This window comes from Bactrocera dorsalis, chromosome 1, assembly GCF_023373825.1.
Source record: "Bactrocera dorsalis isolate Fly_Bdor chromosome 1, ASM2337382v1, whole genome shotgun sequence".
Taxonomy (NCBI): Eukaryota; Metazoa; Arthropoda; class Insecta; order Diptera; family Tephritidae; genus Bactrocera; species Bactrocera dorsalis.
In genome coordinates this window covers 109,036,355-109,603,418 of record NC_064303.1, presented here as the reverse complement: position 1 = coordinate 109,603,418, position 567,064 = coordinate 109,036,355, and the positions used below count along the sequence as shown (strand labels likewise).

Below are 567,064 nucleotides of genomic sequence, written 5' to 3'. Positions count from 1 at the left end.
GCTCAAAAATAAGTTCTTTGAAGACTTCTTTATTCGGTGCCTTCAAAGTTAACATTTTTTCTAGTTTAATTTAATAAAATCAGTTTTTTTTTTTTAATTGTAAACACTTTATTGAACACTGTTGTAGTTTTAAACAAAATACTAGGCATATCGCTTAAGCAACAGTCAATTTATATAAAATTAATAAAAAGTCGTTAATTTAATTAATTACAAGTGTCTAATGTATATACATGAAATCTATATAATTTAATACAAATGAACTTAAAATAGGGCACTTATGTCTAATGGATGGATCGATAGTAACTTAAAAACTGAAATGAGTTTTCGTTCAAAGCGAATGTGTTTTTTATTTTTAAACTTTAATTAAATTATTTTATTTAATATTTCATTTTCATAATTTTTTATATTAATCTCTATACGCAAAAGCGTTAATATTTTCATACTCTTTTCCATCTTATTCATTCGCTCAACAGTAAATCGGCTAGCTATAGTAGCATTAAGGCAGATCGAAGGCTTAAAATAATATTTATGCTATAAAAGAATTAATGTTTAGTTTGTTTCGCAAGCGCTTAAAAAGTAGTTGCATATATTACTTATCATAAATTATTATAACGGTAAAAAAGAGGTGCGTCATGTGTGATTCTATCGTTTGTGTTTTGTGATGATGCGTTACTTATTACACTAAATACTAAACTTCGTTCGATTTCGTCGCCTTCTCGTATTACTTCACTGTTTCGCCTTACGCTAAGTCTACATAGCCGTCTCCAGTGGCTGACTATAGCTGCGACTATTCGTACTGAGCGGCACCATGCTCGGCGATTCATCGTCGAAATCTGTCTCTAACAGCGCCTCGGATCGGGAGCGATGGTACGCCGTCGGCTCCGGACTGGCAGTTTGATAAACAGTCTTTGGACGTTTGCCATTTTGGTTGTGACCCTGCACCGGGCTCTTGCCAGCCAATGGCTGTGTCGTAGCACTCGGCTGTTGCGCCGACACCAGCGCTCTCGTAGTTTGCGGCGCGGCGGCCATACGCGACAACTGCGGTTGTGCCTTGCTGCTACGCACCGCGGTGTAGTAGGAATCAGGACGACGCATGTCGGGTGGAGGTGTTGGCAGTCCACTGATCGCGGCAGTTTCATGCCGATACAAAGGCATTTCCTCCGCCTTTTGTGGGGTGGGTGTGAAATTTAAATTATCAATTTTTTGCTCATACGGCAACGTACTCATATGTGAGTCATTGCTCAGCTGTGAGCTGCTGGTGGGACGCATTTTGCCATTGCGATTCCCACTGCCGCTGGGCAGAAAACTACTGTGTCCCTGCGTCTTCGGTTTATTGTAGGCGGGCGGCGGTAGATTCTGTTTGAGCTCATGCAGGAATGAGAGACTCTCATTACCGCCACTATGTAAGGGTAATGTACTGGCATTGCCGTAGTAATCCGAGTTGCCATCCTCCACATCGGTCTGGTGTATGATGGGCGTGTCTTCGGCTATACTAGTGGCCACCGAGTTGTTCAGCGTGCTGGCGTAAGTAGAATTGTCGCGGAAACCTTCATTTCGGTAGGAAAGTTCGAATGTGTCTGTTGGTCGTGGACGGCCACGCGCCGTGGATGCTTTTGAAATCGAGCCAATTGTCGCCACTTTATATGGTTCATTTGATTTATTAGCGCCCTTCAACGCGTGTTGACTCACATATTCGTTGTAGTTCGGCTTTTGATATTCGCTGGGATGCGCTGTTTGATTTTCGTACGCCTCGAAGCTGCCGTCAGAGCTGAGCACACTTTTGTCCATTGAATCGATGGAACCGTTGCCCATCATTTTATAGTCTTGGCCCAGTTGTTTAGAGAGCGTGCCCGTCGACGTGGACATATTCTAATCAAATAAAGAGTCGGGAAGAAAATAAAAAGGGGAGAAATAAAAGGTTAAATGAAAACTTAAGGGAAAGTATTATAAGTTTATACAAAATAAGGTTTGAAATAAGGCTTAAAGTACATTTAATCTCACAATTTACAAAATCAGTCTCAAAAATAGACGTAAACTTTAGTCGGAGCAGTTTCCAATGCTTTGCAACGCCTTTACTCTGATCTGAGCTCACTCTTAAGAAATTTCCATCATCGAAAGCATTTTCGAGTCCTTAAGGACCTCATCAACTGCCATAGCATTTCAGGTATTAAAGTGAAGGTATCATAAGCGCCCCTCGAAAGGAAAGGAGTCCGAGTTATATTCACATCTGCGTTAACTGATATTTGAACTTTCTGCTCAGAACACTCTTCATTCGATTTGAAATACTTTTTCTTGCAATAAGTATTGAAGAAAAATGTCTGAGGAAAACTAGGCCAGTAAGTTTTATTAGTAATTATAATCCTTGAACCCAAGCCATGGTGCTTGATAGATACTCAGCGGTCGGTTTTCGAGACCAGAGTAATTAAGGAAACAGGAAGACAAAGCAAAGAGCTCAGATAGCAACAAACAGATCAATGTTAGATTAAGAATACCAAAAAGTTTCAACCAGAAATGGATGATAGCTATGATCTCAAGGATCTGTTAAGGAATTATTGACTATGAGGAATACCATGAATGTAGGAGGTAGCTATACAGAAGTCTGTTGTCTACTATTTGTGGCTGAGTGAGAAATTAAATAAGTTATTAAATTATGCTTCGAAATTAATTATTCTACTTATTGATCCTATAAGGATTCCTTATAACTAAATGGGATTAAATAAGAGATAATTAAGCTTACTTAAAAAAATAAAGAAAAATAAACTCTCTTGAATAAATAAAAAAATAATTCAAACTTAAACTAAATTATAAAGAACCATAAATAATTTAGAAAAAAATAAAATAAAATTAATAAACATATAATCATACAAAGTTTCGACGACGCAACGATCCCTGCGGATCAATGCTATTCAAGCTACGTAAGCTCTGCCGTATGCTATTCCTGCGCTGTAAACGTTGCACGTGACGATGCTTCGACTTGGCATACCAACAGATGGCGACCAAAATCAGTAATATTATGGCCAAAATGAAAGCCGAAATGATGCTGATCGCGAAGATATCTGCGCGCCAAGAGAGCGGATCGATAATGACCTGTAAGAGTGAAAGAGCAGAACAGTTGATAGAGAATAATCTTTAAATGAAGCCAATTATGTCTAATTGTTTTCAAATATGGCCTACCCTTGGATCCGTTTCGCAAATGAAACCCATCTCATTGCTGCAATCCTCAACCTCGGTGGTGGTAAAGGCGAAGCTCGTGCAACGATCGATGTGATCGAAATCTTGTATCCACACCTTTTCTGGGTATCTGTAAATAAGGTTTTGAGGATGAAGATGTTAATGTTTTTGAAGAGTAAATTAAGGTTTTGTTACTTTGATAGAAAGATAGATAATACTAATAATGGATTATAAAACCCGCCAGTCTTGATATAAACTTTTAAAAATTAAAAATGAATTTAGTAAAACGAGAGATTAATTGAGAAGCTTCCGAGTTTCGTTAGATTGAGTGATATCTTAATACATCGAAGTTACAACAGAGCTCCGACTTAGACAACGACGAATTATTACCGGTGACACATAAAACCGTAGTTCAAGGAATATTTTTGTGTATACCATTAAAAAAGTTTCTGATCTTCTCAAGGAACATTCTAAAAACTGGAGCAATAGGTAGGCTTTATGTAAGAAGAATGGTTAAAAAAATGGTTCAAAGAAAGAGAGAAATAGACGAAAGAGTCCAGTTCAAGAATTTAGCAATTGACAGATCACAACTTGTGGACAACATTTCTCAGAACATCTAAGGTTGACCCTTATTATGTTAGCGGTCTTCGAAAAATATACTTTTTACTCACTTCAAGTGCCTCATTTGGCCTTGTAAATATCTCCACAACGTCGCGCTGTCGGTACGTATGAAAGGCATCGTCGAGTTCTCGCTGCGGCAGAAAGCGCGTGCTTCATGGAAGGTCAAAGGTGCGCCTACATAAATGAAGCAAGTATCATGCACTAACGACCAGCCGGGCGGGCACTTGCCATCGAGTATGGTGAGATTGTTCATTTGGAATGGCACCGCTTGCACCTCGAGTAGCAGAGGATCATCTGAAAATGGAGGAAATATGAAAAAAAATAGGTTAGAAATTATTTTCAAAACTTAATTTAATGATAGGCTGCATACCTGATTTGTCGCGTATGCGCGACTGCACCGATATCGTGTTATTATAGCTCCAGTAGTTGTGTCTAGCATCGATCTTTGAGCGCCACAGTTCAATGGTGCTAATGAGAGGAAAGTGAAAATGATGAGAAAAGTAAGAAGTTATTAATTTGTTTGTGTTTTTTAATGAGACATTTTTATTTTTGGAATTTGCTTTCACTTACCTATTGATCACATAATCAACATTCAAACTACAGTTAGAATAACGGGTGAGTGTGTTTGTTTTTACGTAGCATGCAAACATAGTTCAGGCACGTACATATGTAGTGGATAGTTATCGTAAAAACGAGGTTAAAAAATAGAAAAGAAAAGTTCAAAGTGGGCTTATACATAAATATTTGTTTGGGGGTTAGAAAAATCATAGAAATTTCGGTTTATAGTACTGAGTTATAATACCGGTGGAAAGCTAATTTACTTACATTGAGTTATTAACGGTAATCATTTCATAATCGTTTTCGGGATTCTCAAATATATTGTCGACATATTGCTGACCCGCAGTGCCGGCGACAACTGTAGCGCGACCCATCCAATTTGTGGCAACATTGCTGTCAAGAAAAAAGTATTTTTAATAAAGCGCCAAAAGGTGTGCAATGGTTATGAATTTTAAGAGCATAAACTGTTGCCTACATTGCGGCGCATATGCAAAACATCTGATGATCTTAGAAATCGAGCAAAATTTCAACCAAAATTTCGTTTCCCTCACTTACCTATAAAAACCATTATGCGACGTGGTCTGATAGATGGGCAAACGAACTTTCTCAAAGCCCGATATCTCGACAATACGTCCACCGACATTACTATGTACGAAATTGTAACTGAAGTTCGAGACAACTTGACGCAGCTTGATGACATCTTCGAAACCGGCCTTGTTCTGTGCAAAATAATTACGATACAACTCGATCTCTTGATAAGGTGACGATTGGCGTCCCTCGACATACAAAGCCGGACGATTGCGATTGCCATAGAAGAGGTTGTGATGTATAAAACCACGTAGCGAAGTGGCTGAACCGCGTGAGTCGGCGCGTATGCTCAGACCGCCCTGATTATGCATGATCAAGTTGTTCTAGGAAGAGAAATGCAATCAGTAGGAGCGATAAGTTTCGTTTGTGACTACCGACTTACCATAAAGTAAAGCGAATGCATATTCTGCACATCAATGCTGAGCGCCGACTTGCAGGTGGAGAAATTACCATAAAGTTGATGACAATTGCCCTGGATGCGGTTCGAGGTTAGTGTCAGAGTGGGTGTGACCTCACCGGCGGACGAATAAGTGATAGCACCCTTCACTGCGTTCGATATGTGGGTATAGGTGACATTGTGTTGAGCATCGCGAACTGCAGAGTAGAAAATAATAAATAATTGTATTTATGGAATTTCTAATCTTTTCTACTCACATTGTCCCAAAGTCGATATCGGTACCGTTACAATTTCGGCTATGAAACCGTGGTATTCTGGCGCGCCACTCGCAATCAGCTGTAAGCTCAAAGTGGGACTCTCAGTCTTGAAGAACTTCCGCTGATTGTCGCTATCCCATTCGATCTTGCCGAGAAAACGTGAAGTTACGTTGTATATATCGCCATCGAAAAGTTTTATCACATCCGTGCGTCCATATTCCTTCGAGTGATTAAATAAATTCGACTGTAGTAAACGGAAGCCCATCGGTTTGGCACGATATAGTGAGGTGAATATCTTTACACAGTTTACAGGGTTATTGTCGTACTTATAGTAGACTAAAATACGTTCTTCCACGGTGAGCACCTTTTGCGGATCACAGATATCAACGAGCGAAAAGAGTTTATAAGGTATATCCAAGTCTTTAAGTGGTGTAAAGCTGGACTCATCACTTTCACGACCCTCACCGGTCAACGAGAGTATATTGATGCCAGCGCCAAAAGCATTGCTAATGTTCAAGAAGTTGAGGTTCATCGTGCCACTCGGTGCTATATAATTTACACCGTGATGTGCGGAGTTTACGATCGTCACCGAACGTATTGTCGGATTTTTGTGTATCGCTTGTATTGCGGCTGATTTCTGATTATGCAATATGCCGGCGTTCTCAATGCGTATATACTCCAAATGACTCTGCCTATTATTGATCGGTCCATGTGAGAGACTATCATGAAAACGATGACCATACTGATTCTCTTCAAAGTCAGAGTTAGCAAAACGTATGCCACCCCAATAAACAAGATCTTCGGGCGCGCTGTTGCAACTTACAAATACGAACACATCATCCCAACGACATTCGTGTCTACGTCCATAAACTTGTCCATTTAAGCGTTCGGCGCAATCCTCCATACGTAGCTCATCGCCACGACACTCCAGCGGTTGCACCCAGGTCCAAATGCGTGTCAGTGAATTTGTGTGATACTCAATGCGTCGATCGTGTCCATAATAGACATTGAGCGGATCAAAGCCGAGCTCACGACAAACAACCTGCGCATTACGTTCCGTGAAGCGGCTATCACAAATAGGTACCCACTGCAGTGTGGTATGGTTGAAATACTCGAGAAAGCCTTCGTTGATGCCGCCAAAAGAGAGCTGCGGATTTGTCGTACAATTTTGTGCGCTCGTGCAAAGTCTTATGGAATCGTATGCTTGTGACTGACTCAGATCTTCGATGGCACGTTTCGTTAACATTGTGTACGACTCATGCGAGGCATTCACAAAGGGACGCATTATAATTTCTGACTCACGATAACCGGTAGCCAAGAGTGTGCCCAATACCAGTATACCCACATTTGGCTCAAACTCGAGTTGTACGCCATGCTGTATGGAAAGCGTGGCTCCTGGCATGACAGTGATGTCGGAGAGTATGCGATATGGTTCGAGACGTTTGGGCAACGACAGATCCTTGTAAATACGACCACCCGTCCAATTGTTGAGATCAATGATTTCGTCGTGCTCATCGATAAGCGAGACGCTTCCATCGAAAGTGTCCTCAATGAGGAATGGCTGATAAATGACGTCCGCATGATCGTTCCACGTATCGAAATCAAATATTTTCGACTCGATGTACTTAGCATCCTTCGAACCCCACCAATTCTCCGTGGCATAAAAGTAGTTGTTTAGTCGCGCCGAACGTACACCTGCCACCAGATTGTAATCCATTTGATTCTCTGCGATCAAGTTACGATACAGCTTCACATTTTGTATGCCATCCAAACGCACGACGGCGCTCGGTAGACGATTCTGCGGACGCACTTTACGTGGGCGATAATTGCGCATGGGCGCATTACGGAAATTGCCCGTCATCGAGTCGATGCTATTACCCTTTATAGTATTGTAAGCGATCAGTGCCGGCACCTCACCCAGTATCTCGCTCAGACTGTCCGCGCGTAGCTCCATAATAAATTTGGCATTGTTACTCTCGATGCGATTATAATCGAACTTGATGCGCTTCTCCATGCCGTCGAGTGTTATCAGACTACGCGGACACTGATTGTTCAGAAATACATTTGAGGTTATGTTGAAAATCGTATAATGACCGCTGACGTCGATGAAAAAGTTGCGATTACGCTGCCAAGTGCTATTACCGAAGTAGACGCTGTGCGTGAAATTCTCGTTATACTGCCACACATAGGGCAATGCGACCTGGAATCCACCGAAGGCGTTATCCTCGACCGTCGTATCTTGTACCACATAATGGAAGAGATTATTCGAAGAACGCAAATCCTTCGAAAGCTGTCTTATGCCATGTCCATTTTGTGTGATCATCGTGCTGTTCACGTGTATAGTGACCTCGGAAATATTGCTGTACTGCACATCCCAGAACGGTGACTTCACTAGTATAGCCTCGCGGAAGTTTGAACTGATTTCAGAATTCATAATTTTGATAGACTCATTCGCTTTACGTAGGTAATACTCGCCATTATCGCCCACATAACGATTGTAGTAGTAAGCGGCAATGCCCCGAAAGTTCTTCTGTATCTTAGTGGAACGTATGCTAAGCGTAGGCACAGGACCGCTCACGACACGATTACGTATATTCTGCACTGGTGCCGTGACAGTAGAGAGACGCAGTACAGCGCCACCCAACGCATTCGTACCGCTCTCGTAATAAATGATAATGCCGTAACTGCTGCTCGTGGTTGGAAATACATTGAGATCACGTTTAAGTACCCACAAAGAGGAACGCCTATTCTCCGTTTGCGAATCGAGTATTGTGATATGCTCCGTGGAGAGGTTTTGTACGGGGTTGAGCAATTGTATGCCCAGCACATAACCGGCGGGGCAACGGACAACAATTTTGCGACTTATCGACTCACCACGCACTGGCTCTGTGCGTATATACTTATTTTGCCAGGTGTCCAAGTCAATTTGACCTTCATCGCGTGGCAATACATAAGGATCGTAGTCAGCCTCGAAGGTGTTGAAGTCCACAGCCATTTTGAACCAACCACCCAGCTCACTCTGCTCGATCGCCGAAATGACCGGATCATGTGAGATGCCACTATCGCGATTGTTCTTTATAATCGAACCCTGTATCCGCAAATCCAACTGCTTCAAGCTGATGCCATTACCGCGATTGCCTATGAATTCACAGTTCTTAATATTATTCACCGACTTGCCACCATAAAGGTCCGCATATACAACACCCAAGCCGTCTTGCAAATTATCCACCACACGCACATTCTCTAGATTGTGTCGCGCAAAGTCCATTTGTATTGCGGGCTTGAAGATATTCGTGGTATAGTCAAAGAGTCCTGCCTTCTCAATAGTAAGGTACTGTAGGTCAGCGCGTTCAGCTAACATGCTGAAGCGTACGCCGGCCCAAGCGCCCTCATAACAACGCATACCCACATCGTTTTCATGTGTGCATGAGTTCTCGAACTCACCACGTGTTGAATACTCTGCGCGACACTTGGTTATATCGAGATCATGTTCGGTGCAACGCACATTCGATACAATCACATCCTCCGTCACACCCACTGTAGGCATTTGTGAGCGGTGTAGTCGCCAGTCACGTGGATTGAGCGTGTAACCGAGATGATGACACACAAGCGCCGCATTTAACACTGTCCAACCGTAGTCGCAGACTGTACCCCAACGTCCATCTAAGTAGACCTGCAAACGTCCTTCGTAATCACCAGCTCCTCCAACGAGCCGTACCGGCACACGCGGTGGCTCATTCTTCTCTATGATCGACTCGGTCTCCACATCGATAATGTCAACATCTAATTGCTCTATATCAGTCGAATTATCCATAGTGATAACAGTCTCACGCTTCAACGTAAAGAAAATATCATCTGGACGACGCCCGCGTGCCTCTAATTTACCTGCGACCATCATGCCGACGCTGGGCTCAAATTTGAGCGTAACACCGGGTTGCAACGTCAGTTTGCCTCCAGGGCGTATGTTGATATCGTTCGTTACGCGATACGTGCCAGGTGAGAGTATTTCTTGACCATCAATTTCACCGCCAATCAAATCAGAGCCTTCTTGCGAGAAGCGTGGCACCAGCGTAGACATTGTAATCATTGTCGTAGAACCCGGATTTGAGCTATGCAGAAGGTATGGTATATACTGTATCTTTGCCAAATTATAACGATTGTTGCGATGAAAGAGACGCGCGAATATCTTATTCTCATCCGAGTGACCCAACCAATTATAGGTGGCATTGATTATCTGACTCTGATCGCTCAGCTGTGAGCCCACCTCGTAGGCGGAGTCCAAGTTGTGTAGTATGTTGCGGAAAATGTCCACATTGCTGGAGGCAACCACAACTGCAGCAGCAACACGGCAACGTGGATTGAGGCGCCCCGAGCCATCACTACCCTCACTACCCTCGATCAGCGGTCCAAACGGTTCTGAGATCTTGTTATCACGCACGAAATTGCGTGTGAACAGCAACGACTGCAACTCGTGTGTGCTGTAGGGCGACAGACCCAATGAGACCACATAAACGCCGCTGTTACGTCGAAAGAAGTTACTCTGTATCAGCAGACGGATAGGCATGAAGTTGAACTCCTGAAAGATATAGTCATTGCGTATATAAATTGCACCATAAGAGCCCATGCGAAAGTGATTGAACTCGATTTTGCCTTGTAGGTTGAGTGCAGGGCTGAGAAAAATTGAGTTTTTCTGGCTATAGTCGAAGGTGTTGTGACCGATTTGTAATTGCATATTCGGCTGTTTGTTGGCAGTGAAACGCCAACAGGACTCCACCAGCACATCGTTGTGTAGACTGCCGTTAAAGCTGTTTCCCGTGATGTTGACCCAAATGGGTAGACAGTAGTTGCCGTGTAAGACGCCTGTTTCCAAATTACCGCCGATTTGTGAGTATTCCACCGTCGTCGTTTGATTGAAGGGTATATATTCTATACGGTCCGGTGCGCTTGTATCGTTTAGCCATACGGCCAAGCCATAACCTTTATTCGCTTGTATTGCGCTACGTGATATATTACGATTGCCGCCATAATAGGTGATGTTTACACCGCCACCCTGATTGAATGTTATATTACTGCTCGTGATATTCACATCTCCAGCTCCACTGGTTACATGCACACCCGACACATGACCATTGCCCGAGACGAAGCTGCCATGCACATGCAGTTTGGAACGTATGTTATCGATGGCAATACCACGTCCGCCATTATCCTCGACTACCGAGTTCGCAATACGTAAGTCATATGCTCGTGTATCATCTGTGGTAATTCGTATAAAGCCATTCACTTCCTGACGCGCGTCTGCCTGTATACGCATGAAGAGCTTCTCACGATTGCTCGTCACACTCTGAGGACGCGTGTAGTTACGCGCTTTCCACGCAAATAGCACCCGATCCGTCTCCGACGTACCGTCGAAGATCTCCACTGTTGCTGTCTCATTGTTGCGCAACACTAAGGATTCAAAGTGCACCGTAAGCAAATAACCGGGACGTGTGAAAAAGTATTTACTGCACACTTTCTCCGAGCCGGCATAGTATTTTTGCGTGAAGGACAGCGAGATGGGATAAGTCTGACCGGAGGTAGTAGGTAATGTGCAAAAGTCATAAATAGTCGCACGATCCATACGTTCATTCGCACGCAAGTCATGTCCCACATACTTGACACCATCCGCCACATTCCCCATAATATTGCAACCGTCCAACTGTACCATACCCTGACTGGAGTTCACAAACACACCAATGCCATTATTTTTCTGCACAGTCACATTCTGCAGGACGAAACCTCCCTGCGGCAAGGTCGCATTGAAACCGGTGTAAGCCGAATGACTGATTACTACATGCTGCAAGACAGGCGGCAGACCAATAACCTCTAAGGCGGACTTGACGCTATAGTCCCGCCCAACACCCGCATGCTTGATGTCGACATAACGTAATGTGGACTGTGATAAGGCTGTGTAAACGATATTGTTATAGCCGAGCGTTTTAGTCGAAGGCGCGTTGTGAAAATAGAGTCCACGCCAATTATTGAGTGGTGCATTATACAACGGTCGACATTGTATGCCGATATCATTGTGGTAGTCGCATACACCGGAGCCCAGCTGCCGCGATGTCCAGGCGCAATTCAGCAGCGAGTTCTCACCACCTTTACAACGCGGCTGTTCGTAGAGCAAACGTGGGTGATAGCCTGGTGTGCGTTCAACCCAATTCCAAAATCGTCCGCCAGCAAAACCCATTTGACGACACGCGACCGCGTAGTCCACGAGCGTCCAACTGTTGGAGTTTGGAAAAAATTTATATTATTTTCGTTGTAAAAAAATTTTGAATTACTCACTTTCTCGAATTTGTGCAGACATCGCGCCATGAGCCTTTGTGATAGAGCTGTAGGCGACCCTCTAAAGGCGTGGGTCCATCGACTAAGCGTGCGCCTCGTACCTCTGCATCTATGATATCTGTTTGGGTCTGATGTGATATGGGTTTCGCTTGTGCTGTTAGTGTGATGCGTGATGTTGGTGTTCCCTGGAAGATGAATGAAAAAGTATAAAGTAGAGGATAATATATGAAAGAAGAGCTGGGAACACCCGTATGTTAAGCACTTCGACCTTTTTCATTCGCTTGTATGGTAGTAAATATAATCGATTGGAAGCTTTGAGTTCCATTTCTATTAACACTGATGTTGAATAGCGCCTTCTGGAAATGAAACTTTTTCTTTTACTTGAGCTAATTGCTTTACCCACATTCGGCTGTCTCATGGTTTAATTGTTCAGCTCTTCTTAATGAAAGAAGTTACAGTTTTAGTAGAAGAAGTGATGAGCCAACCTATGATAAACTACTGGTTTGGAAGGTCTAGTCTACGTTACGAAAACAGTACTTATTCAATTTGTGGTTCTAGATATTACTAAAGATCACGAAGAAGATGAGAATCCCTAACATTTTATCGCGGATAACTGATGGTTGAGCATATCAGAAGGAAAATTTTTAAAGCCTAAGAAGCCTAAACCTTTTTCAGTTATATTTTCGATATTTCGTTGGTTGATTGAAAAAGAAGCGTCTCAGCAATTTCTGAAGGATCCTACCTTTAATGGCCTTGTGCCTAAAAGTAAGAACTTTTTGGTCTATCTACCATTAACCCTACTCCAAAATAACTTTGCGATATGCCTTCTGTTGCTTGTGTCGAAGACCTAAGGTGTTCCTCTAGGGCCCATTGCTTTAAACAACCCTTGAAGGAGCTGTAGGACTTGGGGCAGTTTAGCGGAATTGTGTCCCCGACTGGGCCAGTTTGTCTGCCTTTTCTTTCCTTTCTACTCCAAAAAAGGTGCGCACCCAGATGTTATTAACCGAGTAACTAAAAGTCTGGTTATTGATTGTTTCGATACTTAGGAGGCACTGTTATTTATGGGTGTTGAAAAAATATTTCGAGTAAAAATCTCGGTCAGTTAGTAATTGCTCTCGTGTGCAATATAGTTCTGACGATTCCAGCCGAAACAATTTAATATATTTATTTTAATTAATTAAAAAATTAATTTATTTTAAATTAATTAAAATAATTTTCAATACATAAAACGAATTTTTAACAAAAAAGTAAATTTAATTATTAATTATTAAAATACATCTTTTAGTTAATTTAAAATAAATAATTTTTTTAATTAATTAAAATATGTTTTTAAAAAAATTAACCTTTAGCAATTTTTAACAATATTTCAGTAAAGTTTAATTTAAACAATTTTTTAACAGTAACTTTAGTTAATTTAAAATGTATAATTTTTTTAATTAATTAAAATATTTTTTTTTATAAATTTTATTTTTAAAATACTTTAGCAAAATAATTAATTTTAATTAATTAAAAAAAATAATTTTTTAATTAATTCATTAATTTAATTAATTAAAATTTTTTTTTATTCAAATCCATTTTGTTTAAACGTAGTTGTAATTAATTTAAATTAAAAAAATTTAATTTAATTAAATAATTAAAATAATTTTTTTAATTAAAATTACTTTTAAATTTTTCTTGATGCTATTTCTTCATAGTGTAAATATAATAAGGCGATTTAAACATTTTCTGCCTGCAAAAAGTAATATTATTTTTAAGATCCTATATTTTCGCTAATTTAAATAAATTAAATTTCCATATACTATGTCATGAACAACAACTAATCACAATAACAATAACAATAAATAAAGACAACAAGGGTCAACTTTAATTTGCCTTTCACTCATTCATACATTCACACAAACATACGCTTTTACTCAGTCACTCATTAAATTGTAGCGCCACACACTTTGACACACCAACCAACTCCTACAACGTATAGCTAAGCAAACAACAACATGAACAACAACAAAAATCCACCAACCGAACAACCAACTAATCTAATTAACCCAATGCGACCCAGTGGCCGTCTGTCAAGACATTCGCCAGCACAAAAAAAAAACCAACAACAATAAAAAAATAACAGAATAATAAATAAAAATACTAATAACAGCAATGAAAAAGGCATCAAGCGACAACATCAAATGATTTAATGCACAAAAGTGTAGCTGAGGAGGAAGATAGGCGCGCTAATAGGCCACGAAATGGGCAATAAAGCATAGGCGCGTTGTAAAGCAAGCGAACGGCGTATAACGGGGCGTGTCACAGTCATCGCCAGAGCCAACGCCGCCGCCAGCAACAACAACAGCAATCGCATAGCAGACAATCAGAGCAACTTCCGTTCGTGCGCTGGACGGTCAAGTCATATTTGCTATTATTGTTGTATGTACATATGTGTGTGTGTGCGCGTAATGAACGTCGTGACTCAAAGCCAAAGTCGACATTTGCGACTTTTTAATTGGACAACTCTGAAAATTGCGCTTGCGTCAAATAGCCATTGACCCTAACCTAAGCCACGGCTATCCGCATGCCAAATGGCTCTTCAGCAATTGTGCGGTCGCGTCTACTTTACGCACTGCCTTAATGGACAGTCAGCTTAGCTACTGGCTTGTGTGTTGTTCTTATTGTTGCTTTTTCATTTTTGGCCTACCCCACCCAAAAAATTGGTCTTTTGACATCACAAGTGCGCAAGTGCGCAGGCCTTTCGCGCAGTCGCTCGCACGCTTCGAAATGTCTTGCGCTTTGTGGAACTATGTTTTGTTTACCTTTTTCGTAATCTCACTCGATTACGTGCAAATTGTTTGTGTAAGCGTGTATTTGTAATGTTAGCTTTATCGTTGGCACCTGTTCTATTTGCTTTCGTGTTTCATTATCAATCGGGACACATTACGCTTTCAATACAAAGTGGCCCCATATTTGGAGCATTATCTGTATAGATAACAAATAATATGTTGTATGTCTGTAGAATTGAAAGTTCTGTTTGTGATTCTCAGATTATATAGGGTTTGAATTTTTTTTATATGGTTATAGGTCGATAAAGCTTTGAAGATAGTGTTACGGGTTCAAATGAGACCCTACAAAAATTCAACGGAATGGATTTTTCTAAGTAAAGTCATTCCTTAACCGCTAATTTCAGTTTTTCAGTCCCTCAAGCCAGCTTTGAACTTAAGAAACCACCAATTTGTCTATTAAAAAAACGTGGACCTTAGAAATCTCAAAAGAAATCCAGGCAAAAATATCAAAATTCAGAAATACGTCTCTGTATACACTTTTATCTAACCTGGAATTGTAAATTTATTTAAAAAATAGCAAAACTTTTGACATAGTTTCGTTGAAAGAAACTAGCTTCAAGTTCCAGCTCAAAAATGGTCCGAAAGAATAGAATATTATGTCATAAGGAAAGGTCTGCATTTTCCTAGCACTGTACTCTCAACTAACATAACATATATTTCCCTCCTCAACAGGAGTTCTGTAATTAGGTTAGGTTAAGTTAGGTCAAAAGCTGATCCCTCAGCCATTTCGGACGAGGATCGCACTTAGTTCTTTGTTGTATCCTTTGCGATGCCAAACGAAAAAAAAACCTTCTATAGGTGGGTATCAGCTATCGGTAAAAATGCCGTGAATCTATTGTAAATCTGCTTAGATATTGATGAGCCTGCTAGGACAGGTACTACAGTCTCAATAAATTCGGCATGGGAACGGGTAGAATATTAGTTGATTTCTTATGATTCACTACTGGATTGTTGAGCTTCGGACCAGATCAGCAAGCGCTGGTCGACTACCAGCAACAGTGCATTAGAAAGAATATTCTATCACAGGCTACATCTAGGGAACTCTGCTTCCTCTGTTCCAAAACTCAACCCAATTAAAATATCTTCCAAAGTTCTGAGAAAAAATAGATACCTAACTTAATATTAGTATTATTAATAAAACCAACGCGTAACTATGTCTTAAAAAGAAATTTACGCGGTACAAAGGGACCTAGTCTAGACCATGGCATCGCATGCTTAAAATTAAAAGAGTTTGCTAGAACTAATAGAAAATTTTGCGAAGAAAGCGCAGTATAGCTCGAACCGGTTGAATTTGGCTAAGACTTAAAAGCACACGAAACATTTAAAGTCATGTCTTATAAAATGCCGAATAGATCAGAAACTGGTAATAGATCAGAAACTGGTATAAATCACATAAAGTGGTATAATAAATTTGCGACTCTTCGAACCAGCTAAATTTGGCTAAGACTCAGAAACATGGGAAGCATTTACTTTCACCTCTTAGAAAGTGATGGATAGATCAGACACTAACATAAATTACATAAACTGGTATAATTAATTTGCGACTCTTCGAACCTAAACTTGGCTATGGCTTAGAAACACACGAATATTTTATAATTATGTTTTGAAAAGTGGCGAATAGATCAGAAACTGGTATAAATCTCGCAAACTGGTATAATCAGTTTACGACTCTTCGAAGCGGTAAAATTTAGCTACGCTAGAAATACAGGAATCATTTACAGTCAAATCTTAGAACGTGGCGAATAGATCAGAAACTAGTATAAATCACATAAACTGGTATAATCGAATATGTTAAATTTGTCTAAGACTCAGAAACAGACAAAGTATTTTCGGTATTTTTGTAAAAAAGTGGCGAATAGATCAAAAACTGGTATAAATCGCATAAACTGGTATAATCAATTTGCGACAATTTGGCAAGCGATTATACCATTCTAAACTAGTATCCACTTTTGCATAATATTTTACAGGTTAGCTTTGTTGTGGTTTGCATATTTTGACAGCGAATAGAGCTTAGCATAGCGAGCGGTCAATCGAAGACGGCTAATATGCCTGAATTAACCAAACCGCGGACCAACGTTGTCTGTTAATTTTTTTGAGTCAACCGAACGTTTTACTTGCTCTCCTCACATATGATTAGTACTTATATAGCGCTATTAAAATGTTTATTTATTTATGTACTATATATGCTATATGTATCCTCACTACTCGTTATCGGTCGCCTGATAAGCGGTGAGCGATAGCGCCAACTTGCTTTTGCGATTATTCAATAAATTATTTGCCAGTTATGGGTGCAGGTTTTCTTTGGTGAACTTTGGCAATGTTTGCATTTGGTGACTGGTTGCACTTTATCCACACTTTTATTTACATATGAATCGATATCTTTGTTGTCAGTGGAATTACTGGCGCGTATGAATAATCGGCTTGTGTTTGAACAGTTAAGCTTTACGAACATTGCAGAGCAACAGGTGGAATTACAGGTGAAATGGGATGAATATTTTGGAACAGAAAACTTATTATTTTGAGATATGATAATAATCGTATAATATTTCTCTAAGCTAAACTATTTCCTGAGAATATTTCACATTTTCACCTTTATATATACATAGATACACTTTTTCTCCATTCTTTTCCAAAAAATAACAAATATGTTAAATTTTACTCACCACTGCATGTAGTATGCCCCGCACAGTTATGCCCACAGTCGGCGCAAATTCAACACGTACACCCGGTTCGATGATCAAACGCGCGCCCTTCGCCACCTCGATGTGCTGGCGCGCCACAAAAGGACTCTCACTGTAACGCAATGTCCGTTCGCCGGTGATTTCACCACCCTGCAGCTCCGTATAAGTGCTAGCCGAGAGGGCTGGCGATGACATCACTGGCTGCGCTGGCGCAGGTTCCACTATATCCACCACCTTCAGAGGCCACTGCGGCGCCACTGTGCTCGGCGCTGGCTGCAGCGGTGTGAGTAGTTGTGTGCCGGCGCCATCGAGACTGGCGAATTTGAGTTCACCGCTCACATCACTCGCGCCGCGTCCGTCAAGTGTGTTGCCTTGCAACTGCGCCGCGGCGCCTGCACACAACAGTGCAACAATGCTAAAGGCGGCGAGGGTGGCGCAGTGGCAGGAAATCAGCGTTGTGGGCAGTGTGGCATGTTGTTGTAATCGACTGTGGTGTCGCTTCGCGTAACCAGGTGGACGCGCATTGTGTTGCGCGTGGTGTGTTGGCACCAGCGCGCTGTGTACGTGTTTGCTGCGTGTGGCAGCGCACATTATTGTTGTTGTTGCGACTTTTTGTTGTGTATAAATATTTTTTTTGGTGTTTTTTGTCGAAAATTTTCGAAATTTTACTTATGCAGTTTGCGATAGCTTATAACTGGCTTTGTTGTTTTTGTTGTTGCTTTATTGCACTAAATTTGCGCTCACTTCTTGGAATTTTATTGTTGCAATAATTTATTTGAATTTTTTACACTTGTCGGCAGCACATATTCGTAAGCGTCGTCCTCTTTATGGGCGCATGATTCACTTGAGTGCACATTTTTTTTGGTGTTTTTGTTGCTTTAATTTTTTTAATATTTTTTTTTTTAATTTTTTGAAGCTAATTTTCATATAAGCTTTTGGTTTTCACAGCTTTGGCACTTTGTGCGCTTAAACATTCACTCTAACGCAGCGCTGCGCTCGTAATTAGTTACAATTAATTTTTTTCTTTAACAAAAAAATTTATATTTTTTTAATAATTGCAACAATTACACTTAATTAATAATTTTAGGCACTAATTTACAATTTTTTCCTTTCCAAATCGCTCGCTATTAACCTTGGCGAAAATTTCGTCATAATCACTTACTAATATGCATGTGTGTGTGCCTATCAAGCACTATTTTTCACAATTTTTTTATAAAAAGATAAGCGCTTATCAGCTGTTCGATTTAGTCATCGCAGACCAAACATTGAAATGCCAAAAGTGGCGTTCCACATTCACCTGCACTACTAACTGCTTTACGCCCCACACCCCTCAAAAATAACTAGCGCGGCCATTCATTCATGCGCCGACACGCCACCATATACCGACACAACAACACGTTATACTATAAAAACACAAAAACAACTAAACACTCTCAGCAATGCCGCGTTTGTCAGCGAGTAGGTCCAAAAGCAGAAAACACGTCTATACGCAAAGAACCGTTACGAGCAACTAAACTCAACGAAACACACAGCGCGCCGCCATACAAGCGCGAGTGCGCAACAACAAAGGCAAAGACAAATAACAACAACAATTAGTGAAATGTTAAACTTAACTCCCCAACTGGCGGCGTCCCACCGTGTGTTTGTTGTTATACATTATGCATATCCACAAATATATGTCTGTGTGTGTGTGTTTGTTGTTGGTACTGGGGCGTCTAACTCTTGTGCGCTTTTGGAGAGAATATAACACAATTTCAGCGCGCGGGAATCACTCCCATTTACTTTCATTGTTGGCTGGTTGGCCCCAAAACTCGCTAACAGCTGTACCAAACAGCGTTGTTCTTGTAATGCAACAACAATCACCATAACGGTACAAACTTGCCATTAAAAGTAGTGTAAGAAGTAGCAAATGCTGAAGAAGACCATCAAGTTTTGTTAGAACTTATTTGTTGCTAATAGCTTTGGCATAGCAATCACAGTAGTAACGGTAGTTGAGTGCTAAGAAATAGAGCAATAATAACTTAAAGTAAGTGAGTGCCTTTAATGATGAAAGTAATAGCAGGGAAATTGTTGAAATTACCTTTTTGGGCCAAAAGCATGAACAACTTTGTAAGTAACTGTGTGGCAGACCCATTAGAAATTATAAACTCTACTCCTAGTACAAAAGCTCATAAAATCTTTCAAAACTTGAAGACCACTTTTTATGGTAGAAAATATTTACTTTTGAGTAATATTGGCTTAGATAAGTCTAGGATTGTGGAACCTCTATTTTAGTTCCAATTAAAACAAAGTGAAATCATAGAAGAATGGCTTGAGTTAACTCTTCAAGGGTAACATTTCTATTGGAACTTAAAAAACGCCTTTTTCACCGATTTTTTCTTATATAAAAAAGGTGTAAAATTTCATGAAATCTGTTGAGTTGAGTAGTTCTTGAGTTTTTTTGGCAAAACAAAAAAAAGTTTCGCAGAAAACGCGTTTAAAGATGGCGCACTTAGATAGCTAGTCTCGAGGGCACAAGTTTTATAGGCTGTATCTCCGAAAATGATGGATCATTATATAATTTGCAACTTTTCTTGCGTTTTTTGCCATTTTATGGTCGTAATAACAGTCCACCAGTGCTCGCTAATCGTCGAATTGTTGACACTTTTGACCGTACATTTTCTTTACATAGTGTTCAAGTGTCAATAAGACAAAGTACATCTTGAAGTAATGAAAACATTGCTGCCGTTCATCCAAGTGGTTGCTGAAGACCGTAATTCGTCGATTCCAAGACGTTCTCAAGAATTTGGACTGTCTCAAATCACAAATCTGGCGGGTTTTGGTAGAGCATTTGGGCTTGCATCTGTATAAAATTGATCTAACTCATGAACTGAAGCCATTGGACTAACATAAACTTCGCGAATTTTGTTCATTTTGTCTTGGAACAACTTGAAAACGTTAACGATTTTCTTTATAAAAACCATCTTCTCTGGGGCTCATTTCCATTTGAGTGGTGCGGTAAATAAACCAACTAGCGATTCTGGTGCGAAGAAAGTCCACTAATTCTTCATGAACATCCATTACACTTTCTTTCGAAATGAAAGCTGGTAACATCGTTTTCTGTCAATAGAGAACGGTATAGATCGATGATACTAATCTTTTTATGGTCGCATTTGCAAGAAGTTGATCTTGATCACATCTGGTTTCAACAAGACGGGGCTACGTCCACTAAGCACGTACAATAACTGAATTATTGCCAGGAAAGTGGGGAGATTAGATTATATCAATAAATTATGACATTGAATGGCTTCCAATGGGGTTAGGATTACTTTTTTTGGAGTTATTTGAAATCATTGGTCTTTAGCATTAAATCAGACTCTCTTCAAGCTTTAGAAGTCAATATTTAAAGTTATATTTATGACATGAGACTTGATTTGAGGAAAAAGTACTCGAAAACTGGGTTTATCGAATTCGTTCCTGTGAAAGTAGTCATGGAGGTCAGTTGAGTAATGTTATATTTGTGTTCAGAACTTAATTGTGTATTTCACATTTAATAAAAAAATTTGAATTCCCTTAACAATTAGATGTTTTCCTACTGAAAATAAATCATATCACTCTTTCGGAAACCCCTGTAGTAGATTTTGGGAAAGACCTGTATTAATTGGAGTAAGTTGAAACAGGAGGTTTCTAAAAATATACCTAATTGTAGGAAGTGGGGTAATTTGAAAAACACATACCCCATACTGGCTGCAAAGGTCATACTACTTTCAGAAGATCGTATATTATAGAACCTGTTTCAAGTGAAGTAAGTAAGACTAGGATGGTTTTCGAAATAGTCATAATTGTAAGAAGTGTGGTAGTTTGAGGAACATCTACCCCATACTAGCGGCAAAGTGCTACGAAATGAAGAAGGAGTTGAATGAAATAGAGTATCAGATATACTAATGACATAGATCAGGTTCTTACGACGTAGTACTGATATTATTTTGTAAAATAGTATAATGTGGCCTCTTCATCGATTCTGTCTAGAACGAGTGTATTTCTCTATTTCGTACTAAGCGCTGTCTAAATTTGAAATTATTCAAATTAGGAATTAAATATTTGATGATATAGTGGATCTACCCAAAGATATAAGTTTGTTGTGACTGTTCTATAAAAAAGTTTTGTCTAAAAGACTACATAGCAAAATTATGTTCTATCATTCTATTGATTTTGAGTCTTATATAATGGCTTTATCTATTAAGATCACATCAGGCAAATTGCAAAATTCATATGTAGCTAATTATTCGGATTACTCGGGTATAACCACGAAAGCAGTGTCTACGCCAGTAAAAAAGAAGAACAATTATTTTACTGAAGTTAAAAATGGGATCTACCATGTTATTGAAGTAAAAAAATAGTCATAAAAGACTTGAATTTCAGTTTTTCTAATAATAGCTCACACAACCACCACTTCAATATCTTTAATACCGCTATATAAGATTTATGACTTCAGTTAGAAATGGTGTGTGCATGTGCTTTAATGGAAAATGCTCCCAAATGTAGGCCACATTTCATGTCTGCTACTAACTGTTAATCCATAAAAAATAATCATATTAATTATTTGTGTCTTGGCAATGGAAAAGAGAGTCTCTGGTGCTCAGAGATAGCTCAAATTGTAATAAACATAGTTTAATAAAAAAGTTTAGTAATTTGTGGTTTATGAGACAATTTCTTTACTTTCATAAACTCATTTGCCTATAATTACTTTCAAGACTGTACTAAACACACACAGACACACACATAGACTTAAGTTTGTATGTGAATGAGATTACCTATGTATATACTATGTGTTTACTCTCAATGATGCAGCGTTGAAAGCAAAAACTGAAAAAATAACTGTTTCAACAACTGACACAACAAACACCGGTGCGATGAGTATTGCTGCAGATGCATGCAACAACAAAAAATACCATTAAAAAAGGTTTCGAAAAAGCCAATTCTAAATACACAACACATACAATTGAGTGCATGATAATATTATTTCTGGAGCTTTTCTTTTTTACTTTCCAGACGAGTTTTCTTCACTTTTCGCCTAGTTCTTAGTTTTTACGCTTGTTCTTATTTCTCAAGCTCGGTTCTCACTGTTTTGGTTTTTTCTGTTTTGAGTTTTTTCTTTTATTTTTTGTCTCTAAAATTTATGATTTTTATGATGTTGCTGTGGCGACTGTTTGTTGTTGCTTTTGTAGTCATTTGAATAACTGTAAAGTTGTGGGTTGCATGACCAACTGCATGCTTTGTCAATAGCCAGTGTGTGCGACCGGCCATCGACGGGTATTCGAAAAGTTGTTATTGTTGTACACACACACCTACTAAATGGCTGAGAAAGAGCAGTGGATAGAGGGACTATGAGTGAAAGGGGAACTGTTGCTGGTGATGGTGACTTTTTAGCCGGTTGACTATGCTGGTTGAGCGTTTGACTACGCGACCATTTGTTGCACGTTGCATAACAACAACAACAGTGTGGTATTATTGTTTCGATTTTTGTTTGTGTGTATGTGTCTGTTCTTGTCCGCCGCTTGTAGGCTGTATGCAAATGCTTATGGCGGCAGAACATAAAATTTTCGTTGAGCATTCAAATAGTTTGTCATTTTATTTGTCAACTACCGTGGGATTGTTCAGGAAAAATATTGGTCAAAAATTTGTAAAGGAAAGCAGTAAAAAAACGTTAACTTCTGGTGCACCGAAGCTATAATACCTTTCACAGGTGGATTTATTATAGCATAAAAGGATATAAAAATGATTTAATATTAATTTTGATCGGTCAGGTTATATGACAGCTATATGCTATAGTAGTCCGATCTGAAAAATTTATTCAGTGATTATAGCAATGCGTTGAGTGATAATCTATGCCAAATTTCGTGACGATATTTCGGAAAATTAAAAAGTTTTCCTTATAAGGACTTGACTCCGATCACTCCGCTTGTATGAGCAGCTTCTTGGTGAGAAAAGGATATGTGCGATATCTCAAAAACTGAGGGACAAGTTCTTTTTGGTGAGAAGAGGACAAAATTTCAGGACGATATCTCAAAAACTGATAGCCTAGTTCACCTATATACAGATAGACGTATAGATAGACATGGTTTTTTCTTTTGCCGCTGTTTCACATTCGCTTTCAGAGCAAGATTTTCAAGATGAATCCATTACGAGTCAGTTTCTACTCTCACTGCGTCAATGGATGGCTATGATTTTGCACCAGCAATCAAGCGAGTTGGCTCACCTTCTACTTAACATACCTTACGAGGGTATAAAAAGGAAGAAATCGGTTTGTTTAAGAAAACTAACTTTTTTAATTGTGTTCGGTTTCGGCAGGGGTTAAAAACGCTTCGAAAACATTTCAGTAATAAAAATTTGGTATAAAATCCATAACCCGTTCAGAGCCCGCTTAAATTGGATAAAATTAAAGGTAAACCCACACTTTAGCAGATCCCCTCCCGCAAATATCTGGTTAATTTGATATGAACTTACTATATGCTGAGTTAATCCCATACGAAATATACTTTTTCAAAGGGTTAAGCCAATCTAGAACCCTGAAAAGTTCGAAAAGGGCATAAAATTGACAACCCTGCTTTGAGATGTGCATACTATTTATAAAGCAAACCCAGGCTATTTTTGGAATTATTGCCTAAACTAATGGAGTGTAATGAGTAACTGTAACCGATTTTTGTTCAAGCCAGTCAAACCTGTAAACATAGACCTACCCTCAAAAAGATACTCGTCACCTCTTCTTTACTTAAAATTTGTTCGCTGCATATAGAAATTAGTCACACTGTAACAATCGTCATATTGTGCGCACCTATTTGACCCCCAGCGGACACCGCCCAAATGCCGTTGCACACAACCGAGCGATAAATAAAATTCAATAACCACATATATTTTAACAAATTTATTGACAGTATCGTATTGTTCTTGTGTGCATGCATGTATGTAAAATGCTAGTGATGAGCAAGTTAGCGGTCAATGTCAATCCCGAAATTTCGGGATTCATACGGGTTTTAAATTGTAATGGGTTTGAGATTTCTGACTATGCATAAGACAAGTAGTGGTCAATGTCAATCCCGAAATTTCGGGATTGCATTTCGAGATTAAAATTGTAATGATTAGGTTCTTCTAAATATTTCTCAAGTAAGCGGTCAATGTCAATCCCAAAATTTCGGTGTAGTATTTCGGGATTGAAATTGTAACGATTTTGGAATTTCTTAAAATAATTCATGTTAGTTTTTTAATCATTAAATTTTTATTATTGAATCCCGAAAAAATTATAATTCGGGATTGTCATATCTAGCATGTTCATATGCACACGCTCGGCATTCACATTCACGTAAGCATGCTCATATGCGCTTGTTGTGGCCATTAGCGCAAAGGTGAATGTGTAGCCACGGTCAGTAGACAATACCGTTATGACAGTGATAACTACACAACAACAATAACAAAAAGCCATTACTAAGTATAAGTGAGTGGAAGATAATAGCCATTTTTGGAGAATGTTACCGAGTACCGGAGAAATGAGGTAATCGCTGTGGACATGTGGACACACAAACCAACATACATACATTCTACATATATGTATTTGTATATACATATACAAACACACACCAACAAGTTCATATGTGAGTTCTAAAGAAGCACCCAAAGCGTCTTTGAGCAAACGGCGACTAAATGTATGACTAAGCCAAGCCACAACAACAACAATATGTCATAGCCCATAGCTTTCTTGTCTAAGGTGACGTCTTATAGTTGTTTTTGTTGTTCTTTTTCAATAAATAATATGCGCTTAGATAGTTTCTTTATTTATTTGTGTGATTGACCGCAGAATGTGTGTGTTGTGTACGTTTTGGAATGCAGACAAAAATGTATGTGCGTATACATACATATGTATGTTTGTATGTAGATTGTAAATGCATTGATAAGCCAAATTATTTAAAGAAAATTTTCTTTCCTTTGACAAAGTGCACTTTTCCTGCATTTTTGTGGCTTAAAAAGTAATTTTTATTGAGTCCTACAATATATATTTATTTATTCTCTATTTTTCTATTTTTTCGTACACTTAGTGTCCGCTGCTGGTAGCCAACTTCCGCTGGATGTTGTTGCCACAAGCAATTTGCACTTCCTCTGCTCATTCTGGTCGCCGCTGACCTGTGTGAGAGAGTGATTTTCTGACTTCCGTTGCCATTGCTACTGTTGTTGTTGTTATAAAGTTGTTGATGCTTTGCCTTGTCGTCACTTACATTTATTTATTTAATTGCTGGCAATGGTGTGAGTAATATAGATTAATATATATATATATACAAGTATGTATGTATGTATATAGGTAACGTCGCCTCTTGCTTGATATTTTATTTGCGCTATGATTAATCGTAATGGCATTGATATTACACACACGCACATATACTAACAAAAGCGCATGAATTCTCTATAAACTTGATATAAATTAAGCACATTACACCTGTTATGGGTGCTTAGAACGCTTTTTGCAGCTGATATTGTTATCTCATACACAGTCATGCATATATTAGTTATAAATTAATACCTTATATATATATTAATGTATTCTATTTCCGTTTGCTTAGCTTCTTTTGCAGTTATGTGCACTCACGTATGTTTTTTTCTTCTTTTTTTTCCAGGTAATTGCAACAACTACTATGATTACCAAGCCAATTTCATAACATAAACTGGGGCTATGTGAGTGCATATGCTCGTATTATACAGTTAATTTCTTTCTTTCTATAGCAATTTTTCGTTTTTGTTTTTGTAATGCGTTTACATATAGTTTATGCATTCATTTTATCTACTTTATGCTGCATTTTCGCAATTTAAAGTTCATAAATAATAATGCAATTTGCTTTTCGGTGCATGACCAGCTGGCTAAGAAGAAGCTAGCGCAGACACTTCGAATGTAAAATAAAGAATTTAGTGTTTTAGTTGAAAAAAGTGTAGGTTGAAAAGTATACAATCAACTTCTTTTCGAAACTCCATGTTGAAGAAGCATTCCTAGGAAATAGTAATCATTACTTGTGTTATCATTTTGAGCTTTCAACGAAGGAAAATAAAGATTTAATATACATAAATACAGCTCACTTAATTTTGCTTGGAAACCAAAGTAATCATTACAAAGAAAAAGTAATCATTACTCCAATTATTTCTTTGAATTTTTTACAGACGAAAATTTCGATGTAAAACATATAAATATATTGCTTCGAAGCCCCAGTAATCATTGTTAAGATACAGTAATCATTACTTGTGTCATCAGTAAAGACCTTATGTAATCATTACTGCAGTTTTTACTTTGGATTTTCTATAGACGAAAATTTCGGTGTAAAACATATAAATTTATTGCTTCGTAACCAAAGTAATCATTACTAAGCAACATTAATCATTACTTGAGTCATCAGTAGGGTCTTTATGCGAACAAAATTTAAGACATAAAGCATGTAAATACTTTCCACTAGATTTTGCTTCGAAGCCAAAATAAGCATTACTGAGGAGCAGTAATCATTACTCCCATTACTACTTTGGATTTTCTAAGGACAAAAATTAGGATATATCATTATATTTACGTATATATACCCCACTTTATTTTGCTTCGAAGCCAAAATAATCATTACTAAGTAATCATTACTCAATATATTACTTAAGATTTTCTACGCATAAAAATCAAGATATACTATAAAACATATAAATATTTCTCACTAGATTTTGCTTCGAAGCAAAGAAATCATTACTAAGAAACAGTAATCATTACTCGAGTCATTACTAGAGACTTTATATGAACAAAAATTGAGGTTTATATTTAAGGTCTAGGTCTAGACTTTGTATGGATGACAAAATAATCATTAATAGGAGCAGTAATCATTACTCTATTTTTCATTAGGACTAAGGGCAGACAAATATTTATATATAGAACACATAATTATTTCACACTACACTTTGCTTCGAAGACAAAGTAATCATAACTAAAGAACAGTAATCATTACGGCAGTAATTATTTTGGAATTTCTACTTACAAAAAATAAGACTTAAAACATCGAATAGTAATCATTACTAGAAAACAGTAATCATTCCCTCAAATATAGTCTAAACTACTGCATCTTTCTGTCATTTCAGAGACTTCCGCTTTTCTATAATACCCTTGTATCTAGTGGAAATCCAGTACGAAGTAATAAGAAGTCTATTAGAGCAGTCAAAATTCCGTAGATCCTTAAAAATATTTGGTGTGCAAGCACCTATTTTTCTCAAAACTCAAATAATTTAGAACAAATACTTTAAACTCATTTCTCCCATCGTTAAATGTGCTTTGCGTTGCTCCTGCGCCACATTTTTTCTTAACATATTTCGCTTTATTTTCTCCACCTCATCGGCCGTTTATTGGCTACAGTTAGTTGGGCGCAATTAAATCGCGCAAAACACCTGTTATACCGCCGAGTCTTTGTCACTGTGGCCGTCACCATTGCCGCCACCCAAACTGCACGCGCGCTGAGTAACACGACGCTGCACCGTTGCGGTTGCGCACGACCGCGTGTGCAGCCACTTGTTGTCGCCGCGATGCCAATGCTCTTTCACCACGCGTCGCCGTGTGCATTATTAGCTTTTAGCAGCGCTAAACTCGGCAGTGGCAAAAGCGCAACGAACGCGCGGAAATGTTGCCGCATTTTGAAAGAAAGATTTACTGAATCATAAGCAGTAACAATAGTAATAGCGTCTTGCTGTTACGCTAAGTAATTGCGCACTGAACGCGCGCTTACACCTCAAAAGAAATGGATGTACATATGTATATACGAATATCTGATATACATACAAGTATATTTAAATGCCTGCGGCACATTTCGCGCTGCGTTGCCTTTGGCCCAAAACCACTCGAAGGGAAATGCGCCACTGCGGCGAACGCGTCGAGGCATTGACTTTAAAGAAGCTTACTTTGAAGAAAGGCTCAACGTGCTTGCAATCTATATTTAATTATGAGTTGTCTTTGATTTACATAATTTAATTTTTCTTTACTGTAAGTGATTTTTTCAAAGCAATAATAGTGGTAGTAGTGTCTTGTGAGGAATTATCGAGTTCTGTCTTATGAGTTTATTAAGGAAATGAAATGGAAAATATTAAGTTTGACCAAACCGCAAAGGCATGTACTAATCTTAGACAATTATATATTTAGAACTATTTTTGCTATATGAACGATTAGAGTAGGAACATCTATCGATTTCATTTCTAGTCGATGTCATGTATTATATCAATAATAATATTTCTAAGGAATTATGAAAGATATCTCTCATATTAACCAATATATACAAATTTGTGAGAACGTTGAACTAAGTATATGATGGGTCTAGGTCTTAGAAACAATTATTGTTGATTACATACATTTTTTTGTCAAATATCGACAGACTCAGCACGTTCTAACCCAATTTTAAGAAGATCTTCCCGGTATGAAGAGATATTCCTATTTTTCGCTAATACAGATCAAAGGAAATAATCTATCAGTTTCGCCATATTTTTAACACTATATATACTATATATGAAATAATATGTGAGCTACACTCATCACTCAGTCAATGCAATCGGCCTGACACATATATGGCGCTACTATAATTAAATCCATATGATTCTATTATTAAATTTACCAGCTGTCGGATCATCAGCTTGTGGATTATATGATTTTGAGGAAAGCAACTTTTGTTATTGTGAAAAAAATGGATAAAAAGAAAATTCGCACATAGACAAAATATTATTATTTGATGCAGTTGAAGGCAAAGCTTAGCTTTATGACGAGTTTCCAGACACTGCTCCGGGAAAATCAATCATCAAGGATTGGTTCTCAGTTTAAACCTGGTGAAATTAGCACCGAAGACGTTGAATACAGTGGACGCCCAAAAGAGGTTGTTAACTACGAAAACATCAAGGAAGTCCACAAAATAATTTAAACGAACATAAAGTGAAGTTGCCCGAGATAGCAGGCTTTCTAAACATATCAACTGAATATGTACTATATATCATATACCAGCGACGTGTTGATGATTCGGAGTGTTTCAGAGATGTTCAAACGTAATATACCAGAGTTTTTACGTAGATATATGACAATGGATGAGACATGGCTTCATCATTTCACTCCGAAGCCAAATCTACAATCATCAGAGTGGGCTACACACGATGAACACGATTCAAAGCCTGAGAGAACGCAACAGTCGGCTTGCAAGGTTATGGCGTCTGTATTTTGAGATCGGACAATACAATGCACTGTGTCAGAAGTCAGTGAAACTCCATTAATAGAGATTCTAATAGCCTCCGCATTAACCGTATTCTCCAGATCTTGCTCTAGCGACTTTTTCCTATTCTCAATTCTCAAAGGAATGATTACTGGATAGAAATTTTGGTCGAATCGAAGACCTCCTTCGCCGATAAGCTATTTTGAAGTAAAGGGCAAATAGTACTACAAAAATGGTATCAAAAAGTTGGGAAATCACTATAACCAGTGTATCAATGGATTTTGTCACGAAGTGTTTTACACCCGAAAGTCGTTGTCAGATCAGCACGTCTAACTGAGTCGATTTAACAATTTCTATCTGCCTGTCCGTCTGTATATACCTTAAATAGACCCTCAGTTTTTGAGATATCCATTCCTTTCTCCCCTAGAATCCGCTCATTTGTCGGAACCGTCGATACCAGACCACTATAGCATATAGCTACCATACAAGCAGATCGTTAAAAATGAAAATCTTGTATGAGACCCTTTTTTTGACGAGCTATGTTCCCAAAATTAAGCATAGCTTATAATTTCAGACAACAGTACATTGTCCGGAAAAAGTTTTCAGATCGGATCATATAAACTAGACAATCAAACATATGGAACTCTTTTCCTTGATGAAAAAGCTTCCCGGCAACGGCATATTCTCCGCAAAAAGTGTTCAGATCGGACCACCATAGCATACAGATTTCATATAAACCGATCAATCAAAAGCCAGTTCAAATATCGAAAAATTTCTTATTTGAGGAGATTTCTTCACGAAATTTTGCACAGATTATTACCCAAGGCACAATCTCCGAACAGATTGTTCAGATCGGACCACTATATAATATAGGCGTCATACAAATTAAACGATCAAAATCAAAATAATGACTTATGTATAGGCTTTTATGCTATCAGAAAGCACCTGTGAAGGGCATTATAGCTTCAGTGCAGGCGAAGTTCACGTTTTTTTTTATGTTTTTCTTACTTTAATAACTTCATTTGATTATAATTTATTTTGTTTCATAATTTTCTTTGATTATAATTTATTTTTGTTTGATATTACTATTTCTTCAATTTCATTACATAATTTTATTTCAGAATAATTTTCGTCTACTTCAATTTCTTTCTATTATTACCTTGCTAATTACACATTTTTTACGAGCTTCACTTCATTAAAACTCGTTTTTGTTGTTATTCGCAGGTTTTTATGTTTCTCTTTTATTTCATCGCAAATCTCAACAGATGAATCAGAGTTTAATAAAAACACATGCATTGTTTTTGTTTTGCATATGCGGGTGTTGCCGTCATTTACGTGATTTGCTATTGCTGATGTTGTAGCTTTTTTTGTTATTGCTTTTGTTGTTGCATTATTGCTGTTGTTGCATTGTTATTGTTGTCATATACTCCAATTCTGTTTGCACACATTCGCTTTTTATGCAAAAGAGCACCGTATTTTGTCAACGCAGCGCAACCTTTTCAAACCTTATTACCTAAATGTTGTTTGCTACCACTTCTGCTTCTTCTTACTCTTCCTCTTCTTCTACTTATTCTTAAACTTCCACCAACTTCACTGTTTTCTCACATTTTTATGCACAAAACTTCGATATTTTCCCTCATTTGTTGTTTTCACTGTATTTCTTTAAATTGTTGTACATTGTTGTTGCTATTGTTGCTCTTGTTATTAACGTCTTTTTTCCAACCGTCTTGCCATATTTTGTAAGACTTCGCCATAAGCTCTCTGGCAGTCGCCTTAGTGTGGGTAAGAAACGTCAGTTGGCTAGCAAGTTATGTTAACCAACTCACCAATACCACCTCAAGCGAGCGCTTTCACACACACATGCACATTTTTCACTAATGCTGGGAAATAAAACGGAAAAAATTGGCTAATTTTTCAGCACATTTCTTTGTTAAAAACCCACATTTTTCCACATAAATTCCGTGATTTTCACACACTTTTCACTTTCATTGCGGCGTGTGCGCACTTTTAACGCGCCGCCCGCGCGCTATTCGCACGCTTTCGTGTATTTTATTTGGCAAAATAGGCGCGGTCGCCACAAGTGACCACAAAAGTCTATATGCAACAGATGAACCGTTCAACCGACCGTCGTTCCACCAGCACGCTACCAACTCGCTCAGCACCAAGAATCAAACTGATTGGCGCAGCGAGAGTGTCGCGCGCATACACCTGGTAAGCCGATATGGCTGGCCCGCTGGCCGTTGACAGTCGCCACCACTGTGCCGCTAACTAAGTAGCTTGAGCGAGCTTTATTATGCGCGCGCGCTCTTTGAAAGTTTTCATGTGTGTGTTTGAATCGTGTTAACTGTTAACGGCTTTGGCTCACCGCTCGGGTTGCGTTTGTGTGGCGCGGCGGTGTTCCATAGACTTTGTTTACTTTTGCGCTGTCTTAACTTGTCTCTTTGGCGCTTTGCTGTTGGCAACACTTGTGTTGGCTTTAAGCTTTGGGAGCTGGGTTTCATGTGTTTTGGTTTGATTTGTGGCTTTGGGGTTCGTGGCTGTATTCACTGATCGTAAGCGATGTGTGCTTTCATGCAACTTTTGACCACTTTGCTTTCGCTAGTGTACCCTATGTGCGGTCTTACAGAAATTTGTTGTACAAGTATACCTGACCATAGTGATTGAACCGTTTAGGTTTGGGAACCATCAATGTACAGTACCTAGATCCGAAAACTGTGTCGAAGAAATGCAGACAGTTCTTAGAATATCAGTTAGTCCTTTAGCCGCTATGTATTCTTCTTTTTTACCGGTGTAGACACCACTTACGCGATTATAGCCGAGTTAACAATACCGCGCCAGTCGTTTCTTTTTTCGCTATTTGGCGCCAATTCGAGATACCAAGTACAGCGAGCTCTTTCTCCGCCTGATCTCCCCAACAGAGTGGAGGTTTCCATCTACTTTCACCGGCAATTACTGTATCGAAAACCTTCAAAGCTGGAGTGTTCCCCTCCATCCGAACAACATGACCTACCCAGCGCAGCCGCTGTCTCTAGATTCGCTGAACTATGGCAATGTCGTCGTATATCTCTTTCCATCGACTGCGGTACTCGCCGTTGCCAATGCGCAGAGGTCCATGAATCTGCCGCAAAACCTTTTTCTCGAACCCTCCTAAGGCCGACTCATCAGATGATGTCATGTCGTTCACAACCACACATACACATACTGTTCACTTCCTTATCAAAACTCTAGAAAGCAAAACTAACGGTGCACAACATGACCGATCTGGCTTCGAATTTTTCGATCCGAAGATAGCCAAATAGATTGATGAATTTTCTTGTGTTGGAATCTAGTCTAGACAACCATACTTCGTGTTCCAGCGATCAGTCGATCAGTTTTAACCCATTTGTAGAGGTTTCGCCATGGAAGTTGTTATGTTAAAATTTTGTATTCTGATGCGGATTGTGGCAAGACGCTCATCAACTGGAGTGAATGTCAGGGCTCGCAGACTGCGTATTTCTTCCGCCCTGAATCTCACACCGAATTTGCGCTGCTTTATATGGCCGCTGTAGTAAATGTCACAAGGACCTATTCGTATCCGTTCTGGTCCCGTCCATCGCATTTCTTGGACGGCGGTGATATTGACCTTTACTTTTACGAGGACATCAACCAGTTGGACATCGGCACCTTCCCAGTTTAGGGACCGAATATTCCAAATACATGCCCTTAAATCATAGTCCTTATTACGTTTGCAGGGAGTCTTTCATCCGAGGCTGTTGTTCCTTTTTCATTGGGAGTGGTTTCTACGTGGCCGGTCTCCGACTTAGCGCACAAACGCGCTAGGCGAGTAGTATAAAATTTTATACATATTTATATAGAGAGCCACTACTTTCAAACCCGAAGCCAGCTCGCAGCCGTATTTTGGTTAACAGACGCGGCAATTAAACCGAAAATTTTGGAGTGGCTTCGCTGAAGCTTCCTCTCTTTTAGTCATGACCCCAGGTTCCAAGAGGTTGGCTACCGTATTTTTAACAGGGTTACTCAGGTATTAAGGTTACGCGGTGAGAACTCAAGACTAGGAGTTGAGCATAGCTGTACGATTGTAACTGTTTACCTAGAAGCATGACTATACCCCATTGCACCCCTCTTGTCGCTTAATCGCTATAAGTGTGCTTAAAAAAGTTAAGACCTTGGTTTTGTTGGATATTAATCAAATGTCAATTACCAGGAAAGCTCCTACTCTTGTTTCGGATTTTACGCGACCAAGCGATGCTATTTCGACGATCTGATTTTACTTATTTTAGAAAATTATATAGTAGAAAGAAAAATCCATAGGTTCACTCAAATCAAATGAATCGACTTGCTTTGGTCCAACCCCATCAAAAAAATTAATTCTTTATAATTCGCTGTATAAGCTGTACCTTAATTATATCAGAAATAAGTTGAATTTCTCTATGCATGCATATATATAAAATTCACCGTTATTTTTAAATTTATGTTAAAGCGAGTGCCTAAATGTAGGCTATATATTTTAGTATAGTTCATTGAAAGACAATGTATATAAATATCTGTAGTGGAAGAACAGCGTAAGTCGATAATAGCTAAATCAAATATGTTGGTGGTTTAAAGAAGTCCTAAAATTTGTACGCCTTATCAGGCTCAGTGGTGCGTTAAGACTAATATGAGATCTATATAGACATAATCATGAAATACATAGAGACCTCATTACTTAGTTTTGCTTAGATATTTTAAAACAAGACAGATTCAACCCTCAAGGTTAAGTCATATTTCATCCATTATCACATCTCTATGCCAACCTTCAGCTTTATTACGATTTAACATCTCCAGACGCTACTCCGAATCATCAACCCGTCATTGTTTTTGGTAAAATTAGAGCTCGCGCGGAACCCACTGTGCACAGAGTTTTCCCATACCTAAATATTTTTTAATGATGTGATGTGCACGTTATGATATCGCTATAGTACCTACTATGTCGAACAACTTCACCTTATGGTAATTCAAAATTGTTTTGTGGATTGTTTGATGCTTTCCCAGGTAACAATCTTTTTTGAGCATCCACTGCATTCACCATCTTCGGTGCTCATTTCATCTCGTCTAAACTTGGACTACCAATTCTTGATGATTGATTTTCCTTTAAAAGCGCGACTCTTGAAGATTAAGGGTAACCAAAAATCATATGGATTTATGGATTTAAGTCTAGTAGTACTAGTACTTATAGCGTCAAGACGGTGACTTTTTAATTGACCAGTTACGCTTGACTCAATTCGTTAAAAACGATCTCATCTGTTCCTACAAACATTATTTATTTATCAGAGTTTGTTGTATTTAGAATCAGGTTCTGTGAATTGGAAGTAAATGAAGTGACTTAGATACCTTCCGACAGAAAAATTATCCAGTGGATTTTTCTTCAATCGGATCATCAGAGCTCAGACTCAGTGATCGGATTATCCATTCAAAATACTGTCAATATACTCGGTGTAGTTCGGAGCCCACGTTTCTTACTGTCTGTTTAAAATTTCAAAAGATTTTGTTGGATATCAGGTAGATGTTAGATAGACGGATATTTTGGGTATAAATTTTGAACATTAGGGAGCCTGATCGATTTGCGATCACTTGAAGGTCGAAATAGCTAATAGTGAGTTTGTCCTAACTAATATCCAGAACCGTTCCAAACAGGGTTAAAACTCCGACATAACAGCACTTAACCAAATACAATTCGGTTCAATTCCGATACCGCAGATCCAGCTATTGTGGGATATTATTAGTAGCGAACTCGGGCATATCACTTAGGTAGTTGTAGACCAATCGGATTGAGAAACATTGTTTTTGGAAAAATTGATCCAAACATTTTTTACATATTATTTTAGAAACGGGATCTCCAAGAAATCCTTCAGAAAACTCCACTATGGCTTTATTTTAACACTTCGAAAGTCTTGCCCCTAAGCACGTTAAAGAAAATTGTTTATTTGTCGGTATCACGAAACAACAAATTCTGCACCGGAAATACCAAGCCGCAGTCATATACATATAGCGGATTTATTTATTTTACAATTTTTGTATTAATTTATTCTTCTATCGCTTTAGATGAGACATAACTCAATAGAGTGCGTGTGCGGCCCAGCCCAATTACTTTGATTTCAATGCAACAAGTTGCGCATAAATTTGCAAAAATCGTACACAAATTTACCTGGAATTTTTCGAAATCTAGGAAAGGAGTTAACCACAAAGCGTACTTGCACGGTTAAGTACCGGAACGTGTGGCGTATACTTTACGGCTACACTGCTACATAAAAGTGTGCATACAAACATATTTTATTCAACTATATTGATTTTAATGGACATGTTTATATAAATATTTATAAACATGTGTGTATATATAGTATATATATACATATTTATATATAAATAAGAGTATATGAGTATTAAAACTTCTCATATTTTGTAAGTGTGCGTGTCGGCGAGCTTCAAGCCAAGTACTTGTACTTTTCATTAGTAAGCACTTTATATGCAGAGCGTTGTTCTCTTATTATTTCTTAATAAAATGCTTTCTTTATAAAATTTAAATATAAACTTGGTGTACACGCACACACACAAATGTACTATTATTTATAATACTTTGAGTAAAGTATTGTTGTTTGCGTGTGGCGTATTGCAGCAAGGGGCTTACAGATAGTATTATTCATCGAGTTTCAAGAGAGCCTTGGCTAACACTTGTACATACAGCTATTAATAAATATATATAGACACATATACATATGTACATGTGTAACTGCTAAGTACGACTCCACAACTAATTGTATGCACGACACGTCGCTTTGCTTCAATGCTGCCGTTGCTGCCATTGTTGCTGCTGATGATTATTACTCGTACGCTGTCAGTTGCTGGTGTTGCATGTGGCAGATGCTATCTGCTACTAACACATACATACATAGCTGCGGTGCGGGAGAAACCGCCAATAAAGTCCATGCTAAAAATGTTCAACAATACTTTTTGCCTTTTAATAAGCGTGAATAAATGAGCAAATAGCTAAGTGACTGAAGGACTGATTGACAATTCAACATTACGTTTGTATCTTAATGTGTATGTACATATGTATATATATATACTGCATATGTAACTGCTTGACATTCGTCATGTTCAAGGGATTTTCGCCAGAAGCACAAGCTTTGTCAAAGCATTTTGCAGTTTTCATTTTATAATATTAAATTCACTTTAATTGTGCCGATGACATTTTACGTGCTTTAGTGTGGCAGGGTGTGAGTAAGGTTTGGAGTAGAAAATAATGTGTGCTCGATAAAACTGCGTACGTGTTTAAGTGGTAAATAAATGCGTGACTTTTTGCGAATTACAAAAAAATATATAATATTCATATATGAATATGTATAAATTATTTACTGTATGTGGTATATATCTACATATGTATGTATGTATATGTATAGTATAAATTGTAAATATATACAAATTAATTAAATTTATAAATTTAAAGATCAGCTTTGAAAATTTTTGAAAACGTCACTTCAATCAGTTTTATCATTTGATATCTCGAAATCCCGATTTTATTACGGTATACGGTTTTATTTCTAACTTTTTCGACTACTAACGATTAAAAAAAAAATACTTCTTAATAAAATCTTAAGGCTTCGACTTTAAAATGTTTTAAAATTTGAACTATTGCATACAAATATTTGATATCTCGGGATTGGTATTTCGGGATCCCGGAAAATTCAGGATTAATACTACATTTTTCGACTGCCAATTGTTTTAAAATTAATTGCTACCCACAAATATCTTATAGCTCTGGATTAGTTTTCGGGATCCCGAAAAATTTGGGATTAACTTTTTTATTTTCATTTCTTCGACTGTCAATTAAAGAAAAATTGTTACTTAAAAAAAATCTGATGTCTTGGGATTAGCATTTCGGGATCCCGAAAACACGGAAATATTACTTATATTTTTTTAATAAATTATTAATAAATCTTCATCGGCTGCGAATTGTTTTAATTAAATTGTTTCTTAAAAATATTTGATATCCTGAGATTAGTATGTCCGGATCCCGAAAATTCGGAAATATTACTAATATTTTTTTTTGCTTTAAAATTTAATTTGTTATCTAAAAATATGTGATATCTTGGGAGTGGTTTTTCGGGATCCCAAAATTACGGGATTATTAATAAATTTTCTTCGACAACCAATTGTTTTAAAATTTAAATTTATATCTAAAATGTCCGAACTACCGGATCCCAAAATTACAGGTTTACTAATTATCAACAACTGCCAACTGTTTTAAAATTACATTGCCACTTAAAATTTTCTGATAGCTCTGTATAGCTTTTCGGGATCCCGAAAATATCAGGATTATTACTACAGTTTTTCGGCTGTCAATATTCTAAAATTTAAATTGTTACTTAAAAATAGTCTGATCTCTTGGGATTGGTATTTCGGGATCCCGAAATTGAATAAAAATTTTCAACACCTGGTAACATTTAATTTTTATACTTTTGTATACCATCCGATTTTCTTATAAAATATCCAATAATTATTCTAAAGTCATAGTTTTCACCTTATGTCTGGCTCTGTCTAATAATTTCCTCCCTCCCTCGTTCTCTATATTTCTCTCTGTCTCTTTCTTTCTCTTTAAAAACATGAATAAAACATTAATTTGAAATTCACATTGAAAATGGTTTTCTTGTCATTTATTTATTTATTAATATTATATTAAAGAAACGCTTAGGAGCCACTTTAGAGGAAGACACATGGAATGCTTAGCTTAACATACAATATTTTTATAAATGCATTAAGAAACTTATTTTTAAGTACACACATACTACTATGTTTGTATACACTTGTAGGTCAGCATCTTTTATTTATTCAAATATTTTAAATAAATTTATAATTTAAATAATTAAATTAATTCTAATATATTTATAATGATTAACTACGTCTATGTTTTTATTATGAAAAAAATTAAAATTTTGTTGAAGAAAAATTTATTTCATAAATTTAAAATTTCTTAATTTTTTTTAACATTGTAACATTTTTTTTACTTTAAAATATTTTTTTTTTTATAAATTTTTAGCTTTAATACCTAAATTTTTACAATTACTTTATAAAATTAATTTTTTTAAATTTTGTTAAATTTTTTCTCCAGAATTTCTTAATTATTGTTTGTTGGCTTAACAATATTATTATTTTTTTAAATAAACATTTTGTTTATAATTTTTCAGGTGTTTCTTATTTTGAGTTGTTTTAATTGTTATGTTATGTTCATAATTTAATTAATTTTATTTTTTTTTATATATTTAATAATTTTGTTTCTTATTTAAAGTTCATAAAATATCACTTCTTTTATTTATGGTAAATTTTAATAATTTTGATTAATTGCGCTGTGGATCTTACGCAACTAGGAGAGAGTCTAGTGTTTAAAACAGCTCACTTTTTATGATTTTATATTCTCAAATAAAGTAAAATAAATAAAAATAGTAATTTACTTTTATTTCACGTGTTTCGAATTATTAGAACAAAACTTCGGAATTGGCCTAGGAAACGCGTTAGTTCAAATTATTTTTTTCATAACGTCAAAAAATATTTTTAAACAAGTTGAATATGTTTGTAAGTCTTGGTTGTTTTAATGCATAAATAATTTTCAAATCCCGAAATTTCGGGATTCAAATTTTTGATCCTGAAATTTAGTTTTTTGCAAAGAATTGAAAGAATTACAATCTCGAAAAAATCCCGAAACTACGGGATTCACATTTTTAGTCTCGAGATTTTATTTTTAATAATAATCGAAAAATTAAAAGCTAGAAAAATCCCGAAATTTCGGGATTCACATTTTTAATTTCAAATTTTATGTTAAAAAAAATCGAAAGAATTAAAAATCCGATAAATCCCGAAATTTCGGGATTCACATTTCAAGCCCGAAATTTTATTTTTTACAAAAAAATTAAAGAATCTGTTATAGGCTTAAAAATACTACTATAATACTATACTACAGTACAGTAGGCCTAGTATTGTAAAAACTGTAGTCTGCTTTTCGGGTGCTGCAGCACGAAATTTATCTGAAAATTATAATAGACATGATTTGCAATATGGATAAGTTTGTTTAATCCTTGCTTGAAAAATATACTGTTTCTTGCTTCTCGCAAAATTTTCTCCCAGCTCAATCGGTTACAAAAGATCCACTGACAATATTACTCATTAAAATTGCATAAAAGAAAGCGCTGCTTAACTCATTATACATTTGTAACATTTTTATTACTTTTGTTGCTTTATTAAGTAAACGTATTCATTATTATAATATTTTACGTGAACATACATACGTAACTCAATTAAGAGCACTAAGTGCCCGGCAAGTAGAATACATACATACATACCTAAATAACGGCGCTATTAAACTAGTAACTTATGATGTTTAAAATTAATTTTACATATATTTATTATATATATGTATATGTGTGTGTGTACATGCATACTTTAATATATAAAATAATATGTGGGAAAAATAATTGAAATTTTACAAATAAAAAGCTCACTGATTTGCATAAAAGTACAGCTATAAGCAACTTAAGCTAAGCGAAAATACTAATTAAATTATGTGTGTGGATAACTTAAGTATACATAGCATGGCTTTGAAGCACTAGAATATACGTACATAGCATATGAGAAGGCACTTGAGGATTTTAAATGTATTCTATAAACTATTTAAACATAAATTTATAGCAAATAGTATATCAAAAATCTTAAAGAAACCATTGCGTTATGGTAAAAAGTAAAATATAGGAATGTCGTGGCGGCAAACACGGCCTTAGCGGCGCATTATATCCTCTATGCTAAAGCCGGTGCGGCGCGTAGGTGGTGGCGCTGCTTGCTGCTGCTGCTGCTGCTGGTGTGGTTGCATAGTCAGCGCCGTAGATGCTGGTGATAGTGATGGACGCGTTGCACTGCCAACGCCACTCAACGTCTCCTGAGTATTCAAATTAACTGCATTATTAGGTGGCAATAGGTAGTGACGCTCACTGCTGCTGCTGGCGCTCGTTAATGGCGCTATACCCACGGCCGCTTCCCGGCTCAACAGCGTTGACGTGTCAGCATGCGTGCTACCTACAGCAATGCCACCGCTGGCAGCTAGCAACGATTTAGACTCACATAAGAGCGGCGCTTGATTTACGCTTGACATATATGGTTTCCCCGGGAGTAGAGTGTGCGGCGGTGGCGGTGCTGCTTTCAGCGCGGTATGCGTGCGCGTCATATTGAGCGCCATAAGACCGGCGCTTTGTGTGTGCGCGTTGTAGGCGCGTTGCGCCTCGGCCATTTGTTCGAGTCCCACAATGCGTTTACGTATCGGTATGGAACCAAGAAAACTGGGCATTGATTCGAGCGGTGAGTGCAGCGGTTGTTGTAAGTTCTTGCCTGTATCTAAGAGCGGCGGTAAGGGTGGTGGTGGCGCAGCAGGCGCTATACCGCTTGCTGGTGTGGCCTGTGTTAACACTGGTGGCAAAGCAATTGTTGACGCTGACGGTGGTGGCTGTTGTGTTGGTGTGGGTAACGCTGCCGCGCCAACCAACACACCTGGTGGCATTATATTTGCGCCTTTCATTTCGGCGGCGCTTAATAGTAACGCTTTTGGATGGAGATCTCTGCGCACGTGTAACATGGGTATGTATGGTTCGGGCCCGTTGGATGTGGAAGGCGAATGTATGGATTCACCAGCGCCGGGTAGCGCGCGCATCGGATTGTAACGTGCGCTCGGCGAGGACGGCATGAAAGCAGAACCGGTTGGCGGTGCGTTAAAAGTGTGCGGCGAATCGCTAGCATGCATTGCATCATGTAAGTCGCGCGTTTCATGCGTCGGACGCATAGTATACATTTCACCGCCTTCGTGATGACAATGTGTCACACCCTGCCCGGTTGGACGCGGTTCTAGTAAACCAACTTTTGGCATATTTTGCGCTGTGTCTTCCTCGTCCTCATCTTCGCCCAACTCCGCCTCGTCCTCCAGCTCGGCCTCATCCAACTCATCATCCTCGTCTAACTCTTCTTCTGATTCATCTGAAATTTCGGCTGCATCATAGCATGCCTTACGTTTAAGACGCATGCGCGCTGCTGCGCGTGCCTCCCCACTGGACTTCTCTGCGTGTCCAGCAGCACCGCCGAGCTCTTGTGTTGGCGTACCGCTGTGTAAGCGGTGTATCGGCGATTGTCGCGGTGAATCCACTTCCAGTAGTGTGTCCTCTTCATCACCACTCAAATGTCGGCCTTCATCTTCTTCGCCCACATCCACGTACTCCGACGGCCCATCACCGACCGCATGTGTGAGCGCATGACGTCGCAGATCGCAATTACGTCGAAACACTTTGCCACAGGAAGAACACTCGTACGGCTTGTGATCGGTGTGCGTGAGCAGGTGCGTTTTCAAATTGGAGCGCTGATTGAAGCTGCGACTGCAAACGGGGCACTTGTGCGGCGACTCTTCCATGTGTAGGATCTTGTGGACGGCGAGTGTGCGCGATTGGCAGAAACCCTTGCCACATTCGGTACATTTGAATGGCTTCTCCTTGGAGTGTATGTACCTGTGGAAATGAAAACGAAAAAATTAAGTTGTTCATTAGTTTGCCTAGAGCGTGATTAATAATAACATGATGTGGCAAGTATAAAGAATGCAGCAAACTTGTAAAATAGTTGGCAACTAATGGGAATGCGCGCAGCTTTTAATGATTGTGTTGGATTTTGTTTGTGTTCTTAGCGACGGTGCCCAATTAAGCTCGCGTTTGTGCGCTTGGCGGCGGCACTGTAAAGGCGCCTTCACTAATTACGATAGGTGAGTCTACGAGCGAAGTTTAAAAACGCAGTAGATTAATGGTTTGAGTACCTTAGACCAAATAGATAAAGTATTGTTGGTATTTTCTTCACAACGGGTGTACTTTCTTTGAAAACTCGCACTCCGATTGTCCCGTTCTAGAGTTCAATTGCCCCGTTAAGGTTCTGGAGTTTTTCAGTTCAGGAGACTTTGGCGATTTTAATGTAATACGAACTCCAACATACTACTTTATATACTTCGGGTATCAGGTATCAAAGTTTGAAGTATAAGTTTTGAGACTCCTGACTTTTATGGCCTGAAGACTCATGTAGAAAAAGCAGCTGTATTTTCTTATAGATCCAGATCTGTCAGAGTCTTTCATCTCTACTAAAACTTTTGCAATCATTTGATTATCTCATCGTTGATTTATTCACGTGTTTCAATTTCTTTTTCGTTGAGTCGCGTTCCAGTATTGCTATCTTGAAGGCAAATGCCTTGTCTGATCAGCATGTGAAGGCTGTCGCATCTATAAAATATGTTCCAGCTTTAGCTACCCTCAAAATACCTCAGTATGTTGAAAATCTTAAATAAATGTAGTTTTTTCCCTTTAGTGTTGATCCTGAGATTTAAGATCTGTCGATGTTTTCATGGAATCAAACTGTCTCCTCTCCGAAAGTATAACTATCATTCATGTCAGTCAAGTCAATTCGATCAGCATTACTTTATATTTCAGATTAACGGAAGATTCGTCAGATCTTTTCAATGGAAAGTGGGTTAGACCTTCCCAAGAAAGCTCTTACGGTTCCTACCTCTCAGGTTTATAGAAGCTGTCAGAATCGTTTGTATGTGATGAAAAAGTTTGCAATCATTTACTCATCCCTGCATTGATTTATTCAGGGATCTCTAGTAGTATCTTTAAGGCAGGGACTTAGTCTTCAGCATGTGAAGATTGTAACTTCGATAAAATATAGTCGAGCTTTAGATCTCATCGAAATCCCCCGTCAGTTATAAAGCATAAATAAATTTTGTCTTGAACCTTGCATGTAAATCCTCAGAGCTAACACCCGTCGATATTTTTATGAAACAAAACTGTCTCCCCTTCGAAAATATAACTATTATTCATATCAGTCAAGTTGAACAGCTTGTTTTTAGTCAGATCGTGGGATATTTTCAATATGGGTTAAACCTAACCAGTAAAGGTATTATGGTTCCTCGTTTTCAGACATCTTGTGGGACTTTTGAAGTTCAGCAGAATCAGAACCTTTTATCTTCTCAAAGTATTATCTCATTTTAAGACGTAAGATTGTGTCGCTCCTGTTGTTTAGGTCTCTCAGAGAGCCCAGCTTTGCAAATCATCAATACTAAGCTTTTGAGTTCCAGATTGGAATAGTTTGGGAAAAAAGGTTTCAAAAGTAGTATTTGGAGCTTTATCGTAGGGATTTGTTCATTTTAAGCCTTTTGTTTCGAGTTCGAACTTATGCGGTTCCTCTATCTCAGAACTAGAAGCTTTTTTTCATTTGTCATCTCACTTTAAGACCTTAGATTGTGTCACTTCTGTTATTTAAGTCTCTAAAAGAGACCATATTACAAGCTTTTCAGTTCCAGATCGGAATTTCTTGTGTTAAAATACTTTAAAAAGTAGTGTTTGGAGCTTTTTCGTAAAGACTTGTCCATTTTAAACTTTTTGCTCCGACTACTTAGATTTATTTAGACTGACTTAACAGTGTGATCAAGAAAACCAAGCAGCTTCAAAAGTGGTATATACGAGTAGAACATTTCTAACTCACCACCAACCATGAGAAATCACACTTTCAAAATACCAACTTTCTGAACTATTTGCAAACGGGCCTAAAACATCATAATTACTTATTTCTCAGAAAAGATGTGTAGTTTAAGCAACATCAAAGAAAAAAAAACAACAGCTACACAATGATTAATGTTATTTTCTGCAGTTGACGCGCGGCAGTTCTATAAACTAGCAGCTTCGCTTACTACACAAATAGAATTACTTCGACGGCCGGCAGCAATGGCCATGGCTTAAGTCAACACATCAGCCAGCAACGCCGCAAATCGCCACACATCAGCCACCTTAAAATAGCTGGCCTGTCGCCGTGATTGCTTGCCAAATAGCCCAAGCAGCAACCGACAGTCTCTAATGGTAGAGCAAAAAAGCGAAAAAAGTATGCTCGAGCTGAAAACAGGTTCTGCGCGCGGCAAACACAACATGTCGCACTGTAGCGCTCGCGCGCAGGCTGATTGCTGGTTGTGCGCCCGTAAGATAAATGCCGCTGTTGGCTGGTAATTTTTCAATCCTTTTTTTCGCATTTTATACGCCGCTTAAACGCACTGCGTCGTGGTCTGGCAGTGACTGCGCGCAGGCTGTGGTTGCGTAGGGCTTGCGGTTTGCCCTTGCCGTGGTCGTTGCACACAGGGCGCGCTAACCGCATTGCGCTTAATGAGCGTTCAGGGTTTTGTTATTTTTTACTTACACATCCCGTTCTTTGTATGCGAAAGTAATTTGATTGCGCCGTCGCTTGCAAGACAATCACGTACAGCGCGCGTTTTTTACGCGGTTGACAGTTTATGATGGATGCGCCAAGCAAAAGGTAATAATAATAACACACGGTAAGGAAAAGCTGCGTATAAAAAAAACGTGCCAAACTCACCTGTGATCGCGCAAATGATCCTGCCGGCGGAATGCCTTGCCACATATGTCACACGAATACGGTCGCTCGTCGGTATGCGTGCGCTCGTGTATGAGCAGATTGTAGGACTTGGTGAACTGACGATTACAAAATTTGCAAATAAACTGCTTCTTCGGACGTGATGCGCGTCCCGGTGCGCGCAACAAACGGCGATCCAAGCCAGCGTGCATAGTTGGTGGCAGCCCAGCGGGAAACAACGCTGCCGTTGCGGCTGCCGATGGAAAGGCGAATGTGCCGGCGCCAGTTGGTGATGGGCCCGGTCCGCCCAAATACGGTGGTGGTGGATACATAACAGCAGTAGGCACACCCGGTGGTGGACCCTGCCCAGGTGGTCGTTGCATCAACATTGCCGCTGCGGCAGCCTCGCGCAGCGCCAACTCTTTGCGTTTATCCGCCATCATGGAGATGATCTCGAAATTTGTATTACCACCGTGACGTTTACTCGCCTCCTTGGCCACCTCCGCGTCCAGCATGCCACCATAAATGGCGGCGGCGCCTGGCGCGCGCATTGCGTTACGTGATGGCAGCACCGGCACGAAGGCGGAGTGAGCCGCTTGCGCATTGGCCGCGCCACCGCCAGCGCCCATTAAACCAGCCGCCACCAAATGATGTTGGTAAGCGAGTTGTGTCTCATAAGCAGCTGCAGCGGCAGCGGCCGCAGCCGCGCCACTCGGCACACGTCCGCTAGATGCGCTACGCTGCTCCGACGCGCCGCCAGCGCCAGGCGCTTGCAAGAATTGTTCCAGGCGACTCGGACGCGTCATAGTCATGGCACCGCCGCCAGGGCGGTCCTCTAGCATTGTATTTTCGGTAGGCATTTTTCAGTTAGCACTTGACGTTGAGGCGTGTTGGTAACCTTGTGACGCTCACCGTCGCGTCATTGACATGGCCAAGTTAGTACTGTAATGGAAAGAAACAAAATATAAATATTAGTTTTTCTTTTGGAGTTGTGGAAAAGTATTTAACGCTAATGGCGGTGAGCATTCAGTGCAGTAGATAAGCAACGCGTTTGTTCAACGGGATTTCCGCGCACCTCCAAATATATACAAGTGTACATATGTATGTGTATATATTATTTTATTGACCCTGCGGTGCTAAAATAGACTCTCTAATATTTATCTAAATGATGGCGCAATAAACTGCTGATTGTTATTTTTATTATCTGCAAGCAGAAACAACTAAAATATTTCATTTCCAGCACAGCAGCGATAAGCTGGTGTTTATGACTTTGATAAACACACTAGACACTTAGCAAACATATACTGACTATATGCAGTAGTCGGCTGAATTTCGACAGCGCAATATGCGTTATTAACGCAACGTCAGTTGCCTACCAGCACTGCTGAGCCGATGTGTTGTGCGCGACTAAAGCGCCTTAACGCCTTGCGCGTTTGAGGAGTAGCTGACAAGTAGCAGCGACAGAGGCGCGGCAGTCATAAAATAATTTGCAATTCTTGCTGACTATGCCAAAGATTAGTTGAGTGCTTGTGTGTGCTCTGCAATTTCACATATTTCTGAAAGTCCACATCGACTTGGTAGTTTCTCACCGAAATATCTTATTTTTTTTTAATTTTTTTTTTATGTCATCAGTTAGTGTAAACAAAATTCGCTTCACTAAGATCTCTTTAAAAGCTCGCGACACCCGCACCCCTTTATCAGCCATGCATTTATTCCCCTATTCATTGACCTCAATCAAACCACATCACAGTTTGAGCACAGCTAATCAAACGCAGATTGTTGCCGCACAGCAGCCGCAAAACTAACACGACAGCTTTATAATCAGCTGCTCATTGTGTCCCCCAAAAGAATCTCTACTACAACTTTCTCTCTTTCTCAGTCGCAAAAACTTTAATATTCACTATTTCTTATCCACTTTGATTCTCACTATCCGTAATGTTGTTAATAATGCCTTCGATTGTTATCATATTACCACCAGCCGCGTTTCCAGCGCACATATTGATTCTTATATGAAGAAGATTGAAGATTCCTTACTTTGGCGCATACCCTGTTGGAAATTTCTAACCTTTCTATCTTATTAGCTGAGAAGTCCATGTGTTCTCGACGAAGACATTAATTTTATTTAAGCACCTGCCAATGTCAATAAATTTTGTGACTATTGACAGATTTGACAGATCTGCTCTCTACTTAATCATTTTGAGGGCTGATAGTCGCTTGCCGACCTGAAATAACACAACCATTACAAGTTTTAGTCCTCAATCCTATCAAAGTAGTCGTTCTTAAGTTCAGACCAAACTATAAAGCAAACGAAGTCGTATCATTTGACTGTATTACCTTATTAGATATGCCTATGAAACTTCAAAAGTTCGAATGCTTAATAAGTTATTGGACCATTTAAAGTACGAAATCGTCGAAAAACGGCCGCATTTGAAAAAAGGAAAGTGCAGTTCCACCAAGGCAATGTACCGTGTCACAAGTCTGTGAAAATGATAGCGAAAATCCATGAAGTGGGCTTCGATTTGATTTCGCATCCAACGTATTTTCCAGATCTGACCCGCAGCGAATATTTCCTGATCTCAGATCTCAAAAAAAATGCTCGCTGGGAAGAAAATTTCGACGAATGAGGACATGATCGCCGAAACTGGGGCCTACTTTGAAGCAAGGGAGAAATCGTAATGCAAAAATGGTCTCGAAAATCGGATATTTTCCAAATTTTCATTAGTCGTTTAATCATAAAGCACTAAAGAATGACAATGCAGAGCTTGAACTTCACAATTTATCAGCAAAAAAGTTCTCCAAATAATTTGGATTCAATAGCCTTTGTGAGAGTATAAACTCGGGTCTTTTTCTGCTAGGAACACCCAACGTAGTTCACACAAGGGCCTCAAACTCTTTAATCTCGATTAAGTACACTTGTTTAAGTATCAAAGATCGTTGGAATATGATTTTCAAAGATCCATAGAGCACTAAGATGTGAAGTAAGGATACTATTTTCTCTAAAACCGACAAGAAAATTTAAACTAAAACCCGATGGCTTGTTCTCAGTTCAGTAAGCCTTAACGACGCGCTATAAAATCCCTACTTGGACACATTCGCAACTGTAACTGCATTTGCATCTCTGCAACGGCAAAGAAAATAAATTGAAACCTGTAAATAAACAAACAGCACAATTGACCGTCCGTCGTAAAGCCGTCTAAATAGTCAGACAGACAAACGGACAGTGACATAGTGAATGCAGATGGAGTGTACGTAAAACAAATAGCCATTTATTTCAATGAAACTCTCACGCATCACAAATAGCCACGTATGTGAAATTGAAGTAATCAAATGAGACCCTATCGAGGAGAAAAGTGGAAACGAGTCTTGCGGGCTTATGACAAAGATTAGTTGAGAAAATCTTATTTGAGGTTGAAATATAATCTAATGACGTGCTTTATCTACCTATTTTAACTATAATTCAATGATGATTAGATACATATATCCATAGTCTTGTAAAGGGGTTCGAAACCACAAAATTATAGGTTTGAGATGCTGATGAAGGTAATAGAGAATGAAAGGTGGTAAAAAGTGTGAGTGAGAATTTGACAAAGCTGTCAAAAGATTTTTTGTAATTTATATTTAGATATTTATAAATATATTTAACATCAAGACAAAGCTCTCTGTCATATAAAGCTTCGAATAAGCGAATTTGTCAGTACTGACACTTGATATTGTCTTTCTATCACTTGTATATAGTCTCTGAAGTATTTTTTTTCTTATTAAATGTTTAAAATTAGCACCGTAGAAGACAAGCGTCTATCATTTCCGAATAGCATATTACTGCTCTCCGAGATTTCACAACCCCGAGAAAATTGGAAAAAATTGTTCATAGTTTCATTGACAAGTGACAGGTCCATTTTTCTGTTCTTAGACCTATTTTAGTGATATAACCACAATCTCGAGTATTATATAGTATATAGTATTGCCTCACCAATCAAAGCCTCAACTATGTATTAATCTCTAATAATTATTTAACCCTTAACTAGTTACTAATCTGTAATAACCTTAACTAGTTATTAATCATAAATGACAGAAGCGAACTCTTACAACAGCTGATAAATTAATGAAATTGACAGCTCCATGACTAGTGACAAGTGGCAACTGACAGCACTTGATTTTTGATTTATTACATTCTAGCAGATTTTAGTAACTAAAAGTTAGGCTATAATTTCAGGTTGTACTAACTCATATTCTATATTTGTAGAAAACATTTTTTCCCCAAACAAGAAATTTGAAATATAAAAGTGCCACAATTTCGTCGAATTATTAACCTCCTCCACGCTAGCAGCCTCAGCTGAAAATGTGAGCTCATCGCGGCTGTCCAAATGATGGCCGATGGCTGCTGGTTGCTGGCTAATGGCCGCCAACACTGCCACAGTCTAAGCTAGCACCACAGATACTGGACCTTTATTTCTTGGTTTTTGTTGTTGTTGCGTTTTTTCTCTTTTTTTGTTGTAATTTTCAAAACACAAATGCCAGCGGCTGGTGGATGGACATTGGAATTTTTTTTTAAGTGCGTGTGTGTATATATGTATGCATAATATTTTTTTCTTCACATCGGCTAGTAAATGCCGTAAGTGCCGCAACTGAAGGTTGCAACAAAGCGGCTAAGACAGAAAGCAAAAAAGTAAAAAAAACTTGCAGTTGATGATGAGGAAGAAAACATACAAATATGTTTGTACACATACATATATGTTGTGTGTAAGTATATGCGCATGCTTAGCGCACAGCATCGGTCGAAAATGCCTTCAGGCCAACAAACAAAATAAAAAAGTAGAAAAAAGTGAAGAATAAAATCAAATAAAACCCCTTTCAGGCAGCAAATACCATTGATGACGGCGTTGTTTTGCTGGCTTAAGTAAACACCACACACACATACACGCATGCCTACATACACACAGCCTCTCTTAACGGGCTAAGCAAATAAACGATCGCAGAATGCTTGGCTTGATGGTAGATAATAGTTCTTTTTTTCAGGCTCTTTCAGTAAGAGGAAAATAATGTGGTGACCAAAAAGAATTTAAATAAATAAGTGCGGCTTGTGCGGCATGGCTTATCAGATGGAAGCTTAAATGTGACAACGTCGACAAAAAGCCACTTTAATTACTTTTGAAAGAAAAAAAATATATAAAAAATTTATAGAAATAGAAAATGTGTATGTGATTGAGATCATGTGGGTATTTTGTTCGTTCAGGTAATAAGGCTTAGGTTGGGCTATTGGCTTATACATATGTATATCAGTAAGTCATGTTATTTGATATAAATCATATACTTCTTGAATTTTTTTTGTCAACAACAGCTATTTGAAGGTTTTGGAAGCGAGCTACCAGTGTACCTACAAATAAAACTTTCATAGCCGTGTTCGATTCGCACTACGGCATTAAAGACTCTGCTCGTTTGTAAGTACAAAGCTATACAGCTAGATTTAATGCATTCAATTATATGGATAACTCATTAAAATGGTTAAACGGCTTGAAATTTCAGCTCCGTTTTATTATACCAGTTTATACCAGTTTTACTTATATCTGTTTTTTTGTTCTTTTCGCCAATCATAAAGTTTAACAGGTGAAACAAAGCTAACAATAGACTTATTGGAAGCTTGCATAGTTACTCATAAGCCAAGAAAGTATACCAGTTTATACCAGTTGAATTTATAGCTGTTCTTTTGTTCTATTCACCTTTGGCAAAGTTTGGCGAGTTGAACAAAGCTAATATTAAACTTATTTGAAGCTTTCATGGTTACTCATAAGCCAAGTAAGCCGGAAATAAGAATGAGAAAAATTTATAAAAAAGCTAAAAACTATATCTTTGTTTAAAAATGGTGTAAAAAACTTTTCCTCAGTTGATAAAAAAGCATTTAGATTGATTATACCAGTTTATACCAGTTGCATTTATAGCTGTTTTTTTATTTTATTTGCAAATTCAAAAGTTTGGCGAGCTAAAAAGAGATAGTAGTAGACTTTTTGAAGCTTGCATAGTTCCTTTTAAGCCAAAAAAGCCGGAAATGAGAATGAGTAGAAAGCATAAAAAAACTAAAAGAAAAATTTTTGCTAAAAAATTTATCAAAAGCTTTTCCGCAGTTGATTTTTACCCCAAAATAAAAAAAAAAATATTTATTTTTTTCAAATGTCTCCACTTCTTTGTCAGTGACTGTCTTCATAACCATATAAATATTTAAATTATTGGCATTTTTGTTTTTGTTATTTTATTAAAATTTATGTCTCTTCGCCATAGCGCTGACTATTGTATTTCAATACAAAACAACAAAAAAGCATATTTCTTTCTTTTGAGTTAAGCAATTGCCACCGTTTGTAGATTAAGCGTTGACAATGAAATTACCATTTTAAATGCATAGCGTATCTATCAAAATTCCCCAGAAAAAAAAAATAATAATAAAAATTATAAAAAATATTCCAAAGCAAATTTGTTAATCAAAAAAATGGCTTTCAACGCTTATTAGCTACTGCAATAAAAACGCTTTGCACAACAGCTTAAAATCTCGAAACAACAACACACAATAACGCACGCTGCCCATTGGATTTTACAAGCTGATTTAATGCCTATAACTTTCAGTATTAGACCAAATGATGTGACGCTAATCTATGACTTTATGATACGCGCGTATATATGTACATATTTGTATATGTGTCTGTGTGTGCATAAAAATTCACATTATCAGCGCTTTGTGTGTATCTAAACTTGCTTTATTAGCTGATAAATGACAAAGCCACAACAACAACAGCAAGAACAACAGGAATTTCAAAAGAGTTTTCTACTTCAAATTATTCTGCTAATGCTTCACGCTTAACTTTGAGAATGTTGCGCTAATAACGCCACGGGCATACCTACATAATCACATACATACATATATAGGTAAATATGTGTACATGTACATATGTATATATGTATATAATGCTTAGTTAATGAAGATACAACAATAAGCACTCACTTAAGTGTCTAAGCCTAACTGTCTTGAAGTGTCCAACGGTAGCCTGGTCGTGGAGTCATTATGGCAAGTAGAGAGCAACAACAAAAATTACAAAAACAAAAGAATTAAATACAAAAAATCATTATAACAAATGAAAAATCTCAATAACAAAATAAACTAAGTCATGCGAGCAGAAATTAAACAAATTCTGTATTTGCCATAAATTATATTTTTTTCGCTTTTTATAACTTTTTCTGATTTTTTCTCCATTTTGTTTAACAGCGCTGCTATTTTAAGATGCTATTAAGCACAGAGATAATTTATTTGAATATTAATGCAAACACGAAATTTCATATGCTTCGGCTTAATAAGTACACAAGTATAATATATACATATATACCATATACATTATGTTAAAAAAGCACTTAGAAATTGTAATCGAAATCCCCGAGTAAATGATATTTCAAAAAAATGTATTTTGCTTAGCTGACAGGACTGTTTTTAAATACTATACCAAATATGACCGCGATCTGTCAACCAGTTTATTTACAGCAGCTGCTTAAGTCCGTGCACCTCAGTAGTGCAATGCGATTTTTGCAAAATATCGAACAGAGAATTTGTCTTAAAGTTCGTGTGCGGAATCGTTGCGAATGCTAGAAAAGGCTTTCGGTGATTCAGTTTTATCAAAAACACTTGACTACGACTGGTACAAAACCTTAATAGACGGTCGACAGATCGTTGAAAACATGCCTCGTTCTGGACGACCTTCGAGCTCTTCACTTGTTATTAAAAAAGTGAAAGATATGGTAGTTACTTGAAAATCGACAGACAAGTTTAAGAGAGAAGGTAAGAGCGCTCGACATCTTTCGCGAGTCCGTTCGAATGATTTGAATAATTTGGGTACGACTCTTGGCGACACGTCTCGATTAAGCTGGTCTCTTTGGATATGTTTGATCGTACGAATACCGATCCCACATTTATGGGAAGCATTATAACTGCCGATGAGCTATGGGTTTATAATTTTGACCGTATTAAGAAGTTTGTGTGAGAACATCCGTCGAAAAAGACCGAAATTGTGTCAGAACAATTCAAGGCTTTTACACAAACGCATCGTGCGATTGTGACGGAATTTAAAGTCTAAAATGCAATGAATACCATCGATAAACCACCGTCTTCACCAGTTTTGGCTCCGTGTGATTTTTCTGCTTCCCCAAACTGAAATTGCCGCTCCGTTGAACTCATTTTCAGTCGATTGAAGACACAGGCAATCTCACAATGTGCTTATGAAAAGTGTTTCGAAGACTGACGTCTGAGGAAAAATCGTTGGCATACGTTTATTACATACATCTCTAGTGTGGATTACTTTGAAGGCGACAAAATAAATATTGTTGAATAAAGATATTTTGCCAGTTTATTTACAATTTACGGGTACTTTTTTGACACAATATATATAAATATATTGTATTTGTATTTGCATATATTCGTATTATATTAACTTACTAACGTCAATATGTGGAAATGCTGGGGTTTTTCTAAAATCCATATATATCAGTAAGATCCATTTTTCCCAGAATTGAATGGACAGTTTGGACAAGTAAATAATAAATTTATTTATTTATTTTAACTAAAAAAAACGTTATTTTCGGCTATTCTGAAGCTGTGATATCTTTGACAAGTTCATGTCTTATGTATAGAATAAAGAGTACAAAAAGTTCTTTATCTTGATTTGAGTACAGCTACCATAGCTATATCTTACAGGGGCACAATTTGTACAATATCTTCGATAATTGTACAGTTCCTTTAAGCAATAATGAATGTGAAATTTCGTGTAGATATCTCTTCAAATAAAAAAGTTTTCCATACAAGCACTTTCGATAGTTCCGTTTGAATTGAGGGACTAGCTCGCGTGTATAGAGACCGATGGAAAGCGAGACGGAACTGGCTAAATCGTTTCACCTCGCCATGCTAATGCATTTCAAAATTCCCTGTTCAGCATCCATTATACAATAATTTTATGAAAACCTGTAGTACAATTTCTTACTGCCACTCTAACGGTACAACCGCTTCGAGTTTGTTTTTAAGAGAATCTCGATGAAGAAGTTTGGTATCAAGTTAAAGTTAGAGAGATCAGTTGGGTACCTCGTTTTAGTTAGAAAGAACAAGTTCTACCTAAACGAATCAATATGTGAATCCAGGAGCAACCAGAATGCTAATATGGACTCAATTGTAATGGTTTAAACAATTGCTTAGCAAATATGTTGAAAGAAAGTATCAAAAGAATTAAATTGGCACAATAATGCCAGTTTCTTTGAAAAGCTGAGATGATCAATGAATAAACGCCTCTCATATACAATGTCGTCTATCTTAGAACCAGCATTAACATCAACAACAACAGATAAACTATTACCAACAGGGGGGCTACTTCGGACTAAGTGGGCAATTAAGAAATAAAGTCCTCTTTCGACGAACTCATCATCCCCGTCCTGCTATATGGTGTAGAGGCATGGATGTTGACAACATTGGATGAGTTGGCATTACAAGTTTTCGACTGAAAGGTTTTGCGGACGATTTATGGTAATTTGGGCACTGGCGCCAATATCGTAGGTGATGGAAAGATGAGCTCTACGAAGTACGATGAGTTATTAGTAAGGTCATGTCGTCCGAATGACTAATAACACTCCAGCTCAGAGTATTTGAGCAGTACCCAGCGGGGGAAGCATAGGAAGAGGAAGACCTTCACTCCGTTGGAGAGACTAGATGAAGAAGGACCAGGCTACACTAGAAATCTCCGACGGGCGCCAAATAGCGAAAAGTAAGAACGACTCTGAATTAAAATCTGAACTAAGAAGCAGCTAACGGCAAACTCTTTAGTAATCAAAGTTTGAGTCAGAGTATCTATAAGCTCTTTAAATTCTTAGATTTTGACCGCCGGAAAGTAGCTTTAATGAAAAGAAAATTACCAAGTGAGGGAGATGAGCTGCGGTTAGAGAAAAACGAGGTATCCCTAAACGAAGCTGACAAAAGTGCTGTGCAGTCCGAGGTCCGAAAAGACCAGCCAAATGCGATGAGTAGGTAAAAACTTAGTTCAATATACACATTCACCTCATATGTGGGGATATGGACTAGACCCACTGAAGCCAGAAAGTTATGGCTTCAAATATGAACATTTTTCTTTGAACGAGAACGAAAAGTGAAGAATTTTCAAGCATTAAGAAGACCAACTCCGCCTGTGGACATGATCGTGGAGATACTTAGTTACCTGCATTTCGCTTGATCTTTTATTACCCTCTTGTGATAATTGCTTCTATAAAGTTTACCACTAACTTGTAGTACCCAAGAACGAGTGTCTAATAGTTAATAGTTGCATAGACGCTGCTCTAACCCAACAACTACAACTGCAACTATGTGATATGACTATGTAATTATATACTTTGCTCGAGCTTAAAATATTTCGCCATTAACTGCGGCTTCATTTATATTTTATCTAAGTGCCCATCGTGTGGTTATAATTTATTTTTGTTGCTAACTTATACTGGAGCACTTTGATCATATCTCTAAGTGAATAACAAGCGATATCCCTCGGCCATACTAACCAAAAAAAATCAGAGAAGAAAAACATAAGCGCGCTTGTGCCGCACGAACGCGCTTCAAAGCATTGATTGTGACTTGTTTTGAGGCGCACATATTCCAGGCGCATGTCTGTATGTATGTATGGTTGTGTGATAGCATGCACTACATATGGACAAGTGGTTATCACAATTGAATCTCTTATGCCAACCTGTCGAAAATGTGCGCCTCCCTCAGTGGAGCGGCGGTCCACGCAAGCGCTGTATACACCGATCATTACCAACGCTGGAGATGCGGACAAGTATCAATCAACATACATACATACCAACACATGTGTACCATTTAGTTGGGCGCAAACCTTCGGGCAACGCGCCGCACTCTGTATTCACTCAGGTACACTTTTTCCTACTTGAAGTCTACAAAGATTTTTAATTAAAAATCACGTTAAGCACAAAATTACACACACAGAGTTACGTACAAACAAATCGGGTAAATGTCCGTCCACCATGGTGGCGAGCGCGCACAATGGATGACTGAGAGACAAACAAAATTCAAAGACTGTCTTCAGCCAACAACTACCAGCGGCCAAAGTAAGCAGCCACCGATGCTACCAACAACGATACAGAGCTACAGTTAAGAGCCGCGTAGAAGTCAGGCGGACAGGCGGCTTACGACTAAGACAGAGGCATACACACGCGCGCGCACACGAAGAGTTTTTAAAAAGTCAGTAAGCGCTCTGGAGAACAAGTAAACAGTGAGCTAGCGAAGCAGTCAGCCGGTTTGTCCAACAGTCAGCACGCTAGCGAGTCACTCTGCGCGAACGACGGTCGGCGCTATAGCAGCACGCAGTCAAACCTCTGTGGCTTGCGGCAATGCTAACAAAAAAGAAAGAAAAAACCGCCGATCAAAAAAAATCCAACGAGAAAAAAAAAACGCTCGCAAAGATAAAAACAAAATACAATGCACAACAACAACCCGCGCGCACGAACCCCACACCGATCAAGTCAGGTTAGCCAGCACGGCAGCAACCTCAGATACAGAAGCTCGCGGCAATTGCTCGTTTCCCCGACCACGTTCTTAACGATTAACGTAGTGTGGCAGCGAGCCATAGTAAAATCGCGATCACGTTGAGTATTGTTGTTGTCGCGGTTAAGACTGAAAACCGGATTGGTAGTTTTTTTTATAAAGCGAAGAACGCTAGCTGAGCGCATGTGGTTTCTTGGTGATCGCAAGCGAAGCGCGACAGTCTCTATGCGCCAAGTGCTGGTGGCCCGTCAGTGGTCGTTTAATGGTTGGGTGTAGGATGTTCCAGTTCAATTCGTTTGTCTTGCCCGTGAATGCAGTTTGTAAGTTAATAGGAAAGTGTAACGAACGCAGTGGGCTTTTATACTTTGCCGGGCAGGTGGAAATGAAAGGTTGAACTCGGCTGAAATATAGACTTCGTCGTAGGTTTTCGAAATTTTGTTAAGATACGGAACGACTACTAGCTGTTGGGAAACTTGTTCCTTGACTCCTTATGGAGCGTTGAACTACTTCGTTCAGCCTGGGGTCTTATTCCAGCATCCAGTTCATATCTAAGGTTCTGTTGTTTCAAGATGAACTTTGTATAATTTCATTAGATTCACATAAAATTAATCAAAGTTGGAGAAAGTTCCAAGTCGATATTCCAATTCTCAACCAGTTTCAAAAATTGTCGAGAGATAAGACTCCAAGTTAGCTGAGGGTCTTACATTAGTCCTTGGTATACACCGAAGAAGATGTCGGAAGGAATTTCATACGTCATTAAACAAAGAATAAAACCTCTATCTAAACATTCCATTAAAAATGCGACGTAAGCTAGCAGTAACCGAAGACAGGTTTAAAAAATCTATTGCTAGATTACAGAGTTCGTTACCGCACAGTTCCTGTAAGACTAATCAAAGTGACTATAGCCAGAGACTTATAATGTTCTTTAATTAAAATTTCCGGTAATCTGGAAAGAAGAGATTTTATCAACGAAGTATGTCACTCGTGTTTCGTCAGAAGATTATGGTCCTTGATCATGATTTAAGTTCACTAAAGTCTGGAACTTTTTGAATGAATACTCTGTACCTAAGGTAATTGGAGATCTTTTAGTTGCAAGATATCGACCATATGACGCTAGGAGTTGGTCTGAAGAGGTTCCAAAAATCTTTTGCAGAGCCAGTCAAGGGACTGTCAAAGGGATAAATGGATAAAGCAATTCATTTCATCCAAAACTATCTATCTTAGAAACCTTTTAAGCTGGAAGATCTCTTCTCATCCGTAAGCCGAGCCTTTGATCCAAAACGATCTCGTTAGGTTTCCATCTTGGAAGTCATTTATGCTGGCACCCGTAAGTCCAGATTTTGATTATTTTTCATAAACATGGAGCTCAAGCTCAGACTGAATTCTTCGTAGTAAGATTTCCCTAAAGCGTTCATACTTTCAAACTAAGAGCTTTGTCTTAAACTGTATTTTTCCGAAATAATCTGTACCCCAACCGGTGGCTCTCCCAGCTGCACAGTCGTTCTAGACCGTCAAGCTATGATGCATATTGCACAAATGCGAAATGGGGAGAGGGGAATAAAATGTGGCAACTTTGCAAAAGAAGATGAATAGCGGCTTATTGAGGCGGATCAACAATAGAACGGTGCATCGATAACCACTAATCTATGTGAAAGGAAATGCAAGAAAATACTAAAATGACGATGCTGACACTGAAGATTATGTGGACAACACGAATGAAGATGCCAGAACGTGCTTATGCCGCCGAACGCCGGACCAATGCAGATGCTGCGCTTGTTCCATCACAGAGTACGAGACCAGCAAAACACAATGAAACAACTGAACTTAGGCGGCAAAGCAAAAACAGGAAAATATAAAAGAGCTGCAGATGCCAAAGCTAAGCCAAGACAACGCTGACCATCCACAGATTGTATGCATGAGGCGCGCTTGGCATGAATGTGCATATATTAAACCACAGAGTGCTAGGCACATTGTTGGCTTGCTTGCTTTTTAGACGTTCGCTTGCTTGATAGTGCAATTGTACGGCAAGCGCAACGAATGGGTTAAAGCGAAGCGCTGTATTGCGGTGCGGCTCGTGGACGCCTTTGCTGACACCGCCACTGCCGCCGCCACTTCACTTGTGGTTGCGCGTCGCGCGGCACCACACTGTGTTCGGTGGCAATGACAGTGGCAGCTGCTGCAATTGTTGCGCTGGTAGTAGTAGTTATAGTCGTTGTAGTAGTAGCGGCGGTGGCGTGCCGCATTCAAACCACGCGCTGGCCAACAAACAAATATGCTGCAAACATCGTTGGGGTAAACATGGTCGCGCCGTTGAAGCGGTGACTTGGCGCTGTGGTGAAGGTGCGCGCACTGTGACACGGCAAGGCGCTTTAGCTGCCATGACCACATTTTGTACCAACACAACCATGCGCGCGCTATACAAGTGTGCGCGCACACTCAAGTATGCATATAAATGTATATGCGCGAGCGCGCGCAGACATGCATACATAAGCGCGCTCTGCACAGTTTGTAAGGCGCATGGTTAATCTTCTGGTTTCTGCTCTTCGACGGTTCGAAGCAGTAACAGAAGCACTGAGTAGCTGAGTAACAGCAGCAAGCCATACAAGAACAACGCGAACAAGTCATCGTCAGCGCGCATAACTTGTTTCGTCGTCTGGAAAACTGGTAGCGTAGCGACGAGAGACGTGCGGCGCTGAGGTGAAATTAATTAGCCACACTTTGGAATTTGAATTTAAGTTGGTAGCACTTTAAAGTAATTAAGCGAGAAGTAAAAAAACGGCTCCCGTGCAGCGCGCATGCTCTATGTACATACATATATGGCGTATAAATATTCAACTATACTTATTGTTGCTGTGCCGCACCGCACCGCATCGCATTGTGCCGCGCCGCGTCGATTCGCTGAATTGCTGAGGTTTGCGTGCAGCGGCAACGTCAACAGTTAGTCGGCTACTAAATGCGTCCGCTGCTGCTGTTTTGCGCAAGCTAATTAGTGTCTGTGGCGGCGGTTTTCGCTTGAATTGTAAATTTTATGCAAAAACTCAATCGGTTTTTCATTTTATTGCCTTTCAGCTGCGCGTAAGCGCTGTTCGCTTTTTGTGCAAAAATGAATCACAACAAAAAAAGCCGCTTGCATTAATGTGTTATTGTATTTAATATGAAAAGTAGCGAGTTCGCTAACTGCGGCGCATAAATTACATTTGCGTGAATGGTTTGCTGTAATTTATTACTCAATTTATATGTAAATGCTGTTTTGTTTGGGTCAACAGAGTGTAACAATCTCGTGTTTTATTAATTTGCTTGTCGTCGTTTTTTTCATATATTTTATGTATTTCGAATATGGCCACCCTTTCGAATTCATTGCACTGAGATATTGCAAAAAAAGTTGTTTCTAAGGCGCATTACAGAAGTGCATTTGTCAGATTTAAGCTGAGCACAAGGTGAAGCATGAAGCGAACTGTGGGCACAAAACAAATTTTTGTAAATAACAGTTTTTTTTTAAGTAATATGAGTTTACATAATAAGTGTTTCTAAACAAATGTAACAGTCAAAGCAGCAGTACTACTTTCTGTCGCAGAAAATGCAATACAAAATTCTGTTTCTGTTCATACTTCCACTAACAAGAGTCGGGCTGCTCAAACTCGAAGTTGAAGTTATAGCTGGAATTTTTTTAAAATAATTATACCAGTTTTTTCTGAACAAAAAATACATCCTTTGTCGCTTATGATGATACAAAATTGTTGAAAATTCAACTCCGCAGAGCGATGGTACTTTAAAAGAGTAACGGAGTTAACGGAGAGCATCACTACTTAAGGGGTTATATCAGCATGCGTTTCCAAAAAAAGGTGTTTTCTTGTGATCGTTTTGGAAAAAACGTTCTATTGAAAAAATAAATAACTAAACATAATATACTTTTGCAAAATATAATTTATTTAATAAGCAATAATTCATTTTGATAAATTTTGGATTTCCTTGACTCTTCGAAAAGAAGGTGTACTTGTATGGTGTTGGGAAAGATTTTTCTCCTTGAAATTATCTCTAATCTGAAAACCAAAAAAAAATTATTATTACAATAGATGAATACAAGTAATGAGCAAAGAACTTGTCAAAATTTAGAATTTCGACAAAATGGCGACTTCGTAAAAAAAAAATTGTTTTTTTGTAAAAAAAATTATACTTCACGTGGCTTAAAAAGTCGAAATTATTATAGAACAAGCGAATCTCATTGATCATTACCAGTCAAATATATCTAGGAAGGTTAAATTAGGTCGTAGGTTTGATCCAAGCTTGATAGATCTCAGTGCGACAGATATGTAATCTTTCACTCACCCAAAAACCCTTCAAACTACTCCTAATATATATACTCTTATAGTCGTGTCATGATTTTGAATTCGATCGATCAAGCCGTTGCGAAGGAAATTTTCTTGCTGTTTTTTTGACAGCCGATTATGTTGTACTAAGTTCAAAAATTATTGGCATTTGTGGGATCAACTTAAAATTTTCGAAAAATATTTACATACAGATATATGCATATTCGATATATAAGCATAAAAATCGATTTTTTTTAAATTCACAAGTTGATATAATGGTTGGTCGGGAATGCTCCAACCAAACCAATGCATTTAACTTCAAATTTAAATTAATACTTTAGGAAGTAGTTAGGCTAGATTACTCTCTACACATTTCCAAGCAAAATAGCCTAACATTTCATGCTGAAAAGAACGTCGATTTGTGATTAATACAGCCAGTTTTCCCAGTTGAGGCCGCTGGTATCATTATTCACACTGCTAGATATTTTAAACCCTTTAATTTCCAAAAATGGGCATTTAAGAACTAGTCAAGTAGTTTTGAACTGTAATAGAGAATTCTCAAAAGTTGAGAAATGTTTCAGTGATTAAAAATACCTAAAAATAGCAGCTCGATAGTTACTGAAAAGTTCAAATAGGTTAACTACTAGAGAATACGTTTTTTTTTACTATACATAGATCTTTGAGGCAAGCGGAGACAACTTTACGCCTTCTCTTAGTCATTGGATGCCGTTTAAAAAACAGGAAGTTATGTTACGAAACTGGTGAGGGGACTAATAACGGGAAATGGACGTCGAAATATTTATTTTAAATGGTTGTGGAGAAGGCAGACCGCAGACAGACACGCTAAGATCATCAGTACGCCCTTTACGTCCTCTGGTGGTAACCAAATTGAGCCTTATCCAACAACTCAGCGGATTGGTAAATAAACTGATTGTTTTCCACCCCAGCTACCTACACAGCTGAAGGCTGAGCATACGCTTATATAATCCATCCTTTATATAATCCTTCGCGCATGCTGTGCATTCCGCCGTCTCTACTCTTCCTGATTTTATGAATGTGAGAACTTGAAGGTAAATGTATAGGAAGCACAATGGGCTTAATGATGATCTTAGTGCGGTCGTCGTGGTCCGGCGCTTACGCGCCTCGCATTTCTACCAACCAAAAGGTAATAATATCATAAGTTTGTTGAGAATTATAGATCGTTTTGAGCCGAGTGAATGACGTGTCAACAGTCTATTTTTGAATGTATCCCTGAACATTGTATGGTTAAGATATTTTCTATGTTAAAAAATATATTAAAATAGATTATTTTCTAGACTCTACTGAAGTTTTTAGAGTTTAACTGTTTGAATTTGATATATTTTATTTCGGGAAATTCATTATTTTTCATTTATTCCTGCGAAAAAAGTTGTACTATGCGCTTATATAATTTTTACAAGCCTTATGAGAGGTGCAGCGTTCTTTATAGTTCTAATACTGCTTTCTGAATTTTGTATAATATTTATTTATGATAACACAAGCACTTTAATATTATTGAATTCTTTTTAGAATAATTTTTTTATATCGAATAGTTATGGTTTTTAATATTTTTTACTATCTGTTTTTACTGTCTGTTTTTTCGAATTCGTTTATGAAATATATTATATATTTTTTTATACATTTTTATTTAATTATTTTTATTTTATTAATTAATTTTTTTTATATTTCAAATGAATTTTTTTAAGTTTTCTGTTCATAAAAAACATCCTTTATGCACAATTTTTTAATTTTTTTAATTAATAATTATTAATTTTTTAAGTATTGTACAACGTGTCTAAATAACTAAATATTTTTGCTAATTTTTGTGAATTATTTGTCATTACTTCGCAATTCACTGCTTCACGTACACAATCCAAATCATATATTTATTAAAACATTTACATTTTTTAGTTCAAAAATACTTTTCCAATTATATTGAAATCAGTTTAAATAACTCACGGCGTATGCTTTCGGTGCCAACACACCGAAAACCATAAAAAAAATTATAACAGAAAATTAACGAAATCACACACAAATCGTTGCAGCCTTCACTTTTGACTTCACAGACAAAAAAAAAACAAAAACAAGAAAAAAGTGAGCATAATACGAAAATTAACTCCAAGTCCAGCTGCAACGGCGATTGAGGAAGAAAATTGTGGCCAACAGTAACATTGCATGCCAGCATAAACTCACCAATACACAGTTACACACATGTTCACACATACACATACAAATGCGAATACACTTCCACGAAGCCAAGAGGCACACAGCCTCACACACAATTGTTGTTTTTGTATATTTTTTAAATTATTTTCCTTTTTGTTTTATCAATTTTGCTTTATATGTGTGTTTGTGTGTGTGTCTGTTTCACTCTTTGCTTGCGCCTTTCTTCACCTTTCCACAAGTTGATGTCGTCGTTCTTTTCGGCCACAACTCTACGAAGACAATACTTCATTTTCGAGCGCGCAGTTTAAATAAAAACCTGTTCACACACAAGCAAATGCACGCACACATGCAAGCAGGCTTCTGCTCATACACACATACTCATGCATATTTGTTGTTTCATGCTTCAGACGTGAGTAGTTGTGTGCTTGTGCATGTGTGTTGAAATATTTTACTTTTTTCTTACACCTCACTTTGTTGGATGTTGTTTTTGCTGTTGATGTTTTTTTAAGCATTTTAAAATTGCTGTTAGTTTTTAATTTCACTGCACTTTTGGATATTTTTTTTTTGGTAATAATATTTTTTTGTAACCCTCAAATAATTTGGATTTTTGTCACACGGCTTATTTGCCCATTTTTGCAGGAATCGTGTTTTGTTTTTATATTTTAATAAAATTGTATGAATTTTTTAATATGTATGTACTAGAACGGAACAAAATTATCATTATTATTAAATTATAATTTTTGGTTTTCAAATTATTAATAATTCATTATTTTTTTTTTTGACTGGGTTAAATTTTTTTATTTAGTTTTCATAAATATTCATAGGTAAAAAAATAAATATAAAATTATAAATTTTTTTTTAAATTTTTTTCTGTAATTTTTGTTTGTTTTATTGGAACAGAAAAATTAATTTCGACAAAAATAGTATTTTAAAATAAAAACAAAATAATTTATAGAAATTAAATACTAAAAAATTTAAAAAGTTAAAAAAAAATTTAATGAAAGAAAGTTTAAATAAAATCAAATAAATTAAAATTTTATAAGTTCATTTTTATATAACAAAATATTTAGGGTAAGCTGAGGAGCATTTAAAATTTTATTCTAATTTTTTAATGTTACAAATAAATTTTGATATTTTAAAAATGTTTTTAGGAAAAATATGATTTTTGAATTAAAACTATATTTTTAAGTTCGTAGAAAATAAATTTTTTTAGCACTAAGAACTAAAAATTTCAAAACTATTTGAAAAAAAAATTAGAAAATTTAAAAATTTATTTTAACTTAAAAAAAAATTGTTAACGAAAACTTCAGAAATTTATTTTAAGTAAAACAAGCATTCGAAAATTACTAGAGTTTATAATTAAAGAATATTTTTGAGTTTGAAAAATGTTTGTTTTGAATTTTTGATTTCAAATTAAAATAATTTTAAGGGAATTTTTAACAAGCCCTTTTTTTTAAATAAAAAATTATAATTAACAAGACCCAAAATATTTTTTATGAAAAATTATATAACAAATTTCATTCGAACATGGAAACAGGTATTATCTATTTAGGATATTTGCCAAACAATAGCCAAAATTCACGAAAAAAATAAAAAAAGAAAAAATAAATAAAAACAAAAAATAAATAAAAATTAAAGAAAAATTAAATAATTAAAGTAAAATAAAAGTTAATTTGAAAAATAATTTTTCTAATAATTTTGTTTAATTTTTTCTCAATAAAATTATTTAAAAAATATAAATTTGTAATTATATTTAAAAAAATAAAAAAATTAAAAAAAAATCAAAATTATAATTAAATAAAACAATTTAATTTTTAGTTCAAAAATAAATAGGAAAACATTTTCAGAATTTAAAGCTAAATTAATAATTAAAAAATAAAACTGAATTTAAACTTTCGAATTTCCAATTAACCTTATTTCAAAAAAAAAAAAATTATTTTAAAATATCCACAAAATTAAAAATAAATCCAATATAGAATGTTATAAAAATAAAAAAAAATATAAAAATTAAGAAATAAAATAAAAATAAAAATTAAGAAATAGAAATAATAAAAAGATGAAACTGTATCATTAACAAACAAGTAGCTAAATATTTTTGTTTTTTTTATTGCTGACAAATAATTTTTATTAATATTATTTAATTTTTAATTATAATTTCATAAAAAAAATTTAAATTAATTTTTTTTTAATTTTAAAATTTTCAAAACTATTATTTTTTGTTTTGATTAATTTTTAAAATTATTGTTTTTTTATTTGAATTAATTCTTAATTATACTTTCACAAAATTCCTTTATTTATTGATATTAAAACATTAAATATTTTGTTGTTTTTTATTTTTTAATTTTTTCTGTGTAAGTTTTCTACAATTTTTTAAATATATTATAATGCAATATTTTTAGTTCTATTTTCAATTTTTTTTAGAATATTTTTCGTAAAAATTTTACTTTGATTAGTTTTTTTTACATTAAACTCAAAATGTCCGTTTTATTTCTTTTTTTCCATTTTCACAATTTTTTTTAAATTTGTATTTTTTATTATTAATTATGAGCATTTCGGTCTTTACAATTTCACACTTTGATTTTGTTCAATACAACCATACACATACATAGATACATACGTATGTTACACACGATTTTTAAACGATCTTTTACATTTCACTGCGGCTTTCTTTTTACACATTATTCCCATTGCTAAGGAATTTTCCAACTCCCCCACGCTTCGCAACCCTTTTCACCACTTCTAATCACCAATAATCTAACACACTAGTATGTATATATGTATGTGGCCTCACTAAACTCCAGCAGTTGCATCAGCTACTCTACACACATACACACGCACCTTAGATACACTCATACATACATAAACACACACACGTGCATGTGCATTAGTTTCCTACCTACAAGCCATTATCTTACCCCTTTCATGGCTACAACTGCGTGAACGCCCATAAACCTATCGCTATTCGATCGTCTATCATGGCCCATTGTGACGCCCTGTTGCCTAGTCAATACATTTAACAAAACATCTATAGCTATGAGCATTTGTATGCATGCCAGTGTGTATGTGTGTATATTTGTACAAGCATACACATACATATATATTCTCACATACATACATACTCCCTCTGGTAACAGCATAACAAAATAATAAAGCAAAAGTTAAACAAAAACAACCAAAATCGAAAAAAGCAACAGTAACTACAACAACAACAGCAAGTTACGTTGTAAGCCAAAACTCCAACTCGCTTGGTGGTGCTGGCCAAACAGCAGTTGAAATGTGTTTTCCTACATTCTGTTTTGAAATAGGAGCTGAAGCCAGTGCAGCTACCAAATCGCTCCTCAAGTAGTCCCAATCTCTACCCACACGACCGACTATGGCCCAAGACGACGATAGCGACGACGACAAAAACGGCGACGGCGACGACGCGGTTAGCGTGAAACGCTGAGCGATGCTAGAAAATTGTCGAAATCGCGCTGTGATCGCATAAAACACACACATACACACATACATATGTATGTACACGACGAAGCATATACTCACAGCCATACTTGTATATATGTATAGCAAGATAGATAGCGCACTGACAGTATAGACACCGTAAAGATATGCCTTCTAAGCTCAGCCGAACGTCGTACGTGTTACACTCACACACACATACGTACAGATCAAATTTCTAACTGTATGTGTGCCTATCTGTAGATATCACCTTTTTCCATACGCCAGAGCATCCGACACTCGGATGCTAGAAAACGGGTTGTGGTGAATGGAAACTCTACGGCCAAGACGTTGGTGAGTGAGTGGCTGAGTCGCCACAGCGGTTCGGAGCGCCAGATTCAATGTCCGCAGACTGCATGAATCTGAAAAGAGTAAACTCTCGCGTGAGCTACTGAAACGCTACGCTGCAAGTTCAAATAAGACACGCGCGCAACAACAACAGCATGCAAAAAGTCGCAAATTACAAAAACAACAGCGACTGGCTGCACAACAAACGCCTTAAATCCCACCACGATCCCTTGGAGACGCGCGGCATAGCTCGCTAAGAGCCAGCCACCGACCGACCGACCGGCCACCCGCCCGCCTGCTTAGGCAACCTTGCCCAGGGTTTGGTGCCTTTTCTCACCACTAGACCGCTACCGACGAAACGAATGCTCGTCGCCACTGCTACTGCGCACTTTAATCTTCTTTCGCTTACTACTTATGTATGGTATATACTCCTTTATTATTTATTCATTTCTTACACATACACAGTATATTAGTTGTAGTTGTTGTACACGACACTTTTACATGTATTGGTGAACGCGTTGTATTTGTCGTTGTTGTTGAGGCAATGCACAAACAGCTAAACACGATTGGAAAAACGAGCGTAGCACACAAACGAAAAAAAAAAAACAACAATAAAAACAGAGCAAAACCCAAACCGTCCGTATGGTTGCTCACTACGTTTCGACCGTTACGTCTATCTACAGGTGTGTTTGGTACGATCAACTTCTCAAGACTAAACCGAGAGTGGCACCGTTGGGGGCAACGAGCCTAAAAACCTTCTACTGCACCCAATTTGAAAAGAGCGCCCAGCAAGCTGCTACAGAGAGTGAGAGAGTGGGTATACTCTCACCTACTAACTCAATGCAACACACCGCCGTAATGCTCACAAACACCTGTGATCCTCAATGCTTGTCGCTCTATGCTATACGCTCAGAGCGCCATTGTGCTCACGCTCCTCCCAACCGACGTGTCGTACAAGCGTCAGCCACCAAGTTAGCCAAAAACCAGTTGCAACGTTATACAAAAGAGCCAACGAGCCACTGAGCCACCGATTGACTGCGTTGACTTGACTACTGTGGCGGTGCCGCTGTTGCCACTGCCGACTGCCACTACACGTACTACCGGGAGAGTAATGAGTACAAGCGATATGGGTTTTGTTTTGTTGTTGTTGTTATCTACTGGTTTCCCTGCTGTTTTGTTTGTTTTCATTAAGTTTCATGTGAGCGCACAGGCCAACTTGTCGGCGCGTTGCTACGGCATATTCGACGCGCACGTATTCGCTTCGTTGTGTTGAGCGCCACTGTTCCAATCGGTAATTTACCTGTTACTTACCTGTTCGACGGGCTGTGCGTGCTGGTGAGCACTATGAGCGAACTCAGTTGGTGAGAGAAACGGGTTTTCTTTAGCGCGTTAGCGCCGCTCGTTTGTCGTTTTGACATTGTGTCCGAGCGACTGACTGTCATACTCTTTTAGCGTTTGTTGGCTTTGTGTCGGTTAGTTCGTCGGATTCTCCATTTGTCAGTTCGTCAGTAAGTCTTGGCGTTAGTTTGCCGCTTTTGACCGCATAGACGCAACGTTAGCTGCGTTGAAACGGCTTTGAAAACCTGAAGAATTTAGTATAACGAATTGCGAGCGTAAAAAATGTCCAACACACGCTTGCATATTCACTAAATGCTGGAAAAGCAAGCAGAAAAACAAAACCTGAATGCTGAAATGTGACGAAGACAGAAAGCAAAATACGAAAAAAGATCATACGAAGTAAAACGATACAAAGTAACAGCAACTGGAAACAACTTTGAGATATTACCTCTAGGCACTGGCGTACAGTGGTTACTCAAGAGATTTGAGAGGTCTTTGTTCGAGAGGAATTGGAAAATGGATGAATAGTGCCGGAGCTTAGAGCTGCTATTGGTGAAATTTGAAGGTCTTTCTTCTGGTAATCCTCGAAAAATTTAAAAATACATTCAGTGTGTTGGAGCTCGGAGCTAATACCGATGAGAATTGAAGGCTTTCTTCTCTTTCTTCTGGTAATCTTCGAGAAAAATTGTGAAATAGATGAAGTGTCCTGAAACTCGGTGCTCTTAAGCTCCTAATCTTTTGTAGTTATCGTTTTTATGACGGTATTTTACTACTATTATCCAACATTTTTTGGATTGGATATCCCCGGCTGGAAGATTTTCATTTTTGTGGTATTATTTTGGTGGTTTAGCATTAATTACCAAGAACTCCAGCATAGCAAGTTGTTCCAACGAACATAACCTAATTGTAATTGCTGTTTCGGACTTCATTATAACTCACCCCGATTATAGATTTGTATATAAAACTTTTTTTAAAAAGATTTTGAAACATATTCTGCTTCTTTTTGGTATCTTAGGCCAAGTTCAGGCGGGGGATGGAGCCATGTGTAGAAGTTCATGCTTTGTGCGGAAAGTTCTATGAGCGCCATTCACTTGGGAGTGCCCAGAAAGAATTCTTTTACATATGGTTCAAACAGCTCACGACTTCCGGTCTTAAACCAACCCAGTCTCATTATCTAATATTCTTATACCACATTTTCCAACCGCAACCAGAACCGGTACCAATTGCCCAGACCTGTACCATTTTAGAGTCTTAGAAGATTACAAAGTTTCGCACTCCTAAGGAGAGATAGTTCACTTCATTTTGGAAGAAACATATAAAAACAACCGGAAGAGTTCTTAGGAATAAAACTTTTGTTCAAATCCTCGGCTGAAGCCAATGAACGCGTTTCACAGTAAAACATAAAGTCTCTCAACATTTCTTCGACAATCACTACCATAGCCTCGTTCGTAGCAGATCTCAGTGAGCCGCTGAACTTCGCGTGTCCGCTCCACTGTAGTTTTTGGCTCTGTGTTTGTTTTTCTCCGGCCACCCTGCGTTCAAAGCAGTGGAGAGCCAGCGCGTAGCTATCGTGGAACGCTGGTGCTGTCTAGTGCGTGGTTTATCACGCGGAAGGTGGTACGCGCGGCGGTGTGCTGTGGCTGTCGGTGGGACTGCATGGATTACCCTCCAGTACATAAAACTTGATACTGCTACCATTTTATGGCTATTGCTGCTGACTGCCAACTGCTGGCTGGCTGCTGTGCGGCTCAACCGACAATTGTCTTTGTTGCTGTAGTTGTTTTTGCTGTTGTTGTAGGTGTATGCATGTTATTTTTGTTACTGCTAGTATTTTTATTGTTCGCCTTTGCTTTTGTTTTTGCCATTTTGCGCTGTTATTATCTTTTGTTGTTGTTTGTTGTTGTAAGTCATTGTGGTTACTGCCGTCTATTTTTTTTTTATTTTTCGCTTTTGTTGTTTTTTGCCTACCGCGGCTGCCGTTTTCGCGCATTGCTGACTGCTGTTGCCGCCATGGCTGCCGCTGCCGCTGCGCCCTCTGCTACCGACTGCTCGCTTGTCACTCGCATGTGCGCGTTGTTATTACTTACCATTTGCTATTGTTGTTGTTGTTTCGCTTATTACTACATATTTTGTAGCTATTATCATTAATGTGTCTTGTTGTTGTTTTTGTTGCTTGCTTGCTGGGCAGACATTTATTTATATTTTAGTTCGATGATTATTGCGTTCGTAATTGTTCACACACTCACCTTGACGTGACATTGGCGAGGGCGGTGGTGGCGCAGGCGTGCTGCAAGTGAAATATAGAGTCTGAATCGCACATGCGACACATCGGAAAATATTCTCACCAATTCGCTTATTAATAGTTAATAAAGGATTGGGTTCGAATTCGTAAGAACTCTCCAAGTTCAGAAATGATAGGTGTTAATTGAGGTGTCTATAGAAATTGTCACTAAAAATGTTGCGTATGAAATTAGCGCTAATACTCAGTTGACAATTTTAACCTGCTGAGCTCATGTTGGATAACGAATTCAAATGTTTCAACTGGAAAGAATCGAGAGAGTTTTTCTATAGGATGCCCTCTCACTAGCTTCAGCCGCGGATTCGACAAAAAGTTTCCTTTCTAAGAACTCTTCTGGCTTAATTTCGTTAGATTACCTTATTTCATAGGCCATTTCATGTATCCTAAAGTCAACCGATCCAAGAAGTCTATATTTCGATTAAAATAAAATCGTTTTTATTCTCACACGATGGGATCCATTTTAGGCACAAGGAAACATTTAGTTTTCTTATTGATTTATAACTATATGCGGTATAAAGTCAACCAGAAGTTCGAAAATATTTATATTAGAAATACTATATGAGGCTGGATCAAGTACTAACCCGATTTTATCCATTTTTGTCAAGAAAACATATTGTTACCAGATGCTCCTTGGTCACCATCATCAAGATAACTCACCTGCCGTTCGATATACTTACATATATGGTACAAAGTGAACCAGAGCTTCAAAAATACTTAGGATATATATTTGAGCGCTATGTGAACCAATAACCCGATTTTACCTATTTTTGGTACCAAACAAAATATTAACAGCAGAAGACATTGCCGAAGTTTCATTGTCATGGCTTATCTCAAAGTAATCCCCTTGGCCCCAATATACTTGTGACAATGTTTTTCCAATCCTCGAAACATCTAATGTCTTCAATTAACTCAAACCCGTTTCCACCGAGCGGTGGTTTGAGTTTGCTGAATAGCCAGAAGTCACACGGAGCTTAATCAGTCTAATACGGTGGGTTTGGCTATGATATTGGTTGAAAATGTGGCAAAAAACTCACGAAGAAACATTGCAGTAAGCGACGATTCATTATCGCGGTGCAAAAACCAAGTGTTGTGGGTCAAAAATTCCGGTCTATTTTGACGAATAGCCTCGCATAAAGGACGCATAACACTCAAATAGTATTCCTTGTGAACAGTTTGGCCGATCAAAAGGAAATCGGTGTGCACCATATCTCGATAATCGAAAAAAACTCTGAACATAGTCTTGATTTTTGACCTGCTTTGACGTGATTTTTTGGGCTTTGGCTCAGCTTTGTCACGATATTCGGTCAATCGATCGTCTGTTTCCGGGTCGTAAGCATAGATCTAAAGCTCATCGCCTGTTCTTGGTCGGTTTCCGAGTCGTAATCATAGATCCGAGACTCAACGCCCGTAATAATACGTTTCATGGCATCATAGTAGTCGAAAGGCGTTGCTTCACAGACCTTAAAGCGACACTTTTTTGAAAAAATTTTGTTATTTTGGAACCAAACGCGCTTTAAATTTTCCTACGCCCAAATGATCTTTCAAAATAGTTTTGACAAAACCTTTCAATATTCCAACGATGACAGTAAGATCACTCGCTGATAATCGTCGATTCTCAACCATCAGTTCTTTTTTTTTATTGACTTGTTGATCATCAGTGATGTTGATGGCCGTCCTGGACAGTGTTCGTTGTCAAGGCGTTCTCGATCCTCTTTATGTAATTCAGAATAAAACGCGTCTACTAAGCACTATTGATTATTTTGATGTGACATTTGACACAGATGTCACAGATAGTCATGCCAACCTGGAAAAATAATTTCGATGAAATATTTAAATTAAAAAGTCTTACTATTTTTTGCCCACAGTAGTAAAAGTATAGCAAAATTAAATTTTAAACAAAGTTTATACAATATTTGATGGAGTTCCGAAAAAATTTTTTTTTTAATTTTTTTTAAATATATTTTTTTTTATTTATTTCAACTTTTTTATTTAATTTTTAAAAATTTTATTATATTTTTTGTTTTAATTTCCTGAAGAACATCTAATCTCATCACCCTCACTTTTCATATATAGGAAGATTTACCTATATGCTTATTTGCTGGCAACTATGTATGTTTGCCTCGTCGACCGATTGGGTATCCAGTTAGCTGACAGTCTCTGAAGTGACGTGCTATGAGAGTATGTACGTGTTTGTTTGTGCGTGCGCATGTCGTCGGAGTGCAACGGCAGCAACTTGGCAGCGGCCATAAATGTGCCTCGCTATCGGCTTTCGAGACAGTCACAGCGAACGGCCGATAGGAGTATCTTTCAGATACTTTCATACAAATTGTCTGTGGGTTGCTGAAAGCACACATGTATGTGTGTGTGTGTGTGAAAAATAAGTAGCAAACGAATTATCTTTCCTTCCACTTTCTCGTCGCCAACTCTTTTTCGTTTCGTTTTCGTTTTACGGTTTTTTTTGTTGGTTTTTTGTTTTATGTATTTTTTTCTGAATTCCACACTAAACCGTCTGAGCGCTGGAGTTGCAATCTCCGATCAGCAGCGAGGATCACATTGTGCGTGTGTAGGTGTGTGTGGGTTGTTGCGTTGGCTACAATTCAGGTATCCTCGTAATCGGTGGCATTTTAAAGAGACAGCAAATCTTTTATTTGCTACAACTAGACACACAACAATATATATTTATACACACATATATATGTATATATTTATGTATATAGGAATGAATTAATGCCACCATACACATATTACCACCTTTATGAGCCGCTCTTTATCGCTTCCGCGCGGGATATCAACTACCGAAAAATCGAAGAAAACACACGAAGACATAGTCGGCCCCTATAGACGATGGCGGTGTTGGTGATGGTGACGACGCCGAACAGTAGTGCAACTAATTTGATGGAAAACAAAAACACAAACAACATTCAATTGAAATGAAAAGAAAATGAACTACTTGCACACGCACACACACACACACATACATACATGCATACAAATACATAAAGGTGAAAAATGATAAATGAAAAGTGTAATCATTTAACCAGAATTGTTGAAAGGCAAACACCCACACACATATGCTCAAATATATACACACATGCATATTCACACACATACATACATTTGTACAACTATTTAACAATTTATGCATTTATTTTCGTTTTGTTTTTTTGTGATTTGCAGTTTTTTCTTTTCATTCCTTTATTCGTTATCTACTTACGCGCACGTGTATACATAAATACATACATACATGCATTGAATTATATAGTTTTAAATTTCATTTTATGTTTTCGTACATTTTTTACATTTATTTATAATATTTCTAATATTTTTACATAATTCATTATTTTTATGATTTAATTAAAGCTTTTATTTAGTTGATGAATTACAACAAAAAATATATCAAACATGTTGAATGGCTGGCAGTGTGCACAGTTACATATATACAAATACACATACACCTACATAGTGAATTAAAATAATATTTTTATGCGTGTAAATATGTTTGTGAGTTTTTTTAAGATTTTACTATACAAAAAAAAAAATTATAGAAAATTAAAAAAAAAAATTAAAAAAATTATATTTTTAATAAAATTTTTATTGCAAAAATAAAAGTAATTTAAAAAAAATTTGTAATTAAATTAATTAAAAATTTAAATAACGCATAAAAAAATCAGTATCTGATTTTTTTGAAATTTTTTGGTAGTAATATTAAAACTTTACGAATTTTAATTTCCTCAGAACAAATATTTTATTTTTATTAAAACTTTTGATTTGGAAATTTTTACATTTCTCTTTTTTAATAACTTTAATAAAGCAGAAAAATTCCGAAAAAATATTTTTTTAATGTATTCATTATTTTAATTTTATTTTAAAAAATGTTGGTCATTTGTTGAAGTTTTTCAAAAAATAGTATTATTTTTCTTTAAATATCAACATAAAACATGCTTTTATATTAGTTTTTTGTTTTTATGAAAAAAAATTCACAAACAAAAAAAAAATTTAGTAAATTTTATTATTATAAAAAAAAGTTTTGTTTACGAAAAAAAAAAGTTGAAATAATTTTAAATCTTAAAACTATATTTTCATATTTTATTATTAAAAAATTTGATAAAAATAATTAAATTTTGAATATGTACATTTGTTAAATTTGCTAAAAAAAAATATTTTAAATTTTAAATATTATATTAAAAAATTAAAAAAAGGCTATTTGAAATAAATAAAAAAAGGAAAATTTATAAAAAATTTACATATGTTTTTTTATTTTGTATAATGATTTTTTTATTAAAAATTTAAAGGTGTACAAATATAAATATAATAATTTTTATCAAACAGTATATATAAAAGTTATGTATAATTGTAAAAAATTTATGTTTTTTTTCTAATTTTGACAACAAACTTTTTAGATTTTATTAAAAATTTAAAAATATTTAAATAAAAAAAATTAAAAATAATATTTAAAAAAATATAAAAAAAATAATTTATCAAATCATATGTACATATGTATATATCCATATATCAAGCAAAAGTTTTTCAAAATTTTTTCTTAAAAAAAAAAATTTATGTATTAATGAATATGAAAATTTTTTTTTTTATATTTATCGAAAAAACATATGCTTTGTGCAAGTAAATTTTTTGAATTTATTGTTATCAATTAATTTTAATTTTTAAATGAAATAAAATAATAATAATATATGCAATAATAAAAAATAAATATTTTTTTGAAGAAGTGGTTGATATTTTTTAATATAAATATAAAATTAAAAAAAAATTTTGAAGTGATGAACGTTCTCTCATATTAAAAAAAAAGTAAAAATGCGTCTTAATCAAATTTAAATTCAATTTTTCATTCTACAATTTTTTCCAAATAATATTCTTTATATATAGAGCATAAAAAGTGTTAAACAATATTTTACTCACCCTAATACGCAGGCACTCATATATGTACATACATATGTGTTCATATGCAACTGTGCCCAAATTTCCAGCTCATCAACACATGACTAATTTCATACATGAATTTGTTGTATTTTATTATTATTATTTTTTTCAATCAAAACATTTTAATTACTTTTAAGTTATCTACTCACAATAAAGTGTAATAATAGCAATATATTAGTAATATTTCTTGTAAACGTATTTACTAATTTTTTTTGTTTTTTCTTTTGAGTTTTTTTTTACATAGTTAACATTTTACATGTGTTTGCTTGAAAAAATCCTCGTGTTAAAACTAAGTCAATATATTATTTACTTGTAAAAATATGCTAAACAAAAATATTTTTTTTGTGTTATTATAGTATACTTATACAAATACGCACACGCACAAAAATATGTATGTATGTGTGCGTGTGTATTTACATATAAAAAATGCAAGCGAACATTTGTCGTTGACTGACGGACAGCAGTAGCGCAACACAGCAGCTGAGCGCACACGCTTGTGTGCATATAAAATTTTCAAACCACCTCAGACACAGACATATGTATGTATGTATGTTGATAGGTGTCTACACTTGATAATCGTAGTAAATGCGGTGGCAGTCGGCGCATGCAACGTTGCATGCATTGGCCGCCGAAAAAAAATATATAAAAAAGTGGAAAAATGCGCGTCTTGGATCTTTAAGTAGTAAGCACAGTGGGTGGAGTTTGGTCGAAGTTGTTTTAAAAAATTACTGTATAAACGTTGCAGAAGTGGAAATTAAGGAAGCTGGAATCTGAAGTAGGAATTAAGGTCTGAATGCGCTTCGAAGTTAAGCTGACCTTGCCTAGGTCCCAACTTTTACTTTTTTCGGATCATGGGAGGTAAATGGAAAAATTTGGGATATAAAAGCCAGAGCTGGACGGTTTGCAAATTATATAAAACTAAAAGTAAAGTTCAGAAAACTATTCCAAAGTCCTTCCAGAAGAGTTTAAAAACCGTCTAGACCACCAGTCAAAATTAACCAAAACAACCCCTTCCCGCGACAGTCGGGTCTACGTAACCGGAACGGACCCTAATTTTTTTACGGCCAAGGACTGTCAACTCGGCAGAACTCTGATGATACAACAATAACAACCAGAACAGCTTTAAATAACTCAGACATCTTCAAAAAAAAGCTCGAAAGTCTAATAACTCAACCGGGTTAAAATTTAAAGCATCAAAAGAAGGTGAAAACGTCCAAAGCTACATCGTCTGATCGAAAAAGAAAAATCGAGAATTTCAATATCTTTAAATACATAGTATTCTATAAATATTCAGTTAACAAAATTAACTGAGCAGCTTGCAGATATCTAGAACCAGCTCTTAATGTGGTCTCCAGTAGAAACAATCACAGTTTTGATCCAATATTTTTAAGTCTGTTCCCCAGAGTGGCTCGGTTTCGCTCTGTAACCATTAACTACGCTTAAGCTTAACTAAAAAACCTTAAGACCTTCAAATGCCTCTACACAAATCGACTCACAATACTCGATATACTCAATGTTTACAAGACCCTCTTATACTCCAACATAAATCGACCCACAAAACTCAACCAAATATTCTCAAGATCCCCTTACTCTCCTACACAAATCCCACTCAACCCACAAAACTTCACTCAATACACCAAGTTTTATAATACCAACACTGCCTTCAAAATAGTTTACAATCTTCAGACCCGTATGAGTTCTAGAGCAATTTACCAACCATATTTTAATAAGACAACACTGTTCTTGGCAGTTATCTCTAATATGAAGGTAAATAGGCAAACACTAAATGTTGCATGTTCAGATAAGAAATGTTTGAGCTTCTTACCCAACGAAATGCTGATATCCAAATAAATATAACAGCGCAGATATGCAGGTAGAAGAACGAGCGCAAGTCATCAGAGTCTAGAAGTAGAAGTTGTTGAAAGGGCACTTAATTACTAACAAAAAAAGAAAAATTGGATCGTTTAACAGCGTAATTGGAGAAGAGCTTAAGAATTTCTTGGAAGTAAACTTCAGTGCATACACAGGTTTCAGCTGACAAGATTTGCTGCGTAACCAAGATGGTTAAATAAATATATGATTTCAGAAACTAAGTGCGACAATGGCACGTGATAAGTGCGTTTATAGATCATATGGTTTATAGGGAGATCACACAGTAATTGGAAGAAAAAATTGCAATCAAAGAATGCAATGGAAATATACAAAATGTTCAGTATTTGTTGAAGTATATTTGTAAAATCCACCAAGAGGTAGTTAACGGTGCCCGGGATTTCAACTAAGATGAAACTAGGAACTTGATTGCTGTGAAACTGCCTTCAGTCAAAGTTAAGTACGATAGGTAAGTCTGACGACGAACCCAGTGGTATCACAATGGGTTCCTAAAGGTGATGATGAAAGATATCACAATGGGTTCCTAACATTGTAACATTGTGATACTAACTGCACTAAAATCACCTCACTCTATGTACAATGTCTCCTTTCTAAATCACTCAGAGCTTCTGATAAAGTCCATCATTATGAAACGTTTTCTTTGTAAAACCTTCGTATCATCGTCAAGATACCCTCAAAAGTTAAGCAAGAAGAGACCCAAACATTATAGATACCGCCAACAAAAACCATGGAAAGAAAAGCCGAATGCAGTGAAAGGCGAAAGCTCTGTTGACACTGAGTTCTTAAGTCCAAACCAGTCGAAAACATAAAAAAAACATTGTCTGGAAAATAATGTCAATTTGAGACCAAGATTCTTTTACAAAACTTGTCAGAAATCTACTTGATCCAAAAGAGTTAGACGCGACAGCTGGAAGTTCCATGCTTCTTTATTTAATTAAAGAACAGGTTCAAGAATGTCGTCCAGCAGGCTTTAAGTCACCGTAATCTTTCAAACAAATAAATTTTATTAGAAAATTCATCACATGAATTCTAAATCATCTTGGAGCTAACCTTTAGATTGTACAAAGTTTTAAGGCTTCTTGTTCCTCGGTCCTCGTAATATATGTAAGCTTATTTACGGAAACTTGTACCAACCGAACCGAAAATGACCAGATCAATTCTTTCTGAAATTTAGTCAAAACTCGCAGAATGGCTTTCAGTAAGTCGCAGTCCTCAGAAAGAATTTGTCCTCTGAAAGTTCGCTTAAATCTTAAGTAGGTTTCTTATGGGTGATAATTGTAATTCTTTTTGGTTTCTTGTCTTGGTATTCTTATAGGTCGTGATAGATTTGTCCATTTAAAAAAAATAGGCAAAGATTTAAGGGCATTCTGTCGAATTTCCCTATTTATTCGGATTCTTTGGAAAGCACGCTTGGGTTCTGAAGAAATTTATTTCCAAAAATGTCACGATTAACCAATATTACGCCCACAGAGAGTTTACCGAATTAATCGCTCGCCGCATACCCAAATAACCAACTAGTTCTAGTAAAGGTTCTAGGTTCGGTTTGAAGTAGTGAACAATTCTACCGAATTTCTTGGACTACTTATGTCAGAAATCAACAATAATAATTTGAAACATTTTAAGGAACTGGCCACACCGTCACTCAAAATTATATAATATAAACTATCTCAATGGATACTTCTCAAAATTGTCACCCCAGCCTCTGCTGCCATTCGCTGCCGGCGTTCGCTTACGTAACGTATCAAAATTTTACTATAAATAATTGCAGTTTATAACTCTTTGCTTCAGCATCTAAAGTAACGACATTGTTGTTTGTGTATTCCCTATTTATGCGTGTGATTTTTACTCTTTAGTATTTATTTTTAATAATTAAATAATTATTTAATTTTTTCCTCCAAAAAAAAAGAACAAAATACGTTTTGCGCACACATTTATATACAATACATTTATCTATTCATAAGTATATGGTATACGCCAATATATGTGTATATATATTTCTAAAAGCCAAATCGACAATTTCACATTTTTTCTTTACTATCTTTTACTAGACACAATACAGTTATATAATTTTAGTCAAATGTCCGTACGCTTAATTCTTCTTCAAGTTAATTATTTATATATATCATTATTTGGTGTATGTATATATGCCACTTTAGTATGTACTTCCTATGTAAAACTATATTTACCATAAGACTTGGTGATCAGTACTTGTGTGTGTGTGTGTTTATTTGAGTGTGTGTTCGTAAATGTGTTACTCATTGCTTTCGTAACTCGAAAACCTAGTAAAACCATGGACTTAACTTTAACTTTTTTCGCAAAAAAATCGCGTAAATGCAAATAATTATATTTTATGCTTTTAAATATATACTTTAAAAAAATTACTTAGCCACATTAAAAGCAAATTTTGGTACCAATTTTATATTATTAAAATTTAGAAATTGCTTTTTAAAAAACTTTTTTTTACCAATATTCATTTTTGTAAAAAAAACAACGGCATTGCTCTAATATAAAAAATTAAATTTAATAATTATTATTTTTGCACTTCGTAAATTGTTATGATTTTTTAGCAAATATATTTTTTTTATTTAAGTTGAAGAACTTTTATTGAAAAAAACGCGAATTTTCGTCTCTGCTTTGTTTAATACATATATTTCTAAAAAAAACATTTTAATAAAATTTGCAATTTGAAAGTGAAAATTTATTGTAAATATTTATAAAAAAGATTTAATCAAAATTAAAAAAAGTTAATTAAGATTAATTATTTCTATAAATTAAACAAATTAATTAATTATAGTTAATCAAATGCATAACAGTTTCAAAATATAATTAAACAGGGATTACGGCTTGGAGAATAAAAAATTAGTCAAATTAATTAACAAAAAATTAAATTAAATTTAATTGCAAAGTAATTAATTAAATTCAATTTAATTGTGAGTTAATTAATTATTAATTATAAGTTAATTAATTAATTACAATTAAATTTAATTTAATTAATTTAAATCAATAATAATTATTAAAAATCTATTGCAGCCCGTAGAGAAAATAACTAATAATAAGTGGTTTTCAGAACCCAAATTTATTAATTAAATTAAAATTAATTTTGAAATAAATAATTAAAATTAATTTTAATTAATTAATTATTTTGAATTGTGAAGTTGAAATTGAAATAATAATATAAAATTAAAAATTAAAAACAAAAAATTAAAATTTTTTTTAAATAATTAATATTAAAAAATTAGTTCAATAAAGTCGAAGAAAAGTTATAATAAAAAATTAAATTAATTTAAAAAGATTAAAAAGGAGTTAAAATAAAAAAATTAATAAATAATATATGCATATAATTATTAATTTTTTTTAATTATATATATATTTTTTTAATAAATTCTATAATAATGGAAACTTAATTAAAAAATTATTTATTAATTTTTTTTTATTTGAACTACTTCTTAATTTTTTTAAAATAATTTAATTTTTTTTTAATTTTTCTTCGAATTTATTGGACTAATTTTTTAATATTAATTATTTTAAAAAATTTTTATTTTTTTTTAATTTAATTATTATTGCAATTTCAAAACTTTTTCAAAAAAAATTATAATATTCAAAAATTAAATTTTTTTTAATTTAACAAAAATTTAAAATATTTTAAAGAAATTAAAAAACAGTTTAAATATTTATTATTTATTCATAACTTTATTATTAACAAAAATTAATAAATTAATTATAATTATTACTTATAAAAATTAATAAATTAATTATAATTATTATTAATTAATTAATAATTTTTTTCCTTAAATTTCCTTAAATTGTTTAAATTAATTTAAAAAATCTTCTTTTTAATATATTACTCGCTTTTTAATTAGGTTTAATATATTTTTAGTTGTTATTTAAATATATATTTTTAAAATAAAAATATATTTATTAAAATTTTTATTTTTCTTCAAACTTATTTAAAGAAATATTTTTTTACATTTTATTTTTAGAAATGTAAAATAAGTATAATTTAAATTATTACTTTTCATTTTTATTTAAAACAAGAAAAAAATTTTTTAAATGTGATTTTCAACGTTTCGCATTTTTAATTATTTTTTTCAAACTATTTCAATTCTAATTTTCAAAAATTTATCTAACTATTTTTTAAATTATAAGGCAATTAAAAAAAATATTATATATTTTAGAAGAAAAAAATGTTTAATTTTTATTTTCAAACAAATTTTTTTTAATTAATTTTTTATTTTTCAATATCAACGCTAATTATTTGGCATTATTCTTTTCATTTCTTCTCATTGATTCCTAAATTACTTTTAATTTTAATTTTTCATTCATTAATTAGTGGTGTGCTCGTGTTTGAACGAAAGCTAATTTTAGTGGTCGTCACTGTAAATAACGGTTTTGCTTGACATCTATGTAAATAATTGTTGGCTAAATGCTGAAATTTCTACATACAAACTGTATTTACATTCACATATTTTCTATTATAATATTCAAAAACAGTTTCAATTATATTTATATATTAATCTTTGGCTTTTTTGTATTTACACTTGTCGAATTTTAATCTTTTACAATATTTTTCAGATGCTTTTTTTTATTTATATTGAATACAATCTTGAGCTTGAATTTAATATTTTTACCGCTTAATTTAAAATAAATATTTTCTAATATACATTTCCTTTCATTTCAACTACTTTTCTTTTCCAATTCAAGCTCCTGTAATATGCTTTCCAACTTCTTGTCAGATCTATTTTTGCTTACTATTTTGCTTCCCTTTGAAATACGCCGTATATCAGTTCTAGTGCTTTAGTTCTTCTGCTCTCAGTTTCACTTAACATGATTTCTTTTTATTTTGGTTTGCTTAAAAGTATTTGTATATCTACTTAATATGCCTTAAAATGTAATCAGTTGCAGTGACTTTTTCCATTACATTTATCCAATTTTATTTATTTTAAGTTGTATATCGTCTATAATTCTTACGTGGCAGCCAAGTCGTACTCTTCGACACTCTGACACACCTCTTTTCAATTTTCAGTATTTTTCTCCACTTTCTGTTCCATATTTTTACTCAATGTAGTAACTGAAACTACGCTTGCGCTTGCTCCCTATAGTTTTCAATCTTAGTTACCCGGATTTTATCCAACGATCGATTGAATATTCAAGAGCCGAAATCCATCTGGAAAGAATTGTAATGAAAAAGTTAAGAAATTTTCTTATGTACAAGTACATACTATATTCGTATAGTGTTTTTCATAAGACTTTCTAAAAGCAGTCTAAATCCCATGACGGAACTAAGACAAGGCTTACTGTTATTAAATCTGATCTTCGATTGAAAAACTGCTAAGAAATTGATTGGAAGTAAGGAATATATTGGACTTGGGTTGGGACCCTTTGGTAGGTATTCTAGTTTTTCTTCAAGATCCTCTACTTTTCCTAAAGTTTTCAGATGATTTTCTGAAACTGCTTTCATTTTAGTAATGGGCTTTACTTTCCTTAATACCTAGAGGGGAGTTTTTAGTGACCTGTGAGTGGAACATACTATTGCTATGACTACAGCACTGTGCAGGAGTTACCGGGGTTATTAAGTCAGGTCCCTTCGGAACGCTTAATATGCTCCTGCCTCAACTGCCCAAAAATGTGTTTACCCAGAATTTTGCAGCAAGTTCTGCTGTAAAATTCAAGGAATTAAGCGATTGGAACCGCAAGGTTATATGTCAATAGTTCCTTTTATATATTCCGTATAAGTTTATTCTCTTGACATTTAGAATGGATGAAACATTTAGTTGGGGAGTAGAATACTAGATTTATCTAAGCCCACTGTGCCCAAAATGCACTAAGGAGTAGAGCCTGGGGGTATACCCCAATGATCTTGACATCTCTATTTCTGAACGTTTAACAAACTCAGCTAGCATCTTCAAAGCGGAAGTACTAGATATAGAGAAGATCTGTAGAGTTCTATTGACTAACTTTGGGAAGATACAGAAAGCAACCATATATACAGGTCCCCAGAAACTCACCTCTTTTTATCCATTTCCGATTCGGTGCAGAAATAATAATGTCGCAGTTTGGTCTCTGGCGGTATAATCTCGAAGGAATTCTTCTTGCCTGAGGCATTTGTCGACATCGATGATACCTTATAGCCATGCAGACAAGCCATACCTAGAAAAAACGAATAATATACGAAAATAAGATTCCAACCAAACGAGAAAAGAGAGCAAAACAGAGTAGACATGTTGTATAAACAAACAAACAAGTGAAGCGCAACCAAACACAAAAATCAAAAACAAAACGAACAACAAAATTACATGAACACAAAACTGGAAGAATACTTGCAGACAAAGTGAACAAATGTTTTACATTAACGCCGACCGAAACACTCACCAAATGCCGTCTTACTATTAGCATCCTGATAGAAATACAAACAAGCATCCTTCAGCACACAGTAGCGCTTCGACCAGCCACACCAGCGGGAGCCCAATTTCAACAGGTAACCGAAACAGTCCGGACGTGTAATGCTGCACGGCGGTTGGTAGAGATTGTGCGCGCTGCAGGCGGCCGAAGAAAGTGCCACGAAAAAGAGAGTGGAAAAATTAATAGTTGTACAAAGAACAAAAACGAGATTAGAATTTCTCGGTATTTTCGAATTGAAATTGACTAAAAAATGGTCAACCCACCTATTATCCAGCCAGGGTGTGCCCTGTGTGGCCGCTTGCTTGAGCAACTTAATCCAACGGCTGGACAGCTCCTCCGTATCCGCGGCCACATACAATGGTATGCCTTCGCCGGAGTCAATTTTGAAGGCGTATGGCTTACCGACCTCAGGCGGGCAGTGATCAACTGTATGCTTGGCCATGATCATAGCGCCAACGGGTTGATTGTCCTACAATGCCAAATAATATTGTAAAACATATTAAACTTCAATAAAAAAAAGATATATTGTATATACTTTTACTCACATCTTCGGTTTTATAATAGTACAGACAGTTGTCCGGTCGCAACGAGAACCAGCGACGCACCCATTTTTTCGTATTCGGTGCGCCTTTCGCTTGGCCGCTCTGTCGCCACAAATAGCCGCTAAAGATCGGTTGGCTCGGCGGCTCTTGTTGCTCATGCATGAGCACACCGATTGTGCGCGCCACCTCCAGCTCGAGTGTCTCACAACCATCGTGTGCGATCTTTACCACTTCGGTATGATGTTTATCCAAGACCTCAACGCCATTCACCGATATGATTATGTCGCCAACTTCGAGTCCAGAGCTCTCTGCCGGTGTTTCGGGTTCAATGGCGGCGACCACGACCGGTTTCGAGCCGTGTATGCGAAAACCAAATTCACCAGACTCACTCTTAACCACAATCGTTTTGTCAACACCTTAAATAGAGCAAGAGGAAAATAACTGTAGTATAGTAGTATAGAAAAATATACAACTAATATTTTTAATTATCTAGAAGTATAAAATTATTGCTGTTTAAATGAGTAACAATATTTTTAATTAATATGTGACCCTTCTGTACCCCTTTCTCCCGCTGTAAGCTTTGAAATCACATGTGATTCGCGCGCCCATACCAAGAGCATTAATTTCAGCAGATCCTCCAGTTTGCGTCGCAAGGAATCCGACGACGAGTTTGAGGTTATTAGTTCTGTGAAGTAAATTTTGCATTTTACAAAGGAAGAAAATGAAATAATAACACAAGCAGCATACCAATCATCGTACTACTTAGGTGTTTTGACACGATTTTTTGTTTATCCGTGGTGTTCTATGGATTTTTAAATTTTTGTATTAAAGTTTTGATATTCGATTTTTTTTTCTTTTTTGATATTTGTTTTTTGTTTTTTCCAAGGATGATTTCTCTCTTTTTTGTTGTAATGGCTTCCCCTTGTTCTACTTTCTTTTATTTGTTTATATTTCTTTTTTTTAATGTCTCGAATTCGTTATATTAATTTCTTTTTCTTGTTACTGTCTTATACCTTTTTAAAAATTCTTCAAGTGCTTTTGCTGTTTCTAAATCTCTTTTTGTTTTGAACAAATTATAATTATTTCGACTTTATCTCTCGGAGATCAGAGAATATGAAATAGTCTTATATGAGTATACGGTTCAATGAGTCCGTCTTCCTTGAAGGTCTGATCCATAAACTGTCGAAAAATAACTTAGTTACCCGGCAAACAATAAATATAGTAAAAACAAAAAAAGTTAATTTCGGTTGCTCCGCTTCTCTAATATCCTTAACAAATACTAAGCTCCCTTACAAGAATTGGTTTTGATCGGTCAGTTCATTGTCTAATTTCGGGAAGATATGGCTTCAAATGAAAAAATCGTCCACAGAAGCACTTGATACCGAACATTCAGTTTGCATGACAGCTATATGCTATAGTAATCCTATCTGCACAGTTTCTTTAAAGATTGTACCGTTGTTTTAGGCAATCCATGCAAAATTTCGTGAAGATACCTCTTAAAATGAAAAGTTGTCCACAGAAGCACTTTATTCCGCTTATTCAGTTTGTTCGGCCTGAAATCGGCGGTTCCAGGAAATGAACAGCGCATTGGGAAGAAAAGGATATGAGCAAAGTTTCGGATCGATATCTCAAAACTGTAGGACAGACTGATAGACATGGCTTAATCGATTCAGCTCGTCATGACAATCAATTCGCGGGCTTTTCAAGAGGGACGCTACAAAAGGTAACCGATAGGGACAGCAAACGACGCCATATTTTTTCCAACTATTTTGACATTTCTCTTCAGTAAAGTTTGTCATTTCATCATAGAAAGATACCCGATCCAACAACGAGTCGAAATTATTAAATTTTGCTACCGAAATTCGGAGTCAGGGCCTCAACTTTAAGAGCGTTACGTCAAATTTACGGTCGTCATAATCGTCCTGTCAGATCAACAATTGAGCGTCTAGTAGAAAAATTTGAATCTACAGGCACAGTACAAAAGGTTCCCTTGCCAATGAGACAAAAAGTGCCCGTAGTGTCGAGAATATTGCTACCGCTAGGACATTAATTGAGGAAGACACAAATCAGTCTATTACACGTGGTTCTCAAGCGTTACGGTTTGGCGTAGTTTATGGGCCGGCGGCATCATTGGACCGTACTTCTTCCGTGACGATCAAGACCGACACGTGACTTTGAATGGGAATCGCTACCACTCAATAATGATAACCGAATATTTTTGGACCGAATTGGATGACATGGACTTGGATAACATGTTGTTACAAGGGGATGCCGCCACAAGCTACGCAGTAAATATCACAATCGATTCATTGAAAGCCAAGTTGGGTGAGCGTGTTGTCTCATGAAATGGCTTAGTCAATTGGCCGCCTCGGTCATGCAATGTGACGCCGTTAGACTATTTTCTGTGGGACCTCGTCCCTTTCCTAGGTATCTTTAACATTGAGTAAGATTTGTTCACTCAGCTCAAAGTGATGATCGCTCAAATAATGCCCTAGCCCTAGCAGGCTTAAGTGTAAAAACTCTATTTCGAATATTAAGCGAAAGTGTTGACCGGAAACGAAATTTAATTTTCATTCAAACGAAATATTTCCCAAGCCTACAATTTTACTAATGGTGAGGATGTCTAATATTCGACTGCGCCCGAAACAAACGCTTCCTTATTTGTTTTTGCTGGAATTAGAGGTCAAGAGCACGAAATTTCCAAAAAAAAAATCTTGCGCACTATTAATTGTAAGAAGCTCTCGCGCCTTAGTATTTTCACATTTTCCTAAATTTATTTTGCAAGTTTTTATCACTATATGAAAAGCACATTACACATTTTCCATACTTTCATGTACACATATCTATATATTTGTTATTTTTTAATAAATTTGTAGGCACTTTAGTATATGCAATTAATTTCGCAAATAATTTCACCGCTTCCTCGGCACTCGACGCCTTTGTCAATGAACCACTGACCGCTCGACCGCCCGATATCTATGCGTAACTCACTCGCCACGGTGCCTTGGCTCGCGCGCTAATTAATCTTATCGACTATTTTTAAAACGCACAATCAAAGTGTATAGGGCTCTAAAACATAATGCCGACATTAGATGCAACAATAACAATTACATATGTTTTGTGGCGAAATACAACTCAATCACTTTACTTTTGCCAAAAAATGGCTTCCTACGTAAGGCACGCAACGCACGTTCACGCGAAACAAGTGGCCAGACGCTACTACGCGGCTTTACGCTCGCACATTGCGCATTTCGAAAATTTCTAAATTCACGTCACACATTTTCCTACTAAGAAGTTGTTTTTGTAAATGCTCGAAAATTGTGTTTTGTTCGTTTGCGCTCACGATTGCTCAGTGTTTCGTCTGCACGCCGTTCCAAAATTAGATATTCGAAGTAGATAGCAACAATGTTGCGAAATTTGTGCGCTACGTGCTTTAATCCATTTCAGAATCGGCGAGAGATAATATAAATTCGGCGCTACAATTGGTTATTCAATTTATAGCTGTGGTACAAAAATATAAAAAATTCTAAATTCGAAACTGAGTTTTACTGGATTCATTAATTTATCAATTTGTAGAAACATTTTTATAACTAGATTTGAAATACGTTTTGAAAATGTTTGAAAGCTTGGAAGACAAAGGCATATTTTGCATTAAGTGGATATTTTGGTCCAAAAATATCGATTTGTTTATAATTTCAAAGTTTAACTATCATTCAAACTTTTCAAGCATTATTTTAGAATACTAATTTTTTAGAATTAGAATTTAGAATTAAGATATTGGCTGATAAATTCGATATAAAGTCACGTGGAAATTCGTAAATCTTTATATTAGGTATATGGAGGCTAAGGGAAATATTGACCCAATTCAATCTGTTTGTAGCTCACATATGGACTATTATCAGGAAAGAATTCTCACAGAATTTCAATTATATATCTATTTTCGGTAAAAAGTCAACTACATAGGCTGCTATATATATCTCTGAAAAAATACGATCGCGGTGCTTCAAAAGACGTTTATAAGATCGTCACAGTTGACGAATCATGGATCTATGCGTATGAGGCCGAAACAAAACAGCCGATGATTTAAAATTTGGTGTTAATGGGAAGTAATCAGCGATAACCGAATATTTTTGGTCCGAATTGGAAGATATGGACTTTGACAATATGTGGTCCCAAACAGAACAGCGCCATAAGCCCTAGCAAATATAACAATTGATTTATTGAAAACCAAGTTTGATGAACGTGTTACCTCATGAAATGGCACAGTCGATGAAATTGCACCAGTATCATATACCATTCAATTTACGCAATTTTTAGTCATAAGATGACACCCCTCAAGTGCACTATTAGTACAAAATTTCTCAATATTCAGGAGAGGATTTGTTTTGTGGTAGAAAACTATTGCCTACATTTTGGAGCAAAGCTTAAACTTAAAAAAAAATGTGGTAACATTTAAATAAAAACGAACGGATTTTGAAGTTTTTTTTTGAGCTACATACTTGATGGATCCCAATACAAAGCTATTAAACAGTCTAGGGTAGACTATAGAATACAAAAAAATTTCAATATTTGTATGGCTTTATCTTGTCTTTTGAAGTTCTTCTAAAATTAGTGGCATATAGTATATGTGAACTCTTTTTAAATATATATAGTTTACTTTATCATACTTTGCTTATCTACACCCTTAAATTAATATCCATTGTTTTCTTCTCTTTTCAGAATACGATAACACTGGTGAGTCATATTACTATACTGTAGTTACTTCTCATTAAAAAAATATAGTATTTTTTGATTGATATTTTTTAAGTTAAAATTAATTAAATTAAAATTAACTAAAAAAGTTAGAAATTTTTATAATTTTTATCGACGAAGCTCCTAAAGTTTTTCGTTTCTAATACATGTCATCACTATAAATTCAACAGATTATATTTATTCCTCGACGCGGTTTTCTATACCTATGTAGGTAATTCATCAATCCGTGCATTTAATTCTTTCTGTTAAAGCAGAACTTCTAGGGATCTTATGGTTAGAAATCTGAGATAATTAATGTTTAAGCTTTTCGATCGAGTAAAAATATTGACACGACTAGTAACCCGAAAAGCTAATGAATGCTATTGGTTGACTCTGTAAACAAAAATTGGTTCATAGAGAGTTGCTCCTTCCTAACACAACCAGTTTGCAATCAACATTCGGTATTCCAGTAATTTTCAGGAGTAGGTTTGAAGCCCTACTACAAATATAGGTGGGTTACAGCTTTTTTTTGTTGGTTCAACCTCTTACAATAAATTCTAAGAACTTGCATAATTTCACAGGTCAGTTGACAATTCTTGGCATATTCCCCTTTGTGAAAAACCGAAGAAAAAGACACAGTACTAGCCCATATAAGTTTTAAACGCACCCCGAAAGAACTACTGTTTTCTATGGCATAAATATTTAAACTTACGGAAATTATTGTTCCGTTGGCGATGATACATTTCCAAGGTGCAACGTCGCTGCACCAAACGATGTAGTATGACTTGATACTTTGAGTGAAAACTGCGCTCCGACTCCGTTGACGGACGGCGATCACGTTGGCGATCTGTGTTAGAATAATGAAATATAAATGAAAATCACACGCAACAGACTTATAGAACACGTACCGAAACTTTGGTGATTTAGCTGGGTCCAAACATCGGCGTCGGTGAGGCGTGAATAACGCGCTGGATCGTAATGACCACGATAGATAATCTGCTGGCTCTGCTCAACCGCTGCATCTGGCAGTACACACGGACTCGAACCGGCTGGACGTAAGCTCTGTGGACTACGTGAGTGTACGCTCTCGCGACTGCGTTCTTCGCTCTACAAAAACGATAAACTTTTATTATTGCTATGATCTTGCTAAGACTTTGTAAAACCCACCTTTGCGCGTATATTCTCCTGGCGTGTCTTATAATGTCGACCACGTTCGCCTGCATGATAACGCTCTTCAGAGCGAAAACGTTTGTCCATCTTCTTATAAAGACGTTGCGTTGTTTTCGCAGTTACCGGTGAGTCTGCGAAGTCCGAGGGCGGTTTTACAATATCCTGCTCATGCTCATTTCCCATATACGGCAGTGATTCGACAGAGTCGCCAGCCAATGCGCTTATATTAGTAGTCTGACCCTCTGTACCCTTACCGCAGTGCAGGCAATGACTATGTGGCTCCTGCACCGGACCATCTGCTTCACTGTAGAACACCGAATCGGAACCGGGCGAGACGGAACGTAGAGACTCTATAGATTTTGCTTTCAGCTGACACACATCTGATGCAGATTTTGTGGTTTTGGCGGTCACGGCAGCGGTGGCAGTATGCGGTGTTGTGATTTTACTCGTCTTGCTCTCCGTTACATGTATGTCCTCCCGTTCTTCCTCCTTCTTAACGCTAACGCTGTAATCCAACAGCTTCTCGGCGCTACCCGCTGTCGGCGGCATGCCGTACGAATTCACCAAATTTTTTTGTCGCTTCGGGGTACTATCATCGCGTGAACTCCGTCTAAATTGACGACGTATCTTTGGACGGAAACGTTTAATGCGATTCGGACTTGTAGTTTCAATGGCGTGCCCACTAGTGGTGGACTGTTTCTCTGTTATTTTCTCCTTTGTGGCTGCCGCAACCGCCGCAGCTAAAGGCGTGGCATGTGCGCCGGCCATTGCCGATGCTGGCTTCTTAATCGGACTAGTGAGCGCGCGTAAATTCTCCTTTTCGATGTCTAGTTTCATTGTCGTCTTACGACGTTTACGTTCCTCATCGAGACGATGACGTCGTGACTTGATCACATGATCATCATCGTGTGGACTCTCATAGTAGCCGGACGATGAGTAGCGTACCTCACTACGTTCATCATCCGATATGGATTCGGGTTTGATGCGTGGCTTCTCACGTACAGCGGACGGTTCGACGCTGGCGGTTGGCGCACCAACACTTTTGACGTGCAGAGCTTTGGTAGCCGACGCTGTTGCTTTCTCAGCTGGCTCCACACGCTTCTCCGCATCCTTCGCAGATGGCGATGGTGTCGCCAGCCCAGCGACATTATAGCTGCCCGACGATGTGCTGCTAATCGAGTGCGAGGGTGAACGTTTCGCCTGCTCTGCTGTGGGCACAGGCGACTTGAGCTGCAGCTCGCGCTCGAGCTTATGCGGTTTAGTGGGTTTTTCATCATGCTGCAGTATATCCTCGGTCAGCACTTCACCGCGCGTTGAGTAGAGTGAAGAGGCGCTCTCAAAGGATGAACCTTGCGTACGGTCAATCTGTGAACTTTGTGTCGACACTGGTGGGTTATGAAAATAGAGACAAATGAGAGGAAGCACACGCTTAGTTAACGTCCATATACAATGGCTCAGGGTTAATACACTCTAAGCGAGCATTGAACTAGGCTAAGAAGCATTACAGACACATATTTGGTTTTGTTTTTCTTTTGTGGTTTAATTTACAGAAGCGTTCATCAAGCAACAACAACAAATACCATACGAAAGTACTTAAATGCATATACACGCAATCAGCTAAGGACGTTTACAACAATACAAACATGTAATGTGACAGACTGTATGTGAGTATGAGAGTGTGTGTGTGTGTGAAGAGAGCGGTTAGAGGAGAGCACAGCTAAAAGGCCTAATCGCTTGCGTGCGCGAGTGTGTGTGGCTGTGTCGGCTGTTAAGTGCATACAAATAAGTCAGAGGATTATGTGCGGATTGGTTATATGTGTAATCTTTCGATGATGGATTGACAGCCGCTGAAAGATGGATGGATAATGAATAAGTAGCTAGTTTACGGTTGAGGATGATATGCTGACGGTGGTGGTGATGAGGATGGTGGTGAGGTTGAAGATGGTGATGATGAAGGATGGTAGTTAGTCGGTAGGAAACTAGTTACGTGGTTGCTCGTGTCTTTCGTGTGTGCGTGTCTGTGTGTTTGTTAAGCAGCAAGGCACACTAATCTATTGATTGACTGTTCAATTGACACTTGTCGCTTTCAAACCTGGTACTTGTGTCGTTGATGATGAGCTTGTTGTTGTTGGTGGTGTCTTAATACCTGGCGTGCGCTTCGACGTGTCAGTACAAGTGGCATACTCGTCGGTATTCGTGCTGCACTCCGACACATCTGTGGTGTTATTGAACTTGTTGTTGCTGTTGTTGTTCAAAGTAGCTGCGGCGGTCATGATCGCGTCGCTGGCAGCACGCGCCTGCTGCACGTCGGATGTACGTCGTCCATCGCGTGTTAGTGTGGGTAGCTCCTGCACGACGCGTTTACTTGTGCCTGGTGATTTTTTGGGTGAGATCTCTTTGGCCAACGGTAGACTGGGTGTGACTGCGATTGAGGGTGTGGTGATTTTCTGCGGCACCGTTAGCGTGGTCGGTTTGGGCTCGCGACTCGCTTGCGGTTGTTGTGTGATAAGCGCGCCGGATTTAGCGCTCTTAGCGGTGGTGGGTAGTGCGTTCACCGCAATGCCATAGGTGGGACTCTGAAAAGAATGATACATCAATATTGTTATACATTTGGGCTGTATAAAGTTCGGTTGCTAAACTCACCAAATCCACTTGTGTGTCCTCCAAATCCAATGCGTCCGTATCCACGGAGCTGCGTTGTTGGTGTTGCAGCAGTAGATTTTTCCGCCGCGTCGTTGGTGTCAGCAGCATATTTGCATTGGTGTATGCGCCTTCGGTGCCTTCCTTCGGCGGTTCGGCAGTTAGTACGGTAACCTGCGATTCATTCCAAATGCCATCTGAGTGATCGCGTGTTACGTCGTTCGCGAGCGAATCCGAGGATGGGTATGTGGATGCATTTGCGAAGAGCAATTCCTCGCGGCAAGGACTTGGTGGCGCCGAGATGCCGTTACCTTTTTCAGGCGAGACATTTTGTTCATCCAAGCTCACGGAACGTTTGCGCATGCTGGCGCGTCGTTCGGCTGCCATACTCGGCGCACTTGCGGGTACATTCTCGTATAATGGATCATGTTGATCGCTTTCTTCTTGCTTGGCTTTTTCGTCTTCTATATCTGTGGCCTGTTCCGGCTCAGCCTCATCCTCGTAGTCATCTTCACTGATGGAGGAACGTGGTTCGCCTGCTTGTAGTGCGCGACAGTTTTCACATTCTTCAACCGCTTTCTGTTGTTTGCTTTCCTCAAGCTGCGCTACTGTTGGCGGTAGTGGCTTATAGATTGGTCGGTATTTAGCTTGTGGAACTTGTGCGCTCGCTTTCATCATAACATTTGGTTTGAAGTCGATAAAGATCTCTTTCTCATCACCGGAAATTTCCTCACTGCCGCCTATCACCGGTTTCGGTTTAACCTTCGAGCGAAAAGATGTGCGTGGACCGAAACCATCAATCAGTTTTTCGGTTTTTACATAAATTGGCATTGACTGGCGTCGTAAGTCATCGCGTCTGAATGGTGTGGGCGTAATATCAGCGTCCAGTGGTGGCAGTACGGCTACCATGGACTTACGTCGACTTGTATCGACAACTTCGGGTTCGGGTGCGGGCTCCGCTGTCAACGTGGAAGTAGATGTCAGTGGCTCGTCGGCATCTTTACAGTACTCGCTCGGCGGTGGCAACAAATGGGGCTTGGAGAAGTCAAGCAAACCGCCATTACCACCATTAACACCGCCATTCGGCTCACCCATCAATTCCGTACAGTCGGTTATGTGTTTACATATCTCATGTGCATGCAGTGGTTCACGGCGTGGCAGACTGTTCGAGCTAAAGCTGCTCTCGCGATGGAAAGTGCAAGCGCGGCGTGGTAAACTGTTGCTCTCGTAGTCGAAAGCGAGCGCGTCCTTAGGAAAATAGGGCATACTCTCCTCCGAGGGCAGTTGTGACGAGCGATGACTGTAGTAGGAAATTGTGTCAAGCGGTGGCGGTGGTTCGTAGTAATTAATATTGTTTGGATCACCAAGCTCCAATGGTGATTTTGGCGGTTCTTCCGACTGAGTGCGATAAACAGCGTTATGATCGATAAAGTTTCTAAAAATAAGTTGATAACAGATTAGAGTTAATTAATTTGAGAAGAATTAATATGGAAGCGAATTCTAGAATCTATGTGCTCCTGTTGAACTTACCTGATTTGCCTGTCATCTAACCCCGGTAACACTTTACCATTCGGCATTTCCGATAAACTTTTTGCGAGCTTCTTACCATTCAGCAGCCCATTCGTCTGCGCGCCTTGTGAGACCACCTTCACCTGTAGTATAAAGAAACCAAAATTACACTTTGCCTGATGGAGCTCAGCACTTGAGCGCGCTACCAACCTTATGCATAGTTCGTGGACTCAGCGCCAAAACCTGCGCGAAACCATCCTTTCGCACCTCAGTTTGCGTGGCTTGCGTCTTCATGGCATTACGGAACTTCTTTTCGACCACCAACACCTCGGGACTGGGTGGTGCTAACACCTGCGTGGCACACGTCAAGACACCCATACCGGTCGGCATCATACCACCATGCGCCGTCGCTCCAGCACCACTGACACCAAGTGGCATATCATCCATATGTGCGAGAGGCCTGCCGGTTAACAAGGAAATCGGTTGTTCAGTTTGGATCTGAGCTCCCAACTCGGCGGCACTAGCATAACCGGTCGGTACGAACTGATGTATGTGGATGGGTGGCCCGTGATGATGTTGATGTGAATGGCCATGTCCATGCGAGGGATGAATATGTGGCGCATGCTGATGTATGACGGCTTGTTGTGCATGTGGATGCATGGCGAGTGCGGGTGGCAACGTTGTTATATAATTGGTCGGCGGGTGTGGATGCTGTTGTTGCTGCTGCTGCTGCTGCTGATGTGTCATCTGTTGTTGCTGTTGTGTATGCAAAATCGTCGGCTGTTGCGCCATATGCGCGGGCAGTTGCGTGGACTCATAGATGTTACCGGTGGCAATGATCGGTTTCTTGCCGCCAATAAGACGTTCCTGACTGCGTGTGGTCTTCATGCGACCGGAGGAGCGGAAACCCAAATTGACATCGTCGAAGGAGGTGAGTGTATGCGAGCGAGCGAAACTGACATGCTTAGTTCTGCAAATGAGAATGCACAAGTAGCGCAAAAGCGTATGAGAGAGTATGAATGAAGTGTGTTTGGTGCGTGTGAAAAGAGAGAGAAAGAGATAGAGAGAGAAATAGTTAAGGAAAGTAGTTGTGAAAACTGATTTTTGGCGTGTGGATGCAATAGTTAACGAGCTCATTGTGTGCTAAGTGGTCATTTTGCGTATGCACGATTGAGTTCATACAGTTTTTACGCCAATAACAGTATCACTAATTGTTGGGTGCATTGCTTTTGTCAATATCAGCTGTTTGTCTGACGTCACAATAGCAGTTGCGCTCAAACTTTTGTTGACAATCAGTCTTGCTCTCACTCAATTCTCTCTCAAAGCAATGCTTTTGTGACGTCTCGAAAAATTTTGTTGAGAATTTTTGCTTTCGTCTGCTCAATCGTGTATTCTGCGTAACTGAGTAACTGTTTTGTAACGCTTAATTTTACCTCGGTGTTGTGCCGCCCATTTGTAGTTGCTGGCCGGCTGGCAGTCCGACATGGGTGGGATAGTGATACGAACTGCAATAAAATGGATCGAGCATTACTCACACACACAGACGCATGCACACACGTGTTTCTTTTTTTTTTGTTTTCTGTTTTAATTAGCATATTTTTTCGGCTCTAAACAATGTTTAATCCGTTCGGCGTTTATACGTCATGCTTCGGTTTATTTTTATATTCGTATTTCTTTTTTTATTGTTTTTGTTTTATTAATTTCTACATACCAAACATTTTCGAGTGGATGTGTGAAGTTTTGAAAATGATTCTGTGCGCAAAGTGCAAAACAGTTGGTCATATAAATATTCCGATATTGGTAATCAGTCGGTGTTAGCCAACAAGTCAGGCTTGCGCTGAAGAATTTTTGCAAGTTTTGTGTTTTTGTTTTTTATATTTTAATTTTTTTTTTACGAAAAAAACGATAATAATAAATAGAGGAATAGAGACAAGTATTTATTTTTAACCTTTCATTTGCCAAGTACTTATAAATGGTAAATGTTGGTAAAGTCGAGCTTTAAGCACGAGCTTTATTTGAAGGCACAAAATCTATGGGTGATTGAATGGTTTAATCGGAAATATGTTTATAATAATTTTTTGCATGTTTGTGCTCTTCGAATTGGTGCGCATGCGCAATGTAGAAAAGTTGTTAAAGAAATTATTGAGCGCTTTAATGAGAGCTTTTTGACTGACTGCTTTTGTACGACAAGTTTGTAGAAAGTTGTGGAAAAAATGCATGCAGCGTTCAAGCGGGGGAATATAACAGTCTATAGTTACAGGGTTAATTGACAAAACTGTATAAGGATAAGGAGAAAGAGCGCGATAGTAATACAAGCTTTTGTAGAGTTATAAGAGTTATAAGAGAGAAAGAGACAGTTAGACTTAAAAAAACGTTTCGGTATGAGTATGCATGACGTCGCTGATGTCGTTTATGCGCATGAGAAGCGTCAAGTTGTAATAAGGGTTCTAAGAATACACAATATAATACTTTTTAGCAGTAAGTAGGAAAAAAAAGCTTGTAAGTAAACAAGTTTTAAGAAAATTGTGAAATAATAATATTTGCAGCAAATTAAAAATGAAAGTAAGTTATCAATATCGATTTCGATCTCTATTTGGCACACTTTAAACACTAGCGAACTCTTTTCCGATCTCTAAAAGCACTGTATGCAAGCTTTCTGGGAGCTTTTTAACATCAAATAAGCTATTTCTGAGCTTAATGATATAAGTCTTTCTCTAAAATATAGCGGTTTGTCAAAGAATCCTTTTTCGTTCTTTGACCGTACTGTATGTGAGATTTTTGCGAGCTTTTTAACATGAAATAAATTATTTATGAGCTTTCAAATATAAGTCAGTTGAGTATTAACTAACTTCTGCTCTAAAGAATAACGCTTTTTAGAGGATTTTTCTCCAATCTCTAACATCACTGTGCGCGAGCGAGCTTTTTGGGAACTTTTTAACATGAAATAAACTATTTCTTAGCTTTCGAATTCACTTGAATATTAACTTACTTCTGATGTAAAGAGTAACGGTTTATTAGAATTAATTCTGAAGCGCTGTCTTTATAAATTTTTTTGGTATTATTTTGACTTAGCGCCCCATTTAATAACTGGTCTGTACTGGTTCTAAAGGTGCCTCAGGACACTATTGAATGTTTGCTGGTCCCACTAATGCCTATAGTTTAGTTTAGCTTTAATCTCAGGATAGATGTCTCACTGTCATGAAAAATGTCAAACTTTACGATAAAAGTGTGAGCTTTCAGACCGCAGCACTAGTGTCCCGAAACTCCCGAAATATAAAAAGCAACCTGCGTATAATCCCCACAAAGGATATTAATACACTTTCAGGCTATATATTATGATTTTATAAGGAAAAATTAACGAATTTTTTCTAGTAAGAAATCTACTAAGGTCTTATAAAGCTATAATGTTTGAAACCAAAGTCAAAAGCTTTAGAAAAAGCTTCATGAAAGTTTAGCTTAAACATTTTGTCGCTGATAACTGGCTTCTAATTCCTTAAGCTTAGCGACAAAAGTTGCTAACTACCCTCGTAACTTTTACAAAGATAAACTGTTCAATAAATATAGCGTTCGATTCGAGCCAAAAGGAGCTTATACGAGTATATTGTAGCCCCTGACGAATTTCTTTTATACTTCCACTCCATTGTAATACCGAAGTCCTTGGAAAAAAAAATATATTACACTGGAGTCACTTTCAAATAGAGATCCTTTCTACTCCAACCAAATTTGCAAATAAAACTCAAATTTCTAAGAAATAAAGTTACCAGAGGACCAAACCCGGTTACGATATTGCACAATTTCCAAAAACAAAAGCATAAAAGAGTCAGATTTGTAATAGCAAAAGCAACAAAAAATTCAGCTAGCTACTGAAAACTGAAAACTGCGCAAAAGAGGTTGAAGCTCATGCTCCATGTTTATGAGCGGCCACAATGTTTTAAAGTTTAGACTTAAGCAAAAGCTTGCAACAAATCTAACGATAGATACCTTGGATCGTTGGTAAAGTTGACATTCTCGTTTCCAATGCCGCTAGGAGCGCCCATCCAGGAGTAGCGTTGGTTCTGCGGCATACCCATGCCTCCCACTGAAGCGCCAGGGCCGACACCAACACCGACAGAGCTTGTGCCAGCGCCAACGCCGGTGTCTTGCGTTTTCGCAGTGCTCAATATGGAAGCTGGTTGACGTCGAAAATAGGAACTATCCATGTCGGAATCGGGCGATTTGTCGTCGTGATTTTGAAAAGGTCGTTGATAGCTGTACGTAGTAAATAATCAAGCTAAAAAATTTGTTTATTTCATATTTCCGTTAAACGAACTTACCGCGGATATTTGTAGAAGGGCGCGTACGCGGCTAAATTCTCATCGGAGGGCACACGCCGACCCACACAGCCGCCCAGAAACGATTGCTGCACACCGCTACGACGCGAGAGACAGCCGAAGAAGCGATCGCGACGCGGCCGCTCGATGCTATGCAGCTGACGATCAGTTAGGCAGTACTGTACTTAAGGACAAAAAGACAACAACAATAAAAAATAAAAGTAACCAAATGCAAGTGGCAGCCGAAAGTGCGGAAGAAGAAGAAGAAAAAGTAGCATACGAAAACGTAGAGGACAGCAGTACAAGAAAGTAAGAAGAAGAACAGAAAAACAGAAAAAATAAACGAGTGAAATAAAAAGAAAAGCATTTAACACGCTTGCCGCAGAGCATTCACCTGTTCGCGTATGTCGCCTTTGGAGTAAACGGATGGGCGCGGATACAGTTCTGTGGAGGAGGTGTGTCGCAAACGGCGTCGGCTCATATTCTCATCTTCGGAGTCGTAACTGCGATCGTAATGGCTAGAAGCCGCTGACGACTGCAACGACAAAAAGCGAAAAGCGTGCAACATAATTAATGGCTTTCATGTGGCAGCAACCGAACGAACGGTGCGATGCGGTGCGGTGCCTACTTACCTTAGACGCCACCTCAATGGTGCCTAACGAAACTGCATGATGTAAACCTGCAAGTGGGCACAGAGTTAGACGGTAGGCAATTCGTGAGAAAAGTGTGTATGTATGTATAGGGTATATGTGGCATATGTATTGCTGGCAAATGCTGAAAATAATTAGCAAGACGAAATTAGTTGCAACTAAAGTGTGGAACCACGTTCGCTGCTCGGCGGCACTATGAGACAATGAGTGCAACGAACTTGTTGACCGGCGCGCAAAGCGCAGGCGCACACCGCAATCGCAACTGGGGAAAATGTGCTGACCGTTTAAATTTCAATTATTACCGATTAAGTGGTTGTTAATGGGAAATATGGCTGCGACTAATTGTGGCAAATGGCAAAGGGTGCGGTTAAGTGAGCAGTTCTTACTAAATGTTGGCAGAGATCGCTTTGGTAGATAAAAGTAATTGAACGCTTTCACAGTGGAAGCTATAATATTACAGAAAGGATCCTCTTTCAGTAAGAATTGAACTACGTATGGACAACTTGGCACATTTTATGTCGAGATCTTAAATTGAGCGTACAATGCAAGCCATATCACGTCGATCTATGGGATCTTGAAAAGTTCCAAGAAGATCCGAAGTTTTCGAGCCATTTTTTTTTAACGGTTAGGCCCATTTCTGGCTCATTGGGTATACAGACAAGCAAAATTATCGAATCCGGGTTAAAGAGCAAACTGGAAAGTCTCAAGAACTGTCATTTCATCCAGAAAAAAATAACGGTTTGGTGTGGTTTGTGGGCTGGTGGAATCATCGTACCTTATTTCTTCAAAAAATAATACCGGCGTGAACGTAACCGATAATGACGACCGTTATCGCGTCATGATAATCGACTATTTGATGCCTGAAATTGAAGCTCGTGATCTCGGCGGCATTTGGTTTCAAAAAGACGGCACCACTTCCCACACATCGCATCATATAATGTATTTCTTGACAGAACACTTCTGTGAGCAGATAATATCACGTTTTGTACCGGTTGATTGGTCTCCAAGGTCGTGTGATATCACACCGTTAGACTTTTTTGGGTTTGGATATTTAAAGTCTAAGGTCGGTGCGGCCAATCTTGCTTCGATTCAGACCTTGGAGCAAAACATCACGAGTTTCATTCGCCAGTTACCAGTCGACCTTACCAGTTACCAGAGACCTTAGATCGGCGTGCAATCCTCATTTAATTATCTATTATGGTTATTATCTATTATTCTAGTTCACCAAAAAGGAACTTCACTTTTAAATCACCAACACTTTCTGCTTTGGAATATGTAATCGAATGTATGCCTATGGATTTTTATGCAGTTTTATTTATGGTTTTGAGTCCATTTATGCCCTAAATGGTTCTGGAATTTAGATTTTGTCGACTACGAAAAAAAAATTGGAAAGCTTGTCCCTTTGATTACCCAGAACTCTAAACTAAGAATCATAAAGGCCGTCATACAGCGTATCGACGAAACGCCTAGAGCCAATTCGCCGAGTTCGTAAAAGGACTGGCAACCGACATGCATGAACCTTAGTTTGGCGACAGCTGGATAGTGGAAAAGAAAATATCTAGACGTTTCCACCTAATTTTCTTCAGTGCAACTTTGACCAATTGCGTCCTCTAAAATCTTTAACCTCACCGCGTGAGTGGCAAAGGGATAGTATTCAGTTGGAATGTTATCAGTCTATAAAAGCCGGTGGTGTAAGCCTTGCTTAGAGCCAGTAGTGCAATGGACTTTTTACGTAACACTCTGCGACGGAAGGTTTTCGCAACCCGCCAAGAGGTAGTTGGTGTGTTGGTGCGAGGCCCATAGATTCAGCGTCCGGGTCTTGAGCTTAATAATACTATTTTTCTAAAGAGCACTTATAATTATTTGACGTATTTTGTGAGAAATTAGCCTAGATGTAGGCTTTGGATAACTTTTTTGTTGAGCAAAATTAATTTTGTAGCCATTTATCCCCTGGGTACGTCTGGAGTTTGAATTAGTAAACTGTATAATAAAGATCTCTATAGTCACTTTTTGCGCACCTACGATTGAGAAATGCTATGTATGACTGGTGTGCGACTTGACTAACAACCAGCCTAAATGTAGGCAACGTTTTTATGAGACATTTTATTGCTATTTGCCTTTACCGAAAAAAAAGTAAATGAGAACAAAAACAATGAAAATAAGCAGTTTCAGTGGTACATCCTTGCATTTAGCACTTCCATTGCATAATTCCTATTTACTTATTTTTGCTTTGCCACCATAATTTCTTTCTTTGTCCCAGCGTGGTTCACCTTCCACTCAGCTGTAATTTTTCAAATTGCCCAACCCACACGTATTTCAGTTATAAATGCGAAAATGTACATTTAATGAATGTGCTGAAGGTCTTTCTCAACTTTAACTTTTACTTTCTGCCACTTGCTGTTCACCTTGCTACCTTACAATTACGTACTTAACTACTTAAAGCTTACATATTATATCACACGCTCACCTGCACTTTCATATGCACAAAACAACAACAACAGAAACAAAAAAAAGAAACAGAAAAACTTAAATGAATACAATCGCTGATTTGGCAACACCTACGCAGAAGTGAAAAGAAAAGAAAATAAAGAACACACACACTCACTCACGAACTGTGAAGAGCACTCGTGTGAGGAGAAAGGCCAGAACACCTGCGTAAGCGTGTATAGTCAACGACGGAAGATAATGAAAGTTAAGTAAGTAAAGTGTAACTGTATATGTATATTTTTTTGGTTGCTTTGTGTTCGCACAATGGCGACCGCGTGCAGGACATGTCTTGCGTTAAATAAAAATCCAAAGAAACGCACGGCGTACAGCGAAATTACATTTGTACCAACAACAAGTACAACAAAAGCAATAACCAACATACAACTGACCTACCAGCTAACTGTACATGATATGCTGCCACTCACGTTGCCACCCAACACAAAAATTCGGTCAACGCAACATTCTCCGCAAATGAGAAATTCATAAGTGTTGTAAATGAGGCTTTCGGCGACAGTCAGTCAAAGGAGGTGGCGCAACAAAAATTGAGGATTAAGTATGGTAAAGTATGAAAAAGTTGATGAGCTGCTGCTGGTTGCACAAGCCAACTTTAGTGACAAGTGACAACGCACGCGAAATTGTTTGCTTTTCATGTGAGAGGAGAGTGTGTTCTTCACTTTACTAGGGTGTTCAGGTCGAGTTGGCATTTTCGAAAATTAAATTTTGAGATTTTCCGAAACACTTGAGTTAATACAAAGAGTTAAATTCTGCAGAAACGTTTCTTTAAAGCATGGTTTCAAAGCTCTGTAAAGCTCAAAAATATTCCATTTTTAAGCTAATTGACTAATTTTTTATATTTATACCCTGAACAGGGTATATTAAGTTTGTCACGATTTTTGTAACACCCAGAAGGAAGCATCGGAGACCCTATAAAGTATATATATAAATGATCAGTATGTTGAGCTGAGTCGATTTAGCCATGTCCGTCTGTCTGTCCGTCCGTCTGTCCTACCAGCTAACTGTACATGATATGCTGCCACTCACGTTGCCACCCAACACAAAAATTCGGTCAACGCAACATTCTCCGCAAATGAGAAATTCATAAGTGTTGTAAATGAGGCTTTCGGCGACAGTCAGTCAAAGGAGGTGGCGCAACAAAAACTGAGGATTAAGTATGGCAAAGTATGAAAAAGTTGATGAGCTGCTGCTGGTTGCACAAGCCAACTTCAGTGACAAGTGACAACGCACGCGAAACTTTTTGCTTTTCATGTGAGAGGAGGACAAAGCGTGTGCTTCATTAGGGTGTGCTGGTCGAGTTGCCATTTTCGAAAATTAGATTTTGAGATTTTCCGAAACACTTGAGTTAATACAAAGAGTTAAGGTCTGCAGATACGTTTCTTTAAAGCATGGTTTCGAAAAAGGCGCTAAAAGCTCTGAAAAGCTCAAAATTACATTTTTAAGCTAATTGACTAATTTTTTATATTTTTCATATAAATTTGAATTTTTGGAATAATAAATCAACTAATTTTTCAGTTTTTCGAAGGAAAAAATATTTTTATGATCAAAAAAATCTGTTTTTAAAAAATCACTTTGCATTAGAAAGCTTTGATTCATCGAATTTAATCTGAAATTAAATTTCGAAAATTCGAAAATAGGGTTTTGAAAATTTCGAAAACACTAAATAGTAATAAATGTCAAATGCTGAAGAAATCCGTTTTAAAACATCGTTTAACAAGAAGAAAGTTTTTATGTATCGAATTCAATTTATACTTAATATTCGAAAATTCGAATTTTTAAGTTCACAAAAATCCTTTAACATCAGAAAGCTTTTATTAACAAAATTTAATCTGAAATTAATTTTCGAAAATTCGGATATTAGATTTCGAAATTTTCGAAAATACTTTAAATAACAATAAATGTCAAATGCTGAGAAATCTTTCTTTTTCACACAAATTAACTAATTTTTAAATAATTAAAAATTCGTGTATTCGAAGTAAACAGCATTTTCAAAAATCGAAAAAAACACATTATGACAAAATCGCATTACTGATCACCCCAATTACGTACTCACCATTTGGTCGCATCGCCACAGCCATTCTTTTCGGTGCCCGAACTACTCACTGCTTCCACTGGCTGGCTGCCGTTGCCCGTCGCTGTTAATCCTGAGCTGGTGTGGCGGCTGCGACGTGAGTTCACCTCTAGAATGTTTTGTAATTGTAGTTGACGCTCATGCGTTGCCGGTGCACCATATATAGCCTCAAATATCTCCCACTCTATACAAATGAGTGGAGTGTGTACACGAGCATGCCGCGCTGGGCAATTTATTTAATGTTGCTGCCGCGTCACTGTTGACGCCACCACTGTACGCAACGTGCATCCGCCAGGCCAGGCGGAGCAGCTCGCTGGCCTATTGACGCGCTCAAATGCGCCTTGCTAAGTCTGACCTAGTCGCCGTCGCCTGTGCTACTTGCTGCCAAGTGTTTTGTTACTTTTGTTGTTGTGTTACTTTTCTCGTTTGCAAATGTCAAAAATGTGTCGCTTAGTCGGTTGGCAAATTTAATATTTGATGATCATAAATCTTCTTGGCTTCTACTTTCCACTGGTTTTTGTTTTGATTTTTTACTGCTTTTGCTTTCTATGAATGTTTGGAAGTATTAGTGTGAGCTGCTCCTGCGTGTTCACTTTTTGTATTCGTGTGTGTGTGTTTGTTAAGGATTTCGTTGTATGAACGGTGTGTTTCCGGTTGTGATTGCTATTGCTATTGTTGTTGTTTTTGTTGGCAGTTACATATGCATTTAGTTTAATAGGTTAGGTAATTTGGTGTCGTTGTTGCCGTCAATTGACGTCGGTTTGCTGCTGCGTGTGTTCAATTTTCACAAACATGTGTATGGTTTGATAATTATTTTTGTTGTTATTTTGAACGATTGTTGTTGCGGGAAATAGAAGTTTATATGATTTGTTGTTGTTTTTCTTGATATTGTATTTTTATATTATTCATATTATTTTGTAATAGTATTGTTGTTGTTGTCTTTTTCCTTGGAAAATTTCTCATTTCCTCGTCACTGTCAATGTTAGACCAGCGTTCTCAAGTTTCTAACCACACTTTCTTAAATTTTTTCAATCACTCTCGGAGAAAGTTATATTTTGAAGAGTTCTGCCAATTTTTTCACTTTTCTTTTTATTGTTTTTTATTGTTTGTCTCTGTTTCTTTTGCTTTCATTTTATTCTTGAATTTTGCTTATTTTCTTTGTTTATAATTTTCTTTTTTGATGACACTTTTAGTCTCGCTTTTACTTGTGTGACCTTGACATGGCTTGTGTAGTTTCGAGTTTACTGTTTTATAATTCGAAGAAACTCAAGTATAGTTTTTTAAGATTTCCCTCAATGTTTTTTATTAATTTTTATACACTTGCAACATGTGGCTAGGAGTATAATAACAGATGATCGAATTAGAGGTATTTTTCAATAGGATTTTTTGGACAGATCACGCGTGGGTCGTGTCAAACTGTTTTGGCATTATTTTGTTCAGTATTGTTTGGCATTTCGTCATGGAGAGACTAATGCCCGAACAACGTTTACAAATCGTTCAACTAAATTTACGAAAATTCACGTTCTATAAGAATGTGCTTCTCGCGCTTCGCTCAGCTTGTGATCAACATAATCGTCACCCATCTTTAAATCCAGCATTCATTATTGGACAATATTCGACCGAATAGACCGTATCTAAGAGTGTACACCAAGACCGTGGAGAGTCGATTTGACGCCGCTCACAGCAACTCGGACTGACTTAATGTACGACTTGGCGAATTTTACGACGAGATCTTAATTTAAAAGCGTAAAAAATATAAGTACAAGTTGTACAAGAACTGAAGTTGGAATGGAACGACTTTCACTAGCGATATCGCTTCGCTCTATAGGCTATTGAAAAGCTCCAAGAAGATCTGACGTTTTCGAGGCAAATTTTGTTCCGTGATGAGGTCCATTTCTGGGTCAATGGGTATGTAGACAGGCAAAATTGTCGTATTTGGTATGAAGAGAAATCTGAAGAGGCTCAAGAGCTGCCATTTCATTCAGCAATATAACGGTTTGGTGTGGTTTGTACGACGGTGGAATCATCGGTCTATGTTTCTTCCATAATGATGCCGATGAGAACGTAACCGTTAATGGCGATTCGCACAACAGCTAGTTCTACGCATTGGAATTGCCCCGGATTTTATCCTGGCAAAGGCTGTTATTTCGGTGATCCCCGTTTAGATCGGTAAGTTTTAACCGTTAATGGCGACAATCATCGCGTGATGATAACCGACACTATTTGATGCCTGAAATTGAAGCTCGTGATCTCAGCGACGTTTGATTTCAACAAGACGGCGCCACTTTTCACGGATTGATTCAGAGAAAGCTTCTGTGAGCAGATAGTTTCACGATTTAGGCCGGTCAATTGGTCGCCAAGACTGTGGGATATCACACCGTTAGACTTTTTTTTATGGGGTTATGTAAAGTCTAAAGTCTATGTGGACAACCTCGCATCGATTCAGAGATTAGAACAAACCATCACGCGTGTCAGTCGCCAGTTACCAGTCGAAATGCTCGAAAGAGTCAACGAAAATTGGACCAACAGATAGACTATCTGAGACGTAGCCGCGTAAATGCCACAGAATGTTCAGTCGAGTGTTAATGAGTGTTTTTTCTTGCTCGAAATGGATCACCACTTAGTAAGTCTGTATTCTGGTGGGTTGGGTTGAATCGTGTCTATACTTCACTTAGCCCTTAAAATTTTCGAATTTCCGGATGACTTTATATCGACAAATATGTGAGTTATCTTAATAAAATTCAGAGAGCGTATTTTTCAAATGAAGGTTAAAAATACGTACTTGGAAGATCTTCCCTGGCTTTAAGCCTTGTAAGTTGCAAGAGTATAAAATGTTCGAGTATACCCGAACTTAACTTTACTTATTTTTACATATATTTTTTTTTGCAAATCTTTAACATACTTTTTTTTTATCATCGAGAACTATTTCGACAATGAACAGTGCTTTTATGAAAAAGTCAATTCCATTAGCTTGCTTTCTATACTTAGATTTTATTTCTTCTACTTACAAATAACTTAGTTAGTCTGACATGTCTTCATCATAAAGTGCCGTTAAGTCAATGACCCTTACAACAGGCGGCGAATCTGCCTCATAAAGTTGCTTGTCTGGAATATTAACGCCAAGTTCTTTTAAAATGCCGCGTAAACGACGAATTTCACGATGCGCTTCGTCTAACTCGTGTTCCATGTTTTCAACAATTTCCGTCGGTGTGGGTTTATCACCTAATTCCTCGCGTACAAAATTTAAGATATCGTATGGCTTTACGCGGTATAGTTTTCGAAAAATTTCATTAAGCTTGGCGAATATACCGCACTCACGCAGATATGCAATATGCATAGGTGCGCGTCCATCCTTTATAAACTCTTCCATAATTTTACTTTTATTAAATAAATTCAATTGAAAACTTCTTTAATTGATGCTGCAAAAAAGTGATGAGGTTAAAAAATTTAGAAAATACATAAAATAATTATATTAAGCATTCCAAGATGTTTATTACACCCGAAAGGAAACGTCGGATATTCTAAAATGTAGATACAGTATATTATCGTGACCAACTGCGTCGACCTAGCCATGTCCTTCAGTATATCCAGCTGTATGTGGTATAAGCAAACTTGTTCCTAAACTTTTGAGATATCGAACTGAAAATGTGCATACATGCTTCTCTCACCAAGAAGCTGCTTATTTGTCGGAGTCTTTGATATCCGACAACTATATTATATAGCCCCATACAAATTAAGCGTTTGAACTAAAGTCTTTGTATGAAAAACTTTTTTATTTGATGGCATATCTTTATGAAATTTAGTATGAGTTATTGTTCATAGAAATAATGTAATATCGAAAGAAATTGTTCAGATCGGTTAACTATAGCATATAGCTGCCATACAACCCGAACGATCGGAATCAAGTGATGGTATGAAAAACTTTTTTATTTGACAAGCTATCTTCATGAAATTCGACACAGATTAATATCTTAGACATTGCTGTAATCTCTCCACATATTGTTCAAATTGGGCTACTATACCATATAGCTGCCATGCAAATTAATGAATAAAAAGTAATAAATTTAGAAAAATTTCTTATTTGAAAAAGGAAAAGACCCTTTAATGCTTTAAATTTTTAGAGGAGAATTAAAGCTTCGGTTCATCCCAAACTAATGTTTTTTTTGCTTTTAAAGGCGCTTAAAAGACCTACATGCTCGCATATTTAAAACTAACTTCCTTTCAACATTTTGCCTCAGCCTTCAGCTACTTGCTTCAACGTAATTCTACTGTTTGCTTCTAAATTTTACAAATTTCACTTCGCCTACTTTTTCTTTACTTCCAACTAGAAAGCTGTTATTTTCACTTTTTTATTTATTTTTCCCTAATGCTGCGCCCATTCCACCTTGAAATTATGCTTTCATTTAATTAATTCCTTCAATGCTGTTTCAGCTGTTTTCTCAACACTCGTCAATCCTCATTTTTCCACGCTACTCGGCTGCGTACGCGACTGCTGCTTGTTGTTGTTGTTGTTTATATTTTGCCACTTTCCATTTTTGTTGCTGTTGCTGCCGTAATTTTCAGCTTAGCATTGGCCAAGTTGTGTCTTTATTTTTCTACTTTATTGTTGTTGTTACAATTTTACATTATATGTGTGTTGTTGTTGTTTTATTGTTTGCTGCTGCGATTTTCTGCTGATTTGCAAATCTGTGAAAATTCAGCAACACAGCATTTAAATCAATTCTTCCGTCCCTGCTTCGCCGCAGCGCTTGAAGCGCGTTTCGCCAAATATTTGTACATGCACACACTTAGGCACATATGTATGTGTACATATACACATTCCAATAGTCAGCAGCGATAAATTTTTATACAATTCTATTTCTGCTTGTTGTCTATATCTGTGTGTGTGTGTCGAAAGCTGCACTGACGCTGTTGTGCTTACTTGTGCGTGTGTATGTATGTATATGTGCGTGTAACTGTGTCTATCGCCAGCACACGCTCGCTAAACTGGACTTATGCAAGGCCACCAATCGATATTCTTGGCCCCAGCAAGGAAAAACACACCAACAACAACAACAACGCCGTCACATGAAAACCATTTGCTGTGGGACGTGTGGAGTTGCTACAACAATACAACAACAACAGCAGTCATAATTCGGAAATTGAAAAATTAGCAATTTTCGATTTCACTTTTTCATTTTTCACTGCGTTCTGCACTTTCTTTCACCAGCACACACTTCGCACAACTTACACTGAAGTCACCGTGCACCTAAAAGTATGCTACGTTTTGTATACGTGTATGCGACGCTTGAGTTTTCAGTTTTTCGCTGTGTTTCGCACTTTCAGCAATATTTTCACGACACTTTTTCACCGTTACGTTGATGTTTTGCAAATATTTCGAGTTTTTTTAGCGATTTTTTACCGTTTTCATGTCTGTGTATGCGTATTTACTTGGTTTTCGCGTTTATCAGCTAAATGTATTTGCATATGTCGCGTGTATGTATGCGCTTGAGTGTGTGTATGTGTGTGTGTGTGAAAAATTATTTTATACAAAAGTCAATACGCCCTTGTGAGGGGCAAGGAAACGCAGGCGCGCGCTTAGTTGATAGTAGTCAGAACTGCACTGGATGACGGTGATGCTGGAACTGAAAGAAAAGCAAGTCGCTTTCATTCACAGCAGCGACGAGCAGCAGACTCGCAAGCAGACACACACACACACGCACACACGCATGCACGGTATCCTGTGTCCAAAAATAGCAGCGCCGCGGCAGAGTTGAAACATTTTGCAGACAGAGTTCATCGGCCAGCGCACAAAGAGCGTAAAAGAGTTTTGCAGCAAACGACAACGACAACGACAAAGCATAGATAAACAGCGCAATCAATGAAGTATGTACCGTTATAACTGTGCGTGCATGTGTGCGTGTGCGCCCAAAACAGCTGCTTTCGCCAAGCGCTTGTGTGTTTCATCCGAAAATCAGCCGAGTTTTAGCGCGCGCGAGCTTCCAACTTTTCGTTGAACTATAATAACACAAATATGCCACACAGCGAAAGCGACGCCTGGAAGTATGCTAAGCGTGCATATTGTACGATTTGTCGGCGTAAAATGCGTGAGCGCGCATGCTTACGCTGCGAGCAGCTTGGCGGCAATTGGCGCCAACTTCCATGCGTTTTCTCCCACATCCAGGCGAAATGAGCGTAACTGAGCGCTATTGCTGAGCGCACAGGCTGGTGCGTGCTCTGGCGTTGTGTGTGTCTGCTTTGCTCGCTTGCTTTTATTGCGTTTCGCTACTCGTTCCACTCCGCCGACGACGTGCGTCTACTATTTTTTCGGTGTTTGACATTTTGAGGTTCAGCTTTGTTTTTTTGCGTGCCCGCAACACACAAGTGCAAGCGTGTAAAACGTTCGTATGACAACTGTTTTGACACTGCGAGCAGACATGCACACACAGTATTTCGTGTACCTGCCAAAGTAATGCCAAACACACAAGTTTCCCAGTAAGCATTAGAAGTTGGAAGCTCTATAAGGTATTTCAGGAAGAGGTTACAATATGGTATACTTCTCTTCTGTCAATTCCTTTTCATTGGCGGAGTTTTTTACATGAAGGGTCTCAAACCTACCGCACAGCCCTGGGGAGGGGATATTTCACCTTCTCACTTTAGCTCGCCTTTAAAAGGATGTTTTTTGGCTACCTTGAGAATACTTGGTCTAAAACCGCAAATCGTGAGCTGCTTGAGCCATATGTGAAGGAATTGTTTCCGGCCACTCCCAAGTAAATGGGTCTCAGCGAAGTCTCCTCACTTGCGTGAACTTCTACACGTGGCTCCATCATCTATTCTATCAGCGCCATGAATCTCTATATGTTATGCTGATTATATATCACTAGATGACCTGGACAACTTCTGTCTTGGTAGCGTTTTTTTCACTAAATTTCACTGAACCGCACCGATATCGCCTTTTGGCTAAGAATTGTGGCTACAAATCGCAGTCAGTAACATTCCGGGCATCCCAAATTAAATCTTATCGCTTAAAGTTTCATACGAGCTCAAGTGGGCGTATTGTTTTCTAAGAAAATATTCCTGTTTTGTTGTTTGAATTCAACAAGCGTGAAGTATAGATTAAGCCTTATGTACGCCCTCGGACTGTCAATAGCGACATCAGGTATACATCTTTGCTTCCAGGGTGAACCAAAAATCCACTCAAACAAATTTTAAATCTTCTGTTCGCCACAGTTGTTATCTCCGTTCATTTCGGAGTATGAGCAAGTTTGAGTTCTGGTCCATTCTACTATGTTCTTGCAAAGCCATTGGTAGATAAAACGCCTATTCGTCCCTCAGCGACACTAAAGCAATCCTCCCGACTGTATTTATTACTATTATCGTTCCAAGGACAGTCGGGTCTATGTGACCGGAACGAACCCGGATTTTCATCTGGCCAGGGACTGTCGAATTGGAAAAATTCTGCAGCTACGACAACAATTGCATTTACTACCAAATTTTTCTCTTCGAAATAAAAGCATTCATTGAAAATCCAATCCGACTCAAAGAAATCATCTTCAGCACACAAAATTGTTCAAGATCCCTATAATTCGGAAAGTTTAAACATTTTAATGTCGAATATTTGTTAATTCCTGAGGATTTAGTTACCCGCGTGTGCAAAAGCATTGTGGTCGAACCATATTTTCCACTGTTCCAAAGGCAGTGGGGTCTTTGTTACTGGAAAGGACCTGGATTCTCATCCGGCCAAGGACTGTCAACTCGACAGCATTCCCCCAAAAAACTGAGGCGAGGTTTTCTGTCGCGATAACGACAACAACCTATTCTTCCAAAAATTGTACAGAGAGTTGACAGCTTTCTTGCATTCTTTATATCCAATAATCCGTCTAAATGTGAGACACACTTACTGGAGAGATTCCACCAAGTAACCCTTTACATTTTATAGCCGGGAAGGTAATTTCATATTGAAATAGACGAGACTGATGGACGACGGATTCATTAAAAAAGCTGGTTTGATGCTAAAGTCTTCTTCTTTATTATTGGCGTAGTCACCGCTTACGCTATAGCCGAGTTTACAACAGCGTGCCAGTCCTTTCTTCTTTTCGAAATTTGGCGCCAATTTCAGATACCAAGTACAGCCAGGTCCTTCTCCACCTAATCTTTCCAGCGGAGTAGAAGTCCTCTGCTTCCCTCGACGGTCACTACTTCGTAGTTATGACTGTCAACAGTGATGTGGGAACTAAGCCATCCTTTGCTAACGACGGTAAACGTCTCCGAGTTTTCGTCTTCGAAAAGCTTGTTAGCGAAATATATTATTCTGCAGGAGGCGGCTTGCATTTTCTTGCACTAAATCTAAAATAAGTGCGCTATAAATATAAGAAGAAGCCTATTCTAATATAAAGAAGCGGTGTATTTGTACTGATGTTGGTTTCGAGCTGCCTGAAAGCATGCTTATAAACAGTACTATATAAGGACATGCATATGCCTATATACTTACCAGCAATAAAAAAATCGCTAACATATACATTCAAAACTCTATATATAGCTTATACATATATACAGACTTTATTCTATACAATTTGATCGAAAATATTTTTATGTATATATATTTATATATGCATGTATATATCTATACTATTTTATAAACCACATACAAATATACTTATCAATTTGTATACCACTTTGCATATGTTGATTCCTTTTTTGTGGCACCATTCAACAGCGTGTTTTCTGCGGATTAAGGTTCTTTATGCTCTTCAATGAAAACAGCATTCACGCGCATATTGAGACCACAAACACCCACACACACACACTCATAAGAAATATAGGCAATGTATAGAAATAAATTTCCATAACGCTACATATGTTCATATGTTATCCATGCATATTTGCAGGCAGACACTTACATATACATATACATAGTATATCTCTTTAAGTCTCGTGGCATTACGGTTCTTAACAAGTTGTTTTACAAAAGATTGATGTTTTTGATTGATTGATATGCTTTAAATGGGCATTACACAGGGCTAAATGATTTCGCTGTCTAGCGAAATGTTTATACACACACCCATACATTTGCATTTCATATTTGCATTTATTACAGGCAGACAAATATCACAAAAGTGGGGAAATAACTCATTCTTACTGTAATTGAAAGGCTGAGAGCGTTAAAAATAGAACTACTACTATGAGCAAAAAATAGTAAGGTTTTTTCATAATTTTAAGATTTTTAATTTATTCTTTAAAGTATGTGTCGTCTCCCTTAAAGTTATTTCCCTTGACCCCAATACACTCGTGCCAAAGAGTTTTCCAATCCTCAAAATAGTTTGTTAAAGTCACTTTCCTGAAGAGTCTCTAAGAAACATAGCTATTCTTGTTTATGTTTTCGATTGACTAAAAATGGTTTCCCCGGAACTGAGTCTGCTAAACAGCCAGAAGTCATACAGAGCTAAATCAGTGTGAATACAGTCGTTGCGACAAGATATTTGTTGAAAATTTCGATAATCGAAAAAAACCTTGTCCAATATAACCTTTATTGACTTCTTTGACCGTGGGTTTTTTGCCTTCGGCTACCCTTTGTCTCGATATCGGCCGTAATGATATTTATGTTTCCAGATACTAAGCATAGACCCAAGACTCATCACTAGTATATTATAATTATGTTTCATGACATCCTGGTAATCGGAAAGCATTGTTTGATTTTGGGCTAATCATGCTTTCTATCGTCCGCAATTGATATGAATTTTCTATCCTTCAAAGTTTTTGCGGAGTCCTGAACAAATACAAGGTGCGTATTCCAAGTAAACAGGATTTCGAAAATGAAATTATCACTGACAATCGCACCAGCCGACATATAGATGCGCAAATCAGAGGGCGCTAACTTTATTCAAAAAGTCCTGTTTACTTGGAAACGCACCTTGTAATATTCGGAAAGTGTCAAGTCTGGAAAATATGGCGAGGTGCGGTAGCTTATCCCATTCATGCTGCAGAAGCTTTTTGGCGATGTCAGCAAACTTGTATGAAGTCTCGCATTATCGGGTGGACACTACACATTTTCTATGAATCCATTCCGCCCACTTCTATTTGAGTACATCACTTAATGTTCCAGCTGATCCCAATACACTTCGTTATTAAGTCGGGCAAAGCTTACACATGATCTCTTGAAATCCTATGCAACCAAACAGACACTATATACTTTTATTTTTGTGGCTACTAGCTTTCGAAGTGGTTCAGCGGTTCTTCCTAATTTGACCGTGATCTCTTGCACTGTAAATGTTTGTAAACAACCCACTTTTCTTCGCCAGTAAACAGCGCTGTCAAAAATCACTTTTTTTGACGTTTGATAAGAAAATTACATTCGTTAATGTGACGAACAATTTTGTTCTGTAAGAACATGAGTAATGAATATGTCAAGCTTCAAAGTTAAATCTTAGACGTGTCATGTTGCTTGCGAACGATCTCGTTTAGACAAATTAAATCTTCAGTAATCTCTCTACATCGTTCAGATGCCTTCCAGGACGTGGTGCAATCCTCAAGATCGGAATTAGCCGGACCAAAGTTTTTGCAAACCAATTTTGGCTACGTTCAGTCAACATAATTTTTGCCTTACCTTGAACTATATATTTACGTTTTTTAAAAATATAAATATAAATAACATTTTTATGCCGAAAAATGCTGTGCGCGATTTTCCATCATAGATAGGATACCAAACAAAAAACCGTTCCAAAAAAATTTAGGAGAATTTGCTTACAAAACAAGACGATTATCAGCGTGTGGCTTCGAGCGTAATAAACACGAGTTTTTGCGTCAATATGTTGAACGGATGAAACATGGCTCCATCATTTCACTCCGAAGTTCAATCGGAAGCTTGTCATCCGAGTGGACGCACACGATAAACCCCCTCCGGCGTAAAAAAAGTAGCGTTTGTATTTTGAAATCGTTATTGAACGTTTGAAGAAAAATTGTCGAAAAATGGCCGCATTTGAAGAAAAGAAAATGCTGTTTTCAACAAACAATTCACGTGCCACAAGTCAGTGAAAATGATCCAAAAATCCATGAATTGGACTTCGAATTGCTTCCGCATACACCGGATTCCCCAGATCTGGCCACAAGTGACTATTTCTAGTGCTCGGATCTCTAAAGAATGCTGGGAAGAAATTTTCGTCGAATGAAGAGGTTATTGACGAAGCTGAGGCCTCTTTTAAAGCACAGTACAAATCGTACTGCAAAAATGGTATCGAAAGGTTGATGATCGCTATAATCGGTGTATATCACCCTTGAAGTAAAGTATTTTGAAGATAAAAAAACACCAATTTTAACAAATACGAATTTCATCTATTGTAGCCCGAGGACTTTTCAATTGATTTGTTATATTATATGTTTAATTTTTCTAATTTTTTTAATATATTGTTTAATAATGAAGACACGTTGTTCTATCAGTAACGCCTTCTTTTTGATTAAGCTTTAACTATCAGCCATCAATTTTTTTAGAGTTAATAAAACTTTAAATATTGCGTTTGGGGCACCCTGTTGTTTCTTTCAAGCCCTTAATGAATATTTCAATCAGCCAAACAATGCTTGATAAATTTGGATACTTTTGTTACCCAAAACACTAACAATTTTCACAAACTTCACTTACCGCTTACCTCAAAATGGCGTTTATGATCCATCAAATTGAATGAAAAATTCAAACTCCGTGTTTTTTTACTAGACTTTTGAAAAAGATGTATGTATTTGAATTCATTTATATTATTATTAATAGTTTTTCATATGAACTGCATGCATCGAATACTTCAACAAAGGAGCTTTACAAACAATTTTTTTTTAGTTTTTTTTTATATATTTTTGTTTTCATTTTGTTTTCGTTTCGTGTGTGTTGACATTTAAAAAGTTACAAATTCGTTTAATTACAATTTTGTAAGGGTTATTTTGTAGTTGTAGTTGTAGTGATTGGTGGTGATGGTGGGGGTAGTGGTGTGAGTACATATGTATGTATGTAATATCAATATTTTTCACAATTTACCTCATTCGTCGTTTAGGCCTTAACACGCTGCTGCTTGCGTATGTGGTATGTGCACATGTAGTTGCATGCATGGTATATATGTATGTATATGTTTGTAGGTTATTAAAGAAGAATTTTAAATTTCAATATTTTAAGTACTTATGATTTGGAGATTTATCGAGAGATTTAGAGAGACTTGTGCTAAGCTACTTGGAGTTGATTATTTACAATTACAAATACAGAATTGAGTGCGATGTGACGGACAGCTTGTATGTGTGTATGGATGTGTGTATTTATGTATGTAGTATTTACTGTTGTTGTTATTGTTTTGGCTTTGGTGTTAAGTGTGACCAACGGTTCAAATAGTGTGAAAGACGCCTTGTAAAGCTTGTGTAGATTTTAAATGTTTTTTTAATTATGTTTTTTTAATTTTGCATCTTGGTACGAGTTCAAGTTGCTTTCTTCAGAAAGCTTCGAAAAAAAAGCTCTGGCACTGTTTTGAAAAAAGCTCTGAGGCAGAGAAACAAATATATTTTATCATTCTGAAAAAAAAATAATTTTCCTTTCAACTAAGTGTCTCACTTTTGACTAATTTTTAACTTGTAAGATTTAAAACTTGTTGAGCTTTCGAGTAAAACTTACTAAGTAAACATATTTAATTAAGTTGGTGTGAAATTCATGCTCTCAGCTGTCAATTCAAAAATGTTGACCATCCTCTCTATTAGATCCTCTAATCAACTTGCATAAAGAATAGAGCGAGGAACTCTAGAGTTACTATAAACTTCTCTTAAATTGTGCACCGTCAGTTTGTTTTCTGTTTTTCTAACGAAATATAAATTTCAACCTTCTTTTCACTGTTCAATAGTGCGAAGATTTGTCATATCCTACCAAAGTTCTCTTCCTATTTATTACTTAAAATCGAGTTTTGAAAACATTTTGAAATTAATGGCATATGAAATAATGAAAATTTTGAAATTGATAAAACAGTATGGCCATAATACCATCTGATCAAATTTGAACCGGACTGAAAAATGCAAATGTTCAATATGACCTTCAAAATAGGCTTTTCAGCCAATTTGAAATTTATAAAATAGTCACGCCCGTAATATCATCTGATCAAATTTGAACCGGACTGAAAAATGCAAATGTTCAATATTACCTTCAAAATAGGCTTCTGCGCCAATTTAAAATTTATAAAATAGTCACGCCCGTAATATCATCTGATCAAATTTGAACCGGACTGGGAAATACAAATATTCATTATGACCTTCGAAATAGGCTTCTGAGCCATTTTGAAATCTATAAAATAGTCACACCCGTATCTGATCAAATTTGAACCGCACTGGGAAATACAAATTTTCATTATGACTTTCAAAATAGGCTTTTGAGCCAATTTGAAATTTATAAAATAGTCATGCCCCTAATACCATTTGATCAAATTTGAACCGGACTGAAGAATTCAAATGTTCATAATGGCCTTCAAAGTAAGCTTCTGAGTCAATGGGCTCAATTCCAGTTTCCATAGACTTATAAGCGTCGCCTGTGAAGGCCTTCTGTGTCTTCAGCGAATTTCGGTTTTTGGATTTCGGCTCATTTTTGGAGCGCCATTCGCTCGACTGTTAGTGATTTTCGACGTTATATTCATAGGTTCATAAGTCCAGTCTAGTATTACGCTACGCTTCCTATCCAAATCATTAAACAAAACTTTAACCCAAACTTTACCTAAAACAGCAACTAAACTGCGTTGAGTCGATCCATAAGAGATGCCGAGATCCTCTGCTAGTTCTCTGCTGAAAATATGACGATGACAACATTTTCAAACAAACCTGACGCGTCAGAAACAAACAGCTGTCAAACAGAGACTAATTGATATAGAGATCTAACTCCGCACGAACATTAAATGGTTATATTAAGCTACGAGACAATCTTTTACCGTTTTGGTTTGGTTTTAATGCATCAGTCCGGGTTAAATCTGATGGTATAATACAGGCATAGATATATAAGTGATACTTATATATGAAGCCATAGCTAACCAAAAAATCGGCTCGCAAGCACGATTTTAGACAGTTGAAAAGTTTAGAAAGTCTGAATTAGCTTGAAAGTAGTCTTTTTGTGCCGACCTCTTTCAGAAATGAGGAAGTTGAAACTAAAATCCTACCTATATTGTAGTTGAATGCTTGTAATCGCACGCGGAAAGTTGATTAAATAGTTTTTATAATGGGTAATTCATAGTTATAAAAAATTTTCCATAAACCGTTGGAGAATTGCTACAATTTTAGGCATAAAGCGAATGAAATTTAAGCATGTTGCTTAACTTTTCAACAAAAAATTTAAAATTTAAATGTAATCATCTATTTAATTCAATTTCCGTTGGGAATGTAAACATGTTTATAGAAGTGTGTATGTATGTATGTATGCGTGTATACATGTGTGTGTGTTTGAAATCCATTTAACACCGCTCAAATGCCGGCCTAGCCATTTTTAACATTGACTTGCTACATTTTTTGCTGTCAATTTAGTTACACCTTTTAGTCTCTGCTCACATCGATACATACACAAACACATACAAATGTATTTATGCATAGTCAAGCGTGTCCGTCACTCGATTTGCTTTTGGCGCTGCACACAATTTGTTTGTTTACCTTAATTTATTATATACAATTACGAATTTCATTTGACCGAAATCACTTTGCTTACACACGCACATTATATAAATGTGTATATATTCATATATATAAGTATGTATGTATGTATTTTAGCAACAGCCGGCTGCAAATTACAGTTGTAATGCTGTTACTTCGATATGATTTTTCGCTATGAACACATTTTATACAAAATTTCCGTAATACAAGTCCACATATACACATATATGCATATGTATATATGTATGTATGTATATCTGCATGTGCGTTTAGTAAGTAATGCATACGTGCGTACTTAAGTATTACGAGTATGCATGTATTTATCTAAAATAAGGCTCATTCCCACAACAGTGTTTAGCTTAGGTAGCCAAACGAGAGTATTGTACAATATATGCATGTGTATGAGTGGAAGTATGTTTGCATTTCATATTTGTTGTTGTTGTTGTTAATTTAATGAATTGCATGAATTTAACAGCTAAATTGCACAAACACCAACGCACACACACACACACAGCCACAAAAACACCGAAACACGCACACATATACACTAAACCGCAAAACAACTGCACACACACACACACACACAAACGCGCACTTGTGAGCAACGCACAGGTAATCGACACAAGTGATGTGTGTTAAGTGCTTTTGCGGCTGCTTTTGCCATCAGCTGACGCCTTCAAATGCACGTTTATGCATGTAGATATGCATGTAAATGTGTGCAATTGTTTGTAATTGCGGTTTACTAATCCGCACGCACACACACACACATATTTTGGGTGCTTCAATTCATTACCCTTTGCGCACATTACTCAATGATCTCAGATATTTCACTATGCTCCTTTGCTATTTATTACAAATATCTCTCCAAAGTCGCCAAACACACACTCGCACGCGCTCAAGTTCAAGTATTTATGTGGTCTACAGGGCGTATGCGTAACATGATTATATTAAACGCGTGACAGCAATGGACTACAATTTGTTTCCTAACAGTGGCGCATAAAACTGGTTCAAGCGATATATTTGAGGATTTAGAGTGACATATGTGAAGTAAAAATTTAATATTTTAAAATCTCAAAGCAATTTTTTTTAATATTTTTCCGAAGTAAAGTAAAGTAGAATACATATACTCGTGTATCTTAATTTTAATTAAAAAATAATTTGTATGGATTTTATATATAATATATAAATAATAGAAAGATAAACCGCTAACTTCGGCTGCACCGAACCAATAATACCCTTCGCTGTTTCAAATTTGTTTACAGGAATTTTGCTTGGGCAGAATGTATGACAGCTGCATGTTATAATGGTCCGATCTGAACAATTTCTTCTGAAATTATGTTGTTGTTTTGGAGAATAATATATGCCAAATTTCGTCACAATATCTTTTCAAATAAAAAAGTTTTCCATACAAAGACTTGAGCTATATATAGTTCAATTCGTGTGGCAGCTTTATGCTATAGTTGACCGATCTGAACAATTTCTTCTGAAAGGGTAGCAATACTTTGGATAATATTCTATGCTAAATTTCGTGAATATATTTTTTCAAATGAAAAAAATTTCCTTACAAGAACTTAATTTTGATCGGTCAGTTTGCATGGCAGCTATTTGTATGCTATTATGGTTCGATCTGAATAAATTTTAACCAGACTATAGCATTACTTTGCATAAAGATCTGTGTCGAATTTGGTGTCGATATCTCTTCAAATGAAAATTTTTACCCTACAAAGATTTGAGTTTGATCGGTCAGTTATGGCAACTATATGCTATAGTACTCCGTTACAGGTGGTTCTGACAAGTAAACAGCTTGATAGGGAGAAACGGACGTGTGCAAAATTTGAGGATATTTTATAGCTTCTTCCGTATTATACTTGTATAGTGCGGGAGTCCGGTCACAGCAGAATCTTCAAACCCGATGAGCTCGCTATAGTGGGCAATATTTAACCAATTTCAGCCAATTGCAAACCATTCGGGTTTCTGATGGTCTTTTACGTTCTTTTGTTGGACCTTTAAACCTCCAGTGTCCAGCTCAGCAAGTGTCAACAACCAGAACTTGCGTGACTGAGAGATCCTTCTGGCCTAGAGTTAACCATAAGAGGTCCGTTGAACTATTGTCTCTTATCAAAGCCGATCTCGCGTAATTTTTTGTGTTTGTTTTGACTAGGCACTGTTCAATAGATTTACATGAGTTGCGGCTAAATATTCTGGTGGACGTTCGACTGTATGGAGGAAGGCGAGCCGGAATCATCTTTTCACTTGTCTATTGTCCGGCTTTTGTCAGCCTGAGATTGAAATATCTCGGTAAACTCACATTCGGCCTACCTACCGAAGGTGCCGACAGAAATATTAACCGACTTAATAAATTTGTGGTAAGAGCAAAACGCTTCGTTGATCGATGCGGATCTGGTGATCTACTTTTAGGAGTTTATGGATAACATAAAGGATAAAAATGTGTTCCAGTGAGATCAATTGAATCTAATTTTGGTTCAACGCCACGGCCTAACCCAACACAAACTTCACAGCAAGTTTATTATATACTGTTCAGGGTATAAACAATTGGAAATTTGAAAGAATTCGTTTATGCATAAATAATTTTTTAATTAAAAAATTTTGAAATTAAGAAACATTTGGTAAAATTTTTATGTACATACATACATAAGCAAAATAATAGTTTTATAAATCACCTTTGTTGAAATTTTTATTTTAATGTTATAATAATATTTAAGTAATAATTTTCGAAAATAATAGAAAAAAAAAATCTGAAATTATTTTAGAAATATTTTTTTTTAATCGTAAATAAAAATTAAATTTAAAAAACTAAATAAAAAATATTATTTTTAAAATTCTAAATAAAAAAAAATTTAAATAAAAACAACAATAAAAAAATATATTTTTTACATTTTATCTAAAATTTTTAATAATATAAAAATTAATATTTTTAAATTTTTTATTAAAAATATGATTTAAAAAATTAAAAAAAAATAAATATTAAAAACATTTTTTAAATAAAAATTAATATATTTAAAATTTTTTATTAATTTTTAGGCATACATTTTTTCTCCTTATTACATAATATTAATATTATAATTTTTATATTTTTTTTTAAATTTTGTAATATAAATAATATAATCATAAACAATTTTTTTTTTCGTAAAATAGTATCGTCAATTGAGCCAAAAATTTCGAATTTTCAAAAAAAAAAATTCGTACTCATATTTTTGGCCTCCACTGTAAGCTGTTGACGCGCAGTGTATTTGTTTGTTTTATTTGTACTCAGCAGTCGGTTTGTGGCGCTGTGTGTGGTTGGCTTTTCGTTAGAATGTATGCAAATTTATTGTTGTTGTTATGTTGTTGCTATTATAAATATTTCTACTGCACTTTGAAAACACCGGTCAATCACACAATTGAAACCACACACACATACACTCGCACATTTTCCTAATTACAACTAAATTGACTAAAACCAATACTTAAATATTTATACTACAACTACGCACACATACACATACAACATTGATTTAATAGCGCTCGCTGCATTCATTCATAATTTACGAGTTTCCGTAACATATTTCTAAATTTGCGTACCTAATTTATTTAGTTTTATGTTTTGAGTAAGTTTTTTGTGTTCATTTATAATTTTTAATTTTTATTTATCTACTAGATACATACAAACTATTGAGATAAAGCTTTCAAACTCCTTAGGGGCATTAGGGGGTACTAGGCTCTAAGTGGGGTCAAGAGTGATGTGACGGGTTGTGGTGGTGTTGTTTTTGTTTTTTGTTTAGGTTGTTGTTGGTGGTGGTAGTGGTGAAGGTAAAAAATGTAGTTGTAAAAGTTTTGCTCTCACTTGTTTACCGTTAGTTGATTGACTATCAAAATGCTAATGCATCATTAATAATACTCGAAAAGTACATTGCGCCTATAGATAGCTATGTATGTATAAGTATATAAGTGTATGTAAGTACGTAACTATTTATACATATGTATTTGTATGTAATTTTTTCTTTTTATTTTTGTAGTTTGTAGAATTTTTTATGCGCTCTTGCAAGTTTTAGTTTTTCATCTGGCTTATATATGTAGGTTTAGAAGTATATATGTATGTATGTATTTCATTATATAAAATTTCATTAGCAACATTTTACTTTACTTTATTTTTTGTTTTGAGTTGAGAAAACGTGAAATAATAGTTTCTAAGAGACTAGAAGTGTAAATACATTCGTGAATCAGATCTTCTTTAAATATACATACATACGTTTATGTTTGTATGTACCGTCTGTACTGTAAGTATGTAGTCTGCGAGCATTTGGTGCATACTTTTTGTTGTCATGCTTCGCTTGAAATTTTAGAACTCTTTGTTTTTAATTTTTTTCAACGCACACCTTTTACCTGCTAACTTCAAAGCCATTGTAGACAATCCACTCGCGTTGTCAGATACAGTGATGTCGAAAAGTAAATCATATATTATTTTTTTGAGCCAAAAACAATCGGCAACAAGAAAAAAATTAACGTTATACCCTTCACAAGTACAAAATATTGCTTACAATATCTTTGATCGGTCAGTTTGTATGGCAGCTATATGCTATAGTGATCCGATCTGAGCAATTTCTTGGTGAATTGTTTCATTTTCTTCAAAAAAAATCCATGCCGAATTTTGTGAAGATATCTCGTCAAATGAAAAAGTTGTCCGTACAAGCACTTCATTCCGATCGTTCAGTTTGTATGGCAGCTATATGCTACAGTGGTCCGATATTGACCGTTCCGACAATTTAGCAGCTCTTTGGTGAGAAAAGAACGGGTTCAAATTTTCAGATCGATATCTCAAAAGCTGAGGGACTTGTTCGCATATATACAAACGAACAGAGAGGATCTACGAGGTTTCTTTCTGGATGTTACACACTTCGTGGTAAACTTTATATACCCTGTTCAGCGTAAAAATATATGCAGGGTTGCTTTAGAAGTCGAAAAAGTCCATATATTTATTACGTGAAAGATTTTAGATAAGTCTGGACTCCGCAGTCTTAAAAAGTTTGTCCGATCTCCAACAAATCGCAAATTTCTCGATCTTTTTACATTTTAGAAAAAAAATATTTGGATATAATTTGCTTTTTTGTCTCAGACGAACCAAATACGACTAAACTCGGAAAAAAAGCTCAAAATCGATCAAAAATATTTGGCTTAGGAGATTACGGCGATAAGTGTACGGCGTTACAAACATAACACAAAAAGTTTTTGCCGACAGAACCTCTAGATACCTTACCTAGACCTTAATATACCGATCGTTTATGTGTATCCACGATCTCTCAATCCATTTCCGGCCTCGAAATGTATATGTTTACATATATTTTCAAATAAAGCATGGAACTTCCAGGGAAATGGTCCGAATTTGAAGCACTGCTTCAGAAAACGGTGGCTTGAACCTAGTTTTTCTAGCTAATGGAATAATTGTCAACGCGAACAGTTACTTTCACTAGGTTTCCAACACAAGGTTCAGCACTTAAAACAAATAACAATAACAATAAATTATTCTAAATTTCAACGCCCGTGCATCATCTTCATAGCCTTGAACCTTTGCCTACTATCAGTTATTGCACCAACTGTCTTTCATCTATCTAAAGTTTATTAATTAAACGCCTACACCGATGTCGTTATCTGTTCGACATATTGTAGTGGTTTGGAGAGCGATTGGGAGCGTCGATGGCGGTAGCGCGGTGTCGTGGCGGCTCCGTGTATAGCGGCGACTGCCGCCGCCGTTGCTGTGGCCGCTGCTGCGCCAACGCCTCTTTGATGATGCCGACACGTGAAGTCGTAGTCGTGATCATGACGCGGCAAATAGATAACTTCACGTGATAAGGCAGTGGAAGAACCGAGACGCGATGTCGTCGTCGCTGCTGGGGTTGCCGTTGTCTTGCATCTGCACACCTGATTGCCAATGGTGGAGAGACCTTCAGGCACGCTACGACTACGCGAGTTTTGCAAATAGTTTGTGGAGCCTTGATTGCAGGTGCACAGTAGCGGTTGATGTATGTGCGATCTGTGGAACGAATAGGTTAGGAATTTTGATTAGTTTTATATAGCAAAGTGCTGAATTAAAGGTCGAGCGAAATTAAAGTGGAAAGTGGAGAGCTGTTTTCTTTTGAATTGTTTCTTATATAAGGAGGAAGATTCTCATAATATATGCATACATATATCCCATCGGATATGATATGTAATTTTTAACAGAAACCCAATCAAACTAAAAAGAAAAAACCCTCACCTCGGTGACGTCTGCGCCCACTGATAGTTGTCATGGCAATTGCAATACCATTGTCCATTACAGCAATACGGATTTTGGATGAAGGACAAGCTCTTCTGCAGTCGCTTGCCCATGCTGCGTCCCATGCTCGCATAACCTTGCTCAATATCATAGTGTGGACTATGCGGTCGACTAATGTCCGTCATATGGCCGCGGCCTCGTGCCGCACCCGTACCGTGTACCGCACAGTTTTGCAATTTGTGCACGCTCGGCATACGCCAGCGATCACAGTAGGCGTTATTGCGACAGAGATTCTCAAAGTCTACTTGATTCAGGCTCACACAACTGCGACTCATTAGTAAGTCGGGCGCGGGATAATCACAGCCATTGTAGACATTAAAGTCCACCACGGGCTCATGAAAGCCATGCAGTTTGCAGTATTGTGGAAATGGACGTAGCGTTGGTATAGCGCCATTGCCATGCTTCTTATTGTTGCCCTGACTGCTGATCTCCTGCTCCACGGTTGAGTAAGTCATGAAGAATATTATGATGCCGCCAATAGCGGCGGCTGCTGAGCAAATAAAATAACCAGCGCGCCCATAATTTAGTGAGTAATCGTTGAGGAAACTGGTCAGCGGTATGCTAATGAGCACCGGTAGGGACTCAGCGCCTTTGATGAGCCCTGCAAATGACAGTATTTAACGATAAGAATTTTTAAAGACATATTCTATATTTTTGGACTCACCCCATGCCTTTGAGAACTGTTTCACCTTAACGCGATCCAGTGTTAGTATTTTGAAGGCATAACGGAAACCGCCGAAGCCAATGCCGTACATCCAGCCGAGTATACAAAACCAACGAAAGCTTACGACGAAGGACAGGCTCAATATCGAAATCGCTATCAACGCAATAAATACCTGAGAAATAGTGAAAGTATTTGTATAACAAAATTTCTGGATCTTTTGTATTGCATAGACTTACCTGAGACACAATTTGTGAGGTTATTAAAAAGCTACCTATTCTAAAAGTCTTACGCAATATTGTACCGGCTATAAATACGCCGATTGTGGTAGAGACGCCTAAAAAAGTCTGCAGCAGTACTAAGTCTTCTATATCGGGGCCCTCCTTGGCAACAGTCAAGGTCTGGAAGAAAGAAAATTTTAGTTACAGGGAATAATATTGAGGTTCAGTTATGTGATAGAAAATAAAAGACTTTCGTTTCTGTTTCCTAAACCTCAAATACTAAATATGGCAGCCTAGTTCTCAAGTGTTTATTTCGAGCACGTAGTTCTTTTTAGGTACTACGGAGATTAATTTCACTGGAGCCTCGAGATTTCTAAACTCTAATTTCGTTATAACACAAAAAGTACATCCCTAATATGGAATATTTTGCTAACATCCCGAGAAGTAATGAGAAACCTTAGGAATCTGGAAGACTGAATGTTGTCATCCATATTTGAGGAGTATTCTCAGCCAATTTCTATGCTACATATGAAGTAGCCGCGCACTTTTGTTGGGTTTAGCTCAAGACGGAGTGTTAAATGGATAAGATACAGGAAGCTTATAAAGTAAAGATCAGTATCTTGAGAATATAACATGAGATCTGGATAGAAAGATATTCATAAGCAGATATATTCTAGACCACAATTTGCAAGAACTACTTGATTTTTACGAGGCTCTTGAAGTCCTATGATGTACTGATTTCTAAGTAACCTATGTATAGGTCACTTTATCAAAAATTTTTTCGGTTCTGTAGTCCATAATTCTGAGAATATTGAAAACATTTTACCATTGAGATCATGGGCGTGTAAATGCCCAACGCCGCCACGGCAGCTGATACGAGTAGTATTTTCACATTAGTTGATTTGAAGGGTGATATGTCGATAAATAAATAACGGACTGTTTTTTGTTCTGTTGTGACCACAGCTCTGGATTTGTTCTCATGCATCTGTGAAAAAAGATGTTCCATTTTAAACTATTAGTTTATATAAAATAACTTCTAGACTCAACCTTTTTTCTCTGGTTTTTCAAATGTTGTATGGCGCGCCTTTGGGGATGATATAGTGATGCGGGTCTATATAATAAACCCATAAAGAAACTAACCGCTACGAGGCCAGCAACAATTTGGAGACCAATACGCCAACCAGCATTGCTGAAAGAAGAGATTTACTTTTTAATTTCTAGCTTTGAAGATCACTGTATGCTGAGCAAATAGTGGCGCGAATATCAGTGCTGAGAGTAAAGCCGGTATGAGGGCTCTCCCCTCTGACTTTCTTCGCTGTGGCGCTATGCCTTCAGTTTCAAATCTTATATAGACTATTTGCTCGGAAGAAAAAGAAAGTACTTACCCAACACCTTCCCGCAATATCACAGAGAAAATCGATATGCCCACGCCTTCGCCAGACATGGCGACCATTTCGACAAATTGCCTACGTCGCTTAAAATAATTACCTAACATTATTGTGGACGATTCACGAACCATGGCCACAGCTATACCAAAAACAATACCTAGAAAGAGTAAAAAATGCTGAGAGTTATATATTTTTTTCTAAACGAAATATGTCCTCTTGGACTCAGACATATTAATAGATATCAAAGCTTCTATTATTTTATATTTTCAAACACTTACCATAACTAAAAAATATTTGCCCCAACTCCGTTGCGAAGGAGGTAAATAATATGCCTAACGGCAGCACTAGACCACCGACCACTGCCATCAGTCGCGTCGATTTCTTTCGACAAAATGTGATCACAAACGGTGATAGTAACATAGAAATTGACCAGTTTAAAGCACCAACCCACTCTGCAACAGAAGAATGTGAGAGAAAGAATAAAATTTATGTGTTGTATTATAAAACCAGTGTCTTACCAATGCCATTGGAGTCTCTCAGATGTTCTATGGCATAGAAGAGTAACAGACCGCTCGACAGCTGCAAGCCTGTCGTTAGTATATGCACCAAAAAGGCTATGCCACATATGATCCAACCCCAGCCGCCATCCGGATAGAAATACTATAATGGGAAGAGAAATTTTCAAGCCATTATTTTGATGTTAACCTAACACAACTTTGCCGTTGTTACTGCTGTGACGAAATTTGTTGGGTAGGAACTCTGCAGTCTAAAATTCATAGATCTAGATGTCGCTTTGTTCAATATTATATAAATATGGTAGATAACAATTTTGTGATCTTTCGGGGTTCTTAAACGGTATAGCTGCAGTTAGTTAGTCTCTAGTAGAGGCTATGGCAAAATCATCAATTCCATATATGAAGAACTGAATAGAACTAAGCGTCTGTTAAGATTTCCAACCTCACAGCATGAAAGCCAATAGGGCAATGGCCTGTTAAAAGCCCCACAACTAGAAAAAAGCTAGCCTTACTAAGAAAAAAGAGATCACTAGATCTCCTCCGATCAATCTTGAGCCGAAGAGTCGCTGGCCAAGCTTCCGCGAAGCCCAGCTATCTAGTAGTAGAACAAAAGAGGATAGAGAGCACCGACCCGCTCCCATTTTACCGGTTATAGCGTGCCTTTTCTTGCTATCTTCGATTGCTCTATGACCCGGCACCTCTGCTATCTGAGTGAATGGTAACTTCTCTAAAGGAGGCTGCACTCTGGACCACCAGATCTAATGCTACCTTAATGGCTGCAACCTCGGCTTGGAAGACAATGCAATAGTCGGTCAGGAAGACAATGCAATAATCAGGAAGTCTGAAACTGGAGTTGAAAGAGAGCTCCGAACAGTAAACCCCTCCACCAACCTTCCTTACAAGCTTTGACCCATCCGTAAAGAAGCTCACGAACCCTCTCTTCCGACAGCTTCTTCTCACCCAAAGCTCCCTCGTTGGTATATTGGCAGAGAAGAAGCCGCTAGAGTTCAGTTTGGCGACTCCACGATCTAGACGATTCGGTATGAAAACAAAGTATGTGAGGATACCCGTGTGTTCAGATACGTCTTCTTTTAAGAACCCAGATCTCTGAGTCTAATAGCCAGCTTCGGCAAGGTCTACGGGCACTATGTTCAAAATGGCATGGTTGGAGTGGACCTTAGTGCACCACACATGCTGATGAGCGCCGCCCGTTGAAGGCTCTCGAGTTTCTTTATAGTGTGGTCTTTTGTAGATCCCTCTACCACATAAAGAGTCTATTTTCGGTGAGAGACCCCACCTCTGGCCAATGGCTCCCCTACAGCAGTATAGGGTATTCGAGGACTTTTTTTGTCCTCTCTTCAACATTCAGCTTCCATTAAAGCTTCTTTTCTAGGATGAGTCCCAGATATTTCACTGTGTCCAACGGTTGCAGGCCGAAGTCTCCCATTTGCGGCAGGGGTGCCACCGGGAACTTCTATCTTCTATTGAATATAGCCATCTCGGTTTTACTTGGATTGTTGGCGAAACCACTTCCGACCGCCAAGTTTGTTATGACGCTGAGATACCCCTGCGTTAACTAGTACACGGTATTCCGGAACTTTCCTTTGACCATAAGTGCTACATCGTCTGCATAGACAATTACCTGCCAGCCACGATCCTCGAGTTAACGACCAGGATCCATAAAAAAGGGGAGAGAACTCCACGTTGTGGGGTAGCCCTACTCCCATTTACGTCGCGTTCGTTGCCCGTTTCCGTTTCAATCACTCTGACGCGCAGAAGACTGAAAATGAGGTGTTTGAGGTTTGATTCAACCCCAAGACCGTCTAAAGCAGTAACGACTGACGCTGGCATAAACTTATTTTTGAAGGTGGTGAGCTTAAAGACTTTTAGCGATATTGATTTGATAGGAACACCAACACGTTTACATACTATCATAAAATTATTGTAAATCCCTAAAGCCTAATCTCTAAACATACCTGTCTAATTCCTGCCGTGTCAACACCAGTACGCCGCAAGGCCGGTATATTTCGATGCAGCATGTGAAATTCACGGTCGTGGAAACCCGGAAATGCCGAATCCTCCTCATCGGTCAAATGTGTGTTGTGTTCATAGCCTGCGGGAGCAAAGTGAAAGAAAACAAAGCAAAAGGCGCGCTTGAAATTTATTAACCCCAACAGTAATCCATCATTGTTGAGCTAACTCACCGAAATAACAGCCGTTGGGCACCAAAGGTTTATGACTGTCATGCAGTAGCGCGGCGCGTGGATACTGTTGTTGTTGCTGCTGCTGGTGTGGGTGCGTTGGCGGCGCTTGCTGCTGGCATGCATGGCCCAACCCACTGCCAGCATACATGCATGTAGGCGCCGCAGCTGCCTGGTTGGCATTGTACAGATGACAGCAAGGTGTTGCGGCCGCATACTGACTCGGGTGCCATGTGTGACTGCCACTCACACCCGCGCCAACGCCACCACCACCGGCAGCAGCCGGCAAATGACGCGCACAGTATGCGCGTTGTGGTGTGTCCAACGGTGCGGCGGCTGCTGACGATGGCAATGTTGCATAGCTGCCATAGAGATCCATATTTTGTAGCGCGGTAATGGAACGCGAATGCGAAAGCGCGCATGGCTGACGTTTCAGCGTGCCGCCGCTGGCACCGCCAACATGTGACGGCTGCATGCCGCCATGATCGAGTGGATAATGGACACTTGATTGCTGCCGCAGACAGCGATTGGAACCATAGAGTTGTTGGCGCGTGACGGTCTTCTTTGCGGTGGCTGTGGTGGCCATGTTGCTGCTGCTGTTGCTGTCACTTGGCGTGGGCGGGTCTTCGCGCGTGGCGTTGCTTATTGGTGGCGCGGGCAAGGGACGCTGTTGTTGGTGTTGTTGTTGCTGTTGATAATCGTAGTTGCTGCCGGCGACGCGCGCCTGTGGTATTGCTTGTGCTGGCTGCGCTGGAGTTTTTGTTTGCTGTTGTAGTTGTAGCTCCGTTGCGGCAGTGGCGCTTTGTTGCAGGCTCAGAGTTGAGCCCAAATTGGAGAGGCGCGGGCAGGAGACCCACCAAGTGATTGGTTGATTGTTGTATCTACAACGCTGACACAAATAACGCGTCGCGGTCACGGCCGGTGTGGCGATGGACGATGTAAATTCCTGCTGCAATTGCTGCGCTCGGTTGATTTTCGGGATGAGTGCCGTCGGTTTGTAGGACACAAATGCCAAAGAAGTTGATTTCGCGGCAGACGCGTTTTTTGCTGTCGTCGTAGTCGATGTCGCTGCTGCTGTTGACGCATCTACTGCACTCGCCTCCTTCGCGGCTTTGGCGCTGTGCTTGGTTGTGCGCGCTGCGGTGAATGTAAGCGCGCAAGTGACTGTGGACCTATCGGGATGTGTGCAGGCTTGATTATTCCTTCGTCACACGGCACAGCGCTGACAAAGCACTGGACTGCGCGACGGGCGGGTACGTACTAAACTCGAGTATTGACGTGTTTGCTGATGTGTCGACTGATAATGCTGTTTCGCTTGTTGCGCTACTTGTTCGCTGGCGCTGATGTGTGGACAATGTGGTTGTTGTTGTTGTTGTTGCTGGTGTTGCTGTATTAAATCGCAATGCTGCGTTAGCTGTGGACAACTGCCGTACAATGCGGACGATGAATTCGACAATCGGCGATAGCAATCACCATTGGCCATTATATCGCTCGGACGGCGATCGGTGATGTTGGTGCTGCACGAGGCGCGGTCGCTGCAATTGCAATCACATGAACAGTTGTATTTCATTTTATACGCGGCGCTTCAACACCGACCAAACACAATGTCGCGCAAATAAAAACAACACAAGACTAACGCAACAGCGTGCAGCTAACGCCTGTGCGCAACAGCAAAACCCCAACAAACAACCAAGTCCGCAATTAAACCCGAAAATAATAATAACTTTGTATACGACAGGGATTGCGCGCTGTGTGGTGCCGCCGCGCGCTATCACTCTTCTCGTTTTATTGTTGTCGTGGGAGTTGTTGCAAAAACTTGGACGTTGCGCGCCGCGCGCTCGATGTTGGTGCGTTCCGCAGTCCAACTCACTCAGCTCATGTGAGCCGGCACTTGTGGTTGTTGCTTTTATTTTTAATATTTTTATTATATTTCTTATTGTTGCTATTGTTGCTGTTGTTGGCAGTGTTAGTAGCGTTTATCGTTGTGGCAGCGCGTGCAGTGGCGGTGGGAGCGGCAGCAGCAACAGCCGTGGCGCGCGTAATGGCAGTGGCAATGACACTGTTGCACATCATTTGGGAGCGATCAGCAGCATTTTGTGGCAGACGGCAGTGAAATGGCTGCAAAAGGATAACGTCAAGAGATTACAACAACACACAGCTATCATATTGAAGTGCAAATTTAATTTAACAATGCCATAAACAGCGCGCTAAAATACTTTAAATGAGCCGATAAAATATACATTTTAATATTTTTAAAGCAAAAGCGCACACATACACATACACAACTGTATATTCACATACTACATGTGCGTCTGTGTGGTTGCGCATAATTTTCCAATGAAACATTTTCAGCCGCATTTGCATAAGCGTAAAATGTTAATGCCGCTTGTGGTTGCGCGGCGGTGAGTAGGCAACTGAAAGTTTAAGAAATTTATGCGCGAAATTTTCAAGCTTTAATTTTGCAGGAAATTTAGATTTAATTAAGTGAAGTCTTACCGCTGTCTTAGCAGCAGAGCAGAGTTTGGCAAAGAGTCCTAGTATATTAAGAATTTATTAATTAAGCAATTTTGCTAATGAAACTCATTAGCTGGCTTGCTGATACCCACAACAGTTCTTTGTTAGACAATATATTATATTGTATAAAATGAAGCCCGACCTCAAGGCACAGAAAATTCTTACTTGGAAACTAGAAAAAATACCGAAATTCCTAAATATTTCTGATATCTGAGTTTGCCTTACTCTTGTCAAGAAAATATAGCCAGAAGTCCCATATATTCAGAGCATTTCTTTAGCTCTCACCTTAGTCACTTCTTCTATCATAATTTATCTACAAAGCACAATCGACATATTTCGTCTCTCTTAACAAACTGAGACGCTCTCAATGCAGTCAGCATCACTCAATGCTCTCGAATCCAAATTGGTAAGCCAATATAAGCGCTCAAAAGTACTAGAAAATGCTGCTTAAGATTTACATAAGTTGGCGTCGACGTCATCCAACGGTAGGCCCAGGAAACTTGCTGTTTCGACTGGGTCGGACTAAAGGGAAAAAGGTGTCAGATCAGTATGGTTAACAGGGCATGCAAAGAGGTGCCCGGTATCATGCGGAGACTCATTGCACGCAGGACATATATTGGATATGTCAGAGTCTATTCTAGATAAGTAAGAGATTAACCTGTTACACTACCGAGAACGAAGCTGAGACCTGCCTTGTCTGCGGCCAAAGGCGTTCGGAGATCTAACCCAGTTTAGATCGGTAAGACTTAGTATTATAAAATAGCATCAGGTAGTCTTACATAAATTTATATCCAGCAGTTACACGGTGGCGTTTTCAATCGTAGAAGGTCAAAATCCTTTTTAACATGAACAATGTTGTAGAGAATTGGAGGAAGAAACTACCTTCGAATCAATATGTGAGCTCTGAGTTCTCACTTTATGTTTGAATGGGTAGATGCAAACAGTTAGGTTTTACAAGTTCTGTTGACATAGATCAAAAATACTGTTTTCATAAACTTCTCTGGCGAAAAAAGTTCAGATCATAAGGATTCCCTATTCATGCATAAAGCCAAAAACTCTCGATTCCTCGAAAACTTGACATTTAATGACATAAGTTTAGTAAACTTTGCAACTGACTTGAATATGTACCCAGACGCGATTTTCTGACTAGTTGCTAAGGTGAGGAATCCAATATTTTAGGCTAAAACTCCTTTTCTAAGATATCTCCTGTCCTCATTGAACAGAAAAACGTTGGAATAGTCTCCGTCGTACGTGAACTCTATCTACGTCAAGTTACTAATCGTTTAATGGATAAAATTGTGAAACCTTTCTTTATTCGAAAACATACGAAGCATACTTTTCTGGAGTTCCCACGGTATGATACACTGAAGGAGAGATCGATATTGAAGCGGCAGAGTCTGTTAAAATTCGCATCAAGGCAGGCATCCTAAAGCATGACTACTCCTCTTGGACCTAGCAAATAAACTCCATCTGGTATCGCAAGGAACCAAACTCTCAACTCTCTCGTCTCATATTTAAAACCCCGCTGCAACCGCTTCCACTGCTAAAGAGTCGGCAAACATGTCCCAGCTAGGAGTCCTTGGTTGTAAACGGTCATTAGGCCAGCTCGAACAAATCGATGCACACTACTTTGCATTACGAAACCGATGCAGTTCCAAAAAGCTACACGGTAACATGTGGAGTACCACAAGGCTCCGTACTAGGTTCAGCGGTTACCTTGAACATTGATAGCTAAGTATAACGTTGCAACACAAAATTCACTGAGAAACCTTGCCTGAATTTCGGACATCAATTTGCGGCAACCAAACCAAAGTATAAGAGTTCTACCAGCTAAAATAAGCCAGTGAATGCTTAGGTATACGGCTCAGGTATGGGAGACAGCCCTACGCCGAAAAATATATGCCAATAAGGTAAAGGCTGTATCCAGATTATGTGTCCTTAGAATTGCCTGCGCGTTTAGAACGGTGTTGAACGAAGCGGTCGCTTTCATATCTTATGCCAGATATAAAAGCCTCGGAGTTAAACAAAGTTAATCCGAAAATAAAAGCCATGAATAGGCGTTTAATTGACGACTACCGCAAAAAGGAAAGAAAGAGGTGATTTGAAAAAGATGACGAAACAGGATGTTCCTTCTGCATAAATGCCGCAGAAAATTCATCTTTTCCTTCTGCTCGAGGTATGCAGTGGAGAGAACTACCATAGAACAAATAACATACGAAAGGATGATGAAGAGATGTACTTTAGCGAACAATATGAATTGTTCATGCGGCCAGTTCACCTTAGCAGTATCTCCGGAAGATTTTCAATTCGGAAACAAAAAAAATTATAAAGCCACTCTTAAGGAAATCTCGACACCACTGGCCAAAATCTGGGACAGTCGATTTCCTCAAGCTTTTTTCAAGCGAAATTTTCTTCTGCAAAATTCGCCGCAGATGGAAACAGTTGGGAATCACTTGATGTCATATTCGAACAATAAATTGGATGCAGAAAAATTTTTCACAATCAAGCTTTCTGAGCTTCTGGCGAACCACTATCGATATATATATGTGGCCTGCGCTGTCCCGATGGAGCAAAATTTCTCTTCTACTAGCCAAAGCTGACCGCTTCTAGCCGATTGCTTACTTCAGGCGATCGAATTATTGATAGTCAGGTCTGAGGGTTCATAGGAGTTTGGACGAGGAGAGGAACTTACAGTAGATGACACCTTGACCATCTCACCTCACATACCTGTATTGCAGAACCTATTTGACCGTAAATTTTGGTGTGGCCGTTTGTGGCAACCGTCCGCGCTTCGAATACAACTGACGTTGTTGCTTGACGTCATCGTAAGTGGCTCACTTATCACTTTCAGTAACCATACGCATTTTTAGCCGTCCATCTTCCCTTTTCGACTTTGTCGAAGTAAATTCTAGTCATACCTATATAAAATTCCGGTTTTTATGGTAAACTTGTATTCTAAAAGTTGCTCAATTCTATAAGAAAGAATTTTTTATATATTCTAGATCAAACCATTTAAAAACTTTGACCATTACTAATAGATTTTATTATCGTTTAGTAGCTAAAATTCGTTATAGGTCTAAGTAATATTAGAAATAAATAATCTTGAGCCATAACAAGCCTTCCTTGATTTATCACCTCCTTTTCCTCTTTAAATGTACGTGTAGAGTTTTAAAACTATATATAACTGCAATCAAATAACATAAATTTCCGCATGAACGGGTGCCATTGAATACTTCGAAAGGGCTAATATTTATTTCCCTTTCGAAAAACATATTTCACAATGAAAGTGATGAAATGACGAACTTTCGCAAACAAACGCCTCCCACAAACAAGCACTTCGCCTGTTCATTCACGCATACAATTCACTCATTTATTATTTTATCCACACACATGCAGCGGCGCCTAACCTCAAACTACTTTCAAATTCACAATTCGCACGCGCATCATTAGCCAAACCGAAAGAAGTGAACGTAAATATTATTGCATGTCTATCAAAGTTAATTGCCGGCCTTCCGCTTCACAACGTGGCCACTTGCCGCCCGCCTCCACGCTGCTCCCCTCCCTGTTACTCGTCTCATTACGTCCCGTCGCACCGTGTCGCACCCCTGCCAACCGGCGCAACCGCATAATTTGCTCATCAACATCAGCATTCAATCAATCTTTGTTGAATTTGTGTCAAGCCAAGTTAGCACATACACACACACACATCCAACGAAACACACAGACATACTTGCGCCCGTTCAAGCAGCGTTGCTGTATTTATAAGCATAAACAATATTCAGGCGTTCTGCCCGCTCAGCCGGCAATCACTGCCAAATCGAGCAAATGAACTCCGACCAACGAAGACGCTGCCGGCCGCAGTCTGCCGTCACCGAAGCCGCCTGCCACACGCTCAGCATGCGACCATGCAGCCATTTTCGATCACCCATCAATCGTTACATTGAGCTCGTGAGTAGCCTCAATGCACCCACTCACCCATACAAACACAAACACACATATACGCGTAGATAGCGGCAGCGGGGCATATTTATCGAGCAATTTGCTTGGTCTCATAAACATGCCAAGTTTTCAACGTATAGGCATCTGCTTATAATCCTTGAGCTATTTTTGGTGCTGAAATGCAATTTCGCCATCAACGACGTCGGCTTCGGAGCGTTTCGTTGCAGGCGCATCAACATATTTGAGTGCTGCCGCTACTGTCGCCACCGCCGCCACTGCTGTCCGCACGTAAATATTGTATATTGCATATTATAATAAATACAGTGCGCGGCAGAATAATGGAAACGGTGTTGAAATGAATTTTTGAAATTCTCACTGTCGATACCTCATCCAGCGTATCATACTTTGAAGTTGAAGCAGTCCTTTGCTAAGGTTCCGCTCCGTCTAAATGCGTTTTCGAAAAGTCATTGTAGTGAAGCATCTTCTGAAGAAGCTACAGATGTGTCAGAAAACTGCACTCCGGAATATCGCAGGAAGTGTCTTGATATCTCCTGGTCGTACACTTCCACAGTCAGGCCCGTATGTTTCCGGTTAGGGAACAAAACGAGGTTCTCTCCAAGCAGTTTCTGTTTTCGCAGAACTTCGGACGCAATTAACTTCAGACACGCACTGACCGGGTTAAACCAACCATTACAGATGAATCTAGAGAGACTCACGTGACTTAGCGCTGGATACTGTAGCAGGTTAAAATCCTACTTATCTAGAATCGACCTCGACATTCTAAAAATATGTCTAGCATACAATGAGTCCCCGTATGACACTAACCATCTCTTTGATTGCCAAACGAAGCTATGGTTCGACCCCGTCGAAACTCCACGTTTCCTAGTCCTAATGTTAGGTGACTTCGATAACAACTAACCCGAACCTTATCACCCAAGCGGGGATTAGGAAACCGTTACAACAACAACAACAAAAACATATTCTGCGACACAACAAAATTTCAAGACACACCCATTACGTGGAGGGTCGTCCTAGTGAAGGCTCAAACGAATTGCATTGTTGTTTTGATACAAATGATATAATATACTCACATCGTTTAACAAAGAAAAAATTACAAGGTTGCCACCTGTTTGTAAATTTTGAGTCGAAATAAAAATTTTGTGAATGAAAAGTAAAAACTGAGGAGGTTTGAAAAAACTTTCAACTGAAGAAAAAGATATAAAATGATTTCAAGAGTTGCCACCTGCTTATCTTTTATTAAAAAAATGTATTGAATGGACAACAAACTAATGAAGTATAGAAAAGATTGATAAATTCGCCACAACATTTTCGTCAAATATTTATAGAGGTGTTGCCACCTGTTTAATTTTTTTTTGTCGGATTTAGTTACAATGTTTTTCAGTACTTAATTATTTCAACGAAACTAAATGAAATTATTTCAATGAAAAATTTCTCTCAAAAATATTTATACAAAGTTGACACCTGTTGAGAAAAATAAATAAAACATTTTTTATTGAACTTGATGTTTTCGGCATCTCATAAGCAGTTTCGCTTTTGTGTGACATAATTTTAAAAATTCGAGCAAACCGCTCCTATTTTTTTACTCAATAGTGTAACTAGACTCACAAACATATGTATATTTTTATATATATCTTCAAAACGATAGGATGTAAGCACCTTGCATATTGTCCTCCCATAAAAGCATATATGCTTGTTTACATCCACCAACAAATGCATTTGCCTGCAAGTAAGAATAAAACAAAGGTGTTGCGATGGCCTTACAGCCTGCACTGTCGGAAATTTGCACCCAAAGCCAACTGGCAAGCGTGCCACTAAGTACACGAGTGCAAACAGCAGCCTTATCAACATGCGCGTAGAAGCTCACACACCTATACATGTGTGCAGTGTGCTACCCAACTCTATGAAGCTCAAAAAGTCTAAGTTCGCACATGCGATTATTTATGTACTCACATGAGTGTGTGCGTGTATGTTCGGTGCTATGAGTGGTCGTGGGTTGCATGTGTAACCACCAATTTGTTGCAGAGACGCACTTGGCAAGTGTTTTACCGGTTTCCGGTGAATCGGTTCTATGCAAATGTTGCCGGCATTAGTAGGGATTTGATAATTGAATCAAGTGCTAGTTGGTTGAACAAAGGTAATTGTTAAGTTTCGGAAGACAACAAAAAGTGTGCGGAAACCGAATTAAGTTTGAAGTTACTCTTGTCTATGACAACAATAGCGTCCTGTGTGCGCCTCGCACGAAGAAGTTCAACGGGAGAGGTGCGAAATACAAAGCAAATTTATTGGCATCACTTCGTGGGTAGGCCAAAGTCGCTTGGTTTTGGTAGCTGACACGAATGACAGGCAGGATTACAGAATTCAAAACTCAAACAAAAACTCAGTGCGAAACTGAGAGAGAGAAAGAGAAACTCTTTCAGGTAAATTTGATTTCATTTGATTTTCTAATCTTTTTGAACGCACAATGCGGCAGAGACTTGTAAAGTTTATAGGGTAAGCCATTGTTGACTTTAGAGGTTATGCGCGATTGTGTTTAGGGAGTAAGTTTTGAGGGGTTGTTTGTTTGGAGATGGGGTTAGACAGAGTCCTTATACTTATACTTATACTTATACTTATACTTATACTTATACTTATACTTATACTTATACTTATACTTATACTTATACTTATACTTATACTTATACTTATACTTATACTTATACTTATACTTATACTTATACTTATACTTATACTTATACTTATACTTATACTTATACTTATACTTATACTTATACTTATACTTATACTTTAACTTACTTATACTTATACTTATACTTATAACTTATATTTATACTTATACTTATACTTATACTTATACTTATACTTATACTTATACTTATACTTATACTTATACTTATACTTATACTTATACTTATACTTATACTTATACTTATACTTATACTTATACTTATACTTATATACTTATACTTATACTTATACTTATACTTATACTACTTATACTTATACTTATACTTATACTTATACTTATACTTATACTTATACTTATACTTATACTTATACTTATACTTATACTTATACTTATACTTATACTTATACTTATACTTATACTTATACTTATACTTATACTTATACTTATACTTATACTTATACTTATACTTATACTTATACTTATACTTAGACTTAGACTTAGACTTAGACTTAGACTTAGACTTAGACTTAGACTTAGACTTAGACTTAGACTTAGACTTAGACTTAGACTTAGACTTAGACTTAGACTTAGACTTAGACTTATACTTAGACTTAGACTTAGACTTAGACTTAGACTTAGACTTAGACTTAGATATAGACTTAGACTTAGACTTAGACTTAGACTTAGACTTAGACTTAGTCTTAAACTTAGACTTTCATTATCGACGAAAATAAGCTTTGTGAAGATCTCTGAGAATTTACATTTTTAATATGTTTGGCTGTTCTCTAGTTTCGTACTAACAAGGTTCTTTGGACGCCGTTGTTTTGAATACAGAATCGTCCAATTTATGAGATTTTGAAAGATTCGCACACCAAGTAAGGATCAGATTTTACTTTCCTAAATCTTCGGTGATCTATATCTGCTTGTTTTTGTTGGATCGAACTTTATTAAGATAAGCTTCAGAATATCTTCCCTATAATGCATCACAATTTAAGTCCATTTAACTATCGATGCTTCCGTGCGGATTCGATCAACTCTAACCTCTCTTTAAACCGTTACATGAACCCAATCGCATTTGACAAGAATATATTTGACACCCACGAGTTTTACTAGTCTAAACCATAACAGGAGCCGAGTAATTTCTAGCAAAATTCCATTATGTATGAGTGTTTTTTCCGGGAGAGAGAGATAACCTTTATCCTCCCCTTAACTTGTTTGACTTGCACCTGCTTAGCCCACCGGCCAACATATCAAGCTAAACAACAAGCTACAAAACACACATTTCCCACTTGGCTTTTCGTGCCGAACTTTGCCGTAACACTTCCCAACAGGTCTAGTAGCCGTTACGGAGGCACTCAGTTTTTACTCGTATAACGGTATGCGCGCACTCATCTGCATTGCCATATGTTTGTTGCCAATGTTATTGCTCGTCATATTGTTTGCATTTACTATTGCAACATAACTGCAACAGCAGCTGTTGTTGTTGTTCAGTTTTTGTTGTTACACTGGCTAGAGCGTGAAATTTGTTGTTATTGTTACAATTGTTGTGCGCTTTTAATTCCTTCCCCGCCCAAGTGCCTCAAGGATGTAATGCCCAGCGTTGTTGTATACTTTTTCCATATTCCATTTTACAACTTTTCATGCTTTTTTCCATTTGTTGTTGCAACATTTTTTTCGCAACAAAAAGTTTTTGTTGTATATTTTTCCATTTAGTATTTTATTTACTTTTTTGTTTGTTGTGGAAAAATATTATTTGTGTTTGTTTCGTATTTCGAGCGTTTTTCTTTTGTTTTAATTTGTTTTACGTGTAGTTTGTTGTTGTTATCGTTTTTTATGGTTTTTTGTTGTTTTTATGATTTTTTTGTTGTTTTTATTTTTACTATTTTTTCCTGCTGCGCTCGTTTTGTTTTATGTATTTCGATGAAATGCTTTTACTCAGAGACATGCACGATGAGCACGAGCGCACACGCACACACCGACACACATACTAATGCATATATACAGCTACACACGCTCAAATGGACTGAGTCACACATACATGCTGACGTGTTTAAATACTAAAAAAGTATTGTGCACGTAAAGAAACAAATAAATATTTGTAAGAGTCTTTCGCTGTGCCAGAATCGACAAACACACACATATACATACATACAAATATATGGAGCAAGAAGTAACGTCAACGTCGGCTGCACCGAAGCCATAATACCCTTCACAGTTGCATTTTTTATAGCTTAAAAGTGTGTGAAGAGATCTTTGTTGAGATTTTGATCGATCAGTTTGTATGGCAGCTATATGCTATAGTCGTTCTATCTGAACAATTTGTTTGGAGATTATAGCACTGTATTGGGTAATTAGCTATACCAAATTTCGTGAAGATATCTTGTCAAATGAAAAAGTTTTCCTTATAGGGACTTGAGTTAGCTCGGTCAGTTTGTATGGCAGCTATATGCCATAGTGATCCGATCTGAACAATTTCTTCACAAATTGTGTATGTATGTGTGTATCTACTTTATAGAAGCTCCGACGTTCCTATCTGGTTATTGCAAACTTCATATGAAACTGAATACCCCCTCTTCAGGGTATAAAAAACTACAAAAATGCAACAGCCGAGCGGCAGCACTGTGTCCACGTCCATACAACACATGCACCGGCTACTGCAGTACGTGTGCTCGCTGCTGGTGGTGCTGCTGTGCGAGCAGCGGTGTGACACAATGCCCACAGATTTGTGAAATTTCATCGCCACTTTTATTTGCATTCATTCAGTTTCCGCAATTTCCTCACAATTTTCCGCTCGTGACCTCAATACGGCAAATGTTCCATGAAAAAAAAGCAGATGCTTTGCGCTGATAACGGTGAGACGGCTGGAGGGGTGGCGGGTTGTGGCGATACCGAAATGGCTTCTGATAGCTGATTGTGGTTCCACAATGCCAACCGCACACCACCAGCACCATCCACAAAGCGGTGAGCAAAACCGATTGCCGTTTGTAAGTGTCGGCTTGAGTCCGCGTTCAGCGCCCCCCAAAAGCGAGAGAATTGGCAAAAAATGATGCACTACAGCTTTTATCACTTTAAAGCTTTGAATGAGCGCCTTCTTTTAACTGCCGAACTGCAACTATGCCAGTACCGACTGCTGCTACTTAGTGGTGCGACAGCACTTTGGTGGCTTTTGTTCGGCCGTTGCAATTGCTTTTGCCCATATTTAGACATCAGCGGCCTCTTTTCGACACCCCTCAAGTTTCTTGTATCCCTTTAGCCTACGAGTATATGGCAATACTTTTCCAGTTCCTAGTTGTACACTCAGTCGTTGCATCATATTGACAGCTGCATTGTTGTCATTAGCAACAACGTGGGTTTTGTCTGGTTAACGCCAGCAATGCATTGGCACGTTCCAAAATGGCACTGGCGCTGGCACTGGGTTACACTTCGTTCCGCACTCTGCTCCAGCAGCAAAGCTTAGTGCAAAGTGCACGTCAGCTGGTGCATTTGTCAGTGCAATCTTTGAGAAGTATACAAACAGAGTTGGAGACTCTTATAGAGGGTGTTTCCGCACGCACTTCGCTCACTTGCGATATGTCTAACTGGTCCTTCACCGTTGCCACCTAAACTCGTTGAGATTAAATTCCCGAAAGGTCTTTAAGCTAAAAAAGTGCTCTCAGGGAATTCTGTGATAAAAAGTCTGAGACACTCAAGCTCGTAATCATTCACAAATCATTGACTTCTCCCATCTTGAAGTTTATTGTCTTTTTTACTGTCTTCTTGTAACTATCTTAATTGTATTCCGAAACAAGCTTCTTGAGGGTTTCGATTAATTCTTCTATTAAAATTTTCTGCAAGAAAAAAAGCCGACATCTGTCTTCGAAAACTCCTGTAGGCAAAAGTCGTACAGCCTTCAGCCATCCGAACGATTCGTCCAACCAGAAGTTTAACGTCATATGATCGCTGTAGGAACTTTCTAAACCCTGCTTAGGACTTTCTGATTTGAAATACTACAGCTCATCGAATAAGAATCCCTTGGGAGTGATTTTTCTTCAAAGTTAGCTTATTCCGAAAAGCATATAAGATTAGTTAGTTGCAGAGAATGGACTTGTTAGCTTTCCTTTCATGGAAATTTCGCCTTCTGGAAGACAAAAATAGCATTTCCGGGGGAATAGTAGTCTGAATTCCAAAATATTCAGACTATGACTGAGTTTCGGGTTCCAAGAGCCAAAATGAATGCGTTGTTCTGCAAAAGAAAACATTAAGGCTTCTGCGCAGTCCTTACTTTTTGGGCTTGATTTTTCTCAGACCAATGTACGATTTTCGCCTACAAAAATATTCTAGAAATGTAGAGCCTGTTGAGTCTAAAGGTCATAATAGTTTTAAAAGAACAGCTCGAATAAGATTCCATCTTTTACCGTAAACAATAATGCAACGCGTTCCTAAATTCGATATGAGCTGAGACCTAGTCATCGAGCCGAGGTCAATTTTTTAGTTTTCATGAGATCATTACATTATAGTGCTAACTGATTGGAAACTACGATAAACTGAACTTGTACGCCTAGCGAAGAAGCTTCTCGGGATCACTTCGGTTATCACTTACGTCCACGAGTTCAGTTAAGGCAAAGCTTTCCTACCCAATCGCCTCCTAATTCTATCGCGGTAACCGATAGTTGGAATGGCAGCCACTGACACGTACGAACAGAACTAGCACGAATTGTGTCACCCTGTATGTATGGTTCCACGCACACGCCCACACAAACCCAATTTTCCACTCGTCGCGCCTGAATAGCTCAAGAGTTTTTCAGCAAAACTTCAATTGAAATTCCGGAACACTTTTTTTCCGCTCAACAGTCTTCCTACTTCCTACCAACCCCCACTCCCGTCCGCTGCCACTTCCTTTCTTTGCGGCTGTGTGAAAAAGTCCATAGCTTTTCAAGTGCAACCGCATCTGCAACTATTTCCAAAAGCTTCATAGCTTTCGTGGCAATGCCTGCCGGCAGCTGGCGCACGCTACGCTTAACACGCTTCCTATTTCTCGCTTCCTCTTCGACTTGTGCTCTACTATGCTTGCCTGCATTCGTCGATTGCGTTGCCTTTTGCTTTTATTGTTGTATTTGCTTCACTTAAACTATGTGTTCTCGTTTTTTTGTTTTTGTTTTTCGGTATTTTTTTTTGCCTTTTGTGTGCTGCCTTTGAAACCATTGTCACTTTGTGGCTGATTGAGTTGATGCTCTAATAGCCTAACGGACTGCGTCCCAGTGCGCCCGACTAACGGCTGAGTCGCCCACAATCGCTCGCACCCAGCCTCGCAATAATCGCTCTTCGTCCCGACGAAGAAAGCAATTGCGGCGCACGATGGCTTAACTTCTTGTCACGCCCTGCAAGCGCTCCTTATGAGCGCACGACCGGCCTCTTATATACAGTTAGTTAGAGTCTATAACGGTGGGCGCGTGAGTGTGTGTGGGTGTATGCTGCGTGTGTGTGTTTGTGGCTTCTCATTTTGTCCGCATCCGAAGTTGAAATGCCTTACGGCTTACTGTTGGTTGGCTTTTGTTCGCTTCAATTGTTGTTGATAGTGAAGCCATTAGATTGGGAATTAGCCTGAATCTAAAAATTCTTGCTATTGTTGTTGCTGTTGTTGTGTGTGATGATGTTATTGTACATGAAATGAGAAGTGTCGAACAAAAGGTGAGCATAACAGCAAAACGACAGCGTCATTAACACCATTGGCTGTTACCAGCAACAACGACAATAACAATAACAATAACAATTAGAGCTGCAACAACAAAGAAAACAACGCTATATGATTGCTGATCTACAATGGAGATCCAATAGTGCTAAAGCAACAACAAAAATGCAATTGCAACAACTGCAATTGTGTTATTGAAAGTGGCAGCAGTTGCAACAACAACAACAAAAATACGACCGATATTGCTAAAGCAACAACAAAGGAAATTGCAACAACAAATGCAATTACAATAACTACAACAAAAGTGTAAATGCAACCAATCGCGCACAAGCAGCAACAACGTACACATTACAAAAACAAAAACAACAACAACAATGATATTAATGGTGCCTACGACAACAACCAGTTATTATGTAGGAAACTAACGTCAACACTATCGTCTTCAACATCTCCGCCATCATTCCAGCACCACTCCAACATCTCTCAGCGCCTTCACCCCTTCAACAGCGCCTTGCAAAGTGCCGCGCCTTTCTCGCCCCGTCTCAACTCGACATAACGACCGTTTGCTGTCTCCTCCTCCTCCTCTTGCATTTCTCATAGCCAAATGCATCTTTGTGCGCGCGCTATTTGCTATCATTGATTGTTGCTGTTGTTTTTGTTGGCAACATTTTTATTATTACAGCTGGCGCTGTTGCAAGGCACTCCGAGGCACACCACTTCTTCATAATCAAAACGTCCTGTTGACAGCCAATGTCTGTCGCGCCGACGACGACGATAGCAACGCATTCCACGCCAAATGATTCGGCAGTTATCGCTCTGCGAGCGGCACAGTGATTATATTCCATTAGCCGTTTAAGTAAAAATGTCGATTCGTAATCAAAGACAATGGCGAAATGCCATTTTTATAGACAAGCTGGCATTTGGCGGCTATCAATGTGACCTTAATGCAGATGTAAGTGGAAATTGGCAATATATTACCGTCAATTATTCGATTGAAACCAGTTAAGAGCGATTAATAGGCCTTTAAGTGAGTTGACCGTGTGCCGAGAGCGTTGAAACTCACCCAACATCGAGTTTTGCAGCTTCTTTAGAGGTTAGGAGCTACTTTTTGTTAGACTTCGGTTTTACTATAAACCTTATTGTACAAAAACTGTTCTTAAGCGTTAGTCTAGAGATGAGGTCTCATTTAATTGATAAGTGGACAAAAGTCCATGGTCTGCTTTTGAACAAAGAGAGTTTCGGTTTTTCTCAGCGTACACAGATTTGCTAAAGTTCCAATTTAAGCTATGAGAAAATAAAAACAGGGGGGGGGAACATGATGAGCTTATAAGAAATATATTGTGCTGCGAACATTATAACAAAATAAGAACTCGTAGGATTACTAGAACCTTCTATATATGTACAATACTCGTATAACAACCTAACGATGCAAGAACTCGCGGTAGTACTAAAACCTTAGGTTCGCCACACTTTGCGGATACAACAACTCGTAGGATTATTACAACTTTCTGTCCATAAGCATATCAGAAACGAATGAACAAGCTTCTTTATTAATAAAGAGTTTTAAACCACGTCATTTAGAAATATTCTTACCGACTCCTATCGCCCGACACTTAGTATTATGATCCAAATACGGCAGATTACGGTACCCTTATACAGTTTCTGCTCTCATTCATTGTTATTCGCTAAATTAAATTATAATTCATTTATACCCATTACTCTTTTCGGCTGAAAATCTTCCGGGGGAGAGCAAATCCTCAGTGTAAATTATAGATTGATCATCTCTTTAATACTATATCACCCGCTATGTATCCTTCGTATTTTCCTTACAAGTTTTCTTGACAAAATTCGGAGCCCACCTACTATAACAACAATCTTTTCCATAAAAGCTATTCAGAAATATAAACAATCAGCATTTCTTCTTTATTAGCACTGGAGTTCTTGCTAGATTTATGCTAGGATAAGCTCTCTCTAGTAATAGACGATGATAGAGGAGAAGCACCCTCTAGCGATAAACGATTGAGATGTTTGGGCACCATTTCAAACTGTTAATATAACCAAACGAGAAAGAAAGTATCATCACATTCTTACACTTAGATCAGACCTATAATGCAAGAATGCTTTACTTGATCTTAGTTTAAAAGAATTTTTACTCTAAACTATATAAGAGCTCTCCATTTCAACCAAGTTCTCAGAAACTGACGTCAGTTCTTCGTAGGCTGATTTTTTTGTTCTTACTCAATCACACTTCTTCATCCATTTTCCTGCACTATAGATCAAAGCGCAAAAGAGAGTCCCAACGTGAAGAAATTTAATAGTTTTATCGGAAGAAATGTAGTAAATATAGATCCATAAACCCGCATGTGAACCATTTCGATGCAGTAGGTTTCGTGCAGGAACGTAAGGATTCTAGTTTCTATGAATTGGTAAGAGACAAATCAATTCCAAAATAGCGCACGATCACGTTAAAGAACATAAAAAGTATACGTATTGAGTTCCATCGCATGTTTAAACTTTGGTTGAACTATCAATATTCGAACTTTGCGTCTCTGGACGTCGCAATATCATTTTATATCCTGAGTAGGAGTAAAGTCGGAGTAAAGTCCCCTCTCGACGAACGAAGACCAAACTCTATAAGTCACACATCATTCCCGTCCTGCTATATGGTGCAGAGGCATCAGGCCATCTGATGAGTCGACCCTATGAGTTTTCCAGAGAAAGGTTCTGCGAAGGATTTATGATCCTTTACGCATTGGCCACAGCGAATACCACAGTCGATGGAACGAGGAGCTTTAAGAGATATACGACGACATTAACATAGTTCAGCGAATTAAGAGACAGCGGCTTCGCTGGCTAGATCATGTCCTCCGTATAGATGAAAACACCCCAGCTCTGAAAGTATTAGACGCAATACTTTCAGGGGAAGCAGAGAAAGAGAAAGACCTCCACTCCGTTGGAGAGTTCAGGTGGAGAAACGAATGGCGCGCTGTTGTTAACTCGGCTATAATCGAGGAAACGGTGTCCACGCCTTTAAGAATGAAGATGAAGGACAGGTTATACTAAGCTTGCCACGATGTTTGTAACAACCAATGGGAAATGTCAGAAACTCTAAAATATAACGGGTGATTTTTTTGAGGTTAGGATTTTCATGCATTAGTATTTGACAGATCACGTGGGATTTCAGACATGGTGTCAAAGAGAAAGATGCTCAGTATGCTTTTGACATTTCCCTCATGAATAACGTACTACGAGCAACGACTTGCAATCATTGAATTTTTATTACCAAAATCATGTTCGTTCGAAATGTTGTTTTTATCGACAATTTTGTTCAGCGATGAGCGCATTTCTGGTTGAATTGGCTACTTAATAAGCCAAAATTGCCGCATTTGGGTGAAGAGCAACCAGAAGCCGTTCAAGAACTGCCCAGGCATCCCGAAAAAATGCACTGTTTTGGTGTGTTTGTACTCTTGGGGAATCATTGCCGTATTTTTTCAAAGATGCTGTTGGACGCCACGTTACGGTGATGGCGATCGCTAATCGTTCGTGCTAACAAACTTTTTGTTGCCAAAAATGGAAGAACTGAACTTGTTTGACATGTTGTTTCAAAAGATGGTGCTACATCCACACAGCTCGCGATTCTAATGGCATTTTGAGGGAAATACTTCGGACAACAATTCATCCTCAAAAAATGGACCCGTAAGTTGGCCACCAAGATCATGCGATTTAACGCTTTAACTTTTTTTTTGGGGCTATACGTCAGGTCTAAAGTCCTACACAGAAATAAGCCAGCAACTATTTCCAGCTTTGGAAGGCACAACATTTCCGAAGAAATTCGGGCTATCCGGCCGGAAAGGCTCGAAAAAGTTGCCCAAAAATTGGACTTTTCCCCAATGGACACCTAGAAGCAGCCGCGGTCAACATTTCAATTAATTATCTATCAAAAAAGTGATGTCCATGAACCAATCTAACGTTTCAAATAAAGAACCGATGAGATTTTGCAAATTTTATGCGTTTTTTTTTTTTAAAAAAGTTATCAAGCTCTTAAAAAATCACCCTTTATATGGAGGATGGGGTCATGTGTAGAAGTTCACGCAAGTGAGGAAAGTTCTCTGATCGCCATTCAGAGTGGCCAGAAACGATTCTTTTACATATGGCTCAATCAGCCATGGTCTTTGGCCTAGTATCCTCTGGGTAGCCTAAGAACATCAGTTTTAAGGCGAGCTAAAGTGAGAAGGCGAAACATCCCCTATATAGGGTTGTGCGCTAGGTTTGGGGCCCTCCACGTAAAAAAAAACACCCAATGAAAACTTCGGCTATAATCGCGTAAGCGGTGTCTACGTCAATTAAGAAGATATATATAAATTATCAGACTCACGAGCTAAGTCCATTTAGCTAAGCCTGTCAGTTCTGTCCGATAGTCCGGTTATACATAGACGAGGATAGTCGTTCAGTTTTTGTGATAGAGATCTGAAGTTTTGCAACCTGTTCTTGTTCTACGGCAGAACGGCAGATATCTAAACTCTCCGTTGGGCTTGTCATATCTTCGTATTGGTTGGAGGAAAATACATATTCGAGAGACTTCAGCTCCTCTTATTAGTTTTGCGTCTTTTGTAAGAGACACTTTTCTTGGTAGAAACACATTCCTCACTTGGGTCTTGTCTTTCACAATGACGGATCAATATCGCTACCATGACCATGACCAGTATTAGTCACGTACTTCATCTAACTAAATCTGACGGTCAATCACACAAACTATTTGTTGCAACACAAATAAAAATAAAAAGTTGCCAAAAGTAAACAAAATTTTCAATTTTGATTATTGAGTAGAATTGCATTCTTCGAGATTAAATCAAATAAACTCATGAAAGTCACTTGTGTAAAACCAGAATGCACACAACAATGCAAGAATCACAAGCAGCGCTCCGTGGAAACACGATGAAATTTTTTGGCAAACGCAGCATGCAACCAAATGAAAAGCATATTTGTCGGCACACATTCCCGCACACATATATGTATGTGTGTGTGTGTAAGCGAGTACGTGTTTATAATGTGGAAAAAACCCGGCTAGCTTCGCATGCTCCACTTGCCGCAACGCAACGCAGGCGTGGGGGCGCTTGCCACCAAGTGTGCCACAAACCATCAATTTTGTTCACCTATCAGAATCAGATATCAGAGATCGTTGTACGCCATCGCCCACATATAAAACACACAAAGTGTTATGTTAACGACAGCAACAACAGCAGCAACACACGAGGAAAACTACCGGTGCGGCAGCCAGTAATGTCAACAACAGCAGCAACGTCAATATCAACATCAGCAACATTACCGGCGAAAACGAAAACTACTATTACTTGCAACATGTGTACATAGTAGCAGTAGCAACAACAACAACAAATTACAACAACAACTAGAGAACAGCAGGAATAAAAAACACATCGCGACGATGCTGTGTGACAACAAATGCGGCCAATGCTCTTTTGAGCACGTTTTAACTAGCAAGAAACAAAAAGCGGGTGGCCGCGCTGCTGGAGCGTGCGCCATGCGGGATGCGGAGTGCTTATAGTGCAGATATTTGTTAACTCGTAAGTGGTTAGTGGTGCTGTGGCAGCGGCAGCGGCTGGTGTTAAGCGCAGATGTACCTGGAGTAATCAGCAGTGAACCAAGCCAACCAGGCAACCATGCGTTCCGAGAGCTAACTAGAGAAGCCGGAAACACACACATGAAAACTTAAAGGGGGTTTCAATTAATACGGCGCTATGTTGACAGATTGTGATAGCAGTAATTTATGGAAAACAAGGCGAAGAGTTAGAAAAAGTTCACTCCAGGGATACTTTGTTACTTGATATGTCAAAGTCGGGCTTCTTTGGCTCTGATTCCTCGACCTGCACAAGATATTTGGCTTTCCTGAGGTTCAATTTTAAATCTGGAAGTTATAAATGATATGAAATTCAACTTTAGAATAGTTCAAAGCTCGGATCATGCTTCACAGTTGTGCATAGTCTTTTGGAAAATCGCATGTTGATTCAATTTTAGTCGAAATTATTCCATTTTTTATATCAGTAGCATCCCAAGATTGCGTATATATTGGTCTCCCACAAGTTGGACAGATTTACATTCACGTATGAAGCCATTAAAGGTCGAAGTAAGTGCTAGTTGAGGTTCCGACTAAATGAGTGGTCTTAACTCTCTTAAGGTACAGATTTCTAAGAGATAGAGAGCGAATTCAAGAGTAAATTCCTCTCAGCATGAACCATGAAGCTCCCAATTTGGTTAAAAACCTGTGCGAAGTCCATAACCTCTACGATCCTCGAAACATCCAACAATTTTCTAGAAAAAAAAACCTTCAGTCTTTATTTTGTAAAAGAAGAAGATCTCTTTTAAAAGCTGCTACTTTCCACTTCCTTCCCATCAAGTAGATCGGTACTCGACGAACAAAGGCCAAACTTTACAAGTCACTCATCATCCCCGTCTGTCTATATGATGCATAGGCATGGACGATGACATCATCTGATGAGTCGGCGTTACGAGTTTTCGAGAGAAAGGTTCTACCGAAGATTTATGGTTCTTTATGATTGGCAACGGCTAATACTGAAGTAGATGGAACGATGAGATGTACGAGATATACGACGACATTAACATAGTTCAGCGAATTAAGAGACGGCGGTTACGCTGACTAGGTCGTGTCGTCCGAATAGATGAAAACAGTTCAGATCTGAGAGTGTTCGAAGCTGTACACGCCAGCGGAAGCTGAGGAAGACCTCCACTCTGTTGGAAAGACCAGTTGGAGAAGGACCTGAGTTACTTGCGAACTTGAAATCTTTCGGTCAACGTGTTTGGCGTAGAAGCTTTTTACAGAACTCTTCTCAAGAGGCGCGCTAGGTCTTCATAACTCAAAAGATAGCTCCAATTCAGGCGTATCTGAGACATTACTTCGGGTAGCTCGAATCTATCCATTATTTTAGTAGGGCTTATCAAACGAGCTCAGAACTGTGCGACCTGAAGAGTTCAATCCAACATTATTCTCTACGTTCTAGGCCCGGAGAAGAGCTCCAATTTTGTATTTATAGCACCAACTCATCTTTTTCGTATTAATGCGACCTTAACATCGCCTCGACGATCTCTTGTGCGGCGAGCCTGCTCACGAAGCTCCTTTTATTACACTTTCGTGGACCTTTATGTGAACCTTATTGCCAACCCCTTTATTTAATTTTGTATGCATATCCCATACTATCAGCGCCACTCCAACTACACGCCGGCATAGCTAAGCGAGCAGTCAGCTAAGCCGTCAAACAGCCATCCAGCCAACCTAAGCGGGCGCAAAGGCGGTGAATAATGGCGCAGCACCGGCAGCCCACAGCTGCCAACGAGCAAACAGCAAACGTGCGTGCACGCAAAAATCATTCTAGCTAAAACGCATTTTTCTTTATTATATTTCCATTTTTATTATTTTTACTTTTTAATGTTTCGTTTTGTTTTTTGTTTTTGTTCACTTTGTTTTACTTTGGCAAATTTACAAGGAGGAGAGTTGGTTTTATTGCCTGGTACTTTGAAGTCGCAACGTCATCAGCGCAAAAACTTTTTAATATTTAATTTTAAATACTTCGTGAAATTAAATTAAATTAGAATTACGCGCGTACACGCATAAGCATACTCGCGCGCACACACACACAAACGCACGTAGACAAACGCGTACACAACACACACACATTCGCAGCCGACCGAGTGCTATAAAAAGGGAGCGCTGATAGGCAATGAAAAACTTGTAGAGCAAAATTCATGAAGGAATTCACGCGCAAGCTCACGCACACACAAACACACATACGCGCCAGCGTTTTCACCAACACACACACGAATACAAATTTGTTCATTCACTCATTTAGTCATTCATTGATATAACTGACTAATGCAGCACACATTTTCCCAGCGCCACTTTACTTAGGCGCGTAAGTGGCGTGAATGAATGCTGCCAATGGTTGGGGGCGTGCCACACGCAACGCTGGAAGGGGTTCAAAGCACACAGTGACTGGTCGCGCGACAGCAGCTGGTGCGCGCTGACGGTTGTTAGGCTGCGGGCTTGTTTTTTTTTGCTCTTGTTCTTGCTTTTTTGCGGTAAGTGCGTGCGCCCACGGCGCTGTCTATGGAATGAGTCTCGGTCGCCTAGAGGTTTTCTTAGTAGGGAGCTTAGTGTAGAGACATAGCGCATAGGTTAGCCTGAGCGCTGCTCGGAGGCGCAGTCAACGAAGCGGAAGGCATTGCGCGGCGTAAGGCGCGCGCGTAGTACTTAAAACAATGGCGCTGCGGAAAGTAAGCAAGGAAATGTTGGATTTGTGGAGGGAAGTGCGTGCACGACTGTGTAAGGCAGCGCGCTGGGTGATCTTTGGTAGATTTGAATGGCTCGGTTAAAACGGTAGCTTTATTATTGCTTTTCCTTAAGTACATATTGAAGGTGTACACATTGGCGCTCTTATAAATATTATGCTCATTTTTATTGCCGCTTATATTTGTTGTTATTTTAAGAAACGCGCATATGTGCATTAGGGGTGGTCAGTAAAATTTTGGGTGAAAAATTAATTAAAATTTTAAAACGTAAAATTTTTAAAAGCAAGCACTTTTTTGGGGCTAATTAAAAAATTAATATGTTTTTATTATTTTCACCAAGTACTCATGTTGCAGAGTCCAATATGGAATTTTTAATTCAAATACTGTTCGCCCCTATAGAGTGGACATTTGTCAGTTTGCCATTATGTTTGTACCTTGTATACAGTAGGAAATGTCGGAGTCCCTATAAAATATATATATATTTCAATGATCAGCGTGACGATTTACCCGTGATTGTCTGCATGTACGCTAACCCTTCAGTTTTTGAGATACCGATCTGAAATTTGACACTTGTCCTTTTCTTCGCAATAAGCTGCTCATTTGTCGGAACCGCCGATATTGCCACAGTTTCTACCGTAATACCAAAATATATGTAAATTAGTCCGAAAATAACTAGCCCTTAACTAGTTTGTAAAAATATTTTAATTGTTTTCATATGCTATGCCAAAATATATTAACAAATAAACTCATCCGAAAATAACTAGTCGGTAACTAGTTTGTAAAAATATTATAATTGCTTTCTTAAAATATTTTCTACCTAAATACCAATATATATTAACAAATAAACTCATCCGAAAGTAACTACACACTAACTAGTTCATTAATTAGCACTTTTTCTACTAATATTTACGAAAGTGTTTCTAATAACATACCATAAAACATTTAAAGTTGGAGAAAAATATTCCAAAAAGCATTTTTGAAAAATATTGTATTAGTTTGTTGTTTTAACAAGTTCACTATAGTATATAGTATAGCTCCGAATGATCTAAGTTAAGTGCTTGTATGGAAAACTTTTTCATTTTATGAGGAATCTTCCCGAAATTTTCGACGCAATTGTTCATATCGAGTCACCCTAGCTTATAGCTTTCATACAAACCAAACGATCAAAGTTTCTGTAATGAATCTGTGTAGGGTATTATAGCTTCTGTGCAACCGAAGTTAACGTTTCTTCTTGTTTTCGTCTGATTCCTTTCACAATAGATCCTTTCAATTATATTTCGGACTTAACAGCTTCAAGTAAGATTTTTTGTTTCTTAAAAGGCGACTGACGTAATTTGAAAAGCTTGGTCGTCAAGTTATCACTTGCCAAAAGGTAACCGCAGCCTTAGGAAGAATGGACCCAATTCTTAAGAAGTTTCAGTTCTAACAACTAATCAACACCGACCGTCCAAAATTTCTTAATGATATTCCTGCATCTAAGTATGTCGTGAATTCTATCCACAACTAACCCTCAAATATCCGTGATAAGCGTAGAACATTTAAAACTCTGGGATATACGCTAATCTCAGTTTCAATTCTCACGCATACGCTTTCAAGATGTACAATACAAAACTACGAAATTCATTTGTTTCATTAATAACAACTTTACCTCCTTATAAACAATACAATGGCTACTACGAGGCCTTATTAAAACATGTAATAAGTCAATAAATCACAGCGCGAAGTCCGCAACGTCAGCAAGCGCAAACAATACCCAAATATTTGATCGTTAATAATTGAAGTATGTAGATAAATATTGGTTTGCCCTACACTTGAGAGTGGGCAGCTCACCAACTTTCGGTTTACGCCAATTATCCTTTCATTATGAATACAAATCAAACTCCACCCACGTGACATGATGGATGACCCATGCAGCTATGCGGGTGTGAAAGCTAACGGAGCATGCGATTTATGTGTATAAATCATTTTTGTTTCTCAAAATGCTTAAATTATACTTTTTTAAAAAGGGTTGACAAGTCCAATTTGCTCTCACTTTAAAATTACTTCAACTAGAAAAGTAATTTATTTTGATATTTTTTTAATGGGAGCTGCTTTGGTTTAGTTATTGTAAAGTATTAAAAGTATCAGCAAGTCAACCGTCTACAGCTGAAAGATTGTTAAAACCATACGGATAGTCCAACTTTCGGTTCAGAGTACAGTACGATACACAATTGACATTGCCTCATATATCTCTCATCGTGTTTTAAGGTTTCTCTTCCCTTAACGGTATTTGTTTTGTTCAACCGCAATTCAAAAGTGCTTATATTGTTAGGAAAAATTGTATAATTTAGCAAAAATCGGTGCGGTCGAACAAAATAGACTTAGCTTACTCCATTCCGAAAGCTCAAGTAACGATTAAACTCCATTGTCCATAGTCCTCAACTTTTAATAACCGATAAAATTAGTATTAAATATAGAAGCATCTTATGGTTGCAAACGAAAGTCCTCCTCTTATTAACCACGAAATGCCAAGCTCTTATGAATAATGCTGTGAATCAAAAAGCACTAATAAACCCCCTAAATGAATGGATGTGACATGTTTTCTCACTGGATTCGTTATTACGATAGCTTGACTCCATCTACCTGCGATTACGGGCAATAAAATAAGCGAAGGTAGAACTTTGGAACAGTAACTCAATCTGTATAGATGACATCTTGCAGTGACGTGTATAAAATCTTACTACTTCTTTATTAGCGTAGACACCGCTTACGTGGTTACAGCCAAGTCTACAACCACGCGCCAGTCATTTTTCCTTTTCGATGTTTGGCGCAAATTGGAGATTCCAAGTGTAACCAAGTCCTCTGCTTCCTCCGGCGGTTACTACGTTGAATACTCTCAGAGCTGGAGTGTTTTCATTCACTCGGACGACGTCACCTAGCCAACGCAGCCGCTGTCTATTAATTCGGCGGAATATGTCAATGTCGTCGTATATCTCGTACAGCTCATCGTTCCTTGGGCTGCGATATTCGGCGTTGCCAATGCGCATAGGACCATAAATCTTTCGCAGAATCTTCCTTTCGAAAACTCGTAACGCCGATTCATCAGATGTCATCGTCCATGCCTCTGCCTCGTGACGTGGCAGCCAAGTCGCGAGTGCGACGACTGCTTGTTTGATAACAGAAGAAATTCGTCTTGCCCTCGTTCACTGCCAAACCCATTTGTTTTGCTTTCTTATCCAACCTGAAGAAAGCTAAAGCCAGCAACTGTACACTGTTAAAGTAGATTGTACATACCCCATAATTATCGAATTATTTAATTGAAAGTGTCACATGATAGGGAGTCCCCTTGTCTGAAACCTCGTTTTGTGTAGAACGGCTCGAAGATGTGCTTCCTGATCTTGATGAAGTTTTACTATTTTAATATAAAATCCTACTAACTACCTAAATTTGTTCCCGAGTGAACAATTAGTTGCTTGAACCTTTTACCTGTAGTGTTCAACTCTCCTCTGCTTCGTCTGTGAAGCCCCGGCATTTGCTAACAGTAGCGATTTCTACATTCTTTTTCCTTCGCCCTTAGCACTTAATGTATGGGAACAGCTTCGGTCCTATTGATGAATCACTTATTGTTTATTTATTGTGGTCCAGCCTCAAATATGTGCAATTTGGTCCAAAATTTGGTCGTAAATTGAGATAATTTTCAAAAATAGCCGAAAAATCGGTTGAGAATTAAACATTATTGCCAGAATTCTTAAAATTAAGTCCTTACACTGTTGAAATTGACAAATTTTGGTTTTGTTAGTTCTCTAGTGGCACAAACCATTCGCCAAATAATTTTGAAAAACACTGAATAGAAACTCTTTTTGAAAACTTTTCGTCCTTCCTGACTTTTGGGAGATTGATTTGAAGTTCCTTTATGGGTTTGCTAACTCAAACCCCAAGGACCATTCTGATTTTACGAAATATTTTGAAGTTTTTCATAGAAGTCATGGACAAGCTTCACGACATTGCTGTTACACCCTTCTCTACACTTCATGCTTTCTGCCAAGAAGTCGGCGCTGAATAATAGTACTTCATAATGCTCTGATGAAACAATAAACTATAAACTTCAGCTCTCACATACATAAACGCCTGTAAAATGGCTTAAAATTAACATTAGCTGTATTCTAATAGCCTATATCCTTTAATGCCCTGAAAACTCGCAAGCTCACCAATTAAAATAAAAACGCTAAACAAACACATTTGATCCGATCTATGCGTGAATGAGGCGGAAATTTAGCTCGCGGTCATGCCATATGTAAATTTGCCGAAACATAGCGGATTTATTTCCGATAAAACGCTGTAAATTTACATAGTCCGCAAGTCAAGCGCCGAGAGGCCATTAGCTGAGCGAAATGTGTTGTTTGTGTAAACATTTTAACGCTTATGCGCAAATATTTTTTATTTTAAGAGGCCTTTAATTTTTATTTTTATTTTTTATATCTTTTTTTTATTGAATTTTTTATTTTTTTTTTAACATTTTTCCTATGTTTTGTGCTTTTTGCCCGCTTCTCACGCCACCAGTGTCTTGTCGTGTCAGTATCGGCTTATCGATGCTGTCATAAACGAAGAGCCTAGTTGTTAACGCATTAAATGCGAAAATACGCCCGCACCAAAAATAACAACAACACACATACGGACGCACGCAAACACATATGCTAAATGCCTAAAATAAAGCAAACACACATATATTTATATGTCTGTGTGTGATTGTATGACTTTTTTTTGGGCGCACTCTTACTGACTTTTACTGCTGCGGCGCGCACGAGAACCCGCCCGCAGGCTTTGCATATGTATGTACTTAAAGGTCTAACCAACCTAGCAACCAAAACAGGCACTCATTCATTCAGCACCTCGTAAAATGGCCTTAGGCGCGTTAGAGTGGCCCAAGAAAGCCAGCTAGACAATGTAAGCCATTCAGCTTTGTTGATTGTGGAGCGCGGAGCACGGAACGCAGAGCGTGGCGCGTAGAGTTGGGGGTATAAGCCAGCCAAAACCGGCAGCTGGGCAGGCACTTAGACAGCTACACAGCGAGTTACTCAGTCAGTCGCCGAGTCGTTCACAGACAGTCTGTCAGTCAGTCAGTCACTGTGTCAGTTTGACAGTCAACTACACACAGCATAAGTGGTCCACACCAGTCCCTGAAGCATATCTAATTTGCGGTCGATGCGCGTTTGTGCTTTGGTTTTCGCCTAAAATAACCCAAAAACGAAAAAACAAGAAAGACAAAAAAGACACCACACAATGATGCGGCACAAAGATACCACGAAAAGACAAAGCAAAGGCGGCGTTCAATGCGGCATGGCGTAGCGTGGCGTGACGTAGTGCTGTGTGGCGACTCAGTCGCTATAATTGTAAGCGCGGAGCTGGTCGAAAGTGGGCGCTGCGACGCAGAGACACCGACAAACACGCAGGCATTGTGTGAGGCTTTCTCATTGTGGCGGAGCGATGACAGCATGGCAGGGGTGTGCCATTGAAGTATTTGCCGTGCCGTGCCGTCCGCCCGTATTTAATTGAATCAATGCGTTAGCGCAAAAGCATATTTCGCTTTGACTTTTGCGACGCGTCAACCACAAACGCCAACCCAAAACCACCCACTGTAAGGCTTTAGTCAACAGCGCGAAAAAGCCAATACCATAACCTCAACTAACATTGGTCGTGGAAATCACAGTCTCTTGGCAGGGCAGCCGCAGTCACGAACCATGCCAACTGCTTAGTTGCGCTTATCGCAGTCTCTGTTGCTGTTGCTGTCGCTGTTGTTGGCGTCTTCGTCGCCGCGTTTGTCGCAGCTGCTCCTTGCAAAGAGTGACACACACATGCGGTGGCACATTGGAAAAAATAACGCAATAAAGCAATGAGGCAAAAGAAATGCGCGCATATTTTGACACGCACACAGTCGTAAAGTCGCATAAATACTCGCCTTTTGGCCACACTGGCAGCTGTTAGCCGTTAACTACTTCTGCTCTTGCTTTTAGCTGTCGATTGAGTTGCTGAGCTGTAGGTTGGTTCTACTGAAATAAGGCGCTATTGATATGTCAATGAAGTGGAAGTAATTCCTTAGCGAATTGTGGTCTAATCGGCTCTAGTGATGAAACATTTTACATGGTTGATTAGTTAGCACAAAGCTGGACCTTAGTTGGTCGTAGTTAGATCATCATAGGCCTTATTGTGATCCCAGCTGGCAACCAATTTAGCCTTATTCAGCAAACCTATAGATTTGTTTAAATAACTGATTCTTTTCCACCTCAGCTGTTCAATGTCTCTTAAGTTGGAGTATTGGGAGACGTGGAATATGTACCTTCTCATCCGTCTGAAGTCGGATAGATAATGTTCATCATCCTCCTTGCAAGTCCGCTGAATCTATCGTGAAGGTGGAATCTTAAGGTTAGGTGCCCCGTGATAACCCTCATAATGGTACTAAGTTCCCTTTTACTAGAAGTAAGAGCTTTTTTTGTCTCTCCACTATCAGCACTACCCCAAAGTAACTTTATGGTGGGATCTGTTTGCTTATGTTCCAATACCCGAGGTGTTCCTCTAAGGTCCATTGCTTCAAGCAACCCCTCAAAGTACTGAATGGGCTGGGGTAGCTTAGGGGAATTATGTTTCGAACTGCCAACAAGCGAGCCAACTCATCTGCCTTTTAATTTTCTTCTATTCCTATAAGGCGAGGTACCTAGATGAAAATAACAGAGTTTCCTACTCAGAGTCTAGCTATTGTCTCGGTACTATCGATCAGAGAATCTTTGGTCCAGTCTTCTCTACTAGGGTTTGAAAACAGTGAAAACGGACCCTCGAGGGTCTCCATTTCTCGGTCGCATTGATAGCTTAACCCGAGTTCATTAACAAGGTCGAGTATGATACCACGCCCGTAGCACTGGGATCAGGCTAGACCGAGTGTCTTGTAGACAACGTCCCGTGTGGTTAATGTGGGTACCTGCTGACGACAGCCTTAACCTCAAAAGCACAGCGGATCAAATCAATGCGTTGATCAGCACCCTGAGAATGCTTGGCAGTGAGGAATGAACACACTAACCACCTTGGTTAGAGCCCAACTAAAACCTCTGCTGTGCTTTGGGTCCGGCACCTGGTTGCGATGCAGCTCCACAGTTCTTTGATTGTGGACAAAACAAACCTCTCGAAACGAATGAAAGCAATGAAGTGAACCATTTCAAGAGAAGGAGTACCAAAGTAAGCCAAGTAGGGTCTCGAGAGTAAACTGCCTCTGTTTACAATCTCCACAGTGGAAAAACTGATATAATCGTAGGAGATTTCTGTGGACAAAGGTATCAAAAACAACTTTTTTTGGCAACTTTCAAAACATTGTTATCTGGAAACCCATGGCAGTACAATTAACGGCATTTCTGATCGAAAAAATAACTTATTCAAATACCTACTAGACTTATCTAGCCCGCCTTGTTGACATATAAATATGAAATACCACACCACGGTGCACCGTATGCTTTCAATGTACCCATGTGTTTGTGTGCGTGCACTCGTGCGCACAAAGTGAGTGCCACTCGAATACGTATACGCCAGAGTGACCGCACGACCGAGTGACCGAGCAACACGGATGTGTCGATGGCAATCAATTTGAATGCGCCAAATTGTTGAGAAAGTAGCACCGCAGTTGATTAACTTCCACCACTCGTACACACACACGCACACACATACATACATATAAATGCGAAAGACTAAGGCAACATAAGGCAGTTGTTGCCGTTAACGGTCTGCTAAGGCACATAAACGAGCCGGCGCACGAGCACGAGCATATAATCATAAATATAAAAGAATAAATAAATTTAACACTTACGCACACAAGCGCAATAAATGCAAAAGCGATGAGTGTACGTGTAAATTTAAGGGTCCGCCATAAAGTGTTCAGAGATTATAACTGCATTTTGCATTTATGGTTATTTTCAGATTAAGTTATGCCTTTGGATAGGGATGTCGAAGGTCAAAAAAGGAAGTGTTCATATGAACCAAAAACAAACTCCCTTGAGGGTATACTCGTAAGGGTTTTATTAATTTATCTCAACTTTTATATTTCATAGCGATTCTCGTAGATACTGTTATATTTTATAGTCTTACCAAACGCCTACTTTCAGTGGGAAAATTCACCAGCCGGTCTAAAAAATTCCATTCAGTACTTCTTTTCATTTGTTATTCAGTATTTTAATATAGCAGTTCGTCCACTGTTCCGAAGCGCAGCCACCTTTATGAAACTGACTATTCACTCTGATAGTAGAGCGACTATACTGACCTTGAACTCACTGACCACGCGTTCCAGATTGATAAAGGAAGTTTTAAACCAAGTATCAGTGGCATCGAGTTACTTCTAGATAATACTAGTTTGGATACCAATCCATAGGGAAATCGCAGTCAACCGTAAAGCTGATGAGTTCGCATGGAATATGCACCTCAGCTTCGCTGTCATTGGAGTGGCAACTGGTCGAGGCACCGCTGTCCTCTTGGATATTACTATCGAACAACTATATGAACTAGCTGGAGCTTGGTGAGCGTTGGGTAACTATCAGTACCTCTGCGATCGCAAGATTTTTCTAGTTCTAAGTAAAGATATGATTTTTTCTAAAGAGTAGGAGTTATAACTATTCGGTAAGGTTAACAACTTATAGGATGCCAGTTACGGAAGCTGCTTGGAAAGAGACTAAAAAGAAATATCTCTACACTTTCGTCTTAATTGGCTCTCAGTTCGGGTGCTAAAGGCTAAAACAACTTGAATCTTAACCTCTACGCCTGAAAAATCTTATTACTGGAATCCTTTATTGGCTTCAAAAAGGACTGATCATAAGCAGTCCAATTGCTATCGAGCCTTGTGATCTGCCATATAACCTAACCTAACCTACTTTCTATGACATTAACTTTCACTGATGAGAAAAGAGTGATCCATCATGAGGTTCCCGCTACGTCTCGGATGGTCCATCCGTTGAGTCCAATTTTCAGAGACTAGTCCGAGCATTTCGACTGAATCCTGAATCGAAGCAGATTGTCCGCATAGACTTAAGAGCTTACATATCCTCACAGAAAAAAGTCTAACGGCCGAAGGGTTCTCTCAATAATTCCATTGGTTGATGCGATATGTTGGAAGTGGCACCGACATCACAAGCTTCAATCCAAAAACTCGCTCGATCACCTTAAAATAGGGGAATCCAACGAATTCTCTTGTACATACTTCTGTTGTAAAGCAGCCACGTTCAAGCGTCCACTTAGCCCTTGATACTTGAAAAAGGATTTAGACTAATAATAGTGAATTTTTAGAGCCCGAAGCCCAAATGATCAAAGAAATGTCAAAGCTTATCTTAACTTAATCTTATTATCCCATTTCTTATAACTTTTTGTAAAGGAGCTCTTCAGTCAGAGATTGATGAATAGCATTGACATACAAGATATCAAGTTCAAAACCTCGTTAGTCTAAAAAAATCGTTTCCGTCTGCCTTTTGCCAAATCAGGATCAAAATTTCAGATATGTAGGCATTGGAAGTTTGTTCTTATTTACCGTTAAAGCAACAGCTACGAATTATAAATGCATTCCGCTAGTTTAGGTCTTACTTCGCGATGAACAACTTAGCGCATCTTACTTATCATCATACATCATACCCCCTCAAATACCTTAGTGTGAGCTTGCTGCCTCCACTTTATCAAATTCATGCTTTGCGTACGCAGAAATTTTTCGAAAACCCACAGCATGCTGAAGGAAGTACGTAAACTCGTTTATTGTAAACTCCAACGCGCGTGTACGAAAAGTGGTGGTGTGTGTGTGAGTGTGAGTATTTCCTCATGTGTAAATATATGAGCTCGAGCTTACGAACAACTTTAATACTAACTATATATTTATGTGTAAGTGTGTGTGCGTGTGTGCGCACAGGAAGGACGGAAGGAAATCCAACCGGCAGACAGCAATGAAGAAATAACGAACAGGATAGCCGTAAAAGAGAGGAAAAATCAAACACACACAAATGGCGAACGGAAAGCTGCGGCGCAATCATACACTACACCACACTATGCCGCACTATCTTATCCCGTACGCCATTTCATATGTGTCTGTAGGTGGCGGCGACGGCTATGTAAGTAAGTGCTGCCCAGGATGGTCCTTTTTTTCGGCTACCACCCCTTGCACTTTTGCATTTATTCCAACTTCTGTTGATCCTGTAAGTGATGCTGATCCCAACTGTAATATAATTCTCTATTAAATATGTGAAATTTGCGTTGGCACAGTGTGGCGCGTGAGTTGCGAAATGTAGCACACACACAATGGCGGGTATCGATGACAAATGAGCAGCGCGAGCTCAGCACAATGCAGCACGTGAGCACTGCATTTGCTAATGAAATAAAAGTTCTCAAACAAAATTTGACGTGATTAAATAAACAAAATACTTAATTGGTATCACGGAAGCTCTCGAGCGTCGAGTTTAATTGTTGTGAATAGTTGTGAATATGGCAGAGCAAATAAATTTTGAACGTTATGACTCGCACAGAGAGAGATGACTCGTAGCAGAAGACTTCGAGCATATTTTAAAAAATCGGGTAGGCTAAAGAGGAACGAAGCCCTCGTGGTGGGTAGGAGCGGAGAGACTTCGACAGTATGTTAAAGAAGAACGAAAGCCCTCAAGGTGGCTAGGACGTAGAGACTTCGACAATATGTTAAAGAAAAACGAATGGCAGAGGCATGGACGATGACAACAGCTGATGAGCCGATGAGCGAGCTCAGCGAATTAAGAGATACCGGCTACGATGGGTAGATCATGTCGTCCGAATGGAAAAAAACGCTCCAGCTGTAAAAGTATTCGATGCAGTACCCTCCTGGGGGAAGCAGAGGAAGGGAAAGACCTCCACTTCGATGGAAAGACCAGGTGCAGAAGGACCTAGCTTCACTCGGAATCTGCAATTGGCGCCAAAGAGCTAAAAGGAAGAATGACTGGCGCTTAACTCGGCTTTAATGGCGCAAGCGGTTTCTACGCCAATAAAGAAGAAGAGGAAGGTGGCTTCGAGGATTTTCTTCTACGAAACTTCAGCTGAGATCTCAGCGAGTTCAAATCACAAACTAATTGGAAATGAAAGCTCTTACTTAATAACTTTCGATAGTTATAATTTGAAGTCTAGAAGAATTCCAACTGAGCACAATCGTATTTGTCATCGACCATGTACATATTGACGAAAGTTTTGCAGACTAACCGATGTCGATAGTGTTTATTTGCTATTAAAGGTTCAGATTAGGAAAACTAGTCTCTCCTTGGCGGGTTTAGGAAAGTTTGTGAAGGTAGTTCTGTAGTGGCATGAAACCTGGGTCTGGATATACTTCGTACAAGGTATATTAAGTTTTCAGTGTGACTAGCTGAGTCGATTTAGATATGTCTATTTTCTCATATTCGTCTAGCTTCCCTTGAACGACGTGGGGTAAGGCTCTCGTCAGCAGGTACTCACGTTAAACACACCGGACGTTATCTGTCCGTCTCTATATATCCGAATTAGTCCCTCGTTTGTAGAGATATAGATCTGAAATTCCCATACATCCTTTTCTCTACAAGAAGCTGCTCAGTTGATGGAATCGCTGATATCGGACTAATATTGCATATCCAGTTCCTGTATGGAAAATTTTGTTTATTTTTGAAAGGTTTTAACATTTTCTTATTTCTGAATAGTCGATATATGGAATAAACTTTCAAAGCAACTCCACTGGTCTCATTAGTAATTCAGTTTCTCAAGGTCAAGATCTTCGAATCGTAGAGTCTAGACACATACGATTGCGTCCGATAGACAAAGCCGTTAGTACCACACTGATATTTTGATTTAACAAGACATTTTCTACCACAATTACTGAAGTCTTCAGTAGTAATTCAATGCCGTTGTAATTGACGCAGAAATTTATGATTCTCAAATTATGCTAATGACTCATTTAAAAATGTTAACACTCCCCCGGGTGACTTCTTAGTCACCACAGCTTCGGCACACAATACCTGCAAAGCCTAATTTGACAACTGCCGCTAATTTCATTGAATCCACAAAGCTCAAAAACAAAATTATAATATTTACTTAAGCTCTGCGGCACTCTTTCCACTCACTCAGCACACTGTGCCACCGTTTACTATTACAAATATGAGCTGCGCATCGTGGGTGTCTAAGAAAATACTATGATGCGCCAAATGCCACCAAAGACTTCGACCGACCGACCGCCCGACCGCCCGACCGACCGACCGTATAAAAAAGCAAATAAACGAAAGACGCTTATCTTAAATAGCCACACATTCGTGCGGATATTTCAATAAATGCGAACGCTACTGTTGCGCCAATGATTGCTTTAGCATTATTACTGCTCTAGCTCTTCTTGCTGTTGTTGTTGTAGCTATTTTGGAATTGCTTTTGCCACCCGCGTTGTCACTCCTAAGCCGTTGCCGTTTTCTGCGAAGCGACCACTTTTGACCGTTTTCACTATGCAAATTACGAGTATCTGTGTAGCCATAAGATTAATAGCACACCACGACTTTACTTTATAACGGGCAAGTTAACGGTAAAGGCATACGCTTAAGCTCACGTCTTATGCCGACTGGCTCGTGAGTCGTGTCTGCCTGCCACGAGCCTGTGAAGCAGCCAGCCAGCCAGCGGTTTATAGACGTCGCTCAACTGCTGTGCGAGTTCATTGGTGTTCGGGCTTCGACAGTATTTTTGTGTCATTTGGCGAATTTTCTTTACATTTCGCTCACGTTTCATAGTCACTTTTTAGTGATTTTTCAAGATTTCCATTTGCATTTCAAACTTTTTTGTGCGGCGCGCGTGGTTCTCTGTTTTTTTTTTTTGTGTGTTTCATTTTTTTCTTCCAGTTTTGAACTCAGCCATTCCGTTTTCACTGATTTGCGTTTAACTGTTACAAAGTTGGGTATTTACGAGCTTCGACTGTTCTTTTCTTCTGTTTGTGTGTGTGCGTCTGTTTTTTGTTGTTGCTGGGTTTTGTCACTGGATTTACAGCATCTGTTTTATTTTTTATTTTGCTGTCTCTAACGCCTCACCGAGCCACCGACAACAGAGACCGCACCGCCTATGCACTGAGTTCGTGTCGCCTCGTGTTACACTTTGAAAAGACCTACAATAAATCCTGTCGACCCGGCGTCAGGCTAACGCTGTAATAACGCTCAGCAGAAGGCAAGCTGCGGGCAAAACTTTTTTCGACTTTTTTCGACAGCGAAAAAGTATGAAGCACGAAGCTACCATAATGCGTGGCAGTTAGTTGTGTGTCCTGTGTATCTGTCGCGCTCTGGTCGGCAGCATCAACAACGCCTCGACTGGTGTTGCAGGGGTGTCTCCTCAACAATACGTGCTGCGAAATGGCAAATAGCAAGCGGCTCCGCACGGCTCAACTCATTGCAGCTCACTGTGCCGGTATTGCGTTACACTGTATAGCTGGTGAAATAGTTATTGCTTCACTACATTGTGGTGTTAAGCCGCGGCTAAAACTCTGATGGACCAACATTCGATGATGAATAGAGTTGTTATAGAGTTGTTTAAAAACATTTCATGCCATGATTATCCCGCAATATAGTCTCTTGATATTACGTTGACATACAGCTTTAACTTTGTTGGGGATCTCGAGATAAAAAAAAAAATATTGCTCAGAATGTTCAATCACCACATAATACGCCATTATTTCCATTACTGAGTCCGGGATCGGTTACAAACATTGTAAAATCTTCGTCTTATCAAACACAACTCATTCAGTAGCAACATTTCCCAGATTCTCAGACATTCTACGCATCATAAACATAATTCCTTTACCGGTTTGCTTCATTGTTTCACATAGGATCTCCTGTGATAAACCGATTTCTGTTATACTTATTTAAGTTTTAGGTTCGCCGAAGGTGCGCCTAACGAGACAATTCAATCTAAGTCTGCAAAACTGGGAAGTAGAGCAGAAAGTGCCTAGACGTTTCTCAACCTCCAACCTCCAACCTCCTTAACTCTCAACAGTTTTGTCGATCAGTGTCCGACAAAATATTTAGCGGCACTTCGTGTGAGCCAATTGGGCAATGATCAATGAGAACACCCACAATTATAGGTAGATTGACTTTGCCAAGAGCAAGCAATTCAGAGGAGTAGTGAGCCTGAAGGATCTCATAACCTCACACTTGATTATCGGTGATTGGGCGGTACTTACAGAGCTCAAGGTTCAAAAAGGCATCGGAGTAAATACAAATCTCTGTGAAAAATGCTGCATTTCGGGGCAGTACATCTACACACTGCACTACAGTGGTCTGGTAGCGGAAGTAACAGTTAATGGAGAGCTTCTGATAGAAGACTGTAACTCCTACTCTCCCTAATAGCTTCGATCCATCCGTGAACAAGCTCACTTCACCTTCACTCCAGCGGTTTCGCCTCGCTCGCAATACCAAGTGATTGCTAGATATAATAAAAATTTAATAATAGAACTCAAACTTTTAAATTCTAGATCAGGAAAGATGAAAAGCGCTCTGAGTCTTTGCATTAAATATATTCATAGCCGATCTTTTTCCTAAGATAAAACCCAAGAACAAAAATTAGTACACTCTTCTACTAACTCATCAGGTAGGAAGTTATAAACAGATCCAATCAGTTGGGAAATGTTCCGAGCCGTCTGAAGAAACATGTTCTCGCATTTCAGACTTTTTTGTTATCAATAGGATAATTTTCAAAATACAGGGACATATTGTAGACGGCATGCGCGATTCATCCTATATTCGCTAAGCAGACATCTCATCCGGGTTTATGCCCCGCCAATTTTAGCGCTTACAGTATTTCCAAAATAGAATGCCTACGTACTAAACCCTTAACTCCGTCTTCCTAAAGCTATTTATTTTACTTACGGAACCGCCACAAGACATTTTTTCGCAGGGACCACTTTTCGCCGATTGGCTCTACATCTAAAAAGGTTCCTACCCCTCGTTCATCATCCGTCTCTCTCTTTTCATTGTCACTCTTTCATTCAAAGCTCTATTAGGTCTGTCGCGCTCTATTCTCTTACCCGGTTTCATACCTGTTGCGATCGACTCAATTGCGGTACTAAGTATTCTACCAGAAGTTTATCTACTTCCTCTTTTTAGGACTGTAATCTTTCTTTTGTAGACAAACGGTAAGGAGCGTCCCACTAATTAGTGTAGAAACTCAGTCATTTATCTGCTAAAAAAGCTAAAGGCTTTAAGCAAGCTGGTATTAAGGAACGAGCATTGCATCCTCCCTTCCATCTGTGAATCTATGACATCTTTAAACCGATGCTCCCAAAATGGTTCAATCTTAGTTCTTCAAAATTATTAGCGATAGGTCTAGGTTTCAGCTACACAGTTTATGGCTCATCTGCAATAAGATGAAAGTTAGCGAATTCAATCAAGCGATCTCATGAGCTGCTCCGCATGAAAGATAATACGTGTTAGATGTCTTTATTCCAAAAAAATCTCATTGCTCTTTGACTTTGACTGACTATTGGGAAATAGATATTGTAACGGATGATCCAAGTAGATGTACTTTTTCAATAGCCTTTGCAGATTTAGATTACGGGTGAGTCATGTTAGTTAGCATTTCATCATGGAAAGACTTACGCCTGAACAACGTTTACAAATCCTCCAATGTTATTACGAAAATTCACGATCTGTAAAGAATCATCCATCTTGTTTCAATATTCATTATTGGATAAGATTCGACCGAATAGACAAAGTCTAGCACACAATAAAGAAAATTGGACGGTCAAATCGGCAACGTTCGCAGCGACTCGGACTGACGTATGGAACGACTTGGTGCATTTTACGTCTAAATCTATTGTTAGCATACAAAATATAGCTTGTGCAAGAACTGAAGAAGAACTGACTCCAAGCGACATCGCTTCGCTCTATGAACTCTTGAAAATTTTCAAGAAGATCCTACGTATTCAAACCAAATTTTGTTGAGCCCATTTCTGGCTCAATGTGTATGTAAACAAGACGAGGAGCAACCTGAAGAAATTCAAGGGCTACTACTTTATCCAGAAAGAACAACGGTTTGCTGCGATTTGTGGGCCGGCGGAGTCATCAGTCCATGTTCCTTCAAAAACTATAACGGTGAGAACGTAACCGTCAACGGTGACCGTTACCGCACCATGATAACCGTCTATTTGACGCCTTAAATTGAAGCTTGTGATCTCGGCGACATTTTGTTTCAACAAGACGGTGACACTTTCCACAGATCGCATCAGATAATGGGTTTATTGAGAGAACACTTCGGTGAGCAGACAATTTCACGCGTGTCATTCGCCATTTTTTAGTCGAAATGCTCGAACAAGTCATCGAAACTTGGACTCAACGGATAGACCATCGGCTACGTAGTCGCGGCCACCATTTGAAAGAGATAATTTTCAACAGTTAAATGCCAAAGAATGCTCTTTCGAATGATAATAAACGTTTGAAGATTCTGTGTTTTTTCTTTAATAACCTCGAAATTGATCACCCTTTAAATAAATAATCTTTAAATTTCTACATTCATGCTAGCCCAATTCACAGAGACAATAAAATCACTATTATTTTAGCGGCATTCATATAAAAAACCTTTAGAGAATGAACAAAAACATTCGTTTTTACATCCACCGAGCGTACTTCGAATTTAAAATTCTTAGCTTGACTGCAGCTTTCGTACTTCTGCACTTAAAATTCGCAACATTTCTGTGGTGGCTGCTGACTTCGGTGTGCTGGTTGCGGCATACACTTTTCTCAGCTGCCGCACGAAATATGTGGCATGTGGCAAACATATGTATTTGCTGCTAATTTTCCCTCTGATTATTTTTCCATTTATTTCCGTTGCATTTCTTATTTTCTACTGCATAGCTTATCATTTCCTTTCGCCTTTTCGTAGCCTTAATTTCGCTTTATTTATTTTATTACATTTGCTACGCCGCTTTCTCCAACTACCTTCTAGCCTATACCGTAGATTAAGTCCTAATGTATGTTGCACGCTTAGCCGCGCGCCACACTTCCTACGCCGCCACTTGCCGCACACTCGTAAATCACATTTTATGCTGATTAGTTCGGGAAATAGGCAACAGCTTGGTGGCTAGACCAAAACGAAGACCAAGACGTTACAGCTAATGTGGCATAACGTCAATCGACAACGCAGACATTAAAAGCGAATGAAGCACGAAGCAAGTGGCAGCAAGCGCTTTGGTACCGCCGGCAGCAGCTCGAGCGCGCCGCCTCCTCAAAGTGCCAAATTACAGAAATGGCAACAAATTCAAGCATCCTGATGGAAACAGTTAGAAAAAACTGCGCGCACACATACGTACATGCGCTGAGACTCCTATTCAAGTGTGTGTGTGTGCGCTTGCCTGCCACAACCAAACTTGCAACACTATACTCGCCTGTAAACGAGCACTCAGCGCGCACTCAGCAGCTAGTAACATGCATGCCAGCATACTTACGTACTTACATTCATTCACGCACACATACATGCATATATGCGCATATATTTAAATGTTGCATACACTTGCGCGCTCCGTTTCGTACGTGATGATTACATGTAATTAATTTACTGCGGCATCAGCGTAATTGAAATTATAATTACGGACTCTCCTACAGTACATGATGTATATATATGTATGTATATGTATATATATATATATATATGTATATCATATATATAGTATAGAAATATGCTTTTAATATTGTAGGCGTGCGCATGCAACATTAGCTAGCATTTGCGCCTTCGAAGCGACGGCGTTTGGGCCAAAGATGCGCCTAAGTTCAATGAAAGTGGCAACATTACAAGTAAATTTAGGCTGCCACACAGGCCAAGAGACATTAATGTGTATATATATATATATATGTATATATGATTGTGTATGCTTAGGTGAGCAGGTCTAGCAAATTGATACTCACCACATTGCGGCACATTCAATCACAGCTGGCTGGCAGGTGGAGGTCAGGAGACCAGCAGCACGAGCGAACGTGGAGCGCAGGAGTCGTACAACACTAATGTGGCACGCACGCACACGACAACAAACGCGCTGCGGCGCGCTGTGGAAACTTTAATATTTATGCGTTCGCCGGGTAGCGCAGCACAAAAACAACAACAAAAACTATTTTTGCAACGAATTTTTATATTTTTTCTTTATACACTCTTATTTGTTGTTTGTTTTTCTTTATACACTCTTTTTTGTTGTTGTTGTTTTTGTTTTTTGAGTAATTGTTGGTTTGTCAAAACAGCACTTTGCTAGCACAAAGCACCTACGCGCCACAGTACACACATGTGTACATACACTAAGGCGGAAAAAATGGGGGAAAATGGAAGTTTGTGCAACAAGCCGGGGCAAGGTAATATATTTGCTTGCTGGCTGGCGGCAGGAGCCAACGCTGGCGCACAACAACAGCTACACTAACACTAGCGCAACGCAAGCAATCACTTAAGCAAGTTAGACACCGTTATTTATTGGCTAAATTTTTGTTATTTTTTGTTGTTGTTATTATTTTTTCGTTTCTACCGGTGAGTGCGAGTAGCGATGGCACTTAAATTGATACAACTCGGCAGCGGTCATTGAAGGCGCGCGTACAACCAAGTGGAAAGTATGTGTATATGTATGTGTGTGTACTTGCATGTTTTCGTGTGTTAATATACATATGTATTAGTGTAGGAGTTGTGTCAAAGTAAGCCCGGTTACTCGGTCGCCGTGATTCAGTCGGTCAGCGTACGCAAGGGACACAGACAACATCCGCTAGCTCACGCACACACAAACATACACATACAGCGCGTATAAATGCGTACAACCCACCATTAAAGCGTCATACATATGCTGGCATAGTAATATATATTTATAATGTATTTGCTTATATGCTTATGTGTGTGTGTGCCAACGAGGACATTCACGCACACACGCACACGCATTTGGTGACGTTGCTAATGGCAGGGTCGCTGACTTGCATTTATTAGGCTGACGACAGAGTTGTTGTATACCACAAGCGAGGCATGCAAATAAATACAAACGTAAATAATATAGAATACGCGCGCACAGATGGCCATCCAAGCGCATATACATGCCACAAACGGCTTTCATTTGCAAGGCGAAAAAAAAAATTTAATTGATGCTTTTTCTGCTTGCAAATTTTTATGTTAAAGCTTTTTAGTGTTAATTTTTTGTAATTAATTTTGCTTTTTAATTTTTTTATAATTAAATTTTTTGTTTTTGCAAATTTGTAAATAAAAAAATTTTACTGTTAATTTTTTGTAATTAATTTTATTTTTAAATTTTTATAATTAAAAAAATTAATTACAATTTTTCATAATTTTTTTTCGATCCTTCAATAAGCAAAATGTGCTCATATTAATTGTTTATGATAATATTGATAATATTTTTATTTTGTTTTAAATTAAATATTATCAGTTTTTATAATTAAAAAAATTTAACCATAATTTTTTTAATTTTTTTCATTCTTCATTAATAAAAATTAATTCTTTATAAAATTTTTTTTTAATTTTTTTAAATTAAATTTTTTATAAAGTATGTATATTAATTACAATTAATTTTATTTTATATTTTTCAGTTTGATGCTGTGTGTTTTATTTATTTAATAAAACTTGATTAAAAAATTGTAGGTTTAAATTTTGATATATTTAATTTTAATAAAATTAACTTCAAATTTTTAACTTTAAATTAAATTAACTTTTTATTTTTCTTTTTAAATTAGTTTAATTTTTTCTGATTAAATTAATTGTTAATTTTGGTTATTGAATTCATTTTAGATCTTTTCAAAATAATACTAGTTTTTTATTTGTTAAAAGAGTTAATAAATTACAAAAAAATTAAATATTAATTTATTTATAATTAAGTTTTAAAATTTTTTGTATTAATTTGTAGAATTTTTTAAATTTTTTAGATTATTAGTTCATCAAATTTTTAATTAAATAAATTAATGTAGTTTTTAATTTTTTAAATTAAATTATTTTTTTTTAATTTTTTAATTAATTAATTTAATTTGCTAAATAATTTTTAATTAAAATTTTAAATTATTTTTTTTATAAATTAAATTAACTTTTTAAATTTTTAATTAAGTAATTTTATTTGCTAAATAATTTTTAAATTAAATTTCTTAAATTATTTTTTTATTTTTTTATAAATTTATTTTTTATTTTTATAAACTAAATTACTTTTTTAAATTTTTAATTAAGTAATTTAATTTGCTAAATAATTTTTAAATTCAATTTTTTTAGTTATTTTTTTTATAAAATTATTTTTTTAATTTTTATAATTTTTTTTTTTAGTTTTTAAATAATTTTTATATTTTCTTCGTTGTCACCGGTTAACGCAGTAATCCACCGCACTTGTGAAACTTACAATTAGAAAACACCACTTGTGCGCTGCTAAAGCCTTCAGAGAGGAGCTAAGCGTTGCGGCAAGAGCCAGTTGTGGCACATTAGTTATACGTTACCCGTTTTTTATGCAGTTAATATGATTTTTAGTACGTTTTTTCGTTTGTTAATTACACACTTTCATTCATTTTCATGCTTTGCGAATTGTTTGTAATTTTACAAGTTTTTTTCCGCGGCCCGGTATACCGACTTATACACCCGCGTACGCATATTCAACACATATGTAGCACAAAAAACGACAAATTAAGCATCCGACACGCACACACACTTGAATGTATGAAATATATACATATACACTTGTATATATTTCTTGAAAGCACTTTATAGCACTGAACACCAGAGTTATCACCAAAAGCCAAGCGACCGACGGTAGTGAAAGATGTGCGACGCCAACCCACCAATTTAGCAGGAAGCACTCGTACGTACGGTGCAAAGTCGCGAGCAAACTGATTTTCCATTTTTGCATTACATTGCGATAGACACACGGCAGGCGACCACAGCGCAGCAAGAGTAGCGAGTCGCTGCGCTATTCGTACGCAATCGGCAGTCAGGCAGCATCAGCAGTCAGCCAACGATGTTTATAACTAGTCGCTGGGAGACCCCAGCATGCAGCATCCAGTGAGCGCAATGTACCAACAAACGCACACACCCACACTCACGTGTGTTTACTAGCAACCTGAAGAATATCGAAGGCACACGAAAGTGGCGCTTTGTGAGATGCTCCTCTAGCGAAGCTGCAAACCGAGCAATAGTCGGCGTTACTAGAAAGGCGATGAAGCGCTTCGACACTCACTGGAATGTAGCATTCCACGTTCATTTCGCAGCAAGCGCTGTAAAGCGCCTTCGGCAGGCGCGCGGTGCGGTGAAGCATTTATTTGCGCGCGCTCACGAGCACTCAGCACTCCGCGCTTCACTTTTGCTCATTGTATGCTTGCAGAAAACAACTTTCCAGGCCGACGCACATACGCCGCACGAAAGCTAGACAAGAAAGCAACAATTAGCTGTGCAAAAGCATTGAGCGCGTAGCATCACGGTGCGTGTGCGCCGCTCTGCTGCTTTCGCGCGGGCAGAACGTACATGAACAGCGAGCGCTATGAAAGTATAGCGCTCTCCCGCGCGCTAGCAGCCTAGATAAACTGGAAATCGTGCGCGGTGCCAGTGTTACCGGTTTTTCGGTTTTTGTAGATTTGAAATTTTAACTTTTTACGAGCAAGCGAAGGTTTCTTATTCAAACTGAAAGCTGAGAGGCATATAAAGCTCCAGTAGCACCTTTTTTTATTGGTCTGGGTTTGTTGTTATGCGGTTTGCACAGGGCTTCTGCTGTCAGCTGCCAAAAATGCAGTCGAAGAAGGCATGTGAAAGATGTCACGTTAGGAAAAGTGTTCTCCTTAATTTTAGTCTCGAAAGAGCTTTGAATGCCCCTGTATTCACTTTTTCGAAAGCGCCCTGATGAATATATAACCTACAAAGAAACGAAAACTTTTGAAAAAACGGCAATTTGTTTATTTACATAGTCTCCGTCGAGTTTAGTCCTTGACCCGACGACGCTGCAACTTCTCTAACTAATTAATTGTTACATAGCAGACCTCAATGGCTACGAAAATCCCACCATTTGTCTAAACTTTTCTCCGTTTTCATATTTTGATACAAAACGAAGTCGCACAGGACGAAATCTGTAGAAAACGGTGAATTAGTTGTAAGCCAAGGGGTGTCATAGTAGAAGAGCACATTTTTCTTCGTCAAATGGGCAATTTTTTCATTCAAATTTGGGTCGAATTGTCTGATAGAATAGTCTTCGTTTCTTTCGGAACAAGTTTGATGGGCGAAGTTCATTATTTCGACTTTTCCTTGAGTTCCGATGATGTGTACCAGGTGATCCATATTTTATCGGCAGGCATGAAAAGTAGAGTAGGAGTCACGCTGATAACCTGGCCACTCATCCATAAAAGAGATTTTGTATTTTAAAATTATATGGTATATGAATGAAATTCAAAAGGGGGGATCTCTCATCCGAAGCTGTTGTATCCTTTTATTGGAATCGTTTTTTCGTGGCGGGTGCCAAACCCAGCGCAAACCCCTGGGAGGGATTTTTCGCCTTCTCACTTTAGCTCGCCTTCAAACGGATATTCTTTGGCTAGCCAGAGGATACTTGAGCTAAGACCCGGAATCGTGAGTTGCTTGAGCCATATGTAAATCGTTTTTGGCCAGTCTTAAATGAATGACGCTCAAAGAACTTTTCTCACTTGCGTGAACTTCTACACATGTCTCCATTCTCCGGCTATAACTGCGTAAGCCAATAAAGAAGACGAAGTGCGATTTAAACCGGAACGAGTTTTTTAGTCGGATTACGCAATACAGTATCTCAATTTAGAAATATAAAACAATTTTATTTATATGTAGACACATTCACTTTCAGCTGGCAACACCGTGAAGCGTGGGAGAGAGTATCGAGAGAGCAAATAGCGAAAGCAGACCTACAACAATATATTTTTCTACATTTAGCAGAGAAGTGTTGACGTTTCACATTCACTTATTTGCCTGCGCGTTAACCGTGGGTGTAAGTTGTTGTTGTAACGCGTTCATAAGTGGGCCATTTCTTGAGCGCTTGCAACTATAGACAGTCACCAGATGCCAGCAACCAAACAAATTCCTGGCGAAGCTGTCACAGCTGCTGCTTTGAGCTGCTGCAAGTTGTCAACAGACACATACACCTACTCACATACTTTCAGACATACGCACATACTTTCACACATACTAACACTCTTTCACATAAGTATCCATACACATGGTCACTTGTGCTTGCTTCTTCTGAAACATCACACTCCTGTTTTGACTACTGTTTCTATTTTTCCTTCGCATTTCGCATCTTTCTATTACAATGCCAACAATATGTATGCTAGTAATGTATCCCCAACGTTGTTGTGCGGCAACGGTAAAAGGTGATTAACCCTTGTTTGCTGGCTGTGAAAAATGATGGCTGAATAAACCGGAAATTCCGGTCACCGGGTGGTTGGTGATAACGGTAACAAAGCATTTGTATCTGTCTGTAATTATACTTGGTCAACTTGTCAAATTACAATAACAACAAGTGCAGAAAAAAATAACTGTAATAACTGTATTCAAAAGAATTGTAGCACAGCAGACTGAATGAATGCATGATTGTCTCCTATGGGAGTCGGGGCCAAGCTGGTCACTATTGTTAGGCTTTATTTCATGTTAAGCTAATTGGGTGATGTTTACAAAGGAAATTGTATGCAAGTACACTGTGAAAAATTCTTTAAGAATTTTACTTTTATATAGTTTTATATTTTTTTATTGTAATTAGTTAATAATTGGTCAATAATTTAGTCTAACTTAAGATTTATTTTGCTTTCCTTACAGCAATTGATCCAAACTCAACGATACCTAATACTGGTAAGTGCAAGATTAATTTCAAATATCAATCAATCTTTAAGCAAAGTGAATTTAAATAGAGTTTTTAGACTCATGGGTTCATGAAAAGTCTCGTAGACCTTTAAGTAAGTCAATATCTTCTTCTTTAGTAGTTAAAATGAAACGAAGTACAGTCGAACTTAACTTTTTACTGCCATGTGCTCCGTTCTGTATCATTAGTATCTCGGGGTCGAAAGCACAAGGGACCGAAGCTGTAACGTTATGAAGTTTAGAATCGAATTCGGAGCATTTTTGTTTTATATTTTAATAACAACTATTTGACCTGAGCAATATTTTTATGCTGAACTTTGGTGCAGTTGAGCCATCAAGTGAGCTTCTCTGAAATAGAAAATTTCACAATCTCAACCCGCTGTGATTGGAGTTATCTCCGCAAAACCTGGTTTCGATTCTACTTTTCAATTCAGGCGTTTTAACCTTTGATAAAATGCTTTTCACAAAGGCTCTCAACCAATCGGAAGTGGGTGAAAATTTTTCGGAAGGTAGTCGGGAATCAAAGTAACTATCAAATACCCAGAGAAGTTTAGCTAAACGTAACTTGAGGTGCCCTCTCTCATGGCTATGTAATTTTATCAATCTAGTATGTTTTACTTTACATATAACGAGCGTAGATGGAGTGTGTTCAGGGGGCAAACGACGAATCGTGACTCCCCTGGTTCTCAGTGGCAGCACCTAGTTCTCAGTAGCTCACCTTGGTTCTCGTTGGGTTTCCTTCATTCATTCTCATTGGCTCACCGTGAATCTCACTAGTTCTCAGCGACTCTCAGTGTCTCTCCCGGTTCTCACTTGTTCACGCTGGTTCCCAGTGATTCTCCCCAGTTTTTAGTGGCTCCTATTGGTCTCTTCCTGGTTATCAATGATATTCAGTGCGTTTTACTATATTAGTCCCAATTTTCGACATTTCTCTCAATGCCTCTACCTGACTCTGAATGCTTCTCAGCAACCCTCCCTAGTTCTCAGTGGCTCCCCTTGGTTTTCGGTGGTTCTCTTCGGTTCTCGTTGGTATTATCCTGTATTTATTCTCGGTTCGCACTGGTTATTCTCAGTAGCTCTCCCCGGTTATCACTCGGCCTCATCGGCTTCGCCTGATCCTCAAACACCCTTCGCAGTTCCAATGGCTCATACGGATCCTTCCTCGTTTTCAATGGGTTTCCCATTCTAATGGTTCAAAGGGTGCTCCCTGGTTCTCAATGGCTTTCAGGTTTTTATTAGTTGTGTGTCCCAGTTTTCGTTTGTTCTGAATGGCTCTGATTAGCTCTACCCGACTCTGACTAGTTCCCGGTGGCTCTCCACGGTTCTCTTCTCACTGGTCCTTTCTGGGTTTCACTAGCTCACTAGCTTTCTTTGCTTGTTATTTGTTTTGACTCATTTCCATGACTTTTTCTGGTTCTTCCCGACTCATAACTATTCTTCCTGGTTTACATTACTGGGCAGTGGCTCTCTCTCGTCATTTTCAGTGACTATCCATCTTTCTCACTGATGCTAAGTGACTCTTCGTCTTAGACATAATACTTCCGCTATTCTTAACTTAATTTGCTAATCGAATTTAGAAGCTCCCAATTTGATCGTTATCAGGTATGATCAGTGTGGGACACTAAAATTATTCAAATAGTTTCTTAGACTTAGTCACCTTGGATCTATTTTGTGAAATTATTCCACCCATTACTTACCAGAGAATGCCTTGTAGAACTGAGACGTGCCACATTTGAATTTTCGCTCGGGCTGGAGCTCCTTCTTCTTTTTTTGAACAATCAAACCACTTATTTGTTTATGAGAAATATTTTTTGTTTATATTTTTTATTGTTTTTGTTTTTTTATTTATCAATTTTCATTAAAGGAATAATATCATTTTTCAATAGTATACAGTTTAGCTTAATGCCTATATTCGCAAAGAAATAATATCGATTTTTTGTTGTTGTTTTTTTGGTTTAAATTACATAATTGCTTCGAAAGAAAATAACGTAGAGTTCTCAAGAATAACATAACAACGAGTGAACAACAAGTAAAACATATGTACATTTACATATGTAGTATATGCATGTATAGTATGTATTTATGTATAGTATTTAGTAAATGTTTTTTTGTATGTACGTATGTATAGATAAAGTACAATTTTAGAAAATTGCTAGAAAAACTTAACAAATTCATCGTAAAACGCTCACGCACTCCGAAAGCCTAAATTATTATTACGCGTAGTTTGGATTTTTTGTTGTTTTATTTTATATTTTTTTATTTTGTTTTTGTTTTTTTTTGTTTTACTTGTTTACTTGCTTAGATCTTAATTACAGTAGATTTAGATGTGTGTGTTTTCTATAGTTCGCTTAGAATTTGTATTGCAATTGATTTTCTAAGCACGCATTTCAATTAATTTTTAATATATATTTTTTACTTAATTAATTTTATATAATTTAATCAATTTGCTAGTTGGTATTGCTTTAATTTTTTTGTTTTTATGTTATTTTTTATTTTGTTGTTAGTTAAAATTTTATATTCTTATCATATGTATTTAGAAACTCTTTCGGTTTTATATACAGTTTTTATTGTTAATAAAAATTTAAAAAAAAGTTAAGATGTGTTGAAAAAAAATATGTTAAAAAATATATAAAAACTTTTTAAAGATAAAAAATTTAGTAAATAAATTTTTATTTAAAATTTTATATTAGAAAAAATTTAAAATATGAGGAAAAAAAATAAAAATAATAAAAATTAATTAATTAAGTGTATAACTGAAAAAATTAATAAATTTGTTAGCAAATAAAAAATTTATATATAAAAAAATAAATAAAAAAATTTAATTAAAAAAGTGTTTATACTACAAAAAATTTTAAATTTGATGAAAAAAATATAATTATATCCAAAAATAATTAATTAAATGTAATACTGGAAAAATTAATCAAATATTTGCAAAAAAATATATTAAATATCATTTTTTTCACAGTTTTTTTTTATTTAAATTTTAAATACATTTTTATAATTTTTTTTTTATTTTTTCAAAGAAAAACAAATTTTATGTTTGACTTTATTTTCAAAAATAATTTTTTATAAAATTTTCTCTAATTGAAATAATTATGTTTAAATACAAAAAAACTAGTTTTTAGAAAAAAAAATATTGTTTACTCTTATTATTACTATTCTTCAAAAAAATTTGTTTTTTTATATTTGAAAAAAAAATATATAAAAAAAATAAAAAAATTTTATTTTGGAAAAGCCAAATATTTTATTTCATTATTATTGTACTTTTTCTAAACTTTTTTTTTTAATTTGCTATAATTTCTCATTTAGTTCTTGCATAAAAAAACACTAACATTTTATTTTTTTTTCTAAAAGTCGCACACTAATTTAGACTTAGTTAAAAGAAAAAGTGTTTACAATTCGATTGGTTACCACTTGATATATGTATTTAGGTACGTATATACTTTTAAACAGATCAGGAGGCGGGGATATGTAATATTTACTTAGACTCGTATTAGAATAGGGATTTAGAATACTGGCGGACAACAAGATAAAAAGTTTTTGGAACTAATTTTTTCCGTTTATATTAAGAAACTAAAAATAACAAATTCTGATAAAACAATATAGATTAAGCTATGTAGAATATATTGATACATATATAAAACAATTGGCGGCTGATATGTCAGTTGGGTTTTAGGAAGTATAATATTAAAACAAAAAAAATTATTATTAACAAAAACTTAAAATATGTATTTAAAATAAATATAAAAAAATATAACTAAAATTTACACAAACATTAAAATAGTTTCAGAAAACTAAAAATTTCATTTCCGCAAACTTTTCGTACTAATTTTTTCTACTACCTTTTTCACTACCTTTTCTGCTACCTTTTTCTACTACCAATTTTTATCAACAAATTTAGTTAAAAATTATTTAGAATAATACAGAAATCACTGACTTGAAAAAAAATTTACGCGACACCCTTATTTTCCTTTTGTGACACCCTGTTTCGTTTTTTGCTTTCAAAAATCGCAATTTCTTTCAAAATATATTTATATTTAACATTTTCTGTTTCTAATTACTTGGAATTTTCATAATTATACACCGTTGCAATTAAACATAGGTTTCTTCAAACTGCGTTTTTGTTGTAGCTTTGAGTTGAGCGTTGAAATTTTTAGTACTTTTCCTATATTTACTTTTTTCATAAAGTAGCGGCGTTTAGCATAATTTCTAACTCTGCTTTTCAATCATAATTGTTTGGCATAAAAGCGTTATTTTTGGTTTCATTTAGGTTATAAGTATATGTATGCAGGTATGTATTTTTATTGGTATATGCGTTAAGTAGTAGGTAATATGTTAGGTAAATCCATAGTATGTATGTAGTAGTATAAGTTATGCTTGTAGTAGGTAAATATGTATGTATGCAGTTGGTTAGGAATATTTAGGCTATTAGAATTTGCTATTTAATGTATATATGTATGTATGCATGTATACTAGAAATAACTAGTAGGCAGCCCGCGGTGTGCGGGGGTTTCAATTCAATTCTTTTCATACATTATTATTTATTTTTTTAGCTAAGTAGTATATAAATTAATTATTCAATTAGTTAAAATGCATTTTGGTTTGGTACAATTCACGCTTCGCCGCTTTTTTCCTAAACTACTACCATTTTTACTCCTTTTTCTGACACACTTTCTACGACTTTTTTTGCTAACTTCGCCACAACTTTTTCGCTTTCTGCAAACTTTTCTTCTTCTTTTTCTACGCCCTTTTCTACTACCTTTTTTGTTACCCTTTCTACTACCTTGTTTTTTTTGTTGCTTCTTACTCTCAAACAGCTCCGTATGTTCACTTGACTTTCGCATATAATTTTTCATAATAATTTTTATTGACTAATTTTTCAATTATTTGTTAGTGTTTTTTATGTTTTCATTAATTTCTTCACTACTTTTTATACAAATACTACGTCTATAAAAAGTTCTTCTTGCCACCGCCATCCAGTGGATTGCGTATGTTTGCCGTATCCTTGATATCCTTGCTGGTGATTGGTGGACCTTTTGATTCGAAAGTCGGTTTGCTCATCGCCAACGCCGGATTCAAAACCAACATAGTACGCGGACTCATCGCCACAATGCTGGCGCCGATAGGACCTGTTTAATTGTGTGCCAACAAAGTGAGAGTTGCAGAGAGAAAGAAAAGATGTTAATTTGTATTAATAAAATGTACAATTTTCTAAGCAATTTTTTCTAGTAAAAATTTATAGCTAGTTTCAAGTAACTGTAACCGGTGCAATCGATGCAAGTAAATTCTAATGAGCTAAGCTGCAAGTTGGTAGAGGCCAAGCGGTGCCAGATTGTAGAAAAGTTCGGTAATTCTAAGTAACTCCGCTAAATTCAATTGTTTCTGCTACTTTTTTATAACTAAATAATCGAGTGAAAATACTACTGAAGGAAATAGGTGTAAAAACAGGCAAACATTTATTTAATTTATTATACAAATATTTTAAAAATATCGGAAAGCATGCTTAAAGCGTTTAAACAAGCAAGGCAGGCATAATTTAAAATTTTTTATATACAAAGGAGAGGAGCTTAAAAATATTTTTTATTGAGTGAATATGCTTTTCAGTAATAAAAAATCATTATTTTTTAGAAATAATAATATCAAACAAAATACTATAAAATACTTTTTTAAGTGTCCTTTGTTTTGTGACGCCCTAAAATAAGTTGTGCTCATAAAAATAACAGTTATATTCTTGCATATGTTCTTTTTTCAAAAGCAAAATCTCATACTATAGCCCAGCGAAATTATTTTCCTCCATCAATTCAATTGAAAATGAATACAGATAAGGCAACTCTACTCAAAAATATTTTAAACTGTGAGCCCTCTTAAGCCTGTTTAGTTTGATACCCATATTGCTTTTTAAAAATTGTAAATACATAGGTGGCAACCCTTCTCAAAAATATTTTAAACCGTAAGTCTTCTCAAAACGGTTTAGTTTGATACCCATATTGATTTTTAAAAAATTTAAATAGGTGGCAACTCTCAAACTTTTTTAAACATTTCTAGCACTCCTTATAAGAAAAAAACTTCCTTATCGGTTCAACTTCAAGTTCTCTAAACTCAGCCACACCACAGAAAAAATCTAAAAGTGTGGCAACACTGAATGCCGTTCGTTCTCTATTTATAAGACTGCGGTTGTTTCACAAGCTTAAATACAAGCTCTCTTATTCCTAATGTGGATATTATGCAATTTGGAAAGCTCTTTCTTAGTACCGACTGAAGTAAGACCTCTCTTTATTATTAAGCCGCTTTCAAGTAATTTTCTAAAAAATATCTGATGGATAGGTAAAGTTAGATTAGGTAAGGTAAAAAGGTTGATTTCTCGTGAAGCCAAAAATATTCCCACTTAAGCTGCTCGAAATGCTTGTCCATTGTGATGCTCCGAACTCCAAAGTACAGATCAAAAACACCGTCGTATATCTACAAAGCGCCTAGAGTCTGCCACAATTTTATTGATTTATTGAGCGAGCTAATATCTACTCCAGCCAATTCCCCGGGTTCTGAGAAAGTATTGCAGCCAAGATCATTCCACCTTTGTCTGACGAAAGCTGGACAGTGATGGAAAAGGTGTCTAGTTGTTTCAACCCCAGCTTCCTCATTGCAAATTTAACAAGCTACGTCCTCTAAAATACTTAACCTCACCGTATGAATGCCAATGGGACAGTGTCCAGTTTGGACCCTTATCTTTGCGGCTTTGTGAACATTGCTAAGAGCTTGTGGTTTCATGGACTTTTTGTGCTCCACTCTGGACCAGAAAGCTTTCGCAACCCCACAAGTGCTGATTACTAATCAACTAGTGCTCAACTCGCTCGAAGCCCATAAATCCAGCGCTCGATTACACGAAGGCACGGCAACCACTGGTCGCTCCCATCCCAATTTGAGTATGGGTTCCTTTTCTTGCAAACTGCCCTCCTTTACAACTTCCGACGATTCCGCTGAGATCAAGCAACCATACATGTTTATGTTTAAGTTTCACTGTCCTAAAAAAGAAGTACATCAGCTGCTACCTTGATGGTTGCCACTTCTGCTTGAAAGACATTTCAGTGGTCTGACAGTCTGAAACAAGAGTTCATTGAGAGCTCCGTATAGAAGACTCTCCCTGCAAACTTCCCCTCCTTTTGCGCTTCGATCCATCCGTCAATAAGCTCACCGCGCTTCTACTAAAGCGACTCAGCCCCATCTACCATATACATATGTATCTATGGAGGTATGTGGCCAAAGAAGAAGCTTCTTTTAATTTATTAATGTCCCAACTTATCGAAAAATCGATTTTTCCATGAAGCACTCTTCAAAAATTCAGATAAATTTGTAAAACCTAACGAATGCAGACTAAAAGAAAGGCCTGAAAGCTCCAATGCAACATTTCCTTCTTTTACGAGAATTAAAATGACAGATTTGCTTATTTCTTAACTCGAAAAATTAATAAGAATGGAGAATAAAATCAACGGACATCAGAATGTTTGGTTCTGGGAGTTTTTAGTGTAGACTGAAGTCAAAAGTAAACATCATAAAAGATTTTCTTAAGAAAAAAAGATCTGAAAGCAGTTTTCACTCAATCAAAAATATTATTTATTACAGTACATACATATTATTTACAGTTTTATAATATCTTTAACATGCATAAAATATATAAAATCGTTTAATAAAACAAGTCACCAAATTTCGATTTAAAATCAGCTTGAAGCATATGTATATACAGCACTGTCTAAATTATTAGAGACGCCAATTAGTATTTTTATTCTTATAGATTAACACATAGTTTAGATAGAAAATGGGGGAGAGAGGATTCAAGTGAAACACTAATGTCATCAGACTATGCACACCTATACTAAAATGTTTCTATTCTAAAGGGTGGTGCTATTTGGGGAGCAGCGTAAAAATCGGGTTCAATACTCGTGTATATTTACATATACAAATAATTGCACTATTTGGTAAATGTCTGGAGGAAAGAATATATAAAATTTGTTACAAGTAAATAAATGAGGAAAAATGTACATTTAGGTAGATGAACACACCCGCCCAGAATCCGCAGGTATGCATTTTTCTGATACCTTTCTTTTCGTTTTGACTTAATTTTCGTTTTTTGATTTTTTGTTTCGCATTTTGTTTCATTTCGTTTCGTTTCGATTTGTTGGTGATATTTTCGCATTTTTTTGGTGTTTTGTTTCACAATTGGTAAATTTACAATTTAACGGTATTTATGGAAATTAAAATCATGATAGTGTTTTGTAGTGCAATTCAATTTTTGCACACGATTTGTTTGTTTGATTTTTTGTATTTGAGAATTGAGGTTACGTTATCGGGTATTACAACAACATGTACAAATAGTTAGTCGAAACTGAAGGCCATATCTGAAAGATATAAAAGTTGGAAAAATATGAAAAGTAGTCGGTTACCTGGTTGAAAGCAAACGAAATAAAGTATTGTTGAAACGAAAATTGGAGTAACAAAACCAATTGGAAATTTCTGGTTTGAGGAAGTTAGTTATTTGATGAGGAGTACATTTTGGGTTAAGAATTTTGTGACGCATAGATTAATTAGGGTGGTCAATTTCTAAAAAAAATCTAAAAAAATTAATTTCATTAAATAATTAGGGTTGTTCATAATTTTTTAGAAAATTACTTTTTCTTAAGAATTAAATTTCATAAAAAAGTTAGGGTGGTCCATAATTGTTTACAAATTTCCAAAAAAATTAATTTCATAAAATAGTTGGGGTAGTCTATAATTGTTTAGAAATTTCTAAAAAAATAAATTTGATAAAATAGTTTCATAAAATAATTAGGGTTAGGGTAGTCCATAATTTTTTAGAAATTTCCAAAAAATAAATTTCATAAAACAATTAGGGTAGTCCATAATTTTATAGAAAATTTATAATTTTTTCTAAAAAAATTAATTTCATAAAATAATTAGGGTAGTCCATATTTTTTAGAAAAGTTTTAACTTTTTCTAAAAAATTAAATTTTTGAAAACAATAAATTATATGGTAGGTTGTGGAGTCTCTTTAGGATTGTACGCCATTTTCGATATTATTTATGTGCCCATTAAGACAGAAGTACACCTCACGGCTGAAATCGGTTTGCCGGCCAAACCGCGAGTTGTCAAATACAAGTGTTTACTTTTACAACTCATATGTATATTAATTATTTCTTTTTATAACTATAATGTACAAAAATTCCATTATTTCAAAATCTAATAAAGTATTCGTCCGAAATTTAACAAATTTGAAAATGTCAAAGCACTTTTAAAACAAAAAATTATAGTAAAAACTTTTAAAATATTTCACCACCCTAGTAGAAAGTACGTTCCCACGACAGTTGGGTCTACGCAACCGGAACGGTCCCTCGACAGAATTCCGCCTCTACAACAACAACAAAGTGTGTTAAATTGAAGGTTTATGTTACTTATAAGTAAAGACTCTTGAAATAAAAAAAATTTAAATGGACCACCCTAACGATGTATAAAAATCAAGAAAGAAGAGTAGTAGAAATATATATAAAATATACTGTGTATATCAAAATGAATATGCAAAATTCATATGTAAACAAAAATAATTAAATAAAACGGACCACCCTTATTGTACAAAATATATTTTTTCCACAAATCGCATTTCTAATACATTAGTTTTAATTATTTCTAAATCCTAAAACTTCAACTAAAATTCAGGAAAAAAAATTTCAAAAATAGAGTCACCCTACCGATTTTTGAGAGCCTCTAAACCTGAAAAAGGGTTATCGTAATGAGAAAATTTAATTAATCTAAGATATTCTCATCTCACGAAGAACCGTCGCTATTTTCTTAGTTGACGGTAATATCCTCCGTCTCAGGAAAGAAATTTCGAGACCAATACCTCGTAATTACACATTACATAACAGTACAAAGGCACTGTATCTAGACACTTATGAGAACACCAGGCGCCAAACAATGCAACTTAGAAGTAGTAATAGAAGAAGAAGAAGAATAAGAAGAAGAGGAAGAAAATAACAGACACATACCGACACGCCATTACGACAATAACAAATTACGTAAAATAAAAGCAAACGACGATATAAAAGTAAGTAGCGCTGTTGTGCCTCGAGACACCCCGCGAAAGAGGAACTCAAGCGCAAGTCAACACAACGCAACTTACACATACCACAGCAAAGAAAGTACGATGCAAGACGAAGCTAGCGTTTCGGCAAAAAGCATAAATTGTTGGTAGGAGCCCAATGGTGGATGGGGGTGCTTGTATGATCGAGCGTTGTTTATGTTGTTGCTATATTTGAATCGGGGTTGCCTTTTTTCGCTTTTTTTTTTTTTTTATTTGGTGAATTATGTTAATGGCGTTATTGTTGTTGCCTGATCAGTGTACAAACGCAACGGTTCACTTTTATTTGCTTACATACTTGTACTTATGTATCTGGTTAACAGTTAAGTGGCATGTGTGTGTGTGTGTGTGATGGCTTTTCGAGTCTCGAGACGATGTTTGACTACATACATACATATAATTTTGGAGTTTTTGGTGTTTTAGGTTATCTAAGGAAGGCTATTTATTAATGCGGTGTGCTGATTTTATATATGTGTATGTGTGTATTTGTATATGTATATATATGTATGTATACTACATGTAAATAGCGCTTTTTATATTACATTTACTGTCTGTATATGTATGTGTACTGGTGAATATCGCCTTTTGTGCATTTTATGATTTATTTACAATGAGTTGGCTGTACGTGTGTTTGTTGGTTTTTTCATTTATTGTTATTGTTGTTGTATTTTTTTCATTTGGATGGATGTTTTTGTATTGCCGCTAGTAGCTTTGTCTACTTGCAATTCAAAGCCTACACTCAAGCATTTCCGTTATTTTTCCTACTCGCGTCTTCGTCGTTTGCTTTATGCACACACTTTGTCGCCTTTCACTGTGCTCCTCAATATTTTCAACAACATTGGCAACAACAGTGTTTTTGTGATTGTTAGTGTTGACGCTTGTATGCATGGCTAATGTCGGTGGCACCGCTATGTGTGGTGAACAACGCCGCTATTTATTTCAAAGCAGCCTACCCATTTTACCATCCTTTGGCTTGCCAATCATTGTTGAGTATTCATCTATATTTACAAAAACAAAATAATGCACAATAATGTTGTTAACAGGTAAAGCATATAGGATATTCAATACATACGTACGTACATATATAATTATATATATATATTGAACATATCTTATATACATTATATAAAGTAAGAGAGTATATAATATTTTTTGAAATTAAACGAGCACTTAAAAAGGGTCGCATAACCTCAGAAATGTTTTAAATTATAGGCGTGGATATAATTTGGTTAGTAGAGGACCTGAAAACTCGATAATAAGTTGAAACAACGCATTTCCCAACACGCAGAACTTTCATTAGTTTGGCTACAAAACCTTCAACCTGTCACGCATACCGGTTAGTAAGAAACTGAAAAATAAAACTGTCTCAACTGAAAATTTTTGCTATACAACGTCCAAGGTATTGCGCAAGTAATGATAACCTGAGTTGAAAAATCCCCTCCGAAGCCTGGCTTACAAATTTAAAAAGTTCACATTAAGTCTGGGTGGTTCCGATTTATAACCCTCTCAACACTTCAGTATTCTAACTTTTTTGTAGTTAGAACCCAGAACCACATCGATATGCTTAGAGTCCTCGATCTCTATTGTCCTCTCATTCGAATTGAGAATTCTTGGCTTCGTCTTCATAATTCTTCAAGTGGTATCTTAAACCTATGTTGAATAAATATTTCATCCTTAGATGTGTTGCTAGCTTAACGTGATTATATAACTAATACGTCTTCTACCTGAAGTAAGAAACTGTATCTTATGGATAGACATGCTGGTAGAATTTAGTCAGAATACTGATGGAGGTGCAGTTTAATTTGAGCTAAAGTCTTCGTCATACAGGACGTCACTGCCTTTTGCGAACCTTAGGGGCAACTTAATATCTTATTTTGATGCTTCGTCTAATGCTTTGAACAGCGAGCGAATTCGACATCTAAGCCGAGTTTTAGATAAAGCTGCGTAGGAGCATTGGAGGTAACCCTGTACCTCTCTCAAGTTTAACCCTCTGCACTTTCATGTATCATCGTTACTTATGCCTATCCGGTACGCATGTGATGCCAGTAGGTTGTGACCTGTCGTGAGACAAATAAACTTCCTGCAGCCTTTTCGAGGCCATGTGAATAAAAAACGTAAGTGTTTTCCTTCCATTCATGGAATTTTGACGCCTCGTATGTGATTTTGACGTTCCTACATGTCCCTAAAGAATTCAATCTCGCCCTGATCCGCTAGTCAGCTCTTTCGGAAATTTCATTGTATATTGTTTTTAGTGACTTCCGTGTTTTTCTGTTCTGATTCGGTAAATTCTTTTGACAATCTCATCACCTATTTCGTTTCCCAGAACTCCTTTGTTTCCGGAAGCCCAGTTCGAAGCTGCGGATGTGGTCTATGCTATATGCAGTCACTTTCGGGCAGCCACTGCATCCATTGCCTCCCTGTTTCTAAGACCATTCTCTGAATTAAGACATCGTGAACTGAACTTAGAATGAATATTAACGGATTCACTGCCCCTCTTCATAATTTAGGGAGCACAGCGAGTCACGACTTTCGAACTTGTTGCTCAAGGAAAAGGATTTTGATAAAAATGTTGTTAAATATAAATCAGTAACTCCAAAAAGGATTATGTAGTATAGTTATCGCTTATATCATATACTTTTTAGGATCTATTATTAGATTTTTTCGGGTAAAAGTGTTCTTTGGCGAATATTATACTGAAGTGTTGGGTAAATTTCTATTGACCTGAAAAAACTCAATGATATACATATCTACTAGCTTAAGGCGAGTTTACTGCTTTCAACACGTTTTAAGGGTTTCATCAGAGATTTATGGGTTTGAAGCTTGAGTCGATTTTGTAGGGCATTCCTGAAATTAAATTTCAGTTTAAGGAAATTAAGGGAATTCTCTGAAAATGATTGAAATGTACTTGAGCTAGCGAAGAACAGATATTTGATTTGGGGAAAAAGAGCTTTCCTGTCGATGAAACTCGTTAAACTCTAGGTCAGGGCGCTTACATATTCAAATGCGCGCCTATATGTATACTTCTTTAGTTGGAATATTTCAGTTTTTAAATATTTCAATTTTTAAACTGCGACTAAAACTATTAAACAAATAATTATTATATATCCGAACATTTTCGAAGCAGAATCTGTGTCACAAGCTTATTAAAATACGCTCCTATATGTATGCTACTTTTTTCGCCATATTGTTTTTTCTCCACTTTTCCGGCATACACTCGATGTCGAGCCGGCTAAATCACTTTGAACATATTATTGCGCTCATGAATATGGTATAGACGTTTAACAAAAGCGCACAATCAAGTCTATACATATGCATACAGCTTACACACTTACGGATAAACATGTAGAATGTAGAAAATAAGAAAAAAAATCGAATTAATCTTTTAAAACAACTATGACGCCCACCTAAGTAGTAGGACTATTTAAATTTACCTAAATAGCGGATTTTGTTATTAAATTTCGTCGCACAGATTGAGGGGCGGAACGCACCGGCCGACGTCCCCACGCAGGTGCAATCTGCAGACACATGAGTATGAGGGGCAGAGGAGGTAATATGAGTACGCATGGCTGTCCACATATACACGTGTAATAGCTGATATGTGTGGCATATAGCCACAATGATATGAATATGCAGATGTTTGTATGTATTTATGAGAATTTCTTTACTGTTAGAGGTACGCGTGCAGCAGGTAATTTAAAATTTTCTAGCCAGGAATGGGTGATTATTTGCTGTGTTGCTTGGGTACGACAAATTGGAGTTGTTGCTTGCTATATATATCAATATATATACATGTATATGTGTTCTGTATGAATACGTAGCATACGCATAGGCGCATGACCCCCGCACATATGCTTGTTAGAGTGAAAATTGTAGTATAAATTTTTGATTAGACGTCTATGTTTGGCGGTGCGGAACATTTGCTGCTTGGTTTGGCATATAAAAGCTGCAATTTTCGGTTAGCTGGAAGTGGGCAGGTTAACATAGTTAGTGCCTACGGTAGTGCCTAGCGCGCTTAGCATCAAATATTCATACATATAAGTATATTTATGTTTATGTTTCAGTTAGTGATATGCTGGTGACTAGCCAACTAGCTACAAATATATATGTTATAGTATGTTTGTTGTATAGTTTATAGAACGCCGCTGCTGTGGTGCGATTTGAAGCCAGTCTATGCCTACGTAAATTCTCACAAATTTTGCTTATTATTATATATTATGGCATTATGCTATATATTGTATTACACGTATGTGTGTTATTGTTTGCATGTAAGTTTTGCAATTTTTGTTTTTGTTTTTTTTGCTTTTGTTTGGTTTTTATTCATAACAAAATATGGAAAGAAGCCGTTGCGCATATAGAAAATTTGCTTAACTGCATATTTTTTAGTTATTTATGTTTAAGTAGCGCAAATAAATAGGAAATGCACAAACTTAGTCGACTTTTAGGCGCACAACAACGTTCACTTACCTGACTTCGGACTGACCAAATCCTTCGCTTTGTTATTCATGCGCCGCGGACCGGTGCCGCCAGATCCCATTGGTCCGGAATGCGGACCGGAACCGGGTGTACCGCAACCGCTAACGCCGCCCGTTTGACCTGGAAGGCAGTGTATGTTAGTAAATGTTAATAAGGTGTTGGTAAAAAGTATAAATTCAAAATATTTTCAGATGAAAATGTGATAAAATTCAAAAAACTCAATACTATGCTCAACCGGAACCGAATATTGAAATTTCGCGTCAATTTTACCCGACAGCTAACTTAATAATAATAATATATAAAAAAAAATTTAATTTCTTCGAAGAAAAAAAATTTCGCAACTTAATATTTAATTAAAAAATAAATAATAAAATTTCGAAAAAAAGTAAATTGAAAAAAAAAGAGCAATGACTCACCTGGCAACCTTGGTGGACGGGGCTGTTCAACAGGAAGCACTCTTCTCCGTTTCTTCGGCAGTTTGGCTCGTGCTTGCGTATGCGAGTAGTACATGGCAAAGTTGCTCACAATGACGGGTACGGGCAGTGCGATCGTTAGCACACCGGCAAGCGCACACAATGCGCCCACAAACATGCCAATATAGGTCTTCGGCACCATATCACCATAACCGACGGTGGTCATCGTGACCAGTGCCCACCATAGACCCAACGGGATACTATTAAAATCATTATGCGGATTCGGTTGTATACGTTCCGCATAGTAAACTAGGCTTGCGAAAATCACAATGCCCAATACGAGGAAAAACACCAGCAGCGTGAGCTCTTTTGCCGATGCACGAAACGTTTGTATCAGAATTTTAAGGCCGGACGAATGACGCGTCAATTTAAATAGACGCATAATACGTATAATTGAGAAGAATTCTAAAATATCGGCGTTCTCTAAATGAGAGGCGAACCGTTGAAGCACAAGATCGATATAAAAACTAAGCGTTGCTATATAATCTATGATGTTAACAGATGACTTTATGAATTCACATTTATTTGGCGAGGATATGAATCTAACCTAAAAAATGGTGAGAAAGAGAAATGTTACGTTGTTGCTTTGCATTTTACATTGAAGGTTAGGTATAAAAGAATATAAATGAATATCATATATTAAATAGGGATATACTATACTCTATGCTCTATATGTAGCTCTATATATATTTTGTAACATTAAATTCTAAGGCTAAGTTATTAAAGAGTAGAAGACTAAAGAGAGAGATTTTTGTTAGTTCTCAACTCAAAAGCAATATTCAGTAGTCGGAGCTGCTAAAGCATCAAATTCTCAACCAAGTCCAGGAAAACCATCAACATCAACTGATTATCACGACGTCAACAGATCCACAGATCCAACAGGCTTCATAGGAATATCGAAAGGATCATTGAAAACCATTTGAAGGATCGTTAGAGTCTAAGATAAGTGAAAGCGCGATTGGTTCCAAATTCATTAAACTTTTTTTCGAAGAATACCGTCGCGTTAACGTCTGTGAAGCAATGCTTTACGACTAGCAGGATCTCATAGAATGTATTTTCACTGACAATGAGTCTTGAGTCTAACGATCCGGAAACAGACGATCAATCGGACCAGACGACATTGATATATCCCTAACAAAAGACCAGCAGAAACGCTATCGCTTGGTTTGTACTCTAAGAGAGCGAGAATGAGCCAATTCTAACCCTATATTACTGGAAGTCAGTGGAATTGTTAGTCTATGAAATAAGGGTGAAGAACTGCACTAAAACCACAGGTTAGGTGTTCAACAAACACTCCGAGCTCCATACCAATGATTATAATTGCTTCGAAGGAAGTCTACGGCGACATTAGAGGTTACTATATACAGTTTAATATTTAAATTAAAACTTCTTGAAGGTCTACTAAACATTGTAGTAAACTTTAGGAGGGCACACAACAAAATAAGCTTTATCAAGTAATGTTAATGAAGGACAAAGACAACCAGTTTACCAATAAAATCCAAGAGCTGGTGGGATAGCAGTTATACACATATTTCTATGATATTTCCGCTCAATAAGAGAGTTTTTCTCGCTTCTGAAGCACACTCATGAGTTTTGAGACTACATGTGGAAGCCCATATACAATGGAATCTATACCCTAGCTACTTGAAAACTAACCTACGGTGCACCTAAATACACTAACCTAACCTAAAAATATCCTATATATTATACAACATACACAACAACAACTCCTCTGTAGCCAAAAACTCACCAGTATTTCGAACGTGAACCAGGCATTACAAACACACTCGATATAAAAGAAAGCTATATGTGCATTTGTTTGTGGTTTATCGATGTACCAAGCCATATTACCGCTGGATGTATTCACCGATGTATTAACGAGGTATGGCACACGCATATCCGGATGTGTTTTCAGGCAGAATGATAATATAGATACACAAATGAAGAATACCGAAACTACGCCGATTGTCTATTTTAAAGCAGAGACGAAGAGAAATATTAGAAAAATTTTACATGTAAACATGTGAGGTTATGTGCTTGCCTTGGCCGCATTCGAACTGTATGGCTCGTCGAAGAGCGACCAGATGCGCGGTTTCATTTCTTGCCACCACGACAGCGTGCCCTTGTAGTAGTCCTCTTCGAAACCGAATTTGCGTGCCAATTCCTCTTCGGACGGTTTTTCTGTATCTAAATCCAGACGATCTAATACCGCTAATGTCTCTTGTGTGTCTCTGTGCTGTAAGTGGAAAAGGAACAAAAGTTAAGTGTTATAAATATATTAAATAAAATATATAAAAAAGCAATTCGAAACTGCGAAGTTAGTCTTTAGTGAGATCTATGTTCGCAAATACGCTGACTAGGCATTTGGTATTGGGTGAGCATCCTTTGTCGACCCTAGAACTATAGCAAATACGTTATCTTTAGTTAGTTTCCACCATGTCCCTTATAAAGATTAGACGTTTCTGATATATGGTAGAGTCTCTTCACTGATTAATGAATATTATGCGGAGAGGCCACCACCAAATCTGAAGGCTGTAGACAATCGAGTTATCTTTCTTTTTTCACACTTAAGTTAGTTAAACAATGGGTTTTTTGACTTTGGAAGTCACTTCGCTATGGGCCACGCCACATTTTCGACGTTTTGGGAAGTCGAGGTCGAGTTGGTAGAAAATAATTATATGATAGCTTTGGATGGGTGGATTATCGACATGTGCTGCGGATAACAAACTTCTTTATTCGCGTAGAAACCGCTTACGCGGTTATAGCCGAGGCCGTGGCCGTTCCGGTTACGCATAGTTGCTATAGGATTGGATCACAGTAGAGCTATGGATAATATGTTAATCTCGATGCCCTTCCGTAGCTCCAGTACTTATGCAAATAAAAACAACTCAGACTTTTTCGACTCACATAAAGACTTTTAAGAGCAGTAGGCTTAAAAAGACGAGGTCACCACCCCAAAAACCACAGATCTCGAGATCTAAATTGATATCCTATTTTAAGTCGTGAAAAACTGTTTCAATAGAAGCTTCAATACAGCCGCATAGTTCATCCGATTATGAAATGGATGTTGGGTCAGTACTGATACTATTCTCTACCATGCCATATCATAAGTCTAAAGTCTAAGTCTCATCATAAGGGACCAACTTTGCTACTGCATAAACTGCAGAAAGCACTGGGGTCTAAGAGCTACATATAAACCAGGATATTCGCAGCCAAAACTTCGGAAACAAATATTGGGCTCGACAGATGCCACCTTGCTAAACAAAGACTCGGTATTAACTGCTCGGTCACTACAGTTTTTACCGGAGATACCAACCTGCGTGTATGTCATCCAACAGCATGGCTCGACTTGATTCGAATCTAAGCCCCAGAACTCGAGCTCCTCCTCGAACAGTGGCCCACAAACGTCTGTAGGATAATGCAGCTTGCCGGTTCTAAAAAAATAAATTTCATTAGAATATTAGTCAAAATTCATATATGAATTTGGACTCACCTATAGTAGTTAAGCACTTGAGCAAAGACTCCCGGATGCCGATCGAAGAAATACTCATTCAATATGGGATCATAGTTGGCTAGCGCCTCGGTGAGGCGCGACAATCTGGTGGCGGGTATTTTCTTCAATGTAGCCTTATACGTTTCGTGCCGAATGCCGCCCACATTCAGCACGACCCGATTTTCCGAATCCATATTTATCAGATTCATAGCTGCATGCGAGTAGTGCATATTTTTAGGTATGAATTTCATTTGGGAGCTTTGATAGGTGCGTGTCTGTTGGTGCCTCATAAAAACCGTATATATTTACGTGTGTGCCTTGGTATGTACTTGTGTTTATGTGTGTGTGCCTGTGTGTCTGTGTGCGTGTGATCTTAAGTCGAAATAGTTTCGAGTTTAGGTCACTTTAACTACAGTTACTATATACTTAAGTATGATGTTACGGTATATTGCTTGTGTTGTGTGTTGTTGTAATGTTGTTTATGCGGATATGTGATTTGATTTTTGTTTTGTTTTTATTGTTGTTGCTTCTATTGCAAACCTTTCAGTTGTTATTGTTGTACGCTCCCGTCGCGATATGCAGTTTCAATGTGCCGCCTGCGTGTGATAATAAAATATTGTTGCTGCATTTGTATGTTACCGTTAACAGTAGTTCATCTTGTAGACATAGGCGCTGTAGCTGGTCACTAGCGTTTAACATATCATCTGCAAGAGAAGATTGGAAATTTTGTTGAAATATAAATCTTCGCATAGAGAACTTCGGATAATTCCAAAAAAGATAAACTTCATGTAACGGTATTTTACTATATTTTTTTCTCGAACAAATAGGTCTACATGAAAAAAATTCTCACAGGGGCATAAGGTTCACTTAATTATTTAGTTTTATTTCATATAACACACATTTGACTGTCAATTCCAGAAACAATTGTTCGACTTAAACTTCTCTTTGTCAACAAAGGGACTGATTTGATACGAAATAATATTTGAAATAAGTAGTGATATTGATAGAGATCCTAACATTTCTTGACAGCCGATTATAGAGAAGTAATCGATGGGGTTATGAGATGAACTTGATTGGAAGAACGACTGACGCGGTGTTGTAAATCTGGCTATAACTATTCTAATACATTTGTCTTTGCCTTTCTTTTGGTTTTACATTGTCTGAAGGCCCATCTCACTAGAATCTCACTAGAACACTAGAACACTTGAAATATAAACTATACTTTAAATCAGCTGTTAATCCATTCACACTTTAAAATGTACTTTGGTGTCCAGTAGAATCTTAATGATGTTCCAATGAATAACTATATTATATAAACAGAGTTTGTAAGCAAACAGCAGGCATTTCCAGATTATTATAAATTCTTTAGCTTATGTTAAAACTCTAACCACACAGCCTCTCTTAGAAAAGAGCTAGAAAGTAGGACATACAGTTTTTGTAGACAAAAAATAACTTGGTACGAAGGTTGCCTTTTATATTTCGGGTTATGGCAACCAGAGTGTTGCAATCTGGCAACTCACAACCTTAACATAAATTTTGACATTTTTGATGGTATGCTTACTCCGAACGTTTTGACATACGAGCGCTATTCGTTTTGTTTACAGTAACTTAAAATAATCATCTAGGCCAAAAGTGAAATTGCGCCATTATTTTTAAAACTATCAACGTGGATTATCTAAACAACAGTACATCGATGACCTCAGTTAAATTTTTCGCTATGAAGCTCCATCAATGGCCAGTGTTTATCGATGGTATGGTGAATTCAATCGAGGTGGTAGAGCACTGCAAGACGAATTTCCTGAAGATTGTCTAAAATCAGTTCTTGTTTCGGAAACTATTGATGCTGTGTGCATGATTGTCATGTGACCTGTCGTGAGATTGAGACAATTATAGGCATAAGTGGGACCAGCATATGTACATTCAATATTGCGTCAACATTTGATTGTAAAACACATTTTTTCATATTAGATCTGACACAGTTCATAAATCGCTCGAAAAAGGCTCATGTAAAATGGTCAAGAGAATTGTTAACAAAAATACGACGAAGCATGAATTTGCACGCATTTATGAGCCCGAAAGTAAATAGCCCTCGACTGTACAGGTGTTTCCAGATGAGCCAAATCCAACAAGGGTTGCTCGCGCACGAAGCACTTCCATTGCCTGTTTTTTGGAACAACTGGACATGTCGCAACCGGTCAATTTTGAGTGGTAAACGAATATTTGTTTGCCTTTCAAAGTCAGGAATTATCCCCAAAGGCGGATAACTCTTAACCACGGCAATGCGAGCTCTCACACATCGACTGAAAGAACTGCATTTTTGAGCTCTCAAAACGTCGATTTAATGTGTCGTACACCGTTTAGTGCTGAATTGACCCCGAATGGCTTCTTTATATTCCCGTTAAAAAATTAAGACCACAATGTTTTCGACACCTGAAGAGGCGGTCGATCCCAAAACATAAATGGCAAACCTCATACATCATAGGTGAGTTGGTTTAGAATAAAATTAAGTTTCTGACCGATGACGGGGAAAGTTAAATCTTTATATCGATAAAGTATTTCAAGGCCTTACCTATCTACGTATGAGACTGAATGCGATTCAGAGGAGTCTTTCTGGTTGTCTAAGGTATTTGTTCAAAAGCATTGGTCAAAAATAAACGGCCGAGATGATTCTTTAAATTCTAATGTTAGTATTGGTATCTAGTTTTTTATTGGTGCGTGCTTTATAGATTTGGTACTACTTAAAACTCTCTTAAAATAGTTTTGTGATTATGTCAAAGACACCAACGAAGAGAAAATGCTCATTACCAGGCATTTGAAGATGTGATTAGTCCTATGGATCTGTGAATTTAAAGATGAACCATGCTCTGTTAAATCAAGTCGAAAGGCTAACAGCATTGGTCATTGAATGGATAGTACTTCAAAATGAAAACGTGAACCTTGGTTAGAGTTTTTCTGACCGTGTGAATTCAGTTCATATCCCCCTATCGTTTACACATACATATACATAGTACATATTTATATTTACTCGTTGATGTAGTATTCTGAAAATTTTAAGATTTCTTGGTCATTCTGTAAAGTCTATATAGTAATAGCGATTCGGCGATATACTAAGCAAGATTTCCATGAATTTTTAATGCAAAATATTAAACAATTCTGATGACTATTCCAACTAGCGTTACCGACTAATTTTCCTTGAAAAGTGACCATGTGAGGTTTTCGCATAATTTTGCTGCCTTTGATGCGGCCATGCTACTTCGTATTAACAGTCAAATCTATTTTTATGGCCCTCAAAATGATTTTTAGAACAAATGAACTTTGTTTAGGCATATCTAGGTACATAAATACACAGGTTTGTACCTGTATGTGTATGCAAGTATTTGTGTATTTATATAATGAGCTTGATTGGCAAGAAACGAAGTATATGTTTGTAGCATGTGATTAGACGCTAACGCAGTCAATTAATACGCCACCATAAATATAAACAAATGTAAATATAATACAAATACATACTTTGTTATATATTTATAAACTAGGGCTCAATTACTTTTGTTCGAAATTAATACGATTGTTTACACAAGCGTTGAGTAAAAACAATTGTAATTAGGGAAAAAAACACCTGTACTTTTGCGAAATTATTTCTATTGCTTCCTTTAAGTTATACCCAGCTAAACTTTATTATTATTTGCGTTATAGATTTCAGGAAACAAAAAACAAATGCATGCGCGATTTTGTGGCAAAAACTTTAGATTACCCACACCCAAATTTTATGGTGTGCTTAGCGTCGTTATACCCTGTAGAGGTTATGTTAGTTTGCCAAGATGTTTGTTAAACCCTGAAGAAAAGGGGAGATAAGTATATACATACATACATATATAAACGATCAGCGTGAAAAAGTTCTATAGATTTCGCCATAACCGTCTGTTTATACACAAACTAAGTTATCTTGAGATTTTAATCTAAAATTTCGCACACGTCCTATTGTCCTCAAGAAGAAACTGATCGATCAAAGACCCGATCTTGTATGGAAACCTTTTTTATTTGACAAGATATCTTCACCAAATTTAGCACATAATATTGTCAAAGACAAGGGTACGATCTCCGAGTAAATTGTTCAGATCGGAGCATTATTACATATAGCTGCCATACAAATTGAACGATCAAAATTATGTTTTCGTATGGAAAACTGTTTCGTTTGAAGAGATATCCCCACGAAATTTGACACAGATCTTTAATCAAAGTACTGCCACAATCCGCGTAAAAATTATGCAAATCGAACTACTATAGCATATAGCTGCCATACAAACTGAACGATCAAAGTCAAGTTCTTGTATGAAAAGTTTTCTTATTTGAAAAGATATCCTGACGAAATTTAGCATCGAAAATTGCCTGAGACAACGCTGCCATATCCGAAAAAAGTATGCAGATCGGAGCACTATAGCCTACAGCTGCCATACAAACTGATCGATCAAATTCATGCCAATTTTCTATTTATATTCTTGTATGCTTTAAGAAATGCAGATGTGAAGGGTATTATAACTTCGGTGCAGCCGAAATTAAATATTCTTGTGTTTTGTTTTCCTTTTTGTTACTGTTGCTTATGGGAACCATAATTTCCGCTAATTTTCAATAAAACAACTTAATTTAAAATTTTAATTGCGTGGTTGCCACACGATTTTTTCACTTTTTGTTGACTTCAATTTTGTGCCTGTGTGTGTGTTTGTATGTGTTCGTGTTTATTTACATGTTTCGAAATAAATCAGCGCAAGTTATGGTTATGAGGCACGGATGTGTGTATGTATGTATATATTTAGTGTTTGGAAATCACAACCACGCACGAGTGACTAAAGCAATTACGCGAATTTGTATTTTGGGAAACACTCTGCTTCATTTGGACGCCGCCGCCGCCGCCGCTGCCGTGTAGCATTAGCTGGCATATTACATGCATAGAAGCTTGAATGCACAGAGCACGAGCGTAAATCAACAAAAGTGCCAGAAAAATAAATAAACAAGAAAATCTGAAAAGTTAAACAAGTTAAATACACTGCGCGGGATTAATAGCAAACGACTTGCCGCCAGCGACTAGGAGCAGCACGTGTGTGGTGGGCTGAGGGCGGAAGTAGTGATGCAAATATTCTAATTGGAAGAAAAAATCATAAAATTTTATTTAGAAGGTGAGCACAAGCACTCAAAAATACTAACAATAACAAATACACGCCCACACACATACATTTATGTAGACATACGTACAAGCTCCGGCGCATGGAGTGTCCACTCGATATGAATGTTTAAACAAGCATTTACAAGTCTAGATACGCTATACATACTTACATACATACATACTTATCTTCATGCATACCCACATCTATACATACATATATGTAGTATGTCTGCATTTATGTAAACGCCGCTAGGCACATCACTTGTACAAAGTTTGCCCAAATAGCCAGAAAACGAAAATTCCAATTTATAAACAAAATAAACACGCTTGGTTGCATACACACACACACATACATATCTACATATGCGCATACTTATATAATGCTGCTACATAAGAGCACGTCACATGCGCCGAAATTTGCATAGGTATCGAAAAAATGTAAATCTCATTTCGAATGCACGCGCCTGACATTACCTCATTGTGCGAGGAGTTGCCACCGGAAATGGTCGCAATTATTCGAAACTTTAAAGAAGGCAACATTGAAGAGGCTTGCTGTTGTATTTGTGACTTTAGAAGTATTTGTGAATCGCTTTATTTAGACTTTCGTTCCTCGATCAATGCCGAAGAAGTTGTGACTGTTTTTTGAGCCGGCTTGAAATCGGACTCTTATTGTATTTTGGATCGAAACAACCGGTAGTTAGTAGAATCGAAATCGAAACTGAGCCGTAAAGACAGTGGTACTTTTCTCATGAGTTTCCAAACAATGAAAAGCCATAATATTTAATTAATTCGGAAATTTATTTCGAAATGTAACCTCACGTACCGATTTAAATATAGCTTTAATAGACATCTACTTATCCGGAGTCATAAAAGTTTAATGACACCATTAGGTTATCGAAAGCACAAAAGAAAGAGAAGTAATTACTTCTGTCTAACACCCAAAAGTAGGAAGTTCTCTTCTTCTTCCTCTTTACTGACGTAAACTTCGCTTTCATGGTTATAGAGTTCTTCCTCCTCGCTATAACGGCACCAATTCGAGATTCCAGATGTAGCCAGGTCCTTCTCCACCTGATCTTTCCGATGGAGTGGACATCTTCCTCTTCTCTGCATCCCCTGGCGGATACTGCGCCGAATACTCTTAGAGCTAGAGTGATTTCAACGTATATCTCGTACAGCTCATCGTTTCATCGACTGCGGTATTCGTAGTTGTCAGTGCGGAAAGGACCATAAATATTTCACAGAACCTTTCTCTCGAAAACTCGTAACTCCGGCTCATCAAGTGTTGTCATCGTCCATGCCTCTACACCATTTCCCAGGACGGGGATGCAGAATAACTTGTAAAATTTGGTCTTTGTCCGTCGAGAGAGAACATAACTTTTCAATTGCCTACTCAGTCCGATGTAGCAGCTGTTGACAAGAGTTATTCTGTTTTGGATTTCGAGGCTGATGTTGTTTTTGGTGTTAAGGCTGGTTCCAATTAAGACGAAATTATCTAATACTTCCATGATACAACTGTCAACAGTGACGTGGGAGTCAAGTTACCAGTGCGACAACTGTTTGTTTGATGACAGAAGATATTTCGTCTTCCCACGTTCACTACCAGACCCATTTGCTTTGCTTCCATTCTGGACAAAGCAGAACTAACGGCGCAGATGTTGAGGCCAATGATATCGATGTCATCGGCGTACGTCTGCAGCTATACACTCTTATACAAGATTTTACCCTCTCTATTCGGATCTGCAACTCGAATTATTTTCTCCAGCAGTAAATTGAAGAAGTCGCACGATACTGAGCCTTGTCTGTAATCTCGTTTGATAACGAACGGCGCGGGAAGGTCCTTCCCGATCCAGAGCTGGCAAACAATATTTTCGGCATATTTTACTGGTTTACTATTAAAAGGGTAAAAATGCAGTTCAAGAAAAATGAATATTGGATGATATATATGGAGTAGATCTGTTGACTGAGCGTTAATACCAAAATTGGTTTGGAGAATTTGGGCTAACCGATTTCGATCTTGAGGATGCACCACGGAAGGCCTCTTGAAGCCGATGTGGATCACATAAAGTGGTTCGTCGATACAAAGAGTTTGCTGAAAGATTAAACTTTTCCATTCACGTCACAGAATAAGAAAATCGGGTTGACATTGTACTCAAAAAAAGGGAAATTACTCAGTTAACGACCCGATAAACGCACCGCACCGCAGTCTCGAAAAAAACAATAGTCAAAACAGAAGTGCTGGGATGATTCGACCCATCGTTCTTCGGTTATTTATTTCATTATGAAATTATAGGCAGCTAGCAGGATCTAACTCTATATGGAAAGATTACAGGCGGAAGCGGTATGTTCATTAATATCCTTTATATGACCGATTTTATCTATGTAAATTAGTTTCTAAGTTTTTGAGATATCGATCTAAAATTTTGCACATGGTCTTTTCTTCTAAAAGCGCTGCTTGTTTGTTGAAATAGTCGACATCGGACCACTATAACATATAGCTGCCGTACAAACTGATCAATCGAAATGCAGTTTTTGTATGGAAAACCTTTTTATTTGACAAGAAATCTTCACTAAATTTGTCATAGATTATTATCCAAGACAATGCTACAATCTTCGAAAATATTATTCAGATTAGACTACTACAGCATATGTCTGTCATATAAAGTGATCGATCAAAATCAATTCTTGTAGGAAAAACTTTTTTATTTGATAAGATATCTTCACGAAATATGGCATAGCTTATTGTCTAAAACAATGCTACAATATACGAAAATATTGAGCAGATTGGACCACTATAGCATATAGCTGCCATACAAACTGGTCGTTACAAGTGGAGTTCTGTAAGGAAAACTTTTTTATTTGACAAAGTATCTTCACGAAATTTGGCATAGCTTATTGTCTAAAGCAATGCTACAATATCGAGCAATATTGTTCATATCGAACCATTAGGGCATATGGCTATCAAATAAACTATATTATAATACTAAAATCCATGAGCTTATGATTTATCATTGTACTACAGAATTTGTATAATAATTTGCCGTCCGTCCGTGTTTTAATACTAGTAATCTGTTAAGCAGGCTTTAATAAAATCGCGCTGCATTTACCATATGCCCAGCTAAGTGTAAAATTAAATAAAATCGCTTTTTTCCTGCTCATATAAATTACTGGCAATTTTTTATTTCGTTATTATTGTTACTATTGAAGCACACCCATACACACTTGTAGACATTTGCATAAAGTCTGGCGAGTTACTGCCGCAAGCCGATTTATTTAAATACGCTTATACACACACATACACACACATCCACTACAACATACAAACTCGCACATTTGTTAGACTGCGCACGCTAATCGTCGCTTACAACGCACGCAAATCCAGCGCTTTAATGGCAGCAAAATAGCAAAAGTCTCCCAAAAACTAAAACGGAGAAAAATTACAGCGCAAACAACTAAAACTGCGAAACCAAAAAAAAGAAGTAAATGAAAGGAATTAACAATTATACTTGCCCACCCATTGTGCACAGGCCGGGCGGTCACTGCGTATGAGCAACATTCACAAATGCACTCGCTCAGGCAGCCGTCCGCCAAAAGCGCAAATTCATGTTTACTGCGGTGCTTTTTTCAACGCTACAATCATTTTGAGCCGCGCACACCACCGCCTCACCGCCCGCGCGGAGTATTGCGAAAATTTCACTTGCCAACCCGCTACACTAACTGTAAGTGTACATGTGTATGTGTGTGTGTGTTGAAAATTCCGCCTGTCGATATTGCGCTAACTGAATGCGAGACTCGTGGTTTACCATTTTCATTTGCCGCGCCATCAATTGTACACTTTGATTTTCATTTTCGTTTCAATTTAATAATTAAACGCTTCGCACACATAACATTTCCGAAAATGTTCGCTGTAACATCGGTGTAACGGTTTGTAGTGAGAACGCTTTCAGCTTTTACAACATGCACTTAAGCAACACATATTATTGGCAGTGAATATTTGAATGTGTCTGTCAGCCAATTCGATAATTTCGAAAATACCAGATTCGCTGTCGATTGCGCTGTCAGTTGCTGCAGTCAATTGACGTTCAGTTTACACTATGCGAATTTGGTCGACACACACAGACATATTTTGGCACTTTCATTTACAAATGTGATTTTGGTGATTATTTTAAGGCCGAAAGGAGGCTTTAAAATGCATTCGCACCTTACAGGGATCGTCATACTCTTCCCTCTTCTATCATGGATGATCAGCATATTGAATGAACTTTGGACTAGTAACCTGATTAAATCTACAAATTACTGAATACGGTGCTAGAAGTAGGTTTCCATAATTCTTGATCAGGTTCGGCATTTATATCTCTAATTTCGCTGTTTTTCCTTCCAGCGAATATGCTCTTAAGGTCTGAGTGCCGAAAAAGTTCGGACAAATACTGTGGTTGCAGAAAGTGATTAAAATCCCAATTTAATCAATTTTTCCAACGCTTTTACTAATCAGAGTCACATTCTTCCATCAAGATTTTTAGCCTTACCACATGAATGTCTATTGGACAATGCCCTGTAAAAACCTTTCGACTGCGGCAAGATGAACTTAGCTAAAGAACGATTTTACACTCGCATACGAGCGGGTCGTCGGAGCATACAAGATTCACTGCTCTAGTGCTACCATGCAAGTTGTCAATAGCGATCCAACTCGAAGCCAGCTCATTTGATTTGCAGTTAGCAGCGATTCCGCTATGACCAGGCACCCAAACGAGTCAAATGAGGATGTACCTTGATGCTATTTCTAGAGAGACAAACACTCCACTTTAATAAGAACTACTTCTGCCTGAACAATACTCTGGTGGTCCGGTAGCCTAAAGCTTTGATTGACAGAGAGCTCCGTACATGAAACTCTTCCCTTCCAATCGTCCCTCCTAACTACTACACATCCACATGTATCTCGTCGATATGTAATAAAGAAAAAGCCTCTGCATAGCAGTGATCCAATTTTTTAAGGATACAATTGAAGAAGGAGAGAATTGCGGCGTGTTGTTTTTTGGACGCCTTCATATGCTCGGCTTCCCTGAGCCTTACGGCACAGCGCACTATCCAGCAACTCACCTGACTGCAATGTCCACGGATCCTAAATGTAAATATTCATAAAATGCTACTGTTGGTATAGTCCGCAGTGCCACTGTTTGAACAAGTTCAACTCTTCAGCAAATGTAGCCGTTTCAAGCGCCCTCCATGAGACAAATACGATATATCATAGAAGATTATTGTCTTGACTTCGATTAGAGCCAAACACTCAACAACAATATAAGGCACAGATTGAAGACGTGAGCCTTCGAATCAGGAGAAAGGCACGTCGGGATGTTATACCTCCGCGTAAATAAAACCTTACTGGTCGACTAACTCAATCAGCATCGTTTTACTGTCAACCCAAAATAGTTTTGTGAATTGTTTTGATTGCATCTGCCCTAGCGTTGTGAAATATATACACTTCTGATTCAATTATATTCATACCAAACGAAAGACACAAACATCTCAATCTGCTCAGTATAGCAATACTCAACTAAACCAGAATATCGACTAAAAACAAGCTTAGATCATCATCTCCTGACATTTCTATGAAAGAACTTCATGACCATTAGATACGTCAAAAGACTTAGATACATATATATATAACAATAACACGTTCTTCTTAGAGATGCTCCAAGTATGTTGATTACTTTCAGTTAAATTAAGTTGACTTAGCATTTTTCTCAACCGGAAAAAGAAATATTTTTATTTCAAGTTTTGTCTCACTCTTTATCAATGAATTTTTAAAATAAACTTGTCATGTTTTCTATGTATATGTACATATAATTTAGTAATTTCTCGTCCAAGTGCCTAACTTTATATATGTATATTTTTAGTATAGAAATGTACACAATTTTAGAAATGTTATCATATTTCCCTGATATAGGTATAAATATATATAAGCATCAGTTTCTATAAGCCATTTTCTGTGGTGTGGTGGTAAAAAATGATTGCGGGCTGGTAACTGCCGAAATATACAAATTTTCAACAACTTTTTGCAGCAATTGATCGCGCCATCATCTCGGGCTGATCTACTTATGTATGTAGAAAAGTGACTTTACACAACCCCACAAAAAACAGTTAAGGTAGTTCAGTTGAACGATCTTATAAGCCACTCCACAGGCCCGCGACGCGAGAAAATGTGCTTACCAAAAGTTTCCTTCAATAAAATTAATTGTTTCGGCGTCTTTTTAAAACCACAGGTGGTCACCATCAACATCATTCAATTCAGGCACGAAAGAATCATTAATCATGGCTCCATAGCATTCCCTATTGACTGAACCTTATAGCCGGCTTCATTTTTAAAGAAATATGGATCAAGAGAGCACATCGAAAAGTAACTTTTTGAGAATTTTATTGGCCTCCTAAGCATGTCTTATTGATTCTCATTCCTCCAAATGCAAAATTTGCTTGTGAAAACGGCATCGGTCGCCATCTCTTTTTGGAGATAGACCTTTTGACCTTCTTTATAATGATTATAAGAGCAAATTTATCACTGAGGAGAAGGAAGCGTGTGGTACCGAAAAATTTCAGTAATGGTACGGAAAATCTATCGTATGTCATACAACTAAATCTTGTAAGAAATCCTGTACAGTTACAGACAAACACTTTTATCTTTTTTAATCATATGTTATTGATGTAATGAAAAAAGTAATGTTTTTCAATTGAAACTGAATTATCTGGCACTGTAAGTGAGTTTTGTAGCCTAACTTGGTACAAAGCCTTTAAAGACGAGAGATCAATAAAGACGAACTTTGACCTTTTCAACTAATGAAAATATTAAATAAGTGAAGGATATGGTTCTTGAAAATAGTCAGACAAGTATTACATAGATGGCAAGACAGCTCGACATCTCTCGCGAGTCCGTTGGAATGATTTTGGTGGATATTTTAGCTATGAAACGCGACTCGACCCTATAAAGCTGAATTGTTTTCAAAACGCGTACGATTATGACCGAATTTAAAGCCAAAAAACGCAATGAATACCATCGATCAACCAGCGTATTCACCAGATTTGGCTCGTGTGATTTTTTCTTGTTCCTCAAATTGAAATTGTCGCACAGTGGGACTCGTTTTCAGTCGATTGAAGAGACAAAATAAAATTCTCTGAAGTAACTGAAGACCATCCCAAAGATTGCTTACGAAAAGTGTTTCGAGGACTGAAACATCGTTGGCATAAGTGTAATACATCTGTTGGGGATTACTTTGAAGGCAGCGAAATATGATAAATGTGTAAATATTTTGCGTTTTATTTACAATTTTCGAGTACTTTTTTATCACAATTTATATTTATATAAAAACTATCGAATTAAAACTCAACAAACCAGCTGCTTATCAGTTTCCTTAAAACTCGAATAAGATTTTCGCGCACTCAAAAAATTTTAAATAAACTTACTCAGTTGCTTCCACTTATTGTTGCAGATACGAACTAAATTTCGAAACGTTAGAGCGTTCTTATAACACAAAACCAATTTTGAAAAAAAAAAAAATCCGAAAATATATTTAGCAGAAGCATTTAAGATTTATTTTATTCGTTTATAACTCAAGCACATTTTATTGGCACACATTTCAAGCCACAATGCCCGAACATGCCCAACACATCAGCAGCACATTTGCAACACTTCAAAACACATCAAAAATATACACGAAAAAAAATTTTGAAAATATAATTTCATATAAAATTGATTTACATTAACACTTTCCCGGAACATGTTGCCTTATGCAATTTTAAATAAATAATTTCAATTGCTTATTAATGTTTATGGGCAAATATTTTCATTGCTGGCATTTGCAACAGACTTTTGCTCAGATTTTCGCTTTCAATTTTTAACACTTCAATTTTGAGGTGTGAACATTAATCTATAATTGATGAGGCATGTACTACAGACATACAAACATACATTTGCATGTGTGTTTTTGTTATTATTGTGGTGAGAACTATGTTTTTCTGAAAGGCTTTCTGGCAATTCCCCGAAGGTGTTTGATGAAAAAGTAACATTTGCTCGGTTCTGTGCACTTTTTGCCAAATGCGAAAAAATACTAATGCAAATGGATATTCCAGCAAGTGTGCGAGTAAGATTTTTTTTATGTTTTTTTTGTGTATGTGTGTGTGTTTGTGAGTAAATGTTTAGTTTATTTTATACTCTTTTTTCAAGCACCCACTTTTTATTATATTTTTATACCCAGTACGGGGTATATTTAGTTTGACAGGAAATTGGTAACACATAGAAGGAAACAGCGAAGACACTATAAGGTACAAATTTATATATTTCAACGGTATGAGCTGAGTCGGTTTAGAGATATCCGACGGTCTATGTGTTCATATATACGCGAATTAGTACCTCAGTTTTTGAGATATCGCCCTGAAATTTTCCAAATTTCCTTTTCTCACCAAGAAACTGCTTATTTGTCGCAATCACTGATTTTCAACTACTATAGCATATAGCTGCCATACAAACAGACCGATCAAAATTAAGCTTTTGTATGGAGAACCCTTTCATTTGAAGAGATATCTACACGAAATTTTACACAGATCTTTAGTCAAAGTAATGCCACAATTTACGTAAAAATTATTGAGATCGTAACACTATAGCATACAGCTGTCATACAATCTGACTGATCAAGTTCAAGTTCTTGTATGAAAAACTTTTTCATTTAAAGAGATATATACACGAAATTTGGCACAGATTTTTATTTCAAGCAAAGTTATAATCTGCGTACAAATTATTCAGATCGTACTACTATAGGATATAGCTGCCATACAATCTGACTGATCAAGTTCAAGTTCTTGTATGGAACGCTTTTTCATTTGAAGAGATATCTACACGAAATTTGGCTAAGAGTTTTGTTTAGTACAATGCCACAATTTGCATACAAATTATTCAGATCGGAGCACTATAGCGTATAGCTGCCATACAAACTGACCGATCAAAATTAAGCTCTTGTATGAAAAACTTTTTAATTTAAAGAGATATATACACGAAATTTGGCACAGATCTTTATTCAAAGTACTTCCACAATCTACGTAAAAATTATTGAGATCGTAACACTATAGCATATAGCTGCCATACAAACTGACCACTAAAATTCAAAATCTAGCTTTTTTATGCTCTTTTATGTTACAAAAAATACACCTGTGTAGGGTATTATAGCTTCAGAGCGGCCGTAGTAAACGTTTTGTCTTATTTTCCAATTTTTTTTTTACATACATATTTTGGCTACTGCTTTTTCACCGAGTATTTTGCATATTTACAAGCTTTTTTGTGTGTGTGCGAATGTGTGTGTGCATGTCTGCTTGTAGTGGTGCGCTTGTGGTTTTTGTGCACAACTTCACAACTCTGTTTGGCGAATAGGGTGTCACACTTTGCTCGCCTGTTGTTGCTGAGTTGCATCGATTTTTCGCCCATTGGTCCTGTTTGCTGTTGTTATTTTTGTGTCTTGCCCCGTTTTTTGCAACAACTTTTCTTTTTTTCACATAAATATATAGTAAACTGTTTATTTTTGTTGTTCAAGGCAATGCGGCATGTATTTTTAAAACTTCACTTAACACACTATAATTATGTGCTGTGCGGCGGCAAAAAAACGGCAAGCACAAAGGCAACTACAAGCATGCCAGCTTATATGTATATGTATGTATGTATATATGTGGGTGTGTATGCTGATGAATGCTTGTATGTATGTGTCTGCTTGTTTTCCCCTTTGTTGTTTCATTACAGCAAGTGCACAATCATTAGTTTTGCTAGCAGCATGCCCTCAGCACATATGGGCAGTCAGCCATACATACTCACACACACACACACATGCATGTATGCATATATACAAATCGTGTGGCCAGCGGCGAACTGGTTTCCAAGCTAGACGCCGTCTGACCGCCCAAATAAAGGTTCAAACGTCCGACCGTCCAACCACCACACCGCAGCCTACCGACCAACATGGCGTATGAGCAATCTGCCAAGCGACTCACGTGTCACCACACTCACACAGCCGTATTTATATACACATATACGCCCCGCACTACGGCTGTTGCGGTGTTTTTCAGCACTGCGGCAACATGCAAGCATATACTACGTGCTAGCCATGTATGCACACACACACACACGTACACTTTTAGCTATTTGTATCCTTTTATGGCCACCCGCTGCCGCACGCTTTTTTAATTGTGTCAAAGTTTACCTTCACTACGGCCCACTTTCGCTGGCACACATGAGCACACACACACAAATGTAACGGTATGTATGTCACATATGCATTTGTAGTTTTCTGTGTATGTGTGTGTGTGTTTGGGCGCATGTTGACGCGTTTATTTCCTTGTTTATCAGTTTTCAATTTACAATTTTCAGCTTCTACATTTAGCTTTTCACTTTTATTAAGCTGCTGCTCTTCGCCTGCCGCAGGCGCTGCTAGTGTAGTAATAAAAGCGCTACAACAACAGCAACAATCGCAAGTTGTCGCACGCAAGCATGCTTAGTAAAAGGCCTACAATCCTTGCAACAACAACAACAGTTTGTGTTACTTTTTGTATTACTTTTTGTTCACAGTGCGATTTTGTTGTTGTTGTTTTCATTTTTGTTATTTTAGTTCGTCCATGCCGCGCCTACACCGCCACCTGTACTGCGGTAGTTTTTATGTTGCCTCAAATTAATTGACTATTTAGGCCCACAAACACACGCATGCACTCACACACACACATACGTGCATACGAAAATACAGTTTTTTACATACATATGAATGCATGTATGTATGTATGTATGTATCTGCTACACTTATTATTTTGTAATCATTTCCACGCCACTCGCTTTTTGTTATTATTGTTGTTGTTGTTTTTTGTTATTTTTTCCCTTTTTCAACGAAATTTCAACATTTCAGCTGTCAGCGTTGGCAATCACTCCGCTGACTACTTTGTGTCCTGCAAATGGCAGTGTTTTTGCCACACAGCCACACACTTTTGCCGTTGGCCTCACCTATGTGGCACCACTAGTGTCGCGAATTTCTGGCTGCCGTTAATGCTGCTGCTGCTGCTGCCCCAATTACGCTGCTCGCCGCTCCACACGCTTGCATTCAGCGCTGCGGCACAACTTTTCACACTTTAACTGTAAATTTTTTACACTTTTTTCGCTGCGATTTTTTTCGTATTTCCTTTTTTTAGAACTTCCTTTTTTCGTACTTCTATTTTTCTTATTTATTTTTTATTTCTTATTTCTTTTTGACCCGTATTCCTTGCCACACACTTCGCTTTTGCTCCGTTTTTTGTGGAGTTTTAGATTTTCTCAACTTTTTTCTTTCACTTCTTTCCACTTGGTGTGTGTACAATAATGCTGTTGCTGCCACTGCTTCCCTGCTTCGCCTGCCGCAACCACTTCCGTGCTGCCACAACTCACTCGCTCGCTGACTCGCTCACTTCACTACATATCATTTTCTATTGGCTGCCACAAAACGCTTGCCTTTCTTCTTCTATTATTATTATTCTTACTATTATTGCTATTCTACTTTCAACTTTTTATTCTCTTAAGCTTTTCTACTTAAATTTTATTTCATTTTTCTCATTATTTTTTAATTTTATTTTACTTTTCTTCTTGAGCTATTTTTCACTCTGCCGTTATTGCTTTCCGTTTACACGTTTCACCAGTCCGAAATTCTTTCACTAACTGACTTAACCGTTAAGCTCATTGCCAAAACAACACCTTTCTGGCAGTTTGTCTTGCTCTTCTTCTGCTTCTGCTTCTTCTTCTTGCTCTCCGTGTTTCCCCTCGTTTTCTTTGTACACAGTGCAGCAGCCATCGCTGTCGCGTTGACGGATATAAACAATTTCACTGTGGCGATGTTTACTTTATCAACAACGTCGTCATCGCCATTGCGTTGCCGGCGACCTCTGTGGCTGTGTGGGCGTATGAGCTTTCTGCTAATTGCAATCTAACGACAGATGTCGCCGGTAGCATATTTTTTGAGTGAGTGAAAGTTGAGTGGCAGTGGTTGGTATTAATTAGGGGGTACTCTTTTAAATGGATATAGCCCCCATTTAAAAGAGTACCCCCTAATTAATACTAACTGAAAGGAAATCCATAAATTGAATCGTTGAAGCAACTAAATTCTTAACCTTAATAGAGAAAAGAATTAAAGACATTTAAAGTTTTGGTAAATTATTAAGGCGCATTCCTCATGATTGACCCGCTGAGACATTGTGACTAAGCTAATTTAGACCTCTTTTAGTATCCCTGAAGTTCTATCGCTTTCAACTTCCAATAGTGTATTGACCTTTCTTAAAGAAGTGTTGCACTTTTAATGTTGACATTTGAGTTCTTCATAAGCCAGCGAGTATGTTTCCATGATTTGTGGTTCCATAGGTTTACTTTCCAAAATATACCACTGAAAAGTCAAGAAGTTTTTTCTATTCTTTGAGATGGGCAATAGAGTACTTGAATTTCCGTTACCATACAAAAAAAGTCCTCTTTCGGACTTCAGCCGCAGTTAGGTGAAAATTCGAGCGTTCCAACCAAAGGAATGGAACAGGGCGATTTTAATAGACAGTTTTTCCTGGGACAAAATTATTTCTAGTCTCTGAGTATTCGTTGGTAAATCGTTTCCGCGAGAGTTGGGCTTTTGAATCCGGTATTTTATCCTGCCAAAGATTGACTGGACAGTATAAAAGTAATTTGGGAAGTTTCTCTGTCGCTATTCGCACGTATTCTCATCCAGTCAAGGACTGACAACTCACCAGCATCCTCGAAAATATTTGCGAAATATTGTATATTATACAAAGTTTTCTAACTAAGTTTTTTGTTCTTTATTTCTTCTTCAGTCTCTTAGCTTAGTTAACAACGCATCAGTCGTTTCTTCTATTCACCAATTGGTCGATATATCAAGTGCAGCGAAGTCCATCTCTTGTTGTAGCGGCAGATATTCCTCTTCATCTGCTTCCCCCGACGGGTACTGAAGAGAATACTTCCAAAGCTGGAGTGTTCTCATCTATCCGGACAACAGGACCTAGCCAATGTGTGCCCCACGACAATTGGGTCTACGGAACGGTTGGCAGTTCTTTACCCGTCCAAGAACTGTGAACTCGGAACATTTCTGTCGCTATAACAACAACAACAACATCCAACGCAGCATGATTGTTTAATTATATTAGACAAGTGAAGATTGCACCGCGACCTGGGGTCTATTGCGCCCTCTCCTAAGTCACAACGTTCTTAACTAGCCCCAGCAAATTGATAAATTCCAATATGCCCAAAATTGTAAAAGTCAATTATTTGTGTAATTTCATGAATATTTATTAGCATGATTTATTTACTACATTTTTCTATGAAGTCTCTAAATATGCTTCTCGGGTCTTCTTACAATTTTTGGTCGGCCCTTTTCTTTTCTTTTAACTATATCATAATTTTATTGTTCTTTTCTTCAAATTTCCGCCTAACCGTTCACAATTTCAAATATATTTACTAATTTTTTTTGCACAAAATATTCGAAAGGCACCGAATACACAACGCCACAGATGAACTTGAGTAATAAAATGCGCACGTGGTCGGTAATTTACAAGCTGATGTGCATTAATTCAATTGTATATAAATTTATTAAAGTGTGAAAAACGTTGAAATTCTGCGCGGAACACAGTTTTAGTGTTTGCGTTATGTAATTGGTGTCATAATTTAGCAATTTTCGCTAACTGGGTTATATATAAAAAATCATAATAAAAAAAAGTATTTACTAATTTGAACATACATGCATTATGTAGGATAATTTATAAAAAAAGGGAGATTTGCTACTAAAACTACGCATTACGTGATTAAATATATATATTTATATGAATGAAGAGGATTTGGTTGAGTGGATGAAGTAATTTATGATGAATTATTTTAATGATAATTATTGCGTTAATTTAGCAACTACTGCAAATGTAACTTAAATATAATATCATATGCGTCTGGGTCTTGAATTATTAGTGCTTTTTATGCACTACCGGTACATTGTCGTGCCACAGTTTGCCCCTTTCCAGCGCCTGCAGTTTGAGTATTTCATTTTGGCTCTCCTTGGCTTGCAGCAGGAACACGCTTTGCTGTTGTTGTAATAAATTGCAATTAATGGCTGTGGGCTAAATTTGTGTATGAGAATAGTTACCTTCACTTCTTTGCTGGTGAGCACATCCATTTTATCGTAAATTATGGCATGCAAGCCCAATTCTTTGAGGAATTTAATTGTATCCTTGCAGTTATTGTCGTCGCCCCAGCAGAAGACCACCAAGCCGCTGCTTTTAGCCAAATTCACCTTTTTGCACCAAATAAGAGAAGTTTCAGTAAAATATTTAAAGTTTTTTTTAAGTCACATTTCTCCTTACCTTCGTGGGGTCACGGAGCAGGTCTTCAGTGTGCGCTACAATGCCCAGCAATTCCATGGCTAGTGAGTTATATATAGCCATTTCAATGGTGTTGCCACGTGGATCTAGATATTTTTGATATTTCGTCGTTTCACCGAGAGTCAAGAACATAACCGGGTAACGATTTTGCTTAAAGCGCAGCATGGTGCAAACGTCAGGGTCGAAACATGAGAATACAATGCGTCGATCGCCAGCCTTGCGGAATACCACATTCAATATGCAGTCCACATACAAATTGCGATCGATAGTATGCTCAAATTCCTCTTCCATGGTGCCATCTTTGAGTCGCTGTGACCATTTCACTTCTATGTTGAAGCCAACATGTTGATCGATGGCATCCAAGACGTCCGCAAGGCTGGGAAATGGTTGATGCTCCAGCTGATCATCGTTGTGAAAGCAACGCTCTTCGCGTGTACGGCCCTCTTGAGTGTGATAAACCTAAAAGTTGAAAGGAAAACATTATTGCAAACAGTATGTTTTTAGAGAAATATTTCTGGACTACCTTCAAATTATTCAGTTGATCCAAAGTTAGCTCACGCATTGGTAACTCCAGAAAATCATTCGGCTTGCAACTGCCTTTCGCTTTGAGCGACACATAGATCATGAAGTCATGATAGACCACCGGCACCAAATCCTTGCTCAGCTGTACATCGAACTCAACCATATCGGCGCCATGCTCGACAGCATTTTTCAACGAAGTAATTGTGTTTTCGCGTATCACAGAATCCTTTGTCTTGAAACTGGTGCCAGACCCGCGATGTCCCACATCCAAACCTGTCCATTTGGAGTTCCAATAGCGCGTATATGTCAACGCCATGTCCAACTTAATGCACTTGGTTGGTTTCACCAGCAAATAGCCTATCTGCATCATGCCCATTGGCCGATGACGTGTCGCGCATGTTATGGGCACTTCTAGGTTACCATCAGAGCGTTTGAGTAAATTTGGCAAAACATAGTGATAACCGAGGTGGTAGGGCGGCTCATCCATAGCTGCTTTTGAGCTGTATGAATATAAATCAATGAGATAGGCGGTACTATCGAAATCACCGATTGTCAGATGGAAAATTACTACGTCATCGGGACCACAAGCTGTCCCGAATTGCGGTTGTACTTTTATAACGGACTCATCAGCTTGTAAGACGGCTACTTCGTTGAAAGCGAAAGCGGTGCTAAGGTCTGAACCATTCTCACGTGTATCGTGCGTGTCGTTTGACAGTGAATCTTCAAGTTGTGAAAACGTATGGTAATCACCACCGGCACCGCCGCCAGCACCGCCGCCAGCACCGCCACTATGCGGTATCGTCAAGTTCATTGGTGTCACTTTAACAAAGATTAAGCGCCGCTTCATGCGTTGTTTCCATGTGAAGGGTGCATTGAAAAATTTCAATTGTACAATTGTCTCGGATGTTACCCAGCCGCGGTCCACTTTCTCAACACCATTTACGTAACCATATTCTTCGTCGCACTCTCTAGTCTTGCGATTTACACCGGGTATGACAAAACGTGGCTTTAGATGGGCCTCCCAATTACGCACAATCGTTTTTTCAGCTGTCGGATCGACTGCAACCACTAAATAACGGTATTCGGTGCGAGTATCACGCGGAATGCTAACATATGTGTACCATAGATTCTTGTCTAAAAAATGTAGAATAACGTGGTTAAAGTCCAGCCCGCCGCTTGGTGCGGGTGCAATGCCCACTCACCATCTTCCTTCATCATGACTATACACTCGCCAAACTGCCAATTGCCCAGACGTTCGGTGCTTCCCACAATGGCCAGACGTTCATTAGGCGCTAAATCTTGATTTACTTGGATCCAAAATTTCCAGTTGACATGTACCGGTGTAGCAGGTTGAAACAACTCCACTGAGGACGATGATGCCACAGGCGCCGCCATGGCATCACAATCCTCTGCCTCATCAGCGAAAAACCACCGTTGCATTTTTACAGTTGAATTACAAACGAAATATTCGAGAATTTCAGAAATGTGTTGAATAATACGCACAGAAATATTATATTGTCAAAATATGCTCAATGAACGAATGAAATAAAATATCTGTAAAGAAAAGCAAGAATGCAATGAAATATAAATTGATTGATAACAAAACTTGAAAAAGTTGAAAAAAATTACTGAAAGTAAAGTGTGGCTGCTCTTTATCAAAGACCTACTTTATCAAATAGCATTAAACCAAGCAATTGTGTTACTGTGCGCGGGTATATGTAACTATATAGATACATATACATATCCATGTACATAATAACGCTGATTATAAAATGACTTAATTTGATTTGTACGGTTTTTGTTTGTCAATAATAAAATCAAACAGCGGACTGATTTTCACTGTTGCGAGGTTCCATTGTATATCAATTGCCATACAAATGGCATACTCTAAAATCGAATTTTTTTCGTTTAACTAATATAAAAATCTAAATTGAATAAATTGGCGTTCCTAAACGATCTTGATTTGTCATGGAATGTTGTTGATACTATTTGTGTAATCAGCTGTTTCTAAACAAATATTTGTTTTGCTAAAACCAATCGATTTGTATGCATATGCAGCAACATCACTTTAAGCAGATATATTTCACTTACTCACCTGGCTACAAATATATAAAAAATGTTGTGTAAATGTATTGCATGAGATTCCTCATATGTATATAAGTTTGTTGACCCGCTGTTGGACGCACACTTTCCTTACATTCGCAGTATAATGCTATATTTCCTGATAATAATGTTATTGATGTGGAAAACTTACAAGATGTATATGTAGTAATGCGTCTTTGGATATTTGTTATAGTTGAATATTATAGCAGCCGCTATTCACGACTAGCCGAGGTAGTATGTCATTATAAAATAACTTTGGTGGTCAGTTGGGAACATATTTATCCAGTTGTATCAATTAGGTATAAGGATTAAAAAAACGGGTATTATAAATATGGTTATGAAGGGGAAAGGAGTTAGTTGAAATATTTTCTCTATGCTGGAGTAAAATCACACTAAGTACGACAGCTAGCGATGTTAAGGAGCGTTTCGCGAACTTGTGCGTTGCCTCCACCAGGAAGAGAATTTGCTAAGATGTCGCGTAGTTTGGATCCATTTCGCTGGATTCCTCTGTTCGTGGTAAGATTTTTGACAAATCCGCTTGGTTGTGGTGTGAATTCGCCACACCAAAGGCAATATATTGCCCTTTGTCCAATCAAAGTTTTACTTCAATAATATCCACTTATTTATTTGTTACAATAATTATATATTTAAGTTTTTATCTTTTATATTCTCCTAAAACCAATAAAACTAGTGTCCCGTTTAATATAGAAGCGAAACAATTAATCTCAGATAAAAATTTAACTATTTTGATCAATCAATGGCCGTGGAAAAACACAGGGTTGCTTTTGCGAAGAGTGCTTCCAAAATAATGTTGGTATTTTTTTAATAGTAAGCAATTAACTATATCGTGACAACATCTGTAAAATAAAAATTATAAAATGCCCTTTGTCAACACTTTTATTTAGGTGTGCAAGATGTAATAAAAAACAAAATTAAAAGGTGAAATAAATTTAATTTGTTTATATAGTTCTTAATTTGTTGCCAACACCATAATCGTTAAGCGTGCATTTTTTTCTTTGTAGTGTCATGTAGACGCATTGTAAAATCAACAGATTTGACAGCACTGCCAGGTACAGATGTATTGGCGCCATTATTGACAGTTTATTTACAATTTACCACTTGCTCAAAATATTTGATTTGGAAAATACAACAATTCCAAGTGGGGAAACGTAACTGTTATTGCCGGGATATTTTTTTGCCTACTTTTGTTGCTTTTTAAGGAAATTCGCCGTGCCTAATTTTTTCACAGCGTCATTTACAGGTGTTTCAATTAGTGCCTTAATTTATTCGTCAATAAAGGTGTCTTTGTATTGAGTGTTTACTATAAGTTTAAAATGGATCAGTATCCCGATGAGGACGAAGAATTTGAGCTACGTTACCAGGAGGAATTGGAAATGTTGGATGATTTACCTCCTGAAGGGGGTGGTAAGTCTTAAAAAATACATAAAACATGCAATTCCGTTATTTTACCCCTTTATTGCAGAGGTTTTTGTGCACAACACTACCATTAACCATAACAACACTATTAATTCCGTTAATGCCGTTGACACTATTGATTCACCACACCTTTCACAAATTTCGGGCATTAGCGTTAGTACTAGTACTGTTGTGAATAGACGTCTCTTCGGAACTCCTAGCGGGCCACATAAAAGAATATCTTCGACTCCCCTTGCTACAAACAAGCAGCGTGGTGCTCTAGCTCCCATAGAAGAAGTAGTTGCTCTAACGCCATTGCCAGAATGTGAACCTTTAGAAGAAGTCAATGAACCTGCAGTGGAACTGCAAGGAATGGGTCTGAGAAATAAAAGACGGCTGGAACGTGACCTCTTCGGTGACATAGACGATTTATTTCAAAATGAAACTTACGAAGATCCAGTTGCAAAGAAAGCACGTACCGAAGAAGAACGTGATTTAGAAATGATTGAAAAAATTTTAGAAACACGTCGGCGTCTTCAAGAAAATAATAAGGCGGTACGGAAGGATGATCTTTCACGTCTAAAGGCATTGCATGAATTTAAAATGCGTAATTTGTCATACACTGTACCTCAGTGGCCATTCCAAGTGTTACGAAGGGGCGATCGCGAACGCGTTTTCGTACGTTTTCATTCGGAGGAGTATGAAAATCATGCGTTGGAGGATGTACGAGCCATTTCGCAATTCGATGGCCTTCTGGGCGAGAACAAACAACGTATATGGGCAGAGGCAAATGATATTGTGCGTAAATTTTACGTAATTTTGAAAGAAACTGCTTTGATTCAGATTATTATTTTTTTCTGCAGGTTTTGAAACGCGCTAGTACTCCATCACAACAACAACAAGCTGCTACAGTGTCCGCAACAAGTTCGCAAGAATCAAGTCAAGACGAACAATTATGGGTGGAAAAATTTAAACCACGGAAATACATTGATTTGCTGTCTGATGAGGCAACTAATCGAAGTTTACTATATTGGTTGAAAATGTGGGACAAAATGGTGTTTGGCAGGTGTGTTGTGAACATAATTAAACGAATAGGTTTTCTAACTGTTCAATATCGTTTTTAGGGAATTCAAAAAGAAAGAAGAACACAATGTCAATAGTACCAGTAACAATTTGAATACTTTTAACAAACGAACTGGCAAATTTGAATCGAATGGCGGTTGGCGGAAAAGAAAATTTCAATCTATGTTGGATACTAATTTAGATGAACATGGACGACCGATGCAAAAAGTTGCCTTACTCTGCGGACCACCCGGTTTGGGTAAAACTACGCTGGCACACACAATAGCACGACATGCTGGATACGCTGTTAGGGAAATAAATGCTTCAGACGATCGCAGTCCCGAAGCTTTTAAGCAAGCGCTTGAGAGTGGAACACAAATGTCATCAGTACTAAACGAAGATCGACGACCAAATTGTATTGTGTTGGGTGAGTGAACTTTTTCTTAATTTTCATATTCAAATAGGCTATAATAAAACAAAATTAATTATAGATGAAATCGATGGTGCGCCACGTCAATCAATTGAATTTCTTGTCAAATTCGTAAGCGACAATGTGATAAACAAAGTTAGAGCGAAAGGTAAAGGCAAACCAGAACGTAATTTACTGAAACGTCCAATCATTTGTATATGTAATGATATATACGAGCCAGCGTTGAGACCGTTGCGACAAATCGCCTTTGTTGTAACATTTCCGCCCATCGAAACCACGAGATTAACGGAAAGGTAAGCACTTTTAATTAGTAATGTGAAACGTATTAACTACAAACATTTTTGGTTTTCTTAGGTTACTTCAGATTGCGCAAAGAGAACATTTAAAAACTGATTTCAGTGCATTGTATGCCATGTCGGAGAAGTCAGGGAATGATGTACGTTGCTGCATTTCAACATTGCAGTTTTTCAAGTAAATAATACGAAATTGTTTATTTTTCGTATACACATGTTAATGTTTGTTCCATTTAAAATTTTCTAGTGCTCAGAAGAAAGCGTTGACACTGCAAGATGTACTTAACGCCAACTTGGGGCAAAAGGATCGTCAACAAGGTCTCTTCGATGTCTGGGGTGCAGTCTTTAGGGTACGTTTTTTTATTAGTAAAATAAGCCTTGCATTGTATATATATATATTTGTTTTATTTTTAGATACAACGTCCTCGCAAGCAGTTGGAGAAATCTAAACTCAACGACAATACGGAGGATGTTGAAATCACTATGACAGATATGTCGACTAGTACACGCGTGAGAAACGTGTTGGATGTGGTGCATGGCGGCGGTGATTACGAACGGTAATAATTCTATAAAATGAAAAAATAAATTAATAACTATTTATTATTCGGCAGTCTCACACAAGGCGTCTTTGAAAATTACTTACATCAGAAAATGCCAGATCCAAATTTGACTGCAGTTGTTGAAGCAACAAAGTGGTTTAGCTTCAGCGACACAGTACAACATCAAATAAATCATTTACAAAATTATACCGTCTATCCTTATTTGCAATTTGGATTTGCGGCATGGCACTTGATGTTTGCAACGCTCGCCTGGCCGAAAATAAATTTTCCTAGCAAAGGTTTCGAGGTAAGTGAGTTTCAAAATGTTTTCCAAATATCCATTAAGTGAGTAATTTAAAAATGAAAGGGGTAGTAAAGTTCGTTAATGTCTCGGATGAACAATTCTCCAGTTGCATCTACCGATAGCTTAAATAAATTGGATTATCAGAATAGTGCTTATCAATTTTTAAATTTCAATGATTTACTGCTCTTTAAATTGTGGCTTGTCATTAAATAGTTGTAACGTATGCAAAAAGAGTGAAAAATCGCGTGAAAATTTATAAAGATTAAGTGAAAATGTTAAATATGTGAATATGCTGAGGAAGACTGAATAAGGAAGCTATGTATCAAAATGATTTTAAATAGCAGACAGCAAAAAACAAAATGGCGTAAAAAAATAATCCAATTGGAACATTCCTATTGGAAATTTTCAAAAAACTCTGGCTGTGAAATGCATTAACCTATATACGCGTACATACATACATAAATAATAAAATGTTTTCGTTATCGGAGCATACAATAATTCCAATTGGAAGTCTTATTGTATTATTTCATAAAAGTTTAATTGCACAGACAAAACTAACAAAATAGTGAGATTTTTTTAAATTTGCCGATTGAATGTGAGTATACGAAATTTTATAATCAAAGTAGTTGTAAATAGCAGACTTCAAAAAACAAAACAGCATAGGTAAATAAACCAATTGGATATTTGCATAAATTTGGCTGTGGAATGCGTTGTCATATATATTCATACATAAAAAATAAAACATCAGATATTACAATAATTCCAATTGGAAAACGTATAATGGTAAAACAATAAAAACTCGATGACGACCCAATAAGGTGAAATATTTCATTATAACAACAAGTAGGGATAAAGTGGAAAACGAATGAAAGTCAACGAATAAGGTATTAGGTGTGTTAAATTGCGATTTTTTTTTTCTCTTCAAAGACTGTCGGCAGATTTTCACAAAAAAATATTCGAAAATTTTTCATACCGCTGCAAAAACAACAAAAAGAATACACTTGTAGTTCCGTTACAACAAATACAATAACTCCAATGAAGATATTAGTCCTTGAGCTTGTGCTGCGCATTCGTGATATATCGGATTATTTACCTGACCATTTTTACCATTGAATAGTGTAAAAAGGGCCGATATACTGGGTAGTCGAAAAAGTATTTTCGTATTTTGCCACTAGGTTTCGTTACAGTCGTATATTTCCAGTGCTACCAATCACATTGTGTCATCCAAACCAAAAAAAAAATTAATTCGGGGAAGTTGAAAAAAGTTACAGCTGTTCATAAATGAGTGAAATTAATTAAAAAATGCTACCAATGAAATCTTTCTCTAGCCGAAAAATGGCAAAAAGTGGTGGACCCAAATGGTACATTATTCAGAAAAATTTTGTATATCTAAACAGCAAAAAATCTGTAAAACTTACCGAAGTGTGTGAAAATTTTCCATCACATGCAAGGAGTCTCCGCATGATACTGGCCACCTCTTTGCATGCCCTACAAACCCTACCCATCTAACACCTTCCTCCCTTTGGTCCGACCCCGTCGAAACAGCACGTTTCTTGGGCCTACCGTTAGATGACCTCGACGACAACACAAACAACCCTTACCATCCTAACGGGGATTAGCAAACCGTTAAAACAACAACAACAACAAATTTTCCCATCAATTCTAAAAATCACTGCAACAATTATTTAGATTAAATGTAACGCATCAAGGAAGCTAAGCAAACAATAATTTTTGCTCTTTTCCTTCTTTTTTACGTATTTCAAAGTTAATTAAATTATTTTTAGACAAATTAATTTTTATATATCTATTTTTGTTCTTTTTTGAATTATAAATATATCTTAAAACAAGTATTGATAATACTTTCTATTTGACTTAAAGAATTTTAAAATAATTATTTAAAGCTCAATGCAAAATTTTACTCTTTTAGTTACTCATACGCCATGTTGTCCCGAGCTAAGACGCATATATTCGTGATTTGAGCTAACAAAACAAGCAAAATAAAAAATTTAAACTATTTTATCTATTTATAATTTTGTTAATTTAATTTTCTTAAAAAAATGATGTGGCATTCATTTATGAAAAAATATATCTCTTGATTCTATGAATTTAAATTGTGAACTTATACTAAGTGGGGATTTTAAGAGGATATTAATGGTATAAACAGCGTCTGCTGGCATCATTCGTGCATAAATAGAATCTCAGTTTGTTCCATAAGCCTCTATAAGTCAGTATGCCGTAAGAGTCAAGGGCTGACAAGATCTTTGCGAATAAATAATAATTTTACATGCAGAGCTTACAAGCTTTAGTTACTTAACTTACTTAAGTTGTTAGTTGAGGATTTTATTTACATAAGCCAAGCTTTTATTGTCTTTTCTCCATCTTTTAAGAGTTCTAAAGCTTCTCCAACTAAATCTTTCTTATACTTTGCTGCCAAATGTATCTCTTTTCGTTGTTTTTTTCTTTTAAATTCCATTTTCTTGTGCGATGTCTAAATAATTTTGAGATGTTTTATGTTTTTTTTTTCAAGCTTTGGGTTTTAAGGATGCTCATTGACTTAAATTGTCGAGTTAACTGTTTTAGATATGAATTTGTGTTCGTTAGGGGTGTGTAGATCCGACTGCTTTAGAAATGTCTAGTTTTTTCTACCTGAAAACACCAAAAGCGCGTTCATTGATGAATATTGCTCTTAAATCTCGTCATCTCAACAAATTTGTTAATTTTGTTGTGGAGGAGGTCGTTGATAAGAAATTTTATAGTGTTTTGGTACGAAATATATTGCTATGAAAAGCTTTTGTAGCTCACATATGTATTTATAAATGCATTCAATTGCTAGGTTTTTGATTGCAATTATTGTTTTTGACTTTATGAATGTGATATTTGCGTTTGGATTTTGCGCATATTGTGTTGGCTGATTATTTATTTATTATAATAACTAAAATTTGTGCAAAAATGCTCAACTCTTTTGTATTGAGAGATATTAACTGCTTCCTATGCATAAGACGTGAATCTACTACTAAATAAATTCATATTTGATATAACTAAACACAAATTTACACAAAAGATGAACATTTTAACACAAAATTTTAATATTTTCAAATACAATTTGAGCATTTTCATACAAAATTTGAACATTCATTTGAAAATTTTTACAAAAATTTTAAAATTTCAAGCAAAGTTGTAATATTTTCATAAAAGTTTAAACATTATCAAACAAAATTGGAACATTTTTAAATAAACTTTAAGCATTTTCAATACACAATTTTATAATTCTCACAAATATTTTAAAATGTTCACAAAAATTTTAAAATTTCCAAGAAAATTCGAACATTTTCATACAAAATTTTAATACTTTCAATCAAAATTCAAACATTTTTAAACCAAATTTGAGTATTTTCAATTAAAATTTTAACACTTTGAATGAAATTTTGATATTTTCATAAAATTTTAAACAATAACAAACATAATATGAACTTTTTCATAAAAAGTTTGGACATTTTCACACAAAATTTGAGCATTTTCCTAAAAATCTGAATATTTTGAAACTCAATTTACACACTTTTACATAACATTTTAATATTTTCTTACAAAATTGTAACACTTTCATTTGAAATTTGAACTTTTCTAAACGAAAATTGTACATTTTCAATTAAAATTGCAACATTTTGACTTGAAATCGATTATGCTCATAAAATTTTAAACATTATTATACAAAATTTGAACATTTTTACACAAAATTTAAGAATTCATAATAATTTAAATGTCATCAACAAAATTTTGAACATTTTCATACAATATTTGAACACTTTTAATCGAAATTTGAACATTTTCAATCGAAATGTGATTATTTTCAGTCGAAAATGGAACCTTTTCAAACCAAATTTGAACATTTTCAATCAAAATTTACATATTTTTACATAAAATATAGAATTTTTTGCAATAAATGTTCATGGAAGCTTACACAATAATTCACTTTTAATCTTAATGCAAAGAAGAACTTTGAGCTTTTGAGCTTCCGCACAAACCGACATGTCTTTTAAAGCACAATTTCACTACAGAATCACACCATCTTCACCAACCTTTTAGAAAGCTTCATGTTTTTAAAAACATTATTGCCCTATGTTTGTTGCGTGGGTCCTATGTATGTTGTTGTTATTGATATAATTATCATTGCATTGCTTATGCATACCTTTCTTTTGTTTAGTTGTCGATAATCCTTTCCCATAAACAGGTTTTTGTAAATTTTACCGCTAAATCACGCAAGTTTTCATGTTCGAGAGATTATATACCTAAACTTGTATAGCGATAAGTCCAGCGTGAGTTTTAAAAAAACCGTACGAGGGTTTACACACTTGTCCGAATAATCAGATCTATTACGTAAAATGTCATTATCTGTCAATAGTATAGAGTTTCCATCGGGGTCTAATTCTACTCTCTGAAAGAATTTTGTCATTTTTCAACACTTCTGCAAAAAAACTAAACACAAAATCGAACTTACCTGTCGTAGAAGTATAAAACTTTATCTTCAGAATTTGCTTGGCGTGCATATGTACTACAACTTTGCATCTTTATATTTAATTGATTACTATATTCCGATAAACCATTATGTATCGAGTTATACGTCACATTAAGCACCAAGAGTTGTGGACCTCAACCCCAGAATTGCCAAATGCTGTTAAGATGCGGACAGATTTTGTACAGAGACAGAGAACGATACCTTTAGTACATTGGATTTTCGAACATGAAATACACGAGCAGTCAGGCGATATTATGGAGATTGACAGATGTTTGGACATAATAAAACATATAAAACTAGAATTGCGTCGTATGCCTTTTAGAGTGTACCAGCGTAGAATACACCAGCTAGACAAAATGATGCTGATAATGTCAAAGTTTTGTCTGAGAAAAAAAATAGCCGTGAGATATTTTAGAATGTTTTAGGCATTTTTGGACATTTTAGGGGCTTAGGGCAGAATGCGGTTTAAATTTGTATTGAATACAGATGCTGGCATTATATTCAATATAATCGCTCTTTAATTATTAGTTATTAACGTTATTTATTACTGTAGTTTTTAAGCTGTTATTATTAAAAATGAAGAAAAAGAGACGAAACGATTTAGAAAAGTCATAAGATCTAGTTTTTTTTTACCATTTGAATCTTTATTATTATTTTAAAACATATGGCTCAAGGAGCTCACGACTCCCGGTCTTAGACCAAGACCAAGTATCCTCTGGGTAGCCAAGAAACATAGGCAAGGCGAGCTAAAGTGAGAAAGCGAACCCTCCCAAGGGTTGTGCGCCAGTTCCCACGATAGTTGGGTCTACGTAACAGGAACGGACCCGGATTTTTATCCGCCCAAGGACTGTCAACTCGGCAGAATTCTGTCGCTACAACAACAACAACAACAGGGTTGTGCGCTAGGTTTAAGACCCGCCAGTAAAAAACCTCGAAACGCCTCGATCGATGTGGAAAAAAATTTGTCTTAAATGCAAATGAATTAATTAACAATTTTAATTTGATGTTATATATATTAACGCTATACGGAAACACTAATTCATTTGCCGAGGTTTTAGACCAGACTAATTTTTTTCGTGAGAGCTAGTCATAAACAGAAAAGTTTTTCGTAGTTAACGTCCAATATCTACTTCGAATTTCGAAAGTGAGTTTTTGCAAACATAATTAATTTTGGTATGAACTTATAATTAATTATAGAGGATAATTAATAATTAATTATAGAGGATAATTAATTATTATAATTCATTTTCGCTTATTTCAATTGTTAATAATATTTTTCGGTCACGGTATGGCCTTTGGCCAGCATTTCTTTGTTATACATATTTTTTTTTACTATTTTCGAAAATTCGAACTTAGTAATTCAAGCATTTCTGAAGCGCTTAATTACGATATTCGTAGGAAAATGGTATTTTATTATACATATTAACTACATATTTTTATGCGTTTACACGTGTACACTTTAATTTGTTGTTGTATACATATCTAGAAATATTTATAAAAGTTCTTTTGATTTTATCGGTTTGTTTTTAGTTTCACCGAATTGTATTCGCATTTCGATATTAATTCAGTATTATTGTTAATTATTGAAGTTGTTCTTAATGATTTTTAAAACAAAATTTTTTAATCCCTCTCATCCTATTTCCTTAATAGATGTTTAGAGAGTAAATATTAAACCTTTTTCGCATTTCGCAAAAAGTTACGTATACGCAGCGGCTCACTTTTCGGTATTTTAACCACCGGACCGCCGCGAGCTGTTAAACTAATAGTATGTGTTTGGATTTAACATTTAATAATGTAGTAGGGTTATTTTTTTTTTCAAAAAATTTTTTTTTGCATTTTCTGTTCCCTTATACCCTTACAATTAATGTAGAAACCCACTTTACCATTGGAAGGTTTCGAAGAGTTCGGAACGCTCGGAGTGCATTCCTCAAACTTTAAACGCGTTTTTTCTCAAACACACACTTTTTAAACTGGCGGACATGATTCCGGTCGAACTACTCAATCGATTTGCTTATTTTTTTTTTTTAATGTTCACAAAACGCCTGGCTATCGTCCCTATATTTTTTATAATTTATTGACAATGTTATGACAAAATTTATATAAAAAAAAAATTGAGAAAAATTAAAAAAAAAAAATTAATTACTTTTTTATTTATCAATATTTTTTCAAGATCCTAATAGAGACGATAATACTTTTTGAGAAAAAATTGGGTTTTTGTGTTTCAGATTTTCCAAACATGAGAAATCGTGTCCGCCAGTGAAAAAGCGCTATCATTCACCCAGCCATTTCTGAGACAGATGTCATCAAAAAATTCCGAAAAAATTTGTTTATACACTCCGCGATATACCTCATGATATGTGAAAAAAGTTACATTGTAGACAAAAAATTTCTATGAAAAAAATGTCAAAAAAAACAGGCCAGATTACCCTACTGATCCCTTAAACTCTAACAGTCGTCGATATTTAATATAATTTTTATCGAAAATATCGATTTATAAATTCTTAATATGCGTTTAAGCTTAGCTGTCGTTAAAATTTTCAGGAAATTTGAAATTAGCTAACTAAACATTTTCGATTGTTTGATTAAATACTTAATTAAATTTACCCAAAATCTTTAAAGCTAATTGTTATCAATATTCATCGCAATTGTTATCGAAAAATATTTATACATAGTATATCAATTATTAATTCTGATTACTTTTCTATACATTTTGGATATTATATAACCATAATTTTCAAGTTTTTTCTAGAATTAAAGAATTTTCAGCTAAAAATTATCGTTATCGTTATTGATTGCTGTTCTTATGGATAGCGATATTTCTAAGTTTTTTCAGAATTTAAGAATTTTCCAGTTAAAACATATTGTTATTCGAAGCATTTGTTATCGAAAAAATATCGAAACATCGATTGTAAGAGTTGATTGGTTTTCGATAAATTTTTGGTATTTTATGATGATAATTTTTAGATTTTTTCTGGAGCTTAAAAATGTTAGCTACCCTAAAAGGTATCACTATTTATTGCAAATGTCATCGAAAAAATATCGATTATTAATTTTGGATTATTTTCGATAAATTTGTGATCTTTTTGACAATTTTTTTAGACAATTTTTGGATTTTTTCTACAAAAAAATTAGAAAAGTATCGTTATTTGTCGAAAATTTTATCGAAAAATATCGATACACATCAACCATTAGTTTTAAATAGTTTTCAATGTATTTTAGATATTTCTAATTAGAATTTTTTTTAGCATTTTTTTTGGCATTTTTCACTACTCTTTCGAGCTCGTCGTAAACATTTTATAGCTGAACACTCCACTTACAGTTATTAACAACCAGCTGGACGCTATGAATTATGCAAACTTCATTACGCTTTACGGATTTGTTATTATTGTTTTTTTTTTGTGGTCAAATATTGCCATGCTCAACAAGCAGGTCAGACGTTGCAGACTTTTTCTAAAGGAGATTGAATCAAATTGTTGTTGTTGTTTGTTTATTTTTGCTAAGCAGCGCAGTTAAAACGCCTTTGCAACAGCGAATAATCAGGCAATCAGGAAATAAGTAATTTTTATTATACACTCTAAATGCAATCACCAGATTAATGACGGTCGGACGGACGGATGGAGTGGAGAGTTGGGTAGCTGCAGCTAAGATGAATTGGTTGAATTGGTTGCATGGTGGTGTTGCCTTAAGGCAAAAGGCGCTTTGCAAATCTTTTCCACTCAAAGGATGCAAGGAGAAAATTATGTGAAGAAAAAAATGCAAAAATTGCGAAAATGAAATGAATAAGTGCAACAACAAGCATTTAACCTTTTATCTGGCCAATTGTGCCCATACGCTTGTTTACACCGCTTTTGTGTGTGCAGCAAGCGCTTTAGAAATGCAAAAGTGTTTGAAGCTTATGACTTAATTCCATATTCATGCAGTCCATGCAAACATGAACACACACGCACTCGCATTTATGCCTACTTTGAAAAGTTCTAGTCACCTGTTTATGTAGTTTTATGTGTCTGTGTGTGTGTGTGTGCTGTTGCTGCCTTATTAACTGCCCATAAGTAGGCGTTTAGCTGCGATTAGCAAGCACTCTTCGGCTTGGACGCCAACATTCTCGTGTCTCTTTGTGCGCCATACATCAGCCACATACATAAGTATGTAAATAAAAAATGTATTTGGCAATTAACAAAATTGCGCCAACTGCGCCGCCACAATTTCAAAATGCTACTTGTGTAAGGCTTGATTTTGTGCTCGGGCCTACTTTAAATTGCACTTTGTGGTCGCTATTAATTTTTCTCTTTTATACTCGCCCATAAATACATCACTGATGAACTTTGCGCTCCTTTCACTTACATAACATAACTCTTTTACTTTTTGTATATAGAGAGCATGCATTTTTTTTATTTATACTATTTTCTTTCTTTGTTGTTTATTTACAGTTCAGACAGAAGAGCACCACACAAAGCAACATTTTTCAAGCTTTCCGCAAGGGTATCACAACGGGCATGAATGGTCTCGGACAGGGTCATGTCATTCTGGTGGACACTGTGCCGTTGCTCAAGCGCATTTTGTCACCACAATTTCGTTCGGTGGCTGTGCAATTGCTGTCTCAAAGGTGAGCACATACACACACACAAACATAAATATATATTTGTAACTGCATACTATTGATAAATATCATTTAAATGACCGGCTCACGTGTCGTTTTTAGATTTGTTTATTTATTTTTTTTAATATTATTTGTATTAATTTTTATTCAATATTTTTTTTTCTAATTTTTAACACATTTTTATTTAATTTAATTTTTATGTTAATAATTTTTTATTTTTAATTAATTATAATTTTTATTAATTTTAATTAAGTAATTTAATTTTTTTTTTTTAATTAAGTAATTTAATTTTTAGTTCAAATATATTTTTTTTCTCTTGATTTAAATTGATTTTTTTTTATTAAATTTTTCAGAATTTATTGCACTAATTTAATTTTTATTTAAATATTTTTTTAATTAAGTAATTTAAATTTTAGTTCAAATTTTATTTTTTTCTCTTGATTTAAATTTATTTATTTGTTTAATAATAAATTTTACGGAGTTAATTACACTAATTTTTAATTAATTTTTCTAATTTTAATTAGGTAATTTAATTATTGTTTAAATTCTATTTGTTTTTTTTTTATTTAAATTAAATTTTATTTTAATATATTTTTCACAATTAATTACACTAATTAAATTAATTATTTTTTAGATTTTAATTATTTTATAAAATTTTTTCTTTAAATATGTTTTTTTGTAGATTTAAATTAATTTGTTTTATTATGATTAATTTTTCAGAATTAATTACACTAATTTAATTTCTAATTAATATTTTTTTTTAATTTTTAATTTTTTTTTTTTTAATCTTTCTTAATCTTTCTTTTAATTTCTTTCTTTCTTAATTTTTTCTTTTAATTTTAATTAATTTGAGTTTTGGTTTAAATTTTATTTATTTTTTTCTCTTGATTAAAGTCAATTTTTTTTATTTTCATAATTTTTTTCCAATTAAATACACTAGTTTCCAATCATTTTGCGACTTTGACGTTGCTAATTTTGGGTTGCTAAAACCAAAAATAATAGTAAAAACTTGGCAACACTTATGATTTTTTGTTTTCTAGTCAAACCTCTATTTACTAAACTGACAAAAGTAGTTGAACGTAAAGGAAAAGTTTAGAGCTCCTAACCAGGACACCTTAAATATTCCACAGACCACTTAGCACATCAAAATTTTTTTTTTTTCTTTCAGATTTGTTGAGCAATATTATTAATTTTTATAGTTTTTATTTTTAATTAATTATGTTTAATTTAATTTATTTTTTTATTAAATTATTATTTTTATTTTTTTAATTTTTAATTAATAAAGTTTAATTAATTATTTTTTTTTGTAATTTATGTATGTATGTAATTCCATAATTTTGTTGAAGTTATTAGTTTTCTTTTCCAAGAATTCAAATTTAAAATCACTTTTATAATTATTATATTTAGCTCATTAATATTTTATGAAAATTTTATATTAATTATTTTATTTTTTTTTATTAATTTTTCAAATTATTTATTATTTTTTAAATCACTTTTTCTTATTAGTCTATATTTTTTCTGTTTTCAGAGAACGCGATGATCTCTATCACACCGTCACCGTTATGGCCGATCTTGGTTTGACCTATACGCAAGTGAAAGCTGCAGAAGGTTCTTATGTCTATCAGATGGAGCCGGATTTAGATGCTTTAGCACAGTTCCCAGGTAATTTATATTGCACTTTTCTCTCTTTACATCCTTTTCCACTTGCTTTGCGCATTTACAACATATTCTAAATACAAGCGCGGCATCGTCTTCATTAGAAAACAAATTTGAGACTAAAGAATACAATACTAACAAAGAAATACTATAGCAATAATAGCCATTTTGAATGACGAGTGTTGGAAAATGTATGTAGTTTTGTAGCGTTGTTGTTTGTAGAAAGAAAGAAAAACCGAACGAACCTACGACGTGCCGTCCGTCTGTCCGTGCAAGCAGTAACTTGAGTAAAAATTTAGATATCTTGATGAATTTTGGTACATACGTTTCTTGGACACAATGTATTACATTATGGAGGGGCAATTGTGTTTTGAAAATTTTTTAAAAGTGATCTTGGCCTCGCCCCCGAATAAGTTTAACGTATATATGTATGTACTAATAAAGCGGTATCACCCAAATTGGCACAAAACAAATGCTTTCAATTCTCCTTCCGATAACGTGAAAATAAGTGAAATCGGATGCTGACCCCGCCCACTCCCCATTTAATGGTTCTGTTAATGGGTTATATACAGTTAAAAGGCCGAAAAAAGCGAATTTTCCAGAACTTTTTCGAAGATAACTTTTAAATTTATTGATCCAAAAATGTCTACACATATTATGGTATCTTTTAGCTGTATTTTAAGATTAAGTGTTAGTAAAAATATTTATTTGGAAAGGAACTACCGATCTGCGGGAGCTCTTCTCAAAAAGTACGTTTTGCGGTGATTAGTATATCTCTGAACTGGATCCTCTGATATTAAAAAACCAAACAGATTTCGTTAAGGTAATATTCAATCTAGTAAAACAAATCGAAAGAATAGCAAAATAAAATTTTTTGACAAAATGGCGGTTTCTCAAAAAAAAAAATCGATTTTCGACCAAAATTTCGACCAAAATTTCGATTATACAAAATTAAAAATCGATTATTAATTTAAATTTTTAATATTTATCGGTGAAAAAAAAAATATTCGACTAATTACTAAAAAATATATCGTGTTAAAATTTGAGACTAATCGGTTTAGCCGTTTTCCGGTAGTGTTGATCACCGACTTTGAAAACACCATTTTGATAAAAACGCGTTTTAAGTTTGGACCAGTACTTCCAAGCACTCTGAAACGCCATTTCAAATTTGCGTGTAAATTCGAAAATATTCAACGGAACGATATGAAATTTTCGGTATGAATTCTTAAATATATGTACATTAAGGAAATAGAATAAAAAATTCGATTTTTTGAAAATTTTAACTGTACATAACCTCTTAAAAACTACTAAAAATGCGACAAATCAATAAAAAAAAATGCGTCAGAAACATAAAATTGTATACGCGAGATCATAAAACAATGTTCTATTAGAGTCTCTGTCATTTAGGTGAAATCGTATATCTGGAGGCCTGCTCGAGCGATTTAACGAAATTCGGTATATAATATTATCCTGACGATCATATGCGTACTTCTCATATAGCATAATTTTAGATTCCATACGATTATTTCATTTTCCAATACATAAATCCAGCAGCAGTCAATGTATCGGGATAATAATATAATATCAATTAAACTAAAACTAACCTATCTTTACAAATTTATAAAAATCATTGTTCGAAAAGTTTTAATTACAAAATTTATGAATATTTTTTTTTTTATTATTTTCCACATTTATTTCCCTTTCTCCACAGGCTATCCCGGCATCGCTTTGAACTACTTCAGCCGACAGCTGGTGGCACGTGAAGTGGAACTGGAGCGCATAAGACGCTCCACGCCGCGTTTAGGCGCTGAAACGAGCGGAAAGTCCGCCACCAGTAACCCCACAGCAGCTGCTAAGAACGCCACGAAAAATCTACCAAATCATTTGCAGCGTCTAAAGGCCAAGCAAATCGAAAATAAAAATGCAAATGCCAAGAAAGACGTAAGTAACACACCAAAAGCTAATATTCAGTAAAGTAGAGTCGAATGAAGTACTTCGTAGCTATGTAGATATAATAACTCGCCGCATTCCGGTTATTATCTTCGGCGATCTATTTCGTATGCATAACCGAAAAGTGCGCAGACTTGCAATGCTTCTATGTACTTGTAGTCGAGAGTGAATCGTTCATTAAGGCGAAATTCTGCTTAACATTTGCATGTCAAATAGGTTGCACGAACGGTGTTGCAAAGCAATGTGTTAGTGAAATGCATTTTGTATGCAATATGCCAATTTATTGGTGGGTAACTTCTTAGATTATTGAAGAATGCATGTAGAGTGGTTGTAAATTTGGCTTATGGATTTATGTTCATATCACGATAATAGTTGCTACCTTACTGTAGTTTATTGTAGTTACGCATGTTGTTGTTGTAGCGGCGGAAAATTTACCCGAATATTTTGAGGGCTTTTTCTTGTTGGCCTGTACATACTTGGCTTGGCTAAACTATGGTTAGTGATTTTGGCGAAAAGTTGGTCTTATCCTACGTCCAAAGTCTAAAATTTCGAAGGATAATTTTAACTTCTTCCTAAATATAGTATTTCTGGGCTCCTTCAGTAAAAACACTGATCTTATATTTGTGAACCTCAAACAATATTAGTTTGAGCCGAATTTTATATTTAGAGTGAGTTATGACTGGCACCTGACATTTGGGTATTAATTGGGTAGTTCTTGACTATAACAATATGAGGTTTCGTTGTCTATCTTCTGTCTCTTTTGCATTAGAGGGTTCTTCTCTTGATCTCAGTGGTTTGGTCTGTATATAACCCCGAATGGTATACATACTTAAGTAACCAGTTACCTTTTTGTGAAAGATAAGTTATTAAACCAATTGAATATTTCTTGCCCACAATTATACCCAAATATTCATACATACATATATACATATCGACATCTGAAATGCAAAATAACGTATCATCAAAAAAATCGAAATTGAGTGTCTTATTGATTACGCTTCACTACTTCAAATTATATACATAATATTACATATGTTCAACATTTTCTGGTTCTGCGAACATATATATACCAGTCTTAACCAATATTAATATTTTGTTTCACTCAGGTTCGATTTTATTTCGTGTTCAATTCATGCCACTGTAAATTTCTGAAAATGTTGTTACGTTATTTTGCATTTCAGGTGACGATATATACATATTCACAATAATTATATTCGTCACGTCATTCCAGGTGATTTCCAAGGATTTCTTTGGCCGCATACAGCACCGAACAGTCGGAGGAACGCGCGAAGATTGTAAGTTTTGCCAATATTCTTTAGTATATATTTTTCTTTGATGCCATACTCTTGTTATTGCTATGTTTGGTTCGTAGTGGTTATATTACAAAATGTTGTTGTTTGAGTTACCGTAACTCATTTTGATTTTTTTTTTGTTAAAAATTTATATATTTTTTATTAAAAGTAATTTTAATTATATATTTTGTCAGATTTATTTTTTTTTTAATTTAAATTTATTTAATTAATTCATTATCTAGTTAATTATTAATTAATTATTTATTTTATTTTTGCTCTCTATTCCAGGTAAAACTGATGCAATTGTCAAAAGTCCCATTTGGTATCGCTACAAGGAGGGTTTCAACAACGCCGTGCGCAAGGACATACACATGCACGAGCTGCTGTAGCGACTGCTGCCGGCGGCAGTTTTTAACCATAAACTAAATTATTTCTAAAGTAACGATTTTTTCTTTTTAATTTTAACACTGTGAACCATATATGTAACGGGTGATTTTTTTGAGGTTAGGATTTTCATGCATTAGTATTTGACAGATCACGTGGGATTTCAGACATGGTGTCAAAGAGAAAGATGCTCAGTATGCTTTGACATTTCATCATGAATAGACTTACTAACGAGCAACGCTTGCAAATCATTGAATTTTATTACCAAAATCAGTGTTCGGTTCGAAATGTGTTTCGCGCGCGTGTTTTGTTCAGCGATGAGGCTCATTTCTGGTTGAATGGCTACGTAAATAAGCAAAATTGCCGCATTTGGGGTGAAGAGCAACCAGAAGCCGTTCAAGAACTGCCCATGCATCCCGAAAAATGCACTGTTTGGTGTGGTTTGTACGCTGGTGGAATCATTGGACCGTATTTTTTCAAAGATGCTGTTGGACGCAACGTTACGGTGAATGGCGATCGCTATCGTTCGATGCTAACAAACTTTTTGTTGCCAAAAATGGAAGAACTGAACTTGGTTGACATGTGGTTTCAACAAGATGGCGCTACATGCCACACAGCTCGCGATTCTATGGCCATTTTGAGGGAAAACTTCGGACAACAATTCATCTCAAGAAATGGACCCGTAAGTTGGCCACCAAGATCATGCGATTTAACGCCTTTAGACTATTTTTTGTGGGGCTACGTCAAGTCTAAAGTCTACAGAAATAAGCCAGCAACTATTCCAGCTTTGGAAGACAACATTTCCGAAGAAATTCGGGCTATTCCGGCCGAAATGCTCGAAAAAGTTGCCCAAAATTGGACTTTCCGAATGGACCACCTAAGACGCAGCCGCGGTCAACATTTAAATGAAATTATCTTCAAAAAGTAAATGTCATGAACCAATCTAACGTTTCAAATAAAGAACCGATGAGATTTTGCAAATTTTATGCTTTTTTTTTTTAAAAGTTATCAAGCTCTTAAAAAATCACCCTTTACATGATTTTTAACAAAATACATAAATATTTAATAGTTTGTATGTGTATGTCTTATAGCTAAGCATTTTGTTTAAAAATACAATAAATTTTAATTCAAAAAACAAAAAATGCGTATTATTTGTGTAAAATACTTCGAAATGCCAAGAAAAGACGTTTTTCCATCATGTGATGTCCAAGTGATGTGACATCGTGTGATGTTCAAGTGATGTGACATCGTGTGATGTCCAAGTGATGGGGCGTCATGTGATGTTTGACTGATGTGATATACTGACCAAGTGATGTGACGTGAAGTCATGTGGTGAACGTGCAATTTTTTTTAATCTCATCACATCAACACATCATGTGATATGAGCCTGTGACGTGATCATCAGTTGATTAGATCACGCGTGACGTTGTCGGATTTTTGCCAAAATCGAAAAACTCGGATTTTCACTAGGCGCCCATAAACGGCAGCAAGTGGCTGTCGCCGCCCAGCGGAAGTTAAAAGTGCACAATGTGTCGCATGTTGCCTAAATTCGTTGCATACTTTCAGGCGCCGGATGTTTCAACTAGCCAGTACTACAATTTGCATTGGTACAGTACAAAACTCAATGTTTATGGATTTTTTTTGGTTTTTTTTGCATTTTTATTAAGGAAATCAGTGAATTATACATAAATTTGTGTAAATTAAGTTTAATTGTTGATATAAATGCATATTAATTATTGATTTACAATATATTTTGATAGTTATAGTAAATTTTGTTGGTGATTGTAGTAATTGTTTCTGAAATGATAAAGAAAAATAAAAGCGAAAATGTATTTCGTGGAATTTTACTTGTTTTTTATAATAGAAATTACTTATAAATAATTATTTAAATAAATTTTATTTATTTTCACATAATTATACAATGAAATAAACTTGCGAAGAAAAAAAATAGCATAGAATTTACAAAGTGATTGAGTCGATTGAACTTAAATTTAGAAAGCTGCAACTAAAAACAAAAACATTTTTGTTTTTTAATTTTAGTATGTTATTTTTTAAAGTAGGCCTATCAAATAAGTGAAAATAAAGAGAAAACAAACAAAATAAGTAGCAACAATCACAATGAGTGGCGTTGCTTGTGGCAGCAAAAATAATTGTCAACTCACTACCCTACACACATGCAAACAGAGAAGCATATACAAGCGTATAGTAGCGGATAGGAATTGTTGGAGAGCGTAATGATTATAAGCGAGGCTATGCCTTGTCATTAACAGTATCTATGCATGTATACTTGTAGATACAAATATATGTATTTATATAAAATAATAGTGAAATGTGCGTTGCTAACGAATTAAATGGCAAGCTGTTGCGCGTTTCAAGCCTTTGACTTTTCTCAGCAGCCTTATCAGTACATATGTACATACATATATTTATGTTATATATGTACATATATATGTATGTGTATATACATATGTATATAAATATGAATAAAAGCAACACTAACAAGAGAAACAAGCCTGCTACGCGGAGCGTGCGGTCAAGAATTCAAATGAGCGCGTTCTTTCAACTTCTAACAGCTTGCTATGCAACGTTTTGACTTGTGAAGAAGCGTATATTTTCATATTATATACTCGTATTCCTCTTAGTTATGACCTCTTAGCTACTTTTTTGCTATAAAATCGGCTGTAAACTCTATACTCTGCGGTCTTGAGATATGTGGACGACTTTGACCCTTAACTAGTAGTCCGAGATCCAGCAAATGGAAGGTCAAGATCAAGTTTAAGTTATGTCTCTGCCTTATACCGACGAAGTCGATTTTGTTTTCTGTTTCCATGAAAATGGTGCCTTCATAACGTACCCAGTTTTATATATGGCCAAGGACGATATGCACTAAGACCTCCAGAACAAATTGTAATGGGAGGCAGTTGAAAAAGTCTGAGAGACAGTCAAATTGTAGGTCATCAACCTTAAAGACTCTCAGTATGTCCCCTTGGACAACCTCCTTTGAGATGACTCTAGAAATATTGTACTGAAAGTCACAAAGAAAGAAATAAGCAATCCTCTCAATTACATTGCACTCAAAATATATGCGGTCACCCTAGTAAAGCTGGCGCCACTTGTTCAATGTGCTTCTTATATTATAATATTTATGCGTTATTGTTGTTTTAATTCTTATAAATTGCTTTCGTTATTATTAAGCATAGTTTTCAGCATCACTGTCGTCATCTCAGCATCTCAGAGCGCGCTGAGCGCCAAGCGGTATATTGATATCAACCGTCAATTGCGATAGTGCAGTGTACACACTACCCGCCGTCGCTGCCTGCGTTACTCGCCAACGAGTTCCGGAGGCAGTAGCGGCTACCCAAGTAACTTGCGGCATTGTTGGGTTGTGTTCGTTGAATGTGACAAGAGTCGAGTCGCGGCGGGTGTTGAGTACCTACATATTATATATACTATAGATATAGATTTGTGTGATCGTTGCAATGGAACTGCGTCGCTTTGTTTTGCTTGGCATTTTGCTGTTGTTTGTGAGCGCTGTGGCGGCTAGATCGCGCGGACGGCCAAGTGAGTAGAAAAATGTGTTTGGAAAGGTGTTTCGAATGTGTATGTGAGTGCAACTCGGTGAAAAAGGGGCGTGATTAGAGTTTATAAGAACACAAATAAAATAAAATAAAATAAAATAAAATATGGAATAATTTACGCTATTTTCGCACGAGAGTCGCTGTTTTCCGGTTGAGATATATATTAAGCGCTACATAAAGGGTGTTCTTTTAGATTTTATAGTTTCTAGTTGTTGAAGATCCCACATACGTTGGACAATTATGTGCCGACTACTTTGGCAAATTACCGCGAAAAGCCTTTCAGCAGAATAATATTTGAAAATGCTTGAAATTTACCTCCTAAGCTCGTTTCCACGTGATAAACTATCAGATCACTGTGTATACATCAGTTTTTAGACATTTTTTCTACTTTTACGAGTCCGTAAATAATCATAACAGACATACTCGGGGACCGAACAGTCCCGAAGATACTCTTTAGACTCACTTGCAGCCAGAAAATGTTAATCTCTGATGTGGGTTGCATGTCGAGATTTATAAAACAGAAGATGGGACTACTATTACTGACAATAGTGAGTTCGACGGATAAATGATTTCAGACCTGTTGGTTCCTGAAGTCAAGATTTAACATCTAAGTCCAACCGGATAGTTAAACAAGTCTTGCAGTGAGCAAAACTATCATTTTTTGTGGACCGAACTAAATCAAAAAATGGTTTTATCAGTTGGCCACACAGGTCTCGAACTCGGAGTTCAAGGTTTATACTGAGGGAGCTCAAAGTTCAAGGTTTATACTGAGGAGACTCGAAGTTCAAGGTTTATACTGAGGAAGCTCAAAGTTCAAAGTTTATAGTGAAGGAACTCAAAGGTCACAGCTCATGCTAAGGAAACTTGAAGTTCAGAATCTATGCTGAGAAACGAACTATAGACTCTTCATAAAAAATTATTTAAAATGCGAACTTCATACCACTAAAAAGCACCCTATATAGCAGCCATATGTTTTTCTCATATATAAAAAATTATATTTCTAATTTCTATACATTTCTCAAATCGTCGCTAACATTTTGTTTGTGCGTTTTTAATTGTGTCGAGAGCGTTCGTTTACCTGCCTTCCGCTCGGCTTAGCGCTTGCTGTCGGTCCAATATTTTCTAAATTTCTTTTCTTATTTGCTGTCAACCAAAATTTTCGTTGATTGTGTTATCAATAATGGCTCATTATCTTATTGTATTGAACGCGTCGTCCACAAGCCCATAACCTATACACTCTTCTGTTTTTGCTCTATTTTTTAGGTTTCTAAATAAGCATAATTAAATTAATCATTATTTTTTATATAGCGAAGATAACAAATTTTGGTGATGACGCAATATTTGTTATGTTCTAGCGAAATCAAGTTCACTCACTGTACCGTATTATAATTCCTTTGCTTTCTATCGCCACAGACATTTGCCTGCAGCCGCCGCCAAGGTCGGAAGGTGTTTGCACTATCGAAATCGAAGGTTTCTACTTTGACTCGCGCACCAACGACTGTCAAATGTATGTGCTGGGCGGCTGTCACACCATACCGGGGCAGAGTTTCGGCTCGCGACAGGATTGCATAGACACTTGTGTGCATATGACAAGGCGTCTACAGGATTTGCGCTACAATGAGTGAGCCAAGCGGCGCGCGAGATGTGAGAGATGAGCCAAAGGAAAGCGATTAAAGATGCCTTATAAGTGTATTACATAAGATATGTGAATTTATAAAATATGTTTATGCGTGGAAAATATTAAGAGAAATCAATGAAATCAGATAAATCAGACATTAACATTTTTTTATTCCTTACCAATTAGTGCCAGAGTTTGGGTAGCCAAAAAAAGGCGAAAGTTCCAGTTTCTTTCCTTCTGTTAATGCTGGCTTTAGAGCCACCGAAAATCTCAATAAAACAATAGAAATTCTCAGCGTTCCTTGAACATGCCGTGCCGAATTTCTTCCATTTCGGTTTATAAAAAAAAAAAAAAAAAAAAATGACAATGCAAAGTACATATCGTCACCTAAAATGCAAAATAACGTATCATCAAAAAATTCGAAATTGAGTATCTAATGGATTACGATTCACTACTTAAAATGCAGGTTCTGCCCTCAGATATTAGGTTGTCAAATATCTCCCTTCACCTTTTTGTCTTTTGAATTTCGCGGCTATGTATAAAGCGCCACAGAGCTCGTATCTGGCAATACTATATATCTTTTAAATGTCTGGACATAACTTACAAAACGACGCTATCCATAAAAATGGATCATATACAACAATATCAAGGGAAAACGGTCGTGGTCGAAGGCCGGTTAATCATCCCAAACAGTGGCCAAGCCGGGATTGACGGCCAGGAAGGTTTTGCTGTGTGTTTGGTGGGATTGGAAGGGAATCATTCACTATGAGCTGCTCCCATATGGCCAGACGCTTAATTCTACCATCTACTGCGAAAAACTGGACCGCTTGAAGCTGGCGATAGACCAGAAATGGCCACAGAAATGGCCAGAAATGGCCAAGAGGAAGGGTGTAGTGTTCCACCAAGACAACGCCAGACCACACACTTCGTTGATGACTCGTTAGAAACTACGGGAGCTCGGATGGGAGGTTTTATCGCATCCACCATATAGCCCGGACATAGCGCCAAGTGATTACCACCTGTTCCTGTCCATGGCGAACGCCCTTGTTGGTGTAAAGTTGAACTCAAAAGAAGCTTGTGAAAAGTGGCTGTCCCAGTTCTCGGCAAATAAGGAGGAGGGCCTTCTACGAGGGGGGTATTCTGAAGTTGCCGTCTAGATGGAAGCAGATTATTGAACGAAAGGGTACATATTTGAACTAAATCCGATCACTGTAACACTTTTTATAAAACATTGAATAAAGAGCAAAAAGGCGGAAGGGAGATATTTGACAACCTAATATAAACCAGTTTTAACCAATATTAATTTTCAATCTTGTTCCATTTTATTTCGTGTTTCATTCACGCCACTGTAATTTTTTGAAAATGTTGTTACGTTATTTGGCATTTTAGGTGACGATATATACATAGGTTCAATATTACCTCTAAGAATATAAATACATTTCAAACACATACACATGTACATACAATATTGAGTATACAAATGTACTTGATCCATATTAAAAAGCAAGTATGCATCCACGTACATATGTACATACCTACAAGTTTGTGCAAGAGCGTCCATAGTCCAATTCGATTAAACTTTGCATTGTCATAATGATTTTTGTTTTTTTTTTTAATAAACCAAAATGGAAGCAATTTCGCACTTAAAGGCATGTTCAAGGAAAGCTGAAAATTTCTATTCTTTTATTGAGACTTGCGGTGGCTCTAAATCCAATAGAAAGTTAAGAGTAGCTAATAGGGCAGAGGTATTCGCTTAGAAATAAAAAATCAGGCATTTTTTTCGCTTACCAAACTCTGCCACTAGTTTCTAAGGGAAAACATTACGAATTAGAAGACTTTAGAGCTTTCGTAAAAGTAAGTTAAAGGGAAAGCTTCCACCGACATAGACCCCCAAACAGTTTTATAAACGTACGTCGTAACATCACCGGCAGTAGGCGCTTGGTAACTAAGGAATCTTGAATTGCTTAAGCTATACGGAAAGGTAATTCGAAATATATATAGTCTGATCTTCAGATTGTAAAAAGTGGAAGATCATTCGCAAGAATAAGCAAATGGAAAATTTCAACCACAACTGCTGATAATGCTGCGCAGACAGTCCTCCAATACTTTTCATTACTTCTACGAAGGCAAGAGAAAATATAAGTTACTACTTTTGCAACAGAAAAAGATCCGAAAGTCTCCAAAAATCTGGAAGCTTATAAATTAATCATAAAAACTTTTGGATGGTGGTGAATCGAACAAACAACTGGTATTAAATTAAGAAGCTGGCATAATTAAAGCTTAATTTCGTAAGATATTCATTATCCTTTCTCCAGGGTATACATATATAAGTTTGCTACGATATTTGTACAGCCTGACAGGAAACGTTGGAGGCCCTATAAAATATATATGTACTAGTGGATCCGACCACGCGTTGCTATGGTATACATTTTATACTTGTACTCATATAATACACTATTCAATACAGTCAAAATTTCATTTACGAATAAAGGCGAAACCGTTTTTGACGGTATAAGAATTCAGAAGATTGTATTTGAGATTTAATTTTGTATATGTTCATATAAATAAATGTCAATGAAAACGAATTTAAGACCGTTTTCTCAGTAAGGTTAACAGCATCTGTCAGTTCTAGTTAAAAAAATAAGTTCTTTATATCAAAGAGAAGAAACTGCTCTTTTGTCGGAATGGCTGATATCGGACCACTATATATACCATATAACTGCTATACAAACTGAACGAACGCAATCAATTGCTGGTATGAACGAGTTATCTTCAAGAAATTTGTCATGGATTATTGCCTAAGGCGATGATGACTCGGAAGTAATTGTTCAGATCGGGTCGCTATAGTTCTTGTAAGGCTGCTTTTGTATTTGTGAAGAGTGCAACCGAAATTAATGCTTTTTCTTACTTCGCTGTTGCTTTTACATACAAGAGAACAAACTGCGTGCAGAAAAGTTTATCAGACCGAGCTTTTGTGTTGTGGGGTACTTTTGAACGACCATAGAATGGTTAAAAGATTTTATAAGAACTCTTGTCTTAATAGAAATATATAATAAAATATAATATAAGCTGCTTGCTGAGTTAAAAATCTTTCATGGAAAGAACATTGTCTATAATTTTACTAATTTTCTCGATTTAAAGTAAGAACAATACTACAAACTGAGGATCCTAGGGGATCAAATCGACGATATTAGGGCCTATGACCGCACGAGTTGCCACTGAGCGCTCAAAACACTCGACTATACTACGAAATACGCAAACTATTGCGTATGGTTGCCTAACAGTTAATATATTCTTTGCTCAAATACTTAAAGGGTGATTTTTTAAGAGCTTGATAACTTTTTTTAAAAAAAAAACGCATAAATCTCATCGGTTCTTTATTTGAAACGTTAGATTGGTTCATGACATTTACTTTTTGAAGATAATTTCATTTAAATGTTGACCGCGGCTGCGTCTTAGGTGGTCCATTCGGAAAGTCCAATTTTGGGCAACTTTTTCGAGCATTTCGGCCGGAATAGCCCGAATTTCTTCGGAAATGTTGTCTTCCAAAGCTGGAATAGTTGCTGGCTTATTTCTGTAGACTTTAGACTTGACGTAGCCCCACAAAAAATAGTCTAAAGGCGTTAAATCGCATGATCTTGGTGGCCAACTTACGGGTCCATTTCTTGAGATGAATTGTTGTCCGAAGTTTTCCCTCAAAATGGCCATAGAATCGCGAGCTGTGTGGCATGTAGCGCCATCTTGTTGAAACCACATGTCAACCAAGTTCAGTTCTTCCATTTTTGGCAACAAAAAGTTTGTTAGCATCGAACGATAGCGATCGCCATTCACCGTAACGTTGCGTCCAACAGCATCTTTGAAAAAATACGGTCCAATGATTCCACCAGCGTACAAACCACACCAAACAGTGCATTTTTCGGGATGCATGGGCAGTTCTTGAACGGCTTCTGGTTGCTCTTCACCCCAAATGCGGCAATTTCGCTTATTTACGTAGCCATTCAACCAGAAATGAGCCTCATCGCTGAACAAAATTTGTCGATAAAAACATTTCGAACCGAACACTGATTTTGGTAATAAAATTCAATGATTTGCAAGCGTTGCTCGTTAGTAAGTCTATTCATGATGAAATGTCAAAGCATACTGAGCATCTTTCTCTTTGACACCATGTCTGAAATCCCACGTGATCTGTCAAATACTAATGCATGAAAATCCTAACCTCAAAAAAATCACCCGTTATAACCTTATCGATCTGTAATGAAAGAAGAACAAAACTAACACGTTTTATGTGTTCTAATTAGAGTCTACGCAATATGAAAAGCAGACTTATTCGCCACTATCAAAGTAATAAAGTATGTATTGACATTTTATATTTATATTTAATCACGAAATGTTATTGCATTGTTCGTTACAGTTGCCTGACTTCGGCTTCCGTAAGCAACGCTCCAAAGGTTCCAACGCTTTACACGTGAATGTGTACGTGCGGCGCGCGCAAAAGTATGGATTTCACGTGATTAGCTTACGAAACTCTTTGAAAAGCCACAGTGCGTTGTGCGTATGTGTGGTTGTACGAAGCGAGCTTGCTGCTGATAAGCTTTCTTACAATGTATGGGGTTAGCGGCGATCTTACAACGCCTCTTTGCAGTAATCAGGAGCATAACAATAATATGAAATCGTAGTAATTAGTTTATAAACACAACTGACAGCATCTGCAGCCGTTGTAAATATGTATGAATGGATGTGCAGCGCGGGTAAACATGAACTGTAGTACGCCGCCGATAGCGTCACAATCAATGCACCACAATCAGTTCCACCCATTGATAACTGTAATACAAAGCGCACGTCAGCAAGTGGACTAACTGCGTCGCGAATTGTCCGAGAAATTATTTGCAAAAAAAAAATTATTAAAAAATAGAATTGAAAAAATATATTTAAAAAAAATAGAAAAAATAATTTGAAGAAAAAAAAAAATTATAAAAAATTATAAAAAAAAAAATCTCAAAATAATTTAAAAAAAATAAAAAAAAGTTAGGAGAAAAATATTAGAAAAAAATTTGAAAAAAAAAATAAAAAAAAAAACTGGAAAAAATTAAAAAAAATGTTCATTGAAAACTATTAGAAAAAAAGTAGAAAAAAATAATGCCACAGCCGTCTCGAGTGAGGTCACACGCACATCCTTCACAATTATTAGCCATAGCATAAGCATTTGCAGCAAGTAAACAGAGAAAACGTTAGCTGGTTGCGAAACCGCTGAGCGAGTAGTAAGCAGTGACTGCCGGCAAGAACCAGTTCCAGCATGCCAAACAAAGCTTACGTATTGCGTCTCCTCTTAGCTGGCATACATACATACATTCGTAATTATGTACAGTTCATTATTTCATTAGCCGATAATTAGCATGAAATGTGCTTATCACTGCTCATTGCTCACAGGTTTTTTCAATCTTTTTTGATTTTTTTTTATTTCCTTCTGTTGCGCCACTTCGCTGGCTGTGCTTTGTTCTAGAGTTATCAGCGCTTGGCGAGAGCATTCGTATGCATCACACCAGCATCGATTCAGCCATCAATACCGAAGTAGCTGGAAAATAAGAGGCGTTTTTGCCTTGCAAATGTGTGTGTAGTAAAATTCTGCAAAGGCACCCAGTAGGAAATTAAACTTAAATGATGGAGAAATTTTTATCATAAAGCAAAACAGTTTTTTAAAGCTGAGACAACAACCTGATATCCCAAGAATACGAAGAAACCAAAACCAGAGTTGCCAATTTGCGGAATTTCGCAATGGGTCTCTATTCGATGGATATTGAAAGGCCATTTTGTTCTGTTATTCGTTTTTAGATTCGTCGTACGACTGTTTGGTGGTATCTAGTTTACCACATCGCGAAAATTTTTTCCAAAACAAAATATGGAAGGTAGCGTTCGGAAACTGAAACTACTCTATATAGCTCCTGTCTAAGTATAGTTTTGTACAATATTTTGGAATGGAAGCTTTATGCTATAGCGTTCCAATCTGAACAATTTCTTCAGGGATTGCAGCATTGTCTTAGATAACAAACCATGTCAAAATTTCGTGAAGATATCTCGTCGAATGAAAAAGTTTTCAATACAAGGAATTTATTTCGATTTTTCGGTTCCTAGGACAGCTGTAACCTATAGTCGTTCGATATAAGCGTCTCCGTGAAATGAGCAGTTTCTTGGAAAGAAAAATATTTGTGCAAAATTTCGAAACGATATCTCAAAAACTAAGAGACTAGTTCACGTATATCAAAAGGGGGTCTCTCGTCCGAGACTGTTGACTAGTTTTCATTGGGGACGTTTTTTATGTGGCGGGTCGCAAACCCAGCGCACAACCCTGAGTAGGGATGGTTGACCTTCTCACTTTAAGTCGCTTTCAAATGGATGTTCTTTGACTACCCAGAGGATACTTGGTCTAAGACCGTAAGTTGTGAGCTATTTAAGCCATATACATATATAAGAATCGTTGCCGGCCACTCCCGAGTGGGTGGCGATTAGAGAACTTTCCTCACTTGCGTAAACTTCTACACATGACTCCATCCTCCAGTAAAGAAGTTCACGTATATCTAAACAGAGAGGCAGGCATGGCTAAATCAGCTCAACTCGTCATGCTGACCGTTGAATTATATATTTTATAGGGTCTGCGATGTTTCCTCCTGGTGTTACAAGTATATAGAAAAATTTAAAACATCTTGTTTAGGTACAAAAACATGAGTCTTGATTCATACAAGAAAAACCGATGTTCTTACAATTTTTAGATCATATAATAAATAAGATTAATTCTTCATTATTTGAACAAGTCAGAATTGGTTCTCAGAGACCAGCTTTTGATAAGGTGTTTACCTAATTACAAGAAGAAGAAGAAATTTACTGTCAGGTTGAAGCCGGATGGGGCTTGAGATGGGTAAAAAAATGGCGTAACAAATTCCGTAGACTTAAGTATAACTGCGAAATGGATATAGTAAACAAATTGTGTCTTTTATTATTATATAATAAGTTATGACTAAGAAACACTTATTTTTTCCTACAGGGTCTCTATTTATAACTCTTCAAGTCTATTTTCCCACATTCACTAATAATCTTAGTAAAATCTGTGGTTCCATTCCATTCGAAATAAAACTCGTGAAACACTCAAGCAGCTGTAGTGAGACAAACGTAACTGTTCTAGACGACAAAGAGCTAGAAAATTAACGCAAAATCTTTGCCTTTCTAATTTAATTGGCGAATTTCGTGGCGAGATATTGCGACACACACATAAATACATACATAAGTAATATATTAATTTTAAGCAATAAATATTTCAACTGCACGCCAAGCCAATCGTCTAGGTCGTGCTGCAGCGAGCGCCGAGAGCATACCGAACACCCGCTATCAATTGAAAGCCACAACGGTCGGTCATTTACATGCGACACTTTATGGAATAATTGCAGAGGTTTCGAAGTGCAAGCGGCTGATAAAAAGCGCATACACATAACGAGCGGAAAGTTAGCTGAATTTAAGAAAAATAAAGAGACACACGCATACAAACATATAGACTTTCACACTTTCTTGCGCTGAGAATATATTTATATTAAATATATGAAATTAATATACGCAAAAACAAAAACAACAAACGAGTGGCAACAAAAAATTCTTTAATCGTGACTGAATTTCCGTGCCCCCTTCGTCCAACCGCTTTGCCTGCCAGAGCAAAATCAGTAAATCAGGCTAATCTGCGGGTCGCCACGTTTAGTGGTCTATTAGCTCATCGAAATTTCGGTGTTCGAGACGAGAGTGGTATAAAATCGCTGCGCTTGTCCGTTAGGCTTTCACAAAAGCAATAAAAGAACTCAACGCAGCAGCAGCCACCAGCGAGCCAAAGGAAACGTAGTAGCGGTCAATATAAGTGAAAAAAAAATTAATTAATTAAAATTTCGAAAGTGTTTTTTGAGTGGTGTTAAGTGAAATTGCAGTGACTTTCTAAATTAATGGAAATCCCTTTTGCGCGGCCATACAAATTGATTTTGGCACAAATAAAATATCTGAAATTGCCAGCAACGCGCGCCCAACATAGCGAGTGATGAAACTATAGAAAAAATCAAAAGTTGAAAATCAAATAGCGAACAGCAAATAAAACACTACAACAAGTTGAACTCGCGCTGAATTACAACAAATCTGTTACAAGTGTGGAGAGCACGTGGAAATCGTGAAAACTTTCAAAAAACGCGGAGATCGTTCCTACCTAACCTAAAAGAGCAGTATTTTAGTTTTTATACGATAAAATAAAAGTAAATAAAAATAAATAAAATAAATTAAAATAAAATAAAATAAAAAATAAAATTAAATAAAAAAATAAAAATAAAATAAAATTAAATAAAATAACACAACAACACATTTCGATAAAAAAGGTCAACAGTTTCCGTTGCCGCAAAGGGAAAATTCACATATCAAACATGAGGGCGCATATTGTCTTGGGTTTGCTGTGCTTGCTCTGCCTGACCGTGGGCAGTTATGGACGCGCACGTAAGGCGATAAAATTGTTATTTTTTATTATTTATTTTAAGTTTTATTAATTTTAATACGGAGCAAGAAATAATAAGCCATACAAGGTTAAAATTTAATCAGACCAGCGGGTTGCTTGAGAAAACGCCAGTGAATGCGGTGCGGCTTGTAATCAGTGTTTACGCTACGTTAAGTACTAAGGGCGATATAAAAAGTAATAAAAAGTGGTATCCAGATATATACGTTTCCGGTGCATTATAGTTTTCCGGTGAATAAAATGATTTTATTGTAAGCAGAAAGAGAGATAAACATACCAATATTTCGTTGCTTTAAGGCTTAACACTTTTCTTGACGGCTTGAACCGTGCCACAACTCTTCGAAAACTTAAAACATGTTGATATTGACTAATGCCACTCATGTTTTTCATTAGAACCGATTCGGTTCCAACAGATATCAAACCAAAGTCTATCGAATAGGAGTTTTTTGTGTGATGAATAATTTTTTCCGGGTTCCTCGCGATTTTTGAAGCCCAAAACTATATCCAGTTCCTGCCATAACATTAATAGGTCGAGCAAATGTGAGAAAATTGAAACCCCAAATCCTCGAACAATTTTATTTCCTAGGAACCCATGACATCTTGGAATCTATAACAATTAAGATAGGATATCTAGTATTTACAATGAATCTGAAGGAAGCATTTTAGCAAAATTTATATGATTGACGAAAATACAAGTCAAGGGATGATGGTTTTTGTGTTAAGAAATCCGAAAAAGTTGACCATAAAGTTAAAATAATATGTGAATGAATAACAAAGTTGAGACAACATTACGAATAAGTACTTAAGGAACATAGGCACTAAGAAATATAAAAAAACGTAGAAGTTACTTCGGACTTAGATAGCCTTTTCTGCTTAGGAACACACTTTGATTTTTGAAATTTGAATCCCTATTTATTCTCATTCCAGAATAAGCGACATATACTAAATATAAAGAGCTAAAATTCGGATAGAAAGCAAAGACCACTAACTACTAATACTTTCTGAACCTTACCGTGTAAGCACCGATCAGTTAATGACCAGTTAGGTCCCTATAAAAAGCAAATTCTATCTTTAAACACTCACTGGACCTCTTAAGATTCACCCCATCAGTAATAAAACGCGAGTACTGACCTCTTCCCATTTTACCGATAGCAAAGGCTGGGGTGGCTTTTCTTGGCACTCGTCAGTTTTTCAGTTACCTACGATCCGATATGGCCTATAAGTTTTTAAAATTCTCCTCACTACCTTCCTCAAACGAAGTCGTTCTTGATTAAGGTCATGTGCAACGATCTCAAAAGTTCTTCGAGGAAATTTGTACATAATATCTACAGAGCTTTTTGGAGGCCTAAATAAGTGGTTTAGATAATGGACACAAGAAGTTTAAGCTTTACTGCTGGGAATGTTCGTTATTAGTTACTCCCGATAAGCGATTTAATTAAGAACGAAAAATCTTAATCTTCAAACACTGCTAAAACATTTCAACGAACAAACAAAAAAAAAATGTAATGTAATTTACTTTTCTCTCTTCTAGGTGACATTTGTTTGGTGCAACCCTCCATAAATGGTCTGTGCATCTCAAACACTTTGGGCATTGTCTACGACTTGGATACACAACATTGCAAATATATGGGCTGCAGCACCGATAAGAAACTATTTGCATCACTGGAGGATTGCGAAAAAATTTGCAACAATTCCAGACATCGTCGGCTGCGTAGCAAATACAACAATAAGACGAACAATGTTAATAGGGAGGAATAAGTGAATAAGTGCAGTGAAGCAGCAAAACAAAAACAAATTACAATGTATTTCGTGATTCTCGATTTTGCTAAACTCTAATTAGTTTATTTATAATAACGATTAATATATATATATATATATATGTATGTAGTATAGTTGCTAGATTGTAAGCATAATTTAATTTCGAAAAATAAATTTTTGTTACAAAATGTGAATTTATATAGGAAAATGTATTGATTTTAATAATTTTCGGACGCTCTATGTAAATAAGAGCGGACCGATTATTTTCTATAAAATCGCATATGCGTGAAATGTTCTTTTGATCATTCTGAACAACTTTGTCTAAGAACCTATGGGTCTAAAACTGGCAAAATCAGCGGGACGACCAATATCTGCAGGAGAATTTACATATAAATCCTTTGGGCATAGCTCGATGGGTAATGATGGTTGGGTAAACACCGACTATATGATCCCACTTTCAACTGAGAAAGAAGGTTCAAAGTAAATATAGAAAAAGATGGTGGCCGTAAAGGTATGTTAGCTAGGTGCAATACTCTAAACATATACCGAGGGCAATGAAATAGATTGACGAGATGTGCCAAAAATGGTGTACGACTAACATAAGGCAACGTTTCAACTTGGGACATGCATTCTCTATACGACGATCACGGCAGACGCATGTCAAATTAAAATCAAGTAACGAACGTGCTACTTGGATACAAAATTGTAAAAGTCATGCGCAAACGGTAGAACGGAACTAAACAAAATTCCTATTGGCACGCGATAGAAGAGACTTTAGGAACAAAATAGAAATACTAACTCGTCACTGCCTGGTGTCGACACACGCCCGCAGAATGGGGCTGGTAGATCGAGAAGACTACAAGAAATATCTAGAGCAGGGCACCAGGGAAACTATGGAGCACTCTAAAGCACTTGACGTATTGGCAAGACTACGCTGTAGCATCTGTGGTCCCCACATTATGATACTGTGGTATCGATAGTGAGGCAACAGAGTCTGTTCTTTGCGTCAAGTGCAGGCATTCTAAAGCATGACTACTCCGCTTGGACCTAGCAACTGAACTCCATCTGGTATCCCAAAAGACCAAAACTGGTTTATGCGTGGCTTATTGGCCTGCCAGAATAACCTAACCTTACCTAGTGTAGATAGTGTATGTATATTTGATCCTTACTTCTTTATGCGATGCTTGCCAGAACAAAGTATGGTCTCAAAACGTCTCCTAATAGAACATTTGATTTTATGGCAGACCTTTTATTGGCCAAATTACAATTGATGGTGTTTTACTGACAACCATTGGAGAAACTAAACTTACTGTCTGTCAGTATAAATGGTAAATAGTCACTAGGTTCTTGAGGTATCGCTTCGAAATTTTTCAAAAGTCTTTTTCAGTGTAAGGATCACTATAAAATATAGCTGTCATATAAACCGATCGGCTAAAATCAGTACCTTGTATGGAACCACTCCAAGGCTGTTTTGCTATAGTGGCATGAAGCAACCTCAGGCCAAAAAAATAACGTGGACACTTCATGTTGGCTTAAAAATGGAATAAATCTATTTTGCAAACATCACTTCACATATACATATTTCGCTGTTGAGCTGCTCGTTTTGTCACAACTGCAAATTTTCAAGCACACAAGAAATTCCTTTTTAATTTTGTCCCCTCCTTGATTTTGAATTTCTCAATAATATTTCCTTGAGAATTCCTGTACAATTCCTGTCGAGGTAGTTGAGAAAAAACCGCTAAAACGTAAGTCTCGTCATCCTTTATGCAGCATCCGCATTTCTTAACAAAATCTTTCGTCAACTTTTTCGCTCGTTGTTTTGCGATTTCGTTTCTGACGCCCTTTCTATCCGGAAGTTTCTGTACCTTGTACGTCTTCAACCCAGCTCTCTTCTATGCCCTTAGCGTAGTTACGCTGAGGTTAATCATTGTTTGCCGACAGACGATTGTTATTAAGGAATATTCTGTCTTTTTATAGTTGATCGAAGATTAGTCAAACCCTGGGTAGCTGCAAAACTTCATACATTATAAAAACAAATTATCATAGAAGTCTCCTTTATGATCTCAATTTTGAGCTTGCAATTTATTTTTGAGTATTTTAATAAATTATTTGTTTACGTTTTCTTATAAAGAGTGAAAAAGGCCTAAAGTAGGAATATTAACAATCACATTTTCAAATTTCAACAGCAATAATCACCGCCACCAAATCGCTGCTTAAACATCACGACAAGTAAGTTCACACTCCTTTTTCGAATCGAAGCGATTATCATTGCCGCCACACCCACCGTAGATGAACTCCTCACACTTGCGCGCGACCGGGTTGTAGGCAAAGCTAGACACATAGCCGAAGCAGCGGCCGCTTTGAGGCGGTTGCAAGCAAAGTTTTACTACGAAAAATATACAAAAATCAAATTAAAATCATTAAAACGAAAAATAGGAGAATCTCAGCAAAAACAACAAAAAAGTTGTTATGCAAATGAGCGGAGGTGAAGAAACGAAAGAGTGCAAATGAGTAAACTGTGGAAATACACTGGTAAATAACTTTGTAAATATGTATATATATGAATGTATATATGAGTTATGTGTGTGTACCTCTGCGATTGATGGCATCAACGCTGAGCGGTGTGCAAATCAAAAACAAACAACAAATAATGCCGATTACGCGCACAAACTGCATTTTTAAAAACACTACACGACTTGAGCAAAATAAAAAGTACAAATACTTAATGATTATTATATTTTTACTTGAATGCCGAGATACAGCGCGATCGAAGTGCTTAACTGGGCACACCTGCTGGCAGCTGTCTAACGCTACTGACTCAGCACTGTCGTCGCGTAGCACCTGAGTGCCTTGGCGCTGCAGGCGCGGAGAATTTGTGACGACTGACGGCGATTCTAAGTTGTTGTTGTTCTACTGTGCTGTTGTGCGGCTCATCAGCATAACAGGTGTACGAGCACTCACAGTTTGTGGCCGTTTATGGGGGTGTACGGGGCGATTGGAGCGTTCGAGACGGCCTTCGCGCAAGCGCAGACGACGAAGCGATCGATGACGTGCGACGGGGTGACGCTTGAATGAGCAGAGGAAGTGAGGCGCAGATAAAAATCAAAGCCGAAGCAATAATATTAATAAGTATACATACATATGTATGTATGATTACTCAGAATTAGTCTTATAAATGTGTGGGCAAATATTCGGAAGTGTCTTCGTTGTTTTTGCCAAAATTTAAATATTTGAACGTACTTTGCGATTGTTTTTGTTGTTGTTGTAACACAGACCGTAGCGGTTGAGCTTGGGATGCGAAAGGTTGTGCAGAGCTTGAAGTCCACAAAATATTGAAAAATATTGAAGATGGAGCTTTTACCAACAGCTTTCGTTTCGCTTAGCTGAGTTTCAGTGCGATCATAAATAACATAATTGCACAAAAATTTAATCAAGTGGAAAAAAATATTTGCATATACATACATATATATGCATGGGTATATATATTGAAAACAAAATCAGAAAGCTCTTTTAGCGGTTGTCGCTCTTTCATACGCTTTGAGCGGTTCGGCGTAATCAGTGTTAGTTATCATAATCCTTGTGGCGATTCGAACACGTGAAGTGGCTTTGCTTGTTTTGATTTGTTTTTTTTTTGACATTGTTAGTTTGAACTTCGACTTTACTACTTTCGTTTGTTTCCGATTTTTAGGTCTGAATTTGCTTTAGCAAAACACATTTAATTACTGCGTCATTGAAAAATTAATATGAGTAGTCTAAGAAATGTCGTATAAATATATATTTACAGTAGAATGTCAAATGCGAAAACGTATTTATGAGGTGAAGAGAAGCCTAAGCAGAGCCACTCAGAACCAAAAAGAACCACTGAGAATCAGATGGAGCTTCTGAAAACCCATGATAGTGACTGAGAACCACAAAGCTGCTTTATTATCTGCAATTTTTTTAATTTTTTAGTTCTGAAAGAACCACAAAAATCGGAGAAAACTATTGAGAATCACTGGCGGCTAGTAAGAGCTATAGAGAATCAGAAAAAAACCCATGAGAGCCAGAGAAAACCCCTGCAAATCGATGAAAACCATTACATACTAAAGGAGCACCTGAAAACCAGACAGGGCCAGTCGTTTTCAGAAAGCTGCTTAATTATCTGTCAAATCTTATTTTTTTTTAGTTTGGTAATAGCTACTAAAAACAGGAGAATACTCAACACAAACAACAAGAGAGAGACACTAAGAACCAGATGGAGAACAACTGCGAAGCAAGGATAACCGGGGAGAGTCACTAAGAACCAGAAAGAGAATAACTGAGAAGCAAAACGAACCACTGAAAACCAAGGAGTGCCACAGCGAACCAGCGAGAATCAATGATAGACTCGTGTGAGCTATTGAGAACCACATAACCACTTAAGCATTTGTCAAATCTTCACATTTTTAGTTTGTCTACATCAATGAAACATCAACTGAAAAAAGTTGTAATTCGGAAGTTGAATCGCTTGAACTACAATTCAACTGAATGGACTTGTAAATCATAATACGAATTTTAAACATTTTTTTCGCTATATTGGTAAGACCTTAGTTGCTTTGGAGATTACTCATACGCTCCGTGTTCCTTTGAGTCGACTTGCATTTACAGTATAATAACAAAACAAAAAAGTTTTAACTCAATGACCGTGAAATCTAACAACAATAAATAATTGGAAACTTTTTTTATGCTAAAACATATAATTGGCCGTGTGAAAATATTGATTTAGCTAGTACTTACTAAACGCTCAATAGTAGTCAAGTCATTAAGTGAATGTCATTACTCACAGCTACTTTCAGCAACTGTTAAAACAATGAATTATAGCAGCAAATTAAAACAGGTAAGGAAAGGCTAAGTTCGTGTGTAACCGAAAGTTGTATAATCTTGCAACTTGCGCAGGGAAATACCTTCAGGCGTATCAAAACTTTATATTAAACTAGAAAAAGCGGTAATTTTATCCGCATCGAACGCCTCATACAGAGACATTTTTAATAGCATAAAATGGTATAAAAAGTACTCTATTTTGATATTGTTTGATCATTTTGTGGCAGCTATATGGTATAGTGGTCCGATTTAAACAATATGACTGCAGATTGGGACAAGGGGACAATAATCAATGCCAAAATTTGTGAGGATATCTTGTTAAATTATAATTACGTTCAAGGACTTGACTTTGGCCGATTATTTTGTAATTCGTTTTTTTTAGTGTCAGGGATCTATTAAAGAATCTGACCAAGATCAATGCCTTTTTGTCTATATTTTACAAGTTCAATGACCCTTTCATTTACATTTAGCCAAGTCCCCATCCACAAAATTTTGTTTACATAAATCCAAGTCAAAAACCTTTATTTCAGTAACCTCATAAAATGTATATAAAGCATTTTATGATGTCAATGACACTTTTGTTTATATTTAACCAAGTCTAAAGTCTTTGCTTACAAATGAGGTCAACGACCCCTTTGTTTACGTTATGAGGTCAGTTATATTTGTGTACAGATTTAGCCAAGTCCACACCCTTTGTTTAAATTTGGGGCCAGTGAACCGTGCGTTTACTATGGGGTAAATTTCCCCTTTATTGACACTTTGCCGAAAATATCGCTTTTGTTTACATTTAGCCAACCATTTTTTTCATTAGCCAAGTTAACACCCGGATTTCAACCCGTCTCGTCATCCTGATCATTTAAATAGATATAAATAACTCCACATCGATTAGTTTTAGGTGATACGAACAACCGTTAGGTGAACAAAACTATTATACTCGCCAGTAACATGTTGCAAGCGTATAACAAAGTTAATGCAGTTAATGAATAAATGCTGATTTTAGCTGCGATATTTAATAATACTTTGTATGCATGAATTATGTAATGTAGTCAAATGTAATAATAATTGTGTTTACTTGAAGTAAGCGGAGTAACTTATGTTTAGAGCCGACCTTAATGGACCTAATAGCTTGCTAAGTATACAAGCTTCTACTTAAGCAAATCATACAATTATATATAAATATGCGAACAAATGATAAAGATACATCTGAATATATATGTGTATTTCTGGGCACACTTACGGCCTTAGCTCACACATAGCAGTATCTCGCATGCGGATGCACAGCGTAATTCTATCAGAACACTCCCCACGCTGTTAGACTCATTGCGTAATGACTTAATTACTGATTTATAGAAAATTTATTCTAATTAATTGCATATTCCTGATAACTTAGTAGACAATGAGGTAATGCATTTATGAATTACATACATAAATATGTGTAATATGTATGTACTTATTATTCAAGTAATTAAGCTTTTCGGAAAACAGTGTGCCTCAACTTCAATTTCAAACGAGCCGCTCATACACAGGCACAACAGTAATAACAACAATGTACATAATTTCACATACATACAGAAGAGTTCTTATAAATTACATTGCCTTTAACTGTGTGATAATATAACAACAACAACCGCAAGTGGTATAATTTGAGTGCAACTGCACCGAAATTTCACACTTAGTCAACTTGTTATTGACTAAGCAGCTGCCAGTCAGCTTTGCAGTTCAACTCATCAGTCATATTCTTGCACATGCACATGTGGTCTTTCTAGTGAAGATCTTGTGTGTCTGGCAGACATATGTACATATGTATATGTGTTTGTATGTAGATGTAAGTATATAAAGGTTAGAATGTCTCGAAAGCCGAAAATGTGGGACTGGACAGCTTACAATAATGAGTTCTGTAGAGAATAATTTCAAAATAAAAACATTTACAGCTCAACAGGAAAATTCGAGTCCTTTCAACCTTGTAGGCAAATATCTGATGATGTCTGATGTCCTGATTTGAGGTGAGGTTCTCTCAACTAAAAAAAATTTGCAAAGATCGGAACAAGTAATATTCCGAAAATGAAAAGTCTGAAGAATATGTTGCGTTTGGTAGCTCCGGAATTAACCCTAATCGTTTCAAGTGCTTTTGGACGGTCACGTTTGACAAACTTAATCTTTCAGCAATCTCTCGAGTTGTTATTCGACATCATTAAAGACAAAAACTTCCCTACATATTGATGTAAAGACTACCAGATGGATGAAAATCATTATATTGGCTTATGGCGTCTTTAGAGAAATACCATATATGGGAAGATTTTGAAATTTGTTTTTCATCAAACCGCAGGCAAAATTTGAATATTATCCAGTCAACTCATCTAAAGATTTAATGGCAACTCTAGGAATTTATATTCTCACATCTGATACACGAGAGTATGAAGCAATTTTTAAAAAATTTTCCGTCAAAGCGATCATTCTAACTTTGGAATTTAAAGAGAAATCATTAGATCACCAAGATTTAAATAGAGTTAAGATAAATTCAATAATGCTGAGGTTAGAGTTTGTACTTAAAAGTGTAGAATTTCGGTAAGAATTGATAGTTTCGTATCATACGTGAGGGTTACGTGGGCTTACGGCTTTCAAAAAACTTACTTATCTATCTTATTAAATTCTACAACACCTCTAGAATATTGTCCTAAACTTTCAAATTGATCCGAGTAATAGTTTCGGAGATACAGCCTTGAGAACTTGTGCGCTCGAGGCTAGTTAGGCTAAGTGCGCCATCTTTAAACGCGTTTTTCTCGAAACTGTGTTCTTGAAATCGGTTGGCAAGATTTCTCGAGAGCTACTCAACCGAACTACATGAAATTTCACACAAGTCTTTGAGATACGTTTCTTAAAAATTTGGATGAAGGATATTTTTTCCACGATGATAGGAAGGTGTGTTCTAGGACATTTATTTATCTGGTTGAACATACACAATAAATATGGCGTGGCTATGTGGAACTAGAATATTGTATAGTTTAGGAAAGTAAAACAAAATTTTTTGTTCCACAATTTGTTTGTTCTATAATTTTTCTTACAGGGATTGCAATCACTGAAATCATTGTCTTAAAAAGGTATCACAATTTAATTAGCCTTACACAGTTTAGTCTGTCATAGGCTCATTTTTCATTTAGTAAATAAACTAGATGCATTTCATAGCTTGGTTTTGTTGTATGAAAATATTGTCCTAAATATATAGATTTTAAGTGTTTTGCGATAGGCAACTAATTAATCAAATTCTGTGCTGCTTCTGCGTCTAGGTTAAAAGCAATGACCATTGAATTTATACTCATTCACACAAACATCTGGTTTGTATATGTTTATGAATGTAAAGCTGATAAAGCGACAATCATTTTATATAAGCTTTATTAGCATTTGAACAGAAACGATTGATATGAGTGTAATAAACAAATAGCTAATCAAATTTAATACTTGAGAGATCTATAAGTATTGCAAGTTGAAAAATAATCGTGGGTCATTAAGAGGCTTGTGTGATCTTGAAATCAAATCTTCTAGGTTCTAGGTTTCGACTTTTGTGCATTTTATTTGCCTCGTAACTGATATACTTCGAATTTCGCCGAATTTACAACAAGCCCTTTCCTCTCATTACTTTATATAACATAAAATTTTGATACAAAAAATTATGTTATAGCATAACCAGCAAGCTCACAAATCAAATTAACAGCGCCACTCACTTAAATCAATCCAATTTATAAAATACTGCTTATTCAATTTAGTTATTATGTTTTTTTCATACTTTTCTTTTGCTTTTTTGGCGTAGTTATTTGTTTTGACTAATACATAATTTAATTTCCAGTGCATAGTAATTGCCACTTAGCGACCTTAACGCGCTTAGTGAGCATATAAAGGCTTAGCATTAAATCAATAACTCAATTGTAAATATTTCTGACGAAAATATCAACTGTGAAGCAAAAAAAAAGCAAAAAAGACAACAAAAATACTACAAAAAGCAAAAACTCGGAAAAAACAGATGAGCAAAAAACTATGCCTAAAAATGTGAAAGGTAAATAGAACAGTAACAAAGAGCAAAAAATGAAAACAAAAAAGTTTATCTGCTTTTCTATGAGTTTCAGTTTTTTCAGCATAATAATGCTTTTCGGCACACATTTTCATATTTCTATAAGCTTGTTTAAAAAAACATTGTTAGCAGCGATTAACTGCTGTCATGTTATGGTTGCGTTGTTTTTGTTTTTTCAAATGCCTCAACTAAAGAGAATATGTTGATTGAGTGAAAAAATAAATACAAAAGTACAATGGTGTGCAAAATATTATATTTAACTCATAACATCATCAATCACGAGTAGTTTTGAACAATTTACGATGACTGGAACTATGTATAGCAGAAGTCGCCGAATTTTTTGTTTAACATAAATATTACAACCGAATGGCTCTACCGCAGAAAGTTACTAGAAACAATGGCTGCAATCAGAAAACAACAATATTCATAAATAGAAACATCGCTATAAATGTTAAACTAGAATTTGAGGCCGAGGTTTAAGCAATAAATAATGATATTATAGATTAAAAAGACTAAAATGATTGATATAACGGGTGTCCTAAGTAGACGTAATGTTTTCAGTAGCTTTTTTTGGCAGTTCCCAGCTGCTCGGACTGACTTATGGAACGACTTGGCGCATTTTGCGTCGAGATCATAAATTGAAAGCTTACAAAGTACAGCTTTTACATGAACTGACCTTCCCAAGCGACATCTTTTCGTGCTATGGGCTCTTCAAAAGTTCCAAGAAGTTTCGACGTTTTCGAGTCAAATTTTATTTAGCGATGATGTCCAACTCTGGCGCAATTAATATGTAAACAAACAAAATAGCCACGTTCAGGACGAAGAGCAACCTGAAGATATTCAAGAACTGCATTTCTTCCACATAAAGCTACATTTTGGTGTGGTTTGTGGGCCGGTGAAATCAACGGTTCATATTCCTTCAAATATGGTGCCGGTGAGAACGTAACCGTCAATGATTTCTACAAGATGGGGCCACTTCCCACATATCGCATCAATCAATGGATTTATTGAGAGAACACTTCGGTGAGAAAATAATTTCTCGTTTTGGGCCGGTCGATTGCCCATCTCTAAACTTTTACGTTTCAGGATATGTATGTAAAGTCTAAAGTCTATACGCACAATTCCGCTTCGGTTCTAGCTTTAAAACAAAAAATCACGCATGGCATTCGCCAGTTACCAGTCGAAATGCTTGAACGAGTCATTGAAAATGGACTCAACGGAGGGATCATCTGAGACGTAGCCGCGGCCAATATTTGAAAAAGATAATCTTATAATTTTTTAGAGGTTTAAAAAAATTAAACAAATGGCTAACATTTTGGGTACAAAACGCACAAATGCCCATGAAAGTCAAGGCATGAAAGTCGGTTTCAAACTTTTTAGACACATGTTATACCGGAGCAAATGGTAGTAGTCGAAGATATTAAGTGGATTTTTAACCACCAAAAGTTTTCTTCACAAATTGATTGTTCCGTTGACTGTATGGCATGTAGCGCCGTCTAGTTCGAATCAAAGGTCATCCACATCAACGATAATTATGGCCTTACAGCTTTCCACATTGACTGCAACTTTATGGCCGGATTGATTTTTAAACAATCATGGACCAATGATTCTCCATGCCCATAGACCACACCAAACAGGGACTTTGCGGACGATCTCTGAGGATGCGTATTATCCTCTACAGTACAGTTGGTTAATAACCAATCCACGCTTGCACGAATTACTCACTCTGCCGGCGATATTTTCTACTACCTACACAGCAAAGCCAACAATAACCAGCCTCATTATCGACTTCTGCGCGCTTTTTAAGCAAATATAAAAGACGAGTTATTTCTTCCATCTGCTAGTTTTCATTCTGTCATGGAAGTGCTGTGATTATGGTTTAATCCTATACAGATTCAAATTCACACTATAACTTTGCACGGCACTGTATGCAATTTAATACGAAACAGAGAGACCATGAGCGCGCATACAAAAATAAACATGACAATTTTTCATCAACTTTGCTTTTTAAATTTTTTAATTAACGCCTGCATGCCACAAATGTCAAGTTGATAATTTCAACAGCTCAATGGTTAAGCGACTAAACGATTTCCATGAAACGCTGAGCTCATTTCAATATTGACACTACAACAGAATGGCGGTACAATTTCAGCGGTGTTTACGTGTATTGCTGCTGATCGCGTTGATTAGCGCCGTGTCAAGCGCTCCGCAACAAAAACAAACGGCACAAAAGTCAGTGGTCAGTGGACCGGCGGGTGGTGGGCCACCGCGCGTGCAAGGTGAGTAAAGTAAATAAATGGAAAGAAGTTTGAAAATCAATAAATGTCTATTTTCGAAGATCCAAAATGTCTGCAGCCGAAGGAACCGGGTCCGTGCCGCATGAATCTCGATCGCTATTACTATAACTCACAAACGAATGCCTGTGAACTCTTCAAATTCGGTGGCTGCCGTGGCAATGACAATAAATTTGGTTTCTTGAAGACTTGCGAAGATGCTTGTGTCACACCGAAAACAACCACCAACAATGCAGCACCTGGCAACGCTAAAGCACCAGCCCCAGCACCATCAGCTGTTCCGGCCGTAGCACCAGCCGCCACAGTCGCCAAGAACCCCCAACCAGCTGCGATTGTAACAAATACGAAAGCAAAGAAAACACCGGCCGCAGCACCACAGGCAAAGTATGTTTAAAAGTGATGGAAATATACTCTCTTAAATTAGGGCGTGGTAGATCTTGTACAGTGTTGACGAATATTTTGAGATTTTTTTGTACCAAATATTAACTGAGAAGTGTAAATGAAGATGTTTTAAAGTAAATTTGTGATGTGAGAAGAACTAGTAGAAGTAAATAAATTATATCCGTTGTATGACGTCACTATTTTTCATCAACTTGTATAATTATTAGATGTTATTCATAAAAAGGAACACTGAAATCGGGCTTTACTGCAGTTAAAATAGTGTTTAGAACTCTGTACATGACTTGCTTTGAGTAAAATATGTCAAATATAATATATATATATATATGTAGAAGAGAGAAAACCGGTGCCAAGGTAGGATATAGGATGCCCTGATAATTAATTTAATTTTTTATACAAAAAAAATGTTTAAATGAGCTAAGTCTCCTCCTACATACATACTACTCTACTCTTCTAATATCACATCATCCCGCTGACACCACTTTCATACATCACCACACTACACCAGTTAACAAAAAGGATGGTTACTGCCCCTTCTTCAACCTGGAAGATCGTGTGTAACTCGAAAAATATTTAAGTTTTTCGCCGAAATTTTGCTGAATATTCTTAAAATATGTGTAAATATACCCTTAAAATTATAAAGCAATTAAAAAATCGCCTTTTTTTGGCTGTTAAACTTAATGAGCCTCCGTTAAAACTAACACTTTCTAAATCTTTCAACAAAAGCTCGTCTTACTAACGTAGCAGACGGACTGATAATGTGATATGACGCTGTTTAAAGAAAATATTGAACGATTTATGATATGAAAAAACTTTCTTGTCTTGTCAAGGAGTGCGTTTCCAGCAAGGAATATAGCTAAATATATACACAGGTAGATGGACGGCTTTGAGATCACTAAAATCTCTTCAGGTTTCATCGCAGTTAGTGAGATAATGCCTTTATTTCCTAGTGGATCTAACATCCTATTGTACAATGAACCTACAAAGGGCTCCAGAACATAGTGCTACTCCTGGTAACTGTTAAACCGATGAACAAACCAGAGCAGACACTAGCCTACAATTTGACTCCGAAAAGGAGCGGAATTTATACTGCCTCTTTGTTCATCAAACAGGGAAATGTGTCATTTATACTCAAAATTAAAGTTAAGGGTACACGATATGTCCAATGCGATACTTACCAAAAGAAAAGGTAGCTCTTATCGCACCTACAAAAGCGCTTATCATAAGGGTAGTTGGTAGGAATCGGTTGTACAACTAGAACATTTCACTTACAAAAAAAAGCTGGAAATTACCAAATTATAAATCCAATAGAAGCCGTTTCTGACATATCATCGAGCCACACTCCTCGCAAGATTCATCTCATAATCATTTCATAAGTCCCTAATTTCAAGGTCTAATGGTGAGTGCCCATTTCTGGGCACATCATCTGACCAAGGCGTGTGAGTTACTATCTCGCTTTTCTTACAACACGTTACGGTAACAGGTGTTTCTTTTGTTAAATAATAAAATAGCGAATTAAAACTCACAAGATGGCACCCCGCATTTATATTAAGTCTGGTGTCATTGGGTGTTGTTCTCGCAACGTATGGCAAGATCCGTTTAGTTTATATTTCACGGTGAATCCCTAGATTGTATTGGTACGTTTATTTACTGTGATTTTTTGTTTGTCAGTATTACGTTAATGTTTATGCAGATAGCTATATTAAAGTGAAATTCATAGTGTTTCGAATGCCCGTAAATGTCTTCAAAGTGGGAGTAGTTGTATCAGCAAGCTATTTCTTGGGCCTATAAAGGCTGTCATGCTAACTTGCCAGCGCAAAACTGTGTCACAAAATGTCCCAACGATTTTTGGAAAAATGGCTACAGAAAAACCTAAAAATAAAGAAAAGTTTATTGGAATCATATAAATTATGTTATATGACAGTTGAAGGGTGAAGGCTATACGAAGAATAAAGCCAACGAAGCTTAGTTATTTTAACACAGGTGAAGTTTACTTCTAAAACGTAATTATGACAAGTATTATATATGTATGTCGTATACAAATCTTTGATTTTTCAAAAACTGGTCATAAGTTCCTATAAGTTTATTTATTTCTCAGCTAACCCATGAAAACACACAAGCACGAACCAAACATTTTTGGTTCTCATCTCGACAACAAAGGAATTACTAACTACGGATGTTTTGATTTGGAAAAAACCCGCAATTTTCAGCACGCTTGGAAGAAACACTTGCAGAAGTGTGGAGAGAAATGAAAATTGATACTTACGAACTTTTTCCGGCGGAGTATAGACAGCCCGAAGATAGCATGCATGGATCCGGGGGAAGTAGAACCAAATTTGGCGTGGTATAGCGTTCACGTCCGCGAATCGCAATATTTTCTTAACAGGTTATAAATGCGCGGATGAATCACTGCTGTTTCGCTGACCGAGAATTGCATTGAAATCTGTGTTTTGCGAGGATACTTTCATGCCGCCCCAAACCGTTTACCCAATACTTTCAAACCCTACAGCAAGCTCGTAGTAACCTTAGTTTGCGCTAGACAAAAAGGAACATCCAAATTTTTTACCACTTCGGTGATGTTGTCCCTTGATCTGGTCACCTGCCTCTATAGAAGGGTTTTAAGCAGATGCCTTACGACTTCTTTTGTTCCATCTCTACAATCCGACCTAAAGAAAAAAGTCTGTCCAACCAGTGTGGGATCTATTTCAACATCTCAGAAGAGTGTTAAAATGCACTGTCCGTTCCTTGCATGGGAAGACTGTCCAAGACAATTGTGCACTAGAGTAGAGTACGGCCGCGCAAGTCGCCCTTGCTGCCAGAAGGGCAAATGAGTTTCTCTGCATTGTGCGTAGTTATGACACATCGTCCGAGGATGCTGACTGGCTCGATGAAGACGAAGTTGATGCAAAATCTTCAAAAATTGCGTTACGTAATACTTGAACGCTCCCTAATACTAGGCAAAATATTCGCCTAGGGGGCCCAGGATGTTTAAATGAGTTAAGCATCCTCCCCTTCTACCTGGTAAAACTGGCCCATCCTAATAATAACAAAAAAAATCATCCTACATAAAACAGGATGCGCACATTTCACGCACGGATTCAACCCAATACAACCCCAAACACACCACACTACATCAACCCACTCAGCATAAAGGATGGGCCCCTGAGCAGATACTTCCAATCGTCACCTATCGTTCGCCTATCAACACGTCAACAATTCGTTCTAAACCATTCCAGCCACACAAGCCGCACATCAACTTTCGCACAAAAAATTCGATCATAAACTTGCGCAAGTACACTACGCCTCGTCGGCGCCTCACAATTCGTCTCTCACATTCGCTACCAACATTCGCCACGTCAACAATTCGTCACGCGCTCCTCGCTGATGCACTTTCGTTTTATACATATGTATGTACGTTCGATGATACGCGGGCTCCGGACGCCAGTAGAATCCCTCAATGCGTTTTCGACTTCCGATCCGAAGCAACTCGATCGCCAACACCGGCATCATATTTTATTGACTTGTAAAAATACAAACTTAACGCTTTAAATAAAATAGTTAAATACAAACCTAAAATTCAGATACTTTTATTTCAGTCAAGGCAGTGGTGTGTGTTCCCCAATAAATTGGGTATAATTTTAAATAATAAGGATTACTTATACTCCAAGCTTCAAGAAGATATATCGGTGTTGTGAATTGCCACATGAACATACTCGTATGGATGAATGAACGACTGGCTCAACAAGATTCTCGAAAGCAACTCGCCTCGACTGCGCGATTATTTTAATAAGTTTATATCGGTCTCGATTATTTTTAGGCACCGCGGTGATTTATTATATAATACTTATATTTGTTATATGTGGTACATTTCAACGAAAAACCATTTAGGTTATAAATCTATTGTTCATCGCCAATTTGATTTTCACTTCACCATTTCAATGGAAATAAGATCGTTTGTTTTATTTATATTTCACATTACTTAAGCTAAGTACGCGTCTGATTGATTTAACTGAACGGAATTTAACAATGCGGTTGCGGTTTCGAGCGCGCATCATAAGACGAAATTACACTCGGAATTATAATTAGCCGAATGAGGAGAAAAATCCCAGTAACCGCGTTTGAGGCAATATTCGTTTCAGCGACTGACTCATTTTGTGTGCGCAAATATAGAACATAAATCAGACATTAGTTTTTTATTAATTAAATTAGCATATTACTTATGCGAATGCATTTGCAATTTATTGTTGTATACTTTAGTTGAACATATCGACGATATACACGTAAGTGTTGTAGGAAGGCTACAGCAGCAGCATACAAAAACGATTTGTAGTAGAACGGCGACAGATTGAAAACACCCGCACATTAAAAGTGATTGCCAATCGTTGAAAGCCAATCACCAACAGTCGTTGACATTGATAAGTTTCGTTGCCGCGTCCGACTAAAACGTAAACGCTGCCATTAAGCCGGTTGCTTTGTTTATAGCTTCCGAGCTGAATAAAGTGGAGCTTCCTAGCGCATTTTTTGCTTGCCTGTTTGCTATTTGCCGCGTAAGCGAGTACGCGCACCTGAGTCTGGTGAATTAGCCGGTGTTGAACGCTTGTTAAGCGACAGCTAACGCCACCGCCGTCGCTGAGCGCTCACCTGCTCGAAATCGGTTATGCAAACCGCGCGCCGCGGCGCGTATACCCGCCACAACTACTAATGAGCTTGCGTGAAACACCGATGACAGCACATCGCGCTGCTTGGCGTCTGCTGTCGCGCCGCGTCAACAGCTGCTGAATACGGCGTAGGTGGTTATCAGCGTAACCGCGAAGCATTTATATACGGCTCGTGTGGTGGACGGGAGAAAAAATTATGTTTAAAAATGAACAGACAAAAATAATAACAATATTCAACAGCGAAGGGGTGCGCGTACGAATCGGAAGTTTTGAAGGCGGCGGTGTCTGTGACGCCAGACGCGCTCACCTGCCAGTCAGTTCGCGGCGATGGGAGTACTTAAAACGCTTCGAAGGCGCTCGGTGGCATCATTGTGCCATTAGAAACTCAAGCGTGAACAGCAACAGGCCGCGATAGGAACCAAAAATTTGCAAATAATATTTTCAATCTCTAAACAAAACATACAACAAACTCAGAAAAAGGATGAAATTCGTGCTAACTTTGTGCTTGACCGCCGGCTTCGTTGCCGCATTGCAAGCGGCCACCGTGGCGCCTTCAACGGCAGCACCCACAGCCAATGATGCCCCAGTCGCAGACGACGTAGCTAACGACCTTATGAGTGCGTAGTAATAATATTGAGTGTGCTCTTAAATTCTAATATGCTCTTATCCTTTAGTTCCCGACATTTGTTACCTGCCAAGGGAAATCGGTCGCTGCTTTGGACTATTTCAGCGTTTTACTTTCAATATGAACACAAAGCGTTGTGAGAAGTTCGTTTATGGCGGTTGCGGTGGCAATGCGAACAATTTCGAGAGCCAACAGGCTTGCGAAAGAATTTGCCGCCCGCAAAGTTACGATGAGGTATCGGACGAAGAGAGCTCAACTACAGCGAAAGCTGACGAGGATGATGAGCGGACGGATAAGATGATTCCCGCTGATGAACCAGTTGCAGCTTAAAGTTGCTAAGAATCAGTTTCCTAAAGAGGTTTTTTAAAAATTGTCTTTAGTATTATAAGCCGTTGATTTACAAAAATATTGTTGTTAAAAATTTTTGAAACGTGTGAAATTGTTGTGAAAATACATATGACTCATTATATTAAATAAATAACTAAAAAGTGGAATTATATTAGCAAGAAATAATACGTTCTTAAAGTATTTATTTACAAAAGTCTAATCTATTTGAGATAACAAGTTGAAAGCAATTTTCAGAAAATTGGTTCAAAAAGGGAGTAAACACGGAAGACCAGTAATAATCCAAAGTATTATACATATTAAGATACTATGAGCAAAATCTGACAACTGACAACTCTCAGGACACTCGCATGTGAAAAAAAACTCGCTTAACAGTTTGGAAATCAAAAGATCGCTTAAGCGAGGATTAGTTACAGACATGCCGAATGCAAAATACAATTTTGAGGTTTACGCTTTATAATAATAATTATGAAAATCTATGATCTATGTATGACGATCAAAAGGATCAGTGTTAAAATCAATTGATTCTAGATGTAAAACACAAGATTTTCTTGTAAATTTATCACAAAACAATATCTGACATTGAATGGAAAAACCGCTCCAAGCCTTTACCGAAATTTCTAAATTGATTTTTCTGAAATATTACAACAAATCTCAAGCTAAACCTAACTAAAACTCAACTAGTTCTTATAGAACACCCAGAGATGATCTAGTGACAGATGTCCAGAGAATACCAAAATTATGGAGGGAACACTTCTCCAGCCTGTTGAAAGGCTGTGAAAGCATAACACTTGAAGATAGTAAACCCAATTCTCTAATCGATGACGATGGAGGCGACGTTTCATTGCCCGAACATGAAGAAGTTCGAATAGCAACTAGACGTCTGAAGGAAAACAAGGGAGCTATTCAAATACGACATCGAAGAACTCATAAAAAGCTACAAGAGCTTTTTTGTAGAATATGAACTGCCTCTGCCCAATCCACAAAACGGGAGACCCCACAATCTTCGCTAACCATAGTGGGATAAGCCTCCTCGACATAGCATACAAGGTTCTATCGATCGTATTATGTGAAAAATTAAAATCCACCGTCAACAAACTGATTGGACCTTATCAGTGTGACTTTAGGCCTGGAAAATCAACAACTGACCAGATATTCACCATGTGCTAAATCTTGTAAAATACCAGGGCAAAGAAAATCGATACACACCACCTCTTCCTCGATTTCAAAGTTGCTTTTGACAGCACTTTAGACTGGATACGGAAGCGAAGCAAATGGGTTTGGTAGTGAACGACGTCAAGACGAAATATCTCCTATTATCAAAGAATCACAAAACTGCCTCAAACTGTCGTTGTTTGAATTTTCGAGAGAAAGGTTATGATCCTTTGCGCTTTAGCAACGGTAAATATCGCATTTGATGCAAAGATGAGATGTATGAGTTATACGACGACATAGTTCAGCGAGTTAAAAGACAGCGGCTACGCTGGCTAGATCAGAGGACCAGGTGGACAAAAACCTGCCTACACTTGGAATCTCGAAACTGCGAAAAGGAAAAGCGACTGGCGTGCTATTGTAAACTCGGCTATAACCGCGTAAGCTGTGTCTATCCCAATAAAAAAGCAGTAACAAATAAAACCCCATTATTTTTGCAACAACAACGTCAAGCGAAAGCGGTGGTGATCGAAACGCGGTGCTCTGGTTAGGAAGGCTTTGCTTTGTGTTTGGTGAGATTTACAAATAATCTTGTAATATGGATTGTTAACAATTGGAGCGTCTGAAGGAAGTAGCCAGTTTTGGTCAATAGGAGAGGAACAGTGTTCCATCGGGCCAACGCCAGGCCACACACATCGATAGTGACTCGCCACCAGCAGCGGAAGCTTATTTTGGAGTTTCCTATCATCTTGTTGTCCGGACTTGGCACCAAGTGATTACAAAGTATTCTTGTTCAGGGCAAATGTTTTTTTTAATAAAAAAATCGGCTCAAAAAAAGCTTGCGATCTTCGACTGTTTCAGTTTTTTGCTAATAGAGACGACTATGTGTATAACAGTGCCATTATGAAATTGCTGTCAAAATGGCAACAAGTTAGCGAAGAGTTGAACTAAATTGCATCATTTCAACAATGTTAAATAAAACCGTCAATTTAAAGCAAAAATAATAGATTTCTTGCTATTAGACCTTATAGATATAGGGGTCAGAAAATTAATATATTATCATGGCTCGTCTACAAAGCCTTATAAATATCTATTTTATCTTTCAGAGGCCACTGATTAGATCTTTCTACATATTTTTAAACAATATTAAGCCCGTTAACGCGCGGTCGGCTGGCAAGCGGAGAGAGAATAAAACGGCAATGTATCAATTCGAGCTTCGATGTCTTCTAATAGTTCAAATCTAAGTGTTATTAAAAGTGTCGCTTGTATTAATATAATCAAAATTCAGAGAATTATCAGTGACGTACGCACGTGCAGCGGGGTTTTTCTGAACGAAGAGTAAACTTTCGCCGAATTAATATTTTTTTCGCCAATCATAGACACAATGATAATACAGAATGAAATCTATGCTTCAAAAATATTTTGCAGTGCTATTTATACTTGTATGTGTGTATGTATAATTTTTGTAAATAAGTATGCAAAGTTTATTCCGTGCGAAATAACCCAAACATTTGACTTCATATGATCACCTATACATGTGTGTATGTATGTGTAGGCCGGTATGTACATGAAATCAGTTAATAAGTTTTGTCCATGCGAAAAAACAACAATAAAATCTTAATTGTATTTACATCGCTTATAAGTGAGTACTTTTATTAAACACGCTTAAATACACACACACACATACACATACGCATGTGCATATTGACTTAAAATTTCACATGAACACACCCAAAAACCTTAGTACAAGTATAAACAAATGTACATGCATATGTACAAACAACATTATAGAGAGCAGATAATGACAGAGCATACAATGTTAGTTTCGAGTACTTCAAGGGTCGCACATTAACGATATAAATTCAGTTCGAAGTGAAGCTTGAAGGCAACAAGTTTAAAGTTGGCGAATTAAATTGTGCTTAAGACATCTACAGACAAAGAAAAGAATCAAAATGAAATTCTTCGCAGTGATTTTGGCCGTTTTTGCAGTGATCGGCTGCGCGTTGGCGCTCAAGGATCGTAAGTGTACTCTACGTTAACCCTCAACTAGAGAGGGGGTCAGAGCGGTGTTAACCACTAAAATTTCATTTTCTTGACATTTCTGCAGCCATCTGTGGTCAGGAGCACTCGGCCGATGGCAATGGATTGATCAAGTGTGCCGCTTATGTGCCCTCGTGGACCTTCGATGCGGCCAACAACAACTGTTTGAGCTACATTTATGGCGGCTGCGGCGGCAATGACAATCGTTTCCCCACGCAGGAAGCTTGCGAGCAAAAATGCAAAGAATAAATGCGACAAGGAAATGAGTGTGTCCTATTTTGGGACACTATTATAGGGTCTGATTGTAATGTGATATAATTAAAATTTGGAAAATAAAAGTAACAAAAAATATTTCAAGAAAAATATGGAATTGATTTTTCAGAAATATAAAATACTTGATTGACGTTGATCTTTATATTCACGACCAGCGGATAATTAACGCGAGATTTTTGAGTATTAAGTGAAGTGAATAGAGAAAGAGGGATAGAACGTTTTGATGTTCTCACGACAACCGGTTTTGGAGCTTTCTCCAATATTTATATAATTATGGCTATAATTTCTGCCGTTACTACAACAAAAGTTTTAATACAACACTCTGTAGCAAATGTTTCTCTGACTCACTATTAACTTAGAGATGCTTTGAAGTGGAAAATATACAAAGGCAATTAGACTTAGAATACAAAAAAGAATATTTTAAAGGAAGTACCAATTTTAGTATTGCTTTAAGTAAGGAAGCGGGTTTTGGGGAAGATATAGATCGAAGCCGAAGTCATTAAAAGATCTGTTAGGTTGGAACTGGTGTAAGAATATGTGATGGAAATATTATGAGACATAAATTTCGATATCCATTTTGTGGATGTGGCAGTGATCTAATTTCCCCCGTATACAGGGTTTGACCGGAAAGTAAAGGTGCGCGCACCGACTGGATTCGGTAGAGGGCGTTCCTAGCTAACGAACGAACGGTCAGTTGTGTCCGAGAACCTAGAGAGTCAGGACGAACATTTTTGCGCGACGTGTTTCTGTGAGTGGTTCAAGCCGAAAATGCAGCAGTGTGAAACTCGGTATATCTGCGACAGAGACGTTTGATATGATATGACGCAGATGTTGCTTTAGCAAGAACTGTTGTGTTTCGGTGGCATCAATTCTTTTTGGAGGACCGGAAGAGGTCGCTGGTGAAGACTGGAAGAATGAGCAAATCCAAAGTGAGCCCGATGCTCATTGTTTTATTTGACATCAAAGGCATCGTCTGCCATGAATTTGTTCCTCCTGGACATCTACGCCAAGTTGTACCTGGAATTCCTCAATAGACTCAAACGAAGAGTCAATCGGGTCTGACAAAACATCGCAGCCGATTGAAGGTTGCAACACAACAACGCCCCGGCTCACCGCCTTTCTTGTGAACCAACGCCGACATTCCAACGCTTCCCCAGACAGATGTGCCCCCGGATTTTTTTTGTTTCCTTGTCTGAAAAGGCAAGAATTTTGAGACGACAGAGGAGATCAAAGCAGTATGCAGCTCGGCTCTCAAGGGTACTCCGGAGAATGCATTCCGTAACACCTGCAATGCTTGGAAATCGCGCTGACATCGACGTAGAAGGTGCCTGTTTTGAAACGTTAAATTGTAATTGGTTCAATATATTTTTTTTTTTTAATTGAGTCAGTTCGATTACTTCCGGACAAACCCTGTACAGTACCAACCTCGTCAAAGGATCTATAAACTTGCCACATATCTTAATATTTTTAAAATGTTATCGGTAGATTGAACAATCGGCAATTAAATGTGCTTGTCATTCTCAACACGAACGTCGGAGACCCTTTGGTTGGTTTTAAAGAGAGACACTAAGCGTCAGTTCGCAGACGGCCGCAATAGGCCAGTATTAGACCGAATGTGCTTCGGGGTTCTAATCAAATTAAACCTTATCCTAAAACTAAGTGGATTTGGTTTAAAAAAAAAAAACTGATTCTTTTCCACCCAGCTAGCTGTTCAATGTGTCTTAAGTTGGAACAAGGCTGGGCATTCGCATAGATAATGTGCCAGCGTTTCATCATCCTCCGTGCATCCTCTACATTTTACCGAATCCATTTTTCTTATTTTCCAAAGATGGTACTTTAATGGTAGGTGTTCTGTGATGACACCTACAAAACATGGAGACCCTTCAAAGTATGTTTCAGTGATCAGCGGTAGAAAATAAATCGATCTAGCAATGCCCGTCTGTCTGTCTGTCTCCACATGCGAGAACTAGCCACCCAGTTTTCCAAATATCGATCAGAAATCAGCGCACATTCTGTTTTTTGTGAGAATCCGTCTACCGATGTCGGACCGTAATACGAGTAGGATATAGGGTTGTACAAATTGATCTATCAAGACCTTGTATGGAAACCTTTTTAATTGACAAGATACGTATATATGTACATATGTATATTCAGAGCAATATAGGAAATATACAAGTCGTTTAATATGGGCTTGCAGGTTTCAAAAAAGTCAATTATTTTTATTTTCTTATTAAATTCTGTACCATTTCTAGAAAATTGTCCTAAATTTTCAAGTTGATCCGGGTAATAGTTTCGGATATACAGCCTTGAGAACTTGTGCATTTTAATAACTACTTGTTTTGATAAGACTATCTAACGATTTGTATTAAATTAATGTACTTCAACAACATATATTATTTGTGTTTAATAATTAAATAAAACGCCACTTTCACTATATTTCAACTTGTCATTAGAATTTATTTTGCCGTTTTCAATAATATTATAGTATATGTATATATGTATATGGACTTATGTACATAATATGCATGACACTTGTATACACAACTGCATATGAGACGCTTTCTTGTGTACTATGTGTTCCTGACATTCGGAAATACATACATACATACATATGTTCCTATGTCTATGCTATGCTGAATATATAGTTTGAAGGCTATATTTGCTTACGCTTTCAATATTTATTTACTTCATTCACTTATTTATTTATTGTTAAGCTTAAATATTCGTATATAACTATAATTGTATTTCACTTGTGTGTTTGCTTGCTTATTTACATATGTTTGTTATTGTTTTTCCGGTGTTATCGCGTTGTTTGAAGCGCTGATAAGCGCTTGAACTCGGCTGAACTACGCTTAGAATTATATTTTTGTTTGCTTTCAGTATTTTTTATTTTGTTTTTATTTTCTTCATATTTTTCGTATTATTGTTTATTATGCAATATTGCTTTTAATTGCCTAATTCGGTTATTAATATTCCGTGTTCATTATAACTTAATAATACAGTGTTATACTCCTCATTGTTGTCTAATATTTTATTGTTGTGAGTAAACACAACTCACTAGTGTTCCTGGAAATCATTAAATAATTTTATTTTTTTTACAACTTCATGTATTTTTATTTGCTACTGCTTAGACTTTTTTCTATTATTATTCAAGTATGCATTATGTATTACTCACTATTGTATATATATTTAATTATTATATAATATATTTAATTATGTAAGTGCAACGTTGCACTTTTCTAAACGCAAACTGTTTATACTAAAATTTTCTTTAAGTTTTTTTTTTTATTTTTTTTTTTTAATTTTGTATATTTTTCTCATTATTTCTTCGCTTTTTCTCCGCTTTACTAGAGTACAATGCTGTGTAATAATATTGCCATTCATTTGCATGCGCCTCATTGTTGGTGGGGTGAGAATCGTGTTCTGATTCTAAAGCAAGTGATTACTTTTCACTAAGTGATTGCTGTTTTCATATTGTGTTTTCTATTGACGCCACTTGTTAACACAAAAACAAAGTTAATAAAAGTAAAAGTATTGTTTTTTATAGTGCTGAGGTGTGGTGTTGTTTAATAGGCGAAATAAATTCCAATTAACGTAACAAAAAATAAAAATAATGAAACAAACGAAGAAAAATAAGGAAATTGAATTTGTAATGCTTATTACAGCTGCATTGTTTGCTAGTTTCACATAGAAATTCTAGAAAATGGGTCTTGGACAAGCACTTATATCATTGTCATAAAAAAATAATAAAAAGTGAAAGGAAAAGGATAGAATTAATCGCCATTTGAACTAAATTTTATTAAAAGTTTTATATAGCAATAGTGGTATATTTTTTTTAAAGCTTGGTAAAACCTCTTTTGAAGAAATTTTTAGTTTTTTCACCGCTGTTTGCTCGAGCCGCAAAAAGTTTATTTAATGCTTTTTGCTATGAAAGAGTTTTTGAAATTTTCTTGTGGAGCAAAAAAATCATCGAAATTTTTTAAATGTTGTCAATAGTACAGTAAATTTAATTAAAGAACACTGGTCTTAAAATCATGGGTAACTTGCCTACAAATCACCTCCGAACTTTGAAAATACAATATCGGGAAAAAACGCGTTTAAAGTTCAAAGTGAGTATGCAGCAGACCTCGAGTGCGCCCCTTTTCTAAGCTGTATCTCTAAAACTATTACTCTGAACAACTTCAAAGTTTGGAGATCTAGAGATGTCATCAAATTTAAAAAGACAATAAAAATAATCGGTGTTTTAAAGCCGTGAAACCCATGTAACCCTTTAAATAAGGTCAACATCGAAAACTGATCGAAATTATATAATAAATAAAAATTGTCCATTGAACATAAAAGGTTCTCAACAGCTCTTATGGATCGGCTCAACACATATAGGCAGATATTTTGATATCTAACTTATAACGATAAAAAATACATAAGTATCAAATAATAAAATATTTTTTGGAAGCACCAAAGTCATCACAAAGCAAGTGTTTTCAGGTGTTTAGCTTTTTCATCGCAAACTTTTTCGAATCTTATATGTATATGTGACTATGAGTGGATTGTAAATAGCATTTGATGGTGATATAATTTTTCTAAATACAATGTTGAACTTGATCTTCTTTTCTGATGCTTTTTATTGGAACCAGTATTTCCCAAAAAATAATAAACCTTTAATACAAAATTAATGGAAGTCTTTAATTAGAGAAATGTAAGAGTAGTAATACTAAAATTTGAAGAAAAGGAAGTCCGTTCCGACACTTCAGAGTTAATCTGATGGATTTTTATGAAATATTGTGCCTTTTAATATTTTAATCGAACACACGCACATAGAAATGAATGGTAGATTGGGGTAGGTTAGGTCGTAGGATTGATCCGCAATCGATCTCATTTGGACATATGTATATTCGTCTCATATGTTAGCCATAAACTTATAAAAAGTGGATAACCAGATTCTTATAAATCGACGAAATCAATCCCAGTTATTTGAGATATTTCAATCTCAGTCTGGCAAACACTGGGCAATAAATGAGGAAAGTACTGCCTACATTCTGGCGTGACGATGAAAAGCTAGGCTATTAGGAAAGAATAGAAGTATTATACCGAAAGTCGAAATTCTGCCTCTCATTCGCCAGGTACAGAGACTAACTCTGTAATCCCATTTACCGAACATTCCATTTGATCAATTCAATTTAAAGTTTTCTACCATTTCACAAAATCAGGTAAAAATATGACTAAAACAATGCTTCGAGACTAGAGAAAAGAGAAAAAAGAATCATTCGAGGCAAGTGCGTATTACATACACTTAGGAGCGAAAATATCAGATTATAGTTTTAAGTTATTTATCATATACGTATTAGCAGGTTGAAAAAGAAAATATAAGTATAAATAAAGTAAATATAAAAAATATTAAATTAAATAATTTAAGGAAATAAATGTTATTTGTGGCGTCACTGTTTCAACTTCGACTTTTTTTTACTTTCGAAATATGCGATTCGGTATAACTTCGAAATGGCTAAAGTTTTGCTTCAACAGTTGTAGCTTAGAAATGCTACTTATAATGATATTTGAGCACGCATTATAATATATTTTTAAGAAGAAGATAATGAATTATTTGGTACTATGTAAATAGCAGTGATCGGGAGAGAAAACAGTTTGAATTTCTGCTTAGAATTCGAAAATCGAAGAAGCACTAAAACTTTGTGCGGCAAGCTTATAACTGAACATATATTATGTATGTACTTAAATTTTAAATACGATTTTAAGACTACTTGTAAGTAATTAAGTAACACTAAACTACTTTCATTATGAACTACCACTAACTACCAGTGTTATTGTAATTAGATATATATGTATATATGTACATAAGTAAATCTAACCTTGCGCGGCAGCTTCCACCAATGTATTTCTATTGCTTTTACCATTTCACTTATTATAATATTAAAACTTCACTTATTTTCTGTTTTGAGTACATTTGGGAACTGCTGACTATAATTATTCACTTTTCGTTATGGCGACGCCACCGCCACCGGCGCCGTTAGTTGTGCACTTGGGCGGTGTGTCCTGGCGATGAAGTGTGGGCGTATGTGTCGGCGTAATCGGCGGCGACAGTTGTTGCTGCTGCTGTTGTTGTTGCAGATGCAGTGCCGCCGCCTGCGACAATTGCTGTTGTTGCTGCTGCTGCTGGTGATGATGATACGCTGCGTTCTGCGCATCGAGCAGCGTCAAACTGGCAATGCTGTGATGATTGTTGGCAGCCGCCGCCGCTGCTGCTGCTGCAGCCGATAGGCCATTCATGGTGCTCGCCGTCATATCCTGAGCCGACTCGCTTTTCAGCCGCACGCCATTATTATTGTTATTGTTATTATTGTGATTGTTGTTATTATTTGCGACAGCGGCGGCTGCGGCAGCGTGCGCGTTACTCAACGCAGCGGCGGAATGATGATGAAACGAGAGCGGTGGCAAATGTAGCCCCGGAAATGCCAGGCCAGCTGCGGCGGCGGCGTGTAGTGATTGCAGCAGCGCGGCAGAGTGTTCTTGCGCCTTGCGACGCAACTCCGCAACAGAGCTGGAACGTGCATCGTGATTGTTATGCGCCGAATGGCTAAGGACCGAGGTGACATGGGGCGGCGAGTCGGGTGAGCTGCTGGCGGAGGGCGCAGCAGAAGAAATGGGCACACCGGACGCGGAGCTGGAGGTGGCAGCAGCAGCTGCGGCGGCTGCAGCAGCGGCAGCAGCTACCGACGAGGCGCTAGGCGGTGGCGGCGGTGGTTTCAGCGAGCAGCACGAGCAGAGGCCCGGAAACGGGGAGACGCCTGAAAGAGTAAGGTACGAATTTGTTAAGTGTTGTTGGAGTAAAATTTTCAGGAGACATAATGTATAAATCAGATCTTTCACTTAAGTATTCAATAAAGCAGAGAGCAAGGCAATATACTTCAGTCTTTCTAACAAGCTTTTAATGAGATTTGTTAAATTCCAGGATGAGGTGTTGATCATGTGGCCCGCACTTATTGATGGCCATTATGACCGATCATGGGCTTTTAAAAGATCCATTCCCAGGGCAGTCGAATCTAAGTAACCGGAACGGATTCGGATTTTTATCCGGCCAATAACTGTCAATTCGGCACCATTCCTCGAAATTACTTTAGGAATATTTTTTGCCGTTACAACAACAATAAACTTTTATAAAGATAAGAGGAAACCCGAAGTCATATAAATACAGTCTGGCTACCCAGAGGTCAAAGAACATCCGTTTAAAGGCGAGCTAAAGAGAGAAGGCGAAACATTCCCTCCACAGGGTTGCCCAGCTAGTTGATGTCCTAGTTAGAGTGAAAGCTGACATCACCGCCGTCCAAGAAATGCAATGGACGGGACAAGAACTGAAGCGAGTAGGTCTACGCCTAAAAAGGTCTGTTAATGGTCTTTGAAGATGTTCTCTAACTTTAACAAAACATCCGTAGAAGCTCTCAATGACAGGATTATGTGTCTATGAAACGAAAAACCGGAACTTCTTAGAAAATATTCTGTTTATAGAAACTGGTTACCGACGTCCAAAGAACAAATATTAAAAATAGGAACTGAGTTGCAGTATTTATGGAACCTGTGTAATTTTTCTGCTCCAAGGGCAGAATTAACGTTACAGCTTTCTGGCATGAAGTAACAACTCAGAGCCAAATTGCTGATTTCCATCTAAAATTCAATTAAACTAATAGGCCACTCACTACTTTCCCGCTTAACAAATACTTAAGCCTTACTGATGGATTTTATGACGTGGCAGGCGACTGGTAGGGGAAAACGGTATCTCGGCATGTCATCGATTGCGGCAGAACTGATTGACAGCGAAACAGATTGAAATCCAGCAGCGCGACGCGAGGACTATGACGACGACATTGAGATGACGAGATACCACACTACCCATTATTATGTAATTATATTACATCAACAATCGATAAGTTCGATACCAAGAGGCTTTCAAGCAAAGCGCCAGCATGGTGCTATTACTTATTGACGAGCGTTTTTGATTTATAATACGCAAGCAGAGAATTTACTGAAGTTCACTACAGAGTGATGAAGTGTTTGGTGTTGTGTCTGAGTGATGAGTGGTGTGGTGGGTTAAGTAAATAAATATTTTATGCAACAATATTTTCCATTCATACACTGGCACAATATTAATCGCATTTACCTTTTAGTCCGGGAAAGAGTGGTTGATGTGTAAACTGTGAGCTCAGCGAAGCCAAATGCGGCGGCAGAAAGAGTGGTGGATGCGCCGTGGTGGTGCTGCGTTGTGCGCCAGCACCAGAAGCGACCACGCTGCCGGAGTTGTCATTGAGCACCGGACGAAAGCCGCAATTGCTGAAATGAAAAATATTGAAAAATAATGAAATTGGAAAGAGAGAAGACAAGATTAAAAAGTATGCTCTTACATACATAAAAATATTTATGATTGCATTGTAAAGGGGGGGATATGACATACTATATACTCGTATGTCAAATCAGAAGTGTTGAAAATGTAATTGCTATGAAGTGAGGAGTTGTTTAACAAATTAAAGACTTTAATTGATAGATGTTCAATTAAGTTAGGCAATTAAGTGTGGTTATGATTGATGAAATTTCAATAATAAAAAAAAAATAACTCCTTAACGTTCTCTTTGAATGAGAGAGTACTCAATTAAAAATGGGAAAAGAGTAAAATATTCAATTAGATAAATCAAGATATTCGTGGAAAGGACGCTAAATGTGTTTATCAGCTTTTGGAGAGACTTAAAAGGCCTAACCTTCGGTATTGTGACATTATCTAGGAAAACTTTGTATGGAGAGAAAAATTTAACTTTTCAACGCTTGATAAATATAATCCTCTGGAGAGCTGAATTTTTAGGTTTATTTATACTGAAAATAATCCTATCTAAGCTCTCCAAATTATTCACTGACTCTCCCACATTTGCGAGTTCAGTGCTGAAATTCATTGGATCTTACACCGTCAGCCATTCAAGTAAACTAGTGGGAATAGAAATAATATGCTTCAACAAATTGGTGATGGATTCAAAAACGTTTATCCTTACCTTTGACCTTGATATAAAAAAAAATTGTTCCCAAACTAATACTAAAATATCCTAGCCTATTCACTATAACTTTCACACTGCGACTGGTCATAATCTATACGAGTTTCTACAGTGACTCTGGAATTCTTTGCGCTATATTCACAATATTAACGTCATCAGAATCTGGAAATAACAGGGTAAAATCGCTCAGAAACAGAGTTTTCCGGAATGACTGATGCACCCCTTTTTACAAAGACATTATCAGGAGACAAGAAAGTACAAAATTCCTCAATGGAGGTTTTCTTCGATAAATGGGACACAACTTCTCTTTTAAAACTTCTGTGGAAGCAGAATATGGAAGAAAGAGTGAGGAAAGCTAGCAATGCTTTATATGCGTGTAGGCAGATGCTCAGCACAGTCAGGAGCTCTCTCCCTGTCTCATACAATATTGCTCTACGGTGCAATAGCATTGTGGTCAGACGTACGGAAATTTCCCTACCGGGAGCCAATGGAAAGGGTTCAGAGGCTCGTTGCGTTGTGCAGAACAGGTGTTTTAAGATCAAGGGAGTTTATTTTGAGCTTTAAAATATCTTGAGCAGTAAAAGTGACTGGGACGACGCCTATCTCGACTAGACCTTAAGAAGAAGCACCCATCAATGATATACAGACGGTTCAAATGGCTCGAATTGATAGATGAAATTAGTGTTGGTATATTTGTAACACGAAACTAACTAACTTTGTGCATGGGATAGATGGGTGAAGCTGAGGCTACGAAAATACTATCGCCTAAAACAAATTATCATGTTTAGTGATAGAAAGGCAACATTCTAAGATTGCCTTAACACACTATGTGTACTAAAGTACATTACAAAGAGTTGTAATCGTCGACTAGTGAAGGCACGAATTTTTTAAGGTCTTCTGAAGGAAATCCTTTTCTGCTATGGCTTTATTCATTGATACTAGAAGAAGAAGAAAGTACGATATTGTTCTTGTTTAGGGTTCACTGAATTTTAAATATATCGATGACTAATGACAGCGCTGCAGAAATCTAATTATTTAAAGAACCCACGAACTACTTCGATAACCACGAGAGCCCACGACAATAATTCAAAATTTCTCTTTCACAATTTTAGGAGATGGTGATCTAGATTAGGCCGTCTTTGTATGACAATATGACTTTGTAACCCCCTACATAATTCCATTTCTTCAAATTTCCAATAAAATCCTATTCTCATTGACTCGAAGCTAACACTCGATACGCGATTAAATCGTGATTCATCAATTTCTTTGCGTGCGTTCACTTAATTAACACAATTTGGTTTAAGTTGAAGAAGAAAGTTGCATTTACATACTTAACTACTTGTAGATATGTAAGCGTGTATTTATCGTAGAATTAAAAGATATGCAAATGAGCGCCTCAACAGCGCCAGCAGCTAATAAAAAAGTCAATTAAACACCAGGAACTGTGAATATTTTGACTTTTTCGGGAGAAGGGTGCAATTTCGTTATCATTAATTCATATTTCTGCGCCTTCATTGCTAGATACTGACGACTATCAATTGTCTGTGGAATGTTATACACTATTCAATTAAATTTAAATTACATTAACAATAATAAATACAAAGTGTATCGCCTGTTATTGCGCGACGCTCGCCGTTCATAAGCCAATTCTTTGAATAGAAAGCGAGCGCAAGGCACAGAGCAGAGCAAAGCAGAGCAGAAGAAAAGTGAATAGTAAAAGTTCAGATGACAAGTGAATGAATTGGAGGCTGAATCGTCGATATCCATGTCATTTAATTAAACGTTTAAGCCTATTAGACGCACACAAACACAAACAAACATACAGCATACTAGTTGACAAAGCCTAGATTCTGTTGGCAGCAACATGATGTCATGGACAATGCGCAGCGGCCGAGAATCCATCAGTCTCTAGCTGTATTTGAATTAATTCATATTTTGTAACTACATAGCACACACATGCACACATACGCATCTATATGCGCTTAATAAATGGGTGGTTTGTGTGGCACAACTCTAGCTCGGGTGTCGCACGCTCGTCCACTCAACCCGTTTTCACTTATCTTGTTTTCGAATTTGTTTTCGCTTTTTTTCCCTACAGTTTGTGTGTGTGTATTGTATAATATTCATAAGCATATAAATTGGAGTAGTAACAGTAATAATAATGCAATTATACAAAAAAATTGTTTTAATTGATTTCAATTAAGCGTTAATTGAAAGCGTCAGCCAAATGAATTGAACCCTCAGCATAAAAGCATACAAAATAGCTGAGTTTTCAAACTACATACTTATGTATATACATATGTATGTATATGTATGTATAGAAATAAATATGTAAATACCATATCATGGTAGTTTGTATGAATAATAAAGCGCTTTTAACAATATAAAATATATGTATGTATATTCATTGAATTGAGAGTAATATACATATGTAATATGTTTCAAGGTATATATACATATATTATATAATCTTAAAAATGTTCATTCATAAACATACATAACAATAAAAAATCGCAAGCTAAATACCAAATCAAAAAACGAAGCATAATTTTTAGGTACCACCGGTTTCCGATAATAGCTGTAATACTACCAGATCAAATATGAAATTTAACACAAAAGGCAGTGAGCTACCTAGGCGTAGGCGTTGGACCTCAATTACCCTTCTGGGTACTAATCCAGCACGCCGTAGGAAAGGCAGTGAAAATCACCTCCCAACTTAGCAGACTAATGGCCAACATAGGGGTCCCCAGCCAAGGAAAAGAAAGCTCCTAATGTCGAGGACAAACAGCGTCCTTTTATATGGAGCTGAGATCTGGGCATATGAGCTAAAAAAGAAAAACCGGCGTTAGGTATTGGCTAGTGTGCGCCGCACTGCTGCCCTCAGAGTTACATTAGCATACCGAACAGTCTCAGGCGATGTAATATCAGTTATAAGCTGTAATGCCTCAATTGACTTTCTGGTATACGAAAGGATAAAGTTGTGCAAGGTAAAGAAAACATCCGAAATAAACAATAACGCAATTGACAGAATAAAGAAAGACACGATGCTTGCATGGCAACGACGATAGGAGAATGAGTCGCGGCAGATGGACGGTCAGACTAAAAAAAGACCTAAACTTATGGATGCCGTCAATTCGGAGAAGCCGACTTAATCACAACACAATCCGGTTACGGATACTTCAAAAAGTTCCTCCACATAATGGAAAAAGTCGAAGAGCCGTCATGCCTACACATTTACACGACAGAAGACGAAGCTGAAAACACTTTCTTTGAATGGGTGCGATGGCAACGAGAACGCAACGCCGTAGAACCTGGTTGACCCAATAAACGCGGACAATTTAATCAGCGTCATGCTGGAGAGTGAAGCAAACTTGGGATGATCCAGAAATTCGCAGCATTTTGATACGCAGCAAAAAGTGGGACCTAAACGCAGGTGCGCGGATGTAAATCCCTCAATGAGAAACATGGAACGCCACCCTGAAGTAATGCAAATGTGGACCCAGGGTGAAAAACGGTGCTTTAGAGGGGGTTTTTAGAGAAGTGCAAACACATACCGTTGGTATGACGACAGCACTAATGACGCGGAAGGCATTTTCAACCTTAACTCGCAAAAAGAACCAAAAAAATGTGAAAGTCAAAGCTTTCAGCCGTTCACAATGTAACTATTGAATTTCAAGACTGTGAAAGGTAATGAAGTAAAGACTGAGAGCATACAATCTACCAGAGAAGTTCAGATATGTCGAACGAAGGAGAAAAGACGGATGAAGTTTACTCTAAACTAACCAGAAATAAAAAATCTTAGAAATTTTATAAAAAAACTTGTAATTTTTATTGTTCGGTATTCTCAGTCGAGGGTCCTTAGTCGACGGTCATTAACAAGGTATTTATAACTTTTAATTATTTTTGGTTCTGAATGGAATTTACGATCCCTCGAGTAGTGATGCCGCTTTATTTCGGACACTTTAAGGATGTAACTATAAAACGAAGTCTATATATTTTTTTAGAATTAATATCCACCTTGTGCATAGGGTAATGTTTGGAAGTATACAACTACTCGGAAACAGCTTGGTATATAACGAACTTTGGAAATTCCAACCATGTTCCGTGATTTGGCTCAATCAATTGTCAAATAATATTCTGTCAAGCTGCATTTTTAATACGAACTTGAAAAAGATCCGGATTTTCATCGAGATATCATCTCCACTGATGATGGCTCATTTCTGGCTGAATAGCTTCGTCAATAAGTAAAATATGTGTTATTGGTCAGACAGAAATCCACACGTACTATATGAATCACCATTACATTACGAAAAAATTTCGATTTGCTGTGGTTTATGCGTAGGCGGTGTCATTGGGCCGTACTTCTTCCGTGATCTTCAAGAACGACACATTACTGTGAATGGGAATCGCTACTGCTCAATGATAACCGAATATTTTTGGCCAAATTAGATGATATGGACTTGGACAATATGTGGTTCCAACAGGACGGCGCCAAAAGGCACAGCGAATGTTAAAATCGATTTATTGAAAATACAGCTGGAGAACTTGTTGTCTAACTAAATGGTTCAGTTAAATGGTCGTGCGATTTGACGCTCTCAAGTTAAGTCAAATCTATGGTCTATGCCGACAAGCCAACGACGATTGATGAACTTCGCACGAATAGCGAACGTAAACTTGCAGCAGTATTGGCCGATTTATGCTTGAAAACCGTCGAAAATTGGGTTCATGGACTGCACTTCTGCAAGCGCCCATGTTGATCATGCAAAAGAAATCGAGTCCCATACAGGAATAAAGAAATATGATATATTTGTTACATCATTCTTCACTTATCTAAGGTATTCATAAATTTTTTTATTATTTTTTTTCAAATCGAACAATTCACTATGGCACAATGGCAATGGCCATATTTGTTTATGTATTCAAGCCGTAATTACAGGAACAATTAATTAGCATATGCAAAATCAAAATTTAATAGTTCATATATAAAATTTGAATATGTGCAGCACAGTTATGTTATACTTTGGTAAGTGTTTAGACACATTGATCTCATCAAAAATTCCGAAGCGAAGTCTTTAATGTATTAATACCCTCTAATGTCTTATGAGCATGAAGTTCTCTCGAATTTCGCGTGAAAATTACTATAAACAGACAGACATATGTATGTACTGCTGCATATCAATATTTATGTTAAAATAAGCACATACACCTAAACACTACGAATATTTGAAATACCGCCACAAACAGCTTTGAATAATTATCTGCCACATAATATGTGGAGACTATAAGAATAAAATGGTTGGGGGTACACAGCAACAGCTTCAACGCCTGTAAATATGCTTGTATGTGCTAAGTAAATGTGTATATAATTTACGTTAAGCCAAAGAAGTAACTGCCACGCCACTCTACTCAACTTCACTCAACTCAATTTGGCAATTCACAACTTAAGCTCATAAATAATGCCACACTTGCGCACTTCAATAATGAATTAGGCAAATGCTTTAATATTCATCATGCAATTAAAATAAGCCTCTACGACGCTGCTGCTGTTGCCGTGTACGCATTGCCGCTTGTGCTTTGCCCTTTGCTCTCGGCAGACTCTAACAGTGCTCGTGTGTTCTTCGTGCTGATGGCGTAAAGTCGCCATATTTGGCATGGCGAAAAGGCGAAAAGGGAATTCACTTAAATTCGCAGGTGCTTTGTTTTGCTTTTGTTGTACATGATTGTTGGTATGCGAGCAGACTTGTACGAGATTCTCGCTTTGTTTTAGCCCAAGCACTGGCAGGGGTGTGCAATATGAAACAGCAAATGGCGACTTAACGGCATATTTTGTACGTTATGTATGGTAATATCTAATGCGACAGTTAAGGGGCTTATGACATCAATGTAACCGTGTTATTCAATTAGTGATGAAGCAGGCAATGCTTTAGTAAAGACTATTGGAAAGAGTGAGCGCAAGAAGAATTCAAAAAAGTATGAAAAGAAATTATTCAAGCCAAACTACTTAAGCAAGCTTATGCCCAAATTCACTCACTGCGAGTAAATATCACCTTTGCAAATTAAAATTGCTTTACTTTTTTTTACGAAATTTGCGTAACTGCAATTTATATACCGCAATTGTGTTGCCAACTGCGAAAAGTTTGACGGCGTCAGCAGCAAAAGTTTGCACCTTACTCATGCCTTCATGCCTCACCTGATGCAAGTGCTTGCACCGCATGCAAACAAAGTGTTGATCATGTGATTTTAATTTGCCGAAATTTGCGGAAAGTATTAAATTTGTGTCGCGCTTGAGTTCACACTTAATGAAGGGAAACTTATGTGGGTACATACATATATGTATATACGAGTATGTCATGAATATGCTACAGAAGTGCCTACCCTGCAGTAAAATGTAATATTTAGAGGCCTACATATGGTTACATCATTTTGAAGCGGCGCCAGATTATTATTTAACGAATTATTTGAGTAGTAAAACGATCGATATGAAAAATATAGTTTATGAACTCAAAGTGAATCATCCAAAACTCTGATTGTGGGAAATATTATGTCAAACAACTCTTCCAGCCTTCATACATATAATCTTAGAAAGCTTTTAGTTGAACTTGATTTATGCAAGAGCTTTGAGGAGCTTTTTGAAATGTTCAAAATTCTAAATTTTTAACCGACAACACTTTCCGAATTTGTCTGGAAAATCCCGATGTTTCGGTCTTGACACTGTCCACCTTTCTGGACTGAGGTTAGACACATTACATTGGGATAAAAAAGCACCTGGAAATTTAAATTAAATTCTCCTGATAGATAATATTTCAAAAAAATGCAGTTTTTACAATGGATAGAATATCAAACAAATATATTTTTCTCAAATTTTATATTTCTAAACAAATCTCGTGTGCGAAATCATTGCCAATATTGGAAGGTGATTCAGTTTTATCAAAAACACAAGTCTAGGACTGATACAAAGCATTCAAACACGGTCTAGAGATCGTTGAAGACATGCCTCGTTCTCGACGACATTCGATCTATTCAACTTCACTTCAAGAAAATATTGAAAAAGTCAAGGATAAGGTGCTTGAAAATAGTCAGGCAAATGTTACGGAGATGGCATGATAGCCCGACATCGCTCGGAGTCAGCCGAATGATTTTGATGATTGCTTTTCAAAAGAACCACTATTTTTTCCGAATTTAAAGCCAAAAACGACCCATATGATTTTTTTGTTCCCCAAACTAAAATTGCCGCTCCGTGGAACTCATTTTCAGTCGATCGAAGAGATAAAACAAAATTTGCTGAATATTGCATAAATATTGATGAATGAGTATTATTTTGTATGTCAAACCTCGGTGTACCGAATTTCCAGCGAATATGTATAAAAAGGTCCTTGTCGATACATGAGGGTCTGTTATATTGCTACTTTTAAAGTGGGATGATCACCAACACGGAGATAAACTCCGAAATTTTACCTTAATTAACTTAAGCCATTCGAAAACTTCGTATCACGAAAGAAGACAATTCTGTTCTTCACCAACAGCTTTCATTAAAATGTAAGCAAGGATTACCGAGGTTAGGTAGCAGCTCTAAAGAAGTATTTCAGCCTTTAATTTGAATTCCGGAAGTATGATTAGAAATAATTAAAGTCTGAAATGTTGAAGGAACCGGTTGAAGGTTTATAGAAATATAAGCGAAGCCCAAGGAAATAGGCGCGTCATTAGAGAAGATGTGAAGAAGTATAACAATATTTTACTGAAATGAAATATGTTCACGCAGGGGATTTACAATTAATATTCAAATTACCAGAAAAATTAAAAAATATATATATTAAAAGCAGCCTGTTAAAAGAGCACAAGCCCGATCAATAAAAAATCACACAAAGCGACACTTTGTTATTGTTTTATAAGAGAAACTATTGCTTATAAAATATAAACCTGAAATTACTTCAAACTAAGTGTATAAATATTAGTTAATTATAACAAAAATGTAGTATTTTTGAAAAAAAATTACTTTAAAGTTTAGTTTCTTGAACAAGTAGTCCATACTCAAACCATTTTGGACCAGTTTGGGTATGTATTTCAAATACTTTTATCTGCTCAGTTAATAAACAAGCTTACATGTGAATGAAAAAGTATAAAAACTAATTAAAATTTTGTTGGGTAAAAAGTTTTGCAAGAAACAAAAAGACGAAATAAAGGAGTAACACAGGGCGTATGAGTGATGAAAATTGCATTAACACATTTTTCAACGCGAGATTATGTAGAATTGTTTATTTTGTCGTGCTATTATTGAAGCGAGACTTTTTGAGGGATTTATTATACATATATTTATTATATATTTCACTTGAAGAGAGCTGCAATTAGGCAATAAGATAGATTGGAGGGTGCAAGAGAAACTATGTAAAATTTCACGCTTTTGGTGTCAACTCGGAGCACGAAAAATTTTTAGAACAGAAATTTAACTTTCTTTTGGTTTAGAGGAAATCTTGAAACTTAGTGCCACTACGAAAAGTTTTTACAAGTTTATGAAAAAAATTTTGAAACTTCAATCTCAAAAAAAGTTTTTAGTAAAACTTTTCTTTATTTATTTTTAATTGCGATAAATGATTTTATACCGACAAAAACTTAAATTGCCGCCATTTTCTACACACATATATATACAAGATATCTATCAAAACTTAAAAATAAATTCATATATCTGCCTCAATATGCACACCTTAATAATTTATTCTAATTCGAAGACTTAACCAGCAGAAGCTTTTACAACAACTATTCGCTCACTGAAGACACAAGCAGACAAGCATACACGCAGCTAGCATACATACACATACATATGTACAAAACATAAATATTCAATGCAACAGCTTTGATGTTCCCATACGGCAACTCAGACCTCCCCCTGCCTCCCGCTCTAATAACGACGTTCGGCGAATGCAAACGAAGCATAACTTAATTTAATATGCAAAAAATGATTAAATTTCTTCAAATTTTCAAACCCACCAAAAGCATGGGCGGGAGTAAAGAGAAAGCAAGTACAACAACAACAGCAACGACAAAAAAGAAAGTAAAAATGCACTAGTGGACAGTAAAGCGAAATTGGATTTTCATAAAAGTGCCGCATGAGAGAAGATGTGAGCCACTGAGGGGTGAGCAGCAAGCGGTTGGCAGGCAAATTTGCTTCATTTTGGAGTTAGCATACTTTTTTCAGTTTCACTTTTACTTTTTTCATTTCTGCTGCCAATTGAAACCGCGAATGGAAAAATGTAAATTTAATAATTCTCATTTTTTCGTTTTTTTTTTGTATTTTCTGGCGACATGATGCGACCACGCCAATCTCTGTAAATCTGGAAACTGCTTGTAAATCTCTGTTTGATGTGTGTGTAAGTGAGTGTGTTTGTGTATGTGTGGATAATGGTTGCCTGGCATCGGATTTTTTATGTGAATATGAATATGGATGCGCGAACGTTTGGCGGTGACGCTTAGTGGTCGCCACGCGATTTGCTGTTGGTGACTGGCTTTTGGCCAAAAGCTTTTGGTTGACAGCAAATTTTACCTTAATGCGGTTAGCTGGTGTGCGGCGCATTTTAAGCGCGATTTTTGGAGTTTTATATTTTATTTTATTTTTTTGGGTGGTTGGGTGCTTTGCGGCAATGAAATTCAGCGACTGCGGCTTAAGCGGGGTTGATGGTGTGTGCTTAATGGTTTGCAGTGATTTTTAAACTCCCCACCGATAAGTGACATGTGCGTTGCACATATGTACTTAAAGCTTGAATGTACTTTTAAATCAATATGCAATAATTGTTATACTCTTGCAACTTCTTGCACACTTCACCTAACGGTTGTATGTATCACATAAAACTAAGAAAGATAGATATATGGTTATATATATATATATATATATATATGGTATAAAGGATCAGGATGACGAGAAAAATAGAAATCCGGTTGACTATCTGCCTGTCCGTCCAACCGTGACAGCTGTAACTCTAATAAAAAGTAAAATATATTGATCAAACTTGGTACACGTGTTACCTGGCGAAAAAGTAAGGCGAAGTTAGTAGATAGGCGAAGGAAAAACATGCTACGCTATTATCATTCGAAAATAAAATTCGTTGGCATATATAATTTGAAGATTATCTCTTTGAAATGGTGGCGGCGGCTACGTCTCAGCTGTCCAATTTTCGATGACTCGTTCAAGCATTTCGTCTGGTAACTGGCGAATGACATGGGTGATGTTTTGCCCCAAGGCCTGGTCAAGCGGAAAGTGAAAAAAAGCGAGATTGTCCAAAAAGATTTTATACTTTACATAGCCCCACAAAAATAAATCTATCGGTTTGATGCCACACGATCTTGGTAGCCAATCAACCGGCCCAAAAACTGAAATTATCTGCTCACCGAAGCCTTGTCCAATCCATTGATTGATGCGATGTGTGGGAAATGGCGCCGTCTTGTTGAAACCAAATGTCGCCGAAATTACGAGCTTTAACCTCAGGGATCAAATAGTCAGTTATTATGGCGCGATAAAGGTTGTTATTGACGGTTACGTTCTCACAGGTGTCATTTTTGAAGACATAAAGACCGATGACTCCACCGACCCACAAACCATTGTATTTTACATGCCCATTGTGCCAGAAATGGCCCTCATCGCTGAACAAAATTTGGTACGAAAACGTCGGATCCTCTTGGAACTTTTCAAGAGCTCATAAAGTGAAGCGATGTCGCCTGAGAAGATCGAACGGCTTCAGTTCTTGCACATCTGTATTTTGTACGCTTCCCACTTAAGATCTCGACGTAAAATGCGTCAAGCCGTTCCATACGTCAGTCCGAGTTGCTGCAAACGGTGCTCCACCGTCTTCGTGTACACTTTCAGCAACATCTGCTTTATTTTCTTCCCTGCGTGCTGGGCGTTGCCTATTCAGACGAATATTATTCAATAATGAGAGCTGGGTCTCAAGATGGGTGATGGTGTTGCAAATAGTTCGCTCAGTAGGCCGATTATGTTGACCATAGATCGAATCAAAAGCGCGAAAACAGGATTTACAGAACGTGAATTTTTGTTATGAAGTTTATCTGTCGAAAAAGGCTATTGAAAAAAGTACCTCCTCTTGGATCACCCGTTATACATCTTAAAATTTCGTTACGAATCTAGTTTCGATTTGCTTCCAAATTCCAATGCGCTTATAACTGGTATAACAAATAATTTAATAGTATATAACTTTTCTATTTATTTGATGAAATTTATTCATATAATGTCTATATATGCCACCTCCTCTTTTCAGCACGCAAACACAGCACTCATACCCACACATACACATAGAATTCCACCTTAATATAAACATTTTATTATTTGCACATATATGTATACATAGGTATGTATGAACATACATAAATATATATTTCTGTAATCTCATATTCTCACAAGTCCTCATCTTCCTTTGCTTTGCACTTGTCTACGTATGTACCAGGGGCTTGTGAAGAACTTAAATGTTTACGTATAATTAAGCACTCATCCTTTTGTCGTAATTAAATTTTGCATGCGCACATTCCTATTTTGCACCGACAAAATTTTAGCCTCGAGGCTCGTCGGCCATCACGGTCGTGCCAACATGGCAGCTTTAACAGCAGCGCAAGCGAACGACTTTGACTGTGATGAAGTGCTGTGACGCGACGAGTCCTCTTAGCCTTTCCTGCTCGCTTTCTCTGACTGCCTTCGAACAAATGAGTTCTACATGGCAGTGTTTTGAAGATATGCAGTAATACATATATTTATTTTTCATGTAGGAATACACTCTGAGTCCACGCTTTAAAAACAAAAAGGTGATGTTGGGCTTGAAGTATATAAATCACACATATGCAAACATATTTACATGCATCAAGGAGTACATAATATATATTTTTACACAAAAGTTGGCCTGATCTACTAACACACCGAGTTCTGATTCTTTCTTTAATGACAACAACAATTGCCAGACCAATTTGAGAGTAGTTCTGCATCAAAATGCTTAGTCTGACATCATTACCAAAGAACTGGTTGCAAAACTAGACTTTGAGGCACTAATTTGGAGTACAGCATTGCATTTACCACGTGGTTAAGTCTGTCAGACACGTAGTGGATAGTAATTGGGCCGCTGCGAGGCAACTCTTCAACATCATTTTTGTCTTAATTAAGACATTCGCAGGTTGAAGTGCTTATGTACATAGTTTCTCTTCTAGCATCTGTCTTTTGTGCGAGTAAAATTGAAGTGTACATGCTTTAGTCAAATGTTAAACGAGTTTCGCCGAGAAAAGGACTTTTTATAATTTCATATGCTACATATATGAGTATGCTACAAAAAGCCGAATATTGAAGACTGATCCTACTTAAAAAAGAACTATACCAACTGACCGTAGAGAATAGCGAAAGTAATCTTCATCTCCGAGGTAGGAAGGAATGACTACTCGCTAGCCTAGTCATTCAGACTAATTAGTCTTACATCCTTCATGCTAAAAAGGATGGAAAAGATTGTGGGCAATCATATAAAATCGAAGGCGCTGAAAATCTCACCTCTACACGCCAGTCAGTACGCGTACACAGCGCGGGCGGATCCACTAACACCGCTTTGTACCAAGTTGGTACTACTAACGCACGGCTGAACTTTAGAATTCGCTGGGGCTCCCTGAGTTGCTCACTAACAATGGGATTCGGTGTTAGGATACGCCGTCTAGTAAAGGAATGGTCCAATACGGTAGGATTAAATATCAACCCATCAAAAATATTTTCCCTTTTGCAAAGCGAAGATCTCTTAGGTCCCTAACGCTCAGTGGCAGGGAATTTGAAGTGTCTAAAGAGGTCAAATTCCAAGGCCTCCAATTAGATTTAACCTTACGATGGTGTAGGTTCGTGGATTTAACACTGTCTAAAGCCACCAAAACACTCATGATATGCAGACACCTAGCCTGCAGATCCTGGGGCTGTAAGCCAGGTATCATAAGCTGACTGCATACCATGATAGGATGCTTGGCCATCTAAGGCAACGCAGTCTTCGGTAGCCCTTCAACTATTGAAGCTGCAAAAACTTGCTGTGTCTCCGTTTCAGGGACAATGCGCACTTGCCCAACCGCAGCACTTGAAATCATGCTGGAGCTCACATCGCGACATCTAGCGATCAAACAGGTAGCGAAACATACCATGCTGCTCATGGGAGCTGAGGGTTTCGGAAAAGGAAAGATAATGTTATCTCAACGACTGACGGCCCTAGGGAAAACCAAACCACTGGTCCTTCTTCCAAGGGACGACGTTACGAAGAGGATTAACTTTATAAATAAATTCAGAGTTTCTCTCGGCAGTAAGACGGAGTGTAACGATTCCACGCTCGAACGCGTATAAGGTTAAATAGTTTTTAGGAAGTCTCAACCGCCTATTAGTTTGCAGCCCTGTACACCTAATCTGGGTACAAAGGGGTAGAGAACAATGCGCTGACCGACGAACTAGCCCGCTCTGCGGCAACGCACAGGATGATGGGGCCAGAACCATGCATTGCAGTGGAGTTCCACACTATAAAGGAGGTGCTCGGCACGGAGGAGAGAGTGAGGAAATAACAGCATTGGCAGCTGAAATGCACCATACGAAGCTACTTCTGGGAAGGTACAACCTAACAAGGTATACGGAAATGATCACCCTCCCTCGAGAAAAATTTCGCCACCTTGCCACGCTCAATACAGGGCACGCCAGCCTCAGAAAGCACTTATCAAACAATGGCATAGTCTCTTGCGCAAACTGCTGATTCTGCCACATGGAACAAAGAAATCCAGAACACCGGATTGCCAAAGCAGTTTGCAGAAGCAGGCTCAAGGCCTAGGTTCCATCTACGTGGGCAGGTATCATATCACCTCAGTCGCGCCTAGTAGGCTTCTGGAATTGATCAGAATGCGGGACCTCTGTGACCATATGTGATATAGGAGAGCGCACAATAGACCATAGGTCGCAGTGCAAAGCCTTCATTTTTCTATCTACTCTCATTGAACACCATACGTCTAAAACAACACCCGTTAGTTTAGGACAGTCTCGTTAAACATTAGAGAGACTTCATTACGCAAACTATCTTTAATACAAACCTAGGAGACATTACGAACCATTTTCAATAGATTTATAGATTTATTGGTATTTTTGTACCAGATATATGTTGTTTTGATTGCTATAAAGGCCGTCGAATAGTTTCACGTATAGTGGAGTCTGGTCGTTGAATAGATACCGGAAAGTGTTTAAATTAACTTAAACTCCAACCTCAATGAAATACTAATATTTGGATAATGAATGAGCACTATTAGATACCGGGAAGTGTCGCCTTCTATTATGTGAAACCCTGAGAGTTTTTTCTCAATTTATTTATTATAGATTTGTTTAGTTTACGTGCCTTCCACTTCGAAATAATCGAGAGCTAATCATTCAAGTGAAACGAAATTGCCTTCTTTATCGAAATCGCACTTCACTTGATTAATGAATTATGTGCCACTACATTATACAAACCGAAAATTAGCATTCGAAAAAATGGCGGAATAGAATAAACTGGCCAAACGGATTTCCGTCAGACACACGGTCAATAAAACGAATATCATGCAACCACAACACAATATTCTGATGGAAATTGGAAAAAAAGGCAAATTTTTATACATTACAAAAACACAATAAACGAAATAAACAATAATTGTGGCGTTGAAGACAATTTACAACAAATGCCTGGAAAAAACGACAAGACAAGAATGCAAACGTCGAAGGAATGAATGAATGAGTGAATGAATGAATGAATGAATAATGAATTGGAAATTCAAAAATCATGAAAATTTTGCTGAATTTGGCTGGCGAATAATTGTAGTAGCAAACTAATGATGATATTATGCAGCGCACAATTGGGGTGACACCCGCTTGTAAGTCAAGCGAAAGCTGTTGTTGCTATTTTTTACTTCGCTATTTTTTCGAATTGTATTTTGCTTCGAGATAAGCAGAAGAGCGCTTCAGCAAGTATCAGACACAGCAGGCACATGTTTGTTTGTGTTATTGTAGTTGTTGTGGTTGCTATTTCCACTTGAACGCCGACAATTGTCAAATCACGCTCAATTGTTGTTATAATACATTATTATTACATAAACTTGCAACATTGCTTGTATGAATGTCTGTATATAAGTGTGTATGTGTACTTAGCAACCTTCTGTCACATTGGCAGTCGAGTTCATGCACCAATGTGTTTTTGGTAGCTATCACTATTATAACAAATAACACGCATCGTCGTCGTCGTCGCAGGCATGCACACCGGAAGCGAACTCCTGTGGTTAAGCTGTTTTTTAGTGGCTGCGCTGATGAGGCAACCCGGCGCGCCGTAAAAGGCGAGAAGTTGGCAATAATGCGCTGCATGCGGTCCGCTTTTCGCGCGTCTAACTGTGTTTTGCCTAACCATAGAGGCGTTCGTCCTTCGTCCTGTGTGCAAAGCGGTCTAGCAGCTTGTGAAAAGTGATGCTTCTTTTGTGCTTGAATCGACATACGCTTTTGCATGCCGCAGCGTTTGTTTTTTAATGAACTCGAAACACCCTTACTTACGCCCAATTAAATCTGCAAGTGGCAATGCCACCGTACGGCACCAGTATCAGCACCAAGGCCTTGGATGTGTAGTCAGTGTAAGGCGGTAGTTGGTTCGGTAGCAAATATGGGTTGGAAAAATATGCACCGCTGTGATTGTTTTTGGTTTCATGTAATTGGTGAGCAGGGTGTTCTTTTCATATTTCTAAAAACAAAAAAAACAAACTGACTTGCCTTCAGTGGGTTGAGGAGTTTGAAACTTGTGATTTGCAAAAGTTCTTTTAAAAGAGTGTTGGTATTTCGGAACTTAACGCTTAAACTAGTAGAATATGAAATTCCTTTCTTCACCGGTCGATGTACAACGAGCTTCTTCAAGCCTGACAAACAATTTGGACTATTATTCTTCCTAACTTGGCTTCCTAAAACTAACGAACTTCTTTAAAACCTCCAATACCAAGGACTCTCAAAAAATTACGTTCTTATACCGGTGGGTGCCACGCCATACAGGGTTTGTTCGGAAAGTATTAGGACTGAGGCGATTTAAAAAAATTTATAAAACCAACCGTTCAATTCTTTAAAAACTTTCAAAATATGCTCCTTCTGTGTTGATGCAGCGGTGTCAGCGCCATTTCCAAGCATTGAAGGCGCCACGAAATGCGTCACGGAAGACATTTTCTGGAATAGCCTTGAGACCCGAGATACTTGTTGCTTGGATCCCCATTGTTTCAGAATGCTTGCCTTTCATCGGTCTTTTAGGCAAGGAAACACAAAAGTGACCCTTCGTTTGAGTCTCTTGAGGACTTCAAAGTAAAACTTGGCCTTTGCGCACACGAGTCACATTGTCGGTGAATCCTCAATCTTTAAGACGTGTTTTAGATACTGGACAGATGCATGGGAGCTCTTCCAACGTCTCTTTTATGCGTATTTCTCGGCAGTTTCATTGGGCCAACAACCATCCGGCAGTTTTTGAAGACCGTGGAATACAAAACACGATGGAGCATGTACTTAAGACATTCCATCTTCAATTCAATCGAAAAATTAATTGTATACCGTTTTAGTGACTTCATTATTTCCTGTACTGGTTCGTTAGCCAAATGGATGGAACTTTTAGTGATCTCATCAGCTTTTTCGTTTCCCGGGATTCCCGCAATACGATATGAGATTATTGGCTTAATTGTCGCCTGGTTATTTATCCGATATTGCAGTATTCCAGAAGCTTAAAGAGTCGTCTGAGAACCAGCTCCGAGCTCCCATTCCGTTTGCCATTTGGATTCATATGTTGTAAGTTCCGCAGGAGAGTCCATTTTTTTTTAGTGTGACCTGTGAACTTCCCTCTCAAATAAAATGTGAGGGCATGTGGTCCAATTTATCCAGTAACCCCCTGCTTATTGAACTATTACCGAAGGTCATTGCGAAGAATTCACCTAACGCTCCAGTCTTGCAGCTGATTTTGCTGCATAGTCTTCCACTCTAATGGCAATTAAGTAGTTTCTAAAGCAGCTGTTGGAGTGGTTCTAAGCGCCCTCGTAAGGATCCTCTAAAACTCTAGAAAATTTCTCCAAAAGACCCTCCCTCAAGGTGGGTATACGCAAAGACGAGAAGACAAGCTTCTAAGATTACTAAACCTTACGAAAATACAAGCGAATAGTTGTCTTAACATTTAAGAGGAAACAGAAAAAGTCGTCGGAAGAAGTACTCCACCAACAACAGCTTGAGCAGACGCCCATTAAATATAAATTTGTCCAAAGCATGGCCATAAATTAATCACACTTACGTCAACATGGCTATTTTCGTAAAGAACGCTTCATTAAATCACAGTTGACAGCTTTTGTGCGAGTGCCTGCCTGTATTCGTACAACCATATACGAGTATAATCGTAAATACAGTTACACATGTCCAGCCCACTTAGTCAAATACAGCACGTTTCCTTGGGTTTGTTGTCATACTCGGCTTTCTTGTGTTTGTAATTGTTTTCGTTTTTATTTATATCTTCTTTTTGTTGTACTTTATTGTTATTGTTGTTGTTGTCATCGTTAACGTCATCAGTGCAACGCAAATCTCATTCCAGACATTTTAATTGTCATGAATTTCTAAGTAGTTAACCAACCCCCCGCACAATATGTATTAGCTACAAGAAATGCCAACAACAACAACACGAACAAGAACGATTAAATAGCCGACTAAGCTATGCTTCTAACGATTTGCTAATTACGTCCGTGTCATTAAGCCACTTAAAATTAAGCAAACAAACAAACAAACCGGCGAACAGGCAAACAAATTTATTGCGAGCAAGTGTCGCATTTTGTACCGACAATTTGATGAAATACATGCCAACAAGAACAACATCATCAACAACAACACCAACAGGATAGGTTATAATGTTGAAAAAATGTCAAAGCGATAAAGGAAGTACCAGGAAGCATTTGTAGAGCAGCAGCAGCAGCGCAGACAGACAAAGGGAAAGTGAAGTTGCAGGAAGCAAACAGCAGGCAAAACAAAAACGAGCCCAGAAACGATACTAAGCGACAGGGATGTGCTGCAAGGGCGGCTGTGAAACAACCCTTCGTCCACATACACACTTACAAGGGCACATTTTGGTGGAATTTTTTTCCAGCAGCGCCAGCAAATCTGCGACAATCGGTGTCAACCCTCGCATCCTTGCAATGTAAACATTGCTAAATAATAATAATATGTGCTCAGCGCTCGGCCGACGCGTGATCATTGGTGTGGCGCAGCGGGCGGGGTGTAAACGGTAGTGTAATTGTTATGTGGCAATGGTTAAATTAGCAATTGATTATGAAGGATGTGAGCGACCAGTGGCAGCAGCAAACAAAAAGCAAAGCGTAAACATGCTGGAGAGCCACTCGAAAGCTAAACAAGTTGAGGAAAATAAAAACAAACGGAAATATGAACTAAAATGCTCCAATTAACGGGAATTGAATTTCGCGGAAAGAAAAAGGGATAACTAGGAGAGTTAGGAAGGACTAGATAGGGTTCAGAAGCGAACCGAAAACGTGAACATTTTTTCAAAACATAAGAACTTTCAGAAGGGTTGTCCACCGACAGAAGTCCCACCAAAGTGGGGTTTTCTAAATTCTCTTTAGTGGACAGAGAGTGTATGACTAACTTAGTCACGGTACTCATTGTACAGATGAACAAACATCCTTTTTATAATTTTTTATTGGCTTAGGAGAAGCTTCGAATTGATTCCGGCTATTTCAAGAAGAGCGACCGTCACACTAAGGGTACCAAATTTCATGTCAATACCTTTCTCAGTGCTTCAGTCCAAACTCAAAACTAATTTTAACTTCGGCAGAATTGAAGCTTCCCTTCCCAAATACATTCCTTATAGGTCTCGACAAACCGGTATCTTCTTGAAAAGAAAAGAGCGGGGCCAAAATTTCAGGTCCAAATAGAGGTACTTTATTAACAACCTTTTTTGACAGATCACGCGTAAGTCGTATCAAGCTGTAATGTTGTTTTTGTTCAGTATTGTTGGCACTTTGATCATGGGCTCTTGAAAATTTCCAATAAGATCCGACGTTTTCGAGCCAAATGTTCAACGATGAGGCCTATTTAACTCAACGGATGGACCATATGAGACTTAGCCGCGGCCAACAGTTGAAAGAGATAATTTTCAAAAAATAAATGCCAAAGAATGTTCTATGATATGATAATAACCACTCCCCATTATATTTGTAGTTTTTGTGTTTTTTTCTTTAAAAAAAGTGGAGGACTTCGAAATAGATCACTTCTACCAAAAGTTTTTTATAATCCTCATTAGTCGATACGTATATAATTTTCTATAAAAATATGCTTTATCCACGAAAATCTAGTGACTTTCACTCGCATCTTTTCTTAAACACTTTGCTCTCCCTCACTTTCATAGCGCGCTCTAGCGCTGCCTCTCAATAGGGCGGAAATGTGTCTCGGAACGTTTACCACCGTTACTAAAGAATTTTTGCCATTTACCAAAGCATGATTTCCTGCTTGCTACCTCCGCTAACATAGTGTGAGTGTCGACTTTGCTTATCTGCTCATCGGACACCCTGCTGTTACCCTCTGTCCACACCGATCCGTATGAAATATCGAAAGATTTTGTTGCTGTTGTGCCGGAAACAGCATGCTCTGCGGAAACATTAAGCGCAAACTTTTGTCTGTACGTCGCGTCGAGCCTTCGCCACGTTTGATTCCACATTAGTCGTTAATGACTTGGAATTGCGTGCACGTGACCAACATTTAAACGATATTCACCGCCTTCTTAGTTAGATGGGCGCAAATAAACTCGAATAAGAAAGTGAGAGTTTGTGTGCGCGAAACTTATTGTTTAGACAAAAGTATTTGCTCCACGACAAGGAAAACTTATGGCAGATTTGTAAAGGTGGAGAGTTAATCCATTAATGTGGTAATTACTGTATCGTGTACGTGTTTTGTTGTGATTAGTGAAAATGAAATATCGGTAGATTCTTCCGAGAAAAGGTGAAATGAAGACAGCCACAGAATCTTCTTGGTTTAATTAAAGTACGGCTCTCAGCAAGGGTTCGTACGAACATTCAAATGCTTACTCTCAGTATGAGGAGAGCCTCGTCGATATATCTTCAATGATCACTATGTCTTTTCATTTCTTTCTAACTTCGTCCTTGATAATATATATGAAATACCAAAAGAAAGAAGTCCCCTGTTATATCCTAATTTTCGACATAATAGTTTCCACGACAATCGTATGTTCTAAGTAACAGAAGCGGACCTGAATTTTTACTTGACCAAGACATGCCACTTAGATAGTTCTATTTGAGGAACCTTTCTGTCCCCACAATAATAATAACTGGTTCCATGCTTCCATATTTGATGACAAAAGCTTTTGCAAGGTATAACCACAACTTTTAATCTTCTATGTTAGCCTCGACCGAGTTTGGACTATGATTCTAATGAAATTTTAGGATTCAAGGGGTAAATTTTTTATGTTAGACACATAACCTCAAATGAATTTGAAATGTTGTCGACCCATATATCGAATAACTGAAGATTTTTCAATACTTTGCGGTTGGAAAAATGGTATTTAATTGCAAGGGTCTAAAACCTAGATTTTCATTAGATATTTATAAGGTTATTTATGTATTGGCCTGATCTGAAATCAGGTTCTTCTCTTACAATATTTTTCAACACTTCAATTAAAAAAAGATGTAATCACTCACCTATCACCACCGAAATTTCCGAAAATGTGACTACCAAAAGTAGTGGGCGTGCTGTGTAGCGCCGAAGTGGGCGTAGTGCCGGACGATGTGCGCGAGGTCAACGAAATCGGACCGCCAACTTCGATGGGCGAATCTGTATGACGGGAATTCGAAGTCGGACTATTGGGACAATGTTGAGGTGTGGCGCGCGCACTGGGCGAAGGCGAACCAGCGCTAATCGAACCAACCGATTGCGAAGCCGATTGTGTGGTAAGCTGTGTCGACGAGAGCGGACGTTCATTATCCGAGTCAATGGCATGCGGACTGGCCGATGGCGGACCAGGACTGTGCGAGCGACGCAACGATGGTTCGTCATCGTCGATTTCGCCAGTAATGTCAGGCGAAGACTCGCGACTGTCGTGCAACTGCAAGATGAAATTAAATTATTAAAAGATATAACTAATATTATACTATAGTATAGGGTGTGCAAGCACATTTGCGTACTTACCTTGTCCAGCGAACCGCTGCTCTCGCCATTCTCGCGCTTGCGTTGCTCATCCTTAAGGCGTTCGGCTTTACGCCATTTTGCGCGTCGATTCTGAAACCAAACCTGCAATAACAAAAATGGCGTCAGTTTCACTTGGCTGCATTTCGGTGTGTCTGTGTGTATGTGAGTGGGTGAGTGGTTGGAATGTCCAAAGATAATTTACAATAATTTTATATATTAAGTGCGGTAGCCAAGGGGCGTAGTTGTGAAAATTGAAATTGGAAAAGTTTTCTGCTCGACAGACTCACGCTGTCAATACATACGCACATACACTCAAGCGCACAACAAATGCATAACATGCAAACAATAAACCCAATTTTCCACCTCAGAAACTTTATCAATTTATTTATTATATGCCCACATGCGCACGCATCCTGCAGGCTCGTTAGCTCAACTCTGTGGAAGAATTTCGCATTACAAGCAAGTGGAGATGGATTGGCCTCCATTTCCCACTCTCATTCGCCATTTGCTTTTGTTCTGGCTGTTTACGCCATTGTTGCAATCAAAAATAAATTAATATCAACAATGAAAACAAAAACAATAATAATTCCGAAGAACATTTGTACGAAGGATATGCGTTGGAGCAAGGGTAAATTGGCTGTGTGCCAAGGATTGCCGAAGAATGCGGGGACAAATTCTTGCTGCAGGATATGTTTGTAATATTTGCATGTACTCAGACAATTCCATTAATTTAACACATCACTTCTCTTGTTAAGACAGTGTACCGTTAGCTGAGTGAGGAAATAAAAATTACTGAGTGGGCAAACATTATACCTCAGGAAAATTTCTTCACAAAATTTTTAGAGTTAAAAAATATTTTTCAAAAAATTATTGTAAAATCTATTTATAGAATAATAATTTTATTATTTTCAAGCCGGACGTAACTCGATAAAATATAACCTATATTTTGGTTACCAGTAACGAAGTCAGAAGGAAAAGCTCGTTCAATATGTTTTGTTTCAGTAGGTTTTGTACAATTTTCTAATTAAAAAAACACGGACTTAATGCTAAATTTAGGAGTCTAAAGAGCTGTCTACACTTTGGTCTTATGGGTTAATGTATGCTGAGGCCCACGCGGTGATTTTCGCGCCAACCGGTGAAACTCTCTGAGATTAACGCAGTACCAGACGTTTCAATTGCCATTAAAAACGGCAAATAAACCTACAGCCGAAGATTATTTAATTTTTAAAGGATAATATAAACCTCTGATATTGAATTTCATGAACTCGGCTCATTTAGGAAACACAGGTATTGGTTTAGAAGACGTTGTAATGAAAAACTTAAATTATTATAAATCTTTGTCAACCATTTATATAGAGTTAAATTTTGTTAGAGAGATACTGCAGAAATGAGGAGTCGAACAGTGACAATCGGCGAAGTACCACCTAGTTTGAGAACTTTTTGTAAAATATGCTAGTGTCAAAAATGGTAGACCATATTGAATTATAGGAAAGAGGATTTTCTGATATACATTGTTTGTCTGGCTCGTCTTACAATAGATACTATCGGGTTTTCCAATAGGCATGATATGATTTCTAAAAGTGGTTTTGTCATGATCTGTAATATTTTTTTCATTGTAATCAGTATTATTTACAATTTCATCATCGAAATTTATACGCAATAACAACGTTTACATATTATTCAATTTTATTATCAAAATCATCGTTCTTTATTGCAACTTTCCATGAGCTTTTGCCATTTTATGGTCGTAAAAATCGTTCAACTGTGCTAGTTATTCGTCGAATTGTTGAAAGTTTCGAGGGTACATTTTCCTTACATAATGTTAAAGTATCAAATAGAAAAAGAACCGCCTGAAGCAATGAAATTATTGCTGCCGTTCAGGCAAGTGTTGCTAAAGGCCGCAATATGTCGACTCCAAGACGTTCTCAAGAACTGAGACTGTATCAAACCACAACCTGGCGGATTTTGAGAAAGGATTTGGGTTTGCATCCGTAAAAAATTGTTCTCACTCAAGAACTGAAGGCATTGGAGCACATCGTTAATTTGCTGATTTTGCCTTGGAACAGCATGAAAACGATAATGACTTTTTTAAGAAAATAATTTTCTTCGATCAGGCTCACTTTCATCTGAGTGGTGCGGAAAATAAACAAAACTGTCGATTCTGATGCGAAGCAAATCCAAAAATTTTTCATGAACATCCATTCCATTCACCTAAATAGACAGTTTGGTGGTTTCACATAGTAATCTATCAAGTATCCAAACACACCCTGTCCAAATGGCAGCAGAAGGGTATGGCAGAAGCAAGGTAATCTAATCTCAGCGGATGAAAGAGTTAAGTGGTATAATATCGTTCTCTAAAGGGTCAGTATTACCAAAAGGGTAAACTTCACCAAGAAGTTCAAGGTTTTCCTCAGCAGCAAGGCTGAATAGAGTGATTCAACTCTTGAGCTACTATTTAGGGATAACACAATCAATTGGTACAAAGACGGCTCGAAAACGTCAGATGGAATAAGTCAGTGCATAGAGATAAACCTCCAACGCATCTATCGCAACGAAGGTATAATCATACTTAGGGATAGTCATCGGCACTTAAAGCAATCTCTGAGAACGGCTGAATAGCCTAGCAGAATGTAACCAAGTGCAGCTCATCTAGGTGGGCGGTCTTAAAGGTATAGCTGGGAGTGAGCTGGCTAATGATATCGCCGACCTGAACCCTTCGTCGCGGTGGGTCTCCATTCCATAAAGAAGCTGGTTCACAAGGATGAAGGTATTTGCAACAATTTCGAGGCATGCGCCATACCAAGTTGCTAATGAGGGGTTATAACCTCAGTGGGTTTAAATATGTAATTAACCCTCCTAGAGACAAATTCAGGCTACTTGTCGCATTCTATACTGGGCACTGAAAGTTGAAAAAACACTTTTATAACAATGGGACTAGCTTTTTGTACAAATTGCCGACTCTGGGAGAGGAAGCCTGAAACTCCAGAGAATCTAGTAATTGACTGCATAGCAGTCTGCAAACGCTGGATAAAGGCCTTGGATCCAAGTTTCCAAATAAGCATCACATCATCATAAAAAAAAGACTAAAAAATTGAGTTCGTGTTGAAGCTGCAGACACAAAAAGCAACTGTTTCAATTCTGATAACGAACGAAAATAAGAAACTGTTTTCACCATGTGTGTGACTCCCAAAGCACATTTTGCAATATAACCGGAAAAAATTGCACGCCATCCGTGCTCAGTTGCTTGGGGACACTATAAAATCCCATCAAAAGTATTATCCCACTAAAAATACTATTTACTTGCGCATAAAGTTTAATGAAACAATCAGCCATTCATTTCAATAAAACAATCCAATTTATACTTCTAAATGGCTGTAGACATGTGAATGTGTGCGGGCTTCCTTCCGCAATGATTTCACTTCCGATTTTCGCTGATTCCTAGCAGTCTAATGGGATTTGTTAGAGACAATTGCATGCAACCGACCAACACAATAAGCGAGATGGAGGCGGGTAGTGACGAGGTAGTGCTGCAAACAAGAGAGAGAATGAGAAGTTATGGATTGACGCCAGCCTCCAGCGGCGAAGCGACCACAGTAAGCAGTTGAAATGAAGCCATAGCCACCAAGTAAGCATTAGGATGTATGTATGTAAGTAAGTAACTAAGTAAGTAAGTTTTCTAATCAAAATTCAAATTAGATGCTACACAAAATTTCTGCTTGACTTGGCAGCCGAAAATGGGAATTGGGAAATGACGTCAGCTTCAACCGCACACAAATACGAGACACAGCTGTAGCTGTGGTTGCCTCCAAGGACGGAATGCGGCAAAAGACAATGGCTTCATGGCGACTGTGTAGTACTGTGTGACTGACTGTGAGACCCTGCGTCGGCGACAACAAATACGTCGTACTGCTTGTAATCATGCCACAGTCAGCCATAACAATCTCTAAATGCAACACGCCGCCAGGCAAACGAGCAGACTGACGATTGCAGACGGTGCAAAGCCGAACTGAGGTGCCGAAACTTCTCACATACCACGCTCCAACACAGCACACAGCAGTTCCCTCAAGAGCTGCTAGGGATTTAGGTGCAGTGTAGACAATGAAATGCTTTGCGGAGCTTCAATGTGTAGCCTACCTCCTCCGCCCCCACCAGTAATCATGCTGATTTTCCATTTTATTTGCAATTTTGTTTCTGTTTTTTTTTGTTGCTGTAGTCGCTTCGGTTTAACATTGTAAGTGGTAATAGAATAAAGCTTGGCGTACATTAGCTCGAATCATTTCGGATTGGCTTGATTGTACACCCACTACTACGCCTTCCATTGTTCGCTATTATGTGGGCGTGGATGGGGGGGAGGGGATGAGGCTCATGCTCATTTGTGGGTGGTGTATATGGTATCAATACAGTTATCTGCGAGTGCCGATGAGAGTGTGCCTTCGGTTGCGCAGTCGCCGCTTACAATTTTTCGCTCTATTCTCTCTGCCAACTACCCCTGTGGCAAGTACACACCCATACATACGAAAATACACGCTCAGCGCCCTGTTTTGTTGCCATTTTTTAGCCTTCCGGCCATCTATTTAGTTGGCTTCAGTGACGACGCCCACCACTTGCTTCATACAATATTTATTTTATAAGCACATTATAGCGTACTACAGCAACATGAGTTACAAAAATAGCAGCAACAACAACAACATTGGTAATAAAAACAGCACAAATGGCGCTTGCCACCGTACAAATGTGTGCTTTATGGTGGTTGTGGTGATTGCTGTGCACATTTTTTACTCTTGTTGTTGCTGTTGCTCTTGCCTGTAATGGCTCCCCATTTTTTCCGTGTGCTATTATTTCTTTATTTTACGGCACCACCTCCCAATTGCCATCCCTTTGGGAGTCTTTTGTTCGCCGCCTCTCCTCATCGCCGCATGCTCCTTTCTACCAAGCTAAGTATATACAAATACATACAGACATGCATTTTTATATTGACCTCCCTCTCAGTGCGTTCTTTGTTGTTGGCAATTTGCGAAAAAGTTAAATGAATTTCGTTTTTCGATTAGAAACAAAGTAAGTTAGTTAAGATAATTGATGTAGAAATTACAAGGATAAGCAGCAAAAAATTTGTGGTTAGAAAATATATTCTGAAGCTGTTGGAAAAGTGGTGAATTGTGAAAAATTTGAATTAGAAAAGTAATGGAAAAGGAATTTAGATAATTTTTAATAAAAATTCGGTTATTTCACACAGAAAAATGCAATGCAATACATAATGAGGACTAATAAAATATTACACTATAATGTATTTATTAAAAAAATTATAATTTTTAATTTTTTTACTTTACTAATTTTATTAAACCTCAGTATATACTAAGCTTTTAATTTTCCATTAATTTTTAATTAATTAAATAATTTTTAAATTTTTCTGCAGTTGTTAAATTGAGATACTCTTGAGTGCTTTTCTCTTCCCAACTCAACGCAGATTTTTTTATTATATCTAGGTTTCTTTGTTTATAGCGTACTTTTAGGCTGAAAACCACGAATGTTAGCCATACCTAGATGTTTTCCATACCTACAACTTAATTTTTTGATACTTTTTTTTAATATTTTCGGTTTAAACTCCAAAAAGTATGCTATAAAGTATGTAATTTATGATTATGGCCTACTTTTATTCTGGAAACTGCGAATTTTGGTACCTGGATTATTCTTCCATATCTAAAATAACGATAACGTTCTGAAATCAAAAATAACCAGTGCTGCCGAAAAGAAGGAAGAAGTCAAAAAGGAGGAGTTGGAGTCCAAGGAAAACGACGACATGGGTTTCGGTCTGTTCGGCTAAACAACTCAACACTATACAATTAAATCCATATGATTGTTATGCTAAATTAAAAGTGCTGAAATCAGCACGAAAGACGATGAACGTAGTGGACGACCAAAAGAGCTGGTTACCCACAAAAACATCAACAAAGTCTACAAAATAATATTGGATGACCGTAAAATGAAGTACATAGTTTGAGATACCAGGCACTCTAGAGATGCCTACTGCAGGTGTCTATCATTTCTTCCACGAATATTTGAGTATGTAAAAGTTCTATGAAAAGTGGAAGCCGCACGAGCTCACTCTTGACCAAAAACAACGACGAGTTAATGATTCAGAGCAGTGTTTGAAGAAGTTCGCGCATAATAAACCCAATTTTTGCATCAATATGCGAGAATGGATGAAACATAACCCCATCATTTCACTCCGAAGTCCAGTCGACAATCATCTGAGTGAAAAAACGCAATAGTCAACTGGGAAGGTAATGTCGTCTGTATTTTGGGATGCGCCTAAAATAATTTCCATTGACTACCTTGAAAAGAACCAATCAACAGCGACTATTACATATCCTTATTGAAACGTTTAAAGTCGCCAAAAACCGGCCACGTTTGAATAAAACGAGTTACCGTATTCTTCAGATCTGGCCCCCAGTGATTATTTTCTATTCTCAAATCAAAAAGAATGGTCCCTGGGAAGAAAATATCTTCAAATGGAAAGGTGATCACCGAAACTGAGGCCTCTTTTGAAGCAAAGGACAAATTGGCCTACAAATATGGTATCGGAAAGTTGGAGGGTCGCTATAATCAGTGTATCAGCTTCGATGGACACCATTTTGAACAAAAAAAGAAGAGTTGAACCCTTCATATTGAGAAGTTGATAAAATAATGCAAAAAATTATGAAAATTATAACTAATTATTAGAAAGTGCTTAGGTCAGCCACCTAAAAGTAGACTACATTATTTAGAACAAATTATTCTTTATTTCACAAAAAGGCTTACAGAGACTCCGTTATCTTATTACGACTTTGAAATCGAAAGTTATTGTTTCCTCAATGCTGAGCTGACACTGAAACATTAAACTTGAAATTGCGAGAATTTATAAAAACAAAAACTTTTTTCATTACTTCACTTAGGCAACACATACAGACAATTGCATGAAAAGCGAATTCTTTAAACTATTATATGGAGACCATGCTGGATTCTAATTGCTTCCTCGTAACCCTCGCGGCACTACCGCACCTCAGTACTGGTTCTCGATATCAGTTTTAACTAATATGAAAAAGTTATTTCTAAAGGCTCGTTAGGTATTGGCAGACCACCTAATACCGTTCGCAATCAGCCTCAATCTTGCAATCGCTTCATCTTATCTTCTTACAGATCAAATTGTGCTGAATATAATATTAAAAAAAAATTATGATTTTAAATGCTTTTTTGTCGATAATTTCATGTATATGTATTTTTCCCAGAAATCTTTGAATTTTATCAAACCCAAATCGCGAGTATTCATTCTCACGAAACTCCGTTCAATATCAATTCCAATCACTTAATCTCTTTACGTGTACATTTTATGGGTTGGTCATAAAAGATTGATTATAATTCTATGATTATACGCCGAAATATGTGCACTTTCTCAAACAGCGATGTAGGAGAGCAGCAGTGGCTGATAAGCTATGTCTTTGATGCTACTGCAAGTACATACATATGTATATTCATAATCTGCCTTATAAACAACCCGTGTTTGGGTATGAAAATTAATATATGCATATTGAAAGTAATAATAGCTTGTACGACATAACTCAGTTAAAATGAAGATATTATCCGCCTAATAATTATTATATGGCAGCAAGTATAATATGTGCCACTTACAATACTCCTCATTCCATTAAGAGATGAAGTAGGTATACCCAGTAAACTAAAAATGTGTGAATAAGTTTCAAGTAAACCGTATGTGAGCCTGTCTAAGGAAAAACCCGTCAGAGTTCGTATTCGAATTGGAGTCACGTAGTCACTTCGGGCAATGAATGGAAAAAATATACATCCACAAGTCAGAGTATACCAAGAAAACTTAGAAAAACGTGTCCCTTTTATTGGTTACCATAGTACTAGTACTTTAATGAATCTAGAGGTGGCTAAGGAATAAACTTCTCCAGACTCCTTGCTTCCTTAGGGTACCCGCAAAGTGGACGCTAAAAGCCGAGCCGAGTTCTTGTTCTTCAGAATATCGAATAAACGAAAATCTCAAAAAAAGCCTCCAACAACCTAATCTTCATAACATTTAACCATTATTTGATATTAGACACCAACCTAAATGGCAGTGGATGAAGAGGTCCGAAGAGAAGTACCTTCGTCACCTAATTTTTTGACTCAGGATAAGTGTTATGATCAGTATAGCTTTTCCAATGACAACGGATCGTTAATTTCAGTTTAGAAGAGTTTGAACTAACTGAAAAACAGAACGAAGGTCCTACATATCAATATTAAAGATCGAGAATACTCGCAAATCTGGGTCCAAACATACTAGCGGTTAGTTCGGTTCTTAAATAAAATTTCCGATGCTTTAGGGCCTAAAGCTGTTCTGTAAAGAATTTCCTCCAGTATATTGAGACAACCATTTTACTGAAAACATTTTCAAGCCACATTATGGCTTACTGGGTTCACATTGCAACCCCTTTGTTTCGTCGCACTGCTAAGTGTTATGTTACATTGTGCACTCGTCGGTTTAGCTTTTTGTGCGTTCGTTCGTTCGATATGCATGAAACCAATATTACGCCTCGGGCTAAAGGGGTTGCCACATTCGGATAATTGCATTTGGTCGAATAATCCTTTAATGCTGATGTAAGTTGATGGCGACGCTGCAATGCGCTCACTAGTTGATGTTGCAACACAGTGGTTGACGCGCCGCTTCTGTTGCCTGAGGTGTTGCGGCTGCTGGCAGCGCTGCCAAAGAGCACCCAGAAAGGGGTGGCGGTAATTGCGGTCGGCCAACAACACAGGAACAGCGGAAGGGTTCTCGCTCGCCAAATGCGCTTAGCATTAACACATCTGTTCATTCATTCCACTTGAACTGCGTTGGCTGCGCGAGCGTTGAAGTGTTTGCACTTTGCTGTTTGTTTTTGTAAGCGTTGTTGTTTTTTTCTCATTTTTATTTCTTCTCAATTTATTGTTGTTAGTTTTTTTTTGTGCTTCCTTATTTCTTGCGGTTGGCAGGCGGCAGGAAGGGGTGGGGTCTAAATTGTTTGCGGAAGCTAATGGTGCGCACTTGTTGTAATTATTGTTGGTTGCAACAATATTTTCTTTGGTGAACAACGTTCAGGCACACCTTGAACAATACGTGTTCAGTGATGCGGTTGACTCGAAGTGATGTGTTTGTTGTTTGCCGCCCCGCTGCACCTCCCTTCCGCCTGTTGTTGGCTGCCGGCGGCGTTCACCATTTGCTGGCATTTGCCTGGTTATTGTTGCAACTGTTTCCTTTGTTTCAACACGCACACACACACTCACATAACGATACTTTTCTCTAAACACATGTTGACAAATTGTTTACTCATAATCTCAGCTAATTTCATGCGAAACAATTATTTGTTTACCTTGCCAAGTTGCTTGTTTGTTTATTGTTGGTAAAATTGTTTTTTACGCTCGCTAAGCACTAATTTATATGAATAAATTGATTGTGAATATTTCAAGAAATGTGTTTACTTCGATCTGGGTTTGGTTATTAAGAGTAAGAAAAACAAGAAACAAGAAAAAAAGTTAACTTCAGCTCAACCGAAGCTATGATACTCGTCACGAATAACACCGTTTCCATACAAGAACTTGATCCCGATCGTTCAGCTTGAATGACATGCTATTTTCTATAGCTATCCGATCTAAGCTATTTCTTGGCAGATTTCATCATTCACTCAGACAATAATTCATGGTAAATTTATTCAAGATATCTCGCCAAATGAAAAAGATTTCCATATACATAAGCACTCTATTTCGATCGTTCAGTTTGTATGACAGCTACATATATGATACCGTGCACCGAGATCGGACGTTCCCAAAAATAAGCAGCTTATTGATGAGGCAAGGACGAGAACAAAATTTCAGATTGATACTTTAAAAACTGAGGAATTAGTTCGTACATATATGTATATACAGATAGACAGACGGAGATGGCCAACTCGGAGATGGCTTAACTCGTCACACCGATCATTTATATATCTACTTTATAGAATCAAGTTTAAAATACCCGGTTTAGAGAACAAAAATAGGTAAAATTAAAGAAAAAACATATCTCAATGTTACCTTTTTTCTCTTTAACGAATTCATCGAACAACAAGCTCTGTAATAAGAACTACGCCTAATAAATTTTCAAATAATGCCTACAAAATGCAATAGAAGAAGCAAAATTTAAAATATCAATAATTTTCCAACTAAATACACTACAAATTACCTCCCTACATACATTGTTCCCGTTGAATAAATTTAAATTTGAAAGTAAGTCTCTGTTGTTCCTAATCTGCAGAAGTTCACAATACTTTGAGAGACGAGTACGACGCCTTAAAATGGAAAGCTTTCCCGATCCCGGTGTCCGCTGAGTTAAAATATTAAAGACTGTCGATGTAAGTATAGTTAGTAAGATAATAAAAGTACTTCTAAAATATAAAACTAATTAAGCGAATACACAATGGACAATTAGAAAGCTCGGTGACTCCAGCTTTTTATGTAACGAACAAATGGAACATACATACATGTTATCTACAGAAATTTAACAGCTGATGGATTTGGAGAATCTTCATATCACAAAGACACTCTGATATTTGTAATTGCCTGCCTAGACGCGACTGTTTGGAAAATATGTTTTATGATGTTGATCGGAGTAAGTATAGAAATCACGGTCATGTGTTGGGATGATACATTAATTATGTAATTCAAATTCAATATAATAATGAAAATAAAGCTAATAAGGTTGTAGAGCAAAAAATGGCGGATGAAAGAGAGTATATTCACTTGTTTCCCGAATATATTGAGATTTTGTATAAAAGAAAAATTAAAATAAAACTAATTGAAAATATCGAATAATAATTTGTCTCAAATTTTATATTTCTAACCAAATTTCGTGTGTAGAATTATTGTGAATGTTGATTTCGTTTTATTAAAAACACAAGCCTACGAGTGGTACACAGCTTTTAAAGACGGTCGAGATCGACCTTCTCAACTGCTTGAATGGATCATGAAATATAAGATGGCCAGGGAGCTCGACATCTCTTTCGAATCCCTTCGAATGAATTTGGTGAATATTTTGGGTATGAAATGCATTCTTGCTCGACTCGTCCCGGTAAAGCAATTTTTTTAAAGAGTATCGTAAACAAGTCTCTTTTTGGACATGCTTAATCCTGAAAATTCCGATCCTATTCAGACAACACAACAATTTGGTTAGTCAACACTGTCAAGTTGAGCGGACGTGTAATGCAACAAAATTTTGATAGAAGTGATGTCTTGCTATGGAAGAAGAAAAAGACTGGCATAATCAACTGATCCCACGCCAGGTCGGGAACTTGATTTATACATGGCATAAGACTGTGAACCTGGCAGTATTCTTTAAAATTATTTAGGGAATGCTTTATAACACTGCAACCACAGCAAAAACAACGAAAACTAGTGTAATCGAAGATTGACATTCTGATAGAAAGCAGAGCTTATACAAAACGAACACGAAAATGGGAACAACTATTTGCATTTGCGATTTCATTCCTACAATAATTAATTCGTCTCTACAAATCTAAGAAAATCAGGGACTTTAACAGAATGAAGACCGCCAGTAACCACTTTCTAAGCGACCACATAAACGTGATTGAATCTTAATATTGTATTTGAGTCTTAACTACGGTCCTTGCATTCATCTACGTGGACAGGAATCACATCAGCTCAGACATCGCGCCCTACAAGCTCCTGGAACTGTTCAGATTGCTGGACCTTTGCGACAATGATATATATATGATATCGAGAGGGCACAATAGACCTATGGGGTCACTTATTTTATATCTATCTAATTATGATAGATTTTATAATAAGAGAGTGGGTATACCATATATTGCAAGCGTCATCCTTCGTAAGACGACAACGTGAATTACACCACAGAAGTATGTATGACGATACTTATCAAACAAACAGGTGTTCAAATGAGGTGCTTATGTATTTTTAACCGCAGTTTGCACTCATCTAAGCAAAAATTGAAACGGAAAAACTTTTTCGTAATAAAATAATAATAAGACATGCTCATTATATGTACGCTGAACATATTTTTGAGTACATTAAGAAATTTCCGTTACTAATTGGATACGCAGATATTTTTATACAAACACACAGCGGTATAATTTTTAACAAGCCAAGTGCTCATTAAGAGAAACGTGTTAAAGTCGACGGAAAGCTAAGACCAGTGGATGCAGTAATGGCTAGGAAGTCTTAACAAAGCATGTTGTGTTGCAAATTATGCCGGAAATACATGTGTGAAAAAGCGGTGCGCTAAATATTATTGCATTGCGTAAGTGGCATCTACTTAAGGACAAGTATAACCACAATTAGTGCAATCATAAGTGACAGCAACATTTTTATAAGTGACAATAACAATATAACCTCTAAGGATGCTGAGAGAATGGCAAAAGTATTGTGGGACTTCCTGGCATAATACATACAGGAAGCGCCAACTTTTTTGTTGGCACGGCACTAACCGTTTGGGTTTACAGGAAACAACAAGTCTGACTGTTTTGAACATTTGTATTCAATGTAATTCTAACCTTGAAAATCTTGACTTTGAAACAACTCGGTTAAGGGACCGTGAAAGCTATTTCTGGAAGCAAAATTGTATGTGCGACGGTCAGTTGGTGTTGATAAGTGGAAATTTTTCAATACTGGCGGCCGTTAATCCCTTCGAGATCCATGATTTTGCTGTTAAAGTGTTTCAATAAGATCGGGAAATCAAAAAAGTGACTTTGATTGAATGCTCTGATATACATATTCGACTCCTCTGACTTCTGTTTTATCCTATTACCTGAAAAGCTCATCAATTTTCGGACCCTTGACGAGCTTCTCGGTATTCCCGTCGAGGAAAAGTAATGGAAAGTCAAATTACGAATCTATTGGATCTGTAAACACTGATATCATTTGAGATATTCCTGTAAAAAAAAACTCGTGAAAAAATTCCACAAAGTTCTCAAGCAATTCAGAAGAGTTGAATGAAGTTTAAACAATTTTCGAAAAAAAAGATCCAAAGCGCATACTTCCCACTTGACTTCTGGAAACATTTTGATCAACCCATGTAAGTAAATACTCTCATTAGCGCTCTAAGCGCTCGAGTGGGATCCGGTGCAGCGGCTAACTACTAGTTAAAGGCGTTGATGCAATAAGAAGCGTTTGTCGCGGCGCTTCCGTTCGTGCATGAGTGTCGCCTATTTGCCACGCGCCAAGTGTTAAGTGCGGCCCACTACAGCTGACATATTCACACACACATACGATATACATCTATATACAGACTGCTAAGTAAAAAGTGCACTGATTAACAAATTGACAGTTACATATGAGCATAAGTAGAGCACAGCGGCAAAGAAGCATTATGTGAGCAAAACAAAAAAAAATAAACAACAAAAAACAAAAAAGAAAAAAATGCTGGCGACCAAACTGCAGGCACTTGTGAGCGAGTGGAGGCTGGAAGCGCCATCGGCAAGCCACTAATTGGCAAGTTTCCGCACAGCAATGAAAGCAGATTTGCACACAGGCGCTACACACACACACACACACACACACACTACACAGAAGAGCAGTGCCAATTACAAGCTTGTGTCGGCTGCTGCCATCTTAATGCAAGCTGCGAGCTGTGTGGCAACGCAAAATTGAGGAAATCTAAGTTTAGACTATAAACAGACACAAGTGCTCGTGCCAAGTGCAGTGTTTAGTGCCCGAGCGCCGTTGCAGCTAATAAACCCGAGCCCCTTCTAGGTGTCTACAAATATAATCGCGTCCGTCTCAGTGACGTCTTTGTGTCTTGAAACCTTGAATTCTAATTCGTCGCCAAATTGCAACCAAATCTCTGCACAAACCGGCGATTAATCTGTCTATGCCAGTGTGCCGGATTGTGCCGGAGTTGTAATATCAACACTTGCAACACAACTTGGCAAATGAGCGCGATCTAAATAAATTAGCAACGCAAATGAGCGATTATCGCTGGTAATTGCCAAGTGTGATGACAATGAGTTTGATTAAGGCGTGAACTACAACTACACCACAAGCGAATATACATATGTACATATGTGTATGTGATACAGGTATATAGTATGTACACAAACTGAAATATAGCCTGCTCGCATATTAGCGTCTACCTACGTTCATAACTAGATATGCAAATTAGTAGTTGAACCGCATACATACACATACATATGTATACTTTACATCCATTAATGGCTTCTAATGGTAGGTGTAAAATATAATTTCATATAATTATGAACGGATGACGCAAATGCACAGTTATTAGTACTTAAAATTACAATTACAGAGCGCTAAAAACCCTACCTGCGACCATAAATTATCCTCCTTCTTTACTGGCGTATACAACGCTTACGCGGTCATAGCCGAGTTAACAACAGCGCGTCCGTCGTATCTTCTTTTCGCTATTTGGTACCAGTTCGACATACCAAATGCAGCCAGGTCCTTCTCCACCTGATCTGTCCAACGGAGAGGAGATCTTCCTCGGCTTCCCCGACGAATTCTGAATCAAAACCCTTCAAAGCTGGTGTTTTCTCTTGCACCCGAACAACATGACTTAGGCAGCGCACCTGTTGTCCCTTGATTCGCTGAACTATATCTCGTACAGCTCATCGTTCCATCGACTGCGGTACTCACCGTTGATGGGATGACTTGTAGAGTTCTTCCAGGGAGGACTTTTCAATTGCCTACTCAGCTCAAAGTAGCACCTGTTGACACTACATTCCATAAGACCTTATATGGGATATTAAAGACGGTGCACCGTGTCACAAGTCAGTGCAAACGACAGCAAAAGTCCCTGAATTGGGGTGCGAATTGTTTCCGCATCCACCGTTTTCTTGAGATCTAGCCCTCATTTCCTGAATTTCCTGCTCACAGATCTCAAATAATGAAATTTTAAGGCTATTTTGAAGCAAAGGACGAATCGTACAAAAATGGTATCGAAAAGTTGGAAAGTCGATATAATCAGTGTATCATGCTTGTAAGTCACTATGTTATATTCGGATAAATAGAAAAGCATAACTAAATCAGTTCAAAATGTCACGCTATGCTGGAAACGTGGACGCGGCCCGTCAGATCTTCTGGGGGAGACATTATACCCTTCAAAGTCGTATTTTGCATTTAACTATATGTGTTATATGTATCCTTTTTATTAGATCCCCATCTAGGTAGCAAAAATCCCCCGCTGAACCCTCCCCGAAGGTGTCGCTTCGTAATATATATCAAGACAAAGACAAGGACGGGCTGCAGCTGAGATAGATACATCTTAGGTTAGCTTAGGTTTGAATTTTTATCTGGGTGTTCATTGCTCCTCAATAGCATAGCATTTAGATGTACTGTGGTTGATGGTACAGTAAGCGCTGGATCAAGGTGTCTTAAGATCCGATGATCAACCTGGCTGGGGGCCCTTAAATAGCCCAGGATCGGACGAAGGGAACAAGAAGGCAACAACACCAGCGGCAACAGGAACCAAACCCTATTGCCGAAGTATGGCTAGTAAAATACATTAGTAAATGACGTCAATAACGAAAGAAGGACAGACAAATATCATCTAGTCTAACAGTTCATTTCGTTACGATGTGGTGTGCCGCAATTTTGTAATCAAGCCTTGGTTATTAGCCAATATTCCGCACTTTTGTATTGTGAGCATGAATTGTCTGATAGTTGCTGGTGGTCGTGCAAACAGACTTTGTAATTTGGAGATTTAATGGGTTTACCAAAAGAGAGGCAGCTTCAAGAAATGTTTTACGGAGAGAGTCCATACTAAGATGTATTTTTTGTCAATGAGTTTATCGAAGGCCAAAGGTTTTAATACACCCTAGAGGATTTTGAAAAATTTTATATTGATTATGGTAGTAGTCTCCATTGAAAAATGACCCAAAATTACTTTGATCAATTTCAACAAAAAACATTGAATATAACAACACGTTTACAAATTAATGTACAAATAGATTTAAAGCAGAGAAAGCCAAAAAATCGAAGACAATTTTACATGGATATATACACAAAAGTAACAGATGACGCGCTGCAGTAACCACAACGAAGAGCCATAAAAAACACAAATTGTATTACCGTTCGTTATTTTATACCAAAAAATCATTTTTTCGTCATTCATTAAGTAATTGTGGTTCACAATACGGCATATTTTTTTTTGGTATTTTTGGCATTTAAATCCTGTAACAGCGTGCATTTACAACCATTTATCCCGACACAGTTCAGCCTTGGCCCTAGTCTGCCGCTCAGAGTGGAGCTCACCCTCATCAAAAACCAACAACCACTCAAATTTCACTTTGGCACTTATTCATTCCATTATCGAAATCCCCACAAAGCTTCATTGCGCGAGTGAGTGAGTGGTAAGCGAAAAAAAATAAATAAATTACTGTATAAATGTTTGGCGTTTTCACGGCGACTGGCTGACATTTGTCATTTCAACTTCATTTTTTCTTACTTTTGAGGATATTTTGCTTATTTATTAAGACTTTTGTAGTTGTAAAGTCGCCGCGAAAGTACAAATATCAAGCACTACAACAACCACAGTAGCTATAAGTTTTATTAAAACTTGCGGTCGCCAGCTAAAGACAGTCTCCCCAACTGGGGAATGTGAATAACTTGGTGCAAAATATACGAAAATAGTTCGAAATATTACAAAATAATTGTCAAAAACGAAGAAAATGACAAAATAAAAGACGCCGTTATAGCAAAAGATGAGATGATGGTGTGAGGTGATCGCTAGTGTGATGTGGGTTGGCGAACTCTGACTTCACGCTCCTTCAGTTTCATTCAAACCAAGCCGAAAATACACGCTCAAACAATAACACACCCACATATTTTCTTCGTTTCCCTCCCCTCTCCACTTTCGCTTCGTGTAATTCAGTTAGTTTGACAGGCACACGTGTACGACAAGTGGAAAATTGACGTGCGATTATGTTTTTGTGAAAATTAAATTCAAAGTATCAAGTGTCAAAATTATTGCTCAACAATTACGTTAAAGTTTCCTTTGACTGGTGCGGCTATAAATACATACACACAAATGCACATATTTGGATGTGTGTGTATGTGTGCTACGCTTGGGCTAAAAATATATTTTCTTATATGCTTATGCTGTGGAAAATACTTTGACTCAGTGGGGCGTGGAATGGTTGAGGAACTACTAGTGCGCATGTCCTGCAAGGAGGTATCCCGTATGAGGAAGCTACCCGAAAATACACACAGATATGTAAATATGTATATGTGTATGAAAAGTTTCATAATTCGTATAAGTATTGAAAGAAAACAATATTCGGACTATTGAATTAGAAATATGGAGAATATAAACCTGAAAATGTTATCTGACTACAAAACGAGGTTCCCAAAAATTGTAGAAAATAGTGACTCTTATTACCGGAACTTCTAAAGGTCTTGCAATTTAACAATATTCAGAAAATATTTCACTATTTCTCGTTTTAAAGGTTACTGCTGGGGGTAGGCAACCCAGAACTTTCATAAAGATTGTAAAATATATGATCCCATCTCATGGATTGTGACGTCGATCGACAGTTGAACCACAAACAACCCCAACCCTTTATTTTAAACGAATATATTAATCTGGCCATGCAGATTCCTTACTTAGAACGAAAGTCAACCCATACGTTCAAACAACTGAGCTCTTGAAAAGTTCCAAGAAGATCCGACGTTTTCTAAATTTTGTTCAACGATGAGGTTCATTTCTGGCTCGAAGTGTATGTAAACAAGCAAAATTGCCGAATATGAGATGAAGACCAAGCTGAAGAGATTCAAGAGCTGCCATTTTATGCAGAGAACAACGGTTTGTTGCGGTATGTAGGCCGGTGAAATCATCAGTCCATATTTCTTCAAAAATGATGCTACTGAGAATGTAACCGTCAATGGTGACCGTTAGCGCATCATGACAATCGACTATTTGATGCCTGAAAATGAAGCACGAGATCTCAACGACATTTGGTTTCAACAAGACGGCATTACTTTCCACACATCGCTTCAATCAATGGATTTATTAAGGGAGCACTTCGGTGAACAGATAATTCAACGTTTTGGACCAGTCGATTGGCCACCAAGATCTGGTGATATCACACCGTTAGACTTTTACCTGTGGGGATATGTAAAGTCTACAGTCTATGTGGACAATCCCGCTTCGATTCAGGCTTTGGAACAAAATATCACGCATGTCATTCGCCGGATACCAGCCAAAATGCTCGAACGAGTCCTCAAAAATTGGACTCAACGGATGGATCATCTGAGACGTAGCCACGGTCAACATTTGAAAAAGATAATCTTCAAAACATAAATACCAAATAATGTTCTTTCGAATGATAATAAACATTCCACATTAAATTTGAAGTTCCTTTGTTTATTCGTTAAAATAAAGTAAGGAACCTCGCAATGGACCACCATTTACAATAAAGGATCAGCGTGATGAGCCGAGTCCGTCTTTCTGTCTGTCGAAACGCGAACTAGTCTCTCAACTTCAATTCACATTTTTTCTGGTTCTTCATCTACCATAATCCAAACGGACCATCACAATAAAAATTTCAAACCCTTTCTAAGTAACCCCATCACAAATTCAAAGTTTACTTATGCTTCCCCTACTCCATTGCCGTCACTGCTGACCTTTTCATATTCGAAATTATATTCGAATTTTGTAGATTAAATTCACTGAATATGAAATCATAAAAAATGCATGCAAAAAAGGTGAAATTTTCGTCCATTTCGCAAGCCAAAATAAGACAAAAATTACAAAAGAAATCTTTATATTTTCAACTTTATCGTCTTTGTTGTACTTTTATATCAGCTTTTCTTCTTGTTCATGTAAAATACAATTCAGTGAAATTAATCCTTTTTTCTGCAGAATAACAAATAGTAAGGACAAAACCTATTTTAATTCATTTTGCACGTGAATATTCAATTTTCAAAACAACACAAAAAATGCAAACATTTTAGGGGATTTCTTTGTGAGAAATCTTCAATTTGAGTCATAATTTTTTTATGAGTCAATTTATACACTGCAAAAAAAAATATATTATGGTATTGTAAAATATTATTATTTGTTGACAAAAATATTTGAAATGAAGATGTGACGGGAGCACTCTTGCTTCTACCACGTTGAGTATGAGGAAAAGAAACGTTTTGAATTCAAAAAAACTTCTCATTGAAAAGTTTTCGTCTTCTTGGATTAAACCAAGATACCAAAGCTTATGAGAGCTACCCATTCCCACGACAGTCGGGTCTACGTAACCGAAACGGACTCGGATTTTTTCCGGCCAAAGACTGTCAACTCGGCAGAATTCAGCCACTAGAACAGCAACAGAACTCTTCTACCGATGGCGAAGTTTGTGGAAGTTACTTAAGAGCTAGTTAACTAAGGCTACAAATTTAGATCGAGAGTTTTTTAGAAACACAGTTGAGGGCATTGAATTTCGATCCGCAAGGTTTTCGAGGTTTATCTATGCAAAGCTGAATAAGCGTAGAGCTTTATTTTCTAGCAAATAATCTATGATGACATCTCTAACACTTCGAAGATGTCAGTTTGAAAATAGTTTTCGGAACGAGGCCTCTCCCAGCCTGCTCGACTGAGTCTTTAACTTTAAGTAATTCCGTGAGAGGTTTCGACCAAGTCTAATTTTTTCTTAACAAAAAGAACTGCTTGATAAATACATAAATCCAAAAATCAGCACTCGGGTAAAAATTTTTAAGAACTGAGAGTAATTAATTTTGAAAAACTTGATACAGAAAGTGATTTTAAAGTGAAGAAAGTTATTTTGAAGTACATGTTAAATTATTATAGGCTAGATTATGCTTTACAAAGTTAAAAAAAAAGTTTTTTAAAATCTATTTTTCATGATATTTTTTTTAATCTTTTATCAGTTTTTGGAAACTCTTTTCCATAATTTTTTTACATGTAATTTCTTCAGGATTATTACTTAAATTTTGAAATTGTAAAAAATATTTCTTTTTTACATACGCACATGCATTAATAATGAACCACAGGCAGTTGGCTAAGTTGCTACATACAAATTGATAGACCGAAGCACAAACGTAGTGGAAAAGCAATAGGAGGGATCAATGTGGATAAAAAATCTAAGGCACATACACGCCCTTTGATCACAAGGCGTAACTGAGAAGGCGAACAGCTAAAAAGGCAATAAATGCGCAAACGGATGGGGGGAACGCAGTCATAACTGACTGCCTGAATGAGTGAGTGGCTGATTATGAATGGAATAACTGTTGGCAGGCGCCGTCAGCCAAAGCACCGTAGCTGCGTAGCACAACTGGTTGAGTAAGTGAAATTTGATACGATTTATGAATCTATTTTCCTTCTGATGCGAATACATACAAACACTTAGCACAAAAAAAAATTCACTTTTCATTTTATGACCTTTTCTGCTGGCTGCAAATTCATAACCCATCTTGATTTCATTTAAATATTTTTTGTTGCAAACTTGAAGTAGACACGACACGTCCATTACAATTTACCCAAACAAAAGAGGGGATAATTTTATTTATACACATGCTAACTGAGCTAGAGTATGGCAAACATTAAGTTTTTCTCACCTGAACGCGCGCTTCCGTCAGATTTATTTTCATCGCCAAGTCCTCACGTGTGAACACATCCGGATAGTGGGTCTGCGCAAAGGCAGTCTCCAACTCTTCCAACTGCCAAGGAAAACAAAATTTGTGAAATTAATAAAGAGAAATTGCAAGTAGTTGAATAAGTAACGAAATAAATAAGCAAAAATGCTGGTAAACTAACTAAAATTGCTAAAAGTGAAGTAATCCGCTCTTAAACTCTGGGTGGTGGCGTACTTACCTGTTGCAATGTGAATGTGGTGCGATTACGACGTTGCTTACGTCGCACGAATGTCTCATCATGTATGGAAGGATGATACGAGTAACTTGCATCTTTGGTTTTGTAGTTTAGACCGCAGAGGTGTTAAGTATGAAAAGAGAGGAAAGTATAAAAATTTAGACGAATATATAAGAAAGTGGTCAAAATGCATTAAATAAAATAATACATATACGAATTAGTGAGAGGATTTAGTCTACTTATTCCACCTGTGGCATTCTTAAGCTGTTATAAGCTCACAAGTGTTAGTCAGGGGAATCATAATTACATAACTTAGTAAAGTAGTCAGTGAAGAGGTTATTTTTGAGTAGCAAATGCAATTTAAAAGTTAAAGGGAAAGGAAGGAGGCCAAAAAATATACTTCATTTACTTTTTTATAAGAAAAAATTATTAAGAATATATATAATATTAAGATATGTGATATTTTGAAATGTCCAGCGTAACCTCGCCATGAATCTAATCTAGTCTAAGAAACTTCGTAAAAATATTTTTTTTTTTCAATTTTTTCACAGCCCATAATCTCCCAAAAATTAATTTAATGACCGAAATTAGGCGGAGAGTATTTTCTAAAGCATTCGCAGAAGAATCTGCGTCGCCTAATCAAACTCTCAAATTCTTCTAATCTTCCTCCAATATCTGTAAAGATAAAAAGGGCCCCGAACCGCTGAAATCGAATCTCCAGCTATAATAACAGCAATATTTAATAAAATAACTTCTGCAGGAGCTTACAAATTTCCAGTATTTCTATAGGCATACTGCGAAGTTACAAACATTTCAGCTTCTCAAATGCTGTTTTTATAAATTCGCTCTTTAATATTTTTTAATCTAATCTACATTTATGTAAGTCTATCACAGAACGCAAATTCTTTAGAAAATCCAACCCTCTACAGTCCCCAACGCTTGCATTGTAAATTTTTAGTGAGCAAAGTAAACTTACAAATTCCTTTATTCAACAAATTAAATATTAATTAGCATGTAAATGATATAGTATACTTTTTGGCGCTGGCGAGCAGCGCTGATTTACACAAACTAGAGAGACGGAAAGAGATATAGCCGCCTAGCCAGCCACGAACACGCAAGCATAGAAAGCAACCAGCAAACAAACTTACATAATTATATGTACACACACATACATATACATTCACAAATATAATTAGTTAACCTTTTCTGCAGTAAGCGCGCTGAAGCTAAGGTAAAAGAGTAAAATGGCTGCCAAGATGGACAAAGTGGTATGAGCATAAACAGCTGTTGGCACTAAATAACATTACTACGCATTACACAGTTCCCCCGAGACTTAACTCGGCAAATGTTAAGCGACTCACAAATAAATCTCGCTTATATTGTATATACATATATGTATATGTACAAAGATAGTATATATGTATAAATGAATGTATATGCATACTTGCATAGATAAATAAGGAAGCGTAAGCACGAACAAACACAGGTTAGTAGCCAAGTTGTGCGGAGCCAAAGAAAGGTGATGAAGCCGGAGCACTGGGAGAGGACAGCATGGCGGTATGGTGGCCTAGCAAATGTTTTCCGGCGCAATATTCTTAATCCGATTATCGTTCGTTGAAAATTAGTAATGGCGCCGACAACAACAACCACAACAGCAACAGCTTAGTGAAAAAGTGAACAAACCCGCCGCCAACAACCTTCAACTCGCAACGGACTGTTTGCCAACCTTTTCACTTGGCTTGCTTGGCTTGGCATTTCACTTGGTGCGTTCTTATTTGAATGTGGCACATTCAGAAATTAAATTTTACAATTTGCTACCTAATTATTTATTTAAAACAAATTGAAAATTAATTTCGTCGAGTCGAGCGGCAATGGCACACAAAAAGTTCAAACAACACGAAAGCGTAGAAATTGCGGCCGGAAGCGTACTGGCAAAGGAAACGTCTCCACGACTTCAGCAGGCGACTCCACGCGTTTTGTGTAGCTACAAATAACCAGTGCTGCTCGGCTGACTGTAATTCCTAAGTGCCTTAAGGGTCAAGTGTGCGGTTTATTTTGACTGCGTGTTGCGTTACTTCGAAAAGGTTTGTCAGCTTTTCACTTCATGTTAATGCCAACAAAATACAAGTAAAGCAAATGATATTTTGTATGACTGCCACTCGTTCTGCTTTCAAGTCGTTGCCCACAAAATGGCGTCGAAAAGAAAATTAAATTAGAAAATAATTTTGCCAACTTTTGCTACGGCCAATTCAGGAGTTATGTGGTCCTTTTTGTTGTTGTTGTTGTTGTTTTATTTATGCCACGCTCTTTACTTGTGTGGAACTGCTTTAAAATTCAATTTGTTGATGATGTTGAAATTTGCTTTTGGCACCATTATCTTGGTAAGGTAAAAATATGCTCTTCGTATTGTGTATACAAGTTTTTGCGTTAAATAAGATTAGAAAAGTGTGTATACAATTTTTTATTAAGTTAAATAGGAGGTGTGTGATGTCATCGTTTGATGAAAATATAATATGTATATTTAAATTCTAATTTCAAAAACAGACGCCTAACTAAGGTTGAAAAGGATAATTTTCATCGTGAATAACCTTGACTCAAAACATTACGGGCTTACAAAAGTAACAACGACTTTGTTCATAAGCATCCTAAAATACTTCATAAGGATACCCAATGTTTACAAATTATTTTACTAACTCTCCCTAGATTCACATATTTTCTTATTATATAATAAAAATACTTCTATTAACCCAACATTTTTTAAATATCCAAAATTTGTAATAAACAGCGAACACTCCCCTACGCGTTAAATATCAGGTTGTTAAAAACACACATACATATGTATGTATGTACATATATTGTTTTATTTTAACACAGACAATTAATTTAAAACGACTAACTTTTCACTCGCGATATAAAATTCACTTCACACGCGCACGAATTTGGTATAAGCAGTTAAACAACATTTGTTTCCACCAAATGGTAATTGTTTTTGCTACGAAAAAATACCGATTACAAAAGATGCACACGCGACCCGAACACGAACTAACACACAAATGCTTTTCATAAAATATAAGTTTACACCATGTATTTATTTGCAATTAATTATACTAAAAACTATTTTTTATTTGATTAAAAACTGCCTTTCGTCAAATGAATTTAATTTCATGCTGCTTATAAGCAGCAATAACAAAACTCAGCCTACAATGTGCATGTGCGAACACGATAACGAACCAAAACACGCGGCACCGTTGGAACAACACAGTTTGATTTTATGCACATTCTTATTATTGCAAATCAATAATTTGCATTGTATATATTGCACATTTCTTTATATTGATTGAATTATTTAAATATTGTTATATTTACTATGTAAACTTTCACCAGAAACACTTTTTCACAACTTTTTGGCACTAAATTCTATTTTCTTGCTTTCGTGTGAACGAATTCATTGACTTCGGCGACTGCACATATTGTTTACAATGTCAACTTTACACTCACATAAACTAACATTCAATTTACTTGCTTTCTCTGCTTTTAACAGCACAGCGGAGATGTTACTCTACTGCAGTGGCTACTAACAGCAATAAATTCATGTAAAAGTTTTAGGTCTTAACATATTGCCTGTTAGTTTTGAATGGGCAGTTGATGGGTAACATTACATAATCATGTGTAATATATTTTTATTTGCTGTTAGTGAGAACGTACTGTATTATGCAATATACATAATAACAATTCCGCTCTTTTCGCACGTAACTCTATTAAATAGCACTAGTTGTCAATCCTTACAGCTAAATTGTTAACATATATGAGCTTAAAACTAATGAATGCAAATGTTTATTGTTGTTTTTATTATTATTTAAGAGAAAGAGAGCATTTAATATAAGGAAATATTGAAAGATCAATACGCAAGTATGGAAATTATGAATGGAAAAAAATATAAGAGAGGATAAGTAAGACAGATAAAAAAAAATTAATAGAGAAATGTATGTTGTTGGTAGTGGGAGTACTAGTATATGACTATGTGGGCAAAAATACCTCTGTAAATACAAAAGCAGGTGTTTTTTGGTATTTTTTAGTGCAAATTAGGCAAATTTTAGGTGAATGAAATATAACTGAAAACAAACTGATAAATGTTGTCTTAAAGAGAAACAAAATTTTAAATGACTTGTAGTTTACATTTTAAGAGAAAAATTATTACTGAAACAAAACCGACACAGGTGTGGTAGAACAACAAAGTAAAGCAATAACCATTCCCTATTAATATTTAAATATTTCTTGTTGGTCTTGAATGTTAATATTCTCAAAAAATATGGAAGAAGAATAAGTTTTCATAAACTACAAAATGTTATTCGTAAATTTTAAATATAAATCTTGAAATAATATTTTTTATGCATTGTCTTTGATATGCAAATTTCTTGCACTAAATCGATTCACTTATGATCAATGCACGGCCTGAAGCGCAAGGTATGTATATCTCATATTTGAATTAACTTAAAACCCAACAACTCAGATATCTGGACAATTCAGGCCGCCATATTAATCAGGTAAAATGCAAATAAGTGCAACAATTGAGACACACCCTTATTACGTTGGTATTTACATACAGACTTACACATAAATGTATGTGCATCAAAAAATCAATTGTTGTTGTTGTATATTTAACCTGCAGTACGAAGCGGCAATTAGCACAAATTAAGTTTTGAGTGCAAATCCCACAACGACTGTGTCAAATGTGTCAAAATAACAAAAAAAAGAAAGTAAAAGACAAAAACAAAGGCAGAAGTAGCAAGAAAATCAATGGCAAAGCAAAAGCAAAAGTACATTAAAGACAAGAGTATGTTTGTAAGTACAAGTATATTGATTACATGGTGAATATTGACTCTAACATATACAAATGCAAATCTTTCTATATGTACGTATGTGTATACATAACAGCACATCCTGCAAAATTCGTCCGAAATACCAAAGCACTCAGCACTAATCCACAACGCAAGCAAAGCCGTTGAAGGCAATCAAAGACAGGGTGGCACAGGTTGCTACACACAACCGTTTGTAAAACATCTTTCCATATATATACATACATATGTACATAAGTATCTACTATATGTGTATGTACATATGTATGTATGTATGTATGTATATTTAACGCCATGTAAAACCAATGAACCAACAACCATTGACACCCCCGATGCACTGCCTGAAAATCAAACAGCAAATTTTCGTATTCTAGCATGCCGACAAGCGCCCTACCACCTCTACACCTTCGTGCTACAAACACAACACTCATACCACCTTTTTGACGGTAAACTAACCGCACTTGTCAAGAGACAGGATTAACAAATCCTTATTGCAAATTGATTCAAATGTGTGCGCTACGATTTACGGCAGAAATAAACACGCACACATATGTACAAACGTGTAGAGAGTGTGTTGGAGAGCGCATATGAACGCTCTCATACACAAGCATAGTGTTCATAATAGCAAAAGCGCTGGCATTTACCCCTCACAGAAATTTGCTAACGAATTTTCCTGCCAACTTTCCGTTTGCGCTTGTGATTTTCTAGCGTTAACATGCATACATACATATACAAGTATACATACATATGTACATATATTTTTCTACATCTTTGTTTTCTTTATTTTGCTTGCTCATTGCACACTCATCTGCGTGTTTAATTCAGACTCTAGCATAGTCATCACTTGTGACTTCATCATCATCAACAACAATTTACTCATATTAAGCTGTTAAGGGGGTACGCGTTGACAGCCACGTAATCTCCCAAGAGCGCTGGGGCGTTTTAGGCGGTGAGACCGAGAGCAAAGGAGATTTTTTTCGTTCTATCGACAGCAATATCGAATATTATCAACGAGCGACGGCAAGAGCCGCCAGTCACCAGTCAGCAGCGCAATTTTACCATAACCATAACCAGAAGTGACAGTAGTTGCAACAACAAGGGCAACATATTGCATATATGTATATTCATTTTTACTCAATATACCCTCTCTAAACCTGACCCTGACTGCAGCAGCCTGTATGGATGTGTGTGTGTGTGTTTCTTCGTTGTCTGTCTTCTCGTGGCATTCACATCGTTTGCTCGTTAGTTGCACATAATGGAGATAATTCAATTTTCAGACAGTTGGTATAACGGCAAAAACCATCATTAAAGGATTTACTCCTCCTGGCACTGCAGCATCAACAGCAACACCAGCAACAAACAATCTACAACTACAACAACTGCTTTGTTGGTGGCAAGCACACTCTTCGGTGGCCTAATCAAGAGCAGCTTTGGCCCAGCGCTACAGCATCAAGACACCCTTGCGCGCAACACTTCGATCCAGCCAATATCTGTGGTACTTGTAGTCGCACAACCACGCGAACACAGCCGTGGCACGGCGTCACCCCAGTTTGCACGAATTTGATTTACCCTAGCTTATGGGGGACAACAGACTTTGCTTGTCGTTTATTTTGATCTTAGCTTTTTTGCGCTCATATTGACTTTTGTAGGGGAGAGTATGAGTATTTTGTGTGGCTTGCACGAGTGCGTATGAGTGCTTTGTTGGATGTGCGCACATTTAACCGTTATGTTTGCAATACTATACGCTTAAGGTTTCTAAGTGTTTCACATGTTCAGTAAAATTGATTTTATGGCATGGAGAGCATTGATATGTTGGCATAAAGCTGTTGAGAATTCAATTTATGGCGTGTAGTAAGAACGAAAATGAACTTGTATTGGAAAATAATTCTAAAATAGTTGATGTTTTTTCGAAGTTTTGCATAAAAGTTAAAAATACATGAAATATAGGCTACGTTTTACCCTCATAATCCATGAAAAAAATATTTGTGGCCTACATTTAGGCGAATCTTAAAAGTATGAGTTTAAAGATCTTTATACCTACTAATAAACGTGTGTAAGAATTCACTAAGTATCATTTGCAATATTTTTTAGAAGACCCTGAAGAAACCCTTTTTCCATTTCGGATATAATAACTGGGAACTACGGTATATACTTTACTGACAAAATAGGTCCAATAAGAATGTTTCGTTGTTTCTCGACTTTGAATTTTTTAATAACCATGCCTACCCATAACTACTATATCATATATATGTATATGTACTTTGTCCGCAAAAACAAAACCCAACAACTTGTCAGCCATCCAGTGTCACATACAATACCTTCTACCGTTATCCCCAAAAGCATACCGTATCATTCACCATCATCACTTCTTGTCTCCTGTGCTGTCATGACAACACACGGCCGCTGTTATTGCTGTTGTAATTGTCACTGGCGTTAAGGCCTTTAGGGAATATCAATGAGTCTGATATTATTTGATTTTTTCGTTTTTCATTTTAAACAAAATTTGCCTTATGCGCTGAATTTTAAGTGTGAAAAAAGTGCAGAGTGTATAGATATGCATCTAAATATGTATATGTGTGTATGTATGCGGCATTGTATGCTCTGCAAAATGGCATTTGGTTAACTTGAAAAGCTCACAGATTTGCACGAGGAGTTTTTCGAAAATTGAACTCAATTGAATTAGGCATGCAAATTGATACTTTTCTTTATAAAGTGGATTTTCAATGATTTCAACTTGATTTGTGATTTTATTTGTACTCTTTTTTTTTTGATTTTCGGTGTGGATTGTCGCACTGAGTGAGTGTGTTTGTGTATATGTGATTCTTATCTTAATTCTAAGTGTGACGGAATGTCAAGGCATTACCGCTTGTTGGATGTAATTGACACGTCTGTTTGAGTGTTTGTCTTTAAGAGAGTACTCTTCTAGAAAAACAGTTAACTGATTGAGATGACAGAGATTGAGGATATTGATTTTAGAAATTTTAATACTTGGATGGTGAATATAATATGAATTTTCTAGGCCTGAAGCCACACTGATAAGGTCCAATAGTCCTGAAGAAACGTCATAACTGAATGAGTTTTTATATTGTTTGAGCTCTGCACATAAGCGAATAATAAGCTATGGATTTTCAACTGGCACTCGAAATGATTATTAGTTAAGATGCTCCTGTGCTACTTCAAGATGCTTTAGAAGTCGAGCAAAAGATCTTCTGAACTACTTGCCCTTAACAAAATTTTTCTTATGGCAATAGTAGGGGTCTTTCTGGACGTTGGCCAACAGACATTCATGCGGTAAGGCTAAAAATCTTGACGGACGCAAAATATCAAATTTGTAAATAAGAGGGGGGATGGAAAAATCCAGGCACTTTCTCCTCCATTGTTCAGCCTTTGCCACACTGAGGTTGTAACATCTCGAAGATAACTTCGACAAACCAAGAGACATAGCCGAAACTGACATTGGCCATCTCAACAAAACTCTATACGCTCTAAACGCTTGGTCGATTTGTAAGAGACGTCTGATCTATGAAAGAGGAGTTTTAGGTAACAAAACGGACCGGCGTTCTAAGTTGACCAAGTGAGATCCCTGTTAAAATCAACCTCTTAACCTAACCTAACCTTTTACAGATTACATACTTGACTTTTGAAACCTAATGCAAGGGCTAACCGACACAAAAAAACTTCACGAACCGCATAATGTCTTCACTCAGGTTCACCCATAGTTCACCAATCATTCTGTGTAAATAATTTCCATGGTAAAGGTGTGAAGTAAGTTTATTACCAAATCTCAGTCATCTCCTAATGACATGTTTTAGAACTTAGAAGAAAGAAAGTTCGGAACTGAAGCAGTTTTCGGCGATAAGCTTTAAATTCCCACGACCATTTCTGGATACTCGTATATGTTAATATCTGGATGTTATAAAAGTCAGCAATGGAGACAGATCACAGATCATCGGAATCGGTTGATTATTGTTGCCAAGGACTCGAAGGCATATTATTACTGCTGAATAACCTTGCAATATCTCAAGTGATCGGCAATTAAACTTGACTAGTTTTTGTTATTAACACACACTATGGTCTTCATATTTGCTAGCGCACTAAAACCATATCTTACATGTGTGCGTAAGTGTGCATGTGTGAGCATTTTGCTTAGCTATTTAGATACTTAAGCGATAATAAGATTATTTGACGACTTACGAGCACATTACAGCGAAGATTTTAACAACATGCCAGACAAAATCCAAGCGCCGTGCAATACAATCACACTCACGTACATACACACATAAACATACAGGTGTGTGTGTGCATGTAAGTGTGTCTGCATTACACTTATTTGCAGTTAATGCTGCTCGAAGGCAAAGGAAGCACGTAAAGGTAATTTAATATACATAGCGCTTAGTAATTGCTTGCAAATATGCTTATGTGCAAGTGTCGGTGTGTGTATGCACATGCCATTACAACTACTTATGCAGTTATAAGCATGCTTATTTAAGTGCTAATATGCTGTACGCGCATCTAAACAGCATCGATATTTGATAGCGTTGGGTTATTAGGACTCAATATGAGAGTAAACAGATTCACATACATAAGTATTAGGGTGGGTCGAAATTTTTTTTTTCTTAGATGAAATAAAATTATCGTCCGAAATGCCAAAATAAGTAAATAAAACAAATAATAATAAAAAATTAAAAAAAAATCGACCCACCCTAATGTACTTATATAATATCTTCACAAATAGATACTTATATCTAAACATAGTTATGCCAATAGTCAAACACACATATTTATGTATAGGTATTAGGGTGTTACAATACATTTTAATATTTTTTTTCATAGATGAAATGAAATTATCGTTCGAAATAAGCTCAATAAAGTATGAAACTTAATATCGAGAATTAGAAAATAAAAATACTTAAAAAAAATTCGACCTACCCTAATACGTACATATATATAATGCCTACACAAATAAATACTTATATCTGCGCATAGTTATGCCAATAGTCACACAGACACACATCTTTATGTATGTATGTATGTTTGTCTATAGGTATGTATTGACTTCCACCATATTTGCGCCAGCATCTCTAGCTCCAGGGCAAGCAACTATCTATTTACTCCAGTAAATATCTCTGTGTGTGTGTGTGTATGTGGCGCTTCCCTTTACTTAAGTAAATATTCACTTCGCTCGAAGGTGTGCTAATGTGATTTCGTATTCCAAGCAGGTCTGGTGGATTAAATTGCAAGCAGGTGTCTGCTTGTCACGTTAACTGTGTATTTCATGGTGAAGTTGTCAAGGAGCTCTAGCGTATGGCTAAATAATTAAGTTAACTAAAAGCTAAGTAATAAGTGTCAAAATAAATATAACATTAAGTAATGGCTATCAACTTTTATGCCTAGAAATGCATACATATGTATGTGTTTGAGGTGTGATTGATTTTGAATTCGTAATAAATATTCCACTTTGAAGTTTCTTAGATATTTAAACGTTTACATGAGTAATCGAATCGACTTTCAGGGTTGCTATTGAAATAAATTACCACTTGCTTTATTATGTGCTTCTCAAGTCATTTAAGCCAGTACTTGAGTATAATTGAGTATTATATAGAATTCCTTTCATCATAGCAATTGGATAAAATTTGGAATTAATTACACCAAAATGGAGTGAAGTCGTTAAATTATCAAGTAACTCAACAAGATATTATATCTTCATACGATAAAGAGTCACAGGAGCGCCAAACGGCAGGCAGCCGCACTTAAGACATCATTAAGCTCTTGTGCCCCTTAGTTGTAACCAAATTCATCTTTACACAGCAACTGAATGGATTTGGTAAAAAAAAAAAACTGATTTTCTTTACCCCAGCTGCCCAATGTTTCTGAAATTGGAGCACTGAGACCCGCATAATATAGATGTATGTATATCCCGTACCATTCGGCTGGTGCCTGGGCATTCGCATAGATAATATTCAAGCATCTCATCATCCTCAACGCATGCTCTGCATTTCGCCGAATCCATTTTTTCAATTTTCTAAAGTTGGGATCTTAACTCTTGCTCTCTGAGGCCACTCGTCAGCAACTTGGCATAAGAGAACTGTGGGACGCATTTTCTATACTCCCTACGTACAAACGAAGCTATTGCTTATCGGAAAAGAACAACTGGTACGATTAGGAGGTGTCGTGCCGCAATAGCGAGAAAACAGCATGCCTACCTCGCAACGTTACAATCGACCACAACACGTGAGGGATACCACGTACTACGATACCGAGAGTTGAAGTGGGAAGCGAGACGCATTCGCAGACAAAAAAAAAGAGAGAGACCGTAAAAAGGGCTTGACAAGTCAGCAGACAGGAGTAATGCTGGAAAAGTCTACGAAAAGTTGTGACAACTAACAGAAAGTTTCAAGACCGTAGCATACTTTTGTAAAACCACTAGAGGTGATCTGGTGACTAATGCCCAGAGCATACTAAAATTATGGAGGTAACACTTATCTAACCTACTGAATGGCAATGAAAGTATAACACCAAAAGATGGCGAACCGGATTCCCCGATGAAGCAGACGTTCCATTGTCCGACGATGAAGAAGTTCGATTAGCAATTACACGCCTGAGGAGCAATAAAGCGGAGAGGGTCGATAGATGACCGGCCGAGCTATTCAAATACGCCGCCGAAAAACTGATATAGAGCATGCACTTGATTTTTTGTAGAACATGGTCGGACGAAAACACACCCAAAGATTGGAATTTAAGCTCTGCCCAATCTACAAAAAGGGAAAACCCACAAACTGCGCCAACTACCGTGGGATAACATCGCATATAAGGTTCTATGGAGAAGGCACAATCTTTTGTAAGAGTAATTTCGTCTATATTGGAACCAGTAACTCTTGCCAACAGTTGTCGTTCGAATGGATGAAAACACTCCAGCTCTAAGAGTATTCGATACAGTATCTGCCGGGAGAAGCAGAGGAAGAGGAAGACCTTCATTCCGTTTGATAGACCAGGTGAAGAAGAACCTGGCTATACTTGGCATCTCCAATTGTCGCCAAACAGCGAAACGGAAGAACGACTGGCACGATGTTGTAAACCCGATTTTACCTGAGAAAGCGATGCCAATAAAAAAGAAGAAGAATAATATAAAATTTAATACAGTATTTAATTTTTTATATGAAAAAAATAATAATTATTGAATATAAGCAGTATTTTTCTCAAAGAAACCTATGTAACCCCTTAGAGCTCCTATGAGTTTCTTAGGACCGAATTAGCAAAACTAACTGAAACTGTTATGTTCTTCTATGTGAACGTTTATCGCTCCCTTATGCCTACTGGAGTTTCGGTAGTCCTAATTTACTGTCTATAGCTAGAAGTATGAAATCAAATGTTGCCTACATCTAGGCGTATTTTTATAAATATTAGTTGAAAAACTGATAAATGTATTCGAAACCCCTGAAATAAACGTGTTTTATGTAGGTATAACAACATTTTTTATTGATTATTACTAAAATTTTTCACCTTATTAAACAACTACTCCCATACGAAATAATAGCATTACTAGTATGAAACTAGTACCATGTTAAATTTCAAACCAAAACAGCAAGGGAAGTACTTGTGTGCCAAACATACAAATGTACATTTGCATTAATATTTTAAGAGTCTATGTAAATTTTGATATCCACTTAACAACTAACAGATTTGTCTATTTACTTTATATCAGCATTGATATGCTTTTGACGGCGTCGGCTTTTATGAATATTTGCCGAAAATTACGAATTCACCAGCAATCACAGTCGCAACACCGCAATTTCCTGCGCAAATAGCAAAACTAACGGCGGCATGGCACACAAGCGCACACATACATATAAACATATGCGCAGAAATATATTTATATACACATGTAGTTACATATATGCATGTGAATACATGCCACATATGTATTAAGTGCACTTTCATTTGACGGCATCATTAGCGCCTCAAAATGGAATCAACACTCGCGCTATTTGCCAGCGTGTCGGCGGCGCCTTTTACGGTTATACGCGCATGAGAGTGCTACGCGCCGAAATTCCGCAACCAATCGAAATGCACACACACACACACACTGGAATATGCAAATTTATCAATGCAAATTCAATAATCGCAGATGCAATAATCACGGTGCCGTTATGCGCGCCAAGCCAGCAATGCGGCAATACGCTCGGCTTCAGCGCAGGAGCAACGCTGTATGGCGTACCGTTATGTGCTTCAGACTCAGGTGTTGTGTAGTAAATAATCGATGGCTTGGATTGTTTTCATTTTTTATGTGCTTCTTCTTCTGCTTTTGTTTTCGAAATCATAGCGCTTGATGCTTGATGTGCCGCCTGTTGATTGATTGATTGACTGATTGATTGATTGTGAGTGTTGCATTTGAATGAAAACATTTTCATAACCAAAAATTTCTTTGCTCTGATTTTAGACTTTCAGTGAAGCCGCCTTTGGCTTTGAAGAAAAGCCGCCTACAACGCTGAGGGGCGACGGCAGCGACACTTTGGCGCGTGCGACAAAGGCGACAATGTAATTACAATTACAATTACAAGCATTGATTACCGTTAATACACACACACAAATACATACATATGCATACCTATGCTTACATATTGCTGCTCCAATCGCCAACAATTTACATACTTATGCACATTCCGATATAATTAGCACCACACAAGCGTCTACATGGTTTTTTTCTTGGCTTCTCTTCATTCTCGCGCAATCAGCGTTATCTCGATAATTGCTTCAATAAGAAAAATTGATTTTTCGTTCGCTGCTGCTCTTTGGCATGACACACCTTTGTGGCGCTTCGGTTTGTCCTTCAGCTGTAATTGCAATGCTTTTGCGAGTCGCAACACTCAACGCTCTACGCAAATCGAATAAATCGTTGTCAATTCGATTTCAGCGCTTGTTGACTGATGAAAAGCAAGAGCTTATGTGAATGATGGCAAGCAATGGCATTTGGCCTTGGAAAAATCGGAACTTTTTCATTACTAAAAGAATGCAGTGACAATTTACAAATGTTTATCCATACATATATACTGCAATATACATATGTACGCATTACAAATCAGTAAATTTTATTCCTGTTATGAGAGAACGAATACATTTTCATAAAGGACTGCAATAGCGAGAGACTGCAGATAGAGAGGCCAAACCCCAACCTCATATATACATACATGTATGCAAAAGCGCTGAATTAGTTTGTAATTAATACTGCAGAAATATAATAATAATATTTTTTTTAGAAATGTATGCACACTACTTTTCAAACTAACAATTTAAGGGAGAAATGCATGCATCTCATTTTTTACAATCCTGCCAAAATATAACAATATTATAAGTTGAAAAAATGCTCAACTTAATTATTTTATTATATTTTGAAGAATACTTTAGCGATTTACTTTTGCTAAATCCCGAAAACTTCGGGATCCCGAAATCCATATTTCAAAATACATTTCATGTTATGAATAATTTGTTTTAAATAAACAAAAATGTTCCAGAACATCTTAGCAACTTTCACATTATAAGACTCGAAAAGTTTCGGGATCCCGAATTAAATTTTACAAAATCCTGAAATTCATTCAACTTTTTATGAATAAGAATATTCATTAAAAAAAAAAAAAATACAGTTTTGTGAAACATAATCCTGACAATTGATTTTAGAAAACTCCCAAATTTCGGTATTCGCTCGAGGTAGGCTTATTTTGCTTTCCCTTAATTACAAGTGTACTACTTGTATATAGTATAAATGGTACAGAAAAAACATTAAGAGTATTGGGTGTAAAGTATTGCCGAATGATTAAGAAATCTCCGATTTCAATACAAAATTTTACAACTTTCACATTTTAAGACCCGAAAAATTTCGGGATCCCGAAAATTTTTCTCGAAATCACGAAATTCATCCAACTTTTTATGAACAAGAATATTCATTCATTTTAAATAAAAATAACAATTTTTTAAGATAATCCCGAAAATTATTTTAGAAAACCGCCACATTTCGGTATTTGCTAGGTTTATTTAATCTCCCTTTACTATATAATATAAATCTTACAGTAAAAACATTAAGCCTATTGGGTGTAAAGTATTGCCGAGTGATTATGTAACCTCGAATTTTACCCACGAATACCCACATATCCGCTTTATGCCTGAATGAGTCTCTCTTTTTTGTAAAACCCTGTAAGATACTGAAGGGCAAATATTTCATTTATCACAACATTAAAGCTTTGGACACAAGGCTCAGAATTTTTAATTGCTTGTCTCTATTTTAAAGTACTAGGAGACTTGCGAGGATATGTTTTTCAGGGCTAAGATGTCTAGCATCTTATAAGTTTCAAAAAACGTTCCATTACCGGAATAAGGTAACAATGAGTTAATTTAAAATTATTGTGAATAATAAGCATTTAGCTGAAAGCATTCATTCCGAGGACAAAGAAGTTATATGGAATCTACAAATATACTCGTACATACATATAAGGATAATGTAATAATATGTAAGCTATGAGAATTATAATATCCATTTTTTACGGTTAAATAAGAAGAAACGCAATTGAATTTAATTAAAATTCTCAAAACTTTTCGAACGAAATTCACACAAGTGAACGTACTGTTTATAATTTCTCTGAATTTTCGGACATATGTGTGGGTATATCGTTTATATGTAGTATATGTCTATGTCTTTATACATATGTACGTATGGCTCACCAATCAACCTATCATATGTCAATATCGTATGCCCAAACTATTTTCACCACAACGCTTGATTGAATAACTTGATGAATCTCCAATGTCCATTAATTTAATCACAAAATTTTCGAACCATAATCGAATCGATTGGCACACAAATTCTTCTGATTCAATTTACGCGAACCCGCTATAGTCAAAAAACACGAAAAGCGAAACTCACAACAATAAGAAGATGGCACGAAAAAGTATTAAAAACAAAAAAAAATATATAAAAAAAGATCTGAAAAAAGTGAGTACGAAAAACGCCCATCAAATGTCAAGCGAGCCAATGGACCGAAGGTCATTAGAACACAGAAAAACCGATGCAAAAACAAAAAATGTTTTGCTGCCAAAAGTTTAACCCTCCGCAACGAGACAAGAAAAGTTGTAAGTGGCCTTTATTGCTGTTGTTGTTGGTAATACGATATTTTGAATACTTTGCAGAACGCAAAGGCTAATAGAATAATTCGTTAATGCATTTGAAGGACATGCAGCGAGTTCGGCTGGGGGAGAGTGAAGGAAAACGGCGCACGAGCGAATGATAGAGGGTAGGATACACATACATATATATGTACATCCATACACACATATGCTTTGGTAAATGTTGAGTTGGGTGTTGCAGAAGCGTTAGCGGCGCATAGATCAGCATACACAACCCAACATACCATAAGTTAGCCTCTAGCTTTGCCTTTGCATTCTAGATGCTTATCGGCCGCTTTGCTTTTGCGTCGAAAATTGCTGCGAAATTAGTTTAGTGCTACACACGACTCTTATCAGCGGCTTTTTATCTTATCTGTGATGTTGCTGTCTATGCATTTCGTATTCTCTACCGTTTCTGGCACTATGGCGGTAGCTGTTTTTGTTGTTGTAAACATATGAGCACATTATTTGTGCATTTATTATGCTGCATATTGCACTTTTACAGTTATTCACTAATTTTATTAAGATTTATCTAGGGCTTGTGAGTGCTAAGAGGAATGAAGTGACGGCGAAAGGGCGTAAAGGGACGAATTTCCTCTGTGTTCTCACATATTTATGTAAATCGATATGTTAATAAGTTTATGCAAATATGTTTATTAACAACATAATTACATATAAATATAAATATTGAATATATGTTTAATTTCATATACATATGTATATAACATCACCTAAAATGCAAAACAACGTTTCACCAAAAAAAGAGAAATTGATTTTTTTGCTTACGATTCACTACAGCATATTAGATATAAGTACCATAAAATTTTCAGCTGCCGCTGTTAGATATAACCAATATATAACCATTATATAACTATTATATAACCATTATATAACCAATATATAACCATTTTATAACCAATATATAACCACTTTATAACCAAAACTCAAATTTTGTTTCAATATGAGTGGTTTATATTATATCGTTATTCCTTCGCCTGTAAACTTATGGAAAGTGATGTTAAGTTATTTTGCATTCTAGGTGACGATATATAGTTAAGTTAATGGATTATAGACATTTTAAAATATATATTTACGTTTATTAATATACATAAAATTGATTATCTACTTACATGGATGCGTTGCTGCGAACGGATACTCCAGTGTTGGCAAGCGCGATGGATGCGGTCCACATGGATGCAGCGATGGCGGACACTGATAGCAGAACATGCCTCTTCCCGCGGCAGCAGGACCAAGCTGAAAGGAGATGACGTAGATTAGATCATTTTTTTATAGATAAAGATATTTATTTTGAGTATTTGTAGGTATATAAATATTTGTAACTACAGTTAAGCGCAAAATAAATGGTATTAAAACAAAAAGATATTATAAATAATAAAAAAATAATAATTTCGAATTTTTTTCAAATGATTTTTTTTATTATTTTTATAAATTATTTACATAATTATTTATATACATACAATTTTCAAATATGAAGCGTTTGAAATTAAATCGATCCCACGAGAGTTCTTACAAGAAGTAATCGTCACAAGCTAGTGCCCTGAACAAAGACCAATATACTACTGTGGGCAAAAAATAGTAAGACTTTTTCATTTAAATTTCGAGTAATAATCCATTCGTCAAAATATTTTTTTTTTTAGGTTGGTATGACTGTCAATGACATCTGTGCCAAATTTCACCTCAAAATATTTATTATTGTTAGGTATACGCTTGTCATTCTGAAGTACATAAAGTTCATTCGGCCTGGCCAGTGCTTAGGTGACTCTCCCGCCTCGTTGCGATATGCCTTCTAAGTCATGAGGTGATCTCACAGGAATCTTGCTGCTAGCTGGCTCTATATAAGTAAAGCAGGCACAGTGCCTGGCCAGTGCTTAGGCGACTCTCCCGTCTCGATGTGATCTGACTTAAAAGTCATGAGGTGATCTTACAGAAAGCTGGCTGCCGTATCGCTCTATAAAAGTAAGTGCTTGTGTCCCGCGCCCCACGATGTGATGTGATTTAAGACTCATGAGAGGACGTTATGCAGTAACGTAGCGAAGGGTTGTGAGCCCGGCTAAATGTAAACAAAAGTTGTGGACTTGTCGAATTGTAAACAAAAAATTCATAGAACTCAAATGTAAGAAATATAAATACTAAAATAAATAAAATTTAAATATAAACAAAGGTTGTTGTCTGGGCTAAATGTAAACAAAGGTTGTGAACTCGGCTAAATCTAAGAAAAAGCTCATTGACCTCAAATGTAAACAAGGTGGTCATTGACCTCGGTCAAATGAAAACAAAAGGTCAATGACCTCGGCCAAATGTAAACAAAAGGATCATTAACTTCATGAAGTTTAAGCAAAGGTTGTTATCTCGGCTAAAAGTAAACAAAAGTTGTAGACTCGGTTAAATGTAAGTAAAAGGGTCTATTGTAATTAAATTTAACAACTCTTTATTGTGAAGTCCAAAAAATATATTTGTAAGGGAGATTACTATGAGGAAAACGACAGAAATTTTGAAAAATAAATTAACTATTTTAAAATTATTAACATAGCCGTATTATTTTTATATTATATTTCGTAGATATGTAAATGTAAATATAAATTGTGACACAAGTATATGCACATACAAATATATGCAAATTATAATATGTAGAGCATTTTACTAGAACATATGATCTAATAGAGATTATCAGCGGCATACAATCTATATACCAAACATATGCCCGCTTTTTCTCTCACCACTTCATACACACATTCATACATGCATATACATAGTAAATAGTAAATAGGCATGTATGAAGAATTAAATTTACCGCACATACTACAATGGACATAAATTAAAAATTTCAATCACGCATTCGTTTGAACGAATAATTTGAATTCAATTCAATTGAAGTAAATTATCAAACGTACGAATATGAGTAATAACAACCATGCATCCACACAACTCTACAACGATACACAAGTCCATACATACACATGCATATGAGCGAGAAGGTGCGCGTCCGCTCATTGAAAGTCGTTGGCGCCGTCGCATTGCCGCTGCGCTAACATTGTCAATTGCACCTTTAATTCGATTCAATTAGAGACAATTACCATTATTCGTTCAATGCGAATGCAACTCTGTGTTTGTTTTGCCACAGCATTGCATTTATTATCCATTGCAATCCAATGCCATGCAATTCAATATTCAATCGATGCGTCGCAATTTGATTTCTCTTTTTTTCAGCGTTTCTTCTTAATGGCATTCCATTGAAATCAATTCAATTCGATTTGTTATTGTAAATGGGGAGCATGAAATCTTTAAGATATATGCCTACATGAGAGTGTGAAGGTGTGTTAGTATGTAAATTCGAGATGGGTGTGCCAGTTATGCAATGTTTGTATGTAGTGTTGCAGTACACGGCATGCGAGAGATTTGTTTGTGAACTTATGGAACACTGAGCTCATCAAGTGTATCGGTTCGGAATGTCCTTGCACTCTTTGAGTCATTATTTAGGATATTTATAGCTCGTAGCTCAGACTCGGCGATTGAATTGTCCTCATAGTAATAAATAATAACAAAATTGAGTTGCGTTTTCGATTCCATTTCCTTATTATGATCTGTAGAAGCACAAGAACAAGTGAAATTGAAGAAAAGAAACGACGCGAATTTCAGCTGCAATTTGCAGATGCTGACCATAATACTCTGACAAGTCCAAGCTTGACTCGAAATATGGACCTACATTTGTATTAGCCTCTTTAAAAGTATTTTGATAGTTGGGAACCAGAAGAAGCAGTGTTTTCTCTAGATATCAGATCCGTCAAAACAAAACTAACTGAATAAACTGAAAATTGATATTGAAGGTGCCTCGTGTGATGTTATATATCTGGGTCAATAAATTTTATAGTAAGAATATATTATATCTGAAACTATCGGAGCCGTGAAAAGTGGATAAAACGGAATTTCGCGTGTTGATAGAATATTGCGTTGTGAAGGGAAAAAATGTGGAAGAAAAAATTCACTTGATGAAGAGTTTCCGGACACTGTCCAATGAAGATCAGCCATCAAAGATTGACGTGCTAAGTTTAGTCGTGTTGAAATGCGCACCGGAGACGATGAACGCAGTGGACGCTCCAAAGAAGTTGTTACCGAAGAAAACATCAAAAACGTCCACAAAATAATTTTTGGATGACCGAAAATTGAAATTGTTCGAGATAGCCGGCACTCTAAAGATACCAACTGAATGCTTATATCATTTCATTCATGAATAATTCGGTATGAGAAAGCTCTGTGCAAAGTGGGTGCCGCTCAAATCACTTTTGACCAGAAATAACGACGAGTTGACGATTCGGAGCAGTGTTTGGAGATAAACTCGAGTTTTGAGGTCAACATGTGACAATGGATGAAACATGGCTTCATAATTTCTCGCCGAAGTCCAATAGACAGTCATTCAATCGGACTGCATACAATGAACCCGTTCAAAAGCGTGAAAAAACGGAAAAGTCGGCTGGCAAGTTAATGTCATCTGTTTTTTGGGATGCGCATGGAATAATTTTTATTGACTACCTTAAAAAAGAAAAGACCATCAACAGTGACTATTACATAGCGTTATTGGAACATTTGAAAGACGAAATCACCTAAAAACCGTCGGATTTGAAGAAAAAGAGAATGCTGTTTCATCAAACCAGTGCACTGCGTCACAAGTCAGTGAAAACGATGGCAAGAATCCATGAACTGGGCTACGAATTGCTTCCACATCCACCTTATTCACCAGATCTAACCCTCAGTGACTATTTTCTGTTCTCAAATCTCAAAAGAATGCTCGCTGTGAGGAAATTCTCGTCGAATGCAGAGGTGATCGCCGAAATTTAGGCCCATTTTGAAGCAAAGGACAAATGGTACTACAATGGTATCTATCGAAAAGTTCTAGGGTCGCTATAATAAGTGTATCTCCCAGAAAGGAAACTATGTTGAATAAAAAAAACGAATTTTGCCCAAAAATTTTTTTTACTATGGTAGGCCATTGACTTTTCAATTGACCTCTTATAGACTAAGCTTCAGCTTTTGAAGTCATTTATGAGATCAGAATCCAAATGATGGAGAACAAACAGTTTAAAGAATTTTGTGTTTTCTTAAGAGAATGAGGGTCTAGGTTGGTGAGGCGGCTGCTTTGAATTTTTTTTTATTGAAATTTGTAGTTAATATTTTGAGGAATATGATTATGATAGATAAAATTGAGAAAAATCATAGCTTAAGTTCGAAAAGTCTGCTACTGTTTTTGATCAAACGGAGCTCTATAACGTGTTTTCTATACTCTAATGTGAGATTGGGCAGATAGTTGTGAGTTAAGGTATCTTTCGACAAGAAATAAAAACTAGTTTTTATACGTTTTTTAAATATCTACGAAACTCTAATGATGAAGAAATCTAGAACTCTATGTAGACTTAAAACAGATAAATATTCTAATAGGTTTCTACTATAAAATAATTACAGAAGTAAATTTTCTGGTTATTTTTGAACGGAAGGAATAGGTTGGATGGAGTCACGTATAAAAGTTCACGCAAGTGAGGAAAGTTCTCTGAGCGCCATTCACTTGTGAGTGGCCAGAAACAATTCTTTTACATATGATGCGAGCAGCTCACGACTTCTCTTCGACCAAGTATCCCCTGGGGAGCCAAAAATAAACATCCGTTTGGTGGCGAGTTTAAGTGAGAAGGCGAAGCAACCCCTCTACATGGTTGTGCGCTGGATGAAAAAGAAGAGAACAGCCTCGGATAAGAGACACCGTTTTTGATGACGAAAGGAACAGGTTTTTTATATTCTGTTGCTAGACTTAGTGAATAGCTCTAACTTTAGTTCTCTCTGGACCAGAAACAATATTTCTCATAGGTTTCTTAAAATAATTAACCATAATATAGGGCGAAGACGATAAAACTCATTCCCACGATAGCTGTAGCGACGTAACCGAAACGTATCCAGATCTTTAACCGATCATAGTCGCCCAACCCGGCAGTATGCCTCCAAATTACTTCAGAAATATTTTCTGTCACTGCAACAACAACAATTATATGAGTTACTTCAAAAAAGAAATGCAGAGGAAATTTTGCAAATTGAATAAAGCACTCAGGTTGCTTGAATAATGCCTACAAATCTATAATATTTAATTATTTTTGCTCAACTTTCCATATTTTATTAGTTTTGAAAATATTCTGTCATTTTATTTATTTAAAAATATTAATTATGAACTAAGTTAATGAATTAAATTTGCATTTCTTTATTTCCATTTGTTATAAAATTAATTGAAATTTCAGCAGACCGACAGCAGTGCTGTCTGAAATTTGAAAAAAAAATACATAACCTCAAATTTATGACAACCAAAAATATGCGATTTTTTATTGCAAACACACGCATACACAACAAAAGCAGCAACAATGCACAACGGCATGCCTTTGCCGCTAACTGCGTGAGTATCGGATTACAAATGCGGCACGCGGACCACGGCGGCCAACTAATTTGAACACGCAAAATTGCATATTTAATGGCGCAACAGCAAGCACCTGCGACCAAGCGCGCACAAACACACGCACACATATTCATTTTTAGTATTTATAATAGCGGTGTGTGGAAAGGGCAGGGTGGATGAGCTGTTAAAATAGGCGCTGCCGCCACAATGGCGTATTGGGTGCAATAAATTCTCATTTAGCCAAACGTGCCAACAACAAAAACAATGACAATAATAACAAAAACAAAAACACAATAATGACGAAAGCAAAAACATGAAAAACAACAACACAAGTGAGCGGCTTTGTGCAAGTCAACAGCCAATAATCGCAGCACAATTTGTTGAGGCGTTTTGTTATTGTTATGTTTGTTGTTGTTGCTGCTTTTTCACTCCCAAACGCTGCGTGTGGTCCAGCGCGCTAATAAACCGTTGAACTCAATGTGTTTGTGTGTGTGTGTATTAACTGAAATTTTAACGGTACATTGGCGCTATAAACTGCGGTTGGGTGGAGTGCCGTTATATGTGTGTATATAGAAATGTGTGTGTGTGTGCGTGTCAGCCATTAGAATTGCGCGCATTTGTAATTCTGCATAATTGTGTCCGTACGCATTCGAAGCGAAGTGTCCGCAAAATTTCATTTAGCAAATGGAAATTTACCCATTTCGACAAAATGGAGCTAAAGCTGGACCCCAGCTGCCGAGGCCGTGCCTCATCCACATAAAATATTTGCGGCATTAACGCATAAAGGAGTGAACGGCCACAGCTGTGACCCCAAATGGCTGACAGTTGCGGTTAACTACAACTCATTCGCTGAAACGGCCAGCAAACTAACGGTGAAAAGCTGCCCAAGCACACATACACTCCCATACACATGCATGTACTATAAGTGTATGCATAAATAGTTTAACAAGCGCTGGTAGTTAGTTAATGCAATATTTAGTGGCACAATTACATAAGCAGGTGTGCCTCAGCACAAACACACACATACACAGTTACACAAACATGCATATGTAATAATATTTACACAAATGCCTTGCAATTTGCACGGAAAATTCAGTCAAAACACCTCTGCGTCGAAGCGCTGCTGCCCTTTCGCTCACACTCTTCCTCTCTATCGCTCTCTTTTCCTCACACACACACATATATCTCAGCTGCTGATAGCGCTTTCACTCACCTAGCATCCGCCTGACCACAGCTGTTACTCATAACGGTATACAGTTAGTAAATTAAAATTTCATTGCCTAATTTAGGGCGGATATTAATGGGGATTTAGTATAAGAGCAATTAGCAATGGGATTTCGCACGGTATTTGGCCACAGCGAAATTCAGAAATTTTCACAGAGTTAAACAGAAAATTGTGTGCACTTTATATTCTAATGATAAATCATATTTCAAATAAAAACAACAAAACATGCACCATCCATTTCCAATTTGAGCGCGTCTAAAATAAATCTACATACATATGTATGTGTGTGTGCGTGAAGCAATGTTTGTGCAGGTGCTTAATGGTTTGCTAATTAAAAGTTTATTAATTCATTAAGCAGCTGCGGAATTCGCTGCAATTGCCAGCAAATGCAATCAAATGCATTGCGATACACACACTTATACATTTTTGTTGCTTTTGTGTTGGTGTGTGTGTAATATTTGAGTAGATGCAATTATTGAAATTATCAAAATTCAGCTAATTCAGCGTTCAAAATGAATCGATTCATTAGAGTATTGCATTAGTGATTAATGGCGAATAGCTAAATGTGAATACAGTTGCGGGCAAAGAAATGAGAACACATTTTAATTTTTTACAAAAGCAATAAATTTAATTGAAAATCGTTAAATTTGCAAAAATTAATTAAATATTGTAACGAATAGTTATATAAACGTAAATACAGTTGCGGGCAAAGAAATGAGAACACAATTTAATGTTTTGAAAAACACTATATTTAAACGAAACCCATCAAATTAGCGAAAATTAGTAAAATATTCTATCGAAAATTTATATAAGTACAAATACAGTTGCGGGCAAAAAAATGAGAGCACATTTTAATGTTTTTCAAAAGTAATAAATTTAATTGAAAATCGTTAAATTTGCAAAAATTAATTAAATATTGTAAACGTAAATACAGTTGCGGGCAAAGAAATGGGAACACATTTCGATGATTTCAAAAACATTTTATATTGACGAAAACCATTAAATTAGCGAAAATTAATAAAATGTTCAATTTAACAGCCATATAAATGTAAATACAGTTACGGGCAGAGAAATAGAAACACGTGTTAATGTTTTTCAAAAGCAATCAATTTAATTGAAAACCCTTAAATTTGCAAAAATTAGTCAAATAATGTTTCAAAAAATTATGTAAATGTTAATACAGTTGTGGGCAAGCAAATGAGAATACAGTTCAATTAAAAAAAAAAAATTTTGTAAAACCAAATTTTGCGGGAATTAATCAAATATTCGATCAAAAAGTTAAATAAATGCAAATACAGTTGTGGGTAGAGAAATGGGAACACATTTTAATTTTTTTCAAAAGCAATAAATTTACATTCACAAAAAATAGTAAAATAATGTTTAAAATGTTTAAAAAAGTTATATAAACATTAATACAGTTGTGGGCAGGGAAATGAGTTCAGGTTTTAGAAAAACTTTTGCAGTGGATTTGAAAAGACCCACGAGGTGGCGGGACTTAGGAAAGTATTATTCAAAAAGCCTCGTCTCGCCGGTTTAACTCCCAAAAGTATCGGAGGACGGACGGACAACTGCCAGGACTCATTGAAAGACATATTCAGTGTGCACTTTCCAGGCAATAAAGACGCGGTAAGTCCTAGCTAAGAAAGGTGGCGGTAAACATTCCACACATCTTCACGGAGAATAAAATTTAAAAGGCGATTCGCTCATTCAATAAAATCCCATACAAATCTCCCGGTACGGACGGGATCATCAATGCTGCAGAACACATCCTGTCCATCCGTGCCATGGCTAAAGGCGATTTTTAGAGGATGTATGAAGTTCATTTATACATATGCCACACTCATGGAGAGAGGTTAGGATAGTTTTCATACCGAAGGCAGGAAGAAGCAACCCAACGTACTCAAAAGAGATTAGGCTTATAAGCTTTACTTCTGTTCTACTGAAAACACTAGAGAAAATCTTAAACGCGTACATTAGGTCCGCAGCGCCTCCTGGTGCTTTTGAATTTTTTAAATAAAACAAAACTTAATAGACCTATCTTGTAATATAACGGGAATCGTAGAGCTCTAAATAATTTCCTAAACTATTGTCCTTTGGTGATTTTGATTTCTTTGAACTAAATTATGTTGTATATAAATTCACAGTATTGAAAACCTTTAGAATCTAGAAATTTAGTCGAAATCACAGAAGAGTGAGGTTATGCAGCATCCCAGAGTGAATTTAAACATCCGGTACACACTTCCGCTTCAACTTAATATTATTTTAAAGTTTTTAAATTCAAAAACTTTTCGTTTCTGCAGCAGAAAATCGCAATGCAACAACAACAACAATTGTACATAACCGTAAACATGAAAAGTAGTCAAAAACACAGAGCGACACACACCAGAACATGTTGTCACTCAGCGACGCGGCAACACCTCGTAGATTTCACCAACAAATCGCGGCTTTTTGCCAAAAATGCAATTTCAATCACTAAACGAGCTGGCAACAAGCGCACAACAAATCGTTTTTCGCACACGACACCGGCTGATTACAAATGTTGCAAAACCTCACCGTTAGGCAACGTGGCAAGTGGCAAGTGGCATATGTAGCCGAGTGCGAGTGTGGCAAACATGCGCTGATTGAATTTGCATGTCAATGATGCGCTGATGATGATGAATTGCGGCGCGTTCGCGTCCGCCACGCTAAATGGCAACACCGTTGCAAGAGTGCACAATACTGAGGGCCGAGGACTGTGTGTGTGTCTTTAACAACTACAATGCGCGTCAAAATGTGGATTAGTAATGGCATTTTTCGGCAATTGCAGTACCGTTAGCCACAATGTGCCGCGCTATGCACGTGCAACACTTGCACCGAACACTGCATGGGCCACAGTACAACGCAGCTTGTTTGGTTAGAACGTACATTTGGTTGCCGCGTTGCTGTGGAGCCGCTCATTCAGCGGTAGCGGCAATTTTAACAAATGCAATTTACTTAATTTTCACAATTTCGCAATGGGGAAATTGCATTAGACGACTGCGCCGCGCTTATTGCCCGCCATTAAAAGCAGCACACGCTAACCGAACGCCACGTACGGCCGCATATATAACGGTAACCGTGCAAAACTACATATTTTCACCGCTTCCCACCACCACTGCTCGCTACAAAGAGTTGCAAATGTGTTGCAACAGATTTAGAACTGCAATTGCGGGGCGACTACCGTTGGTCTACACCTACACACTTGCACTTACGGTCGGCATTCCGCTGTTAAATCATAATCCGCTGTTCGCCACACGGCCAACGTATTGTTTGTGTTGTTGTAGTTAGTTGCACATTTTGCTTTGTTGCTAGTGTCGCTTAATTGAATTTCGCGTGTGCGCATTGTCTTACCGCCGCATTGTACATGAGCCTAAATAACGGTACATATATAACTAACTGCCGGTAATGAAATAATCATCAGCCTTATCATCATCATCATCATCGGCAGCATCATTGTCATCATCATCGTATATGCATGCGCTCACACCGCTCGCACCCGCCGCAGTGAAATCTCGCATTATCACTTGCCGCCATCGCCATTAGCGTCGTCCTCTTTATCAATGAAGTAATCCTCGCAGACGCTGAAGTGCAGCAAAACTTAGCTGGCGCACAATTGGATAATTGCATTGTTGTTGTTGTTGTTGACGTTGTCATTGCAATTGCCGTTGCATGAGCGTGGCGCGCCGACAGCCGACCGCATGAAAGGTGTGTGCAAATATAAACATTATCCTAAGGTTTAAAAGCTTTATAAGCGCTTGAAAGGCCTATTCGCGCGGATTCCAGGGATTTAGTGGTTGTGATTTTTTTCGTGTGAAAACATATTTTTTATAGATAATTATGAAAGATTGTCTTCGAGAGAGTGGGAATGCTATATTTTTGTTGATAAATATGAAAGATTGTCTGTGAGAGAGTGGGAAGATATACTTACGAATCTTTATATAAGAAATTCCCTATAAAATAGGTTGAGCTCACTAGTTGACGACGCGAAAGTAAATGCCCAGTAGTCATAAAAACTAAAAGAAGTGCTAAACGTTGTGAACATGTTTCAAAACACTCTTTAGAAAACTCATTTTACCTCTCAAAAGACTTTTTAATAAAAACCGAAAAGAGACATTTTTGAAAACTTCAACGAAGAAAGCAGAAATTCAAATCAGATTAATCTCATACAGGTTTGTGCAAATTGTCTCACAAACTTTGTATTACTGCTTATTTGTTCACGAATAACTATTTATTTCCCTTCAAAGAAATCAACCCCAAATCTAGTGCTCTTCTAGCAGCGTTTTTTCCAATCCTCAGAGCACTTAAAAAAGAGATTTTTGTGATATTTTTTAGCTTATCCTTCGTTATAGTTTTTATCTCCTCAATCGTAACGCAGCGTCGTCCTTTAATGAAACTTTTTCAGTTTTGGGAACGAAAAAGTCACACGGAGTCAGGTCTGGAGAATATGGAGACGGCGGCATCATTAATGTATTTTGTTTTTTTTTTTGACAAATATTCAGGCACATGGAACGATGCGTGAGCAGACGCGTTATTATGTACAAAAGCCATTTTTTGTAATACATATTCCTTTTTGGCCGTACGATCTTTTGGTACTTTTGATGCATGACGTCCTTGCAATCGAAGAAAACTGTTAGCAAACTTTCACATTCGACTTGACGCCCTTTTTTCGGTAGTCGCTCATGCAGCAGCTTTCATGACGATCTGAAGCAAATCTGAGTAGTCGCCGACTGAGTCCAATGTCTCCTGAGCAATATCAGCACGACGCTGTTTTTGGTGGAAAGTGAGCAATTTTGACACAAAACTGGAACACGAACCAAAATAGCTTTCAAAAATTAACAAAATGCTCAAAATGGCCCACCTTGTCTATATTATTAAGGGATATAAGAAGCATCAGAACTGTAGAAAATTCGTGATTCTTTTTCTATAAACTCGATAATATCCACAAATTATTTTCAGATCTAATCATCTCCTTTAGATTATAGATAGATTACATTATACATAGATTAATATCCTTATTAATGCACTAATTTTAGAGATAAACCTCCATAAGTCAAATAAAGTATGATCTACGAGGTATGGCAATTAAGTAATGAGACTGATTCCATAAAAACCGTATATTAGAAAATTATTCTACAACTCTGCCATCCCCTTCAAAGTAATACCCTTGCGCAGCTATACAGCGATTCCAGTGCGTTTTTCATGCTTCGTAACATTTCTGGAACGCTTCGAGGGTCCGCGAGTACCCTTGTCACGGCCGCCTGGATGTCCGTAAACGACTCAAAAAGGGTTCCTTTAACCACCGATTTTATTTTAGGAAACAAAAAACAGTCACAGAGTGACATGTCAGGCGAATAAGGCGGCTATTGCAGCACGGCGATCTCTTTGGAGGCCAAATACTGAGACACGCTGAGGTCGGTGTGGCACAGCGCGTTGTCGTGATGAAGGATCCAGTTACGAGCGATGTCTGGGCGCACCCTGTTGAATCGTTTTCGCAATATTTCGAGTACTTGGCAATAGTAGACTTGATTCACAGCTTTCCCAGGTGGAACGAATTCTTTGTGGACGATTCCACGGCTATCAAAAAAGGCAATAATCATCGTTTTCACCTTCGACTTGCTCATGCGAGCTTTTTTCGAGGGGGGGGCGAGCGGAGACAACTATTGTGACCTTTGGCGAAACCTGGGCATGACTAAGAGCACTATCATCATACACTCTTACAATTTTAACAGGTCACAGGTTTACCACAAGCGCGGCAATAAAATCAATTGTCAAACCTCGGTCAAACCTGAAAGTTTTGCAAAAATGACGACGAGTAGTGATCACAAAAGAGATGTTCTTTGACGACATAGCTGAGCCAAAATACATAAAACACAGAATGTAACGAAACGTGAGTTTATAAATGATGTCGGAACTGTTCAACAATGTGGTGAATAGCGCTCCAAAAATGAGCCGAAATCTAATAAACCAAAATTCGCTGAAATCTTTTCAATTCGAATTCTTGTATTCGCAGTAGCTATGCTTGTATTGGCTCAAAAGAAACCTATTTTAAAGGTAATAACGATTTGTATTAAATCACGTGCAAAAAATGTTTTTTTTTTAGGTTTTTCCGTCAGTTCCTGTTAAATTTATCTAAATACAAAGATGTCTTACTTGAGCTAACTAATCTCAAAAGGGTTTTTGGGTATTTCAAAGTATATTTGATGAATGTCGATTGCCTACATTTTTTAGAAATGATGAAATGAAAAGTTGTCTAAAATATTCAAGAAAATATCAAACTAGAGGTTAGACATATCACAGAAGTCTGTGACAAAAAGACACTTTTAATTCTTTTAAGTATAAAAATTATTTAATTAGCTAATTAGTTTTTAATTTAATTTGAATACAAGTGAAGCAGATGTGTATAAATTTCTTCTATAAAAAAATGTTATGCCTCATTCACTTATTTATTTAGTATGTTGCATGTATATATAGCGAAGACTAATTGAAAATTCGAACAAACATGCAACAGGCAACAGGAAAAGTGACAAAAAGCGCTGCGAGTAATAAAAATGTGAGCGAAAATATATTAAATATATAAGTATATACATACATATATATATGTATGTACATATATGTGTTTTAATAGACACACATACTAACATATATACTAATATGAAAATATAAGCATTCATTATTTACATACAATCATCATATATATTAAACAAACACACATACTCCACTATACTTATGCATTGCAACATATTCTTTGTTGTTATTGTTGCTTTTTTTTGTTTCACATCAATTGCATTAATTGAAAGCGCGAGACTGCATTCAAACGAAATGCAATTTCACTTGATTAATTTGAATTAACTGAATTAAAAGCGAAATACAAGTCCATCAGCCGAGGCAGAAACGAACAGCGCGACCAACAACAAAACAAACAGTAAAAAAGGCATTGAAAAATGTGCAAAAAATTATGCGTAAAAACTGAAAGGACAAAATATTAAATAAAAACTCGCATATGACAATGAGTTGCCATATGTTTTTGTTGCTGTCCCTTACATTATGCTGTTGCTGCCACAGCTGTGTCTGCTGCACGCTGCATCGATTTGCTGCTAGCATATGCAGCAATGAATAATGAAAGTAAAAATGCACAAACAAATTGCAAAAACAAAAAAAAAATATCATAAAAAGTGGAATTTCATAAATTATAATTCCATTAACGCCGGACACAACGGCGACAGCAAATTTGTTGCAAGTTAAACACAAAGGGAGAGAGTGTTGGGTTTTGCATATTTGCTTATTTTGGATATTTTATACTTTATGAAGATATTGAAAAAATGCAATTTGAAGAATATTATACAATCATATATATGTATGTATATACTATATAATATATATTATATATATGTACATATATGATAATGCTTTTATTCAACATATTAAATTTGTAAAAGGCTTTGGAACTGCTGCGTTAGGCTTAGATAGAGAACTAACGCTATTATTGAAGTATAACGGGTTCAGAATTATATTCTCCGATATTGTTTATTGTAATTCAGGTAAAAAAAAGTTTTGAAGGTTGCCACCCATTTGAAATTTTTTATTCAAAAAAAATTATAAGATCAATAGCTCAAGCCTGAAGAAGTTTTAGAAGGTTTAAGTGATTTTTATTATGCGAAAGGTTGCCACTTAAAAAAAAATTAATTCAATAAATTTTACCAACTTAATTAATTTTAATAATAATGAACTGTGTATCAAGTGAAAAATTTTTAAGAAAGCTTTCCTTTGAAAATATTTTTGATCAATGCTGCCACATGTTTCAAATTTTCGAGCCAATAAAATTTATAAAAATGAAAAAAAATATTTAATTTACTCGTATTAGGTTTAAGAAATATTTTTCACATGGGTCGGGATCAATAATGATTACAATATATAAATTTTGGTAAGAATATTTTTAAAGAAAAAAGAGACAGTATTAAAAAAGCTGCTACTATGAAATAAAAAAAGGTTTTGAATCGATCAGTGGATCTTTTTAGAATAAACTTAGCATAATAAAATACTTTTTTTACAAACCAGAAAAAAATTATTTCAACAAAAATAAATCTCACCAAAAAAATAAAAAAATCAACTTATTAAAGAGGGTCGAGAACGAGCTGACGACGAAGCACGTTCAGGACGGCCATTAGCAAGAACTGATGATCAATACGTCAATAAATTAAAGGATCAGAGATCCTACTGACATCGTTTATACTATACGTATATATCGTACATATATCGGTAGAATAAGTAAAAACCCCTTTGAAAGATTATTGTAGCCTAAAAATAGTGAAAGCACGATTGGTTCCAAAATCACTAAATTTTTTCGAAAAAAAGTGCTCAAGAGACTCAAACGAAGGGTCAATCAGCGGACTTTTTTTGTTTACTTGCCTAAAAAGGCAGATGAAAGGCAAGCATTTTGAGACGACAGAGCGAATCCAAGCAGCATGCGGCTCGGCTGTTTAGGTTATTTCGGAGAATGCCCTCCATGATGCCCGCAATGCTTGGAAATCGCGCTGGCAGCGCTGCATCGACGTAAAGGAGCCTATTTTGAAAGTTTTTAAAGAAATAATTCAACAATTTTTTTTAAATCAACTCAGTCCTATTGCTTTCCGGACAAACCCTGTATATTGTTTTTAAGCAGACCTCAATTATTTCTGAAAAAAAACTAAAAGAAAACTTCCTTCCTACTTGTGATCAGCCAAAGCGCAAATTGAATATAATATTGCGTACTTAAACGCTTATAATTTAATCAAAAATATTGTACTTCACACATACACTCTAGCGCATAAGAAGGCCGCGGGTGGCATACGCAACAACTTGCCACTAAACTCACTTTACGCTCACACACAATGGACCAAAGTGACTGAGCCTAATTTCATTAAGTTAAATTACACAAATTGCATATGGGAATTGCGTGAAATTGCACGAAACTCGGTATGCGAATGTACTTATATGCATATACATATACATATATGTACATAGTGAAGACCCGAGAAAGAGGGTTAGCGAAAAAAGATCGCCTGGGTACACATGTTCCTGCTGGAATGCCTGGCGGTCAAATTTGGCGAGCAAAGACACAAAACTAGAGTGTATATATTATATATGTATGTATGGGTATGTAATTATATTACAAAAATATGTTTGTGTGTGCATGTGAATATGCGCCAGCATGCATATGCATAAGTCTGTCTGCCAATTAGTGCTTGTCCGACACTTGTGGCAAATTATGTGGCAGCAATTGCCTTCAACATAAAACTCGTTGCAGTCATGGACCCTGAGTGTAGCTACTATTTAGTATGTGTGCAGAGAATATATGGCACTCTTTGTTATGTTTATGCGGCGAGCATAAGCTGGGCAGCCAGCCAGCCCGGCAGCCCTACGATTAATCAAATTGCTGCGCATACTTTCGAATTTACAAATTGAATTAAGCAATTCAGCTGACAAGCATACGTTATGCATATATATATATACAAACATACATAAATACATATACACATATGTACATATACTTACATAATTTCACATAAAAACTTTATTACGCTGCTATTGCCACCGAAAGAAGACGATGCCTGCGCATGCGCCACAAAGTAGGCTACACACAATGTGAAAATTGAGTTTGTGAACTTTTTCGCCTTGCATGTATGCACATGTGCGTGTGTGTGTGAAAAGTTTTCTAACAAAAAGTTATAGATATGATTATACTTCCATATGATATCCATAATTTTATGAACAATGCACGCCATTGAGCCTCGTCTCGAAAATTCACAGTCAGTCGAGCACGTGCACACACACACACATGCAGACGCACTCAGCTATTTTTACATATGCACAACAGCCGACATTTAACCCAATTAATGCCGCGCTAGACAATGCGGATGTGCAACAGCTGATGATGTGATGAGCTAATGTGTCAAGCAGTGTTGCTTTTGTTGTTGCATTGTTGACGACACCGGACACCGGTGTTGTTGCTGATAGGCGTATTAGTGTTGGCGGTGCAACTAAGGGAATTAGACGATCGTAAAAGGAGCTTCTGCAGCAAGCGCGGCAAGAGGAGTGGCAGCGAAGCGCAGTAAGTGAGCGCATTGCATGCCAAAGGCGGCAGCGCTCGGCGGTGTGAAGGTGTTGCGTTGGCGTTACAACTACCGGTTGCACACGGTTACGCGACGGCTCAAATGCAAATTGGGCAGGCAGCCGGTCGCAGATTAGCGCGCTGATGTAACTTGCAGCCGCTGACTGAGTGTATATGTGTTGTTGTTGCATGCTATCAGCGCGAAAATTAGAATGCAACACTGTGTGTGTGTTGATGTGGGTATATGGGGGCAGTGTGTCAGTCAAAAGTCAGCTGTGGTAATTCCACGCAAATTGACTTTGAAATGGTTGCAGTGCCCTCTAATAAAATGTGAGTTAGATAAAGTTCATAAATAATATTTGTAACGGTATAATTATTTTATTTTTTTTTTTCAGTAAACCACAAATTATACTAGCGGGGCTTAAAGGTGGGATATTTTGTTGAAGAATTAAAAAGATAAACTGAAAATATTTAAAAAATAAAATTTAAAAAAATATTTTTATAAAAAAAAATAAAAAAATAATTTTAATTAATAATTAATTTTATTTTTTAATTATAAATTTTTAATTTTTAATTTTAAAATTTTTTAGGAGAATGAAAAAAAATAATATTGGGTAGTCGAAAAAGTCTTTTCGTATTTTGTCAATAGTTGCCGTTGCAGTCGTATATCTCCAGTGCTACCAATCACATTGTGTCATACCATATAGTGTTGGAAAGGTGATATTTTAAGCTTCATTTAACAAAAAAAGATTTAATTCGGGGAAAAAAAGTTACAGTTACAGTTGTTCAAAGTGGAATGAGATAAATGAATGAAAATAATGAAGAAATTCGCTATATTTTGAAATTTTGTATAAAAAAGGGAAGAATGCCACGCAAGCCACCAATGAAATTTGTGAAGTTTACGGAGACGATGCTGTATCAGTTCGTGTAGCACAACAATGGTTCGCTCGCTTCCGTTCTGGAAATTTCGATGTGAAAGATACACCTCACTCTGGTCGACCTATCGTTGAAAAAGTCGATGAAATTATGGAAAAGATTGACCAGGACCATCACATAAGCAGTCATGACAACGCTAAGGAACTTAACATTCATCATCAAACGATTTTGAACCATTTAAGAAAGGCTGCTTACAAAAAGAAGCTTGATGTTTCGGTACCACATGAGTTGTATGTGAAAAATTTAAGGGACCGAATTAAAACCTGCGATTCTTTGCTGGAACGAAATCAAATCGTGCCATTTCTGGAGCGAATGGTAACAGGAGACGAAAAGTGGATCAAATACGACAATAATATACGAAAAAAATCATAGTCCAAGCGTGGTGAAGCTCAGCAAATGGTCGCCAAGCAAGAATTGACGCCTCGAAAGGTGATGCTGAGTGTTTGGTGGGATTGGAGAGCAATCATCCACTGTGAGCTGCTTCAGCCTGGTCCAACGATTCATTCTACATTTTACTGTCAACAACTGATGAGATTGAAGTAAGCAATTGAAAAAAACGGCCAGAATTGATCAACAGAAAGGGCTTCGTCTTCCATCAGGACCACACACATCTTTGATGACTCGGCAAAAACTGGGAGAGCTTGGCTGGGAAGTTTAGATGTATCCCCCATATAGCTGTGACATTACACCATCGGACTACCATTTGTTTCGGTCAATGCAAAACTCCCTTAATGGATTAAAGTTGGCTTGAAGAAAAGCCTGTGAAAATTACTTGTCGCAGTTTTTCGCCGAGAAACCAGAAAAGTTTTAAACTGATGGAATAATGTCTCTGGTGAAAAAATGAAAAAAAGAGGTCGACCAAAATGGTATATACAAGTATTTGGTTCATTAAAGTTCATCACAAATATAAAAAAAATAAGTTTAAGTTTGATTATAAATACGAAAAGACTTTTTCGACTACCCAATATTTAACATTAAGAAAGCAAATAAGAAATTTTTGTTATGAAATTTGACAAATTTTTATTTTTAAAAGAAAAAAATATTTTTTTAATTGACAAATTTTTTTCTATAAAAAAAAATATTTTCTTTAAATTGCATTCTTTGCACTCAAGCTTAGACAATTGCACTCGAAAAATGCCCGCAGAAGCTCATAACGCTGCCGGCGCAAACTAAAATGCATTAACCGCCACAAGCTTGTAGCCGCCAACCGCCTATATACTTCATTAAGCAACGGCAGTGAACTTTCACTCATACAACACACATACAGACACACATGTAAGCGTCAAATGCGAGCTGTCTGGTGTCGCTATCCACTTGCTGATTACCCGCCAGCGAATTAAGCGAATTGTTTTTGAATTTGATTGTGGCAATTGTGGCGCGGCGTATCGCGAGCGTAAGTGCCGCGCGCTTGCAGCTAAATATACGCGCTGGCAAATAACACACGAAGATCTACCTTCTTATAAGTATGTTGAACTGTGTGCTTTAGCTTACAATAATATTTATGTGATTTTTGCACAGTGATTTGCTGATTTGCGCGCAAATTGCGCTGAAATCAAGAAATATCACGATTTCCAGCGCAGCGGGCTGCACGAGTGCCTAGTAGAATGGCATATGGCACTGCGAGTGTGATATTTTTAGTAGCTAAATTAAATTACCGGCAGCCGCATGCCACACCAGCGGCGCAGGGGGTGGGGAATTTAGTAAGCAGCAGCGACATTTGCTTAGATAATACGCGCTGCAGCCAAGCGTAGCCACACTGCCACCCACCTGCGGCCGACAGCTCGCTGTATACCAGCCAGTTGTCATTGTTGTTATTGCACTGCCACTTGATGTGTGTCATCAACCCTTAGCGCAAGCCACCAGCCAGCTAACCAATCAGCCCGAACTCGACGTTTGGCGGCGCACAAAAGTCAACCCTTTCGATTTGTAGACAGTTGAACTTGCCACTCGCGTTGCATGGTGTGCAGTTATTTCAGCATTATTGTCATTTTATTTTTTTGTATGGCTTCTATTTTGTCATCGGCTCTCAAAGGGTTAATTGCATTGTCAACTTCATTGCACAATTTTCTCGTTAATTACACAAACACAATGGATATCAACGCACTCGACAAGCAAAAGGACAAACAAAGGAGTGCTGGCAGTTTGGTGGGAGATGGGGTGTAGCTGAGACGACAATTGTTTCCTTGGGAGAGGGGAGTGTAATGAACTTGTTGCTGCTTCGTATTATCTCCTGCGCAAGTTGGTTGTTTTTGTTTGAAGTTAATGACTGACAAATTTGATGATTGATGACACCAGCATGGGAAGGGGTTTCGAGCCCCTATTACCCCTTCTCTTATATTATAGAATACAATATAATAATATCATATGTTCTTAAACAATCAGAATATGGGTCGTATCTTTGTAATGACGCTAAGATCCATAATAATCTCATGAAAGCTTAGAGTACCAAACAAAGTTCAATAAATAATGAGTTGCTAATGGTTACGAGGTTTTGATCTCTAAAAAAAGTACTGCTATTCAGGTAAAAATATTTCAATATTTTTATAGAAGACAGAAAAAACTTCCACAATTCTAGTAATCTTCAAAGTTATCAAGACTAATCAAACAAATCGGAACATCAGCTTCGCCGTATCATAAGAATATCTATTCCTCGAAAGCATTTGTCGACTTGTGACATAGAAGACACTTAGCATAAATTTCATGAATATGATAGGTTCATTTGTAAGTTTTTTTGTAACAGAATCGCTAAAAAATAGTCCAAATCGAAAAATGGCAAAAGAGAATATTCTGTATTGAGGTGTTTTCACGCCAATACTTCGAGTTCATATTCTGAAAAATGGTATAAACGAATGGATGTGGTAAAATCGCACATAGCATATAGAATAACTATTTCCGAACCTTTTACCTTGTATATAAACTCGGGCTACCCGTCCGAAATTGACCAATCAAAAGTCTTCGAACTATATGCTAGCTGATAATTTCCGAGATGGTTTGACTTAGCGTAGACTTTGAGGCAAGTCAATCGTGATTGAAAGTTTTCATAGAATTTCAACATTGACGATGATGTCAGAGAACCTTTAGCAGTTGAGACTAGTGTTCTATTTTTGTTTCGCTATAAATTGATAAGCCCTTTGATACTTCAGACTATATTTTTCATGTTTTTCCTGCAGACATAATCTCTCAAGCAACGAGGTGGGGGTATAAATGTATATAGATTCAGTTTTGATTGTATATTCGAGATAATGTAGCTTGGAAACAACAAATTAACTTTCCTTAAGAGCACTAAGCATCATGTAAGAAAAAAGCTACATGTTAAAGCTTAACTTTTTGATTTTGCAGATTTTGATTTTGACAATATCGGACAGCAAAATATTTTGTAAAGTCATCATGATCCAACATCACACGTTCCGAGACTAAAACAATATTCTGCCTGAATTGTATATCTCCTTGTTACATGTCAAATATCTGACGATTTCGGAAAGCTTGAAAGCTTAAGAGCTTTTGGAAGCTTGAAAGCTCAGAAGCTAAATTATTAAATTTCTCTGTTATATGCCAAATAACTGACGATCTCACTAAACTTAAAATCTTAAGATTTTTTTTGGAAGCTTAAAAGCTCGGACGCTCATGAGCTAAATTATTAAACTTTTCTAAGCTTAATTGCTTAAGAGCTTTTGGAAGCTTGTAAGTTCAGAGGCTCATGAGTTGAATTATAAACTTTTCTGTTATATGCCAAATAACTGATGATCTCACTAAGATTATCATCTTAAGAGCTTTTGGAAGCTTAAAAGTTCAGAGGCCCATGAACTAAATTATTAAACTTCTTTGTTATATGCCAAATAACTAGCGATCTCACTAAGCTTAAAAGCTTGAGAGCTTTTGAAAACTTTAAAGCTCAGAGGCTCATGAGCTAAATTATTAAACTTTTTGTTTCTACTTTGGATGATCAGATGTGATCGTTTTCGGTTAAGACATACATATACATATATACTAAACTTTCATTATTTAAAAATGATAAATAATTGAAATAAAGATATTTTTTGAAAATCTTACTGCCAAAAAATTACTTAGTTAAGCTTTTTTATGCAAACTGCGAGAACTGAGCAACGTGCAAATGAGATAAAAATCGCTCGTTTTGAGCTTCCAAGCTTTTTCAAACCTCTATAATGATTACCAGTCTAAAATTTGCTCCCAGCAACATTGTATCAAATTTTTGGAGTCATGTTACAATGTAAAAATCGATCGAAGCTTTTATAAAAAATCACCCATCTATGATACAAATTTGCAACAATTATTTTTATTATAAAATTCAATACAAACACTGATTTGCTGGACGCAAACTAATTACTCAAGCCTCAAACTACTCAACGCTGGCAAAATAATTTCATTTCTTCTGCGGTTTTATAGGAAAATTGAAATTAGCGCATTCCACTTTTAATTTGCAATCATCAATTCAATTTAAGTTCAATTGAATGCAAAAAAACGGACAGACGCGATGGATGGATATGATGATAGAAGGAGAATGAGACGATGCATGGAAACGCTGATAGATAGAGGATAAGCCGCAGCTGGTGGACAGACAACGAATGCATTTCAATAACGGCTGTGGCGACATATTTGTCTGTTTATATATGATATATAAACATGGATATAGAATATATGTATATGTATTTACACCCATTGAGTTCAATCGAATTTCCGCAATTTCATTCAATAATTTCTTTATTGAATTGAGTCAAATTAAAACGAAATTTGCAATGAAAGAGAAAAATCGCGCGCAAAAACATGAAAAAACGAAGGCAAAGCAGAAAATTTATTTTTTGTAATTTTTGTTTTTTTTTTGTAATTTGTCCACACAAAGAATATGGCGGCCAATGGTGAGCCAAACACACACACACACACACATAAGTAAGTAAACTCCGCAATACAAAAAGTGTATAAGTGTGTGTTTCGATTTCACCCGCATTGGCGTGGCTCCAATGGCGTGTGGCGGCAGCGCGCTTGGCGCTCTCCAATCGACCAGCCATGCCTGTCCACACACACTGCAGCCACACTCAGCCAACGACCGTCCAATTAATTTGTGGTTTATCAATTTAATTTCAACGATATTTGTTATTTTGTTGCTTTTTATGTTGTTCTTGTTGTTGTGCATTACTGTTTGTACAAATTTTAATTTGGCGGCTTGACTTTGCATTTGGCGTATTATTTTATTGGTCATTGGCGACGTTCAACGCCATGCAGCACAGGCTACATATGCGCCACAGCAGCGCTGGTTGGCAACGATTGCATATACAAACACCCGCTAGGAAATTGCTGTCAATACGCATATTTTTTACAAGATATTTTGTTAGCATTAAAATAGCATTTCAGGCTATAAAGAATAACGTCAATATTAACACTTTGGGTTGATCAGCTGCTGACTCAGCTGACTTGAAGATTTAAGCATAGAGTGTAGCATACTTTTAGGCTCATAATACAGCGCAGTGCTAATTGGCGTCATGCATATTCGACTGAGTCGTAAATTTGGCTATGTGGGCTGATATCACATATGATATTTTCCATTTAGTGTTGTCGTAATGGATCTAACTTTTATCATCAGTCATACTCCGATACAAAAACGACTACTTTTCTTACATAGAAATCTCGCTTCAACGCTTCAATTCATATGACACCCGAGTTCCTTGCTTTTGTTTGTATGAGACTACTTCTAAAGATTTTAAAATGCCTGCTTGAGTGACTCCCAAAAAACTGCGAGTTCTTCTTGGCAACATTCTTCATCGAGTAATCCTTTCAATTCCTCATTTTCAAACTTTGAGGTTCCTCGTCTTCCAAGCAAATCAAAATCAGTTCGTTTAGAACTTCCTACGGGGCACATGCGTACCAACGCCAACACCATCCAGCCGGTTCCATATTTGTTTCGATGGCGCTTCGCTCGTCAGCTCCAAATGATTCATATGCAAAACATGAGTTCATGTTGAGGTACCAGAAAAAACTTCTCTGGACCCCATATATATATATGTGTGTATGTATTATGATACAATTAAGTCTGCGTGTGTGCTGCGTATATCCATTGGCCGCTGCCAATGTTGTTGGTCACCCCCAGTTATAGAGCTTGTCTTTGGTAGCTTATTCGACAGTCGCCTTTTAATTATCATCAATTATTCAAAGCCATTTTTAATTGAGCACTTTTTGCAATCGAATTGCTAGTTTCACTATTTTTTCAGTGTTTCGTTTTTGTTTAGTGAGATTCAAAAAAAAAATTGGAAAATAATATTTTTTTATTTTTGGAGGTTAAAAAAAAATTTAATGTAGTAAAATTAATTAATTTGTTAAAAAAAAAATTAATTTTATAATTTAAACCTCCCTAAATAAAAAAAATAATATTTTAAAATTTTTTAATTAATTTTATTAATTTTTTTTTTCATTTAGTGAGATTAAAAAAAATAGTAAAAAATATTTTTTTTGTTTAGAGAAATTTTTAAAATTTTGTATTAAAATTTTTTTATAAAATTTTTTTTTGATTTATGTATATTACATTTTCCAAAAACATAACATAATTTTTTATGGAAAAATATTTTAAAATTTCAATAGTTTTGAAATAAAAATTGTATTAATTATAAAATAAAAATTAACTGTATATAAGAAACTTTCTTTTTTTTATAATTTTATTAATTTTCTATATAATTTTTTCTACAAAAGTTCAAGTAAATTCCAAAATATATTTTATTCTAATATCACATAACCTCAAATTATTTGAATAATTAGATATTCAAAATATTTATAAACATACAATTCAGTATATAGTATTGGACTTTACTTCTAATTTTTTTAAATCTTTATGTGCAGCAATTAAAATTTGCTTTTTTTTATTTTCCCCTTTTTTTTTGTTTTACATCTGATTTAATTTAAGCGCTGAGTGCTGCATTATTAAATCGTGTGTAATTTCACAGGAAAGGCATGAAAGAAAACACTTCAGCGCTGAAGGATGCCTGAAGTAGCCGTCGGTGCGGCGACGCTACAGCGCTTAACAGTAAAAAAGGAAGCTGAAATAGTAGTGAGTGCCAAGTGCTGTGCCGAGATGCTTATCAGCAAGCAAAGGTAATTGAGAGATTTCGGCATGCAAATACATACATTAAATATATGTACATATAAATACATATCGTCACCTAAAATGCAAAATAACGTAACATCACTTTTCCTATGTTTAGAGGCGAGGGAAAAACGATATAATAGAAACCACTCTAATTGAAAAAAATTAACGTGCCACATCACTATCTCAAATGGCACAAAAAGAAGCTGAGACCTTTGCTCATTAGAGCGAAAAATTAAAACAATCCATATTTTGTGAGAGAAGTTAGCAAATTAACAAATTTATCACTTTGCTGAGGAAGTATCAAGCGCTCTTCCGACTTATACAAGTCCACCTAAACTTCCTACAGCTAGAAATCGGAAGATAAGAAATTGGCGACAACTTTGGTTCGATGCAGATATCTAGAAACATAGTGTCACAACTTTCGAGCAGAAGATAGGAAATGGATTTTGTTCAAAAAATATAGTATTTTAAAACTCGAACAGTACATTTTTGCGGAAATAATGGTCTATAGTGCAGTAATTTAAATTTTTTCTCTTTGTTCAAATATAAATATCAGGCTTTGTGAACATTTTCTAATGGCAATGACGGCTTCTATAGCATAAATGACATCGATTTAAAGTGCCACAGCAATACGGTAGAATTTGAAACTATTTTATATCAGACTATCTTGTCATCCATAACCATAAATCACTTTGTAATTGTTTTTTTTTTTTTCATCCATTCCAACATTTGTGAGAGCTTAAGGGGTTACATGGGTTTACGGGTTTCAAAAAATCGAATTTTATTGTCTTATTAAAAACTATAACACCTCTGGAATATTGTCCTAAATTTTCAAGTAGATCTGAGTAATAGTTTCGGAGGCTCAGCTTTGAGAACTTGTGCGCTCGAGACTAGCTAAGCTAAGTGCGCCTCTTTAAATGCGTTTTTCTCGAAAATTTTTTTTTTGAATTCGGTTTGCAAGATTTCTCCAGAACTACTCAAACGATCTTCGTACAATTTTACACTGGTCTTTCAAATACAATTCTTAAAGACCTGGACGAAGGATTTTTTTTCTATTACAATTATTTGAAAAAAAGGCGCGTAGTTTTCACTGAAATTTTAGTTTTTTTGTAACAAATTCTGCCAAAAATCCGATTTTCATTTTTTTCCCTCGTCCAAGTCCAAGTTCGAAGTTAAGTTCTTAACTAAAACAGATGTTTTTTCACTTTAGATGACCCTGTAAGGTGTTATCCTGCCAACGCGGACGCATTTATTTTCCGAGGGGTCACCGGTAATGGCGTCGCAATGAACAAGTTTAAAATATTTTGTTCCAAAAAATTCAGAATTTTTTTGTTAATAGTGTATATTTGTAAAAATAAAAAATCTAAAAAAAATACATATTTCATATTTTATATAAGAAAAAAAATCGAAAAAGGCTGTTTTTTATCCAAGCAAACCCATTTAAGCCCTTAAATAAAAGTAACGAATTTATACAATTATTGTTTTTATCTAGATTTGAAAGTGATATACATTTTAATTTTTTTGAATACATAAAATCGCATGATATTTTTTTAGATATAATTATTCTCATGCAATTTTTTTCACATTTTGTGCGAATAAATTTTAAGAAAAAAGCTGAAAGTATCTTATGAAAGTATGAAAAAATGTTAATCGGTGTTAAATAATATTGGATTTTGTAAACTAAAGGCAACCAACAACCGAAAAAAAGTATAGATATTTTTCAAAAATTCTTAAATTTCATTTGGAAGGCCACATAATATGCCAGCCAATCACTTGGAAGTGGCAAGAAACGATTTTTTTAAGCTCAAGCAGCTCACGACTTCTGGTCTTAGACCGAGGATACTTGGGTGGGCAAAAAACAGCTGAACTAAAGTGAGAAGGCGTTGGGTTTGGGACCCGGCACGTAAAAAAAAACTTTCACAATTACTAATTGAATGTTTATACTAGAAGTATATATAAATTACTTCAATGTTTTTATGTAATTTTTTCGAAAATATTTTCAAAATTTTTTTCGAAATTTTTTCGAAAATATTTTCAAATATTTTTTCTTTCAATTATTTTCAGAACCGTAAATTAAAAAAGCAACAATTTAATTATTATTTGTTAATACTATTTACCTTATTTCCGTCTGTAAAAATTTTGACGACAATTATATGGCGGGTTTCCTACCTGGAAACCCGTCCTAGCGTGCTTTGAAAAAGAAAGCTGAAGTACACACGAGAAAATGCGCTGCAATGCTGAGGAGGCAATTATAGTCTATTTTAATGTTTATTATATTTTTCGTTTTTCGCAGAAGCTGCAGTTATATAACTGTTATTATAATATTTTAAATATACTTTCATTAAAGGTCGAACGATTTCAACTTTTTATCGCCACTTCAGCAATTTTATTTAACACACAAAGTCCACAAACAACCGAGTCTCTCAGTTGGCAAAAATTTTTCCTTCACTTATATGTTTCTCAATTCCGCAACTCTTTGCTGCTCACACACGTTCAGTCCTTCAACGGCGTAGAAAAATCACGTCCTCTTATAAACACAACGACAACAATGAAAGTTTTTGTGCCGCACAATTACGCGTTTAATTATCCACAAAATAGGCGAGCAGCGCAGCGCAGCGAAAGCGTCAGCCAGCGCAGGTGAGTGCAGCACACGTATGTACAATATATGTACGAGTATGAGTACACCAATACTACCGCAAACACACGTGTGCGTGTAATTTAGTTATAGTTTAGTTTAAATAAAAAAAACTTGCGTGGGTGGGCGCAAAAGTTTCGCTGCTTACACTTAAATTGCACTTTTCAACTTTGATGCGCGCGTGTTTCGCATATAATAACAGCAACAACAACAAGAAGAATGTGCTGTAGAAAGTTTGTTAGCTTTTTTCTCACTCGGTTGGGCAAAGGTAAATTTGCTAACTGAAGTATAGCTGTGTTTTGCTTACTTTCTTCGAAGCGCTGCAAATGTTTAAAGTGTTTTTGAAGTTTGGAAGTTTTGTAGCAGAATTTTGGAGATTTTTGGCGAATTTTCAATGTGTGTATTTTATAATTTGGTGTGAGTTTTTGCAAACTTTCACTGCGGTCGTTCAAAAGCGAAGTTTTAGGGGTGATGAGTTGGAATTTTTTTTATGTTATTGAAGTTGGTTTTTGTATCTGGTTTGAGGTTATGTCAATTTTTTTAATTTTTATATATTTCATATATTTTTAAATTTTTTTTTTTCAAATGTTTTTCTCTGTTATATTTTTCATTAATTATTGTTAAGTATTCAATTAAGCACAATGCAATCAAAATTAATTAGTTTTTTAGCATCTAAACTTATAATATTTAGTTTCTACAATTATTATTTACTTTTGTTGTTGATTTTTCTTTCGCAACTATGAAGATATAAATATTCTATTTTTTTTCTGTGGCTTTTTTATTATTAACTCTGCCACTTTTTAACATTTATATTTATTGATAATTATCAATTCATTTTTTTTCCTTCAAAAAAACTTTTTTTTTATTTTTTAATGCTTTTATAATGTTATTACTATTATTTTTTTAAGTTCTTATTTGAATATTGTTCGGCTTTATTTAACTAATTTCTTTTTAAAATTGTATTTATAATATTTTTAGTTGTTTTTTTCACTTAAAACTTTTAATAATTTTTTTACAGAATTTTGCTTGTTTTTGAGTAGATTTTAAAACATATTATCAGTTAAAAATTTTTAACTAATTTTTAAAAAGTTTAAATAATTATTCGGTCTTTAAATAATTAACTTTTAATTATTTTAAATAGATTTTAAATATTTTTAAAATATTTTCTAGATAATTTTTAATTTTTGAAATTTTTTTTAATAAATTTTAATTTTCATAAATTATGTATATAATTTTTTTTACAGTTTTAGCAGCTTTTTAATACACGAAAATTAAAAAAAAATTGGATTAATATTTTTTGGTCTTTAAAAATGTGGTTTTATATGCTTGAATTCTTTTTTTTTAATAATTTTAATTTTTTAAAGTTTAATTTTAAAAGATATTTTCATACAAATATTTTTTTTTGTATTATTGTTTATTTTTTTTTATACATACATATATTAATACTTTTTATTGCTATTTTTTTTACTGAAAATATATGTCAGTTATTTTACTTTTTTTTATTTGAAAAAAATTCGATTTCGTATTTTCTCTCACTTTTATTTCAACTTCATTTGCAGTTCAACAAAATTTTTTAATAAATTTTTGCAATTTTTTATAAACGCAACCGCGTGTTGCACGAATCTCCATTAACTTGCAACAAGATTTTTGCGACACATAAGCGTTTTTTCCACAACAAACACGACGAAATGAAATCGTACAACCGGATAACGGTGCAATGCGTGCTTACACGTAAACTGCTCGCTGGCGAATGATCTAATATGTTTGCTGGCTGTTGCTCTAATTTGAATTGATTATGTTGTTGGCGTTCCTGCGGCGCGACGGCACTGTTGTGACAACAACGATTTACTTTTACGCAAAGCGGCAAGTTGCGGCGGCTGCTGCTGCTGCTGCGACTGTGTGGCAAACGACTGACGATCGAAGCTGCTGCATGCCACAGCCAAACAACACAAGACAACAACACAAGCTTCAAACTTGTGCTTAAATATGAGCTAGAGGGTTGGGCGTGTGGCGGCGCCTTAATGTATGCTGCTGACAATGCACGTTGTGTTGTTGCTGGCGGCGGCTAATGTGCGGCGCGCTGGGGGTGAGTTCACTTGGCTGCGTTTGTTTTGTTTTTGTATACATTTTGTTGTCGCTATTTATGTGTGTTGGCTTGTGCGCGCGATGGGCTGTCCTTATGGCGAACATTTCCCCTGTGCCAATGAGAATTTCCCGCTATTTGTGGCGTGTGCTGCAGCGAGTGCGCGTGTGCGTGCTCTCTTTTGGTTGCTGATTTATGTTGTTGTTGATATTTTTATTATTTTTTTTTTTTAATTTTTTCGCTGGCAGCTTTTCTTGCGCTCTCGCTAGCTCAGCAGTTTCTTTATGCTGCCGCAGCTCCTTGTTCAAGCTCACATACAGTTCGGCGGTATCACGTAGATTTTTCGCACAAATAAAATTGAGTTTTCATTGCCTGCTTTGGCATTCATTTTAGCCCTTTCCACAGTCTTCCCCAGTGCTCCTTAAGTTCATAGTTTCTCTCTGCGCTAAATATATCCTTGGAAATCCAATTTTATTGCTATAATTCGCCTATCTTGTTTATTTTTGTTATTGTAATTTCATTTTTTTTTTCATTATCTTCGTTTTTATCCGCTTTCCTGAGTACTTTATTTTATTACTGCAATTTGAGGTTGATTTTTTGCATCATCATCTTAGCCTCAGCTTTTACTGTTGTTGTTTTATAATTTTTTCTTCTACTTTTTCGTCTTATATTTACAAAATCTCCCTCTACTAATGTGACGGCAAATTTATTGCCGCGCTCTATCGCTCTATCTCCCTCTCTCTCTCGCTCTTCATCTCTATATATCACGCTCTCTTTTTCTCTTACTCATCTACATGGCATGTTGTTGTGGCTTGCCAACATGTGAGAACGCTGTAAAACAAAAAAAAAGTTCTTCTGTCGTCAGCCCCTCCCTTTCCATCGCTTCACTCACTGCATCACACGCGCAAGTGGGTGGTGGCCATAGCTTGCGCCGCCGCTGCCGCCGCCACTGTAGCATCGCTTACCGCTCCAAACGATTACTCACTGTGGAATTTATTTGGGATATCATTTTTGACAACTCAATTTATTTTTATTAATTTTCTGCTCTTCCTCCGCCCGACGTCGTTCTCGGTTGCCCTCGCTTAGCACCACAGTCGCTGCACGCTCGTTAACTTTCGCATGCTGCCATTACTCCAAAAGCAATCTCTCTGCTGCCAGCACATACCGCTAACGGTTAGTTGACCACCCAGCCACCTTGTCGGCGCTGGCGCCCACGCTTCTCTCTTCCTCTTTGCCCGCACGAGGCACCAACAACCGACAACGTTATGTGTAAGTGAATTTCAGTTAATTTATTATCGGGAATTATTGCCTTTATTGTTATGGTTATTCCACTCTATTCCATTTCGGCTCACTCCATCAGCTAACGGTGTAAATGTTGCAATCAAATTCCGCCTGCCACACATTTGGCGGCCAAGCTCCATCACATCCCTTTCCATGCAGCTTTCGGTTAGCTGACTTCGAGACTCACACACACATATATACATATATAACGGTACATAGTATATATATATTGCTGGTTGGCATCTGTGCGCTTATAGGTTGTTTGTGGTGTCGTTTAAACTGACTGCTGAATTGTGGCGGCTGCCTGGTGTCATCGCTGAGCTGCAATTAGGAAATGAATTTGTTGAGAATCACAAGCACACGTTCTTTTTCATCGTTTATTTTTGCTACTTATTCTCCTCACTTCTTGTAGCTTCGTGTGTGTTCTCGTTTTCGTAGAATAGAATACTGTGAGTGTTTGTGGGTGTGTGTCTTTCAAATTGGTTGAAGGCTTTTTATCAAATGGCAGGACATTCATGGAAATAATGAATTTTATGCACAGATGTAAAAGTTATTAGAGTTAGTGCAGCGAGCGGGTTAGATAGGGAACAGAAAATAAGGCTGGAGCGTCCTTAAATTAATATTCGCATTTATAAATGTATTATTCAGAATCTTTAATTATCAAATGATCAGAACTTGAGTTAACAAAGAACTTTAATGTTTTGAGAAATGCATCGAAAGCTTTCTCTACTGGTCAGATAATAGAAAAAATTAGATATTTCGGGTCTTATAACCAATAAGAGTACACCGGCATGAGATTTTTTGAAAATTTTAGGCTCGTTGAGGCTTTCAGAGGAGTATTTCAGCCTTTCAGAGGGGCATTTGAGCCTTATAGCACGTTGTTAGAAGAACCGAAATGTGGTATTCATTCTGGGTAACACTAAATGACCTGCGGTCTTCAACTCCTAGACTCGACATTTGCTTTCAAATTGGACAATGAGTAGGATTAGCTCATTAACCGCAAGTTCAAGACTAGTTAAGGAGTGCCTGACCTATCAATGTCATCGAATTACTGCATTGAGGCAATGATGGGTGCTATGTTAAAGCGGGATCTCAGTTCACTGCAAAGTAGGTGAACTGGCAAGAACCTTTCCCTGCTATCAGTAGAAAGGGAACGGATCGGGACTGAGCTCTCCGCATTTCTACTATTAGATAGCTAGGTTGCATTAGATCTTGACCAGTGCTGGATTACCGTTAAATTTCGTGCTGTCGCAAGATCCGTTTGGCTCATGATGAATCGCTAGAGGTCCAATGAACTCTTTGCTCTCATTAAAACAAGTCATTCTCTAGTTGTACGGATTACTATTGGTCATCGCCGTTTCGTCCACGCGAAAAGGTTAAGTATTTTAGCGGATTGTAGAACGGCTTGGAAAAGACAAGGTCGAATAATATCAACACTTTCTTCTTGACTGTCCCGCCTTTTCGATATCAAAGCTTCAAGAGTAGACAAACAGTCTTTTGACCAAGAGAGTACGACTCGAGAGAGTTCATCATCAGGTACCAAATATATGGACCACAAATGGATCCTTGCGGTCAGCTCCAAGTTGGTAGACATCCCGCTGAGCTAGTGAGTATAGAAATTAATCGTCTAAGCCGATTTTTATTGAGCTCTAAACACTATTTTCAAACTTCACAAAGGATTGTATATACATTTAGTGGTCCAAGCGCGATCACCTTCTTGAAGTTTAGCCAACCTTAAAAAATAGTCCAAGAGAAGAACAGATTATTGAGGGATTCGAGAGAGTTCATCATCAGGTACCAAATATATGGGCCACAAATGAATTCTAAGCACCAAGCCAATCCAATCAACATACTCTCGTTCATGCCGATAATATAAGTTTTTCTGTGCGGAACCGGACAAAGGCAGGGGATAATGTCCCTAACAACATGATGTACATGCCGTAATTTCTTGAACTCATACTACCTATTCGACCACATGCCCCGTGTAAGCGCATGAAGCCATTCCACTGTAACTCTTTCCAGCAGTAATTTTCCAAGTACTAGAAGGAGACTGATGGAGGATGGAACCTGGTGTAACAGTTCACGCAAGTGAGGAAAGTTCTCTGAGCGCTATATACTTGGGAGTGACCAGAAAGAATTATTTTTCTATGTTTCAAGCAGCTCACGAACTCCGGTCTTAGACCAAGTAGCCTCTGGGTAGCCAAAAATCATCCGTTTGAAGGAAAGATAAAGTGAGATAGAGGAACATCCCTCCGCAAGGTTGTGCGCCACGTAAAAAAACACTCGCAATGAAAATAACGGCTATAACCGCGTAGCACTGTCTACGCTAGTAGACGATCGAACGAGGATCGCTGCTGATCTTGTCGGGAAACTTCAGGCGAGGAACTTTACTCGTGTCGAAAATATCATTCTAGTGGGCCTCATTCGTAGTTTTCTTGGAATAATGGGTACTCGGAGCTCAAATGAGAAGTGAAATTTCAGCAAACTTTTGGACAGAAAATCCGACAGGAGTAAAATATTCATCGAGATTTGTCAAAGTTAATTCTCTTATAAACGTGAAATGGGAGCCGCCTACTTTTGGAAGATTGTGTCAAAGCTATTCACCGTCCAACTTTTATAACTTGACTCTTATATTAAAAATTTATAAGAAAGGCATCACTTTTACCAATAGTAATGGCTGCAATATGTGATGGGAATACATAACTATCTAATTGCTTACAGTGGCCAAAGAAAACTTTTTATAACCACTTTTAAAGCAATAAAATTGAGGACTATAATTTATAGATATCCCAGAAACGTTAAAATAAACAGTGCGGCAATGGAAGACTTAACCGTTATATAAAGCTGTATATTTATACAGTTCTATATATGTATATATGAGAGTATATGTATATGCCTTGTGAGTGCAACAAAAATAAGTGGCACATAGAATTTATGACCAGCTATTGGACGCTACCGACGCACTCATAAATTTCCGCAAATGTCCCAATCGATGGAGTAGCACACGGAGGCAAACCGAGGCAAATAAACGTAAATGCAATAAAAATAACAGCAACAATTTCAATGAGCCAATAGTAAATAAGTATGTACGTATGTATGGATGGATGTAGGACATCAATGTACGTGAGTAAATAAATAAATAAATACATTGAGTAAAGTGAATAAATGTTTGCTGGCAATTTGGCATTTTTTATTGCATTTGCCGCATCAATAAAACCGCAATGTAATTTAAAGTGAACGCATTACCGAGCCACCGAACTCCGCAACGAAGCAGGAGGAGGAGGCAGGTAACGCCTAGCGTTAACACACGTGGATACACACACTGAGACACGGAGAGGGGGAGACTAACATATGAACGCATTAAACTTTATTTAAGTATATGAAAAGCGTTTATGTGTTTTTAAGTATGTGTAGGTGTATGTGTAAGTACAACAACTCACACGTATACACACAAATACTATAGAAAGGACAGCTATTGGTAGCACGAGTGACCATAAATATTGTAAATGCGGCAAAATGGCGAATTGCCCGCTACTTTTATGTGCCTTAAAGTATGAGTGAGAGGGCGCGCAAGGAGGCAACTGGCTGGCAGGATGACTTGAGAAACCAATAAATTTGTGCGTTACGGTCTTTACAAACTCATTTGGCTAACTCGTAGCGTAGATGATGATGAGGCACCAACACACCACTAAATGGCTGGGCGGTAGGCCACCAAGCCAAGTTGTAGGGCGAAAATTTACCGTTTCAAATGCGGCTGCGACCATGAGCACATTAACTGTAACACAGTAGCACACAACACACACAGGTATTCTAGCGGCGCACCAAAGTAACCAATTTTGTAAATTGAAAGCAGAAATGTAAGCGCATCGTTCATTTAAGTCCAGTGTGCCTTCGCTTTGCCCGCTCCTCAACGTGCTGTCAACTGCTTTACGTTTTATAAGCAACTTGTGTAACTTGCGTAAATGCTGTAGCACCCGTTTGTAGCCGGCGCTAGAGCAATGGAGCAGCGCAATTTCACTTGCAATAATTCATTGGCCTCAACAGCCCGGTTTCGGGCGCCCCATACGCCATATTGTGGGCGCAGCGTCGGCGTCAAAGAGTGCTGGAGTTATAAGCATTAAGCATGCATTCATATATATACACATACGTATGTATGTATGTATGTATGTAGAAAAATTCGCGTGCTCACAACTCAGTCGGAATGAAATTAATTATTTTCCATTAAACTTAAGTAGAATATAAAATTTCCTCGAAAGGCAATTTAGCCAGTCAAGTGCCCATATAAATTACATCAATTTCATACCACCTACAGCTACAGTGAAACAAAAACAAAAACAAAAAAACAACAACAACTACACAACTATAAAAAATCCACTGTGTGTGTGTAAGTAAGCGAGTGTGAGTGAGCTCGGCACACGCCTTGCGGTAATATGTGTGAGTGAGCGCGCAACTGCAAATCTTTGTATGTGTGTTTGTATTTGAAAGTTTATTTTATTGTTGTAAATCTCATTGTTGTTGTGGGTGGCCACCAATGCCACAGCTGCGTCCACATGCTTCGTGCAGCACGAAGTATGGTGAGTTGGGTTAATGCAATGGCCGTAGTAACGGAAGCAATGAAAGTAAGTGGGAAGCGCTAAGAATGACCTGGCCGAATGGTATATAACCGAGGCTAGTGAAAAAATATTAATAACAACACTTTGTAGATATTTGGCTAAGCAAATTAGCTTTAAGCCGCCGCGGAGCGCGTTTTATAGTGTTCTAGGCAGATTATAACCACAGAAAGAACTTGGAACTGTGTTAGTACCAGGTTAAAAACTTGAAACAATACTCTAGTATCCCCAGCTATGTAAGTATATTCCAAAAATAAATGTGAAAACTAATAATAAAAAAAGTTTTTGCACATTTCAAGTGGTCGTATCCTTATTTTCTTTCTTAAATTTTCTGTAGAAAGCTTTTCTTAGTGCCGATTCGTGCTTCAAATTTTGGAGAGATAATTCCAATATCTAATATAAGGCAACTTTAAAGCTTCAACGCTTCTGCTGAAATTTGCGACATTATTCCTTGTAATATTTCATACCTAAGTTTTTAATTGATATTAAGAACCTTATACATTTTTACTTCTAGATAACATAGCACGTTACGTAGGCTGCTATATATATCTCTGGTGTAGGCAACACTAAGTGTTGCCAGGTGCAATCTGACATTTCCATTGGAAAGTTTGACATTTTTTAGCATAACATCACTCAGAACGTTTTGTCATTTAATTGTGAATTGTTTTATTTACAGGGAATTAAAAAATTCATCTCGGCCAAAAAATGGAATTAACTCGTGAACATTTTCGTGTGATCATTTTTCACAACTTTCGACGTGGATTATCACGACAAGAGTGCATCGATGAACTAAAATCTTTGTATGGCTATGAAGCACCATCCTATAGCACTGTGAAAAACTGGTACAATGAATTCAATCGTGGCCGACGCTCGCTCAAAGACGAATTCCGTGAAGGTCGTCCAAAAACAGCCGTTGTGCCAGAAAACATCGATGCCGTACGTGAACTGATAATGCAAGACCGTCATGTAACATACCTTCAGATAGAGGCATGCCTATGCATTTCTCCCACCAGCATACATTCGATATTGCATGAACATCTGGCCGTAAAAAAGGTTTGTTCTCGTTGGATCCCGCACAATTTGACAATCGCTCAAAAAAAGGCTCGTGTGGATTGGTGTAAAGAAATGCTGAAAAAATACGATCGCGGTGCTTCAAAAGACGTTTATAAGATCGTCACAGGTGACGAATCATGGATCTATGCGTATGAGCCCGAAACAAAAGAGCAATCGACCGTGTGGGTCTTCCAATACGAGCCAAATCCAACAAAAAAAAACAAAAAAAAACACATTTTCGTTGATAATTTCGTTGATAAATATGCCTATTTACATTATTGGGCCAGAAATATAAGTTAAGGAAATATTAATTCAATTAAATACTTTCATTTTTGCATTGAGGGGGTAATCTAGTCTAAAAAAGAAAAAAAAAAACAATTAAAAAAAAATATAATAATAAAAAATATTTTTTTTTCTAATGTATTTTTTGATTTGTTTTCATTTTTTTATATTATTTTTATATTTTTTAAGTTTAACTATTCAAGAATATCTGGATATAGTATATACATACATATAAAATTAAAATTATTTTCGAAAATATGGGTATTTTTTTATAAGTATCGAAATTTTAATTACTTTGTGTAAAAAATTAGAAACGGTCACAAAAAGTGGCCATAGTTCCAGACTTCACACATTATGCGATATTTATGCCTGTAGACTGGAATGCCCCCTAACGTAGGAAGCCATTAGGTAAACCAAAGGTAAACCCTCGTGCAAAACGCTGCCTAAGTTTACAAATACGAGTAAATTTGTGATATTCTTTTTGCAAATTTTAGAAAACAGGGGATTTTATTAGCCGGATCGAGACTTTTTTTTATAAACTTAAGAAAGCATTCAATTCAATCAATTAGCTATTCAGTAATCATTATTCCTCACATAACATCGACAGTAGTCGAAATGTAAACGAATATCTTGAGAGTAAAACTGAAAGCGCCAATTCAATTTTTGGAAATTTTCATAATCCTTACTTTATTATTGTTTAATTTTCACGGTACATACATAATTTTTGAAAAAAGAGGATAGTGCCATGTATAGAATGCAAGTGGGAAAAGTTCTCTGAGCGCCATTCAGTTGGGAGTGGGCAGAAACGATTCTTCCGGTCTTAGACTAAGTATCCTCTCTTCCATACCCTATCGTGCGACATCTTCAATCTACTCTTGGAGAAAATAATTCGAGCTGCAGATTTGAATAGAAAATGTACAAATTTCTATAAGAGTGTACAGCTCCTGGCGTACGCCGTTGATACTGATATCATTGGCATCAACAACCGCGTCGTTAGTTCTGCTTTCGTCAATCGCGACAAGGAAGCGAAGCAAATGGGTCTGGAAGTGGACGGAACCAAGACGAAATATCAATCGATCAAATGTAATCAAACAAACAGTTTTCGCATTCGCGACTTGCTGATATTTTGACGTGAGAATTTTTCATTGAAAATATATTAAATCGAAATAGAAATAATGGACTTCATGCCACTATGATTTTGTATCACTTTATACCATTTTCAAAGGGTTCTGCACTGGTCTAAATCATAAGCATTAAGGCATATTTGTTGAAGAAACCGTCGATTTAAAATATCTTATTTGGCTAAAAAAGTTAAATTCATCCTCGCGGTTATAGCCATTTCAATTAATTTATTAGTTAAATTATTCTTAGCCAAATTATTCAAAACCAAAATGGTCGAATATTAGTTATGGAAATATAGATTTTTTTGAGTAAAATATGAAAGTACGAATGAGAACTTCAAAAGTGTGATTAAAATGAAGCTTAACGTGTAGCTGACATTCGTTATTAAAATATAAGAAGCAATAGACCTCATGACTCTCAGTAATTTTTGGAGCTGTTCAATCGTATTAAGGGGTTACATTGGTTCCGCGGATGCAAAAATAAAAATCTATTACATCTGTAGAATATTGTCATGGTCCAAGCAATAGCTTTAGAGATACAGTCATGAAAAGATACGCTTTCGAAGTCAGCTATAAAGTCGTTTTTTTAACTTTCTTCTTTTAAAGTCGGTTGTCACGATTTTTCGTGAAGTAGCTAACCGATGCTAATGAAATTTTACACAGGTTTTTAATGTATAATTTATAAAAGCTTGAAAGAAAGACTTTGATTTTGTTCAGCTACAACTATTTAAAAAACATAAAGGCAAACGTCGAGAAATTGTCCCCAAAATTTTCATTTTTTTGTAAAAACGTCTGTCAAAATAGAAATTTAACCTTTATTTTGCCTTCATCTAATACCTAGTTTATAGTTCTAAAGCACTTTTCACTTCTGATGATCCTGTAAAAAGTTCTGCTGTCAATGACCATGTTTTGAACATTTTCCTTTCAAAATTTCACAAACTCTTTGCAAAATATGCATCTTTAGAATAAGAAAAAGTTTGAATAAAATATTTAATTATTGATATAAAAAAATATTGAAAATAGGCCCTTTTTTACTCAACAAAACCCGTGTAACCACTTAAACTCGAACAGTTGAGATTAACTATCATTAGCTATCACCATCGGCGCTTAAAGACGCAATAACTAGCTGGCATGTTTATACACTTTTCAATGTAACTGTTAAAAATAATTCTCATGGTTATGTTTTTGAGGCCATTTCTATAGAAAAGTGTATACAGCGATCATTATATGGCATTATTGGTAGGTTTCCTGAACGAAATCGCGGAAAATAACATTTGAAAAAGGAGAAAGTTCTCGTTCGCCCAGACAATATCCCGTGTTCAAATATCTGAGCTCTAAATATCTGAAAACGAGAAAATATTATATGAATCTGACTTCGAACCGTTTTTATATCAAATATTTTTAATGCATCTGAGCTCCACCGACTTTTTCGTGTTCTCAAGAAGCTACAAGTATATGGAAAGAATTTTAGCGATAATAAAGAAGTAGTCGCTGGGCGTGAGATTTATATTGAAGCAAAGTACAAACACTTTGTACAACATAAATGATATGAAAAAGCTGAAAGATCGATATATGTCTCGATGTACAAGGTAATACCTTAAGACGACACGAACTCTTCTTCTTTAGAACAACTTCCAAGCAGAAATATTACCAATTTCGAAGGCATGCAGTCGTGAAGTAAAGATTAATACAGTAAAAATGCTGCTGGAAGTGAAAGCTTATCCGGTTCTAGCGCTGTTATCTTTAGTACCATACCCCGCTTGGACTTATACTGAACAAATAAGTTTTGGACAAATTAATAACCATTCCATATCCACACAAAGAAATCAAGAAAGAATTTTACTTCGAAAAAAATCAACAAATTCGCCTTAAAATTTCTCTTCAATGCAAGCAGGCAGATATTAATCGTAGCCCGTGTTTCAATATTTTGCATAGCCCACTTTCTTACTTTCTTTGCACGCATATAAGCCAAGCTTATTGAACTGAAGTATGAGCTGAGTTTGGTAGAATTGCATTTTTTGCTTAGCTTCGGGTAAGCTAAATGGGCTTGCTATGCCGCAGTAAGCAAGTTAGTTAAGCGTTCAGCAATATTCCGAATGAATTGGAAAATGTGTCGACTTTATTAAATTTTGGCGATATAGTTGACTATTGAGCCCAATATATGCAAAATTTGTTGAATTTGTTATAAATTTACATATTTTTTTAAATATATTTATATATGTATGTGAAACATTTACTTCTTATCTAATTGATATTTATGGGTTATATTAATAGATAAAAATACCAGTTATTTATTCTGACAACTGTATTTGCTAGTTATAAGTTTCAAATGACTCATCAGTTCATAGTTCGAAAATATCCTTCTATCACAAATATTATTATTATTCGCAGTATGTTTCTCCTTCCCCTGGAATGACATCATTGTATACTTCCATGCAGTATTCATTTGAAAAGTCATGATTATAGGTAGACCCGCAAAGTAGCACTATGATATGATGATATCGAATATTATAACTGAGTTGTTTAATCAACTGAAAAGATACACTTGAATAATTTTTTAGTAGTAAACGATTTCATGATATAGATTCCAGTCTTCATGCCAGAGTTTCTAAGCTAACAAAATTTTCTTGCCGAAGAAAAAGTGTATTAAGTTTGTCAGCGTTTACCCGCTTCTCTTACTATTTTTAGATATTTAAGCTCAATCCATTATAAGTTCGAATCACTAGACTAATTTTTTGGACTTAATGCAATGATTAGTAATTCTTCCCAAAATTGTAATGGCTTGAAATATTTAAGTCTTTAAGAATTGTATATCAAAGACCAGTGTAAAATTTCATGAAGAGCGGTTGAGTAGTTCTCGAGAAATCTTGCCAACCAACTTCAAAAACACAGTTTCGAGAAAAACACGTTTAAAGACGACGCACTTAACTCGAGCGCTCAAGTTCTCAAAGCTGTATCTCCAAAACTATTACTCGGATCAACTTGAAAGTTTAGGACAATATTCTAGAGGTATTGTAGAATTTAATAAGACTATAACAAAAATCGATTTTTTGAAACCCGTAAACCCATGTAACCCCTTAATAAAACTGAAGTTTTAAATTTAATATTCGAAGATATTAAGACTAAGTTTTTGCATGATATGAAAGCCAACAAATTATTCAAATTCATTAAGAGAAAAAATATGTATATGCAAGGAAAATTGAAAGATGACTGTTATGGATCACTTTTTAGGAAAAAAATCATACTCGGCATTTGGTCAAATTATATTTTTTTTGAAATATGCAATCGATATATTGATGATGGCTAAGAACAAAAGGGTTACCGATTCAGCATTAAAAAATCTATAATTTTATAAATCGATGAATTGTATAATTTTTCACTAAAGCCATTGTCGTAGGTAGATACTGGCTGTGAAGTTTCAGTAATAAATTTCGTTCATTTAATTTGTTAACATTAAACATCTTAGAGCTTTAAGTATGGTATTCTAGAATTTGTCATTAATAACGAGACCACAATACTTGTGGATTGTGTTGAGCTAGTTGAAATTTGAATAGCTCAAGCAGCTTTGTTTAAGTTCATGTTTAGTAGCCAATGGTTGTCGCAAAATTTATGAATATTTTGGAGACTGTTGATGGTTGATAAAAAATACTCTGGGAATATAAAAACTGTATAGTGTCTTTCGCCACGGTAGAAAAGTAGAGAAGAGCCAATATCGAAAATTCGATCATAGGTTCGTATAAGAGGCTTCAAAAACGCAATACTGATAACAGATATTATCAAATATTATAAAATAATAACTATTTAGGAAAAATGAAGGGGAAGCTTCAAGAAAACTCCTACCAAGTTGATTTAAAAAATAAAAAGAAAGATTATTTAGTAATGAAATTTGACAGAAAATGTACACTCTTAATCACGTCATATAATTCGAAAAAATATATTTGACCCATAACACCGGTCGACACGATTTTTGGCGTCTGACTTCGCCATGTTAAATTTTAGTTTCACTTACAACAAAAATAAGAGGAAAAATAGTTTTTAATTAAAATTTGTTTTTGTAAAATTTTTTTTTCATATCTGCATATGGCCAAGTCAGGCACATTGGTATCAGGCAAAAGCAAACTATAAGAGCTAAAAATAAAAAAACAATGTTTTTCAATGTCTAGAGCCACAATTTGAGCATAAAAATGGAACACTAAAAAGAATTTTTGTTGATAAATTTTTTTATATAAAATTTACGAAAAAATTACCAACCAGAAAAAATATATTTTTTGTGTACAAGAAAATATTTTAAATATTTTCATAAAATTTTTTGCCACACGCAAAAATTCAGGTTATAGACTTAAGAGCCTTCACCTAGTTTAAGACAATTTTAGAGCTATAAATAAAAAGACAGTATTTTTCAAAGTCTAGAATCAGAATTTGAGTATAAAAATAAAAACTCAAAAAAAATATTTTTTTTGTTGACCAGTGTAATAAATTTTTTTCAGTAACATTTCGAAAAAAAATATTTCCAATTAAGATTTTTTACAAACAATCGCAATAAAAAACATTAAATTTAAACAAAAAATATAAAAATAAAAAATATAAAATTTTTGTTGACCAGTGTAATAAATTTTGTACACCAATATTTCGAAACAAAATGTTTTTAGTTAAGAACTTTTGGAAATACTTATAATAAACAACATAAAATTTAAACAAAAAATATTATAGTTATATTATATAAAATATAATAATAACATTCAAGTTTTTATTTATTACAAGTCTTCAAGAATATTCTAATTAAAAAGGTTAACTCTGCCTGCCGAAAAAATACATTTTTCGTACAGAAACTATTTTAAATAAAAAAATTTCAATTCTCCCACACCGAAAAATGCAGGTCATGGCTATTATGAACCTTCACCTAACCTGATTTCGAACTGAACGACCTTAAAATAAAAGCCTGTCAACGATTTTTGGCAAATGCCGAACCTCGACAATAAAATTTAGGTTACTACCGGCCCGACTTTTCTGTTATTTTTGCACACCTATATTCATTAATACTAAAATCACAATTCGGCAAAATGTGGTTATTACAACAAACAAATTTCGTATGTTTTATTTAATAATTTTCGCTAGCAACAGCAGAAAAACGCCACAACAGCGTAAATGCGTAAACTTACAACGCTTAAGCTTAGACTTTAGTATAAAAGACCCGTCGCTTGCAGACTGCAATCATCAGTTCACTTCGGTAGCTTCACAGTTCAAGTTATTACAAGAACCCAACACAAAACTAAATCAAAATGAAATCCTTCGTTTGTATTGCTATCTTCGCCGCCATCTTCAGCGTTGCATTGGCCGGTCCCACCAGCAATAGCGGTGTCGCCGCTGCCGCCGAGCAAGAGGCCAAAGCCGAACAAAACGCACAAGCTGTGAACCTCCAGTCGGCCTACGACTTGACACGTTTCCGTAAATCCGCTTATGGTGGTGGCGCCGCCGCTAGCATTCCAGCACCTCCCTGCCCCAAGAACTACCTGTTCAGCTGTCAACCTAACTTGGCGCCAGTCGCTTGTGCCGCCCCAGCTGCTGCTCCATCATACGGCTCAGCCGGTGCCTACTCAGCACCCATCCCAACTTATGTCTACTAAGTTGTGGACCAACAAGGATAATGACAAAGGACAAGGGCCAACTCGAGCGGACTAATGCGTGGAGATAAGTAATAGCTGTGAACGCAGTTAATTATTTTATTGAAAAAATATAGAAAAAAATTTAAACATATAAAAGTTTGAGTTATCATTATTAATTACTGGTTGGGTGTCGTGGCTTGGGTTGGCAACAAAATTATTTTCTAGAAAATTTTTACTCATTTCTGTTGGTGAAGCAACAAAGAGTTGACTCGGCAACTTTCCCGAAGCTTCAAGCTCGGTACATGACATAATATTTAGCGCTGACTAAGAAAATAAACTCTGTTTTGTGAAGTTCTTGAACTCGGCTAAGTTTTAACAGTTTTTTGGCATATTAAACTTCCACAGAAATTCGTTTAAACAGGTGTTAAGGCATACTTTTCGAGAATCGATGAGAAGCAGATGAAAAGCGGGAACAGGTGAGAGCCAGTGAGCTGAAGAAAAGCAGAGAGAACTGATGAGAGCCAATGATATTCGATGAGGACCAGTGTGAGACAGGACTTACTGATTTCCCCCTCTATCGTTGACTTTATATCTTGCGTAAAAGGCGCTGGCGTTCAATTGACGAGGACTTCTTCACGTATACATATAAAGACAGACATTTAGACAGCCAAATCGACTCAACTCGGCTTAATGGCTATACGACTCTGCTCGTAATCTTAATAGTTTATATATGCATATTATTTATAGGGTCTGGTCATGATGGGAATACTAACTGATAACTGTCTGGTGGTGCCACACGCCCGCAGAATGGAACTGACAGAACGAGAAAACTGCCGAAAACGTCTAGAGCCGGGCACTAGAGAAGCAATGGAGTTCACTTGTCGCGCATTGGCAAGACTACCCTGTAAGCATATGCGGTCCCCACCTAATGATACACGGTAGTGTCGATATTTTGGCCGTTAAAATAAGCGTCAAGTGCAGGCATGCTAAAGGATGACCTGTCTTAGACCTATCACCTGAACTCCATTTGGTATCGCAAAGAACCAAAACTGGTCTATGCGTGTCTTATTGGCCTACCAAATTAACCTAACCTGACCTTTAGGTTCTCCGATATGTCCTTCTTTCAAGGTTATACTAATATATCAAATGTTTGGAATTCCTTAAGGCTGTCTGTCGCTTTCGAGCTTAACATGAATTGACTTATTATAAACTTGTCAAAAATCTTGGTCAAACGGTTATAAAGGACTCCACAAAATATTTTGTGAAGATTTAATTTACTCCGCTAAACTCAAAGGGCATCATAACGGTATTTTACCTTAGTTTTGGCATTATTAACACGCATATTCAAAAATTTTAGGTACATTATACTTATTATTTCAGGTATATATCAGTTATCTTCTTCAATCTTCAAGAACTTCTGCAAGTATCAACGATCACAAGTTGCATGGACTCTCTCATTTCAAACGGAGAACATAACCTACAATATTTCCATACAGCCTATTTAAATTTAACTTAAATGCGAGAATTTTAATTTGCAACAACATCTCTCCCCCACACAGAAGCCATAAAATTCCTTTTCCGCTTTTAATTCAATTTCGCTAATTTATAAACAATTTCATTTGCCAACTTTGAGTTCTGGCAGCAAATTGCTTGTGACACTAAAACCCAACAACAGCAAATACCGCAAAAGATAACTGAAAAGAAGAGAGTTCAGTTGGAATAATATAATAAAGAGTAAGAAAAAATACGAAAACAAAAAAATAAATAAAAATACGAAAAACCGAAATTAAAAACGACAAAAACAAATCAAAAGCCAAAAACAAGACTTTTACAAAAAGTAAACTAACTGAGCAACCAACAGGAAAGCAGGAGCAAACGAACAAAAAGACATCTTATATGCAAGCACCGACATGCACACATTTATTTACAACGTACACGAAGAAGTGTTGGTATGAGACACGACGAGCTGAGACGGCAGTACTGCTGCTGCTGCTGCGTCGACTGCAGTTGGAGAAATGCTGATGCGAAGATTTAATAAATGAAATTGGTGTGTGATTAAAAACACAAAAACCAAACGAAATCCATCTAATCAACTTTGCTCGCCCCCACCCTCACCAGCGTCACACAGTCGACTGTGCGCCGCAGTTATCACACACAAACACATACACTCACGACGGCTGTAACAATTACAAGTAAGCACAAAAACAAATACCCACTCAGCCATGTAGCAAGTGTATTTGCAGGAAAGTAACAACAACAAGCAAAGGAATTCAGCCATTTTGCAATGAGTAAGCATGGCTCGCACGGCGCACAAAGCGACTGGGTGCTAACGCCGTCTTGCCGTCGGTAGACAGCAGCGAACAGCCATCTTCAGCACCATTCACAACATATAAGTGTGTGTGTGTGTTCAGGCTGCTGCTACTGCCTGTATAACCCGAATTGCACTGAATATAAAGATGAAGCAGCTGAAAAGGAAGAAGTAGAAGATCAAATCGCAAAAATACATGTGTGTTGCCACTCATACATTTGCAATTGGGGAATGTTCGTTATGGGCGGAGCTACGCTTGTGTGTTGACTGTGTTGGTGCGTCATAGAGCGCCTGTATGGAATGGCGAGTAAATAATGGGTTATTTTGAATAGTTTATTAAGAAACAGATATAGATGGCGCTCTAATACAGCTGAATGGTTTGTGTCAAGGTTTAATTGGAAAATGTGTAAACCTTCATTTTTTTATGCCATTACATGGATTTGATGATAGTATCAGAGAATATACACGATTTTTTATTGTTTTATATTATCTGATTGAATTGCTTGCAAGAAACATATTTTCAAGAATTTTGGCTCAAATTTATATATGTATAGTGAAATTCCCCATTGCGGACAGTACGTATGACCGGATACCTCCCAAACCAGACAAATTTTATGAACACAACGTGAACACACAAAACTAACTCCTATAACCGGATATTAATATGACCGGACACGGACATTATTTTGGTAATACTTCGTTCAAAGTATCTGTTATAAACACTCAACACTTCATTGAATTTGTCAAAAAAATGATGTACAATTTATAGTTCCTATTTTTTTTAAATTGGTATTAATGTACAATACGTAAAACATCTGCATCGCGCTGGCTTAACGAAAGCTATTTTAGTATATAATTGTCCTGGCTGACATTGGCTAGCATTTTTTAGTGCATTAGAAATATAGTTCATATATATAGAGTTGCAGCTTCTTAGTTAAAGAATGCATTTTAGACTCTTGTTTTTCGATGGTTAGACTTTTTTTCTTGGTACTTTTCAAAACACAAAAACAAATATTTTAGCTGGAGCTATTGTGCTCAGCCTTCGACAATAACCAAAGTTTCATTTCCCGCTCATTACAAACTAAAATATCAGCAATATTTGGATTTATTTTCACAAAACTATCACTTAAGTACCAAATTACCAATTGAATAAAGGCCTTTGTTTTCGTATTGCTTGAGATAAAGGTAACGTCTAACAAAGTTTGAAGAAAAGTCAAACAAATTCTGTAATTTTGAATTATAAAAGTATTTCATAATTTAATATTACATGCTCACTTACCAATTACATTTATTTTGATACATAACTCTCCAAGCTCTCGATTATTTCTAAATAAACTTAATTTTGAAATCAAATCACTTGCAAAAACTTTTCACACTATATAATAAATATAAACACTACATAAACACACAACCGCACTTGTAATACATTTTTCGTAGCACAACTGTAGCACCGGAGGAGAAGCATCAACTTCAGCACCGGTAAAAACGCATTAAAATGAAACATATCACGCCAAAAACACACACATTTTCGTTACCAACAATTATATTTAACTTTTTCATAGTTTATTAAACATTTAACAGCATAATATTAACAATTTATTGAAATTAAAACGCACCACAACGAATTGAACACGCGATTGAATTTATTAACTGGCACGAACTGTCAAAATTTACCGGTAGAACAAAAGGAGGAAGAAGAAAAGCGCAACAAGTGCACTGGGTTGCATCCGCTCTGTTTAGTTTCAGGTAAATTTAAAACGGAAGTGGAAGGCATGATGTTGCCATATTAAATGTGAATAATTTTAGATGTTGCTGAAAATACTTAAATAATTAAAAATTTGGGTTATTGCACTTAATTTGATTTAAGCTAAGGGTTCAAAAATTAATAAGAGCTTTTTAAGAGACGCTTCTATCATTTTTGAACTAAATTGAAAATAGTCCATTGAATATACTATCATTTATTTAGTAAAAATCTAATTAGATTCTCTCTCCCAACTGGATTTCTCCATTTCAGGCTTACCATTGCTTTATAATGAAAGCGCGTGGAGACCAACTGCTACGTCATTAAATTGATGTATTAACAAAAATATTTTTTTTTTCAGATTTTTACTGCATTGCCATAAGAAATAATTTTTTTTTTAAATAATTTTACACAAATCGTCTATTAAATATTCTTTATTTTCTTTTATAAAAATATATATCCTACAAATATTTATAATTCAACAGGTAAGCAATTTTGTTCACAAACAATGCAACCCTGTTTGCCACTTGCGCTGATCTTTTCACACCAAAACGCGCATGTTTTTCTGCTATTTACGCCATTCCACGCTCATTCTGCTCATTCACCTTTCTGCAGAGAATTTCTAATTAGATGTGCGCTCTGCTTATCTACTACAGTCAATTAGCTCTCGTGGGTAGCAGGTCGCACAAATGAAGTGCTGCTACCAGCTTCAAACGGGTAGTCAACAGATTTTAGTACGTTGCGATTTGATGTGAGGAACATTTGTATTTAATTCGTACGCTCTCTCGTGCACTGCGCTAACATTTGTTGTTACTAGTGTTTTTTTTATTTTTTTTGCTTTTATACTCGCTGCGCTGTATTTGTACAAACGTACGTATGCGTATGTGTGTGTATGCACATGTGTGACGTGCTGCTGTTGTTTTTACGAATTCCCTTCGCCTGCGCCTTCGGTCAAACGCCATTTCTAGTTTTTTGTCGTGCGGTGAAGAAGGAAAATTCGTGTCTGATATTTCATATATAGAATTCTGCAAATTTATAATTTATTCTGTAAGTGAATTCGATCGAGAAAAGTGCTGTGATTAATGTTGTGAAGTGAGATACCTACAAACGTGCATAAGAAATACATATGTACATACCCACATACATTTGATAGCGTGTAATTCATTCGTGCAAAGTCACATTACATATGTGGGTATTGAATTGCATTTTAATGTGAAATGTGAATAAAGTGAGCAAGCAGTGAAATACGAAACAAATCGCCAGTTATTTTGGTGTGTGATCGAAAAGCAAAATATAACAAAAAATTAAACCAGAAAAACAACGCTAACCTAACCCCACTAACTAACAAATTTTATTACGTGCATAGAAAACTACAATTCGCTGGAAATTTTGTAAAAGTTATTAATGTGTGCACGTGTGTGTGTGCGCATGTATGTTTGGCCATGTCGCTTCTGCGTTTGCCCACCGACAACTGTGCAATGAAAAAACTTCTAACCGCAATCTCGCTGCTGCTACGCCACACTACATATTTTATCGCCACATATAACTATTATTAAACGGTTTTATTATTTATGAGGTTATTTGTCGACAATTGCCTTCGAGTTTCGCGTTTTATTGTTGCTTTCGAAAAACAACAAAATAAAACAAATAGCAGTTAGTAATTCGTAAAAGTGCAAATAAGCGCTTGAGTTTGCCATAAAGTCGTCTTAATTTTTTCTTGTTATTGTTGTAACAGCTGTGTGTGCTATAGTCGCGTCAAATTCTTTTTCGAAGCGACTAGTGCTCATATACATACATACATACATACTTATACTATAAACGTGTTCCAATTAGAAGCGCAACAAATGGCCCATATCGACAAGCTTAGTTGAGGCTTGTCCAACTATCAGCTGTTGTTGTACCTGTGCGCATAAACGGGCTCATTGCCATATGTTGTTGTTGGAGGTGAACGGCTGACGTTGCTAACAGCTTTTGACAGTTTAACTACGTAATGTACCCTCTCACACCTGGTCATACATACATATGTATGTAGCTCTCAAAATTCTAACTTTTTAATGATTTATTTTATAACCACTCAAAATGTAGCATGCTTTGATTTTTGATTGTGTCTGCGGTTTTTTTGTAAACAAATGACAAATTGACCAGCACTTTGACGCACAGCCGGCGTGGTATGTGACGTGTCAAGCAGTGGTGTAGAAAATAAAAATAAATTTGATTTTGAACAGTGAGCGTATTAAATAATATCTATACATATGTACATGTGTACATTCATATGTAAATGTATAAAAGTCATGTTTATGTGTCACAAACGTAAACACGAAAAATTCTATAATGAATTTTGTCGCCCCTTAGCCGCTTAATGAGTCTAGCAAGCATTCTCAGAATATGTAGGTGTTTAAACTAGAAATACTAGAACGTATTCTGTATAAATTGGATCCTTTAAATTTTTATTGTTTACAAAAGTGTGTGTATGTAAATAATTTAGCTACGTATCTTTTAGTGTTGCTCATATTTTTACTTTAATAAGTTTTGTATGCATGTTTGTTTATATGAATGTTTATACATATTTATGTATATTTTTAAATATGAAATGTTTATATATTTTAAAATTAATTTATTTATTTTGTTCTAATTCTTATTAGTTATTTTAATGAATCGTTTTATTTATGTGAATCCATTAGAAAATTGATTGTTTAATTTTATCAATAATATTTATGTACATACGTATTTTATATTTTATAACTCACTTTTTGTGTCGTGTAAAATTAAATTTTTTGAATATTTTTATTATATTTCCACAAATACAAATGTCTGTGTTTTTTAGTTTCCTTCAACTAGTTTTTTATTTTTATTTTTATTTTTATTTAATTTTATTTTTTTTATTTGTTTTATTGTTTTTGAGATATCGATCTAAAATTTCGCACACATCTTTTCCTTCGGATCACTATAAAGAACACCTGCCCCAGGAAGTGACCGATAAAAAATCAAAGTTGTATGGACGAGAGCGGTTGAAGACATGACGATTTGTAAGAGGTTTAAGATCTATTATATAGGGGTCTTCACAAAATTTGGCACATATTATTTTCCTGGGCATCATTACAATGTTAGAGCATTAGATCGAATCTCTGTATAATATACATAGCTGTCAAGTGAAAAACTTTTTGTTTACTAAATTTAAATAAATTTTTTTTTAAATGTTCTGTGTTGTTTTAGCATTTTATATGAATTATTTATCTTATTTCAAAAATGTTTCCACATTCAATTTTTCAAAAAGAAAGCATAATTTTTTATAATAATATAATTGAAATTCCTTCTTTTTTGTAGCAATTGCATTTTAATTAAATTAAATACATGTACATTTTTTAACTCCTACAAATATCAGTAGTATTATTGTCTTTTAAATTTTTTATTTTTTTAATTTTTATTATTTTTTTATTTTAATTTCTTTTAAGTTTAAATGTTTTTAATTTTCATATATTTTTTAATTATTTTTTTTTTGTAATTTTTTATTATTTTTTACTAAATTTAATTTACGATTCGCAATCAAGTTCTCATCTTAAGCTTGCATATTGAATTATTTTATTTCTTAATTTCACGTTGCATTAAGTAATTACGCTTAATTTTCATTTCTACAATGTAATTTAATTAAGTATTTTATTAATTATGCATGTCTGTCTGTTCACATACGACTCCAGCAACTGCCATTGTCTTTTGCGGCTTCTCATTGTAAATAAATTCAGTGGCCGCAAAACTATTGCGCACACGCTCGAGAATTCCTTTTGTGAATAAGTACTTACATATGTTTGTAGTGTGTGTGTGTGTGCGTACTGACGTCTGCGGCTGTGAATTAGATTATCAAATCAAAATACAAAGCTTAAGCTCCAGCAACATACACATACATACATACATAATTATGCAAACATATGTTTGCTGAGCAAACAACATCAGCACCATCTTCAACTACCGCAACTACAGCAACAACATTAACAAGAAAAATAAATTTTAAGCTAGACTTATACAAATAAAAATCCATGCAATAAAAAGCTAAAAATAGCCAAATAGCAAACAAGCCAAGCGCTGGCGGGCGACAACGTAAACGAAATTTACTTTTGTGCTATCACACACTCCACCTCCTCCCTGGCAGTAGTGACGGCAACGTTAGCGCCGCAGCCGATCTTGTTATTCATTGAGTGGCGTGAGCGCGAACACCGTTGAACAGCGAAAAGCGGCGACAGAGCAAAATATAAATAAATGCAAATAAAATAATAAAAAGAAAATAAAATAATAAAAAGAAAATAAAATAATAAAAAGAAAATAAAATAATAAAAAGAAAATAAAATAATAAACCGAAAATAAAATAAAGTAATAAAAGCGAAAGAATAAATGAAGTGTAAAGCAAATCATTAAAAAGTCGGCGTAGCTTAATGAGGCGCGGCTCAGCAGTGTTATTTCCAAGCGCAGGCAAATCAACGTCCAAATATGCACATATACCCACACATACACACGTGCACTCATATACACTCACAGATGCATGTGTGTGTGTATGCGAAGGCGCAGTCTACGTAAAAAACGACCGCGCTGAAAGACAAGTGCATAAAACAACAATAACTTGAGTGCATAAAAAATATTTTTATTTGCAAAAATACAACAACAAAAGCAATGAGCAAATTAATAATAACACGAAAGTATAAATAACAAAATAATAAAATATAAAACAATTCTGCTGCATTCTTCTAAATTTGCATTTCCTGTTGCTGCAGCACCGGCTGCGACGACTTGTGGCTTTTGTTTTTGTAGCGAGCAGCGCATAGCGGATTGGTAACTGTTTTGAGGCAAAAGCGCACCCTCCTCTCAAACACACACACACATGCATACATGCACTGAAAGTGTTGCGGCTGCTGCGGTGCATTCACCCACGCTGTGGCAGCGTCAGCGACTCAACCACCCGACCGCCCAACTGCCTAAACGACCAGCCAACGTTGACAGCTCACTCGCCGGTCGTTGTTCGTCTCCACTCAATTGTGCATGTCAAGTGCAACAATGTAATCTTGTGTTTGTGTGTGTGTGTGTGCACTTCGTTTGTTGTTGCTGGCAGCTGCCGAGTGCTGCGTTCACCGGCTGACACAATCACATGTTTTCCCTCCGCTTCTTGCTCAGCAGCATTCTTTTGACTTAGTTTCTGGTTTTCTTTTTCGCTTTTGCGTTTGTTGTTGTTAGTTTTAATTCACCGACTTTTTATCTTTTGGCAGAACGTCCACATCATGCTTGATAAAAACTGAAAAAATTGCTTTTTTTTCTTGTTTTGTGTTCGGTGAAGTGACCTCCCGCACATGTGTGACACCACGCCCCTGCAGCTGTGTCCGTCTCGCGCGCTAAAATCTATGCACGCTTTCACTTTCGACAGCGCGCTGTCGCAACTGTGAGAAATTACCATAAAAAGAAAGGCGAAAATAGCTAGTGAACAAGTTTGGCTGAAAAAATACTAAATCTACATATAGAGAGGTGTATTAAAAAAACAACAACAACCAAAAAGACTGAATTTAAATTCAAATCAAAGTGTACATACATACATACGCATCTATTTTCGTGTGTTGTTGCAAGTTGTAGTGATCGCGCAGCGATCTCGTGCTAAATAAAAAGTGATTCATTCCGGTAACTTGCGGTTCTACCTTACTCACTTAACAATAATCGCTTTGTGTCTACGAAAAGTGCTTCGAAAAAAATCGTGATTTAGTGTGTGTGCTCTTTAAATTACCCGCAACGCATTCACTTTCAACTCGTCGGTGACTGTCTGTATACTCACCACTCACCACTCAACACCTCTGGCTTTTCATTCTCCTGCTGTGACCTGTGGAATTTCAATTGTGTGCAAAATGTGAGTAGTAGTCTCTAATGATTGACGTAATTTATATAAATATATCATAAATATTTTCGTGCGTACTGCTATTATAACGGTATATATATTTTAGTTGTAAAGAGAAAAAATTTTGTTGCAAAAACTTGGAGGTTAGTGTTGGTTTTTTCTAGAATAAATTAGACGAAATTAGTTATTACTAAGTCCTAACTATAACTAAGTAATCAAGTTTTCATCACCAATTTGTTTCGAAAAAAATGCCAGTTCAATCCAGCTCTCTAATACTTTTTTTTTTAATAAAAAACACAGAAACTTCATAATTAATGGGGAATGTTTATTATCATTCGATTCTTTGGTATTTATTTTTTTAAGATTATCTCTTTCAAATGTTGGCCGTCTCAGATGGACCATCTGTCTAATTTTCGGTGACTCGTTCGAGCATTTCGGTAACTGACAAGGCCTGATTCAAAGCGGGATTGTCCGCATAGGCTTTAGACTTTACATATTCCCACAGGAAAAAGGATAAGGGTGTGATTTCACACGATCTTGGTCGCCAATATACCGGCCCAAAACGTGGAATTATCTGCTCACCGAAGAATTCTCGAAATAAATCTATTGATGGAAGCAATGTGTGTGAAGTGGCGCTCTTGTTGAAACCAAATGTCGCCAAGATCACGACCTTCTATTTCAGGCATCAAATAGTCGGTTCTCATGGCACGATAACGGTCGCCATTGACGGTTACGTTCTCACCGGCATCATTTTTGAAGAAATATAGACCGATGATTCCACCGGCTCACATACCTCACCAAGCAGTTTTTTTTAGTATGAATCTCTTTAGGTTGCTCTTCGTCCGAAATGCGGGACTTTTACTTTTTTATGTACCCATTGAGCCCGAAATGCGCCTCATCGCTGAATTAAATTTGGCTCGAAAACGTCGGAACTTCTGGACTGGAAATCGACTACGGGATCAAGAGAATTCAATTTTTTTCAAAGATGAATAAATTAGAGATTCCGAAAAACCTTCACTTGTAGGTCTTCATATTTTCAAAGATTTTTTTCTATATATTCAATATATCTATAAATCTTAGTTCTAAACCATTCTAAACCTTATTCTCTTATATCTTTTAATTTTTCAAATTCACACTAACCTCACTAGATAAGTTCAAAAGACCCTAACGTCACCTGAGAGAACAAACCGTTAATGTCACGTTCACTAAATTAGACCTATTAAGCATTTTGAACTTTTGCTAGTGGCATGAATCAAAATGTACTCCAGTCTTCTTGTGCAATAAAAATATTCTCTTATCGGTACCACTTCACCGCCATCGTTCCACAATATTGTCATAAAAACCCGCAAATTCATTCATTCATTAATGTGAACGGTATAAAAAAAATTGCTCATTTCGCAAGCCAAAAATAATTATGCCAAAATAAATGTCAAGGCATTGACACCATAATAATTTTACCTAGAATAAAATAAAAAGACTCTTCCGAATGTGAATGCACTAAGTGCATAAAAAATTGCGGAATCAGTTTTTTATGTGAACCGGATGAACCTTCGCGACGAACTCATATTCACGTCGTGTAGTTAACAACGCGGCAAAATGTATTGAAAGCGAAAATTTTTAGCACAAAAAATTATGCAAACTTCTTGGATTTTCGCTAACACTAGCGAAAATAAGTAGAACTCACCCGCAAACAAAATTAACGAATTATAGAGCACCTAAAGAAGCGCCAATATATCCAATTGCATTTTTTGGGTATATAAGACCCATTGCTTGCTAACTGCAATCATCAGTTCACTTCGGTAGCTTCACAGTTCAAGTTATTACAAGAACCCAAAACAACTCAAATCATTCACAATGAAATCCTTCGTTTGCATTGCTCTCTTCGCCGCCATCTTCAGCGTTGCATTGGCTGGTACTGCCGTATCCGGTGTTCAAGAGGCCGAAGCCGACCAAGGTGTACAAGGTGCCTACGATTTGACACGTTTCCGTAAATCCGCTTATGGTGGTGGCGCCGCCGCTAGCATTCCAGCACCTCCTTGCCCAAAGAACTACCTCTTCAGCTGTCAACCTAACTTGGCGCCAGTCGCTTGTGCCGCCCCAGCTGCTGCTCCATCATATGGCTCTGCCGGTGCCTACTCCGCGCCCATCCCAACTTATGTGGCTCCTATTCCATCTGGCTACGCTGGTGTGGGCTACAACCCACAATTCTATCAATATTGAGGAAACGATGTGAATCTTGAATTGGCCATGGACGTGCGATAACTTGCGAATTGGAGGGAGTACAAGTGGAATTAGTCATTGTATTTGTGTTTGTATTTGTATTTTATTTATAAATAATTTTCAGCGAAAAATAATAAATAATTATGATTTTTTAATGAAAATTTTCCGTTTTATCATTGTACATCTTTGGCTAAAGGTTCTAGGGTTAAGTTGAGGTTCTGTTTGTCGTCTTACCACAAGATAAGTTTCATCTTTATTAAATCGATTTGAAAGTTAATCCATTGCAGATCTTAAAGTATATCTAGCTTGGTTCAAGGGAGTTTTTAGATATTTATTTTTTGTAACAAACAGCAATATTGAATTTCTCAAAATATACTTTTTTCAATATTATTATCTTATCAGAGGAATTTCTTTGGATATAAGAAAGTCCTTGTCGCTCTTAAGAGAAATACTAGAGCCCTGGTACATACAGAGCCATCCAGATTTTTGGATTTTGATAAGTGGTGTAACCATGCAAGTTTTTGATTTGATCCTTCGATAGAAAGCTGCCATTAGAACCTTTGTAGTTTCTAACTGTTAAAAATATCGATCGAGGAACATTCAAACAGAACGAATGCGAAACGGGGTTATCAGCACTATTAGTTGTGCCTTAGACGAAGCGATGTCTCACTTGGGAAGGTTTAAATTTAAGATGTCGGCGTAAAATATGGCAAGTCGTTCCATACGTCAGTCCGAGTTGCTGCGAACGGCGCCAAATCGACTCCCCACGTTCTTCGTGTACACTCTCAGTCATATTTTCGTCACCGTCGTTTTAAAAAAGAAAAGTAAAATTGTGCTGAAAACTCTCTTCTGTTTGGAACATACATATCTTTAACAGAGGGTTTTACTAATTTCCGAGATTAAGAGAATGCGTCAAAAAAAAAATGGATTAAAAACCATTGATGAAAACGGAGTGATCTAATCGGGCTCAAGAGAGATTTCAATACGCTCTCTAGCACAAAAAATCAGAAATAACTCTGACTGATGCAGGGAAATCTATACAGATTAGTAGATAAGAATTGAAAAACCACTGAATAAAAACGAAACTTTTTCGATTATAACCTAAAAATGTCATTATGACAAAACAGTTTTCCCGATTTCGAATAAATCAGTCCATAGAAATGACAATGATCTCATAACAGTGATTGCCTAATAATTCATTATTTACTTATTATCACCACCTACAGCATAGCCGTTAAATTTTATCAATGTAATAAATGTATTTATAACCTTTATGGCAACAACAATTCAACCTTTATATAATAAAAAAGCGTATTTACTTTAAATTTATAACTTCTGCTGACAGCAATAAAATTGAAATCACTTAAGTAAGTACTAATTAAAAATGAAAATTGCAAACGATAAGTATATAGCGGTACTCGCTGTATACGTATAACTGTAAATGTTTAATTTGTCATGAAAAATATATGTGTGTACCACAACAAAAAGTGACAGCTAAGTAGCGTTAAGAATTATGAAAAAAGTAAATAATTGCTTACTTGACAATTTAATACGGTGCTAGATCAAAACGTTTCAAAATCAGTGAACTGAAAAAAGAAGCGTGAAAGCACGAGGGAAATGAGTAAAATATAAGGAACATACATACATGAAAAATGTAGCAATAAATATTATTTGGCATAACATGTGAACGGATGTCTCGATGAAAGTCTGAAGTTTATTTTGAGATATAAGATTCGCATGTTTTCCTTTCATGGAGGCAATTGTTGAGTTTTATCATTTTTTATTTTTTGAACTTTTATTCGCAAAACCATATTCATTAATAATGAATTAATTTAGTGAAAATAATTGGATCATTTTGGATCAATTTGAGTGGCTAAAATTACAACTTTATTACATTATAATTAAACCTAATGATAAAGGTAGATGACATATCACTTTTTGTTGGTCTCTCAACATCCAATATTTATCAAAACTATTTGAGCTGTAATTTGATTATTTGACATAAAAACGTCATAGTTTCACTTATAAAAGACACGGCTGATCTCTCAGCGAAGAAATCACACTTATACTGTTTTGTTCAGGTCTTTGTGAAGCCAAACGAAAAACTCCTGTAGTTCGACATTAGCTTAGCGCCAAAGGGCCCTGAACCTATCACAAATCTGCTAAGATGTTTTATTTTCCTTTTCATCTGGATGTCTAAGTGAATGAGATCCGAGATGTTTTTTCCCTGATCTGGCAAAAGCGAATCATTCGAAGAAGAAGCATTGAAATGTTTATATATCATCTTCTGCCAAACAGCTAATGTAGCTGACATCCGGTAAGATGAACTTGCTGAGAGCGATGGGCTCCTTAGACCTGTTCCGATTTACTACGGGCCAGAAGGACCTTCCGACTACACAACTGTGGTAATTGAGCAATTCGTTTTGAGCAGTTCTGAAGCCCAGCGGTTCAGTAAGAAACCACGGGAAGCCAAGGGAAGCCAACGGAGGTCCTGCCCGTTCCCATTTTGCAGTTATTGAGACTGAAATACCTCCCCTAGCAAGCTCATCAGCCTTACAGTTTTCTGTGTCCAGGCACCCAAACTTGTCTAATCGAAAAGCAATTCAATGCTAGAGATAAGGAGTCTAGACATCCTTTCATAGGTCTTGAGCGCAAAGTCAGCGAACTCAAAGCTGATATTGCTGCTCCACTATCGGAGTGGATAGTCACCAATCTGAAGAAGACTGCGCTCAGGAGCAGTAGATCTACCTTATGGCAGCTAGCTACGCTTAGAAGATGGTGTAGTAGTCAGGAAGACTAAAATGGGAGTTGATGGAAAGTTCCCGACAATGTACTCCTCACCAACCCTCCCCGCAAGCTTTGATTCGTCTGTAAAAAAGCTCATCGCCCTCCTAATCCAGCGAGTCTTCCCCTCCATTGCCACCCTCGAAGGTATGTGAGCAGAGAAACGTCAGCCAGGGTTAAGTTCGTCGAATTGGTAATCCAATTATTGTGAAATTAAATCAAAGTGTGGGAGAATTTCAGAGAGCCCAGACTCGAAATCATCTAAGTAACCAGATTATCTGACGCTGAGGACATTGTTGGGGACATATACCGCACGATTAAGGTCATCGGTGCTATATGCAGCAAGGCATTTAACGCCATAGTTGGTGTGTTTCTTGGTGCACCACAAATACTAATGAAAACATCCCGTTGAACACTAGCCAATTCCATAAAACATTATGTGCTTAACTATTGTTTTATGGAACCATAGAACCACCTTTGGTGAGAGTCCCCAAACGGACAAAAAGTCCTTTTGTCAAGGCTCTCCAGCAGCAGTACAGGACAACCGATGCCTTTCTTGTTTCCTCTATATGCCGTAGGTACTTCACACTGTCAGCAGGCCAACGAAGCGTTCCCGACATTAGTGGTAGAGGGGCTCCGGGTTTTTTACATACTTGTGAATAGAACCAATACGGTCTTCGTTGACCTTAGATTAAGAACAGACTGAAATCGAAGAAGCGATTCAAGTAACCTTAAAAAGCGCATACAAAGCAAAGCGTACTGAAGCATATGTATATCAGTAATTTGAAGCGCTCACCTCCGAACACATAAAGCTTTAAATGATTTCATACTCATTAATTAGTATTCTCAGCACATTACGAGTATTAGGATGAGCTCATAGTCAAGGATGATCATTGTGCAGCAAAGAGCAAAATGGCAATGACAATCAAATCACAGGCGATTCTGCGAACTATTTAATAAATTATATTGGTCTCTGCAAGAATTACATAGGTTCGAGCTCAGTCTTGGATTAATATGGCGATAGTCTCCACAGACAACAGTATACACTTTAGTTTAAACTTTTAGACATTCGGAGCCAATTTAAAACTTATATATCCCTAAATCTGTACAATGATATTAAAGCAAGATAAGTCCGATTACATCTCTATATATTTGTATTATATATTATACAATTATTCATGGATCCCATAAAAGTATAAATAGACTCCATGAAAAATCTTCCTCTCTTTCTTACTAAGCTATAAATTATTTTTATTTAATATTGTAGAATAATTGTGGACTACTTCTTTAATTCCAACACAATACCTTTATAGAAACCACAAAAATCACTAACAAATATAATGCATAACTTGGTATCTATAGGCGATACAAACTCATCAAGTCTGCAGTGACCCGCATTAAGTGAAATTCTAATTGAATTCCTGCTAGTTTGTGTCATTAAACTACTGAAAGCTAAATTTAAACACGCTTCACATTCTTCTCATTCATTTTAATGCAATCTAAACCATACTTCCTCTCGTCTGTATAGTCTATAGTATGGACTCTATGAAATTGTATATGTATGTGTACCCGCTTGTGTAGGTATTTATCTCGTGCTCTTTGTATGCTTTGCTAGCTTCTACCGACTCCTCATCTACCAACTCCTCTCAATTAGCATATTTGTAGGGTATTGCGCCGATCATCGTCGCCAAGCGACGAGTGCTGGCGCGCATTCCGTATACATGGGTTTCCATTTATTCTTAACAATCAACCACTTGCTGCTAGGCTATTTTTGGAACTTGAACTGCTTGCATTTACTTCATACCGACACCCACCTAGCTCCGCGCTGGAGCAGCAATGAAGTTCGTTTACGATAAAGTGTGCTATTTTAGCTGTCGTGCGATCGTATCGTTCAACGTACGAGCGTGTGTCTATATATTGTTTGCTCTTGTATTTCTACCTAACTATATACCATACATATAGTATATTTATGAATGTAGGTAGGTGGGTATAATAGGTAGATATATCAAAGTTATTTTTTCCTCAGTGTTACCTTATATACCTGTAGCTATATTTATCTTCGTCGAGATTGCAAGTATATAAAGTGTTATTATTGTTGTTGCCTACATGTCGCATTGCATTCTACCAGTAGAATCAAGTTGTACAGACGCGAAGCGAATCTGAAAAGTACTGTGGGTTGAGGTTTGCCGAAGTCGGACTTTATATTGTAAGGTATATGGTAGCGCAGTGATTGAAAGGCACATTTTGAATAGAATAAGTAAGAAATTGTAGTCTCCGAGAATTAGTTTTCCTTCGAATTTGTATTCTGTGCCTGCATATTGCCTTTGCGATCGTGGATCCTGTAGTTTTAAGCCTCTCCTGCATATCGCATAGATCTTTGTGGTGAGCGCTTTGGTCTCAATAAACCCAGTTATGGTCTAAAGTCGAAAATAACCAGTTTGTGGTAGAAAATCATACGAAAGGCAATCCTAATGCAAGAAAGAAACGAAAATAACGGTAAATTTAGTATTATTTTTTCAAATAACAGTTTCCAAAATATTAACAAATTGCATACTAAAATATCAAAGAACCCCCAAATGAATTAAACTTAATAACCACTTTGACATCCTGTGAGTTTTTTCTAACTTTTTCGAAAAATTACTGACTTTATCTCTGAAGCTTGTTTCAAAGATCTTCAAAGACATTATCGTTGAAGGTAATTAATAATAAAATAATGTCAGTAAGTGTTTGATAAAATAAAAAAAAAAAATATTGATACATCTTCCAATCTTTGAAGGTCGCTTAGCTTTGCCCAGGACGAGCTCGAGTTGCCGAGAAAATCGACAGTGATCCTTGCGCAGCTTCGTTTTGGATACTGTAGCGGTTTAAACTTCTACTCATCCGGAATCGACCCCAACATGACTCTAACCAGCTCTTTGCATACCCAGCTAACCCTACACATCTGACACCCCTCTCCTTATGGTCCGACCCCGACGAAACAGCATATTTATTGCACTTAGCGCTGGATGACCTCGATGACGACTTATCTGAATCTAGACTAGACAACCGTTATAACAACAACAATAAGGTCGCTTAACTCTTTGAACTATTTTAAGCAGAAAACTTAACCTAACTTTTTTCTTAAAATTTTGGTGAGATCCCCAGGGCCATGGTTATTTTCCATGATAATATCTTAGAAACGCGTATTAGACTTTAAGTGCTGCTTAAAATTTACCACTTTGACACACTGTTCGTTTCGGAACAAAATACATTTTTTTACAGCGAATTCTTTCTGTGAATAATCAATGCGAAACGAGAATGGAATGTAAAAAATGGTGAAAAACTGAAACTCTTGTCAAGTCGTAGAATAGCGTAGAAAGAAGTTTACTCTCAAGCGCATTCTCAAAAGTCACAGAGAACTTCGCAAAGTCGTAGAGCAACATGGCAAACAAGTTGTTATAACAACTGAGATGTACCGCAGTTTTTGAGCAGAATATCGGAGCGGTTCATAAACAACTTTCAAACCAGTGTTGCCAGGTCGCTTGGCAACCAAACAGGAGCCTGCAAGCCATGAGTGAAAGACTGTTTTAGTAATTTTTTCGGTAGAACTGTTAAGCCAAGAAACTAGAGACCAAATTTCCTGCTTCAGAAGACAAGAACTAAGAAGTAAAAAAAGTGAACTAGTGGGTTCGTATGTCAAATACAGAGGATCTTGTTGAGATCGGTGTAGGTAACTCAATTAGTCCTAAAAGTTGACTTGGCTTTGTAAACAGTACTAAGCATTGTTCAAATGTCCACTGATTCTCTCAAAAAGTTAATTTTATCGCGGAGTGAAGTAAGGGGATCGTCTGCCAAAAACAGAGGGTCTTATCGAAATAAGGGTCGGTAGCTCAATTAGTACTTAAGATTGCCTTGGCTTTGAAGACAGTACTAAGTACCTCAAATATCCACTGACTTCGACTTAACGTTCCTTTTCTCGCGGCCTCCCTACTCAGAATAGCATAGACTAAAATTGATCGAAACCATTTCTTTGGGTTCCTGATTCTTTGGACATTCACTGTACAATGCTGTCATTTCTTCATTGCACAATTGTTTGTTTGTATTATACATCGCAATGATTTCTTTTTTTTGCATTTTCTGTGCGATTTATTGCCCGGTGTTTTGCGCTCTTCGCTTACTCAAGCCGGCAACGGGCAAGTTCGCAAATATTTTCGCGTGCACACAGCCACAAACAAACATACATACATATGTACACAAATGTGCATATCATCCTTGCAGTGTGGGTATTTTTAGCATCAATGAGTTGACTAAAAAATTTAGACCTTTTTTACAAACAAACAAACACATAAAGGCACATGCATACGTGCTCTTAGTCAAACATTTTATTGCAGTTGCTAGTCAGAGAGTTGCAATTTTTGTGAAATTGCCTTCGCTTGACAGACAATTAAGGATTCATTAGTGCTTCGGTGGGGAGCAAGCGGGCTGGCAATACGTTCCATGTATGTGTGTGTGTGCGTGTATATTAAGCGCTCATGTCGTCATTGCCCTATTTGTTTGCTCATATCATTTTGATAATCGTGTTAATAAATTGGCGATATGCCATCGCGTACATTGCGTATTCACCTAACCGTGGTGCTAACGAGGTAATTTACGCGCTCAAGTTGTTGCTTGTCAGAGTGACATGATTCACGAGACCCTCTCAAACATTGCGATTCACATTAATAAAAACTGACAGTCACAATTGATGGCTAATAATAGAAATAGGCGTGTCATTGGTTGAAAAAATCATATTTTGCTGCCCTTTTGCAGTGAATGGCCGAAGGTTCCACCATTGTCACTCGATTTTTCGTTTATTTGAGATTCAAATGTGTATGCACTTTGATCGATACTGTCCGTCAGACTAAAATATCTTTAATGAATGCTTCATAATGTTGAGAAGGTCTACTGTCGAAGTCCTCATGGCCACGCCAGCTTTACATCACCAATTCCTCCTTCTTTCCGAGGTTTGATCTTTGGAAATACAATCTTTGTCCAAAGTAGAAAGTATGAAGAATGCAACTTGGCCGATCGACCTCTGACTAATTCGCCTACTATTTCTAATCGAGTTACCCGTCATCGCCTCGAAGGCGGTGAAAACTTTGAATTTAGAAGGCACAGATAGCCCATTTTATGTAATTTTTATCATTCAGGCTTAATCACTTTCAGTAATAGACTTTATAATAATACACTTTTATATAAAGATAAGTTCAATTCGGAATTAGTTTCGTTTTCCTTGAAGCGAACGTCGTTAGATAAGATGAAAGTCTGATCTCGACAGAAAAATACAGACACCTGAAAACAATTACCCTCTGTAGTTGTTTTTGTAATGCTTCTTCTTCTTTATTGGCGTAGACACTGCTTATACGGTTATTGCCGAGTTTACAACAGCGCCACTCGTTCTACCTTTTCGCGGTTTGCCGGCAATTGGAGATTCCAAGTGTAGCCAGGTTCTTCTCCACCTGGTCTTTTTCTTCCTATGCTTCCCCCGGCGGTTACTGCGTTGAATACTCTCAGAGCTGGAGTGTTTTCGTCCATACGTACGACATGACCCAGCCAGCGCAGTCACTGTCTCTTAATTCCATGAACTATGTCAAATGTCGTCGTATATCTCCTACAGCTCATCTTTAAGGACCACAAACCTTTCTCTCGAAAACTCGTAATGTCGACTCATCCATGGCTTTGCACCTGGAGGGACTTATAGGGTTTGGTCTTTGTTCGATGAGAGATGACTTTACTTCTCAAATACCTACTCAGTCCGAAGTAGCACCTGTTGGCACGAGTTACTCTGCGTTGAATTTCGAGACTGACATTGTTGTTGTTGTTACTGGTTCCGAGATAGAGGAAATTATCTACGACTAATATTAATCTCAATAGCAATAAGGACTTTTTCAGCCCAATAATTGAACAGATATTTACGGCAATGGCAAACTTGCTTCGTAGCAGTAGCTTTTCGGGTTCGAAACTTACGACTAATAAAAGGTCTATCGGGATCTTATCGAAGCAAAAAATCTCGAAACGACCATACATTGGATAAATTTAGTCAGTATATATTCAGGTTTTGCTCCAAACAACGCAGTTTGTCATATTATTATGAAAGTATGTTAAGATAGTGGAGTTTTATACTCATTCCAAAGGATTCCAACAGCATTTTTAGTTTCCGAAGACCCTGTCTTTGGTGATTATTGCCTATCAATTTTATCTTATTGATCTCAATTTACGTTAGACTAGTAATGATTGACTGATTAGTGCAATCCAACCACTTGCTTTTCTTGTTATACCTGCTTAGTTGTTTTCTACCAGTTACTTGTTCGATTCGCCACTCTCGAAGGTAGTAAAGGTGACGAATTGCAGGCACGTAACCCAATTTCGCTTACTGGGTTAACAATGTATAGGTATGTACGTACTCTTATGTACTATGAACTACATCTTTACTCAGAAGACATTACTTTTATTTGCATTTTGCTAACAATTTTGATGGTGTAAATTGCTTGTACTTTTTCTAATAATGGCTGTTGTCTCCTGACATGTGCTAATGGCCATTATAAATATTTACTAAATGTTCTTAGTGAAATTCTCAAAGTTGTCAAGTGTAAATAACATAACATACTCAAATTTACATGAGCATTAGTTTTAAAATTGATGTGAATTTCGTTAATACAAATAATGCGAACTATTTTTACTTAAGGCGCACGAAGCTCTTAGTCTCCTCTTACGAATTTTTAAAACTATTATATATCCACATACATACATATGTATGTACATCTATATATTTATGGGATCTAATATACTTTGGGGTAGTCTTAAGCGGCGCCTGCATGGCAGCGGCATTTGAAAAAAGCAATTTAATACTCAACGCATCAACACTTTTAGTGATCACACTGTGCAACAGCTGTGACGCGACCAAATTTCTAATTTAATATTCTTAAGAATTCGAGAAGCTCCATAGTAGTTTCCATTACCGCATAGAAGTTATGTGGTAGGTTTGGACATATTATATGCTAAGTTCTTAAATTTAAAGGCTAGGCTGCAGTCTTTTGTACATTTCAGTGAGTTATGAAGCATTTTTACTGCTGGAGTCCTTAGAGTTCTTTTAAGGTATACTTGGAAGGTAATAATATATTATCACATATAAAAGATTATGGTTCGACTCGTGCTTTTGGAAGGCAAATCGCGCAGTCAAATCAGAAATCTTCTGAATGGGGAATACGATGGATCTTCATCTTCAATGCCGATCGCCAAAAAGTAGTTTAACGAGTTTCAAAGCAATCACAAGGCGGTCTTTGATGAACCAGCCGGCCCGAAAATGGCTACCACTGTTCTACTATCTATTTTCATATACCACAAATCAAAACCAAGTCGATTTTATCCAATTTACCTGCCGCTAAGAGGGTGAAAATTGCTCTGAAACTTACATAATTGGAACAAGGAGGTTATAGAAAGAGCTTCGGAGCCTTCTTCGTAAACATCAAGAAAAGTTTGCAGTTGGGGTAAAGAAGTTGGAGCGTCGAGGGGTGAAGTCCATCGAGTCAGAAAGAGATTATGTTGAGAAATAAGCCACCATTTAACCTTTTGTAGTTTTATAGTTTTATATAATCTCTAAAGGCGGGATAGAGTCTAGAGATAATATGTGAAATGGGAGTTCTATGAGAAGTTTTTTGTTTTCTCCTTACAAATTGTAACGATTATCAGGACTATTTTTGTGAGAAAGCCATAAGTTAGCTGGCATCGAAAACACTAGTTGGGATAAGTAGTAGTTTAGCCTGCTACAATCTTGTTTCACGCGGCAACTCGAGGTCTTATTTTGTCCGTACACAACCTATTGTTTGGACTTCATATACCTCTTTCACTGGGAGGGAGTCAATGTGAATGGCGTTCAGAGCCTGTCGGAAGTTAGTCACGTCCGAAACTTGGTCGGTATAAGGTTTTATTTCGGCGACGTTTTGGAGGAATGTTATCCTGATGTTCCTATATGGCGGCTCCGGTTCAAGCAGGTAACTGGAATAGTTTCGGCGAGAAGCTCCGAGCAGAAACTGCTTGGAGAGAAGTGTATTATGCTGCTTTACAGGGGCATGCGGTCCTCACTATGTACATGCTCGATCAGGGACTTTAGGAGACACCATGCTATAGTCGAGTGTGCAGGTTTCTGCTTAGCCACTACGTCCTGCTTTATCCAGGCGATCATATCAGGCTGCCAACCACGTCTCTTTGTCTTTGCGCCAAGTGTTGCCGGCGAGCGACTTAAGGAACTTGTTCCGGCTCTGTACTTTTGTAACCATCGCGGTTGTGAGCGGTGAGGTGGAGTGCAGACTATGGAATGTGGCAACTAAAATTATAGGGTTATTTATTGTTGGAATTTCAACGTGATCGACGGAAGTGTTGAGACCCAGTCTGTACTACTTCGTCGAGTGGGTGGCCTTGCATTTGACAGGGGAGGGTTTTAGTTTATCTGAGTAGACGTTCTCTGTGTGAACATAGTCTAAGAAACATGAATGCTATTTTCGATTTAACGCCGCATATTTACCTCACACCTGAGAAACAGCTCTCAACGCCAAACGCCAAACGCCAACGCGATCGCTTCTACGCTGTCGCACAGTGTCACTTTTCGCTACCGCATTGGCATTTACAACGCAATTTGTCCAATTACACACAAGCACACGCACACACGCCCTGACAAATGGCCACAAAACCATCGATCGCGTACGTGATTTTCTAACTGCAATGCCCGTATCTATGTGTATGTATGTGTGTGTGTGCATATGTAAATATAGTTTGTAAACAGAATTTCTGATTAAAATACTATAATGCCGCCATAAAAGCGGCAATTTACAGCAATTGCGTTTGCAGCGCTCGCCTTAAATACAGTGCAAATAAAATTATATGAAAACAGTTGATAGGAGAATTTATATAAAATATCAAATACAGTTGTAAATATTTACAGCTAGCACATCTTATCGCCGAACAAAGTAAATCTTTATTGAAAATATGTATATATGTATGTATGTATGTACGTGCATTACAATCTTTACGTTTGCATCAGTGCGCCTTACGTGATTACGTGAGCGCGACCCATAAATTTGCAAATGTTTGCTTACGCCAAATGGCCAAACGACCAACGGACTAATAACAATTCGGCATTTGTATGGTATTTGCACTGACGCCACCGTGGCATTTGGGAAACACTGACACATTTATAGGCATATTGCAAAAGCATCTATGTACTATTGCTAATATCGTATGATCTTATGGCTCCACACGTACAAATAAATGCATTTCTAGAAAATCTTTCAAATATTGTTTAAAGCATTTTAAGCTCTTTGTTAGTGGTCTTAACGCCTTTGTTTCAATATACATACATACATACATATGTGTGTATGCGTGTGTGCTCAAGTCAATAATTGCATTTCTTTTATTAGCAGCAACGAACAGCTGTAAACTTAACCTTGTAATAAAAGTTTGCGAAAAAAGCTGATGTCAGCTGTTGTCAGATGATCGCATGCTGAGCTGTTTTTTTTTTAAATTATACTCTCGCAACAAGTTGCTAAAGAGAGTATTATAGTTTTGTTCACATAACGGTTGTTTGTAAGTCCTAAAACTAAAAGAGTCAGATATAGGGTTATATATACCAAAGTGATCAGGGTGACGAGTAGAGTTGAAATCCGGATGTCTGTCTGTCCGTCCGTCCGTCCGTCTGTCCGTCCGTCCGTGCAAGCTGTAACTTGAGTAAAAATTGAGATATCATGATGAAACTTGGTACACGTATTCCTTGGCTCCATAAGAAGGTTAAGTTCGAAGATGGACAAAATCGGCCCACTGCCACGCCCACAAAATGGCGGAAACCGAAAACCTATAAAGTGTCATAACTAAGCCATAGATAAAGATATTAAAGTGAAATTTGGCACATAGGATCGCATTAGGAAGGGGCATATTTGGACGTAGTTTTTTTGGAAAAGTGGGCGTGGCCCCGCCCCCTACTAAGTTTTTTGTACATATCTCGGAAACTACTACAGCTATGTCAACCAAACTCTATAGGGTCGTTTCCTTTAGGCATTTCCATATACAGTTTAAAAATGGAAGAAATCGGATAATAACCACGCCCACCTCCCATACAAAGGTTATGTTGAAAATCACTAAAAGTGCGTTAACCGACTAACAAAAAACGTCAGAAACACAAAATTTTACGGAAAAAATGGCAGAAGGAAGCTGCACCCAGACTTTTTTTAAAAATTGAAAATGGGCGTGGCGTCGCCCACTTATGGACCAAAAAGCATATCTCAGGAACCGCTCGACCGATTTCAATGAAATTCGGTATATAATATTTTCTTAACACCCTGATGGCATGTACGAAATATGGGTGAAATCGGTTCACAACCACGCCTTCTTCCCATATAACGCTATTTTGAATTCCATCTGATGCCTTCTCTGTATAATATATACATTAGGAACCAATGATGATAGCGGAATAAAACTTTACACAAATACGTTATTTCAGCTGAGGTATCCCTTGTGGAAAAATTGTCGTGATCGGACTATAACTTTTCAAGGTCCCTTATATCGAACACGAAAAACTCAGTGCCTAACCTAACCTAACCTAATTTTTCACCGAAAATATCGGTAAATCTCTCAGAATTTAATTCTAAAACAGCTGTAAACTTAACCTTGTAATAAAAGTTTGCGAAAAAAGCTGATGTCAGCTGTTGTCAGATGATCGCATGCTGAGCTGTTTTTTTTTTTAATTTTTTTATTGCATTTATTGTCTTTAAAATCGACTATACTTTGTGTTCTTTACATGCTAATTCTAATTTGAAACAAGGAAATTTGTGAGAAGATTTGTTACTTCGATCTTTTGTCATTGTATTAGAGATATTGACCGGCCATGGGTGAGATCACATATTGCCGTTACTGCATATGTTAACTTTAAGGGCTTATTAGTTACCGAACGAGTGGCAAGAGAACGCTTCGCTTTACTTAAAACCCTATATTTCAAATTATTATTAATTCCTACTAAGGATGATCCATTTCGAGGACCCCTAGGTTTTTAAAGAAAAAAGATCACAGAAACTTCAAAGTTTTTGAAGATTATCTTTTTCAAATATTGGCCGCGCCTACGTTTCTGGAGGTCCTTCTCTTGAGTCCAACTTTCGATGACTAGTTCGAGCAATTCGACTGGTAACTGGCGAATGACACGAGTGATGTTTCGAAGCGGAATTGTCCGCATAGACCTTAGACGTTACATGTTCCCACAGGAAAAAGTCTAACGGTATAGTATCATACGATCTTGGTGGCCAATCGACCGGCCCAAAATGTGAAATTATCTGCTCACCGAAGTGTTCTCTCAATAAATCCATTGATTGATGCAATGTGTGGGAAGTGGCGCCGTCTTGTTGAAACCAAATGTCGCCGAGATCACGAGCTTCAATTTCAGGCATCAAATAGTCGGTTATCAAGGCGCGATAACGGTCGCCATTGACGGTTACGTTCTCACCGGCATTATTTTTGAAGAAATATGGACCGATGATTCCACCGGCCCACAAACCACACCAAACCGTTGTTTTTCTGGATGAAATGTCAGCTCTTGAATCTCTTCAGGTTGCACTTCGTCCCTAAAGCGCAATTTCGCTTGTTTATATACTTATTGAGCCAGAAATGGTCCACATCACTGAACAAAATTTGGGCCGAAAGTGTCAGATCTTCTTGGAACGCTTTAAAGAGCCCATAGAGCGAAGCGATGTCGCTTGGGAAGGTCGAACGTCTTCAGTTCTTGCAAAAGCTGGATTTTGTACGCTTTCAATTTAAGATCTGGACGTAAAATGCGCTAAGTTGTTCCATAGTTGCTGCGAACGGCGCCGAATCGACTCAGCACGATCTTCGTATACACTCAGCTACGGCTGCTCACTGCAGTGCCAAACTTGAGCTATTCGGGTCGAATATAATGAATTCTGGGTCTCAAGATAGGAGTTGCGTATAGAACGCTCAGTAGGCCGCGATCTGACAAAAAAACTAATGAAAAAGGAACCCCTAAGAGGTTCAACCGTTAGATTTCCCTCTATTCAGAGCTATTTGTTCAAACTACGTATTTAGCTCCCTCTTGATGGTTCCACATTATTGTCTCCGCCTCAGGTTCATCTAGAGAGACTTGGCTAACCTGTCTACTTTTTCGTTGACGAAAATATTCTAATAGCCGGGAACCCAAATTATAGACTAGTAAACTTTCGCTTCCGTAATGTTTCGATTTTTTTGTGGTTTTGCAAAGATTCGCAGATGGAACTTCTGTTCCGGAGATTTTTTACTCTGATCAGTTAATATTGGCAGGTCGTGTATATCTGTGGAAATATTTGGCAGCCCTTCAAAGACTCACCATGCAGATCTTGTTCAGTTTTCGTAAACTTCATCAACTGCACTATGGTACGTGATTTCTAGCATTCGAAAGAGATTTCAGACAGCTTGGAGTCTTAGAAATATATCAGAAGGAAAAATCATAAACTATTTTATACTTATATGCCTCTATAAAATCGTTTTCAGCTCATTATAGTCTAAGATCTAGTAGTATTACAAAATTCATGAGAAGATTGGGCATCAGTTGCCTTTAAAAATTTATGTAGGACAGACTTTATTTATAAATTTTCTGACAATTTTTTCCAACAAAGCTAATTTGCCTGTAGCTTTTACGAATTGCATGTTTTCGTGACACATCAATTGGAACACTTACAAATCAAATAAAAAGACAGATTCCCGGAACTAATTTAGTGGCACACGTCATGCAATTTGCTGAAGGTGATTTCATGTAGCCACTAATTACTTAAATATACGAACTCAATAATAACAAGTTCTTTGAATATTTTGCTTTTGTAACGAAATTATTTCAAATGTTGCATGAGTTTCATAGGAAATCACTGGCATGATTTTGATCATTTGTCTGATCATCTCCGCCGTTTTAATTCTACGAAATGTGGACTTTCGTTGAAAGAGAAATCTGCCGTCAGCAAACTTTTATCGGTCACATAATCTTATTTCTATTAAAATTGACAGCTGAATGATGCGCTTTTTATGAATTCCTTCTGGCCTTTAGATTCTTTAGTATTAGTGTTTCATTAAAATGATGCTTTTAAAAATTGATAGCACGATCACTACAAAGTGAGGTGCTGGATGTATTTCATATATTACTGTGGCCCAAAAATAGTAAGAATGTTGGAAAAGGCTTTCGGTGATAATTGTTTGTCGCAAGCAAGTGTTTTTGATTACTACAAATTATTCGAAGAGCTTCGAGAACTCGACAGAATACGTCCAGGACGATCATCAACGTCAACTGATGATCAAGACATCAATAAAATGAAGTAGTTGGTGCTTGATAATGGCCGATTAACAGTCAGAGATCTTACTGGCATCGTTGGCATACCGGAAGGATCAGTCAAAACCATTTTGAAAGATCATTCAGGCTTAAGAAGAAAGCACGATTGATTCCAAAATCACTCAATTTTTTCGAAAAACATCATCGCGTTAACATTTCCAGCTTTCGGACTACCAGGATGTCATAAAACGTATTCTTACTGGCGATGAGTCTTGGATCTATGCTTACGATCTGTAAACAACCGACCAATCGGCCAAATATCGTGAAAAATGTGAGCAGAAGCCGAAAACCACATCAAAGTAGATCAAAAATCAAGGTTATGTTGACAGTTCTCTTCAATCGAGTGTCGTGTACTCCGAATTACTTCCGACCAGCCAAACCATATACATATGTATTCTTGGGAACTCGTGGTCTACACCTATAAGAAGAAAATAATAATCAAAAATAGGTATTCACAAATTCTTACTTAAATAACATGTATGTATGTATCTACATAAGTAAAAATATATATGTATGTTGATAGCCATATCTCGAAACAAAATATGCTCTCTAGACACATATTTACAAATATATGTATGTATGATGGAGCATAAAGTACCCTCATCATAAAAACATATGTCTGTATGTATGTACATATGTATCAACAAAACTTATCATTATGCCGCACAGTCAGACAGTCAGTGACCTGTCTGAAGGCATACTTAAATTTAACTCCAATGCAACCTTGGACGAGCATTCCTCAGTGACCATAAGTCAACTACTAATGACAGATAAATTTGCATTGTTTTTCTAGCAGTTAGCTTGTAAACAGAACACTACAAAAACACACCCTCATATACATACATACATACATATTACATATTTGCATACATATATACATCAATTTAGGCATAATTGTTTGTTGGTATGCTTGTGCTCACATTTAATTAGTCGGCGAATTAATTTTTGGGCATCAAAAGATTTGATATACTTTCATGTAGTACATATGTGCATACATACAGACTTTCGAGCATATAACAATAAGTGTAGCGAAAACATATTTATCGTGAATAAACAAATGTATAAGTATGTAAGTTTCATAGTCAATGTTTTACAAAATTTTCCGCTCTTCAATATTATATTTTTGTTTTTATTAAATAACAATAATAACAATGGCACTATGCCATATAACTTAATCCATATTGAGATAGATACGCCGTGGCGTAGCGTGCTCACAACTTTTAGCCGGTAAGCGACAACGGTGTGACTATATACATACATATGTACATACATACATAACACAGTGCTTTGCAAAGTTAATGGTACTCAATATAATGAAATCATATTTTTATTGGAAACAGCTGTGTGGAGTTAAGATTTTTGTTTATTATAATACATATGTATGTAAATATATTGAAAATTATATAATATATTTTCCACTAGGTTGTCTTAGGTTAGGTTGTAGGATTGTTCCAAAAATCGTTGTATCTCACTTGGTCCGATATTTGTACTTTGTGTTCACTAAAAACTCCTTTAAATGCATCATCTTGTAGATCGGCGAAGCATTTTGAGCTTACCATGACTTTATTCAGGCCGTCAATATCAATGCCAGCGACTTCGGTAGATTCTCCAAAGGTCTATCTGTCAAGATATTTCAATTTTAGTCTAAGTAACAAAATGATTTTACATTGCCTTCTCCTTTCGATAGAAATTTTCCTTTTTTCAAGGTATAACCTATCTAAGTAAGAAAATTCGATTTCTTAATATTACACCTTCGAAAAAATCAAAATTCCGATAGATGGCGCTGATATCGAGTTGCCCAGTAAAACGGTTTGACTTGTCATTGTTTTAAAGTACATACATTGCGAGTAAAAGATTGATATTTTCTTCTAAGAAAAATTTTATAAAAGTGTCTTTTGTACTTCGGTCTTCTTTTAATACATATTTCTTTTTTAAGGGATGTCTTCATGCTCGTTACTTTGCGTTTAGCTTTAAATATATTCCGGAACGATCTTCAAGATTTTCAATATCGAAAAAGTTGTCGAACAAATGTTAAAATTTTCATTTACATTAGGGTGGACCAAAAAAAAATAAAAAAAGTTTTTCATTGCCGAACAATTTTTGAAAAATTTGATATACATTAGGGTGGACCAAAAAAGCTTTTCATTTCCGAAAAATATTTCGAATAATTTTTGAAAATTTTGATATACATTAGGGTGGACCTAAATAAACAAATATTGATTGTATGGTTAATATGAAATTATACACAGTGGATAACATTCCTTTAGGGAAAAATATTTACTTTAATTTTAGAAGGTATCGCTAAGCATTAAAATTTAAAAAAAAAAATAATAAAAAAAAGTAAGTTTTACTATATAAATAATACCTTTTGAACCCTTTAAGCCAAACTTTTTTAAATAACATTTTCTTGTAGAATATAATATTTCCTAAAAAGAGACCAAAATATTTATTACAAAAAAATTAAATAAAATACTGCTGTACAATTACTTTTACGAACGACTGTTTTCGCTGTAGTCTACTCATAAATATACGTACATACATACATATGTATGTACCTGCTGCTATAGACTTGATTTGTGTATGTATTTGCATGTTTATTGCCTCACGAATGATTAGTAAAAGCCATGAAAATATTACTCAATAACAGCAGAGCGCGTTATCAGACACCAACGCGCCAACAACAACAGCAAAAATAATATTGTTTTCAAAATTATTATTCTTTTGCTTCTTTTTTCCATCATTGCATTAATAAAGTGCACATTTGTTGTTGTTTCGATGCGACTGCATAACAGATTGTCACATAAAACAAATCAATAAAATAAAAGACACGGAAAATTTTCATTTAATTTGCATGCAACAATGAGAAATGCCGCTACGATAAGGAAAAAAGTGTGAAATATACGAGAAGGAGGGGAGCGAAACGAGAGCGGGAAGTGTGGCTGTGAGCAGCGCGGCAAGATTTTATAAAAATGCAAATGAGAATTGCACGAGGCCTCAACGGGCGATTGCATTCGGGTGGGGCGGCAGGCGCTGACAGCAGCCAAGCGGTTGAATTAATAACAAAGCAATGCGATCGGCGATCAAAAAAGCCGGTCGCCGGCGGTAGTCGCTCCGCCAGCAGCCAGTATGGTTAGTGGCCACACACATGTCAAGTGTTGTGATATGCCTGTCAAATGAGTGGCTGTGTGAGTGACGAACTGTTGGTTGCTATGTGTGTGTAGGTGTGTGTTGTGACCGCGCGGAAGCTGTCACCTCGCTAGTGACAGCATTTGCAAAATCCAATAGCATTTCTATGCGCACACACACTTGTCATACATGCACACATTCCAATTTAATAACATTTCAAATGCACAATTGAAAAAATTATTGAGTGATTTGGCCACATATTACACGGCTGCTTGACTGCCTGATTGACGCTGTGTCCGAATGACTGAATAGTTGGTGTTTTGAATGCTGCTCGCAATTACTCGGTGATCTTGGCCATTAATTGGCAAGCAAGCGTGCGACTAAAATGCTTGGCACAGCACTGGCATGGGTGCTGATGAATTTATGTGCAGTGGCGTGCATAAAAATAGTAGTACTCGAGGTAAATATATATAGTTTAGTGCATAAAAATAGTAGTATGTCTCGTAGATATGTATGTATTTATTGTAAAGAATTTTTGGGTATTGAACGAAATATATACAGTCGCGTGCATAAAAATAAAAGCACTCAAGGAAAATAACTATTTTTTGTAGAGAGAGAGCTGTAGAGGCTGTTATGCGAAGTGTTATGGGTTCGAGTATCCATCCCAGCAGAGAGATTTTTGTTCGAAAATTCGATACTTTTCGTAAAGATTACTTTTGGCCTTAAGAGAAGCGAAGCCCTTACACTATACGTCATCATATACCATACTTTCCACTATTTGCAGCTGACCAATCCTCGTCAGATGTTTTAATAATAATTGAAATAATCGATTGTTTCAAATAAAATTTTGATGAATAATTTATCGATTATTTCGATAAATAATCTATCTACTTTTCTTAATGTTTTTTTTTTTTAATTTGACGTAACCAATCCTACATTTGTCGTCAGATGCTTTATTTTATTGTTTGTTATTTCGATTATTAACCGATTGTTTCAATTAATATTTCGATTAATAATCTATCGATTATTTCGAAAATAATCATATTTAATTTTTTATTATTATAGTTTTTTGATTAATAACTTAAATTAGTAATCGATTTTTCAGTTAATAATTCGATTAATAATCTATCGATTATTCCGACAAATATTTTCTCGATTAATATTTTGATTAATGAATTATAATTACAATGAAAAATATTTCGATTAATAATCGATTAACAATCGATTATTTCGATATTTATTTCGATTATTAATCGATTTATAATTCCCACTTGTGTTGTAAAATGAACGAACAATGATCATGTTTCGTATGCTGGTACTGTGCAATGGAGTAAAATTACTTAAACATCATTCTGTAAAGACAAATTACTTAAGCATAGCTTTGCAGAGCATTTTCAGGGACCTGAAAACAAAACAATGAGTCGAAGAAATGCAATAACATTTTTTGTTAAGAATGGAGCAATATCTCATGCATGCTGAAACATTTGTCAACTTTTTTTATAGTCATCAATATCTGTAGAAGTCTTTCCGACAGTCAAATGCATACTGATTTACTAACTCATTCGACAAAAAATATAGATTAGCCTACAGTATAAAATAAATGATGTTAATTTATTCATAACACGTTTCTTTAATATTTATACAAATCTAATTAACACACTAATTAATCTTAATTGGCCAAACAACTTTGCCATTTTATTGCACACAAGTGTACACCTGTGCAAAGTACACACACATACAGTCATACATAGATTTTCAACTTGATTCCGTATTGTCTACACGTTATCGTGTGCCAGAACAACAACAACTACTACGAGGCATATTTATTTCTAGCGTTTATCTCTCCTGTCTTCTCTTCGCATATTTGATATTGTTTTTGTTTTCATTCAAATATTTACCAAAAAACAGCTGTGTGTAAATGTTGTTTCTATTTTTGGAGCTTATCACCTCAAATGTGCTAGCGACTGCCGATAAAGCAGGAAGATGATAAGAGAAAACATGTTTTGAGTAAAAAGTGAATGCTTGGCATAACAACCTGAAATGGCGAAATTAAAAGTGTAAACAGTTGTTCACTGCGAACTCGGCAAAATTTAAAGGCAAACAAACTAAATTATTGCAGTTTGCTCAAATAAAATTAATCAAATTATTAGTTGATTGTAAAAAGCAAAATTTGTTAAATAATATGTGCACAAAAATGACTTTGCGAATTCGTTGGTTCTATGAGAACCTTCCTTTAAGCAAACTACTAGTTTATCAGTAGTATAAAAAAAATCCTATAAATAATTGTTGTTTTTTTATGCTTGAAGGATATTAACCGATATGTCTGAATTGTGCGCTCGGTGCTATAACTGAGTGCTTTTCGTAATATTATCTAATCAATAACCGGCCTCATAGCTTAAGAATGGTATTTTTTAGTGTAATCTTAAATTATAAATAGATTTTAAGAAAGGTCTTTTGTGATTCTCGCTTACAACCGCAGAAAATCATCTTCTAAAAGAAAGGTCACCAAATGAAAACCTGCTCTCAAAATAAAATTTGTTGTAAATAGATATTTGAGCATAGGCTTGACACGACAAACCATGGTTTTAAACTCCGGAAAATATTCTTAAAAGTTTACAGAAAGCTCATTATCATTAGCTTAAATATGTCCAACCAAAACTTTTGTTAGTTAAGGTTCAAGTTCGGGTCCATATACTATTAAGGGGCCAGTAGGGTAATCTGGCCTGTTTTTTTTACATTTTTTTTCATAGAAATTTTTATTCTACAATAGAACTATTTCCATATATCATCAGGTACATTGTAGAGTATATAAACAATTTTTTTCGGAATTTTTTGATGCCATCTGTTGGAGAAGTGGATGGGTGAATGAGATGCGTTTTTTCACTGGCGGACACGATTTCTCATGTTTGGATCAACTGAAACACAAAAACCCAATTTATTCTTAAAAAGTACATAAATGGTTATCGTTCCTATTAGAATCATTGATTGATAAATAAAAAAGTAATTAACTTTTTTTTATAATTTTTCCCAATTTTCTTTTTGATATTTTGATAAATTTTGTCATAACATTATCAATAAATTATAAAAAAAATATACGGACGATAGCCAGCCGTTTTGTGAATATTTAAAAAAAATTAAACAAATTGGTTAAGTAGTTCGACCGGAATAATGTCCGCCAGTTTAAAAAAGCTTTTCGAACCTTCCAATGTTAAAATGGATTTCTACATTAATTCTAAGGGTATAAGGGAACAAAAAATGCAAAAAAAATTTTAAAAAGATTACCCTACTGACCCCTTAACAAGCTTATGCCATATTTTTAAAGTATGAAACCATAGCATACCATCAGGCGGTAGATCGCCGTTTTGACAATAATTGATATAAGTACATATAATTGAAACGAAGTTAAAAACTCAAATAGTTTTCCACTACATATTTAAACCAAAAAATAAATGGTGAACGGCCTTTTTCTGTAATATTTTAATATTTAAATCATTTAAATATTAATATTAGTTTTATTCCATTTTTTTCTACATTTTATTTATTGAAACCTTCAAGCAAATGTTATACTTTTTTTATATACACATTTAAATTCTCACATTGCTACACAGTGCGATCAAAAAGCTTACGTACACATAGCATGTAAAAATAGCTGAATAAAGAGAGCGCTTTACTGAATCATGTACTATACATACTTATGTATGTATATAAACACATTGAAACTTTGAGATCAACGAAAAGTGCTAAAGCTCTTGTTATGGCAGCTTTCGCTGAATAAGCTTTCCGCCGAGCTTTTCATATTTGTTAGCTTACTGTTCGTTGTTACTTTTGCTTGCTTGCTTGCATTTAACGCTTGGTATGTGGAATACATATACATACATATGTACATATGTATATATGAAAGCATAGCTTTACAAGCATTGTATGTGTGTGTGCATATCAGAAAAATGCATTCCGCAAATGCTCTTTAAATAATGCCGTACAATTTTTATTTTAAAATGCAACCTCCTATAAGGAGAGCAGTATAAAGAGTTGCCAGATGTGCACTTTTCGCTGTCCGAATTCTTTTTTTTTTTAGAGATCGGCAGAAGGTTGCTTGCCGTAAAATAAACGACAGAGTAATAAATTTTTGATTTAGTAAAAAAAAAAATAATAATAAATGGTAGGAATACACCATTACCTCCAGCTCTGAGAAGATCACTTAGACTCAGTACCCGTTGGGGGAGGAAAAGGAAGACCTCCATTCGGTTGGAAAGACCAGCTGGAGAAGAACCTGGCTACACATGAAATCTCCAATTGGCACCAAACAGCAGAAAGAAAGATCAATCACCATTTCTTCGCAGTTTAGCAGTATGAATTCTTTAGAGCTTATTGAGGAGTGCTTATTTATTGTTCAATTTCGTTGATATTTGACAGCGCGAATTGGAGTATAATGAAAACGGAAAACTAGATGCCTAACTTACGCTTTGTTCGGTTTCTTTTAGGATTATTGAATTTCAGTCAGTCTATGCGGTGCTGTTTTAAAGTTTACTGCAAATAGCCTACCATATTAACTACTGTGAAGGGCTCTAGTGAGACCAAAAGCGCCGCCAAATATTACTGATGATTCCAGAAAATATGCTTTATCAGAAGAAGCAATCAATTTACTTTCTTTTATTAGTTTTCAGTTGAACTTATAAAATAAATGAGCGGAGCTGCTGATACTTATAAGTTCAAATAATTGCGATCTCTAATGAGATCTCCCTCCCTCTCTCTGTCTCTTTTTTCACTCTCTCTGTCCAAGTTCAGCTGGATGCTATCTGTAACTACATGTGCATTTCTCTCTCTCTCTTTTGCGTTTACGTCATTATTGTAATGTCTCTCTCACTCTCTCTCTCTTTTACGATTACGTCACTATTGCAATTTTAAAGACTCCTTCGAGAACTTTTTCTGAATAGATAAGACCTGCAGATCTCCAAATTTTATAGACAAAAAAATTATATTCAATTTATCTGGGTTTTCCGATATTGTCAATTCTTAAACGAAGAAAATTTCGAATGTCAACACTTCATTGTACTCATCTGTGGAGAGAAACGAAGATGGAAAAGACAAGTCATCCTACTTTCTTTTTACCATATGTTACCTCTTCACCATATATTTTACCATTTTCGTTTATTTTTAGCCAAGTCATTTCTATTTAATCTATAAATATTCCAACCAACGAAGTACAAGTTTTAAAAAGTAACTGTAAATCACATATGTACATATATGTATATTATAACTAACTCTCCTTCCTAGTAGAAATATTTCCAATACTCACCTTCAATAATTGGCGAAATCTTATCTAGAAGACACTTGCAAAAATACCGAATAAACAAGAACCTCTCCTTCAGATAAGAAACGTCAAAGTACAAATGTTTTGTGACGATACTACCGTTATCACCGAGTGTCTAAGGTAATTACAAATGTCTTGCTTGTAAAACATCAACTAATCTGCAAGTACTTTGATTAAAAATCGATAATTAAGAAGCACGGGCATAAATCAAAGAGAGAGAGAGAAAAATATAGCAGACAAATTTCCACTTTGGAATAAAATATTGCTTCCACCTGCTTTCATATTAATATTTCAAATAATTACCAGCAAAGTAAAACAAACGGAAGGAAACAAATCGGTAATGAGCTCACAAGAAAGTGCGGCACCAGTTGAAAGCAGAGCTTTGCAAGCAGTGCTCGAGCTTAAGCTGGACTCTGTTGGGAAGAGCCGCTGCATATGGAGCACTAATAGCCAAGCGAAGAGCGCGCCATGCGAAATTGAGCAAGCGCAATGGAGTAATTGAAGCGGCTAATGACTCGCATGAACACGCGAATTCGCTCCCTGCTTTCGTTAACTTTCACAGCGCCACGAACAAATAGGTATAGGTATGTGTGTGTGGTTGTGAGGCGCGCTGGCAATGTTCTTGCGCCTAGTTATGGGCTCTCTGTCCCCATCTCCAGCGCTGGCGCGAACAGTTCGCTTCCAGCACTCTTCAAGCGCGTATCGGTTTTTAAAGATTTCACCCGAGCCATATTTATTATTTATATTGATTTTCATAACGCGCCGTCGCAACGTTTACGGTCACGAGCGCCAAACAAAAATACTTATTTACATATTTATTTAAGTTGTTGAAGAAACAACAATCCATTACTTAATTATTTGCTTACGTACTTATGTAGTTAGTTGTGACTTTCGTATATCTAATGTACATAATGAGCAAGCATGCTTCTTGTGCTTTACTTATTTGCTTACAAGTGATTTGCTGATTTTGAAAAATAAGAAGAAGAAGCAAAAAATTTTCAAAAACCCAAAGTGTCTGTCAAGTTTTTGCAAAAAGTAATATTTCACATTTTTAATGGAAATTCAATTAAACTTGACTTAAAGCCGCATTGCCAATAGTTTTGCTTAACAAAGTTTACTTTAGGAAGTGCTAAACGCTCGTGGTAACACGCCTAAACCGTTAATTGTTGGCAACAGAACAAGTGTAAATGCAAATAAATAGAAAAATCTAAAAGCAAAAAAAAAATAGAAAAAACTTAAAATTATTTACAAACCTACTAAATAGTTGAAGTGTTTCCTAGTTTGCCCATGCAAGGCGCGTAAACGCAGCAGTAGCGGGCACAGAACGTTTAAATACAACAAAAAACAACAAACAAAAGCGTAAACAAACCAACTAAACAAGCGGGCGTGACAAAAAGGGGCTCCACAACGCAAAGGTAATCACGTTTTGCTGCTAAAAATTAAAGAAACAAATATTTAAAAATATTTTTATATTTTTAAATTTTCAATTAACAAACAATAATTGAAAATTCATAAAAAAAAACATTTTCAGAATTTACATCAGCAAAAAAAAAGCAAAAAATTAATAAAAAAATATTTAAAATAAAAATAATAATTTCTAACAAAAAACTTTTTTAAAAATTTGTATCCAAAAAAAGTAAAAAATTAATAATTAAATATTAAAAAAAAAAAATTAAAAATCTATAAAAAATACATTTTGAAAATTTTATATCAACAAAAAAGTTAATAATGTTATTAATTTAATAATATTTAAAAAAATCAAAAATAATTAAATTTTTAAAAATTAATTTTCAAAATTTTATGTTAAAAAAAAATAAAAAATGAACAATAAAGTATTTCAAAAATATTTAAAATTAAGAAAAAAATACATTTTGAGAATTTATATCAGGAAAAAATAAAAAATTAATAATAAAATATTAAAAAAATTATAAAATAATACCTTTCTTAATATTTACAACAACAAAAATAAAAGTTAAAAATTTATAAAAAAAATACATTTTAAAAATTTTAATTCATCAAAAAAATTAATAATAAATTATAAAAACAATAAAAATTACAAAAAAAATAAATTTTTAAATTTTTATAAAAAAAAATAAAATTTTTACAGAACAAAATTATTTAATGTTTGGTTATTTACATTAAATGTACAGTGACTACAAATATTATCGCACAAGTTGCTTTTGCACATAAAAAACAACATTATTTTTGTGAAAGTGTGAAAAAATCAGCATTTCTATAAACAATTTAAAAAATTATAACGCCGTAATAAAACAAAAAAAAATAAATAAATAAAAATAAAACAAAGAAGAAAATAAAAATAACATGATTACTTGTCAAACCTGTTAAATCAGTCTAAAGATAATAATATTTTGGAGAACAAATATGATAACCAGTTATTTAAATTTAATATATGTATTATATTTATACATATTTAATTCAAATTAAATATTGGAAAAAATATAAACAAATATAGATAAAAAACAAAAATAAAATAAAAACATAAAAAATCGAATATAAAACTTAATGTGATGCTTGCAACAACCACAAGTTAAATAACTGCTTTGAAAAATCCATAAAATCATTTAATTGACAAGAACGACAATAAAATAATATTTCCGGGCTTGAAAATGAAGTTTAAAAGATATTTTTACTGGCAGTAAACTCAAAATTATGATTTTTCTTTGCAATTTTCGCGATTATTTCTTGTCATCACTGTTTATGTCTAAAATATGTTGTTGTTGTAGCGCCTTAAAACAATCCTGAAATAATTTCGGGGAATGTTGCCGAATTGGCAGACCTTGGCCGCGTAAAAATCCGTGTCCATTCCAGTAACTTAGACCCGACTGTCGTGGGAGCCATATAATATATTCAGGTTGCTTGTAACAATTCCATAAACTGGTCTTGCGCACGCTTAGTTTTGGTTCGATCAGGAAAATGGGCTGATTTTTCCTAAGATTACGATCCCACCGCTAGTCTCTAGCCTGCCCGTTGTTATGCACAAAAGCATACCTAGGAGTTATCAAAAAGGCCGTCGCATATCGACTAAGCACTTAAAATCTGGAACAAATTTATTGAAGCGACTGATATCAATTCAATTCAATAGAAAGTATGGCAACCAAGATGCTTCAACCTTAATTTGGCGTTAACTGGACAGTTTAGAAGAAAATGTTTAGTTCTCATCTCCCACCTTGCAATTTTGACCTCACCGCGTAAGTCCTATTAGGACAGTAACCAGTGAAAACACCTATTCCTGTCGTTTTGTGATTTTTGCTAAGAGTTAATAGTAAAATTGAACTTTCGCTTTCTATTCAGGACCAGATGGCTTTCGCATTCCCAAAAGTGCTTGCCAAAAGCCACGGTAACACCAGCTTCTGATAGATCATAGTAGTATCCTGAATTTGAGTGAGGGGTGCCTATTCTTGCAAGCTCATACAGTGTCTGGTTTTCATCGACGATTCGGCTGTAGCCAGACAGACAAGATTATAATGGAAGTAGCTTGATGAGCGAGAGGTCATATACGCCTGGATTAGCTTTGAGCTCACTTTTGGTATTCAAAATATTTGGTTCGAGCAAATTTTAAACTTGCTTTTGAGCAGTTACTAAAATATTTTTGCAATACTGTTGTATTATTCTTAGATTAATACAATGGCCATAAAAGTAGGTATGTATTTTGAGAAACGTAAAAGACCTTAGGTTACCTTCTTTTACTTAAACTGCAACATTTTCACGCTGAATCCTTGGCTTTATGTGCCGCTCACGGAATTCTAGCTTTCGAAAATTATTAAAAAAATAGTATTTTTAAATGCAAATCGTGATTATAGCGCCACTTCCTGTTTCAATTCGGGATCTAGATAAACGTTTGATTTAAGCTCTCTCGCATTAACCTGCTCTGTTTCGAAACTAGTTAAATCTGAAATTGTGAGTAATAAAGAAGTAAAGGATTCTGGTTTGTTTATAGATTTATTCTAAGCGCTTGACTGTGTTTTGACAGCCTCAGATTTTGGCTTACTAGCTGAACTTTGCATAGGTGATCTAGAGAAGTATTTTCTAAACCTTTTCTGCTTGGTTTTTTATGTTTTTGGTAGAATCATTGTGACCTTATTCCACGTTCATCCATTTAAAATTTTCGAACGTTCGTTTTGGGATTGTGATAAGTATTTGTTTCTTAATTAACTTAAGCTCCTCTAAGAGCGATTTTGTTGTTCTCAGGACTCGATTAACTTAAGTCCTTCTAAGAGCGATTTTCAGGATGTCAAAAAAAGACCAATTCTCCTATGATATTTTCGTATTGTTTGGTTTTCGTCTCAGATAAATTGAGTGGTTACTGTTATTTTTTTTCCATTTTACAGATCTTGTATAACTCCTTATATATACATATTCCTATAGAGTCAGCAGGGAAAAATTTAAAGTTTTTCTAACAACAAGAGCTGAAAGAAGACAGCTTGTCATTAAGCCCTTTTATGCCTTCTATCCGATATCCGCCGGTGATGTCAGCACTTTAATTGTTTCAATATTGACTTAATGTGTCTTAGGGTTTAGCGAAAAAGTGCTCATATCTTCTAAAATTATCTACATAATTTCTGTAAACTTGTTCAAGCACCCGTTAAAAATATTGCATCCGTAGGCTTATTTACTTTAACCTTATATGACTTGCAAACATTTAGTGCTTCGATATTATTTCGCAAAGTGTTTATATCTTTTTTATTGCTCATTATTTCTTTGTTAGTATTTTTATATCGTTTTTGTATTTATTCGTTGTTGTAGTTGTTTTTGCCCTTTTACTCAATGTATTTGCACTGTACATTTCATAATGTTCTCTTTATTGTCACCGCCATGCCGTCATGTGACCACATGCCACAAATACCCATGAAAGCAATGAGCCATTCCCGCCGCGCGCCACACCCCTTCGCGTGCGACACGCTTCACACCTCCCAAACGCTCCCAACACACATTTAAAGACTTATTTCATTTGCCATTTTGACGCTATCGCGCCTTAGCGGCTTAACTGATCAAACGTGTCGCGCTGTCAACACAGTTACCAACTAAATAAGTGACTACCCAATTTTTTATACAATATTTTAACTATTTTTAAATATACTTGAAAAGCGTAACAGCGCCTGAAAAGGCACAGAAATAATGACTAAATTAAGCAATCCACACAAGGAAGGAAGGAGGAAGGCGGCAAGTGGGGCTGTGTGTGTTGCAAAGCCATCGATCACGCGAAAAAGCGCGACTATTTGCAAGAAAAAAGTATTTAACAGTTAATAATGAATAAAAACTTTAAGCCAATAACTGGCGGCAGCCGACAGGCGTTAGGCGTTGGCAGCCTTTATGCGAGCGTCCAATAAAAACCTTTTAATTCACTTTAATCCCTTGTGAAAAGCAACATGCCACTGTCGGATTACGCCGACTCCACGACGTTTGTGGCAGTCTCAGCGCCTGGCACACTGAGCTGGGTAGTGGGGTACTCCAACGTTTGTGAGACTGGCGTGCGCATTGCACTCAACAGCAAGTGCGGCGGTTTTCATTTGCCTTGTTATTTTCGCCTTTTGTCCGTCCACCGACTGTCTTTTTAACGGCGGTGATTTATGTTTATCGTTCGTACGATCGCTGCCGCGTCTATCGCCCGCTAATTTCTTGATTTACTACCTTGTTCGCAGTTTGCGGCTTTCGTTGTTTGTTTTGTTGCCACTTTGCTATTTTCAAATTGGTGGTTGCCAATTAACGCGTTGCTGCACTATATTTTATATTTATCTTTAATTGGCGTTGATTTTACTGTGTAATTTATTTGTAAAAATTTATTGTTGCCAATAAAATGCGGCAATTAAAATAAGTACATACTTATTGCACTTGAAAAATAAAATATCAGCTGATCATATCTTCCTATTCTACATGCCTTATAGGATTCTTATTTACTCAGCACTTGTTAGGCTGGAACAATATTGTTATAGAACCTTGTTTCAGCCTCAAACAAGTTAAGATTTGCATAAACGATTACAACATTGAGCTTGTAAGGCAAAGGCTATATTTTTAAACATATTTTATATATGTAATTTTATTGAAAGACACCAACCAGTATAGTAAAACTTGATATTTTCATATTAGTGGTCTATCAGTCTACTTTATTTTAATTATTAACTGATCTTCGTTTTACTATGACCTTAGCATTAATTTTTGCAATCTTGACACATATGAAATTTATATTTAGATGTTAAATTTTCCATCGAGAAGACTGCAGGAAATGCCTAGAACGGCACTAGGGAAACAATGGAAACATCTCTTGTTCATTTGCCACGCGTTTTCAAGACTACGCAGTAAGCATCTGAGGTCTTCACAGTATGATCCATTGAAATTGATGCCCCAGAGTCTACTAAAATTCGTGTCAAGCACAAGCATCCTAAAGCATGACTACTCCACTTGGACTTAGCAAGTGAACTTCAACTGGTATCGCAAAGGACCAAACTAAAGGTCTAAGCGTGGTTTATTGGCCTACCAGATTAACCTAAAATAACCTACTTTCTCACGTCTCGCTTTTACATTTCATCAGATTCCTTCACTTTACAATAATTAAATCGAACATCAGTCAGGATAGGAAAATAAAACTTGGCACAAATAGCATCTCCAGTCCCCTTTCTAAACATAGGTCGAGATCGGATTATATATTTTCAGACCTCCACATACCGTATATGAGGTTTTCTCAACCTATTTTATCGAAATCTGTGTAGCATTTTAATGAAATTAAGTGGACATCTGGCAAAAGTGAGACATTCGAGGAGGAAGTTTTAAGATGATTCTAATTCATCTCTTTCGAAACAGTTTATACAGCTAGCATTCGCTCCAATCTTACTGCTTGGCAGGCTCCAGTTAGAACTCCTACAACCATTGAAAAGTGGACCTTGCTGAGAGCAAAGAGATCCTTACATCTTTTACACACAATTCGTCATAAAGACTTAACGACAGTCAAGTAATGAAGTGGAAGAAGCTAACGGAGTTCTTACTTGTTCCCCTTACATAGTTATTGAGACCGAGGCACCTGTCCTAGCAAGCTCATCAACCTTACAATTTCCTGCAATATCGCTGTGATCAAAACTCCTGGTTCCAAACCCGTCTAATCGTAAAATAACTCAATGCTACAGATAAGGAGTCTACCACGCTACCAGTTCCCAAAAAATTTGAGAACATACCAATCCAAATGAAGGTTTTTTGTATAAATTTTTCTGCTATAAAAATGCACCCGTGAAGGGTATTATAGTTTTGGTGTTGTCGAAGCTAAGGATATTTATAATTTGTTAGATTTTTAACATTTTTTTTATTTTAATTTGTTTTTTTTTGTTCATTTTTTTTTTTAATTTTTTTTTGTTCATTTTTTTAATTTTATTTATTTTTTTTATTAATTTTGTATCAATTTTTTAAATTATAATTTTTTTTTAATATTAATTTTTAATTTTTTTTTTATCCATTTTTTAATTATAATTTTTTTAATATTAATTATATTTTGTTTTTAATTTTTAATGTATTTTTTAATTATAATTTTTTTGTAATTATTTTTTTTTTCTAATTTTTAATTATAATTTTTTTTTGTAATTTTTTTTTTTTTAATTATAATTTTTTTGTAATTATTTTTTTTTTTAATTTTTAATTATATTTTGCTTTTTACTTTGAGTTTTTAATTATATATTTTTTTTAATATTAATTATATTTTGTTTTTTTTTAATTTAATTATGTTTTTTTTTTAATTTTGATTTTAATTTTAATACTTTTTTGTCAATTTTATTTTTATTTTTATTAATTTAAATAAATTTTTCGTATTTTTAATTATTTGTAAATCGACATTTTGAATTTTAATTTTTTTTTTAATTTAGCAATTTTTAATTCCTCATTGACTCGCATTAACCTCACCACAAAATCAATGAGTGTGGCAATAAGGCACACCGCATCACAACATTCCTGCACAAAAGTGCATCTTCACCGAGACAATATGCAAATATGCGCATACATACGTATGTGTGCGTGTGCATGTTTAAAAATTTACGATTAAATAGGTGCTTAATAAAAGCGCAACAAGTTGTTTATACAAATCGCGGCAGTCTTCTCTCTCAAGGTCAATGCATTATTGTTTGCAATATTTTGTAAAACCAAAATTCCCTGGCGTCTTCATTTTATTTAATTCTTTTTTGCGATTTTACTGTGTAATGCCGTTATGGCTGTCATGCTGTCGGGTCATTTAGTGGCGTGTTTTATAAAAAATCTTCCCTTAATTATTCAGTCGTCGTGAATACGCGGGTTTAAGCGGTGTAGCAGCAAACGCAGCCCTACAGTGCTGTCCTAATTATCAACACATTTGCACATAAATATAATTATTTAATATTTATGCGCTGTGAAATTGATTGTTAAGTGTGTGTGAGTAAGTGAAATTTATGTGAAATTAATGCCAGTGCGCGAACTGAACTTTCCTGCCGGTTGTATGAAGCTTATAATGGAAGAAAATTGTTAAGATATGCTTGTGTGTATATTTATGTGCGTCTGTGTGTGCATTAAGGATAAATTGCATTAAAAGTGAGCAATTGTAAACTAAAATTCCACGAAAGGAATTGTATGTAAATAATTATTTTTTTTTGGAAAATTTTCAAAAAATAACAGTAGATGTGCATAGGTATAAATTTCTATAAAATATAGATATTTTTTTTGCAATGAACGACTAATGCGTATTTCACACCTGCAACCGCTGCCGTAGAGTAAATACATGTGTTTTGATAGGTAAACTCAAGCACACATCTGTACATACTGACATATGGGATGCGTTGTGTAAATAGTCGATAAAATATTGCAGTAAAAATTTTTCTTTTAAAATAGCAAACAACCATGAATTCCGCACACATGTTCTTTCTTTGAATTATTTATATGTAGCGCTGTCTATTTCAATTTGATATACACAATATATGTAAATATATATGTATATATTAATACCTATATACCTGCGCATCCAACCAAACACTTGTGTGCTTCTAATTTTCTTGCGGAATTTATTGGCCTAACTTTATGACCGTCTTTCAATCAAGTACTAGCGCTTGCTCGTCGGCACTTGAGCATTTGCAGATAGCAAAGTAGATAAATAGTTTTGCAATCAAAGAAAAAATATAAATAAAAGTAATAATAAAAACTACAGAAAATGCTTTTAGAAGCTTTGTGGTGGGAACGCGGTCAAATGTTTACTTTTGTTTTGCCATAAATAAAAAAATATTGGCTTTACTAATATTAAGTCAACTACTGCAATTTTTGATAAACATTTTTAAAAACATTTAAAAGAACTTAAAATCCTGAAGAAAGTGCCGGTCTTTCAATGACAAATTAAGAGTTTATTGAGCATTTTAGTTTCTTACCAAGTAACTATACTTAATGTCATTCTACCGTAATATAGCGCTCGTAGACTTAGCCGACAAATGCATTACTGCCTCAGTTGCTGTCAGACTCCAACATGTCAAATGCATTAAGGGTCCCAGAGTGAAATATGAAATCAGCACGCATTCTTTGCATTCTGATAACTTGGACCACTGCGTCGCGGAGCATACTCCTACTAGCGGCATCTCCGCCGCGCAAATAACTCTGTCGGATATGTGAGTGGGGGGGTGGAGTCGCTGAAGAAGTGGCGCAGTGAGCTCGAGAAGAAAGTTAAAGGTGGAGTCTTCCGTCGAGAGCTCTCAATCAGTTTTTGTTTCTGACTGACCACTGTATTGTTTTTCAAGCAGAAAGGTAGCAGTAGATGTACGAAGTGTGAATTCTTGTGGCAAAGTTTTCATCCACTTCATAATGAAAGTTGTTATATAGATCTTGAACTCGCTGACTGTCCGTGCGCCCAAAGCCAGTCAAGGAGTATATGACCTCACTAGCTGTAGCATCATCAGGCTACTTCCTAATTATACTTGTCCGTGTGCCCGGCCACATCAGAATCATCGAAAACAAGCCGATGGACTTGCTAGAAAAGGCACACTTGCCCAAATCCTCTTCATTAGGATGCGAAGGAGCAGGTGTTCAACTTTCTTTGTGCACTCGGGCGCTGGATTTATGGGCCTTGCGCGAGCTTAGTAAGCGTTAACCAGCCACCAGTACTTGTGGGGTTGCAAAAGCCTTCTGATCCAGATTGTAATTTGTAAGGTCGGTGAACAGCTAGGTTTTCTAACTGGACACTATCACATTTGTACTCATGCGGTGAAGGTAAAGAGTTTCAATACAGCTTGTAAAAATTGTAGAGAGAATGATGAATTGGAAACATCAATACACTTTCTCCTTTACCCGAATTGGCTGGAGTACATAATACCCGGCTCAACAACTTTGTGGCATGCTCTAGGCGCTTTGTAGAAATGCGACGGTCTTCTTCATCCCCACTTAGCAGTTCTGGGCATCACAACGGACGAGCGTCTCTAGCAGTCCAAGTGGTAACCTAACCTTACTAAACAATTAAATAAAGAATAAAAACTAAGTCAAAATATTTGTTACACCCTTAGCAAGGTATATTAAGTTTGCCACTTATTTTTTAATTCCCAGAAGAAAGCTTTGGATACCCTATAAAATATATATTCAAATAATCAGCTTGAAAATCTGAGTCGATCTAGCAGTTTTTGAGGTATTTATTTGAAATTTTGTATACATACTTTTTACTGTCATTGGATCATTATAGCGTCCACTACAGTGTAAAGCTGTCATACAAACTGGCCGATCGAAAGCAAGTGCTTGTATGAAAAACTTCTTTAGTTGACGAGTTATCTTCACAAAATGCCATACAACTGACCGTTGATAATCAAGCTGCTGAAAGAAAACTTGAACCGGTGAAGGATATCATAGATTCGGTGCAGCCGCAGTCAGTATTTTCTCTTGGTTTTGAATGTTTTTTTATTAAGTATTAAAATTATCACTAAATTTTTAACATTTAATAATGTCTAAGCGTTTTTTTTTGGTATTTTTCAAATATTTTTATATAATTTTTATACAAAAGTGCTGAAAAAAATTTTCGAATAAGTTTAAAAATTACTAATTTTTCTTTTCATGTATAGTATAATTCTACATATTTTTTACGGAAGTAATAACACGTGTGTCAAAATACTTCCAAGGTATTTGCTTTTCTGATATACTATATGCGCAAAATATCTCCAAACAAATACATTTCTCCAGGTTGTTTTTATTTATTTATGAGTTCATTATTGTAACAGAAATAATTATTCGTTTTTACTGGAAAATCGTGACCTTATGCAAAATATTTTTATAGTAATATTATTATAGTAATTTTTATAGTCACATGCCGTTATATCTACAGCCTTAGCCGTCAATGGTAACACTACAAAAACTTACCTGCAAAACAATTACTTTTTTGATATATGTAATTCGAGCAAAATTTTTGTATTTACTATTTTATTTCTATCTAAATATACAATGTCCTCATAGCTCTTATTCTATATGAAGTTTTTCTCATACATGCTTTATTATTGTCGATGTGATTCCCTTAGATATCTTTGAAATTATATTGTAATACTCAGCAGACTTATTCTTGGTTTCAAAGAAATGGTTCATTGTTAAAATACTCTTTTGAAAACACGTTTGAATGTTAGAAATTTGAGTTGGTTTCTGTTAAGTAATAAAAAAGCTTTGTTTTAACCTTTTTTAGAATATACATATACTATAGGTAGAATATAATATAATAATACAAATACAATTATAAAATGAAAATCGTCGCAAAATGTTCAAATGTTACCTACATCTAGGCGCGCTTAAGTATAAAAATTTATCGACTAAGATGACTCCGCAACATAAAAAGGAATTAAAAGTAACAATATATCAAAATATTACCTGCAATATATATTTATTATATCCTGAACACAATATAAGTTAGCCACGAAGTATGTAATACCCAGAATGGAACGTCGCCGAACCTATAAAATATACTTATAAATGATCAGCATGACGAGATGAGTCGATTTAGCCATGATCCGTCGGTATATACGTGAACTAGTCCCTTAGGTTTTGAGATCTCGATCTGAAATATTTCGCACGTCCTTTTTCTCCTTTGTCGGAGCGGTCGATATACAAACTTTACGATAGGAATAAAGTGTTTGTATTGAAAACTGAGATATTGAGATATTTTCAAGTAATTTGGAGTTAATTATTATGTGAGGCTATGCTGTAAACTCCGAAAAAGTAGTTAGATCGAATTGATATAGCATACAGCTGGCATACAAATTGAACGATTGAGTCAAGTTCTTATAAGGAATCTCTTGTATTTGGAAAGGAATTTAAGACCATATTCCAGTCAAAAATCATTGAAAAGTGGTGATTCGTCTAATCTGCTATTTTTTAACTTGTAAACATTTTTTTTTCCAAATATTTATTATTAATTTTTTTAAATAAATAATTTGCATTTTATTTCCCCCAAAAGAAATTTCCACGCCTGAAAGCATGCTATAAAATATAAAAATTTTAGAAATAAATATTTTAGTGAATAAATTGAAACATTATTTTATAAATAATAATTTGGTTGTGTAAATTCGTTAGTACTAAATATTTAATAATAATAAATGTTCAATTAGAAATTCCGTTAGCCGTCGATATATTTACAAACCTAGCCATAGCAGCAATATATAAAAATACCAAAACAAAAGTGAAGCGTCAGCTAACCAGATGCCTACACTGATCTATCGATAAACAGCAGCACAATTTATTTGAATAATTCATGGTACCATTACTGCAAATACTAGTTTACAAAAACAAATATATTTTAATTCCGCAGGCAACGTCAATGAGTACAGCTCATGAAAGACAAATAAGAAAGCAGACATGAATGATGAAGATAGTTATTTATAAAAAATTTATCATTATTATAACTGCAAATACAACACATCATTGTATATACAAACATACATACATATGTATGTATGTATGTATGTATGTATGTATGTATATATGTTAACCCTATGGGTGAGCTCTTTCAATAATTCCGTACAAATATAGAATAGGAAATTTTCTCTTCGAGACACCAATGACCTAACAGACCAATCTAGAAGAATTGTCGCCAGTTTTTATACTTCTTCCTTTATTTGTTTTTTACAGATGTTCATATATACGCACATACATATGCATAAACATACGAGTTTGCAATGAGTAATTGTGGCTCGCCTAACTGTTTTGCGCTGTGTGAAGATTTTTTTAAGATCAACTGCCGCGAGCAACAATAATGAATCTATTAGAATGGCATTCACACGAATTAAACAATAATTGTGAAGTCAGAATGTGTCAACGCCACATTAGGGTGGCACAGATGGTACTCGTTAAATGTTTAATTCTGTGAAACTCTTGCCTAAATTAAATAGAGAGATCGGGATCAAAATTTGTTTAATCACCTTTTAAGTCCCTTAACCACAAGCTCTAGAAAAAAACCGTCACAGTAAAAGATAGTGACAAAGAGAAATTAAGAGAAAGAGATATAACTGATCTCTCGTCTAGAAAGAGTTTTATGCGAAGTACATCTTGAAATCTCAGCTTTTAGTTTTATTAATGAATTACTTATAAAAAAAATATTTATGGCTCACCCTTATAATTATTAACTGCCGTCTTGGCACGCAACAGGAAAACAAGGGAATTTAATAAATAATGTCATGAAGTGCAAAAAGCAAGCATATTGGGTGCTTCGAAAGGGAGTAGTATAAATAGCCAGTACACAAATAGCAACACGCACACATTGAGAGACACACACACATTCACACAAGTTCACAGGCATACATACAAACAAAATATTTGCACGACTTCGGAATCAACTCAAATTAACTCAATGCAGTGCAGCAACGGCGGCAGCATAAATTGTTGGAAAACAAAAGCTGCACAAAAACAATAACAACAACAACAACAATGTGTGTGGTAAAAACAATTTAGCTTAATAATCGCCAATAAAGTGTACATTTTGATTCGTTATTGCTCTTTCTATGAAAGTATGTTGCTAGCTGCTTTTGTTGTTGTTGCCCATGCTTTTGTTATTGTTGCCTATGCTGGCTATTGCTGCGCGTATACGTTTAGTGTTATGCGAAAACTGCTATTGACTGCTTTTGACTAGTGACACGCAGCGCTGATGTTTTCATTTCCTCACGCTCGGCGTTGCTTAAATAAAAAAAAGTAAAACAAAAACAATAAAAAAACACGAAAAAACGTAAACTTCGCTTGCACCGTAGCTGTAATACCTTTCACTGTTGCATTTCTTATAGCATAAAAGGGAGTAAAAAGATATTTAACTTGGTGTTGATCGGTTAGCTTGTATGGCAGCTATATGCTATAGTGGTCCGATCTTAACAAAATCTTTGAAACTTGCTAAATTCTTTTAAACAATAATAAATACTAAATTTCGTGAAGATATCACTTCAAATGTAAAGGTTTTCCATACAAAAACTTAATTTGGATCGGTCAATTTGTATGGCAGCTATATGTCATAGTAAACCGATGATAATAATTTCTTCGGAGATTATAGAGCTACCTTGGACAATGATTCATGCCAAATTGCGTGAAGATATTTTGTTAAATAAAAAAGTTTTGATCTTAAAAATTTGTTCGGAGGTTATAGATCTACCTTGTACAATAATTTATATCAAATTTCGTGAAGATATCTCGATAAATGAAAAGGTCTTCCATACAAAAACTTCATTTGTATCGGTCAGTTTGTATGACAGCTATATGCTATAGTGATCCGATGCTAACCATTTCTTCATCCATTGCACCATTATCTTAGGCTATATTCCTTGCCAAATTTCGTGCAGCTACCTGGTCAAATAAAAAAGTTGTCCATACAAGCACTTTATTTCGATCATTCAGTTTGTATGGCAGCTATACGCTATAGTGGTCCGATAACGGCCCTTTTGACAAATAAGCAACTTCTTGGTGAGAAAAGAACAGGTGCAAAATTTTAAATCGATATCTGAAAACGACGCATATATACGGACAGCCAAATGTAGTCGTCACGGCTTAGCTCGTCACGCTGATCATTATACATATAGTATATAGGTTTTTTAGAGTCTCCGACTTTTCCTTATGGATGTTACAAAATTTCGTGGCACACTTAATATACCCTGTTCGGGGTATAAAACCGTTGTAAAATAATAATAATAATAAGAACAATACTACTAGCGAATTTTCGCAATGAAATGTCTAGTCATGGTGAAGGTGTGAAATACCTAATAATGTGTTGAAAGCAAATATTTTTGTATACACATACTTATATAGAGGTATATGCAACGATATATGTACATAATTAGTACAAATAGTACGTAAGCGCATTGGCACATTTCACATTTACATACATACATTTACTATACATATGTATGTATATGCCTCATATGTACCAACGCACTTGAGCAATAAAATTGTTGTACGTGTTGCACATAACGGTGTACATTAACAATTTTATTGTCATTTAATGTTAAATAAAATGCTTAAAGTTATTTGTTTAACCAGCCAACGTAGCAGCAATTAAAATACTAATTACGCTATATACAGGCAAATTGTCACAAATAAATTTATACAAATATACATACGCACACTGGCAATTTGTTAAATGCATATTCATTTATATTTATTATCAAAATACCTCATTATTTATCAGTTAAACGTATTCTTAACCTTTTTAGCCGATTTCAAGTAAATGTTATTCCATTTATCATTCAGTGTGAAGGAGAATTTTGTTCTATTTTTCCTTTTTTTTATCGTTTGTTCTTTTTATTTTAATTTTTTTAATCGTTTTTTATTTTCATTTTTTTCTTTAATTTTTTAATTTGTTTTTACCCGCCTGACACGTTTTCAAAGGGAGCAAGGCCATACAATTGCAATTATACACTGCGAAAAATACTGCTCCACCTCGTTCAAGGTAGAGCAACTCTATTTATTACGATGTCTTTATATAGCCATATCGTTATACATTCGAAATCCAGCCAGTTCTACTATATGCTAATTTTGAAAGTAGATAAGGTCCCGCTAGGCTTACTAATTACCACGAGAATACCAAAACTTCTACTCGTAGTCTAATTTAGTGAAGAACGCACCGCTAAAGCCGTTGAAGTTTCTTAAACATATCAAAATTCCGTTAGTTTCATGTTAGCTATGTATATGGTGAATTTCAAACTTAAAAAAAAATTCTTAGAGATTTCTTAGAGACTCTCCGACTCATACAGTTTTGGCCCCTTAACCTTTTTTATTTACTCTATTTTCCACTTACACTCTTGTATAAGCTCTTCAGTCCCTTAGATTAATTTAGTAAACTTTTATAAATAATTTTTTGGCAATACAGCTCCTTGTGAGCTTTGGGCTGCTGCACATGTGCTCTCCAAACATCTCGGTTATTTTTGGTTTCTGCATCATTTTGTGTGCCAAACTTCTTAATGTCTTCCTCGAGTTCCTCAATCCATCTTGATCGTGGTCTTCCGCTTGGTGAATGCCGAGAGCTCTACAATTTTCTTCTGCGCTCTCTTGTTGTCCATTTTTGTTAAATGGCGGTGTCATTTTAGTCACTGTGCTTTGATAAAGCATATAACATTTTTAACTTTTATATATTGATTTATGTAGCTCATTGTTCCACCTTATAGGCTACTCGCCATTATCCTTTACCACTCCAAAGATGTTTCTTAGGATCTACTTCATTTAGAAGTCCATTGTCCATTTAGTCCATGGTTCTGGTATTGAGTGCTATATGGTCGCTTTAGTTTAGAAATAGCTTCATAATCTATTACACTGATGGCCATTACTGTTAGTAATATTCGTAGTTTCCTTGCTTTGCTATCTTGTTTATTCATATCTCTGTTCTCTTATGCTCGCATTGTCGATACATTCTGAGAGAGTTCTTTTTTTTTTATATAGTATATTTTTATATTGATTAGTTTTCCTTCCGTCATTTTACTGAGGACCTCTAAGTTGATCTTCATTGACATTCGCTATGTATCTTTAGTTCATATTCATTATCTCCAGATATATGTACCTATACAACCCCTGTCCATATATTTTGTCTCCATTTATGTAATAGTAACTTCTTATCTATCTCTGTATATTTATCTGATAGTATCTTATCTTGTCTTATCTATTAATCAACTTATTACGATATAATTACATAATCTTGTATTATTAGATTCATCTTTTCTATGCCTTATTTTCTATAGTCTTTTATTTATATGTAATTTATATTTATTTTCTTATATAATTTTGTTTAATCTTTTTTTGATTTATTTTGTTTTCTTATCTTATTCCTTGTTTTTTTGTCTTATCCTTTTTTAGTTATTAGGTAAGAAATCCAATCTTGTCCTATCGTGTTTTCTTTTATCAAAATTCTTATCAGATAACATATGTCTTTCTCTTATATTACATCATATCTAACGCATCTTGTCATGTCCTTTGTTATCCAATAATATTTTATCTTCATTGCATTAATCTTTATTTGTCTTCTATATTAAGCTAGATATTATGTCTTACCCCACTTTATACCCACATGAAATTATTATCTTACTCTCATCTATCTATTTATCTGTTTTATTTATTTGTTAGGTACATAAAGAGTTTTATTTTATTTTATCTTTACACAAAATTATGTAATTTTAACTTTTTCTATTTTTATGACTTTATCTCGTGCTATCTTGTCTTACATTTGTTCTCGCATACATATTATCCTAACTAATCTAGAATTATTTTCCTATCTAATCCTGTTGACAATAATTTTTTTATTACAAAAAGTGGCGCACATCTGTCAGATTTTGCATTTTTCGATTCCAATTCTAACTCTAACTGTTATTGTTTATTAGTTATGCCACTATTTACTCACATTCACTTACATATTCCTTACAAAGCGGCCACTAACTTTTGGGCGTACACGGCGTATGAGTCATGTGCAAGGCATCAGCGACGAAAAATTGTCATATGGACCGTTTTGAAAGCACAAAAATAAATCACTGCGTGCTTATTGTGTAGTAAATAAGTGTTTTCTTAGCAATTAGCAAGCAAACACGATTTCATCGTGCCCTTTTTGTCAAACCATGAACAAATAAAGGCGACTTAACTTGTGTACCGAGCACTATTTATATATTTAAATAAATAAATGCGTCTGTTTATAAATAAGTAGACATGTTTTACTTGCTTGTAATGTCAACGGGAGCTTTATTATAGAGTTCGCACCCGCCAGCAGTGTTGACTTATTTAATTGAAAATATATTTTTAAAATTTATTTGTTTTGAGTATAGATCAATATGGCGTTAGGCTTATGTGATTAAATGCGGGGTTATTTGTTGTAATAAAATATTTTATTGCGGCATAATTCAAATAAAAATAACGCGGATTTAATGCTCCTTAAAAATATTTTTTATACTCTTTTTAATTATGTATTTTATACGATATAATATTTGAAATTTTTTATATTTTTTTTAATTTTTATAATTTTTTTATCTTTTTTTATCTTTTATAAAATTTTTTTCTCTTATTTAGTCTAATTTTTCCGCATAATCCAATCGTTTGTCATAAAAAATATGTATAAAATTTATTATAGGAAATTTCAGTCAAATAGTTTATATTTTATAAAATAAATTTTTTAAATATATTTTATGAGTTTTGAAAATTCTTTTATATTTTTTATTATTTTTTTTATATTTTATTACAATTTTTTAATTTTTTTTAATTTTTATGATTTTTCTTTAATATTTTTTTAATATTTTTTTTATATTTTTTTTATTTTTAAATATTTTTTTATTTTATTTTTTTAATTAAATATTTATGTTTTATTATAATCCTTTTCTATTTTTGTAATATTCTTTTTTAATTTTTAACATTTTTTTTTTATTTTTTCTTAATTTTCTATGATTTTTCTTTAATATAATTTTTATATTGTATTATAACTTTTTTCTATGTTTGTAATTATTTTTTAATTTTTTCCATTTTAATTAGATTTTTTTAATTTTTTTCTGTTTTTTTAATATTCTATGATTTTTTTCTATTTTGTTTTCAATTTGAATGTTTTATTTATATATTTCTTTTTGCTTTTAACTTTTTACCCACTTGAATAAACAGTCAATTTTTTTTCCTTTCTTTCGATGTTATCTTAATTTTTTTTATATTTTTTTTACTGTTTCAATAAATAAATAAAATTTAAATTTTTTTCCTTTTTATTTACCAAAAATATCTCTTTTCACGGTCATAATTTGTATCGTAAAAAAAATTAAATAAAATTTATTATCAGAAATTCACCAATTTCAATCGAATTGTTTATTTCCATTATTGCCATATACGGGTATCTCTGATATTGTTGTTGTTTTAATTTTATTATTACTCAACCAGTTCTTCGTCTAATGTCGTAAATTCACTGCTCCCCCACCTTGTTTGTCAAGGCAATTGCCGTATCTTCACACCTTGCCAATAGAGAATGCGGTTTTGCCAAAAAACCAATGGGTAAATCACACACACGCACACACACATACATCCGTATCACTCATTTGCCGATATGTTTGGCCGCAAGCTTTTTATGAAGTGTTTACCTTTTGATATTATTATTATTTTTGTGTGTTTTGCTCCCCGACTTTGATTTACTTTATTACTCTTATCATAAACACACTTGTATGTGTGTATATATTGTACATATAAATGCTTTTATTGCGCTGCCCTGTGCACATGTGTGACGCATGCGCCGTGCTCATCTGAACGCTAACGAATGGTCGTTGTACTGAAGCGCGTGAAAATCAAAATCAAGAAATTATAAAAATACATTAAATGTTAAAATCAAATAACGAGTGCCGAAAGCGTTTATGATTGACGCTTGTAGCGACACGCGGCCGACAAATTAAGCGTGTCATCTACCTTCATGCAAATATTTGTAGTTATTTGTGTGTGCGATTACCTGCGGCAAATCCGCTTTTCAGGAATGATATGCAAAATTTTGAGTTCTTGTAAACAAATGCTTATATTTTATCGAACATGCATATATATCAACATATGTACATCGGTTTAAAAGTTAAAAACTCTCTTGGAACTAATTAATTTGCTTTTGATTTCCTTTGTTCACACATCAATTATATTTTATCAGCGAATAAAATTTTAAGAATATAGTAAAAATTTGTTTATCATTTTGCACCGGAAATCAATTAAGACACGCTAATTTTTGGTAATTAGTAGTAATAGAAATTCACAAATTATGTCTTTATGGTCTGGTCTTATGGTGTTTCTTGTTCTTATGAATTCCCAAATATAAATATTAAGAAACGAAGTTGTTTTCTATTCAACTTCTAGAGAACGTATTTTCCTTATTTTGCACCAGCCTCCAAGAGACAAATGCTGTCTAAGCAAAGCCTTCATTGAGTAAATTATCAAGAAACATTCAATAATTTGATAAAAATAAAATAATCTACAATAATACTTATGGAAATAATAACAAATGTACTAAATTAAGCCACACTAAGGTTTGCAGATACCCTTTCAGGCCTCTTCTTGACGCCATAATTATCAGCATCATCCTCTAAAAGGCATTTTAAGAGTTCTTCACATGAGCCTATCTCCCTAACTGGCACAAGCGATACGGTTTCATATTTGGATTTTCTATAAATAATTAGAAATGTAGAAAAAGTCCTGTATTATTTTTTAATGCACGACTTACATATGTTACTTTTATTTTTCTCTGACCATAATGAGAGGTCGTCAAATTTATTGCAATTATTACCATTTTTGGGACACTAAAATACTTTTGAGTACTTTTTGTATTAATCAGCATCATATCATGCCATCAGTGATTTGAGTGAGAAATTGAATGTGAAACATCCTGATAATTATACAGGTGATACGTTTCGTGGTTCCCTACTTCTCTAAAGAAAAAGACGCGGCTACGTCTCAGCCGTTTAGTTCAATTTTCGATGACTGGTTGCAGCATTTCAACTGGTAACTGGCGAATGACACGCGTGATGTTTCGTTCGAAGCGGGATTGTCCGCATAGACTTGAAACTTTATATATCCGCACAGGAAAAAGTCTAACGGGATGATATCACACGATCTTATGTGGGTAATCGACCTGCCCAAAACGTGAAGTTATCGGCTCACCGAAGTGTTCTCTCAATAAATCCATTGATTGTTGCGATGTGCAGGAAGTGGAGCCGTTTTTTTGAAAGCAAATCTCGTCGAGATCACGAGCTTCTATTTCAGGCATCAAATAGTCGGTTATCATGGTGCCATAACGGTCGGCATTGTCACACAAACCACACCTCACGTTTGTTTTTTTGAAATGTTTTTCTTCGTCTCAAATGCGCCAATTTTGCTTGCCTACATATCCATTGAGCCAGAAATAGGCCTCATCGCTGAACAAAATTTGGCTCGAAAACGTAGGAACTTCTTGGAACTTTTCAAGAGCCCATAGAGCGTAATGATGTTGCTTGAAAAGGTCGACTGTTTTCAGTTCTTGCGCAAGCTGTATTTTGTACGCTTTCAATTTAATATCTCGACATAAAATATGCCAAGTCGTTCCATACGTCACTCCGAGTTGCTGCGAACTGCGCCGAATTGAGTTTCCACAGTCTTCGTGTACACTTTCAACTATGGCTACAATATTTTCTTCACTGCGTGCTGAACGTGGTACATTCGGTCGGATATTAGCCAGAAATGAATGCTTGGACGGGGGATAGTGTTGCTAATAATACGCTCAGTAGGCCGATTACGTTGACCATAAGTTGAGCAAAGCGTGCGAAACACAAACAAACAAAATTCTGAAAAATAATAATAAGACAGCTTGATACGACTTACGTGATTTGTCAAAGAAAGGCTATTGAAAAAAAGGATATCAGCTTGGATCACCCATTATATGAGAATAAAATTGTTTCCCATATATGCGGATAATTTTCTAACGAGATATTGAAAACTTTCTTCTTTAACAACATTAAGACCCTTATTTTGGTTTAAAAAAAATTTAGTGTTTGGTTTCAAAAAATATCCTTCTCGAAAAATAAATCGTTTATATTTTTTTTGTATGAAATATTGTATATTTACTCAAAACTTGCATATTATTGTGAGTTTACACGCAACCACACCTAAGAGCATCCCAAAATGGCGGTGGTTTGTTTAGAAAACAAGAACTGCTTCAGAACTCGTTAGATAATTAAATCGCTAGCAAACTTTTTACCATTTGTGAATTCAGATACATTAGTGTGTATGCGTATATACATATGTAAAAAACAGTCTGTCAGTCTAACTGTCTAAATGCTAACTTAGTTTCGCTCCACATGTCACTTGTTGCGCTCCTCGTTATTTATTCAAATTTGCCAGTTTAAACAGCGAAAATTAACGCTTTTTTGTAAAACCGCGCAAAAACCACCAAAAATATCTCAACAACCTACACAAATCCACAAATTGTTTCCACTTTTTTTTGGGGGGTTCAAATACCCCTATTTTTAGCAATTACTTGAAGCGCGCGTTTATTGTTTGTAAGCTAAAAATAGCGAAGTCAAGGCCAGTTTAATTTTACCAGAACAATAAAGCAGCGTGTGAAGTGGCAAGCAAACAGTAACAACAACAACAAAAAACAGTAAAAACAAAGTAATTGTAAATACCGGCAGCTGGCAAGATAGATGACTGACTTGTTTTATGCCACCGATGCAGAACGAAGATGAGATAATAAAAGCAAAAGCAACAACAATAACTATCAAAAATGACAAGCAATAAACGGTGAAATGTATAAACGTAAAATTCGACGGCAATTAGTTCAAGCATCAATTGGCGCTGTTCGATTTGCGTGCCTATACAACAACATCAACAACAACACACAAACACGCGCGCTTGAACAAACATTGTTGCGAATCTTTTATGGATCTTACGACGTCATTCGCTTCATTGGCGGCGGCGAAGGCCTAAAAAAGCGCCAAACGTCCATAAAACCGCTACCTCATGAACCATCGGCGAAGCGTAGCTTTCAAGTATGCCCGTTTTCGCCAACTTATTTCGATAATTCGTTTCGTGTTTGCATGCTTTTAATTGCTATAAATAAGCTTTTGTGACTTTAATTTCCTTTCGGAAGCATTTCTCAAAGCAGCCGCCTATTTTACGAGCGGCTACTGACGACCGCTCCGCTTTATTGTTGTACACATGTCAGGCATACGCCATTTTATGCAAGCACCTGCATTCAAACACACACACAAACACATATCTTTACGCTTCACGCCCCGTTAGCTGACGCCTATGCTCCGTAGCTCACTCACTTACCCAACGCCGTCAGTCCGAAATATTTTCAAATCAATATGCCCACATTTCAATATATAAATTTGCGCGCATTTCAATAGTTTTTTGTCAATTGCCCACATTTATGTCGGCAGTCTCCACCCATTTCACACTAAAAATTCATAGTTTTCGCCTTTACGCATGCGCAATGCGCACACCTCTTTCGGCCTAGTGACAGCGTCAGCGTCAGCCACCTGGCTGCGTATGTTCTAGTTGGCGCTTGCCCCTTCGCACTTCAACTTTGTTGTTTTGGCATTTTTTGTGTGTTTCGTGTTTTGTGCGCATGCGTCGCCGTGCGTGTGTAAATGCAAATGGCTAAACACCTTTTTTGTGCGTCGCTGGCATATGTTTGCGCATTCAAACAGTTGTATGCGCCGTGTTATGCTCGCTTAGTTGCCTACAATGCGCGTCGCAAGGTCTACCAGGTGTCAGGCATTTGGTGTTGACGAGTGACTGCCGTCACAGTGGGATGAATGTGAGATATTTATATTGCCTCGTAGCTTTCCATTATCGAGGTGTTAATATAAGTTCACATTATGGACTGCAGTTGTTCAAAGGCAAACGGCTATCTCTCCGACTTTTCTCGCTTCTTCTCTGCACGGAACTTAACACTCTTCGCCACTAAATCCACAGCGACCATATTTACAAACTGGACTAAGGAGTACAGACTTGACCTTACTAGCATCAAGATTCCGACTGTCAATAGTCCTAAGATTTTAGGTGTAACTTTTGACAGTATATACTCCTCATATGACCACGATTATCTCCAAAGTTCAGAGCCGCAACAAAATGCTCAAGTCGCTAGCCGGCAGTACAAGGGGAAGAACAAAGAAAGGTTGTTGACAACTTACAAGGAAATCGGCCGGCCGGTCCTCATCTACGTCGCATCAATATGGTCGCCTGGATGCAGTGGCACGCAGATGAAGAAGCTCAAATTTGTCAGAACACAGTACTCTGAACTTCGACAAGATGCCTCTTGATGTTTCCTATCAAACACCTACATAGTGAGGACCGTATGCTCCCAGTTAAGGAGACTAATGAACTTCTTTCCAGGCAGTTCACCTGCTTGGAGCGGAACCGCTTCCTAGGAACTTCAAGAGGTCATTCCTTAATTACATCGACGACATTAGACAGTACGCCGACCAGACAAACTTCCGACAAGCACTGACCGCCATTCACGGTGGAGCCATCAACACCTTCAGCGACTTCGTTCCAGTGAATAACGTACTCGGAGTCAAATCACTACCCATCGAGCTCGAGTTGCCGCGAGAAACGAGAATGACCCTTGCACGGCTTCGTTGTGAATATTGTAGCAGGTTAAACTCCTACTTATCCAGAATAGATCCCGACATATCCAATATATGACCTCCGTGCAATGAGTCTCCGCATGACGCAGACCACCTCTTGGCACATTCCACCAACCCCACTCATCTAACACCCCTCTCCCTATGGTCCGACCCCATTGAAACAGCACGTTTCTTGGGACTTTTGTTAGATGACGTCGACGACAACTTGGTTAACCCTTACCATTCTAACGGGGACTATGTACTATGTTAGAACAACAAACCACATGGACTGCAGTTTTCGGTAAAAAGACATCATATCATTAAACTGTGACCTACTAAGAATCATCTTCAAAGGGTTGCGAATGGACTGTATCGCTCTTGTTTCTAACTCCGGACCTATGGACTAGTTACTGTGTGGCGGCTATCTCTTTCTGACTTGGAGAAAAACGCAGGAGATCCACTGAACTACTTCCTCAAAGCGGCACTTGTCTTGCTGCAATGGTACGAGTTTTTTGCGGTAACTAGATTATTCGCTACGGTTGAGTAGCAGAAAAAGGAGTAGGGATTTAGGGGGTAGCTGCGATATCACTTTACTTAGTCATTTTTGTTTCAAAAACTACAACATGCACAATAACAACAACTTTTGCAAATTTTTGCTAAACATCTCGCCTCGCATTTATGTGGAGCATACATTATTTACCTGTATCACTGCCCACTGTGCCAACTAATCCATGCGTATGACTGGCGTAACCAATCAGCACGAAGAACAACTATATTAAATTTCATTGGTTGCAATCGCAAAAATTCAACAAATGCACACTGACATTAATATGTATGAATGCGCACAAACGCACATAACCCACCTTACCCACATATGCACATACATATGTATTTAGTCATACATATTCATTAGTTACGCATAACAAAATGAAATACGCCAAAAGTGATAGTTGATAGCTAAAAAGCGACAACAAAAAAATGCACAAAAAGGTGCACGCCTAGCGGTTAGTATTGGTGAATCTGGTGTAGTGTGACCATACCACATATACTATATACTTGCCGGCATATCCGGTGGCATGAATACATACTTAATTACTAGCAAAGCGCCTTTCGAGCGCAGCATAAATATGTTTGTAGATACGCATGCGCGCTGAAATGCGAATTTATCGCTGACACTTAGAGGCTCAAGCTCACAAGCGCATAACAAAAATACACCCGTGTTGGTAACCGCAAGTAAGGCTTCTATTTATGTGACAATTGCTCCACTTCCGTGCTGCCATTCTGGCTTCTAAACCAGCTTGCTGACACATACACACACATTCTCACCTTTTTACATGCTTTTATGTTGCTTATGTTAGCTACTTAGATAAGCAGTCAGTTAGTATTTAGCGGTATTTATGGCGTGCCCGCCTAGCACGAGTCATATCATCAGTTCACTCAAGCTCGGCGAAGGTGAATCGAAATCACAGGCAATTAATGTCTCATTGTCATTTAAGTAAAAAGCGTGCGAAGTTGTTAGTTGTTGTAGCGCCACCAAGCTTTGCGGAAATTAGGGACGACAGCTTTAAATAGAAATGCAACGTATTGTGTTGAGTTACAATTATACAATATGAAGTCATTCCATTTGAAATCATAAAATTTCTAAATATTTCTGAAAGCTAAGCTTTCTTTTTTTATAATTTCTTTTAATAAAAGTGGATATTTTCCAATTTTTTTTTAAATAAATATTAAGTTTTATATTTTGTTTTAATTTGTAAAATTTTTGACTCTTATTCCGCTTTATTCTAGGCAAATATTTCTTTATTCTTTTGTAATATTGGGTAGTCGAAAAAGTCTTTTCGTATTTCTAATCAAACTTCAACTTATTTTTTTATATTTATGCTAATAAATAAATAAACAAATATGTACCATTTTGGTCGACCACTTTTTTGACATTTTTCCGCAGAGACATTATTTCATCAGTGTACAAATTTTCTGGTTTCTCGGCGAAAAACTGCGACAAGTAGTTTTTACAGGCTTCTCCATTAAGAGAGTTCTGCATTGACCGAAACAAATGGTACAAGGTCAGGTCTAAATGGTGGATGCATCAAAACTTCCCAGCCAAGCTCTCCCAGTTTTTGCCGAGTCATCAAAGATGTGTGTGATCTAGCATTGTCCTGATGGAAGACGAAGCACTTTCTGTTGATCAGTTCTGGCCGTTTTTTTCGATTGAATGCTACAATCTCATCAGTTGTGGAAAGTAAAATGTAGAATCAATAGTACGACCAGGCTGGAGCAGCTCATACTGGATAATTCCTTTCCAATCCCATCAAACACTCAGCATAACCTTTCGAGGTGTCAATCTTGCCTTTGCATTTGTTGAGCTTCACCACTCTTGGACCATGTTTTTTTGCCGCAAATTATTGTCGTATTTGATCCACTTTTCGTCTCTTGTTCCATTCGCCTCAGAAATGGTTCGACTTCATTCCGTTTCAGCAAAGAATCGCAGATGTTAATTCGGCACATTAAATTTTTCACAGACAATTCATGTGGTACCCAAACATCGAGCTTCTTTTTGTAAGCAGCCTTTCTTAAATGATTCAAAACCGTTTGATGATGGATGTTAAGTTCCTTAGCTATGTCATGGCTGCTTATGTGACGGTCCTGGTCAATCGTTTCCATATTTTCATCGACTTTTTCAACAATTGGTCGAACAGAGCAAAGTGTATCTTTCACATCGAAATTTCCAGAACAGAATGAACATTGTTGTGCCACACGAACTGATATGGCATCGTCTTCGTAAACTTCACAAATTTCATTGGTGGTTTGCGTATCATTCTTCCCTTTTTTATACAAAAATTTCAAAATAAAGCGAATTTCTTCATTATTTTCACTCATTTTTGATCAAATGTAACTTTTTTCAACTTTTCCGAATTTATTTTTTTATGACTTTTTTTTAATGAAGCTTTCCAACACTATATGGTATGACACAACGTGATTGGTGGCACTGGAGATATATGTAAGACTGCAACGACATCTATGTACAAAATACGAAAAGACTTTTTCGACTACCAATATATTTTTTCTTTTTTTTCTATTATCTTTACTTTTATTTCCTTGTGAAGTTAATTTTTTTTACTTTTTGTTATTGTTTTATCTATCTAATTTTCCTTGTTTGCATTTGCATTTTCATTATGTTTCACGCCGCCACTAGGTGTGTCGCATTTGGCACTCTCTCCAACAGCTGAAAATCGCTGCCAGCCGACAAACGCCCCGTTGACAGCCACTATATTTGTGTGCTCCTCCAGTATTTTGTTGTTGTTGTTGCTTGTTTACCAATGTAAAACATTGCACTGACATTGAAAAGTAGGAAGTTAGCATACAACAAACAGGCGACAGTTATAACAACAACATATTGAACGAAAAACAATGTACTATGTAGAAGAAAAAGTTGCAATGATTTTTTTTGTTTTTTTTTTTTGCTATTTGAGCTGTACGTTTTTGTGCAATCATGCAGCCATCCAGTCAGTTAGGCAGTTAACTGTGTATAAATTGGCGATAAAGGTGCTCATACATACATACATACTTACATACAATAATTGGAGCGCGCAATTACTTGGTGGTGTCTGTGTCGTTTGCCTCACTTGCGCCCACCAACAACATCGTGCATAATTATGTACAAGACGACGCGTTGGCCTACTCTGGAATTCACTTACTCACATACTTGCAGTAAAGTATTATTATCAGCCCGTTTGCGATCCTCCTTTGTCGGCTGTCTGTCTGCTAGGCCTCTATGCCGAGACAAACAATGTTCGCATACGAAGCGTAGGCATTTTAATTGGTTTGGAGTAACATTTAGCTCACTATTTTTAATTTCCATAACAATGCTGATTAATCGCTGTAATTTTTCGTTGAAAATTTTCCATTAATGTGCTATTTATACATTTTACGCCGGTATCTTCGTATGTGCGCGTAGAAATTCCCACATTTATAACGGTGTTTTCATGTTCTTGGTTTACACAAACATAAATATTTTTAATGATTTTTGGGATACCTAAAATGTTATTTCCCTAATTTTCTATATTTTTTACTAACATTAGTGGGGTGCTCAACCTAAAAATTGTTTTTAGATATCCAAAAAGTCCACTAAAATATAGTTATTCTTTCCTGAAGACAAAACAAAAAAAATACAATTGGTTAGTAAATGATTTCTAACCGAATTGGAAAGATGATCTTGAATGAAGGTTATGTTAGCAAAAAAAAAAACGCATTTTTTTTGCATAATCTATTGCCTTTGTAGAGGTTTGTGGTGATTATCACTCGGAGAGATAAAATAATGTTCATATCTAACACATTGTGTACCCGGAAATTGTAAATAAAACGTTATTTTGACAACTTAAAAGTAATCTCCACCAGATGCAATACACTTATGCCAACGATTTTTCAGCCCTCGAAACACTTTTCATAAGAACTTTTTGAGATGGCCTTCGGCGAATTTTGTTTTATCTCTTCGATCGTCTGTCTTGATGACTCCTTTGCATGTCAAACTCATAAAACCATGTCTCATCGCCAGTTACAATGCTCTCCATGAATGTAGGATCGGGACTCGTTATCGAGACGAGTCAAGCAAGAACGCGTTTCATACCCAAACTATTCACCAAAATCATTCGAGAGATTTCGAGCTCTCTTGCCATCTCTCTAACACTTGCCTGACAATTTTCACCATATCCTTCACTTTATTAATATTTCATCAGTTGAAGAGGTCGAAGGTCGTCCAAAAAGATGCATGTCTTCAACGATCTCTCGACCGTCTTTGAAGCCTTTCTACCACCCGTTGGCTTATGTTTTTGATGAAACTGAATCACATTTTCAAATTTCTTTCTTCGATATTTTTATCCATTGTAAAGATTGCAACGGACAACGCGGCTTACCTTTACCAACTTGAGAACGAATGTGTCATCACTAAAAATCAAAGCGCTGAAATGTAGGCAATACTTTCTAATGCGTTCGCCATTATAGGACAAAGCGCGGAAATCTAGGCAGTATTTTCCCAGGGTTTTTGATATTCAGTGGGAAAGTGTCTAAATGTAGGCATTATTTTCTTATGTTTACGGTATTTGTATGCCAACATTTAGGTTATTTCTTATGTAGGCGGAAAAACGAATCTGCCAGTTTCCAACTATTTTCGAATGGATGCTTCAAAGGTTTCTTCACACTCAGCTCAGATGTAACATAAACCGCACGTGAAAACTATTAATATAATAAATTCCATTTTATTTACTATATTTTATTTAGCAAAATATTTTTTTCCATTTTTCGCTTCAAGAAAAATTGCACTAATTGAGCGCAAACTCTTCCCACTCGTCACAATATTTTCATTCCTATCGACGCCAGCGCAACAACAGCAACAAAAGGCTTCCGCATCAATTTGCTGACTATCAGCTGATGATTAGTTCATATTCTTTTGCTTAAATACTCATTGGAATATTATATTTTGTCATAACACAATTGTTTATTTACTTTCCGTACATATTTATTTGTTTTACTTATATTTTTCTAATATTTATTTTGCTTTTATTTTTTCTTTTCTTCCTTTTGTTATGATTTCCGCAGGGCTGCTGTCGTCACGTCCATTTTGCTTTCACTCGAAGCGTGTCAAAAAAATCGCTTGAATGCGCATTTGTTTTGACCGGCTGTGCTTCGCTACCAAGAGGCCAGCCAATACAGAGCAAAGCAGTGATAGTGATTCACCGCACTCACTACCACCACCCGATCGGTTACAGAATAATAATGAACAGTTTAAGAGGAATGTCATAACGACCAAACCGCCAACTAGCAGTAATCGCAAACCCGCCCCGCCACAATCCACCAATTTGTGGTTAGTTAGCCATAGCAATAGCTCAAATAACGGTAATAGTAGTCAGAAGTATACCAATGCACCATTTGGTCCCGGCACCACACTCAACACACTAGATCCACCGGCAGCAAAACACAACGGCGCACAAACCACAGTTGCGTCAACAACACCACCACCCACCACTAACGGTCTAAACGCACTGAACACAACCGCAACGACTACAACAACACTAGCAGCTGCGGAGAGTGTAGCAACCGCAGATTCTTTGGCGGCGGCAACCAAAGCCACGGACGAACGGCAATCGTTCCGCCAAAAGTCAACAAACGTTGTTGGAAGAAAATCAACAGCAACAAATTGTAGTGAGAACGAGGAATATAATCGATTTAATAATAGCGCAGACAGCGGCATTGGCAGCAGTTTAAGAGGCAGCGGCCGTCGAAATTGTCTAGCAAAAACAAACGCGTACAACGCGGTCAGTGCCAACGAGGTGCGAGAAAGTAGCGTCTCCGCTGCGCTTCCCGACCCGAACGCCTCCGCAATCAACGACAACAACAACACCGTTGTCGAATCGAACGCGTGTATAACAGTTCTGCGTACGAACGCCGCCAACGTCACGGCCAACGGCGTTATCGCTTTTGAAGAGACCGACAACGCAAACGCAACCGTAGCTGGGCAAGGGGCAGAAGAGGCTGACGTTGACGCTGAGCAAATAAGCGAAAACGCCGCCACCATGCAGCAGGAGCCGAACGCCAATTTTCAGTTCCAACCCGATCTGGGACTGGTGAACAACAATAGTTTGCCCGCGCTCACCGGACTCGGCAGCAATACGGCTGCTATACGTACGCTAACGTTACCCTTACAGCAAGACGTGATCACGCAAACTTTCATTTACGGCGCCGTACCGCCATCCGCCGCGCAACACATCAATTCATTGCAACAACAAGAGCTACAATTGCAACATCGCTACCATCAACTGCAACAGCTGCAGGCGCAAACACAAGGCTTATTCCTGAATACGAACGCACCCGGCACCGTTGCTGCTGCTGCTGCAGCCGCCGCTGTTGCACAAGGCGGCAACACATCCTTTGTGGTCGGTTCACCGCCACAACTTTACGCGACTGCCGCCCAAGCGGCCGAATTTTGTGCGGCACAACAGCAACAGCAAAAGCTGCTGACCGAACAAATGCAAGGACTGTGTATAACGAGCGGCAATGCCGCGCCTGCCAATGCAGCGCCTACGGCCGCGCCCACTATAAACTCACTACTCGATTCCTCACCGACCATGAATATTCTCAATAACAGTTATGTGCCCACATCGGCGCAGGAGGAACGCTTCATGCAGGTTATACAGGCGAAAGAGTTGAAAATTCAGGAAATGCAACGTGCGTTGGTGCAAAAGGACACCGAGATCGCCGAACTGAAATCACATCTGGATAAGTTTCAAAGTGTGTTTCCGTTTAGTCGTCACGCCAGTACGGCCACTACGCCAGGCGCTGGTGTGCAGCAGCGTAAAAGTGGTCAGGCTTATCAGCGACAGCGCGCACAAGGCATCTCTGCGGAGCCGCAAAGTGAATCCTCAGTGTTGCTGGAGCCAGGCGCATTGCCGAAATACGATAAGGATGAGAGGTGAGTGAAAGTGAAAAATTTATAAAAAAAAGTGTTATGAAAAGTGTCGAAAAGAGAATCCGATATGGATTGTTTTATAACTTGTAAAGCGGCAAATGTTTCTATAATTTGAATCTTTTTCGAAAACTCTGCATATCTATCGTAAAACATCCGGAAATCACTTTTAAAAGGTTAAGTTTTTTTTTTTGGGTTGGAAATATGTTCGAACAGCTAAGTTTGATTTTTACAGAAACGAGTAATACTTGTAAATATTTCTCGATCGGTATAGATCACTCGTAAGGGAAAAAAGGTCTGACCGGAGACTTAAGTCTGTTAGCACGGGGAGCAGAACGAATGTGGTGATGCATTGCAAGCGGGTGCCGGACCCAAAGACCGACAGGGTTTTAGATGGGCCTCGAAGCCTACCAAGGTAGTTAGTGTCCATTCCACACAGCCAATTGCTGTGTGCCTAGCATTTTCAGGACGCTTGATTCGCTGTACTTTTGAATGTCATGGTGTAATTCTATCGTCAGCAGGAACCCATGTTAAGCACACCGCACGTTGTACCCATGTAGCCTACCTTCACTATCTCCCATATTTGTTTCCGGGTCCTTGCTATCGAAACCTTTAAACTTTCGACGGGCTGGTAAAATTACAGTTTCAACTCAACTGTAATAAAGGGTCATATAACCATGTATGATACTTCTAAGAGTAGATGTTAGGACTACCTAGGCAGCATAGAAATTTATTTCTCGCTTTCATAGAGTAAATCCTAAACGCTTCAGAGTTGCATTCTTCGTAGTCCACTTATTTATTAGAAATCTTGAATAGTATAAGTTACTTCATTCATAATAAGATTTTCACCAAAACCATGACATTGTTTTTGTCTCTTGGTGGTATAATATTTCCAAATACGAGCTTCTTCGAACCTTTTTCTAAAGAATTTGGATATCTCTTGCTACAACTCGATCGTTTATACTAGCCAAAAGCAAAAGGCTATGAAGAAGGCTCACTTTAGGTGATTTGGTAACCCTGGAGTATGTTCGAAAATATTTCCCGCGGTTACGTCGCAAATAGTCCATCTGTTGAGTCCAATTTCGATTACTCGAATGACACGCGTGATGTTTTGCTCCAAGATCTAGATCCAAGCGAGATTATCCGCATAGACTTTAAACTTTACAAATCTCCATAGGAAAAACTGGAATGGTATCACGATCTTGTTAGCCAATCCACCGGACCAAAACGTGAAATTGTTCGCTCACCGAAATGTGTTCACAATAAATTCATTTCTTGCTGCGATTTGTAGGAAGTGGCGCCGTCTTTTTCAAACCAAATGTCGCCGAGATCACGAGCATCAATTTCAGACATCGAATGCTTGTCATGCCGCGAAACAGGTTGACGGTTACGTTCTCACCGTCATTGTTTTTGAATAAATATGGACCGTTGATTCCAACGACGCACAAACTATATCAAACCGTTTTTTTTCTAGATGAAATGGCAGTTCTTGAATCTCTTTAGGTTGCTCTTCGTTCCAAGTGCGGCAATTTTGCTTGTTTACATACCCACTGAGTCAGAAATGAGCCTCATCGCTGAACAAAATTTGGCTTGAAAACGTCGAATATTCTTCAAAGTTTTCAATTTTTGTTTGTAAGCATGAATATTCTCTACCCGGCACACATATTGTATTTTCACGTACGAATTTCCCCAGAGAAACTAAAAAATATATTTTTTTTTCACTTGTCTTGTTTTTTTCTAGTTTTCTCTGTTCGTTTGTCATTGGGAAATTTTTAATCAAATATTTTATTTTTAAACTTATGAAAAACTTGTGATCCGCAGATTAATTATGCGCACATTTAGTGTGCGATTATGACTTTTATGCTATTTTTATGGCAGTTTTAGTATTTTTTCTAATTTCCAGCTGTCACTTCATTATTTTTGGACAAATCAAGCGGTTAGTTAGCTTGTGAGCTTAGTGACTTTGTTGTCGGCTAATGCGCCACGTGTAGGCGACTTTTCTTAAAAACAAAAATAGTTTCAACCGCGTGTTTTAAATATACAAACAGAATATAATTTTATAAGTTTCTTTTTGTTTAGAACTTTTTGGCGTTTATTTTTAAACGTTTTCTTCACACACACGCATGAAAGTTTCGCAACAAAGGCGATTCATGAATAGATATGCTAAAAAACTGTAAATAACTGTATTATATGTATGATATATACATACATATATACACATATATGCATATTCATAACTAAATACATATAGGTGTATATTAGGGTGGGTCAAAAAAAACTACTTTTAAAGCACTTATTTGTCCCATGGCTTCAGAAAAGACTATATATATCAGTTCTCGTGCGATCTCTCGAGTTCAGCCTTCTAAGCTAACATAACCTATTTGTGGAACATCAAATTTTCTACAAAACTATAAGTTTTGGAACTTAAAATAATTATTTTCATGGAGTTAAAAAATTCATAAGAAAAAAAATCTTTTCAAAAGATCAAACTTAAAAGCCGTTAAACGGCCAGTTTTACAAAAAAATAGTAAGAGAACTTTTTGTAGAGCATTCAATTTCCTACAAATTTTTTGAAATTAAATATTTTTTCAAGTAGTTGGCAGTGAGATATGAACTGATAATAAGAAAAAAATAGAAAACTGTACGTCGAAAGCCGTCTCCTTACAATTAAAAGAACTCATACTTGGAGATATTTTCGTAGAGGTGTCTAAGCACCTATTTTAGAGCGTACCAAATGGAAAAAAAAATATTTCGAAAGATTTAAAATTTTTTTTTGACCCACCCTAGTACATAAGTATCTATTTGAGATTTGATCTCACGCTTCCTGTACGCCAATTGAAGGCTAACGCCTAGCCATTAAACACTGTTAATTACAAAGTATCTTTATGTGTTTGAGTGCGTTTTCGCTAACTTAATTTCTCGCGCTGCCAGTTTTTATTTGCAACATTGTTTAACAATAATATTTATTCGTCAGGCTTTGGTGGGAGTTTATTTTTTCATCAACCGTATTTATTTATTTTCTGTGCGTGCTGCCGCTCTGCTTCTCTACTCTACATATACACATAACTATATATGTATATAAGTATGCAAATATGTGTATGTATATAGACCAATAATACTAATTTCCTTTTTAATTGCTGTCGATACAAGTATTAATTCTGCGATGGCTGACACATCGACAGGTTGTTGAAAGCTTTTGGCGGCCACTTTGTAGCGCCTCACACACAATTAAACCTAAAACCATATTTATGCCCTCATGCCACATGCGTGCGCCTTCTGTAAACTCATGTTGCTCTTAAAAAGTTAAATTAGCTACAAATAGTTTATATATTGCTATAAATATTTAGACTTCACCCACTAGGGAGGTTTCTTCTGCAAAATTAACAATTAAATTTGGGCTTAATGGCGCGTTGCTGGTTATTCTCATTAGCGTTTTTAATTACGCCAGCTACAATCTGTATAATAAAATGTGTGTGCAACAACAAACACAAAAGACTCAAATAAATAGTTGCTTAATGGTTGCTTAATGAGATTTTCCAATTCTAAGGAAAATGTGCTATATTTTACTTAACTTGTTCTAACTTGTCTTAGTTTTTATATTTCATGTTATTCGTTGAACTTCTATGTACTTACATACTTATATGCCAGTTTTGTGGTGGCTGCTAAATGTAAATCTGACGTCAGAATTTTCGGGTTAACTTAAAGCTTTTAATGATGATAGCACTAAGAAAGAATAAGAAAAGTAAAATATGTGCTATGATACCCTTTCCAAGTGCAAATCTTCGTCGTATATCTCGAACAGCTCATCGTTCTATCGACTGCGGTACTCGCCGTTACCAATGCGCAATAGTCCATAAATCTTCCGCAGAAACTTTCTTTCGAAAACTCTTAACGCCGATTCTTCAGATATTGTTATCGCCCATGCCCTGCACCACATAGCAGGATGGGGATGAAGAGCAACTCGTAGAGTTTGGCCTTTGCCTGTCGAGAGAGGATTTTACTGCAAAAGCAGCTTTGAAATCGACGAAGAGGTGGTGTGTGTCGATCTTCTTTTCACGGGTATTTTCCAAGATTGGCGCATGGCGAATATCTGGTCAGTTGTTGATTTTCCAAGCCTAAAGCCACACTGATAAGGTCCAATCAGTTGGTTGACCGTGGGCTTTGATCTTTCACACAGTATGCTCGATAGAACTTATATTCGATGTTGAAGAGGCCGAGGGTAGATTGTGGAGTCTCCATTTTTGTGGATTGGGTAAAGCACACTTTAATTCTAACTGTCGGGTCTTTCGTAAAACCATATTCTATAAAGAAGCGGATGTATGCTCCTTATCAGTTTTTCTCCACCGTATGTGCAACGAAACGGCCACTACATCGTCTTTGGTTGGGGAATCATCTCCTGGTGTTTAGTTCGCATACCTACAGACTCAGTACCTTCGATAAAGCATCGATATTCGAAATGTTCTTGTTTGTCACTCTCATGAAGTATAACTTAGTTATCGAATTGCAGTTCACGTACTATGTAAAGCTCTCCCTTAAGGTACTTCGAACATTTTAACAAAAGTGTTATTGCTTTGTGGGACTAAACTTTATCTCATATATCGATGTGATTCTTGGTTGTCTTATCATAGAATAGAAATATTACCGATATTTTGTTTGGTTAGTTAGATATAGTGCTGTAGTTTGGTTGGTTGAAAAGAAAGGTGTCCAGATCGCAGGTGTTCGCCCTTTGTGCTCCCGGGTGATAACCAAATTCGGCCTTATTCATCAACTCAGTGCATTGGGTAAAAAACATTATTGTTTTCATCCCATCTGCCCAATGTCTCTTAAGTTGAAGCATAGGCAAATATATTCCGTCTTATCCTCCAGCTTCTCATCATCTTCCGCGTATGCTATGCGTTTCGCCGAATCCAATTTTACCATTTTCTGAAAATGCCATCCTCAGAGTAAATGCCCTATGATGACCCGCAGAATGTTACTAAGTAAAAGCTTTTTGGTCCGTCCGCCATCAATACGATCTTCAGGTGTTGCCTTAGGGTCCATTGATTCAAACAATCCTTGAAGTAACTGAATGGTCTGGGGTAGCTTAGGGGAATTGTGTTTCTAGCTGCCTCGAGTAAAGCAGCTCGTCTGACTTTTCAATTCCTTCCATTTCTATATGACTAGTCAAGTTATTGCCGCTACAGATAGCCTTAATTGACGCTAGGCTATCCACTAAAGGGTTTATGGACTTTCTAGTTAGAGCAGAAGCCCACTTCTCACCTTCTTTATGCCCACAATTTCGCTCTGAAAGACTAAATAATAGGCGTTTAGTTTGAAGCTACTTTCTATATATGAATTACCACAGAAGAAGCTCGCTTCTTTTCTCATATCAACCCCAGGTCCCTCGTTTCTAGTGATACCACGAATAAAAAGATAAGGAAAATGAAAACGATTGAAGCACCTACCTCTTTACGGTCTGAGAAACTCTAATAACGCGTTTCAGCAGGTGGAGAAACATAATAAAAAGATCTTCAGTGATATCTTTAACAAGGTTATCTGAAAAATTATTAGATAGACCTATAATTTCTGCTGCTTCGATTTGTTCTGCACTCAGTTATGTTTTGGCGCCTTTCGCACTAAACGCTCCCCTAGTCTTACTACCTGAATTAGGTTGTCTCTGTCTAAGAAAAGCGTCTATGAAATTCTACGAGAAACTAGGCGTTGTTACATCTTTTATAAGTAATTATCTCATCGTCGCTGGAACATTTCACATTATGCCGCCTGCAACTGGCGCATCGCCTTTTCAAACAAAAATCACACACACACATACACACACACATGACTGTAATGTCCATTTACCCATCAATTATGTGGATGCATCAATTTTCCAATAAAACCAATCGGTATTGCAACAAACGGACAGGCGGCAATTTCAATGGCAATTGTAAATGGAACAACAACAATAAAAAATACAAAAACATAATATTTGTTCTACTTTCCGTTAATTGTACAACGATTTGGGCCTTTCAGTGAGCACTTCAAAAACAATGTGGCCACAAAAAAATTATGATAAATGAATTTGAAAATTGTGCGCGAATTTTTCAACGAGAAAATAATAATAAATTAGATAAAAAAAATGTATTTAATATATGCATAAGCAATTTACAATAAAATTATATTTGAAATGGCAAAAATTTATGCGCTCGAAAGACCGAAAATAATTTTTGGCGTCCAAATCGATTATTGGCGTAAAATTGCCACAACGGCCTGACGTGAGTGGCTGCTGCCTGCCACAAATGTAGTTGTTGCAAAGACGGCGATTGTGGCACGAAAAGCTGGCAAATATTGACTGTGGTCCTGCTAAGCTTGTTAGTGGGTGAGTCGCTGCGTTTCCCAGTACGCGTTTGTCTATGCGTGTGCTAGGCCATGCTGTGCCACACCGTGTTGTACGCTGTGTGCCATGTTGCATGCGTCTATGCATTGCTGCGCTCATAAATCACGCAGCTGGCCGACATAAATACGCACTCGCTCGCGCGTTCGCTGTTCGCTTATCGAGCGAATGCTTATTTATTATTAATAATCGTAATAAAATACACAATCGTGCGGCGGGATAACGACCGTTGTAAATGCCGTAATTGCTGCGAAGCTTGGCTGCTGGCGACAACTTAAAGCACCTCTAATACGCTCATGGATAGATTTTTCCATTGTTGTTGTCGTGCTTTAAATAGATAGCTGCGATATGCTTTACAAGCGCCCGCGTTTTGGCATTTGGCCGTGATTTACACGATCGCCATTGCGGACAGGCAGCCACACACCCACAAATTGAACATGTGATAACGGTTTTGGCAAATTTACACTTCGTAAATTCGTAAAATGTGCCTATAAATCTGCAGGGGCATACCAAGGCGGTTACGAAAGCTATAAGATTCACTGTTTTTTTTTTGAAAAATTCTAATTTCTTTCAGAAATTAAAAAAATCAAGTTTTATTTGAAAACTAACCTATTAAATACCAATTCCTTTCTAAGTGATTTTTCTTAGTTCGTCGCTTTGGCAAGCGTTATTATCCTTCAGCAAGTGCCAGTGTTGCTCTTCCAATGTCCAATCCGTCGGCCCATACCATTAAGAATAATGAAAGTTATTTATTTTTCCATTGTTGTTTCACGTTTTTTGCAACCCTATACCTCAGGTCGCGACATTCCGAACTACAAGGGTACATATTCTATCCTCTGATTCAAAAAATACTGAAATTTGGAAAAGGCTGAAGTTTCTAGAACACAGAGAACTGTCTGAACACTCTCTGCTCATATATATTGCCGAGGGAATCGCAAGTGGGATGAAGCCATTGAAGGAGAGGGGCTTGAAGCTTGGGAGAAGGTTGGTGGAGGGGTTCACTATCAGGGGCTCTCTACCAACTTCAGCTTCAGCCTTCCCGACTATTACAGACTTTTCCAAGTCGAGGTGGCAGCCATTAAGGTAGCAGAAGATCTACTATCTCCAGAGAGCAGCCTCCTTCAGAGAAGTGACCATCCACTCAGATAGCAGGGCAGCGATACTAGCCTTGAACTCATTAACGGTGCGTTCAGGGTTGGTCAAGATGTGCCTGAGTGCATCGAGTCTTTCTGTGATAACTCTGGTATGGATGCCAGATCACGGCGGAATCACAGGAAATTGTAAAGCTGATGAGCTAGCAAGGAAAGGCACCTAGAACCGCTACCAGTAGATTGGAGGCGGGACTTCGGCAGACGTTGAGCCACCATTGATACATGTACTGTCGCAAAATCCTTCGAAGATCGAACGCAAGAGATCAAGTGATCTCTTTTTTTTATCAAGCCATTACTCTTTGGGCGTCTATGTTGTAAGGCTGGAAATAGAGGTGGAGACAACTCAACACTTTCTGAGCACATATCTTCAGACAGACAGACAGACTATGCGAATTTGTGTTGGCTACTAAGGTATTGCTAATTTACCAGTGCGAACACAGCAGTTCCCATCTAACTAACTTAATGTCGAACTCATTTTAGAAAAGTTGTGTAAGAGCAAGACTTTAAAAGTTTTATAGAGATCTTTCCTACAATTCGTCGAAGAGAAACAGAACTGACTGTACCGACTACCGCAGCTAACTTCAGAAGAATACTGAGCGCCATTCACAGTTGAGTTATTAACACCTTCACTGACTCTCTTCCAATTAACGGCGTCCTTGGTGGTCAAATACCAGTTATTCCAGAGCTCGAATTGCCACGTGAAACTAGAGTGACCCTAGCGCAACTTCGTTCTGGATATTGCAGGTGACTAATCTACTAGCTATCTACTAGCTATCTAGCATACTAAGCATATGCCTTACATGTAAAGAGTCCCTACAAGATAAAAACCACCTTTTTGTATTCCCCACCAAAACAACTCACCTAACACCCCTCTCCTTATGGTCCGACCCTGTCGAATCTACCGATTTCTGGACCTACCGTTTAGTGGCTTCGACTTGCCCTTTATTCTAAAAAGGACCGCCACAGCAACAACATTCGCCTTAGATCTTCTATATCAAAAATCTACAATTTTCGACTTATGACCGACTCAGAGGTGGTTAAAGATAGTTACTTTTTAAACGGACAGGTACACATCGCCTACTCCTATGAGGCCATAGTATATTTACTGTGGACTCCAAATTTTTAGAAAATTTCATAAAAATTGTGGTTTTCTTTTTCCAAACCAATGTCGGTTATAATTTACATCTAAACGCTCTGCCAAGCCCTTCAAACCTCTTTCACCACAATGAGTAAATCATAATACAGTCAATAATGAAGGCTCTGCCAAATATGTATACTCCAATTAAATTAAATTCTGTGACATTTTCCTTCTAAACAAATTTTCCATAGCAACAAAAACCTGTTCTTTCCCAAAAAAGATCTTCACTCATATTTGTACCTTACTCTAAGGAACCTTAAATAGTAATTGAAATGTGACTAACTTTAAATAACAACAAATGCGTAAAATAAGCAAGGGTAGTCTAAACCACACCAAATGTCTCAGCGGACCACCGCCAAGCTACGTTTTCACCTAATGGAGATTTATTTACATTTCAACAAAGCGATTTAGTAAATAGTCGTCGCAGCAACGGACCACTAAGATAATAATATCTACATAATAGCATCTTTTCAGCTACACCTTTAGCACACCATCTCCATCAACGCAGTTACATTTTATCGTGCTCACAAACATTTTAAGAACTTGATTATCAGCATTCATTGCGATCGATGGTGATCAATTCCCAACGCGTTCACCACGCCGATTACCGCCCGCTGCCTCCACGACTGTCGCACAGCCGCCGCAAATCCAGCTATATGTCCATATAATTATGGTATACTTACATGTAAAAGGAGCGAAAAAACGCAAGAAGCAGGCAACATAGAATTCTCGCAACCCATCATTTGGTCCACCACTTCGCTGCGCTCGGCTCAACGTTTAGTCAACGTTGTACGCTTCAATTTACCAAAAGTCCGGCCAACAGCAGCCATGACTAAGCTTCCTAATTGAAATTATAAATTTATGCGCTCGTTTGTCGTCGCTGTATGCCTGGCTAGCTGGCTGGTCGCGCAGCCTCACTGCATCATTGCCTTGTTTATGCTCCCCGTAGCATTGCTGTTGTTGCTACTGTAATTATTGCTGCAGCTGCACATGCGCATGTGTCCAAGTCAAGTCAAGTCGAATCATTTCAACATTGACAGCAGTCAATTGGCCGACCGGGCATTCAACTTGGCTTGCTGCGCTCTCGGAACTTGTTGCACATTCATTGCTTGCAACATTTTGCGCGCTTAAACAGCATCTTCGCCACAGCATGGTGGCTGACATAATGGGAGGGTTGTCTTGGGTGGCACTGTGGGGTGGTTTTGGTGATTACTGAGAAAAATATTAATTACATATGTATCTTGTAAAAAGAGTGAGGGTTAAAGTTTTTTTTTCAATTTGTAAATTTGATTACATTTTTATAAAAATGTAATATGAATAATGCAACCCTGTTGACATTTTTTTATCAGTGGCGCAGTTGCAACTCTGTGAGTGTTACTAAGAGCTGTTTTGGAAACGACTACTTGAAAAAAATGCTTTTTTTTTATTTTTCACATAGTTTTCTACACTCCAGCCTCGCTGTGCCCATGAAGCAACGGTACTTGCCAATACAACACTGTTTTTTACTAACAGCCGCCATATATTTTAGTAGATTTATACATACCCATATGTATATCAAATAAGTATAAAATGCCGCCGGTGGGGGGTACCATCAGTCCATGTAAGTCGCGTCTTAAGTTTCCAAATTGAATATCATTTGGAAAATTGAGTGTTCGCGATGACGTTGCAACGTAATATTTAGCGACAATTTACACAAAATGTCATGCCTGATGACAGCTATGACGGACACATCACAACCGATGGCGTAAAATAGACAGACGCATACACTCACACGCATGTACTATATATGTATATTTATTCCTAGTTATTCGCGCTCGATATCAGCGACAAGCGTTGTTGACATTTATTTGCCAGCGATTACCATTTTTTCTTGCTTTTTAATGGCTTTTATTATTATACCCTGAACAGAAGCCATGTCTCTCCGTTTGACCGCCTGCCTATACCCTCAGTTTTTGATATATCGATCTGAAATTTTGCACACGTCCTTTTCTCTCCAAGAAGCTGCTAATTTGTCGGAACCGCCGATTTAGGACCATTATAATATATAGCTGCCATACGAACTGAATGATCAGAATCAAGTTCTTGTATGGAAAACTTTTTTATTTGACGAGATAACTTCACGAAATTAAGCGTGTGTAATTGTCTAAGGCAATAACGCAATCTCCGAAGAAATTGTGCATATCGGACCCCTATAGTATATGGCTGCCATATAAGCTGCGCGATCAAAATCAAGTCCTTGTATGGAAAACTTTTTTGTTTGAAAAGGTTTCTTGACGAAATTTAGATTATAAATTATTATCTCAAGCATCGCTACAATCTTCGAACATATTGTTAAGATCGGACTGCTATAGCATATAGCTGCCATATAAACTGACCTGTCAAAATCAATAAAAATATTTTTTATACCCTTTTATGCTGTAAGAAAAGCATCTGTGTAGGGTATTTTGGTTACGGGGAACCCGCTTTTTTCATTTTTTTTATTAAACAGTTTTTTTTTGTTTTTTCTTCTTGCCTTTACCATACAACTTTTTTGTTGCAGTGATTTTTGTGTTTTTACTGTTGTTGCATGTTGTTAATAAAAATTTATAAGCCTTACTTTGTCATTGTGCGCATTTTTATGGGCATTTATGCGTTCGATTTATGTACCAGAAGTTAGTTAACGATATATTTAGCATCTGCGACTACTTTGCGCATGTGTGTGTGTGTGTAAAAATAAAAGTTGTCGTGGTTAGTAGCGAAAATACATTAAAAAGTTGATTAAAAGTGCTATTTATATAATCTTGCTGACATACATTGATGGAAATAATTATATTTGGGTCCCGCCTGCTTGTAAATATTCAAATTATTTGATCGTAGGAAAAGTACTTCCTTGTAAATATATTTGTTCATATTCTGGTATACATACATACATACATATATAAATGTAATCATGAATTATCAAGGCGTTTTTGGGGAAGCTTTTCACGACATGGTGACTTTGACAGTTTTGTCCCTTTCATTTATTATTCAATACCTTAATAGTTCATATTCGGTTATCAGACCGTTTTCTTAGGATTAGGGTTGATGACCATTGACGCAACATTATCGTTGACCAAATGAAAAGCCTCTTTTAGCTAGGTCACTTATATTCGTCAGAGATCATTTAAAAAAGGTAACCAATGAACTACTATACACATGCTTCGAAGCTAAAACAGGAGTAATGGGTTTTTCAGTAAGAGCACCACAAAAGTAAAACAAAAACGGTTTGGGATATCAATGAAATTCTTTTTTCCTGTGAAAGTACATTCCATGCCATTATGTATGGAACAGAAGTCCAGACACTGAACCCATTTTTCGACGGTTTTCAAGCATAAATCGGCCGATACTGCTGCAATTTCACGTTCGATGTTCGTACGAAGTTCATCAATCGTCGCTGGCTTGTTGGCATAGACCATAGACTTGACGTAGCCCTACAGGAAATAGTCTAACGGCGTCAAATCGCATGACCGACGGGGCCAATGGACTGGCCCATTTGTAACGCATATTTTATGGAGCCATTCAGCCAGAAATGAGCCTCTTCGCTGAAAATGATTTTCCGATGAAATTCCGGATCATTTTCAAAGTGTTACTCAGCCCAATTCACGAACGTACGACGATTCTGGTGATCAAGCGGCTTCAGTTTTTGCATCAATTTGATCTGTAAGGATGTAGAGTAAGATCTTTTCGCTAAATTCGCCACAACCGCGTCACAAAGATGCACAACGCTTGAGAACGACGAGTGAGAGACTGATTTGGGTCTTTCTCAATTGATGCGCTAGCGGCAGCACTTCTTTGTCTCACTGGCAGGAGAACATTTTGTACTGTACCTGTGGATTCAAATTTTTCCACTAGACGCTCAATTATTGATTTGACAAAACGATTATAGCGACCATAAATTGGGCGTAGCGCTCTTAAAATTGAGGCCACTAACACCGAATTTCGATGGTAAATTTTAATAAATTCGACTCATTCGATTCTGTAATGAAGAGAAATGTCAAAAGAACAGGAAAAATATGGGTTTGCTGACCCTATCAGTCTACTTTCGTAGCGTCCGTATGAAAAAACCCTTTACTATGTTCCTGACCGAACTTAACCATTCGCTTGGAAGCTTTGTGCGCGAACAGCTGTTGTTGGATACGGCTCATTTTGAATCTTCCATGCAGTTGACTGCTGTTTACTTTCGGATTCATGATCTGTCACGATGGTTCACATGACAATCTTTCAATATTAGTCTGCGCACAGCATCAATATTTTTCGAAACAACAACTGATTTTAGTCGTTCTCCACGAAATTCTTCTTGGAGTTATCTTCCACCTCGATTGAACTTACCATACCATCAATAAACACTGGTCCTTGATGAAGCTTCATAGCCAAAAACTGCATTAAATGCATCGCTGCGCTGTTGCTGCGTTAATCCACGTCGAAAGTTTTAATAATTATTCGCGAGAAAATTTTCGTGACGTAATTCCATTTTTGGCCGAGATGAATATTTTAAGTTACTGTAAACAATTCAGATATAGCTCGTATGTCAAAACGTTCTGAGTGTACATAACAATAAAAATGTCAAACTTTAGGATAAAGTCGTGAGTTGCAAGAGTGACAGCACTAGAGTTGCGAAATTCCAAAATATAAAAGTCAAACTACGTAGCTTTCGTAAAGTAGCTTTACCCATGTCTTTGGCTGAGTATCGACTAAAAATTTTTCGCATTCCATAGAATAAAGTGTAATCGTAAACTCATAAACATAAAATTTATAAGACTGCTAACAGTAACTTATTAGCCAGAAGTAAAAATACACCTCAAGGCAATCATGCCTGGACTCAGTACCTACTCAGTTTCCCAACGTTGCAAGCTCGTTAGATATCAGTTTCACTATGCATTTTTGTATGCGTATGTATGTATAGACGATATACAGTACTGATTGTAAATTTTTCACGCAGAAAGCAGATGTTCATATTTACAGCTAAAGACGAGAAAACTGGTCTACAGCTTTAACTATGAACATCTACTCGCTGTGTGAAAAATTTACAATGGCATCCAACAAATGTCGCCCTCTAATTAATTTAATAACACAATTCCTGCGAAATATTTAATGTTTTTTCCTTATCGATTCCTCTACCTCTCATATTTTCTTCGTTACCGCTTTCAGTGAATCGGTGAATCGGTGGTGTGGCTTCTATGCCACATCCAACGGCTTGTATGACCAAATGCAGTTGCTTGTTTTGCCACAACTCATAAAATAGCATATCTCAGCCTAACCGCCACTTTGCTATCTATGAACATAGTATGCAGCTGCGCATGCGTCGCTGCCAGCTTCACCTTCCCACCATCCTTTAAGTGCCACTGATTGGCCGTTTGGCGTGTGCATTTACATGTAAGAATAATAATGATGTTGCTGTAGTTTTATGTCAACGCTTCGGGCGTTGCGCTGTTCTGCGACAAATCGCGGCAATTTTTCCTACAAATATGCTGTAATGTCGCTGATAAATATGCCGCATGTTGCACATGAAAGTGTGGCATTGTTGCAACACCACTGCCGCGCTGAGCTGTCACTTGGTGGTTGCACTATAAATTATTACAGGTACATGTGTGTACACTTCAAATTATGTCATAAAGCCGCCAATGGAATTGTGTTAGTATGTGTGCATGTGTCACTGTAGTGGTATTCTGTGACAAGGAATTTTCTAGTTGGTCATATTTTTTAGCTTAATAAAGATTATCTGTTAAGAATGTAGCACAATATTACAAATACCATAACCTACAGTGAACGTTACGTAATTAGGAACGGGGATTTTCTGCGGAAACTTATGCCCCATTATAGGAAAATACTTACTATTTTTTATTAAAATGTATATTCTCTGAAATAGCTTTTAGAGGTGCAGGGAAGTCATCGTAATAACCCTAATTCGGTAACCATTAATCAATGACACCTTAAGTTGTTGTATTCCACTATTCCGTGTTGATTGACCTCTCTTTTGTCATATTCTATGGCCTCTTTGTATTTATATTTACCATTTACCTGTTGAATATCAGTTCGATTCTAACTTTTTCGGAACTTTCCTACTATCGGAGCTTTTTCAACTTTTATCTATTGTGTTACAACAAACGACTGTATATATTTTTTTGAAATAGACTTATTTATATGTCTACCACTGCATATTGGCCTTTCCCTGTAGGGAAAGTTTGACACAGAAATGGTAATTTAATTTCCTCGCAAAGCTGCAAACTAAGAAGTTCCAGAAAAAAAAGACTCGTAAAATAAGAAAGCTAGACACTTACCTGCCCTACTTCTTTGACACTTATGATGCTTCGAGCACTATTTTTTCAGGTATGGTCTATCGACCTTAGCTCCCTTAGGTTAGGTTAGGTTAGATTAATCTGGTAGGCCAATAAGTCACGCATAGGCCAGTTTTGGTCCTTTGCGAAACCACATAGAGATCAGTTGCTAGATCCAAGAGGAGTAGTCATCCTTTGAGATATGTACCTGCGCTTATCGCGAATTTTAACAGACTCTGCGGCCTCACTAACGATACCTCCTCCAAATGCTTGCAGCGTAATTTTGCCAATGCGAGACAGGTGCACAAGAAATTCTTCATTGTTTCCCTGATGCCCTGCTCTAGACATTTACTGCAGTCTTCTCGACCTATTAGTGCCGTCCTGCGGGCATATGTCGAAACCAGACAGGGACCTGTTAGTAATCTCATAATGTTCCTACAATCTCTTCTATCGAGTGCCAATGGGAATTTTTTGTACTTCCGATCTACCGTTTTGCACATGACTTTGCAGTTTTAAATTCAGGTAGCTCGTACCACCAGGTTTTGATTTTCTTTATCACTGCCCAGCCGTCCTGCTTCCCAAAACACTTTTGGCCGATATGCGATGCGAGGTTGCTGCCTTGATTGCTTTTTAACTGTCTGCGTAGATGTTGACTCTGGAATTGTCTGCAGGTGCATTAGGGGTCCGGTTGTTGGCTTTCGCAATAGCAAAGACCTCGGCCAGAAACATACTGCAGTGGTCCGGCAACTTAAAAGATTACTCCTAACTTTATCTAACTGCGCGGTTACTTGTATGTATCAGTGTATTCTTCCTGCAGACGGTGTTTAATCCGTGTTAAAGATTTTTTCTAACTCGGTATTTGTAAGTAGTATTAACAGCTTTGCAAACTAAACTCGAGTTTGTGGTCCACCGCAAGCAAATTAGATTGGCGGCATTTCTGACAAATATTATTTTTTAGTCCACCCCTACTTCCAGCTGCCTGCTGACTTTTTCTACTTCATTGAGCTGTCACTCACATATGTATCTCGTGTAATTTTTTCCTACAGGGCGCCCCATCTGTAAAAAGCTATGTTTTCCATATACATATATGCATACACCTAACCGAATGCCCACTGCTAATTATTTTTATTTTTTCCTCCATTTTCTTGCATTGCATTCCATTTTAATTTCTTTCGCTCCAGTCGAAAAAGGGAACTTTATTAAATTCCATTCGGCGTTGTTGGTGTTTAGCTAATTGCTTTCAAGTGAAAACATTTCTTGCTACATGATGCAACCATAACGTAGCGTCTCGTTATGGTTGGCAATTGTTTAATTATGGTTGTGTCAATAAAACAATTAACGAATCATTAGTAATGGTCAGAAGTGTCGAATATTTCAATTGAGTTAGAAGCACCAATAAGGAGACAAAGACGGCAGAGCTATTTTTGTTGGTTTTCTTTTTGTTTTTTTTTTTATATCTTCTTTTATGAGACCATGCAGTTGTATAAGTGGTGAAATTATATTAATTCGGGCAAGTTGTTAGAAGGAATGAAGAAAAGAAGAAATGCAGTCCTGTGCGATTATATGATGGATTATAGAAAGAACAAATAACTTGTCAAACTTCTGTCCAAGGCGTGTCACAGTTTCTGGCCGGAATATAAATATCTCGCGGGACACTCAAGAAGGAAGTCGTGTGTTGTTTCCCCCTCATCATCTTTCATGCAGCTTCTGCAGAAGGCGTTTGTTAAGATTCCCAGCCTTACTGCATGGACGCCAATAGGGCCATGACATGTTAAAAGCCCCATAACTAGGGGGAGGTTAGCCTTACTCACTAGATATCTTGCGACCAATCTTGGATCAAAAGGTTTTTGCGACCATGCATGTACCGATGGCGGCCCAGCACGGGCCGAACACCCGCGAAGCCCAGATATTTAGGCAAACCAGAAGAGGACACGGAGCACCGGCCCGCCATTCTATCAATAACGGTTTTAGGGTGCCTTTCCTTGCTAGCTTATCATCTTTACAACTTCCATCTATACCGCTGTGGCCTGGAACCCATACATTTCTTATCACAAAGACACTCGATACTATTGATAGCGAGATTAGACACCTTTTTGACCTGAATGATCCTGAAGGCACAATTAATGAGTTCAAGGCTAGTATCGCCACTTTGCTATCTGAGTGGATGGTCACTGAAGGTAGCTTACTCCGGTGTAGTAAATCTACTGATACCTTAACTGCTGCAACCTCAACTTGGAAAACATTGCAATAGTCAGATAGTTTGAAAATGGAGTTGATAGAGAGCTCCTAACAGTGAGTCCCTTCACCAACCTTTCCTCCAAGCTTTGACCCATCCGTAAAGAAGCTCACTGCTCATCTCCTCCAACGGTTTCTTTCCACCCACTACTCATTCGGCGGTATATAGAGAGAGAAGGAGTAGCCAGAGTTCCTTTTCTTGTTGATACCAAAATATTCATGACTAATTGCTTTGTGCTACTTCAGGTACGAGACGCATTTCATCGTCTTAATTACAAACACAAATTAATGGTATCTTCCTGACTCCCCTCCATTCCATAAAAGTGTTGTTGCAATTTCGGAAAGAAAAAATTCGCATTTGCAATCATTTTTGCGCACTTACACTAATTACATTCAAATATTTTCTTCTCTGCCATTTCGAGCATTTTTAATTGCTTGACAGCCCACAAACTACTAATTCATCAAAATACAAGTCGGCGATGCCGATCATACCACTGGCCAACAACACGTTTTCTCCATTATTGGCCTTACCGTTTTGGCGCTGTCTGGATAAGCCACAGCCACCACCACCACATTGGCGCATGCGCAATCATTCGATCAAGCTGCTGGAGATTACAAGCGTTCCTGGGAGTTGCCACACTGGAATTCCGCATATGTCAGGGGAATTTCGGTATTTTGTTATGCCTCCAACACCGCCGCCACGCACTGTTGCTGTCACTGATATCAGCACTGCGTGGTCGCTGTAATGAATTCATTTTCGTACAGCTTCAATGCGCATGCGCGTTCATGCTGCGCTGCAACAAATTGCATTTGGCCCGTAATGGGAGCAGCATGCTGTGTAGCACACTGCAAAACGGCCATTATGGCTTACATTATCAGGTAACTGTTGGCCACTGTAGTACTTCACTGCAAGTGTTTTGTTGTAGCTGTTTTGAGATATATAAGGTTAGGTTAATGCGAATTTCGTGCCACACGATCAAGTGGTGTTTTTAGACTCTTGCGTGGACTGTGTTATTAAAAAATTACTGCGAACACTTGCCGCTGGTAATAGGTGTTTCGAGAAGAGTGGGTGGATGATGGAAAGGATACGAAATTTTCGGCTTCTAGAGGTAGTAAAACATCCGTGCATCACTTGAGATGGCAGTGATTTGTGGAATCGGTGGAAATTGGTAAATTCTCTAGACTTACTGACCTTGAGACTTCCTGTTAGGTGAATTATTTAACCTTACGTCTACAAAAACCTTGGGAAACGACGAGCATAATCAGTTTAGGCTTTCGAAAGATCATCGTTATATCGATCTCCGGGTTCATCGGGCTCATAACGAAAAGAGCTGCGGAAGAATAATTTCATCTTATCTTGCTTCATTCTTTTTTGGCGGCCAAACTTGTATCGAATAACCTTAAATGTTTTGTACCAAGTGGGATCTTTCCTAAAAATCAAATTTTTGGTACCCTTCTGAATATTCCGAAACTTGGACATTAAGTTTGTATCTCCAGACTTTTTTGTATCTAATCGAAGTTCCGCCGTAAAACTCAACAATTTGTCTCTTTAGAGAAAAGGTGATTTCTTCGGGTTCTTCTCGGCATTTGAGAGACTCGCTAAAACTGTTGTTGTTGTTGTTGTAGCGGCAGAATTCTAACGAGTCGACAGTCCTTCACCGGTTAAAAAATCCGGGTCCATTCCGATGTCTGACTATCGTGGGAACGGGCCAAAACTCTCAGCCGATGGTATCAATCCACGCTCTTATTGCCATATCGTAAAACTTGTCAACTGTAACTGAAGACCATTAGCTCAACCGGACGAAAAACCCTGTAAACGATTTTTTACTGTGTTGCAAGTTCATACATATGTGGCACGGTGGTTTTTTCGCTACACGACACGCGGCCTGGCTCAAAAGTGTAATTGGAATTGCTAATGCTACAGCGGGAGATTGGTAATTTGTCTGTGAGAGAGCCACTTTTGTGTGTCCACCGCTGTGCCACACTGCCACCAGTTTTTGCCATCTTTTACAGTTTTTCTGCGATGGCTTCTTTTTCCAACTGATTTTTGCTTTTTTTTACCTTTTTTTAAATTTAATTAAGCACAAGCGTGCAACTTGTCATTTGCCACCGGCGGATAAAAACCGTTTTGACAGTTGACAGTTACAATTAGATACATGCACGTTGGCAACAGCGATTTGTCATTTTCATGTTGATTGGCTTGACACAGGCAAGTCAATAAACAGAATAACGCCGTCAACAACAGCAACAACAACACCTCGATTTCCAATTCAAATCTCAAACGGCGGCTTAAGCTCCAATTAATTGGCTTCACATATGCAGCACAGCGCCTTCGCATTCGGCTTCTGCCTGCTAGCTGCCACACATGCTACTGTTGCATGCAACAGTGTGGAAAAAATTTTTGATCGTTCAGTCTCTTTGTGACAGCCAACAACATACATGTCGTTATTAATAGTGGCCCATGTCGCAACAACAACCACAAGCAGCATCTTTAAGCCAATAAACTGGTAGCTTTTTGCATATTACATGCCTCTCGCTCCTTTTTCCCGCTCCATTACTTCTGCATTTCGCTTGCAAATTTCATCCAATAATTTTGATCTTTATCCATTTTGATTAACTCGTTGCCACCGCTGCTGTGGACTGCCAGCAAAAGCTGCAACAAGTGTGTGTTCGTGTTTTGTTTTTGTTGTAATTTTCCAACTGCAAATTAGTGTTTTACAAATATGTAATTGCCTACTGGTCGGCTGCTGTTTTAATTTACTTTTTTATATTTTTTGTTGTTGTATTTTTGTTGTTATTGATCGTTCATTGCAATTTGCTGCAGATTTCGCTTGAATTCATGTGTCCGGTTGCAGCCGCTTCTGTGCCTCTACGGTTTCTCTCTCGCTCTCTCGCCCTCTCTGAACTTGCCGCTGTTGGCGTGTCTTATATAATTACAAAAAAGCCTGTGATTAAAAATAATATCAGTTATTTGCATTTTAAAGCTTTTTAAGCATTTCAATGAACTTTTAAACGAACGCTTTGAGAAAGTATATAATTAACAGCTCGAGGGACACTTAGATATGTACTGTATGGAAGTATGTGTATTTACATACATTTAAAAAAATAACGCAAAAGACTTATGTCTCTCTTAAAACATTTTAATTTTCAAGAAACTTGTTATTTCAATATTCAAATCTCGCTTTTGAATTTTTACAGAAATAAAAATTCTCAAGCCTTTTCCCGAGTTTTTTGAAAAAACCAGAAAGCCGAAAAGTTCGCAACGTTTTAATGAATAGCACAAATTCGGGAAAATTTGATTTTATTATTCAACTTAGTTGTCAAAACAAGACGAAAAATCTCCTGTCATCAAAGAAACAGTCATCACGACTTGACTACCACGCCACTGTTGACAATCATAGCTTCGAAATCGAAGATAATTTCGATCGGCTTCGAACCAGTAATAACACCAACAACATGTCAGCCTCGAAATCCAACGCAGAATAACTCTTGCCACAGCTGTTATTTCCGACTGAGTAGACAATTGAGAAGTAAAGTCCTTTCTCGATGAACAAAAACAAAAGTCACTCATTATTCCCAACCTGCTATATGGTGTAGTGGCATGTACGATAGGTCATATCGTTCGAATGGATGAAAACATTCCAGCTCTGAAAGTATTCGACGCAGTACCTGCCGGGGGAAGCAGTGGGAGAGGAAGACTGCCACTCCCTTGGAAAGACCAGGTGGAGAAGGACCTGGCTTCGCTTAAAATCTTCAACTGGCACCACCTTGCGAATAGAAGAAATGACTGGCGCGCTGTTGTAAATTCAGCTGTAATTGCTTAAGCAGTGTCTACGCCAATAATGAAGAAAAAGACATTGTCAATTGGGGGAATTCAACGATACATATAGTATATCGAGCTTCTTTCGATACCATTTCTGTGATTCTGTTATGCTGCTTCAAAAAAGCTTCACTTTCGGTATTTTTTTTGGACAATACTAAAATATCGCTTGAAGCCAGGTCAGTTGTATTAGATGCTGGCGGAAGCTGTTGGAAGCCAAATCCGTGCAATTTTGTCATCTTTTTCATTGATTTGTGACACGTTTTCATCTCATCTACATTGTACCATGGTTTCGCATACCCACATTTTCATGAACAGCTGATCCGTTACGTTCTCAAATATCTTCAAAAGGTCGGCAAACTCAATGAAGCTTATTTTAGGGTTATTAAGAAGTTTTTTGTCATAACAGCCTCTCTGGACGTCCGCTACGGTCCTCTTATGGTCTCTACAGAATTCAGCAAACTACTAGAATAGTAGCTTCGCCTCGCAGAAATATATATTCTTATTTACCTAGCCGGTATCGTAAATCTCTAGATTTATTTGAATATACTTATAATATACATATAGCTAGAGAAATTTTGTAAAATTTTCTCGGAAGTTTCTTTTTAATTTACTCTACCTGGACCTTCACATACATATTTTGTTTCGGAATTTCTTGATCTCTAGATGGTGTGTAGCTTATCCTTTCGAAAAACAAGTCTATTATAAAGTCATTACTTGTCAGGTTATAGGGACTAGTATAATGTCATGAAGATTCTCATATTGGCAAAGATTTTTATCCTTTGTATTTATAACCGATGATTACCATTTTCGAAAGGTAGTTATGGGATTAGCCAATAGTTTTCCATAAAACACATAAATATAATGAAACTAAGGTCAACAATTGGAGTTTTTATTTTTTAGAAAATATTAAATGGTAAAGATGACATTTTTTTGACGGAAACTGGACTTTGAAACTTTTGAATGTTCTTTGAGATTCTATTAATTTTTCTAATTATTAAATATAGGTAATTATAACATATAGTTAAATTATTAATTCATTAAAAAGGCTTTGGGTCTTTAAAACTAGAAAAACAATTGACAAATTTTCGCAGTGTAGATTTTTAAAATTTAAAACTATTAAATTAATCCAATCCCTCTTAACACTTCATAAAGCACAAGTTGTTACGACTGCTGCAAAATCGAGTTAACATGCCACAAGCGTATTTCGTGACTTCCCTCGTTCATGCAACATGTAACAATTGCAACAGCAAACGCCAGCAACACCAACAACTATGTACAAACACTTACATACATATGTATGTATGTGTGCATTTGGTGGCGGCGTTGGTCTGCGGCCAGTTCGTAAGTAAATGATTGAGATTTTTTAGAAATCAATTCTGCAGCAATGCAATTGACCTCAATCGCTTGTAGAAAAATTATTTGAATAAAATTGAGGATTTTGTGTGAAAAAAAATTTTAATTGAAATTGTGTTGCATTTAAATACAAACAAATTGTATACATTTAAATGTTTGTATGTAAATGGGCATTTGCATAGCTTGAAAGCTGAACTAATGTTTAGGCGCTGAACTCGCACTTGGAGAACTAACACATTTTCAAAATGAATAGTGACAAAGCGACACTTTATTGGTGGGAAATTTTTTGCTATGTTTTACACAAGTGAATGTAACAGTAAATTTGTACTTGCCTCTGAAGTATTTTGTTGTATTTTAGCCACCGATTTACACACACAATTTGTGTTGGTGTAGTTTTTCCACATCTGGTGAAATATTTTGTGGCGTTTTGTTATCAAATGAAAAAAAAATTAAACAAGTTCGTTAATGAATAAATTTTTATAAAAGATATTTTTATTTACTATTCGAGGGTTGCCTTTTATATTTTGGTATCGCTTTAATGTTTTCCCAAAATATTCTCAATTAAGATATATACGTGTTTGAATCAATTGTCGAAGCACTTTTGTCACTCTCATTGTGGTATATCCAAAACATGTATTTTGTACGCATCAACCGTTTCTTCGAGTGTCGAAAACGTTAACCTATTAGCTTATCTTTTACGTACGGGTATAAAAAGAAGTCCTTCGGTGTCAAGCCAAGACTATACGATAGCTGACTCAGCAAATTGATGTTTTGAGTGCTCAAAAATGCACTTGTTGATGTGAGCTCGCATTGTCATAATGAAAAGTGATCCGTCTTCAGAGATGATTCCTGATTTCTTGAAAGACAACTGGCGACAAATCATTACGTAACACCCATAATTTACTATTCTTCGTTGTTCCAGTGGTATGGTAGCGACATGTCCAGCTTTTCCAAAAATACAAGAAACCATTTGATGATCCATAATTAATTGTATATCACTATGTCACAGACTGTCCAATATGGTCGCCTGGATGCAGTGAAACGCAGAGGTGGAAGCTGCAGACCTGCCAGAATACTGCTCTTCGGACTGCTATCGAACATTTGGCAGGCAGTTCCTACTTTCGCATAAATCATCCTTGCCGTTAGCTGCTTGGAGCGGTACCGCCTCCTAGGACCATCAAGAGGTCATTCCTAAACTACGTTGACGACATCAGACAATACGTCAACGAAATTTCGGACGCAACTAACTTTCGACAAGCACTGATCGCCATTCGCAGTGGAGCCAGAAACACCTTCACCGACTCCCCTCCAGTGAATTGCGTACTCGGAATCAAACCACCGCTCATTGCAGTCGAAAAGCTCGAATGGCCACGAGAAACGAAAGTGACCCTTTCGCAGCTTCGTTCTATATATTGTAACAGGTAAAACTTCTACTTATCTAGACCCCGACATATCCAATATATGACACTGGCCACCTCCTTGCATATCCCACCAACCCCACTCATCTGACACCCCTCTCTCTTTGGTCCGACCCTGTCGAAACAGCACGTTTCTTTGGCCTTCCGTTAAATGACGTCGGCAACAACTTAGCTAATCCTTACTATCTTAACTACCCACTAATACAACAAAAACATGTCATAGATGTGTTTCGAAGGACCGTTATCGTATTTTTTTAACATTTCTCTCAACCAGCCTGTTTTGAGCGATCCACGAATTTTGTCGGATCTAACGTGAAGAATTTTTTAATGATCAATTGTTGATACAATATTGGCCTATAATTAGTTGTCTCCATCTCCCGATAGCTCACATTGCCGATCTTTCATTATCAGTTTGTGCACAGCATGAATAGTTTCCGGAATAAGAACTGATTTTGGACGACCTTAATCAAAATCGTCTTGGCGTGATCCACAATCCCGATTGGATTCACCATATTGTACCATCGACAATCACACATAAATAAAAATATATTTCGGATGATTCAGTTCTTGATGAAGCTCCATCGCCAAAAATGGAATCAACTTCTCGATGCACAGTTGGTTCGTTAATCTAACTCGAAAGTTGTGAAAATTAAAAGCGCGGAAATATTCGCAGTTTAATTCCATTTTTTTGTTGAGAAGAATATTTTAAGTTACTGTAAATAACACAAGTAGCTGGCTTTTGTCAAGACGTTCTGATTATGTACAACATCCAAAATTTTCAAACTTTACGATAAAGTTGTCAGTTGCCAACTGCAACACTGCAACTCTGGGGTTACCAGATCACGAAATAAGAAGGCCAAGCTCCTTAAAACATGCGGTTGTCAAAGATATTATAGCTTCTGTGTTTATTCGCTTTATTGCTTCATTATCATTTCTAAATTTACAACAAGTGGCATGCTACTAAACAGCTTTTCAGCTAAAATTTGCATCTAAATAATTTGTATTTGTTATTTACAATTTTTTTTTCAAAAGTAATATCTTGATTTATATGCATTATAAATGAAACCACATTTCAGACACAAATTTTTTTTAAATTTTGTCATGACATTTTTCGGCAATAATTTATGCAATTTTCTTTTGTGGCATGAAATAAATGTCCAGCCATTTTTAATTCATAAAGCAGCTTTGAGATATTTGATTTATAAATGCGTTTTGGAAGAACAAAGACTAAACTGACGTTGCCACCATTTTGATTTATGTGCAATTAAAATGCAATCCGTTGCAAGCTTAGATTAAAAAAAATAAAAATGATATACGAACAAACTTTTACACCAAAATTGACAACTAAATTAACTGTTAATTTGGTGAGTACTCATAACGAAGTTGGGCAGTCAGAGCACGCTGGTGGTCTGAGTCTGATTACTTGGACAGTTGGCAGGGTGTTGCTGATTGTTGGTGGGGCGTATATACAGTGTATATACATATATACATTTACCTCTACTTATATATATATATATTTCTGATGTTTTGTGTACATATATATGGCCGATATTCGACAGCTATATGACACGCAACACTTCGATTTGTGCCCACTCATTGCCACACACTCGAAAGTTGCAACACACAATGACATGACATGTGCCTAGGGTACTAGCCACCAACCAACCAACCAGCCGGCCGGCGGTCAGCATGGTGCAGCATGTATTTGTCGCACGTTGCTCGTAAATATTCTCCTTAAAAATGTGACATGTCGCAACTGAGCGACCACAGCGACCGGACAAGCAATTGGTTGGTAATGCCACAAACGCAAACACGCAGCTAAACGCAATACGCGCAAACGTCTTGTGGCACGCACGTGGCGATTAGTTGCTAAGCGCGCAATCGACATCTCTGACGTGAAAACAAAAAAAAAATATTTCAGAATGCAATTTTTCTCAGGAGACCAACCGCCGCTATGGCCTTTTGCTTGCTGTTTGCCGTTTAGGTCGTGTTCCAGTTGCAGTGTTGCATGCGTTACGTTTTTTGACAGCAACCGTTACACACGAATGAGGTGCTGTTCGAATTCAATTTAATTTTCAATCTATTCGCTTGCCTTCGGCTAATAATAAGCAGATAATTTGTAAAATTTGCTTTTGTCGAATTTAGATTAGATTATGGCACACATTTTCTGTTCTTATTTTTCTCGGATCATATTTCTTTTTTTTTTTCAATTTACCTAAGTTTTGCTCCTCAAAGAAGAAAATAACAAGTTCAGTTCAAGTGTTTCGTGTAAGGAAGACAGTAGTCGGGGTATCAAAGCTATTGCCGAAGCCCCAGGCACGACATTTATATTTTTTATAGATCCTGTAACTTGTCGCCTTGGGTTATCATTTTGACTACCCTTCCTAGCCAACTTTTCCCAATTGCTATGTTATGGTAGTGCTTTCTGTTTGGTGGAGAAACCTTCGAAAGATAACGCAATTTTTCCGGACGGTATGCACGATTCATATTGGTCGCTGAAGCGTTGCCAATTTCTCTAGATCGGCTCTCTCCTTTCCATACCGTCCCATCGTCAAAAACTGCATCGGGTAAAAATCTGTTCCTCCATGTTTCCTATCTAACCATGTTTGTACACACACTTTTAATTAGCCTGTGGGTCCATCTCCGCGTTGTAGCTGCATCCCATCGTTTTGCCATTCATTGAAGCTTGTTTGCCTCTTATCCTTGTGCTGCTCCAATGTTAATCGTCTGCCCAGTCTTGTGGACCTGTCGTATACTCTTTTGGTAGGGTTTGTTTCATGGCTAGGCCACCAGAGATAATGCCATGGAACTTAAAAGAGAATTCGACAGGAGGAGGGCCGCTATAAATCCAACCGCTTCGTGGGATATCGTACAAACGGAGCACGTAACCCTGATGACACCAATCCGCATTGCAAACTTCGCTGTATTAGCATACGTCTTTTGCTATAGAGTTGATCCCCATTTAGTAGTGCTAGTACTTTGTGTCTGTCCACATAGCTCGATGAGAGAAGATTGACTTCATGTCCCAAGATTATATAATGGAATTTACCGTCCTCTCTCTAATATAGCCATTCAGAATGTTAGGCGATACGGAGCTCACAGAGCTTCATACAAAATTCTTCAATCAGAAAAGAAAAATATGCAAATCGATCTGAGCTTGCTGTATTGCTCTCCGTCAATCTTGGCTTTAAGCTATCGGACTCCTTTAGTGCTTTCAGTGGCTGCTGTTAATTTGGTAGAGATACTGCTACTAAGTGCTGCCTCTTTCAGGCACTTCCTCCGACCGCAGAGCGACAGCGGTCAAGCTCAAGCATTAAAGTACTTCATATCAGACTCGTTTGGGTTCCTGGTCAAAGCGGAATGGCTGGCAGCTGCAAAGCCGACAAGCTAACCTTTGCTCAGCTCACACCAGAATGGGACCGAGTTTTATCTCCATTAGCGTATTGTGTTCTAGCACCGGACCAATGGACCTCGCGTGACCTTAGCAGTTCCTGATCGACTGATCGACGACTAGCAACTTAGCAAGCTGACTGCAAGATCCTTTTGGCCTATAGTGGAACGCTATAGACATAACCTAATATCAGTTTCGTTTCAAATTCTGATAGGCTCAAAAAGGTCAATTTGTTAAAATCTTATGATCTATTATATAAGTTTTATGTACCAAAACGGACCACTCTAAGCTGTTCAAGTAAGATCCGTGTCAGGCCTCTTAACCTAACCTAACAACTTGGATGTGAATGCGTTTAGCTCGTAAAGTTTATGCAAATAATTGCTCCATATATCGTAAATCTTCGAATATCGTTTCGGAAGTACAAGAGAGCTCGTGATAAATATTTTATAAAGCTGGAAAAGGGCAAGAGGATAAGGATATTTTATAATATAGTATACTTTCATATATTTCAGCTCTCAGAAAATGTTCAAAAAATAAGTTGAAGTTTCATTAGAAATACTAGAAAAGACTTTCGACTACCCAATAAGTCACTTACCGCGGTTTCATGAAAGCTAAGCTTGATGAACAGCCTCTCAAGGCATTAGCAGTACTACTTTTAAATGTAAATATACCTAGTTTAATATGCTTGATACTAGCGTTATCCAATATCTACCAGATAATCTCCTACTTGGCTTATAAATTTCAAATTTGACATCTGAAATATTTAACCTCAATTTACAACAACTTTTACCGAATAGTTTCGGCACATTCGTTACAACTTAAATATATGTAAGTATGTATGTAGCGTTAAGGCGGACATAAATATTTGCCGAACGGGTATACACATGTCCTCACTCATGCAATTGCTTTTATCAGCGGATCATCAGCATAACACGCTATCGCAAGTAGAAATCGGATACAGTGATTTCCTTCAGTTTCCTTATTGTTGTTGTTGCTGTTTCAATCAGCTATTGGCTCAGCCAAGCATGGCAGGCGACAGACAACCAGTTTGCAATTGAGCCTCTGGCTTTAATTTCGTAAATTACCGCAAAATTTATTTTTATAGGCGAAGTGCTAAATTTAACTTAATCAACGGCTGTTCGCCTGTATGTATGCGTTTATTTGCTATCCGCCTGCTGCAGGAAGAGTATCGTAGCCATGCCGCTCACAATTTTTATTTTAATAAAAGCAAAAGAGAGTGAAGCAAAAAATTCTTACGTGATATAAATTCACTCAGCTGCGATATGCACAAAATGCGGATATTATTGCGTCAATAAAATGTCAAAAATTAAATGCAAATTTGTTGTAAAAAATTGAAAAAAAAATGCATAATTGTATTATGCGTGATAAAAGCTGCCTACAACACAATTACATACATGTAAATTGCATAGCGGTACTGTCATACGCAAGCGCGCGCCGCTTCATTGGATGCAACCGACCGCCAGCAGCTACCTGCACGGCTGTGACATGCCGCGCCACCGCTACGCCCAACCCATTTATGCAGCCGTTCATTTCGCGCACTAAATTGTTGTCGCGCATGCGCAGAAGGCATTCGCATACACGTATCTAAACGTGCATATGTAACTACATTTCAAGCACGACGCACAAGACGCAGGCGTTCGACATTGAGCGCACCTGGCAGCGGGGAGCGGTGCGCAATTTATGAAATATTTACATATATATTTTTATTGAAAAAAATTATAAAAAGATAATAAAATTCACTAAAATAAAATAATAATAAACATATACGCGCTAGTGTCCGACGCTCAGCAGTGGGCCGTCAGCTGCCGCTGGCACTTTAGCACTTATCGGCGCATTTAAGTGGAGCAGCGCCACAGCTGTGACCAACGCATAGCGCCAACTAAAGTAATGCTCTCAATGCCTGGAAGGGATTAATGCGTTTATATAGATATTTACGCATGGCGCAATTGACATACGCCCCGCCTGTGTCACGCCAGCCACCGCGCAGCAGCTGAAACAAAGTCCGCAACCAGTGCGCCTGCCTCATGTACGAAACCTCTCCATGTTTGTGTAAATTGTTTGTTTGTTTGTTGGCATAATCTCGAATGGGGTGGGCATTGGGCATCGATCATTTGCTGGAATTAGTAGTTATTTGTTTAAAGTAAATATTTTTACTGTAGGCCAATTTTGAGCTATCATTTAATTATGCTAGTCCTGTCAAGTATTATAGTTTTATGGACTACTACTGATCCATACAAAAATCATTTTCATAACATTTGTTGGAGAATTTTAGTATTAATTAAAAGCTAGAAGCTTTGCAGGAAGCTCTGAAATTGGAAAGTGGTCATATAAAATTTTGACTTACACTATTATAATAATTTTTAATAACCGTGTTCGATTCATCACTTCGCTGCTCACTGTTTCTCTTCGCTGTCTTGTCACCATGTGCCATGTGAAAGCAAAAATAAAGTGAAATGCTTGAATTCAACTCAAGAGGGTTTGTGGGGGCCATAAAGTGATATAATTTCAATCTAAATTGTTCATATTTTCTTATATGTACCAGCTTGTTTCATCTACAGCAGTTGACCGTTCGATTCTCCATTTTTCAAATTGTACGCTTGAATTCAGCTGGAGAGAGTGTGTGGAGTCAAAAAAGTTGAATAATTTCACTATATATTGTTCATATTTTATTATACCAGTTAATTCCATTTATACCAGTTGCCATAATTTCAGTATATAATATCAATATCTAATTGTACCATATTTCTTTATTTATAACAATTGGTATAAATTCACTATATATCATACATATTTGATTATACGAATTTACTCCCTTTAAACCAGTTTCCCGTTCGATTCACTACTTTCAAGTCTCTATTTTCATATTTAATTATACCTGTCTGAGTATCCGTATTTATACTATAAGTAATTTTTATAATTTTAGTATATTTCATCCATATTTGATTATACCAATTTATTTTCTTTATACCAGTTGCCTATTCGAGTCTCTTCTTTCTAAGTTTTTCCAAATTCCAAATGGCTAATGTAATCCAGACACTATCTTGCTGACAAATGAATAACTACATACTAGACTTTACGATATAAATAATTCAGGTATAACAGATTAGTTTTATGTGTTTTTTCTACATATCCTTTGAGTAGCTAATAACTAATGGGTCCTTTAAGTTGTTTTTCATCATGGGGATTCCATTGCTTTTAATAATGTTTAGAAATATGTTCACATTTTAAACTGACATTCTTTAAAAAATCCTGTGAACACAAACTCGAGTTTATTCGTCACTTTAGCGCTCAGTTTGAGAAGCTATTCTTAACATTGAAACACAATTTTTGTTGTCTTTATTGGCATCTAAGCTGTTGAACTAATAATTTCCTGCATGAAAACTTTTACCACACTCCTATCAACTTCTGTGAAAGTTATGCACGAATTGATCCTTTTTTTGCCGAATAAACTTTAGTCACAAAAAATTCCAATGGCGACAATCTAGAATCTAGATCACTTTACTTTCAATTAAAAAATAAATACTGCATTGTTTACTCGACAGTTATTTGTAAACATCAGTTCACAAGTCAAATATATATATGTATATATATATATATATATGCCAAGCATTGATTGTACACAGAACTAAAATACCTCTATATATTTCATATATACAATACTATAATGATAAGAAAGTACAACGTTAATTGAGATTAAATGATAGTTATACCTAAGTATATAAGTATACTATACGTACGTATGTACATAAATGATTCAGCGGAAGTAAGTGAGCAAACATCTGATACGTTCTAAAAGGGAGAATCATAACACATATAGTAGCCATTCCACAAACTGAATGCGCCCCGTTTGACGCTTCGATTCACCACAATTTTGCTTGTTATGTTTCTGCTATGCTCTCTTTGTAAAAAAAAAATCGATAACAACTATTTTTTGCACTTGAATTCAATATTCATAGTTCAAATTGGAACCTCATTATAGTGGTTTTAACCGCTTTCTACTTTCTGGTTGCAATTATACCAGTCCAATTGACTTACACTAGTTGCTTGATCGATTCGCCGTTCTTGCAACCTAGTGGTTCGTTTATTATACGTGTATTTTAAATTTATACCAATTGCTTCTTCGATTCGTCGTTCTTGCAACCGAATGGTTTGTTTATTATACGTGTATTTTAAATTTATACCAATTGCTTGTTCGATTCGCTATTCTTGAAACCTCTCGGCGCGTTTATTATACTGATTTATTGTACCGATTGTTTATTTGATTCGCGGTTTTTAGACTTGGCGGGTCGCTTATTACACGTGTCTATTTCATTTATACCAGTTGATTGTTCGATTTGCCGGTTTTGAACGGTTCGTTTATTATAACAGTCTAATACATTTTTACCAGTTGCATGATTGATACGCCATTATTGAAACTTGGCGGTTCACTTATTATACCTGCCTATTTCATTTATACCAATTGATTGTTCGATTCGCCGTTCTTTAAACTTGGCGGTTCGTTCATTAAACGAGTCTATTTGATCTATACCAGTTACTTACACTACTGCCCGTTCTGGATACTTGGCGTCTCATTTATTATACTAGTATTTTAAATCTATACCAATTGCTTCTTCGAATCGCTGTTATTGAAACTTGGCACGTCGTTGTTAGTTATCACATATCCCAGAAATAATGCAATTAAGTTACTTTACTTTCTTTCCAATACCTCTCTACCATTCATCTCTTAGCATCGCTTATCTGGCGTTGAAAATTGACGCTCAAGCTTTGAATACCAACAACATAAAACACACATTCTAACTTCTCGTAAAAAATACGTTATAAGTCAACTTCGGTCACCACAAATTTAACCCCCTCATTCTGATACGCCTATGTCTATCAACTACAACGGTGATGCTGCACATGAGAGTTCTGTCAGAGACAAAATTGGCTGCCATTCAAAATATTTTTTCGCAAACACCACAAACAATTGCACTGAGTATAGGTATATACATACATACATAGAAATAAAAATGAAAGAAAGTATTCTGTGTCAACTACTTGAAAGAGGAAATCCATTGCAATGATGGTACTTCGAATGCGCGGGAACTTTGGGGGGATTTTATGAAAATTACGAAAATAAAATTCTCTTTCTCGACCTCCGTTATATAAATCAGTAGCACCGTGCTTGCGAGAAGTGTTAGGCGCTTTTTTCAACGCTTGGTCTTCGGCCACTTTTCTACACACTGCTGGCTTTTGCTCCGCGCTCGGGTTATTACTATTAAATATTATCATTTAACAAAGTGTTGTTATTGCGCGTACTGTTGCTGTTGTTGGTGCTGCCGCAGCGTTAATGTGGCAAGCAAACAGCATCATACCGGCAGGCGAACGACAACGTCAGACTCATTTTAATTGCTTTTAATTGAAAAACACAACAACAATAGCAAACAAACTAAAAAACAAGAGCAGCAAAGTCAATGAAATAAAAAGCAATAACAAAAATAATGTCAGCGCTGCAGCGAGAACAACAGCAAGCCGTAGCAATGGCTGTCAGTAGCTGCTACCGCCGCGTACAATAGTCCATGCCATTGCGCTCGAACGCGGCAACGAAGCAAATACATACATGAAATCATAAAACAAAAAATAAATAAATAAATAAAAAGCTGAAACATACTAGAAAAGCAACAACAGCGAGCGCTGCGCGGCGCATCGTTTGGCAATGAGCCACCCAACTAATTGAGAGTGTCAGCTGTGTAGCGCCGCGACGCGCGCTCTTTACAATCGCTTGACAGTGCGCTGTGCGGTGGAATGAAGCGCAGTGAATTGGTTTTTAGCGCGTGACATTTCGAAAACGACCGAAGCGACAACCGCAACGAAGAGCGACATAAACAAACCCAAATTTTTTAATTATCACACGAACAACATTCTGATCAGCTGTGTAACGCGAAAGTGACAAACAAACAATAAACGAAAACAAATTTAAGTACCAACGCGGAGAATAAAACGGCGGCGAAAGGCCAAGCGCGCGCGGCGACCTTAGGGCGCGCATTCACGTACGCAAGCGCACGCGGCCGCCGTTCCTTGCAGCGGTGTGACCGCGCGGTTGTGACGCCCAGCAGCGATAAATAGTAGAGGAGAAGCGCTACGTAGCAGCCGCGCAGCGTGAAGTGCTTTAACGCCGGGCGCGCGTAGTTAGCATAGCCGAATTTTTTTCCATAAACAGTCGCCGCAAGACAACAGCGCGCGTTGGTTCGATATCACAAAGTGTACTTAGTTTGAATAAATTGTAGTGAATTAAAGTTTTTTCTGTCTGCCGTGCTCCGTCAAATCGTCAATCATGAATATGTTTCGCATTAATAACAAGAACAACAACACAAGCGATATGCAGCGCGATACGCGTCACTTGGAAGATCAACTGGTGGAATTGCGTCGCGAACTGCAATTAGTGCGTGAGGCGTTGCATCGCAAATCACTCAAATGTGCCATATTGCAGCAGGAACTCGAGAAGAGTCAGTGCACGACATGCCATCAATTGCTGAGTATCGTCTCGACCGGCAGCGATACAACACAACCGGATGGTGAGCCTGAGGAGGACGATGATGCGTGCGCCTCGAGTAACGGTCACACAGATGTCATAACTAAACTACAAGCGGAACTGCAGTTGAAGGACGCGCGCCTCGTCAAGAATCGTGATAAAATACGTTTTCTCTGCAGCAGCATAACGCGCCTGCAACAAGAGTGCGCGAACAAAGATCAAACAGTGACGGAACTGCAAAATGAATTGGATAAATTTCGGCAGGTGGTGCGCCCGCTGACGCAGGTATTCTTGCAACACACTGCGGAGGGCATTGAAGCGGCAGCAGCAGTCGCGACGCATAGCGGCATGGAATCGACGCGCATGATTGCAACAGGCAGTGAGCCGCGCATAAAGCGGCAGGGTTACAGCGCGGAGCCGCTCTCCGATCTAGTGGACGCGGATAGCGAGCTGATCAAGATACCCAAATCAGAGCTGTAAGCGCGGGGAAGGGCGGCATACTAGCATATACAAGCGCACACAAATCATAATTTGTATTTTTAAATATTTTGCACATACATATGAACATATACTTATGTATAGTATCTTTGCGCGTGCAAAGAATTCTTCCAACGCATCATTAGCTTTTATTAATATTTTTATTATTATTGAAATTTTTATTTCTGCCTGCTTTGTTTACCACTTAAGCAGCATTTTTATTTATTTTTTTTACACTCAGCATGTTTATGAATTTTCTCTCTTTCTCTCTCCCTGATGCCTTGCAGATCACGTGAACTCATCAAATCAGCCATATTGGACAATGATTTCATGAAGAATTTAGATATAACCCAAATACGCGAAATTGTCGACTGCATGTATCCCGTTAAGTATGCGGCAAAGAGTCTCATCATCAAGGAAGGCGATGTCGGCAGCATTGTTTATGTCATGGAAGGTGAGTAAACCCTCAAAGTGAATAATTGTTTAAAGAAAAATACATGAAGTGAAGCCAAAATAGCATTGTTGAATGACAAAAGTCACCAAGTGTAGCGTTGACAGTTTTTAAAACAATAAACACAACACAACAAAAGTTGCTGCTCAATGCTAAGCGCTGCCTTAAAAAAATACTAGCCAAAAATTGAAATAAAAACAAGTACTGAATGTTAAACACCGACTGCTTGTTCAATATACCGCAGATGCTCGTCGCTTACTCATAAAGTCTATCAGTAAGGCGCTTTGCTGCGCGCCGCCTAAATGTAGGCAATATTTTTTGTGCTGTGTGATATTTTGCGTGAACGCACCGGGTGTATGAACGCTAAAAGTTTTACAATTTAATTTGCTAGTGTTTTTTTTTAATTTTTTTTTTAGATTTTTAAGGAAATTGTACTGTTATTTATTAAATTTTTTTAATATGGAAAGAAATTGTTGCAAACGGATAACCCAATTAACCTTTTGGCAGAATTTCTGAATACATAAAATTATGTATATAAAATAAATATATATGTAGGTATATGTATATAAATGCATATGCTATTAAAAGCAGGCTTAATATATTTACATATATGCATCCTTAAGCGCTTACACATACATACAGTTGTGTTCATGAAAATAGTAGTCCGGGTGTTATATTTAAAGTTATTTCCTAACACCTACCGACTTGCCAAGTCAACAAGTGTGTCTATTTGGTAATAAATACACACTGTTTTACCTTCAACAAAAAATCCCAACTATTTTCGTGAACAGGCTAAACTTTTATGGTAAAAAAGTAAAAGTATAATCTAAATCGTCTAGGCAAAGGTTAAAAAATATATGAATATAACTATATCCGCACAAAATTTTTCAGCACCTGTTTAATGGTGTGTAACAGACCAATAGAGAACCTAAAAAATTGTTGTCGGCTTTAAACAGCTGCTTTTTGTCGAAAATTCACTATAAAATTCTCCGATAAAGAGCAAACTCCCATAAAAATCACCTATTAATCTTTTTATACATATGTATACCTTGTGGCGAAAAACACCGATAAAAACGCTCTATTTAATTTAATTTTTATATAAATTCATTAAAGTTACAAACTTGTATTTTTATAATTGAGAATGCTACGATTATTCTCTACTAATTGAAAATATTTTCAAGTTAATTGCTCTCATTACCTCGTAACAACAAACTCAGCCCCCGTTTTTCCATCTAAGCTAAATTGATCGATTGCTCCTTCAGCCCCCGTCAGACGCAGCTGTAAGGATCAGAAATTATATGTCATTGCCTTTTCGCACGGTCAAATTAATTGAGTACATTAAGCTTATAATTGAGAAACCAGTTTTTGGCTGTCGCACATCCGGCTACTCGATTAACGATATGCTCGATAACGATCAACTGTTATACTTGCTCGTGTTCTTCATTTTGTATTTTTTCTAATGATTTTATTTATGCAGCTTGCTACTTAGCTACTTTATCAAGGCACAGAACCAAATTTACAGGCTAGACAACAACCAGCAGAGTTACACACAGTCAAATTTACAGCCTAGACTGCAACCCGCAGAGTTGTACTTCAGTTTCAATTTGATTTAAATTCTATTAAGAATTAATGTAGTAAAATAAAATTTATGTTTTGTATGGTAAATTGATCTAAATTAGCGCTTTAATCGAACAAAGTCGTCTAATAGATCAATTAACTCCGGTGCGAAAAGACTATAGGTAAAGTTGCTACTTTCCGCAAAACCTTGAGTGATTTTGAACTATGCCAGAGCCCTTGTCTTAAATAAATCAGTATATTGTCTAACTTTCCTCTATTTTCTATAGACTTCAGTGTAATTTCATTGATATTCGCCGGAGAAAAACTCATTTCAGTTTGAAAAGTTTTCGTATGAACTATTTTGTTTATTGTAATGCATATATATTCCTCATTCTATTCTTAACATAGCTTTCTCTAATGTCAAGTATAGTGATTGCGATTGTGAGATAGACAACATTTTATTTATTTTTCAGACTTGTAGAAATTAAAACAATATTAACATTTTAGTGTTATTTTGCTATAAAGAGACGACGAAATTTTTCCAGAATCTCATTCTTCATTTCATTTGATTTGGATTTCTTAAGAAATTATAAAAGTATTTATTTTAAAAAAAAATTCTAAAAATCCCAAAAATGCGTAATTCCCAAAATAGTCAGTCGACTTTTTTTTTTGTTTTCGTTGATGTATTAATAGAATATACTTACAAACAAATACTACAAAGATTTTGATCAGCACAATCATTTACTTAAAGATCACGTCTGAACTCGAGTTCGATGAAACACTGTCTAAAGTAATTGTTGATTAGCACTTTGAGATAAGGAAATTGTCCCAATTTATTTATTGTCAATCGCGATTTATTCAATAAGCAGTAAAAACATACAGTTGTTTATATGCATATGTATGTAAATATATGTACAAATATACATATATGATATATTGTTGTTTACGGGCGATATTTTTCTAATAAATAAGTGCGAATAGGAACGCGTGCGCTCGATAAAACACAGATACCAGTTCAAACCAAAGTTATTTTTTTATTGCTTAACTGGAGATAACATTAGCCTTGTAGCTGTCTCTACATATTCTTGCTATGTTGTGAGAGCGCAATTTCCTCAGCAAAGGAATCTATTGAAGGGTTTGGAAGCGTTGTTTCGTCTTTACTCTTAATTTTATGTGATTAATACAGCCCTGTTCTATGGATCTAGTTAGAAATTTAGGTTATGAATCGCAATTTATAATGATGCGACGGTCTTTTGCTATTTTTAAAGTTGAGAAATGTTGTAAATATTTATCTGGCTTTTTGAGGCTAAACTTGTATAGAATACCTCGCCCAAATTTATGAGTAACATAAGTGGTCAACCGCTTTTGGGATCCCGATTTATCGAGATTTAATCTTTCAGTTAACAAATATCTAGTTCCAAATGGGTTAATCTGCGAAACCTTTTTCAATATACGCTTTCTGGAGCTTTTTATATGGACTGAAGAATTAGCCTATTTGTTTCTTACAATACTTTTTTTTTTTAAATTTCGCTGAAAAAGCTAAACTCAAGAGGAGATCTGTCCTTTTTTGGATGCTTTTCGCGGTATTCTTGATGAAGCTTGTTTGTCTTGTCTTTTCCGAATGTGTAACGTAATCTTTTACTTAGATTTTTGTCTGATAAAAGAAAACTATTCCATAATTTTAAAGCGCATTTCGACCATAATATGAAGTACTAAAACAAAATAGTGCCCTTCTCAGGTACATTTTTATTTCGTTTACTAGACTTTAATAAAAAGTCGTTGCACTAAAATGTGGAGTAATGCTGGCCACTCTACTTATGCTCTCTAACAGGTTTTTGTAGCGCTCCGCGCCGCTCTTGCAGTGCACAGCAGCTGTTCCGTAGCCGCGTACACCTTTTCTGCGCGGCGTACACGCTCCATTGTTTGCAAACACTTTACCTGTAGAGCGTGTGCTCATAAGTAGAGAGCGAGCGTTATAGTTTTTTTGTTTACACGCCATCTCCGCTTTGTTATGTGTACGTCGTTGCCATGTGCAATGTGCGGCGTCGGCGGTGATCGCTGGAGCACGTTAGCATTTATTGAGCGCTCAATTGTTTAGTTCGAAAAATTTTCGAAGTCATTATTATTACAGCTGAGTGTGTAGACGAGGAGGTCCACAAGCAAAAAACGCGCACATACGCGCTCACATACATGACATGATAGATGCGGTGCACGGCTGGTTATGTGATACAGCGCCGAGAGTGAGCGCGTCTGGACAGCCAAGCGTCTGTTTGCCGCCGTTCGGTTATCTGCCATAATATGTGCGCGGCACTAAACATTCGATTAGTGAACGCGAAGCGATTTTAAAGCGCGCGCGCTTCAAGTAACGCGCGAATAAGATCGCGAAATTCGTTGGTTTTTCTTCTTAATTTGTGCTCGAAATACTATACTATATATTGATATAATATATATTATATATTTAATAGAATTAATTGGTTTTCATTACTCGCTGTGTGCGCGCATTGTGCGGTTTGTGATTGTTTGTGATTTTATATTTTTTTTAATGTGAAATAAAATTGTTTATTTGTTTGTGTGGCTTTAGCCACATGTGCTGTCTATCGGCGGCGTATAGCTCTCTTGTTTTATAATATTTAATATAAGCAGTGTGTACGAAAAAACTGAAATTCGCAGAAGTCAAACGAAAAAAAGCAAAATATTATATGTATATAAATAAAAAAAATATATATAAAAAAATTTAACTATTAAAAGTGGCTGTGGAGTAGTAATGTGAAAGAAGTATAAAAATGTAGTACCAAAGAAAAGACAAAAATATTATAAAAATATATTAAAAATATCAAAACAGTGTAGATTAAATTTCATCAAACTAATAAAAGCGATTTCGAAAAGAAACAGAAATCAAGAGAGAGTTGCTAAATTGAATTTACTTTACTTATGTATATCTCTGCGTAAAGATTGCGATAAACTGGAGACGCTATGTTAATTGCCAATTTGCAAAAACAAATAGTGCAAATAATGTTTTTTTTTTCAGTGAAATTTTCCCAAAAATATTTTATATACGACGGGTTTATGACTCAACCGACGCCGCATAAATTATTTTTGTCAACATTGCAAATAAATTGTTAATGCAAATTATTGAGAAATCGAGTTGTTGTTAATCATGCTTTTTGACACCAAATTCAACCTTTAAATATCTCATTTCATCAATACTCAACTATAGATGAAGTTGCAGTTGTTATTTATAGAAAGGAGCTTCAAGCAAAAATAAATATTTAATCAGAGGACTCCTAGTTTATCCACCAATCTCTCTATTATAAATTAATGTGAACTTAATACATCGGAATATATCGGTATATCAAATAAATCCCTAAAGCCTGAAGTAATCAGCAGCTGCTGTTTCACATGTCCATATAGTCCAAAGGTACTGTCCGTTTTGCAAGCCACTGCGTGGAGCCGAAAACTCCAACGCACCTAATTCTAGACAGCATAGTAATCTGCAGACACGACAGAATCCTCCCGAGTTGATAGTCCCTGACCGCATAAAAGATCGGGGTCCGTTTCGGTTACGTAGACCCGGCATCTAATCGGTCCAGTCTGTCTGTCTGTCTGTACATATGACCTATGAAAACGAAGGTTCGTTTTTGAGATCGGTCTGATATTTTGTAAACGTCCTCAAGAATCTGCTCATTCGTTGGAATCGCCGCTATCGGACCACTATAGGATATAGCTGCCTGACAAACTGACCGATAACAATAAAGTTTCTGTATTGAAAACTTTTTATTGACAAGATTCCCGTCTTGGGATGTGTGGGTGGGGAGAAGTCGCTGGAGAAGAGGCGCAGTGTACTTTTTTTTAACGTGGAGTCGAAAGTTTTAGGGGGAGCATTCTGTAAGCGGCGGAATACCGGAATACTGTAGTGTATTCAGTCAGAAGGGGCTACTATTAGAAGATAGATGTACTGATACGAAGAGCAGCGTCTTTCGGGGTGGTGAGCACTCGCTCCAACAGCAAAGTGAGTACGAGTATACTAGCCCTGAGCTCGTTAACTGCGTGCTCAAAGCTAGCCAAAGAATGTCTGCCCTCAATAGAAATAGCATCATGCCACTTCCTCATCAGACTCTTTTGGGTGTCTGGTCCCAACGGAAAGCTGGATACTGCAATATCGATGAGCTAGAAAAGGGGGCAGCCTTGCAGTGCTCACATCGGAATGGGACCGAGTTAGATCCCCCGTTGGCGATTTGTGATGGACTCAAGGTGCTTTGTCGATTTTTAAGGGTCTTATGATCCATTATATAACCGTCTACTAAGCCACCGTTACAACCTCCAAACTAACTGTTCGGAATGAACCCCTATAGCTGCCATACAAATTGACCGATCAAAATCAAGATAAAGATATATTTATACCCTTAAGTACTATAAAAAATACACCTGTGAAGGGTATTATAGCTTTGCAGTTTTTTCTTGTTGTTATTGATTGTCTACCATTAGGTCAACATCGTGTCTATCCAACCCTATTTGAAGTTTACGAGTTTTTCAGACGATTTTTTATGGCTCAATGCTTATATTCAAATATATATATATATATATAAATGTAAAAATGCATATATGTATGTATGTATCCAATTATGTGTGTATGCATTGTATAAATATGCATTTATATATAGATATAACTTCTCATATTCGTTACGCCTGCTGATTCATCTCATTTTTGTGTGTAGCATGTTTCCCGGAATTCAAAAAAATGCTAAATAAAGGCGAACAAGTTTAACTACACCCATGAATAAATACAAATTTGTATGAATGTACATAATTGCAGTTGCATGCTGTTAGCGCAAGCGCCTAGTGCCCTGCCAAGCAATAAACGAGGGTAGCAACAACACTAACTGGAGCACAATTGAAAATGCAAGTGCAACACAGTCACACACACACCTCGAAACATGTCTGTGGATGCAGCTAGTTTAAATTTTTGTCGGCATATATATTATGTATAACCCCACTTATGCATGTAGCTAACTGTAAATATTTTATATGGAGCAGGTCGCGTGCATTCGATGCGCTTTTCCGGCCATATGTTTCTTGTCGTCTCAACACGTCTTCTCCCTGTTTGTAGCGCCTCCGTTTTGTTGTATCTTTTGTTTGTTATTATTTCCATTGCTATTGTTGTTATGCCATGTAAATGATTCTTGGGAACATACGGCCTTAGCGCACACCGGCAAAACGTACACATACCAGCTGCAGCTGCAAGGAGAAAAGTGAAAGTGCTCGTATAAGTAATCCCAAAAGCCGCACGAAGTAGCCGAACGGCCGGCTAGTCAACCAGAAGTAGTAGAAATTGACGTTGGCGGCTAGCGACTAGCGACTGGTGAGTCGAGCGATTGGCACAAAGTGCACTCCAATTTTCGTTCGCTATTTCTTCCAGCGCTGCTGTTTCTCCCGCACTTAGTCATCATAATGACAACTGCTTCGCGGTATGTTTCGTGCAACGATTCGCTTGCTCGTTCGATTCATCGAATCGCTTAGCTCCTCCGTGTTTTACTTGCTTTTTGTGTTGTGGTTTTTATAATCATTCAAGCATTTCGCATGTACATACATACATCCATACAAATATACGCGTCTCCATGGTCCATGTAGTAATCTTGGCAAGAATTCCGGTTTCTTCAGCGCTCAGCACATGCTTTTCGGTTTTTGCTACACGATACCTTACATACATACATATGTATTCGTGCTGTTGATTTCTATCAATTTCGGTTTTATTTTGCCTTTTCTTCCCCACACTTTCTGTATGCGCTCTACGCCTCGTCATCTTTTTCGTTGGCAGCAGCTGGTCGAATGCCGATGACTGCCGCAGGCTGTTGCCGCTGTCAATCTTGCGGTCATTGGTCTGGATTCTTTGTGTGGTAAGCAAGAGCAGAAAAAAAAACAAAACTCCAATGCGTCGACTGCGCACTGAGAAAGCATTTGAAAAGTGATTAAATCAATCACCTTTTTCCTCTGAATTTACAATTAAAATGTGAAAAACAAAAATGCTTCGATAACTGGCGAAAGACAAAGAGAAATGTGATTTCTATAATGTAGACTTAAATGCGCTATATAACCCAGCAAAGATTTGTCAGTTGTCATTTGTCATTTTTATGGTCATAAATTTAGTTGAAAAGCAATGTATGTTGACAATATGTTGAGTTAGCTTGAGTAGGAGGAAGGCTAAAACCTAAAATCACAAAGAAAATTAATGATTTTTATCTATTACCTGTTACTACCATACCTGGGTTACTAGCGTCCTGTGGTTCGCAGGCTCAGAACTCTTTCTCGACCGTTCCCACAACAGTTGGGTCTACGTAACGAACGAACCTCAATTTTTTATCCGGTAAAGGACTGTAAACTCGGTAGAATTCTGCCGCTACAACAACTCTTGACAAAATAGAAATATGTAACCTTGTCTAAGAAAAGGGGGCTTAGGTGCGAAAACTGGTTTTCTGGGAAAAGCTGTTAAAAATAAACAACTCGCTCCGTCAGTTATCTCATTAATTGTTTTTTTTTTTTTTTTTTTTTTTTGACACCTAAGCCCTCTTTTCGTAGACCAGGTCATATATAGTCATTGCTACCCTTATTCGCCTAGGAGTGGGTTCTGTGTCAAACAAATGTTTACTGTGACGATTTTGACGAATACAATGAGTCCGATATAGCTTGCTTTAAAAGGTTGGCTGTGCTCCTTATATAGCTGGTGTCTGCAAGGCATAGAGAATCATCCTGTTTTTACCCTGGCTACCACTGCGGCGCGGATATTTTATGGGCGGCCGATTGCCTTTTATCTATGTTAACAGCTCTCTCTTTCTCTTTTCTTTTTCCCCTCTTTATTTGATTTTAATAATTGTTGAGCGTATTCTCAGGTTGTTGACAATCGGTGATATTGAGATCTAACCTATTCTCCTTTGTTTAGATAACTTTGTAATAATTTTTATTCGACATTGTCTGACTTCGAGACAGTATGGATTTCGATGTCACCAACTGTGCAAAGGATATAGTAGTCTATTTTGAGATCGATTATTTTCTCTTTTGTCTCGTTAACCATTAACTTATCATTATTCAGCTTCAAATACAGCCTCAGTGGGATTTCTATTATAAATGCTTCTCGGCAAAAATTCAATACTTTTTCAAAGACCATTCCACCATTTAGGGAATCAAGATTAACTGCTTCCATACAGAATGAGATATGAAATATTTGACTATTCCAATTTCAATATTTAGTGCCCTCATTTGGATTCATTAGTCGGTAAACTCTTTCCAAGACTGTAGACTTACTTTAATGCTTTTCAAATCTTACAATCTGCAAATCTACCAGCCTTTCGATTGTAGCAATTTTTTCATTTACTATCCAATTTCATTGAAATTGATTTAATTTTGCATATTATTTAATTTCTCTATATATAATTGCTCTTTATTACATTTCTTCCCCTCTCAGCCGTAGTATAATCTTCACATTGATTGTGTGGAACGGCTTGCTGTAAACAACCGCCACTTACACCCGCTCTCTCTTCCCCCAACCAAATAGATTTTAACGAGGTCATCATCACGTAATCGTTAACAAAATTGTTCCGTTTTTCTTCTCCATTTGGTATTTCGTAAACACCGTGATTCGTCTTTGGTTTAGCCTCCTTTCCTTGAACTAATGATTCGTTTTATTATTTGTTGTTTTCCTTTCCATCTTTACTTCAACTTTTGATTAGTGGTTGATAAAGTTGTGTTTGTGTGTTGGAAGGTTTCGTGGTTGTGAGAAATTGGTGAAGTTGTTCCTCTTAATTGTTGGTAAATACATTGAATTGTTGGTGCCTACATTGAGTTGTTGTATCGCAATAAACTTAGAATTAATGATATTTTAAACTTTATTGTGGAGTTTTGGCAGTAGCTGTTTCTTGTCTTGCGCAAGCTTTAAGAAATCTATGTGTAAGCGCTTGGACGTCTTCTGTTGTGGATTTCATAATACTTGTTTTGTAGTATCGTAAAATCTTAATGGCGAGGCGATCGATAGAAGCAATGCTCGAGATGAGAAGAAGATACTTCTATTGGTAATTAGAGGTGGTTAGAGCTGGTTAAAGTTTCAAGCGTTTGGCGTGAGAATTTTGTGTCAATATTTTTTCAGTAGGGCTTGAGAGCTGTAAATGTAAAAGATCAGGGAACTTCGTCTTAAAAATTTTTAGGTATCAGAGCAGAACGAGCAAAATTTTAGAGGTAGATACATATACAGTGGGGAGCAAAACCGTCAACATGTTTACAGAATGCGACTAAAGGTCCTTATAACTTTTTTTCTACTAGCAGTATCGGCAACATTCATACACCAAAATAAAGATAATAATTCCATTTATTAAAAATAGAAAACAGAACAGCTTTTATTTATGCTTGAACGAAAATATACGATAAATTCCATTTACAAGTCATTTTGACAGTTTTGCACTTATACTCTTAGACCTAAGTTCTTTACAGGGCTTAGTACTTTGTCCATAGACCTTTATTTTTTATTACGCTTTTTATGCGTCTCGGCATACTTTCAACCAAGTTTTCAATAATTGAGTGGGGTATATTTCTCCACTCCGTCTGTACCCGACTCCACAGTTCGTCCATGTTGGAAGCGGATCTCGATACTTAGCCAGCTGCTGCTTAACATATGCCCACAGATTTTCTATCGGGTTAAGGTCGGGACTTTGTGCTGGCCATTTAAAAGTTTTAAAACTTTGGTTTTGGAGCCATTCTTGGACAATTTTCGCCGTATGTTTCGGGTCGCCATCTTGTTGGAAAATTATTTCCTCCGCTGGATAGGCACATTCCTCCACGAAGTCAGGCAGCTGTGAATTTAGAATATGCAAATATATCTCCTTATTCATTATTTCACTTATTCTAAACAAAGGACCAATATGCCACCACGTGAAGCAACCCCAAACCACCAAACTTCCGCCACCGAATTTGACAGTTTGCTTTACCTGTCCACGCTGAAGCTTTCTTGCGGACGATGCCAAAAATATGCCTTACCATCAGATTGATACCTGTTAATTTTCGTCTCATCTGACCATATAACCATTTTCCAGTCCTCAATTGTCCAATCTTTCCGTTCTCGGCAAAAATTAAGTCTAGCTTTAACATTTCGCTCAGATAAAGCAGGTTTTTTTTGTTTAACCGCAGCAACCATACCAATTTTATTTAAAGAGCGTCGCCCCGGCCATGTACTCGGTTGAAGTTCTAACTTAGCAGCAGCTTCTCGAGGAGTCCTACATTCATTTTTGCGCAATAATCGCTCAATAGCACGGGCATCACCATCGGTAAGCTTCCGCGGGCGGCCTCCAGCGTTTACAACTTGGACAATATTTTGTCTTTTCTTCACATTTATTACCGTTTGTCGACTTATATTTAACTTTTCCGCAATTTTCCTAGCTGAATAGCCGTTTTTAATTAAAACAATAACTTTGTCTTCGACGTCTCGTAGTAACTTTCGCATTTTTTTTTTTTAGATCACAAAAAACCCCTGAAAAATTGTTTAGTAATCGCCACGACAGACAAAACGTTACTAATATAAATTGTTAATTCCATCTCCGCTCAAAACTTCGATTGAATTACTTAACCCAGCCATTCCGGGAAATATAGCGGGACTTTCATGGCATACTTGTGCAGTGGTGCAAAACTGTCAAAATGACTTGTAAATGGAATTTATCGTATATTTTCGTTCAAGCATAAATAAAAGCTGTTCTGTTTTCTATTTTCAATAAATTGAATTATTATCTTTATTTTGGTGTATGAATGTTGCCGATACTGCTAGTAGAAAAAAAGTTATAAGGATCTTTAGTCGCATTCTGTAAACATGTTGACGGTTTTGCTCCCCACTGTATATCAATTTATATATTGTGTTATAAAGTATTTATGTATTTTTAGTTTTGCCTTTGGGTCTATCTTAATGAAAAAAAATTAACCGAGTTGTGTGTTCTTTTGCACCGTATCCACATATTCTCGAACAATAGCTATTAATATGACAAATGTGCATCTTCAGTTTACTAAATTAGCAAAGATTATCACAAATAAGCTTGGCGTGCCAAAAATCTTTATTTATTGTATTTTTAACTCGTCAACGATTGCCCTTTCAATGGCCATAACAGCAAATATTAGTATTCGCTACTCGCTCTAATACGCTACAGTGTCGAATGCGAAACACGTTACCCAAATTATTGTCTTAGATCCGCATTATAGCCTCATTCATTGCTAACTTTAAATACCGTTATTATTGCTTTCCGGCATTGCATGAGCCGTACAATTCTTCAATAAGCCAGCCGAATGCTGTCAGTTCGGTTCACAGCGAAATTCTTGATGGTTTTATGTTGTTGTCTTTATTGTTGTTATTGTGAAGACTCGCTGCTTGGCCACCTACTTGCCAACAACAACGCAGTTGATGTGAAACCCATCGAGCAAATCTCCGCTTCAGTGGTATGTAAAGTTATTTAAATGTTTGTATGTATGGATATATACATATGTGTATATATTTCTAAGGGTGTATGTATTTGTAAGGGTGTTTGTATTTGCAGTTAGTGCAAATTCTTTTAAATTATTATACCCTAAACAGGCTATATATGGAGTGGGAGACCCTCTAAAATATACATATGTACATCTTCGGAGACGAGCTGCATCGCGGTGTACTCCTTCAGTTTTTGAGATATCGATCCGATATCTGGCAAGCATCCATTTCTCCGTATTAAGTTGCTCATTTGTCAAAACCGCCGATGTCCGACCACGATAGCATATAGCTACCATACAAACTTATCGATAAATATCAAATTTTTGTATGGAAACCTTTTTTATTTGATAAATTATCTTCTTGAAATTTGGTATAGATTATGCTCCGAGACAACGCTACAATTTCCCATTATATCGTACAGATCGAACTACTGTAGCATATATGTAGCTGCCATACAAACTTATCAATAAAAATCAAGTCCTTGTATGGATAACTTTTTTATTTGACGAGATATCTTCATGAAATTTGACATGGCTCATTTTCCAACACAGAAGTACATTTTACGAACAATTTGTTCAGATCGGACTACTATAGCATATAGCTACCATACAAACTTATTGACGAAAATCAAGTCCTTGTAAGGAAGACTATTTTATTTGTCAAAATATCTTCACGAAATTTGGCATAGATTATTATCCAAAGAAACCGTATAATATCCTAAGAAATTGTTCAGATTGGACTACTATAGCATGTAGCTGCCATAGAAACTTATCGATCAATTTCAAGTTCTTGTATTGAAAATTATTTTATTTGACAAGATATCGTCCAAAAAATCCTCATGGATGATTTCTCAATCTGCGAAGAAATCAGAATATAGCTGCCTTACAAATTTATCGATCAAAAATTAAAATAAAGATACTGTTCTACAATTTTATGCTATAAGAAATATTGCTTTGAGGTATTATAGTATAGCTGCAGCTGATGTTAACGTTTTGTGTCTGTTTTTTGTTTTCTTTGCATTTTTTTGCGCTTATAACTCTTTGTATTTACATATGTGTAAATGTGGGTATGTTTGACTGACTTGTTGACCTTGCGCTGCGTCGCTCAACTTTGCTGAGCGTGGCTTGAAGAAAAAAACTTCCATACAAAAAAATGGAAATAAAAAAATGGCAAATAAGCGGTTATACGAAAATAACTAAACGTAATCTTAAGCTTATTGTATATACATACACATGCATATGTATGTATGTGTGCATTGCCTACAAAGCAAAACTGTAATTGGCAACAACCACAATTGCTGCTCGTAAATATCGTATGAACATATGTTTGTATGTATGTATGTGTGTGGCAGAGTCGACGATTTGGCGATTGATCGCGATTGAATGTACGTAAGCAAGTATGCAGATGTGTATGTGTGCATGTAAATATACGCACACACACATACAAATTGCTGGCATATGTCGTGTACGGTGTTGATTTTTGGTGTTGTTGCCGCCGCGGTTATGGCTAAATGGCGTAACGACTAACCCACCAAAATGCAAGAAAAAATTGCGCACACACATACACGCTCAAATGCCGGCACACCAACTATTGCATATACGCCGCTTGCAATGGCCGACGACGCGCCTGCCAAGTCAAATGCCACAGCTGGGAAAAACCAACATTCGTGGCAAACATTATTTGTCTTGCCACTAAAAAGCGGCTCAAAGTCAACGTAAATTACTTAAAAGTGCATAAAAATGCGAAGTTTTTCATTTTCCTTTTTCTTTACTTTCGTGGCTTGTGTTGATTTTTAATTTATCTGTATCTATCTATGCTTTTTTATTGTTGTTGTTATTGCCATCTTGGTTTTGTGTCTTGCAAAACCGCACGCGTGACAAAACCGAAATGCTATGTCACCAAGCCTGGTTTGGACACTTCACCGCTGAAATATTATATACATATGTATGTATGCATATATGAAAAATATCAAACAACAAAATAATGATTTGTTGTTTACCTATATCGAAATACGTGCGGAAAAGTACCGCAAAACTTATCCGTTGTTAAAATGTCGCATATTTTATTAAAAGTTTCGTGCGTAGCCTTTTAAGTGAAGCATCTTTCATACCCGAAGAAGCATAAGTAGATAATGACAAGCATGTTTATAGTATCGAAAAACATTAACTTCGGCTGCACAGAAATTTAAATACCCTTCACAGATGCAGAACAGTCTTTATTGGACCACTTTAGCATATAGCTGTCATACAGACTTATCGGTAAAGAGTAAGTCTTTGTATGGAAAACTTTTTTATTTGACGAGATATCTTCACGAAATTTGACATGGACTATTTTCCAACGCAAAAGTATGTTTTACGAACAATTTGTTCAGATTGGACCACTATAGCATATAGCTGCCGTACAACTTATCGATAAAATTCAAGTCTTTGTATGAAAAGCTCTTTTAGTTGACGAGATATCTTCACGAAATCTGACATGGACTATTTTCCAACGCAAAAGTATGTTTTACGAACAATTTGTTCAGATCGGACTACTATAGCATATAGCTGCCATACAAACTGACCGCTCAAATCAAGTTCTTGTATGAAAAAACTTTTTATTTGACAAGATATCTTCACGAAATTTGGCATGGATTATTTTCCAAAGCAACCATACAATATCCTAACAAATTGTTGAGATCGGACTACTATAGCATATAGCTGCCATATAAAGGTATCGATCAAAGTTAAGTCCTTGTATAGAAAACTTTTTTATTTGACAAGATATCTCCACGAAATTTGGCATGGATTATTTTCCAAAGTAACGGTACAATATCCGAAGAAATTCTTCAGATCGGATCAACATAACTTATAGCTGCCATACAAACTCATCGATCAAAATCAAGTTCTTGTGAGGAAACATTTTTATTTATGAAGAATATTATAGCTGCCTTGCAACTGAAGTTAACGGGTTTTCTTGTTTTTATTTTTATTATTTTTTTTTTTTACAATGCACATATGTATTTAGGTCTGCTATTTACCTGCTAGCAACTCGTTACTTTAGCCGCCTATTACAACATTACAAGCAAATAAACAAAAGCACTAACAACAACTTTACAACAAAACGAGCGCACTTATCTATTGACCAAGTGTCACACGCCGCCAATAGAAAATCGAAATCGTTATTTATTGTTAATTGTTTCTTACCAATTGCCAAGATAGCCTAGGTACAAACGTACGCAGTAGTGCATATATACATATGTATGTATTATACAATATACCTACCTAAAAGCATAAATTTGTACACATATAGTTATAAACATGCCAAGCATGTCTCCACTGATGGGTTTTGATAAACACATGTACACATTCACACAAACAAACACATTGTGGGCCACAGCGCCAGCCCGCCCGTCAACTAGTTATCATTGTCCAGCCATCTATTGACAAACCTATAATTTCCTCCTACCTCGGTTGCTTCGTTTGCAAAGTGCTTTCCTTGATTTCGTTGCTCTTTTATTTTTTCAATATTATTTTTAATTTTTTGTTTTTACTTTTTTGCTACCTTCCACCATTATCAGCGGTAGATATCGTCTATTGTGTTAACAAATTTCGCCTTGTTTACTTTTGTCTTTTTTGGTATTTGTGTTTTGGTTTTCTTACTCCACAATTTTGTTGTTATTACTGCTACATATTTAGTTGCTGGTTGTTGTGTGCAAACATCCTTTTTCATAGATAAGTATTCATAGGTATATACATACTTGTATGTACTCGTATTTGTCTTTACAACTGTATACGCGGCAAGAGCGACTCAAAACAAATATTTTAACCGACTTGTAGTGAAACTTGTCGTGAAATTTTTCACAGTTGTCACATTAAATTGTAAATATACTAGATACATGCATAGATATATATTTACAAATGAGTGAATGACTTGTCGAGAGTTATATAGATATAACTTGTTTCCTTTATGAAAATGTTTTTAAATTCTGTAGAGTTATTGTCTGAAAATATCTGACAAGCTCTCAAAAACAATTATTACGAGCATTAAGCTAGATGTAATGATATATTTGTGTTCAATACTCAATCTCCCTTGATCCACCGGATTTTGAACAAAGACGCGTGAACAAATGTCACGCCAAGCATTTTCAGTACCAATAGGCAGTGTGGAATGGATACACTAATCACCTTGGAAAGGTTGAAGGCCCTTCTAAAACTTCAGCCGCACTTTTGGTCGGACCCCCGCTTGCAATGCAACTCCACTTTCAACTGACAAAGTGTCAGCTCTTTCCGCATTTGGGTTTTAACCACAACCACCACGACCACTGGCTTCTCGGGGAGTGCCAGTCTGCATGAGCAGGTTGGAGCGAACTCCAAGGGCTCCTACTCTCCGTGGTACTAGAATTAAGTCTACGGCTTCCTTCCGGCTCCGGACTAGTTACCAGGGGTTGCACCCCATACGCACACATCATTCACAGAAGAAGCTAACCTTAATTCCCAGTTAAACCCCTTCTCCGCCTAAACAATTCAAACGTAAACGACCCCAACAGTAAGGCATTCCGACTAGTGGTGATCACACCGCTGGCATCTAAACGTCCATCAGCCCAGCTAAACCTCATACCACCAAGATCCCTATTATCCAAATAAATCGGGAATTCTGCAAATACATGCACTTATGCAGCGTCAATCTAACCTCACATCAATAATAAACCAAAAAAGTATTTATTATTATTATTTGAATATTATTTCAAGAGGCCTTTGAATAGTGAAGGAAGCGTAGATCAAATATATTCTCGGCTGATGAACAAAAACACTCATCTCACATTCATTTATCAACCTTATAATGTTTACTTAAAGCTTGAGCGGGCTTCCCCTTCAATGTGCATGATTTGAGATAATCTTCAAAATGTATGATTCCACTGTGTGCTTAGGCTTAGTTAGAACTTTTCAAATCAATAGGCGATAACATTTTCTTAAAGTGAACGACTTTTTTAGTCCTGAATGTGAAAGATATTCGTCTATTTTAATCTAATTTGTTCTTTGTGTCAATAGAATATAACTCAAAATTATATCACAAAGCTTTGGTTTTGTTTACGTTTTTGTTATAATTAATCAATGCAATCAGTAGCGCTATGGCAAGCAAACCAAAAAATCTCTACATGTGTTTATTCCAATCAGCAAAGCTTAATTATTTAATACCCACCCAGTAAATTTGTGTACATTTATGAGAAATTTCCTGCAACTGCCGATAAGACTTCTCTACTTTAGGTATTGTGCCTATGTTTGTTCGATGAATTGGGCGTTCGATACACGTGCCAAAGCACGGCTTAATTAAATCATGATTTATTTATAAAACAAATTGTATTTTTGCTTCAATGGCCTTATAATTAACTTTACTGTTATATGATTTCAAATTGGTTAACAAATTTCTAATAAAATCATATATGTTGATTTATGTAAGTCTGTATGTAAGCACGTGTTGCACGTTGCTTCAATCAAATGATTTGTTCATCGTGCTTTGATTTATTTTTCTTTACTACAACTACGTTGCTATGTGATTATATGCTTACTCAGGCAGTTTTTGGCGAAATTGTAGGAGTTTATGTTACGCCTACTGGTTTGGGAAATCTGATATAGTTTGTTTTTATTTTTTTTTAGTTTAGTTTTTGGTTTCGTTCGTAGATATAATATGTGCAGTAATTAATGAGTAGCCTAATTTAGAGATGATCTATTCCATTCACTTTCACTTTTGATTATGATTTTATTTTTTCTGTTGGAATCAATTTTGAACGGTTGATTGCATTTTTTCATGCGTTTGTTTTAATGATATGAGACTCAGCTCTGAACTTTAGTCTTTCTCTGCAATGCTTATAGAATTTCAAAATACCTATAGATCATACTCTCTAATAGGCAAAGATCAACCTTAGAAACAAATTCTCACATATTAACTTTTATCCAAGATATTGTTTCAGAACAAAGTGGTTAATCACAGCTAGACTTTGGATCTTAGAGTTCTATAAAATATAGTCAGTGGTAGGTTGTTGGGGACGAAAGAGCTATACTACTCTGAATAGATTATAGGAAAGAAAAATTATTTCAGTTTGACTTTTTGCAAAGGCAAAAAGAGTTAGGTTGTAAAAAAACTACTATAGTCACCCTGTAACTACAAACTAATCAGACTTTTTGCCTTTCAGCACTTATTCAGCTTATGAGAATGATAGCTGAACAAAGCGCTGAAATCGGAATGGATCTTGAAGCTCGGTATGGATGATACCGAGTATGCAGTATGAACTCGATATCTAAGCCTTTGCTTCCGTTGGAGAAGACTCTCATTTATATGGAAAATTATTGCATTGATCCTGTAAAAGCAAATTGATCAGGTTTTTTAGCTTACAGCACTTATTCAGATTAGTCGAATGATAGCTGAGTAAAAGCTGAATGCAAAATCACTGGAAAAGCTCGGTATAGATATGTACTATGAAATTGTTGGTCAAAATCGCTTTTCAGTACGTAATCAGTTTAGGAGAATGATAGCTGAATAAAGCGCTGAATCCGGAAGGGCTCGTAAAGCTTGGCGTGGACTATGATTAGCCAAAAACGTTTTGTATATATGAAAAACCGCTGCGTAATCCTGTCATAAAATGTTTATTCAGAAACCAATCAGTCTTTTAACACCAACCTTTATATATTTCCACTAAAAATAGTAACATCTAGCACCTCTGTCAACACTAATTATATATACATATGCATAAATTAGCTGATTAATATTTACTCCACAAATTTGTTACTAATTTAACATGCATATGGCAGTAAAAGTATCATGCAATTCCATTAAAGTAGTTGCACAGCTTTTCCTTCTCATTACCAACAAGATCGCACACACACACATGCATATTTAAGCGGGTATGCTAATTTTATGGCGGCAGTTAGTTTACTTGCAAATTCAACGAACTTACTAATGTTAATGTTAAAGAAGTCTTGCATGTCTGTCTCATATTTTATTTTTATGCTCGTTCATTTTATGACCTAACCGTAACGGCATACTTGTTTGAATACGAAAATACTTGTCGTAATATGCAGACATCGTTACTTGCGCTTTTCATTTCCGAATACAAATTAATGACCATGACACTAATGACATCCATGCATAGCAACAAATGCAATCAGCTAAAGTGCAGTGAAAAAGGTTGCATTTCGTACATAACCACACATTATTTGCAAAGGGGCGATATTTCTTTTTTTATGTGCAAAGTCTATGGGTCCATGTTCATAAATTCCGTTAATGCCTACATTTTTTCATGAGTTGTCCAAGTAGGTATATGTGTATATGTGTTCTTCCATCTCTGTTGACGCACATTGCTGAATTATATGAGAAATATCTACAAGAAAACGATATCGCATGTCCGGGGATTACACATTATCCATTAAGAAGAAGAATCAGTGGAATAATTTTATCACAATGCCGCTATAGAATGGAGATTTCGGTAATAAATGTCTTAAAATCACTGGTTCCAAAACCTAAACTTGATTAGCGGATATTCAAGACGTGAAATCTGTTTCTTCACAACTCAATTTACAAGATCAGATTCGTGAACAGTCTTTCTGCCACCGTATCGGGCTATTATTTTTGCTGCCATGCGGCAGTCCGACTTCAGCTTCCTAGCTGCCGTTGCCTGCTTTCTATAGTAGCTCTTAGCGTTGCCTTTGATCCTCAAATCCACTATTAACCTAGCGTAGGTTCCTCTGCTGTTGCTAGCAATCGCCTCGCAGCTTCGTTCTACCTACATATCCAACCGGCAGACTTCTGCTGACTGACTAACCTACCCTAGTTGATAGCCACGCTTTTCAAAGGGATATTTTTCTTTGCCTTTCGTGGAGGACGATTCCGTCATTGCAAACAGTAACCCGCCCGCGGGAACTGTCCGATTTAAGGTCGGTTCCGACGTACCATGACCGTTTTTTTGTTTTCGTTATTCATATATTTATATTCTATCCTCGCTCAGAGCCATTCGCTATCGAACTCCCAAAAGGTAGTTGCCATTAATGGTCACAAGCTTATCTCTGTTAAGATGCCAAGCCGAGGGTAGACACATGCTCTAATGGGACAATCAGAGCCGACCATCAAAAAAACCTACCAACTTACACCTACCAGAATAACTTAATAATGACGGGAGAGGAACGTGGTCCAAGGCCTGACAGAATTTTAGCGGTACGGATCCTGTCTCGATATTAATCCGCCAGCTGTTTCTGCAGAGTGTCACTCCAACATGCTCAAATCACGAATACTTTGACCACCAGCCCAGTGTTCAAACAAATCCAAAAGCTTCAGTTCTAAAACCACAGTCCCAATTGTTGTCCGAGGTCAGGTCTGTAAGGATTTTGTACAGCCGTGAAGGCTGTAGGTCTTTTAGCGTTTCCCACGTTGAACCGGCGACCTACCTTACATCCCAAGATGGCGTTATAACTAGAGGCACATATTTACGCATCATAAGCAAAATATACTCTACATTTTACGTATGTTTTTAAATATACTCGGTTAAAGCATGCATATCTAAAACTCTACATTCTCTTGCTATCATGACATAAAAATCTTTTTAAATTTATGATAATTCAACTTAATCGTTTAATTTATTATCTGTCAAAGGTATGAAGCTGTTAATTTTGATAGCTGTCAGCAGCGCTCGGTTACTTCTTTCATATCTGTCAAGGCCTCTCACAAGCAATTGCAGCACAAAAAATAATATTAAAATAACAGATTCTTATTATTTTTGTGTTTTTATTTTTTGGCAAATATTTGCATGAAAGAATTTTCCAATCAAACTTTAATCTTTTTTACCAAAAAAGCTGACACAAATGACATTGACAGCTGTCATTAACCCGCCAGGTGAAGGCTGTTACGTGTTATTCAACAAGCAAACTAAGGCAGCATTAAGAAAAGCGAAAATGAAAAAGAAATATAATAGTGTTGTGCGTAAACAGCTAGTATTTGCTAACATGCTGCCATGCAATTGTATTTTGATATATATATTTATATAATTATTTATGTTTCTTGCACGAAATTCTCGTGCTCATAACCTTGATAAACGGTGTCTGCGATTTTTATCATTCAAAAGAAGGAAAAAGAAGATATTGTTCGTTGATACATATGTATATATGCGTATTAGGGTGGCTGTTAGTTTCCAAGATGATATTTTTTTTGAGACGCTCTCTGCAGTTTGCATGCTTGTCCTAAACAAGTTATCAAACGTAAGCATGATCTGACTTTTTGATTTTTGACTGACATTTTATGTATCTCCAAAGTAATTAAAGCTAAAATTTTGAAAACTAGATATTTTAATACATAATTTAACGCTTTATAAAACAGGTCTTCGTAATTCTTTTCATAAAAATATTTCTATGAAAGTTATGCGCAGTTAAAGTTATGCAAGTGCCTTAAAAATCCTGTGTTGCTCATACGCACGGTGGGCTGCGTGCTTATTACTCCGATATTCCAACTAATTAGCGGCTTTTTGATAAGAAAAGGACGTGTGAAAAATTTCAGACCAATATCATCAAAACTGAAAGACTATTTCGTGTATATGCAGACAGACGGACGGACGGACATGGCTAATTGAACGCAGCTCATCACGCTGATTATTTACACATTTTATAGGGTTTTTGGACGCTTCCTTCTGAATGTTACTAGTTTCATATCAATCTTATAATAACCCTATTCAAAGTATAGCAATCAACTTGTTAAATAACGCACTCCCTAATGTATATACATGCCTGTGTATATGTTTGTATGTACAAATTATGGAAATTACTGAATTACTTGTATCTGGCAGATGTGGCAACAAAGCATTTTCTAAAATGCCATAAATTTAATTGTATTTATTTACTATTTTGTTGTCACACGACGTGTAACGGCAAACAGCCAGTAGCAACAATAACAACAAAAGAAAAAAGTGAAAACACGCGCATTAACCAAATAAAAGTGGAGAAAAGCGAAGCCGCAAACGCGTCGGTGACAATTGCCAAACAAAGGCACCCTGTAAATAGTGAATTACGTTGAATAACAACAACAAAAACAGCAGTAGCAAACAGAAAACTAAATAAACCGATTGCCATAATTGCATGTCAAGCGCTTTGATTTATACGCGCACATAAGTACATATATACATATATATGTATGTATGTGTGCGAATAAGCCACCGCGCGCTGAATGGACTCGCTCGTATTTTGAACGCGTTGGCACGTCTGCGCGCCGTTAATGGCCAGCGTAAATAGTGGGCTGTCCAGTTATCACACCCATTTGGTCATTCCAAGTGCAAAATTTCATTACAAGCACTGTAAACATGCGTGCATTGCGCAAAGGCAAAGGAAAGGTCTACGCATGCGTCTCTCACTTTGTGTGTTCGTGTGTGGAAGTTGACATGTTTGCTTTTAGCTCAGCTGAATGCGGCAGTGAAATTGCGCTTGCGCATCTGGGATTTTTTGTAAGCCTTAATGTAATCATGCGTGCTCAGCTGCGCATGCGTGTCTGTTTGTGTTTGTGTAAAGTGTGTGTGTGTGTGCGACAGGAAGGTTGCAACCATAAAAAAGTAGTTTTATTTGGTTTAAAAAGCGCAAATATAAGCGTACCATAATAATTAAATTATCATCAAGTTTTCTTGTTGCGGAAGTGTGAAAGGTTGACGAATGACTGCGCTATTTGTGAAATTGTGTGATGCTTTGTTGCTAAAATTTAAATTTTTTTGAAGCTTAAAATCTCACCTTTCCAACACTATATAGTATGACCAAATGCGATTGGTAGCCATGGAGATAGATATACGACTGCAACGACATCTATTGACAAAATACGAAAAGACTTTTTCGACTACCCAATATATGCTATATTTATCTATACATACATATACAAATATTTAGCGGGTTTTTAAAATCAAAAGCATTTTGACGTTTGCTGAAGCGTTTTCTGATATTATCTGCATTGAAATTTATATAGAAGCGCGTCGCTTATCGAATACCTTTCGCCAGTAACTGAATGTGTGCACACATATCTATTACGTACTCCAAGCCACTGGCGCGTCACGTGCTATGTGTGACGTGTAAATCGCTATTGTCCATATAATACCGTTGTTACTGTTTTTTATTGTTGAAAATATTTTTATTTTTCATTTATTATGCATATGTGCCATACAGGCGGTTATAAATTGCATACATACCGTTATGCGCGAATGCGCAGCCGACTAAACTGCAACCGAGCAGTGAGCTGGAACAGTAATTAATATGCAAAAATAGATATTTACACATAAAGATAATACTCAATACGTGTTCTTGTAGACTGTCGTAATCGGAAAAAAAATCGAAAAGCAAATAAAAAAGTGCATTCAAAAAGCAAACACACAAAAGTGAAATAAAAAAAATTTAAAAGAAAAAGTGCAACAAAATTCAACCAACAAACAGTCCAACGAACACTCGTGCAAACGCTTGAGACACGAGCATGAAAATCAAACGCTACCCCGGCAAGGCGGTCGACGCCAGCCTTTCACTGGACGGCCACAATGCGATGGGTGTGTTGTACGAGGCCAACTGGCTGCAGGCGCACGAAAGCTTCAACGCGCGCAGTGATCCTCACACGTCGCAGCGCATGTCTCCCAGCAGTGACGAAACGACTGACGCCACCAACACAAGTCACACCAGCAACAATAGCAACAGCGCTGCATATACAACGGCGCGCCACCCACACACTGGTGGCAGCTACCTGGTCGACGGCATTTCCACGCTCTGCAAGTACCAGATGAGCCTGGAACAGATCAGCGCCTTGGAGCAGCAAAGTCGAGATGAGCGTATCGTGAAAGCAATCAAACATTTGAATGGCTATAAGCCATCGACGTTACGCCGCAAGCCACAGCAGCTGCATGGCGAGTGGGACACACACGTGTTCAAAAGCGACGCTGATAATCACGAAACCGCCAAGAAGGCGCAGCAACAAAATCACTATGTTATCGATCCGACAATGGAGCGCCAACAGCGACCGCGTCAACAGATCTCTGCGCAACCGCCAGCGTTGCAGCTAAAACGCTCACAAACAATGCTTTATGCGCCCAGCAAATCGAAGCAGTCTCCTCCGTCCTCCTCTCCTACCTCGGCCGTATCCAATTCCTCGACGTCATCCTCCTCCACGTTGGATATCAAAGATTTGCGTCGTATTTGGAAAATGGAACAGGGTTTGAAGAAATCTAAATCAAGCACAACGCTGGCGTCGCACAACGGTATGAGTGTAGCTGCAGCGCCCGCAACAAAAGAGCCACAACTGCCTAATGTCATCTCCACACAACCGCAACGTCAACGTACGCCACTGCTGCCCGCACCCAGTAACTGTGATAGCTATTCGAATGGCGGCAGTGAATCGCCGAAGCCCAAACCACGTGTGGCGACCATAAATCGCGCCAAGTCCATGCGTCTACCCGTTGCCGAAGACATGGCGCTCAAATCTGCGAAGCACACAATGACTGTGCGCCGACGCACGCCACCAAAACCACCACCACGGCGCATAGCACCACAGCTGCCAATTGGCACAAATACTTATAGCAATTCATCACAAAAACACTCTCCCACACCCGTACTTGTCACCGTTGATGTGCCCATAGACGACGATACCGCAAATATCGGCGAACAGCCGCTTGTGAGTAAACCCTCACGGCCACGCAGCACTGATAGTTTAACAGATGCCTTGGCGGGTATGACTTTGAGTGTCGGCCATCGGCAGCAGCAACGTGGTAGCGCTTCCTCTACGAATAGTGCTTCGCAGTGCTCCGACGATCAGTTCAGCATTCCGCGGCCGCGTTTGCTCGTGCCGATACATACATATGCGCGCAAACGGCGTACCGGTAATTTGCGCGACCCCAGCGTTAGTGGTGTACAGCCGGAAATCGAAGAGATCCCCAGAGATGGTAAGACTAATATTTAAAATTTGTGTGTTACAATGATTGGGTAAAGGGTTTTCCTATGGCTAAAAGCAAAACTTATAGATATTATCAATATAAAAGAATTGGATAACCTATTGTAAGATATTGGTCGTAAGATATCGCACCTCATCTGGGTACTCGGTCATAAAGCTATAGCCGGGAACGAACTGTCTGATGAGCTCGCCCGCTCCGTAGTATCCACAGGTGGGTCCCCATACCATAAAGGAGCTGCAACCTCCGCAGGTTTAAAGATGCAATCAGCCTCCTTAGAGACAAACTCAGACTACTGGTCGCATTCTGGCCATAGCAAACTTAAAAAGCATTTAAAAAACATGGGCCTAGCTTCTTGCATAAATTGCCGGTTCTGCGACGGGAAGCCTAAAACACCAGAACACCTTGATTGACCTTGGCCGTATAAAAATCCAGCTCCGTTTAGACCTTAGTTGTTGGAACCAGTTTGTTTAAACTTCATTGCAATTTCCTTTGTATAATTGTCAATGCCAATTTGCAACCCTGTCATTATCAAACCGCGACGTGATTCACTTTTTTAAGGTCCGATCTAAGCAGCCATTTGGGAGACCCTGCCTTCAACTAGCTAATATAGAACACTGGCAAAAATACTATAAATAAATGCCTTAACTTTATTTCGTGTCGATTTCCTATCACTTTCTAACTGTACCCATCCTTTCACATTCCTTCCCTTCTTACGATCAAAACTGTTTTTTATAGGTCACCGGTAAATATTCTAGCTATTCATAACCATTTCATTTGTTATTCATATAATTTACGCTATCTGCACAATACAAATTGGCAATAAGAGTTAGCACACGTAAACCTTATTAAGCAGTAGGTTAACGCGTGACCCTTAATGACCATAAAAGCATAAAGAAGATTTGAATAAAGTAAAAGTAGCAGAAAGCTTCTTCTAATAACAAGCTCACACGCATGCCAAGAAAGTGACAAATTATGCGCTCTGAAATTATGTTTGGGTTTTTATGGGTATAAGGGAGGTTCCTAAATGTATAAAAGTAAATTTTAAAGCAATCTTCGTCGTTTGATTCGACGTTAGATGAAAGAGTCACATAAAAATTTCTGTTCCATCAAAGATGTATACCTTAAACAGAGGACATTAAGTTTGCCTGGATGTTTTTAATACATGGAGGAAAACATAGAGTCGTTATTAGTGATTAGCGTGGCGATCTGAGTCGATTTACAGGGTTTGCCGGGAAAGTATTAGGACTGAGTCGATTTAAACAAAATTATTGAACCAACCTTTACAACTCTTTAAAAACTTTCAAAATAGGCTCTTTCTACGTCGAAGCAGCGCGATTTCCAAGCATTGAAAGTGTCACGGAAGACATTCTCCGGAATAGTCTTGAGAGCCGAGGTGGATTCCCACTGTCGTCTTGCCTTTCATCGGCCTTTTCAGACAAGGAAACAAATAAAAGTCCGGGGGACCACAACTGTGGGCGGCTACGGAAGCGTTGGAATGCCGGCCTTGATTAGATAGCTGTTCCAAAAAAGTCGGTGTGAGCCGGGCCGTTGTCGTGGTGCTACTTCCAATTGGCTGCGATGTCTTGTCGTACCCGATTGACCCTTCGTTTGAATCTCTTCAGGACTTCCACATAAAACTTTTTTATCCTGACTCTCCAGGTGCTCGGAGACAACCAGACTACTTGACCAACTGCTCGTTTGTTAGCTAGTAACGTCCTCTACCGAATTCACGCTCCGAAGTACAGTCCCGGCGGAAGAAAATCAGTCCTATTATTTTCCGAAAAACCCCCTGTATATATAGTTGCTATAAGAAATGCGCTTATGTTGCTCTAAAGTTCATATATAATATTTCTGAGGGTGTCATTACCGTTTGCGATGATTATGCTTAAAAAATCGTCCATTTCTTATATTTAATGATCACCCTAATATATGTACTTTCTTAAATTTGTCATCTACTACTTAATTTTTTTCTTCGTTACATTTTATTTTTAGAAATTCTTAATTCCATTGTTTACAAAACTTTCTTTTGAAACGCATATCACTTTAAGCATTTCCACAAATCTTAATTTAACTGTGTAATTTATCAACCCCCCACCGCGCTAAGGCCGCACCCACCATCAAATCACAATGAAGAGAAAGAGGCACTAACAAAATGATGTCATTTCCATTTCGATACTAACAACAAACCCTGAACCACAGTCCAACGCTGACCGGCCAGACGAGAAACCGCTCTAACTGGCAGCAAAAACAAGAAAGTAAAACACCAGCAACAACACCACAACACAAATTATACAATGAGAACGCAAAAAACGGGCATTAAAATTTTAATATTTCATTTGTCTCCATGCGAATCAAGCGAATCAAAGCTTCTAGCACAAATTGCCTTTAGCTTCTTAAGCCCGGCTTGCCGCTGCAGCTAAGACTAAAACAGCAGCAGCCGCGCAGCAACAAAGCCAAATACAAAGACTAAGCACAAGACTGGTAGATTTGAAACGGACCGGTTCGCCAGCTAACGGCTTTAGCAGTGAGACTGGTTGCATTTTTTGAAAGTGAAACCGGAATCGGGGTTTTCTTACCACTTTAGGCGACTCGCATGCAGTTGTTATGTTTTTTATTGCTTTTGGTTTTTATTGTTGTTTGTAGTCGATTACTCGTATTTTCATTTGAGATTATACTTGTTTCGTTTCATGTTCATTTGGCGACCAAACAAATCGAACTTTAATATTACAATTTCAAAGTTGTGCCATTCGGATACGAGTTTAAACTTCCAGGACACACTCATACACACACACACACGCACACACAAATATATGCAAAGTAATATATGAGTATGTTCGTATGATTACAATGCAACACATAGAGGCAAACTGCCCGCACCCAGCAGCGCCGGGACAATTGACAAATCGCCGTTGGCGAGTCAGAATCAGAGTCCAACTGCAGTCGGCTAGTTTCTTGCTAGGTTGGGCTCGTAATTGACATTTGGACCGGTTGCTTTTTTGCTTTGCGGTTTTGTTTTTTTGTTTTGTTTTCGTTTTGTGTGGCAAGTTGACTCAACATTTTTGGCGGCATACACTTTTGCAAATCTCCAGCCTTTATATGTAGGTGTTTATGTGGTTGTAAAATGTCGCTTTGCAGCCCAAAGCTGAATTGTTAGCCCGTTTTAATTTCAGTTTCATTTTGCAATATTTCCTTCGTTGACTCGTTGTTGGGGATTACTTCATTGCTTGCCAGCATTAAGTCATATTACTCAATTCGAATTGAACTGCAATTATATGGTACTTGGTGCATAAATATAGTATCTATAAGTGCTTAGGGGAACTTAGTGAACCAAGACGACAGGATTTTTTAGTGTCTATTAAACAGAAATGCATTTTCATATTTTTTTTATTGTTATTTTACTTGAAAGCATTTACTTCTGGTTAAAAAATTCTATAAAAGCATATATAGGACTTCAGATCGCCAGGGTCGTCTATCCTAACCTCACTTTGTTTAGGCGAGACGTTATCGTAGTGCAACTTCCAATCGGCCAAGATGTCTTGTCGGATCCGACTGACCCTTCGTTTGAGTCTCGTGAGGACTCCCACGTAAAACTTGGCGTTGACGGTTTGTCCAGATGGAACAAATTCATCGTGGACGATGCCTTTGATGTCAAAAAAGACAATGGGCATCGTTTTCACTTTGGATTTGCTCATTATTCCGGTCTTCATCATGGACCTCTTCGATATCCATTGACGTATTGCGTTCTCGCACTGAATCGATGGCTCCTGTGTGACTGCGATATCCATTTGATCCAGATTAGAACCCAGAAGATCTACTGAACCACCTGCCTTGAGCAAAGTTCATCCTGCCACATCTAGGAGTTCTTACAGTACTGGCATTCACTCGGTAATCTCACTTTCAGTAAACCAGAAGACATAGCCGAAACTGACATTAGCCGTCTCAACAACGTCTTGTGATAGGCTCAAAGCGCTTGCCGAAGGCCTGGTGAAAATTTGATTTTGAGAAAAAAAAATATTTTGTAGAAAAAATTACAGTTCATTAACAATTTTCGGCGCGCCCTAATGCGCATATATTGTAAATACAAGATACTACGTATTTACATACCTTCTTTACCGTTACATTCACCGTAATGCCGAAATCGTGCCACACCTTTGCTTTAAAAAATGCATTAATGCAAAATGTTTACTGTTATTTTTTATATTCCAGTTATCGCGTACGCAGTATGTTTTTATTTATACTTTATTTTGTGCTTAATTTAACTTTTATTGACTCTTTTGCGTTTTTGTTTATTTCATTGCAGAGGGTCGTGTTGAGGTCTCACGTGAGGGTAAATACCTTTCGACACTGTCCGGCGCCAAAGTGTTGGGTGAATTGGCCATATTATATAACTGCCAGCGTACAGCGACCATAACTGCTATAACGGAATGTAAATTATGGGCCATCGAACGGCAATGCTTCCAAACGATAATGATGCGTACTGGCCTCATACGGCAGGCGCAATATACCGATTTTCTCAAGAGGTAAGTGACAAACACACGCTTTTTAATTTATTTTTTTAAGTAAAAGTATTTTTATGGCATTTTTTGTTATTTATAAAATGACTCTCTAACAAATTTTTGCTTTGCGGAGAGTTACTGAAGCCAGTACGCTTCCTTAATTGATAACTAAACCTAGCACTAGTTTTGAGCAGAACCCTGCTAATGGACCTTTGACAGGACCTTTCAGACACTTGTTACCAGCACCGCTTTCCTCCTCTCTTGAGTGGGAGCCCATCGTGAAGAACGGGTCCGGTACCTTCGCTCTGGTTGCCTCTATATATGTAGAAGTTTAAGCTCACGTGACATCTCAAGTTTTGTGTAGTGGAACAGGCACGAATCTATGAACATCTCTAAGTCCTTGATTATAAGGAAATCAGTCCGATTAATTAATTTCTTATGATCTTTTGCTTCCATTTTTCAATGTCTTCTCTAAATAAAAGTAATTCACCCTAAATCACAATTCACAATTTTCTTGTTGCTGTTTATATATATAGGATATTCATATGCTTGTATATCTGCTGAAATCACAAGTTAAGCAATAACCCAAGCGTACACTTTCAATTTTAATCTAAGCAAAGAGTTACAACATCGTCACCATAGCTCATGTACCCTTTAACGTACACACGTAGAAACATATTTGCATTTACATTCACACATTATTCTTTTCAAAAGCTTTATTTTTACCTTGAGCACTCACGTGGAACGTCTTTTGTTTGAAAATCTTCTACCGAGTTGAGTGAATGGTCAAGTGATTGACCTCACACACATGCGCACAATACTCAAGCCAACAGCATGGTGCATTCAATATACATATTTGATACATAGGCTATATACAAACTTGCAATCCGAATGAAATATGAGTATATCTATTACAAGCAGCGACATATTTAGCTTTTTCACCACTGATGCTCTGTCGCTGGAGCCTCTGCTTCGGCTTCTGGTCATTGGCCATTTTGAATATTTATGCAAGCGGTTTGGGCTCTCTGTAATTAATACCTTCAGCATTTGCAAAATCTTCGAATAAAAAATCTTGTATTTTTCTTTTTTTGAATATAGTGTCACTCTCTAAATTTATCGAGTTTCATATTTTGAATCTATTAATTATGTATGTTACTTGTAAAAAAGTACAATACCTGAATCATACCCTAAAACCACTGTGTGGTAGTCACACTTTCACAGATACTTATAAAGTATGTTAGCTTGCTTGTAGACTCGCTTCTGTACTCTCTTACGATCAAATTGGCCTTCTCTAATCAGATTTGCAGCTCCAATAATATTTTCGAGGAGTAGATTGAAGAAGTCACACGAAAGGGAGTCGCCTTGTCTGAAACCTCGTTTGTTATCGAACGTCTCGAAAGGGTCCTTTCCGGTCTTGACGGAGCTTTTGGTATTGCTTAAAGTCAGTTTACACAACCGCATTACTTTTACGAGGATACCAAATTCAGACATAGCGGCATAAGAGCAGACCCTTTTCGTTTCAAAAGCAGCTTTGAAATCGACGAAGAGCTGGTGTGTGTCGATCCTCTTTTCACGGATCTTTTCCTAGATTTGGTGCATGGTGAATATCTTGTTAGTTGTTGATTTTCCAGGCCTAAAGCCACACTGATAAGGCCCTTTCATTTTGTTGACGGTGGGCTTTAATCTTTCACACAGTACGCTGGTTAGAACCTTATATGCGATATTGAGGAGGCTAATCCCACAGTAGTTGGCGGATATTGTGCGGTCTCTCTTTGTGTGGATTGGGCAGAGCACACTTAAATTCCAAATGTCGGGCATGCTTTTGTCCTTCAACAAAGAAGATGATGCATGCTCCTTATCAGGTCTTTGCCGCCGTATTTGAATAGCCGATAATTCATCGGCCCCCGCCGCTTTGTTGTTCCTCAGACTCTAATTACTATTCGAACTTCTTCATTGTTGGGTAATAAAACGTCCGCTCCATCGTCATGGATTGTGGAATCGGGTTCGCCAACTCTTTGTGTTACGCTTTCACAATCATTTAGCAGGCTGGAGAAGTGTTCCGTCCATAATTTCCGTATGTTCTGAGGCATTAGTCACTAGATCACCTTTGGGGGTTCTACAAGAGTATGCTCCGGTCTTGAAACCTTCTGTAAGTGTAGCCATAGAAACTAACCGATTTGCCGGAAAGTCGAAGAATCCATTTTTTATTTGTTAGTGGAATCAACTTAAAACAAGACCCCATCTAAGTTAGATTACACTTTGAAATAAATGTGGATTTTCAAAAATCTCCTTCTTCATGTTTCTCAACTACCTCGAACATAATCAATTTCGACATTGACTTTATATACACCTACACATGTAGCATGTACCATATAATCGGCGATATACATACATATACATATGTATATAGTATGTTTATGTAGAAAAAGTGAAAATGCCTGCAGCTGCTTGGCTACAGATCCAACATTGCACCACAGCAAGCAAGCCGATGCGTGTGGCATGTTGCATTAATGCTAAAAATTGATCACTAATTTGTTTGTTTTGATGATAACTGTTAATAAAAGCTAATGTTTCTCTATTGCTGTCCATCAAAGGTAGGCAGGCAGGCAGCCAGACATGCGGTTAGACCAAAACAAAGCAAATAGCAAAGCATGACAAACACTTCCCTCCTCGCACATTTATGGTTGCAATACGCATTGTAAGTGCAACATAACCAGCAAAATGTGCATATTCATGGCTATATATTATGTATATATGGATGGTTATGTGTTTGTGTGTAGGAGTTAGCTTGCTGGCATCCATCATATGTGGCATACAGCCTGCTTTCCGACACGACTCTGACATTGATGTGAGTGTTAGCTGTCCAATGTGTCTAAGGATAGCGTCAATGTCTGCCAAGCTGCCGCTCGTAGCAATAAGACAATTCGATCGGTGATCGATGCCAATCGTCAAATGATTTTTTATTTCATTTCTACACTTTTTGCGAATTTATATAAGTTGTAGCAACTTTCTCTAATGCAACACGCTGTTGCATGGCAATAACGCTTACATGCTAAGCAAGCTGCCACGCGGCTCACTATTAGCGGCGGTGGACTAAGTGGCAAATGTCTACTCATCCGTGCTATATACATGTAGCTGAAAGGTAGCGTTGCTTAAGTGCCGAAAGGCAATTTTTATGCTGGAAGCTAAGCTCGACAGGCACAATAGGAAAGCGTAATCGGAGTTTTGGAGACTCTATAAGACCTTCCATGTTCGTTGAACTCAGAAGATTCTGTTCACAAGAAAGGCGATCTGAGCCGGGGCGTTGTCGTGGTGCAACTTCCAATCGGCTTTAATGTCTTGTCGAAGCCGATTGACCCTTCTTTTGAGTTTCTTGAGGACTTCCACGTAAAACTTGGCGTTGTCGGTTTGTCCAGAAGGAACAAATTCATGGTGGACGATTCCTTTGATGTCAAAAAAGACAATGAGCATCGTTTTCACTTTGGATTTGTTCATCCTTCTCTTTTTTGGGCAAGGAGACGCCGGCGTGTGCCACTCGAAAGATTGCCTCTTTGTCTCGGGATCATACTCTAAGATCTTGCTGAAGCAACATCTGGGTAAGCCTGCTTGATCATATCAAACGTCTCTGTCGTAGATTTACCGAGTTTCACACAGAATTTAATCGCTTGCCTCTGTTCTAATGAAGACTGCATTTTCGGTTTGCACCACTCACAGAAAAACGTCGCGCGAAATTGTTTGTCCTGACTCTACAGGTGATCGGAGACAACTGACCAGACGCTCGTTCGTTAGCTAGGAACGCCCTTTGCCGAATCCAGTCGGTGCGTGCACGCTCCGACGTACATTCTCGGCGGAAGAAAATCAGTCCTATTACTTTCCGGACAAACCCTGTATTTATTTTTTATTTGTTGCATTTAAGAATTTTTCTGAAAATTTTTACCAAATCTTTAAAGTGACTCTATCAACTTGATGATCTAAGCTTCTTTGAAACTAGAATATATATTCAATATTGAAATTCCTTAAGAAAATAAAATCCTCAATAAAAAATTGCATCTTATATACATATGTATATGTATGTATATATTACTGTTTTTACTTCAACGCTTGCCAAGCAAACAGGTGTCCAATAACCTCGTCCAAAATGCATGTAAATGGATCTGCATGTGTGGAACTAAGCGCATGCTTGCTTGTAATGTACACAGCAGCGTCCCGGTTAATGACCGTGAAAAAATTTCAAATTTCTTTTCATTTTTATTGGCAATAAAACAAAAAAAAATTAAAAACACGCCAAAAAGCGTTAAATAACGTTGCAAATTGGCGCAGCGTTGAAGCGACAAGTTTATACGCTTGCCAGTTATAGTCAGCCGGCAGTGGTTGTTGCTGTGCAACCCTGCATGCGCAGAAAATGACAGCCGAGTGCGCTTCCCCTGCAGACAAGTTCATCAATTGGCTTATATGGCGTTGTTGTGGCTAAGAGCAGTGCCTTAGCTGGATTTAAATGCCCGGATCGCTTTAACGCCAAGCAGCATTTTGAGCTTACCTTTGACTTTTGACACCTGCTGCAATCTTTCGGAAAGCTATCAAGCAAAAATGCAACAAAAAACTATATTCATTATTTTATTGCAAGTAATTAAGTTGTAAATTTCGATATCAATATTTTTAGGGGCACTTTATATTAATATGGAAACTGTTACGAAAGAAGTAATTGTTTGTAAATTTGAATTTACATATTTACTAATTACAGTGTCGTGTAGTACCAGCTCCATTGCTGCATTAAATTAGCGAAAACTTAATTAGAAACTGTTGAGAAAATCAAGCAATTAGTTACACTGCTACCATATTTTTTTTTTTTTGATTTTAATTACTCAATTTGCACTTAATTATTACTTGGCTTTACGAGTTTAATAATAATGACCAATTTTTCATAAAATGTGTTATTATAACTCCTTGCATGTAAAAAGCATGGATCATGAAAAGTCTTTGGCCTTATTTTGTTCGGACTTCCAATCGATCTTGTTCTTCTTTATTGGTGTAGCGGTTATAGCCGAGTTAACAACAGCTCCTCAATCGTTGTTCCTTTTTGCTGTTTGACGCCAATTGAAGATTCTAAGTGTAGCCAGATCCTTCTCTACCAGGTCTTTTCAGCTTGCCCGGCGGGTAATGCGTCGAATACCTCAAAGCCGGAGTGTTTTCATCCATTCGACGGCATGAGCTAGACAGCGTAACCACCGTCTCTTAATTCGCTGAACGATGCCTCATACAGCGTTCCATCGATCGTGGGTTTCGCCGTTGCCAAGCACAAAGGACCGCATAACCTTTCCACTCGATCTATGTTGACTTTATTTGTAACGATCTTTTTATTAAAGCCAGGGGTAGAAGCTCCGAAATCTGCTAGCGTGGAGGATAACATGACAAAAGTCCACGATGTTATGGAATAATGTATTGGCAGAAAGTCGATATAAATTGAACGAGGTAGCTGAAATTGTAGGCACCTCAACAAATTGTGTAGGTTATGTTCTGCATGATACATTGGGTATGAGAAACCTGCTGGTGAGAGGAGTGGCGCGTTTGCTCACTCTAGACAACAAGCGTGAGACCACTTCAGGGTGGGGGTTGACATAGTTAAGCATCGCTTCGCGACCGTCGATAAAACATGGGCCCCCTGGTACACACCAGAAGCTAAGAAATACTTAATACTTTAGTCGGATTTCTTCCGACTTCGGACTGCTTCGTAAAATGCAAGGTTTGTCCCATATGAGGGAAAGGTGATTGCCATTGTTTTTTTTTTTTTTTTTTGGGATTCACAAAGTATAATCTACATCGACCTGAAGAGGGAGCCTACTCGGGTCTATAATGTCGAATTTTGGGCCGATTCGACGTCGAATTGCAGGAAATACAACATCATTTGATAATGAAGAAAGAGGCCTTCTATCATGACTACGCAACAGGTCACACCTTCGCCATTGTCACCGAAAAGTTGATCGAATAAGGCCCAGAACGAAGGCTCCATCTACCGCCTTTCAATATTTAGCTCCATGCGACTTCTTTTAATTTCCAAGCTTGAGTCACTCGCCAGACAAAAGTTTGATTTGTTTGATGTTTGGTTATCGGCGCACCGGATGCCTCCAAGGCATGTATTTTTTAGACGGGTCAATTAATTTTTTTTAGTTTCTTTATTTTTCTCTTATTGGCTTATTATAGGGCTATCGAAACAGATTGGCGTGTTAAAACCTTTTGGAATTATGAATGAAGTATATAGGAACATATGTACATACATGCTTATGTATTATATTATAGATATTTTATGTTAAAAATTCTAACTCATAATATTTTCCGTTTTCTATTTATAGTGTTCCCATCTTCAAAAATCTGCCCGAAGATACACTCATCAAAATCTCAGATGTGCTCGAAGAGACCCACTACCAGATGGGTGATTATATTGTACGTCAAGGCGCACGTGGTGATACCTTCTTCATCATATCGAAGGGGCAAGTACGCGTGACAATCAAACAGCCAGACACGCAGGAGGAGAAATTCATACGCACACTCGTCAAAGGTGATTTCTTCGGCGAAAAAGCATTGCAAGGGTGAGTGCCACAAATAAAGCCACTAATAAAAGAAATTATATTTACACTTGCCATTTCTACACTTTTGCAGCGATGACTTGCGCACAGCGAATATTATATGTGATTCCGCCGATGGCGTTACTTGCCTGGTGATCGATCGCGAGACGTTCAACCAACTCATATCGAATTTAGATGAAATTAAGCATCGCTACGATGACGAATGCATAGGAGAGCGTAAAAAGTAAGTCAACGAAGCGCAGACACGCTAATATTCTGCACGCAACAGCGGTTTAACACCATTCTTCATAACATTTTCATGCTAAACTCATTAATTTGCTTTCTTTTCTTTGTTCTGCGCAGAATCAATGAGGAATTCGACAATGTGCAACTGACCGACTTGCGCATAATCGCCACGCTCGGTGTTGGCGGTTTCGGTCGTGTTGAACTAGTGCAAATTAACGGTGATAATAGCCGTTCGTTTGCGCTAAAACAGATGAAGAAGTCACAAATTGTCGAAACGCGCCAACAACAGCATATTATGTCCGAAAAGGAGATTATGGGCGAGGCCAATTGTCAATTTATTGTGAAGCTCTTTAAAACGTTTAAGGATCGCAAATATTTGTACATGCTAATGGAAAGCTGTTTGGGTGGCGAATTATGGACGATCTTGCGCGATCGTTGTAAGTTCGATGATGCCACTACACGCTTCTACACCGCCTGTGTGGTGGAGGCGTTCCAATACCTGCACTCGCGCAATATCATATACCGTGATTTGAAGCCGGAAAATCTGTTGCTCGACGAGAAGGGCTATGTAAAGCTGGTGGATTTCGGTTTTGCCAAGAAACTACAATCCGGTCGCAAGACGTGGACCTTCTGCGGCACACCGGAGTACGTAGCGCCTGAGGTGATATTGAATCGGGGACACGACATTAGCGCCGACTACTGGTCACTTGGTGTGCTGATGTTCGAGCTGTTGACGGGTAATTATACAATTGGAAAAAGCATAATTATAATATATTAAATGTAATCTCTGCTTTCTTCACAGGCACGCCACCATTCACTGGCTCGGATCCCATGCGTACCTACAATATTATATTGAAGGGTATTGATGCCATCGAATTTCCGCGCGATATTACACGCAATGCCAGCAATCTGATCAAGAAACTGTGCCGCGATAATCCCGCTGAACGTTTAGGCTATCAACGCGGTGGTATTAGTGAAATACAAAAGCATCGGTAAGTGCCTTACAATGAATTACCGTGTTATCATTTTGCCATCATATCATTTTTGAACAAAATATAAGTAAATAAATAGTCAAAACATTTTTTTTTAATAATAACTAAATTTATACCAACAAAGGATCACTTAAGCCACGCTTAAAATTTTTGAATGCCAGACAAGCTAATTTTTTTGAAAATTATATGTATATACATACATATGTATATATGATTCTTCTCCATAAATCCATTGATCACAAAAAGATATTTTACAAAGTTATTTCATTAAAAAAAAAAACATTTTGGTATTATACCAAATACCAAATGACCTCCAGCTTTGCTTTAAGTCAGACTGAGCTTAGAAAAAACATTATGATAGAAATAGATTTCAACTTATATTGAACGTTAAAATTATTATTAATTAGAGAGCTGATCTACTCAAATTTTGCCTGTTGGACTCTGATTTCTGTTTGTTTCTGTCATCTGTTTGGCTATGGGGAAATTTATCAAATTGTCGCAGCTGATTTAGACACTACAATGAGAAAAAAATGTAAACAAACAAATAAATTAAATTCAATATAACTGAATTCACCTCGCAATCGACTTTCCAAATTTAAAACTTAATCCATTTTTTCCATTAAATTAAAAATATTTAAAACATGATGACTTTTATGGCAAAATATGACATTATATTGGTTTCTTTTATCAAATATTAAAAGGTGTGAATTTTTTAATGTGAAAACAGCTGTTTTATACACCTCAAACGTCAAAGAGGACAATCCACTTTCGTGAATGTAATATGAATGATAAAATGTAATCTAATCACTTCAAATTTTTGGTCGGAACATGGTATTAGTTGTCTTTCTGTGAAAGAAGAATGGAGTCAACCAAAAAGTTCGTATTATTTCGAAGATAATTTAACCTCAAACGATTTGATTTTCTATTGACGGATCATATGGCACCTGAAGCGAAGCTTGGAATGACTATAGTACATTTTAATTTTTTTTATAAAATTTGGGTTAAAATCACTGATCATAATTGTAAAAGGCTAAGCAGTTCAGAAAGCATTGAGTCCCTGATATGAGAAGGTTAGGGTTTTAGAAAATATTGTGGAATATCTTAGGTAAAATGTGAAAGAAATATAATTAAAGTTTCCCAACCCAACCTATGTCTTTTTAAGTCAATCAATCACATTATATTAGGTACTATATTGTTACATACATAAAATTTTATTAAGCTTTTTAATGAAAAATTTAATTTCGATAAAATATAGAATACGCATTTTTATCCATTAATTTTTTTTTGTTTTAAATTGTATCAGAAAATATTGTGTAATTTTTTTAAAAAATGTTTTCGCTTTTTCAAAATGCTTTCACTTTTTAAAAATGCTTACAAAAAATCAAAATTTATTCACTAAGGATGAACTACTATTTCAAGTAGTGTTCTAAGGATAAAAGGTACGTATGCAACACGTCATATCATCACATTCGTTAGGTATTAGTAATTTTTCGTGCTTATCAACAAATTAGTTGCAAATTTTTTTGCTTTCTAAATAATCAATATGTTCCGTGCTTACAGATGGTTCGACGGCTTCTACTGGTTGGGTTTGCAAAATCGTACACTCGAGCCGCCAATCAAGCCGACCGTTAAGAGCGTCATAGACACCACCAACTTCGATGCCTATCCACCAGATCCAGAGGGTCCACCGCCGGATGACTTAACCGGTTGGGATAAAGACTTCTAAATGGAGTTCTACAAGTGGGAGTATGAAAAAAAATGTTATAATAATTAATACTGAACTAAGCTTAAAACACTAAGGTCAAAATGCAACACTGTAAAAATGCACATACACATACACGTACATAATTCTTTTGGCTGTTATATTAAAAAGAGAAAGGGTAAGATTTATAAAAAAATATTTTGCTATTTTCTACGATTATGTAACTGCATAATTTTGCATACACACATACATATAGTACTACATGTATTTCTATAATAATTAATTTACGTAAACTTATTAATATTATATATATTTTTAGCGTGTACTGGCAAAGAATTTATATTAATTTTAATTAATTATTTTTTATTGAAATTATATTTAAAAATTTTTATTGCATACAAGCAAACATATGTATTTCTGCAAGCGTAAGGAAGCGCATACATATTGATTTGTTTCATTTTCTATTAATTTGCTTAAAATTATTTGTATTTTGGTTTCATGTTTTTAATATTTATATAAAAGCTTACATACATACATACTTTGATATGCATAATTGTATATAATTATCAACGAAGTCTTTGCTTTAATATTAGTTATATAAAACTTGTGGGGAAAAGTAAATTTTATTGTAATATTTGAAAAAAATATGATTAGAAACAAGCGTGAGAAAATCTATGCCGCTTTGTACCATATATGTATGTTTGCAACGAAAATTATATTAACATTTGAATGTATATGGTAAATTTTTATACAAGCTCATACATTAATTAAAATTTAAAATTATATTTGCATGAAAATGTACATATAAACATTTGGACATATACATATTTGCAAATTTGTGGGGTTTATAGCGTAATAAAAACTAATATAAACAATACATACATACCTACTACTTAGTTTTAGTTTTATAACCTTTAACTTGTTGATTGTGAGTGAAGCGATTGTTTGCCACGCAAGTGTAGATGCAAATGCAAACATATAGAAATTAATAGAATACAACAATTAAGTGCCTTTTGTTATTTTTCATTATATGCCATTGCATGAATTGTAAAGCAAAAATATTTAAATATCTACAACAAACATAATTGCTAGATACTAACTTTAAAATTTACATCTAAATACCTAAATTGTATATCTATTATATATATTGTAAATTTATGTATGTATGTATATGAATAAAATGATGAACAATTATGAATGCCGCGGTTTTCTTTAAGCGTTAGATCAGGTGGTTTTTCACAACAAAATTTGAAAAATTAACTATTTTTTAATATTTTGACTTTTTTCTTCTTTTTATTTAATTTATTGGCTAATAATAAGCCGTTGTAACAGCATAACGCATTTCTTTACAATTTTAATGAATTTTGCTAAAGTAACAGTTATGGTCCAAAATGAAACTTGACAGTCTTGTCAACGCAACCACGACGTAACCAAATTTACATCTGGTCAAGGGCTATCACCTCAACAAAATTTTAGAAAAAAATCCGTTTCGGAATCAGACCATATTTTTTTTTGCTGAGATCGTCAAACATTTTTCATCAAAAATCTTCGAAAACTGTCCAGAACTAAAATCCTAACCTAAAAAATATAAATATTACGAAAATATGGTGAGATTGGGCAAATATAAATTGAATTCTTAAATTATTTATAATATTTGTTATATTTTACTTTTACACATTACACATCATAATCAATGAAGTGAATGCTAACCTAAAATATATATAAATCTAGTAATTTTTTGGAAAATTTAGATAATAAACGTGTTTAAAAATAAAAACATAATTTCAGTTCCGGGCAAAAAATATATAAAATAATAAAAAATATGTAATATAATAATTTTTTGGAATATTTTTTTTTTTTAAATAGACATAATTTAGAACAGTATGAAAAATATATTGCATTTCGAATTGAATATTAGCATATTGTGTAGTAACAAAAAGTCTTCGAAAACTGTCATGAGTTGAAAAAGTGAGTTCTAACCTAAAAATTTTAAATGTTACGAAAATATGGTGAGATCGGGCAAATATTAATTTTATTTTTAAATTATTCATAATTTTTGTACTTTTTTATTTTTACATATCATAACCTTAAAATTTTTGAAATTAAATTTTTATTAAATTTCATTTTAAAAAAATTTTTACGCAGAAATTGTTTTAACAGTGAAGAAACTTGTACAAAATTCATAGCCTTTATTAATTTTTAGTAGAAGAAAGAAACACTGCAAAAAATTGTATATGAAAGAATATATAAATGAATTTAAATAATATATGAAATAATTAAAACGTATAATAAAGAAATTAGAAATAATATTTCTCTCCAAAAATATAATTTATTTTATTTACTTAATTATATTAGCGATTTTTTATTTATTTAACAATTTTTTTTAAATATACATATACTTTTACCTAAGTTAAAAGTTTTTTTGCAAAATAACCCACTGTGCGTCGCATGCTAACAACAGCGCGTGGTTAAATTGTGCTTTCTACAGTTTCAACCAACACAGTTACGTGGCCAATGTGTAGTTCCGCAAAGCGAAAAAATAACTTCTTGAAAACAAATGCCTACCGAGTTATCACCTTCATGTTTCCTCCCCATTTGCCGTACGTGCGATCGCAGTAAACAACTCCAAACGGAAAAATGTACTTTTTGAAGTTTTCGCAGCGTTCATTTGTTGTCGTTTGTCGTGCGCCGCTTGTCACTCAACATAATTAAATATATTGTAAAAACAAAGCGTAACAAAAAACCTGCAAACAAAAACCACAACAACAACATAAAAACGCCGCAGAAAATGCAGAATCTGCATTACTCATTTCTCAATTAGAATAATTCATTTGCTGACGCTTGTCTAACTCGCCGAAGGTGCGCGTGTTAAGAGATAAAAAGAAAGAAAGTCAACAGAAACAAAAATAAAATAACATTTCAAAGAGAACATTCAAAAAGAAATTGCCTGAAAAGTTGGACTTAAGTTAAAGAATTATTTTAATAAATATAATTGCAATTTATTGTCACAGCTGCTGCAGAACACGAGAAACGCGAATGCAATCGTTTGCCGGTGCGGGACGTCAGTGGGCGTGAGTTTTCTTCTGATGGGTTCTGAGCTAGAGAGTGTTAAAAACGCTGGAAACTCCAAGTAGTCTTCAGCCCGTGCAGTTGCAACTAAGCATTAAAAGAATGTTTCAGATATATAACCAGAATTAGTAGTCGAAGTGTATTGTACCCGATCTGTCCTATTCTTAAAGTGACCTTATTTAGTGATTTTGCAGTTAACTCCCTTCTGATTTATGTGATATATTTGCAAAAGCAACAAAATAAAAAACAAAACCTTCAATACAACAACATGCTGCGTTTTGTGCGATTTGACTTTTTACCGCTACGGAGAGTAATTGTCATACTGCTTTTACTTGTCTTGGCAACACAAAAGATCTGCGCTGATAATAGTCTCGCCGTCAACCGATCAGGTATGTGATAATATTTATAAATATAATACTCGTACTCGTATGCATTGTTCTAGTCGAATTTTTTTTTTATAATTTTTTGTTTTTTTTTTATCACTTTTGTGGGTCAAAAGCCTATTCTTAAATGGCAAAATTATAAATAAAGGGTAATCCCTTTCGAGGTTCCCTACTTTTTTTAAGAAAAAACACATAAAATTCAAACTAAATGGAGAATGTTTATTATCATTCGAAGGAAGATTCTTTGTTCTATATTTTTTGAAGATTATCTCTTTCAAATGTTGGTCGCAGCTACGTCTCAGATGGTCCATCCGTTAAGTCCAATTTTCAATGACTCGTTCGAGCATTTCTGCTGGTAACTGGCGATTGACATGTGATGTTTTGCTCTAAGGCCTGAAACGAAACGGACGGACAATCCGCATAGACTTTAGACTTTACATATCCCCACAAGAAAAAGTCTAACGGTGTGATATCACACGATCTTGGTGGCCAATCGACCGGCTCAAAATAAGAAATTATCTGCTCGCCGAAGTGTTCTCTCAATAAATTCATTGTTTGTGGAGCCGTCTGGTAGAAAACCAAATGTCCCCGATGTCACGAGCTTCAATTTCATGGATGAAGTAGCAGCTCCTGAATCTTTTCAGGTTGCTCTTCGTCTCAAATGCAGCAATTTCGATAGTTTACAGACCCTTTGGACCAACAATGGGGCTCATCGCTGAACAAAATTTGGCTTGAAAAGTTGGATCTTCTTGGAACTTTTCAAGAGCCGTTAGAGCGAAGCGATCTTTCGAACTAAAATGCACCAAGTCTTTCAGTACGTCAGTCCGAGTTGCTGTGAAAGGTGTAGAATCGACTCTTCACGGCCTTCGAGTACACACTCAGCTACGGCTGCTATATTTTCTTCACTGCGTGCTGGACGTGGTCTATTCGGTCAAGTATTATCCAATAATGAATGCTGCATCCTAAGCTGGTGATGGTGTTGCGAAAAGTACGCTCAGGAAGCCGATTGTGATGACCATACGTTGAGCAAAACGCGAGAACAGGATTCTTTACATAATAAAGTTGAACGTTTTATAAACGTTGTTCAGTCATAAGTCTTTCAATAACATGACAGCTTGACACAACTCACGTGTGATCTGTCAAAAAGGGTGATTGGAAAAAGTACTTCTACTTGGATCACCTGTTAAAAATAATCTCCCAAATAGTTGTGTAGACAGTTCTTTGAGCTGACACAAATTCGGTACTGTGCCAATTTCTAATTGATTAAAAAAAATTTGGTACCCATACATACTCATATACTAAAATAAGTGATTATAGAAATTAATTACATAATTATTACATCATTACAAGTTAAATAAGCATAGCGCCGCCTACCTTTCAAAACTCCATTACCAAATCCGACAAAACTTTTTATATTTAATCCTCTGATTCTCATTTGCAGTTGCCGCCTGTAAATTACCACCGATGCCTTTGCTCTGCGACAATAAGCTGCACCGTTATGCCTACAATGCCGCCACCGGAAATTGTGTGAGCCTCTATACCAGCAGCTGTGCTACAAATACAATGACGAAGCATTTTCTCACCTTCGAGGAATGTCGACGCGATAATATGCCAATAATGCGCTATTAAACAATGGTGCATACCAAAAGTCCATTATAAAAATCTGTGAAATAATAAAGCAATCATTCCGATTTGAAAAAATCCTTTTAATTTAAATACGCATACTAATATATACTTATTTATATTTTAATATTATTTTAAATATTATATATGTACATATATAAATAATAAAAATATTAAGTAATTGTTGTTTTATTATTATACTTGGTGAGTGCTTATTCTTATAAAAAAAACTTGCATTTCACCTAACATCGCACTTGCGTGCTGCCTCCCAGTAGCACGATCGCAAGTTTGTGTGCGTACTGCACCGATTTTCCATGTGTACTGTGTGTATATGGTTGGTGTCTGTGGTTTTAGCATTTTCTATTTGTACTGTACATGCGATCGCAGCGGTTCGCGACTCCGCTAAACGTGGTTGCTTGCATGTTTGCTGACGTTTCTGGGCGCCTGGTGCAAATCGTGAAATTGTAACATTCGCGGCTATCGCTTTCAGCCACTCAGGGGTGGCCAGAACAAATTTTAATTTTATTTTTGAATTCATGCAAATAAGCTTTAATAACATGATGTGGCTTCTCAAAAATATTATAAAAATTAAAAAAAAAATACGCGTGATTAATATTTATTGTATTTAATGCTAATAATGTTAGTATATATTTTTAAATAAATACGTTTTAGACAGAAATAAAAGATTTAATGCTTTTTAATCGTAGCAATCAAGCAGCATAAGCGGTGGTATTTAAATATTCAGATTTTTTTCTTCACATTTTTACAGCTTATTAGTTGTAGCCTTAGTCCCACTGGAATCAGTAAACATTTTCTCTTATTTATTCGGATTTCACGCTCTTTTTTCAAGAATGTAAGTATTGCTGGATCCACCACAATTGAGAAGAGGAGCTTCAACAGCCTAGTTTAAAATGATGATCAGTTCACTTTTTGAAAAAATGAAGACTGCGGTCATCAAAATAATTTATTCAAGTGTAAAAACCCATCTTTGATTCTTTTTCAATGCCGGATTAGCAGTATATATTTAATGAAAGAAAAAAAAGTATTATGTTGAAATTATTTTAATATAAAACAAATTATATCAAAGTAGATATGTATATTTCGGTAGGTATATAAATAGATGTCCTGCTATTATTTACACTACAATGTAGATGTTTTATTAAAAACCAAAGATTTCTTTTGGATGAACACGCACTACAGAAGTGTAAAATTGGTCCGTTCATGTCAACTATTATAGGGTGATAACTTTGACTTTCGATTAACTTATAAGATATCACGAATAACGGCGTATAAATCAGACAGTATATAATTTCTTAGACCAATTTGAGCATAATGATGCTATGAAGTCGTTATAGTTATATAACATACATAGATATGTGAAGGGATTTCTTATCATTACCTATTGATATCTCTTCTCGGTGATCATAAGCATTGTTTTTTATACAAAGTTTGTAACGTTCAAAAGGAAACGTGAACGAGCTGAGTTGGTTTAGCCATGTCCGTCTGTATATAGGCGAACTAACCCTTCAATTTTTGAGATAGTGGCAGTCGTGCGCTGTAAATCTGGTTTGGTAGTAGCACTACAACCAACGCAACCTGCTTTCTTTGCAATGGAGATGAAGCCGCTGGCGATACAGCTTATACGATCGCTCTGCCCGCCTTTGGTAGCACCCTCGCCTCCCACTCACGTTTGGACCTATATCCCGGTCCGCGTCGTTTCCTTATCTTCCTCTATTACGAGTTTTGGATTCGGGGGTTCCTATCCCTAGCGTTTTATACCTAATGCCAAGTACCTCATAAGCAATAGCCGTTGTATTACCCGTTCACATACTTCTGAGGATGCATATAAAGGGATATACGTCAGCCTTCGCTAGAAGTCGCCCAGCTGCAATGTAATGACTCTACCAGAAGCCAACTTGAGATCATGACATTCTAAGCAGCAACACCCATTTCCCAGTCGACACCCGCTCGGAGGCTAAGAGGATTTTTGTATAACTATAACTCAGGTGAAGTGATTCTTGAAGTGCCTTAGAAATGGATGCTATGTGGATTGTTGGTGAAGTTTCCTTAAAGAGTAAAAGTGCTTCAGTTTTTCAGAGGAACCTCTTGCTATTGCTGTTGCTTAACATCTCGTATAAAGACTTTCGTTTGGGGACTAATCAGTTGCAGTCAATTACAATGTATTCGATAAATCTACAACTGCATACATATATCCAACTATAGATCGTTGCAACTCTGTTTAAATTGCATATTGAGAACGCATTTACAGTTACAATTAACACAAATGTTAGAATTGGGTATTTCCATAACTATTAACTTCTGCTAATTTTTGCTGATAATTTTTACATTTTATTTAACAAGCTACTGAGTCATTTGGCATATAGAAAATCGCACATATGATATAAGAAAGAATGTATGCGCAATATGTCACATACTATAATTTATACCCCATACATAAATTACCAAGATAACTAGAAAGTACACTCATTTTGGGAGAAATTACGATTCAGAGTCAATAGATTGGTCCAGGGGCAAGTAACTATGTAGAAACAGTGGAATTGTTATACTCAAACTTGCCTGAAATTGAGTTATACAAACTTAGTCGGTTTTAACAGCAGATATTTCGCCGCAAATTCTCTTAGCCTCACCTATTCTCGTATAGTTACACGACAATTAGTGAAATCCATCAGTAATACAATAGTATAGGATTTAATTGTCTGTACTTATATCGCACCAGGCAGTACATATCTATCCTAGACCTAACCCAACTTAATTTATTAAAATATTCACTAATGACAATCAAAAATTATACTTCGTTTGGCTCGGGTTCTGTCATAAATATAACTACAATTAGTTCAAATTGACTTTGTAATATGTTAATAGCTCATTAAGTACCTCTGATTAACTCGTCCCAAACGTTTCACTTGTTAATCCATCAATTTGTTTAAATTATCGTACATAAATGTATTTATCGAAATCTAGTAGAGCAATAAACATTTGCTTTTAATTAGTAAACTGTTAATTATTCTGTGTATACTTTTCAGCAAAACTTCATGCTAGGCTAGTCGAACAGGTGTATTAGGGATCATATGTTTTCAATCGATCAAATGTGAATTCTCCTATTAAATTCGAATGTAGAAAAACTTTTAAATAACTTTAGATCACTTTTACACTATCAAGGTGACTCAAATAACCTCCTTTGTTATGAAATAACGATTTATTTAAGGTTTCTGGGTGGACAATTCCGAAGATCACTAACGATAATGATCTTATAGCGGAACCCCGCAGACTTCACAGTCTTATTGATACTAATGCTAAAAGGATGAAGCTTATGGAGGAAGTTGAATGGAGTAACATTTTCTCCTTCCATTGTCCAACTTTCGCTAGACTAAGGTTGGTGCATGTTGATAGTCATACCTTCTAAGAACCATATAAATTGGCTGGAATTTATACTAGGCGACTCAATAAAATTTATCCATACCTAGGGTTTTGACATAAAAGGGAGCATGCCTTTCTAGCTGTTCAAGTGAGATCATTCATGCCTTCACGATTATCAGCCTGATTAACTAACCCAACCTATTCCAACTTTCAAATAGCAATCAACTAATAAAAAATATGACCAATAAATAAGAAAGTGTTTACTATTAACCGATTTGGAAAGCACTAGTTAGTAGTTCTGAGCATGACAAGGGACTGTCGTTGTTAGTATTCAAGTGGGATCATTCATAGCTTCACGAATAACAGCCTTGCCAAAGCTTACGAAAGCTAACCTATCCCAACTTTTAGATAGCAATCAAATAATTACATTAAGAAGGGTAATCAGGTAATAAAAAAGGGCTATTAAATGGTTTGCAACTAACCGGTTTCTAATGCATTACTTAGTTGGCTACGAAATTCGAAATAGAACAAGTGAGTATCGTAAAGTAAAGCAATGCCTGCTACCCTTCCGCAACTTGTTTTACTGTCAGTTAAATTACCATTTAAATTAACACAATAATTAAAATAGCAAAGTAACAAAACTATTTCTATTTACACCGATAATTTTTGTAGTTAATAGATGTGTAAGCAACTTTGAGCGTGTAAAAAAGTAAGAACGCCGAGGTTTTCGCCGGAAACTTTTCAATAAATTGTTAAGCTTATTAAGAGTTATTATGATAGTTTTCAAATAAGTAGTTGTTATATAAAATTTTTTAAAATAAATATTCTTTATTCTATGCTGATATATAGTAATAAAAATATGAAATATGTATATACGAGTAAGCGAGTATAATAATAGAATAATAGAGTAGACGCTTTGGAAACATATGGGTAGTTTTAACATTCTTATTCAACATTGACGACCAAGCAGTACGACATTTGCCCTATTAACTAACTATTATCTGAGTGAATGTCTAGAACGATTAAATAAAAAAATACGTGTTATTTATGATTATGTGAGGCATAAATTATGGTATTCCCAATATTGAAGCATATTTTTACGGTAGCTACAGCTAAACTATAATTGTGACTTACTTACAGGAATAGATCAGCACCAAGGAAGATATTTCCTACCTAATAATAATTCTTTAATAAATTTTGATATTCCTATCTTTTTAGAGTATGTTCCAGATGGACACAAGAATTTAGCATTATTATCTTATTGACTCTCGTTCTATATGATTTTGTTTCTAATATTCAAACCTAGAGCAATGCTCTGGATTTAGTTCTACTTTCTCTAGACTGGATAAGGAGCGAGTAAATGGATCTGGCAGTGAACGAGCGCAAGACGAAATATCTTCTGTTAACAAGCAGTCGTGGCACTCGCGACTAGGCTCCCACGTCACTGTTGACAGTCATAACTTCGAAGTCGTAGATAATATCGTCTACCTATGTATACCCACCGTGGCTTGCAGAGAAAGAAGAAGGCCTCCACGTAGTTGGAGATATCAGGTGAAGAAGCACCTGACTGCACTTGGTATCTCGAATCGAGTGGTGCGCTGTTGTAAACTTGGTTATAACCGCGTATGCTGTGTCTACTCCAGTAAGGAAGATGTACAGAAACATTTAGAAGATTTTAAAGGTTATTAACCCAAATTATAATGTGTCTCAATATTAAAAATTGTAAAAGTCTGAAAAAATCTTAGTATTAAGAGAGGTCTCTAACGATTCCTACCATAAATCCTAATAAAACGAAGCTAGTTTTATTTACTAGAAGATACAAAATCCCTGAGGTTACTCTCCTTTCGTTGAGGTGGTCTTTTCTTACATCGGTGAACAAGGCGAAGTACTTGAGGCTTATCCTTTATAGGAAGCTCTCATGGAAACCAAACATCGAGGATAGAGTGAGGAAGGCATCAGTCGCTTTGTATTGTTGCAGAAGAGCCACAGGAAAAAGTTGGGGTCTCTCATCAAAAGTTGTGTAGGGTAGTGGTGGCTCTATGAAACCGTGGTTAAGCATATAATGTTTTATTCAATCGTTGTCTGACGGAAGGCGTTCGAAAAAATCATTCTAGCTAAGCAACTGGAGTCAAACTTCGATGAAATAACTCGTCAAATAACAAAAGTTGTCCATACAAGCACATTATTCTAATTATAAGGTTGTATATCTGCTATAAACGATGAACCAATATACAAAATCGGCGGTTCCGACAAATGAGCAGTTTCTTGGGGTGATGTGAACGTGTACGATTTCATAACGATATCGCAACCAATGGACGACTAGTCCGTATATATGTATACAGATAGACAAGACGCCAAAATCGACTCAGTTTGTCATGCTGATCATTTATATATATGTACATATTAAAGGGTCTTCCACGTTTCCTATTGGTCTTACAAACTTCATAAATCCTGTTTAGGGTATAAAAATGCACATGCGTTAAGGCACGCATGTTTGCTTGAGACCAGCGAAAATTAAATCAATAAAAAGGGAATAAAGCAATTTGAAGTTACTCTTCCACTTATATATTATGCAATATACTGAAACACCTACGCATATACACATATACATACATATATAGGATGCACTTATCCTTTACGCAACGATGAAATTACGAAAGGCCACAAAGCGAAGCGGCAAACTGAAGTTGTGTGCCAAAGGCTTTACCGAAACAAGTTTAAGCTTTTTGTATAAAATTTTTGTTGTTGCAAAACTAAGAAAATAATAAACAAAATATTACAAACAGTCTTTGGGTTTATCGCGAATTCTACCAACAAAAACAAACACTTTTAAAGAGTGTAGTAAGTGTGTGACTAAATTTTTTTTGTTTTACTATTTTTGTTTTTTTTTTATGGTTTTCTTTTAGTTCTTCTTCTTCATTCGTTTCTGCCCGATTTGCCTTAATTTATGTGTTAATTAATCTTGAAGTTGTCTTATCAAAGTCTGCTCCGAAAATTCTCATATTTATTATTCTAATTTGGGCATCAATTATGAACACAGAAACACCCATACACACACACATATGTATACCGTATATTATTGTTTATTATTTCCTTTCTGTTTAGCATATGCCGGACCGGTGTTGACCGTAGGTCAAGTTTTCGAATCAAACAAACAATCTCAGAAGCGCTGAGCGCGGTGTGCTTCGCTATATATGTACATATGTATATGTCTGTGTGTGCGCAGTGACAAACCGGCGTTAATTGCAAAATCAGCTGAAGGCTGGGATTCACTTATCAATCAGCTACAACAACAATACACGGCGAGTATTTGCACATTGCAGCGTTGACTTTACATTGCCTTGCTTCACACTTATAGAATTTATTTTTACACACACACATAAGTACATTAGGCTTTAATACAGGTAACTCGGCCGAGTATTGTGGCTCAACAGCGCCCTCAACTTGTATATAAGCATTGATTTCGAGGGCTTGCTGGCATTCAGTAGCAAAGCGTCTGTCAACGCATTAACAACAACTAATTAACTCCAGCCTCAAGTCAAATCAAATAAACAACAGCAAGATGAAATGCACACTATTTGTATTCGCCATAATCGCTTTGTTGTTGTGCGCCAGCGTACAGGCCGTTGACAAGTCGGGTGAGTAGATAGAAGAGGCGAATTTGCAACTAATTTGAATTTGCATTTCACTTTTTAATACCTTTCACTTTCAACCTAAACATGCCACTACATATATTTTATGTTCTTTGTGCACAGCTTGCTCGCAGCCCAAAGACGTGGGTCCATGCCGTAAATCCGATCCGAAGGTGTTCTACAACAGCGAGTCGAAGGCCTGTGAGGACTTCATCTATGGCGGCTGCCAGGGTAACGACAATCGCTTCGACACCAAAGAGGAATGTGAGAAGCTTTGCCTTTAAAGCGTTGCAACCAATGTATATCGATAAATTACACAATCGATTGTGTGGTACCATTTGAGGCGTTTAATTGTCGTTAATGCAAATGAGCATGAATATAAGTATGAGTATGAGTATTTGTTAAATAATTATTATTTCACTTTTGTTAATAAACAGTTACGTTGCGCAACATTTGTTTATAAATACACACTGTGTATTATTTACATACAAACAAACAAAAAAAAGACAGTGGAATGTGATTGCGCTTAATTGCTCGGTCGGTATTAAATTGATTTTATACGCAATTAAAAAAAAATTATATCAAAATTATGAACGAGTGGTGGTTATTAGCAACCTGTTGCAGATCATGTAAAATCGATAAGTACATATGTATAACACGTGGTAACAGTTTGCGATATAACTTTAGAGAAGCAGTCATGATTTTCGTGAGGGGGCGTGTATGAAGGGAAGCAAGAAAAAACGTTAACGGTAAGTTTGCATGGAAAATATATGCTATAGTGTGCCGATTTGTACTATATGTTTCGAGATTAGAACCTTGGTAAATAATCTGAGACTGATTTCGTGAAGATATTTTATCAATTGTAAACTTTTTTTGTACAAAGACTTGCTTATGATCGGTCAGTTAGCATAGAAGCTGTATGCTATAGTGTGCCGATCTGTGCAAATTATTTTGAGATTATAGCATTGTCTAAGAAACTGCACTTTGCAAAATTTCGTGGTGATATCGTTCTAAATTAAAGAGCTTTCCTTGCAAGAACTCAATTTTGATCGATAAAATGTATGGCAGTTGTATACCATAGTCGTCCAATAACGGTGGAAAAAATATTCAATAAAAGAAAATTTAAAATAATTATGTTGTGTAGCACAGTGTCAGTTTGAGTTGTTTATTAACTTGTTACTTGTAATTATTTTTATTAAATCACTGTCGCTCCCATGCACAAATGAAGTGGAGGTGTTCGCTCGAGTGCGCATATACACATACTTAAGTATGTATGTACCACAATAATTCAAACTATTATACATACATACATATATGTATGTATATGTATTTATTAATGGGGTTTTTTTTTGGGTTAATTAAAGCACCTATTGCAATTAAAAACCACTTTCGACAGTTAATAAGTACACAGGAAATGTGAATGAAATGATGAGATGATGTGACGGTAGATCAAACTATGATATTTTGCTGATATAAGAAGAATGTAATAACGTTTATACACTTGAACTTATATTGATATTTTTAGTTGAAGTCGGTATCAAAAAGCATGAATTTTTCACCTTTTTTACTGTAAGTAATCAAAATATGATAATAAGCATAGTGTGACTGTAGCTCATTAAGGTGATGTGATAAATTTTTGGTGATGTGAAGGAGTCAACGGCACAGCAACCATCTCGAATTATATTTTCTGGTGATAATTTTATGCGAATCGTTAAGGTATAATGTGATTTTCCAATTAGTGGTGAGATATCGCATCATGTCATCTGATGTAAATGTGATATGATGGACGGTCATATGATTTGATATAAGATCAACTTATTTAATATAAGATCATGTGATGTGAAGTTATATCATTTATTGGGTGATATTTTGATGTGATGTCATATGATGTGGTGCGATATAAATAAATGTCATTACCATCTGATATGATGTGGTATCTACAGTTCATTTGATGTGATATAAGATCATAATATCATCTGGTGCAGTATTTTCCAACTTAGTTGGATTAGAATTAAATAGTTATGGTATATTTTTAAATTATGTACAGGGTTTGTCTGGAAAGGCCTGGTGCCACCGAAACACATCACTTCTTGCTAAACCCACAGCAGGGTAAGCCTGCTTGATCATATCAAACACAGATGATCGCAGATTTACCGAGTTTCACACGGAATTGAGTCGCGTACCTCTGCTCTAACAAACGCTGCATTTTCGGCTTGCACCACTCACAGAATAGGGTACCTGCGCGCACGCTCCGAAATACAGTCGCGGCGGAAGAAAATCAGTCCTATTACTTTACGGACAAACCCTGTAATTTTATGTAACGAAAGCGGTTTTAGTTTTATATTCGATGCCTGTCTTTCGATAATCTTAGCAACCACACTGTTGATTATAAAAAATATAAAAAACCGGGGGTCTACCAGCTGCTGGACATAAATCTGTGGAATCAAAGAGAAAATGTGGATTGGGGCAATAAACGCTATCAACGCTTTATACAGGTGAAACAGACATGATGTAAAAGCCTAATAAAGCTTAAGTGTAGGCAACAAAGTTTTGATTTTTCCCGAAAATAATTATAACTGAATACATCACATATAATAATTTTCACCAACAAAAGTACGACCAACATTTCTCCGTGTGGTTTCGAAACTCGTTCACGCATGCGTGCACGCACACCTTTTTCGCTGCAGCACAACACTCACCACTTCCACTGTCACTGGCAATAAGCCAAATCGATTGGTGGGGACATTGTGGGCTCAGAAGTGAGTAAAATAAACTCGTTCGACAAACAACTGGGGATATGAGTAACTAGAATGTGAGCTATATATGTATGTACTCGTTTGTAAGTAAATTTATGATATGAATTTTAATGCACAAAATAAAGGGTGAAGCCATCTGAGTAGAGGTTAAAATATTGCAAATTTTCGTAGAGCTTGCTTATTGATTGACAAAGGAAACATCAGCATTAGAGTCGGATATTCTCTAGGGTCATGCCTGAAGTTCTTATAAAATATAGATTATAATTGTCACATAGCGCTGACTTCTAAATTGCCTAAAGCTTCTTATGAAAGCTGAAAACTGAAGAAGGTTTATTCATTTCTCATTCAATGTAAGATACATATACAATATTTAACAGTGGTTGTTTCCACAACTGGTGCATGTCTTGGATAAAATATAGAATGGTGTGTGTCTTGACTATAAGTGAAGCATCCTAACTTTCTCATATCGAAAATAAAATCACGAATTTGAATACGCTATCGCTGGTTAGAAAAAAATAGTTCTACAAACTTTCCTCCACCCAGACTTGATCTTACATGAAACCGTGTAATAATAAGCTATACTATACTTCAGCACGGTGAATTGTCAGCTTAGCGGCGATGTCGATGACGAAGCATCGATTATTACTGTTTAAGAATATTTACTTTCAGTGCAATGACAGAGCAGAGAACAGGTGGACGGACAAACAGATGACTGACGAGGAGGACTGGTTTTAATACGCAGCAAGTTTTTAAGCTGTTTACAAAAGTTTCGAAATGTATTTTGATATAATTTGAATTCAACAGTATAGAACTATATAGTATAGAACTATGTATGTATATGCTTAGGTACATATGAAAGCATTTGTAAGTGTAGTATATACATATGTATGTAATTATATATTATTTTCCTTTTGTATTATTGTTATGATTTTTTTACGACTGCGTTTGCTGGAATAATCGGAATTCTTTGGCGGTGTGTCGTTGGAAGTTTTTATAACTCGGCGCACAGCTGCCGTGGGCACAGTATATTCTAAGCAGCAAGCGCGTATACACGCATGCGCGGACAAAGTATGAAAAACATTTACAAAACCAGCCTATAAAAGACACCTACGTGCAAAAAAAACGTATAAATACAAACGTACATATGTAAATACCACAGCCTACAGGCAACTTGTGTGCACCTGAGACAATATTTAAAAATAATCCAAATAAAAATCAGCACATTGGCACGCGATTTTGGGTGCGAGACTTCAGCTGTCATGCTTGAATTTCTATTAAACACCGCTAAGTGATTGTGGCTAATGAATAAATGAAAAATTTGAACGTTTAAAGGCGAAAAAGAGAAAAACACCGAAAATATTCGAAAAACGTACACAATTTCATAGACGAACGTTTGTGAATTTTCCACTTGAGCGCCTCACACAGCCAGACATACAAACACACACATACGCGCGCGCATTCACCAGCCAAACAAGACAACGCGCCGCTGCAACTTGTGCCACAGTGATCAATCAGCAGCAGCCGCAACAGCAGTCGTCGTCGATAAGCGGCAATCGCAAACGCGTCCAGTGAAAACTCAGTTGCACATTTTCCACATAAATTTTTTACCGTTGTTTTAGCAAGTTTTGCTTTTTAATTGCCAGCGCTTTGTTGGGCGCGCGAGAGTGTGAGTAAGCGTGAGAAAGCGCGTAGTGTTTTAGTTTTCAGCCAGTTCGTAGTCACTGACATAGATTCGGTGTTGCCGGTAAAGCAAACATTCACAAGATCATTGTCGAACGCAACAAATAACAGTTAGTGCATGATTTTAGCTAAACGCACACGAACAGTAGAAAGTGAAATGAAGATGCACCTATTCGTGTCCTGTCTAGTGTTGATCAGTGTGGTGTTGCATTGTGGGCTGGCGGCAAGTGCGTCCACTGTGGGTCTCTATGCACCAGATCGCTATGATGGTGAGTGAACTAAATAAAATATTTATGAATTTATTTTTTTCACAAAAAAAAAAAATAAAAAAAAATGTAGGTAAACAAGAAACAAGTGCAATTGCTTGATTGGATATGCATAAATGAGTTGATTGCTAGCGGAATATGTTATTTTCGAATGCAACCGATATGTGAACCAGTTTTATATTGGGTAAATTAGCATTTTATATATTGAAAAAATACAAAAAATATGAGTTGAGGCACAGCCATGAGTTGTTATTAAAAGCAATTTTCAAAATCCTGTTTGTAAGGCAATTTTTCAAAAAGTAAACAAGAAAAATAGAACAATTAATTTTTTTTTTTTTTTTTTTTTAAAATACTGTTTGAAGGGTTGGCTGAAAAGTCTAAAAAGAAACTAATAGAAACTTAAAAAATATTAAAACACTGGAAAGTTTGTCTCCATCTGGTCTTTGGTTTAACTATACTTCCGAACGAATGCGGTGATCTATAGAACTCTAAAAAGCAAATGCTTAAGCACAGGTCTTCTAAGCAAGTTAGGTTAGATAAGATTAGGTTAGATGGTTGTTCAAAAAGATCGAACTATAAATTTGCAAAACGCTTAGTGGCCAATGCAAACTTGCACAGGATAAGGGAGCACCGATTCTCTCCCATTCTGCCAGGTGCCTTGCCTTGCTAGCTCATCAACTTTACAGTTTCCTGCGATTCCCCTGTCCTGGCACCCATACCAGTCTTATCACAAATGCATTTGATGCTATTGATAGCGAAGTTAAGCAGTCTTCGATCACTGTAAATGAGTTCTAGGCTAGTAACGCCCCTTTGCTATCTGAGGTATGTGGGTAGAGAAGGAGCTACACGAGTTCGGTTTGGCGAAGCAAGTTACATGCATATCTTTCTTTTCCTACTCTTAGTTTCATCGTCTGATTTGATACTTCCACCAGTATACTAGTCTAGAAGCCTGAATTTGAAGCATTAAAATAATGTCAATTTTGAAAAGTTTTTACAAAAGATATTTTTGAATATCTATCAAAACTATCGAAATATGAAAAAATATAGACCAGAATACCCTCTATTTTTGCCGTAATGCAGAAAAACACAGTTTATTTTTATAAATTTCAGGATGAAAACCTAGCATTTCTGAAATTCACAATCTTATTAAGCTTAGATGTTGTTAAGCTTTACAATTTTGAAAGGCTTATGAACAAAGTCTATATCCTGCTAATATTTTTTTATAAGCCTGTCGGTTAGTAAGAGATATTTTTGCTTTTTAAGCAGATCTCGTGAAATGGCTCCCTTGATGCAAGGTGTGCCTTTGCATCAATAGACTGACTCAAACTACAAGATTTTAATAAAATATGTTAATCCTTCTTTAAATGTGTTCATCGCCGAGCATTTCGCAATCGGCATACATTCTATATAAGGTGGAACTCTAATCAATCACTCTTCTTAGACTTCCATCTCTCGAGTAAGGCTTATCTTTTAAACCTCCGACATAAAATGTTATAAAGAACAGTATAGAAGATCCATCCGACCTATATTTCTTATACATTGAATTTAAGTCAAACAAAATGTGTGAATATGACCCTACAGAGCTAGTCAGTTATTCGAAAACAATATGGACCAATATGAAGAAACACTAGATAGAAGAGTATGTAGGAACATGATCGGAATACTAACTAGTCACTGTCTGATGACTGTACACGCCCGCAGAATGGGGGAAAGAATGGAATTGTCCCGCTTTGGCAAGACTATGCTGTAAGCATCTAGGGACCCTACGGTATGATACACTAGAGAAACTAGAGGAGGTATTGATAGTGAGGCCGCCGAGTCTCTTAAGATTCGCGTCAAGTGCAGGCATTCTAAAGAATGACTTTTGTAAGGTGACTAATTTCCATCTGGTATCGTAAAGGACCAAATCTGGTCTATATGTGGCTTACCAGTTTTTCGGATAGGGTAAGCGTCATTGTAATTTAGTATGGTAGCCGAATTATAAAAAACCGATTGAATGATCCGAAAGACTATAGTTCACATAGATGAGCAGACTCAAATATGTTCTTTATCTAAAGGATTTTAATTTTATGTGAGCTTATATCAGCCTTCGAAACTGAATTCGTCATAGATTATAGCAGATAGCCATAGCTTTTGCCTTACCCAAAAATTACATACGAACAAATAACAACTTCCCTGTTTCGATGGTACTAAGCTAAAACCGGACACAGTTTTAGAACAAACAAGCCGCATTTCACTAAGAAGTGTTAAAATTACTGACAAGTGGCTGACTCCTTTGGACACGGAATCACAATTTGCTTATTTCACAATCCATATATTATAAATGAACAGGCATGTTCTTTTCAACACATTGCATGCCACTTCATCTACAGCAATTAATCATAATTAATCTCTTGTGTATCTGCAATAGCAGAACGAGCTTTGCTTCAAGTACCTGTGGCTCAGTGTTCTTATAATTACATTCCAACTAAGTAAGTCAGCGCAACGGTGATGACATCAAGCAACAATAATTCTGCTTGCAATCTATATAAATATACATAAATGCATGTATGTATATACAGACATTTTTATACCTGCATTCATATATGTATGTATATAAGTCTGCTGTATGTGTAGTGTTTTTCCAATTTACTATATATGTATGCTTTTGCATTCTGATTGCAGGCATACCGGAAACATGTCTCTTGCCCATGGACTTTGGCTACTGTCGGGCCAAAGTGAAGCGCTACTATTTCGATATGCGTCGCATGAAGTGCGCCATGTTCTACTTTGGCGGCTGTGCGGGCAACGTCAACAACTTCAAATCGTTGGAGGAATGCAATCGCGTATGCCTGGACGGTTATGGTGATTATGACAGCCCGAATGATGTGGTAGCCGTCAACAAGGCAAGCGGACGTGATTACCGCGGTCGCGGCACTGTGAGCAGCAACAGCAGCAACAAAAACAACAATTCTGGCAGTGGCATTAGCAGCAGCAGCAGCAGTCGTGGCGTCATCAGCAATGTCGGCGGCATTAAGAACAACACGTCCGCAACCAGTTATGGTGGCAGTATTGGCGCTCTTGATGCCAGCTATAAGAACAGCTACAACAAGTACAACAGCAACACATACAACACCAACAGCAACATCGGCAGCAATGTTAATGGCAATAATAGCGGTATTAGCAGCAGCAGCGGTAGCGGCAGCTCTGCCGGCAGCGCTGTGAACAATAACACAAAAATCATACGCAACCGAAGTGATGACAATCTCGATGAATATGATTACGAGGAGAATTAAGTGTATTACCATATTCGTTTGTGTTCATAATGGAAATGAAATACAAAGTATGTAACTTCCTTCATGCGCTACTGCCAAATACTCCTAACCTATAACTATTACTATTACTATTTTTTCTTTGTATACAAATTATGTTATTTATGTTACGCATATGCAAATACTTATTTAAATTAACTTCAGTATCTCTTCTTTTTGCACTGCGCAAAAAATTTGAAATATTACCTAATTTTGCGCACCAAACAAAATAAGAATAGAAAACGAAATAAAAAAGTATTAAAAATAAATCACTTTAGACTTTAACTTCAAAAATTCTAAACATACTACATAATAAAACAGAATATATAAACGTTTACTGAAAAGTGTAGGCATTTCAAGGTCTCTCCAGTAAAGCAGTAAAAATTTGATATTTTTTTGTAATTTATGTTTGCGTTTTTATAGTAAAATTTTTTTCTTAGAATTTGTATAATTATTAAAAAAAAATGTGTATAACAAAGTAATTTAAAAACCCAGAGATCGGTTTTGATAGGTAATTCATATACAAGGAAAATTTTTGAACTCAAATTCGTAATTAGCATACCCCACAGACCACACAGTCGCAAATTTTTCTTCAGATTTCTTGATTCTCCTGGTTCTTGAATTCTCCTGATACAATACCCAAGCTCCAGAAAGGCTTTCCAAACAAGATGCCTGGTTAGGAAGTTTTCTTCTGCTTTAAATTATATAGAATGTAAAAACTAAAAAAATATATTATTACACTATGTAGACTAGTTTATTGTGAAAAAATTTACACTTCGGAGTGACTTAAAAAAATATTATCAAAAATCGTATTCTATTCGGAAATTGTAAATAAAACGCAAACTGTTTAATTATTCATAACAATTTATTTTGTCATCTTCAAAGTAATCGCCACCAAATATAATGCACCTATGCCAATGATTCCTTCAGTTCTCGAAACACTTTTCATAAGCACTTTTTGGGATGGCCTTCAGCTCCTTCAGCGAATTTTGTTTTATCTCTTCGATCGACTAAAACCGGGTCCCGCGGAGCGACAATTTCAGTTTTCGGAACAAGAAAAAATCCCACGGAGCCAAATCTGGTAAATATGATGGTTGATCGATGGTACTCATTGCGTTTTTGGCTTTAAATTCGGTCATAATCGTACTCTTTTTGAAAAAAAAATCAGCTATATTGGGGCAAGTGGAGTAAGAACTCGTTTCTTACCCAAAATATCCACCAAAATCATTCGAACGGACTGACGACAGATGTCGAGCTCTCTTGCCATCTCTGTAACATCTGCCTGACGATTTTCAAGCATCATATCGTTCACTTTTTTAATGTTTTCATCAGTTGAAGAGGTCGGCGGTCGTCCAGAACGAGGCATGTCTTCAATGATCTCTCGACCGTCTATGAAGGCACTTATAGGCATGTGTGTTTGATAAAACTGTATCACCGTAAGCCTTTTCCAATATTCGCAACGATTCCGCACACGAAATTTGGTTAGAAATACAAAATTTGAAACAAATTCTTTGTTCGATATTTTTATCCATTGTAAAAATCGCAACGCACTACTGAGGTGTACCGACTTAAGCAGCTGCTGTAAACAAACTGATTAACAGATCGCGCTCATAGTTAGCATAGTAATTAAGGATAGTCCTATCAAGTTAGAATTTTTTTTTAAATATCGTTTACCCGGGAATTTAATTTCAATTTTGTCACAATGTATGCATATATGTATATTTAAGAAAGTAGTGTTAAAAATCAAATCGATCGGTCCAGTCGTTTCGAAAAAGTTTCCTTCACTGACTCCGAAAACAATATTTCTAAAAAAAAATACCTTTAAAGTTTTAGGAGCTGGTTAACATTAGTGAAATTTCTTTAATGGCCTCTTACGAGGTTATAGCCGAGTTAAATTTACAAAACGCCAATATCTCTAAAGCTACTTGCCGGTTCAACTATCTACATATTTTCGAAGAATATTTTTAAATATATTTGGATTTAATATAAGTATGTATAAACAAAAATAGAGTTCGATTTTTTGAAATTCACACAACCCCTTAGAGAAACTATCAAACTTTCAAGGGCATAAGCAATAGTCAAACCATCCCCCTAGAAAGAGTCCCACAGAAGTCACTGACTGAGTAATATATTGATAATCCACGATTGTAGAATAATGGTATAAAAAAATAAAAATTAATTGTAGATAATGTTCGATATCAATCACATGGCCTGTTTGAAGTCAAGAACCATTTCGTCATTTGTTATTTTGAGCTATTGGACAGACTTATCTGTAAGCTGAAGCAATAACGATGACATAAACCCCGTTTACTTTTAAAATAGAAGAAAAAAAATTATATTTGAGTAATAATAAAGCAATTTGTTTTGGAGCATGCTAAGAATACGTTGATTACACGCTTTTTAACGAACTGTGCTTTGTCACCGTCATTGTCATTGTCAAGGCTTTTTTAAAAATACACTTGTTGTTCTCGTTATATACTATATACAATATAAGTGTATAACGAAAATATGACCTTGCATTTATCAATTGCCTCCCATCTTTCATCCAACTATAATACGATTAGAGCTATTTAGAAGGGATTTGAAGGCGGTGATGCTGTCATTCGCTCCATGCGTGACGTCAGTTGTGAGTGCTTGCTCACCTTCCCGCTGCGACGCTGCGCATGTGCGTATACATATTCATATATGAGTAAATAGATTTGCATTGGCTATTTTGATTGCCAATTGCATGTGCGCCACCTTCAACTACTTTCACATTAACACGGATTTACTTTTGTGCGTATTTGCAATGAAATTTATCACACTTGCTTAACATCTCATATTCAAATAACACTTTATGTTCAATTATAATTCATATACACTTTGATTGCTCATGGAAAACCACAAATGCGTGATTTAATGAACTTGTCCAAGTTCTCCTCGACGCATGCCTGTGTCATCAGCAAGCAGTTCTTAGCTAAAATATGGGTGAGTATTTTTTAATATAGAACATTTTTAAGTTGTTTGGATTTAATATTTTTGTATATTTTATAATATTTTAAGTTCATTAAATCAATGCCCGAACCACAGCACGGAAACACGTGAAAATTTGCACGGATATTTCGCAATTTTTGTTATATTTATAACTCAAAATCGGCTGACTGATAAGAATATTGAGGAATTGAATATTTTTTTACTTCACAACCACAAATTGACATCATACAGCTACTGGCAGGGTATAATAGTTTTTGCTTACATACACAAATACATATATGAATTATACTGATAGTAACTTAACAAGAAAAAGTTGAATCATAATCTGAGATGAGTTCATAAAAGCTCACAAATATTTCTGGACCATTGCACATGGGTCAAACCACGTTAAGTGGTCCATGAAAATTTCGCAAACTCACCGATTTTGCGAGATAACAATGCAATATTTGAAAGGAACAACCAAGTTTGTGCTTTCTTACAGGTACTTAGTCGTCGATTTTGCAATTGCGTATTTTGAACAAAACATTACCATATGATTGGATACAGGGCGTGAGACGCGCCATCTTCTGCTCGACTCCTGCACTGTTATACGCTATAACAGGAAGCATATGTACATATGTGTATCGATATACGATGCAGATGCAGAGACTGTGAAGACGTTTGTTTATATGTTGTTAGACCATACGTATTTAAGTATGTACTATTCCTTAAGTGATTTACGAAGTCAATAAAAAATGTAGATTGCCAATTTAAGTATGCCATTATATTGTTATCATGATTAATCATATCATTGACAATAATGAGCGAGCGGAGTCGCGGATTTGGACTAGTATTTGTATAAAATCATTTCGTTTTCACTTTGCCACTTTGTTTGCCGCCTTTGAAAAGGCCGCACAAGCGTCGCAAAATCGCGCGTACAATAAAGATGAACAACGCCAAGCCGATCAAAATAATCGACACACTGTCCAGTGAGTAATAAACGAACCAATTCAGCTTCACCGCCTTTGTCTGCAGCAATTTGTGCGCTATTTTGCCGTTCTCCTGCAACAAATGTTCCACCCACCACACGGCTCTGTCCAGCGGTTTCATGTCTCGATTGCGGAATAAGTGCGACAGCACGGCAGCGTTCTCAGCATAACTGTGAAAAATAAGAAAAATAAGATTAAGGAATATTACGAAAAATAATATTATCTAAATATACAAACAAACAAGCACTGAACTCACCTTTCGCGGCGCACCTCTTTGAGCGTTGTTTCTAAACTCTTTTCATTAATGTCGTCAAAGAATAGTATGGAGCCCACGCCACGATTTTGGACCGCATACGCGTTAACGCTTTGATCGCCGTAGAGCGGTGTGATAATTAACGGTTTGCCACAGTATATATTCTCAGTGGTGCCGAGTAGACCGCCATGTCCCCAAAATAGTTTTACCTTGGGATGGCCTGTAGGAAAATATAGCAATATTTATGTAATTATATAATATGTTTAATGTCATCAATCATTAATTCTTCGGCGTTCACCATACTCACAGATCAGACTTAATTGTGGCGCCCATTTGACGAAGAGAAACTTCTTACTTTTCGTTGGCACTTCGTCCGTCTCCCACTTCCAAATTATATTAAAAGGCTGTCGCTCTAGCACTTTGACTATTGTTTGCACTTTCTCACTGGGCATGCTAGACGAACGTACCATAGAACCCCAGCTAAAGAAGAGCACACCTTCGGCTGGTACATTTTCTAAGAATTTCTCAATTTCGTCTGGTAATTTCGCATTCAATGCTCTCTCATCAATATGTATGCCACCAATTTCGATTAATTGCGAAGTTAGTGGTTTATTACCGTGAAGGGTGTAATGTTGATTGACCAAAATTAAGCTAGTGCTACGCTTGGCATAATCCTCAATATCGAAATCCACATTTAGATATTTGTTAATCACTTTGCGATCATCAGAATGTGTGCGATAACTGTAAAATATAATATCCTAGGCGGTTAAAAGTAATTTCAACTAAGTTTCGATAAAAAATATTAAATCGGTCGGGATTCCTACTTTGACTACGATCACTATACAAATGGACTTAAATAAACTGGCGAAATAACTTAAATTTTTCTACAAAACTTAATGTAAATTATATAACATTGCATAATTAATAAGCTTGCACGACAATGATAATAAAATTGTCAGATCAGTTAGTAATCAATTATTCACATTTCTTTAACCGTTCTGTCATAATCTCTACTTCTTCAAGCCTATCATAATATCCTCATTTTATACCAAAACTATGCATTACTGACCCTTCCCAAAGTTACAATTTTACCCTAAAAAAATTATCCAACATAAACGAGCTTTTTCAAGTCTCAAATATCTTACCGATATATATAGTTCACCAGCTTCGTTTGTAGAAAATTCAACAGTCGTTCATAACAATTCAGTTCTTCCGGAAAGCCGACTAATTTCGACTGCACATACGACGGAAAATCCGGCAATGCAATACGATCAAAGTGATAGGGCATTAACACACAACTACTCAAACCCACCACAGGTACTTGCAACAAGTATGGTATACCCAATTGACAATCAGAATTCATATATTCAGTGATGACTAAATCGAACGGTTGCTGTTCGTGGCTTTTTAAAATTGTATCAACATGTCCACTTTTATACAAGAGTTCGCAGTGTGAAAGTCCCTCATGATGCATATAGTCGGCATCTTTGAATATATTAAACAAGCTTCGTCGTGGAAATATATCTTTAAATGTAACCACATTAGTTGTCAAACCACCAGTCAAAAGCAGCTCGGTATAGTTATGTGGCTTTATCTTATCCAGCGCTTTTATATGAGTCACCACGGTGACCTGATGGCCTTCTTCAGCCAGTCTGCGCAAAAGTGGATAGAAAACTTTAAAGTGACTGTAGGCATAATAGTTAAATATACCAAGTATGTGACTGCCCTCAGTAACTAATATTGGATTGAGTAAAATGGCCAGAACTATTGTAAAAGCCAATATCTTCTCGGGGTTCTTAAACATGGCTGTCGATGTATTATGACCAAAATATTATTAAAAAAAATTATATATTTTTTTATTTCACTATCACAACACTTTTTAAAATTTCTTTCCTCAATTTTATTCTAACAAAATTTAGAGTTCAGACAACTTATTTGGCATAGTTTTGCCGTCAAACTAGAATTCACTAAACACTAAAACTATTATTGTTCAAATATAAATATGGGCCTTGGTGCTAAGGGGTGCCATTCAGTGATGCGCCGCAGCATAGATAAGCAGTCCTATCAAGTAACCAATCGAATACGAAGGTCTGCCAAGAACACGAATAATTTGCTATCACCTAATTCATATGATTTCTAAACGTTTGTTACTAGACTTGGTTTTGAACTTTGACATTTCGAAATCAGCTGGGTAAAAGAAAAAAAGAAAGAAGACAAAAAGAAGAAAAAATAAATTTTAATAAATAAAACTGAAATCATTTATATTCAAATGAATGAATGAAAAAAAAAAGAATTTACGAACAAAATATGAACGTTTGTATATATTTATGTTGATTGAGGAAGTGCGTGAGCGAAGCCGGCGTGATCAAAGATGTCACCGAAAATCACTGACAGAAATCAGCAAGCCTTTCGATGTGGACGAAACAATGTACAGTTCAAGAATCCACATAAATTTATAGTTAAATTTTATTACAATTATTTGTCTAAAATGGTTTTATTAAAACTATCGTTTAAAAAAAGGCAAATGCAAGTTATTTAAGATCGTCGATTCATCGATTGTCTTTGGTTTTACGTTTTTTAGCTGAGGGGGGCTACCAGCATGGAGTGGGTAAAGATTAAATACTTCGACATTCCAATGGCTTAGTAGCATCTTAAAAGATGTAGTTTTTATGAGAAAAAGTACCTTGATGGTGACCGAAAAACTTCGCTTTTGAGTATCATACCTGTACATGCATACATATGTATATGTATGTTACAAAAATTTCCAATATTGGCAGTGCTGGACTGCAGGTCACAGATGGTCTTCCAATCTAGCCATACCTAATAAAATATAAGTCCAATAAGCTTTAAATTATCCTGTTACAACAATAAAAACTACAACTTCAATATATTTGCTTTTTTCAGCTGAGAATACCTTTGATAGGCGGACCAACACTGTTCAGTCCCTTGGCCATCTATTTTCTAAAAGCCGCTGCTTCTTCTTGAGGACACTTGGTAAAAACAATACTTTAGACCTGTGGAAATCGCTTTGATGATTATTTTACTTGCAACAATTAAAACTTATTTGAATTCAATAACAACTTTATTTTTTTTTTTTTATTTATTTCTCCGCTAGCAAAAACTTGTCGTATAAAAATTCCGATGAAATTCAAAATTAAAAAAACGCGAGTTTCGCGGAGTTAATTTCTATAAAAAAATGAGCTGCATCGAAATGTGTACTCTTTATTTATACTCTTAAGACTGACTTATTACATGGTTCTTACTTCTACTTATACTAACTAGTATGTTTACTTATTACTAGTTGATAGTTTGTTTAGAAACAGATTATATTATTTTTTTTAGGTTTGTTTACATATATGTATGTTGTTTGCTTAGATTCATTTGTTTTGTTTTAAGATAAGGTTGTTGTGGTATTCAAACTCAATGTTGTTTTGATACTTGTTTGTTTAGGATTGTTTGTTGTAGGGATAGTGCATTTTAATTGTTCCAACTCAAGGTTGTTTGCATTCTGTTTACTGAAACAAAAGGTTGTTTTGATGTTTGTTACTATTATAAGGAATACGGTCCTCAACTCCGGTGTGAGTTACGACTTTGTCGTAACGGGCACTTTTGTGGAGTGTTCAATTCGGAGCAATACGTATCTAATGTCAAAGCGATGCCATAAAATGCCTCTGAGCTATAGAAATTTAAAGATAAAAAAATCGGGAATTTCGTGTATTTTCAATGGTAAATCTTTACAGGCCTAGTTCGAGTACTTAAAATTAATATTGAGGGCTCACATTTTGAGGGAATTTTTTTAAGGTATTACCAAGGAATTTTCATGAGGGGATTGAAAAAAAATAATAATAAAAACACCCGAATACACACATATAAATATATTTAATTATAGCGTTTTCTTTTCTCACAAAGATGTTGCCCGTTGCTACAGAGTATAATAAATAATTTTACTCACCCAAACGTTGTACGTAAATCAAACTTTTAAATCATAATATAATTAATTCTACATTAATATAAAACAAAATCATTTCGTTTTCACTTTGCCACTTTGTTTGCCGCCTTTGAAAAAGCCGCACAAGCGTCGCAAAATCGCGCGTGCAATGAAGATGAACAACGCCAAACCGATCAAAATAATCGACACACTGTCCAGTGAATAATAGACGAACCAATTTAGCTTCACCGCCTTTGTCTGCAGCAATTTGTGCGCCATTTTGCCGTTCTCCTGCAACAAATGTTCCACCCACCACACAGCTCTGTCCAGCGGTTTCATGTCTCGATTGCGGAATAAGTGCGACAGCACGGCAGCATTATCAGCATAACTGTGAAGAAAAAGTTTAAAGAATATTACAAAAAATAATATCTAAATATACATACGAAGAAGCACCGAACTCACCTCTTGCGGCGCACCTCTTTAAGCGTCGCTTCTAAATTCTTTTCATTAATATCGTCAAAGAATAGTATGGAGCCCACGCCACGATTTTGGACTGCGTATGCGTTAACGCTTTGATCGCCGTAGAGCGGTGTGATAATTAACGGTTTGCCACAGTATATATTCTCAGTGGTGCCGAGTAGACCACCATGTCCCCAAAATAGTTTCACCTTCGGATGGCCTGCAGGAAATTATATAAATATGATATTTACTACATGTAATTGTATGGTTAATGTCATGAATCATTAATTCTTCGGTGTTCACCATACTCACAGATCAAACTGAATTGCGGCGCCCATTTGACGAAGAGAAACTTCTTACTTTTCGTTGGCACTTCGTCGGTCTCCCATTTCCAAATTACATTGAAAGGCTGTCGTTCGAGTACTTTGACTATTGTTTGCACTTTTTCACTTGGCAGGCTAGACGAACGTACCAAAGAACCCCAGCTAAAGAAGAGCACACCTTCGGATGGTGCACTTTTTAAGAATTTCTCGATTTCATCTGGTAATTTCGCTTTTAGCGCTGTCTCGTCAATATGTATGCCACCCATTTCGATTAATTGCGACGTTAACGGTTTATTACCGTGTAGGGTGTAATGTTGATTGACCAGAATTAAGCTGGTGCTACGCTTGGCATAATCATCAACATCGAAATCCACATTTAAATATTTGTTGATCACTTTGCGATCGTAATAATTTGTGCGGTAACTGTAAAATATAACATAGATTTTAACATTAACATAACATAGTTTTCTACTAAGCCTCGACAAAAATAAAAATGTATGGATTTCTTGTTTATTGTACAATTATTTTGTAAAAGACAAATTTAAAGACGAAAGAAAAGTTACAGTTATTTTCATAAAGACTGAATACTTTTAATCTTTATGTTATATGGTAAGTATCATTAGTAAACCACCAGCTAAACTCCCTCACATTCAGTAATCATTTGAACACATTTCTCAAACGTATCTGTGACGATCTGTCACATGTTCAACTCTATCGAAACAAACAGTTTAGGAAATTTTGTAAATCTTACAATGCCAACAATGAAATATTCTGTTGGAGTAGTTATTCTAAAAATACCTTACCAAACAATTATAGAAATATATAATAAGGAAGCCAAAGTGAATATAGAGAAATTTCGGTTAAATGAAGCATTTTATTTATAAATTCGCATTTAGGGTTAGTTGACTGACAGTTGGTTAGAACTAACGAAAATAAAAAGAGAGTACATTATTATTTTTTTCACTTTCATGTTGATTTTGGGACCGTTGAAAAATGGGTTCGTTACATAACTCTTTAGTTCTCAATCAATTTATCAGCATTAAATCCATGACTTTCTAAATTGTTATTTCATTGATTACAAATAAAGATTATTTATCATATTGGCATGTGAAAAATTAAGCAGATGTTCGTGCATTTTGCTCCAATCAATATTTCTGTACCCTCTAATATACTTACATGCAGATAGCACATCGTTCGTATAAATAATATTTATTACGTATGAGCATACCAATTTTCATATATAAGTATATTTGCTTTGTCATGCTATTCGTATGTCTTCGAAGCTCTCAACAATTAGATGCTCATAGTTATTAAATCGAAATTATAGTGGAATTCACAAACAATTTTCCATACAGTAACTTCATTTCGGTCTGAAGAATGTGTTGGAAGAGGTCTTGGACAATAATCTATATCAATATATTTTTTTATATAATTCGTGAAGATATTTTCTCAGACATAAACAACACAAAAACTTGATTATGATTGTTCAGTTTGTATGGCAGCTATATGCTATAATGATCCGATCTGACGAATTCCTTCGGAGATTGCATTATTGCTTTAGATAATAACGTATACCCAATTTCAAGAAGATATCTCTACAAAAAAAATTATCTATACAAGCACTTGATTCCGATAGTTCAGTTTGTATGACAGCTATGTATATGCTATAGTGGCCTGATGTCGATTTCGGCAAATAAATTGCAGCTTTTTGGGGAGAAACGAATATGTAGAAAATTTTAAAGTCATCTCTCAAAAACTAACGGATAGACTGACTAAATCAATTCAGCTCTTCGCTATGATCATTTACATACATATTCAAGAAACTTTAAAGGATCTCCTATGTCTCCTTCTAAAATTTTCAAGCTTTGTGACGAACTTTATATTCCTGTTCGGAAATTATAATAATTTTTACGGATCGCACTAATATATAAAGTACTTAGTATATATAAAGCTCCAATATACAGGGTTTGTCCGGAAAGTAAAAGGACTGATTTTCTTCCGCCCCGACTGTACTTCGGAGTGTGCGCGTACCGACTGGATTCGGTATAGGGCGGTCTTAGCTAACGAACGAGCACCTGAAGAGTCAGAAAAAACATTTTCGCGTGGTGTGTTTCTTTGAGTGGTGCAAGCCGAAAATGCAGCGTTCGTTAGAGCAGAGGTACGCGATTAAATTCTGTGTGATACTCGGCAAATCTGCGACCATCTGCGTTTTATATGATCAAGCAGGCTTACCCAGTTGCTTTAGCAAGAAGTGGTGTAACAAAAGAGACAATCTTCCGAGTGGCACACACCGGCATCTCCGACCTCACGGAAGAATGTGCAAATCCAAAGTGAAAACGATTCTCATTATCCTTTTTGACATCAAAGGCATCGTCCACCATGAATTTGTTCCTCCTGGACAAACCCTCAACTCCAAATCTTACGCGGAAGTCCTCAAGAGACTTAAACGAAGGACCAATCGAGTTCGACAAGCGATCGCAGGCGATTGGAAGTTGCTCCACGACAACGACTCTGCTCACACCGCCTTCCTTGTGAACAGCTACCTAACCTAGGCTGGCATCCTAACGCTTCCACAGCCGTCCTACAGCTCAGATATAACCTCCGGACTTTTTTTGTTTCCTTGCCTGAAAAGGCGATGAAAGGCAAGTATTTTGAGACGACTGATGGAATCCAAGCAGCATGCACCTCTGCTCGCAAGACTATTCCGGAAAATACCTGCCGTGACGCCTTCAATGCTTGGAAATGGCGCTGGCAACGTTGCATCGACGCATAAGAAGTCTATTTTGAAAGTTTTTACAGAATCGTAACGACTGGTTCACTAATTTTTTTTTAAATTGACTCAGTTCCATTACTTTCTGGACAAACCCTGTACTTAGTATTTCCTTCATCCTAAAGATATCACTTGTATCAAGCAAATTTTTATTAAATAAATTAATTTCATCACATATCTTCCGATTTAATGTAATAATTGATAACAATACTAATCTAATGTGATCCCCACGTCTAAGTTAATAAGCGTATATGATTACTATGTTAACATTTACAGTTATATTGTGCCGCTTAACGGCACTTGATAATTTCTTACCGATAAAGCTTCTTGATTACATTCGCTTGCACGAAATTCAATAGACGTTCATGCCAGTTCAACTCTTCCGGGAAGCCGACAAATTCAGATTGTACGTGAGAGGGGAAATCAGGCAAGGCAATACGATCGTAGAAATAAGGCATTAATAAACAACTACTTAAACCCACTATCGGCACTTCCAGCAGATATGGTATACCCAACTGGCAGTCCGAATTGAAGTACTCGGTGATAACCAAATCGTATGGTGCCTGTTCGTGTTTTTTCAGTATCGTTTCGACATGACCGCTCTTATAGAAAAGTTCGCAGGTTTTTTGTCCCTCTTTATGCAAAATCTCTGCTTCCAATAAAAGATAGTGTAACGGACGTCGCGGTAGTACATGTTCGAAAGTGAGGATATTTGTGGATTGTTGACCTCCTAACAACAACTCTTCATAGTTGGTGGTGGTATTAGCGGGCGCTTGAATATGTGTGACCACGGTGACATGATGACCATGCTCCGCCAATGTGCGCAATAGGGGGAAAAATACCTTAAAATGACTGTAGCCAAAGTGGGGAAATATGCCGAGTATGCGAGCGCCAGCAACGATTTTTGTCGGAGACACCGCTAGAGCCAACAAAAAATAAATCAATATCAACGATTTGGCCATATTTGTATTACTGTTTGCGGTTTTCGCGTATTCACACACTATATTATCACTATATCATCGATGTTATATAACTTTTGTTGACTTTTAAAGAATTCCCCGAAAGAATTTGCACTGAGTAACTGTATGTATGAATGTATATCTAATGAAAACCAATTTATTTCAAGCAGAATATGGTAACACATGTAAAAAAATGCCGGCAAGTGTACTTTTAGTGAAGCCAAATAAGTCAAATTGCCTTAGCTGTCGTCTTCTGGGATGCGTTGGCCACGCTGTCTACTCAATCACTGACTACAAAACACACTGAATCGCTCTTCCCTCAAAATTATACAAAATATGCATTCGCGATCTAAATCTGTATTGGTTTTTATGTAAATAAATACCTATGTATGTATGTATGTTAGAGCGATCTTCACAAACGTTTGACGGGCACTTAAGTACTAGGTTTGTATGTATTTGCGATTTGTTTTCATTAACCTATTTAATATTATTTATTGTTCCCGAGAGAGCAGAGTTTCTATTATGCTCCGTGCTGATAGCAAAAGTCACACGAGCGTTCATTCAAATGTACATACTATGTACATAGGTATGAATGTAAGTTCTTGCTTACTGATTTACATGTTTTTGGTATACAAATTCGTTGCCCGAACTACATATTTCGAAAAAAAAACAGGATTTTAGTCTTCAAATATTTGTCTATGTTAATTTCTTTTTATACTCGTATATGTAAATGATTATTTTCCAATTACTATATATGTAGGTATTTCAACGAACTTATTTAATTGCTTATTAATGGTCATGTTTCAAGTGACATCAGTCACCAGCAAAAACAAATTATCTAAAAGGTAATAGCTAACTGGCAACAACAATAAACACGAGATTGATAGCACGAATGGCGATTTCATGACTAGACAAAAGCTGTAAATAATATACATATGTATGAGACCTAATGGAAGCAGCTACGCTCCAAAAATATTTTGTTTTAGAAATTTGAAAATTATTTTTAATTAATATGGACTCTAGAGGCAACTTGTAATAGAGAATACCGCTTCTAAGCGTGTCTCTATCAGTTAAACACGAAAACTCTAGATCCAGAGGGTGATGCTCTGCTCTACCTTACTAATGTGTACTAAATTCTCAGCAATTATTAAAACGAGGTTTTGTGGATTTATTTTAATACATAAGCGTTTATATTATTTAAAACGAACAACTACAATTTGTAAATCAAGTACAACAATGACCCGCTACAATGGGCAATGCGTCATCATTATTATAGTCTGCTAAATTAAACTCCACTACTAATAACTCAATTACAAAATATAAGGAAATAGGTATTTTTACTAACTGAATACAAATGCCTATAATTTATACATAAAGTATATGCCGGTGCACCACACAAGAATTCAAAAAGTGTTTTAAATTCTTAAACATTTTTATATTAAATGCAGATGCGTATATTATATAGTATTCATTCATTAAATTAGATTTTATAAATTAAATCTTATACAGCCTATAAAACATCTAAATCCTAACAATTCGTTGCAGCCATACTACGAGAGTAAACATTTGTCCTTGACATTTGTGGTTTGTCCATCACGACCGCCTACACGTACTGTAGCATTGGCTTGTACTGAAGAATTCGAAGCAGCTTGATTGCGACGTTCCCGATCCGCATTTTCGTCTAATTCCATAATTGATAAAGCGAGTGCCCGCGCCAGTGCTTCATCCTCTGTCTAATGAAGAAAAAATGAATGAGAGTTAGGCATTTCGCAAGTAATTCTTATTGGAATTTATCAATTACCATATTTCCTTGAATATTCTGCACTTGTGTACCAGTCGGTACTGCATTTCGTTTTGGCTGAGCGTTGAACAGTGAAGTTGGCTTGTTTGTGCGACGATATTCAGCAGCAGTTCTAAAATAGAAGCGGATGTTTATTTAAAAAAAATATATACATACATTTAAAGTACCAACTTACGCTGCTAAAGCACGTTGATCTACATTTCCATTCGATGCACTGTTACATTCGTGATCTGCAGTGTGCCGATGACGCAAACAATAATTTTTTCTACATTCTCTACAAGTAACTGGAATAAGTTCCTTCTTTTTGCAGTTTTTATAGCTGCAACGGTTTGTATAAATTTTCTTTGTGTCGGATTTGCACTGTTGATCAATATGACGACTCACTGTTATATCGGGTTCGACACCTGGCGCTGTGGGTACTGGCTCACCACACAATGGACAAATGGGAACTTGCATATCTTTACGACGTGGACCCGTACACGAGTGGTTATCATAATTGAAGTGCGTCGAACAAAATACCTTAGTACACGAATCACATTTAAATGGCAGGAAATCTAAGCGATTACAGGTGGATTCGTTGCAGTGTTGACCGAGATGTGGAAACTCCATTTTGAAACTAAATGCCTACTAGGTTGAACACTGCTATTTAAAGTATGCAACAATTGTGATCAAATATTCTAGACAAATCAGGAAAATTCCTTAAGATAATATGATGACTAAACAATAAAAGTGAAATTGTTTAAAACTCTAATGTCAAAGTGTTACTGTCAAAAACATATTTATTTTTCTCCTTCTTCTTCAGCTTAAGAAAATTGCCATTCACTGTAAGCGACCACCTGTACAAATCGTCATATTATTTTTTGGTGCATTTGCCTCTATTTATAAGGGTTAATGAAAAAATATATAGCATCCGGTAAAAATTTGTATACACTATTGTGGACTTGTCCTTTAATAATTGTTTGTTTATATTTATGTTGAAAAGTTTGTATGTTAAGTAGATTTATAAGGAATGGATAATAACACCATATCGAGCTTGGTAAAGAATCTAGTTTACTTTAAGAGTTTTGTGTTTTAACAAATTATCTCCTTTAGATAACGAATTTCTTTTCAAGTGAAGAGCTTCTCATGAGTGGAATGGTCAGAATAGAGGATATATTAGACAGTGTCCAATCAAGTTCTAGTTCCGAGTCCTCATCCAGTTCCGATGACTCCGAACGAGAGGAAACCGTCAAGGGTGACAATTTTTGTGATGTCATCGACAATTACAGCAGTAGTGAATTCAGGACCCACATGAGACTTCGACGTTCAACTGTAGAATTTTTAATTGGTATAGTATTATAGTTAAAGTATATGTTAAATGAAATGTTGTTATATTTACTAATATACATATGTTTTTTATAGAGAAATATTCCGCTACTATTGCCAAAAGCACAAATCCTGGTGGAAGAGCAAGAGTGACGCCCAGAACTAAGATGTATTTATATATTTGGTATATAGGCCATACGGTAACTTTTCGAGACCTCAGCAGATTATTTGGTATTTCAAATTCAACAGCTTGGCATATTATAAACACTTTGTCGTCTTGGATTATTTCAAGTGGCCACAATTTTATAAAGTGGCCACAAGGTGCCGCCGCAACAGAGGTAGAAAAGAAATATAAGAACAAAAACGATATACCAGGAATAATTGGAGTCATCGGCTGTACTCACATACAAATAAAAGCACCAAACAATAATAAAGAAAATTATTTCAACCGAGCAAATACCTACAGCTTAGTGCTGCAAGCAGTAGTTGATCCAGACAAAAGATTTACCGATTTATCATGTGGCGAACCTGGATCGATGAATTCAAGCAAAGTTCTACGCAGATCCAATCTGTTTATCAAAGCACAGTTGGAAGGGCAAGAATTATTTCCGAAGGACTATTTCTTATTAGGTGATTCAACTTATCCCTCTACTAGTTGGTTGGTATCACAATTTAAAGAAAACAAACTGACTCTGAGTCAACAACTGTTCAATAAATTGCATTCATCTACCCATCTCGTGGTTGAAAATGCTTTTAGTTTACTGAAGGCACGCTTCAGAAGGCTGCAGCATTTTTCTGAACAAATGAATTTATGTTTTATGGTAAACATTATCGTTAGTGCTTGTGTTCTTCATAATATATGTATAGACTTAGATGACATACTTATTGATGACTTTAAGGATGATAACTTTCAAAAATTAGACAATATAAAAGCAGGACTCATTGAAGACGATATTTATTTGGATAGACGCGATCTACTTTTTAAATATTTACAAGAAACCAAAGTAATATGAGGATATTAACTAAATAACTTCAGAAAATCAACAATTTACAGAAATAGAATAGGTAGTATGTATGCAGTGAGTCAAGAAAATATTTCTAAGTAGGAAGCATTACAAAGTACTGAATACAATAGCACACAAAAAATGTCATTTGTTTTATCATTTATTAAACTTTCAAAACAATTTAATCCTTTTAGGAAAACATTCACCAAACGTTTTTAATAAATAGACTACTTTAAATACGCCTTCAGCATCTCTAACTTTTTCTTTTCAACATCCTTAAGTACCTCAAGAATAGATTGATTTAGCCTTCTTCTCTCCTCAATTTTATTTTCCGCCAACTTTTGTTTGATCTTTAATTTCTGCTCATAATAAATTTCCCGAGCGGTTTTCCTACGACGACGTCGATTTGAAACTTGCGGTAATGATGCAGATGCAGACTGTGTTTGAGGTAATGGAGTTGGTAGCGTTGGTGATTTCATAGGGGTATATGAAGAAGGAGAAGATGGTGGTGACGATTTAAGTTCGAGTTGTGGCGAAGGAGACGAAGGCGGTGATGATTTTATATGTAATTCCGGATAAGATAGATCTGGTATTAATACATTATGCGCTGTAAAAACGGTATCTGTTGGTGACATTGTAAATGCATTTCCACTGTTTATGCCCATTTGAAGCCTATGATCATTGGAACCGGAATCCATATCTCCAAAAATTTCTTCCATTTCCGCCATACACAGGGTATTGTTAGGCGATACGCCGGTTTTGGCTTCATTTTCTTTCGCAGTTTTATATGTGGAATGTAAACTCCGTATTTTGTTTTCCAATGTTATTACCGTTGCCGATGGATCCTATATCAAATATTTTATATTATTTATATAAAGCTTATATATGCTATTTCCTTACCGAGAAACCATCTGCTATCATGTCTTCCAAAACATGTGTATATGCCAACCTCTTTTTTCCGTGGTGAACAAACTCATCTTTATGAGCCAAATAACATTTTAGTAAGCTTTTTGTTTCGCGCACACTCCACCGTTTACGTTTTCTACAATTTTTTTTGTATTACATTTTTATGTAGCTAATATATAACAAAATGATTCTTACTGCTTTTCATCGGAGGACATATTGTTTCTAGGTTGTTGAAGATTTTAAAATAATTCACTATGCAAGTTGCATATCTTTGTGGTCAAAAAACTTGAACGCGTAAATAAAACATGTAAACATCAACTTGGATTTATATCAGACTAGCGACAACTCGCCAAGTTACCCGACTTGATGCGTAGTGCTACCAAGTAACAGAATAACACTATTGTGACTGATATTATTAAAAAATTTTAAACTAAAAAATAATACGTGAACTGATTATTCTGCCAAAAAAGAAACGCATTGCAATATATAAAACTAATTGAAAATTAAAAAAATTAAATTTAGAAAAATAGTTTAAAATTTTTGGAATTAGAATAAAAAACCAACAATATCCTGCGTGTTTGCAAAGGTTAATAAATTGGTATTATTTTTTAACAACATTGCCACATTTTTTATAGAACACCTAAATAATGACAGACATCTGTCAAGCTTATCGTAATAAAAGCGTGTAGTTAAAGAAATGATGAAATCTTTTTTCAAAGTGTTAAAAAACTATTAATATATTTTTATTTTGCTGTAATGTTGCCGAAATCTCCCAAACCAGCATTCTGGAAATTCATAAAAGGAAGTGCTAAAGTAATATTCATTGCAGAAGCTGTTTGCTTTGCAGCCTCCTACGGAGTTTATTATCGTATGAACACAAATCGTGGTAAGCGAAAAAAACCTTCTTACACAACATTAAATGAATGTTGAAGAATCTCTAATTAAAGTTTTGAACAAAATATGAAAAAAAAAACATATAAATAGTTTAAAATTGTTACACAATGCGGGTTTGTTATTGTAAAAACTTGTAATATAAATGACGGCAGTTTACGTCAAAGTCATATACAAAAGTAAGCACAATAAGAAATCTGGTGTATAGTGGATGAATCATGACGGGTGCGCACAGTGTGGGTGACAATCTTTTGATGTGTGTTTCTAGACGCAAAAAAGTGTCGGTTGCTTAACAATATGTTTTTTCTTTGTTTTGAAATGCAGATTATTTTCGATTAAAGTTTCTCAATATTCAATAAAATAAATTGCTTGTGAACAAAATCTAAATACAATATTTAAAATAAGTTTTGTAATATACTATGCTTCAGAAAATTTTGTTGTAAACGTTAATTTATATCCTTAATATTTAATCTAAATCAAATTTTATATCCATATTTTCAGAGTTTCGCCACTATATCAACGAAAACTTCCCATTTGCTCTAGATTACTACTATAAAGTGGGCGAGGTTTTGGGTAATAGCAACTTGAGGCAAGTCGACTCCGCAGTCTGGCGAGCTGAGGGCGAAAAACGAGAATAATCAAAACAATTTTGGTACATTAACGTTTTTAAAAACCTATACTTCCACAAAACTATCACCAAGCCTAAAATTAGCGCTGGTGTAAAAGTTATATATAATTATTTATATTTAATCACCACTATAATTCAATTAAATTTCTAAATGGCAAGCAATCCGTATGTTAAATCTCTAATCTGGTTAGTTTGTTCAGGCGGCGTTGGCTACGGGCTTATGTTGCTTACCGAACCATCTGAGGAGAAACTAGAGCGCATAAAAGCCACAGGAGGTCCAGCACATCTAACCAACGAAGAACTTAAGAAGTTACAGTTTATGCAACGTATGCGTGAGGCGGCTACTGGTGAAGCACCACCAATTTACATGCAGAAAAAGGAAAAGTAAACACAAAATCAGCACCAATTTGAAAGTGATTCTACTTTAACACATACAGCAAAATGAGCGCAAATTTACAAAACAACGGCACTACCTTGAGCAGTGGCGAGAATTCCGATTCTAAGAAGGAAAACATATTGGAGCGTTTAAATAAGCGCAATAAAGAACGCCAAAATTATTTAGATGTGAAAATAGAGCAACGTAATAAGGAAAATGTTGAACTGGAAGGTACTGATTATTTTGCTCAAACATTTACTGAACGTGCGAGAGCAATCGAAGAACAAATACAAAATATTGCGCAAATATCCGCTGCTACAGATAGAACAACATCTAATAATGCGGATTTAACACGCATATTTGCCGATCTAACAATACAAATCCAAGAATTGCAACGTTATCTTACCACATCAACAATGTTTCTGACAGACTTTAAAATTAAAGCCTGTCAGAATACGCTTAATGACTTAAGTAGCAGCTGCGAAGAATGTCGATTACGGCTGATACCGAAAAAGAAATTTGGATTCAGTGGAAAAAAAGTAGCACCGAAGGTATTAGTCAATCCAAGAGTTGTGAACATTTCTACCGATAAAGTTGATATGCCAGAAAAATCAAAAACTGACAGCACTTCATTCACCTGGACGTTATCGAATAGAGAAAATGAATATATTTGCCTCGAAGGGGATGAACTAAATAATAAAGATATAACAATTTCTAATCTAAAAAATTGTTTTGTTGAGCTTCGTGGTCATGCAGGATCAGTACAAATATCGCAAGCCATCGTCTGTACATTCCTTTGTGGGCCAATTTCACGTTCGCTATTCGCTGAAAATTGCGAGCGTACAACGCTAGCTTTAGCTTGCCAACAACTACGATTACATTCTTCAAACAAATGTCGCATATATTTGCACGTCACATGTCGAGCTATTATTGAAGACTGTACGCAAATTGAAATAGCAGACTATAATTATAATTACGCTACAATCGATGAAGACTTTCAATTGGCAGGCTTAGACAAAGCTCAAAACAATTATACAGATATCGCAGATTTTAATTGGTTGTCACCAGATGTACCGTCGCCTAACTGGACGCTTCTCAAAGACACACCCTTGCCTTCCTGGAGTGAGCTGCGTAGCCAAAAGCAACAAAAAGGGAAATTTTTATAGTGTATAGTAAAGCGCAAACGTCAACAAATGTCAGTAAATTGGCGTCGGACTTTTATATGGTTAACTCTTGCTTTGTTGCTACTACTGTTGCTTATTGAGTATTTACCTTTGTTTACATCTGTTGTTAAAGAAAGGTTTTGTCTCTTGCAATTATCACCAGCAGCAACTCCAGTTAATAAGGTGGCATAATTATATACATACTATACACAACTGTACATTTAAAAGGCAATGTTTTTTAATTCATATGTGGTATGCGTTGTAAAGATATTTTGTATG

General features: G+C 36.8%; 29 protein-coding genes across 45 annotated transcripts in view; 16 read left to right on the top strand and 13 right to left on the bottom strand.

The window, feature by feature from the left end:
- Nucleotides 1-455: 455 nt before the first annotated feature.
- On the bottom strand, nucleotides 456-31,824 carry LOC105222726 (protein bark beetle). Of its 3 annotated transcripts, none has more exons than XM_049455038.1 (13): nucleotides 31,586-31,824; nucleotides 17,408-18,448; nucleotides 11,917-12,101; nucleotides 5,593-11,855; nucleotides 5,321-5,532; nucleotides 4,906-5,261; nucleotides 4,618-4,743; nucleotides 4,363-4,389; nucleotides 4,163-4,260; nucleotides 3,843-4,086; nucleotides 3,175-3,301; nucleotides 2,866-3,087; nucleotides 456-1,869 (listed from the first exon to the last, which is right to left on the bottom strand). In XM_049455038.1, the coding sequence occupies exons 2-13, from the start codon at nucleotides 18,014-18,016 to the stop codon at nucleotides 751-753; spliced, it is 9,588 nt and encodes a 3,195-aa protein (XP_049310995.1). In that variant the 5' UTR covers nucleotides 18,017-18,448; nucleotides 31,586-31,824; the 3' UTR covers nucleotides 456-750. The 3 variants fall into 3 exon arrangements, with proteins under 3 accessions (XP_049310995.1, XP_049311001.1, XP_049311010.1); XM_049455044.1 differs by having other exon boundaries at nucleotides 17,408-18,415; XM_049455053.1 differs by lacking the exon at nucleotides 4,363-4,389.
- Nucleotides 31,825-38,298: 6,474 nt separating this feature from the next.
- On the bottom strand, nucleotides 38,299-67,972 carry LOC105222724 (protein bowel). Of its 3 annotated transcripts, none has more exons than XM_011200162.4 (3): nucleotides 67,395-67,972; nucleotides 45,103-46,041; nucleotides 38,299-42,209 (listed from the first exon to the last, which is right to left on the bottom strand). In XM_011200162.4, exons 2-3 carry the CDS (start codon nucleotides 45,957-45,959, stop codon nucleotides 40,445-40,447), a joined length of 2,622 nt encoding a protein of 873 aa, XP_011198464.2. In that variant the 5' UTR covers nucleotides 45,960-46,041; nucleotides 67,395-67,972; the 3' UTR covers nucleotides 38,299-40,444. The 3 variants fall into 3 exon arrangements, with proteins under 3 accessions (XP_011198464.2, XP_011198465.2, XP_049311031.1); XM_011200163.4 differs by lacking the exon at nucleotides 67,395-67,972 and adding an exon at nucleotides 67,271-67,293; XM_049455074.1 differs by lacking the exon at nucleotides 67,395-67,972 and adding an exon at nucleotides 66,857-67,219.
- Nucleotides 67,973-81,624: 13,652 nt separating this feature from the next.
- On the bottom strand, nucleotides 81,625-109,564 carry LOC105222736 (uncharacterized). The gene is made up of 24 exons (XM_049454578.1): nucleotides 109,150-109,564; nucleotides 106,928-107,338; nucleotides 103,902-105,163; nucleotides 99,329-99,375; nucleotides 99,091-99,231; nucleotides 98,700-98,875; nucleotides 98,368-98,634; nucleotides 96,098-96,223; nucleotides 95,820-95,891; nucleotides 94,597-95,356; nucleotides 94,408-94,529; nucleotides 92,881-94,312; nucleotides 92,384-92,813; nucleotides 90,235-91,622; nucleotides 89,976-90,174; nucleotides 89,780-89,914; nucleotides 88,492-88,532; nucleotides 85,084-85,138; nucleotides 84,896-85,021; nucleotides 84,340-84,752; nucleotides 84,058-84,263; nucleotides 83,765-83,928; nucleotides 83,401-83,542; nucleotides 81,625-82,559 (listed from the first exon to the last, which is right to left on the bottom strand). Exons 3-24 carry the CDS (start codon nucleotides 103,924-103,926, stop codon nucleotides 82,508-82,510), a joined length of 6,519 nt encoding a protein of 2,172 aa, XP_049310535.1. The 5' UTR covers nucleotides 103,927-105,163; nucleotides 106,928-107,338; nucleotides 109,150-109,564; the 3' UTR covers nucleotides 81,625-82,507.
- Nucleotides 109,565-122,664: 13,100 nt separating this feature from the next.
- On the bottom strand, nucleotides 122,665-173,834 carry LOC105222735 (uncharacterized). Its single transcript, XM_049455066.1, has 13 exons — nucleotides 173,320-173,834; nucleotides 170,870-171,250; nucleotides 129,835-131,949; nucleotides 129,607-129,743; nucleotides 127,634-127,775; nucleotides 127,394-127,567; nucleotides 127,113-127,272; nucleotides 126,775-126,916; nucleotides 126,554-126,712; nucleotides 125,746-125,907; nucleotides 125,510-125,681; nucleotides 124,786-125,446; nucleotides 122,665-124,563 (listed from the first exon to the last, which is right to left on the bottom strand). The coding sequence occupies exons 3-13, from the start codon at nucleotides 130,415-130,417 to the stop codon at nucleotides 124,164-124,166; spliced, it is 2,892 nt and encodes a 963-aa protein (XP_049311023.1). The 5' UTR covers nucleotides 130,418-131,949; nucleotides 170,870-171,250; nucleotides 173,320-173,834; the 3' UTR covers nucleotides 122,665-124,163.
- LOC125778124 (transcriptional regulator ovo-like) lies at nucleotides 130,437-145,250 on the bottom strand. Its single transcript, XM_049454569.1, has 4 exons — nucleotides 145,156-145,250; nucleotides 131,059-131,366; nucleotides 130,500-130,968; nucleotides 130,437-130,455 (listed from the first exon to the last, which is right to left on the bottom strand). Exons 1-4 carry the CDS (start codon nucleotides 145,248-145,250, stop codon nucleotides 130,437-130,439), a joined length of 891 nt encoding a protein of 296 aa, XP_049310526.1.
- Nucleotides 173,835-180,082: 6,248 nt separating the features above from the next.
- Nucleotides 180,083-212,221, bottom strand: LOC109579315 (potassium voltage-gated channel protein Shaw). 5 transcript variants are annotated; one of them, XM_049455115.1, is made up of 9 exons: nucleotides 211,512-212,211; nucleotides 195,880-196,043; nucleotides 195,340-195,550; nucleotides 195,163-195,280; nucleotides 193,888-194,082; nucleotides 193,597-193,815; nucleotides 191,790-192,393; nucleotides 191,365-191,493; nucleotides 180,083-181,906 (listed from the first exon to the last, which is right to left on the bottom strand). In XM_049455115.1, the coding sequence occupies exons 3-9, from the start codon at nucleotides 195,546-195,548 to the stop codon at nucleotides 181,725-181,727; spliced, it is 1,656 nt and encodes a 551-aa protein (XP_049311072.1). In that variant the 5' UTR covers nucleotides 195,549-195,550; nucleotides 195,880-196,043; nucleotides 211,512-212,211; the 3' UTR covers nucleotides 180,083-181,724. The 5 variants fall into 5 exon arrangements, 2 of the variants coding, with proteins under 2 accessions (XP_049311072.1, XP_049311068.1); XR_007422605.1 differs by adding an exon at nucleotides 184,832-185,167 and having other exon boundaries at nucleotides 181,770-181,906; nucleotides 195,340-196,043; nucleotides 211,512-212,219; XR_007422606.1 differs by adding an exon at nucleotides 184,868-185,167 and having other exon boundaries at nucleotides 181,772-181,906; nucleotides 195,340-196,043; nucleotides 211,512-212,219.
- Nucleotides 212,222-213,793: 1,572 nt separating this feature from the next.
- Nucleotides 213,794-218,294, bottom strand: LOC105222723 (glycerophosphocholine phosphodiesterase GPCPD1). Of its 2 annotated transcripts, none has more exons than XM_029548859.2 (6): nucleotides 217,515-218,294; nucleotides 216,622-216,973; nucleotides 215,421-216,553; nucleotides 214,880-215,356; nucleotides 214,663-214,809; nucleotides 213,794-214,600 (listed from the first exon to the last, which is right to left on the bottom strand). In XM_029548859.2, the coding sequence occupies exons 2-6, from the start codon at nucleotides 216,857-216,859 to the stop codon at nucleotides 214,484-214,486; spliced, it is 2,112 nt and encodes a 703-aa protein (XP_029404719.2). In that variant the 5' UTR covers nucleotides 216,860-216,973; nucleotides 217,515-218,294; the 3' UTR covers nucleotides 213,794-214,483. The 2 variants fall into 2 exon arrangements, with proteins under 2 accessions (XP_029404719.2, XP_049311052.1); XM_049455095.1 differs by having other exon boundaries at nucleotides 217,674-218,294.
- Nucleotides 218,295-218,526: 232 nt separating this feature from the next.
- On the top strand, nucleotides 218,527-236,635 carry LOC105222734 (chromosome transmission fidelity protein 18 homolog). The gene is made up of 14 exons (XM_049455058.1): nucleotides 218,527-218,947; nucleotides 219,006-219,736; nucleotides 219,802-220,004; nucleotides 220,063-220,427; nucleotides 220,492-220,723; nucleotides 220,785-220,901; nucleotides 220,971-221,073; nucleotides 221,138-221,280; nucleotides 221,335-221,569; nucleotides 230,507-230,682; nucleotides 232,205-232,338; nucleotides 234,044-234,273; nucleotides 235,514-235,577; nucleotides 235,863-236,635. Exons 1-14 carry the CDS (start codon nucleotides 218,857-218,859, stop codon nucleotides 235,961-235,963), a joined length of 2,925 nt encoding a protein of 974 aa, XP_049311015.1. The 5' UTR covers nucleotides 218,527-218,856; the 3' UTR covers nucleotides 235,964-236,635.
- Nucleotides 236,636-237,287: 652 nt separating this feature from the next.
- Nucleotides 237,288-367,417, bottom strand: LOC105234037 (homeotic protein ocelliless). Of its 2 annotated transcripts, XR_007422602.1 has the most exons (9): nucleotides 367,162-367,417; nucleotides 340,374-340,497; nucleotides 323,240-323,331; nucleotides 322,984-323,085; nucleotides 302,383-302,484; nucleotides 301,896-302,299; nucleotides 280,292-280,461; nucleotides 277,989-278,924; nucleotides 237,288-237,755 (listed from the first exon to the last, which is right to left on the bottom strand). XR_007422602.1 is itself a non-coding variant. In XM_049455104.1 (8 exons), exons 2-8 carry the CDS (start codon nucleotides 340,468-340,470, stop codon nucleotides 278,104-278,106), a joined length of 1,788 nt encoding a protein of 595 aa, XP_049311061.1. In that variant the 5' UTR covers nucleotides 340,471-340,497; nucleotides 367,162-367,417; the 3' UTR covers nucleotides 277,366-278,103. The 2 variants fall into 2 exon arrangements, 1 of the variants encoding a protein (XP_049311061.1); XM_049455104.1 differs by lacking the exon at nucleotides 237,288-237,755 and having other exon boundaries at nucleotides 277,366-278,924.
- On the top strand, nucleotides 239,323-241,309 carry LOC125778295 (PI-stichotoxin-Hcr2m). The gene is made up of 2 exons (XM_049455153.1): nucleotides 239,323-239,519; nucleotides 240,950-241,309. The coding sequence occupies exons 1-2, from the start codon at nucleotides 239,438-239,440 to the stop codon at nucleotides 241,159-241,161; spliced, it is 294 nt and encodes a 97-aa protein (XP_049311110.1). The 5' UTR covers nucleotides 239,323-239,437; the 3' UTR covers nucleotides 241,162-241,309.
- LOC125778294 (uncharacterized) lies at nucleotides 248,285-251,630 on the top strand. Its single transcript, XM_049455149.1, has 2 exons — nucleotides 248,285-249,662; nucleotides 251,210-251,630. The coding sequence occupies exons 1-2, from the start codon at nucleotides 249,593-249,595 to the stop codon at nucleotides 251,434-251,436; spliced, it is 297 nt and encodes a 98-aa protein (XP_049311106.1). The 5' UTR covers nucleotides 248,285-249,592; the 3' UTR covers nucleotides 251,437-251,630.
- On the bottom strand, nucleotides 253,486-254,346 carry LOC125778296 (kunitz-like toxin PcKuz3). Its single transcript, XM_049455160.1, has 2 exons — nucleotides 254,028-254,346; nucleotides 253,486-253,822 (listed from the first exon to the last, which is right to left on the bottom strand). The coding sequence occupies exons 1-2, from the start codon at nucleotides 254,110-254,112 to the stop codon at nucleotides 253,650-253,652; spliced, it is 258 nt and encodes an 85-aa protein (XP_049311117.1). The 5' UTR covers nucleotides 254,113-254,346; the 3' UTR covers nucleotides 253,486-253,649.
- On the top strand, nucleotides 262,413-263,205 carry LOC105234034 (kunitz-type serine protease inhibitor kunitoxin-Phi1). The gene is made up of 2 exons (XM_011216238.4): nucleotides 262,413-262,617; nucleotides 262,677-263,205. Exons 1-2 carry the CDS (start codon nucleotides 262,473-262,475, stop codon nucleotides 263,024-263,026), a joined length of 495 nt encoding a protein of 164 aa, XP_011214540.2. The 5' UTR covers nucleotides 262,413-262,472; the 3' UTR covers nucleotides 263,027-263,205.
- LOC105234032 (kunitz-type U15-theraphotoxin-Hs1g) lies at nucleotides 268,034-268,829 on the top strand. The gene is made up of 2 exons (XM_011216236.4): nucleotides 268,034-268,306; nucleotides 268,364-268,829. Exons 1-2 carry the CDS (start codon nucleotides 268,171-268,173, stop codon nucleotides 268,642-268,644), a joined length of 417 nt encoding a protein of 138 aa, XP_011214538.2. The 5' UTR covers nucleotides 268,034-268,170; the 3' UTR covers nucleotides 268,645-268,829.
- LOC105234033 (male accessory gland serine protease inhibitor) lies at nucleotides 271,669-272,214 on the top strand. Its single transcript, XM_011216237.4, has 2 exons — nucleotides 271,669-271,830; nucleotides 271,919-272,214. Exons 1-2 carry the CDS (start codon nucleotides 271,764-271,766, stop codon nucleotides 272,098-272,100), a joined length of 249 nt encoding a protein of 82 aa, XP_011214539.1. The 5' UTR covers nucleotides 271,669-271,763; the 3' UTR covers nucleotides 272,101-272,214.
- Nucleotides 367,418-383,313: 15,896 nt separating the features above from the next.
- On the top strand, nucleotides 383,314-383,868 carry LOC105234031 (vitelline membrane protein Vm26Aa). Its single transcript, XM_011216235.4, has one exon. It carries the CDS (start codon nucleotides 383,389-383,391, stop codon nucleotides 383,731-383,733), a length of 345 nt encoding a protein of 114 aa, XP_011214537.2. The 5' UTR covers nucleotides 383,314-383,388; the 3' UTR covers nucleotides 383,734-383,868.
- Nucleotides 383,869-388,491: 4,623 nt separating this feature from the next.
- LOC105234030 (cGMP-dependent protein kinase, isozyme 2 forms cD4/T1/T3A/T3B) lies at nucleotides 388,492-527,199 on the top strand. 7 transcript variants are annotated; one of them, XM_049446423.1, is made up of 10 exons: nucleotides 388,492-388,631; nucleotides 393,011-393,636; nucleotides 450,545-452,414; nucleotides 486,877-487,043; nucleotides 516,306-516,525; nucleotides 522,849-523,085; nucleotides 523,156-523,305; nucleotides 523,425-524,044; nucleotides 524,110-524,299; nucleotides 525,860-527,199. In XM_049446423.1, the coding sequence occupies exons 3-10, from the start codon at nucleotides 450,604-450,606 to the stop codon at nucleotides 526,023-526,025; spliced, it is 3,561 nt and encodes a 1,186-aa protein (XP_049302380.1). In that variant the 5' UTR covers nucleotides 388,492-388,631; nucleotides 393,011-393,636; nucleotides 450,545-450,603; the 3' UTR covers nucleotides 526,026-527,199. The 7 variants fall into 7 exon arrangements, with proteins under 7 accessions (XP_049302380.1, XP_049302381.1, XP_049302384.1 ...); XM_049446424.1 differs by having other exon boundaries at nucleotides 388,524-388,808; XM_049446427.1 differs by having other exon boundaries at nucleotides 388,549-388,808; nucleotides 393,079-393,636.
- Nucleotides 395,241-395,985, top strand: LOC105234029 (vitelline membrane protein Vm26Aa). The gene has a single exon (XM_011216233.4). The coding sequence runs from the start codon at nucleotides 395,479-395,481 to the stop codon at nucleotides 395,842-395,844; it is 366 nt and encodes a 121-aa protein (XP_011214535.2). The 5' UTR covers nucleotides 395,241-395,478; the 3' UTR covers nucleotides 395,845-395,985.
- Nucleotides 527,200-528,641: 1,442 nt separating the features above from the next.
- On the top strand, nucleotides 528,642-531,276 carry LOC125778536 (uncharacterized). Its single transcript, XM_049456847.1, has 2 exons — nucleotides 528,642-529,459; nucleotides 530,895-531,276. The coding sequence occupies exons 1-2, from the start codon at nucleotides 529,339-529,341 to the stop codon at nucleotides 531,080-531,082; spliced, it is 309 nt and encodes a 102-aa protein (XP_049312804.1). The 5' UTR covers nucleotides 528,642-529,338; the 3' UTR covers nucleotides 531,083-531,276.
- A 6,643-nt stretch (nucleotides 531,277-537,919) lies between these two features.
- On the top strand, nucleotides 537,920-538,552 carry LOC105234028 (protease inhibitor). The gene is made up of 2 exons (XM_011216231.3): nucleotides 537,920-538,092; nucleotides 538,210-538,552. The coding sequence occupies exons 1-2, from the start codon at nucleotides 538,017-538,019 to the stop codon at nucleotides 538,368-538,370; spliced, it is 237 nt and encodes a 78-aa protein (XP_011214533.1). The 5' UTR covers nucleotides 537,920-538,016; the 3' UTR covers nucleotides 538,371-538,552.
- Nucleotides 538,553-541,768: 3,216 nt separating this feature from the next.
- LOC105234027 (uncharacterized protein DDB_G0283357) lies at nucleotides 541,769-546,942 on the top strand. The gene is made up of 2 exons (XM_011216230.4): nucleotides 541,769-542,791; nucleotides 545,453-546,942. Exons 1-2 carry the CDS (start codon nucleotides 542,641-542,643, stop codon nucleotides 546,061-546,063), a joined length of 762 nt encoding a protein of 253 aa, XP_011214532.2. The 5' UTR covers nucleotides 541,769-542,640; the 3' UTR covers nucleotides 546,064-546,942.
- Nucleotides 546,943-549,892: 2,950 nt separating this feature from the next.
- LOC125778383 (UDP-glucosyltransferase 2-like) lies at nucleotides 549,893-553,323 on the bottom strand. Its single transcript, XM_049455724.1, has 6 exons — nucleotides 553,187-553,323; nucleotides 552,996-553,092; nucleotides 551,418-552,459; nucleotides 550,580-551,013; nucleotides 550,276-550,492; nucleotides 549,893-550,189 (listed from the first exon to the last, which is right to left on the bottom strand). The coding sequence occupies exons 3-6, from the start codon at nucleotides 552,074-552,076 to the stop codon at nucleotides 549,895-549,897; spliced, it is 1,605 nt and encodes a 534-aa protein (XP_049311681.1). The 5' UTR covers nucleotides 552,077-552,459; nucleotides 552,996-553,092; nucleotides 553,187-553,323; the 3' UTR covers nucleotides 549,893-549,894.
- An 809-nt stretch (nucleotides 553,324-554,132) lies between these two features.
- LOC105234036 (UDP-glucosyltransferase 2) lies at nucleotides 554,133-559,028 on the bottom strand. The gene is made up of 4 exons (XM_019988743.3): nucleotides 558,068-559,028; nucleotides 554,972-555,405; nucleotides 554,663-554,879; nucleotides 554,133-554,588 (listed from the first exon to the last, which is right to left on the bottom strand). The coding sequence occupies exons 1-4, from the start codon at nucleotides 558,712-558,714 to the stop codon at nucleotides 554,294-554,296; spliced, it is 1,593 nt and encodes a 530-aa protein (XP_019844302.2). The 5' UTR covers nucleotides 558,715-559,028; the 3' UTR covers nucleotides 554,133-554,293.
- A 1,136-nt stretch (nucleotides 559,029-560,164) lies between these two features.
- LOC105234026 (AN1-type zinc finger protein 2A) lies at nucleotides 560,165-561,275 on the bottom strand. Its single transcript, XM_011216229.4, has 3 exons — nucleotides 560,688-561,275; nucleotides 560,513-560,624; nucleotides 560,165-560,444 (listed from the first exon to the last, which is right to left on the bottom strand). Exons 1-3 carry the CDS (start codon nucleotides 561,119-561,121, stop codon nucleotides 560,262-560,264), a joined length of 729 nt encoding a protein of 242 aa, XP_011214531.2. The 5' UTR covers nucleotides 561,122-561,275; the 3' UTR covers nucleotides 560,165-560,261.
- A 98-nt stretch (nucleotides 561,276-561,373) lies between these two features.
- LOC105234035 (putative nuclease HARBI1) lies at nucleotides 561,374-563,071 on the top strand. The gene is made up of 3 exons (XM_019988740.3): nucleotides 561,374-561,548; nucleotides 561,605-561,839; nucleotides 561,914-563,071. Exons 1-3 carry the CDS (start codon nucleotides 561,522-561,524, stop codon nucleotides 562,828-562,830), a joined length of 1,179 nt encoding a protein of 392 aa, XP_019844299.2. The 5' UTR covers nucleotides 561,374-561,521; the 3' UTR covers nucleotides 562,831-563,071.
- LOC105234024 (uncharacterized) lies at nucleotides 562,966-564,084 on the bottom strand. Its single transcript, XM_011216228.4, has 3 exons — nucleotides 563,923-564,084; nucleotides 563,722-563,863; nucleotides 562,966-563,666 (listed from the first exon to the last, which is right to left on the bottom strand). The coding sequence occupies exons 1-3, from the start codon at nucleotides 563,940-563,942 to the stop codon at nucleotides 563,049-563,051; spliced, it is 780 nt and encodes a 259-aa protein (XP_011214530.2). The 5' UTR covers nucleotides 563,943-564,084; the 3' UTR covers nucleotides 562,966-563,048.
- A 289-nt stretch (nucleotides 564,085-564,373) lies between these two features.
- Nucleotides 564,374-565,270, top strand: LOC105234022 (protein CEBPZOS). Its single transcript, XM_019988738.3, has 2 exons — nucleotides 564,374-564,613; nucleotides 565,120-565,270. Exons 1-2 carry the CDS (start codon nucleotides 564,484-564,486, stop codon nucleotides 565,254-565,256), a joined length of 267 nt encoding a protein of 88 aa, XP_019844297.1. The 5' UTR covers nucleotides 564,374-564,483; the 3' UTR covers nucleotides 565,257-565,270.
- A 127-nt stretch (nucleotides 565,271-565,397) lies between these two features.
- Nucleotides 565,398-565,634, top strand: LOC105234021 (uncharacterized). Its single transcript, XM_049455787.1, has one exon. It carries the CDS (start codon nucleotides 565,398-565,400, stop codon nucleotides 565,632-565,634), a length of 237 nt encoding a protein of 78 aa, XP_049311744.1.
- Nucleotides 565,635-565,687: 53 nt separating this feature from the next.
- The window catches only part of LOC105234023 (tubulin-specific chaperone C), a 1,518-nt gene continuing 141 nt past the window's right edge, over nucleotides 565,688-567,064 (top strand). Inside the window, exon 1 of the mRNA XM_049455765.1 lies at nucleotides 565,688-567,064. This exon is cut by the window's right edge and continues 141 nt beyond it. Within this exon, the coding sequence (XP_049311722.1) occupies nucleotides 565,688-566,788 (1,101 nt within the window). The 3' untranslated portion in view covers nucleotides 566,789-567,064.

Bases quoted from the DNA above. Each gene is read 5' to 3' on its own strand.
- LOC105234032 (XM_011216236.4), top strand. From the start codon at position 268,171: ATGAAATTCGTGCTAACTTTGTGCTTGACCGCCGGCTTCGTTGCCGCA. The intron at 268,307-268,363 runs GTGCGTAGTAAT...CTTATCCTTTAG, and splicing joins CGTAGCTAACGACCTTATGA to TTCCCGACATTTGTTACCTG.
- LOC105234027 (XM_011216230.4), top strand. From the start codon at position 542,641: ATGATTTTAGCTAAACGCACACGAACAGTAGAAAGTGAAATGAAGATG. The intron at 542,792-545,452 runs GTGAGTGAACTA...TTCTGATTGCAG, and splicing joins TGCACCAGATCGCTATGATG to GCATACCGGAAACATGTCTC.
- LOC105234037 (XM_049455104.1), bottom strand. From the start codon at position 340,470: ATGTTCTGCTATCAGTGTCCGCCATCGCTGCATCCATGTGGACCGCAT. The intron at 302,485-322,983 runs GTGAGAAAAACT...TTGTTATTGCAG, and splicing joins TGACGGAAGCGCGCGTTCAG to GTTTGGTTTCAGAATCGACG. The intron at 278,925-280,291 runs GTAAATGCGATT...TTACTCTTTCAG, and splicing joins ACTCTTTCCCGGACTAAAAG to GCGTCTCCCCGTTTCCGGGC.
- LOC105234030 (XM_049446423.1), top strand. From the start codon at position 450,604: ATGCGCATTTGTTTTGACCGGCTGTGCTTCGCTACCAAGAGGCCAGCC. The intron at 452,415-486,876 runs GTGAGTGAAAGT...GATGCCTTGCAG, and splicing joins AAATACGATAAGGATGAGAG to ATCACGTGAACTCATCAAAT. The intron at 516,526-522,848 runs GTAAGTGACAAA...TTCTATTTATAG, and splicing joins TATACCGATTTTCTCAAGAG to TGTTCCCATCTTCAAAAATC.
- LOC105222735 (XM_049455066.1), bottom strand. From the start codon at position 130,417: ATGGCCACCACAGCCACCGCAAAGAAGACCGTCACGCGCCAACAACTC. The intron at 127,273-127,393 runs GTAAGTGTTTGA...TACTCTTTCTAG, and splicing joins GCAAATATTTTTTAGTTATG to GTATTGTTTTTGGTATAGCT. The intron at 124,564-124,785 runs GTGAGGGTTTTT...TTCGTTCCACAG, and splicing joins TGGGCGCAGACGTCACCGAG to ATCGCACATACATCAACCGC.
- LOC105222726 (XM_049455038.1), bottom strand. From the start codon at position 18,016: ATGTGCGCTGCCACACGCAGCAAACACGTACACAGCGCGCTGGTGCCA. The intron at 12,102-17,407 runs GTGAGTAAAATT...TTCATCTTCCAG, and splicing joins GGGGCATACTACATGCAGTG to GGAACACCAACATCACGCAT. The intron at 4,261-4,362 runs GTAAGTGAAAGC...TCCTCTCATTAG, and splicing joins GTTGATTATGTGATCAATAG to CACCATTGAACTGTGGCGCT.
- LOC105222736 (XM_049454578.1), bottom strand. From the start codon at position 103,926: ATGGCTGTGGCGATGCGACCAAATG. The intron at 91,623-92,383 runs GTATTAAGACAC...ATAACCCACCAG, and splicing joins CACGTCGAAGCGCACGCCAG to TGTCGACACAAAGTTCACAG. The intron at 82,560-83,400 runs GTGAGTTTCTGG...AATTCTTTCCAG, and splicing joins TCGGAAATGGATAAAAAGAG to ATGGATTTCGGCTCTTGAAT.
- LOC109579315 (XM_049455111.1), bottom strand. From the start codon at position 195,629: ATGAGGCACCAACAGACACGCACCTATCAAAGCTCCCAAATGAAATTC. The intron at 194,083-195,162 runs GTTGGTATCTCC...TTCCACTTACAG, and splicing joins GTTGGATGACATACACGCAG to CACAGAGACACACAAGAGAC. The intron at 192,394-193,596 runs GTGAGTTTTTGG...ACCATTTTTTAG, and splicing joins GGTTCACGTTCGAAATACTG to GTTAGATTCATATCCTCGCC.
- LOC105234035 (XM_019988740.3), top strand. From the start codon at position 561,522: ATGGATAATAACACCATATCGAGCTTG. The intron at 561,549-561,604 runs GTAAAGAATCTA...TATCTCCTTTAG, and splicing joins ATAACACCATATCGAGCTTG to ATAACGAATTTCTTTTCAAG. The intron at 561,840-561,913 runs GTATAGTATTAT...TGTTTTTTATAG, and splicing joins AACTGTAGAATTTTTAATTG to AGAAATATTCCGCTACTATT.
- LOC105234021 (XM_049455787.1), top strand. From the start codon at position 565,398: ATGGCAAGCAATCCGTATGTTAAATCTCTAATCTGGTTAGTTTGTTCA.
- LOC105234024 (XM_011216228.4), bottom strand. From the start codon at position 563,942: ATGTCCTCCGATGAAAAGCA. The intron at 563,864-563,922 runs GTAAGAATCATT...AAAAAATTGTAG, and splicing joins ATGTCCTCCGATGAAAAGCA to AAAACGTAAACGGTGGAGTG. The intron at 563,667-563,721 runs GTAAGGAAATAG...TATTTGATATAG, and splicing joins TGATAGCAGATGGTTTCTCG to GATCCATCGGCAACGGTAAT.
- LOC125778124 (XM_049454569.1), bottom strand. From the start codon at position 145,250: ATGCAAGAGGAGGAGGAGGAGACAGCAAACGGTCGTTATGTCGAGTTG. The intron at 131,367-145,155 runs GTGAAGGCGCTG...TTGCAATTGCAG, and splicing joins TGCAAGGCGCTGTTGAAGGG to CGACCGCGCCTCGTGCAGCA. The intron at 130,969-131,058 runs GTCAGCGCTGTG...CATTCACCGCAG, and splicing joins GTCGCGCAGTCCAGTGCTTT to CGCGCACAACCAAGCACAGC.
- LOC125778295 (XM_049455153.1), top strand. From the start codon at position 239,438: ATGGAACTGCGTCGCTTTGTTTTGCTTGGCATTTTGCTGTTGTTTGTG. The intron at 239,520-240,949 runs GTGAGTAGAAAA...CTATCGCCACAG, and splicing joins TAGATCGCGCGGACGGCCAA to ACATTTGCCTGCAGCCGCCG.
- LOC105234036 (XM_019988743.3), bottom strand. From the start codon at position 558,714: ATGGCCAAATCGTTGATATTGATTTATTTTTTGTTGGCTCTAGCGGTG. The intron at 554,880-554,971 runs GTGAGTATGGTG...AATTTCCTGCAG, and splicing joins GCCGCAATTCAGTTTGATCT to GCCATCCGAAGGTGAAACTA. The intron at 554,589-554,662 runs GTGAGTTCGGTG...TTTTCTTCACAG, and splicing joins AAAGAGGTGCGCCGCAAGAG to TTATGCTGATAATGCTGCCG.
- LOC105234022 (XM_019988738.3), top strand. From the start codon at position 564,484: ATGTTGCCGAAATCTCCCAAACCAGCATTCTGGAAATTCATAAAAGGA. The intron at 564,614-565,119 runs GTAAGCGAAAAA...CCATATTTTCAG, and splicing joins TCGTATGAACACAAATCGTG to AGTTTCGCCACTATATCAAC.
- LOC125778536 (XM_049456847.1), top strand. From the start codon at position 529,339: ATGCTGCGTTTTGTGCGATTTGACTTTTTACCGCTACGGAGAGTAATT. The intron at 529,460-530,894 runs GTATGTGATAAT...TCTCATTTGCAG, and splicing joins TCTCGCCGTCAACCGATCAG to TTGCCGCCTGTAAATTACCA.
- LOC105234033 (XM_011216237.4), top strand. From the start codon at position 271,764: ATGAAATTCTTCGCAGTGATTTTGGCCGTTTTTGCAGTGATCGGCTGC. The intron at 271,831-271,918 runs GTAAGTGTACTC...ACATTTCTGCAG, and splicing joins CGCGTTGGCGCTCAAGGATC to CCATCTGTGGTCAGGAGCAC.
- LOC105222734 (XM_049455058.1), top strand. From the start codon at position 218,857: ATGGATCAGTATCCCGATGAGGACGAAGAATTTGAGCTACGTTACCAG. The intron at 218,948-219,005 runs GTAAGTCTTAAA...CCTTTATTGCAG, and splicing joins TTTACCTCCTGAAGGGGGTG to AGGTTTTTGTGCACAACACT. The intron at 221,570-230,506 runs GTAAGTGAGTTT...GTTTATTTACAG, and splicing joins TTCCTAGCAAAGGTTTCGAG to TTCAGACAGAAGAGCACCAC.
- LOC105222723 (XM_029548859.2), bottom strand. From the start codon at position 216,859: ATGCAACGGTGGTTTTTCGCTGATGAGGCAGAGGATTGTGATGCCATG. The intron at 214,810-214,879 runs GTAAGGAGAAAT...TGGTGCAAAAAG, and splicing joins TGCTCCGTGACCCCACGAAG to GTGAATTTGGCTAAAAGCAG. The intron at 214,601-214,662 runs GTAACTATTCTC...TTACAACAACAG, and splicing joins TCACCAGCAAAGAAGTGAAG to CAAAGCGTGTTCCTGCTGCA.
- LOC105234031 (XM_011216235.4), top strand. From the start codon at position 383,389: ATGAAATCCTTCGTTTGTATTGCTATCTTCGCCGCCATCTTCAGCGTT.
- LOC105234034 (XM_011216238.4), top strand. From the start codon at position 262,473: ATGGCGGTACAATTTCAGCGGTGTTTACGTGTATTGCTGCTGATCGCG. The intron at 262,618-262,676 runs GTGAGTAAAGTA...CTATTTTCGAAG, and splicing joins TGGGCCACCGCGCGTGCAAG to ATCCAAAATGTCTGCAGCCG.
- LOC105234028 (XM_011216231.3), top strand. From the start codon at position 538,017: ATGAAATGCACACTATTTGTATTCGCCATAATCGCTTTGTTGTTGTGC. The intron at 538,093-538,209 runs GTGAGTAGATAG...CTTTGTGCACAG, and splicing joins ACAGGCCGTTGACAAGTCGG to CTTGCTCGCAGCCCAAAGAC.
- LOC105234029 (XM_011216233.4), top strand. From the start codon at position 395,479: ATGAAATCCTTCGTTTGCATTGCTCTCTTCGCCGCCATCTTCAGCGTT.
- LOC125778294 (XM_049455149.1), top strand. From the start codon at position 249,593: ATGAGGGCGCATATTGTCTTGGGTTTGCTGTGCTTGCTCTGCCTGACC. The intron at 249,663-251,209 runs GTAAGGCGATAA...TCTCTCTTCTAG, and splicing joins GGGCAGTTATGGACGCGCAC to GTGACATTTGTTTGGTGCAA.
- LOC125778383 (XM_049455724.1), bottom strand. From the start codon at position 552,076: ATGTTTAAGAACCCCGAGAAGATATTGGCTTTTACAATAGTTCTGGCC. The intron at 550,493-550,579 runs GTGAGTATGGTG...ATTTTCCTACAG, and splicing joins GCCACAATTAAGTCTGATCT to GCCATCCCAAGGTAAAACTA. The intron at 550,190-550,275 runs GTGAGTTCAGTG...TATTTTTCACAG, and splicing joins AAAGAGGTGCGCCGCGAAAG to TTATGCTGAGAACGCTGCCG.
- LOC105234026 (XM_011216229.4), bottom strand. From the start codon at position 561,121: ATGGAGTTTCCACATCTCGGTCAACACTGCAACGAATCCACCTGTAAT. The intron at 560,625-560,687 runs GTAAGTTGGTAC...CTTCTATTTTAG, and splicing joins GATCAACGTGCTTTAGCAGC to AACTGCTGCTGAATATCGTC. The intron at 560,445-560,512 runs GTAATTGATAAA...TTTCTTCATTAG, and splicing joins AGAATATTCAAGGAAATATG to ACAGAGGATGAAGCACTGGC.
- LOC125778296 (XM_049455160.1), bottom strand. From the start codon at position 254,112: ATGCAGTTTGTGCGCGTAATCGGCATTATTTGTTGTTTGTTTTTGATT. The intron at 253,823-254,027 runs GTACACACACAT...TATTTTTCGTAG, and splicing joins TGATGCCATCAATCGCAGAG to TAAAACTTTGCTTGCAACCG.
- LOC105222724 (XM_011200162.4), bottom strand. From the start codon at position 45,959: ATGCCTACCGAAAATACAATGCTAGAGGACCGCCCTGGCGGCGGTGCC. The intron at 42,210-45,102 runs GTGAGTTTGGCA...TCATTTCCACAG, and splicing joins GATCATTTGCGCGATCACAG to GTACATACACTCCAAGGAGA.